The sequence below is a fragment of the Bubalus kerabau genome, chromosome 6 (assembly GCF_029407905.1).
Source record: "Bubalus kerabau isolate K-KA32 ecotype Philippines breed swamp buffalo chromosome 6, PCC_UOA_SB_1v2, whole genome shotgun sequence".
Classification (NCBI taxonomy): Eukaryota; Metazoa; Chordata; class Mammalia; order Artiodactyla; family Bovidae; genus Bubalus; species Bubalus kerabau.
In genome coordinates, this window is record NC_073629.1 from 23,609,818 (window position 1) to 24,045,337 (window position 435,520).

The following is a 435,520-nucleotide window of genomic DNA, read 5'->3' on the forward strand; positions in this document are numbered from 1 at the left end:
GAAAGTCTGTGTTATTAGGAACAGTAGAGCTATGAACTAAGTGTATTTACACTGAGCCGGGCACGACTGTCAGGGCTTCATCAGATTTACTCAGCACTCACTCCAACTCAAACACTACTTACTCTTACAGCACCACACAGGCACAGGAGGAAACAGAGACACAGGAAGGTTCCCAGCAGGGAGGTGAGCCCAGGAAGCCTGGCCCGGAGTCCACGTCTTTCCACTGTGCTCTGGTGACCTCCACACCAGGGTCCTGGTGAGACATTTCTTCTTCACCAGCCTCACAATTTCTTTCCTAGAATTTGTTACTATCATAAGGAGCGGTGTAAATAAAACTTAGTTTGTCCTTTCCCCAAAGCTCATCATTTCACGTTCTTAAATAGGAGGCTTTACCTCTTGTCTCTGTGTCCGTCATTTGTCATTGACGCCCTCATCGCTTCATTGAAAATGACTGTAGGAAAGTGACACAGACACACTTGTCAAGATTCCTCTCATGCCCTTGCTGTGCATGTATCCTGGTCTTGACTTCTTTCCTTATGCCAGGCCCCTCTTACTGAACACGCAAAAATGATTCCAATTGCCAGGCTGACTGTGGGTGCAAAGGACTCCTCACCCTCTGCCTGGGTTTTCACTGGGGCTGGTGATCTCCCCCACTTACCATCATCCTCATGTTGGTCACACATCTTATAGCACAGACTCAGGTTCCCCTGGACTCCTGGTCAACCTGTATCACCAAAGTTCACCAGCTCAAGTGGGGAGAGGGAGGAAAGGGCAGATTGTCTGATTTCATCAGAAACACCTTCAATCTTGCCACAGAGTCACATGGCTTTCTTGGACTCAGGAAGGAGAACCTGCACACTCAGAAAGCACAGCTTCCTTCTCACCAGGGAGTCTCTGTCTTGATGGCTTCACAGAAACCATGGTTTCAGTGAGAAGCACACTCATCCTTAAGCTCCTCTAAATCATATCCCCTCCTCCTTACAGGGTCTAACCACACGTTACCCCAGTGTAACTGGCACAGGGCTTTGCCAATGGAACCTCAGGGAACCTCGAACTGATGGAGTTCATTAGGCCCAGAGGTTTAGCCAAGAGGCATGCAGGATCCGATACAGAACAGAAAAGATTCCAGTCCACACAGCTTAGCTTGCTCCTGAGAGACACAGGCACTCCTGTGCCTGCACCAGGAATCACTGTCTGGGATTTTAACTCTCATCTCACCCTGCACATCACTGCAAACTTGGAAAAGGCCTCGCCTCCTTGTGCCTCAGTTTTCCCAGCCTCAGGAAACCGAAGGCAAAAGAGCCACTACCACCTTTCCCGGATTGTGGTCAGAATGGAACTCAAAATGACGAAGGGAAAAGGAGACCAGTCGTGGAGACTTACAGTGTCTTGGAGGGAAGACAGTGATCGTTCATTGCTTTGGTGATCATGGCCTCGAAGACTTACTGTATTTCTGTAGCTGGTTGGCCAGGGAGTAAGAAGTAGCTTGGGATATGAGGAATTTCTCTGTGAGGTCCCTGAAGTCCTGCTTGTACTTTGCCAGCTGCCACCTAAGCTCCTGGTTGATTTCTGTGAGGGTACGTTCTGCCCTCAGATCCGATAAAGTGGGAAGACATACTGCCATGGTGACATGTGGTAGAAGGGGTAGAAGCCAAGGGTGGGGAGGAGACACCCAATATATGGGGGATTAAAGACAAGCAAAATCACATAGGTTTAATCAGCACTGAAGGATGACAAAAACCGGAATTCTTGACTTACTGTTGGTAACTACTACAGGGTTTTCAACCACAAAAAGAAGTTGAAGATGCCAGAGCTCAGAGCCAAAGGTGCTGTGTGGGGCTCAGACTCAGACAGCAGTGAAGGAGGGGGACCCAGCGTGCTAGGTAACCGTCTGGAGTTGCCATAACAGAACTGGTAGGGGGAGGGGTTCGTGGAATCTTGGGGGCCCCTGCCTTCTAGGTGCCTAGGCCATGACCGTTTGTGAACATCACCCCTGATAGCACCCAAGCCCTCAGCAGCCACTCTGATGTTCACTACACATGTCTAGATACCACTGATCTATCTCCTTCCAAAAACTATCAAAGCTGAGCTCTCACTGTTCATTCTTCTGTGTATAAAAATATTCATGGGAGAGATACTTTGCCAGCACGTCTTAATTTCTGTCGGGCTGTCATAAAATCACCTCAGTTCAGTTCAGTTCGTTTCAGTCGCTCAGTCATGTGCGACTATTTGCAGCTCCATGGACTGCAGCACACCGGGCCTCCCTGTCCATCACCAACTCCTGGAGTTCACTCAAATTCACATCCATTGAGTCGGTGATGCCATTCACCATCTCATCCTCTGACGTCCCCTTCTCCTCCCACCTTTAATCTTTCCCAGCATCAGGGTCTTTTCCAATGAGTCAGTTCTTTGCATCAGGTGGCCAAAGTATTGGAGTTTCAGCCTCAGCATCAGTCCTCCCAATGAATATTCAGGATTGATTTCCTTTAGGATGGACTGGTTGGATCTCCTTGTAGTCCAGGCACTCTCTAGAGTCTTCTCCAACACCACAGTTCAAAAGTATTAATTCTTTGACACTCGCTTTCTTTATAGTCCAACTCTCACATGCATACATGACTACTGGAAAAACCATATCACTTCATCTTCTCTTTAAACAGATCTTAAGGCTTTTCACAAGTGAAGGACATCAAACTTGTAGACTGTCATGAACTTCTTCTGTGGGTCTTCTCCAGTTTAGTCTGTGTCCTAAAAACTGTAGGATAAAAATCAGAGTACAATATTAAGTGATTAAATAAGTTTTAAAATATTTTCTGTCCCATCTCAGTATTCTTTTGCTGCATCCTGTTGTTATGTCAATGTCTTCTCTTTACTGGGCAGCATGTTGGCTTCAGAATAAACTTAAATTCGACATTCCTACTTTCTAAATTCTTCCTCTGGGTCTGGGTTGTTCTATTTGATTTGTTTTTAAATGTTACTAAACACCACATTTCATACTTTCACTTATGTATTTCATTATAGCCTCACAAGAGCTCTTTCCAAGCTGTCAAAGTGACTAAGAGAGTTCATGTGTACATCCTTGAAAACATGGTGTGCTTGAGCTCAGTCACTTCATTCTTATCTGACTCTCTGCGATCCCAGGACTGTAGCCCATCAGGCTGCTCTGTCTATGGGGATTCTCCAGGCAAGAATACTGGAGTGGGTCACCATGCCCTCTTCCAGGGGATCGAACTTACATCTCCTGTGTCTCCTGCACTGCAGGCTGATTCTTTACCACTGAGCCACTGAGTACATGGGGTGCCTGTCTGCTTAGGAAAGATGTGACAGCCTTGTGCTCTTGTTCTGTGTCCATTCAGTTCACCCACATACTGAAAAGACCAGGCTTCCAGAGCAGTGTTCGTGGCACACAGTTTGATCCATCTCTTTGAGTTTTCCTCATGCCATTGACCTGTGGTTGTATTCCAAAAACAGAGCATGGTTAAGTTCAAGGTCATAGGTCAGGGATCATGATGATCCAAAGTGAACATAAGCATTGTGTTCAGTGACATAGAAGCTGAGTTTGAGGAAAGACAGATAGGCAGGCCCTCGGATAGTGATGGTCTGAAGCAACTCCTCCCTTCCTCAGCATCTCTCGCTGCCCGCGTCTTGTGAGTCTGAGACTTGGGGAACCCCTAGAGCATTCGTCTCTTCAGTTTAGCTGTTCTAACCTGGATGGAGGGTGAAATGGGTGTGACAACAGGCCGCTGAGCATTGTTCACGTTAAGGGAAAAGACACAAAACTGGAACAACTACTTCTGAAAGCTTGTCTTCCCCACATCCCCACACAGTCCTCCAACTACAATGCTTAATGATGGTGTGTGAAATTCAGCAAAGGCTCTAAGGAAATCTATTTTCCGGCGCTGTGGGGCCTGACATTCTGTGGAGGAAAGAAAAATGTGTTAAATTTCTTCATTTTTATTGTGATGAAACCAGAAAAGCTCACAAAATGTATCTGACTTGAGGTCAAACAGGGATGAATTTTGCCATGCTAACAGAAGTATATAACAGGTGTAGTTCATTGACTGATACCATGCCAGGCATTTCACACATATTATGATACTTTCTTTCATCATAACCATTCAAGGTGACATCATTGTATAAGAGGTACATAAAAAAATTTATTTGACCGAAGTTAAAATTAAAAAAAAAAAAAACACTATATCAAGGCAAGTAAGCTATTGCTTTGCATTTTGTAGGTAGGAGAAACCTATTGTTTTTATCCTGCCTTTGTCCCATTTCATACTCCTCTTTTTCTCTGTGACCTGACTTTATTCCTAGAGCCCTACCTTTTCTCAACTAAACCATTTCTGTGCACTGAGCAATAGCAGAAGTGATGGCTGGGCCCTTCTAAAGACTTCCTGAGTGCTTATGTGTTTCAGGACACCAGTCGCCATCTGGAGGCAAGAGCAGCCCGTCTGTTAGAATGCGTGCTGTGCTAAGTTGCTTCAGTCATGTCCCACTCTTTGTGATCCTATGGACTGTAGCCCTCCAGCCTCCTCTGTTCATGGAATTTCCCAGGCAAGAATACTGGAGTGGGTTGCCATTTCTTCCTCCAGGGAATCTTCCTGACCCAGGGATCAAAACTGTGTGCCTTGCGTGTCCTACATTAGCAGGCGGGTTCTTTACCACTAGCACCCCCTGAGAATACCATCTGTTAGAACGGGCAGCTGCTCGCCCAGCCCACTGAGGTTAGCAGGACGTCCCAGGACAGAAAGGATCACTTCCCTTCACCTCAAGGATCTTTTCTCTCAGTGACTGTGCTCTATTGGGCCGAACTCTCCTGAAACTGAATGCTCTGGCTAACTTTCTGGTTTCTTGTTAGGTGGCTTGAGTGTTTATAAAATTTTCTAACAAACATCTTCGCTGAAGTTTGCATTTATAGCAATACGATTTATTTTTTAGAAAGTGGCAGCTTGGAGAAGATTGGTCCCATCAATGAGCAAACAAGGGTGAATTTAGCTTTCACTCAAACCAGACTGAATTTAAAATTAGGGCTCTCACTTTCCTCAAGGTGGATATCAGGTGCCACAGGCATGTGTCCCCAAGGACTTGTGTCTCTGCTGTACACTGGACAAGAGTAAAATGGGGTCAGATGGGCCCAGTCCTTCAATGTAGAGTCTTCCAATAGTTCTCTGCTTTAGTCACAGGACTGGAAACACCCTTGTGCTTCTGCTCTGTCCTCCTTCTGTGTTTGGGGTAAAAGGTATGCAGCTCAGTTGTTCTGTCCCCAAGCCGATCACTGTAAGAATGACCTGGGAGAGTTAGTACCCAAACAAGGCACAGTCCTCACTGTAGCAACTGGGATTCAGCAAGTTGAGGTGGGACCTGGAATCTACTTGTTAAAGGTCCTAGGTGTGCACTTAGTCTTACCCACTGATTTCATTGACCTCCCTCATGATTCGAGGGATGATTATTTCATTTATGGTACTTCTAGTGTTCAAAATGGACTGGTGCCAAAAATATAACTCTCTGCTGCTTTGCAGATGAAGAAACTGAGGCACAGAGAGGGTCTCTAACAGGCCAAGACCCCCCTTGCTGTAAGGGCTGGAGACACACCCAGGTAGCGTCTCTTCTACTCCGAAACCCCATCCCACATTTTCCAGTTCATTCTTGTGCCAGATTCTTCCAAGTAGCTGTTTCCTTCACCTATAATGCATTTCTACCAAAAATTTCCCAAATGTAGTAATAATTTCTCACTTGATACTGTTTTTCACAACAGATATTTTGCAGAAAAGTCTATCATTACCCCGTGATGCATATTGGTGACTTTATTAAAAAACTGGATATGGTTACTTACTCACTCTCTCCTCTTTCATTCATCAATTTGTGTTCTGCTTACTTAAACCAGTATATTGTCTTAATCACTATGTTTTAACCTGACTTTTGAAATCTAGTAGAGTAAATCCTCCAACTTAATTCTCCTTCAGTATGTCTTGGCTAATTGAGATACTTTGATTTCCATTTACATGTTATAATTAGCCTGCAAAATATACCTCCCCCCAAATGCCAGGTGCAATACTATTGAGAATAACAAGGATTTGACATTCTAAAAATATTGTCTTCCAATCTATGAATATAACATATATTTCTATTTATTTAGGTCTTCTTTAATTCAGCAGTAGTTTTCAGGAGTCATCAGTCTGTATTCTTAAGCATTAAATGATCATGGATGTTTTTCTCTATTATGTTTTATTGAATTTCATTTCCTAATCCTGCTGGTATGGAGAAATGTGGTAGATTTTTATATGAATCCTCTTGACGGCACCATTTAAAACTATACAACTACATGCGTTCTGATAGATGTATACACTATGGAAACCACAGCTACCATCACGATGCAGGGTGTTTCCATCAGTCACAACTCTCCTTGTTCCCCTTTGCAGCTCATCACTCGTTCAACGCTTAGCCCCAAGCAGCCAGTTTAGATGAATTTGCCTTTTTAACAAATTTATAAAATGGAACAGTATACATGCTCTTCCTTGTCTGCACATTAAGCACTCAACACATAGTTAGGAGAGGATGTGTGTAAAGCCTCAAAATTGTAAATGCAGAAGAATATTATTATCATCTCTGCTTCAGAAATGAGTCCCATTATCCTGGCCCCTGATAAGAATGAAGCTCTCTAATGTTTCTCCAAACACCATTTATCCACCTTATTGCACCCTTACTTGGAGGACATCCACGTGTGGGCCCTTCCAAGTTTCAGGCTGGGGGTCTCGTGCAGAGCCTCAAGGTCCCATCGTCTTCCTCCTGGAATTGGTGCTCCCAGCAGTATAAACCTCATCCTGCTCCCAGCAGTATAAACCAACTGGATCCATCGTGTGGATCTCCTTGGCAGGTGCACAAGTTCACTGTGGATTAAGTTACTCTCCTGGTCCTTCCTGCTCAGCTCAGGTTGCTCCTTGAGAACTTAGATGATGCTGTGCATTCCTCAATTCCTGTTGTACTTTCCAAGCTCAGCTTGTCCTTGTCCTCACTTCCCTTGGCAAACAGCTCTTCGACCATTACCTTGCTTTTCTTTGGGTTTTCTCATCCTCCAAACCTGCTGATTTCCTTTCTTCCATCCCCTCTCTCCTTTCTGTGTTTCCAGTGTATGTGCCCAGTTGAGGCTCCTATGGGAGACACACAGAGATGGAACCAAGGTCCGGTCTTGGCTGCAGATCCCAGTGTACACTTAACATGCATCTCAGTCTCTCCTGCACTCAGGAAAAAGTCAGCAGGAAAGGAATTTGGAGAATTTGAATAACCTTATCTTACAGATGAGGAAACTGAGGCCCAGAGACATATGGAGATTTCACCTAAATTCCCACACCCTTATGCAGCAGAGCTGCTGCACAAACCTTGACTACAAGGGTTTGTATCCAAAAGCACCAGGAACCCAAGGCTAAATTTCAGGGGATATTTGATCAAACTTACTTATTTCCCTTCATAAAATAAAAATACCTGACGGACATTTCCCTCAAAATTTCATCTCTGTCAATAGTCCTTTATTTAGACTCAGCATTCCCTTCTCCAGGGTATCTTCCTGACCCAGGGACTGAACTCAGATCTCCTGCATTGCAAGTGGATTCTTTACCATCTGAGTCACCAGGGAAGCCCAATCTCTTTCTAATAGTCCTATATTTATACTCTGTTTTCCACCTTGGTGGACACAATGGGACCAAGAAATGTATGAATATTAAATACATCACAGTCTTTATTTAAAAATTAGATGTGATTATCTGTAAAACATCTGGCTCCTGTACTAGAGGCCATATTCCTGAGAGCCAGGCGCCCTCTGTGCCTTAGTCAACCCTCCTCCCCAGAGCCTCTTCAAAGCCTGCCACAGGGAACATTCAGTAAGTACTTGTCAAGCAGATCAATACTAGTCACCAGGAATCACTAGCTCTTACTGAGGTCTTCTATTCCCTACCCTATCTCCATCCATCCTACCCTGTGTCCATGTGAAAACCATGAAAGCACAGCCCTGGTGACAGAAGTCCAAGATGCACATTCCAACTCCACCAAAATACTAAGTCTGCTTTCCATGGTGATTTCATTGCCCTCTTTGGGCACATGGATCTCGTGTATAGTGGAGAAGAATGTAGCATGTGAAATAGAGAAATAGTACTAACCTTGGATGACTAACTGTGATATCAAACAGGAGACAGGCCCCAATCCCTGAGTGCCAGCTGCAGAGTATAGAAAATCTACACCAGAGACACTATGGGGCCTGTTATAAACGTGGGGATAAGACTCGAGAAACTGCATTTCAGACAAAAACTCCAGGGAGATTTTCATGAAGGAAAAAGTGCCAACATTAAACAAATGGCCTAGAATGAAGACCTTGAAAACCTAGCAGCAACAAGCATGACTCAGCTTAAGTAAAGCAAGTCCCTTGTCAAGGTGACTTCTCAAGGGGAAATGTCTCCTTTGCAGGATGGTGCCAACCCTGCCCAGCCCCACTCTCTTCCAGGACAGAACTGGGCAGCAGTGGCCAGTGGTACGTGATGAGACCTCAGGAAGTGAGCATAACTGGAGACCTATCCTCAGGCTCCTCCATGTGCCAGCTTCACTCCAAACCCACAGGTAAACACGAAGCTGAGTAGGTCAGCCTGTGAAATGAAGTCTCATTTAGGACCCACCTCTTTTCTACCAGGGCCTCCTCTTGCATTTCTCCTCTAGTCCCTGCTCACAGAGTGAGGTAAAGCAAAGGCCCCAGCAGTGCCAAGTCCTTCCAAGTGCACCCCTCGTCCTCCCCACCCTGGGCCTCGGGGCGGAGCAGGGCTGTGAGAGAGTCAGTGACTACCTCTGTGCTCTCACAGTCACATCCTTCTCAGTCCCTGCACCCTGGTCCCCTCGCAGCCCACTCCCAGACCCTTCCAGAATGCCAGGTGCCAACATTTGCAGAACATTCTTCCATCATCAAGAGTAATTACAGGAAGTGGGGTTGTTGCTACACAGATCCTCACCCTTTAAACATGCCCCGTGTACAAACCCAGTTCACACTCTTCTAACTCCTAGCTCCCTGGTCTCCACCTGGTGGAGAGGTGCAGCTACACAGGTGAATGCTGAGATGCAGCCCATTTCCAACAGCAGAGAAAAGGCTGTGTCCAGGCAAAATGAAGCATTTGATGGAGTTGGTCATCAGCACCCCACCCACTGCTCTTTCCTGAATCTTTTTTTCTTTTCTTAGGGGTGCTTTTTCCAACTCTCTAATCAGCTGTTGGATTCCTACTTCATTGCCATACAGACAAAGATAATGTCACACTAGAGATGTTTTTATGCAAACCCAGGGGCAGCTGTTTATGGAGTAGTAGGTAACTGTGACTGACACTGAATTGGCATTTCCAAATCAAGGTTAGTTAGGATGTTGGAGGAAGAAGAGCTAAGAAAAGGCATTTTAAGGTCTCTTTGCAAATAACAGGACATAGACTAGGCCAATCTCCTTTGGAAAAGCAAATTTACCTGGATTACCTGCTGGAAGGACTGGAGATGGCAAACATTCAAAACTTTAGCAACCAAAGGCAATGGCCTTGATGAGGCAAGGGATGGTTAGTTGAAACATTAAACAGCAGACATCAGTACAATCATTTTTGCTCCTCTCAAACAAAGACCACATCACAGATCTCTTTGGAAAAGTTGAGTGAGCTTTCTTCCTTCCATAATAAAAGTGATTTGAGGAAATTGTTGAGTACCAATCATGAACCACACAGGATGAGTTGACATGAGGTACTAACTTTTAAAAATTTATTTATTTCTTATTTTTGGCTGTACTGGATCTTCATTGCTGTGCAGGAACTTTCTCTAGTTGCAGCACGTGGAGGTTCCCCTCTAGTTACTGTGCGCAGGCTTCTCATTGTGGGGCCCTCTTTTGTTATGGAGACAGGATCCTAGAGCACAAGAGCTTCACTAGCTGTGGTGAATGCATGGGCTTTGTTGCCCTGCAGCATGTGGAATCTTCCTGCTCTGGGTATCAAACTCATGTCCCCTGCATTCGCAGGCATATTCTTAATCACTGAGTCACCAGGGAAGTCCATGAGATACCCACTTTTACTTTGGGCCTTCTCTCTAAGGGTGGAGGAACGGCAGTGTTCCTTGTTAAGCAATGTTCAGTGAACGGTCAGTGCAAGGAGAGGTGTTAAGATTAATTGAGCTCCTCCCTAGTACCCTCAAGTCAATTCAGGCAAAGGTCACACCTGTCTAGGGTCTAGACCGAGTTCCACAAGCTTCAGTTATTTTTCTAGACAATGGGGAACCCCTTACACCTACCAGTTGCCTAGGTCACTGTACATGTATTACAACTCCCTTACACAGACCCCTGTATGGGAGGAGGCCACTGGGGCTTGCTTAGCATCACCTGTCCTGTGTTTGAAGCCAGTATGCTCTTCAAGCAAGCTCACCTAAACTTCTGGATATCTGTGGGAGAGAGGATGGTGATAGGGATTTGGCTGGCCGAGCCCCACCCCCAATGTGGGCCCCACTAGTGACCAGGGTGCTCTATCCCCACCTCCTCCTGTCCTGTTAGGTGGCTGCAGGGGCTGACCTGCTAGAGGAGCATCTTGGTGAAATCTGGAACCTGCACCAGCGCCTGGAGGAGTCCATTTGCATTAACGACCGCCTGCGGGAGCAGCTGGAACACAGGCTCAGCTCCACTGAAGCAGTAGGAGAGGCCCAGAGCCTCCCATTTCTGGTATATTTAGGGAGAATCTGAAGGTTGTCCTTGGGAAGAACTTTGCAGATTTCAAAACACTGTGGTAGGCTTTCCGCTCCTGGCTTTTTACAGTCAGCAAGGCAGGGGGCAAGGACCATTCCCCTCCCTTTGTGACAGTATCTGAGCTCAGAGAGTAACTCCCCTCACTGCAGATCTACTCAGGTCTGGTCCCCAGAATCTTGACTTCTCATCCATCCTAAAGCTGCTCATTTGCTGCCTGCTGACTTCTGCGCCCTGGTCCTGTGATTGGCAAGTGGTGGAGCCAGGTCTGTAGGGCCACTCCCAGCCACTCACCGTGGTGGCCTTCCTGCCCGCACTCTCCCCCAGGTTGCTGACACTTCGGGGGGGGGGGGGGGGCTGGCCTTCCCCACACCCTTGTCTTACCCACACCACAGCACCAGCAGCTATTTCGGGACTAGAGCCTCCTGAACACCTCACCTAGGGCATGCGAAATGCACACAAAGAAGCCACACGGAGCAGATACAGGGCCCACAAGGCTCTACATTCAGGAGTTGAGCTCCTCATGGTCTTCTGCTGGATTGGACAAGATGTTTGGAGATACAGAATGAGCAGAGAGCCTCTGTTACTCAAATGTGTGACTTGCCTGCCTGCATTTCCCAGGACAGGCTCCACCTTTTACTTCTACAGTCCGGGCCTGGAGTCCACACCTCAGCTCTGCAATGAGAACCGAGTTCTTAGAGAAGAACACCAGAGGCTTCAGGCTCAGTTCAGTCACATTTCCAGGGGTGGGAGGGTACACCCAGGCCCCTTTCCTCCCTGACCATACCATTCACCAATTACAGAAGCAAAGAGAGAAGGTGGAGAGAACAGAGCTAATCAGACCCACCAACCCAAACTTCTATAGCTATTCTCGGTCTAGAAAACATCCTCTACTTCCTACGGAAGATCGTGTCTGTATGCACATGTTTCATACTAAGCACTTTTCCCCTAGGGAATGACAAAAGCCATCCTCTTGCTCTCAAGTGAACTGGAGAGTGAGCTGGCCCCTGAAGAGGGAGCCGTAGAGTCTGGCCACCTGGTGTGCAGTGGCTGTGAGCTGAGATCTGACCACAGGTGGTGTGGGAAGGTTTCACTCTAACCTGGTGGCACCCGCTGCTCCTCCAGACCTCAGCGCCTCCTTTCAGCTCATCCTCTTGACAGGCTCTCACCACGATCCTGGCTTCTGTCACCACTCAGCCCTCTCCAGCCTGTTAGCCACCAGCAGGGCCTGATAATGGACTCTTACTTCCATTGTGTTACTTTGGTCTCCAGGTGAAATCCCTAAGGGCCCTGCCATGCACTCCAGTCCTGTGACCCTTGCCTTCCAGGAGACATGCAAGAAGTGAAGCCACCAGAGGTCCTTAAAACAGCAGGAAGGATGGGCCTGTGCCCCTTCTTCACAGCTGCCTGTCTGCTGAGGAGGATCTGGGCCCTCCTCCACCCCTCCTGGAGGGTCTGGAAGGAGTCAGAGATGTGGCCTCATGGGCAGGGTGAAAGGCAGAGGGCCTTTCCTGCAGTTGAGGAATAACAAGGCAGAGTGCACACGGCTCAGCACTAAGGAAAACATGCCTAGTTCGTAGAGGACCTTGTGACACTGCTTCTGAACACGCTGGGGGCGTGGGAGCCAGCAACAGACATTTTTTGCCTCATCACCTGTCCTCAGAGGGTCAGCTCAGGGGAAACAGGACCTGCTTCCCCACAATGCAGCATGTGGTCCCCACATTGGCGCTCCTCGGCAGATCTGAAAGCATAGGACTGAGCAGCAGTACCCTGCAGGTCAGCGTGGGCATGGGGGGCCTGACTGCCTGACTTGGGGTCGGCACAGCTGGGTCACCATCAGGCTGGGCATCAGTCTACACTGTAGCACCTGAGTTCTTTGAATTCATGTGGTGGGAGTGGTGACTCCCAGATGTCATCTCATGTTTAGCCTAGACCTCCTGTTTCTATTGTTGTTCAGTCGCTCAGTCGTGTCCGACTCTTTGTGACCCCATGGACTGCAGCATGCCAGGCTTCCCTGTCCTTCGCCATCTCCTGGAGCTTGCTCAAACTCATGTCCATTGAGTTGGTGATGCTATCCAACCATTTCGTCCTCTGTTGTCCCCTTCTCCTATTTCTACTTCTATTAAGATCTCCAAAACGTGTACTGACATCACTCTTAAATACGCTTTCCTATTTGTTTGTCCTAACTTCACTTTGAGATTTGGGAACTACAAGCCGCAGCAAGCCTATTGAAAGTCTTGTGTAAAGCAAACCAGTGATCATTTAAAGTGATATGTAAGCAGCCCCCAGCTGTGTTAAAGCCTTGTGTCTTCACAGTGCTTTAGAAAGTGAGCATATGTGAACAAATGTAGGATATTTACTCATACACATTGCTCTAAGGGTATGTTGAAGACTAACATAACTGGTGGACAGGGTTGGCGAGAGGAAATGAAATAGTCTTTTTGATGGCCATTAAAGCAAAATATATATATAAAGAAATAAGTTTTTCTTCCCCTACTTCATTTCTAATTTCAGCATCAGTCCCAGGGCTGAGTGGGGAAGAATAGGGAAGACAAATTGTCACCAAGAGCTCACCTCACTAACACTTAAAGTCTAAGTTTAAAAGAATGATTTACTGTCTTGCCTTTTAATCTCCTATTTAAAAATATTAAAAAGTGGTTCTTAAATTTAGAGACTCTTAGAATGAGCTGTTGTGATTTAAAAAGCTACTTCCTGGCTTCCATTTCCCAGAGATTTAGTTGGTGTGGAGTCCTCGAGTCTGAATTTTTCACATAAGCACAACCATAAGTTTTTGATGTGGGTAAGCTGTAGATCACAGTTTAAGACCCATTGTTCTATAACACTGATTCAAACCTATATATATATATATATATATATATATATATATATATATATTCTCTTTTAATTAAAAATCTTTAATTAAAAAGTAGATTAGTTGAACCACAAATTAACATGAAGATCTTCAAACATTCCTTGGAAAATATCCTTAGTTACATTCTTTTGCCTTTGAGAATTAAAATCAAGCACTCATTCCACAATTATTTCCTAGTAACAGTTGAAAAATAAAACAAGCAACATCATGAACAAAAAGACTCACCACCACTACCACCAGTTACAAAAGGACCCTTCAAAAGACTCAGCCCTGAGGCAGAGAGACATGCCCCCTTTTTGACAGATGGAATGACCTCAACTTCTGCTTTTTACACTTGGCTAATTACATATTTTCCATCAGCACCTCTGGCTGTCACTATAGAGGAACTCACTGGCAGAATCAGCAGAATGGGTGAAAAGTGAGCCAAGCTATGAACTATTACTTTAAGATAAAGTAGTAAAATCTGAGTATCTTTTGCTGTGTGGTGATTCAAGCATCCCAGAAATTTTTCCTTCATCCCAGTGTTTCTGGGGCTTCTAGGAATTCATCATATAATCAGTAATTAATGGAGGACTCAAGTAATGCTTTTAAAAATCCTCATTTTGTAGACAAAGCTTTTACAAAAACAACAGCATATGAATCATGTAAATTTCAGACCTGGTCAGGATCAAATCACAAATTACTTTTGGGGAAAATTCCTGAAAGCTATTTTGTGTTTCACCCTTTGAAAGGTAGTTCTTCACCCTAATTAAAAAAAAAAAAGTTGCAAAAAAGTGTATCTTTAAGATGGAGTATTCTACAATATTTAACTTTTCATCAACTATATTATTTCCCTCTACATGTTAGAACCCATTCTAAAACAGATGAAATCCACCTGTGTCATCACCAATGTCTTCCAATTTGCTGTAAAAGAGAACCATGTTCGGTACAATGTGCAGGAAATAGGGTGAGAATCCCTGAGGGGAAAAAAATGGAAAGGAAAAAAGACACCTAATGAAATGCTTCAAACATGTACCAGTATTGCTTGACCTGTCAGCAGACAACCTGCAGATCCATACAGTTCATTATGTCCTCATCTTATAACTTCTTAAGTGAATGTAACAGACACATTGAATTGATGTTCTATGTCTGCTGTAATAAGTGACCATGAGTTTAGCCTCTTAAAAGAACACACTTTTATTATCTTAAAAGAACACACTTTTATTATCTCCAACTTTGTTGGAGGCCAACAAAGTTCTCATTAAACTAAAATCAAAATGTCGACAGGACTGCCTTACCTTCTGAAGGCTCTAAGGGATAATACGTTTCCTTGTCTAAAGTAGGAGGAGGGGAAAACAGAGGCAGAGTAAGGAGGATGACCAGAGGCTGAATGGCAAAGAAGGTTCTAGTCTCTGGTCCCAGAATGGCAGCTGCTCTCTCTTGAACTTCTTCTGACCTCATGGTGGACAGTTACACACGCCCACCCACCTCTTTCATCCTCCAACCCCCTTGATTCCCATAAGAGCAGCCTCTTATCACATCCCCCTCCGGGCCCCCTTACATGCTCTGATTCTAGGGGTTCTTTCTTTTTTGCCTAGGTCTCTCTAGAGCTATCCACAGATTCCTCACCAGCACCCAAACCCTGGTCTGTGGCTCTGGAGAGTCGACACCACAGAAATCTCCCAGGAGAAGAGGAAACGCAGGCCACATGGGCTCATGGGGTCACTCTGCAAAAATCTCAATCCGGCTGCTCAAGACAGGCCAGGTTGATATTTGGGAAGATGTAAAAACGGAGAAGGCAATGGCACCCCACTCCAGTACTCTTGCATGGAAAATCCCATGGACAGAGGAGCCTGGTAGGCTGCAGTCCATGGGGTCGCTAAGAGTCGGACACGACTGAGCGACTTCACTTTCACTTTTTACTTTCATGCATTGGAGAAGGAAATGGCAACCCACTCCAGTGTTCTTGCCTGGAGTATCCGAGGGACAGGGGAGCCTGGTGGGCTGCCGTCTATGGGGTCGCAGAGAGTCGGACACGACTGAAGTGACTTAGCGTAGCATAGCATAGCAAAAACTGTTTACAAAAAAAACCAAAAAAACAAAAAAACAAACCCAAAAACCCAACTCCTTTGTGCAGGTTATTGTTACATGGAATAACTTACAATATAAAATCCTAAACCAGGTAATCAATTCTCATTCCAAAGCAGACTGTGAGTACTAATTACAGGAAATGAACAAAACTGGGGCAGATTCCACAAAGGCCCAGGTAGGAGAAGATGCTTAGGCCAACGGCTAAGTAATCTCCTGGATTAGTCAGCTCAGGCAAGCCATACAAAATTACCATAGATCGGGTGGCTTACCCATCAGTCTGTTTCACACGTTCTGGAGGCTGGTTGTCCAAGATAAAGATTCTTGTCATGTTCATGTCATGTCATGTCAATTCAATTTATGATGTGAACACTCTTCCTGGCTTGCCAATGTTATAGAAGATTTCTCACTGGGTCCTCTCCAGCCTTCTTCTCTGTGGTTGAGCTGGGGTAAGGTAGGAGCCCAAGATCTCTGGTTTCTTTTCTCACAAGGACACTAATCCTATCAGGTCAGAACCCCAAGGCTATGGCCTCATTTAATCTTAATTACTTCCTTAAAGACAGAAGGCAGGAGGAGAAGGGGACAACAGAGGACAAGATGGTCGGTTGGCATCACCAACTCAATGGACATGAGTTTGAGCAATCTCCAGGAGATATGAAGGACAGGGAAGCATGGCATGCTGAAGACCACGGGGGGTCGCAAAGAGTTGGACGTGACTGAACAACATCTTCCTTAAAATGCTTTCTCCAAATACAGCCCCACAGGGATTAGGGTTCAACATATGAATTAGGTGGGGGTGGGGTGGTGGTGATATACATTCAGTTCCTAACACCCTCCCCAGCCTTCTCCTCCCATGAAGGCATTTGCAGCTCCCAGCTCTAGTCCCTAGGAACTTCCCAGGCACTGGCTACTCAGATTCCTCTCCCCATAGACTTTCTCCTTCTCTCTCTCTCTCTGACTCTAGTGCCTGAGCTCAGCGCACAGCTGTTGACTGGCTGACACTAAGAAGCAGTGGACTGACTTGCTTTCACCTGGATGACTTTCAGAGGGGAGCAGAAATGTGGTCACTGGGGAGGCTGGCTGTGGTGGCAGGCTAATGCTTCCCCAAAGATGTCACATCTGGGTCCCTGGAATCTGTGATTATGTTACTTGACATGGCAAAAGAGACTTTGCGGTGTGATTAAATTAAAGATCTTGAGATGGGCACCCCATGGAATCACTAAGGTCCCTATAGAGGGAAGAAAGAGAGTTGGTGTCAGAATAATGTGTTGTGAGAATAACTTGATCAGTTGTAACTAGCTTTGAAGATGAAAGTGGCCTATGAGAGTAGAATGTGGGCATCTTCTAGAGGCTGGACAAGGCAAACAGATTCTCCCCTAGGATCTCCAAGAAGAACCACAACCCAACTGTCACATTTATTGTAGCCCAGGGAGATGCATCTTGAACTTCTGATCTCCAGAATCATAAGATAAGAAATGTGTGTTGTTTTAAGCCACTAAATATGTAGCAACATGTAACAGTAGCAATAGGAAACTCCTACAGTGGACTTCGGTGAATAAAGAATATTTAAAACCAGTTATGGTGGGAATTTGTTACCATAGCTTTAGACCAATTACTCTATCCCCAGAAATGCAAACTTTCAAACTGTTTAATTCTCAGTGTAGAAAATGTAAATAATACTGGATGAGGTACCAACCATCCCCATATAAGAGGTTGAAACCTCGCTTTCTTGCACTCAGGGATAAATGTCGAGTATGCTCCAAGACAGGATTGTGCATCCCTGGTCTATTTGACACAGGGTTTCAGGGGCTGGGGCACTGAATTTATAATGTTCTTCACTGGGCTAGCTACAGGGCGGTCTTTTGTTATATACTGAGCAACTACTATCTGAACCCCCCTTTCCCTTGATGAGGAATTTTCCATATTCTGCAACTTCTGAGGATCACACACTTAGTTTTCCGACGGGCTAAGATGTGAATCTATTACCAGGAACTGGCCACTCCCTGTAAGTAACAACTACTCCAGCATTTAATAGGTGAGAGACACAAGGAGTAGGCCCTGGGAAAATTCTTTCTGGCAACGGCCACAGAAGAATCCCCCCACCACAAGATCTTCAGTTTAACAGCAGCCAGGTGCAGCGGAAGGCATGGACCTACAGGTGGTGTCTATGCCCAGGCCCAACAGGGTGAGTGCTGCAAAGCCATAGGGTTTGCCACTCGGCAGAAGGCACCTGTGTCCTTGCCATTTGGTTTGTGGGCTTGCTTTCATCAGCCTTTTTTATTCCTCCCAGTTTGTATAAATTCATTCTCCAGTTTTCTGGAGATTCTCTAAGGTATTACTAGCCCTGGATTAAAGTTTATGTCAGATGAAAAGAGCCAGAGTCTATTTCTGATGGGTGCAGAGAGACAAATGGGGGCTGGGGGGTGGGGGTGGGGAAGGGAGGAAGAAAGCAAGATTCTTCCTGGAAGCTAACTGCGTGCTGAGTTCCTTTGCTGTTCGCCCCAAGATTTTCCAGAAGTCACCTTCCCCCTTAAGCCAAAGGCACCTCAAGGATCAAATTACTCCATTTCCCCTTGCTCTCTGGGCGGAAAACACAAGTTGGCTGTCTTCTCCAGCCTCCCACTTCTCCGCCCTCAGGTCTAACCCAGTCTTATGCAGTAAGAAAAAACAAATAAACAAACCTCACTCTTCAAGCAAGCACGTCATCTTTCTTGCCCTTATTTTAGTCATCAGTTTCTATTTCAGAATCCTCATTTCTTGTATTCTGTATGGTAAGCAAAGGAAAGCATGGTCCTTGGGATATCGTGAGAATGAAACAGGAAGCATCTGCACAGAAAATAAGTCCACTGAGTAGCACTTTGAGATGTAACCCTAAATCCGTATGTTTATACACTTGAAATATACATATGCTTTTATTTTGTCTCTATACTATTTCTCGAAGAAGGCAATGGCACCCCACTCCAGTACTCTTGCCTGGAAAATCCCATGGACGGAGGAGCCTGTTAGGCTGCAATCCATGGGGTCGCTAAGAGTCGGACACGACTGAGTGACTTCACTTTCACTTTTCACTTTCATGCATTGGAGAAGGAAATGGCAACCCACTCCAGTGATCTTGCCTGGAGAATCCCAGGGACGGGCGAGCCTGGTGGGCTGCCGTCTATGGGGTCGCACAGAGTCGAACACGACTGAATTGACTTAGCATAGCATAGCATACTATTTCTATTCACTCTTTTACAACTTATTTATTCCTTAAGAACTTTTGCATCAGCGTAACACACGATCCCTAAATTTCTCTCCTCGGAGTGCAATCCAGCACGAAAAGTCAGACTCCAGGAGGCTGGCAAAATCCGTCTGTATGTCCATGTACATGTATGGCTGAGTCCCTGCGCTATTCACCTGAAACTATCACAACATTGTTAACTGGCTATACCCAAATAAAAAATAAAAATTTTAAAGTGAAAAGAAATAAAACCCGTCTGTGTCTCACTTAAAGGGTGAAAGTTATACCACTCAGTCGTGCCCGACTCTTTGCAACGCCATGGACTGTAGCCTACCAGGACCTTCCGTCTATAGGATTTTCCAAGCAAGCGTACTGGAGGGGGTTACTCTTTCCTTTTTCAGGGGATCCTCCCGACCCAGGAATCGAACTCGGGTTTCCCGTACTGTGGGCAGACGTTTTACAGTCTGAACCACCAAAGAAGTCCGAGGTCTCTTCTATCGTTGTAAGTAGGTCGATTGCTAAGGTTGATGAACTCATGACGCACTTCCTCGTCACAGGGGACTCGCCATTGGTCATCGCGACAGGGGTGAGGCGGGGCTTGGGTTGAAGGAGAGGCGCTGCCTTAGAGGTCCTGAATGGGGTTGGCTTATGTAAATTTTGCAGCGAAGTGGTACTGTTCCAGGCGACCCACTTCCCCGGTTACGGAAATTTTCCTGAGATTTTGTTGGATTTTTTTTAGAAGAGTTATTTGGAGGGCCTGAGAGGCGTGGAAAAGGAGAGGGTGTGGAGGATAGTGGAAGAGTTGCGGGGAAACGGCAAAGTCAGCGTGTGTGTACAGTGAACGTGTCTAAGGCTGTGCGGGGAGCAGTGGGACAATCAACTCATACTTACCTGGCAGAGGAGATACCATGATCAAGAAGGTGGTTCTCCCAGGGCGAGGCTCACCCATTGCACTTCGGGTGTGTTGACCTCTGCGATTTCCTCAAATGGGGGAAACTCGACTGCGTAATTTGTGGTAGTGGGGGACTGCGTGCGCGCTTTCCCCTGATAATTAAGTAAAAACTGCAGACTTAACGATTATTTCCTTGTTGGTGGTTTAGTTATTAAGTCATATCGGACTTTATTAGGCCCTTCTATTGACGAGGTTTTTCAAGGCAAGACTGTTGGAATAGGTTATTTTCTTTTTTGGGAGAATCTTCTTGACCCGGAAACCACACACTCTCCTCCGCATATGCTGAAGTTTTTTCTCAAGTGGTGGGTGGAGTTAGAGGAAACAATAGCACCTCACTCCAGTACTCTTGGAGAACCCCAGGGACGGGGGGAGCCTGTTGGGCTGACATCTATGGAGTCGCGCTGGTTAGATACAACTGAAGTGAGTTAGCAGCGGCAAAGTTGGAAAAGATGGTTGGAGTAAAATTAAATTCCAAGAATGTGTATTAAAAAAAAATAGGTTCTCTGTTGTAGTAGGTATGGGTTTGCAACTATTTTTCTCCCCATTTGCTTGGTGTCACAAGTTGGAAGTTATCTTTAAGAAATTGGATGAAGGGGTGTGATTACTTTTGAGACCCTCAGGCAAACCTTCTATTGAGATATTTGCAGTTGTTGTTCACTCATTCAATGATGTCTGATTGCTTTGCAAGATGTTTGCTAGTCGTGATACTTTGTGTGAAGTCTTTTGTTGTTTGACAAATGCAGACCTCAAAGGAGAAGGCAATGGCTCCCCATTCCAGTACTCTTGCCTGGAAAATCCCATGGACAGAAGAGCCTGGTAGGCTGCAGTCCATGGGGTCGCTAGGAGTCGGACAGGACTGAGCGACTTCACTTTCACTTTTCACTTCCATGTATTGGAGAAGGAAATGGCAACCCACTCCAGTGTTCTTGCCTGGAGAATCCCAGGGACGGGGGAGCCTGGTGGGCTGCCCTCTATGGGGTCGCGCAGAGTCGGACACGACTGAAGCGACTTAGCAGCAGCAGCCGCAGACCTCTAAAGATTTTAGTGGGAACCTGTGTTCTGTACCATGTATAACTCTTTTTAGAATCTTAATGGTTTTCTCACATCTTGAGTTCATAGGGTCCCCACACCCATATACAATTAATAGAAACTAAGTTTACTTAACTGCTGAAACAACAAAGTCAGACTGGGGACATTAAACAAAGATTTTCAGGAGACTTGGCATCAGGTGAAGGACAGGGAGTGATCCCTGAGAGATGGGAAACAATGGCTCCAACTTATTGCATGGAGAGTTCCCAAGCAAGGCACCAAGAGCAAACTGAAAATTAGCCCAGTGGACCTTGCTGAGCTGAGGACACAAGTTCCTGGATGCCAAAGGAGCTAGAGTCCATAGGACAAACTCCCAGGGAGGAGAGAGATGCTGAAGGTAATCAGGGGAGACCTGCAAAGGAGACTCTTCCCATGGGCAGCAAAGTACTGATCAGTGCAGCCCTGGGAGAAAACTCCCCAAAGTCAGGGGGAAATCTTTGATAGCGTCAGAGAAAACAGAGAGCCTGGCACTCACAGTCATGGTTGGCCTCACAGGTAGACTAGAAAATAATAATAATAACCCTGTAATTAAGGAAATCGTGGAGTGGAGTACTCAAGGAAGTCTTACCTCAGTAGCAGGAACTTGTTAGTCCTAGACTCAGTGTTCAGCTGCTCCAGACCATTTAGCAAATCATAAAAGCAAGACCTGAAACCATCAAACTGTTTGCAAAAAACTTAAGGGCAACCCTGAACAAGACTCAACATTTATAGGAACACAAAACTATCCAGCACCCAACAAGGTAACATTTACAATGTCTGACATTCCATCAGATTTTTAGATATCCAAAGAGGAAGGGAAATGACTCACGATGCAGGGACACATTGATCATTTATGAGTCAAGAGCTGACACAGATGTCAGAATAACCAGGGAAGGACATTTAAACTTTTATTCTGACCATATTCTAGTCAAAGTTATGTTTTTTCCTGTGCTGTACGCTTAGTTGTGTCCAACTCTACAGACCGCATGGACTGTGTGTAGTCCTCCAGGCTCTTCTGTCCGTGGGGATTCTCCAGGCAAGAAAACTGGAGTGGGTTACCATGCCCTCCTTCAGGGAATCTTCCCAACCTAGGGATCGAACCCATGTCTCCAACATTGCAGGTGGATTTTTTACCATCTGAGCCACCAGGGAAGCCTGTTTTTTCCAGTAGTCATATACAGATGTGAGGGTTGGACCATAAAGAAGATTGAGAGCTGAAGATGCTTTTGAACTGTAGTGCTGGAGAAGACTCTTGAGAATCCCTTGGACTGTAAGGAGATCAAACCAGTCAGTCCTAAAGGAAATCAACCCTGAACATTTATTGGAAGGACTGATGCTGAAGCTGAAGTTGCAATATTTTGGCCACCTGATGTGAAGAGCAGACTCATTAGAAAAGACCCTGATGCTGGGAAGGATTGAGGGCAGGAGGAGAAGGGGGCAACAGAGGATGAGATGGTATCACTGACTCAATGGACATGAGTTTGAGCAAACTCCAGGAGTTAATGAAGGGTACGGAAGCCTGATGAGCTGAAGCCTGTGGGGTCACCAAGAGTTGGCAATGCCTGAGGGACTGAACAACAACAACATTACGTAAGTTCAAACAGTTAAGTAGACACATGCAAACATAAACAAAGACCCAGTCTAACTTTAAGACATGAAATCGACAATGTCTGAAATGAATTGTATTGCAGGGGATTCACTTCAGTTCAGTCGCTCAGTCGTGTCCGCCTCTTTGTGATCCCATGAATTGCAGCATGCCAGGCCTCCCTGTCCATCACCAACTCCCAGAGTTCACTCAGACTCACATCCATCAAGTCGGTGATGCCATCCAGCCATCTCATCCTCTGTCGTCCCCTTCTCCTCCTGCCCCCAATCTCTCCCAACATCAGGGTCTTTTCCGATGAGTCAACTCTTCTCATGAGGTAGCCAAAGTATTGGAATTTCAGCTTTAGCATCATTCCTTCCAAAGAACTCCCAGGACTGATCTCCTTTAGGATGGACTGGTTGGACCTCCCTGCAGTCCAAGGGACTCTCAAGAGTCTTCTCCAACACCACAGTTCAAAAGCATCAATTCTTCGGCACTCAGCCTTCTTCACAGTCCAACTCTCACATCCATACATGACCACAGGAAAAACCATAGCCTTGACTAGACGGACCTTTGTTGACAAAGTAATGTCTCTGCTTTTGAATATGCTATCTAGATTGGTCATAACTTTCCTTCCAAGGAGTAAGCGTCTTTTAATTTCATGGCTGCAGTTACCATCTGCAGTGATTTTGGAGCCCTGAAAAATAAAGTCTGACACTGTTTCCACTGTTTCCCCATCTATTTCCCATGAAGTGATGGGACCAGATGCCATGATCTTTGTTTTCTGAATGTTGAGCTTTAAGCCAACTTTTTCACTCTCCTCTTTCACTTTCATCAAGAGGCTTTTTAGTTCCTCTTCACTTTCTGCCATAAGGGTGGAGTCATCTACATATCTGAGGTTATTGATATTTCTCCCGGCAATCTTGATTCCAGCTTGTACTTCTTCCAGTCCAGCGTTTCTCATGGTGCACTCTGCATAGAAGTTGAATAAGCAGGGTGACAATATACAGCCTTGACGTACTCCTTTTCCTATTTGGAACCAGTCTGTTGTTCCATGTCCAGTTCTAACTGTTGCCTCCTGACCTGCATACAGGTTTCTCAAGAGGCAGGTCAGGTGGTCTGGTATTCCCATTTCTTTCAGAATTTTCCACAGTTTCTTGTGATCCATACAGTCAAAGGCTTTGGCATAGTCAATAAAGCAGAAATAGATGTTTTTCTGGAACTCTCTTGCTTTTTCCATGATCCAGCAGATGTTGGCAATTTGATCTCTGGTTCCTCTGCCTTTTCTAATCCAGCTTCAACATCTGGAAGTTCATGGTTCACATATTGCTGAAGCCTGGCTTGGAGAATTTTGAGCATTACTTTACTAGCGTGTGAGATGAGTGCAATTGTGCGGTAGTTTGAGCATTCTTTGGCATTGCCTTTCTTTGGGATTGGAATGAAAACTGACCTTTTTCCAGTCCTGTGGCCACTGCTGAGTTTTCCAAATTTGCTGGCATATTGAGTGCAGCACTTTCACAGCATCAGCTTTCAGGATTTGAAATAGCTCCACTGGAATTCCATCACTTCTACTAGCTTTGTTCGTAGTGATGCTTTCTAAGGCCCACTTGACTTCACATTCCAGGATGTCTGGCTCTAGGTCAGTGATCACACCGTCGTGATTATCTTGGTCATGAAGCTCTTTTTTGTACAGTTCTTCTGTGTATTCTTGCCACCTCTTCTTAATATCTTCTGCTTCTGTTAGGTCCATACCATTTCTGTCCTTTATCGAGCCCATCAAGGACCATTTAGAAAATGCAGAGGATTATTTTTGATAGGAATTGCACTGACTCTGCAGATCACTTCGAGTAGTACTGGCATCTCAACTACACTGAATCTTCCAATCCATGGAGGCTGTCTTTCCATTTCCTTAGGGGTTCTTTAATTTCTTGCAGCTATGTTTCACAGTTTTCAGTGTTCAAGTCTTTCACCTTCCTTAATAAATAATTAAGTGATATTATAAGTGGAATTGTTTTCTTAATTTCCTTTCCAGATTGTTCACTCCTATTGCATAGAAACACAGCTGTTTTTTGCCTGTAATGTACCTATTATGCAGAATTCAGTTGTTGACTGTGGTAGTTTCCTTGTGTGCAGGGTTATTGGGGAATTTTATATGTACAGGAGCACCCATTTGCAAAGAGAAAGACAGACAGGAGGTTACCTGTTTTGGGTTACCAGTAACCCCTGAGTCTTGGACCAGTATGCACAGCCTAGGCCAGAGAAATGGAGATAGGCGGGGAGTCTCTCTCTTTGCAAGCAAATTCAATCGGCAGGATTAGGGCGACCCCTCCAGGACCCCTGAGGCCAGAAAAGGGCGGATTCCTATCAGCTCAGCCAAATGCCGCCGATTAGACAGCGGAGGTTATTTACGGTGTGGCAGGCGAAGGCAATGGCACCCCACTCCAGTTCTCTTGCCTGGAAAATCCCATGGGCGGAGGAGCCTGGTAGACTGCAGTCCATGGGGTCGCAAAGAGTCGGACACGACTGAGCGACTTCACTTTCACTTTTCACTCTCATGCATTGGAGAAGGAAATGGCAACCCACTCCAGTGTTCTTGCTTGGAGAATCCCAGGGACGGGGGAGCCTGATGGGCTGCCGTCTATGCGGTCGCACAGAGTCGGACACTAGTGAAGCGACTTAGCAGCAGCAGCAGCAGCAGCAGCAGCAGCAGCAGCAGGCATCCTCCTCCGGGGGGCACCTGCAGCCCTAGCGAGGCCGAAGCTGAAGGGGAAGCTGACTCCAGGCCTTGGGGCTTCGGGCGGGGTCTGGGCTGCTTCAGAGCTTGAGTTCTCTGGCGCGATGTCCGCCTTGCCATCCCACCCATCTGTTAGGTGGGCAGTAAGGGACAAGCCACCAAGTCCAAAAGGTGGAACCACACGATGTTGCTGGCGGTGATCGGGCAAGAGAAGCCCGTTCTTTGTTAGGATACGAATTCAGACCCAAGCAACTAGGTGCGGAACCGTCTTGGGTGGGGAGCTCAGAGCCGGTCCAGGTGGTGCCATCTTGGACTTTCTAGAACTTTTATCTGTTCCTAAAATCACGTGCTAGAAAAAACGTTTTGAAAACGACTGACCTGAAAAATCTAGGTTTCTCTAGGGCTGAAAACTTGCAGGAGTCATAAGAATTCTCGGTCTACCGACCACTCCCAGCCGCTGAGCGGAATGCATCCACCGCCCAGCATTTCTTGGGCGACTGCTGGGTGCCAGGCCCCGTTCCGGGCATGGTGAGCCAACTCCAGGTCGTGCCCCGTGGAGTTTATTCTCTGGAGGCGCCGAGAAGGGGCAGTGCAGTGGGGACACAGCCAGTTGCTGTTCTTGTCCCTTGCGACCTCCAGGGCCCCGGGGCAAGTGCCGTGAGTGCGACCGGTGAGGCCGATCACGAGTGGGAAGTGGAGGACTTGAGCCCGAGAGAAGCTCCAGTTGTCTCGGGTAGCGGGCTGCTTTGGAGGCGGCCAGGAGGAGGCGAGGACGGTTGTGGGCTCCGCGTTGTTTCGTCTGAGCCCCAGCTCACTCGGGTTCCGGGTCCGCCGCCTGGCGTGCTCGGCGCCCAGACTCAGTGTCTCTGGTGCCGGCGAGGTTGAGCCAAAATAGAGACGTTTGAATCTTTTTTTCGCGGCGGTTGGAAGGGACCGGGGAAATCCATTCTCATTGCAGGATGTTACAGGAGACGCTTGTAGCAGTTGGTCTCTGTGGCGCAATCGGTTAGCGCGTTCGGCTGTTAACCGAAAGGTTGGTGGTTCAAGCCCACCCAGGGACGAACTCGGCTTTGAATCTAGCGATGTCTCAGCCGTTAGTTTTATGCATCTGCCCTTTGACTTCGTCCCCAGCACCCGCAATCCCCAGCCTGTGGATTTCCTCTTGTGCTCCTTCCTCCTGGTTTTTACCTGGTGCCGTTGATTTCTCTGCACCACCCTGAGGCCTGCCCTCACTAAGCCATCTGCCTTGAACCTGCCAGGACAGTTGCCAGTGGATGAAGACACACGCACCAGGGGTTGGGGGGTGGGGGGAGGGGGAACACCTTACTCAAGCTATGACGTCGCAGATTAGGCCCTACGTCACCACCTGCAGGGGCACAGCAAAGCCAGGTCTCACGATGCCTCCACCCTTTCTTGTGGAACTATCATTTTCTTCCTTCCTTCTCTTTCTTTTCTTGCCCCGTCGCAGGTTCAATAATCCAGTTTCAGAACACTACTGTTATCTTCCATTCCCTCCAGCCCCGCTGCAGACAATTCCCGCTCTTTCCTCTAGCCCCAAGGAATGTATTTGTATGTATTGAATATATTTGTATGTATTTATGAATTCACAAAGATTCACAAACATCCAATTCCAATTCGGAACTACAGGGTTTTTATTGAATATCTATCTTTTAAGTGAATCTCTTTCTCTAACACCAAGCATTTTTGTTTTTAAGGGTACTACTGGGAGTAATAGCAATAGGATATTCCAGAAAGTCCTTCACTTTTTTTCACATTGCATAGACAAAACAGTACATAATAGCAAAAATACCGCTATCAACGGTATTCATTCGCTGAATACCGCTCAGTCCTGTCGGTCAGTCACTCAATCGTATCTGACTCTGCGACCCCATGGACTGCAGCACCCCAGGCTTCCCTGTCCATCACCAACTCCCGGAGCTTGCTCAAACTCATGTCCACCGAGTCGGTGATGCCATCCAACCATCTCATCCTCTGTCGTCCTCAACAACTATATTGGGGAAAGCAATTTTGGGGTTTGTTGTCCTGAGGTATACATAAATTGTTGCTTTAATTTTATAACTATAATTGGATGTAGCTTCCAACTTAAATCTAACTAAATAAGGTATATTCACTATAATCTAGCCTTGACTTTAAAGGCCAGGATGAAGTTGGATAAGGGACCCTTGGTCTCCAGAGACGCTGGATCCGCGGCCCTGGCTCTTCTTTCTGCCTGAACTTGGGAGGAAAGGACTAGATTTCCTGGAGTCAGTTCAAATCTTAGCCTGGCAGCGGCTTTTCGTGTCCAGCGGAGACTTAGAGGCGAGAAATTCTGAAAAAAAAAAAAAAATCGAATAAATCGAAGTAAATTGAAATCAGATCAGTCGCTCAGTCGTGTCCGACTCTTTGCGACCCCATGAATCGCAGCACGCCAGGCCTCCCTGTCCATCACCAACTCCCAGAGTTCACTGAGACTCACGTCCATCGAGTCAGTGATGCCATCCAGCCATCTCATCCTCTGTCGTCCCCTTCTCCTCTTGCCCTCAATCCCTCCCAGCATCAGGGTCTTATCGGATCAATTAAAACGCGAAATAGAATTGGGTACATGAATTAAAATACAGTTATTCTCACCGGAAAGCTGTCAACCTGGCTGATCAAAGACATAACAGCCCCCGCGACCATTTATTCACAGAGACAAGATGTGCGGTGAGAAGCCCCCTCAGTGGGCTCAGCTTCTGCCTTTCACCCCGGAGACCCAGGGTGACCCGATGGGGTGGAGGTGGCAATGGCTCGGTCGTTGCGCCCCTTGGCGGGGCCGGGCCTCCGATGGCCAGCGATGAGCAGAGTTTAGGTCCAGCGGGAACGCCCCGGGCTCGACCCCCACCTGCCCGCCACCTCTCCGTGAATCATGGACCTACACAGCTCGAATAATAGGTTTCCGGGACCTCGGCTGCTGAGGGGGAGGCTGCAGAGCATGGGGGACACGTGGCCTCTTTCGCGGGACTCAGAAGTTCTGGTCTCGAGAGCAGGAGGGAGGGGGATGCTTGGGCGGGAGAGTAGGTCCACTCGAGTTCGCTTTCACGAGGAGACTGAGTTCGGGCTAAGTGCGTAAAAGACACTTAGCTCAGCCTAAAGAGAAAGGTCCCACCGAGACTCGAACTCGGATCGCTGGATTCAGAGTCCAGAGTGCTCACCATTACACCATGGAACCGCCGGTGGCCTAATACTCCCGCCGCTGAGCCAGGCCTGGTGCAGCCGCGCCGGCCCAGGACCCGCCTCCCGCCCGGCGCTCTCATCATCCCGCCGGGAGCAGCTTCCTCCACAACGCCAGGGGGCGCCTGACTCGCCGGCCCGCAGCCGTCTCTTCAGGTTTTTGGACTTCGTGGAATGAGACAAACCTATTCGGGGGGAACAACAGGGAAGGGCTTTTGGGGCCTCCTCTGCCGGCATTTCTAGAGTTTTCTACCCAGAAGTAAAATTCTCGCCAGAAAAAAAGTTCCTTTTCTTTTTGCAGTTGTCTTCTTCCCTCTGCCCTGGGAGCGCTAAACATCGCCAGAAGAGCCCTTCGGACTTCGTGGGATGTCCCCTTCCTAGGACCCCAGGTCCAAGGGTAGTAGAATCGCGGGGCGCTGCCAGCTTCCTTGGGGGACAGAACGTCCTCTCTGTGTTGGAAACCCGATCGAAGCCAAAGCGAGAGCGGCCCCGCACGTCGCACAGCGAGCACCCACGCCGCTGACGCCCAGTGGGGTGTGGTCGGATGTGAGCAGCTGACAGTGTTTCTTCTGGGCTGTTTCCTTCCTAACCTTCCTTCTCCTCAGCTTTCAGGGTTCACCCCCTCCCCGCCCACCCGCGTCCCCAAGACGGCGGCACCCTCTCGGTTTTGAAAGGGGAGCTCGGCGCCCACGGGCTGCCCTCTAGACGTTTCCATTCTCCCGACGTTTATATGCTTCAGCGGCCAGTTTTGAAGTTTTGAACATCGGCCACGCTTAAAAGCCTTTCACACCCTCCCATTCTGCAGAGGGGGATGCACGAGTAAGAGGGGCACGTAGCTGACTCCAGCCGGAGAGGCTGTGCCGTCGCCTGTCACCTGGGCGGGGGCTCCCGAGATGGCGAGAAGCAGGCAGCCAGGGCCGTGCGCCCGGCTTTGGGGCGTCGAGGGCCGCTCGCTGGTGTCAGCGCCCAGACGTCCGCTTGTTCAAGACTCAGCGCTGTGTTGTTTGTGTTTTCAGCACAGGAGGGAGGGCTTGGGGAGCTCGTTCTCACCCCATGTTAACAGCATAAGATTTTATAATCCTGCTCTGTGAGTACCGTACACGAGCATGACTGTTAATTGGGAAACTGGTGGTTGAAGCCACCACGGAACGTTCTAGTCTTACTTCAACTTAATTTCCTGCTTCCAAGTCTCAAACTTGACCAAAGCCTCCCCTGCTGCCTGTATCCTCCAGGCAGCAACCTCAAGCGGTAGCTCTCAGTTCCCGTTCTCACTGTCCTTTGCTCTGTAGACACAGGCGGGCAGCTGCTTAAACTCAGTAGTTCCTGGATCTTCACTGTTTGGCCCCAGGATGGTTTCTCCCCGCCCTCATCAGGTGCAACTGGTCTCTGCACTATCTGCAGCCCTGCAACTACCCTGACCTGAATGATTCCACACCGATTCCAGGAGAACTACCAGGCTGCAGAGGCTGAAGGCACAGGCATGGGAGTCACCATGGTCAGTCTCCAGGCTGGTGCACATCAACAGCTAGTATTAAGTATGCCCTTACAGGATGCCACCAACACTTTGATTTGAGGTGTTGCATCCTTACATTTTAAAAAATTAATGACATTACTTTTTAGGACAGCTTTAGGTTTACAGGTAAATTGAGCACATAGTAGAGAGTTTTCACACATACTCTGTTGTTCCTAACCCAATTTCTTGCATTAGTGTCATGGGGGGGAATGGGAGGGGGGTGGTTGGGGGGGGGGGTCAAAGATCTCATGATCAGGAAAGTGGTTTTCCAAAAAGTGAAGTTTTATCTATTGCACTCCAGATGTGCCAAACGCTTTGATTTCCCCAAATTTGGGAAACTCCAACGCACAATTTGTGGTAATGGGGGACTGAGTTTGTACTCTCCCCTGACAGTTAATGGTTAATTGTGGTAGTTTAGTTTTGCTAAGTTGTGTCCGTCTCTTGCAGCCCCATGGACTATAGCCCATCAGCCTCCTCTGTCTGTGGGATTTCCCGGCCAAGAATACTGGAGTGCATTGCCTTTTCTTCCTCCAGGTGATTTTCTGGAACCAGGAATTGAACCTGGGTCTCCTGGATTGCAGGCAGATTCTTTATCGACTAAGCCACCTGGGAAGCCCTAATGGTTAATAACAGACCATTTAAATATATATTCAGTAGTCTGTGTGTACTTTTGGGGGCATTTCCTAGATTCATTTTCCTGGAAGACAAATGTTCCTGCTCCCCTTCTATGTTGCTTTGGGGAATAAAAATGCTGTATTCCTTTCCAGTGCCAGACTGTGAATTGATAGCCATCATAGTTCATGAGGATTAAGGCCCTAATCAGCCAACCAGAATACTTTATTTCAGAGCAGTTGCATTTCCCATTTTCCCCTGGAAAGGGAGTGGATCAGGTTATTCCTTTACTGCAGAAACACCAGAGATGTTGAACTCAGGGAGACCTGTGTGACCTGTGCCTCTTCCATCCTGGGGAGGACAGATATTTCTAACATCTCACCTGATTTTCCCTACTTTCTTTTCTCTCTATAACTGGCATGGCCATACTCCCAACCAACAAATGGTGGTATCTAGTGCTGTGTACCCTGCTTAGTAACTAAGGCACAGGATCATTTTAGACCACCAAGAGGAGGAATTTCTGGGATCCCTTTTGGAGCAACAGATGAGGTTCCTGAGAGAGGGTTTGGGAATCTCTATTCCTCCTTCAGAGCCTGGTTTGTAACCTAAGGATTTGAAATGTCTGGCTTCTCTCCCTGGCTCTCCAGGGAACATAAGTCAGCCTGGAGGCAGTGTTTCCTGAGAGACTCTCCACAAAACCTTCAAAGCTGGAACTTTCCATTGGGCTACTTTGTAGTCATGTTCACCCTTTCCTTTGAAGGACCTTTTGGAGATTAGAAATAATCAAGGGTGACATGCTTTTAAAGAGGCATGTCCTATATAACTACTACGTATAAAATAACTGATAATTAATGAGAATTCATAACTAATGATAACTAAGAGAACCTACTATGTAGCACAGAGAACTCTACTCAGTGCTCTATGGTGACCTAAATAGGAAGGAAATCCACGAAAGAGGAGATATATGTATATGTATAACTATTTGACTTTCCTATACAGCAGAAACCACATTAAAGCAACTATACACCAATAAAAATTAATTAAAAAAAATAAAGAGGCATGTTGACTCACAAAGGAATAGTTTTCACAACAAACCTCAGAGGAACATCCCCTCAGCCTTTGGGCAAGGGGCTGTGAGGACTGCATTCCCCAACATATAGTTAAGCAAACATTGTCCTTAGGACTGGTATGGTGCATTTAAAATAAAAGTATTTTTTTAAGTATAGTTGATGTAAATTATTATATAATTTACACATGTACGGAGAAGGCAATGGCACCCCACTCCAGTACTCTTGCCTGGAAAATCCCATGGACAGAGGAGCCTGGTAGGCTGCAGTCCATGGGGTCGCAAAGAGTTGGACACGACTGAGCGACTTCACTTTCACTTTTCACTTTCATGCATTGGAGAAGGAAATGGCAACCCACTCCAGTGTTCTTGCCTGGAGAATCCCAGGGACGGGGGAGCCTGGTGGGCTGCCGTCTATGGGGTCACACAGAGTCGGACACGACTGAAGTGACTTAGCATAGCATAGCATACACATGTACAATATAGTGTTCAGAATTTAAAGGGTATATTCCACTTATTATAAAATATTGAGTATAATTTCAGTGTTGTTTTATATATCCTCGTAGCTTATTTTATACATAGTAGTTTGCACCTCTTAATCTCTACCCCTATTTTGCCCTTCCCCCTTCCCTCTCCTCACTGGGAAGCACTAGTTTGTCCTCCATATCTGTGAGTCTGTTTCTTTTTAGTTTCATTCACTAGTTTGTTATATTTTTGTAGATTCCACATATAAGTGATGTCTGACTCACTTCACTTAGCATAATACTCTCCGAGTCCATCCATGTTGTTGGAAACATCAAAACTTCATTGTTTTTATGGCTGAGAACTATTCCATTTATTATATATACCTCATCTTCTTTATCCATTCTTCTGTTGATGGACATAGATTGCCTCCGTATCTTGACAGTTGTAAATAATGTTGCTATGAACATTGGGTTGCATGTATCTTTTAAAATTAGTGTTTCTGTTTGGTTTTTTCACTTTTTTTCCAAATACATACCCAGCAGTGGGATTGTTGGGTTATATGGTAGTTCCCCGGAGAAGGCAATGGCACCCCACTCAGTACTCTTGCCTGAAAAATCCCATGGACAGAGGAGCCATGGGGTCGCTAAGAGTCGGACACAACTGAGCAACTTCACTTTCACTTTTCACTTTCATGCATTGGAGAAGGAAATGGCAACCCACTCCAGTGTTCTTGCCTGAGAATCCCAGGGACGGGGGAGCCTGGTGGGCTGCTGTCTCTGGGGTCGCACAGAGTCGGACACGACTGAAGCAACTTAGCAGCAGCAGCAGCAGCAGCATGGTAGTTCCCACTAACAGTGACCATAGTTCCCTTTTCTCCACATCCTCACCAGCATTTGTAATTTGTGTTCTTTTTGATGATAACCATTCTGTAGCATGAGGTGATATCTCATTGTGGTTTTGATTAGCATTTCCCTGATGATAGATGATGTTGAGCTTCCTTTCCATTGGCCATCTGCATGTTTTCTTTGGGAAAATGTCTGTTCAGTTCTTTTGCCCATTTTTAAATTGGGTTGCTTGGGGGGTTTTGATGTTGAGTTGTATGAACTGCTTATATATTTGTATATTAACACCTTATTGGTCAAGTGTTAAGGGTTTTCCTTAGTTCACAGTTTCACCATGTTTGTGACTGTGTTCTTTATTTTGTAAAAGTATCTTTTCAGGATCTTGATATTTTCCAACTGATTTTATAAAAGGGATGCCACACAAACACAAACTAACAGAAACTGGATTTACTCTCCCACCTGAAACAGCAAAACAAAAAAACAACAACAAACTGAACAAAATAGATGAGACAAAGATTTTCAAGAGACTGGGCATCAGGCAGTAAAGGTCAGGGAGTGAGACCTGAGAAATGAAAAACAAGCAGATAAGCCCTGCAGTTGCTCCAGTTCACCACTTGGAGAGAGTTTCTAAGCATGGCTGGGGAGAGGCAACTGAAAAGAAGCCCAGTGGGCCTCGTTGAGTTGAGGACACTGAGCTGAGTTATTGTTCCCCATCCTCATCTTCCCTTTCAGCAGGTTGAACCTATTGGTGTCTGCTGTTGTTATTCTATCTACAGACAGATATCCAGGCTGAACTGGGAACAGTCCTCCTTGAACTGCCTTCAGTAAGGAATGTGTATCCTCATTCTGTATCCCCCCATGGAAACAGCACAATGCTTTACCCACAGGGTTCCGTAAATGCCTTCATGGAACTCAGCTAATTTAGGATTCATATTATCTAGATGAGCAGAGATATTATATTTTATAGAACATGATGGGATAGAGGAGGGAATCAAGGAGCATTAGGCTATTCTGTTTCTAACAACACTAAAGACGTATCAACCAAAGTGCCGGACCTCCATACATTCTTACTGAAAAACGTGAAGTTGCTTTACTCTCTTTTAACTTTACTTATTTGATCTAAAATTTAAGGATAAAATACCAAGTCCTAAAAAAAAAAAAACCAAGTCCTACAATTCTAGGACTATGACTGATATTTACATTGTCTTTGAAACAGGGTGAGAATTTTAAGTCCAAAAGGCCTTACCTTTTCAGAGAGAAGACAAATTGTTCCTGATTGTTATGACAATGATAAATCTATAAGACTTATTAAACTTGCCTCTTAATTTCTCTTGCTGACCAAGACACAGACAGTAGAGACAGATACCAGCATTTTCTCTGGAGACCTTGGCAAGACTGACTACTTTGAACCAACATGGAACCAACAACAGCCTAGTTATCCTGAGGCTGAAACCTGTGTGAGAACCAGGGTTGTTGAGCCACGGTAGGTCACCAGTTGTTGGAAAAGAAAGAAGGGTGAACTGGACAAACACTGACGTCATCCCTAGGCAGCCCTGACCACTTCCCCCAGTGAATCCACCACCATTACACTTCTCATGACTTCTTGGTTACTGGACTGAGAGCTCCAGCCAAGTTGAAGTACTATTATTAATCATCTTTGTATTCATGACTCCAGGTACTTAATCAAGTGCTGAGGGGGTCTCAGTGGTGGTTGTTCACTGACTGAATAAAAGTGGTTGTATTTCTATATATAGGTCTTTAGAATCTGTAGTAATTTCAGCTATATACTTATCCAAATATCCTATCAGAGATGCTCTGCTTTCTCCCAGGATGTAGCAAATTTTCTTCCTTAAAGAGGTGCCTACCCTACATCATCTGCTCCCTTTGACACTGAACTTTGATGACTCTGATAAAGACCCTGCTCTCCTCAGTGATTCCTCTCAGTGGTTCATTAGGAAGGTCGTAAGTAGGCCATTAGGAAGAGATGTCCTTAGCCTACCCTCCTACCCTGTGGGCTGCCTCAACACCGTAATTGAGAAGAGCCCCACATTATGTGGAAATGCTCCACTTGTATTCTTCTTCCCACTACTTTGATATCTTCAGATAAACCTTATTGATATCTGAACTCCAAGTTGTTAACAAAGCATAAGGAAAAGTAGGCTCTTACAAATATTTAAGAAATATTGTGTGTAAAACCTTTCAAAGTATGCATGCAGAATATTATTAGTATCTATGCTTCAGAGATAGAGAGGCAATGGCACCCCACTCCAGTACTCTTGCCTGGAAAATCCCATGGACGGAGGAGCCTGGTGGGCTACAGTCCAAGGGGTCTCGAAGAGTCGGACATGACTGAGCGACTTCACTTTCACTTTTTACTTTCATGCACTGGAGAAGGAAATGGCAACTCACTCCACTGTTCTTGCCTGGAGAATCCCAGGGACGGGGGAGCCTGGTGGGCTGCCGTCTATGGGGTTGCACAGAGTCGGACACGACTGAAGAGACTTAGCAGCAGCAGCAGCATGCTTCAGATGGAAGGGTCTCCTTATCCTGGCCCCTCCATACCTCAGGGAAGAACTGGTTAAGAAAAGAATGGGCATCTCCAGCCCTTTTCCAAATATTCTTTATCCCTTTAAGCTCACACTTACTTGGGCATCCAGTGTGGGGGCAGTTCCAGGTGTGAGCAGCAGGGTTCAGGACAGAGCCTCAAGGTCTATGCCTCCTTCCCTTGGAATCGGTGCTTCCTAGTAGTGTAAGTGAATCCTGATCCATCTGTGGATCTCCTCGCCAGGTGCACAAGTTCACTGTGGAGTAAGTTACTCTCCCCGTCCTCCCTGCTCAGCTCAGGCTTCTCCTTGAGGACTTGGATAATGCTGTGTACATTATTCACTTTCCCTTGATTTTTCTGAACGCAACTTGTACTTCTTTTCATCTCTCCTGGCATCCAATTGCTCCACCATTTCCATACCCTTCTTTGTGTTATTCTCATTCTTCCAGCCTGTTGCTTTCCTTTCTTCCATCTCCCCTCTCATTTATGTGTTTTCAGTGTTTGGGCTCAACTTAAGTTCCTACAGGAGACAGAGAAGATACAAGACCTGGTCTTGGCTGTAGTTCTCAGGTCATATTTAATACGCATCTCAGTCTCTCATGCATTCAGAGAAATCTCAACAGGAAGGGACTTTGGAGAATTTGAATAACAACAATTCCTTACTGATGAGGAAACTGATTCCCAAAGAGAATAGGAAATTTTTAAAAACTCAGGAGCCACTTACTAACTGTGGAGCTACCACACATGTTTTCGACATAAGCTGCTCTGTTCAAAGCATGAAACACACTGTCCAGCTGAGTTTCAACTACAGCTGAATTTCAGAGGACATTACATCCAACACCAGTATTTCTACTATTAAAACAAAAATATCTAGAAGACCTTTTCTGTGACAATTCTTTTATCAGAGTTCCAGAGTATGATTATTTATATACACTCAGTTTTCAATCCCTGCTGACAAAATGGGAGCAAGGAACATAGATGTATTAAATACATCACTGCTGCTGCTAAGTCGCTTCAGTCGTGTCCAACTCTGTGTGACTCCATAGACGGCAACCCAGCAGGCTCCCCTGTTCCTGGGATTCTCCAGGCAAGAACACTGGAGTGGGTTGCCATTTCCTTCTCCAAGGCATGAAAGTGAAAAGTGAAAGTGAAGTCGCTCCGTTGACTCTTCGCGACCCCATGGACTGCAGCCTACCAGGCTCCTCCGTCCATGGGATTTTCCAGGCAAGAGTACGGAGTGTGGTGCCATTGCCTTCTCCCAAATACATCACAGCCATCATTAAAAAATATATGTGATTCTCTGTAAGACATCTGGCTCTTGTGCTAGAGGTCATCTTCCTGAGAGCAGGGCCTCTGTGTGCCTCATTCACCCAGTGGTTCTTCAAGAGCCTGACAGATACAACATTCAGTAAATACTTGTCCAATAGATCAATACTAGTTACCAGGAATCACTAACTCTTGCCAATGTCCTCTACTCCCTACCTTGTTTCCATCAAATCCTACCTTAGGTCTGTGCTAACGCAATGAAAGCACAGCCCTAGGAACAGCCGTCAAAGATGCAAATACCTATTCCACTGTGTACCAAGTTTGCTTTACATGGTGATCTCATTACCTTCTTTGAGCATATGGATCTTATGTATAACAGAGAAGAATGTATCATGTAAAACAGATACGGCAGCATTAAACTTGGATGAGTAAGTGTGATAGATACTATGCAGCAGATAGGGTTCCATTTCCTGGGCACTAGCTGCACAGCTAAAGAATGCCTACATCACAGTCATCGTGCTGCTTATTAAAAACGTCTGGAGAGAAGGCCCAAGAAACTGCATTTCATAGAAAAATTCCAAGAAGATTCTCATGCAAGGAAAAAGCCCTACCTTTAAACAAACACCCTAGAATGGAGACCCCCAAAGCCTAGCAGCAACAAGAACAACTCAGTGGGATTAGATCAAGTTTGTTGTCCATGGTGCTGTGCCAGGGGAAATGCCTCTTTTCCAGAAGAGTACCCACCTGAGGTGGGACACAAAGAGGACCTTGCTTTACCAGTCTGGGCTTTTAGTGCCTCCATTGTCTTTTAAGTTTTCTCCTCTTCTCCAATCACTGGAGCATCTCAGCCCTTATGTGGGTCATATCTTTATGAAGACCTCTGCTATTTTATTCTCCTCTTGGAGAAAGATATGGCAGAGATAAGTTCAAGGGCTCCACAGTTCTAGACTTTATCCTAAGCTACTTTCTTTCAGGTGGGCTGAAAGAAATCAGGAGTTACAGAATTCAGGTCAATAAATATGATCCCAGAGGAGCATGAGACCATGAGGGCAGCACCTCATCAGAGATGGTCAGAACCACGACGTGGTTAATATCACCCTATTCAGGTGGGGAGGACATGCTGATCACTTTTGTGAGCAGAGAAGCCACATCTTTCCAAACTTCTGATCAGCAGAACTCTGATAATGAATATATTGGGCTTCACTGGTAGCTCAGATGGTAAGGGATCCATCTGCAATGCAGGAGACCAGGGTTTGATCCCTGGGTCGGGAAGTTCCCCAAGAGAAGGGAATCTCTATCCACTCCAGTATCCTTGCCTGGAGAATTTCATGGACAGAGGAGCCTGGTGGTTTAAAACTATTGTTTTTGTAACCTGTTAATAGGAAGTAATAGGGAACTAATTCAGATACTTATTTCTACTCACCTGATTTTCTGACTTTTCAGAAAAAAGATACACTAATGTTGTATGCAAAAAAATAAAATAAAAGAGTCACAGTAAAAATTTGGGGCTCACCTTCATGTTACTGTTTCTAAGCTCTTATAACATGAAGGACACTATGAAGAGCATTCTCGTGTGGAGGTATATCTCTGTTACCAAACAACCTCTAAAAGAATAAAGAGAGAACAATACTTAACTGCACATAATTTTATCCATGAATTTATCATATATCTGTTTCCTGTGGCAGATCTACTTTTAAATCCTTGTTCTCCTGGGCTCTCCAGACAAGGTTTATGCAAAGTACCAGTTGAGGACTTCCCTGGTAGCTTAGTCAGTAAAGAATCTGCCTGCAATGTGGGAGACCCAGGTTTGATTCCTGGATAAGGAAGATCCTCTGGAGAAGGGAATGGCAACCCACTCCAGTATTCTTGCCTGGAGGATCCCATGGACAGAGGAGCCTGGCAGGTTACAGTCCATGGAATTGCAAAGAGTCAGACATGACTGAGCCACCAATACACACAACATGAAGGACACTATGAAGGGCATTTCTGGTGTGGAGGAATGTGTCTTTAATACTACCAAACAACCTCTACCAGCATAGGTGAAGCAATCTGAGGAGACCAGTAGATCAGCTAGTGTTATTAAGTTCCTCAAACTAAGTCACTAAGTCCTTTGAATACAGCCTCTCCTTTTATTTTGACTACAAATGAAGAAAAAATCTAATATTTAAAGTCCTAAGAATACACAGAAGAACTATACAAAAAAAAGATCTTAATGACCTAGATAACCACGATAGTGTGATCACTCACCTAGAGCCAAACATCCTGGAGTGCAAAGTCAAGTGGGCCTTGAGAAGCATCATGAAAAACAAAGCTAGTGGAAGTGATGGAATTCCAGCTGAGCTATTTCAAATCTGAAAAGTTGATGCTGTGAAAGTGCTTCACTCAATATGCCAGCAAATTTGGAAAACTCAGCAGTGGCCACAGGACTGGAAAAGGTCAGTTTTCATTCCAATCCCAAAGAAAGGCAATGCCAAAGAATGCTCAAACTAGTGCACAATTGCACTCATCTCACATACTAGCAAAGTAATGCTCAAAATTCTTCCAGCTAGGCTTCAACAGTACGTGAACCAAGAACTTCCATTTGTTCAAGCTGGATTTAGAAAAGGCAGAGGAACCAGACATCAATTAGCCAACATCTGTTGGATCATAGAAAAAGCCAGAGATTCCAGAAAATTATCTACTTCTGCTTCATGGACTATGCTAAAGCCTTTGTGTGGATCACAACAAACTGTGGAAAATTCTGAAAGAGATGGGAATACCAGACCACCTGACCTGCCTCTTGAGAAATCTGTATGCAGGTCAAGAAGCAACAGTTAGAACTGGACATGGAACAAAGGACTGGTTCCAAATTGGGAAAGGAGTATGTCAAGGCTGTATATTGTCACCTTGCTTATTTAATTTACATGCAGAGTACATCATGCTAAATGATGGGCTGGATGAAGCACAAGCTGGAATCAAGATTGCTAGGAAAAATATTAATAACCTCAGATATGCAGATGACACCACGTGGCCTTATGGCAGAAAGTGAAGAGGAACTAAAACAACCTCTTGATGAAAGTGAAAGAGGAGAGTGAAAAAGCTGGCTTAAAACTCAACATTAAAAAAACAAAGATCATGGCATCCAGTCCCATCACTTGATGGCAAATAGATGGGGAAACAATGGAAACAGTGACAGACTTTATTTTCTTGGGCTCCAAAATCACTGCAGATGGTGACTGCAGCCATGAAATTAAAAGACACTTGCTCCTTGAAGAAAAGCTATGACAAACCCAGACAGCATATTAAAAAGCAGAGATATTACTTTGCCAACAAAGGTCTGTCTAGTCAAAGCTATGACTTTTCCAGTAGTCATGTATGGATGTGAGTGTTGGACCATAAAGAAAGCTGAGTGCCGAAGAATTGATGCTTTTGAACTGTGGTGTTAGGCAAGACTCTTGAGAGTCCTATGAACTGCAAGGAGATCAAACCAGTCAATCCTAAAGGAAATCAGTCCTGAATATTCATTGGAAGGACTGATGCTGAAGCTGAAGCTCCAATACTTTGGCCACCTTATGTGAAGAACTGACTCACAGGAAAAGACCCTGATGCTGGGAAAGATTGAAGGCAGGAGGAGAAGGGGATGACAGAGAATTAGATGGTTGGGTAGCATCACCAACTCAATGGACATGAGTTTGAGCAAACTCTGGGAGTTGTTGATGGACAGGGAAGAATGGCGTGCTGCACTCCATAGGGTTCCAAAGAGTCAGACATGACTGAGTGACTTAACTGAACTGAATGAACATTTAAACTTAAGTATCAGTTTTCGAATTTTTATTTTGTTCAAGCTCAATCATGGAGACTCAGTCTTCAGGATGAGTGAGTTCCCAGTTGGCAGCAGCCTGGCTGTCTTGCCAAGGGAAGTCAAATTAACCCAACATCAAATCTTTTCTGTGAATCAATCCCTCACTCTCAAAATCCTGAACAACATATGAACCCAGCAGGGAACAGCATCCATCAAGCAACTGTGATATGTTTGCACTACAAAACCCCAAACATCCTCTTCATAACAAAATGATGTTACTTCTTTAGTTCAATCATAGAGTTGCTGGAGCTAACAGTCCTCAATATGGAACACACCCTGCTTCCTCCCATCCTCCCCCTATCAACAAAGCCAAAGCCCAAATCTTATAATAGAGCCTTGTTACCACTGTCTTACTTAGACCATGAAGTGTGTTCTTCTGGCTTCAAGGAATTAAAAAAAAAACAAACAAACACCTAAGCTGTTTAATGAGAGATGTGTCCCTGGTATTTGGCTTCAGGGAATTGATGCCAGCTTTCCAGGAATGAGCAGCTGCAGAGACTCAGCCTCAAGCAGAAAGGTTATATTGTCAGTGAGCTTGGAACTCCAGAACTTATTTTCACCCTTCTAAAAAATAATTCTTTCCACCAAACCCTTTAGTAATTAATGTGAGCCTTTAGGAGTGTAAGCAAGATTTTTCCATATCTGATTGAAAGAGAGAGGTTGAGGATCAGAGAAGTAGTTAACAGAGACTGTGCATCACAAACATAACATGAAAATACCTGAGATCTGTCAAAAAAAAACAACAACCCAAAGGATAGTATCCTTTTTGGGCTCGGACCACCAACCACTCAAGTAACAGGTGAATGAGCTTATGGATTACTCTGGGAAAGAGAGTCTTCTTTTAACCTACATTCTACCCTATCAGTTTGTAAGTTCAAACCATAGGAAATTCCCCTGATATGTGTGCACTATAACTGCTGGGATTGGCTAGGCTGGTGGTTTCACAAGGTTGAAAATGGCCACAATGACCAAGTGCTGCACTAAGCATTCATGACTAAGTGAAGGAAGGAATGTGCAGGTTGCTTTTCAACACTGGGGCTCCACCTCCATCACAACCCCCCATACAAACTGAGGGATGACACTGCTATGTGAGGAAACTCGAGAGGACATCAGAAAAGCAACGGTCATCCAACTTCTTCCTGAACTTCGAAAATTGAAACCTAATAAAAGTTAGGTTTATGTGACTTAAAGTCACATTGCAATAATTTATCTGAAGTGCTGTGAAAAAGTAGCCTTAATCCCATATACCATACAGTAAGCAACTAAGCACCAAGCTTATTAAAAACTTCTGGAGTCCTAGGGAGAACTTGCTCTAGAAAACTAGAAAACTAGAAAAGCTAGTTTTCAGAGTGATGTTTTAGCTTCTAGTTTCTTGTATCATGGAAGCCATTCTCTTACTAGGACTCAAAGTAGTATACAGTCCCAGGTGGCACTGGTGGTAAAGAACCCACCTGCCAATGCAGGAGACATGGGTTCAATCCCTGGGTCAGGAAGATCCCCTGGAGAAGGATATGGCAACCCATTCCAGTATTCTTGACTGGGGAATCCTATGGACAGAGAAGCCTGGTGGGCTACAGTCCATAGCATCACAAAGAGTTGGACGTGACTGAAGCGACTTACCATGCACACAAAGTAGTATATAGTCTGTATAAAAATGTTACCACAATAGAATAATCAGCAATTCTTGAGGAAAAAAAATTTGATATGGCTTATTGGGAACATAGAGTGCTCTTCAGCTCCATTGGTTCACAGAGAAACAGGGTCTCTTCCTGCACTGAAACGAATTGGACATACATCTCTGCCTCTAAGATCATGTAATAATACAGAGACCTTCAATTTATAGGATAAAGTGATTGAAGGTGATGACAGTGACCACAGGTATCAGGGAAATATGGCTTTGGGCTTTTGGAGTTGATAATGATACCTGCAACAGTGACTTTGGAAGACACTTTAGCATATATGTGGTTATAAAGGCTATTGAATATTTAATCCATGTTCTGCCAACCAATTTGTACACTGATTAGCCTGGTTTGACTTTGACCAACAGTGACTTTTGAAAAAGTTAAAACTGATATTTAAAAAGGTCAGTGAATGGCATAAAAGCACATCCACTTGAAATGGAGATAAACATTTTTAAAAGTTAATCTTCCCCCTTACTCCACGCCATCTTCCTCCTCCCCTTCTTAATGATATTGGTATGTGAGATCCAACAAAGATATTTAAGAAATTTGATTTTTGGTGTCTGTGTGCCCTGACATTTTGTGGGGGAAAGAAATACATATCACATTCCTTCATTAAAAATGTCATAATAACAGTTACACTTCATTGACTGATACTGGGCCAGGAAATTCATGCAATATTATGATTAAGTGAACAATGCAAAGAAATAGAGGAAAACGATAGAATCAGAAAGACTAGAGATCTCTTCAAGAAAATTAGAGCTACCAAGAGAATATTTCATGCAAAGATGGGCACAATAAAGGACAGAGACAGCCTGAACCTAACAGAAGCAGAAGAGATTAAGAAAAGGTGGCAAGAATTCACAGAAGAACTATATGAAAAATGTCTTAATGACCCAGATAACCACAGTAGTGTGGTCACTCACCCACAGCCAGACATCCTGGAGTGTGAAGTCAAGTTGGCCTTAGGAAGTATTACTACAAACAAGCTTACTATAAACTCAGCAATTTCACTTCTCTAAATCTATTCAAGAGAAATGAAAAAAAAATGAAATAGGTGCAGATGAGATAATTCAAATATTTGTAGCAGCATTCATAATAGCAAAAAAAAAAAAAAAAAAAGTGGAAACAGCTCAAATGCCCATCAGCTGATACATGAAATGTGGTATATTTACACAATGAAATTCTCAGTAATAAGAAGCAAACTTAAGCCAGAGCCTGGATAAACCTCAAAAACATTGCACTAAGTGAAAGAAACCTGTCAGAAAGCACTATATATTGATTTATTCGATTTATCTTAAGTATCGAAAAGACATTCATGGAGGCTGAAGGCAGATTAACATTAATTGGGGCTAGAGGAAAGAAAAGGGATTATCTACAGCTGAACTGAAGGGAAATGAAGATGAAAGGAGTGCTCTGAAACTGGAGGATGGTACTTGTGGTAGGGAAGAAAAGAAAACAAAAAAGAAAGAGAAAAAAAAGAAAGTGACAGTCCCAAATGAAAAGGTGGAGGCGTCGGTAAGATCCCGTGCGGATCCAGTGGGGTGCCAGCCCAGGTGGTGACATAGAGCCTAATTTGCGATGTCCCATCTTAAGTAAGGATTCCCCCCAAGTCCCACCTGTGTGCCTGTGGCCTTCATCCTCTGGCAACTGCCCTGGAATGTACAAGGCAGATGACTTCGTTTGGGGAGGCGTCCAGAGAGACCAGGGGCACCAGATAAAAACCGGAAGGGAGGAAAGAACATGCTGAGGTGAAGTAGGTGGAGATTTCAGGCGCTGCAGATGCATAAAAACAATAGTTAAAACGTCACCAAAGTCCACGCCAATCCGTCCCTGGGTGGGCTCGAACCACCAACCTTTCGGTTAACAGCCGAACGCGCTAACCGATTGCGCCACAGAGACCAGCTGCTGCAAGGTTTTGTTGTAATGTCCTGGAATCCGAATGGATTTCCCCGTCCCTTCCAACTCCTGTGGAAAAGTGATTCAAATGTCTCTATCTTGGTCCAGCCTCGCCGGCACCAGAGACATTGAGTCTCGGTGTCGGGCAAGCCAGGCTGTGGACACCGAGCCCTAGTGAGCTGGGGGTCCGACGAAACAACGCGGAGCCCACGACCCTTCAAGCCTGCTCCTGACCTTCTACACAAGACAACTCCAGCTTCTCCTGGGCTCAAGTTCTCCACTTTCCACTCTCTTTGCGCTCCTATACATAGAAAAATTTCCAATAACTACCAGAGCCAACAACCGAACTCTGTATAATGGCAGTGTACAGTCAATTCGAGTCCAACTCTTTTCGACCCCATGGACTGTAGCATGCAAGGCTTCCCTGTCCATCACCAACTCCCGGAGATTGCACAAACTCAGATCCATAGAGTCTGTGATGCCATCCAGCCATCTCATCCTCTGTTGTCCCCTTCTCCCGCCTTCAATCTTTCCCAGCATCAGGTTCTTTTCAAATGAGTCAGTTCTTTGCATCAGGTGGCCACAGTAGTGGAGCATCAGCTTCAGCATCAGTCCTTCTGATGAATATTCAGGACTGATTTCCTTTAGGATTGACTGGTTTGATCTCTTCGCAGTCCAAGGGACTCTCAAGAGTCTTCTCCAACACCACATTTCAAAAGCATCAATTCTTTGGCACACAGAGTCGGACACGACTGAAGTGACTTAGCAGCAGCAGCTTTCTTTATGGGCACATCCATACATGACTACTGGAAAAGCCAACCTTTGACTAGACAGACCTTTGTTGGCAAAGTAATATCTCTGCTTTTTAATATGCTGTCTAGGTTGGTCTGTTGCACAATTGCGCTTATCTCACATGATAGCAAAGTAATGCTCAAAATTCTCCAAGCCAGGCTTCAGCAATACGTGAACCGTGAAATTCCAGATGTTCAAGCTGGATTTAGAAAAGTGGAAGATCAGATCAGATCAGATCAGTTGCTCAGTCGTGTCCGACTCTTTGCGACCCCATGAATCGCAGCACGCCAGGCCTCCCTGTCCATCACGAACTCCCGGAGTTCACTCAGACTCATGTCCATCGAGTCAGTGATGCCATCCAGCCATCTCATCCTCTGTCTTCCCCTTCTCCTCCTGCCCCCAATCCCTCCCAGCATCAGAGTCTTTTCCAATGAGTCAACTCTTCGCATGAGGTGGCCAAAGTACTGGAGTTTCAGCTTTAGCATCATTCCTTCCAAAGAAATCTCAGGGCTGATCTCCTTCAGAATGGACTGGTTGGATCTCCTTGCAGTCCAAGGGACTCTCAAGAGTCTTCTCCAACACCACAGTTCAAAAGCATCAATTCTTCGGCGCTCAGCCTTCTTCACAGTCCAACTCTCACATCCATACATGACCACAGGAAAACCATAGCCTTGACTAGACGAACCTTTGTTGGCAAAGTAATGTCTCTGCTTTTCAATATGCTATCTAGGTTGGTCATAACTTTCCTTCCAAGGAGTAAGCGTCTTTTAATTTCATGGCTGCAGTCACCATCTGTAGTGATTTTGGAGCCCAGAAAAATAGTCTGACACTGTTTCTACTGTTACCCCATCTATTTCCCATGAAGTGATGGGACCGGATGCCATGATCTTTGTTTTCTGAATGTTGAGCTTTAAGCCAACTTTTTCACTCTCCACTTTCACTTTCATCAAGAGGCTTTTTAGTTCCTCTTTACTTTCTGCCATAAGGGTGGTGTCATCTGCATATCTGAGGGTATTGATATTTCTCCCGGCAATCTTGATTCTACCTTGTGTTTCTTCCAGTCCAGCGTTTCTCATGATGTACTCTGCATAGAAGTTAAATAAACAGGGTGACAATATACAGCCTTGACGAACTCCTTTTCCTATTTGGAACCAGTCTGTTGTTCCATGTCCAGTTCTAACTGTTGCCTCCTGACCTGCATACAAATTTCTCAAGAGGCAGATCAGGTGGTCTGGTATTCCCATCTCTTGAAGAATTTTCCACAGTTTATTGTGATCCACACAGTCAAAGGCTTTGGCATAGTCAATAAAGCAGAAATAGATGTTTTTCTGGAACTCTCTTGCTTTTTCCATGATCCAGCAGATGTTGGCAATTTGATCTCTGGTTCCTCTGCCTTTTCTAAAACCAGCTTGAACACCAGGAAGTTCACGGTTCACATATTGCTGAAGCCTGGCTTAGAGAATTTTGAGCATTACTTTACTAGCGTGTGAGATGAGTGCAATTGTGCGGTAGTCTGAGCATTCTTTGGCATTGCCTTTCTTTGGGATTGGAATGAAAACTGACCTTTTCCAGTCCTGTGGCCACTGCTGAGTTTTCCAAATTTGCTGGCATATTGAGTGCAGCACTTTCACAGCATCATCTTTCAGGATTTGGAATAGCTCCACTAGAATTCCATCACCTCCACTTGCTTTGTTGGTAGTGATGCTTTCTAAGGCCCACTTGACTTCACATTCCAGGATGTCTGGCTCTAGGTCAGTGATCACACCATCGTGATTATCTGGGTTGTGAAGCTCTTTTTTGTACAGTTCTTCTGTGTATTCTTGCCACCTCTTCTTAATATCTTCTGCTTCTGTTAGGTCCATACCATTTCTGTCCTTTATCAAGCTCATCTTTGCATGAAATGTTCCTTTGGTATCTCTGATTTTCTTCAAGAGATCCCTAGTCTTTCCCATTTTGTTGTTTTCCTCTATTTCTTTGCATTGATTGCTGAAGAAGGCTTTCTTATCTCTTCTTGCTATTCTTTGGAACTCTACATTCAGATGTTTATATCTTTCCTTTTCTCCTTTGCTTTTCGCTTCTCTTCTTTTCACAGCTATTTGTAAGGCCTCCCCAGACAGCCATTTTGCTTTTTTGCATTTCTTTTCTATGGGGATGGTCTTTATCCCTGTCTCCTGTACAGTGTCACGAACCTCATTCCATAGTTCATCAGGCACTCTATCAGATCTAGGCCTTTAAATCTATTTCTCACTTCCACTGTATAATCATAAGGGATTTGATTTAGGTCATACCTGAATGGTCTAGTGGTTTTCCCTACTTTCTTCAATTTAAGTCTGAATTTGGCAATAAGGAGTTCATGGTCTGAGCCACAGTCAGCTCCTGGTCTTGCTTTTGCTGACTGTATAGAGCTTCTCCATCTTTGTCTGCAAAGAATATAATCAATCTGATTTTGGTGTTGACCATCTGGTGATGTCCATGTATAGAGTCTTCTCTTGTGTTGTTGGAAGAGGGTGTTTGTTATGACCAGTGCATTTTCTTGGCAAAACTCTGTTAGTCTTTGCCCTGCTTCATTCCGTATTCCAAGGCCAAATTTGCCTGTTACTCCAGGTGTTTCTTGACTTCCTACTTTTGCATTCCAGTCCCCTATAATGAAACCAGAGATCAAATTGCCAACATCCATTGGATCATCAAAAAAGCAAGAGAGTTCCAGAAAAACATCTACTTCTGCTTTATTGACTACAGCAAAGTCTTTGACTGTGTGGATCACAGCAAACTGTGGAAAATTCTTCAGGAGATGGGAATACCAGACAACCTGACTTCCCTCCTGAGAAATCTGTATGCAGGTCAGGAAGCAACAGTTAGAACTGTGCTTGAAACAACAGACTTGTTCCAAATTGTGAAAGGAGTACATCAAGGCTGACTGTCACCCTGCTTATTTAACTTATGCTAAATGACAGGCTGGATGAAGCACAAGCTGGAATCAAGATTGCTGGGAGAAATATCAATAACTTCAGATAGGCAGATGACATCACCCTTATGGCAGATAGCAAAGAGGAGCTAAAGAGCCTCTTGATGAAAGTAGAAAATTTAGCTTAAAACTCAACATTCAGAAAACTAAGCTCATGGCACTTGGTCCCATCACTTCATGGCAAATAGATGGGTAAACAGTGGAAACAGTGACAGACTTTATTTTTAGGTCTCCAAAATCACTTCAGATGGTGCCTGCAGCCATGAAATTCAAAGATGCATGCTCCTTGGAAGAAAAACTATAACAAATCTAGACAGCATATAAAAGGCAGAGACATTACTTTGCCAACAAAGGTCCGTCTAGTCAAAAGTGCCTCTATGGTTTTTCCAGTAGTCAGGTATGGATGTGACATTTGAACTATAAAGAGAGCTGAGCACCAAAGAATTGATGCTTTTGAACTCTGGTGTTGGAGAAGACTTTTGAGAGTCTCTTGGACTGTACAGGGGTATAGCTCAGTGGTAGAGCATTTGACTGCAGATCAAGAGGTCCCTGGTTCAAATCCAGATGCGCCCTCTAAGACCTAGATTTTGGATCTTCCCTGGTGGCTCAGATGGTAAAGTGTCTGCCTACAATGCCTACCATGTGGGAGAACTGAGCGACTTCAGTGCCTACCATGCGGGAGACCTGAGCAACTTCACTGAGACTGCAAGGAGATCAAACCAGTCCATTCTAAAGAAAATCATTCCTGAATATTCATTGGAAGGACCGATGTTGAAGCTGATGCTCCAATGCTTTGGCCACCTGATGCAAAGAACTGACTTAATGGAAAAGACCCTGACGCTGGGAAAGATTGAAGGCAGGAGGAGAAGGGGAGGACAGAGGATGAGATGGTTGGATGGCATCACCAACTTGATGAGCATGAGTTTGAGCAAGCTCCAGAAGTTGGTGATGGACAGGAAAGCCATCCTGTAGACGGTGCTGCAGTCCACCGGGTCCCAAAGATTCAGACACAACTGAGCGACTTAACTGAACTGATAGAAGGGTATGTAAAAGGATAAATTGAGCTGCTGCTGCTGCTGCTAAGTCGCTTCAGTCATGTCTGACTCTGTGCGACCCCACAGATGGCAGCCCATGAGGCTCCCCCGTCCCTGGGATTCTCCAGGCAAGAACACTGGAGTGGGTTGCCATTTCCTTCTCCAATGCATGAAAGTGAAAAGTGAAAGTGAAGTCACTCAGTCGTGTCCGACTCTTAGCGACCCCATGGACTACAGCCCAACAGGCCCTCCGTCCATGGGATTTTCCAGGCAAGAGTATTGGAGTGGGGTGCCATTGCCTTCTTCAAAGATTCAGCTGAGCGACTTAACTGAACTGATAGAAGGGTATGTAAAAGGATAAATTGGGCTGGGTAAGGCCTAATTCAGAGTCCGGTACAACTGAGCAACTGATCTGAACTGACAGAGGCCTGGCACTGTCAAAGAATGCCAAAAAAAAAAAAAAAAAAAAAAAGAACCAGTTAATAATTGGGAAGATAAAGAGGCCAAGTAAGTTTTTACTATCATGTCACAAACTGCATTTTTATCACTAGTTACGGTAGCAGAACACACATGCTGTCCCCCCATACCATAAGTTACTACAGTGTGGTTCCCCACATTTGAGAAAATCACAGAGGTCAACAATCCCAAAGTGTAAAGGACAAGCCTTGCTCTGGGAGACCCACTTTCAGGATTATGGTATCCCCTCTGCCAGATAAGTATGAGTTGATCTTTCGCCTCCCCGCCCCCGCCCGCGCCCGCGCCCCCGCCTTAGACACGTTCAACCCAGCCTTAGACACGTTCACTGTCTACACACCCTCATTTTGTCGTTTCCCCACATCCCTTCCGCTACCCTCCTCACACCCTCCTCACCCCCTCCTTTCCATGCCTCTGAGGCCCTCCAAACAACTCTTCTAAAAAATCCCAACAAAATCACAGAAAAACTTCCATAACTGGGAAGTGGCTCGAGGGGCACTGCACCACTTCGCTGCAAGATTTACATAAGCCAAACCCATTCACGACCTCTAAGGCCACTCCTCTTCTCCAACCCACGCCCGGCCCTCGTCTCCCCTCCCACCACTGCCAAGATGACCAATGGCCGGTCGGCTAATGAAGGGGAAGTGACGTCATGATTTCCGCGGCCTTGTGGACCCTACCAATCCCGTGCTAAGAAAAGAAACATCTTGTCACTTAGGTGAGATATGGCGAATTTTGCCAGTGTCTTCAGATTCTAACTTTTTGTCCTGGTTCACACGCGGAGAACAGGAATTCTGAGATTGTGTGTTATGGTGATGCAAAAAGACTTTAAGTAATAAAGAAGCTGTAAAACAGTGTATGCACGTATATATATATTTATACAAGTATTAAAAAAAAAAAACTTCCCTCGTACTCAGTCGGTAAAAAAATCTGCCTTCAATGCAGGAGACCTGGGTTCCATTCCTGGGTCAGGAAGATCCCCTGGAGAAGGAAATGGCAACCCACTCCAGTATTCTTGCCTGGAGAATTCCATTGTCAGAGGAGCCAAGCAGGCTACAGTCCATGGACTCGCAAGAGTCAAACACGACTTAGCGACCAAATCACCACCATGTATAAAATAAAAGCATATGTATGTGTCATGTGTATTTGTTGTTCAGTTGCTCAGTCGTGTCCGAGGCTTTGCGACCTCATGGACTGCAACAGGCCAGACTTCCCTGTCCTTCACTATCTCCCAGAGTTTTCTCAAACTCATGTCCATTGATGCCATCCAACCATGGCAACCTGTGCAGTCTCCTTCTCCTCCTGCCCCCAGTCTTTCCCAGCATGACGGCCTTTTCCAGTGAATCAGCTGTTCACATCAGGTGGCCAAAGTGTTGGAACTTCAGCTTCAGCATCAGTCCTTCCAATGAATATTCAGGGTTGATTTCCTTTAGGATTGACTGATTTGATCTTGCTGTCCAAGGGACTCTCAAGTATTCTCCAGCCAAATAGATTCTGAGTTACATCTCAAAGTGATACTCAGTGTGCGTATTTGCTGCGCATGTCCTTCCTACTTCATTCTCATGATATCCCAGGGACCAAGCTTTTCCTTCACTCACCATATAGAATACAAGAAATGAAGATTCTGAAAAAGAAGTTAATGACTAAAATAAGGGCTAGAAAGATGACATGTTTGCTTGAAGAGTATGGTTAACTTGTTGGTTGGTTTGTTTTCTCACTGGATATGATTCGGTTAGACTCCAGGGCCTGGAGATGGGAGGAGGGAGAAGACAGCCAACTTGTGGTTTCAGAATAGAGAGAAAGGAATGGAGTAACTTGATCCTTGAGGGTGACTTTGGCTTAAGGGTGAAGGTGATTAGCTTCGAGGAAGAGAATCCTGGAGTTAAACACAAAGAAACGCAGCACTTAGCTAACATCTAGAAAGAACCTTCCTTCCTCCCTTCCTTCCCCTTTTGCTTTATTTCCTCTGCAGCCATCAGAAATAGATTGTGGCTAATTTTATCTGAAATATATTTTATTCAAGAGCTACTGGGTTGGCCAAATGGTTCATTTGGTTTTTGCCATAAGGTGGCTCTAGTGGCGCTTAGTGTCTTTAACATCATTCAAAACTAGTTTGTTAGATTATTATGTGACAGCTGTCATATCAGCATGCAGTTAAAAATGCAATCAAAGTTGATAATTTTTGTGTAGCCATTTTAATATTGAAGATGGAAGGGAAAAAAGCCACATTTTCAGCATATTATGCTTTATTATGTTAAGTTGGTCAAAATGCAACTGAAACACACACACACACACAGATTTGTGCATTGTATGGAGAAGATGCTGTTCATAGAAAACATCCAAAGTGGTTTGCAAACTTTTGTGCCAGAGATTTCTCACTGGAGGATGCTCCCCAGTCAGATAGACCACTTAAAAGGAATGGAAAGTATTAGTCGCTCAGGTGTGTCTGACTCTTTGTGACCCCCCTGGACTGTAGCCCTACAGGCTACTCTGTCCATGGGATTTTCCAGGCAAGAATACTGGAGTGTGTTGCCATTTCCTTCTTCAGGGGATCTTTCTGACTCAGGGATCGAACCTGGGTCTCCTGCATTGTGGGCAGATTCTTTACTGTCTGAGCCACCAGGGAAGCCCCTCCACATAAGTGGAAAAATACTTTCCTGACCATATTTCTGCATGTGATTCTGTACTTAAATGTAACAGAAATTTTCTGTTTTTAAAACAAATGGTGATGGGCGATGAAAAGTGTATACTGGACAATAATGTGGAATCGAAGGGATGGTGGGGCAAGCAAAATGAACCACTACCAACCACACCAAGTTCAGTTCAGATCAGTTCAGTTGCTCAGTCGTGTCCGACTCTTTGCGACCCCATGAATCGCAGCACGCCAGGCCTCCCTGTCCATCACCAACTCCTGGAGTTCACTCAGACTCACGTCCATCAAGTCGGTGATGCCATCCAGCCATCTCATCCTCTATCTTCCCCTTCTCCTCCTGCCCCCAATCCCTTCCAGCATCAGAGTCTTTTCCAATGAGTCAACTCTTGGCATGAGGTGGCCCAAGTACTGGAGTTTCAGCTTTAGCATCATTCCTTCCAAAGAAATCCCAGGGCTGATCTCCTTCACAATGGACTGGTTGGATCTCCTTGCAGTCCAAGGGACTCTCAAGAGTCTTCTCCAACACCACAGTTCAGAAGCATCAATTCTTCCGCACTCAGCCTTCTTCACAGTCCAACTCTCACATCCATACATGACCACAGGAAAAACCATAGCCTTGACTAGACGGAACTTTGTTGGCAAAGTAATGTCTCTGCTTTTGAATATGCTATCTAGGTTGGTCATAACTTTCCTTCCAAGGAGTAAGCGTCTTTTAATTTCATGGCTGCAGTCACCAACTGCAGTGATTTAGTTTCTATTAATTGTATATGGGCGTGGGGACCCTATGAACTCAAGTTGTGAGAAAACCCTTTAGACTATAAAGAGTTATATGTGGTACAGAACACAGGTTCCCACTAATATCTTTTGAGGTCTGCATTTGTCAGGCAACAAGACTTTATACGAAGTATCACGACTAGCAAACATCTTGCAACGCAATCAGACATCACTGAATGAGTGAACAACACTACAAGTACCTGAATAGTTTTGCCTAAGGTGTCTCAAAAGTAATCACACCCCTTGATTCAATTTTTTAAAGATAACTTGCAACTTTTGGCACCCACTGAACGGGAAGAAAATAGTTGCAAACCCATACCTACTACAACAAAGAACCTAAAAAAAATTTAAAAAAGACATTCTTGGTTGCATATGTATGTCTGAGTTTTACTTTGCCCCCAGCCTATCTGTCTTTTCCAGCTCTATCACTTTGGAAAAACAAACTTGAGTTTTGGCATATACTGAGGAGACCCAAGCGTGATTTCTAGCTCAAAAAATTTTTTTAAGAAGGAAACCCAATATTTCTGCTTTGAAAGATTTCATAGACATACGAACCTACGAACAGACTGCTTCATGGAGTCTATAAATCGGATATCACTTAGTGACTAAGCCACCACTAAGAAACCAGAGTAGGTCTGCAGTTATTACTTAGTTATCAGGGGAAAGCGCGCACGCAGTCCCCTACTACCACAAATTACGCAGTCGAGTTTCCCCTATTTGACGAAATCGCAGAGGTCAACAAACCCGGGGTGCAATGGGTGAGTCTCGCTCTGGGAGAACCACCTTCTTGATCATGGTATCTCCTCTGCCAGGTAAGTATAAGATGACCTGCCCCCTGCCCCCCCGCACAGCTTTAGACAGGTTCACTGTACACAGACGCTGACTTTGCCGTTTCCCCGTGACTCTTCCACTATCCTCCACACCCTCTCCGTTTCCACGCCTCTCAGGCCCTCCAAATAACTCCTAAAAAAAATCCAACAAAATCTCAGGAAAATTTCCGTAACCGGGGAAGTGGCTCGCTGGGAACAGTACCACTTCGCTGCAAAATTTACATAAGCCAACCCCATTCAGGACCTCTAAGGCGGCGCCTCTCCTTCAACCCAAGCCCCGCCCCACCCCTGTCCACATGACCAATGGCCAGTCCCCTGTGACGAGGAAGTGACGTCATGATTTCATCAACCTTAGCAATCGACCTACTTATGATAGAAGAGACCTTGGACTTCCTTGGTGGCTCAGACGGTAAAGCTTCTGCCTACAATACGGGAAACCCGGCTTCAATTCCTAGGTCGGGAGGATCCCCTGAAGGAGGAATTGGTAACCCACTCCAGTACGCTTGCCTGGAAAATCCTATATACGGAGGATCCTGGTAGGCTACACTCCATGGGGTTGCAAAGAGTCGGGCACGACTGAGTGATGTAACCTTCACCCTTTAAGTGAGACATAGACGGGTTTTATTTCTTTTCACTTTAAAATTTTTATTTTTTATTTGGGTATAGCCAGTTAACAATGTTGTGGTAGTTTCAGGTGAATAGCGAAGGGACTCAGCCGTACATGTACATGGAGGTACAGACGGATTTTGCCAGCCTCCTGGAGTCTGACCTTTCGTGCTGGATTGCACGCCGAGGAGAGAAATTTAGGGATCGTGTGTTACGCTGATGCAAAAGTTTTTAAGGAATAAATAAGTTGTAAAACAGTGAATAGACATACTATAGAGACAAAATAAAAGCATGTGTATATTTCATGTGTATAAACATACGGATTTAGGGTTACCTCTCAAAGTGCTAGTCGGTGGACTTACTTTCTGTGCAGATGCTTCCTGTTTCATTCTCACGATATCCCAAGGACCATGCTTTTCCTTTGCTTACCATACAGAATACAAGAAATGAGGATTCTGAAATAGAAACTGATGACTAAAATAAGGGCAAGAAAGATGACGTGCTTGCTTGAAGAGTGAGGTTTGTTTATTTGTTTTCTCTTACTGCATAAGACTGGGTTAGACCTGAGGGTGGAGAAGTGGGAGGCTGGAGAAGACAGCCAACTGTGTTTTCCGCCCAGAGAGCAAGGGGAAATGGAGTAACTTGATCCTTGAGGTGCCTTTGGCTTAAGGGGGAAGGTGACTTCTGGAAAATCTTGGGGCGAACAGCAAAGGAACTCAGCACGCAGTTAGCTTCCAGGAAGAATCTTGCTTTCTTCCTCCCTTCCCCACCCCCACCCCCCAGCCCCCATTTGTCTCTCTGCAACCATCAGAAATAGACTCTGGCTCTTTTCATCTGACATAAACTTTAATCCAGGACTAGTAATGCCTTAGAGAATCTCCAGAAAACTGGAGAATGAATTTATACAAACTGGGAGGAATAAAAAAGGCTGATGAAAGCGAGCCCACAAACCAAATGGCAAGGACACAGGTGCCTTCTGCCGAGTGGCAAACCCTATGGCTTTGCAGCACTCACCCTGTTGGGCCTGGGCATAGACACCACCTGTAGGTCCATGCCTTCCGCTGCACCTGGCTGCTGTTAAACTGAAGATCTTGTGGTGGGGGGATTTTTCTGTTGCCGTGGCCAGAAAGAATTTTCCCAGGGCCTAGTCCTTGTGTCTCTCACCTATTAAATGCTGGAGTAGTTGTTACTTATAGGGAGTGGCCAGTTCCTGGTTATAGATCCACATCTTAGCCCCTCGGAAAACCAAGTAAGTGTGTGATCCTCAGAAGTTGCAGAATATGGAAAATTCCTTATCAAGGGAAAGGGGGGTTCAGATAGTAGTTGCTCAGTATATAACAAAAGACCGCCCTGTAGCTAGCCCAGTGAAGAACATTATAAATTCAGTGCCCCAGCCCCTGCAACCCTGTGTCAAATAGACCAGGGATGCACAATCCTGTCTTGGAGCATACTAGATGTGCAAGCGAGGTTTCAACCTCTTATATGGGGATGGTTGGTACCTCATCCAGTATTATTTACATTTTCTACACTGAGAATTAAACAGTTCGAAAGTTTGCATTTCTGGGGATAGAGTAATTGGTCTAAAGCTATGGTAACAAATTCCCACCATAACTGGTTTTAAATATTCTTTGTTCACCGAAGTCCACTGTAGGAGTTTCCTATTGCTACTGTTACTTGTTACTACATATTTAGTGGCTTAAAACAACACACATTTCTTATCTTATGATTCTGGAGATCAGAAGTTCAAGATGCATCTCCCTGGGCTACAATCAATGTGACAGTTGGGTTGTAGTGGTTTTTCTTGGAGATGCTAGGGGAGAATCTGTTTGCCTTGTCCAGCCTTTAGAAGATGCCCACATTCTACTCTCATAATCGGACACGACTGAGCGACTTCACTTTCACTTTTCACTTTCATGCGTTGGAGAAGGAAATGGCAACCCACTCCAGTGTTCTTGCCTGGAGAATCCCAGGGACGGGGGAGCCTGGTGGGCTGCCGTCTATGGGGTCGCACAGAGTCAGACACGACTGAAGTGACTTAGCATCAGCAGCAGGCCACTTTCATCTTCAAAGCTAGTTACAACTGATCAAGTTATTCTCACAACACATTATTCTGACACCAACTCTCTTTCCTCCCTCTATATGGACCTTTGTGGTTTCATGGGGTGCCGATCTCAAGATAATTTGTTGGTTGGTTTGTTTTCTCACTGAATATGATTCGGTTAGACTCCAGGACCTGGAGATGGGAGGAGGGAGAAGACAGCCAACTTGTGGTTTCAGAATAGAGAGAAAGGAATGGAGTAACTTGATCCTTGAGGGTGACTTTGGCTTAAGGGGGAAGGTGACTAGCTTGGAGGAAGAGAATCCTGGAGTTAAACACAAAGAAACTCAGCAGCTAGCTAACTTCTAGAAAGAACTTTCCTTCCTTCCTTCCTCCCTTCTTTCCCCTTTTGCTTTATTTCCTCTGCAGCCATCAGAAATAGATTGTGGCTAATTTTATCTGAAATATACTTTATTCAAGAGCTACTGGGTTGGCCAAATGGTTCATTTGGTTTTTGCCATAAGGTGGCTCTAATAGCGCTTAGTGTCTTTAACATCATTCAAAACTAGTTTGTTAGATTATTATGTGACAGCTGTCATATCAGCATGCAGTTAAAAATGCGATCAAAGTTGATAATTTTTGTGTAGCCATTTTAATATTGAGGATGGAAGGGAAAAAAGCCACATTTTCAGCATATTATGCTTTATTATGTTAAGTTGGTCAAAATGCAACTGAAACACACACACACACACACAGATTTGTGCATTGTATGGAGAAGGTGCTGTGACTCATAGAACACGTCCAAAGTGGTTTGCAAACTTTTGTGCCAGAGATTTCTCACTGGAGGATACTCCCCAGTCAGGTAGACCACTTAAAAGGAATGGAAAGTATTAGTCACTCAGGTGTGTCTGACTCTTTGTGACCCCCCTGGACTGTAGCCCTACAGGCTACTCTGTCCATGGGATTTTCCAGGCAAGAATACTGGAGTGTGTTGCCATTTCCTTCTTCAGGGGATCTTTCTGACTCAGGGATCGAACCTGGGTCTCCTGCATTGTGGGCAGATTCTTTACTCTCTGAGCCCTCCACATAAGCGGAAAAATACTTTCCTGACCATATTTCTGCATGTGATTCTGTACTTAAATGCAACAGAAATTTTCTGTTTTTAAAACAAATGGTGATGGGCGATGAAAAGTGTATACTGGACAATAATGTGGAATTGAAGGGATGGTGGGGCAAGCAAAATGAACCACTACCAACCACACCAAAGGCTGTCTTAATCCACAAAAGGTGCTGTTGTGTATATGGGGTGGGATTAGAATGGAGTCCACTATTATGAGCCCCTCTGAAAAATTGGGCTTCCCTTGTAACTCAGCTGGTAAACAATCCGCCTGCAATGTGGAAGACGTGGGTTCGATCTGTGGGTTGGGAAGATCCCCTGGAGAAGGGAAAGACATTACTGTGACCTAGAGAATTCCGTGGACTATAAAGTCCATGGGATCGCAAAGAGTTGGACACGACTGAGTGACTTTCACTTCACTTCACTGCTTCCAATTAGACCAGCTGAAAGTCAGGCTCAACAGAAAGTGTCCAGAATTAGTCAACAGAAAGTGCATACTGTTCCATCAGGATAACACAAGAGTACATGTTCTCTGATGACCAGGCAAAAACAGTTACAGCTTGGCTGGGAGTTCTGATTCATCTGCGTTATTCACCAGACTTTGGATTTTTATTTAATTTGGTCTTTACAAAATTCTCTTAGTGGAAAAAATGTCAATTTCTTGGGAGGCTATAAAAGGCATCTGAAACAGTTCTTTGCCAAAAAGATAAAAATATCTGGGGAAGATGGAATTGTGAGGTTGCCTGAAGAATGACAGAAGGTTGTGAAACGAAATGGTGAATATGTTGTTTAATAAAATTCTCCATGAAAACAAAAAATGTATCTTTTATTTTTTACTTAAAAAATTGAAGGAAATTTTAGGCCAACCCCAAACTAATAGCTCAGAGAATCTCCGGCAAACTGGAGAACCAGGCTTTACAAACTGGGAGGAATAAGAAAGGCCAATGGAAATGAGCACACAGGCCAAATGGGAAGGGCAGTGGTGCCCCTTGATGAGTGACAAACACTGTCGTTTTCCACGACAACACTACTGGCCCTGGACACTAGACACCACCCGTGGCTCCATGACTTCTGCTGCACCTGGTCTGTGTTAAACTAAGGATCTTGAGATGAGGGGATTCTTCCACTGCAGGGGACAAAAAGAAATTCCCTGGAGCCTAGTCCTTGTGTCTCCTGCATGTGTACTCAGTCACTCAGTTGAGGCCAACTCTTTTGCAACCCCATGGACTGTAGCCCATCAGGCTCCTCTGTCCATGGTTTTTCCAGGCAAGAGTAGGGAAATCCATGGAGTAGGTTGCCATTTCCTCCTCCAGGGGATCTTCCCAACCCAGAGGTTGAAACTGATTCTCTAGCTCCTGTCTCCTGCATTGCAGGCAGATTCTTTGTTACTGAGTCACCATGGAAGCATTCTTGTGTCTCTCAACTCCTGTGAAATTCTGGAGTAGTTGTTACTGATAAAAGATTGGACAGTTGTTGATAACAGACCCACAACTTAGCCCCTAGGGAAATTAAGAAAGCAAGTATGTGATCCTTAAAAGTTGCAAATGTGGGAAGTTTATCATTGAAGGGAAGGGCATTCAGATACCAGACTACCTGGATATGACAGAAGAATCCCCTGTGCCCAGCCCCCTGCAGCTAGCCCAGAGGAGAACATTATAAAAACAGTGCTCCAGTCCCTGCAACCCTATCTCAAATAGACCAGGCGTGCACAACCCTGTCTTGGAGCTTATTAGTTGTTTATCCCTGAGTGCAAGTGAGGGTTTCAACCTTTTATACCCTTTTATACGGGGATGGCTGGTACTTCATCCAGTATTATTTACATTATCTACACTGAAAACTGAACAGTTTGAAAGTTCGCATTTCTGGGGATAGAGTAATTGGTCTAAGGCCATGGTAACAAATTCCCACCAGAACTGGTTTTAAATATTCTTTATCCACCAATGTCCGCTATAGGAGTTTCCTATTGCTACTGTAACACATTACCACACACACTTAGTGACTTATCACATTTATTATTTTATGGTTCTGGAGATCAGAAGTCCAAGATGTATCTCCCTGGGCTAAAATCAATGTGACAATTGGGTTGAGTTTCTTCCTGGAAGCTCTGGGGGAGAATCTATTTCTTCGCTTTGTCCAGCGTCTAGAAGATGCCCACATTTCATTCGCATAGCTCCTTTCCATCTTCGAACCAGTCACAGCTGATCAAGTTATTCTCACAACACATTCTGATACCAACTCTCCTTCCTCCCTCTATATGGACCTTTGTGATTTCATGAGCCCCCCATCTCAAGGTCCTTAATTTAATCACACCAGCAAAGTTTCTTCTGCTATGTCAAGTAACATAATCACAAACTCCAGGGATCAGGATGTGAACATATTTGGGGAAGCATTATTCTGCCACCACAGCCAGTCTCCTCGGTGAACACATTTCTGCAGGCATAACAGTCAAGGGTGGCTGCTCTCTTCTGAACGTGGTCCAGGTGAAAGCAAGTCAGTCCACTGCTTCTGAGTGTCAGCCAGTCAACAGCTAGGCCCCGTGTTGAGGCATTGGAATCACAGAGAGGAGAGAAAGTCTGTGGGGAGAGGAATCTGAGGACCCAGTGCTTGGGCAGTTCCCAGGGACCAGAGCTGAGAGCTGCAAATGCCTTCATGCAGGGAGGAGGCTGGGGAGGGTGTTAGGAACTGAATGCATGTGCCCCCCCCCCCACACCTAATCCATATCTTGAACCCTAATCCCTGTGGGGCTGTATTCGGAGAAGGCATTTTAAGGAAGTAATTAAGATTAAATGAGACTATAGTCTTGGGGCCCTGATTTGATAGGATTAGTGTCCTTATGAGAAAAGATACCAGAGAGCTTAGGCTCCTGCCCTTGTTGTTGTTCAGTCACTCAGTCACGTCTAACTCCTTGCGACCCCATGGATTGCAGCAGTATGCCAGGCTTCTCTGTCCATCACCATCTCCCAGAGTTTACTCAAACTCATCTCCATAGAGTCGGTGATGCCATCCAACCATCTCATCCTCTCTTGTCCCCTTCTCCTCCCGCCTTCAATCTTTCCCAGCATCAGGGTCTTTTCCAATGAGTCCGCCCTTCACATCAGGTGGCCAAAGTATTGGAGCTTCAACTTCAGCATCAGTCCTTCCAATGAATATTCAGGACTGATTTCCTTTAGGATTAACTGGTTTGATCTCCTTGCAGTGCAAGAGACTCTCAAGAGTCTCTCCAGCACCACAGTTTGAAGGCATCAGTCCTTCGACACTCAGCCTTTTTTATTGTCCAGCTCTCATATCCATACATGACTACTTGAAAAACCATAGATTTGACTAGACAGACCTTCATCAGCAAAGTACTGTCTCTGCTTTTCAACACGCTGTCTAAGTTTGTCCATTGCTTTTCTTCCAAGGAGCAAGCATCTTCGAATTTCATGGCTGCAGTCACCATCTGTAGTGATTTTGGAGACCAAGAAAATAAAGTCTGTCACTGTTTCCATTGTTTCCCCATCTATTTACCATGAAGTGATGGGACCATGATCTTAGTTTTCTGAATGTTGAGTTTTAAGCCAGCTTTTACACTCTCCTCTTTCATCTTTATCAAAAGGTGCCCTACCCCAGATCAAGCAATAAGAAAAGGCCTAATGAGGACCCATCGAGGCATCTGCTATCTGCAAGCCAGGAAGAGTGCTTGCCCCAGAAACTGAATTGGCACAAACATCAATCTTGATTTCGACATCCAGCCTCCAGAATGTGTGAAAACAGGTTGATGGTTAAGCCAATCGACTGTAATTTTGTATGGCTGCCCAAGCTGCCTAATACAGGAGGTTACTTAGCCATTGGCCTAAGCATATTCTCCTACCTGGGCCTTGGTGGGATCTGTCCCAGTTTTGTTCCTGTACATAGTACTTACAGCCTGCTTTCTCTTGCTAAGGATGATCTGTGACCTTAGAATGATGTTTGATCACCTGGTTTAGGATTTCATAGTATAAGTTATTCCATGTAACAGTGACTTCCACCAAGGGTCTTAGAGTTTGCTTTCCTTTTTAAAAACAAGTTTGTGGGTGTGTGCTCTGTCGTGTCCAACTCTTTGCGACCCTTTGGACTGCAACTCGCCAGGCTCCTCTGTCCATGGGATTTTTCAGGCAAGAATACTGGAAAGAGTTGCCATTTCCTCCTCTAGGGGATCATCCTAACCCAGGGATTGACCAGAGTCTCCTGCATTGTTGTTGGATTCTTTACCTCTGAACCATCGAAGAAGCCAAGAAAAGTTTAGCATCTTCCCAAATATCAACCTAGCATGTCTTGGATGGCTGAATTGAGATTCTTCAGGGTAAACCCATGAGCCCATGTGACTTGCATTTCCTGGGAGATTTCTGTGGTTTGGACTCTCCAGAACCACAGACAAGGGTTTGTTTGCTGGTGAGGAGGAAACTGTGCTAGCTCTGGAGTGACCTAAGGGAAAAGGGGGAAAAAAATCCCCAGAATCAAGGCATGTAAGGAGGTTGGGGGTGGGGGCAATGGGAGTCTGCTCTTGTGGGACTAAAGGAAGTTGGTGGATGAGAGAGGAGGCTAGGGTGTGTGTCCAACATGAGGGAGGGAAGTTCAAGAGAAGGCAGCTGCCATTCTGGGACCAGAGACTAGGACCTTCCTGCCATTCAGGCTCTGGTCATCCTCCTCCTTATTCTTCCTCAGCTTCTGTCTCTGCTTCCTTCTCCTCCTGCCCTGTATCTCCCCAGGCTTTTTTCGTTCCCACTCCTCCTTGTCCCTGCTCCTCCTGCTCCCATCCTCCCGACCCCTCCCCCACACCACAAAGCAGGCCAGCATATGAAGGCGCTGCCCTAGTCTGAGAGTAAAATGAGGGAGTGTTTTCCACCAGCCTAAGAAGCATGACTACATTTGTCTCTGGTCAGAAACTGGTTTGGAGGAGACAGCACAAGATGGCTCAGCCTGAGGAGCTCCCCCTCCCCAGTCAACCGAGGACGCACGGGCCTTAGGCCCACCCCCCAGTTGCGTGACTAAAAGTCAGGAACCTCTCCACTGGGCCCCTGAACATGTTGTTCATAAAGTCCCAGACAGGTTAGCTTCTTGGTGCCCGCTTCTTCACGAGGCCAAATTCCAAGGGATGGTCCATGGCGCCCCCTCCTGGTGAAGGTGCACAAGGACCCCTGTGTTCATACAAGGGTAAGTCGGAGAAAATCGTCCCATCTGTTCCTTGGAGGCAGGGTTCTAGGTTCAGCGACTCCATCACCGCCTTCACTTTCTCCATCACAGGCTCTTAGGCTCAGATGAAATTTCTATCCTCAAACTCAATCTGGGAGGCGGGGTAATCAACATCTGAGAAAAGGAACCTAAACGGACTAGTCCTTGTGTAATATAACGGTCATCAGTGGAGCACTTCTAGGGTTCTGATTTGACTTTGTCTTGCTTTGCTGTTCTGCATTGCACCTTCATATACCGTCTTAATTTTACTAAACTTTGTTGAAAGTAAACAGTTTTTATTCTTGGTTTCAATATTAGTTAGCACCTTAGTTAACAGCATTGTCAGTGGCAGAATACTGCCCCTCTAGGTTGTCCCTGCTGTAGTTCTCAGAACCTGCGAATATATTAGAAAAAGAAACTTTGCAGTTGTGGTTAGGACACAGACTTTGAGACGAGGAGATGACCCTGGACTATTCAGATGGATACCCTGTAATTACACAGGGCCTTCAGGTCAGAACGATGCAAAGGGAGGACTCTACCTCACTTTGAGTTCCTAGTTTAGAAGATGGATGAAGAGGGCAGGAGCCAAGGAACGTGGAAGGGCTCTAAAATCTTTTAGACAAGGCAAGTTAACAGATTATCTCTTAGAGCCTCCAGAAGATAAGGCAGTCCTGTCAACATTTTGATTTTAGTCCAATGAGATCTTTGTTGGACCCTAACCTACAGAACGGTAAGATAATAAAAGTGTGTTCTTTTAAGATGCTGAACTCATGGTCACTTGTTACAACAGACATAGAACCCCAATTCGATGTGTCTAGCATATTCACTTCAGCAGTAATAAGATGGGGGATATAATGAACCCTGTATGAATCTTTAGGTTCTCTGTCTTAGGTTGAAGGTCAAGAGATATTGTTCCGTGTTTGAAGCATTACATTAGGTGTCTTTTTACTTTTCATTTTTTTTCCCCTCAAGGACTCTCACCCTATTTCCTATGCAGGTATACGCAGCAGGTTTCTCATTTGAATTACAGCAAACTGGAAGACAGTGGTGCTGACACAGACTGATCTCATTCGCCTTTAAGAATGGACTCCAACACGTGGAAGGAAAGAATGCACTTCATGAAAAGTGAAATACTGCAGAATCCTCCATTCCAAAGGTACTTTTTTTTTTGCATTTCTTACAGCGAAAAACTACTTTTCAAAGTGTGAAACACAAGAAAGGCTTTTAGGAACTTTCCCCAAAAGTAATTTGTGACTGGATTTTGACCAGTCTGAGCTTTACTTGATTCATATGTTGTTGTTTTCATAAATGTTATGTCCATCAAATGAAGTTCTTAAAAGCGTTGCTCGAGTTCGCCATTGATTACTGCTTATATTATCAATTCCTAGCAGCCATGGCAGCACAGGGATGAAGGAAGAATTGCTGCGATGCTTGAATCACCATGGGGATAGAGGTCCTCGAATTTTCCTACTTTGTCTTTAACTAATTACTTCATAGTTTAGCTGCCTTCTCACCCATTTTGCTGCTTCTGCCAATGAGTTCCTCAGTGGTGATGGCCAAAAGCACTTATGGAAAATACTTGAACAAGTGTAACAGAAGTTGATATCACTTCATCTAGTATAAAACTGGGGCATGGTCTACCTCATGCATGAGTCTTTTTAAAAAATATTTATTTATTTGGCTGTGCTGGGTCTTAGTTGTGACATGTGGGATCTAGTTTCCTGATCAGGGATCGAACCCAGGCCCCCTGCATTGGGAGTGCAGAGTCTGAGCCACTGGACCACCAGGGAAGTCTCAGGCATAAGTCTTTTGATGGAACTTTTTGTTATTGATGGTGGTGGTAGAATTTTTGTTTGTTGTTTGTTTTACTTTTTCAGCTGTTACTAGGAAGTAATTGTGGATTGAGTGCTTGATTTTAATTCCGGAAGGTGAGAGAATGTAACTAGGAACTTTTTCTAGGGAATTATTTAAGATCTTTATGTTAATTTGTGGTGTGACTTATCCACTTTTCAATTAAAGATTCTCAAAGGAAAACAAACTTATTTATAGGGTTGAACTAGTGTTAGAGAACAGTAGGTTTTATGCTGTGATATGCAGCTCACCTGCTTCAGAAACATATGGTTATGCTTGTGTGAAAAATTCAGACTCTAGGACTCCACACTAGCTAAATCTCTGGGAACTGAAACCCGGGAAGTAGCTTCTATCTCCACAGCTGATTCTAAGGCACTCTAAATTTAAGAACCACAGTTTTTAGCCACTGCACAGCAGGTAGCCAGACCTACCACTTCCTCTTCAAGGGTCAGTTCACTCTCCAATTCACTCGGGAGCAAACGGATGGCTTTTGTGATTTCTTAGGAAAAGAAGTGCTTAGTGTGAAACATGTGCATATAGACATGGTCTTCTGTAGGAAGGAGAGGATGTTTTCCAGACTGAGAATAGCTATAGAAGTTTGGGTCTGTGGGTCTGTATAGATCTGTTCTCTCTACTTCTCTCTTTGCCCTAAAATTGGAGATTGGTGTGGCTAGGGAGAAAAGGAGCCTGAGGGTGACCTATCACCCCTGGCAGCGAAGGCAATGGCACCCCACTCCAGTACTTTTGCCTAGAAAATCCCATGGATGGAGGAGCCTGGTAGGCTGCAGTCCATGGGGTCGTGAAGAATCGGACACGACTGAGCGACTTCACTTTCACTTTTCACTTTCATGCATTGGAGACGGAAATGGCAACCCACTCCAATGTTCTTGCCTGGAGAATCCCAGGGACGGGAAGCCTGGTGGGCTGCCGTCTATGGGGTCACACGGAGTCAGACACGACTGAAGTGACTTAGCAGCAGTAGCAGCAGCAGGGAGAAAAGGGGCCTGAGAGTGACCTATGACCCCTGGCAGCTTAACTGAGCTTAGCCTGAAGCCTCTGGTTTTCTTCCCTAAGGACTCTGTTCTCATTGCAGAGCTGAGGTGTGGACTCCAGGCCTGGACTATAGAAGTTCGAGGTGGAGCCTGTCCTGGGAAGTGCAAGCAGGTAAGTTACACCTTTGAGTAACAGAGGCTCTCTGTGTTACTCTTTCTCTGTCTCCAAAGACACTGTCCCAACCCAGCAGAAAACCCTGAGGACTCATGTCCTGGGCATAAGGCCTGGTGGGTAGAATGCCTGGCTTTCCTGTGGCTGCTCTGTGTGGGTTCTTTGTGTGCATTTCATATGCCCTGGGTGAGCTACTCAGGAGGCTCTTTCTCCTAAATAGCTGCTGCTACTGTGTGGGTAGGACAAGGACATGTGGAAGGGCCGGCTTCTCAGTGTCAGCAGCCTGGAGGAGAGTGTGGTAAGCCTTCGTGAGGGCTGGTGGAGGCCCTGCAGACCTGGCTCCACCACTTGCCAATCACAGGACCAGGGCACAGAAGTCAGCAGGCAGCAAATGAGCAGATTATGATGGATGAGAAATCAGGATTCTGGGGGATCAGACCTGGTTATATCTGCAGTGAGGAGAGTTACTCTCTGAGCTCAGATACAGCAACAAAGAGCAAGGAATGGGACTTGCCCACGCTCTCCCGTCACCCACCCCCCAACCACCACCCCCGCCACCCCTCCGGCAGCCTTGCTGACTGTAAGGAGCAAGTGGAGGAAAGCAGATTACAGTGCTTTGAAATCTGTGAAGCTCTTCTCAAGGGCAACCTTCAGATTCTCCCTAAATGGACCAGAAATAGGAGGCCCTGGGCCTCTCCTACTGCTTCCACGGGCAGTGGAGCTGAGCCTGTGTTCCAGATGCCCCCTGTAGGCGGTTGTTAATGCAGATTGACTCCTCTAGGCAATGGCGCAGGTTCTAGATTTCACCAAAATGCTCCTCTAGCAGGTCAGCCCCTGCAGCCACCAAGCAGGAGAGGAGGAGATGGAGATGGAACATCTTGGATACTAGTGGAGCCCACACGGGTTGGGGGTGTAGCTTGGCCAGCAAGATCCCTAAATATCACTGTCATCTCTCACATAGGCATCAGGAGTTTAGGTGAACTTGTTTAAAGAGTGAATTGGCTTCAAAAACAGGACAGGTGATGCTAAGCAAGCCCCAGTGTCCTCCTGCCATACTGGGGTGTGTGTAAGGGAGTTGTAAATATATATATATATATATATATATATAGTTGTAAATATATACATTTAGTTGTAAAAATATATATATATAGTTGCAAAATATATATATAGTTGTAAATACACACACACACACACACACACACAGAGTTACCATGGCAACTAGTAAGTGTAAAAGATTTTACATGGCTTAGAAAATAACTGAAGTCTGTGGTCTTTGGCTTAACACCTAGACAGGTGTGGCTATTTCCTACATTGAGTTTGAGGGTCACAGGGAAGATCTCACTCTAACCTAATACTTTTCCTCTTACTAAGGCTTGACTGAACTCCTTCCTCCACACTTGGTGTGAAGGCCTGAGATCAAAGTGCGTACATCAGGTCAGCTCATCCTAAGTGGTTAGTGACTGGTATTCAGTGCTTCCCTTAAATCACTTTTACTAGGAAAGGAAGAAAGCTCCCTGTTTTCAGAGGGATCTGGGATACAGTCTTCTTCCAGAGGAGAAGTGATGGTGTTACTGTCTGCTTGTTAAGGTTTCAACCACCCGTTCCATTGCCTCATAAGGGCCATAGCCTTTGGTTGCTAAAGTTTTGAATACTTGCCGGTTTTGACCCTTCAAGCTGGTAACTCAAGTGAACATCCCATCTCAGAGGGTGTCATGGGTGGTTCTGTTTCCTGCTAATTCGCGAGCAGCATTTACGCGTTTTCTCCAGGTCTTCTTCCTCCAGCATGGCAGCTAACCCTCATTTGGAAATGCCACTTAAATCTCAGCACTGTTATCTCCTACATGAATGGCTGCATCTGTGTTTGCATGTCTCCTGTATGACTTGATCCTTGTCAGTATGGCACTAAGGAGGGATCTGACAGCTGATTAGAGAGTTGGAAAAAACACCTCTAAGAAAAGAAAAAAGATGTACAAAAGAGCAGTGGGGGGTGCTGATGACCAACTCCATCAAAACCCTCATTTTGCCTTGAACGCAGCCTTTTTCTGAGAATCCCACTTCTCTTCTGTTGGATCTGGGCTGCATCCCAGCATTCACCTGTGTGGCTGCACCTCTCCACCAGGTGGAGACCAGGGAGCTAGGAGTCAGAGGAGAGTTTGAATGGGATTTGTACACAGGGTACGTTTATGCGGTGAGGATCTGTGTAGAAATAACCCCCCTTTCTGTAACAACTCTTGCTAATGGAAGATGTTCTGTGAATGTTGGCGCCAGGCATTCTGGAACAGTCTGAGAGTGGGCTGGGACGGGACCAGGGAGCAGGGACTGAGAAGGACACGAGTGTGAGAGCACAGAGGGCCCTGCTCTCTCACACCCCTGCTCCACCCTGAGGCCCAGGGAGGGGAGAATGAAGGATGTGCTTGGAAGGACTCAGCACTCCCAGGGCCATTTCCTTTATTCCCACTCTGTGAGCAGGCACTAGAGGAGATATGGAAAATGCTGCCCTGGTAGGAAAGGGGTGGATCCTAAATGAAACTTCATTTCACAGGCTGACCTACTTGGGTTTGTGTTTACCTGAGGGTTTGGGGTGAAGCTGGTACATGGAGGAGCCTGAGGATGGGTCCCCAGTTATGCTCCCTTCCTGAGGTCTCGTCAGGTACCACTGGCCACTGCTGCTCAGTTCTGTCCTGGAGGAGAGTGGGGCTGGGCAGGGTTATGCACCCATCCTGGACAGGGAGACATTTCCCCTGGAGAGTCCCTCTTGATAAGGGACTTGCTGTACTTAAGCCGAGTCTTTCTTGTTGCTGCTAGGTTTTGGGGGTGTCTCAATTCAAGGCCATTTGTTTAATGTTGGGGCTTTTTCCTTGCATGAGAATGTCCCTGGAGTTTTTGTCTGAAATGCAGTTTCTCAAGCCTCACCCCCAAGTTTATAACAGGCCCTGTAGTGTCTCTGGTGTAGATTTTCTATACTGTGCAGCCAGTGCCTGAGGATTAGGGCCTGCCTCCTGTATGATATCATAGTTAATCATCCAAGGTTAGTACCACTTTCTTTATTTTACACGATACACTTTTTTCTATCATATACGAGATCCATATGCTCAAAGAGGGTAATGAAATCACCATGTGAAGCAAAGTTGGTACATGATGGAATTGGTGTTTGCATCTTGGACTGCTGTTCCTAGCGCTGTACTTTCATTACTTCGGCACAGACCTAGGGTAGGATCTGATGGAAATAGGGTAGGGAAGAGAAGACATCAGTAAGAGTCAGTGATCCCTGATAATTTGTATTGATCTGCTTGACAAGTATTTGCTGACTCTTGTATCAGGCAGGCTCTTGAGGAGGCCCTGGGTGAACACGGTACACAGAGCACCTGCTCTCAGGAAGATGGCCTTGAGCACAGGAGTCGGTTGTTTCACAGTGAGTCACATATCTATTATTGTTATTAATTTTTTATTTTGGCTGTGCTGGGTCACTGCTGCTCTGTGGGCTTTTCTCTGGTTTGGAGGCCTGGGGCTACTCTCTAGTTGTGGTGCGGGGGCTTCTTGCTGCCGTGGCTTCCTTGCTGCAGGCCCCGGGCCCAGCACGTGTGCTCAGGAGTCGTGGCTCCCAGGCCCTAGAGCACAGGCTCGATAGTTGTGTCACACGGGCTTAGCTGCTCTGTGGCATGTGGGATCTTCCCGGATCAGGGGGGAACCCATGTCCCCTGCATTGGCAGGTGAATTCTTTACCACTCAGCCACCAGGGAATCTCCACATATGGATTTTCAATAATGACTGTGATGTATTTAATAATCATATATTATTAAATATATGATCCCAGCCCAGGGATCAAAACCAGGTCTCCCCCATGGCAGGCGGGTTCTTTACCATCTGAGTCACCAGGGAAGCCCATGAATACTGGAGTGGGTCGCCTATCCCTTCTCCAGGGGTGTGAGTCACCAGGGAAGCCCATGAATACTGGAGTGGGTAGTCTATCCCTTCTCCACGGGATCTTGCTGACCCAGGAATCGAACTGAGGTCTCCTGCATTGCAGGCAGGTTCTTTACCAGCTGAGCTCCCAGGGAAGCCCAAATGACAGTGATGTATTTAATAATCATATATTCCTTGGTCCTATTGTGTCAGCCAAGATGGAAAACAGTATAAATATAGGACTATTGAACAGAGATCAACATTTTTTTTTTGGGAAATATCCTTCAGCTATTTTTAAGAGTGGAAGTATGTATGCTTTATCTAATGCCCCCTGAAATTCAAGCTTGGATTCCTAGTGCTTTTGGACAGAAAAACTTGTGCCCAGGGTTTGCGTGGTGGCTCTTCAGTGGCAAGTGGTGGTGGAATTTAGGGGAAATCTCCATGTATCTCTGGGTCTCAGTTTCTTCATCCATAAGATGAGGTTATTCAAATTCTCCAAATTCCCTTCCTTCTGAGATTTTTTTCTGAGTACATGAGAGACTGAGATGCATGTTAAATGTGTGTTGGAACCTGCAGCCAAGACCTGACCTTGGTTCCTTCTCTGTGTGTCTCCTGCAGGAGCCTCAACTGAGCCCACACTCTGAAAACACAGAACTCAGGAGATGGAAGAAAGGAAATCAGCAGTCTTGGAGGATGAGAAACCCCAAAGAAAAGCAAGGTAATGGTCGAGGAGCTGTTTGCCAAGGGAGGTGAGGATAAGGACAAGTTGAGCTTTGAAAATTCAAGAGGAAGTGAGGAATGCACAGTATCATCCAAGTCCTCAAGGAGCAGGCTGAGCTGAGCAGGAAGGACCAGGAGAGTAACTTAGTCCAGTGTGAACTTGTGCACCTGCCGAGGGGATCCACATGCTGGGTCAGAGTTGGTTTATCCTGCTGGGAGCACCAGTTCCAGGAGGAGGACAATGGGACCTTGAGGCTCTGCCCTAGACCCCCAGCCTCAAACTTGGAAGTGGCCACACAGTGGATGTCCTCCAAGTAAGCGTGCAATAAGGTGGATAAATGATGTTTGGAGAAGAATTAGAGATATGTATTCATAGCAGGGGCCAGATTAATGGGACCCTGTTTCTGAAGCAAAAATGGTAATAATATTCTTCTGGATTTATAGTTTGGGGCTTTACACACAGCATCTGTTCACTATATGCTTAATGTTTAATTTGCCTTATGCTGTGTTAACAACTTGGAGTTCAGATATCAGTAATACATCCATGAAGAATTTAAACAGTGAGAGGACAAATACAAATGCATAGTGTCAACCAAATGTGGTGGTTCTCCTCAGGTGGGATATCGTGGCCACTAGAGGATGGGAGGATACGCTAAGGACATCTCTTCCTAATGACAGTGTGAACTGTTGAGAGGAATCCCCGAGGACAGTCGTGTTTTCATAGCCAGCTCAGATGAGTGTCCTAGGGCAAGGATAGTGTAGGCAGGCTTCTGTCTAAGGAAGGAGATTGCTACATCCTGGGAGAAAGCAGAGCATCCCTGACTGCACAGTTGTACAGGAGCATTACAGATGAGTAAAGACTTGTAACCATGTTTATCCAGTCAGTGAACAAATGTTTCCGAGAGCCTCGTCAGTGTTTGAATCAATGCCAGGAGTCATGCACACAGTGATGGATGAAATATCATCCCCAATTTCATGGAGCTCTCCATCTAATAACAACAAAACCATGAGAGGTGTAGTGGATGGTGGGTTCACTGGAAGAGATGGTCAGTGCTGGCTACCCTGACTTCATGGGTGGTCTGGTCCCCCTGCTCATTTTCCCAACAATTGTATGTCTCTCCTGGCCCCCAAATCCTGGTTCTCAGCCAGATTTGAGCCTTTCAGGATACAGCTAGCACCTGGGCTCCGTGTTGGCTCAAAGCAGTCAGCTCCGCCACAGTCTCTAGAGAAAACTCCTAGTATCAGTAGCTACTGATGATGTCTTGGCAGCTGGAGAGATAAGGAGGCAAGTTTCATTTGTCTTACAAGTTCATGCTTGTCATAATGACTCATGATTAACAGTTTCCTCTCTTATAAGCTACTTTCCAGACTTTCTCCATATCAAAAATAATTTATGTATCGATCTTATTTCCAGAATTATAGAACTTGGTGTTTTATTCCTAATTTTGGAGCAAGTAACTAAAGTAAAAAAGGGGGAAAGCAAATTCCTAGTTTACATTGAGACAATAGGATGCTCTTTTCATACTGTCAGTGGGGTTCTCCAGGCAAGAATACTGGAGCAGTTTGCCGATTCCTTCACAGTGGACTCTGGTGACTGTATCCGTGAAATTAAAAGACACTTGCTCCTTGGAAGAAAAGCTTTGACAAACCTTACAGTGTATTAAAAAGTGGAGACACCACTTTTCTGACAAAGGTCTGTATAGTCAAAGCTATGTTTTTTTCCAGCATTTATGTACGGATGTGAGAGTTGGTCCATAAAGAAGGTTGAGTGCCAAAGAATTGATGCTTTTGAATTGTGGTGCTGGAGAAGACTCCTGAGAGTCTCTTGGACTGCAAGGAGATCAAACCAGTCAATCCTAAAGGAAATCAACCTTGAATATTTATTGGAAGGACTGATGCAAAAGTTAAACTCCAATACTTTGCTGATACTGATTCGAAGAGCTGACTTGCTGGAAAAGATCCTGATTCTGGGAAAGACTGAGGGCAGGAGGAGAAGGGGGCAACAGAGGATGAGATGGTTGGATAGCATCACCAACTCAATGGACATGAGCAAACTCCAGAAGATAGTGAGGGACAGGGAAGCCTGGCACATTGTAGTACATGAGGTTGCAAAGAGTCTGACAACTTAGTGACTGAACAACAATTAAAACACTATAATGCTAGTGTAAATAAACACAAATATATGAATGTGAGAGTACAGAGTAAAAAGTTTACACATATCCAATTATTTGATTTTTTAAAATAAAGTCACCAATATGTGTAGTGGGATAATGAATTATTTTTCTGCAAAATATGATACAACAAATGACTATTCATTTATAAATAATTTAATATTAAAACCACTTCTCTCCATAAAGTTAATTAGAAACATTATTTTTAAATTACAGTGCTTTTAAAAGGATAATAGAAATGTTTTCTTGACTAAAGTGAAAGTGAAAGTTGCTCAGTCATGTCCAACTCTTTGTGACCCCATGGACTACACAGTCCATGGAATTCTCCAGGCCAGAATACTGGAATGGGTAGGCTTTCCCTTCTCCGGGGGATCTTCACAGATCAAACCCAGGTCTCCTGCATTGCAGGCAGATTCTTTACCAGCTGAGCCACAAGGGAAGCTCAAGAATACTGGAGTGGGTAGCCTGTCCCTTCTCCAGTAGATCTTCCTGACCTAGGGATTGAACCAGGGTCTCCTGATCTTCCTGACCCAGGGATTGAACCAGGGTCTCCCGCATTGCAGGCGGATTCTTTACCAGCTATCAGGGAAGCTATCAGGGAAGCCCTTTCTTGACTAAGGCAAAACCAAAAATTACTTATACTTAATGCCAAGGCACTTGCCATAGATTGAAAAAATTAAACTGAATTTCATGAAATATTAAATCTTTAAAGTTAACGTAATTTGCTATTTATATACACTACCATGTGTAAAATAGAGTCTAGTGGGAAGCTGCTGTCTAGCACAAGTGGCCCAGCTCTGTGCTCTGTGAGGACCTAGATGGGTAGGATGGGGGTGGGGGTTGAAGGGAAGTCCAAGAGGTAGAGGATGTATATATAAGCATTTAGCCAATTCCCTCCATTGTACAGCAGAATCTAATACAACATTGTATAACAATTATATTCCAAAAAAGTGAAAAGGCAAGTCATAGACCATATGTATTACTTGCAGTATGTATATCTGATAAGAGATTTCTCAAAATATATAAAGAAATTAAACAAATCACAAAGAAAATTACAAATAATATAGTTTATTAATGAGCTGAATATTTGAAGTGGCACTTTATAGTAGAAGATAATGAAATGACAAATCAACTTTTGGAAACCAAAATTAGAAACTGCTACAGACATCAGAATGGCTAAAATTTAAAGGATTGACAATACTAAGTTTGTGGGAATGTACAGAAACTGGATCAAGCTTATATTTGAGAGGAAATGTAAAATGACACAACTACTTTGCAAAGTCTGGGTCAGTTTCTACTCATTGATCAAGCAATTCTCAACTTAGGTATATGTACCCAAATGGATATCTAGACAAAATAACTTGTGTACAATTATTCATACTTACTTTGTGCCTAATAAACAAAAAGAGATCTGTTCATCATGAGAAAAATGGAAAATCCAGTTGTGCTATAACCATAAAACCGGGTATTTCTTAGCATAAAAATAAAGCCAAATTATTGACGTGACCAGTTAAGATTGAACCTCAAAACTGAATGAAAGAACAGAGAAAAAAGCCAACATACTGCATCATTCATTCATATGAAGTGCCAGAATCAGATCAGATCAGTCGCTCAGTCGTGTCTGACCCTTTGCAACCCCACGAATCCCAGCACGCCAGGCCTCCCTGTCCATCACCAACCCCTGGAGTTCACTCAGACTCATGTCCATCGAGTCAGTGATGCCATCCAGCCATCTCATCCTCTGTTGTCCCCTTCTCCTCCTGTCCCCAATCCCTCCCAGCATCAGAGTCTTTTCCAATGAGTCAACTCTTGGCATGAGGTGGCCAAAGTACTGGAGTTTCAGCTTTAGCATCATTCCTTCCAAAGAAATCCCAGGGCTGATCTCCTTCACAATGGACTGGTTGGATCTCCTTGCAGTCCAAGGGACTCTCAAGAGTCTTCTCCAACACCACAGTTCAAAAGCATCAATTCTTCGGCACTCAGCCTTCTTCACAGTCCAACTCTCACATCCATACATGACCACAGGAAAAACCATAGCCTTGACTAGACGGACCTTTGTTGGCAAAGTAATGTCTCTGCTTTTGAATATGCTATCTAGGTTGGTCATAACTTTCCTTCCAAGGAGTAAGCGTCTTTTAATTTCATGGCTGCAGTCACCATCTGCAGTGATTTTGGAGCCCCCAAAATAAAGTCTGACATGGTTTCCACTGTTTCCCCATCTATTTCCCATGAAGTGATGGGACCGGATGCCATGATCTTCATTTTCTGAATGTTGAGCTTTAAGCCAACTTTTTCACTCTCCACTTTCACTTTCGTCAAGAGGCTTTTGAGTTCCTCTTCACTTTCTGGCATAAGGGTGGTGTCATCTGCATATCTGAGGTTATTGATATTTCTCCCGGCAATCTTGATTCCAGCTTGTGTTTCTTCCAGTCCAGCATTTCTCATGATGTTGCTTCCTGACCTGCATACAAATTTTTCAAGAGGCAGATCAGGTGGTCTGGTATTCCCATCTCTTGAAGAATTTTCCACAGTTTATTGTGATGCACACAGTCAAAGGCTTTGGCATAGTCAATAAAGCAGAAATAGATGTTTTTCTGGAACTCTCTTGCTTTTTCCATGATCCAGCAGATGTTGGCAATTTGATCTCTGGTTCCTCTGCCTTTTCGAAAACCAGCTTGAACATCAGGAAGTTCATGGTTCACATATTGCTGAAGCCTGGCTTGGATAATTTTGAGCATTACTTTACTAGCGTGTGAGATGAGTGCAGTTGTGCGGTAGTTTGAGCATTCTTTGGCATTGCCTTTCTTTGGGATTGGAATGAAAACTGACCTTTTCCAGTCCTGTGGCCACTGCTGAGTTTTCCAAATTTGCTGGCATATTGAGTGCAGCACTTTCACAGCATCAGCTTTCAGGATTTGGAATAGCTCAACTGGAATTCTATCACCTCCACTAGCTTTGTTCATAGTGATGCTTTCTAAAGCCCACTTGACTTCACATTCCAGGATGTCTGGCTCTAGGTCAGTGATCACACCATCATGATTATCTGGGTCGTGAAGATCTTTTTTGTACAGTTCTTCTGTGTATTCTTGCCATCTCTTCTTAATATCTTCTGCTTCTGTTAGGTCCATACCATTTCTGGACTAGTCAATCTAATCACACTAGGACCACAGCCTTGTCTAACTCAATGGAACTAAGCCATGCCCGTGGGGCAACCCAAGATGGACGGGTCATGGTGGAGAGATCTGACAGAATGTGGTCCACTGGAGAAGGGAATGGCAAACCACTTCAGTATTCTTGCCTTGAGAACCCCATGAACAGTATGAAATGGCAAAATGATAGGATACTGAAAGAGAAACTCCCCAGGTCAGTAGGTGCCCAATATGCTACTGGAGATCAGTGGAGAAATAACTCCAGAAAGAATGAAGGGATGGAGCCAAAGCAAAAACAATACCCAGCTGTGGATGTGACTGGTGATAGAAGCAAGGTCCGATGCTCTAAAGAGCAATATTGCATAGGAACCTGGAATGTCAGGTCCATGAATCAAGGCAAATCGGAAGTGGTCAAACAAGAGATGGCAAGAGTGAATGTCGACATTCTAGGAATCAGCGAAGTGAAATGGACTGGAATGGGTGAATTTAACTCAGAGGACCACTATATGTATTACTGTGGGCAGGAATCCCTCAGAAGAAATGGAGTGGCCATCATGGTCAACAAAAGAGTCCGAAATGCAGTACTTGGATGCAATCTCAAAAACGACAGAATGATCTCTGTTCATTTCCAAGGCAAACCATTCAATATCACAGTAATCCAAGTCTATGCCCCAACCAGTAACGCTGAAGAAGCTGAAGTTGAATGGTTCTATGAAGACCTACAAGACCTTTTAGAACTAACACCCCAAAAAGATGTCCTTTTCATTATAGGGGACTGGAATGCAAAAGTAGGAAGTCAAGAAACACCTGGAGTAACAGGCAAATTTGGCCTTGGAATACGGAATGAAGCAGGGCAAAGACTAATAGAGTTTTGCCAAGAAAATGCACTGGTCATAACAAACACCCTCTTCCAACAACACAAGAGAAGACTCTACACATGGACATCACCAGATGGTCAACATCGAAATCAGATTGATTATATTCTTTGCAGACAAAGATGGAGAAGCTCTATACAGTCAGCAAAAACAAGACCAGGAGCTGACTGTGGCTCAGACCATGAACTCCTTATTGCCAAATTCAGACTTAAATTGAAGAAAGTAGGGAAAAACCACTAGACCATTCAGGTATGACCTAAATCAAATCCCTTATGATTATGCAGTGGAAGTGAGAAATAGATTTAAGGGCCTAGATCTGATAGATAGAGTGTCTGATGAGCTATGGAATGAGGTTCGTGACATTGTACAGGAGACAGGGATAAAGACCATCCCCATAGAAAAGAAATGCAAAAAAGCAAAATTGCTGTCTGGGGAGGCCTTACAAATAGCTGTGAAAAGAAGAGAAGCGAAAAGCAAAGGAGAAAAGGAAAGATAAACATCTGAATGCAGAGTTCCAAAGAATAGCATAAATAGATAAGAAAGCCTTCTTCAGCAATCAATGCAAAGAAATAGAGGAAAACAACAGAATGGGAATGACTAGGGATCTCTTCAAGAAAATCAGAGATACCAAAGGAACATTTCATGCAAAGACGGGCTGGATAAAAGACAGAAATGGTATGGACAGAACACACGTTCCCACTAAAATCTTTTGAGGTCTGCATTTGTCAGACAACAACAAAAGACTTCACACGAAGTATCATGACTAGCAAACATCTTGCAAAGCAATTGGACATCACTGAGGGAGTGAACAACAACTGCAAGTATCTCAATACAAGTTTTGCCTGAGGTGTCTCAAAAGTAATCACACCCTTTCTTTCAATTTCTTAAAGATAACTTTTAACTTTTGGCACCAAGCAAATGGGGAGAAAATAGTTGCAAACCCATACCTACTACAACAAAGAACCTAAAAAAAAAGAGACATTCTTGGTTGCATATGTATATCTGAGTTTTACTTTGCCCGCAGCTTATCTGTCTTTTCCAACTCTTCCACTTGGAAAAATAACCTGAGCTTGGGCATATACTGAGAAGACCGGAGTGTGATTTCTGGCTGAAGATTCCTTGGAGAAGAAACCCAGTATCCTTACCTTGAAAGATTTCATAGACATAGGAGCCTACTAACAGCCTACACTCCATGAGGCCAAAGAGTCCGATATGACTTAGTGACTAAACCACCACCAAGGAAACATAGATTAAGTCTGCAGTTATTACGTAGTTATGAGGGGAAAGCACGCACGCAGTCCCCCACTACCATAAGTTACACAGTCGAGTTTCCTCTATTTGGGGAAACCGCAGAGGTCAACACACCCGCAGTAGAACGGGTGAGTCTTGCTCTGGGAGAACCACCTTCTTGATCATGGTATCTCCTCTGCCAGGTAAGTATAAGGTGATCTCCCTGTTCCCCCAACAGCTTTAGACAGGTTCACTGTATAGACACGCTGACTTTGCCGTTTCCCCCCGACTCTTCCACTGTCCTCTGCACCCTCTCTTTTTCCACGCCTCTCAGGCCCTCCAAATAACTCTTCTAAAAAAAATCCAACAAAATCTCAGGAAAATTTCTGTAACGAGGGAAGTAGCTCGCCGGGAACAGTACCACTTCGCTGCAAAATTTACATAAGCCAACTCCATTCAAGACCTCTAAGGCGGCGCCTCTTTCAACCCAAGCCCCGCCTCACCCCTGGCCACATGACCAGTGGCCAGTCCCCTGTGACGAGGAAGTGACGTCATGATTTCATCAACCTTAGTAATCGACCTACATACAAGGATAGAAGAGACCTTGGACTTCCTTGGTGGCTCAGACGGTAAAGCGTCTGCCTACAATACAGGAAATCCGGATTCGATTCCTAGGTCCGGAGGATCCCCAGGAAGAGGACTTGGTAACCCACTCCACTTCAGTTCAGTCACTCAGTCGTGTCCGACTCTTTGCGACCGCATGAACTGCAGCACGATAGGGCTCCCTGTCCATCACCAACTCCCCGAGTTCACTCAGACTCACGCAGTTGCCTGGAAAATCCAATATAGGGAGGATCCTGGTAGGCTACAGTCCATGGGGTTGCAAAGAGTCGGGCACAACTGAGCGATATAACTTTCACCCTTTAAGTGAGACATAGACGGGTTTTATTTCTTTTCACTTTAAAATTTTTATTTCTCATTTGGGTATAGCCAGTTAACAATGTTGTGGTAGTTTCAGGTGAATAGTGAAGGGACTCAGCCATACATGTACATGGAGATACAGACAGATTTTGCCAGCCTCCTGGAGTCTGACCTTTCGTGCTGGATTGCACGCCGAGGAGAGAAATTTAGGGATCGTGTGTTACACTGATGCAAAAGTTTTTAAGGAATAAATAAGTTGTAAAACAGTGAATAGAAATAGTATAGAGACAAAATAAAATCATATGTATATTTCATGTGTATAAACATACGGATTTAGGGTTACATCTCAAAGTGCTTTGAGTGTGTGGATCACAATAAACTGTGGAAAATTCTGAAAGAGATGGGAATACCAGACCACCTGATCTGTCTCTTGAGAAATCTGTATGCAGATCAGGAAGCAACAGTTAGAACTGGACATGGAACAACAGACTGGTTCCAAATAGGAAAAGGAGTTCGTCAAGGCTGTATATTGTCACCCTGTTTATTTAACTTCTATGCAGAGTACATCATGAGAAACGCTGGACTGGAAGAAACACAAGCTGGAATCAAGATTGCTGGGAGAAATATCAATAACCTCAGATATGCAGATGACATGACCCCTATGGCAGAAAGTGAAGAGGAACTCAAAAGCCTCTTGATGAAAGTGAAAGTGGAGAGTGAAAAAGTTGGCTTAAAGCTCAACATTCAGAAAACGAAGATCATGGCATCCGGTCCCATCACTTCATGGGAAATAGATGGGGAAACAGTGGAAACAGTGTCAGACTTTATTTTTCTGGGCTCCAAAATCACTACAGATGGTAACTGCAGCCATGAAATTAAAAGACGCTTACTCCTTGGAAGGAAAGTTATGACCAACCTAGATAGCATATTCAAAAGCAGAGACATTACTTTGCCAACAAAGGTCCGTCTAGTCAAGGCTATGGTTTTTCCTGTGGTCATGTATGGATGTGAGAGTTGGACTGTGAAGAAGGCTGAGTGCTGAAGAATTGATGCTTTTGAACTGTGGTGTTGGAGAAGACTCTTGAGAGTCCCTTGGACTGCAAGGAGATCCAACCAGTCCATTGTGAAGGAGATCAGCCCTGGGATTTCTTTGGAAGGAATGATGCTAAAGCTGAAACTCCAGTACTTTGGCCACCTCATGCGAAGAGTTGACTCATTGGAAAAGACTCTGATGCTGGGAGGGATTGGGGGCAGGAGGAGAAGGGGACGACAGAGGATGAGATGGCTGGACGGCATCACTGACTCGATGGATGTGAGTCTGAGTGAACTCCAGGAGTTGGTGATGGACAGGGAGGCCTGACGTGCTGCAATTCATGGGGTCGCCAAGAGTCGGACACGACTGAGCGAATGAAATGAACTGAACTCAAAGTGCTACTCGGTGGACTTATTTTCTGTGCAGATTCTTCCTGTCTCATTCTCACGATATCCCAAGGACCATGATTTTCATTTGCTTACTATACAGAATACAAGAAATGAGGGTTCTGAAATAGAAACTGATGACTAAAATAAGGGCAAGAAAGATGACATGTTTGCTTGGAGAGTGAGGTTTGCTTATTTGTTTTCTCTTACTGCATAAGACTGGGTTAGACCTGAGGGTGGAGAAGTGGGAGGCTGGAGAAGACAGCCAACTTGTGTTTTTCGCCCAGAGAGCAAGAGGAAATGGAGTAACTTGATCCTTGAGGTGCCTTTGGCTTAAGGGGGAAGGTGACTTCTGGAAAATCTTGGGGCAAACAGCAAAGGAACTCAGCATGCAGTTAGCTTCCAGGAAGAATCTTGCTTTCTTCCTCCCTTCCCCACCCCCACCCCCCATCCCCCATTTCTCTCTCTGCACCCATCAGAAATAGACTCTGGCTCTTTTCATCTGACATAAACTTTAAGCCAGGGCTAGTAATACCTTAGAGAATCTCCAGAAAACTGGAGAATGAATTTATACAAACTGGGAGGAATAAAAAAGGCTGATGAAAGCAAGCCCACAAACCAAATGGAAAGGACACTGGTGCCTTCTGCCGAGTGGCAAACCCTATGGCTTTGCAGTGCTGTCCCTGTTGGTCCTGGGCATAGACACCACCCGTGGGTCCCTGCCTTCCGCTGCACCTGGTTGCTGATAAACTGAAGATCTTGTGGTGGGGGGATTCTTCTGTGGCCGTTGCCAGACAGAATTTTCCCAGGGCCTAGTCCTTGTGTCTCTCACCTGTTAAATGCTGGAGTAGTTGTTACTTATAGGGAGTGGCCAGTTCCTGGTAATAGATCCACATCTTAGCCCCTCAGAAAACTAAGTAAGTGTGTGATCCTCAAAAGTTGCAGAATATGGAAAATTTCTCATCAAGGAAAAAGGGGGGTTCAGATAGTAGTTGCTCAAGATATAACAAAGGACCGCCCTGTAGCTAGCCCAGTGAAGAACATTATAAATTCAGTGCTCCAGCCCCTGCAACCCTGTGTCAAATAGACCAGGGATGCACAATCCTGTCTTGGAGCATACTATACATTTATCCCTGAGTGCAAGTGAGGTTTCAACCTCTTATATGGGGATGGTTGGTACCTCATCCAGTATTATTTACATTTTCTACACTGAGAATTAAACAGTTTGAAAGTTTGCATTTCTGGGGATAGAGTAATTGGTCTAAAGCTATGGTAACAAATCCCATCATAACCAGTTTTAAATATTCTTTATTCACCGAAGTCCACTGTAGGAGTTTCCTATTGCTACTGTTGCATGTTCCTACATATTTAGTGGCTTAAAACAACACACATTTCTTATCTTATGATTCTGGAGATCAGAAGTTCAAGATGCATCTCCCTGGGCTACAATAAATGTGACAGTGGGTTGTGGTTCTTCTTGGAGATCCTAGGGGAGAATCTGTTTGCCTTGTCCAGCCTCTAGAAGATGCCCACATTCTACTCTCATAGGCCACTTTCATCTTCAAAGCTAGTTACAACTGATCAAGTTATTCTCACAACACATTCTGACACCAACTCTCTTTCTTCCCTCTATAGGGACCTTAGTGATTCCATGGGGTGCCCATCTCAAGATCTTTAATTTAATCACACCGCAAAGTCTCTTTTGCTATGTCAAGTAACATAATCACAGATTCCAGGGACCTAGATGTGACATCTTTGGGGAAGCATTAGCCTGCCACCACAGCCAGCCTCCTCAGTGACCACATTTCTGCTCCCCTCTGAAAGTCATCCAGGTGAAAGCAAGTCAGTCCACTCCCTCTTAGTGTCAGCCAGTCAACAGCTGTGCGCTGAGCTCAGGCACTAGAGCCAGAGAGAGAGAGAGAAGGAGAAAGTCAATGGGGAGAGGAATCTGAGTAGCCAGTGCCTGGGAAGTTCCTAGGGACTAGAGCTGGGAGCTGCAAATGCCTTCATGGGAGGAAAAGCCTGGGGAGGGTGTTGCTGCTGCTGCTGCTGCTGCTAAGTTGCTTCATTCGTGTCCAACTCTGTGCGACCCCATAGATGGCAGCCCACCAGGGTCCTCCTGTCCCTGGGATTCTCCAGGTAATAACACTGGAGTGGGTTGCCATTGCCTTCTCCGTCACCACAGGTAGTGAAGCTCATGTGTCTAGGGTCCTGGCTCCGTAACAAAAGAGGGCCCCACAATGAGAAGCCTGCGCACTGTAACTAGAGAGTAACCTCCACGTGCTGCAACTAGAGAAAGTTCCTGCACAGCAATGAAGACCCAGCACAGCCAAAAATAATAAATAAATAAAATTTTAAAAGTTAGTACCTCATGTCAACTGATCCTGTGTGGTTAATGATTGGTACTCAACAATTTCCTCAAATCACTTTTATTATAGAAGGAAGAAAGCTCACTCAACTTTTCCAAAGAGATCTGTGATGTGGTCTTTGAACCAAAATGAGGACCAAAAGAGGAGCAAAAATGATTGTACCTATGTCTGCTGTTTAATGTTTCAACTTACTATCCCTTGCCTCATCAAGGCCATTGCCTTTGGTTGCTAAAGTTTTGAATAGTTGCCATCTCCAGTCCTTCCAGCAGGTAATCCAGGTGAATTTGCTTTTCCAAAGGAGATTGGCCTATTCTATGTCCTGTTATTTGCAAACAGACCTTAAAATGCCTTTTCTTAGCTCTTCTTCCTCCAACATCCTAACTAACCCTGATTTGGAAATGCCAATTCAGTCTCAGGCACAATTATCTACTACTCCATAAATGGCTGCCCCTGGGTTTGCATAAAAACATCTCTAGTGTGACATTATCTTTGTCTGTATGGCACTGAAGTAGGAATCCGATGGCTGATTAGAGAGTTGGAAAAAGCACCCCAAAGAAAAGAAAAAATGATGCAGGAAAGAGCAGGTAGTGGGGTGCTGATGACCGACTCCGTCAAATGCCTCATTTTGCCTGGACACAGCCTTTTTCTGAGAATCCCAGTTCTCTCCTGTTGGAACTGGGCTGCATCCCAGGATTCAACTGTGTGGCTGCACCTCTCCACCAGGTGGAGACCAGGGAGCTAGGAGTCAGAAGAGTGTGAACTGGGTTTGTACACAGGGCACGTTTACAGGGTGAGGATCTGTGTAGCAACAACCCCACTTCCTGTAATTACTCTTGATGATGGAAGAATGTTCTGCAAATGTTGGCACCTGGCATTCTGGAAGGGTCTGGGAGTGGGCTGCGAGGGGACCAGGGTGCAGGGACTGAGAAGGATGTGACTGTGAGAGCACAGAGGTAGTCACTGACTCTCTCACAGCCCTGCTCCGCCCCGAGGCCCAGGGTGGGGAGGACGAGGGGTGCACTCGGAAGGACTTGGCACTGCTGGGGCCTTTGCTTTACCTCACTCTGTGAGCAGGGACTAGAGGAGAAATGCAAGAGGAGGCCCTGGTAGAAAAGAGGTGGGTCCTAAATGAGACTTCATTTCACAGGCTGACCTACTCAGCTTCGTGTTTACCTGTGGGTTTGGAGTGAAGCTGGCACATGGAGGAGCCTGAGGATAGGTCTCCAGTTATGCTCACTTCCTGAGGTCTCATCACATACCACTGGCCACTGCTGCCCAGTTCTGTCCTGGAAGAGGACTGGGCAGGGTTGGCACCATCCTGCAAAGGAGATATTTCCCCTTGAGAAGCCACCTTGACAAGGGACTTGCTTTACTTAAGCTGAGTCATGATTGTTGCTGCTAGGATTTCAAGGTCTTCATTCTAGGCCATTTGTTTAATGTTGGGGCTTTTTCCTTCATGAGAATCTCCCTGGAATTGTTGTCTGAAATGCAGTTTCTCGAGCCTTATCCCCATGTTTATAACAGGCCCTGTAGTGTCTCTGGTGTAGATTTTCTATATGTGCAGCCAGAACCCAGGGATTTGGGCCTGTCTCCTATTTGATATCACAGTCAATCATCCAAGGTTAGTACTGCTGCTGCTAAGTCGCTTCAGTCGTGTCTGACTCTGTGCGACCCCACAGACGGCGGCCCACCAGGCTCCCGCATCCCTGGGACTCTCCAGGCAAGAACACTGGAGTGGGTTGCCATTTCCTCCTCCAATGCATGAAAGTAAAAAGTGAAAGTGAAGTCACTCAGTCGTGTCCAACTCTTAGCGACCCCATCGACTGCAGCCCACCACGCTCCTCCCTCCATGGGATTTTCCAGGCAAGAGTACTGGAGTGGGGTGCCATTGCCTTCTCCTTTTTCTATTTCACATGCTACATTCTTCTCCACTATACACAAGATCCATGTGCTCAAAGAGGGCAATGAAATCACCATGGAAAGCAGACTTGGTATTTTGGTGGAGTTGGAATGTGCATCTTGGACTTCTGCCACCAGGGCTGTGCTTTCATGGTTTTCACATGGACACAGGGTAGGATCGATGGAGATAGGGTAGGGAGTAGAAGACCTCAGTAAGAGCTAGTGATTCCTGGTGACTAGTATTGATCTGCTTGACAAGTACTTACTGAATGTTCCCTGTGGCAGGCTTTGAAGAGGCTCTGGGGAGAAGGGTTGACTAAGGCACAGAGGGCACCTGGCTCTCAGGAATATGGCCTCTAGTACAGGAGCCAGATGTTTTACAGAGAACCACATCTAATTTTAAAGTAAAGACTGTGATGTATTTAATATTCATGCATTTCTTGGTCCCATTGTGTCCACCAAGGGGGAAAACAGAGTATAAATATAGGACTATAAGACTATAGGATTATTGGGCTTCCCTGGTGACTCAGATGGTAAAGAATCCACCTGCAATGCAGGAGACCTGAGTTCAGTCCCTGGGTCAGGAAGATACCCTGGAGAAGGGAATGCCGAGTCTACATATAGGACTATTGACAGAGATGAAATTTTGTGGGGGAGATGTCCGTCAGGTGTTTTTATTTTAGGAAGGGAAATAAGAAGTAAGTTTGATCAAATATCCCCTGAAATTTAGCCTTGGGTTCCTGGTGCTTTTGGATACAAACGCTTGTAGTCAAGGTTTGTGCAGCAGCTCAGCTGCATAAGGGCGTGGGAATTTAGGTGAAATCTCCATATGTCTCTGGGCCTCAGTTTCCTCATCTGTAAGATAAGGTTATTCAAATTCTCCAAATTCCTTTCCTGCTGACTTTTTCCTGAGTGCAGGAGAGACTGAGATGCATGTTAAGTGTGCACTGGGATCTGCAGCCAAGACCTGACCTTGGTTCCTTCTCTGCGTCTCTCCCATAGGAGCCTCAACTGGGCCCCCACACTGGAAACACAGAAAGGATAGAGGGGATGGAAGAAAGGAAATCAGCAGGTTCAGAGGATGAGAAAACCCAAAGAAAAGCGAGGTAATGGTCGAGGAGCTGTTTGCCAAGGGAGGTAAGGACAAGAACAAGTAACCTATGGGACACTGTAAGAGCTTGGAAAATACAATAGGAAGTGAGGAATGCACAGCATCATCTAAGTTCTCAAGGAGCAACCTGAGCTGAGCAGGAAGGACCAGGAGAGTAATTTAGTCCACAGTGAACTTGTGCACCTGCTGAGGAGATCCACACGATGGATCCAGTTGGTTTATACTGCTGGGAGCACCAGTTCCAGGAGGAAGATGATGGGACCTTGAGGCTCTGCATGAGACCCCAGCCTGAAACTTGGAGTGCCCACACGTGGATGTCCTCCAAGTAAGGGTGCAATAAGGTGGATAAATGGTGTTTGGAGAAACATTAGAGATCTTCATTCTTATCAGGGGCCAGGATAATGGGACTCATTTCTGAAGCAGAGATGGTAATAATATTCTGCTGCATTTACAGTTTTGAGGCTCTACACACATCCTCTCTTAACTATGTGTTGAGTGCTTAATGTGCAGACCAGGAAGAGCATGTATACTGTTCCATTTTATAAATTTGTTAAAAAGGCAAATTCATCTAAACTGGCTGCTTGGGGCTAAGCGCTGAGGGAGTGATGAGCTGCAAAGGGGAACAAGGAGAGTTGTGACTGATGGAAACACCCTGCATCGTGATGGTAGCTGTGGTTTCCATAGTGTATACATCTATCAGAACGCATGTAGTTGTATAGTTTTACATGATGCCATCAGGAGGAGTCATATAAAAATCTACCACATTTCTCCATACCAGCAGGATTAGGAAATGAAATTCAATAAAACATAATAGAGATAAACATCCATGATCATTTAATGCTTAAGAATACAGACTGATGACTCCTGAAAACTACTGCTGAGAGAATTAAAGACCTAAATAAATAGAAATATATGTTATATTCGTAGATTGGAAGACAATATTTTTAGAATGCCAAATCCTTTTTATTCTCAATAGTATTGCACCTGGCATTTGGGGGGAGGTATATTTTGCAGGCTAATTATAACATGTAAATGGAAATCAAAGTATCTCAATTAGCCAAAACACACTGAAGGAGAATTAAGTTGGAGGATTTACTCTACTAGATTTCAAAACTCAGGTTAAAACACAGTGATTAAGACAATATACTGGTTTAAGTAAGCAGAACACAGATTGATGAATGAAAGAGGAGAGACTGAGTAAGTGGCCATATCCAGTTTTTTAATAAAGTCACCAATATGCATCACGGGGTAATGATAGACTTTTCTGCAAAATATCTGTTGTGAAAAACAGTATCAAGTGAGAAATTATTACTACATTTGGGAAATTTTTGGTAGAAATGCAGTATAGGTGAAGGAAACAGCTACTTGGAAGAATCTGACACAAGAGTGAACTAGGAAATGTGGGATGGGGTTTCGCAGTAGAAGGGATGCTACCCAGGGGTGGCTCCAGCCCTTACAGCAAGGGGGTCTTGGCCTGTTAGAGACCCTCTCTGTGCCTCAGTTGCTTCATCTGCAAAGCAGCAGAGAGTTATGTTTTTGGCACCAGTCCATTTTGAACACTAGAAGTACCATAAATGAAATAATCATCCCCTCGAATTACGAGGGAGGTCAAAGAAATCAGTGGGTAAGACTAAGCGCACACCTGAGGACCTTTAACAAGTAGATTCCAGGTCCCACCTCAACTCGCTGAATCCCAGTTGCTACAGTGAGGACTGTGCCTTGTTTGGGTACTAACTCTCCCAGGTGATTCTTACAGTGATCGGCTTGGGGACAGAACAACTGAGCTGCATACCTTTTACCCCAAACACAGAAGGAGGACAGAGCAGAAGCACAAGGGTGTTCCCAGTCCCGTGACTAAAGCAGAGAACTATTGGAAGACTCTAGCATTGAAGGACTGGGCCCATCTGACCCCATTTTACTCTTGTCCAGTGTACAGCAGAGACACAAGTCCTTGAGGACACAGGCCTGTGGCACCTGATATCCACCTTGAGGAAAGTGAGAGCCCTAATTTTAAATTCAGTCTGGTTTGAGTGAAAGCTAAATTCACCCTTGTTTGCTCATTGATGGGACCAATCTTCTCCAAGCTGCCACTTTCTAAAAAATAAATCATATTGCTATAAATGCAAACTTCAGCAAAGATGTTTGCTAGAAAATTTTATAAACACTCAAGCCACCTAACAAGAAACCAGAAAGTTAGCCAGAGCATTCAGTTTCAGGAGAGTTCGGCCCAATAGAGCACAGTCACTGAGAGAAAAGATCCTTGAGGTGAAGGGAAGTGATCCTTTCTGTCCTGGGACGTCCTGCTAACCTCAGTGGGCTGGGCAAGCAGCTGCCCATTCTAACAGATGGTATTCTCAGGGGGCGCTAGTGGTAAAGAACCTGCCTGCTAATGTAGGACAAGCAAGGGACACGGTTTTGATCCCTGGGTCAGGAAGATTCCCTGGAGGAAGAAATGGCAACCCACTCCAGTATTCTTGCCTGGGAAATTCCATGAACAGAGGAGGCTGGAGGGCTACAGTCCATAGGATCACAAAGAGTGGGACACGACTGAAGCGACTTAGCACAGCACGCATTCTAACAGACGGGCTGCTCCTGCCTCCAGATGGCGACTGGTGTCCTGAAACACATAAGCACTCAGGAAGCCCTTAGAAGGGCCCAGCCATCACTTCTGCTATTTCTCAGTGCACAGAAATGGTTTAGCTGAGAAAAGGTAGGGCTCTAGGAATAAAGTCAGGTCACAGAGAAAAAGAGGAGTATGAAATGGGACAAAAGCAGGATAAAAACAATAGGTTTCTCCTACCTACAAAATGCAAAGCAATAGCTTACTTGCCTTGATAAAGTGGTTTGTTTTTTTTTAATTTTAACTTTGGTCAAATAAATTTTTTTATGTACCTCTTCTACAATGATGTTACCTTGAATGGTTATGATGAAAGAAAGTATCATAATATGTGTGAAATGCATGGCATGGTATCAGTCAATGAACTATACCTGTTATATACTTCTGTTAGCATGGCAAAATTCATTCCTGTTTGACCTCAAGCCAGATACCTCTTGTGAGGTTTTTTGGTTTCATCACATTAAGAATGAAGAAATTTGACACATTTTTCTTTCTCCCACAGAATATCAGGCCCCACAGCACCGGAAAATAGATTTCCTTAGAGCCTTTGCTGAATCTCACACACCAACTGTCATTAAGCATTGTAGTTGGAGGACTGTGTGGGGATGTGGGGAAGACAAGCTTTCAGAAGTAGTTGTTCCAGTTTTGTATCTTTTCCCTTAACGTGAACAAATGCTCAGTGGCCTGTTGTCACACCCATTTCACCCTCCATCCAGGTTAGACCAACAGCTAAACTGAAGAGACGAATGCTATAGGGGTTCCCCAAGTCTCAGACTCACAAGACGCGGGCAGGGAGAGATGCTGAGGAAGGGAGGAGTTGGTTTAGTTTATTCTGAAGCCAACATGCTGCCCAGTAAAGAGAAGACATTGACATAACAATGGGATGCAGCAAAAGAATACTGAGATGGGACAGAAAATATTTTTAAAACTTATTTAATCACTTACTATTGTACTCTGATTTTTATCCTACAGTTTTTAGGACACAGACTAAACTGGAGAAGACCCACAGAAGAAGTTCATGACAGTCTACAAGTTTGATGTCCTTCACTTGTGAAAAGCCTTAAGATCTGTTTAAAGAGAAGATGAGGTGATATGGTTTTCCCAGTAGTCACGTATGCATGTGAGAGTTGGACTATAAAGAAAGCGAGTGTCAAAGAATTAATACTTTTGAACTGTGGTGTTGGAGAAGACTCTTGAGAGTGCCCTGGACTATAAGGAGATCCAACCAGTCCATCCTAAAGGAAATCAATCCTGAATATTCATTGGGAGGACTGATGCTGAGGCTGAAACTCCAATACTTTGGCCACCTGATGCAATGAACTGACTCATTGGAAAAGACCCTGATGCTGGGAAAGATTGAAGGTGGGAGGAGAAGGGGACGTCAGAGGATGAGATGGTGAATGGCATCACCGACTCAATGGATGTGAATTTGAGTGAACTCCAGGAGTTGGTGATGGACAGGGAGGCCTGGTGTGCTGCAGTCCATGGAGCTGCAAATAGTCGCACATGACTGAGCGACTGAAACGAACTGAACTGAACTGAAGTGACTTTATGACAGCCTGACAGAAATTAAGATGTGCTGGCAAAGTATTTCTCCCATGAATATTTTTATACACAGAAGAATGAACAGTGAGAGCTCAGCTTTGATAGTGTTTGGAAGGAGATAGATCAGTGGTATCTAGACATGTGTAGTGAACATCAGAGTGGCTGCTGAGGGCTTGGGTGCTATCAGTGGTGATGTTCACAAACGGTCATGGCCTAGACACCTAGAAGGCAGGGGCCCCCAAGATTCCACCAACCACTCCCCCTACCAGTTCTGTTATGGCAACTCCAGACGGTTACCTAGCATGCTGGGTCCCCCTCCTTCACTGCTGTCTGAGTCTGAGCCCCACACAGCACCTTTGGCTCAGAGCTCTGGCATCTTGAATCTTCTTTTTGTGGTTGAGAACCCTCTAGTTGTTCCCAACAGTAAGTCAGGAATTCCGGTTTTTGTCATCCCTCAGTGCTGATTAAACCTATGTGATTTTGCTTGTCTTTAATCCCCCATATATTGGGTGTCTCCTCCCCACCCTTGGCTTCTACCCCTTCTACCACATGTCACCATGGCAGTATGTCTTCCCTCTTTATCGGATCTGAGGGCAGAACGTACCCTCACGGAAATCAACCAGGAGCTTCGGTTGCAGCTGGCAAAGTACAAGCAGGACTTCAGGGACCTCACAGAGAAATTCCTCATATCCCAAGCTACTTCTTACTCCCTGGCCAACCAGCTACAGAAATACAGTAAGTCTTCGAGGCCATGATCACCAAAGCAATGAACGATCACTGTCTTCCCTCTAAGACACTGTAAGTCTCCAGGACTGGTCTCCTTTTCCCTTTGCCATCTTGAGTTCCATTCTGAAAACAATCCGGGAAAGGTGGTAGTGGCTCTTTTGCCTTCGGTTTCCTGAGGCTGGGAAAACTGGGGCACAAGGAGGCGAGGCCTTTTCCAAGTTTGCAGTGATGTGTAGGGTGAGATGAGAGTTAAAATCCCAGACAGTGATTCCTGGTGCAGGCACAGGCATGCCTGTGTCTCTCAGGAGCAAGCTAAGCTGTGTGGACTGGAATCTTTTCTGTTCTGTATCGGATCCTGCATGCCTCTTGGCTAAACCTCTGGGCCTAATGAACTCCATCAGTTCGAGGTTCCCTGAGGTTCCATTGGCAAAGCCCTGTGCCAGTTACACTGGGGTAACGTGTGGTTAGACCCTGTAAGGAGGAGGGGATATGATTTAAAGGAGCTTAAGGATGAGTCTGCTTCTCATTGAAACCACGGTTTCTGTGAAGCCATCAAGACAGAGACTCCCTGGTGAGAAGGAAGCTGTGCTTTCTGAGTGTGCAGGTTCTCCTTCCTGAGTCCAAGAAAGCCATGTGACTCTGTGGCAAGATTGAAGGTGTTTCTGGTGAAATCAATCTGTACTTTCCCCCCTCTCCCCACTTGAGCTGGTGAAACTTTGGTGATACAGGTGGGCCAGGAGTCCAGGGGAACCTGAGTCTGTTCTATAAGATGTGTGACCAACATGAGGATGATGGTAAGTGGGGGAGATCACCAGCCCCAGTAAAAACCCAGGCAGAGGGTGAGGAGTCCTTTGCACCCACAGTCAGCCTGGCAATTGGAATCATTTTTGCGTGTTCAGTAAGAGGGGCCTGGCATAAGGAAAGAAGTCAAGACCAGGATACATGCACAGCAAGGGCATGAGAGGAATCTTGACAAGTGTGTCTGTGTCACTTTCCTACAGTCATTTTCAATGAAGCGATGAGGGCGTCAATGACAAATGACGGACACAGAGACAAGAGGTAAAGCCTCCTATTTAAGAACGTGAAATGATGAGCTTTGGGGAAAGGACAAACTAAGTTTTATTTACACCGCTCCTTATGATAGTAACAAATTCTAGGAAAGAAATTGTGAGGCTGGTGAAGAAGAAATGTCTCACCAGGACCCTGGTGTGGAGGTCACCAGAGCACAGTGGAAAGACGTGGACTCTGGGCCAGGCTTCCTGGGCTCACCTCCCTGCTGGGAACCTTCCTGTGTCTCTGTTTCCTCCTGTGCCTGTGTGGTGCTGTAAGAGTAAGTAGTGTTTGAGTTGGAGTGAGTGCTGAGTAAATCTGATGAAGCCCTGACAGTCGTGCCCGGCTCAGTGTAAATACACTTAGTTCATAGCTCTACTGTTCCTAATAACACAGACTTTCTCAGTGTTTGGCATATCTCTTTAGGTCCTTTGGGTTCATGTATTCTATTTCACACAAGTGTGTCCAGGCGAGCTTTATACCTTGAGACACTTGTTCGTTCCTGAAATCCCAGCATGAGGGAACCAGCGGTCCTGTAGTCCTAGGGGCCTTCCTGACCACACAGGAATCGCCACCCCAGGCCCTGCTTAGGGTCCCACCTAAGAGGCTGCAGGTCTTGGTTCAGTGGCCCAGGATTCAGGGTCTATCTCAGGAGATGTGAATTCTGACTTTGTCAAAAGGCAGTTCATCCTGTCTATTTACCTTCTGTGCCTAGGAGCTTCTCTTTCCTCACCTCTACAATGGTGAGTAACCTCGGTTCAGACGCTGAGGAATCAGATGTGGAAATCTCTCCATTGAGACTGGAGAAGGAGTTACATCCAGCACTGAGGTGGCCCGTCCTCCTCCCTTGAAGGCCGTGACCACAGCAGCAAGGCCAGCTTTCCCTGAGGCAGTGTCTCTCTTTCCTCAGAGTGTGAAGCGTGTAAGGACATCGTTGAATCCGTGCTGGGGGAGAAGCTGCTGTTTGAAGTGCAGAGGCCAGCAGAGAAGCTGGCAGAGAAGCCAACGCTTGATGAAAGGCTGAGGTAAGAAGGGCAGGGATGATCACGGTGAGCACAGGGCACAATATTATAAAATAGGTGGAGAACACCAGTTGGGGAATTATGGATTCCAGTTGTATTCAGGAAGTAATTTACTTTGGTTTAAATAAACTACTGACTTGAATCTCATCGTGAAATTCACTACATTCAAGTGAACCGCGGGCTCTTGGCTCATTCACAATGTTGTGCCATCAATACCTTATTTGCCTTTAAACCACACCCCCTCCTGACTGACCACATCCTGAAATCCTTTCTTGACCCTGTCGTTCTTACGTTCTTTCCAATTCACACCAGCTACACCTGCCCACACTCCATATCTGGCTGTGGGCCATTCACTGGACAGTACTTTGTGTTGCCACATGAAAAATACAGAAAACACTTTGTGTATTCTTAATGAAAATGGGCATGGCCGAGTGAGAAACCGAAGAGACATCTTCATGGTGCAGGTTTAGGAAGACATTGATGCATGCATGAGTGCTTAGTGGTGTCTGACTCTTTATGACCCCATGGACTTAGCCCACCAGGCTCCTCTGTCCATGAAGTTTCCAGGCAAGCATACTGGAATGGGTTTCCATTTCCTTCTCCAGGGAATGTTCCCAACTCAGGGATCAAAGCTGCCTCTCTTGTGTTTCCTGAATTGTCAGTCAGATTCTTTACCAGCTGAGCCACCAGGGAAGACATAAGGTTATCTTTACACAAGGACAAGATGAATGAAATGTCACGAAATCTTACAGGAGTACTTTCTGATACAGAGGAAACCTTTGTTTACCTTCTTTCTCTTTGACACAGGCCAGTCATCACATACGGAGTAGGAAATGGCAACACACTCCAGTATTCTTGCCAGGATAATCTGATGGGCAGAGGAGACTGGTGCACTATAGTCCATGGGGTCACAAGAGTCGGACACGACTGAGTGACTGAGCCAGTCATCAGATATGTGCCAGAATTCTCTTTCGAGGTCTCCTTGGGGATGCTCTCACAGAAATCCCTAACCGTCTTTCATCTAACTCTTTGCCTTTTACACTTGCATCTTCTGTTCCACCTAGGACGTGTGGCACACTAATTCGCAGTCAGGCAAGAGAGCTGACCCAGTTACGGCAGACACTGCGGGATGGGAAAGATGACTCTGTCCTGCTCAAGCAGCACCTCAAAGACCTCCTCACCCACAATGACCCGGATGGCCACCAGGGGCAGGGCTTCCGAGAGAGCCTGTCTGAGGGGTACCGACTGGCCAAGCGCCTTGCCTGCAAGCTCAGCCCAGGTGAGGGGGCCACAGACCCTGAGAGCACGGATCCTCTCCTAGGTCCCCAGTTGATAAGGTGAACACCTCTACTAGGAATGTTTATCAGCTTTCCTGTTTCATGTCCTATTTGGGGCTATGTAGGAGCAGGATTGTCTAAGAGGACAGAGGAGAAGTGCACAGGGTGGAGGTCATCGTATCCCAACGGTCTGCTTCCTTCCTGATGGACCATGGCCACTGGGGCAGGAGGAACATCCAGCCAGCATTAAGGCACAGAAAGGAGGAGGTGACAGGAGGCAGCTTGTTAGAGTCAATAGAGCCCTAGACAAAGCTTGAAGTTCCCAGGTTCCAGGCTGAGTGCTGTGTTCATAACTATGTGAGAATGATTGCTTTTCCTCATGTTAGTAACTGTTCTCATCTGTAAAATGGATGAAATAATCTGTTGATGGTAGCTGTAGTGATGAAATTTTGGAATATTTACAAATACACTGCAGAAAAAAGAAAGCCCTTCACTTTGTGGTGTTGGATAAGGTACTTGATAGAGTTGGACTTGGCATTGGGAAAATGGTTTAAACTGGAGCACTCACTTTCCATAGAGAGACTTTCCCAGATAACACGTAAAAGCCACCTTGAAGAGCCAGGATGTTCCCAGACGGAGGGATGTGGGACATGGTTGTTCTCCTTCAAGAAAGGAGGGCATCTTGTGAGACCTGAGAAGGTTTATAGAGGCTGTGTCTTTGGCAGAATTTGTGGCAGGATGGATAATACATTTGTAGAAGTGGAGATGGAAGGTGGACAATGTGAGGTGATATAAGGAAGAAAAGACAATTTAAATGTTTGCCCAATTTCAAGCAGAGGGTGTCCTGAGGATGATCTACCAGTTTAGAAACAGACTGCCTGCTGGATCAGAAATCCATGCTTGGGCAGTTGTTTAAAGACAATGCATTAAAACTTCCGTACAGTACTAACTCATACGTAGCTATTTATGACTCTGTGACCATATGAGTCCCTGTGTTTGCAGTGGGTGAAGTTATTAGAAGCTGACTGGACATTTCTGATTTTGTTTGCAGAAATGTATGAAGATGAAGACGATGAACAAGCACAAGAAAAACTAACCCCCAGGTAACAATTAACTATCAGTTCAGTTCAGTCACTCAGTCATGTCCGACTCTTTGTGACCCCATGGACTACAGCACACCAGGCCTCCCTGTCCATCATCAACTCCCGGAGTTTACTCAAACTCATGTCCATCGAGTCGGTGATGCCATCCAGCCATCTCATCCTCTGTCGTCTTTCTCCTCCCTCCTTCAGTCTTTTGTAGCGTCAGGGTCTTTTCAAACAAGTCAGCTCTTCGCATCAGGTGGCCAAAGTATTGGAGTTTCAGCTTCAACATCAGTCCTTCCAATGACTATTCAGGACTGATTTCCTTTGGGATGGATTGATAGGATCTCCTTGCAGACCAAGGGACTCTCAAGAGTCTTCTCCAACACCACAGTTCAAAAGCATCAATTCTTTGGTGCTCAGCTCTCTTTATCGTGCAACTCTCACATCCATACATGACTACTGGAAAAACCATAGTCTTGATTACATGGAACTTTGTTGGCAAAGCAATGTCTCCACTTCTCAATATGTTGTCTAGTTTGGTCGTAACTTTTCTTCCAAGGAGTAAGTGTCTGTTAATTTCATGGCTGCAGTCACCATCTGCAGTGATTTTGGAGCCCCCCAAAATAAGTCTGCCACTGGTTGCACTGTCTCCCGATCTATTTGCCATGAAGTGATGGGACCAGATGCCATGGTCTTAGTTTTCTGAATGTTGACCTTTGGCCAACTTTTTCACTCTCCTCTTTAACTTTCATCAAGAGGCACTTCAGTTCTTCTTCACTTTCTGCCATAGGGGTGGTGTCATCTTCATATATGAGGTTATTGATATTTCTCTCAGCAATCTTGATTCCAGCTTGTGCTTCAACCAGCCCAGCGTTTCTCATGATGTACTCTGCATGGAAGTTAAAGAAGCAGGGTGACAATATACAGCCTTGACCTACTCCGTTTCCCAATTGGAACTAGTCCGTTCCATGTCCAGTTTTCTAACTATTACTTCCTGACCTGCATACAGATTTTTCAAGAGGCAGGTCAGGTGGTCTGGTATTCCCATCTCTTTCAATATTTTCCAGATGATGCACACAGTCAAAGTCTTTGGCATAGTCAATAAAGCAGAAATAGATGTTTTTCTGGAACATTCTTCCTTTTTCCGTGATCCAGCAGATGTTGGCAATTTGATCTCTGGTTCCACTGCTTTTTCTAAATCCTTCTTGAACATCTGGAAGTTCACAGTTCATGTATAGTTTCAGCCTGGCTTGGAGAATTTTGAGCATTTCTTTACTAGCGTGTGAGATGAGTGCAATTGTGGAGCAGTTTGAGAATTCTTTGGCATTGCCTATCTTTGGGATTGGATTGAAAACTGACCTTTTCCAGTCCTGTGGCCACTGCTGAGTTTTCCAAAATGCTGGAATATTGAGTGCAGCACTTTCACAGCATTATCTTTAAGGATTTGAAATAGCTCACTTGGAATTCCATCACCTCCACCAGCTTTGTTTATAGTGATGCTTCCTAAAACCCACTTGACTTCACATTCCAGGATGTCTGGCTCTAGGTGAGTGATCACACCATCGTGGTTATCTGGATCGCAAAACTCTCTTTTGTATAGTTCTTCTGTGTATTCTTGCCACCTCTTCTTAATATCTTCTGCTCTGTGAGGTCCATACCATTTCTGTCCTTTATTGAGCCCATCTTTGCATGAAATATTCCCTTCGTATCTCTCATTTTCTTGAAGTCTTTCTTTCTAGTCTTTTCCATTCTATTGTTTTCCTTTATTTCTTTGCACTGATCACTGAGGAAGGCTTTCTTATCTCTCCTTGCTAGTCTTTGGAACTCTGCATTCAAATGGGAATATCTTTCCTTTTCTCCTTTGCTTTTCACTTCTCTTCTTTTCACAGTGATTTGTAATGCCTCCTCAGACAGCCATTTTGGTTTTTTGCATTTGTTTTGCTTGGGGATGGTCTTGATCCCTGTCTCCTGTACAATGTCACGAACCTCTGTCCATAGTTCATCAGGCACTCTATCAGATCTAGTCCCTTAAATCTATTTCTCACCTCCACTGTATAATCATAAGGGATTTGATTTAGGTCATACCTGAATGATCAAGTGGTTTTCCCTACTTTCTTCAATTTCGTCTGAATTTGGCAATAAGGAGTTCATGATCTGAGCCACAGTCAACTCCCGGTCTTCTTCTTGCTGACTGTATAGAACTTCTCCACCTTTGGCTGCAAAGAATATAATCAATTTGATTTTGAGGTTGACCATCTGGTGATGTCCATGTGTAGAGTCTTCTCTTGTGTTGTTGGAAGAGGGTGTTGCTATGACCAGTGTGTTCTTTTGGCAAAACTCTATTAGCTTTTGCCCTGCTTCATTCTGTACTCCAAGGCCAAATTTGCCTATTATGCCAGCTGTTTCTTGACTTCCTACTTTTGCATTCCAGTCCCCTATAATGAAAAGGACATCTTCTATGGGTGTTAGTTCTAGAAGTTCTTGTAGGTCTTCCTAGAATTCTTCAACTCAGCTTCTTCAGTATTACTGGCCGGGGCATAGACTTGAATTCCAGGATATTGAATGGTTTGCCTTGGAAACGAACAGAGATCATTCTGTCATTTCTGAGACTGTATCCAAGTACTGCATTTCAGACTCTTTTGTTAACTATTATGGCTACTCCGTTTCTTCTAAGGGATTCTTGCCCACAGTAGTAGATATAATAGTCATCTTGGGGCTGGTGCACTGGGACGACCCAGAGGGATGGTATGGGGAGGGAGGAGGGAGGAGGGTTCAGGATGGGGAACGCATGTATACCTGTGGTGGATTCATTTTGATATTTGGCAAAACTAATACAATTATGTAAAGTTTAAAAATAAAATAAAATAAAATAAAATAATAGTCATCTGAGTTAAATTCACCCATTGCAGTCCATTTTAGGTCGCTGATTCCTAAAATGTTGTTCACTCTTGCCACCTCCTGTTTGACCACTTCCAATTTGCCTTGAAACACGGACCTAACATTCCAGGTTCCTATGCAATATTGTTCTTTAGAGCATCAGACCTTGCTTCCCATCACCAGTCACATCCACAAGTGGGTGTTGTTTTTGCTTTGACTCCATCTCTTCACTCTTTCTGGAGTTATTCCTCCACTGATCTCTAGGAGCATATTGGGCACCTACCCACCTGGGGAGTTCATCTTTCAGTGTCCTATTTTTTTGCCTTTCACACTGTTCATGGGGTTCTCAAGGCAAGAATGCTGAAATGGTTTACCATTCCCTTCTGCAGTGGACCACATTTTTGTCAGAACTTCCACCATGACCCCACATGGCATAGCTCATAGTTTCATTGAGTTAGACAAGGCTGTGGACCATGTGATTAGATTGAGTAGTTTTCTGTGATTGTGCTTTTCAGTCTGTCTATCAGGAGCTGGTAATGTGTTGGGAAAATATGGACAGGGTCACAAAAGAACAATAAGTACCTCAAGAGAGTCACATGCCGGAAGTGCTTATGGTGTAATTGACTTCACTCAACCCACATGGAAATGTCCCTGTAACTTGGTTGTCTGCTGTCTCTGTGCTACTTTTATGTGTGACCCAAGGCGAATGCAGCACCCTTAGGATTTCATATACACACAGAGAACGTCTGTTCTCTTCTAAAGGAAGTCCAAGTGAGATAAATATTTGTGCACAGTTGTCTTAGATCCTTGGAAGGAAGGTAACTAGCAACGGAATTAGTAAAGAAGCAACTAGAAAAATTAAAACCAGGACAACTGTCCAAAAAAAAAAAAAAATTGGTAGTCTGTGACAATAGTAAGTGAAAGAGGCCTTGGAGGACTTTCAGTTCCTAAAGTGAAGGTAGAACATGTCAGAGAGTCTATAAGCTTTAAAATCTGCATTCACTTCACTGTGCATACTCAGTTGCTCAGTTGTTTCTGAATCTCTGTGACCCCCACAGACTGGGGCATGCCAGGCTCCTCTGTCCATTGCATTTTCCCATCGAGAATACTGGATGGAGACTGCCATTTCCTTCTCCAAGGGATCTTCCTGACCCAGGGCTCCATGCCACATCTCTGCATTGTCAGGCAGATTCTTTACCACTGAGCCACCGGGGAAGCCCTTATTCACTTGGCTACTTCATCTTAAATTCAACATGGCTTAGGACCCGGGGGAAGCACTTGGTGTGGAAGTTCATTTGTGCTTCCTGTTCCTGAAAGGACCATCCTGGGATGGTTGAGTCTCCTTCCTCATCAGAGGTTTGTGGCCGGTATCTAGGGTATCTGCTTGTCCCCATCTCCCATCCCCAGACAGACACACTCTGCTTCATATAAGAGAGGACAGTCCTTCTCTCTTTAAGGGGCCTGCTCTTTTCCTCTCTGTGACCACTCCCCATGCCTCCTGTCCAAACCAGCCAGAATGACTTGGGGTCAGATCTTCTTCATTTAATTTTCTGTCATTCCTTTCCCATCTAACACAGCATGGAGCTGCAGGAGGTTGAAAAGAGGGAAGTGCCTGAAGAATCCAAGGATGAATGTGGTTTGATGCCTTCAAGTCTCCAAGGAAGTTCTGACAGCCACCAGCCTTACAGTGATGACAAATTTAAATTTAATGAACTGGAAGTAGACCTTGGTCAGGATGGAGCCTGTGGTTGCTCTCACGCTAAAGAAGATGAAACTCCAACCAATATCTCAGGTAGCCCCCATATTATTTCTCCTCACAAGCTCTGTAGACCAAAGCAGGTCTTCTCTGAGGACAGGTTGCATAGACACATCTCAGTGGAAACTAGGAAAAAGGGTCTATTCTGGAACACAGACATCAGGTGGGTCAGGGAGCTTGCATTCTTCTGTTTGCTCCGGGCTGGTCTCTGTCATCCTGACCCCAGTGTCAGGCATTTGACCCAGATCACTTGTGACAGCTCTCAGCCACCTCAGCTGGAAATCCACAGGAGGGTCTGTCAGAACTCGTTTGGAGCCAGTGTGTTGTTCCCTGCAATGATCTAATTTTTGTAAATGTTCCTGGCCTCTCCAGAAATGATGACAGGCTTGCCTCTTTATAAGGAGAAGTGATTTCCAGGTTTTGTTTTACTGCTCTCAGCCCCAGTCTCCCTTTTCTCGATGTTGGCAGGTCTTAGCTAAGATGTTATCTGACACCAAGACAGAGACAACTGTACCACTGCCTTGCCTGGATGTTTCCATGAAGCAAGGCTGGGCTCTGGCAGTTCCTCCAGCTTCAAATGCCATGGTTTCTGTGTAGCACCAAAGATTCCTTTTGATTTAAGGGTTAATACAATTCACAGGGCTTCCCTGCTGGCTCAGATGGGAAAGAATCTGCCCGCAATGCAGGAGACCCAGGTTCAATCCCTGCATCACGAAGATCCTCTGGAGACGAGAATGGCACCCAATCTAGTATTCTTGTGTGGAGAATTCCATGGACAGAGGAGCCTGGTGGGCTGTAGTCCATGCGGTCACAAAGAGGTGGACACTACTGAGCGGCTAACGCTTTCACAATTCCCCCGTCACTCTAGTCTCAAGTATAAATTCCTCTAAACCATCAACAACCACATAATCTGATGGGACTAAGCAGTACTATAGAAATAATCTAGAAAATAACTCAGCTCATTTTCTAGCATCTCTGTGGAAAATACATTTTTAAGTGCTTATAACAGACTCAGAACAAAGGATGTTGGGAGAGATACCAGATCAAGCAGCAAATTTCCTCGATGGGTCTGGACGGTGTCCAGTCTAATTCTCATAAGACTTAAGTGTCCTAGAATATCTTTTCTGAAGAATTATGTTCTTACAATGAGATTATTAATGTTCTTGTTGTATATGTGTTTACTGAGTAGATATGTGTGAGGTCTGATTTGCTTATTATGACCTGCTGTCTCTGAATTTCCTACTAGACAATGAAAATGATCACAAGCAAGGGAGTGGACAAGAGCTCACATTTCCCAGGTAATTTGAAGATCTGTGGGCTGTGAATGTCAGTGGTGACAGCAGGAGACCTCAGATCAGAGAAAAATAGAAAGTACTCTGTGTAACTCTTTCATCTATTCATTCAACTGCAATTATCTCGTTCACAGGGTTGTCATTTATGTTTCTCAAGTTTGTGCATTTCAGTTTTTTAATCCTTCAAGTTTTGCAACGTGCAGGGAGCTGACCCAGGTGGAATAACTAAACCTGGGAGTCCCGTGCTCATGTGTTTTCTCCTGAGAGGTTAAAGGAGGGGGAGATCCTATGGGTCTTACACTGGTTTGGCATCAGCATGTTGGTAAATGCTGGATTTCAAGGGAAGAAAATAGAACGATATTCATATTACAACAAAATATTGAAAAAATAGTTCTTGAAGGCAGAATATCTAGTCTATAACTCCTTTTCCTCCAACTCTGAAAAACTGATTTTGAAGCTGTATTTGTGTAAATAAAAATTTTAATTGGATGGAATAGAGTCCAAACTCAAACAAATCTTTAACTTCTTAAAAGCTGTGTCCACTTGGACACAGGATATCCAGATCAACACAATGTGTGCAGAAAATTCTGAACCACTGTCCCGGTCCTCTGTGTGTGCTGGGGGTCAGGACGTCAGCGTGCAGGGGAAATTCCGTCTCCTCCTTCAACCGCTGGTTGTGAGCCCAGTGCCCAGAGAACCCGCTGCCTCTCTCCCACCCCATGGCAGCCACACTCCACATCAGGAGGAGTTACTTCCCTCCTTAAGGGGACTGCGCTTTTGCTTTCTGTGACCACTCCCAATGCCTGTCATCAAAACCAGCCAGATAGCCTGGGGTCGAATCCTCTCAACCTTCTGTCATCCCTTCTCCATCTGGCACAGCATGGATTTGCAGGATGATGAAGAGAAGGTGGTGTTCCAGCAATCCCAGGATGAGTGTGTTTCAGTACCTTCAACTCTGTGGGAAGGTTCTGCCTGCATCCAGCCTTCCAGTGATGGGGAATTTGCATTTGATGAAGAGAATGTGGCGTCTGCTGTGGATGGAGCCTGGGGCTGCTCTCACGCTGAAGAGGATGAAATTCCAACTGGTCTCCCAGGTAGTCTTCAGTGTATCTGCTAGTCTACTCTGGGAGAATTAATCCCCTTTGATAGACCCTGGGCTTACATACTGAAGCCTGATTTGAACCAGACTCTGTAACTGCATTTAAAATAAGACATTCTATGAACGAACGTTTCTCAGTTTCCTGTCATAGTGGTCGCTGTGGTAACCCATGCTACCCAAGGCGGTCCTGCCAGACGCACGTCTACCTCAGCAGTCGTGGCACAGGAAGTACCTCTCAGGCTTCCTAATTTTGAATGAACCTCTTATCTCACGTGAAATGCTTTAATTTTCATTTCTGGGTAATGTCCCTGAGTTCCTACACCTGTCCAAGGCTGTTGGCAGTCTTGTTGATACCTTTGGAGATGTCACTACTTTGGTTCACTTCTATCAACCCATAGTCTCTCTCTTTGCCTTTGACTTATCTTGTTCGAAGTCTTCTGAAACCAGAAGGCAAGCCACACTGTCTTCTTTTGGTATGTTTCTCTGAGGTAAGGCAGGGCTGGAACTTCCCAACCTGATGAATGGCCGCTGTTTGCAGCTTTGAGATTCATTTGACTTGATGGTGTGTGGATTCCACTCCCATTATATCTCAGTGTGTAATCACTTATCCCATTAATAAACAAAATTTCAGATGAAAAAGGCCTGAGTATTATAGCAGGCTGAGGATGTAGCTAAGTTGTTCCCCAGGAACTGTGGGGAAAAGGATGTATTTAGCTGTTTGCACAGACTCAGGACCAAGATACTCTGCCAATGACATATCATATCAAGGACATTCGTCCAATGGCTCAAGAAGGAAACCCAGTGCCTTCTTATGAGGCTCTTTCTAGGGCCTCCTGTATTATTTCTCTCTCAATAGCCTGTTACCACATTGTGAAGACAGGGACAGGATTGGGCGTGTTTGAAAGGCATTTGCCTGATATAACTCTTCTGTTAATTTATTTGCAGAAAAGCAGAAAGATCACGATGACCTGAAGGGCCCAGAGGTGGTTGCCCCGAGGTAAGTTTGCATATCTGTGGGCTCCTGTACAGTGAGGACACCTGCAGACCTCTGATCCAGGGCAAAACAGAAAGTGCTGAATATATTGCGTCGTCAGTTTTGCCCACCACTGTTATCCTATTTCATAATGTTCTCTGCTTTCACTGTGGTACTCTATTGTTTCCCATTTCTTATTTACTTGTCAAGTTTAAATCCCAAGTCCGTTGACCCAGGTGAACTAAGTCAGAGTGATGTTTTTGCACTCAATTTTTATATCAGGTGTGGTTTACAGAGTGAGATGCATATCTGCTTTCTGTTTGGTGTTAGCATGCTGGGATGCGTGTCATAGTGATGTCAACGCAATGTGAATGGAAGTGTGAGAGCCAGTGTTCTCTGTCCCTGTATGTGAGGCGTGACTGTAACATCAGAGGGAATTCAGTCCGTTCATCAGCCTGTTATTTGGCCAGAGCACTGAGCACCTACTTCTCTTTCTCTCTTCTGCCCTGTGAAACCTCGCTGTGTCTCATGCACAAATCAGAGTTTTCTCTCTCTAATGGTCAGACCCTTGACGTGCTTCACCACTCAAACATTCCATCGAAACCAGATAGGACTCTACAGTTTCTCCTCAGTCTTGGCTTAATCTTTTGCCCTCCCTCCCCCACCAGGTTCAGCAGACAGCTGCCACAGATGAGAGAGAATGGTGTCCCACGTGACTCTCTGGATGACTACTATCTGACCTACTCGGTTCTTCCTGACCTGTCAGACTCCTTCCGGCCCTATAGGAGCAACACCGTCTTCTCAGCTGAGGATGTGGATGTCTCTTATGCCCGGGATGTAACCAGTGAGTATTTTCTCGTGATAGACCTCCACCTGGATGCCCAGGTAGACTCTGTATTCTTCGTAACCTCGCCTCCGGGGTGCTGGGATTTGTCATCCCTGTTGGAAGCTCTGTAGACGGTGATTTGAATCAGACTCTGTGGTAGAGTTTTAAGTACAGACATCAGGTGGGTCTGGGAGCTGTGCTGTCTTCTTCATTCAGGTGAAGCCTATGCGTCAGGCCCCAAGTGAGACCATGGACCCACGGCTGGTGTGGCACACTGACTCACTTGTATGTGTGCAGGGCTCCGGAGATGAGTGTATTTTCCTGATTCCTGTGCAATCTCCACTTGCCCACAATGCTCCCATTTCCATACCCAAGGTGTCCCTAGTATTTCCGTGCCTTTCCAGAGGTGCTCACAGCCGTGATTATTTGTTGTCACTGCTGTCATCCCCAGGGTTTGTCTCCTCTAAATTGCTCGTCTTAGCAAGCCGATCATCTGGGCCCCAGGATGCAAGGAGCCCTCCCCTCACCTTGCTTGTATATTTCCATGAAGCAAGCCAAAGCCCTGGCGTTTTCCCACCCCATGAATGACTGAAGGTTCCATGTAACAACTAGGATTCATGTGATTGGAGGTTTTCTTCATTCCACTCATCATTCTGCTAAGGCATACAGCATATGATGAGAAAAGCCTGAGTATTACAGTATTCTGCTAGAATGCAGGTGGGCTATTCCCAAGACTCCGTGGGGAAGATGAATCTTTAAATTTTTACTCAGTCTTGGAAGAGAATACTGTGGTGAGGATATACCAGGGCAGGGAGATCTTGCCTGATGGGTCAGGAAAGCAAACCAAGGAGAGTCTGAGATCCAACTTGAGGCATCTGGAATATCCTTCTTAAATAGCCTGTCATCTCACTGCTGATATTGTTGTCCCCGTGGCAGTATTGGACACTGGACTATTAATTTACACAGTGAGATCTGCCAAGTGTTTCTCAACTTCTCTGAATTTATCCATAGAAAATCTCGCTGATCTTGAGGACGAGGAAGATCAAGACATCATCTCTTCTAGGTAACTATGGAGAAACACGGGTCTAACATCCGTGGTGACATGTGGTCATCTCACATGCAGGGGAATCAGAAAGTGCTGAACATGCCTATTTCTTCCATTCATACAACCACAAATTGTCCCTGTAACAAGGTTGTCTGTTTTCACCCTTTATGAATCCCTCTCAATTATAGTAACTCGCAGTCAGTTGAAGCAGGGCTACTGATCAGCCACAGGATTTCTTGTACTCCTCTGTTTTCTCCTTTTTATTAAAACCAGCATGCAATACTTAGCTGCCTCTGTCACTCTGGGTTATGACCTTGGCAGGCATTTCATGGCAAAGAACGTAACTAGAAAAAAAAGTCATGTCACATTGCATATTTGAAAAATTGGTCTTGCAAATGCAAGATTTCTAGGAGTCTATTATGCTGCCAGAGCTGGTATTCATTTGTATGCAGCATGTAAATTTCAATAAAACTTATGTTGTTTTTGAAGTCACTTTGATGATCTGAGGATATGTGTGACATGACTATGTGTCCTGGGGTGGCTCATCTCCTTCCTCCTGAACTCATTTCTTCTCTGTGCTCAGAGCATCTCATGCTCACTCTCCCTCACTCTCTCTCTTTCCCTTTGCAAGCGCCTTTAGGCCCCAGATGGGAGTTGTAGAGGGGGGATTGTTATACCTCCCTCTAAGAGGACTCCCCATTTGTGTTTTTCAACCTGTCCCTGAACCCTCCCATCAAAACCAGCTATGGCTCCAGGTTGACTAATCCCTCTTGTTTAACCATCTGCTCTGCCAACCCCACAACTCTCAGTGTGGAGCAGCTGGTGGTAGAAGAGAATGAAGTCCAACCAGACTCACTGGATGAATGTTATCTGGCTGCTTCTGTTGGCCATCATCTGGCAGGCTCCTGTCATCCTTATAGAAGTGCCTCCTTCCCAACAGAGAGAAGAGAAGTTTTCTTGGCTCTAGATGTAATCGGTGAGTACTCCCAGGCAGGTTCTTAGGCTCAGGTTGATTAGAACTATGTACTTAGTTTTAATTTTTAGAAGGCATCACGAGCCTTTGCCTTCTTCTTGCCCCAGACTGCCATCTGTCACCTGAACTCATCTCATCAGCACAGCCTTGTGGTATCAAATCACACCAGAGAGGGCAAGTGGAGGGATAAGGGCAGAATCTCAGCTACCACTGTCTCACCTGCAGGAATTTGTGTAACAGAGCTCTTTTTATCAAGATAAGAATCCTTATAGTCATGAAATTTTGTTGCTAATTTTATTTCTTGAATAGTTTCTGGCAAGCTCTCTGGCTTTGCATTTATGATTGCAGTCTGCTCCATATTTGTAATGCATGTTATACTGTCCCCAGCTCCCGATTCTTACCCCTGGGCTGCCTACCTCCCTCTGAAGCATTTAGATACTAGATCCTGAATATCAAATCTGCCTATGCCCTGTAATTTCCATGAAGCCAAATATCTGTCTCTGTTGTTCCATCCTCTAGAAACACCCATGTGTTTCATCCTTTGTGCAGCAAAAAGGAGTCTTCCATGTGTGGGTTATAGTTTCAATGTTTTACACAATCTCAGTGGTATAATCTCATGGAAACTATCCATAAGCTGTGTATATGATAGGGGTATTGACCTAATTTATGAGCCAGGTCTCCTTGGTAGCAGTTCATAGGGTGTGGAAATTAAAACCTAGTATGAAATCCTTTTGGGCTATTTTTCTTTTTACTTTTTCTTTAGGAGATGCATTTTTATTGTTAGGACTTTGAGTCATAAGATCATCTTGATAAATGAGGAGAAACTCCATTATGTATCAGACTGTATCTGACTTCTTTAAAAATGATATTGGGAATATAAATGCTGTCCATCAGTCAGTTGGTGCCTTTTCACATCGGAAGCAGTTTCTTTCTTATTTCCCATTCTTCCCTGAGCAGCAGAGAAGCAAAGGCTTTCTCAGGATCACAGTAGTTCACAAACCAGAAAGGGAACTCACAGTTATTGCTCACCTGTTGTCTGCCAGGCTCCTTACTAAGCGAGCTCCAAGTGCACTCTAACCCCTTCAGCCTCCCAGGCACCCTCTCAGGGAGCTGTGGTGTCTCATGGTGGAGTCGAGGGCACTGATGCTCAGCGAGGTCCCTTCACTTGCCCCGGATTCCTGGCCACTGGCAGGTGGGACACTAACCTCTCCTGGGCCTGACTCCCTGGCTCTGGCTGTGTCCTCTCCTCTCAGCAGTTCGACCATCATTGACTAAGAGAGGATGTTGCTCACCTTTTCCTCTTTGCCCTGAACCAAATCATTTGCAACTATCTTAATCTTCAACAGAAGTTGCCAGAGGGCTGCAGAGAACCCTGTGGTCCCTCACTCAGATCTGCCAGCTCCCAAACCCTCTGTGCACTCTGTCCCGGGACCAGAGCCAGTGGCTCCTGCAGCCCCTCCAGGTGGAGCCACAGCTCCACAGGGCTCTCTGGGGAATCAGCCAGGATGAGAGTCCACGCCTCTCCCCACCTCCTGCCCCCAGGTCACCTGCTGTCATGACGGGTCCAGGTAGACTTTGAATTTGGCTGTGCTGAAGCCATTAAAAAACTGTGGAGCTCTATCTCAGAAGCACTGACAGCTGGGTGTGGGTTCCTGTGAAGAGGATGAGTTAGGCTCAGCCATGTGTCTCAGATGTGTGTTTGTGATGTGTGTGATATGGCCCAGGCCTGGGAGTCCTTGTTCACAGTCGGCCAGGAAAGGCCACATCCCCACAGATGGATTGAGATGAGTGAATAGAATATCTAATCTATGCAGGGATCCATCCTGTGTCTTGATTCTCATGATAACCCGAGGACAGTGTGGATAGCTATTATGCAGCCATGTGGGTACAAGTCATTAGCTCTACCCCGTCCTCTCTGTACAAGGAGAAACCCTGCAGAAACAACACAGACACTTGATTCTTAAATTACAAGTTGATCTTCTATTGGAGGCTTTTCCCCACACTAACAATAATGGGCAGTATTGTTGATGTTTGATAAAATGTTTGGTTATTTTATATTCTGTCAATGCAGAGAATATTCAAAGCATAGCTTTAATAAAACCCATTCTCAAGAAAAGACAAATAAAATTAGATGATGAAATTACACAATGATAATTAAAAACAATCCTAGACATTGATTCAAAATAACATTGGGGAATAAGAGGATATGTAGTTTTGACAGTTCTTTCAACCACCAAACGTTGTACAAGGATTTGCCCTTCAGCCCAAATGAATTATCATAAAATCTGATTAAGTGTCCTAAAATATGATGATTAGTGATTAATGAACTTTGCCTAGTGGAAATACGAAGAGCACACTAGACTGAGAGAAGTGCTTCTGGAAAAATCCCTGGAAGCTCACAGAGGCTCCCGGTACAGGCCTGGGGTCAGAAAGGGGCCAGCCTGAGTCCTGGGAGGATTTGCAGTGGGAGTTGTGGGCAGTGATGTTGCAGAAGAGGGACTAGAAGACAGGAGCACTGGAAAGGCGGGTGAGGAGGTTAGATTTGTGTAGCAGGGAAGGGAGGATGAATTTCTGTAAACTGAGGAGCATATGATGAAACAGGATTGGGGGTGATAAGACAGGTGAGCTTTGAGAGTGTGGAGAGGACTGAATCAGAGAAAGCAGTTAGAAGGAGGTTGGATGAAACTTTGATGAGAGTCAGACACAGATGCTCTCTGGAAGACTAAGAGATAACAGGCACATGAGAGACAGTTACAGAAACAAACCTTGTGAGGGTGCGGATGCATAAGCAGGAGGTGAGAGGAGAGCCCCCTGCAGTGTAGAGCAGCCCTGGGGGCTGTGACCTCACATGAGCCTGACCTGGACCGGATGAGGGTACTTCATGTCTTTGGTTAGCCCACGTTCTGAGGATATGTGCTCATTTCACAGTAGAAATATAAGCAGATTTCATTAGCAGCACTGTCCAGGCACCAGTGGAGGGACGTGTATTGAAGGAGTGTACGTATATTATCTCTCTAAAGAGACACAAAGGTGTTCCCAACAGGGTCTCAGCCCTCTCCTCCACTAGTTCTAGTTGCTAATACCATCCATCCCCACTCTGCCCCATGTGGGAATAGAGTTTATTCTATATATACATGTACGGGTGAGTAGAAGGGTAGACAAAATTTAAGCAAGGAAGTTCAAAAGGGTCTGGAATGTACTGTATTTTCTCAGCTCAACTTCTAGCGGTACTTGAAGCCTTCAGGCCAGATGTCTCTCTCTGTTCTTTTATTCCTGTGGGGAGATATTAACCACTCTTTCTCCCTCATGCCTAGAGGCTTGTCTAGAACCTTCTCTCTAGGCTACAAGACTAAGGCTAATAACAGAATAAGAGGCCTGACCCCCTGTGTCACCCAAACCCTCTAGACTCAAGTGGGTGATTTCTCATTTCAAGAAACTGCAGCCTAGCCCCTGTCTTCTCAGCACCCCAGTCACAGCCGTAAATATGACATCTTCTTCACACTGATGTCTGCCTTTGCTGTCTGGGGTATTGGGTGGTTTCACTCATGGGCTAGGACAGCAGAAATGGGAGTCTGGGAGGGCTTAGCAAGAAAAACCTTCCATTGGTCCGACTGAATCCTCTTTTCCTTTCAGGCGACACCTGGGAGCACTGTCACCGGGGGCCTGTGAGTTTCCCAGGGTCAGAGGCGCCAACTGCACGGGCACGGCTTCAGGAAAGCACCGCGTGACTGACTGTCTGCAGCGGCAGCTGGACCCGCATCTCGACGGTGGTGACAGCACAGCCGTGCTCGGGCTCCTCCCACAGCTGGGGCTTTACCTCCAGCCCGATTCTGGAAACCGAGGACCGCCCTTTCTAGGTAAGAAAGAAACGGGGATTAGGAAGCTCTGGTGCATGTGCTGGTCATCACAAAGCTGTGGGTGAGGAGGCAGAGGGCCTCTCCCACGCCTGCTGTCGGCCCAGTTGAAACCTCTGACGCTCTAACAGAGTGAGGTGATCAAGAGCCTGGGACTTAGGACCAGCTCAGCCTCAGGCCCTGGTTCTGCAAATTCCTGCTTGTTTAACTGAGCCAAGTTATTTATCTTCCTAGGTATTTGCTCTGTCCCTCATCTGAACTCGTGAAAAATTCTATCTCCTTTGCATATTGTTGGGAATCTTAAACAATATAATGTCCAGGGCATCTGATTCGCTAATATTTGTTTGATAACCACTATGAATATATAATATCTAAGAACTGTGTCTTTCTGGTGCTTTAACACTTATAAAACGATTGCACAATTGTTGTTTCCTCTACGGTAGCATAAGCTTTATAGTCTCCACTTTCTCTAGACCCCATCTTCCCTTGCTTTCTGAGAAAGGTAGCTTGGCGAATATTTTCCTCTCCTTTCAACATCTATCATCAAGGCAATTTACTCCTGTTGGGTGCTCTCAGCAACAGTGCATTAGCAACATTCAACAGGGGTGTCAACACCGGCCCTCAACTCAGTCCCGTGTTTGCTTTTCATATCCAGTTTCTTTTCCTCATTTTCCCCTCATTTTAAAATAAAGGGCTACCCTCATTCTTGAAGTGCACCCATCAGTCTCTTTTATGACATCCTATTTAATTCATTCTCTCCACTCATCTCCATGTCTGTCTCCTAGTTTTCCTCTCCTCTGGGTCCACCTCTGTTCAAATTTCCTTAAAAGAGCTTCCAGACCCTCACATCCATTTCATCTGGGACGTATTCATCCTTACCCTGCATTGCTCTCCACATCCTCCACTGGAGCCTGGCGCTACCTGGCGCTCATCCCTCAGGCTGTGGCCTCATCTGAGGAATGAGGAGAGACCCACGTCCTCAGGTGGAGCTGAGATGAGAAGGAGCCCCCTTGTGGCAGCATGGAGAGTCTCAAGGAAAGTGCTCAGGGAGGGCAGGGATGCAGAGCGTGACAAGAGCCACTAGGTCTCGTGGTGTTTGTTGTCTTTTCTTCCCTCTCGTCTCTCCTCATGCTTGGCCTCCCACATTTCCAGCCAGGACTGAACCCCACTGGCTCAGTCACTGTTTCCTGCTCACCTTCCATGGAGACCTGAGCATGAATCCAGGCTTCACAGCAGATTTTGCAGCCAAGGGTAGTTTTAATGCCCTTTACTTTCACACCCCTTCACACTGTGACTCCCACCCGCCGCCCCCCCGCCCCATATCTCCTAGTTGCTGTCACCAAGCAGAGTTTCTTTCTCATTCTTCTTATTTTTCTATTTTCTTTTCCAAAGTCAACTCATCAGGAAGCCAATAGAATGATCCATTCAATAGCTCAAATCCTTCATTCATTTATTCCATCACAAACACACTCGCTTGTGAGGTTTCTTCCGTTTTTATAATATTGTCTATGCCTTATTTAAATTATGTATATCATATGTAGTGTGTTTATATGTATGAAGTGTATATTGATGCACATTTAAAAGTTTTACAATTTAGACTTCCCCACTTCTTTTCTCTCATGAGGTTTTCCTTCAGCTTTGACTTTGCCTCATCTCTTCCCTCCAACAGTACAAACTGAATCCTGTAGATGTTTCTTGCCTTTGTCTTTTCTACCTAGGAATTTTTTGTTGTCATCCATTTTATTTTTCTTGCTCATCTATGGCATTTGGAAACTTGTTTGCCCTGTGGCACACTTAACAATACTGGGTAGTATAAGGAAAGTCAGCAAAAAAGAAAATACAAAAATATCTCCATGTCTTCACCTACCCATGGGCTTTCAGATGGCCTTTCTTGTTCCTGGACACTTTCTGTCCCTGATGTCCTTCTTGGGTGGAGGAGTGAGTCTTTGTAAATCATGAATAACAATGGGTCCTGTTGGCTGTGGTTTTATCTTCAGAGCTGGGTGCTTCCATCAGCATGAAGAACCCTCCCAAGCTGCAAGGTGAGGGCTCCACAGCAAGCACACATGAGCATCCAGTCTGCAACAAGATTAAGGGCTTAAGTGTCCTGAAACAGAAGAGCATCAGAAGAAAACTGCTGTTTAGCAAGTGGAGACTAGCCTGCAGATTCCCTAGCCTTCAAGCGTAGGGTACAGAGGTAATCCCATGCACTTCTTCCTTATGCTCTTGATCCGCTATGGCTCAATCTCCCACTAATTTTTCTCTTCCTCATTTGTTCACTCAACAGCTGACACTACCTCTGTGTGGTCTTTCCTCTCTTTTCCATGGGGGCTGCCACCCTGCAGGGCCCTTCCATCTCAGTGTCCTGTTTCCACTCTGACCTCTACTGTTTCCCCACTGGTACCGTCCTCATATTCCCTCTGACCTTTCCTATTAGCCACAAGGAAGCCCAGATCCATGGTCCTCCTCATCAGAATAGCAGCATTTAAGCCTCTGAAAACACTGGCCTTAAATCACACACATTCTTGGTTTCTTCACCTTACTTTCCCCGCCCCTGCCTCCAAGTCCACTGCCTCTTTCTTCCAGGATCACATCATAAGGAATCACTCAGATGTGACTTGGCTTCTGGAGAAATGAACCTAGGACAGCCCTTAACCGTCAGCTTTTCCACCTGAATAAGAAACGCCAGAACTGAAGGGAAAAGCCTTGATGACTAAAATAAAAGAAGAACCTGGGTCATAGGTGGGAGTGCTGGATTGGCCCGAGTCATGATTCCCCTCAGCCTCTGATAGGCAGGACTTTGCTAATATGCAGGGGGCTTCCAGGAACTCACTGGAGCTGGCATTCAGTGGAGGGCAGTAAATGGCTCCCTAAAGGGACATCGGGGAAAAGGAGATATAGAAGCCAGGTTTTCAAAATACATAGAGCATGAGATGGACAGGCATTCAGACCTCTCCAGTTTTACTCACATTATTCCTTCTCCATATTAGTAAAAGCCCAGAAAAATGAACTGAGTTGAAATCTGAGGCCAGGGAATGTAGGACAGCATTATACTGAATTAACTTTGGGCCACATTTATGAAGACCCAGGGAGCTACACAAGAATACGAGATAATCATTGCTTCAGACAATCCAATTCAGAAGGCCAATTATTTATATGTGAGTAACAGAGAAAGATCAAAAAATCTTTAGGGCCAGTGGAGAGACGTCCATATTGGACTAGAAGGAGGAAATAAAAAGAATGGTGTGAAATAGTGTAGGTCTAGTGAGTAGTTCTAAATCATGCTATTGTAAAATGAAAACGGATTGAGTTTTGAGCTCATATGAATGCCTTAACCCAATCCATTGAAATTCTGATTTTAAAGTTCTGGGAATGAGGTTTGGATATCAGTATCTTTCAAAGCTCTGCTAATATGCATCAAGGATTAGAAGCACTGTGGGTCTGATAGGATATAAGTAACCAATATGGCAGTGGCCTATGAGTGGCTGCTTCCTAAAAAAGCTGAATATCAACAATTAAGGGAATTTGCATTCTTCTCTCAACAGAACTATTTGTACAGCCTGGAGAAGATAAAAGAGAAAAAAGGAGACGTAGATAGTCAAGTTAGATATATTCTCTCTCTGTTTGGATTAAAATTTCTCGCAATTTTTATAGTACAAGATACAAAAAAAAATATTACATAGAACACAAAGTATAAAATTGACCCTCAACTGCAATAAGAATAACATTTAGTATGTCCTTTTCTACTGTTAAAATGCAACTTGCAGTTAGCTATTCCCTAAACATGTTGCACAGACTACTAACTGGCTCAGAACAGCAGGTTCAACAAAAATTTTTTTCATTGAATATATTCTTTATGCAAAAACCCCATAATGAATATTAGGCCTTATCCTGCTATATTTATCCTTTTACATACCCTTCTATACGTTCAGTTAAATTGCTCAGTTGTGTCCAAAGCTTTGCAACCCCATGGACTGCAGCACGCCAGGCTTCTCTGTTCATCACCAACTCCTAGAGCTTGCTCACACTCATGTCCATTGAGTAGGTGATACCATCCAACCATCTCATCCTCTGTCGTCCCCTTCTCCTCCTGCCTTCAATCTTTCCCAGCATCAGGGTCTTTTCTAAGGAGTCAGTTCTTCACATCAGGTGGCCAAAGTATTGAAGTTTCAGCTTTAGCATCAGTCCTTCCAATGAATATTCAGGACTGATTTCCTTTAGGATGGACTGGTTGGATCTCCTTGCACCCCAAGGGACTCAAGAGTCTTCTCTAACACCACAGTCCAAAAGCACCAATTCTTTGACACTAAGCTTTCTTTATGGTCCAACTCTCACATCCATATATGACTACTGGAAAAACCATAACTTTGACTAGATGGACCTTTGTTGGCAAGTCATGTCTCTGCTTTTTAATATGCTGTCTCAGTTTATCATAACTTTTCTTCCAAGGAGTAAGTGTCTTTTAATTTCATGGCTGCAGTCACCATCTGCAGTGATTTTGGAGCCCAAGAGAATTAAATATCTCTCTGTTTCCATTGTTTCCCCATCTATTTGCCATGAAGTAATGGGACCGGATGCCATGATCTTCATTTTTTTGAATGCATAGTTTTAAGCCACCCTTTTTACTCTTCTCACACTTTCATCAAGAGGCTCTTTAGTTCCTCTTTGTTTTCTGCTATAAGAGTGGTGTCATCTGCATATCTCAGGTTATTGATATTTCCCCTGGCAATCTTGATTCCAACTGTGTTTCATCCAGCCCAGGACTTCGCATGATGTACTCTGGATAAAAGTTAAATAATCAAGGTGAAAATATAAAGCCTTGATATATTCCTTTCTCAATTTGGAACCCATCTGTGTTCCATGTCCAGTTCTAATGATGCTTCTTGACCTGCATACCGGTTTCTCAGGAGGCAGGTAAGGTGGTCTGGTATTCCCATCTCTTTAAGAATTTTCCATAGTTTGTTGTGATCCACACAGTCAAAGGCTTTGGCCTAGTCAAGAAAGCAGAAGTAGATGTTTTTCTATGTTTTTCTATACACTAGCATAAAATACTAGGAGAGACTCTTTCTTTGAGAAAAGTTTGAGAAAAAGGTGATGAAAATTTAGTATAACTAAACTGAATGTTCTTTCACTTCAGAGTTTTATTTGTGTAGATGTCAAGGATATTCCTAGAAATGCCTTAAGGTAGATCCAGCATGAAATGAAATCACCTTCATAGCATTTTGGTGTCCATGGGATGTGAATGGCTTGAGACACAGTTACACTCCCTGCTCTCTTTTTGCTAATTTTATTTTGAGTTTCCCCACTTTCCATTCATTCCTCAGTCTCCTTGGAGCATGATTTCCCTGGAAAGCCTCATTCCTGTCCAGGAGGATGACCAAACAGCCTCTATTAACTGTTGACTCCTCCAGATTGGAGCTTTCCTCTTCTCCTCTCCCTTCCTGCAAATGCATAGGAAGGGCCTGTGGCCTGGGTTGTCAGTAACAAGTCATGTGGTTTTAGATCCGTGAAAACATAGCTCCTCCTCTGTAAATTATGGAACTGGACTTGGATTCGTTCTGAGGTCCCTATTGGTTCTCACAATCCAGGACTCTCTGGTAGCCTGCTTCTCCTCCTCAGAAGGCAGGATGAAGAGGTAGAAGAGGGTGTCTTTCTCAGTTGAGGGTCCTCTGCTCCCATAGCAGTCTGTTTCTAATTGTGTATGAGGGATGCTCGGCACGTCCATCCCTGAACATGTGGGAAAGTGTACAGATGAAGGGGATTCAGGGGTGAAATGACTGTTGAGGATTGAGTGGTGGGGATCCATTTAAGGTTCAGAAGCAGCTTTGAGCTGAGATATCACCAAGCAAGGTGGGGTGAGGACTGGGGCCCTTAGATGCTGCACCACAGGCTGGATGAAAGTTTAGGGAGGTATTCCTTCTAAATCTTGGATCTCACTTTTCTCTCCAGCCAGCCTGTGGCTCTCCCTTCAGCTCGTCCTGTCAACAGGAGCTGTGTCTGCCCCTGGCCCCAGTCACCATGTGGCCATCCCTCCAGGCTCAGCAGGACCTAACAAACATTCATGTTTCTTCTCTCTCTCTCTGTCTTTCACAGATACCAATTATTTTAGGAACTAAGAAAAGATATTGTCAATTTGAGAAACCACACTATAAAATTACCTTTTCCATTTGATGAAAAACAAAATCTACAACAGCAACTCAATTTAAACCTCAGCAACACTGGAGGGATCCTTTCCTGAGAATGAACATCCCAACCAACAACCACTCTCCACACCCCAAGGGACAGAATTGATGGGAGTAATCCCAGTCATCAGCCTCGGAATGTAATCCTCAGGAAGGTGATCAGTGCTTTGATGGACGGTTTGGAAAGACCTTAACTCTTGCTCCTCTAAATATCCATCCTCCACACACCAGCATGGGAACAATTGCAAGAAGACAACATATCAACCTGGTCACTCTTTGCCAGCAGATGGACTGTGCTCAAAGCAGACAGCATTTACTATGCATTGTTCTCGCTGAAAGTGTTCATCCTGTGTTTAATGTTGAGGTAGATATCAGATAACTGCAGAATTTAGACCTTTGAACCAGACAACTGGCCTGTCTTTCTTCAAACCGTCGATGTTTGCATCAAAAAGACAACCAAAAGGGGAAGAGATGTTTTAGGTCCCAAAGGACTAAGAAGATTGTGTTACTTTATTTCTTTAGTCCTTCGGAACCTCAGACATCTCCTCCCCTTCTTGTAGTTGTCTTTGATGGTCGTGACATTGACTTCTTTGCAGAGGATAGGTCACTTGTCTACTCAAAGGTCTACATTTTGCGGTTGTCTGATCATTTCCTCATGATTAATCCGGGTGAACCCTTTCTGCCAAGAACACCATCTAGCGCCTGCTGGGCGCTTCCTAGTGCAGCCTGTTTGGAGGCCGAGCGTCCACTTCACTGTCACCACCAGTGTTATTCCAGCACTGAGCGCTGTCATGCAGAGGCTTGTGGGATCTGGTCACTGAAGACAGGTTCTTGTGTCTGTAATGAGTAATTTGACTAGTGGTATTTTGAGAGTGTATGAATATTGTGTTATATGATGCTCTTTCTGTAAAAACTTTACCATCCTTTATTGATCCCTGATGTGTGTCAATTATCATATCTGTGGTATTGCCAGCTTTGTGCTGTGGAAAAGACAGCATAGCCCTAACATATTATTAAACATAATACCCCTAACATATTATTAAAAATATTTTTGAGTTTCACTGTGGACTCATGCTTTTTTAAAATTCAGTGTTATAATCTATTATTTTCTTGCATTTATATTTATTTGGAGGCTAACTGCTTTACAATGTAGTGTTGGTTTCTGCCATATAGCAGTGGGAATCAAACATAAGAATAAATATGTCCCCTCCTTCTTGAACCTCTTTCCCACCCCTCCCCCATCCACAAACCATTATTAACATGATTGATTTTATTAATATCAACACTCTTGTTCTCATGTGCCGTGCTGTGCTTAGTTGCTCAGTTCTGTGCGACTCTGAACCCCATGGACTGTAGCCCTCCAGGCTCCTGTGTCCTGAGGGGATTCTCCAGGCAAGAATACTGGAGTGGGTTGCCATGGTCTACTTCAGGGGATCTTTCCAACCCAGGGATCGAACCCAGGTGTCCACCATTGCAGGCGGATTCCACCAGGGAAGCCCAAGAATACTGGAGTGAGTATCCTATCCCTTCTCCAGGGAATCCTACAAAACCAGGAATTGATTTGGGCTCTCCTGAATCGCAGGCACATTTTTTACCAGCTGAGCTACCAGGGAAGCCCCTTTGTTTCTCCTGTTCAGTTTTGTATCTTAAACTCCTCTCACATCTTTTCATCTGTGTTTACCATTTGTAGTAGAGTGTATCTTCTGTGTTTCTTTCTCTGTTATTTTATTTTCTTTGTGTATGCATATTTGTGAGTGTGTGTCTTTTGCTTGGTATTTTGGAAGGCCTGGATAGCTAGTTACTGCACTAAAATTTTTGACACATTAGTCCTTTAGTATTTCGTCACATTTCTAATAGTAGAAGTATATGTTTTAAATGTTATCTGTCAACTTCAACTTTTTACTACTGTGATGCTTGAGGACATTATTCTGCTTTTTCCTTCTGTCTTTACCTATCTTATAGTAGTATTACCTTATTGTATTATTTCAACCCAATCAAATGTATACCCTTTATATACTATATTTTTCCTACCTTTTTTTGTTAATGTGCTAACTGGTAGAGTAGAGGTAGGAGCTGGAGGAGGGGCTGACTGGGTCCTTTCAACCCCCTGGTGGCACAGGATGGCTGTCCCACTCTGGGAGTACCAGCAGCCTCCCTGTAGAAGTTTGAGGGTGTACCTAGGCTGCCCCCAGAGCAGGGCCCACGACACAGTGGCTTAAATCTACAATCACATATATACGTGATGACCAGATGTACGAAACTCATAGTTTCCAGTCAATTCTTGATGAGCAGAGTTCATCTTTAAAGATTTCTCATGATGGACTGAGGACGCATTAAGTTTGATATATTTAATACTTGTTTTCTGTTGCTTTGATATAGTACAGACACCTTGGCTAAATATAAAGAACTTGTCCACAATGAGTTTATTGATTTTTTAAAAAAAATTATATCTTACTTTGTATGTTCTGCTGAGATGTAGAATGTAAATTGATTTTTCTTCACTGAGGGTAAAGGGTGGGCTGGAGCTTCAGGACATTTTTTATTTTTCAAAAAAAGTTTTTCAGCTCTCCTAGGATAGGTCTTAGAACTGACCGTTCCAGGTCTATTTCCCCTAGGTCTCTATGACTTTCTCTCTGATCCTTTCTCACTACCTTTTGTTCATTTCTATTCTGTTTGATGCTTTCATTTGTAATGCAGTGTCCCTTATAAGTTGGGATAAATATGTTCTCTATGTACCTTGTCATTCAGCCTTCTTTTTTCAAAGAATTTTCTATACCTTCAATTTTTTAGAATCTCCGCCAGTTCCAATTTCTCATTTCTTCTTTCCTGTCTACTTCTATCTCGTGTTCCGTATTTCTTACGTAAAATATTGAGGTTTTTTCCATGTGCATGTATCTACAAATGCTTTGTTCAGAACAATTCAAAATATGGATGCCATGTTACATTTCCCAATGTTTTTTGATTAATTTTGAGGCAATCTTTTCATTTGCTGAAATTTTTGACTCTCATTTTACACTTTTTTCTTCTGTCACCTTGGAAGAAATGTCTGCTATATAGTTTTCATTTTCTCATGACTAGGTTTACCTGCATGAGAAACAGTTGTTCCAGGTCAGAAGGGATTAGTGCTTTGATGGGCCTAGTTGATTTCTTTGTTTTAGGTCTGTCTTGTGCAATTATTCTAGCAGAGCTAAGGCTTGGGGGAAAGTCTTGGTGTGTCTCTTGATTGGGGGATTCTATTCTTCCAGTAGGACCTTTAATTTCTGCCAGTTGCACCATTCTTTTTTCATCACCACAAGTGTCCAAAGGATGCGCCCTTCAGCTCGGTCTCACACCTGATCCCAGTAATTGTACCTCCTCAAGACTGTCGAACCCCTTCCTATCAATTCCCTAGTCACCAGAGCTAGAGCCAACCGTGTCTCAGACACCCTCTGAGTTTATCCACATGCTCTTTCTGTGAGTTATTTTACCTGAGTTCTGTCTGGAGTACTCCCTCCCTGCTGCACTCTCTTCTATATGCAGGGTCTTTGTTGATCCCTCTGCTGCTGTGTGGCTCCCAGACCTAGCTGAATACAAACCAAGTCACGCCCACAGTGTTCTCTGGTCCCTGGTTGTTTGGGGCAGGGTTTTGAATGGTGTCCTTGACTCTCTCTGTTAGTCCCTAGCCCTCAGAATTGTATGTTGAGAGATTCAGCTGCTATTATTCTAGGTGGACCTGTGTTCTCCTATCATTCTTTTTCAAATCCGAAATTTCGGTAGTACACAAAAGTAGACATAACAGAACGCTGCCATCTTTGTCAGGCATGGTCAACAATTACCAGCTTATGGTTGAACTTGTCTTACTATAAATCCATGCACTTACCTTTTCCTATTTTTTTAAAAGGAAATCTCAGACATCATGTTTCATCTATAATTATGTCAGCATGTTTCTCCTCAATGAGAACTCTTTTTAAAAGTATTATCATCACGGCATTATAATCATAAATTAATTCAAAATCTTTAATATCATAAAAGACTATTCAAAAATTCCATGTTTAAAAATGCAGCATTTTTTTCAGCTTATTTGATCACATAGGCTTTTTTTTTTCTTTTATAACTGAGATTTTATTGGTTGTTTTGAGGATCACTACACAGACATTTCCATTTGTACACAATTCTTCACATATGTACCAAAAATCTAAAATATCATGTAGTTATTATTCTTAACAGTTATTCCAGTGACTTTCCAGCTTAAAATTTGGAGCAAACTTTTCTTAACAGGATATCAAGTACCAATATCTTCAAATATTGATACGTTGTTACATCATAAGTCCCACTGATTCACAATTTAATATCATATACACTACAGTCCTACTACTTTGTAACTATTCAACAGCCATATGTCTAGTGGTCCCTACTTTGGACCTGTTGATACAGAGACTGATGAGATTCACACTTGCAATACTGCCAAGACTACTTCAGAAGTGGTGTGCGCTCTGATGAGGAGGCACATCAAGTCCTGTGTGTTTCTTCAAATAGTATTACCAGCCCTTTTAGTTCAAGACCTCTCAATCCATTTACTGATTCTGTGGCACTAAATGGTGATATCCCATCATCATGTAGTATTTAACTGGAATACTTGCATAAAAAGAAACCTCTCCTAAATACTAAATACTGTTTAGTTACTCAGTGGTACCCTCTGTAAAGAAAACTGCAGCTTAATGAGCAATACTCCAAGTATCCTCTGTGGTCACCAGTTCATTTATTTCCTTTTTACTCTGTGTGCTAATATGAATTCAAAATTTCAAACACAGTGAGGTATTTCAATTCATTGCAATATAGCTCTTATCAATACTCAAATTATCTCTCTTTTGACAGTGAAAGTGACTTTAAGCTGGCTCCTCAATTCTTTTGAAAAGTTTCTAATAGTATTTGAGACCTTTCTTGATAACACTATAAGGTGCTTCTCTTTGATCCTGAATATTTTCTGCCCCTGACCTGGACTCAGTCATTTGTCTAAGAATCTCTGGTTTCCTTTTGTGCAAAATGTTATTCCAAAATCAAATTATAACCTTAAGATGCTTACTGGATTTGGTTTGTTTCTAGGCATTTCCAGTGGACAGAGCTAAGAAATACATACTCATCTTTGTATGAAGGTATATATTCACATTCAGAATGTCAGGCTTTATTGAATGTTTATCTTTCATCTGCCTCTTTTCTGTATACCAGTATTTTTGTTTTTAAGGACACGGGGAGCAATAGAAATACAATATTTCATACAATCTCCTTTGCTTTTCCCCACATCATTTGGAATAAGAATAAATACCAACAATGCCAATAACAACACAATTAAGGAAAGCAGCTTTTTAAAAAATTTTGTCACTGTTCCAGGGTACATATAAATTATTCTCTCTTTTTTTAAAAAAATTATTCTCTTTTATAGTTCTCATCTATATGGTTGTTCACCAAAGTTACATCGTGTTTCCAATGTCTAGAAGTGACATTTAAAAAGTCAATTATATAATGATAAAAAAGTGAATGCTGTTTCCAACTCAAATCTAACTAGATAGAATATATTCACTATTCTGACTCCGACTATAAGATCTGCAAGTGTCTCAAAGGCATGGGTGGCCGACCCCTGATCTCAGACGCTGTAATACACCGCCCAGACTCCTCTTTCTGGCTGAGTTTGGGATGAAAGGACAAGATTTCCTGGAGTCAAGGTTCAAGTCTTAGCCTAACAGCGGTTTTTCGTGTCCAAAGGAGACTTAGGAGCGAGAAGTTCTGAAATAAACTGAAATAGGATCAATCAAAACTGCGAATAATAGCGCACCTGAATAAAATATAGTGCTTCCCATTCAGGTCTGGAACCCCGCTCGGAAAGCTGTCACCCTGCCTGGTCAATGACATCACAGCCCCCGGACCACTATTCACAGGGACAAGACGTGCGGTTCGAAGCCCCCTCGTGGGGCAGGACTCAGTGGGCGCAGCTTCTGCCTTTTACCTTGAGACCCAGGGTGACCCGACAGGGGGTGGCAGTGCTTCGGTCGCTGCGCCTTTTGGCGACGGGGCCGGGCTCCGACGACCATTGACCGGCAGAGCCGCAGGGTCCTGCGGAAACGCCACGGGCTCGTCCCGCACCTCCCCGTGGTCCACGGACCTGCGCTTCTCAAAGCAGGTCCTCGACTCCTCCTTCGGACGTCGACTGCTGAGGGGGAGGCGGCAGAGCACAGGGGCCCAGGGCCTCCTTCGCGGGACCCAGACGTTCTGGTCCCGAGAGCAAGACGAGTTGGGCGCTGGGGCGGGAGAGTAGGTCCACTCAGCGCGCACCTGAGGCGCAGTTCGCTTTCAGGAGACTGAGTTTCGGCTGCGCCAGTAGAAGACCCTGCGTGCAGCCTAAAGGGAAAGGTCCCACCGAGACTCTAACTCGGATCGCTGGATTCAGTCCAAAGTGCTGCCATCACACCGTGGAAACACGGCCGTCTCGCTCTCCACCAGCTGAGCCGTGTGGCTCGCAGCCTCGCGGTCCCAGGACTTCCCTCCCTCCCGGCGCGCTTGTCACCCCGGCGCGCTTGTTACCTCGGCGCGCTTGTCACTACGCCGCGCTTGTCACTCCGCCGCGAGCTGCTTCCTCCGCGACGCCAGCAGGCGCCTGACTCGCCGGCCGGCGGCCGTCTCTACAGCTTTGGGCGCAGTGCAATGAGAGGAAACCCATTGCGGGTGAGCGACGGGGAGGGGCTTTTAGGCCTCCCTCAAATGCTCCTGTTCTGCTGGTATTTCTAGAGTTTTCTGCCCTGAGGTGAAATTCCCGCCAGGAAAAAATTTAAAAAGTCCCTTCGCTCTTTGCAGTTGCCCTCTTCCCTGCTGCCCTGGGAACTCTGAACGTCCTCAGAAGAGCCCTTGGGACTTCTGGGCTGCCCCATGTCTGGTACCCCAGGTCCAAAGGTAGGATTGCGGGCCACCGCCGGCTTCGTGTGGCGCGGGAGGGGCGGGGGGGAGGTGGGGTGGGGACGACACGGCGTTTGCTCTGGTCGGAATTCGACCAGAAGCCAAAGATCCGCCTTCCCACCCGTTGCACCATGCCGGTGGAGGAACTGCGAGCCCAAATAAGTTTGGCACAAAGAACGGTTTACAGTAGTAACAGGACTGTTCAAATGTGCCAAATTCTGTAAGCGTTGAGCGGTGGAAAGTATGGGTTTGTTTTGTTGTTCAGCCGCTCTGTCTTGGCCGACTCTTTTCGACCCCATGGACTGCAGAACGCCAGGCTTCCCCGCCTTTCACCATCTCCGAGACCTTACTCAAACTTATGTCCACTGAATTGGTAATGCCATTCAACCATCTCCTCCTCTGTCGTCGTCTTCCCCTCTTGCCTTCAACTTTCCCAGCATCAGGGTCTTTTCTAGTGAGTTGGATCTTCGCATAATGTGGCCAAAGTACTGGAGATTCAGCTTCAGCGTCAGTCCTTCCAATGAATATTCAGGACTGATTCCCTTTAGGATTGACTGGTTTAATCTTGCAGCCTAAGAGTCTCTCAAGAGTCTTCTCCAACACTACAGTTCAAAAGCATCAAGTCTTTGGCTCTCAGCTTTCTTTGGGCTTCCCTTGTGGCTCAGAGGTTAAAGTGTCTGCCTGCAATGCAGGATACCTGGGTTTAATCCCCAACTCTGGAAGATCCTCTGGAGAAGAAAATAACAACCCACTCCAGTACTCTTGCTCAGAGGAACCTGGTAGGTCACAGTCCATGGGATCACAGAGTCGAATAGGACTGAGCAACTTTTCTTCTTCTTTATGATTCAACTCACATCCATACATGACCACGGAAAAACTATAGCTTTGACTAGACAGACGTTTGTTGGCAAATTAATGTCTCTGCTTTCTAATATGCTGTCTAGGTTTATAGTAGCTTTTCTTCCAAGGGGCAAGTGTCTTTTAATTTCATGGCTGCAGTCACCATCTGCAGTGACTTTGGCACCAAGTAAAGAAAGTCTGTCACTGTTTCCCTTGTTTCCTCCATCTATTTGTCATGAAGTGATGGGACCAGATACCATGATTTTTGTCTTTTGCATGTTGAGTTTTAAGCCAACTTCTTTCACTCTCGCTTTTTCTGGTGTCATCTGCATACCCAGTTTTGTACATGATGTACTCTGCATGTAAATAAGCAGGCTGACAAGATACAACCTTTGATGTACCCCCTAGACTCATCTGAAATGACCCTGATGCTGGGAAAGACTGAAGGTGGGAGGAGAAGGGGACGACAGAGGATGAGATGGCGGAACGTGAATGTGAAGTCCCTCAGTCGTGTCCAACTCTGCGACCCCGTGGACTGTAGCCTACCAGGCTTCTCCGTCCATGGGATTCTCCAGGCAAGAATACTGGAGTGGGTTACCATTTCCTTCTCCGAGATGGCTGGAAGGCATCACCAACTCAACAGACTTAAGTCTGAGTAAACGCCGGGAGTTGGCGATGTATAGAGAAGCCTGGAGTGCTGCATGCAGTCCATGGGGTCTACAGAGTCGACAAGACTGAACTGAAGTAGCTACTGTAGTATATATATATATATATATATATATATATATAGAACAATGCATAACCTCTATGTATAATACAAAACATAAAAAGTTAATAGCTTGAGGGAGCAGTGTATTCACTGCTGCTGCTGCAAAGTTGCTTCAGTCGTGTCCAAGTCTGCGACCCGAGACAGCAGCCCACCAGGTTCTGCCGTCCCTGGGATTCTCCAGGCAAGAACACTGGAGTGGGTTGTCATTTCCTTCTCCACTACTTCTTCCTGTATTCACTACTGAGCTGAACTTGTTTGACTAGTTGTGTTTACTTTTTGCGATCTCATGGACTGTTGCCTACCAAGTTTTTCCATCCATGGGGTTTCCCAAGCAAGACTACTGGAGTGGGTTGCTATATCCTTCTCTAGAAAATCTTTCCGAGGGCTTCCTGCATTGCAGGGAAATGTTTCAAATTGCCTGAGCCGCCAGAAAAATCCCACATTGGTAGAAAGTAGTTTTATCGTTGAAACTATAGTTACCAGGGGAAAGTGTGCACGCAGTCCCCCACTACCACAAATTATGCAGTCGAGTTTCCCGCATTTGGAGACATCGCAGAAGTCAACACACCCACAGTGCAATGGCTGAGCCTCGCTGTGGGAGAACCACCTTCGTGATCACAGTATCTCCCCTGTCAGGTAGTTCAGTTCTGTTCAGTCAGCTCAGTCGTGTTCGATTCTTTGCGACCCCAGGTAAGTATAAAGTAATTCTGCCCGCCGCCCGCACAGCCTTAGACACGTTCACTGTTCGCACAGGCTCACTTTGCTATTGCCACCATCTCTTCCACCACCGTCCGCACCGCATCGTTTCCCGCGCCTCTTAGGCACTCCTAACAACTCTTCTAATAAAATCCAAGAGTATCTGGGAAAAACTTCCACAACCGGCAAAGTGGCAGGCCCGGTACTGTACCACTTCCGCTGCAAAATTTACATAAGCCCAGCCCCATTCAGGACCTGTAAGGCGGTTCCTCTCCTCCAACCCACGCCCTGTCCCATCATCTCCCCTCCCACCCCAGCCGAGACGACCAATGGGCAGGCCGGATGCTGAAGGAGAAGCCATGTCATGATTCCCAACAGGTTAGGGGGCCCAGGAATCAGTGGAAGCAGACCCTTTATTCTTTACTTGAGATGTAGGGGACTTTAGCCAGCTTCCTTGCATTCTTAACCTTTGTTCTGGGTTACATGCTAAGAATAGTAATTATGTGGTCCTCTGTTGAGTTCAGTTCAGTCGCTCAGTCGTGTCCGACTCTTTGCGACCCCATGAATCACAGCACGCCCGGCCTCGCTATCCATCACTAACTCCCGGAGTTCACTCAAACTCACGTCCATCGAGTCAGTGATGCCATCCAGCCATCTCATCCTCTGTCGTCCCCTTCTCCTCCTGCCCCCAGTCCCTCCAGCATCAGAGTCTTTTCCAATGAGTCAACTCTTCGCATGAGGTGGCCAAAGTACTGGAGTTTCAGCTTTAGCGTCATTCCTTCCAAAGAACACCCAGGACTGATCTCCTTTAGAATGGACTGGTTGGATCTCCTTGCAGTCCAAGGGACTCTCAAGAGTCTTCTGCAACACCACAGTTCAAAAGCATCAGTTCTTCAGTGCTCAGCTTTCTTCACAGTCCAACTCTCACATCCGTACATGACTACTGGAAGAACCATAGCCTTGACTTGACGGACCTTTGTTGGCAAAGTAATGTCTCTGCGTTGCTGATCCAATTTTGTTTTAAGAAGTAATAAGTTGTAAAACAATGAATGTAAATATATATTTGTAGGAACAAAACAAACCATAAGTATGTGTTATATGTGTAGACTTATAGATTCAGGGTGCTAACTTAAAAAAATGCACAGCATCAGAGTTGTGAGTTCAAGGATTATTTGGGGCAAAATGAGGAGCTCAGGAGGCAGCATTTCAGTTAGCTCTGAGAACTTGCTCCACAAAGGTATGGGTGAAGGTCAGTGTATATGTAATCTTGGTGAAGGGAGAGTACATGCATTCCAGTGCAGATTCTTTGCAGGTTACTGCTAGTCGTGAGGATCACATGTCACCATGAAGGATTTTAGTGCTTTTCTAGGTACTAGGAGATATTCGGGTCATAAAATCAGCGCCTGAAAATACATCACTATCTGAAGACTTGTTGTGCCAGTTTTTCCCAGAGCACAGAGTGGGCTCATTTCTGCTCTCCACCCTGAACTCCTTTCAGGGGGTGTTGAAAATCAGCGGCTGCAGCATTTAATCCTTGTAAAGGTGGATGGCAAGTGCCAGTTTGTAGTTGACAAAAGTTATATCTCAAAGTTCTTTCTGCTGTATTTTCTGTGCACCTTCTGACTTCATCCTCATGGTCTCCCAGGTGCCATGTTTTTCCTTTTCTTACCATACAGAATACAAAAGTTGAAGATTCTGAAGAAGCTGATGACCAAAATAAGGGATAGAAAGATGATGTGTTTGCTTGAAGAATGAGGTTTGTATGTTTTCTCTTACTGGATAAGACTGGGTTAGACCTGAGGGCAGGGAGTGGGGAGGCTGGAGAAGCAACCAGCTTGCTTTTCAGACCAGAGACCAAGGAGTGGAGGAACTTGATTCTTGAAGTGCATTTGGCTTAAGAGGGAAGGTGACTAGCCTGGAGGGAGAATCTTGAACTCAGTACCCAGTTAACTTCCAGGAAAACCTGTCCTTTCTTGGAACAGCTGACACTACTCGTCCTGCACACTGACTTTAAATATTCTTTATCCACTGTTGTCCACTGTAGGAGTTTCCTATTGCTACTGTAACATGTTACTACACACTTAGTGGCTTAAAACAACAAACATTGATTATTTTATGACTCTGGAGATCAGAAGTCCAAGATGCAACTCCCTGGGCAAAAATCAAAGTGACAGTTGGGTTGTGGTGATTCTTCCTGGAGATACTAAGAGAGAATCTCTTTCATTGCCTTGTCCAGCCTCTAGAAGATGCCCACATTCTACTCTCATAGGCCCCTGTCATCTTCAAAGATAATTACAGCTGATCAAGTTATTCTCACAACACATTATTCTGACACCAATTCTCCTTCTGTCTGTATGAACCTTTGTGATTCCATGGGGGCCCCATCTCAGTTCAGTTTAGTCACTCAGTCCTGTCCGACTCTTTGTGACCCCATGAATGGCAGCCCGCCAGGCCTCCCTGTGCATCACCAACTCCCGGAGTCCACCCAAACTCATGTCAATTGTGTTGGTGATGCCATCCAGCCATCTCATCCTCTGCCGTCCCCTTCTCCTCTGGCCCTCAATCTTTCCCAGCATCAGAGTATTTTCAAATGAGTCAACTCTTCGCATGAGGTGGCCAAAGTACTGGAGTTTCAGCTTCAACATCAGTCCCTCCAGTGAACACCCAGGACTGATCTCCTTTAGGATGGACTGGTTGGATCTCCTTGCAGTCCAAGGGACTCTCAAGAGTCTTCTCCAACACCACAGTTCAAAAGCCATCAATTCTTCAGTGCTCAGCTTTCTTTATAGTCCAACTCTCACATCCATACATGACCACTGGAAAAATCATAGCCTTGACTAGACAGACCTTTGCTGACAAAGTAATGTCTCTGCTTTTTAATATGCTGTCTAGGTTGGTCATAACTTTCCTTCCAAGGACCAATTTCATGGCTGCAATCACCATCCGCAGTCATTTTGGAGCCCAGAAAAATAAAATCAGCCACTGTTTCCCCATCTGTTTGCCATGAAGTGATAGGACTGGATGCCATGATCTTAGTTTTCTGAATGTTGAGCTTTAAGCCAACTTTTTCACTCTCCTCTTTCACTTTCATCAAGAGGCTCTTTAGTTCTTCTTCACTTTCTGCCATAAGGGTGGTGTCATCTGCACATCTGAGGTTATTGATATTTCTCCCGGCAAGCTTGATTCCAGCTTCTGCTTCCTCCAGCCCATCGTTTCTCTGATGTATTCTGCATATAAGTTAAATATGCAGGATGACATTATACAGCCTTGACGTACTCCTTTTCCTATTTGGAACCAGTCTGTTGTTCCATGTCCAGTTCTAACTGTTGCTTCCTGACCTGCATACAGATTTCTCAAGAGGCAGATCAGGTGGTCTGGTATGCCCATCTCTTTCAGAATTTTCCACAGTTTATTGTGATCCACACAGTCAAAGGCTTTGGCATAGTCAATAAAGCAGAAATTTATGTTTTTCTGGAACTCTGTTGCTTTTTCGATGATCCACGGATGTTGGCAATTTAATCTCTGGTTCCCCTGCCTTTTCTAAAACCAGCTTGAACATCTGGAAGTTCATGCTTCACGTATTGCTGAAGCCTGGCTTGGAGAATTTTGAGTATTACTTTACTAGCATGTGAAACACAAGTTGGAATCAAGATTGCCGGGAGAAATGTCAATAACCTCAGATATGCAGATGACACCAACCTTATGGCAGAAAGTGAAGAGGAACTAAAAAGCCTCTTGATGAAAGTGAAAGTGGAGAGTTAAAAGTTGGCTTAAAGCTCAACATTCAGAAAACTAAGATCATGGCATCTGGTCCCATCACTTCATGGGAAATAGATGGGGAAACAATGGAAACAGTGTCAGACTTTATTTTTCTGGGCTCCAAAATCACTGCAGATGGTGACTGCAGCCATGAAATTAAAAGACGCTTACTCCTTGGAAGGAAAGTTATGACCGACCTAGATAGCATATTCAAAAGCAGAGACATTACTTTGCCAACAAAGGTCCGTCTAGTCAAGGCTATGGTTTTTCCTGTGGTCATGTATGGATGTGAGAGTTGGACTGTGAAGAAAGCTGAGCGCTGAAGAATTGATGCTTTTGAACTGTGGTGTTGGAGAAGACTCTTGAGAGTCCCTTGGACTGCAAGGAGATCCAACCAGTCCATCCTAAAGGAGACCAGTCCTGGGTGTTCATTGGGAGGACTGATGCTAAAGTTGAAACTCCAGTACTTTGGCCACCTCATGCGAAGAGTTGACTCATTGGAAAAGACTCTGATGCTGGGAGGGATTGAGGGTAGGAGGAGAAGGGGACAACAGAGGATGAGATGGCTGGATGGCATCACTGAGTTGATGGACGTGAGTCTGGGTGAACTCCAAGAGTTGGTGATAGACAGGGAGGCCTGGCGTGCTGCGATTCATGGGGTCGCAAAGAGTCAGACACGACTGAGCGACTGAACTGAACCGAACTGAACCGATGTGGTAGTTTGAGCATTCTTTGGCATTAACTTTCTTTGGGATTGGAATGAAAACCGACCTTTTCTAGTCCTGTGGCCACTGCTGAGTTTTCCAAATGTGCTGGCATATTGAGTGCAGCACTTTCACAGCATCATCTTTCAGGATTTGAAATAGCTCAACTGGAATTCCATCACCTCCACTAACTTTGTTCATGCTTCCTAAGGCCCACCTGACTTCTCCTTAATTTAATCACACCCACAAATTCTCTTTTTCCATGTCAAGTAACATAATCACGAATTCCAGGGACCCAGATGTGGGCATCTTTGGGGAAGCATTAGTCTACCTCCATAGCCAGTCTCCCCAGTGAACACATTTCTGCAAGCATATCAGTCAGTGGTGGCTGCTCCATTCTGAAAGCGATCCAGGTGAAAGCAAGTCAGTCCACTGCTTCTGAGGGTCAGTCAGTCAACAGCTGGGCCCTGTATTGAGGCATCTGAGTCAGAGAGAGAAAAGGAAAATGCCTGTGGGGAGACAAATCTGAGGACCCAGCCTGGGCAGTTCCCAGGGATCAGAGTTGAGAGCTGCAAATGCCTTCATGGGGGAAGGAGGCTGGGGAGGGTGTTAGAAGCTGAGTATATGTGTTTCCCTCCCCCCACCCCCCACAAATTCATATCTTGGACGCTAATCCCCAGTGAAGCTGTATTTGGGGAAGGAACTTTGAAGGATGTAATTAAATGAGATCATAGCCTTGGGGGCACTGACAGGATGTTTCAGTTTCAGTTTAGTCGCTCAGTCATGTCCGACTCTTTTCGACCCCATGGACTGCAGCATGCCAGGCCTCCCTGTCCATCACCAACTCCCGGAGTCTATCCAAACTGATGTCCGTTGAGTCAGTGATGCCATCCAACCATCTCATCCTCTGTCATCCCCTTCTACGCCTGCCCTCAGTCTTTCCCAGCATCCGGGTCTTTTCAAATGAGTCAGCTGTTTGCATCAGGTGGCCAAAGTATTGGAGTTTCAGCTTCAGCATCAGTCCTTCCAATGAACACCCAGGACTGATCTCTTTAGGATGGACTGGTTGGATCTCCTCGCAGTCCAAGGGACTCTCACGAGTCTTCAACACCACAGTTCAAAAGCCATCAATTCTTTGGCGCTCAGCTTTCTTTATCGTCCAACTCTCACATCCATACATGACCACTGGAAAAACCATAGCCTTGACTAGATGGACCTTTGTTGACAAAGTAATGTCTCTGCTTTTCAATATACTGTCTAGGTTGGTCATAATTTTCCTTCCAAGGAGTAAGTATCTTTTAATTTCATGGCTGCAGTCATGGTTTTAGAAAAGGCAGAGGAAACAGAGATCAAATTGCCAACATCCTCTGGATCATCAAAAAAGCAACAGAGTTCCAGGAAAACATCTATTTCTGCTTTATTGACTACGCCAAAGCCTTTGACTGTGTGGATTACAATAAACTGTGGAAAATTCTGAAAGAGATGGGAATACCAGACCACCTGACGTACCTCTTGAGAAATCTGTATGCAGGTCAGGAAGCCACAGTTAGAAATGGACATGGAACAACAGACTGATTCCAAGTAGGAAAAGGGGTACATGTCCTTAAATGAAGGGATACCAGAGAGCTTGGGCTCCTGCCCTATCCCAGCTTAAGTAACAAGAAAAGACCTTGTGAGGACCCAGCCAGGCAAGGACTATCTGCAAGCCAGGAAGAGAGCTTGCACCAGAAACTGAATTGCTGGGAAGTTCCAACCATGATCTAGGATGTCTCAAAACTGTGAGAAAACAGATTTCTGGTTAAGCCACCCAGTCCATAGCATTTTTTTTCTGGAAGCCCAAGCTGACTAATACAGGAGGTCACTTAGTCATTGACCTAAGCAGCTTCTCCTACTTGGCCCTTTTTGGGATCTGCCCCAGTCTTGCTGATCACCAGTAATTAGCACTGACCACCTGCTTTGCTTTTAAAGGCTTATCCAGGACTTTCGAATGAGGCGTCATCACCTGGTTTAAGATTTCGTAGCATAGTCGGACATGACTGAGCAACTAAGCACAGCACACAGCACAGCAGAATTTGCTACGTGCAGCAATGGCCTGCAACAAGGATCTCAGAGTTTCTTTTGAATGAGTTTGACGTCTTCAAAAATAACAACCCAGAATGGCCTGGGACAGCTGATCATTCTTCAGGGTGACCCAATACCCCGTGTGGCCTGCATTTCCTCTTCTACTGGATGATTTCTATGCTTTGGACTCTCCACAACTATAGACAAGGGTTTGGGTGCTGGTGAAGAATCTGTGCCTAATTCTGGGGAGGCTCAGAGAAAAAGGAAAGAACTAGCAGAATCTGGGCACGGGAGGGAGCGGGGGCTGAGAGGCTGCTCTTCTGTGAATAAAAGAGGTTGGAGGGTGTGAGAGGAGCTGGGGTGTTTGTGTGTGGATGCCCATTGTGTGTGTCCAGGATAAATTCAAGGGAAGTTCAAGAGAGGGCAGCTGCCATTCTGGGACCAGAGACTAGAGCACCTTGGCACTCAAGCTCTGCTCATCCTCCTCCTTCTTCTGCCTCTGTTTCCCTTTCTCCTCTCTGTCCTCACTAGCGTCTCACCAGTGTTTTATTTTTCCCACTCCTCCTCCCTCTCTTGGATCATTCCCATTACCATACCCACCTCCCAATACAAAGCAGGCCAGCAAAGAAGAGGGCTGAGCAATCTGGGAGGAAGATGAGGGAATATTTTCCACCAGCCTAAGAAGCACAGATACATTTCTTTCTGGTTAGATTCTTGTTTGGAGGGGACAGAGTAAGATGGCTCCACCTCCACAGTCAGCTAAAGCAGCACAGGCCTTAAGGCCAGCCCCGGGGATATGTGACCAAAAGTCAGGAACTCTGGACATGGATGGAGGACATCTGGTTCACAAGATCCCAGACAACTTAAAATCTTGGTGCCACCTTCTTTATAAGGCAAGTTCCAAGGGAAGGACCACATTGTACCCTCCTGGCTTTGTTCATGTAAGGGTGCATAGGTGTGTGTTCGTGTCTGACTCTTTTCAACCCCATGGACTGTACCCTGCCAGGCTCCTTTGTCCATGGGACTCTCCAGGCAAGAATATGGGATTGCTTTGCTATTTCTTCCTCCAGGGGATCTTCCCAACCCAGGTATTGCACCTGTGCCTCATACCCTGTATTGGCAGAAACCTGAGAAGGTGTGTAGGCCTCCTGTTCCTCCCTTTCCTGGATCTTTACTGCTGAGCCACCAGGGAAGCCCTGGTGGTTTAGTAATTCTGCCTTTTCCCTTTTCTTCGGGTTTTGTTATCTTCCCAATCAGTGACCTTTCCTCTCACATTTCTTGCTTGAGGAGGCTAATTTAGAAATATCTCTTTGATATTCCATTTTTTCCATAAGCATTCTTTCATTCTGGACTTAATCTTTTTGAACAATATTCTGAGCCTTTTTGATTATTCAGTAAATATTTGTAAATAAAATTGTTAATTTTGATATATTGACGCAACCAATCAACACTTAGGTTGGCTCCCCAACCCCATGCCATCCACACAGGAAATGAGGCCCAGCTGTGGATGCCCATTGAACAGTGTTGGGGAAACTCTGAAGGAAGTTTTGCTGGCACCTCCAGATGAAATTGTATGGTCAAGTCATTCAAAATGACTGTTCTCTTGCTATCTGTTCATTCTCCTTCACCAGCCACTCCTTCACCCACATGACTATCCAATCCCCTTAATTACCAGTTCAATCAGTTGCTCAGTTGTGTCTTGCGACCCCATGGACTGCAGCACTCGAGGCCTCCCTGTCCATTACCAACTCCCGGAGTTTACTCAAACTCATGTGCATCGAGTTAGTGATGCCATCCAACCATCTCATCCTCTGTCATCCCCTTCTACACCTGCCCTCAGTCTTTCCCAGCATCCGGGTCTTTTCAAATGAGTCAGCTGTTTGCATCAGGTGGCCAAAGTATTGGAGTTTCAGCTTCAGCATCAGTCCTTCCAATGAACACCCAGGACTGATCTTTTTAGGATGGACTGGTTGGATCTCCTTGCAGTCCAAGGGACACTCAAGAGTCTTCTCCAACACCACAGTTCACAAGCATCAATTCTTCAGTGCTCAGCTCTCTTTATAGTTCAACTCTCACATCCATACATGACTACTGGAAAAACCATAGCTTTGACTAGATGGATCTTTGTTGGCAAAGTAATGTCTATGCTTTTTAATATGCTGTCTAGGTTGGTCATGACTTTTCTTCCTAGGAGGAAGTGTCTTTGAATTTCATGGCTGCAGTCATCATCTGCAGTGATTTTGGAACCCAAAAAATAAAGTCTGTCACTGTTTCCATTGTTTCCCCATCTATTTGCCATGAAGTTATGGGACCAGATGCCATGATCTTAGTTTTCTGAATGTTGAGTTTTAAGCCAACTTTTCCACTTTCCTCTTTCACTTTCATCAAGAGGCTCTTTAGTTCTTCTTCACTTTCTGCCATAAGGGTGGTGTCATCTGCACATCTGAGGTTATTGATATTTCTCCTGGCAATCTTGATACCAGCTTGTGCTTCATCCAGCCCAGTGTTTCTCATGATATACACTGCATATAAGTTAAAGATGCAGGGTGACAATATACAGGCTTGAGGTACTCCTTTCCCAATTTGGAACGCTTTAATTATAGGGCTTAATCAATAACCAACTATGTGGTTGCCCTGACCCCAGCCTCTGGTTTCTCTGGTGACGGGTGAGCCAATCAGACATCAATGGTCCCTATAAGTTGTAGTCTCCCCTCAAGTCTGTCCCCTCCACCGCCCCCAGTAGTGAAGATCCTTGCCTTGTTGTTCCTGCCGTTTGCTGAACATTGTGGCGTGTCACTCCAGGACGCTTTGTTTAAGATTTGTAAGATTCTATATATATAAGCATCTGAATGGAGAGTTCCAAAGAATAGCAAGAAGAGATAAGAAAGCCTTCCTCAGCAATCAATGCAAAGAAATCGAGGAAAACAACAGAATGGGAAAGACAAGCAATCTCTTTAAGAAAATTAGAGATACCAAGGGAACATTTCACGCAAAGATGGGCTCGATAAAGCACAGAAAAGGTATGGACCTAACAGAAGCAGAAGATATTAAGAAGAGGTGGCAAGAATACAAGAAGAACTGTACAAAAAAGAGCTTCACAACCCAGATAATCACGATGGTGTGATCACTCACCTAGAGCCAGACATCCTGGAATGTGAAGTCAAGTGGGCCTTAGAAAGCATCACTACGAACAAAGCTCGTGGAGGTGATGGAATTCCAGTGGAGCTATTTCAAATCCTGAAAGATGATGCTGTGAAAATGCTGCACTCAATATGCCAGCAAATTTGGAAAACTCAGCAGTGGCCACAGGACTGGAAAAGGTCAGTTTGCATTCCAATCCCAAAGAAAGGCAATGCCAAAGAATGGTCAAACTACCACACAATTGCACTCATCTCACACGCTAGTAAACTTCCCTACCTCTTGTGCTCATGCTAGCGAACACAAGGGGTTAGAGTTGTAGCTTCTGGCGTGTCAGTCTTCATGTCACTGGTATTCCGCAGCCGACCGGGACCTCAGCCCATGTGTCCCCTCCAGTGCCTGCTCTTCTCAGTCACACATTTCCTGGCTGATCCTTGTGCTCTGCTACTGCTTCTCACTCATGTTTCCTTCTGCCCAGGTGTCACCAGTGTTCATCCTGCTTCCCCAGCCACACTGCCAACCAACCACACAGAAGCCAGATCTTCCCACTACCTCAACCCTTCCCAGCTCCTCTGTCTTCCAAGGGGCACCATGGACCTGGGCAGAATCCTGGAGCCTGGGTACCTGGGCAGCAGTGGCCAGTGGGACATGATGAGGCCTCAGAAAGGGAGTATATCCGAGGGAAATTAGTGGTTGTCTCCAATTGGCTTACTTTCTCACTAAGGCCAAAGGAGGTTCCACCTCTATCAGTAATAGTGATCAGTACAGAGCACATGCCCTAAACTATGCCAATGCCAGAAAGACACTTATGCAAGGAAATTTTAGCTCCATAGTGACCTCAGAATCTGCCATGCACCACTGTCCAGCTTGTTTCAAAGCAAAGGAGGAGTATTGATGAGTGATGGTTCCTTTGAGAGGATTGTCCTTCACCAGGTAAAAGAAGGGCTATAGCCTTCCTCACCAAGGCTGGGCCATCCATCCAAACTCTGGCTGATGGAACAGACTGGATGTGACTCCAGTTCAACCCACATCAGCAGACCCTTTCATGCACCATGCTCTCCTTCCTCCGTATTTCCCTGGGCAAAGACAATGTGACAGTGTGGAAAGATGAAGGAAACGGAGGCAAGGAAAAGAAGGGCAATCTAGTGAACAGTCTTGCCTTTTGGCATGGAACAGATATGTTATCCATCAATTGTTGGTTCCAGGTGTGCTATGGTAGCAAGTTCTAGGTCAGAGAGAATAGCACCTTCCTGTCATCTCAAAAGAGAGAAAAGATTGTTGCAAGGGGCCTGCAGCACTATTCAGCAGGTTACCATTCTAGATAGAGAAGGTATAATGGAAACATGGAATCAGTAGTCAAAGACCTGGGTCCAAGCCCATTTCACCCTCTTACTAGTGACCTTGAAAAAGTAACCTCACTTCCTGAGTTTTAGTTCTCTGCCCTGGTAAGACCATGTTCATGTTGGTAGATAAGCTTAGATCACTGTACCCATGTAGCACTGATAGCAGAAGGTAGCCTCTTAGACCTCACTGCCTGCTGGAAGGAAGATGTGCAGACTCACCTAAATAATAGACTCAGTCTAGCTGGTTCTGGAAACCACACTGGTGTCAGAGTAGACTGTGTAACCATTTTCAATACTAAAGTGGTCCAAATGATATTTGGGGCTCCAGGTCTACACATTCTCAGCTGTGGTCTTAGGTCACTGGACATCCTTTGTATGGTGTTCTTACCATCAATCTCTGGCTCACCTTAGATCAGTGCATGTTTGAAGGCATATCACAGTTTTGTAAACATTTTTGCCAACATGACAATAGTAGTGTGTATGTTCTGTCTTGGATATTATGAGATGTGTTGTTCAAGAATATGGAGTTACTTTCCTGGGTTGGGAAGATCCCCTGGAGAAGAGAATGGCAATCCACTCTAGTATTCTTGCCGGGAAAATCCCACGTACAGAGGAGCCTGGTGGGCTACCATCCATGGGGTCACAAGAGTCAGACATGACTTAGCAACTACACCACCACCACCAAGGTAAGAGTAGGGAAACTAGCTAGGGTCCTGCCAAATCAAGAGCCATTCTGAACTCTGATAGTATCCTAAATACTGGCTGACATTTCTTGAGCTCAACCCAGAGACCCTACACTTTCCAGATTTGTTGGATTTCCTGGGTGTAGTCACAGGTACTTTAGCAGACAAAAGTATTTGTGCTGACTACAGAACTAGACAAAGAAGCATCCTACAAGTATATACTACCTTCCTTATCACTTCTTACTGTAATGGTCTCCCTGAAAATGGGAAGGGGCAGGTGAAACACCTAGTATTCAAATCAGGTTATGAGACAAAATTGGCAGTGTCAGGTGAATTTAAATTATTGTGTCTTCATGGATTAAATATGCAGTGGTCTTTATCACCAAATATCTTACTAAAGTTTCTTCCAAGATAATATGTTCTTATGCATTTGCTCTGGAGAAGGAAATGACAACCCACTCCAGTATTCTTGCCTGGAGAACTCTGTGGACAGAGGAGCCTGGTGGGCTACAGTTCATAGGGTTGCAAAGAGCCGGAAATGACTGAAGTGACTGAGCACACAAGCTTGCATTGCTCATTTGCAACTCCAAAGGCCCAAAGCCATATTTCTCTGTTATTTGGTGGTCCTTGTCATCATCTTCAGTCAACAAATCATCATTCCAAACCAAATTCTAGAATCTGAGTCAAGAAATCATCATTCCTTCAATGATGATTTTTCTATTCATGGTAACATTTTTTTTCCTGGTAGCATTTTTAAAGAACACATACTATCTTAAGTCCTACTGAAAATGGTTCCCATTGTACAAGTAACCATAAAATAAATCATAACTCTTAACTAGCTTTTCCCTAGTGAGCAAGTACTGGCCAGGACTTCAGAGGTTTTTAATAACCTCATAATAATTGCTTAATATGTAGTACATAGTATTAGGATTATTTTTAATAGCACTTCAGATAAATCAGTGCAATGTGACTTTAGGCAAGTCACTTAATATTCTGTATATTTCAATCCTCATTTTAGAAAGAATTTGGATAACTATTATTTTCTGCCACAAATACACTTTTGAGCTTCCTAACCCAGCAATATCATTCCTTTGCTGGGAGAAATATTGATAACCTCAGATATGCAGATGATACCACCCTTATGGCAGAAAGTGAAGAAGAACTAAAGAGCCTCTTGATGAAAGTGAAAGAGGAGAGTGGAAAAGTTGGCTTAAAACTCAACATTCAGAAAACTAAGATCATGGCATCTGGTTCTATCGCTTCATGGAAAATAGACGGGGAAACAGTGGAAACAGTGACTTTACGTTTTTTGGGCTCCCAAATCGCTGCAGATGGCGACTGAAGCCATGAAATTAAAAGATGCTTACTCCTTGGAAGAAAGTTATGACCAACTTAGACAGTACTCTTGCCTGGAAAATCCCATGGATGGAGGAGCCTGGTGGGCCGCAGTCCATGGGGTCGCTAAGAGTTGGACATGACTGAGCGACTTCACTTTCACTTTTTACTTTCATGCATTGGAGAAGGACATGGCAACCCACTCCAGTGTTCTTGCCTGGAGAATCCCAGGGACGGGGCAGCCTCATGGGCTGCCATCTATGGGGTCACACAGAGTCGGACATGACTGAAGCGACTTAGTAGTAGTAGTAGTAGACAGTATATTAAAAAGTAGAGATAGTACTTGGCCAACAAAGGTCCGTCTAGTCAAGGCTATGGTTTTTCCAGTAGTCATGTGAAAGTTGGACCATAAAGAAAGCTGAGTGCTGAAGAATTGATACTTTTGAACTGTGGTGTTGGAGAAGACTCTTAAAAGTCCCTTGAACTGCAAGGAGATCCAATCAGTCCATCCTAAAGGAAATCAGTCCTGAATATTCATTGGAAGGACTGATGTTAAAGCTGAAACTCCAATACTTTGGCCACCCAAAGAGCTGACTCATTTGAAGATACTCTGATGCTGGGAAAGATTGATTGTGGGAGGAGAAGTGGACGACAGAGGATGAGATGGTTGGATGGCATCACCAACTCGATGGACTTGAGTTTGAGTAAACTCCAGGAGTTGGTGATAGACAGGGAGGCCTGGCGTGCTGCAGTCCATGGGGTCACAAAGAGTCAGACACGACTGAGCTACTGAACTGAACTGAATTGAACTGTAATGAGAGGTGGGGCCCCAGCATTGGGAAGCAATCTGCTCATTCCTTCCGTCACTTCACTAGTCATAAATATTTAGTGGAACACTTGGATATTGTGGCCATTGTCACCCTTGTGAACCCACCGGCCTAGCCAATCCCAGCAGAGTTATAGTGACACACATATATCAGGAGAACTTCCCATATTTTGGACTCACAAACCATGGGATAATGTAGGTTAGAAGATGACTCTGTTTTTTTTTTTTTTTTTTTTTGCCCACATCTCTCTTCCTGACTCAGGCTGCTGTGCCTCTAAACATTCTTGTGCTTGCATGGTATATATCCTTTTCACCTCTGATCCTGGCTTATATTTCCCCATGTACATCTGAGAAACACAGCCACAGGTTCCTGGTATGTGCCAACCCAGGTAGATTCAGCAACTGTTGCATAGAAACTGCCCTTGCATTCTCTCCATTGAATATACTGATTTTTCCAAGTTAGATAAAAGTAATGTCAGATTTACTACTTGTATTTAAGGAAATATATATGAAATATTAGTTGATTCCCTGGTGGCTCAGATGGTAAAGCATCTACCCACAATGTGGGAGACCCTGGTTTGATCCATGGGTCAGGAAGATCCCCTGGATAAGGAAATGGCAACCCACTCCAGTACTCTTGCCTAGAAAATTCCATGGATGGAGGAGCCTGGTTGGGCTACAGTCCATGGGATCACAAAGAGTCGAACACTCTGACAAGTAGGAAATAGATCCTGTGGAATTGTAATAAAATTCATTAATTACACATACAGAGTCTAATTCTCATAGAAACTTAAAAACTACAGCCAACAGGGGATGAAATAGGGAAATAGGCATGTCCAAACTGACTTCAGGTTACATAAAACCCAGTACGTTGCCATAGGGGGAATTTGAGTCAACATTATAATGGGATATAATAAAGTTGGGGAAAATATGCCTTTGCTAAATTGACTAGTCATAAGCTTAAGCTGAAGAAAAGTGAAAGTGTTAGTCACTCAGCCATATCCGACTCTTCGAGACCCCATGGACTGTAACCTGCCAGGCTCCTCTGTCCATGAAATTCTTCAGGCAAGAATACTGGAGTGGGTTGCCTTTCCCTTCTCCAGGGGATCTTCCCAACCCAGGGATCAAACCTGGGTGTCCTGCATTGCAGGCAGACTCTTTACCGTCTGAGCCACCAGGGAAGCGAGTTTAAGCTAAGTTAAGTATTATTGTCAAATTGTCTTCACACTTAAAAGGATGTGAAAGATTGGTAAAGTCTAAAAGAAGAATGTGTAACATTTTACATTTTTCTTTGAGGAAAAGCACCAAGGACAGTTCAAATAGAAACAGATTGAGGAATGACCTCAATAGAGTCCTGTATAAATGAAAGTTACTGGGAAATATTGCCGCCTTGATGTTTTTCCCTGTATACACAACACTGAACAAGGAGAAATTCTCAGATTTGAGAAACAGTGTTTGCAGGATCAGAGAAGGGAAGCCTGAAATTGCAAGGGGCTGTTGGGAAAGATGGTCTCCTTCAGAGATCTTCAGAGAGGAGCTAAATGGCCTTTACTCTGACTTATTGAGTCCTGTTCTCTGTGGCTAGCACTCTAATGTGATGTGGGTGTCTGATAAAGCTTCCTGGCTTACACGGTGTATCCAGGGACTGCATTTAAACCAGAAGATAAGAATCACAGCCTTCTTGTCTCCAGCATAATTCAAAGCACCTTTGTTTTCCTTAGAGTCATTCACTGTTGCTTGTTTCTCTTCTCACACACTTCCAGGTCCTTCATTTCCTCCTCATGGCTGTTATCTCTTCTTGTCCTCCCACCCACAGATGGTTCCAGGCCCAGATGACCAAGAAAGCAGTGATCTGAATCATTCCCTAGGGCTGACTCTTCCTTTAGGAGCTGCCTTTGTGCTGCCATGTTTGGATAGAACCTCTTTGACACCTGACCTCTTTATAGGTAAATGATAAATTTAATGATGATAAATTAAAAAAAAATTTATTTTTTAAATTTTAAGGTTTTTTTTAAACAATATTGTGTTTCAGGTATACATCAAATTTATTCAGTTATATATATATGCACATATAAATATACATATATATATTTCAGATTCTTTTCCATTATAGATTATCACAAAGTATTGAATATAGTTCCCTGTGCTATACAGTAAATCCTTGTTGTGTATCTATTTTATATATAGTAGTGTGTACCTGTTAATCCCAAGCTCCTAATTTATACCTCTCTCCTTATTTCTCCTTTGGTAACCATAAATTTGTTTCTATGGAAGTCTGTTTCTATTTTGTGAATAAATTCATTGTATTATTTTTTAGATTGCACATATAAATGATATCATAAAATTGTCTTTCTCTGCTTCATTCAGTATGATAATCTCTAGGTTCATCTGTGTTGCTGCAAATGGCAATATTTCATTCTTTTCACAGCCAACGAATATTCCATTGTATATGGACATAGTTCACATCTTCCTTATCCGTTCATCTGTCCATGGACACTTAGGTTGTTTTCATGTCTTGTCTATTGTAAATAGTGCTTCTATGAACATTCAGGTAAACATTGTGGTACAGCTATCTTTTTAAAATAGGGTTTTCATCATTTATTTTTTTAAATTTTATTTTAAAAATTTATTTTTAATTAGACAATAATTGCTTTAGAATGTTGTGTTAATTTCTGTCATACAGCAACGTGAAGCAGCTATAACTGTACACATATACTCTCCCTCTTGAACCCCCCTCCCACCCCACTCATCCTACCCATCTAGGTTGTCACAGATTACCAAGCTGGGCTCCCTGTGTTATATAGCAGCTTCCCACTAGCTGTTTTCCATATAGTAGTGTATATATGTCAATACTACTTTCTCATTTTGTCCCACCCTCTCCTTCTCCCACTGTGTCCACAAGTCCTTTCTTTACATCTGCATCTCTATTCCTGCCCTGAAAATAGGTTCATCAGTACCATTTTTCTAGATTCCATATATATGCATTAACAAGAACTGACCCTTGTTTTCAAGTATGTTGACTCATAATTTATATCTACTTGCTTTAAATTGGAAGTCATACTAGTGCAAACACTTTCTAAAAGATCTACATTTTTATAATCCCCTTCCCCACGTTTTGTGACTTCGTCCTGTTTTACATCTTCATGCTTATCTTCTTACTGCTATTTGTATTTACAATTGCTTTGACAATTTTTTTCATTGTTTTTTAAAATCTCTACTGGCTTATTTAAGTGATCTTCAGTCCTTTTATGTATACCTTTCCAACTGTGATGTTCCTTTTCTATAGATTCTTGTTTCTTTTCTCTTTAGAGAAGACCCTTTAATATTTCTTTTGGGGGTAGGTTTAATCTCGCTGAATGCTTTTAGTTTTTACTTGGCCAAGAAACTCTTTCTCTCTCATCTATACTAAATGATCATTTTGCTGGGTATAGGATCCATGGTTGAAGGTTTTTTCCCTTCATGGACTTCAAATATATTATGCCACTCCTTCTGGCCTGCAAAATTTCTTCAGAGAAATCAGCTGATAGCTTTATAGAAATTATATTTTAATTGATTCTTTGTTTTTCTCTTGCTGCATTTAGAATCCTCCTGTTACCTTTAATTTTTGCCATTTGAAGTATATGTCTTGGTATAAATCTCTTTGTGTTCATCTTGTTTGGGACCCTCAGTGCTTCCTGTATCTGGATTTCTATTTCCTTCTTAGATTTGAAAAGTTTTAAGCCATAATTTCTTCACATATATTTTCAATCCCCCTCTTTCTTTTCCTTCTGGACTCCCTATTACGTGAAGGCTGGCATGATTTCTGTTGTCTCATAAGTCTTGTAAGTTGTGCTTTTCTTTTTTTTAATTTGTCTTTCTATCTCCTCTTTGGATTTGATTCCCATTATGCTATCTTCAAGATCACTTATTCATTCTTCTGTGTCATTTAGTCTGCTAGTCATTGCTTCTAGATTATATTTCTGTCTTGGCAGTTGAATTATCTATTTTTTATTGGTTCATAGTTATGGTTTCTAGGTCCTTGTTACAGTGACCTACATTTCTGTTGATACTTTTTCTTAATTCAGTTAGCATTTTATTACCTCATCTTTTATTGAAGTATAGTTGATTTACAATGTTGTGTAAATTACTGCTGTATAACAAAGTCACTTAGTTATACATACATATATATATATTCTTTTTCCATTTTGGTTTATTATAGGATACTGAGTATAGTTCTCTGGACTATATAGTAGGACTTTGTTGTTTATCCATTCTGCATATAAAAGTTTACATCTCCTAACCCCAGCCTTCCATTCCATACCTCCCTCAGCCCTCTCCCCCTTGGCAACACTAGTCTGTTCTCTATGTCCGTGAATCTGTTCCATGGTTAGGTTCATTTGTGTTATATTTTAGATTCCACATATAAGTGAGATCATATGGTATTTGTCTTTCTCTTTCTGACTTACTCCACTTAGTATGATCATCTTTAGTCACATCCAAGTTGCTGCAAATGGCTTGATTTTGTTCTTTTTTTATGGTTGAGTAGTATTCCTGTGTGTGTGTGTGTGTGTGTGTGTGTGTGTATCATATCTTCTTTATCCATTCATCTGTCAATGGACATTTAGGTTCTTTCCATGTCTTGGCTATTGTGATTGTGCTGCTATGAACATAGGGGTACATTTATCTTTTTGAATTATAGTTTTGTCCAGATATATACCCAGGAGTGGATTGCTGGATCATATGGTAATTCTATTTTTAGTTTCTGAGGAACTTCCATGCTATTTTCCACAGTGGCTGCACCAACTTATATTTCTTCCAAGAGTGCAGAAGAGTTCCCTTTTCTCCACACCCTCTCCAACCTTTTTTACTGGTAGACATTTTAGTGATGGCCATTCTGAGTGGTGTGAGGTGGTACCTTATTTTAGTTTTGATTTGCATTTCTCTAATAATTAGCCATGTTGAGCGTTTTTTCATGTGCATATTGGCCATCTGTATTTCTTTGGAGAAATGTCTATTTAGGTTTTCTGCCCATTTTTGGGTTGGGTTGTTTTTGTTTCTTTCTTGTTGAGTTGTATGAGGTGTTTGTGTATTTTGAAAGTTAAGCCCTTACTGACTGCATTATTTGAAAATATTTTCTCCCATTCTAGAGGTTGTCTATATGGTTTACTTTGCTATGCAAAAGTCTGTAAGTTTGATTAGGTTCCATTTGTTGATTTTTGTTTTTATTTCTATTGGGAGACTGACCTAAGAAAATGTTGGCATGGTTATGTCAGAGAATGTTCTGCCTCTTCTAGTTTTATGGTGTCATGTCTTATGTTTAAGAAGTTAAGCCATTTTGAGTTTATTTTTGTGTAAGGTGAGAGGATGTGTTCTAACTTCATTGGTTTACATGCGGCTCTCCAACTTTCCCAACACCACTTGCTGAAGAGACTTTTCCCCGTTGTACGTATGTTCTTGCCTCCTTTGTCAAAGGTAAATTGACCATAGATGTGTGGGTTTATTTCTGGGCTCTCTATTTTGTTCCATTAATCCACATGTCCATTTTTGTCCTAATACCACATAATTTTGATTATTATCATTTTGTAGTATTGTCTGAAGTCTTGGAGGGTTATGTTTCCAGCTTTGTTATTTTTCCTCACGATTGCTTTTGCAATTCTAAATCTTTCATGGTTTCGTATGAATTTTAGGATTATTTGTTCTAGTTATGTGAAACATGTCATGGATGATTTTAAAAGGATTGCGTTAAATCCATAGATTGTTTTGAGTAGTATGGCCATTTATTCTTCCAATTCAGAGCTGGGATATCCTTCTATTTCTTTGAATCATCTTCAATGTCCTTTATTAATGTATAGTTCTCAGCATAGAAACCTTTGGCTTCCTTGGTGAGGTTTATTCCTAAGCAGCTTATTTTGGGGATTGCAATTTTTAAAGGTATAGTTTATTTACATTCCCTTTCTGATATTTCATTGTTGGAGTAAAGAAATGCAACTAATTTCTGTATGTTAACCTTGTATCCTGCTAACTTACTGAATTTGTGTATCAGTTCTAGTAGTTTTTGTGTGGAGTCCATAGGGTTTTCTATATACAGTATCATATCTGCATATAATGACAATGTTAAATCTTCCCCTTCATTTGAATACCTTTTATTTTTTTCATGTGTGATTGCTATGGCTAAGACTTCTAATACTATGTTGAATACAAGTGGTGAGAATGAGCATTCCTGTCTTGTTCCAGATTTTAGTGAGAAGGCTTTCAGTGTTTCACCATTGAGTTGTATATTGGCTGTGATTCTGTCATAAATAACTTTTATTATCTTGAGTTATTACCTCCTTTGTGCACTCCTGGTCTAGTAGACTGGTGAGATCTGTTTCATTATTTGTTCTTTCAGGGAATTTCTTTTGTTCTTCTAATTGGGAGTAGATCTTCCTTTTCATTTTACTTAACTTTGTATGATTTTAGGAGAAACAGTTATCTATTGTGGTCTTGAATGGCTGATTTTATGTGGGAGTGTCCCTGTGTAGCCTCCATGAGTCTCATATTTTTGGTGTGAGGGCTGGTTTCAGATGGATGCCAGTCAAGTCTTTCCTCAGTTTGTGCTGGTCATTATCCCCTTGATAATGGGGTGTGATTGGTGGTGTAGTATCGAAAGCCTATGCTAGATGTGAGGTGGGGCTTCCTCTCTGCTCTGTATCATGGCTGTCTCAGGGGCAGGGTGTGTTCCCCAGTTGTTGGAGTAGAAGCCTTGAGGGTTGGGTTTAATCAGGCTGTTGCCCTTGAGTGCATGCTCTGCCCCAAAGGAAGTGAGTGGTGAAGCAAGTGAGGGCCATGTATTCACAGAGGATATACATCTACAGCTGCACTCAGGGTCAGCCCAAGGTTATGTCCCTATTGTTTGTCTCAGATCTAGTATAAGGCTGTGGTGTGGAGTGGGCTGGGGCTGGATGTTGGGGGATTGTGGCTGCAAGGATTGAGGTGTCTGCACTGCTGCCTGAGATCTGGGTTGCCTCTGTGGCAGACCTCACCCAGGACCTGTCTGCCTAGATCTAGTACTAAACTGGAAAACAAACCACTACATACTCCTCAGCGTGGTGTATTCGTGATGGCCACCAAAGCCCTAGCTGGACCACACCCCAGGGCCTCTGGGTTGTCTCTGTCCTTTCTCAGGGCCTGTCTGCTCAAGATTCACCCCTTGGCCCTTGCACGCCCCTGTTGTGCCACCCTGTGCACACACTAACGTTTGCTGCATCTACACCTGTTGCTCTGAGCCCTCACTGACTATGGCCTCTGAGTCTATTCCGGGATTACACCCCAGCTGTCCTGGTCTGTCTCTGAAAAGCTAGATCAAGTATCTGCCAAGATCCTGTGCCAGACCATGGTATGGAGTGAGTGGGGCCAGGGCATTGGCCCCTTTGGATTGGGAAATACAGCAAGGAGGCTGCTCACAGTGCATGACTCTCCACCCTGATTGTCAGCAACCCAGCATGTGTTCCTGATGAGTCTAGACTTCTCCAAACCTTCTGTCTCAGATTTCCCAGGAGGCAAGGGGGCCGGGCCACTCCTTGCAGGACCCCAGGACTGGGATGCCCAAATTGTGACTTGACCTGCTAACTCCAGGGCTGGGGTCTACCCTTGTGGACCTTCTCTTTGCAGATCCCTCCCAGGGGCCCAGAGCCCGGACAGATACTTTTCTTTCCCATCCTACCGAGTTATGTGTAGATCCTTCTTGCAGCTTTGGTTTTCAGGAGTTATGCTAGTTTCCAGTTAGTTTCCATTAAGAAGTGTCCCACATGTGAATGTATTTTTGATGTGTTTGTGGGGGAGGGGATCTCCATACCAGCTACTACAGTATCTTGATTCTGCTTCAGATGCTGAGCTTTTTAGTGACAGTTTGTCTTTCCTATTCTTACACACTCACCCTGCAGGCTGGTATAGAAATTGGAAACTAAGCAGGCAAAGAAAACTATTTTTTTTTTATACATAGTTTGCTTTAATAGCCACCAAAAAGACTGTGTCATTTCCTCTCACTGACCCTGTCCACCAGTTATGTTAGCTTTCCACATATCACTATAGCAACATATATAAATATATATCATACATTTATACACACATACACACTTTCTAAAGCACTTTTGTGAAGACACAGACTAGGCTTCAGCACAAGCACAACTGGGGGCCTCTTGCATGTCACTTAAAAATGATCACTGCTTTGCTTTACACAAGACTTTCAGTGGGCTTGCTGTGGCCATTAGTCCCTCATTACCAGAGATAAGTTGGGATGACAAAAGGGGACAGTATATGTAAAGTCAGTACAGCTTTTGGAGATCACAATAGAATATAAGTAGGAAGTCTAGGCTAAGCATGAGATGGCATATGGGAGTCACCACTCCCACCACATGGATTCAAAGTACTCAGGTGCTGCAGTGTCAACTGATGCCCAGCCTGACAGTGACCCAGCTGCATGGGCCCTGGGTCAGGCAGTCAGGCCCCCCATGCCCACGCTGACCTGCAGGGCACCTCTGCTCAGTCCTGTGCTTTCAGATCTGCCGAGGAGCACCAGTGTGGGGACCACATGCTGCATTGTGGGGAAGCAGGTCCTGTTTCCCCTGAGCTGACCCTCTGAGGACAGGTGATGAGGCAAAAAATGTCTGTTGCTGGCTCCCACGCCCCCAGCGTGTTCAGAAGCAGTGTCACAAGGTCCTCTACGAACTAGGCATGTTTTCCTTAGTGCTGAGCCGTGTGCACTCTGCCTTGTTATTCCTCAACTGCAGGAAAGGCCCTCTGCCTTTCACCCTGCCCATGAGGCCACATCTCTGACTCCTTCCAGACCCTCCAGTAGGGGTGGAGGAGGGCCCAGATCCTCCTCAGCAGACAGGCAGCTGTGAAGAAGGGGCACAGGCCCATCCTTCCTGCTGTTTTAAGGACCTCTGGTGGCTTCGCTTCTTGCATGTCTCCTGGAAGGCAAGGGTCACAGGACTGGAGTGCATGGCAGGGCCCTTAGGGATTTCACCTGGAGACCAAAGTAACACAATGGAAGTAAGAGTCCATTATCAGGTCCTGCTGGTGGCTAACTGAGGCTGGAGAGGGCTGAGTGGTGACAGAAGCCAGGATCGTGGTGAGAGCCTGTCAAGAGGATGAGCTGAAAGGAGGCGCTGAGGTCTGGAGGAGCAGTGGGTGCCACCAGGTTAGAGTGAAACCTTCCCACACCACCTGTGGCCAGATCTCTGCTCACAGCCACTGCACACCAGGTGGCCAGACCCTACGGCTCCCTCTTCAGGGGCCAGCTCACTCTCCAGTTTGCTTGGGAGAACGAGGATGACTTTTGTCATTTCCCAGGAAAAGATATGCTTAGCATGAAACAGGCACATATAGAAGTGGCCTGTTGTAAGAAGGAGAGGGCATTTTGAGAGGCAGGCCCTTGTTAAGTTTATGTTCTGTTTACTTGATGAGGAGACGGGGGTGGGGGGTGGTGGGGGCAGGTCAGCAGGGCCCTCAGAAATCATCTAAATCTAGTGCCTCCTCTTCCAGATGAGGGTCAGTGGTCTCACAGAGACTGGGGCCAGCCAAAGCCACACAGCCAGTTAGTGACAAGCCTGGGATTAGAACTGGGGCCCTGGTCCATTTCCAGTGGCCTAGCAGAAGTGGGAAGGAGACTCCCAAGCCAGCGAGTATGAGAGGCTGTTGGGTTACCTTTGCTGGGACAGGAATAAGGCTTTACAGAAGCAGTCTTGTAAGAGGTCTTCTAAAAAGGCTCAGAAAAGAAAGGAATCAGAAGAAATTAGCAGGAAAAAAAATCAGGGTTAAATTATGGCCCAACCCATTTTTACACTGTGGGGTCAACATCTTTTTAGGTTACAATTTAGGAACATTCCTAGGAATGAGCTCAACTGATTATGGCAAAGCTTTAAAGTCCAAGGTAAAAGGCTTAGTTTTTTGACTCTGAAGCCATTTCTAACACCTCAAGTTTTTCTTCAAAGTGGCTGCTAGAGAATGCATTGGTATTTTCAATAAACATAGAGAATGCCTGCCTTATAAATAATCTTTCCCTTTAAGTTTCAGTTTTTCCTTATTACCAAGTTCTCTTTTAGATCAATAAGACCCAATGATTTTATGTTGTTTCCTAAAGAAAAACTTGTCAAAATCAAATTGCTGCTTTCAGCCCAATATTATGCAGTGAAATCAACTTGTTAGGTGGCATCTTTCCATCGGTTTTTCATATAGTGACATAGGAACCCTGGAACCCATGACTGGCCTCAGGATTCCTTTACTGGAAAGCTCATTCAGAGGCAGACCCCACATGTCCTCTGACCTTGAGAATCAACTGAACTGCATTTCTCCCCAGTCCTGACATGGCATAAAGGAGAGAGAATTGGGGTCAAGAGAGATGATGACAAAGTGAGAGTGAACTGAGAAGTCAGGGAAGGTTTCTGATTAGGGTGGGAGGACTGATGGGGATGGAATCTAGAGGGATGTTCATTGAGAACCTGTGCTCTCACAGGTGGACCAGAAATTTCCTCTTGGAAGGTCAGCACAGGTCAGGAGTCACCTGTGCATTCTGATACAGACGGTGATAGTTTGCTCTGATCAGTGCAGTGGTTTCCTTACCTCCAAATTAGTCCTTGCCTTCTTCAAAACATCGTGTGTCCTGGTCACTGAAACAAACAAACAAACAAACAAACAAAAAAACAGTTCCCAAAGGCAGAAATTACCAGCGGGGTCCATATCTGTCTTGGGTGTGTGTGTTCTAAAGCTTGTCTTTCTGGCCACCCCGCTTGGGGTCTCCTGCTCCCCTCCACCCTCACATCTCCTCCTCTGCCTCTATGATTACTGATGGCACAGGAGGTTCAGGGATATCACATCAGTCTCCCCCATCCCCTAGCCTCTATGGTCAATGTCCATTCACAGCCCAGGTGGGGAGCCTGGAAGGCCCCCCAGTTTCCTGTCCCATTCCCTGGCTCAGGGCACCCACACTGGCTGAAGATGAACTGCTCCATGCTCTCCTTCTGCTGGTTGGCGGTCTTCAGACGCTCAGATGTACTCTGAAGGAGACTTTCCTGTTTGGATAGTTTGGTTCTCAGTTCCAGAAGCTCCTTTTTCATAGACTCTCCCTGGGAAGAAAAATAGGTGCTCTGTCAGTGGTCAGAAGGCCTAAAGCACCCTGTGATTTGTGGCTCTTTACACCCCAAATAGGATTCTACAATCTTCTCAAGTATTTCTGGACCAGATTTCCCTCATGAAAACCTCTAAAACCCTCCAGCAGGTGATGGCTCAGGATGGGTCATGAGGTGGGAACACTGAGGACCTGGAAGCCCCTGTGCAAAGGAGCACAGGCCACACTCCAGCTGCCGCAGAGAACCTGAGTCCAGGCCACACTGAAACTCCCAGCTGTGAGTAAGAGCTCTGATTTAGTGCTGACATAGTTCTATCACTTGGGCATCAAAACTTGGTCATTAGGAATATATGCCTGGGGAGACAGGGCTGGCCTGATACAGTCTACAAGTCTATAAATACATCTGCCAACCTCAGGATGGCAAAATACTTCCTCCCTGCAATTAGCAAAGTTGGATCCCATAAAGTTATCACTGATACTAGTCTAGAATGAGAACCCTAGGAGGGATTTTGAAATCTACCTAATGCAAGATCATCAACCAGAGTGGCCTGAGATCTGAGAGCACCTGGGGGAGGCTGACTCTCACCAGGCTTGACCCAGAGACACAGGTTTAAGTGGAAATTTTTCTGGGATTTCAGTGGGTGGGTAAAAAGGGCTGGTCCACTCCTGGTGACATTCTGTGATCCTGTCTGCCTATGTGGACTTAGGGGTGAGTGGGAGTGGGCTTAGGATGGAAAAGGAGGTGTTGATGTTTTAAATGGCCCTGAACTTCAGCTCAGCTGAACTTCAGAAAGTTAAAGGGATGGAACAATTGTGGGTTATCAGGGCTCTCATGTCTCTGCCTCCTCTATGTTCTTTTCTTCTTCTGTTTGGCTCCTTATCCTGGGGGTCAGGCTGGGAGGAGAGGAATGTTTTCAGACCTGCACAGAGAGCGCTCACCATGGAGGAGAGGTCTCCCTCCAGGGACACACGCCTCATGTCACCTTTGTCCCAACTGCCCATTTGGCTCCTGATCTTCAGGCTCTGCAGGCCGAGGAGGTAGAAGGCTAGTTGGGGGGCAGAACCAGTAGAGGATGCTGGCTTCTTACCACTTTGTCCACAAGCACAGGGCTGGGGGAGCTTGGCAAGGCTGCTCGCCAGAACATGGTGAGGAGGGAGGCCGACTCCTCCAACCGGTGGTGCAGGGTGGTGGCGCTGCTCCTCAGCTCCTGGATGCCTTCACTGCCCATCACCTGGGAAAGGGGCAGTAGCCATGGGCATCCCTGTGGCTGAGAGAGCACAGGCCTCGGCTTCCTTTGTGAGCGAGGTACGGCCACAGGCTTGCTTGAACCTGTGAGACTTTTTTCTAACCTGGAAGCCAAGGTTCTCTGATCTCAGCAAGGATCTCCCACTTTGTAAGAATTCATTTGATTCCACACTTTTTAGCTTTTAGTCCTGCTTCGTGCTCTGGAGTCTAAGGTTCCTATTTTTGTACTGTACCCCCACCCCCACTGCCCTTCCCTAAATCAGGCCTTATGCTTCAAATGGGCTGCACCATTTGTAGCTCAAAGGACTGAGTGCTGCTCCCTTTACCTGGCATGTTCTCCTCCCCAGAGAACTGCACGGCCGCTAGTGGTGCCCTAACCCCCATGAGCCTGTCGCCTTCCTTTGGGGATAATCGCCACTTCTGGGTTCACTCCGTCAGCACTTCCAGCACTGTGCCTGGAGCCCCTTGTTGTATTTGTTGACTCAGGTGTGGGTCTCCCTCTCACGTGTGGGGGCTCCTGGAGCTAAGACAGCACAGTGGCTGGTACCTAGGTCTCTCCCTGGGGAAAGACTCTGAGAAGCCTTGTGGCCTGCTCTCCTCTCCTGCTCGGTTTGAGCAGAGAAATCCAAGCCTGCCACTCTCCTCACCCCTTCCACACATCTGGCCCATATGGATGAATATTCTCAATTCCCAGGCAACTGATGAAGTGATTTTATCCTGCCCACAAATGATCATATCCCAGTGTGACTTTAGCAGATAATAAAGAACCAAACAGCATTGCAAGTATGCTGATGCTTAACATGCTCTACTGATGAGGATGGCAATGCTGCGCATGCTTTTCTGTGGTTCTCAGGGGAAATAGAGAGTCAGCTACATCTGGAACAGAACAAAGGTGGTAGTGAAACTAGCTGGTGAAGACGGAAGGCCTAGCTGGATGTAAATGGAAGATACATCCTCAGCTGGTGAGAGATGTGGAGCAGGAAAAACGATAGTGGGAGAAGGAGTTAAAATCAAAAGAAGAAAGGGCTTATGGAAAAGGTGCACCTAAGAGCTAAAATGTGATTACCTCTATGCCTGGAGCTTCAAGACCAGAGAAGCTGCAGGTTGGTCTCAGCAGTGATGCTATCTTCTTGACCAGCAGTCTGCCCTCCCCAATCTGCTCTCTTAGGGCACTATAGTCATCAATGTGGCCAATGACGTGGCGGCCATGCTTACTGGCAAAGGAGCCATCAGTGGCGTCACCCTCCAGCTTGGGAGGGTTCTTCATTACTGGAGAAGCATCCAAACCCAGCTCTGAGGAATAAAACCACAACAACAAAGAACCCACTGTTATTCATAGTCATCCTCAGTTCAATCCAAAAGGGACATCAAATAGTAAAAGAGGCCAGAAACAAGATTGACAGTTTTGGAAAGCACACCTGTGAAGTCCATACATATTCTGGGTTCTGTATTATTATAGCCTTTCTCTCACCATCTCAGAATCATAAAATTGCCAGGAGGTAAATTTTATCCTTATTGACAAACATTCAGGAAAGACATTAATGTGTTTTTTTTTTTTTTTAATTTGGGGGTTGAGTAGACACAGACAAGGAAATTAAGCTGGATACAGAGAGCACTTTCAAGAAGGAAGAGGTTACAGTACAATGAAGCAATACCAGAGCAATAGGAAAACCATATGAGGAAGAGTAGTGACAAAAAAGGCAGCCACAGGAGGTGGAATGATAGGGCTAAAGGCCTTGGGACATGCAGAGAAAAATCTCTAAATTCAGATAATGTGTATACAGAGAACCAAAAGTTACTTGTATTAATAATTTTCCATCATTAGACCCTGAGTCCTGTGGTTGCCCTCTTTACCGTTCGTCCTACTGAAGGTTGTGGTCTCTGGGCCAGGAGCCGCAGAAGAAGAGCTGGGGAAGACCAGAACTGGAGAATTCATGCCCACATCCCGAACTGGAGGGGAGGCAACCGAATCTAGGGAGTAAAGACAGCCACAGCTTTAGGAACCCTGGAACACACCACTCCACTGGAGATCTAAGGCACCATGACTCTCCTCTCATACAGTCATCACCCATGTTCCACAATCAAAGCCAACAGCAAGCTAATCACTTATTTTGAAATAAGATGTGAAGGCTGTTCCATGAGAAAAAAGCTTGTAATTTGAAAAAATTATTAGGTGTATTTTTTTAATCCCAAATACAAATACAATATTGTATGCAGTATGTCTAATACAATGCTTTGTAACTAAATATAAATATGCATAAATATATGTGAAGAATTGATGCTTTTGAACTGTGGTGTTGGAGAAGACTCTTGAGAGTCCCTTGGACTGCAAAGAAATCCAAACAGTCCATTCTAAAGGAGATCAGTCCTGAGTGTTCTTTGGAAGGACTGATGCTAAAGCTGAAACTCCAATACTCTGGCCACCTTATGTGAAGAATTGACTCATTGGAAAAGACTCTAATGCTGGGAGGGATTGGGGGCAGGAGGAGAAGGGGATGACAGAGGATGAGATGGCTGGATGGCATCACTGACTCGATGGACATGAGTTTGGGTGAACTCCAGGAGCTGGTGATGGACAGAAAGGCCTGGCGTGCTGCGATTCATGGGGAAGCAAAGAGTCGGACACGACTGAGTGACTGAACTGAACTGATATGCAGTACATATGTTAAAATATTTGATCAAGAAGTGAATGGATTTATGGGGATTTAACTCTGCTCTCTAATCACTGTTCTGATGAGTCAGTACTGGAAAATATGTACTAGTATAAGAAGAATAGGAGACATAAGCCTTGGTGAGTTTGAGATGCCCTAGTGGAGACCAGACTGCAATCTGGAAAATATCACGAAGAGACTGATATGATCCTACTCAGGCAAATGTGGCTTAGAACCAGATTTCTAGCTCAGGCCTCTCTGCTATATGATGATGAGGAGGAGTGACTGAGCCAGCAGGGATGAGTCCTGGCTGGTGCTGTGGGGAGGCACTGAGAGGGCAAAGCCTGAGAGGGAAGAGAAGCAATACCAAGACAGAACATAATGAAGGAGAAGGAACACAGCAAATCAAAACTTCTGCTTTAAATCCTGGGTTGGCCCGTTAACTCCCGCAGACCTCAGCGTATCAGTTAATTGTCTCAGTGCCTATATTTTCTCATGTGAAATACAGAGATAGTAAATCCTGCACTAGCTCTGATGAAATTATTTGAAAAATTATTTGAAAACATGGTAAATTTTAAAACACTCAACAAACATAAGGAATAGGCATTAACATATACAGCTGTTAATTGTTTTGAGTACTTCTCATGGTATCAGGCACTTGTAAATTATTTCATTTAATGCTCCACATAATAGTTTATATTATTATTACCCTCATGTTAAAGATGAGGAAGCTAAGGCTTAAATACTTGAGGAGTTTTAGCACTTTTCCTAAGGCAAACAACATGTAAGTGGCAAACTCAGAATCTGGAGCCAGATCTGACCCCAAACTCCATGCCCTCAAGGTGCTGTACTGAAGCATCTTTGACTTCACCCTGACCCTAAGGAGTGTGGAAGAGGCAATATTGTCCCTTCCACCACACATATCCTGGGGACCTTCCCATTGGCTGAGGGCTTCATGATTCCCTTTTCCTTCCTACCTTGGAAGAACGGCTGCTTGTTTCCAGGGTCAGTGTTGGTGGGGAATTTCTGGTTAATGGAGGAGGAGCTGAGGCTGGCTTTGCTGGCACCACCATCCAACTGCTGTTCGAGCTGCAGTCGCAGACAGTTGTTCACCTGAATGCTCTGCTCCAGCTGCCCTCGCAAAGCTCGGATCTCTGCCACCAGGTGGCTCAAGTCACTGCTCAAAGGGACTTGGTGACAGGCCTCCCAGGTATAAGCTGAAAGGAGAGAGAGAGGTCTGGTGGCATTGAACCAAGTGTTTCCAAGCATCTGTCAGAACACTCTTCTGTGACGTTCCTTTTTGCCAAGGACCCCACTGTAATCTCAGAATCCCAGGACTAATGTGGCTTAGAATCTGCTTCGAACCATTACATCCCCTGCTGTGATAGGGATGTCACTTTTCCTGGGCGAGGACTGGCACATATTAAGATGGTACTCTCCAGCCTGGAGTTTCCTTGAGACTCAAATGACCCTTGTCCATTTAGAGGGCACATGATTGGCAGATGAAGTCAAACCTTATATTTCTCCTCCTTATTAACCTTAGTCCTTCAGGCTAGAGAGCAGGGTCTTTCAAGGCAGAAGATCAGTACTAAGCTGGAGAAGTACACAGACTGAGAAAGAAGATGTGATGACCTCCACATTCAGGAATCAAAGGGGACAGGAAGAAGAAGGCATCAGGCCTTTGGGCAGCACTTAAGAATGGGAGGGATAGGGCTTCCCTGGTGGCTCAGTGGTAAAGAATCTGCCTACTAACATAGAAGACGTGAGTTCAATCCCTGACCCAGGAAGATCCCACATGCCGTGAAGCAACTAAGCCCATAGGTCACAACTACTGAGCCTGTGCTCTGGAGTCTGGGAACTACAATTATGGGGCACATATGCCTAGAGCCTATGCTTTGCAGCAAGAGAAGCCACCACAATGAGAAGCCCATCCATCCCAACTAGAGAAAAGCCTGTGCAACAGTGAAGACCCAGTACAGTCAAAAATAAATGAATTTTTTAAATTTAAAAAAAAAGAATGAGAGGGATAGATGAGAGATCATAACTAATTGGACTTCTCAAGTTCTACTTGCCTTTTTACCTGCACTCACCACCCATAGCGTTTCTCTATGTACTGGGGAAGGAAGAAATCTAAGAAATGTTCTATAAGACTATAATTGCTCATCTAAAAACATTGAAGTCAAATGTGTTTAAAAAGATAGAATTTGTTTCAGTTTTTATCAAGGTAATAGGATAAATATACCATATGATACGTGCATCCAGTTGCATCAGAGCCACAGGCCTTAACCAAACACATTATTTCTGCAGTGAGCTATGTGAATATTCTCACAAAATGGAATAAATGAAGAGTGCAGGACAAGATGGCAGAGTAGAAGGATGAGCTCACCTCTTCTTGTGAAAACACTAAAATCACAACTAACTGCTAAACAACCATCAACAGAAAACGCTGGCACCTACCAAAACAGATATTCTGCATCCAAAGACAAAGAAGACACAGTGAGAGAGTAGGAGGGGTGCTTTCATGATATAATCAAATCCCATACCTGCTGGGTGGGCTACCCACAAACAGGAAAATATATTGCAGCAATTCTCCCACAGGAGAATTCTGAGTCCCACACCAGGCTTCCCAGCCTGGGGATCTGTAATAGGAAGGAGGAGCTACTGGAGCATTTGGCTCTGAAGGCCAGCAGGGTTTGAGTGTAGGAGTTCCACAGGGCTGGGAGAAACAGACTCCAGTTTTAGAGGGTGCACACAAAGTTTCATGAGCACTGGGACCTAGGCTAAAGCAATGACGCCATAGAAACCTGGGCCAGACCTACCTGCAGGTCTTGGAGGGTATCCTGGCTCTCGGTAGGGATATGGACACTGGTGGTAGAAGCTCCAGGGAATATTCAACAATGTAAGCTCCCACTCCAGTGTTCTTGCCTGGAGAATCCCAGGGATGGGGGATCCTGGTGGGCTGCCGTCTATGGGGTTGCACAGAGTTGGCCACGACTGAAGCGACTTCACAGCAGCAGCAGCAGGCTCTCCAGGAGGTTGCCACTTTGGCACCAAGACCTGGCCCCACCCAACAGCCTATAGGCTCCAGTGCTGGGATGCCTCAGGATAAACAACCAACAGGAGGATGGGAACACAACACTACTCATTAGCAGACAGGCTGAATAAAGTAATCTGGAGTCCACTGATGCCTCTAAACATACCCCTTGACCTAGCTCTGTCCACCAGAGGGGCAACATCCAGGTCCACCCACCACTAGGCAGGCACCAGTCTCTCCCACCAGGATGCCTGAACAATCTCCTGGACCAACCTCACCCACTAGGTGGCAGATATCAGAAGCAAAAATAACTATAATCCTGTTGCCTATGGAAAGGAGACCACAAACACGGAAACTTAGACAACATGAGACAGCAGGGAAATATGTTCCAAACAAAGGAACAAGATAAAACCCCAGGAGAACAACTAAGTGACGTGCAGGTAGGCAATCTACCAAAAAAAATTCAGAGTAATGTTGGGTAAAGATGATTCAAAATCTCAGAAAAGAATGGAGGCACAGATCAAGAAGATACAAGAAATGTTTAACAAAGAGCTAGAAGGTATAAAGAACAGAGTTTTATAATACAGTAACTAAAATGAAAAAGGCGCTAGAAGGAATCTACCAGAATAAATGAGGTAGAAGAACAGATAAGTGAGTTGGAAGACAGAATGGTAGAAATCACTGCCATGGAACAAAAGAATGAAAACAAAGTAAGGACAGTTTAAAACTAATGCTCTGCGGAGAGGATACTGGCCCTCCTACAACATTCCTTTCCAAGAAAAAGTCTACAACTGGAGTGACTATCCAATGCTGGTTAAGAAGCTGGGTTTGGACTATCTTACCATCTGGCTTCATGAACTAAAATCTTCTGGTGTGACCAAGGAAAAGTGACTGATATGGAATCTATGAAATATATCATGCAATACAATAGTATGTAGCACATTTCTCAAGAATCATTCTTCAAAAGTCCTTTTCTTCCCCATGGATAAAGAATCCACATTACAAGGAGGATCCTTACAGGAAGGGTGATCCCTGGAACACCATCTGGTGCTGTGAGGATATAAACTCATAGAGTCCAAATTCTGGAGGTGGCTATGACACAAGATGGCAGATGTCCACCTGGCTTCCAAGTACAAAGCCGAAGCCATTAGTGGGCCCACAGTACAAGGTGGTCTCCCTGTTTTTTTACTGCAGCCATTTCAACAAAACTCTCCATGAAAGCATGCCAGAGGCCTAAGACTGATTTTATTATCATGAAACCAAGTTTGTGACTTGACATAAAATGAAGGAGGGAGATGAGGGAATAGAATGGAATAGAAAGCTTCAAATAAGATGCCAAAGGCACTATTTTAGCTATGTTTTTCCATTCAGAATTAGTCTTAATAAAATACATTCAATTGAAAAAAGTAAATAAAAAAATTAGGACAGTTTTAAGAGACTTCTGGGACAACATTAAATGTACCAACATTTGTATTATAGGCGTTCCAGAAGGAGGAAAGAGAGAGAAAGAGCCTGAGATAATATTTGAAGAGATAATAGCTGAAAACACTCTTAACGTGTGATAGGAAACAGTTGCTCAAGTCAAGAAAGTGAAGACAGTCCCATACAGGATAAATCCAAGGAGGAACACTCTGAGACACATATTAGTCAAATTGGGAAAAATAAAAGACAAAGAGAAAAATAGCCAAGACATGGACGCAACCTAAATGTCCATTGACAAATGGATGATTAAAGATATGGTGCATGTATACAATGGGCTATTAGCCATAAAAAAGAATGAAATAATGCCATGTACAACAACATGGGTGGACCTAGAGATTATCATACTAAGTGAAGTCAATCAGACAGAAAAACACAAATATAATATCACTTATATATGGAATCTTAAAAAATGAACAAGTGCACTTATTTACAAAGCAGAAACTGACTCACAGCCTTAGAAAACAAACTGCTGGTCACCAAAAGGGAAAGGTGGGGGAGGGATAAATTAGGAGGTTGGTATTAACATAAACATCCTCTGTAATAACCTACATGGGAAAAGATTCTGAAAATGAATGGATATATGTCTATGTATAATTATATCACTTTTCTGTACACCTGAAACTAACACATTGTGTATGAAATGTACTCCAATATTTTTTTAATTTTAAAAGAGAAAAAAAAAAACAAAGTGTGAAGACTTACCCAAACAAATTCAGATTTGACTATAAAAACTCTAACAGCTTGTTATTGGTGGAAGAATGGACATATTTATTAATGGAACAGAGTGAAGAATTCAGAAATAGACTCACACATATATTGGCAAGTGATTTTTTTTTGCCTTGGCAGTTGTTTTTCAATGGAGATGCCAAGCAATTTGAGGATGGTTGTGGAGTTGAAAAATCAATTGTGTTTCTATATCCTAGCAAAAAAATTACTTGGCAGTTGAAATGAAAATGTTATCCCACACATAAGAAATATTTATGTAAAAATTAAAATATGAAAGATGAATATACAAAAAATTACAAAAATTACTAATAGAAGTTATGGTCAGTTGATTGTCAACAAAGCTGCCAAGGTAATTAAATGGGAAAAGGACATTCTTTGTAATAAATGGTGCTGGAAAAACTGGATATCAATATAGGGAAAAAAGAACTTTAACCTTTTTCTCACATCATATACAAAATTAATTCAAAATGAAACACAGCAAAACACAGTTTTGCTCTTAAACATAAGAGCAAAACCTATAAAACTTCAAGAAGAAAAATACAAGGAAATCTTTATGATCTTGAGATAGACAAAGCTTTCTTCGCTAGGACATAAAGAAAAGAATAAATAATTAAAAAAATTGATGTTCAATAAAATCTAAAAAGTGCTGTCTTTCAAAGACACTAAAAGGACTTAGAGAAATATCTGCAAATTATTTTTCTGACAAATTAATTATACCCAGAATAAAAATGTCTTTAAAGAAAACTTTTTTCTCACTTTGGGAAAGGTCAGTGCGGGAGCTGGTTGTCTGCAACAATTGCTGCGTGGGTGATCAGAATTCACAACATCTGAGACGTTTTCAAATGATGACACCACCAGCATGGTTCTTTGCATTTTTTAAAAATCACTGTATAATCTGGATTTTGATTAACTTGTCTCAGACCATCCAGGTAGGTGAAGTTTGACTCTTGTAGCCTATTTTTAAGGATCTGTAGGCTGAATCTTGCTCTTGTCACCAGCATCTGGGCTTTGTGTGTGAGCACTCCCCCCTTCTTATTGGGATCCTCAATGACTGAGGCTTTTTCTCAGATAGAACAAAGTAAGTTTCCAAGATCTCTGGAACTCCCAAGGTAAAGACTTCACCGGAAGCTTTAGCAAGAACAAGAAGCTCCCAGGGTGGGGAAGAAGGGAAAACATACCTTTCAGTGTCTTCTTGGAGTCACCATAAAGTGCCTCATAGATCTGTAGCTCTGACTGGAGGGACTGGAAGAGCTGCTGTTTCTCTTCGCACTGTTGCTGCAGGAAGGCCAGCTTACGTTGCAGTCTGGCAAGGGAGAAGCAAGGGTCCACTGAGCAGGTGGATTTCTATCAGGGCAAGAGGCTCTGAGCCAACTTTTACATCATAGAATTTTAGCCCTAGATGTCAACTGAGGTGTCATGAAGACCACTGCCTTTATTTTACAGGTGTGGCAAGAGAGGCTCAGAGGGTGAAGCGCCTTTGCTTAGAACTGTGCTGTTAGCTATCACACCTGGGACACACTACCTGGTGTTCCTACTGCCCCACCGTGTCTTGTCATGTTGTCCAGCAGTTACAGGGTTTATGCTGGGAAGCAGCACCAAGGCTGGTGCAGACCTCCTAGGTGATGATGGGACTAATATCCCAAAACTCACTAGAAGTATTTTCTCCAGAATCTGATATGCTAAAGCTTTACTTACATAAGAGAGTTTTACTCTCTCAACTTTGGAGTGAAAAAGTCATTCCTAGAGAAGTCCTTCCTTCTGTTCAAAGTTACCCATAAATCTGAAATAGCAGAGGGGATATCGAGGTTTCTGAAAAGGACCATTCACTGACTTGCCAATATCCCTTTTTCTAAATCTGAAAATGCGGCCATCTTCAATGGGCTCCCTCTAACCTGGAGTCTTTCTCCTGGAGAGACAGTCGTTCCTCCTGGAAATGCAAGATCTCCTGCTGCTTCTCCTTCAGGTCTTCCAGTAACTGCTGCCGGTCTACCTTTTGGTGCTCCAGCTCCATTTCCAGCTCTTGAAGCCGGGATCGAGAGGTCAGCAGAGCCTCCCTCAGGCATTCTGTTTCCTGGGAGTGCTCTGGTAAGCAGGACACAGGAGTGCGTAGATTGTAGGGTCAAAGGTCAGCAGGAAGATAAGCCCAAGCACATCCATCCCGACAAACAGAACTAAGGTGAAAGGAAGGCCAGCTTATGCTGCTAGGAAGGCAAAGCCAGTGTCTGCTGTTACATCCACACGCTCCAAGGAGTGGGGGCCTCTTTCTCTGCAGAAAGAGGTTGCTGCTGTGATTCAGTATGGCCCGCCTTGTTTTAGGGAACACACTCTGCTTCCTAACTCTATTTTCTAAGTACTCACATACGCTCTATGCAATAATCCACTCGTGAGTTTTGCCAAGGATCAAGAGGCTTATGTAGAAACCTCTCTTAATGTCTTTTTCCTTTCCTGAAAGCATTATTTCATTCTGGGCTTAATCCTCTTAGCCACTATTCTTTGTCTATTTGGCTATTCAATAAATATTTGTAAATAAAAATAATTTGTGATTGAAAATACATTGATTTCATTAATTCAATTAACACTAAGGTCACCGCCCACCCCCTCCCGCCCAGGCCCCAAAGGAAATGATGCCCACACATGGATTCCCACTCAGTAGTGTTGAGAAAGCTCTGCAAGATGTTTTTCTAGCACCTCCAGACACAGTCATGAGGACCAGGGACCAAAGAGGACCCTGAGTGTATAAGGAGGGAGATGGAGAGGAGACATGGGGATAGCACATCAGCACGAGAGGGACACAGAGAGCTTCAGCAAGGTCTTGGAAGAACCTGAGAGGGTGTTTAGGCCTCCTGCTCCTCCCTTTCCTGGGTCCAAACTAGCTGTGAGTTGTGGGGAGGTAGGACAGGCACTAACTGGTGTCCAGTTTGATAGCTAATGACTGAATTACTGCAAGTGGGTTGCACAGAAGTGGATTTCCTAAAGCTCCTCCTCCCTGGAGCCTAGGTGTCTGAAGGCCCATGGTTGGGCATTGTCAGGAAATAGCCCTTTCTAGCTATGGGAGTTTGATGTTGGTGGGTCTGAGTAGCTCTATTCTCTCCACCTTCTCTCTTTGCTTCTCCAATTGGTGATGGGTGTGGCCAGGGAAGAAAGGGATATAACAATGACCACAATTTGTGGCTTTTGGCACTCACCTCTGGAAACATGACTGAGCTGAGCCTGAAGCCTGTGGTTTTCTTCCCTAAGGACTCTGTTCTCATTGGAGAGCTGAGGTGTGGACTCCAGGCCCGGACTGTAGAAGTTAGAGGTTGAGCCTGTCCGGGGAAGTGCAAGCAGGTAAGTTACACATTTGTGTAACAGAGGATCTCTGTTTGCTCATTCTCTGTCTCCAAAGACACGGTCCCAACCCAGCAGAAAACCCCAAGGACTCGTATCCTGGTGGGACGAAGTCTGCTGGGCTGAATGCCTGGCTTTCCTGTGGCTCCTCTGCATGGGTTCTTTGCATGCATTTCATGTGCCCTGGGTGAGCTGTTCAGGAGGCTCTATTCCCTAAATAGCTGCTCCTGCTGCAGTGTGGACAGGTCAAGGGTGTTTGGAAAGGCTGGCCTCCCAGTTTCAGCAGCCTGGGGGAGAGTGTGGGCAGGAGGCCACCTTGGTGAGCGGCTGCGGGAGGCCTTGCAGACCTGGCTCCACCACATGCCAATCACAGAACCAGGGCACAGAAGTCAGCAGGCAGCAAATGAGCAGCTTTAGGGTGAACAAGAAGCCAGAGGATTCTGGGGACCAGATCTGGTTAGATCTGCAGTGAGGAGAGTTACTCTCTGAGCTCAGATACAGCAACAAAGGGAGGGGAATGGTCCTTGCTCCTGCCTTGCTGACTGTAAGGAGCAAGTGGAGGAAAGCAGACTACAGTGCTTTGAAATCTGTGACTCTTTTCTCTAGGGCAACCTTCAGAATCTCCCTAATTAGACTGGAAATAGGAGGCCCTGGGCCTCTCCTACCACTTTCTCGGGCAGTAGAACTGAGCCTGTTTTCCAGCTGCTCCCGCAGGCGGTCATTAATGCAGATGGACTCCTCCAGGCGCTGGCGTAGGTTCCGGATTTCACCAAGATGCTCCTCTAGCAGGTCAGCCCCTGCAGCCACCCAGGACAGGAAGAGGTAGAGATGGAGCATCCTGTCTATTAGTGGGGCCCACTAGGGGGGCTCTGCCAGTGGTCTCTCAGCAAGATCCCTAAACATCACTGTCCTCTCTCATGGGCATATGGGAGCTCAGGTGACTTTGTTTAAAGAGTAAATTGGCTTCACCAAGACGTATACACACAGACACACACACACACACAATGGAATATTACTCAGCCGTAAAAAATAACAAAATAATGCCATTGCAGCAACATGAATGGACTTAGAGATCGTCATACTGAGTGAAGTCAGAGAAGGAGAAATATTGTATGACATCCCTTATATGTGGATTCTAAAAAGAAATGATACAAATGAACTTACTTACAAAACAGAAAGAGACTCACAAACTTAGACAACAAACTTATGGTTGCCAGGGAGAAGGTTGGGGGAAAGAGATAGTTAGGGCATTTGGGATGAACATGCACACACTGCTACATTTTAAATGGATAACCAACAAGGACCTACTATATAGCACACAGAACTCTGTTCATGTTACGTGGCAGCCTGGATGGGAGGCGAGTATGTGGGAGAATGGGTACGTGTATATGTATCACTGAGTCCCTTTGTTGTTCACCTAAAACTATCACAACATTGTTAACTGGCTATACCTCAATACAAAAAAAAGGTTTAAAATTAAATAACCTATCACTTTTACCCTAAAAAAAGAGTAATTTGATTTCAAACACAGGACAGCTAGTGCTAAGCAAGCCCCATGGGCCTCCTCCCATATAGGGATGCATGTAAGGGAGTTATAAGTGTACATGTACAGGGTTTCATAGGGTTTAGAGAAACAATTGACCTGCTTGGCTTTGTATTTACCTGTGGGTTTGGAGTTAAGCTGGTACATGGAGGAGCCTGAGGATAGGTCCCCAGATATACTCCCTTTCTGAGGCCTCATCATGTCCCACTGGCCACTGCTGCCCAGGTACCCAGGCTCCAGGATTCTGCCCAGGTCCGTGGTGCCCCTTGGAGGACAGAGGGGCTGGGGAGGGTTGAGGTAGTGGGACGATCTGGCTTCTGTGTGGTTGGTTGGCAGTGTGGCTGGGGAAGCAGGATGAACACTGGTGACACCTGGGCAGAAGGAAACATGAGTGAGAAGCAGTAGCAGAGCACAAGGATCAGCCAGGAAATGTGTGACTGAGAAGAGCAGGCACTGGAGGGGGACACATGGGCTGAGGTCCCGGTCGGCTGCGGAATACCAGTGACATGAAGACTGATACCCCAGAAGCTACAACTCTAACCCCTTGTATTTGCTAGCATGAGCACAAGAGTTAGGGGGTGAATAAAGCATCATAAAGTCAGCCATGTGCACAAAAGGAAAGTCCTGTGGCCCTAATCCTGGCTCCTATGATAATGCCTCATGATAGAGTCCAGGGAAGTTCCTGGGCAGAACTCACTGGGAAAGTCAGGGGTTAAGAGTGTGATGGGCCGTAGCACTGAGCACACCTGTGAACAGGAATGTTTGTGTTCCTGTGAGTACTTGCTGTTCCAGAAGCTAAAGTGCCAGTTTTCCCAGTTTTCCTTTGGGGTTGTCAAAAGAGGAAGGGGGCATAAATCCAGCTAGAATGGTGGCCCCAGTCACTCCAGACTGAACTCTTTGCTGAGGTTGGGGGAGGTTCTGTATAAGGTAAGAGGTGATTTGAATCTTACTCAACATGATTCAAGGAACCGAAATGTCATCACTTGCATCTGAAGAGTCACGAACACTCTCCCATAGGGGAGGGAGGACCTTTCATTTCATAGGCTGATGCCTTCATAGATCCTGTGAAATCATGGGCCTTTCCATCATCTCCGCTTCTATTTAAAAATAATCCCAGCTGGGTGAGAGAGGGAAAGAAATGAACTGGCTATAGTTCAGGATATTCACATTCAGAAGACTGCTTTCTTCCAGGGATTATCGACATGAGCAGCAGAGTAAACAGGTAGCTCTGCCTAAGAAATAGGAGTGAGGAGTGAGGTCCTGGTTTCTTCCAACCAAGCCAACCCCCTTTGAGGAATTAATGTAGTTGGCAGTTGCCAGTTTTGATCCTTGTTTATAACTGTTCTCAAATATGGCTACATTCTGGAATTATCTAAGACAATGTAAAAACAAGTACCAGTGCCTGGTTCCCCAGAGATTTGACCTTAATTGGTATGTGGTACAACTTGGGTACTGAATGTTTTAAAATCATCCTAGCTGACTCTAATAAGCAGGAAAGTTTGAGAAGTACTGTCAAGTATCTCCCCTTCCCCAATTTGAAAAATACTAGATATTCATTGGGATCACTGGAAATTAAGGAGGAGGATAAAAATTGTAAGCATCCAAATTACAGTCCAGGATTTAAAAGAGAGGTGACTCCCTACCTTGTCCACACCTCTTTCAACCCAACGCCACACAAGGCAAAGGGGGAAATCAGTGGTTGCTGACACTCAGCTTACTTTCTCACCAAGGTCGTAGGAGGCTTCAAATCTTATCAGTAACAGGGATCAGTAGTCTCATGTTCCAGTCTCCCTGGCCACACAATACAGAGCACATGCCCTAAACCATGCAAAAACACCAGACAGACACTTGCACAAGAAGATTTTAGCTCCATAGAGACCTGAGAAGCTGCCATGCACCACTATCCACTCAGAAGCTTGCTTTAAAGCAAGGGAGGAGAGCTGATGAGCTCTTCGGAGAGGACTGTGCTTAACAAGGCAAAGAAAGGGCTACAGCCTTTCTCGCCAAGGCTGGACCATCCAAAATCTGGCCCATGGAACAGACTGGTTGTGACTCCAGTTCAACCCGCATCAGCGGACCATTTCATGCACAGTGCTCTTCTTCCTGTCTTTCCCTTTGGGCAAAGACAATGTGACAATGTGGAAAGATGAAGGAAAAGGAAATGAAGAAAAGAAAAGTAGTCTAGTGAACACTCTTGCCTTTCGGCATGGAACAGATTTGTTATCCATCAATTGTTGGTTCCAGATCTGCTATGGTAGCTTGGTAGCAAGTTCTAGTTCAGAGAGAATAGCACCTTTCTGTCATCTCTAAAGAGAGAAAAGACTTTTGCAAGGGGCCTCCAGATGGTTCAGCTGAGCTCAGCCTGTGCTCTCAGCAGGACTGTAACAAAACCATTCTAGATGGAGAAGGTATAATGGAAACATGGAACCAGGAGCAGCAGATCCAAATTCAAGCCCATTTCTCCCCCTTACTAGTGACCTTGATCAAGTAACCTCACTCTCTGAGTTTTAGTTCTCTGCCCTGGCTCTGTCACACAAGGCAAGACCATGTTCACGTTGGTAGGTACTTAGATTGCTATACCCGTGTAACACTGGTAGCAGAAGGTAGCCTCTTAGACGTCACTGCCTGCTGGAAGGAACATGTGCAGACTCTCCTTAAAAATAATCTCAGTCTCGCTGGAAATCAAACTAATGTTAGAGTAGACAGTGTATCCAATTTCAGGGATACTAATGTGGTCTAAATGGGGCTCAAGGTGTACACATTCTCAGCTGTGGTCTTAGGTCATTAGACACTCTCTGTATGGTGACCATCAATCTCTGGCCCATCCAAGCTCTTCTTTACAGGCACAGACCATGGTTACAAGGTAATTTCAAATTGCTTTCTAGTATTTTTTAAAGCACTACTAGAGGGAAAATTCATCATGTGAAGTTCTTTTCTTATTTCACATAGGAGGATAGTTAGTTGCCTACTAACTGATGAAACACACACATGAGAAAGATAACAGCAAATATATTTCCCAAAACGGCAAGCGCAGCTCTGCCTCAATCGTCCACTGATAGCATGTACCCCTGTGTTATTTTTAAAACTCTGCCATCCAGCCAAAGCCATGCAGAGACACACAGTGTGGGTCCACCATTCGCAAGCACACAAATGCAGCAGGAAGTGCTCACTTTCTCCTAACTGCTTCCGCAGCATCTGCAGCTCCTGCTGAGCCTCTGCCAAGGAGACCATGGGTGTCTCACAGCAGCCAGGGAGGGGAGGGCCAGCAGAGCTGAAAGGCAGGAAGCTGGGTGGAGCTGAGGGCAGTGGTGCCTGGGGAAGGCTAACCAGCGTGGGTATGGATTGGAAATGAAGGCCTAGAAACAGAAAGTTAGGGAGAAAGGACATAAGTCATTAGACCGAAAGGGAGAGAAAAGAATGGGTGAAAGATTGAGAAGGTAAAACTATTTCCTGACCGGGTGTCTCCTTGGGGAGTGTCTGTCATTCAACGTGGTGATGACTAAGATGGCCAAGGGGGAGCAGAGCTACCCAAGAGGCTGACTTTTCTCACCCCCTCCTTCTTCTCCCCTGCCAGGGCTATCCTGCATTCACATTCTATGCTCATCTTGAAAACAATTGGTTATAAAAGGCAAGGTAGCATTACCATAGCTCAGGCAGCCATGAGAGCCCCATCCTAGCCATCTGGGTGTGGCAGGCCAGGATGGCTCTGCCTGAATGCTCTCAGGAGCCCTGGGGTGCTGCCGCCAGCATGTGCCAGTCAAGACTCCCCTACACCTAGAACTCCTGAGAGCAACAGGACTCACCCTGAGGGGGACTGGAGTAGACTAGGAGAGTGGGGATGCTGGCATGACTAATGCATGAAATTCAAGGCTGATGGAAACAAACTTGAGAATCCCAAATCACTGTGCTCATTCACCAAAGTAAAAATAAAAGCCTTGGGAAATTGAGACACAGTGGCATGCAAATCTGTCTGGACATTCAAATAGTTTAAGAAAAATGCTTAACATTTGTGGATTCTTCTGTCCTTGATGCAAACCTACTGAATCATAAACTCTGGCAGAAAGTTTTTTAAAAGAAAAAACGTCACAGGTGATCATTATGCAGCCCATCTATAGACTTCAGGAAGCCTGGGAAGTTCTGATGGTTGAATCTCTCTCCTTTTCCTAAAAACAGTTGAAGGGCATGTAGCCCACGGAGGGAGCAGAAACCAAGACGTCTAGACTTGTGGAGACTGTTTCACACAGAAGACGGTGATCACATTCTGAAAAACATCCCTTATCCCAGGATGCTGACATAGTATCAGAGCAGTACAAGACCCCTGAATTACCAAGTGACACAGCCCAGGCCTCCTTCATTCTGATTCTAAAACCTTCGACCTTCTGCTCTTTTTAACCCCAAAGCATTCACAGAGATGTCTACAGTGCTTGACGAATGGTTTTTCCCCATGATTTCCTGGTTTAGCTGGAAATTTTGGCCCAGAAACTTTGAGCCCAAAAAGAGTTGGACACATTCTTTTCCTTAAGATTTGGTTGACTTGCTCTCAAGAGAGACAAGGATGGCAGAAGAAAAGTGTTGTTCTTCTGTAGGCATCTCTACTGAATGCAGCCTCACCACAACCACACTGAAGGCAGGCAGCCAGCCCGTCTTGTTGGGGGGCAGCAGCTGAGAATAAGGTTTGCCCGTTCTGTGCCATTGCTACTGTGGAGCTGTGATTGTATAATACACCCCCTGGTAACTAACCTGAGGCAGGTAAATGAAATATACAACTCTGTCAGTCCAAGATATACACCATGTATATATCAAGGACCACCGATTCATTCACAAAACCATGAAAGATAATGTAATGTGAACAGAATCCCTTTTAAGGATACTGAAGCATCCTCAGCTATGAAGGAAATAGCCCCACCAACTACAGAGGCTCCTCTGCAGATAAAATGGGGAAAACATACAAAGGGACAGCAGATGGAAATTTCTTTTTGCTCTCTGGCTACAATAATCCTGAGAGAAACATTTTGCCTCTTTGATTCCCAGGGTGAAATGAGAGAAAGAAATGAAGATGATTCTTTTAAAATGATTAGCCAACGACTGGTCAAAACTGGTATGCAGATCAAAGTCTGATGTGGATTATTTATTTTTCTACAGTAGTTAAAGACTAATCAGACCCTCTTAGTGAATCTGAATGGTCTCTTGATTTTTGTCTAGGATTCGATGTATCTAAGCTCCTAATGATGCTTTTCTTGTCTCTGAAGAAAAGTCAGAGCTGAGTGAGAGGAGATGAAGCCCCTGCCCCATTGGCTAGTGCATACCTGGATGGGCCTGGATGGCCTCCTTGGGGGGATTCTGGGGAGCTGGGAAGCTGACGGGGTTGCTGCTGGGTTCGGCCTTAACCCCCTGAGATGAACTGGTTGCTGATGGTTTGGAAGACAGTACAGCAGAATGACTCGAATGATGGATGGAATCTACAAAACCCATGAATGAAAGAACATGTTTGGTATTCTACAAAGAACCGGAATCTGATCTTACAATTTAACCAGGCCAGAGCCTTGTTTTCAGGGAGAGCACCAAGCACAAGCACTGTGAGCAGCTTTCATTCCTTACTTGCAGATTGCTCCTTCAGTGAGAAAAGCCACCTGAGAGGTAACAGTGGGGCTCAAAGCTGGGAACCAAGACAAAGGCACCTCCAAAAATACCAGGCAAGGGCAGCAGCATATGTGGACACCTAAGGAAACTCAGGGGTTCAGGAGCTGCAGCTGGCTGGAGGGATAAGACATCCCATCTTAAAGAAGGAGATCAATCAGACAGATTGTGTGCCCGTGAGGCAGTGGGGAAACAGAAGTCTCCATCCTCTTCTCACTCTTCCCACTGTGGTTTGCCTGGTTCAGCCTGACACATGCCAAGGTGTATCTATAAAGCCTGGATGTAGACGTCTCCTCTCAGCCTAGAAAAAGGTGGTTCCACTCAGAAAGTGGAGGCTACCTGAGTGACCAGGTGAAGCTTTCTTCTCTTCATAGTGTGTGTACTCGCTGGCGATGTCCATGTCAGAGCAGGCTTCCAGCTCGTCAGACAAGAAGGAGGAGCTGCTGGGAGAGCGCTGAGAGTCTGACAAGGCATGGCTGCTGCACGGTGTGAGGGAGCGGGCGTCCAGCTTGGCCTGCAGGACTTCAATCACTTTCTCCTTCTCCTGCAGCTCCCTGCTAAGCCTAGTGGAGTGAAGGAGGACAACAGGGGAAACCAGAATCACTGGATGAGCTAGTCCTTATAAGGAAAAGTCAAGGGGACCGTGCCTGCAAAGAATAAATGAAATTACCCATCTCTGGTTTAGGAGTGGAAAGTAGGCCGGGTGCAGAGGGAGGGGAAGCAAGAGGTGCCCAGTGCACTGGCCACATGATACACTGAGGACTCGCAGGGGCTTAGCCAGCCCTCTAAGGTACTGCTGCTCCAAGCGTGGTCCCCAGGACAGCTGGAGTCCGAGAACTGCTGGTTCCCGGTCTCCAACAACATAAGTACGGAAATGGACGGTGAGCCGCTGAGAAACACAGCAGTGTGGCATTCTCACAACATCCAAGAGTACGTAAGTAGAATCATCTGGCTGATTAAGGTTCAGACCATGTGTGTGTCTATGATAGATTAGAGATAAAAACAAAATCCTTTGTCCTTCACCGCAGATATTTTGAGGAGTACTGAGTGGTCTAAAGCATACTCATGACACAAAGGGATTTGATCTAGAAACTACAAAGAACTCTGAGCCTGAACTTTATTGTACATAATAATAAAATATGCAGTGACTCATTGAAAACTGATTTCCAAGGCACTGTAGCCTCCCAAGATCTGAAACATTGAGGAATTTTATTAGGAACTGTAATCCAATTCTTTTTTTCCCAAGGAAACTGTGTGGCCACTAAACTAGCTGCTAACTCAACTTGGGGGTAAGCCAACTTGGCAAAAAGCACACCGTGTATTTAAACACACAGAGTCAGGGAACAGAGGAGATCCTTGGGGTGCCAAGGACCCTTGAAATTTGGTAAGTTTACTTTTAGGTCAGACTGACTCCAGGTTACTAAGCCTGGAGAATCATTATACAAATAGAAATCAACAGAATTCTATCAAAAGGGTGTAAAGAATTAGGCTAAAAAGAACAGGAAGGTGTTTCATGAACAAATTAATTCATTACAATCAGTATTTTCCATACCCACCTCCCCACTTCTGACTTGTGAAGTTGCAGCCCTCCTTGATCCCTTAGGCCTTGTTCCCAATTACTTTACCAGATTCTATTTGAATTACCTCAGAGCCAGTGGCTCGAGTCCAGCTTGATCTTTCTCACTTTTATGATCCTCTGCAAACCAAATTCAGAAAGAAACAGTAAGAAATTAAACAGGTCTCACTTTACACATTACAAGTGCAAGAGCCTATTCGAGTGCAAAATAGTGACCATGCTATGTGTGGTCAGGACATGTGGAAGAATTAATCTGGGAGACCTCAGGCGGCATCTTTAGAGAACAAACCTGCAGGATCTCCAGCGCTCGCCAGGCAGAACTTCCCTGACCTGGTGATCACCATCATGACTGCCTCTGCCCCAAATCAATGCAAAAAAAAGTTTAAAAGGCACTTGGCCAGATTCCCTCCGTAACATACCAGGCTCCAAGCCTGCCACAGAACGACTCCCGGGTGAGAGCTCTGTGTCCCCTCGTAGCTTTCACGTAGAACCTGCTCTTGCTTTGAGGAAGTGACCAACAGCCCTGCCCCACCTCGGCACCACTGGGATGTGGGCTGGTTGGCCCCCAAAACTGATCCTGCTGTGCCCCCTCGGGTGCTCTCAGGAAATTCTAAGTAAAAGACTCTAACTGTGACCAATATTCCTGGCCTGTGTGCTGTGATGTTCAGTGCCCATGTTCAAGTGGGCATGGTGCTGTCCTTTATCTCTATTTGAATTATATTCATGTGTGATGCCAGGCAATAGGCGAAGAAACACGAGATGTCAAAAGGTAAGTCATTTGCCCACAGAGACTGAATGGTAGCATCAGGCTAGAGCTTGTGTCCTGCAGTTCTCGATTCAGAGCTCTTTTTATTGCTATGAAGTCCTCCCATCCCTCCTCCCTTTCTCCCCCAACACTGGATGAACTCAGCCTCCTTTCCCAAAGGGCACATTCCATAAATGATGACGTTTCTACAGTTGTAATCACGGCCTCTCTGACCCTGTGGTTCCTCCTCTGTGTGGCCTACCGGCCAGTCCTGATCCAATAACGGCCCCCAGGAATGAAGCAGAAGCAGGACTTGGGTTAACAGCTGTGGGAGGTGAGGTGGCCACCTGGGGCTAGGCTCTGGGAGTCACTGAGAGGGTCCCAAAGCCATGAGGCCAACTTACTGGTGCTGAGTTTGCTGGTGAGCCTTTCTGTCAGCTGGCTGCCCTGGGCGAGGTGCTCCCGGAAGCTCTGTCCCAGGTAGTAGTCAATGTCATTGCTCCTTAGGAGGTCCTCGAAAGACTTTACAGTGTCTTTCGAGTGCTGGGTGAGAAGATAACAGATACCTCTCCCTTCCCGTATTTTCTGACGTAGGTAGGATAGTTCTCGGGCCTGGTCCTGAATCAGGGAATCATATTTCCTAATGAATGAAAGAAGAGGAAAGAGTAAGAATGGAAAATTAAACTATGTGGGCTTCTGTAGAGATTTCTATAAGAGCATCTCTAAGAATTCCTCCGTTTATGCTGAATTCTGGCACCAAAACCAAAGGATGTGTTTAAGAGTAAATTCTGTTCTGACAAACTTGCATCAGACAACATGGTACACCACCATTCCTCCACTGTTTAATATACATTAGTCATGTGCCAAAAGTGAAAAATAAGTTCTGTGGGGGTAAATACCGTGCTGTATTTTACTTCCCTTACAGCACCAATATAGTGTAGACTTCTAGTTGATAATAAATGCTAAATATATTTATTGAGTAGGCACTCAATAAATACTAAAAATCCAAATAAGTCCTTTCATGTCCTCTACTTCAAAGACCATCTATATTACGGCAGACTGTATTTTGCAAAGATGGCCGTTACTCAAGCTCCCGTTCCACATGCTTGGCTACAATGTGGCTGTGCCCCTCTTTCATCATTAGGAAGAAGTCATTTTCTACCTCCTCAAATCCGTGTGGGCTCTGTGACACTGCGCCAAGTCCAGGAATCACTCTCAATTCACTGGGCAACTTTCACTTCCTGACTCTTGGAAGCCAGCTACCATGCTGAAGTGAGACAACCACTATGAGAGGCCCAGGCCAGGAGGAAAGGCCCCAGAAGACAGGAAGCCACGTGCAGAAAGAGAGAAGCCAGGGAGCACTGTGTCACCAGACACGTGGATGAAGAAGCCATGTCTAGCCAGACATCTCAGTGACTCCAGCCCCAGCCATCATCTGACGGCATGAGAGACCCCAAGTGAGAGCTACCTCTACTAAGCCCGGCCAATCCACATAAATTACTGTTTGAATCCCCTACTTTGGGGTGGTTTGTTACTCAGCATAGATAACCTGGATACAGAGATGGACATCTAGTCCAGTGTTTTTCAACACAAAGTATTAATAACAATAATAATTATGGCAAATAGGGTTGAGAGCTTTAATATGTGCTAGGCATTGTTATAAGCACTTGGATTAATTCATTTAAACCTAATAACCACCCTTTGAGATAGGTTTTCTTATTATCCTCATTTAATAGATAAAGAAACAGGCTCAGGAAGACTAAGGAGGCTTGCACAGCCTGTAAGTACTGGAGCTAGGATTCAAACCTAGGAAGTCTGCCTCCAGTTTTACTACTTGTATGTCTGGTCACTGTATGAAGGCATTCCTAAGAGGAAATCCCAGGGACCTGGTATCTCCCAGCAGGGGTCATGTGTCCTTTCTTAACACCCAGGGCTACCACTGAAATAGGTCCTCTCTGACTGCCCCAATGGGTTCTCTCTTCTACCTGCCTGGGCTTCCCCATTTCACACATAAACTTAGACATCTTCAATCAAGCAATGATCCACAGAGCACCCTCCTTACCCAGGCCACGAGGCAGATCTCAGCTCCTCGGCCAGCTTCCCTTCCGTTCCAGTTTTTGGCAGCTGGGCTTCTAGCTGGGACACCCTCTGGATCAGACTCTCCAGATCCTTTTTAGCCTGAAGCCCTGGAGGGTAGAAAGCCCCAGTGCCATCAGACAGCCACCCCTCGTCCTCATCAGTGACACTGCGCGGTGAGGATCCCTCTAGGGCACCAACGGCCTTCAGCTTTCGGGGTCTCTCCAGACTAGATGAATAATCGCTTGTAACTGAGAGGGACCGAACCCGGCTCTTCAGGTTCTGAATGACCTTGTTGGCGTTCTGCAGCTGGGCCTTCAGATCTTTGATGTCCTTACGTAGGACAGAGATGTCTTCTGACTTTCCGTATGCCCGGAGCTCCTCCTGCTTCCCTAGTTGGCTCTCTGGGGGCTTCTTCCCAGGGGGGCTGGTCATTGTGGAGTCCAGGTGTCCCTGCTCGGAGCACAGCCCCTCCATCAAGACTGTTTCCCTGAGGCTATCGTGCTCTTCACACTCTGAGAAAAGATAAGACATCCTCCTGAGTAAAGCTGGGCATGCTGCTGAGGCCATGCCCTTCAAGGTCTTGAGGACAATAATTACTAGAACAAAAGTTAAAGCAGTACTTTATTCAGCGCTGGCACTGTGCTAGCTTCCATATGCTGTATTTCTTGTCCTCCAAGAGCCCTGCAAGTCAGGTGTGGTCACCTTTTATTTTACTCAGGGTTTTTCTCCTCAATTTCAATTTGGTGGATGTCCCTATAGCTAAAGTACAGAAAAACACTTTTTTTAGATGTTCAGTCTGCATATCCCCCTGATAGTTCAGTTGGTATCTGCCTGCAATGCAGGAGACCCTGGTTTGATTCCTGGGTCAGGAAGATCCGCTGGAGAAGGGATAGGCTACTCAGTACTGTATTCTTGGGCTTTCCTAGTGGCTCAACTGGTAAAGAATCCACCTGCAACATGGGAGACCTGGGTTCTATCCCTGGGAAGGGAAGATCCCCTGAAAAAGGGAAAGGCTACCCATTCCAGTATTCTGGCCTACAGAATTCCACGGACTGTATTGTCCATGGGGTCCCAAAGAGTTGGACATGACTGAGCTTCTTTCACTGACTCACTCAAAGCTCATGTGATCCTCTCATTAATAAATAGACTTTAGTATTTTTTTTTTCTGGTGGTTCAGATAGTAAAGAATCTGCCTGCAATGCAGGAGACTGGGTTTGATCCCTGGGTTGGGAAGATCCTCTCGAGAAGGGAATGGCAACCCATTCCAGTACTCTTGCCTGGAGAATTCCATGGATAGAGGAGCCTGGTGGGCTGCAGTCCATGAGGTCACAGAGTCAGATACAGCTGAGTGACTAACACAGACACAGTATTTTTTCTGAAATAATCAGTTGGATGGAACCTCTTTTTTTAAAGTTCACGCTGAATTTTTTTTTTAAACAGGCAGCATGTTGAAAACTAATTGTAGAAATTCAAACTCACTCTCAGCTTCATTTTGGGCATGAGTTCTCCAAACTTTCTGTCCCCCTCTGTCCTGTGTCCCTTTCAGTCTACTGCACCCCTCAGCCCTGCTCCTCATCAGACGTGGGGTTGGCCAGCAGCACCCAAATGTGAAGGCTGCCCTTAGTGGGGGAGGGCGAGCCCCACACCCAAGCTCTCACCAGGGCTGGTGCTCTCCTCCCGCTCAGCCTCGTTCTCACTTCGGCCACAGGTCTCATAGCCCAGGTCCTGGAGGTCCACCTGCACCTGCTTGCTGTCCTGCTTCACTGACGATCCACCTGCTTGGGGACAGATGGGGGTGCTACAGAGGATCGAAATTTCCCACATACCCTCATCCTCAGCAGCATGCACCCTGGCCCTTGGGGAGGTCAGACCCCGAGTGGGATAGATGCTTCTCTGGACTGAGGTGGGAGAGGAAACACCTGTGCCAGGCAGCAGGACCTCCCCACTAGGTGAGCTTGTTCCCCATTGGTGAGCTTGCCTGCAGATAACCTGGGCTTCCCTGGGACCAGACATGTTTAAGTCACACACTGCATACTATCAGCTCTACAAGCCCCAGGGAAACTAGCAAATGCTTTGTTCATGGGGGCTCAGGGAATGTTTGGATGGAACAGAACTAACTCAGGTTCAAAGACACCAAGATCTGCACTGTTCTGTAAGTGTTATAAACGTGACTGTTTTATGTTAAACTGATAAAAATTAAATAAAACTTTAAATCCTCAAATTGAATTAGCTACATTTCATGTTCTCCATAACCACATGTGACGTAGATACAGAACATTTATGTCACTGCAGAAGTTCTACGAGAAAGCACCGATTCTAGACCAACAACATGGTACATTTTTGAAGAGTCTACTGTGGTGCAAAGAGGAGCAGAAGAGAAACAATCAACATATGTTGAGAGCGGTAAGGCAGTCTGTTGACTGTACCAGAAATCAGTGAAGCTGGATGTTAGCTCATTTCCTCCCTATGCTGTCACTGCAAACTTGCTTTATTCATTTATTTGTTTCTGCCATCTGCAAATTGAAGTTAAGTATCCACTTCCATGGGCTTCCCTGGTGGCTCAGTGAAGAATCCACCTGCCAAAGCAGGAGATGTGGATTCGAGCCCTGGGTCAGGGAGATCCCCTGGAGAAGGAAATGGCAATACACTCCAGTATTCTTGCCTGGAAAATCCCAAGGACAGAAAAGCCTGGCAGGCTACAATCCATGGGGTTGTAAAAGAGTTGGACATGATTTAGCGACTAAATAACAACAACAATCCACTTCCACAATGCTAAGGTCATAGTCAGGATTAAATTGGCCATGAGACTGGGAAAGAAGAGTGAAGTCTGCAAAGCATGAGCTTCTCAGGGAGAAGACAGGTGGTGGTGAACTTAAGACTTACTAAACATGACTCTGTATTTCTCCAGCTGGTTGGCCTGGGCAAAGACAGTGGCTTCTGATATCAGCAGCTTCTCCTGGAGATCCTGATAGCGTTGTTTGCATTGTGCCAACTGGGAGCGCAGGTGCTTCGTGGATCCCGAGAGGCTAAATTCTGACTGCGGCCCAGGGTCATGGGTCTGGGGCTGGTTATCCAGCTGTGAAAAGAGCCAGCACAGAGTCAGGGCCATCTGAGCTCCTCCCCAGGCAGTGGTGGCCACTTCGCCTTGCAAACCCTGTGTACTTCATCCATGTGTCTGTCGTAACACTCCTCATTCCACTTGGCAGCTACTTGCTTTCCAGACTGAGCACCTGGAGAGCTGGGGTGATGTTTTATTTATCTCTGTTGCTACAGCACACAGCACAGTGCCGCCTGAGTCTGTGAGGAACCCTCAGCAAATGTTTGTTCAGTGGTTGAAAAGAGAAGGGGTGGAAACCTCCACTCATCTCTCTCTGCATTCCTAGCCAGTTGTTCTCTCAGTCCTCTGCAATCCATTTTACTTAATCCTCAGCAGGCAATGGCACCCTACTCCAGTACTCTTGCCTGAAAATCCCATGGGCAGAGGAGCCTGGCGGGCTGCAGTCCATGGGATCACAAAGAGTCGGACACGACTGAGCGACTTCACTTTCACTTTTTACTTTCATGCATCGGAGAAGGAAATGGCAACCCACTCCAGTGTTCTTGCCTGGAGAATCCCAGGGACGGGGGAGCCTGGTGGGCTGCCGTCTATGGGGTCCCACCGAGTCGGACATGACTGAAGCAACTTAGCAGCAGCAGCAGCAGCAGCAGCTCAGCCCCCTCCCCTTAGAGAATCCTGACAGTTCCTCTGAGGCTCAGGAGCAGACCCCTGTGCTGAGCTGTGAAGTACACAACAGTGATAAGTAAGAGATGTCATTACACACCACTGACTGGCTGCCTTAAAGCCCCGTGTGGCTCTATATGGCATCCTATGGAAATGATCTGGTTTTGTGCCATCTTTCCCCACCATGTTGAATATCTGAAGGGCAGAGATGAAGTCTTATTGCCTGCTTCCAGTGCCTAGTGTCTTGCCTGGAAAATTAAGCACTCAAATATTTATGAAAGTTAACTACTCATGCAATATTCATGAGATAACATTATAAAAGAAGCCTTTCTAAAAGCTGGATGTTAGAGGAACGGTGTCACCACTACTTGTGGTGCAAAGCTGCCCTTCCCGTGGTGCCTCCTGACCCACGGGGCAGACCTGTTTAAGGTAAAAACGGACATTTCCAGCCTTTCTCCAAGGGCTTTTCATCTAACCCCATACTTACTTGGTGAGCATCCACTGTGAGGGCAGCCCCAAGGTCAAGGCTCCGGGGTCTGGGGCACGGCCTTGTGGTCACACCCTCCTCTTCTAGGCATTGGTGCTTTCCAGGAGAGTAAACCAGCTCTGTGTTCATTCTGTTGATCTCCTTGGCCAGGTGCACAAGGAGCTCAGGATTAAGCTTACTAGTCCCTTCCTTGCTGCTCAGCACCAGCTGTTCCTTGAGGAGGCTGATGATATTGCGGGCATTCTTCAGTTTTCCCTGGACCTTTCTGAATTCAGCCTGAAGGCTATTCTCATTCAGACCCCCTTTGGCAACCACAGTCTCCACCATCGCCTCGCCCTTCTCCTTGTCTTCCTCAATCTCCCATCCATCAGACATTGCTTCTCCCATCTGCTCTTTCAGCTGTGCATTCTCAAGGCAAAGGCTCAGCATGGTGTTCCTGCAAGAAACATACACAGTCAGGGGCCGGGTCTGTTCTTGGCCTCATTTCCTAAGAGCCTGGTTAACCCACAACTCAGTCCATCAGAGACTCAGAGACACCCCAGTACATGAAGTGACCTCAGAGACCTATTAAAACATCCCTTATTTTATATACAAAGAAATCAAGGCTCAGGAAGAGCAGGAGATTCCCCACACTCCCATAAATACTTGGCAGCATTATCACTAAAAATCTTGGACCCAAGACACACAGTCTACTTGTCTTTACCCGTGTTTGCAACCTCATGTTCTAATTTTCAGTGGCCTGTAGAATAAACAAGGATACTTAAACTGTTAATAAAAAATAAAAAAGGACATTGCCTGGGAGAAACTTATTATTATGTAGACTACAGTTCTATTAATTATCATCAGTCATTTTTAAACTACTGGATGAGAAACTGGGACCCAGGAACACAGAAGAAACAAACAACACTAACCAGAATCATAGTCAAATGTACTTATGCTAATTAGTTGCTTTCTATCTGGCTCCTGTGATAGGAGATCGTCTTCATGAGAGCAGGGATTCTGTCTGTCCTGTTCACCTAGTGTCCCCAGAGCCTCCACAGTGCCAGCTGCACATAGAATATTCATATTTGCTGAGAAGATATAATGGGCTAAACAACTAATTTTCACCAAGATATTCTGGTTGCAGCTTTTCCTCCCAGCAAATCCTTCACTAGGATTGGATGAAAGCAATAAAAAGTATGGCTTTAATAAGGCAATTTACTTAAAATGGCAATTCACTTCATTGACTTAGCGGAGCCACTGGATGCTTACACGAAATTCTTAAGTGCTATGGTTAGTTCAGTGTCTGCAACTGAGAAGTTATAGAATTCTGCTCTTGTCAGCTGCAGACCTGAGGAATACTAACAGCAGAATCCTAGGAGGTGCTTGCTTAAAAAGCTTTAGAGCTAAGGCCTAAGAATCCACATTTTATTTAAGTTCCACAGGTGATTCTTAAGCACGTTGAGAACTGCTGACCAGGAGAGAAAAAGGAAGTAGCTAATTCACAGCCTGAAGGACCAGCAGTTGGCTGTGCCTCTACATTGCGTTTCTCAGAATCCTAAAGTTTTGGAATACAGCAGAGCTTGTCTAGAGTGAATTAAGGATGAGCATGGTTTAGGACACAGGAATCAGAGAGACTGTGAGAGTTTCCTCAACGGAGAAAAGGGGAACAGGTATTTTGCTAAAACTGAGGTGTAACAGGGAAAGAAAGGGGCACATGTGTATAAAGAATATTTAATGTTATGTCATAACTTTGTATTTGGGGGAAAAACCCTGCTCTTTTCACAATACAAACTAAGAAAAGCAATGCTCAACAAAATCTTCCCAAAAGAGAATTGCATAGAATTACGAATTACATAGTCAATCTTCTACAGTAGCAATGGTGCTTCTATATTCAGCTGTGGGATTGAAAGAGATGTGCTGTTCTCGCCCATGATAGCACAACAAAGTTTACACACAATGAAGTTTAAATCGAACTTAAGCTTTAGCTTAAGTAGAATTTAGGATGAGAAATATCATGATGATTCAGAGTAGAAGAACCAGAACAAAGGATGATTGCAAGAGAATTTCAAAAAACGTTTGATAAAGTATATAGGAGAAAAGGCTTAGAATTTAATATTTGGGAGCCAGGGATCTTGCCATGGACTATTATGCAAACTTCAGCAAGTCTGCTAGAACTTTTTAGGCCTGAGGTTCCTTAACAGTAAAAAGGTACATTGTGCTAGATGTCTAAGTACTAATATTAATATTATTCTATGACTCAGGGACATTTAAGTGGCACACAATAGGCAGGGAAACCATAGGGTATGGATTAGAAGCGTTCATCTGCACAGCTGTGTTCTAAACAGCAGGCCATGAGGATTGTGACCCTCATGGACGAATGAGTGAGTAGATTATCCCTATGCTATCAGCATGTTTTCCAAGCTTCTTTGGGGGGCGAAGGGAAAGATTAAAGGCAGAGGCATTCTAGCCAATGAATAAGTTACTTCCCACTTTTGCAAAGTAAATAAAACAGAAGAGATTATTAAAATTGTTATTCCACAATTTAAGGATTTGTGCTGCTGAGAGAAAGATGAGTGGAGGCTCTGTGTAAACCCTCCTCCTCATGGATTGTTCTGGTTCTGCATACAGCAGTGAAGCATCTTGGGTAGCAGGAGATTCCTTACACATTCCAGTCAATTCAAAAGAGCAATACCTGTCATACAACTGGAAGATTTCCACTGTGACAGTCATATGTATAGCAGATAATGGGCATTTCTATATTGAATTAAGACCAGATTTATTTGAATAGGGCTTCCCTGGTGACTCAGAGGTTAAAGCGTCTGCCTACAATGTGGGAGACCCGAGTTCAATCCCTGGGTCGGGAATATCCCCTGGAGAAAGAAATGGCAACCTACTCCAGTACTCTTGCCTGGAAAATCCCATGGACTGATAAGCCTGGTAGGCTACAGTCCATGGGGTCACAAAGAGTCGGACACGACTGAGCGACCTCACTTACACCTAGTTCAAATGGTAATTATTGATAATCATCATTATTCAGGGCTTCCCAGGTGGCACAGTGGTAAAGAATCCACCTGCCAATGCAGGAGATGCAAGAGACATGGGTTTGATCCCTGGGTCGGGAGGATCCCCTGGAGGAGGAAATGGCCCTCACTCCAGTATTCTTGCCTGGGAAATCCCATGGACAGAGGAGCCTGGTGGGCTACAGTCCATAGCATCATAAAGAGTCAGACATGGAGCACATACACACACACACATGCATTATCTAGTATTATTAGCTTTTCTAAGAATCTGTAGAACCATGCATGCATGGAGCCTGGGATGTGGACCAAGAAGCCCCATGGTGGCACGAATTCCTTGGCTGCAGCAATGTGGTCCCTTGGCTACAGCAGCCTCTCAATCAGCAGGTTCCTCTTCTCTGGGGCACGTCCTACCTGATGTGGGCCACAGAGGAGAATCCTGCTTCCTCGATTTGAGCCTTTAGCTCCTTCAGTTCCCCCTCAGCTTTCCTCTTCTCCTCTAAGTGCTGGTGAATTTCAGCCCTCAGGTGGAGCATTTCCTCCTGAAGACCCCTGTTACTGTCCCCTCCTGTCAGGGAAGGAGGAGCAAGAGACACATTCTGGATCTCCACAGCTGCCCGGCTTTTCTCCAACGCCACCTTGATGAGCTGAAAGAAAACCATGGTTTAAAGAAGTTAGTTCACTAAGAGGATCTATGAGGAACATCAGAGCACAAAGGCAGCCTTTAAAGGGACCAAAAAAGGTAGACCTCTCTCCTAGGACTTTCCCAACCATAGGATCCCTGGAGACTGGGTTGGGTGAGAGGACGCACCACACAAGCAGGGAGAATTTTTGCCATGGGCAGCAGGAAGAAATTGCACAGGTGGGTGAGGAAAAACCACAAGCACACAACAAACTTAAAACAAATGCGAACAGATGAGGTTTAGAGAGGACTGGAGAGTGTGGATGCTCTTGATTCTTCTCTTTCTGGGGGGACAGAGTTCCTTGGGAGCCTTCTTACAAGACAAAAAGCTTCATCAGTTCCACAACACTCGAGCCCTTGATTGCAAATATCATGGCTAAGATACCAGAGCTCAAAGCCTGAGGCTGGGTCTGTAACTCAGACTCTGACAAGGATGATTATGAGGAAGGATCTGGGCACTCAGGAGTCATAACCAGAGAAATGGGGTATGGGTGGAGTTACAGGTAAGACAAAGGAACTAATTTCATTGGCAGCAGGAGAATCACAATCTATAGTTGGTGAGAAGTTAAAGTTGAGATCACCTAGATGGGATGGGATGGGATAGGAGGAGGGTTTGGGGGAGAATGGATACATGTACATGTACGGCTGAGTCCTTCCGCTGTCCACCTGTAACTATTACAACATTGTTAATTGGCTATACCCCAATATAAAACAGAAAGTTGAATAAAATATTTTAAAAATAAAATAAAATGAGGCCACCTGTCTAGCAACCACCTTCCCTGTTGGCTAACACTCTGTGGTGGTGCTGCCAGCCAAAGTGTCTCTACAGATCTAAGCAAGTGAGAAGAAAACAAGCAGAAACAATTTGGTTTTTGAAGATACTCTTGAAGTTACTCCTTAAGATTTTAACAAAAGCAGACTGTATGGTTTTTTCCTCAAATAACAATTTTTTAACTTTTAAACTTTTTTACTATTTGTCTTAGGGGCCTCTCCAGCTTTTTCATCATGCTCTTTAAAGAAACCAAAACCCAAGTATGATAATCTACTTAGTGTATGACCAATTATTTTAGTACATGAATTTCTTTCCTGTCAAATATTAATTTTATATCCCAATGTTATAATGGCTTCTTTTTCCTTTCAGCGGCAGCATTTTGGGGTTTTGCTTAACTTCAAGTTGATTTTGACCTCCCAATTTTCCACCTCTCCACACAGCTATTTCTGGGTCATGTTTTCTCTCTATAAATATACTGACTTGTACCTGTCACAAATTCATTCTGGCTACAAAGGACCACTTACAATCATCATCAAAATATTTATGTGCATCTCCATAAATCATGTCAGATCAGATCAGTCGCTCAGTCGTGTCCGACTCTTTGGCCACTTGATTAGGAATGACTTGTAGAATTAATTATATACTTGATTCCTTCAATTAGATCAGGAATATATTGAACAAAACAGGGCTCAGAGGAGCTTAAATGAATCAGTGATTAATAGATCTGCTTGGCTTGGCTCAAAGCCACTGACTGTTGCTTTGGACCTCGTAACAGCATGTTAAAATCTAGGCTTCAGGTGTGTGGTGGGGTTGATTCATGGTGTGTATGTGTAAAGCGTTTAGTAGCACAGCACTGGAGGTTGTGAAGAGATGTGCAAGTTCCGCCCTCTCAAGGAAGAAAGGAGAAGCTGCCCACGTGTGCTCATTTCCCAGCACCAATCCCACCTGCAGCTGTAAGCCTGAGATCTGGGAGGCTCCTGAGAATGTCTCTATGGCTCTGCTGCCAGGCTTAGACTGATGGCCATCCCTGCATGTGCCACGAAGCACTTGGGACAAAATGAAGGAGGAGGACTGGATAAAACCACTTTTGAAAGCTTATGACCTAACCTTTCATTTAAATTATGTGACATTATCTTTCTACATAAACTCTTTGCAACTAACTTACCTAAAATAAACACTGCCATCAGCCTTGCATATGGACACAGTTATTCTTTGCTGTTAATAAAGGGTGCTCAGTTGCTCAGTTGTGTTTGACTCTTTGGGGCCCCAAAGACAGGGGTCCTCTCTTGATGGAATTTTCCAAGCAAGAATACTGGAGCGGGTTGGCATTTCCTACTCCAGGGAAACCTTAAGGGTTCCTTCTGCTTAAAAATAATGTCTAATTTTAATGATGCCATCTATTTTTTAAGTGCCTTCTGGATGTATGTTATCTTTTATTGATTTAAATACACTGGCTTTCTTTATTTTATTTATTTATTTATTTATTTATTTATTTTTTAATTTTATTTTTAAACTTTACATAACTGTATTAGTTTTGCCAAATATCAAAATGAACCCACCACAGGTGTACATGAAGAGAAAATAAGACACATGGAATGTTAATACCAGAATGGACCATATGGTTTATCTGGTCTGATTTCTTACTTTTAAATGAGAAAACAGAGATCTGATTTGTTCCCAGGCTAATCTGACTTTTCATATTTCAATGTCCAAGGGAGTTTATTTTGGCTGCTTTGTCTTTAAATTTTAAATGTAAATGCATGAAAAGTGATTCTGGATCTAGCATTTTAATTATTTTTTCTTTATCATCTATGGGAAGCTAATATTTCTATTGTTTTTCCTCAAGCAAAACCCCAGGGTGTCAGTGTATGCAATAGTGGTATGAATCCTTTGGTTCTATTGTTAATTATATCGCATAAATTATTGTTGCTGTTGTTGTTTTTCTCATTTCCTAATTTTTCTGTTCTATTGCTTCCATTTTATAATTCAACTTTTTGGTGTGCTGGTTTTTCCATTTGCCCCACAGAAGTCAATGTGCAAACCTGATCTCTTATTTGAATAGAATGGCTTTGTTTTAGCCCTATTGCTCCATACCTCCCACAATGTATTCAGTTCTCAGACAGCATTAAGGTATTAAAAATGACCCTTTTTCAAGTTCATCACTGCCTTTCTCTCCTTTGCATTTGTGACTGTTGATTAGTTTTCTCTATTGCAAAAGTTCAAATGAAGAAAGACAATGATGATTAGTTTCTTTCACAGGATTTCCTAGGTATTATAGATTTTACATTTGATTGAGAATGGAATTGTGAGAGAGGTACCTGGGGGAAATTACCATTATGGCCAGACCTGAAACTTCCTGAGGAGGGTGAGTCCAAAAATAAAGATGGAGCAATATGCTTTGGCCAAGAGTTGGTTCTTGCCTTAAAAGGAACATAAAGTTGGATGGATATGTTTATAAGGGGACGTGTGTGTATGCCTGAGGCAGGAAGGGAGCTTGGTGTTGAGAATAAGGTCTACTCCCAAGGACATAACTAGGAGAAGCTCAGAGCACAACCTTAAGGGACCAGTTCCCTGGAAACAAGCAGATACATTTTTGAGAATCTGGACACAAGACAGTTATGACAAAACAAGCTTTATTGAATTGGTAGCAGAAGAACCATGCCCACAACCTTCAGAAAACTTGCTGTAAGTTTACAATGATTTCACATACCTCCTTCCCAGAACTGAAGATTGACTCTCAAGGAAAGGAGATGCAAAGAAAAACAGTGCTTACCCAAGATATTCTTTCATCCAACAGATAACTACTTGTCTAATTTATTAAGTATCTCCTATGCCAAGTGATTGCAGAAGGAAATGGCAACCCACTCCAGTATTCTTGCCTGGAGAATCCCATAGACAGAGGAACCTGGAAGGCTACAGTCCATGGGGTTGCAAAGAGTCGGACACGACTGAAGCAACTGAACACATGCCAAGGGATGGGGAAGACACTGCAAGGCAAGTACAAATGCCCCAGTGTAACAATTTATTCCAGGGTTGGACTGACCTCAAAATGTAGTCTGATCATTTCTCCACTCTCAGCTATAGGAAAAAGAAGGTTGAGGAAGAAGTGACTTTACAAACCAGTCTGCCTATAACTGAGAATCAGAGTAGAGAACTATCACGCATAGTTTGGACCACATCTGGCTCTTTCCATATCTCCGGCTCCTGCTCATATACTCTGAAGTTAATAACCATCAGTGTCAGCTTAACAGCTGACATCCCAGTCAAGCTCCGTGTGAGAGTGGATACTTTCACATCCTGCAGACCCTTCTCTCCCACCCAAGATCCTCAGTGCAATCAGGGAGTGAGAGGCGAGGCGAGGGATTGGCCCAGAGGGGCAACGGAGCACATAATTAAAGTTACAAGCATTGGTTAGGAGGACTCACAAGCTGTCCAAGCAAAAAGAGAAGTGGAGCTCATGCAGGAACTCAAGGGAGAAGTTAGGGCCAGGTGTGTTTAGAGCAACACAAAGAGGGTCTTGGTAGAAGGTAGAGAAACTGTGTTGAGAACGGGAGGTGTTTCAGACAACTGCTTATGTCCTCAAGAGTCAAAGACTGTGCCCAATCCTGTGAGGTTTGGGTCCTGCTCAAGTGGGTCTTTCTGTAGGATTATTATATGTGCCACGTCTTTTTCTTGTGCAGGAGATGAAGAGGCAGACTCATTTCCCCCCCAGTTTTCCAACTGCTCCAAGGAAGCTATCTCTGGAAACACCCAGCTGCTTCTGCAGAACGACAGATACCAATGATCCACTTGCTCCTGAAAAAATCTATACGCCCGGTCCCTTTAGGACATGGGATTGCCAAATGTCCCTGGGCAAGGTGAAGACACAGAGGCGTTCCAGTGGATGCTATGGGATCACTCTTGGTGACTGAAGTCCAGGACATTCTACCCATGAACTCGAGAAAATGCTGGTTACACTTTCACTGCTGGTCAATGAGAACAATGTTTCAGCCTTGGGTACCACGTTCTGAGGTCCGACCAGGGCTTGCTCTTGAAGTGTCATCTGCTGGTCACTGACTCATCACCACTTGAGCAGTCAGGTGCCCAACAAAGTTCTCTTTTATATAGTGAGACTTCCCCGAGAATGAGCCTGGTTTTGGAGGCATTCCAGTCCTCTGTAGTTCCTCAGAGAGGACTCTCCTGAAGCAGGGGCCAGGCCTGCCACCTCCCCAAGTGGCCCTTTGGTGACTGTCTTCTGGGATGTGTTTCGGTTACAAAAGCCCAAGATGGTAAGTGTCCATGGTTTTGTTGTGAGTAAAAATCCTTCTGAAGCTATAGCTATAGATGGTACATAGGGGCAAAGGAGGACAGGAAGGGGCAGGGAGCAGGAGCACGAGATACAAGGAGCAAAAAGGGTGGATTGGAAAGAAAAATGGAGTGAGAATGGGGGTTGGAAAGGTGGCTGGGAAACTTGGGGAGAGCAGGAAGAAGACAGGGAAGTGGTTTATGCACAAAGAGAGCTTCTCACGCCAGGCCCACGGTGGCTGCAGGAGACCACCAGTCCCTGAAGGGCTCTGAGCCCTCCACCCCGGGACCCCAGGACCTAGCTTGGACTTACTTGCTGGTGGCTGTTGTGTGCAGCCTCCTCCTCGATACTGTCGGTGAACTCCGTGCTCGCATCCTCCGTGTCGTCCCCTGCAGCTGTACCTAGGAGTGGGTCCAGAAGAGAAAGGTGACTCCCTTCGCAGGTGCCTTCCAGACAGCAGCTTAGATTACACTCATTTTGCCATCCACCTCTGATTTCTTCCTTTCCCTCCAGAGTGGTCCCCTTGCCAGAAGGGCGGACAGGGAAGGCAGCACCAACACTGTAGAAAAGTCATCACTGATACTTTGTTACTAACACTCCAGCTTAAACCTCAAAAGGTAAGCTGGCTTCAACTGCACAGCTGTTAGACTGCCGGACTAAGTGGTTACCCCTCTCACTTATTTCCAGAAACCCTGAATTATTTCCTTCCTGCCCCTATGTAATAATTTTCCCTATTGTGACATGGACCCAATGTGACAAATTTTTCCCATCACTGAGTGCGGAGAGGGTCCCCGATTTCCTTGGTATCGGGGCAGCCCTGCTCCTCCCACGTTTCCATTGTTGGGATCAGTCGTGCATGGGGTGATTACCTCGATGAGGAACCTTCCTGCAAGGGTCTTCTGTCCTACAGCAGCTGAGGTCTAGTCCAGCTCCAGGGCCGAGAATGGTTCAGCCGTTTCCTAACCCCCTCCTCTTACCTCCCCTCCTCCCATCGCCCTCAAACCCTTGTCCAATGCCAACATCCTGTGCCTGAAGGGTTTCTCGCACCATTTTGTCTAAAAGGAATTTAATCCATTCATTCACTCACCAAAAATGAACACAGTCACCCTGGTACACAAACATCTATGCCCCACACCAAGGGACAAGTAGCTGCAGTTCATGGTCTAGATATACGTCTAGGGCAGTGCTGACCGACAGAAGCTTTTGCAATTTTATGCCTCTGCTGTTCAGTTCAGTAGACACTAGTCACACGTGGCTACCGAGCCCGGGGAAATGATTTTTTTTCAAACGTCTAAAAGTAAAATATTCTTTTATAAAAATATTATCCTGTTATGTCTAATCTGTTTGAAGAAATTCTGGCTGGCACTGAGAGAATTAGTAGCAATACAAACACTATTCATAATTTTGTATCTGAAACTATGGATACTGCTTAAAAGAATTTTCATTAAGCTTTTTGCTTATAACAGTCCCAATGTTTGTCTGTCTATCTTTTTAAATGTAATTCAAATAGTCATACACTTGGCTGGTGGCTGCCATTTCAGACAGCACAAATATAGGGTGTTCCTTCTTCTCCACATCTGTAAAAATAAGACTGTTCATCAAATTTTAGATTAAGACCTATCACTCACATTACTGATTTCTTCTGAAAATGTAGGAATTTATAATGGTTAATTCATCTGGACACCAAAGAAAATGTATCGTTGATACTCCTTGGGTCTTACAGAACCTGCACAAGTTAGAGAACCCTGAGATCCAGTTCTGACCCTGGCCTCAGAAACCAACCTGTTACAACTCCTCTTCTGGCCACTGAGTAACCTGAGCCTCAGAGATTAGGTGGCTTGACCACAGTTACATAGCTATAGCTAGCCCTGTATAAGAGCTATGCCAAGATGGCAAGTCTCTGGACTTTCAGGCAGAGACCACTCACTGTTCCTTCTGGTGACAAATCAGATTTTTGTCTCCTCCTCCAAGAGCAGAGAACCTGCTCCTGAGCTCACACACCATGAATGAAAGGCTCTGCATAAATAATGAGCATTCACTACCCTCTACAGGTAAGATGAGCAGGCCAGCTCACACCTACACTCCATCTCTCGGCATCTGCAAGGTTATGCCAGGGTACTTGCAATGGCCCCAGCCAATCTCATGAAAAAGTACTAAAAGCATGTTGTCCTAACAGCTTAATTTTATGACTCATTTGCTGATCTTTACCGTGAATGTTGTGTTCACCTTGGACCAAGGCAGTACCCTATTCAGCAAAGCCCTGCTCACAAGGGGACACCTTTACCACTCAGCATCTTTAGAGCTCTGTGGCAGACTGCTGTACAACAGAGATTTCCAATACTTACTTTTTTAAACCAGCCCCAGAACCATCTCATTCAGGACACTGGTTTTCTAGAGGTGAATGAACACACTTCCTAAGCTGTGGCTGCTTTGGGAACTCATTGAACCCAGGGTGCTAATTCACTTGAGGACAACTGTGTTGTATTATGCTCACTTTGAACACTATTGTTCACTGTTCCTTGAACAATATAGAGATCAGAACCTTTTTTTCTTTTTCTACAAAGAAAATGAATTGTTCCACTCAGTGACAGACTTAAAAAACACACTTTTCATATTGTTTCCCTTCTGAGTGTTGAAAAGAATAATCCTGTGGTTGAAGAAAGTTCAGCTCTGTGAGGTCAGGATTCTCACCCCCACCATACCACACTGGGCTCACATCCTACGATGATTCCTGAACAGGATTCCAGAAGTAAGGTAAGTGAAGATTAGAAAGGGTGACTGTCACTGGCCTTGAAGGCTTCTGTCTAACCCTTTCTGCCCTCCACTTACCTTTGTCGACCTTTCTGATGCCACATCTGCCTTTCTAATAATGTTCTCTCTTTAATTCACTCTGGGGCAGGATACCATGATTTTGACTTCATCAAGAGTTAAACGGAGACAAAGCAAAAATGCCCATTTCATCCTGACACTCTACTGCATAGGGGTTTTGTTTTCCTTATTCATTTTCTCAGCAGCAGCAGTCTGCGGTACTTCCTTCAGGGCAGCTTGACAGGTACCTCAGCCTTTACTAATTTGAATGCAAAAGGATTTTTTGAATGTGTTTGTTTGAGGGATAAATTAAAAAAATATATATATATAAAATATTGAAATAATTTATCCCACACAAAGTCCTACCCATAAGTTTACAGTAGACAGCCTCTGCTGTTACCATTCCTGGTTTTTAAAATGACAGTAAGAACTTCCCTTTGGTGGAGAATACCCTTTTCTAAGCTTTTACAAAGCAACAAAACACTTCTCAGAACCATAAATTTCTAATTTAAAGGTGCTATACTTTATACTGATGAAGTTATTGCTAATGTTTGATAAATATGAAATAAAATGTTCTGCCATCTTTAGAACTATTGAAAGCTAAGAACCTGTTCATTCAAATTTAACTTGCCTCTCGATCTCCAGGGTAAGTTTTACATGTTAGACTGGAAATTTTATTAAAAACTTTTATTTGAGGCTTCAATAATAGTTCTCAAGTTGTGGTTCTCCCGAGTTTCAAGGCCCTGAATCACACAGAAGGAGGTGCTACCAAAACTTCCCTCTCTTGAAGCATTATTTTCTATCAACTATCTGACTCTATAAAGTACATAGAAATAAACTTCTAAAATACAATACTTTAAAATCTTTGGGCAAAATTTAAGTGGTATGAAAATATAAGGTCTTTTTTATCACAGAGGCAAAAAGTCATACTTTTGTGCTTTTTAAGTTGAGGATGGCATACTTATTGAGAACATGAACTCTAGAGCCAGTTTGTCTAGGTTAGATTTCTGCTTGCATCATTAGTTACGTGACTTTAGACAAATCCTTTTCATAACTTAGTTCCCTCACTTCTTAGGGTTAATAGTAATATCCACTCCATACACTTTTCAGCTATAAAGGGTTTGGTGCCTTTGAAGTGCTTGAAACAGTGCTTGGCATACACTCAGTATATTCCTTATTATTACTATTTTACAATATTATTGGCAAACTGGTTTATGTGCTAGAAAGTAGAGAGTTGAAAAAGGGCATAGAACCTAAATGTACTCAACAGAACACTCAGTGGTAAAGAATCCGCCTGCCAATGCAGGAGACACAGGTTTGATCCCTGGGTCGGGAAGATCTGGAGGAGGAAATGGCAACCCACTCCAGTATTCTTGCCTGGGAAATCCCATGGACTTCCAGAGGAGTCTGGTGGACTACAGTCCATGGGGGTCATAAGAGTCAGACAGAACTGAGTGACCAAACAACAACAGTGTTTTCAGGGGATGATCTTAAGTCTATTTGATCTTAAGTCTACCTCTTCACTGCTCACTATGGAGGTTTGAAGTAACACTCTTTTAAGTTCTTCCTACTTTGCAAGACAGTTGAAAAAAACACAGATCAGTAGATTAAGATGAACTCTTGAATAGGTCTTTTAACAAATAGGATTAATCATCATTAAATAATAACTCCTTAAAACTCCACCATGCACAAATAAGCCTTGAGGGAAAGTCATGAAGTGTTATTTTAATTCTTCAGTAATGAGCCCCAACTGGGCTGCAACAAGACCATTTTCTCCAAATTCTACTCTACGGTCATTCTTGTGTTCTTTTTAAGACATTTATATGCAACAAACAGAAAAGGAATAATATTTTCCCATAAAGTTACTCAGAACACAGGAGTCATAGCTGACTAATTTTGAAACGTGATTTAAAGAGCTAAACTTTATAGCATGAACAAGTTTGCAGTAACAAGTGCCTGGCTGTTTTTCCGTCAGTGCCAGGCTCTTTATGTCCTCCAGGCCCACCTCCCTCTCACTCTTAGGCACTGTACCATGAAATTATAAGAACTTTCACCTGTTCACCTCATGAACCAACTATTGATGACTTAAATATTATGATCCTACATGAGAGGATCAAAGAAAAAAGGTCTCCTATCAAACGGCAATTTTACCTGCATCCATTCCCTTCTAGAACCATAAGAAAACTAAGATTTCATAGAGTCTTCCATAAGCTTCTCCTGAGAAATAAAATTCTTTAACTAGACATTCTAATATTAGAACCAAAGTAGCTAGGGGAAAAAAAAAAACAACAAAACACGTGTCTGCAGTCAAGTTCCTTTATGGTGTATCTTTGTCTTTAAATCACAGTATCTCTTAGGTACCCTTCCAGCTTACAAGCTTATAATTCAGAAGGCAACTGTTTTCAGTGACTTAAAATTCTGTAATATCAAGGAATTCTTCCTTCTATGATCTCTTTGTTCCTCAAAGAACACAAGAAACAGACCTTTCCAGAACATACACAGGGACAGCACCACCCATCATAACAATTGTTCAGTTGCTCAGCTGTGTCTGACTCTTTGAGACCCCATGAGCTGTAGTATGCCAGGCTTCCCTGTCTTTCACTATCTCCCGGATAGCTCATAACAATAGGCTCCTCAAACTTTCATCCCACTTTCCACTACTCTCCTTCAGCAAGCAGAGCAGGAAGGGTTTTTTAAGGTAAAGTAATCCATTTCACATTTCTAGGGGAAGTTTAATGCCGTTTCTTTAGCTTCATTTCCTTGAGAGTAGAAAAATTCAGGTTTCTTCTGCTTCCTTCCTTTAGTTAAATAAATACAAAGGCATTCACTTATTTCAGAGCCTTATTTAACTTGGAGTTTTAGTACAATCATCAATAGACTGGTTCTCCTATAAGGGGAAAAAAAAGATAAAGAGCTTTCTCTACTTTTCTCATTAATCTTTTAAGAATGAAACCAAATAATTACTGTTTGGCCTTTGATACTTTTATTGGATAAGTAACAATTTTGTGTTTCAACTAAAATAGCTGAAATTCTAACACTTATATATAGAAAAGTACATGCTCCATGCTAGCACAAATGTTAACACAGTTTAACACAACACAGTGCCATGAAGAAATGAAAACTTACAGCTTGTTTTGGTGGGTAAATAGGCCTAAAAGGATCTAGTGCCCAGTTACTGGATGTAACATGTTACTTCCTTCTTCATCTAAATTGTTATGAATCACATTTTCCTCAACAGCCCTAAGATCAAAACTTTAAGTGGTAAAAAGTAAACCTGCTTTTATTATCAAATTGATCATACTTAGTGGAAACACACAAATTCATGGTTTATAAAACATACTTGTATATACACATGCCACTAAAGTTTACAGAGTGAGAGGGGTATTTCAAAGCAATTATTTTGAAATTGCAAAAGGAAGCACTGTCTATTCATGTTATACACTAAAAACAAATCTACATGCATTTGCTGGACAATCATGAGTTCTCAAAGGGAACAAGGAAGTCGGTTTGGTTCATGTACTTAACAACCATACTCTTCATTATTATTTTAGATCAAACATTTTCTGATGTTGCTGAACTTTTTATTTTGTCCTTCCAGCTTTAGCAAGAAGAAAACAGTATGATAAAGATTTTTATTTCTGGAATTTGACTTTAAATAACAAAAAGGGAAAGTAATGCAAAAAGAATTAGTATATCACTTTATAAGTTTAATTACTCTTATTTGAAATCTGATAAAATTAGTATTGTTAGCACTACAGTTTAATGTCTCTCTTCCGCTTCCCATCCTTTGTTGGAAGCAAATTGCAAACACTGATTTTTTATTTGGGAAATTTATCCTGGCTCAGTGATGATATGGGAAGAAGTTGAGGACTTACCTTCTGTCAATACTCACACTACTTACAATCTATATGATTGTCTTTTAATTGTAATAAAAATGACTTAAAGTTAATTGCTCCAAATGCCTAGTGACAAGGTGGCTTAAATCCATATTCTAAAATGCTTTAAGACAATAGAAACTATCACCCCAAAGAAATTATTCTGCCCTCCTGGCCTGTGGACTCATTCCTTGTTTTTCTTATTGGGTTGCCTAATATAAACTTCGTATCTCCAGCTATTTTTTCTGCAGTACAAATGATTCTGCAGTACCAAAGGTAGAAGAATAAAAGCTCTCTGAGCTTCACCTCAAAGAGAAATGAGAGAAAATTCTCTAAATGTTTGTGTCTCACAGGATATTAGTATCTGAAAACCAAAGCTAATTTCACTTATCACACCTCTAGTACCATTTCTACAAGGCAGGATGGAAAATGGACTTTAAAAGTGTGTGAGTCACTATATTCCTTCCCTACTCTCTACAAAGTTTGTCACATATCCCTGCACATTGGCTGCAAACCTGCAGAGTTACTAGTGAGACCCTAGTTGAAGAAGCAACTTAAGTTTTTCAGGGATGTGAAGATTCTGTGACTTCAAAAAAAAAAAAAGAAAGAAAGAAAGAAAATGACCAGTAAGTCAGAAAACAATAACTTGATCATATCAACAGGAACCAGAGTTTTCTAATACTAGCTCAAAGAAAGCAAAGGTATTAAACAACTGTTTCCTCTAGGGCTTACACTCCAAAGGGAAGTGATTTTAGGTAGGTCACTTATACCTCAATGACAGGAGCAATTTGGGGTGTAATCTGATCTGTTTCTCCTTGTCCTAATCAGAGGATTCTAGATTCAACTGAAGCAGAGAGAGGAAGAAGATGACTGAAGCAGAGAGAACTGAAATCAATTTTCTTGAACTGTTTTGAAGCTGTGAGCCAAACTTCTCAACCAGACACTGGATTAGAAGTGTAAGCAAGCATAACAGTGATAGGCCTTTTATAGAAATCTGCCACTGGGGTCATTTAGGTATAAATGGTGCAAGTAGAATAAACTAAAGAACCTCCTCAGGAAACTTACGGCTTGGATCTACTATCCTATTCAGGTCAAGATTTTCTTGCTCTTTCACAGATCTCTGACTGTACATAATGACAAAGACAAATCTTTTAAAAATACAAATGAGGAAGCAGAAGAAATGAAAATACTGCTGCTGTCCACAAATGAATGAAGAGAAGTGGGTGTGGGAGGGGGCGCGAGGGGGGTTAAGGATAAGAGTTAAAGGCTGACAATATTAAAACAGTCCCATCAGGCCTTTTCAAAAAAGTTACTGTAAGTTGACTAAATAGTTAAAAAGAGAACACCAGAAAATGCTGATTTATACTAGGTATTATCAATGATCAGACTTCAATGATACAGTTTAATCCTGTAATAGAAAAGAGTTTAAAGGAAATATCTATCAAAAGGACTTCCATTTCACTCATTATATAAATCTTCTTGGAGGTCCTTTTCAACTCTTTAGTTCCTAAAAACTATATAGACTTCAATTACCCTGACCTCTTACAACCATTACAACCAGAAAGGAAATATGTGAAAGACCAAATCTATCAATACTATCAAATCTACCAAATTCAGATTCTTCTGAATTTAAGTTCTGTTTCCAATTAAGCATAGTCTGAGTGAGAATTTAACTCCATTTTATTTCACCTTTTTCCCCCTTCAAACACAAGGTTCTATAAGCACACAAGGCTTTATCTAAAGTTACTGTAATATTGAAAAACTCCTGGCAAAGGTAGAACAATTCAGTAAAAGAAAAGGTCTGCGCTCCTAAGGAGGGAGTGGAATCTTATTATAGCATGCTAAATACGAGTACATGAATGAAGGGGCCAAAGCATCAACTACCTGCGGGATACAGAGCAAAATTCATTAGAACCATATTCTCTAATAAGATGCCAAAATATCACACAAAATTGTTAGACTGGCAAACTCTCTCCAGTTGGCACTGTTCACAAGCCTTATTCCAACTATATAGACCAGAAAGTCAGAACCAGCTTTTAGTCACATCTATGGTATTAAGATCAAACTTCTAATTTCTGTGCCACTAAATCCCTTAACTTTCTAAAATGTTTCCTAAGGACCAATATCAAAGGTAAGAAACTACAGAACAAGTTACTCCATCTTTTCAGGATCCAAATCAGGACTAGAGTTCATTTACTTTCTCCCCCAATCTATGTATTTTGTTAATTTTTTGGTAGGAAGTTGGGTTTCTCATTATTCATTCCACTACCTTAACATTTCTGACATTTAGCAACTGTTCAAGATAACAAGGGAAATGCCTACTCTTGTAGGATGACAGAAACGGAAGTAGTAGCTTACCTAAATTACTGTAATCTCTATGAGCCATTAGAAGCCAAATATCACCCATGGTTGAATCTTAACAGGAAACTTAGCACCACTGGTCTATTAGTAAAAATAAGAAAAGACATTTCCTAAATGCCTTGTAATCATATGACAGGCTAGTTGGTGGGTTGATGTTTCTACAGCTTGATTATCTGTTTCTTTACTTCTAGAATGTTACAAAAACCTTTGTGCAGGAACGGGTCACTAAAAATTGGAAGACTAAGAAAAAAATGGATGATTCGGCTTATACTTCCTATCTCCTTTATTAAATGATGCCTTTTCCCTTCGAAGCAAGCCCATTAAAACTGGAAAGCATTTCCATCTAAGAGGAAGCTTACGGCTAACAATCTTTTGCAAATTACTCAATCAGAGAATTCCAGGGTGTTTCTCCAGGAAAATATTTTCTTCCCTGTCCACGTTAGAGTGATGCTCTGTTACAGGTGTTGCTGAGGTTACAGAAACTTGGACAGAATTTAGAATGTAAACAAGCCATGTCAGCACATGAATGTGAAAGAAGTAAAATATCATGTAAAAAAATGGGAGGGAAAAAAGAAAAACCATTGTGCTTCACGTAGTTTAGAAAGGGTACTCAGTTCCATTTATGGTGCTAAAGAGCCCCAATCCCTAGTTCCAAATTCCATGTTTAAAATCTGAAACTTCAGCTTCTAAGCTAGGAAAATTATACCCAGCAGAAATAACAAATCTCAGGAGCTTGCAAACCTCCAAAGTAACCTTGGTTACTGTTATTTTTTATTGATATTTAAGATATCAATTACATTGATATTTAAGATACCAGAAGTATAATCTAAAGGGCCTCCTTTCTGACTGCCATCATGTTGCAATAACAAAACACTGAGACAATGACCAAAACCTAGAAAGATGTGTGACATTTCTTTCTAAACCATTCAAACACATCAAAGCCAGAAGCCTTAGTTGTTTTAATATGGAGAAATGCAAAAGCACTAAAAAGCCAAAAATATAGTACTCCAACTAGTGCCACTACCAATGAAAAAATTACAAGAAGTAGGCTATTCTGACCATAATGAGTTATTTGGTGAAATACTGAACTTGAAAGGGACATTACATTTGAAATTATCCTTTTATGTGGAGAATTCTGACCCTGAAAGACCTGGGAGCTTCCTTAAAGTTATGTTCTGACTAAATATTATATGCTTGATTTAAAGAAAAAAAAATTAATTTAACCTGCATCTAATCTCTTTTCACTGTCATTCAATAATCAACTCTGAAACAATATTAGAGGTAAAGGTTTACTATAAATGTTTTAACAGTCTTTGCCTCTGCTCTTTAACTTGGCCTTCCCAATACTTTCAGTCTACTACTGCAAGTCTTAGCTTTGATTACCTTCTAAGGATTATACCATTTCTGCAGAGTCATTCTTACGGACTCTCATTCTCTCTCTCTCTCTCATCTTGAACCTTTGATTAAAAAATTGCTCACTCAAAGAGCAGGAGTTGATCGAATGGCAAAAAAAATACACACACATGCATTTATGACATGATATGGAATATATGAAATGGATTGTGGAAGTGGGGGAGGAATAAACTTTATTGGCCCATAGAAGGGATAAGGGAAAAGAAGGAAGGGGGGGTGAGGAAACTAAAATGGAATGATTTAGAGTGTGCAAATATACCTTGTAAGCTCCACCATTCAACTTAGAGACAGTTACGCACAGTGAAATACAGGTAGACTAAAATGAGTTTCACCTCACAGGTGATGCCACTTGTGCCAGTTCTAGCATTAGTAAGTCACCGTTTAGTTCAGACAGGGCTCTCTGGTTAGTGCACACAAGGGTCTCCATCCCGGGCTGCAGTCTGACCCGCCAGTGCTCAGAAGCCATGCTCGTGATGAACTCGCACACTTTCCAGTTCCCCACCTCCAATGGCGGCCAGGGTCTCCAGCCTGCTTAAGCGCTCCAGGCTTCTTCCGAGAACTTCTTCTAGCCGATTGCGTATCACCTGGGCCCCTTCTAGTTCCACCTGCAGAGTTCGGTCTCTCTCAGAGCTGATTAAACATGCCACACATGGAAGGAAAATGAATTAGCCATCAATGTAATGAGTCCATTGTTGTTGTTTAGTTGCTAAGCCGTGTCTGACTCTTTTGCAACCGCACAGCTGTAGCCCCCCAGGCTCTTCTGTCCATGGGATTTTCCAGGCAAGAATACTGGAGTGGGTTGCCATTTCCTCCTCCAGGGGATCTTCTGGACCCAGGGATCGAACCTGTGTCCCCTGCATTGTAGGCAGATTCTTTGCCACTGAGCTACCAGGGAAGCCCATAATGAGTCCATAAATGCTTCCAAAGAGCCAACAGTGCCACTCTGAGCCATGAGACTCTAGGAGACACATTTTACTGTGTCTCTAGAATACAGGCAATGAATGTGGTCTTTGTTGTGGCACCTCTGTTCATTGCTGGTAGACTAGCAAGGTCTGCTTTCTGTAAAGTTTGTCCTTTTATCCGAGATTCTGGGCCAATCTGACATAAAATTATAGTTCCTAATATTTAGCTAACACCACTATAAGGTTACTAGGAGAAATTTCATTTTCTAACTGAATGCGTCGCTGCTGCTAAGTCGCTTCAGTCATGTCTGACTCTGTGCGACCCCATAGAGGGCAGCCCACCAGGCTCCCCCGTCCCTGGGATTCTCCAGGCAAGAACACTGGAGTGGGTTGCCATTGCCTTCTCCAATGCATGAAAGTGAAAAGTGAAAGTGAAGTCCCTCAGTCGTGTCCGACTCTTAGTGACCGCATGGACTACAGCCCACCAGGCCCTCCGTCCATGGGATTTTCCAGGCAAGAGTACTGGAGTGGGGTGCCATTGCCTTCTCTGAAAAACCAAAACCCAGGAAAAACTAACTGTAAACTGAATTCATGTTGAGCCAAGTAGGGTTGGTTGCTACTGAAGATGTATGTTTTGTCATTTGTTAACCAAACTTTACAGTTTGAGAAGGAATCCAGTTCACAAAGAGTCAGATTCTTTAACAAGTAACACAAGTGGTCCTATCATACCCTTCCTCTGCCTTCATTTTCTTGAAAGAGATAGAAAACAAATTTAACTCAGCAATACATTAGAGAAAGCTGAAGAGTGACAAAAATAAAAATTAGGAAACAAAGAAAGGGGCTAGGAGGGAAGGCAAAACAAGAAAAAAAATAAAGAGAACAGAAAATGTACCAGAAAGATAATAATATATATGACCAAAAATTAAGAGGTACAGGAAAACAGATTCATCATGATGGCTATTGGTAATCCTGCAGTAATAGTAGCCATAACAACAAATATATTTTCTTCACTGACATTCAGTGAATATCAGGGCCCTTAATAGTCTTACTCTTATTATTAGAATATAATGAAGCAGCCTTTAATAGGACAAGGAGCAGACAAATGAAAGAAATATACAAGTTCTTACTACATGCAAGGTACTAACTGAGACACCTGACATGTATTCTCATTTGATCTTTGCAATAACTACATGAAACAGGAAGTATTCCTGACTTAATTTAGACGCTGAGGCTCAGAGGAATCCATAAAATGAATGACAAACTGGACTCCAGTAATGGTCCACTTTCTTTTTCTTCCCACTTTGTAAGCTGTAGGCATCTTCACATAATGAGGAATAAAAGGAAAAAATGCAGTCACTCTCTCACCTCTCTGGATGGGCATGGAACTTCACCAGACTGCTATAGAGCTGTCTCTCTGCCTGTAAGGCCTCATTGAGCCGACTCCGCTCATCTACCAGTCCTTCGAGCATCAGCAGCAACTGAGGGGAAAAAGAAGTGAAGCAACACGCAAGCAGAAACATGAAGCCACAGTTAATTCTGAGAAAGAGATCAAAAGAAGGTATCAGCACAGACAATGACTCAAACAGCTCACTATGTCATTACTGACTTAACCTTTCTATATAGTACGCTACAGTTTTCAAGTCAATGTCATATTTGTCATAAAGTTTTTATCTTTTAAACTGTATAAGGCAGAATTCAACTATGGGAGGAAGAAGAAGAAAGAAGAAAACAAAGCCAGAAACACAGGAGACAGGCTAAGAGGGAGGAGTGGGTGACAAAGCCAGGACAGGGCAAGAGGGACACAGACAGCAGGACTCACAAGTGCTCTTCATCCACTGAGTAAACATTAACTGGGCCCCTTCTCTGTGCCAGGTTCTAAGGACAAACTTAATATCTAGTTGGGGAAAAGACATCCATCAGTCACAGACAGGTGTCACTGTGAGCTACAGTAAAGTGCTCGAAAGAAGACGACCTGTGATAATGCATGACCAGCAACCTGTTTAAGGGAACTGGTAGTGTTAAAGCCAGTTTGGAGTGAGATGAGTAGTTAGTGTCTAGAGACATGGTAACAGAGACACGGAGGAGTACAGGTAAACCAGTCTTTCGATTAATAACAAGATTGGCACTCAAGAAAGTTCAGATCTGGGGCAGCAGTTACAATGGAACCTCACGTGCTAGAAAGCAGCACCTGTGGCTGCTACTGGCCACGGAGGGGAACTTGGGAGCACAGATTCTCGATGAACTTCCAGCAACAGCCACCATCATAAGTAACTGACATCTTGTTCACTGCTTATTTTGCAGTAAAAATAAGGCCTGTACTCCAATAGCTTACTTGTTGTCTTCGGTTTCCAGACGTTTCCTGTCCTTGTGATTCTACTGAAGCCACTTTTTCCCGAAGAAGCAAGACTTCCTGGGTCAGGCGTTCCATAGCCGGGATGTCTTCAGGATCAACCAGCTGCATCTGCAGGTCCTAAAAGTAAAAAAACTAGTAATAAAGATAGTAATGAAAAAAAAAATGCTATTCAGCAGAAGAACAAATGCTCTTGAAATAATCTACTATGCATTAAGTGGGATATTAATAAGCTGTGATAGTAACAATAGCTTCTTCATGAAATCTGAGCCACTCTGATACCAGTCAGAGAGAATATGGTAACACCAAGAGGCTCAAATAAGCACTGCATCCAGAAGACAAGCAATGGCACCAGGACTCAATGAATCTAAGTGCTGTTTGAAGGTGAAGGTATTCTGAGCTGTAATCATTTCCAAGAGTCTTTCAAAAGCTTTGAATGACCTTTATGAGGTCTTCCTTAATCTGTATGGTCCTGGTCAGGGACTCCAGGTCAGCAGCCTGAACCTGCAGCTCTTGCTCCTGCACAGCCACCATGGACTGGAGTGCAGAGAGTTCCATCTGTGGAGAAAGAAATCCTGAAGTCAGTGGGCAGAGGAAACAGTGGGTGTCATGGTTACATTTTGACACTGAAGCAGATGCTTTTCCATATCATATTATTATCAACCAGTAGTGCAAATAAAAACTAGAACATGAATAGTGAGCTACTGGATCAGATCCATAAACCACACCGTGTGATATCAAAGCATGTTTCATAGGAAGTTGTAATGTGGTTTTAATGATGTCCTCTACTTTTTGTTAGCACTACAAAACATACCAAATTGGTTTGTTTTTTTTAATTTTTTTTTTTTTTTGGCTGTACTGCATGGCATGTGGGATCTCAGGGAAGTCCAGAAACATTAGTCTTAATTGAGTATATGTGATAGAAACAGGAACAACATAATGGCTAGGGTAGAACTGAAATTTTAGAAAAGGAGGGAAACTAGGGGATTTTTTTTTAAACTCGTATTTTTAAAATACCACACAATTTCACATCCTCAAAACTTGAGTCATATAACATGATTCTGTTTGTAAGGAGAGATGTGGTAATGAAAAGAAATACAATAAGATAATTTCATCACAAATATGAACACAGGTTTTATATTATAGATCTAACTATGGGAAAGAGGTGGAACAAAAACTGAGGAGCTATACAGACTGGCCAACTAAACTTAGTTTAGGGACCCATGACACTTGACATAAAGGTTTTTAGTTTTAGCCTGTAACCCTATACTGTGTCCCTAAAGCTTCCTCTCTCTTCGTCCAAGTTAGACAAACAATTAGTTGTATAGGGAGGAAGAAGGGGAAGGGATTCTGTAAGGCTGAGAGGCCTCTTCTAAGAAAATGATGAAAACTGTCGCTAGAAATAGAGCATATGGATGGGAAAAATTATCTGCTCCAGGAAAGGACTTCTGAGGAAGCATGCTGAGTCACAGAAGACCTGAGCTTAAATTGTAGCTTTAGTATTTTATAGCCACATAATGATTCCTCTCCTTCATCTTTTAAAACAGTGTTTCAGCTTCTTCTTCTGTAAAATACGGCCAACATTAACCTACTTTGCAGAGTTGTAAATATTAGTGCTAATTTAAATGCCCAGTGCAGTGCATAACATAAAGCGAGTTCTCAATAAACATTACGGATCTTTCTTGAATGTCTCTTGTTCTATGTTTCTAAAACTAATTTCATGGATCTGTCATAATTATAAGCAGCAATTATATAGCACTTCATTTTTTTCACAAGTCCTCTATAATTATTTTATTCCAGTTAGACGTGGGTAAAGAAAACTGTGTTCTTTCAGCACTTAAAAAGTTTTAATAATCCTCATTTATAAAAACAAGTGCATCTTGGTGCGATAATGTATATATAAAGCAATTTCTACTTTTCTCCAGAAAGAAAAAAGGCTCAACTTGCATTTGGACCCAGATATTATATTTGGAGAATTTTACTCTTTCCTTTTTAAAAAAGTTTTTTTTTTTAATTTATTTACCTTTAATTGGAGGATGATTGCTTTACAATGTTGTGTTGATTTCTATAATACATCAACATGAATCAGCCATAGGTACACATATGTTCTCTCCCTCTTGAATACTTAAAACTCTTTTGAAAAAAAAATAGGAACTTAGAAATTAGACTTAACTAGAAAACTCACCCGACTTTCTCTCTCTTTTTTAGCCATGAGCTCAAGTTCCTCTTTGGCATTACTCAGTTCTTTTTCCAGCCCCGCAACTGTATCCAAGTCCCCTAAAGATGAATACATAGTGCTGGTTACAATCAGTATCAACATAATACGATCTGTGCTGCCTTGTTTCTGAGGAATTTATTCTAAGATACAACTCAATAACAACAAGACATACATACACAGGATGTTCTATGCAGCATTATTTGTAATAACAAAACACTGCAATCCATCTATAAGCCTATAAAAAGAAGATTGAACACGTATAGTATATCCACACGATGAAGTTCTATATATAGCTGTAAAAAAGAATGAGGAATATCTTTATGAACTGATATGGAGTGATTTCTAAGATATTAAGTACAACAAGCTGTTTAGAAAAGAATACATCTACGGAGTATGTTTTATGTTAGGAAAAGGGGATGTATGCGTGTTACATATACATATAGGATTAATCTGCTTACTTCTGTAAAAAGAAACACAGGAAGGATACCTCAGAAATGAAACCAGTTGCCTTCAGAGGATGAGTGAAAACAGGAGAGAAAGGACAGAGAAGTAGATGGGGCTTCTGAGTACACTTTTCTCTATTTTTGAGCTTGGAACCATTTTAATGTTTTATTATCAATGGGTAAAGTTAGTTCAACAATAATGAGGAAGAAAAAGCCCAAACTGAATACTAACAAAAATGAATGCAACTAAACAGCAAATAGATAAGATAATCACCCAGAATACAACTTAAAAAATTAATCCAAATAATTTTTGAGCCCAATATTCAACTGTACATCCTCAGTTGGAAATATTCTGAGGATAATAAGAATTACAAAGAAATTTTAAACATTATTTAATAGATTTACTTTTGATAGTGGTATTCATATAGCCATTCTGAGACTATTTTTCTGTATTAGGCAAATATATAAATATAGTGATGTTACAGGTAACCAGGTTTCTCAATGTTGGGAGAAGGGAGATATAAATATAAAATAAGGGAGAGAAAGAACTTTTACTGTTAAACTGGAATTAGAGGAACCAGTATCAAAAGGTGATACACACACACATACACATCCTTAGCTCTTTTCACTTAAAAGGGCCTAGAAGCAAAGGACATACCTGAAGTTATGAACTTATCTTATGCCCAGATATTAGTATATAAATGCCATTACCCATTAAAAGGAACTAGAGAGCTCCTTGAAATAATGGATAATTTCAGGGCTGAGGCAGGCAAAGAAAAAGGTAATTACATAACATCTTCTTGTGCCAGAAAGTATGGAAGTAATCAAAAACTGATGAAGAATTATTGAAAGGACAGAGAAACAGTTTGAAGGGGCTCCAATTAGCCAAATCCCAAATGATTTGGTCATCACGTGGAAGAATGACAGAAACGGGTAATAAAATATTTTTTTTAAAAAAACAACCCATTACTTCATACTGATATAAACAAACAAAAGGAACAGAAAGGATAGGGAAAGGGCACCTCTTCTTTATACAAGAAGACACACTACTAAGAAAGAAGGAATTTTAGAAACAGAAAATCAGTCTTCTAAACTATCAAAGTAACAGTGGGTACAAGCAAGCTTGAAGGATGCTAAAGCCATTGGGTGAACGGCTGTGGGAAACAGAACCATCAACACCTTAAGGTATTTGAGCAGATCACTTATCACTTATTAATTACAAAGGCGAAAACGAACCTTTACAATGGAGACATCTGGTGGATACAACCTTAACCCAATGACTAAACATCACTGAGCAAAACACAAGGAGTAACATGTGCTCCTGAGGCGTTGCACCAAGAAAGATATCACCCAAGCAGCATTCTTGCCAAAGATGTTTAACTTGAATCTAACCATGAGGAGACAATCAGAGCCAAACTGAGGGCCATTAGCTGGCCCAGAGCTTTAAAAAATGTCAGTGTCAGGGAACAGACTTGTGGCTGCTGAGCAGGGATGGCGGAGGGCTGGATTGGGAACTGGGGGCTGGCAGATGCAAACTATTATATACAGAATGGATAAACAACAAGGTCTGACTGTACGGCAAAGGGAGCTATATTCAATAACCTGTAATAAACCATAATGCAAAAGAATCTGATAAAGATATATACAACAGAATCACTTTGCTGTACACTGGGAACAAACAACATTATAAATCAACTACACTTGAAATTGAAAAGACTCTAATGCCAAAAAAAGACAAAAAAGGCTAGAAAATGGTTCTAGATTAAAGGAGACTAAAGAACCATGACAGCAGGGGGGGGGGAAAGAAAACAACCAGCTATCAAGAGTATTACAAGGACAGCGGAAATCCTGAAAATAGACTGCACAGTAGATGCTAGAACTATGTTAAAGCTACATTGACTGAACATGGTAATTGTAGTTACCCGGGAGATTACTCTTGTTTAATAAAGTATTTAGGGGTGAAATGTCATGATCTCTATAATTTTTAAATGGTTCAGAAAAAACATTACATCTGTCTGTACACGCACATACATGCAAGAAATAATGCAAAAGTGGCAAAATGTTAACAGTTGGTGAATCTTAATAAAAATGTACATGGGTATTCACTGTACTATTTTTGCCACTTTTATATAGGTTTGAAATTTACAAAATAAATTGGGGAAAGATGCTTTTTTAAAAAGGCAAATAGGGAGTAAATTAAACAATCCAGCATCTTTACTCTTCGACTAGAATAAAGTTTCCCACTAAAAAATGATTACTTGCACAGCTTACCTATGAATTCCACAATGCCCTATACTATAAAACAGACAAAAAGTTTTTACATTCTGAAAATCATTTAAAAAACCATAAGTTAATTCTTGAAGTCCACAACACTTCTATCAGCACTATAATCACCAAGTCACTAATCATGGTGAGCCCCTGTTTCTGTAACACTTCTCCAGATTCTAATATTTTGGTCTCTGAGACTAATCTAAGGCATTCATTTTGAGTTTTGCTCACACCTCACATATAATTCAGTTACTTTTATGGAGTTCAATGCCTACAACCACCTCTTGGATGGGGCAGAACTTGGCAAATGACTCAATGTACACTGCCTACTCTTCCCAATACTGTAATGTAGCTTATGTCTAGATGTAGTAAGTAGCCTCAGCTTGCTTCACAGATACTCAGGAGAAGGTATCAGCCCCATGGTCCTGCCGTGCAGGTTTGAAAACACTGCCTCCTGCATTCTTGAGTCCCTGCAAAGCTATCTGAAGAGGAAAATTAGGATGCAGCTTCTTTGGGCTAAATTGTATAGCCAGAACAATAGCTTTAATTCAATGTAAGGTAAAGTCAGTTCTCCCAAGAATAGACATATCTTCAGTCTTTCAGTGGAATCCAAGCTTATTTTTTCCATTAAGGTAGGAAGAGAAAGAGTCTTGGCCAAATCTGTTAACAGAGTGTTACAAGAAGGAAAGACAGAGATTCCTTAATGAAATCAAATTTGATACTTACCTAACGAGGACCTGGGTACGCTAGCATCCCCTTTGGCAGTCAATGAAGTGCTATCATCTCTGGAGGGTATATGCACTGAACCCTAAAAATTGGAAGAGTCGGGGATTTAGGAAGATACAGGAATAATGATCACAATGACAGGACTTGGAACATCCTCACACAACTTGGAATTAAAATTATCATACTTATGCCTCAGATATAAAAAGAAAATGCAGCTGGCATAAACATCTATACAAGTCTATAGTTCTTACTTGATCAGTTTGCTCTCCGAGATGGGGGCTGATGGAGGTAACTTCAGCTGGTCGGTTAGAGAGGGGTGCTTGGGACATCATGAAATCTTTCCCTCCTAAATATTGGCGCAAGGCCTGTAATTCTGAATTTCTTTCCATTAGAGCTTGTACCATCTTTTCTGCAGCAGCCTAGTAAGGAAATCACAAGCAACATGAGACAGAGACTCTAATAAAACAAAATTTGTGTTCTGATGTCATTTGTTAAAAGCCAACCATTTAAAAAAAAGTTAGTGGGGCTCTAAGAAATAGTTTCCTTGCTTTCATTTTACAGGAAAAAACAGTCAAGGAGTGGAAAGAAAGTCTCTCATAGACAGAATACTGGAAAAACAGAACACAACATGTCTATCATAGATAAACTCATCTGAAATTGGTTCTGCTAGAAATGCCAGGCTAATAACATATTGAACTGGGTAACTGATGTCTTTCTTTACTTGGGGATACATGTGCCTTTGGCATGGATGGTCTTTGCTCAAACATTTGTCATTTGCATGGTTTGCTCCCTTAAAATGTCTAGGAAAGTGTCAGTCACTCAGTTGTGTCTGACTCTTTGTGACCCCATGAACTGTAGCCTGTCAAGCTCCTCTGTTCATGGAATTCTCCAGGAAAGAATACTGGAATGGGTTGCCATTTCCTTCTTCAAGGTCTTTGCCAAATTTCAACTTTTCAGATTGGCCTTTTCTGCATTTCCTATCTAAATGCAGCAAGTATCTAAATGCAGCAAGCTTATCTACTCCCAACTTCTGCTGACCTGCTACATTTTTTTTACATTGCACTTACCAGTAATCAATATATCTATTATTGTCTCTCTCTCCCCCAACACCTGCAACTGGATGAAAGTTTTCTAAGAGCAAGCACTGCGATGTTTTATTCAATGCTGAATCCCAAGCTCCCAGAACAGGGTCTGGCCCATAGAAGGCACTCAATACATAGGCACTCAAGACCTAGATATTGAATGAATCACACAGGAACATTTTTATCAGACCACATGACCAGGAGAATCTGGACCTCAAAATCACACCAGTTTATTTCATTTCAAATCCCATAGTTTACTAAGACACATGATGGCACAATAAGGAAAAAATTGATAAAGAACCTGCCCGCCAATGCAGGAGACATAAGAGACATGGGTTCGATCTCTGGGTTGGGAAGATGCCCTGGAGGAGGGCATGGCAACCCACTCCGGTGTTCCAGCCTGGAGAATCCATATGGACAGAGGAGCCTGGTGGGCTATAGTCAACAGGGTCACAAAGAGTCAGACACAACTGAAGCAACTTAGCATGCACACCACATAGAAAGTCTGCATTTAATCAGAAAATCCAGAAATAATAAACTAAGACTAAAATTACTAAGAATGTAAAATGATGGATATGTCAGATATAGCATCAACTATTTCTGGGGAGAACTACTACTGTTTTAAATAAGAAGCTGAGCCCTCGTCATAACTTCTAAGAGAAATGAAAGAATAACCTTCTAGTTTTAGCATGGAAAATTCAGACTCTTTAGGGATTTGGACATAACCATCTTAGATGTAACAGTACGTTATTAATTTGCCTTAATAAAAATCTGTTAGACTATGGGAAGAAACAGAGTAAATAATACACAAGATATCTTGTGCCATACATATGATCTAACTGGCTTGACTCTTTTTCTAGTAATGCTGCTTTTAGCACAACTCCCCCAAGTGTGGTTCGTGGACCAGCAGCATCAACATCATCTGGAAGCTTGTAAGAAATGCAGATTTTTGAGGCTATGTTTTTTAAAAGCTATTTGAGGGATTGTTCTGCATATAAAATTCAAGAAGCACATCTAGAAGAATACAATCACTACTCTTCCTTGAGCTGAAGATCTTTTGTAATTTCAGGCATCTCTTAGATTCCATTATTTTACTACCAACACATACACAACATATATGTGTATATTAAGTGTAATAAGACTAATTCTTTCACATGACAAAAGGGTGAAAAAGAAAACTCAAAGACTCATTAGTCTCCTGCTAAATTTTTAAATAATTTACAATGATTTTGTTAGGTCATTCTAAAAGCAGTTTCTGTAGCACAAAGCAGCATTTCTAACAAAATGTGTATTTACTTCAATGGGCCTAAGAACTGGATGAGTGGAATATAACCATCCCATACTAAAAGAAAGCATTAGAGACTATTACGGTCAAATAACATAGGCAATGATAAGAATCTATTTCCCTCTGAAAACTGACTAGGGGGAATTCTGACTGACTGGTCCCTGAAATGTAGCACAAGTCAACTATACCAGACTCTAGCCTTTAGGAGAAAGATATATGGAAATGAGGATAAATTAAGAATTTGCTTTTGAAATATTTGTGGTACATATACACAATGGAGTATTACTCAGCCATTAAAAATAATACATTTGAATCAGTTCTAATGAGGTGGATGAAACTGGAGCCTATTATACAGAGTGAAGTAAGCCAGAAAGAAAAACACCAATGCAGTATACTAACGCATATATATGGAATTTAGAAAGATAGTAACGATAACCCTGTATGCAAGACAGCAAAAGACACAGATGTATAGAACAGTCTTTTGGACACTGTGAGAGAGGGAGAGGGTGGGATGATTTGGGAGAATGGCATTGAAACATGTATAATATCATAGAAGAAACGAATCGCCAGTCCAGGTTCGATGCAGGATACAGGATGCTTGGGGCTGGTGCACTGGGATGACCCAGAGGGATGGTACGGGGAGGGAGGTGGGAGAAGGGTTCAGGATGGGGAACACGTGTATACCTGTGGCAGATTCATGTTGATGTATGGCAAAACCAATACAATATTGTAATTAGCCTCCAATTAAAATAAATAAATTTGTATTAAAAAAATATTTGTGCATTGTTATTTTGAAATTACTATATCCCATATTACTATGAGATTGTTTATTCTCATCATGGCTTTGAAAAAAATCTTTTCTTCCCTCTTAAGATAACTCAGATTTTACATGAATTAAGAGAAAATGTACAAAGAATAAGCTTCCCCATATCTTGGGTAGAAACAAAATATCACTCAAGTCTTAATAATTTAGAATCAAAATCAAAACACTCCAGAACCCCGTATTTCTTATGGTCAAAATGATCAGAACATTAAGTAAAGGAAAATGTTATCAATACATAATGAACTTAATGAGTGGGAATATGTATTATTTAGGCACCCTCCACAAGCAAAGTGTTCTAGAAATAGCTTATATGGGCGTCCCTGGTGGCTCGGCTGGTAAAAAATGCGCCTGCAATGCGGGAGACGTGGTTTTGATCCCTGAGTTGGGAAGATCCCCTGAAAAAGGGAATGGCTATCCAGTCCAGTATTCTGGCTGAAGAACTCCAAGGACTGTATGGCCATGGGTCACAGAGTTGGATACGACTGAGTGACTTTCACTTGATGATTCATGTAAAACTATAGTCTAGTCAATAGGCTGAAGGAAAAAAAGCTAATAGAATGGACTTAAGACAACATAAATTTTACAAGTTACAAGGGTCTGATGCTTTCTGTAGTGTGGACTATAAATGCACAGGGTGATGCTCTCCCAGCCTGTGCATTAGTTCTTACGTGGCTCTCCTGCTCTCTGGTGCTCATGGACTGAAGCAGACCCTGAATCTCCATTTCATATTCCACCGCTTGCTTGTTCCGATCACTCAGAAGGTCCTGCAGCATCCTTTCCTTCCGCTGTAGACGCTGGCACAGCTCCTCAGCTATCTCAGTCTGCCCTGGTCCAAGTTTGCAGAGCAATGTTGCGGTAAGATCCTAATACAGGAGAGAGAGTGTAAGTTCTGGAGGAAAGAATTCCCTCTAATACACATCAAAGGGCTTAAAAGAATCTTTCATAGAAGAGACAGCAAGTATGATGTTTTACTCATTTTTGTTGCCCCAGATCTAGCACAGGCCTTGCACATAAAAGACTGTCAATACACAGTGAATGAACACTAATAATACAGGAAAAAAAAAACTTAGAATGACAACTTACATGTTGTTTTCTAAAATAAGTCCTTTCCTTATATGCTCAGGGCACATAATATTGGGGATAAAAGGGCACTCAGTTCATTTATTTTCTCCCCAGTTTAACTTTATAGGGGAACACACAATGATAAACTGCAAAAAACAACAAGCGCTGTTTTTATAAGCACAGTGATGTAGCTCCTAGGTCTACACTAGGAGGTAATACATGGTGGTTAAAACTGCGGAGCCACACCATCTGAGTTGCACACTGGTTATACCACTTATTAGCTATGTCACTTTGGATAAGTTAATTCACCTCAGAAGTCTGTTCCCTTGACTGTAAAAGAGGAATAACAGTATGTACCTCATAGGTTTGCAAGGATTCAGTGAATTAGTATCCATCTTAAAACGGGGCTTCCCTGGTGGCTCAGTGGTAAAGAATCTGCCTGCAGTGCAGGAGATCAGGGTTTGATCCCTGGGTGGGAAAGATCCCCTGCAGGAGGGCATGGCAATCCACTCCAGTATTCTTGCCTGGAGAATCCCATGGACAGAGGAGCCTGGTGGACTACAGTCCATAGGGTTGCATAGTCAGACATGAGTGAAGCGACTAAGCAGTAGCAGTAAGCTCTTAAAACAGCGCCTGACACAGCATACGCACCATAACAAAGGTTAGTTACCATACTGTGGGTATATTTTTTAGATCTCATTCTCACATAACTTCTTTGAGAAAGATAATTGTCCCCTTGAGTTTATAGGCGTAGGGAAAAAATTCCTGTGAAAGCCAATGACCTGCCCAGGCACAGGATGGAATTAAACACTTGGGTCACCAGCCTCTCAGACCTCAAGAGTCCTAATCCAAGACTAAGATTATGTCATCACTAAACCGACTGCCCGTAAGTTAACTAAATCCTTGCCTCCACTTCTTTGTTCCTGTCATGCAGAGATGTCTGTAGCTGCTGAATGATGCTTTCTTGCTCCTTCTGCCAACGGCTAAATTTGGTTTCCATTTCTTCTTTCAGCCACTGGAGGTTCTGACAGGTGGCAGACAACTGTTCCACTTCCAGGCCTTTGGACCTCAGGAGACTCTCCATACTCTACAGTCACAGAGACAGCAGTTGCTAAGTCAAAGAGCCACCCCACACTCCTCAGCATGAACAGGAGACCTGACTCACCTTTACAGTATCTCCTCCATTATCGTATCTATTTATTTTGCAAAAGGAAAAACTGTGTATCTAATCTAACAATGCCATATTAGTCTATTTTTTGTTATTAGAAACTCTTATCTAGTTTGTAGAGAGGTAGATATAATGTATGTCCTAAATAAAGTATTTTGGAGGAAGTGAAGAACTTCTTTAAGAAGTTCCAGATGGTTAGATATTAAAGATCTAAAAGAAATACACAAAAACAGCCCAGAGTAAATATTAATAAGAGAAACAAGGACTCTTGACTGTGGTTATACACAGACATGTACATAATATTAATGAGAAAAATACAATATAATAGTGTATCTGAGCAATGGTTCTATAAAAGCATATAAACACTGACAAGGATTAGAAATAAATTAGAACTATGAATCCATATTCACTGCCCTGTCCTACAAAGCTCATACTAGAAGTGCTAAAACTTCTCACTCCAAAGTCTATGATAACAGAACTAATGACTGCTATTTTTGTTTGGTTTTGTATTTTTTAATATATAAAACACATATTCTGATTTTCAGCAAACGATGGAAGGGGTGACGCTTCAGGCTTGGAATCCAAGTGGGAGAGGGATGCCGAGTCATGACGGCGTTTGCTCTCACCTGCATGGTAGCTTCATTGGAGGAGAGGATACCGCGCAGCCTCTCTAAGTCGTGATCTCGCTCTCTCATGGCAAGGTGAAGCTGACGCAGTTCCTTTTCCTTTTCTTCTAGGCTGGAGAACTTTTCATCTATAGCCCGCTGCAAGCAAAGTAAGCATCCCAAAGCTCCGTAAGAGCCACTATTCTGATTACGCTTATTCAATAAGATTCCAAATATAAAAGAATAGAAAAACAACTCCAAAAAGCAGCAAATTCAGTTAACACACATTTCTATAGTCCCTCTGGGGACAGAATAACCCATAGCATCATGAGCAGAATTATGGTACATACCTCTAGGGCAACATCTCTATCTTGGATTCTTTGCCTAAGTTTCTCAAGCAACATTTCATTTGCTTCAAGGGTTTTGTCTGAGTTATTTCGGTACTGCAGGAGCTCCCGAAATTCCTATCAGGACCAAGAAATAATTTCCTTTATTCATTTTACTTAGTATTAACTGAATTCCTACACTGTGTCAAGCAATCTGTTAGTGTTTCAGAATAAAAAACACAATGTGATCACTCTCAAGGGGAACACAGTTTAGCAGAGATAACAGACATACAAAGTGCTAACAATTCTGCATCATATATATGTGAGTATACATAAACACATCTCCTGGGGGAACACAGGATGCATTGTCTAACTCTGCCTGAAGGTGTCACTAAAGTTCCCATGAAGGAGGTTACATTGCTCTTAAAGCAAGCACTAGGAGTTTCCCAAGAGGCTGTGTGGGGTATTTCTGTCAGAGAAAAAATATAGGTATAATATATGTATGCGTATTATGAAAAAAATCATATGGTCAGTGAAGTATAAGGTATTCAATGTGACTAAATCTTAGAGTAGGTGGTAGAACTGACCACTCTCTCCCTTAGTCTTCCATTTTTTCCCTATAACTTACATTTTATCACCTAAATAGCTGGATATATAGAGGTCTTCAGCGGGAGCAGAAGACATATCTTCTCTTCATCTTCCCCATTCCTGGCCTGGAATCTGACTCACAGAGATGCTTAATAACTACTGGCTAAATATTTACTGCTTAAGTCTTTCCGGTCTGTAGTTCTTATTTCCTACACTTGCTGGTTATCATCTTGGTTCACGGATTGTACTTTCTATTTCTTTTGAACCCTCCTGGTTCCCACATCTCAATGATCTACATGTAGGAGGTACTCAACACAAGTGGACAGATGATATGAACATAAATGCCCACGTCCTGTGAACCCAGTTTTAGCTGAATCATTCTGTGGACTCACCTGAAGCAGCTGCTCTTTGTGACTCAGACTGTGGTGGAGGTGCTGAATGTGCTGCTCTTGGGTGCGAATCTCATTATATTTTTCAGCCTCCAGGGTATGAAGCTGTTGGCTCTTACTCTGAAGTTCTCCTTGTAGCTGCTGTAGGGCTTTTCGCAATTCCTGAATTAAACAGATTCCCTTTTTCAAACAATCTAAAATTTTCATATGGTCATTAGATACGGAGGCCTTAAAACTTTCAAGGCATAGAGAACAAAAAAATAAAGTAGCAAAAAGTGCCATTCTTAAAATTACGAAAGAAATACTATAAGGGTCAAATAGGATGAGGGAAACTATGGGAACTGTGGATGGGAGTATTAATACTATGATTCAATACTTACTTTTTGGCTTAAAAGTGATATATCTATGTAAGCACTAAGTGGGATTTGGTTCCAGTGTAAACATGGATCCTTTATCAATAAGCTCAAGGATACACGATTACTACCCATGCTTTTAAATCTTAAAAAAGAACTGGGAGCATTTTTTCCAAGCTAACAAGAAACTATTTAAGAATTATGTGTTTTAATTTTTTAAAAAAGCACACACGGCTAACTATGCAGGCCATTCCTCTCACTTGGTTGGTCTTCCTGCTTTTCTGTCTCACTGACTTTTACCCACCCTTCAAGAATAATCTTAGACAATATGCTCCTTTGTGAAGCTTTCTCTGGCTCCCTCAGCTCTCCCTATATATTCCTATAGGATCCTTATGCCTCCTCTATAATATTTACCACACTGAAATACTGTTTACAAGACTGTCTCTCAAACTATATTACAAGTATCTTAGGAGGAAAGTGTCTGTGATAGTCACTCTTGTATTTCCACAACACAGCCCAATACCTGGCATACAGAAGAAGGGTTAGCAAATGTTGAACTGAATTACTAAGATTAAGTAAGTTCAACACAAGCTATCCCTATAAAAAGTTATTACCAGGGCAAAGTTCACCTTTACACACTGCCACACAACGATTAATGATTTACTTGGTTATGTTTCCAAGAAGCCTCTTTCTGCTGTTCTCTCTCCTGTGCTGCAGCCTCTACAAACCGCACACATCGTCTAGCATCAGCCAGCTGCCTTTCTTTTTGGCGTACTGCCCTCTGGAGCTTCTGTATTTCAAGCTGGCTGCAGAATAAAGCACTTTGAAGGTCAAGCAGAGCCACCTGTTGCTGAGCTGGGGAAGTACCCTCTGAGTTCTGAAAAGAGAGAGAAAAGCATCATCACAAGAAGGGCCGGCACTGAGCAGCCAAGAAGACCACCGAGACCAAGACCGTGGCTGAGAGTGGCACATCCTCAAGTGATGCCTCCTGCCCTGGGTGATCCTCACATACATGAAGCTGTTTAAGCTGACTCTGGTGCAGCATTTCTCGAAGCTTAGCCATTGTGTCGTTTTGACCTTCAATCACCTGGTACAACTCCTCAGTCTGCAAACGAGAGAGGGGGTACCAAACATGTTAGCAAACTAAGTATAAACTCCATTATCTTATTATCTCACTGATACAGATTTTAGTAGCAGGACTATTCCAAAATACCAATCTAGATGACACGACAATTTCTCTAAGATCTGTTAGGCTGAAAATATCCATTTCTACAAATTATAGGATACTTGTCTACTTTGATGGGAAAAACATTTCCTCATAGGTCCATGATTGCCAAACATTTTACCTCACTTTCCCTGCTTTTCAGAGTTTCCTTGAGGTTTTGAATTGTATCATCTTGCTTCTGAGATGACTCCTGAGCAGACTTCAGTTCATAGCTCATTTCATTCAGTTTTTCTTGAAGAATCTGAATTCAGTAAAGAAAAACAGTTTGGTAGGTCAATGATTTCTTTTACTCTCAAATGCAACCATGAAATCTGTCCTCAAATCTAGGTTTAAAGGATTTCTTTAGGGGATGTTACATTGCTATTTTCCCCCACACAGTGTAACCATTAAAGTCTTAAGTCAATCAGCAAGACAAAGTAGCAGGAGACATGAAATACTTCCTTCAATACTCAATTGCTTCAACTCTCATGAGCTGTGCTTTCTGTATGACAGCAGCCGTACTGGGGGTACTTGTCCACATGAGTCACTATGGAGCCTTTATACAAAGACCAAGGGGCTTTTGCTATCTACTACATGACAGGACACAAGGGTACAACAAGCAAGGAGCGCTGCGTCCCAAATTGTGGGAATTTTCTTCTAAGCAGATGTTAAAACCCATGGGCTGTATAAAGGTCAAACGTTAAATCAAAAGCATAAACGTCTTGTCTCAGTACCTTATACAGTTAAAAACCATATTCAAGTTTTAATTTCGGACCTAAAAGACAGCAGAAATTCTGATCTGTGCAGAACAGACTAAAACACTTGAGACCGGAAGGAAAGAGCTACACTTCTAAGGATATAAAGAAACCCTGTGATCCCCAAGGGCATGGTTTTGCTCATACCTTGTTGGTGGTCTCTGTTTGCTGGATTTTTTCCTGGAGTTCTGCCAGATGGGAATCAGATACAGACTGCTGAGTTGTACTGGTCTCATTTGAATTCAACTTCTGTTGTTTGAGTAAGTCTTCAGTCATGGGCTAGGAAGAAGCACAAGACAAGTTAAGCATACCCGACAATAAATTTTATCTTCAAATGTTTTCGGCCTCTTTTGCCAGAGGAAATTAGAAAATTACAGCTGCTGAATGGATCATCAGTATGAATTGATGAAGACAAGGAAAAGTTCTGTTCCTTATTATGACTTATCAAGTCACTTACTCCCAAGCTACCATTCCTACCTTTCTGTACGAACCTACACAAACACTACTCAAAGCAAGTAATTCAGAAATTAAAAAGGGAGGATTTTAAAAAACACTCATGATGACCAAATATTTGCTATATTCTATTTTCAATCAGGGAATTCAAAAGATCAAATTTCTACCATCCCTAGGGGAGAAAAAGTTATAGTTCAACTACCCTCCTTATAGTATGCGTATTTCACATTATAGAAAAATGAGTAGATTTCAAATATGAAGCATACATTAGATAATAGTATTTAATCAATACTAAATTTCCTAACTTTGGTAACTGAACTGTTGTTATGCTCTCTTTAGGAATTACATGCTTATTGAGCATAAAGATATATTATATCTGCAATTAATTCTCAAATAATTCAGAAATAAAAAATGTGTCTACAGATAGTTGGAGTGATAAAGCAATTGTAGCAACATATTAGCAACTGATAAATCTGAGTAAATATTAGCAACTGGTGAACTTGGAAGTTCTTTGTACTTCTCTTAAGACTTCTTTAAGTTTGAAATTATTTCAAAGTAAAAAATAAAAATTAGAACTTAAAATCCATAAGGTCTGGGAAGGAGGTAAGACTTAGGAGTAAAAAACATCTATTTATATTTGGGACAATCAATCAGACTAAGATAACTTATTGAACTTGACCTAATATTCATTATGAGCTGCTGCTACTGCTGCTAAGTTACTTCAGTCGTGTCCGACTCTGTGTGACCCAATGGACGGCAGCCCACCAGGCTCCCCCGTCCCTGGGATTCTCCAGGCAAGAACACTGGAGTGGGTTGCCATTTCCTTCTCCAATGCATGAAAGTGAAAAGTGAAAGTGAAGTCACTCAGTCATATCTGACTCTTCGCGACCCCATGGACGGCAGCCTACCAGGCTCCTCCATCCATGGGATTTTCCAGGCAAGAGTACTGGAGTGGGGTGATCCAAAATCACTTTTCCATTATGAGCTAAGATACAGAATTAAAACTTTAGGAATTCACTGTGGCATTAAATTCCACCTTTTCTCTCCCTGCTTCCTCCCCTCTTCTCTCCCACTCCCAATTAGGGAAAATACAAATCCATTAGGAAGAGAAAAAAGGCAACTGCTTTTCATTTTTTCTTTACCTCACATGTTCAAGTTCTGACTACCACCTTCCAGGCTGTGGGGTTACAGCTGACCTTCAACGACTTCCTCACAGCAATTGACTGGAAGTATGGGCCTCCCTCCTGGCTCAGATGGTAAAGAATCTGCCTGCAATGAGGGAGACCTGGGTTCAATCCCTGGGTTGGGAAGGGAACGGCTACCCACTCCAGTATTCTGGCCTGGAGAATTTCAAGGACAGAGGAGCCTGGCAGGCTACAGTCCATGGGGTCGCACAGTCAGACACAACTGAGTGCCTTTCAGTTTCTTTCTTAATAAAGATTTCAGAAGAAAAATCTTTTCTATTCTCCCAGCGCTGTTCATCATTTAAAAAAATATCTACGAAGTACCCTAATATGCAAAGCACTATGGGAGGGGGAGTGGGGAGCTACAGAATAAAAGACCAAGGAAATACACAAAATAAAAGATAGTGACAAGGAAACAGGTAAGCAGGACAAAGTCATTAAGTTACTCTAAATTGGCTGATCAGTGGGAGGTCTCTTTCAGACAGCATTTAAATGAAGATCTACCTGATAAGGAACCAGCAATGCAAAGATCTAGGCAGAGGAACAACTCGTGGAAAAGACCTAGGGTAGATACAACCCTGGGAAAGAAAAATGCCTTTGTGGATGGAGAAGTACTTTTCAACAGAAATATAATGTGAGCTACATGTGTAATTTAAAATTTTCTAGTTATCTTCATTGACTAAAGTAAAACATAAATAAACAATTTTAATAAAACACTTTGCCACTCAGTCGTGTCTGACTCTTCAGGCCAGAATACTGGAGTGGGTAGCCTCTCCCTTCTCCAGGGGATCTTCCCAACCCAGGGATCGAAATCCAGGTCTCCCGCATCACAAACGGATTCTTTACCAGCTGAGCCACAGTTCAGTGCAGTTCAGTCACTCAGTTGTGCCCAACTCTTTGTGACCCCATGGACTGCAGCATGCTAGGCCTCCCTGTCCATCACAAACTCCCAGAGTTTACTCAAACTCATGTCCATTGAGTCGGTGATGCCGTCCAACCATCTCATCCTCTGTCGTCCCCTTCTCCTCTTGCCTTCAATCTTTCGCAGCATCAGGATCTTTTCAAATGAGTCAGATCTTGATATCAGGTGGCCAAAGTATTGGAGTTTCAGCTTCAGCATCAGTCCTTCCAATGAATATTCAGGAGTGATTTCCTTTAGGATGGACTGGTTGGATCTTCTTGCAGTCCAAGGGACTCTCAAGAATCTTCTCCAACACCACAGTTCAAAAGCATCAATTCTTTGGCGCTCAGCTTTCTTTATAGTCCAACTCTCACATCCATACATGACTACTGGAAAAACCATAGCTTTGACTAGATGGACCTTTGGCTGGCAAGGTAATGTCTCTGCTTTTGAATATGCTGTCTAGGTTGGTCATAGCTTTTCTTCCAAGGAGCAAGCGTCTTTTAATTTCATGGCTGCAGTCGCCATCTGCAGTGATTTTGGAACTCAAAAAAATAAAGTCTGCCACTGTTTCCACTGTTTCCCCACCTATTTGCCATGAAGTGATGGGACCAGATGCCATGACCTTAGTTTTCTGAATGTTGAGTTTTAAGCCAACTTTTTCACTCTCCTCTTTTACTTTCATCAAGATGCTCTTTAGGTCTTGATGAGCCACAAGGGAAGCCCAAGAATACTGGAGTGAGCTATCTGGAGTATAACCTATCCCTTATCCAGGGGATCTTCCTGACCCAGGAATTGAACTGGGGTCTCCTGCATCGCAGGCGGATTCTTTACCAACTGAGTTATCAGGGAAACCCTTCAATGAAACATTTTGACCAAATATATTTAAAATATTGTCACAAGTATGCATGCAATATGAAAATTAACAAGATACTAATTCTTTACATTGTTCCTTTAAAATTAAAGGTATACTGTACACTCAAAGCATATCTCAATTTGGGCTAGCCACATTTCATGCGGTCAACAGCCACACAAGGCTAACGGTTGCCTTGCTGGAGCACACAGGGCCAGAGCACGATGGGCAAAGGGGGTGCTGACACATGATGAAGTGGGAAGGCAGGCAGGGGCCAGATCAGATGTAGCTTCTGTGCACCACAGGTCATGAAGCTGTATTTCATTCTCATTGACATGGGAATGGACTGCAGTGTTTTTAACAGAAAAGTAATCAATTATATTTAAATTTTTAAAAGATCACTCTAGTTGCTATGTGATAACTGAACTGTTGGAGAGCATCAGGAGAAATGAGAAGACCAGCTAGGAGGCTGCTGCATGGGAATGAAAACACTGCTTTGGATTATAGTGGTAATAAAGGAGGGAAAGAGAAATGGATAGATTCGGACATGTTTTGAAAGTAGAGGCAACAGGCCTGGATAGTGGGAGAGGGAGAAAGAGATAAGTAGCAAGGATAAGGACTCCTAGAAAAAATTGAGATATTTGTTGTTGTGGGTATAATGGGGAGCCTTGCCCTGAAGCAATGTGAATTATGTCACACCACGGGAGAGGCAACTCTTTTCATAGATATTTACAACAGTTCTACTGATAAATAACTTTATCACTTAACAGTAAAACCTTCTCTACAAAACTTGGCTTCTTACTTCCTCGGTGTAAAACAACTTTCCAACAACATCTATTTTAAAGTATTTTCCAAATTTAAACTGTAACAAGCAGAATTAAGTAAAATAGCTTCAAGTTTTAAATGCCAGGGAAGGTAGCCATATTTAGTCACTTCAAACCAAAGAATCTTAGACCAGTGAAGGACACTTTATAAACTAACCATCTGATCCACTCTCAACTCACATGTGAGAAAATGGAGACTTATAACAGGTAAATAATTTGTCCAAAGTTACACTGGAAATAGAATCCAATTAAGCTGAATGCACTTAAAGTGGTAACTTCTCTTTCATATTTATAAAATCGACTGCCTACTATAATGCCCGGAATATTAAGTAAGTAAGTGTTTTTCGCTCAGTCGTGCCCGACTCTTTGCAACCCCATGGACTGCAGCCCACCAGGCTCCTCTGTCCATGAGACTTTCCAGGCAAGGATACTGGAGTGGGTTGCCATTTCCTTCTCCAGGGGATCTTCCCAACCCAGGGATCGAACCCAGGTCTCCTGCATTGCAGGTGGATTCTTTACCAGCTGAGCCACAAGGGAAGCCACCTGGAATATTACTCGAACCAAAAATTTTTGCTTACAGTGAACAACAGAAACAAAAGCAAATAAGCAACAGGCCTGTCTTCTGATTTCCAGCCCAATGTTGTAATCCCTCAGTGGCTCTCTTAGAAAAAAGACTGGCTAGATAGAAAGGGAGATGTTTAATTTAAATATTTCAACATCAACTTTAAATCTGAAGAATGCCAGCAGAAAAGCACATAATGAGTCTGGACCTCATCTGAACCCATTTTGGCATGCGTATTCATAGGAAACCTCTTCTAGGAATGTAATGTATGGACCAAAAGGCTGGAAGATGCTTGTTTCTCCTTTATTCTTAGTACTTTATTACTTTAAATCTCAAGGAAAAACAAAAAAGTCCTTGCAGGTAAGTCTGCCAAAAGAGTGCTTAGCAAAGGCCCACTGAGTAAACAGCTGACAATTAATTCTTGTGAGTATCAAGTACATAAACCAATCACTCCTATGAAGATTTTATAGAGCATGACATCAGTAATACTTGATCTGGTTGAATGTGTGTTAATCTCCAGGGTATCAGTTACTAAAATCATGTTGTAACCATAATTTTAAGTTGCTTTTGACTCAGGACAAATCGGAGAAGGCGATGGCACCCCCCACTCCAGTACTCTTGCCTGGAAAGTCCCATGGACGGAGGAGCCTGGAAGGCTGCAGTCCATGGGATCGCTGAAGGTCAGACACGACTGAGCGACTTCACTTTCACTTTTCCCTTTCATGCATTGGAGAAGAAAATGGCAACCCACTCCAGTGTTCTTGCCTGGAGAATCCCAGGGACGGGGGAGCCTGGTGGGCTGCCATCTATGGGGTCACACAGAGTCGGACACGACTGAAGTGACTTAGCAGCAGCAGCAGCAGGACAAATGCTTTTCAGCAACAGAAACGAGAATTCCTTCCAAGTCTAATGGTGCATAATATAAGACCTTTAGGCTAAAAGGTGGTTATTTTGATCTGGATTAACATTTTTTTTGACACTTTCCTAGTCATAACAGCACGTCATAGAGCTCAAACTGCTATAATTTTCTATCCTAGTGTTAGTAATAGAAGATACAGCAGCATCTAATGCTTACATCTTGCAAAGGGCCTGATCTGGGTTATGTAGCTAAGCTATGAGAGGGATAAATTCATCACAATCATACAAGAGCAGGTTCTGGCATTGCAACGTTTGAAGCAAAGATCTCTCACTCTTTGAATTTAGATAGAAAAGGAATCTGCACATGAGCCAAAACTGAAATAATGTTCACTAAGGGACCACGGCCCTCCTATCATAGCTTTTCTAGTTCTGGGCCAGACCATAAAGAAGGAAATAACAAGATAGAAGAAGGCTTCAAAAAGAAAAACCTTGGGTCTTTAGACATAAATTCTGTAGGAGGCAATAAATCAGTTTGCACAATATGAGAAAATTAGTAAGCAGAACCACACTGTTGCTCGTTAGCTTTAAAATAAGAAAGAAAGAAGGAAAGAAAGAAAAAGGGGAAAGGCAACCAGGAGGAATTCTGATGGTGACATTTAACAGTAACCATATTAAACAAAGGAATCAAAACACCCTTACAGAACAATCTCCCTCTTTAGGAGAGAAGAGCTTTTCTTCATATTTGGAGTACAATTTAACTAAAGGAAAATAATTTGCACTTACTTCTATTCTATACACACTTGTTCAGAGAAAGACAAAAATCTGTCTGCCTTTGTCCCACTTAGCTCTGCTTTCGCCATAAAGCACACTAGGCCTTAAAACGCTTATAAAAGTCAACCCGACTTAGATAGTAGATCTGGAATCCAAAATACACATTTTATCTACAAACACTTTAAGTCTAATTAATCTATCTCCCTCCACATTCTTAATTATTAGAGAAAATAGCTTAGCAATCAAATGCCATAATTCTTCAAGCTGAATGTTTTCTCTCTCCTCTCCATGTTTTAATATTCAACAAACAAGACGGTAAAGCCTGGTGACAGCAGAAGTCTTATACTGCTGTATTAAAGGGCTATTTTTTTTTTTCTAATGTCTACATTTAGTGAAGTAAAGGGATTTGACCTAAAGGTACAATTACCATATTTTAACTGTGCTCATTAGGATGCCAAATTTCTTCACAGTATCTATCCCTAAAGAATCTGCCTGACATCCTCAGGTTACAGAACGAAAGCCCTGCACTTAAAATAAGTAGTTATTGAATTCAATGCCATCAGGCAGTGTGATTTAATACACAGAATAAAAAGGTCTTGGATGAGAATGGCCAGGAACCTTTGACTCCACCTGAGCTAAGTTATTTAACCATGAGCTTTCCATATCTCTAAACTGAGAGACTGCATGGGATGATCTTTAGAATCCTTCTCAATTCCAAAATTTGTTGAGCCTAGGCACCAACAGAGTATTTTAAATTTAATATAGAGGAAAAAAACTCTTGCTTTACTGCAGTTTTCTAAGTCTTCACCTTTCTTCAATATTGGCCATATTTGAAGGGGGCTATATTTCTACAATATTGGTCATATTTCCCATCCACTCTGTCCAACTACTTTTAGATCCTAATACGGAAACACTACGATGAATCTGTGACATCTATGTTGGCTCACAGAAATACTGTACTGGAAAGCTCAAATTTAGCTGCGAAACTCAATGAAAGAAAAGGAAGTAAAAGGAAAGTACACAAGTGTTGGGCATCCTAAACATTTTATATAAATGAAAACACAGTTTAAACTTTTGGATATTCATACTTTTCCCTAACAATGCTGTTTCTGACAAGTTAGTGCAAATTCAAAAATATTTCTCCCATATTCTTATTGTGATGCAAATTTTATACATAATAGAACTGTTTTTCAAAGCTATCAAGTGACAATCAACAATTTCATTTAGAAGCTCTAAGATTCTGGGATGATGTTGACTGGTTAGCAAGCTTTCCAAAAACACCTTCTAGATTGTCCACCTCTGTAAGGGTACCACTAAAGAATCTGTGTCAAGTAGAACATGCCAGATGTTTCACAACGTTAACTGAAACTAACGCTGCTGTATAAACAAGACAGCATCTGTCAGGTAGGTCCCTGTACACAACTGAATTTAAAAGGCTGGCATGAACAGCTCAGAGTAAGATCAACTGCCATCTTCCAGTCATTACAAAATTCATGAGTAAAACAGATAAAACTCTATCACCCAATAATGGATGAAGTCCTGCTCAACACCAAACATCTTCAAATAGAGCTCATTATACAAACTGGCTGTAAACACTTTTTGCCTTAACATTTTAAATTTTGAATTCCCAAGTCTCTTTTATGAAAAAGTCATCATTAGTCCTCAAATGACCTCTTAATTTATTATAAATGTTGTCCACATACTACGATATTTTGGTGGATTAATAGGTTCTCCCCAAGCCTTTACCCTATGCTCTAATCAGTTCAAGGCACAAGTGGGGATGAAAGGCTTAATGCTCTAGGAAGGACTAACTTGAGAACTAACTCCCTCAGAGGAGAAAATATTCATAAATCTAAAAGTGAGAACAAAACAAACAGACAAAAGTGGAGAGGCCGTAGGACAAGTGAGAGGAAAGAGTTCTAGTGCCAGAAAGAAGATTAAATTTTTTTAGGGTAAAAATGAATTATGAATCTTTGTCTTAAACATGTACAATTTTGATCATTAGTGGGAAAGCCAACAGATAATCTTATAAAGAGGGTATTGTGGAAAGTAAATTACTTGAGTGAATCACATTTATTAAAATGGACAGAAGCAAAAGGTAAAGCAAAAATGGGTTCAATGATTAATTTTCTCAAGTCTAGACTATTAACCTTCCCCTAGATAGAAATCATGTGAAGCCTGAAGCCAGCTAACTTTAATCAGAAAGGCACTATGCAGCCATTTTGTATACCTGGACCCGAAGTGGCAAATAATCTTCACAGAGATCATCCCACAGCTCCTGCAGGTCTGAAATCTCCAAGGGATAACTCACAGGTGTCTTGTAAAGGGGTTTCAAAGACCTGTTAAGGAAACCAGAACTAACTCCATCTGTCATGATATGGCCAGGCCTGGTTCCAGATGGATTGGATTTCACTGGAATAGGAAGCTTGCTCCCTCGGGGGCTCTGGATGGGCTTATAATCAAGACCTTTAATCATGCTAAGAGCTAGCTCCAGCTTATGGTTACACGTATGCTGGGGAGCCTGCTCATCTGAACAGCAGTCCCACTTTGCAAGTTCCTTTGCACTTCTCTCAGGTTCCTCATCCTTTGGTTGTGGAGGACTAGCCTGGATGCTTGCATCCAAAGATTCCACAGAGGATCCCGGGGTCCCTTCCTCCATGCTTTCTCCATCTGGCGGTACCTTCGCATTTGGTAAATCCGGTGGCCCAACCTCGGACAACGCCGGTTCTTCAGTGCAAATGCTGGTGGACCATCTGGTAGAGGGGCCACACGAGATACTTTTCGCCACCTTTCGAGGTACCTTACAAATGGCTTCATAGTCAGAATCAGCCACCCGCAAAGCTGCACAGCCTCGGCATCTCCTGGGTCGATTTCCGGGGCCTTCCGAAGCATGACAGCTGTGCTCCTGAATCTGATCCTCATTTTCTACCCAACACTCGAACCCTGAATAGGCAAAGTCTTCCTGGAGCAGGGCAGAGTATCTGACATCGGGTAAGCCGGAAATGTCAACCGTTCCATTCCCCGCCTTGGTCTCCGCGCCAGAGTCATCGTTATTCTTCCGATACATGCTAGCAATGCAGAACTTGAGGCGGTCCTTCTCCAGCAGCAGCTTCTGCAAGCGCTCAATAGAAAGGGCTTCGATCCGGGCAATGACGGTGTCGAATCTATAGATCCGATCGAGCATGAACGCGCACTTGCTGCAAGCAAACTCAGCTTTGCCATCGCGGGAGACATCCTTGCCCAGGACATGCGACAACAGAACCTGGAGGTTGAGCTTGGACGCCGTGTGGAAGATCCAGCGCCGCTGGTTTCCGCACAGCTCCCGGGCACAGATCCTACAAATCTCCTTCATCTTCCCTCCTGCGGTTGCCGAGCTTCCCTGAGGCGGCTGCTGCTCGGTGATCGCTCACTGGCTCTTGGTTGCGTTCCGTCTCCCGCCTCGGTGGCCTCCGGCTGGCATGGCACAGCTTGGTGGGGTGCCCACTCTGCAGGGGCGCTCCACTGACACCCGCGCGCGGGTTCTGGGTACCAGAGTGGTCAGCCCCGCCCCTCGGTGAGGCGGCGGGCGAGGAAATGCCTCAGGAGGATGCTGAGTGACAGCAGCGCAGGCCGCGCTCAGAACCTGCCATGTCTCCTCCAGCTGTCTCTCCCGCCAGCCGCTGTGTCCTCAATGTCCTCCCTTTTCAGCGGGATGAGTTCGCCGTCCTCCGGCGGCCGCCCGCGGCTGACGCAAAGACTCAGAGATTCAGGATCAGATTTCAAGATGGCGCCAGCGGCTCGCCGCCTGCGGCCGCCGGCAAACTGCTCTGGGAGCTGTAGTCCAGGAGGCCGGCTCCTCGCTCTGCGCATGCGGGGTGGCCAGCGCGTCCCCTCGCTCCCAAACAAGTCCGTGCTCCTCGCGGTACAGCGCAGACTCCACCTGCTGGGGTTACCCGGGTGGAAGAGCCGGACGGATGCCGACCGCTGCCAGGCCACTTTTATCTGCTAAAATTTCACTCCAAAAGCGCACCAGAACCCTTGCGGTTCCTCCCTCCCGCCCGGGAGGACTGTCCCGAGGCTCTGCTCGGGGAGGAGAAAGCCGAATCCCCTCCCCTTCTGTCCATGGGGACTGCCACGTACTCTGGTGGGAGCAGACTCGCAGCACCACTGGGTACCGCTGCGCGCTGCCTCGCTCCGGCCCCACCTCCTCTCCCTTCTCACTTCTGTTCCTAGATTAAAAGGCCCTGGGGCTTCACCCGCGCCCGGGGAGGCGGGAATTTTAGGAGGCTCAGTTCAACCTCACTCTCGACTGTTGGGAGCACTCAGAAAAGAGGACAAGAGTTTCTTCCCTCGCCATGCTGGGGCTGAGTTTGCCAGGATGATTTGCCTTTTTTTAAACAGCGTAAATTGAGAGGCGGCACAAAGTAGTCACCTGAGAAAGAGTCCAACAGAAACCACACGAATGCAGCTGGTTTAACCAAGATTTTGAAGATAATGGACAAAATGAGCTTTTTCAAGAATGTAGACACCTGAGAGGAGACTGCCGTCAGCAAGTCCTCTTTCAAGTTTCACGTGGATTGCAGGCCTTATTTTCTGGGTGGGAAGGGGAGGCAAACACTAGAACAAAAGACCTTGTTTATTTAAGCAAGAGTCCAAAGTATCAGGGAGTGCTGCTCTCTGCAGAAGTGGGGCTGGGAATTTAACTGACTTCAGTTAATATCCTGTCTTATTCAACATTATCCAGTAGTAAGTCACCCCACCCTTGGGTATAGAACTTGAATTGCACACAAAGATTGGAGGGAAGCTGGGGCTCTCTCTAGGTGGAATTAAGGTGTCATCCTTCATTTATAATTTTCTCCCTGGCAAACACTAAATAGGAGGAAAAACAGTCCCAGGCAATCATCTGGAGTTTTCCCAGAGCAGGACATTTCCCAGTTACAGTAATGCTAGATTTCACTAACTTGACCTTGTGAGATATGAAATTAATAAGGCCAACAACAGTCAAAAAGTATTTCTGAACCTCATCTCCAGGTCAGAGCCTATACTCCTAAACCTGGAGACATGCAGATGCCTTCAATGAAAACTCAATAAACCCCCAAAGTTCTTATGGAGGATTAAATCAGATGATTTGGGGTAAGTACTTGAACAGAATTTGGCTCATTAAACAAATGGGACTCTGCACACACAAGATTGTATCACTCTTTTATTTAATCATCAAAACAAAATCTTAGTAGCTCCATCATGAACAATAAGGACAGTCCTTAGAGCTTTGGCTTTAGTAGGCTACAGAACTTTGCATCTGTAATTTCACCTAAATATGCACATTCTGGCCCCCAAACCAAGAATGTAAAAGAGATTTCCAAGTAAAACTCACCATAGGTGCATTTTTGCCTGGAGAAGGCAATGGCACCCCACTCCGGTACTCTTGCCTGGAAAATCCCATGGACGGAGGAGCATGGTAGGCTGCAGTCCATGGGGTCGCTAAGAGTCGGACACGACTGAGCGACTTCCCTTTCACTTTTCACTCTCACGCATTGGAGAAGGAAATGGCAACCCACTCCAGTTGGTGGTGGGCTTCCCACCAGAGTCTGGTGGGCTTCCGTCTATGGGGTCGCACAGAGTCGGACATGACTGAAGTGACTTAGCAGTAGCAGTAGCTATATGAACTTCAGAGTCAGAAGAAATTAAGTAACAATCTTTGGAATCTATATAGGGGCAAGGAGTTTCTGGCCTGCCAGAACACTACCCTGCTATACCCTGTCTTAAGTATTGTCTTCAAGAAAAGCAAGGACTCAAAAGTCCAAAAAGTACAAACTAAGGTATTAATTAAGGCCTCATCTTTGGCTGTGGATGCAAGCCCCATTCTCTTACTAAAGAAAATGCAAAATGAAACAAAGTAATTAATGAAACAAAAGTGCTCTTTGGGAGCAAACTGTAAATAATACTTTGTATTATTGTGTATTCTTTAATAAGATTTTGCACCTGACCTGCAGTCTCTAAATTTTAATGACATCATACAGATAGTTGATATAGACATGCAAGTCAGTACAAACAGAGAAAAAGCAACTTAGCATTGAAGAATATGTTTGCTGTAACAAAGAGCAACATACTAGAAAAGAGAGCTATACATTTCTTGGCTTCCAACAAGATAAATAAAGCACTCAACTCTTTACTCCCGGAGGAAATACTTAAAGACCGTATCTCAAAATGGATAGTAAGCTAGAGTACTAGAACTTCTCCTAACATGATCATTTGATATTTTTCAGTTCAGTTCAGTTACTCAGTTGCGTCCAACTCTTTGCAACCCCATGAACCACAGCATGCCAGGCCTCCCTGTCCAACACCAACTCCTGGAGCCTGCCCAAACTCATGTCCATTGAGTCAGTGATGCCATCCAACCATCTCATCCTCTGTCGTGCCCTTCTCTTCCTGCCTTCAATCTTTCCCAGCATCAGGGTCTTTTCAAATGAGTCAGTTCTTCACATCAGGTGGCCAAAGTATTGGAGTTTCAGATTCAACATCAGACCTTCCAATGAACACCTAGGACTAATCTCCTTTAAGATGTACTGGTTGGATCTCCTTGCAGTCCAAGGGACTCTCAAGAGTCTTCTCAAACACCAGTTCTTCGGCACTCAGCTTTCTTTATAGTCCAACTCTCACATCCATACATGACCACTGGAAAAACCATAGCCTTGACTAGATGGACCTTTGTTGGCAAAGTAATGTCTCTGCTTTTTAATATACTGTCTAGGTTGGTTATAACTTTCCTTCCAAGGAGTAAGCGTCTTTTAATTTCATGGCTGCAGTCACCATCTACAGTGATTTTGGAGCCCAAACAAAGTCTGACACTGTTTCCATTGTTTCCCTGTCTATTTGCACCTGACTTGCAGTCTCTAAACTTTAATGACATCATACAGATAGCTGACATAGACATGCAAGTCAGTACAAACACAAAAAAAGCAACTTAGCATTGAAGAATATGTTTGCTATAACAAAGATCAACATACCAGATGCCATGATCTTAGTTTTCTGAATGTTGAGCTTTAAGCCAACTTTTTAACTCTCCTCTTTCACTTTCATCAACAGGCTCTTTAGTTCTTCACTTTCTGCCATAAGGGTGTTGTCATCTGCATATCTGAGGTTACTGATGTTTCTCCCAGCAATCTTGATTCCACCTTGTGCTTCATCCAGCCCAGTGTTTCTCATGATATACTCTGCATATAAGTTAAATAAGCAGGGTGACAATATACAGCCTTGACGTACTCCTTTTCCTATTTGGAACCAGTCTGTTGTTCCATGTCCAGTTCTAACTGTTGCTTCCTGACCTGCATACAGGTTTCTCAAGAGGCAGGTAAGGTGGTTTGGTATTCCCATCTCTTGAAGAATTTTCCACAGTTTACTGTGATCCACACAGTCCAAAGCTTTGGCATAGTCAATAAAGCAGAAATAGATGTTTTTCTGGAACACTCTTCCTTTTTCCATGATCCAGCAGATGTTGGCAATTCGATCTCTGGTTCCTCTGCCTTTTCTAAAACCAGCTTGAACATCAGGAAGTTCATGGTTCATATATTACTGAAGCCTAGCTTGGAGAATTTTGAGCATTACTTTACTAGCGTGTGAGATGAGTACAATTGTGCGATAGTTTGATCATTCTTTGGCATTGCCTTTCTTTGGGATTGGAATGAAAACTGACCTTTTCCAGTCCTGTGGCCACTGCTGAATTTTCCAAATTTGCTGGCATATTGAGTGCAGCACTTTCACAGCATCATCTTTTAGGATTTGAAATAGCTCCACTGGAATTCCATCACCTCCACTAGCTTAGTTTGTAGTGATGCTTCCTAAGGCCCACTTGACTTTGCATTCCAGGATGTCTGGCTCTAGGTGAGTAATCACACCATCGTAATTAACTGGGTCATGAAGATCTTTTTTGTACAGCTAAAAAGATCACTTTTGTATAGATCAACTGAAAATAAAAATTTTAAAGTCAAACTCGGGAGAAAAGTTATGTGGGACATCCCTGATGGTCCTGCCAATTCAGAGGACATGGGTTTGATCCCTAAGTCCAGGAAGATCTTCCATGCCTTGGAGCAACTAAGCCTATGAACCACAACTACCGGACCTGTACTCTAGAGCCCACGCTCCACAAGATAAAGCACCACAATGAGAAGCCGGCGCTCCACAAGAAAGAGTAGCCCCCACTAGAGAAATCAGAGAAAAGCCTGCCCACAGCAATGAAGATCCAGCCCAGCCATAAATAAATAAGTAAAATTTTTTTAAAAGAGAGAAGAAAAGAAACAAAAGTTATGGATAGTAAATTCAGCACTTCATGGTTCTTACCAATATCATCTTAGTCAAGATTTTTTGCATCTGAGTGTTGGAGAAGACTCTTGAGAGTCCCTTGGACTGCAAGGAGATCCAACCAGTCCATTCTGAAGGAGATCAGCCTTGGGTGTTCTTTGGAAGGAATGATGCTAAAGCTGAAACTCCAGTACTTTGGCCACCTCATGCGAAGAGTTGACTCATTGGAAAAGACTCTGATGCTGGGAGGGATTGTGGGCAGGAGGAGAAGGGGACAACAGAGGATGAGATGGCTGGATGGCATCACTGACTTGATGGACGTGAGTCTGAGTGAACTCCGGGAGTAAATGATGGACAGGGAGGCCTGGCAAGCTGCGATTCATGGGGTCGCAAAGAGTCGGACATGACTGAGTGACTGAACTGAACTGAACTGAATACTGTCTACCTCTGGGGAGGCAAGCAAAATGGGGAGCTGAACAGAACATTTACTTTTATTCTGTATACCATGGATGATTTGAATCTGAGGTGATAAGTATATATTCATATATTAGTTTTTAAAAGTTTTAAAATTTGGAAATATCCTATAGTTAAAACTAAGAGGAGTTCCCTGGCAGCCTACTGATTTCCACTGGCTTTTACTGCTGTGGCCTGGGTTCAATCTCTGGTCAGGGAACTGACATTCCCACAAGCCTCGAGGCAAAAACAAAAACAAAAACAAAAAACCCCACAACAAAACAACTAAGAATTGTGCCAATTTAAGAAAATCCCAGGGATGGAGGAGCCTGGTAGGCTGCAGTCCATGGGGTCGCGAAGAGTCGGACACGACTGAGCGACTTCACTTTCACTTTTCACTTTCATGCATTGGAGAAGGAAATGGCAACCCACTCCAGTGTTCTTGCCTGGAGAATCCCAGGGACGGGAAGCCTGGTGGGCTGCCGTCTATGGAGTCGCACAGAGTCGGACACGACTGAAGTGACTTAGCAGCAGCAGCAGCAGCAGCAAGACACATAGAGTCTAAGTGGTAAAACTTGAACCTACAATGAGAACTTTTATAATATATGTGAAAAATATCTGTGGACAGTTTATATAAACAAAAGTTCAAGGGGATATGCAAGGTATTATTTAGTGATTACATCTGGAGAGTATAATTATGGAGACTTCCTTTCTCCTTTCCTCATTTGTATTCTGTAATTTTGTGTAATAAGCATACATTGATTTTGTGATAAGGAAAAAAAAGTGTTACTAAGAGGTAGGATAAACACATTTTGATATGTTCATATAATGTAATATTAGAAGTGTGTGTGTGCTCAGTCATGTCCAACTCTTGGTGACACTATGGACTGTAGCCTGCCAGGCTTCTCTGTCCATGAAATTTTCCAGGCAAGAATACTGGAGTGGGTGGCCATTTCCTTCTCCAGGGAATTTTCCCAACCCAGGGATAGAACCCATGTATCCTGCATTTGCTGCATTGCCAGGCAGATTCTTTTCCACTGCTGCTGCTAAGTCGCTTCAGTCGTGTCCAACTCTGTGTGACCCCATAGACGGCAGCCCACCAGGCTCCCCTGTTCCTGGGATTCTCCAGGCAAGAACACTGGAGTGGGTTGCCATTTCCTTCTCCAATGCATGAAAGTGAAAAATGAAAGTGAAGTCGCTCAGTCCTATCCGACTCGCAGCGACCCCATGGACTGCAGCCCACCAGGCTTCTCCATCCATGGGATTTTCCAGGCAAGCGTACTGGAGTGGGGTGCCATTGCCTTCTCCGTCTAGTGAACCCAATATTAACCATCAATAAAAAAGAATGAAGTCTGATACCCACAACATGAATGAATCACAAAAGCATCTTAAGTGAAACAAGCATATCAATATACCCTGTGTGATTTCATTTAAGTCTAACAACTTAAAGTCTAACTGTTTATATAATAATAGAAATTCAGAAAGTGGTTATTGTGGGGGGGGGCGGAGATAGGGTAACAACTGATTGCAAGGGGGAACAACAGAATTTTCTGGAGTGATGAAAATGTTCTATATCTTGTTTTGGGTGATGGTTACATGGATGTGTACAATTTTGAAGCTCACAGAACTAAATGGTTTTATCCGTAGATTTTAAATATTATTAGTTCAATTTTTAAAAGATTAAAGGATTAAATAAATGTGTAAGTATCCATAAAATTTTAATCTGAGGGATTTCTTTGGTGAAAAGTAACTTCTACTTTGGGCTTCCCTGGTGGCTCAGTGGTAAAGAATCTGCCTGCCGAGCAAGAGACACAGGTCCCTGGGTTGGGAAGATCCCCTGGAGAAGGAAATGGCAACCCACTCCAGTATTCTTGCCTTGGAAATCTCATGGCCAGAGGAGCCTGATGGGCTAGAATCCACAGGGTCACAAAAGAGTCGGACATGACTTCGCAACTAAACAAACAACCTCTACTTTATCGTAAGAATAGCTTTGAAAACTGGGAAAATAAAATGTAGCCCAGAAGAAATTCTATAAAAGGCTCAGTTGAAACTTCATAGTTCCTAGCCATATGAGCTTTGGAAAATATTATTTTATATACACGTACACACCATAAAGATGGCACAGTGGTAGAAGAATCCGCCTGTCAATGCAGGAGATGCAAAAGACACAGATTCGACCCTGGGTCAGGAAGATCCCCTGGAGAAGGAAATGGCAACCCACTCCAGTATTCTTGCCTGGGAAATCTCATAGACAGAGGAGCATGGTAGGTTACACTCAATGGGGTCTCAAAGAGTTGGGAACAACCGAACAATTGAGCATGCGCACATGCACACACCATACATTTATAATTGAAGTGAAGCATTTGTTAAGGTAAGACCTAGCAATAACCTCAGATATGTAGATGACAACACCCTTATGGCAGAAAGTGAAGAAGAACTAAAGAGCCTCTTGATGAAAGTGAAAGAAGATTGTGAAAAAGTTGGCTTAAAGCTCAACATTCAGAAAACTAAGATCATGGCATCCAGTCCCATTACTTCATGGCAAATAGATGGGGGAAACAGTGGAAACAGTGGCTGACTTTATTTTTTGGGGCTCCAAAATCACTGCAGATGGTGATTGCAGCCATGAAATTAAAAGACACTTGCTCTTTGGAAGGAAAGTTATGACAACCTAGACAGTATAATAAAAAGCAGAGACATTACTTTGCCAACAAAGGTCCATCTAGTCAAGGCTATGGTTTTTCCAGTAGTCATGTATGGATGTGAGAGTTGGACTATAAAGAAAGCTGAGTGCTGAAGAATTGATGCTTTTGAACTGTGGTGTTGGAGAAGACTCTTGAGAGTCCCTTGGACTGCAAGGAGATCCAACCAGTCCATCCTAAAGGAGATTAGTCCTGGTGTTCATTGGAGGGACTGATGTTGAAGCTGAAACTCCAATTCTTTGGCCACATGATGTGAAGAGCTGACTCATCTGAAAAGATCCTGATGCTGGGAAAGATTGAGGGCAGGAGGAGAAGGGGACAAAAGAGGATGAGGTGGTTGGATAGCATCACTGACACAACGGACATGGGCTTGGGTGGACTCTGGGAGTTGGTGATGGACAGGGAGGCCTGGCTTGCTGTGGTTTATGGAGTGGCAGAGAGTCAGACATGACTGAGTGACTGAACTGAACTGATTACTTCTAAAACTTATCAAAAGTACATAATAAAGGAAAATTTTACTGAGAACAATTTTCATATTATGATAAGCTATTAATGAATGTAATGAATTAAGCAAATGATTAATTTTATATATCAGCAGTTTGCCCTTAAAATGAATCAACAAATGCATTCACAAGCACATATTTGCTGTCTGCTGCTGCTGCTACTGCTAAATCACTTCAGTTGTGTCCGACTCTGTGCAACACCATAGACGGTAGCCCACCAGGCTCCCCCATCCCTGGATTCTCCAGGCAAGAACACTGGAGTTGGTTGCCATTTCCTTCTCCAATGCATGAAAGTGAAAAGTGAAAGTGAAGTCACTCAGTCGTGTCTGACCCTCAGCAACCCCATGGACTGCAGCCTACCAGGCTCCTCCGCCCATGGGATTTTCCAGGCAAGAGTAGTAGAGTGGGGTGCCATTGCCTTCTCCTATTTGCTGTCTATCCTAAGTCAAATCACTTATACCTGGCCCTTAATATCCTAATCTACAAAATAAACATATTGAAATTAAACAGTGGTTTTTCCACCTTTGGCATGTATCAGAATCACTTGGAGGGCTTGTTAAAAGGTAGATTTAACACATGTCTAATTCATTTGGTCTGAGAAGGGGCCCAATAATGTGTATTCCCAACAGATTCTCAGATCATACAGATGCTGCTGAGAACCAAACAGAACTCTCTTAAAGTGTATTCCGACACATCTCAGCCAAAAGATCAGTTCTACAGATAAATGGGAAAACTCAGTAAGGAAGAACTACATACAAAATTGTTGAATTTAGAGAACTATATGTTCCTTTGGAACAAGATTCCTAAGTATTATTATGATCGGGATCTTTTGCACTATCTCTATTTTGATCTCCAAGTTTGGGGCCCTGGGAAGATGCTCTTAGAACCGTAGCTACTTTTGTACTCCCTCTGTTGTAGTGTTTCTAAGACCTCATTCTGGGCTGAGAGGGAGTTTCCAAGAGGTGGAAAATCCCTATGTCCCAAACCAGTTGTATTAGATTTCATCACCCTAGTTTATGACATTGAAAATAGCTGTCCTAATTACTAAAAACTATGCCCCCCTCCCCCCCAAAAAAGTCATTCTGGCAGAGAAACAAAAGCAGATGAGGAAATGTGAGAATATCAAAGTCAAGCCAGTTAGACTTTATGGTAGCATCACAAGCATGTGCATGATTTCCCTCTGCTGGTTAGAAATCCTGAAGAAGACAGAAGCAATCATACTTTGCATTAGTTAAACACACAGCATTTCAAAACAGTTGATTTAATACCAGGAGACTTCCAGTTCAACTACAAACTGTAGTAATATGGTTATCAGCAGAACTTATCTTAATATAGTAAACACTGCAGGCTTTCATGTTATTAAATATCCACAGCTGTTTAAATGAATTTCAAAATACTTGTTAATCAACTGATGAGCAAGAATTTATGCAAACTCAGTGTTTTTTTTTTCTCTCTGTCTTCAGGGAGTTTTCAGTTTAGTTGAAGGGGTGAGAATGTGCATGCTACAATTAGAATAACTGGGAAACTAAATGGTACTGACAACTTCAATGTAAGTGCAGAAAAAGCTGAGATAAGTGTGAGCTAATTCAGGTGAAGTGGACAAGAGTGGGACCTGAAATGGGTTTTAGAATGGAGGAAACAAAGGAAAGGAAAAAAAGAGAAAGAAAGCAAAAGTGAAAAAAAAAAAAACAAAAAAGAAGAAAGTAGCATCATGAAAAGTCTTGGGAGTTAGGTTAAATCTGGTGCTAGCCTGTCAGTAAAGAGGATTTTGTGGGACATCTGATCCTAATCCATGTATCTATATATATACTTAGTACCTCTCAAAAATTGCTCATTCAAAGAACATATATGAAGGGCCACCTGAAAACCAGACCCTATGCTATGGTGGGCCTTAACAACTATAATTTGGTTAATGTTTGAGAAAGGCAAAAGAATTTGGACTTGGTGTTATGAATTTGAGCAAAGAATGACATGATGAAAAGTTTATTTTAGGGAAATCAGATAACAGAATGGCTTGAAGTTTTAAGGACAGATTTTGGGATGGTTACAGGGAAGACTTGCTAAAAAAAACCATTGCCATGATTCATATGTGGGATAATGTGGTACAGTATAAAAACAGGAAAAAAAGTGGTAAATAAGAGTCATTTTGAAGGAGTGAACAGCAGGACTTGATGCAGAGAGGATGAAAGGTTAAAAATGGTGATAAGGGTTTTGGTCTAGAAGACTGGTAGAAAAATTGTCTAAACAGAAATGTGGGAGTTGAGGCCATATGCAAAAAGATTATACAAAGTTTTATTTGGGACATGCAGTGTTTAGGGACCGAGGGAAAAACTAAGTGGAAAAACTAAGCAGAGCTCTTCCACAATCAAAACACAGGTGAGGGAATCCCCTGGCAGTCCCGCGACTAAGATTCACCACTTTCACTACAGGGACCTGGGTTCAATCCCTGGTCAGGGAGCTAGGATTCCACAAGTTATGCGATACAGCCAAAAAACAAAAGCAAGCAAACAAAAAACAATTGACGACTTCCTGAATGGTCTGGTGATTCGGACTCTACTGGACTCTACTAGGAGGCCCGGGTTCTCCCTGGCCTGGGAACTAAGATCCCACATGCTACACAATTTTACCAAAAATAAACAAGAAACAAATAGATAAAGATGAAAACTGGAACCAAAGAAATAAAAATAAAACTTAGAAAAAAAAACACAGGTGAGAGGGGAATGGAGTTTCAAGAATGAGAGGGTTAGTTAACATTGTCACTATCTGGACAAACATCAGGAGGAATGAGGTCAAGCATAAACTATTATCCACAACAGCTTAGACTTGTAAACTAAAGAGGTGTCACCTTAACCTCTCAGAATCCTTCCCTATTAAGCCAAATGCTAAATTCTTTTTGATCCTGTTTCTGAGCATCTCTAGTGTGTTCAGAAATATTGTTTCACATCTTCCCTACACTGTCCTTTTCAGTTCAGTCGGTCAGTCGTGTCCAACTCTTTGCAACCCCATGAATCACAGCACGCCAGGCCTTCCTGTCCATCACCAACTCCCAGAGTTCACTCAAACTCACGTCCATCGAGTCGGTGATGCCATCCAGCCATCTCATCCTCTGTTGTCCCCTTCTCCTCCTGCCCCCAATCCCTCCCAGCATCAGAGTCTTTTCCAGTGAGTCAACTCTTCACATGAGGTGGCCAAAGTACTGGAGTTTCAGCTTCAGCATCAGTCCTGGGTGTTCTTTGGAAGGACAAAGAACACCCAGGACTGATCTCCTTTAGAATGGACTGGTTGGATCTCCTTTTGAACACCACAGTTCAAAAGCATCAATTCTTCGGTGCTCAGCTTTCTTCACAGTCCAACTCTCACATCCATACATGACCACTGGAAAAACCATAGCCTTGACTAGATGGACCTTTGTTGGCAAAGTAATGTCTCTGTTTTTGAATATGCTATCTAGGTTGGTCATAACTTTCCTTCCAAGGAGTAAGCGTCTTTTAATTTCATGGCTGCAATCACCATCTGCAGTGATTTTACACTGTCCTTTTAGGGTTCTTAAAACCTGAAAACTGAATCATGTTACACAGTCTTAGATGCTTAACTCTCTAATCATCCTGCATACTATTTCTAGAGCATTTATGGCAAAGATCCATAACTGTCCACAACCTATAGTACGTCCACTACCTACCTTTCCCTTCTCCAGGGATTGAACCAGGGTCTCCTGCACTGCAGGCAAATTCTTTACCAGCTGAGCTACCAGGGAAGCCCCACTACCTACAGCATCCAAAACCCTTAGCCTGGCATTTCAATATCTATACAAAAATATCCTAACCTATTTCCCTTTCAGCTCATCTCACATTTCTTCCCTGATCAAATGGTGACAAGGTAAATTTTTTAATATAGAGGTATTACCTGTATACCCCCACCCACCTCTTTCCTAAGTCTGATAATTAAAGCCCTTAGCGTTCCCTTGACTCGTTTTTTGCAGAGCAAAGAACAGAGGTGGACTAAAATCAAATGCATTTCCTGACTTGGATAAAATTTTAAACCCACTGAAAAGATTAAGCCAGGTGTCCCAGTGTGGAAGAGAAAAGAGAGAAATATCTTTGAGGTCAACAGAAGAGGAAAGGGTGAGTTTTCACCCAAATCAGGAAGAGAATGGGGTGGAGGTGGGAGGTCAAAGAGAAACAGGGACCCACCTCCATTATTAGTGTCCTGCAGAAGCAGCCGGGCCTGAGAGGAGAAGGCCTGGGTGACTTGGAGAGGATAAACTCTAGTCTAGGCTCCATCAAAGAGTCCACTTAGGATTGGTAGAACTGTGTGTGCTATGGCAGGGGTGCTTTATCGGTGGACCAATGATCAGAGTAGTCTCCTTGATGCTTTGACATCTGATAAAGCCTATGGTCCGTCACGTAACTGAGAGAGTGAGGAGGAGGAAGTACCAAACGAATGGAGTTTAATTTCCCACCAGCCTGACTAGGATAAGGACTCAGGGTAACACTAAATTGATTTAAGGAAAGTAATGTGGTATTTCCTACACAACTGAATTTGTAAATTCAGAGTCACACCCACTATGAACCTTTTGTAGGTGTTCAATGAGAGTGAGTCAGTCCTAGGCCACTTTCACCTGTCTTTTCATTCTCTTTCAATATCATCTCAGCCTTTTCCATTTTTGTATTAATAACTTCCAATTTATATTTTTGATACTGTGATGGTCTTCCCTGGTGGCTCAGATGGTAAAGAATCCGCCTGCAGTACAGGAGACCTGGGTTCAATCCCTGGGATCGTCCCTGGGTTGGGAAGATCCCCCTGGAAGAGGGCATGGTAACCCACTCCAGTATTCTTGCCTCAAGAATCCCCATGGACAGAGGAGCCTGGCAGGCTACAGTCCATGGGGTCTCAGAGAGTCAGATACGACTGAGTGACTAAGCACACACAGCCTTTTCCATCTTTGTATTAATAACTTCCAACTTATATTTATGATACTGCGATTAATAATAATATATATTTGATTTGTCCCTCTTTCTGGCACAGAATCCAAAATCTTTGGCATTTCCTAAAAGATGACAGTGATAAAGGTGTCTTTTATTATGTTAGTGAGGTGACTCAAAGCTCGGGGTAGTCACCAGAGGAACATAATTGTTATTGTTGTTCAGTCACTAAATCCCGTCCTACTCTTTGCAAGCCCGTGGACTATAGCATGCCAGACTTCCCTGTCCTTCATTATCTTCCCATTTGCTCAAACTCATGTCCATTGTGTCGGTGATGCCATTCAGCCATTTCACCCTCTGTGGTCCCCTTCTCCTTCTGCCCTCAATCTTTCCCAGCATCAGGGTCTTTTGCAATGAGTTGGTTCTTAGCATCTAGTGGCCAAAGTATTGGAGCTTCACTTTCAGCATCAGTCTTACCAATGAATATTCAGGGTTGATTTCCTTTAGGATTAACAGGTTTGATCTCCTTGCTGTCCAACATACTCTCAAGAATCTTCTCCAGCACCACAATTCAAAATCACCATTTTTCAGTGCTCAGTTTTCTTTATGGTCCAACTTTCACATCTGTATATGACTACTGAATAAACTGTAACTTTGACTATATGGACCTTTGTTGGCAGAGTGATGTCTCTGCTTTTTAATACACTGTCTAGGTTTGTCATTTTGGAGAAGGCAATGGCAACCCACTCCAGTACTCTTGCCTGGAAAATCCCATGGACGGAGGAGCCTGGTGGGCTACAGTCCATGGGGTCGTGAAAAGTCAGACACAACTGAGTGACTTCACTTTCACACATTGGAGAAGGAAATGGCAACCCACTGCAGTGTTCTTGCCTGGAGAATCCCATGGACGGAGAAGCCTGGTGGGCTGCAGTCCATGGGGTCGCACAGAGTCGGACACGACTGAAGTGACTTAGCAGCAGCAGCAGCAAAAGTTCTTTAGTTCCTCTTTACATTCTGCCGTTAGAGTGGTATCACCTACATATCTGAGGTTGTTGGTATTTCTCCTGACAATCTTCATTCCAGCTTGAGATTCATCCAACCTGGCATTTTGCATGGTGTACTCTGCATATAAGTTAAATAAGCAGGGTGACAATATACAGCCTTGACATATCCCTTTCTCAATTTTAACCAATCCAGTGTTCTATGTAAGGTTCTAACTGTTGCTTTTTGACCTGCATACAGGTTTCTCAGGAGACAGGTAAGGTGATCTGGTGGAATTTTCAGTCCTATCCCCAATCTCTGGGGAAGGGAAAAAGACCTGAAGGCTGTCAATCACCAATGGCCAATGACCCAATCAACCATGCTTTTGTAATGAAGCCTCCATAAAAACCTAAGAGGACCGGGTTCAGACAGCTTTTGGGTTGGTGAATGCCTGGAAATTCAGGGAGAGTACTGTGCTTGGTGAAGGAAGGCTTGGGAGCTCCACACCTCTTCTCATATACCTTGCCCAAAGCATCTCTCTCATCTTGCTGTTGTTGGGTTATATCCTTATACAATAAACCAGTGATCCAGTAAGTAAACTGTTTCTCTTACTTCTGTGAGCAGCTCTAGCAAATTAATCTAACCCAAGGAGGGGACTGTATCATGTAAACCTCTAATTTCTAGCAAGTTGGTCATACATGTAACAGTCTATACTTGTGACTGGTGTCTGAAGTCCAAGGAGGAGGCCGTTGAAACTTCTGATCTATTGCTGGCCAGAGGCACAGGTGATAAAGTGGGATTTGTAACCACTGTCTGAAGCCCCAGGGGTGGGAAGGAGAGGGATGGAGGGGTCACTGAGAGGGGTATGGAAGCAGTCCTTAGGGTGAGTCTGAATCCTTAACTGTGGGCTCTGATGCTGTCTCCAGGTAGATAGTATCAGAATTGAGTTGAATTCTTGGACACTCTGCTATGTCTAATAATGGCTCAGTGTTGTGTGGGAAGTGCTCCTGCTCTGAACACACACGTTGCAGTTGGTACTCAGAACCACTAAAAGAATATCTTTATCCCAGAATGCTCCTCTGAGTTCAACTCTCAAATGACCAATTACTATTTGTACCTGCAACTATATGTGTCAGAGACATCTCAAAATTATCCCAGGAAAGACGGAATTCTTTTTTGCCATCTTCCTTTACCTATAGTGCTTCCCCGTCTTTCCTCCTAATTATCTATTAAGGGTCATGGGAACTATGAATTGGGAGCTAAACCCCACCTGTTTTTGTAAATAAAGTTTTATTGGAACACTGCTATGCCAAGTCCTTCATGTATTGTGTATGGCTGGTCTTGTGCTACAATGGTAGAAATCTTACGGCCTGTAAAGTCTAAATTATTTCTATCTGGTCTTTGCCAGGAAGTTTGCCAATCCTTGCTCTTTTTTCTTTTCTCAATGTATCTATCACAGTTTGCAATTATTTGCTTGACGATGTCATTATTTCAATTCAGTTCAGTTCAGTCGCTCAGTCATGTCCGACTCTTTGCGACCCCATCGACCACAGCACACCAGGCCTCCCTGTCCATCACCAACTCCCAGAGTTCACTCAGACTCATGTCTATCAAGTCGGTGATGCCATCCAGCCATCTCATCCTCTGTCGTCCCCTTCTCCTTCCGCCCCCAATCCCTCCCAGCATCAGAGTCTTTTCCAGTGAGTCAACTCTTCACATGAGGTGGCCAAAGTATTGGAGTTTCAGCTTTAACATCATTCTTTCCAAAGAAATCCCAGGGCTGATCTCCTTTAGAATGGACTGGTTAGATCTTCTTGTAGTCCAAGGGACTCTCAAGAGTCTTCTCCAACACCACAGTTCAAAAGCATCAATTCTTCGGCGCTCAGCTTTCTTCTTGGTCCAACTCTCACATCCATACATGACCACTAGAAAAACCATAGCCTTGACTAAACAGACCTTTGTTGGCAAAGTAATGTCTCTGCTTTTCAATATGCTATCTAGGTTGGTCATAACTTTTCTTCCAAGGAGTAAGCATCTTTTAATTTCATGGCTGCAGTCACCATCTGCAGTGATTTTGGAACCCAAAAAGATAAAGTCTGACATGGCTTCCACTGTTTCCCCATCTATTTCCCATGAAGTGATGGGATCAGATGCCATGATCTTCATTCTCTGAATGTTGAGCTTTAAGCCAACTTTTTTACTCTCCTCTTTCACTTTCATCAAGAGGCTTTTGAGTTCCTCTTCACTTTCTGCCATAAGGGTGGTGTCATCTGCATATCTGAGGTTATTGATATTTCTCCCAGCAATCTTGATTCCAGCTTGTGCTTCATCCATCCCAGCGTTTCTCATGATGTACTCTGCATATAAGTTAAATAAGCAGGATGACAATATACAGCCTTGATGTACTCCTTTTCCTATTTGGAACCAGTCTGTTGTTCCATGTCCAGTTCTAACTGTTGCTTCCTGACCTGCATACAGGTTTATCAAGAGGCAGGTCAGGTGGTCTGGTATTCCCATCTCTTTCAGAATTGTCCACAGTTTATTGTGATCCACACAGTCAAAGGCTTTGGCATAGTCAATAAAGCAGAAATAGATGTTTTTCTGGAACTCTCTTGCTTTTTCGATGATCCAGCGGATGTTGGCAATTTGATCTCTGGTTCCCCTGCCTTTTCTAAAACCAGCTTGAACATCTGGAAGTTCACAGTTCACATATTGCTGGAGCCTGGCTTGGAGAATTTTGAGCATTACTTTACTAGCGTGTGAGATGAGTGCAACTGTGTGGTAGTTTGATCATTCTTTGGCATTGCCTTTCTTTGGGATGGTTATTATTTAGCTCCCTTATTAGAATATAAGATGTCATTATTTAGCTCCCTTATTAGAATATAAGCTCCCTGAGGGGAAGGACTCTACCAAGCTTATTCTTATAATTTCTCCAGCACTTAATCGTACCAGTTTCTGGCTATTGTAGGGACTCAATAAATAGTCACTGACTGGATTACATGAGTGAATGAATGAATGAATAAATGAATGAATCACTTGCGTGGATGCCAAGTCCCTTCAGTCATGTCTGACTCTCTGTGATCCCATGGACTGTAGCCCGCCAGGCTCCTCTGTTTATGGGATTCTCCAGGCAAGAATACTGGAGTGCATTGGGGTTGCCATTTCCTTCTCCAGGCAATCTTCCCCACCCAGGGATCAAACCTGTCTCTTATTTCTCCTGCATTGCTGGCTATTATATCTTAAAATTTTATTTCATTCTTTTGTTGCTGTTGTTCAGTCACTAAATTGTTTCTGATTCTTTGCAACCCCATCAACTGCTGCACGCCAGGCTGCTCTGTCCTCCACTATCTCCCAGAGATTGCTCAAATTCATGTCTATTGAGTCAGTGATGCCATTCAACCATCTCATCCTCTGCTGCCCCCATCTCCTCTGGCCTTCAATCTTCCCCATCATCAGGGTCTTTTCCAACGAGTTGGTGCTTCGCATCAGGTGGCCAAAGTATTGGAGCCTTCGTTCTTTTGCCTTAGCACAAATCTTTCATTCTTGGTTGCCCTCTAGCAGCCTCATATCTTAAGTAATAGAGTTCCATAATAGTTAGTCCTCTCACCTTCTTTCTCCTCTACTCATTCCTCCTTCCAGATTAATCTTTCTAAAACATCTCAATATATCATTTTCCTGCATAGTAACCTGGAGACCTAAGGACTTAACCCACAATTATAAACTTCTTGACCTGCCATCTAAGGTCCTTTGACTCCAGCATTATCCTATCTTTCCAGCCTAAACTCACTGTCTCCCTGCACATCCTCACTATTCCACCTACTGCTTCCTTACCCTGAGATTTCCTATGTCTCTCTTACCTACTTGTAACACTCTTTCCCACTGTTACCACCTCCACTTGTCAAAGCCCTATCCAGCCTCAAGTATTTCCTTTAAGCTGCCTTTCTTAATCCCCTCCTATCTCTCTCTTCTCTGAACTTCCAAAGCACTTTTTATACCCATAGTAATATGTGTGTCATTTTGCCTTCTCCCCTTAGGCAGGTAAGCTCCTTAAGAAGAGGAACCACACTTTACTCATCGTGTTATCTTCTGAGGTACTCCACTGGATGAATAAATACATTGATGTCTATTATTTTTTTAATCTCTTATTAAAATCCTGTTTATTTCTCACAGACCAGAATCTTCACTGCCCACCCGGCCCCTTTCTTTCATTTTTTTCCTTTCTCCTCTGCCTTGTATTTTGTTTCCATCAGAGATTTTCTTATCTTCCAATTAGATTGTAATCCCTAGAGGTCAGAGACTAACTTTACGTTTTTGTCTTCTCTTCCTTCACCTTACACTACCTTGTGCATTGTAAGTGCTCAGTAAATAAAGCTGCAAAGAAACCCCTCATTTTCCCACCTCCTCTCCTGCTCTAACAGAACTATGATTGCCTTGGGTGATAAAGCCTGTTTCTGAGACACATTACCGATGAAGGCTTGTCTGGAAGACACCAACATTGAATGACGATTTATAAATGAGTCTCTAGCTTCAATTTCATCAGCTTAAGAAGGGGATACTGAAAAACTGCTCTAAAAAAAAAAAAAAATCTCTTTACATGAAGTTGGCTGGAGCTGCCTGAGCTGCTAATCCCTGAAAGGTTTTCAGTCTCTGCCTTGAGCATTTAGAGTGCATTCTTGTCTTAACCTTCTACACCAGATGTCTCCATGGTAACACTGGAATGTTAGCTATTTTAGGAAATCTGCCTCACTGCATGCAGTGATATTTACATTAGGTTCCAAACAAGGCATAAATGTAATGGCTCGAGTGTCTGCTGCTTTGTGTGAGGAGGAAGGTCCTGATGGCTTAATGGATGACTCCCCTACGTCTGTTGTCCTGTGTCATTTTTTAGGCCAACCACAGTGTAATCATACATTAAAAATGGTGTTTATATAATACTGGTGGGGGGAAATGCAGAGGAGAAAAAAAGAAACAAAGCAAGAATTTCTCCAGATATTCCTTTGCAAGGATATTATCTCGCCTCCTGCCTTCATACCCTTCAGGTCTGGTTTCATTTTAAAAGTTCTTTTAAATAAAGCTTCTACCATTCCACAGAAAGGGGCTACCCTGATGGCTCAGCAGGTAAAGAATCCACCTGCAATGCAGGAGACATGGATTCAATGCTAGGTCATGGAAGATCCCCTGGAAGAGTAAATGGCAACCCATTCTAGTATCCTTGCCTGAAAAATCCCATGGACACAGGAGTCTGGCAGGCTATAGTCCAAAGGGTCACAAAGAGTCGGATGCGACTGAGCAGGCACATTGGATTCTGAAGAAGAGAATAATATCAATAACTAGAACAACTAACGGCTTTCGCCTGCAACTTTGTGGATACCTTCACTAAGGAAGAGAAAAACACTTTGTAAACTGCACTTTATTAGGTTTTCTGAGTCCCTAGTAAGAAAGATGTAGACCAGTTGCTGTAGCCTGACAGCTCCATCATGAAGCTCCTGAGCACCGTGGTCATAACATGTTGTTGATCTGAATGGACATGAAGCACTGAAAGCAAACGTGGAGTGTTGCCAATCCATGGCATGTCGAGGTTGTGGCATTGTTGTTGTTGTTGTTCTATGAAGTTAATTCTATAAAAGAAGTTCATAAGTATTCTCCAGGTACACTCCAGCTAAAATGGATGCTAATAAAGAATCCACCTACCAAACTGGAGACACGGGTTCAATCCCTGGGTTGGAAAGGAGAAGAAAATGGAGACCCACTCCAGTATTCTTGCCTGGAAAATCCCATGGACAGAGGAGCCTGGGGGGCTACAGTCGGTAGGGTTGCAAAGAGTTGGACACAACTTAGAGGCAATAATAACGCACAACGTTCTGGTGGAATAAAAAAGGCAAACAGCTAGAGGGATAGTAAAATATATTAAATCAAATAATTTTTATCAAAACTGTCTTTCTTATTTGAGGAAGACTCTGAAGTAAGCTTCAGAGATTTTTTTCTCTGAAGCTCAGAGATTATTTCTCAGTCCAGACTTTCGTACTGGGATTACATGAGAAGTATAATATTTATCTACGGGAGGAGGGGTAAGATGAGTGTCTTCCATTTGAACAACTCAAACCTAGAAGTGTATGAGTTGTGAGCTGTCTTTCTTCTGCGGGCTAGGTGTGGAGTTCCCAATTGGGAGGGGCTGGGAGGAGGTGGAGGAGAAGGCGATGGCACCCGACTCCAGTACTCTTGCCTGGAAACTCCCACGGATGGAGGAGCCTGGTGGGCTGCAGTCCATGGGGTTGCGAAGAGTCAGACATGACTGAGCGTCTTCACTTTCACTTTTCACTTTCCTGCATTGGAGAAGGAGATGGCAACCCACTCCAGTGTTCTTGCCTGGAGAATCCCAGGGATGGTGGAGCCTGGTGGGCTGCCATCTATGGGGTCGCACAGAGTCAGACACGACTGAAGCGACTTAGCAGCAACAGCAGCAGCAGCAGGGAGGAGGTGGAGGAAGTGAATCACTCCTCAGAACTCAAGCTCCTTCGTTCCCTAACATCTGTAAGGGGTTTGGGGGATGGCTTTGCTGGAGATGAAAAAATTCTTCAGTCTCTGTGGAGCAGGCCCAGAGCTTAGAAATTTAACTTGTGCCTTTCACATAGTGGAGGTGTGGCTCCTGTGGTGACAGGATACAGTTTGAGTATAATATAGTAGAACTAAGATGCTGTTATTGTTAGCAAACAAGGATAACACCTGCATCAAGGGCTTCAGTTCAGTTCAGTCGCTCAGTCATGTCTGACTGTTTGCAATCCCATGGACTGCAGCATGCCAGACCTCCCTGTCCATCACCAACTCCTGGAGTTTACCCAAACTCATGTCCATTGGGTCGGTGATGCCACCCAACCATCTCATCCTCTGTTGTCCCCTTCTCTTCCCGCCTTCGATCTTTCCAGCATCAGGGCTTGGGGTGTCACAGATAAAGAGTTGTCACACATCACTATATAGGCAAAATGCTCTATAACTGTTTTATAATATTCTTTACTTTTATCTAATTCACAGAACGGGCTAGGTTGAAGCAGTTAATAGCTGCACTGAACTATGATTTTCTATCCCAAGTGCATGCATGTCCAACTTTGTGTGACTCTATGGACTGTAGCCTGCCAGGTTCCTCTGTCCATGGAATTCTCTAGGCAAAAATACTGGAGTGGATTTCTGTTTCTTCCTCCAGGGAATCTTTCCAATCCAGGGACTGAACCAGCGTCTCTTTTGACTCCTGCCTTGGCAGGCAGATTCTTTACCACTGAGGCACCTGGGAGATGACATCAATGATCTGCTCAGTCAATCCTGCATCTAAACCACCACCAGGATTGTCTTTCTATAATGCCACTTCAAAGGCTTTTATTCCCTTTGCTTATTTTTTTTTTTTAATTTTTAGTTCTTCATTACCTAGAACAGCAGTCCCCAACTTTTCTGACACCTGGGCATAATTTCGTGGAAGACAATTTTTCCATGGACTAGGGGTGGGGGAATGGTTTCAGGATGATTCAAGCTCATTACATTTATTGCACACTTTATTTCTAATCTAATTCTGCTACTGATCTGGTAGGAGGTACCATTCTGCAGCCCAGAGATTGGGAACCCTGCGCCTAGAACATGAAGCTTGACATTTATGGGACTTTCCAGCTATATATTCCATCATTCTTCAACACTTATCATATATTTGGTAACACCTGCTGCTGCTGCTAAGTCGCTTCAGTCGTGTCCGACTCTGTGCGACCCCATAGACGGCAGCCCACCAGGCTCCCCCGTCCCTGGGATTCTCCAGGCAAGAACACTGGAGTGGGTTGCCATTTCCTTCTCCAATGCATGAAAGTGAAAAGTGAAAGTGAAGTCGCTCAGTCGTGCTGACTCTAGTGACCCCATGGACTGCAGCCTACCAGGCTCCTCCATCCCTGGGATTTTCCAGGCAAGAGTACTGGAGTGGGGTGCCATTGCCTTCTCCACCAATGACTCCCAATTCCTTGAGTGTGTTCCATACCATTGTACATATTGTTCCCATGCCTAGAATGCCCTTCTCTCACTGTCTGCCTAGGGACTCAGTCTTTAAGGCCCCAGGTCCAGGCTGACTTCCAAGTGAGACTTTCTCTGACTTCCAAAGATAGAGATAATCACTTTCCTCTCTGGGTCCTCTTAGCACTATGAGTATATTTCTTATATTTCTCTCCATTTGTTATGCTGCATTTTAATACTTTGTTTATATGCCAATCACTTATTGGATTTTAAACCCTTTGAAGGCCAGGACACCCAGACCAGTGGTTCTTATCAAGAAGCCATATCCTAGAATGCGTTGAAAATTTGTAGGGTATTTCTTATTTCAATGATGAGTGGGGCTAGGGGTACAACATAACTGGCAATAGGCAGGACAGCGCCTTGTCCCCAAATCTGAATGACTTTCAAATGTTCCACTGGGCACTAATGGAAATAATCAAATTGTTTATATAATCATCTGAATCTAGGACTTAGTTCTGTTGTATATAGGAACCCAACATTAATATACTCTGAATCTTCTATGAATTAAACTGATATGTAAATTAAAGGAGGATTATGTTAGTTCTTTATTGGAAATTTTACCAAGAGCTTTTCACCTTGACATTGCCACTTGCTGTTTTTGAATTGCCAATATAACATACCTGCCTTAGACTGTATTTGAAGCTGTGACTCCACATACAAGCATCTGCTTATTTCTTTATATCCTTTAATAGATCTGTGCCTTAAAATTTACATATTAATATGACCACTGGTTTATTATAAATTAATCTTTTTTTATGTTTCATGTAGTTCAGTATCTAATTTACTGGGTTGCTTTGAGACTTAAATTGAGTTAATATATGAGGTATTTAGAGTAGCACCTGGCACACAGAAAATGCTACCATATGTGCTGATGTTATTACTATAGAAAAGTTGTTGAATATTCACTGATAAATATTTTAAATTATTCTTGGAATAGGTATTAAGAAATCCTGTGACTACTTTTAGGTCTTAATATTATAATAATCTGAATCATTACAATATGACTACATGATCCCAAGATGTTATAGAAAGTGCTTCAATATTTTTGTGTGTGTCTAGGAGACTAAAATGAGATTATGATTCTCTTTGTGACCAATTTACCCTGAAGAATTTACACTCTGCTGTGGTCTTCCTGGGGAGCAATAACACAAACTGGTAACTTTGAGTTTGGTCTTTGTCTATGAACCAGTTTTTCTATGTGCAGGGGTAACAGGTCCAAAGGGATAACTGTGACCATTAATCTCACAAATATGCTATATTTAATAATTTTATCTTTGTCTTTTGTCAGACGAAGATAGGTACAATGTGAGTCAAGTCTGCAATATCTGACTCAATGACTACGTCTTTTTTAGCTGCTACTCATTTTAAGAATAGTCTTACTCTCTTCCAGGTTGTTGACATGCATAATGAGAACAGTAGCTACCATGTTTTGAGCACTGTGGCGTGCCGCAATTCATGGGGTCACAAAGAGTCGGACAGGACTGAGTGACTGAACTGAACTGAACTGAGGCACTATAAACATATTATTTCTAATCCTTACAAAGAGATGAACATTACAGAGAAGGAAACTGTACTTGGAAGGGCTATGTAACTTGTTCAAGGCCATTCATCTAAAAAGTGTTTATATTGGAATCAAATGCCAAAACCTGAGCTCATTCTTTCATACCACTCTGCTTCCCTAATTAAAACTCAAGAGACTTCATATTAGAATTGGTTCTTGAAGGACCAAGATTATTTCTCTAAAAAGGACTTGACTGTATCCTTTCATTATGACAATCTGAACCACTTGAGCATGACTAAATAGTCCCGAGCTAAATATAGTCCCAAATTTCAAATTTCTTTCTGTTTAGGCCATAGAATATAAGACAGAAACACTGTGACCAAAACATTGTTTTCTTTTGGAACCTGGACACACTGAGACAAGTTTCAGAGGATTATCTGAATGCTCACTATAAAGCTGACTCTCTGGCCAGTCTTCTTTGGGCTGTTTAGAGATGATGATTGGGCTTCCCAGGTGGTTCAGTGGTAAAGAACCTACCCGCCTGCCAATGCAGGAGACTCGGGTTCAACTTCTGGGTCGGGAAGATCCCTTGGAGAAGGAAATGATAATATAAAATAATTCTATGCATACTGAGCACACTTGGTGCCAGTTTATTTTTTCCTTCATAAGGCACAGACCCCAAGGGAGTAACTAGAAAGTGAACTATGGGAGGCTTTCTCTCCTCCACATTTGAGAGGACTTACTATCAGAGGCCCTCTGTGGCAGAGCTTTCCATCTTGGGTATTCTGGACAACACCTAAAAAAGTGGCCCACCCCTGTGCTGAGATGTCATGCTGTCAGGTCTCAGGTGGTGGGTGGGCCAGAAGGTAGACACAGGTAATCACCTCTAACCATGACCAGCCTCAGTCACTTACTTCAGAGTAACAGAGACCCTCAATCAACTCCTATGAAACTGAGCTTTCTATGCAAAAGGTTGGGAAACACTGATTGACAGAATTCACAGCACAATGTGATCAAGTGTACAAAATGTTGGGCAATAACAATAATAAACTTTTATAGGTCCCAGCAACATTAAAGAAGCATATCAAGTTAGTACAATTTATGTGACTTGATGTATTTCTTTTCTCTGCTCACCCAATGTTATTATCCTCTAGACACTGTACTTAACTTATTCTAAGCATTCCTTTAGGACAGATTGGTAAATAATTTAGTCTCTTTGAAATTATAAATTTTCTGTTCAAGTCTGTTGCATACTGAGTTTTTAAAAACTCATACCACATCAGTTTTTAAAAACTGATACCAACTCAATTCCCCTTATTAGCATTCAAATATTGAACTACATATACTCATTTCAGTGCTTATCAAAGACACTAATGAAAATAAATATGTGTACATAAATATATCACATCAATGTGTCTGTAAATATAAAACTAGAACAATGAGAGTGATTTTATTACAGAATTTACATGAGTATTTTTCTTTGAAAGTGCTTATCTTGGGGACTACACACTTTCCCCAGTGATGCTGAACTCAGAATGTCAAAATTATAAGGATCCTTTGGAGATTACTTGGGCTAATTTTTCCCATTTTACACATATGGAGGCTGAGAAGTGATGTATCCATAGAAGTGACTATGCATAGTTAATAAAGAAAGAATCAGGACAGAAATACAATTCTTCTAATTTCCAACCAAGTTATTTCAAATTTTAAAATGTTGTGGGATCTTCCATATATTTCAATATATATGCTGCAAAAAGCCTATGAACTTTAATTTTTACTCATATCTATCAAATTACATGTAGGCACATCATTTTCTGAGTTTGTTAACCAGAGCTTTCCAACCAAAATGGATTTAGAGTCCAAGGGGTTGATACTGCAGTCAAGATAGTGATTTCTTCTGCCCTCATTGTGGTCTAAACACCCAGGCTGGCCACTTTCAAGTGACAGGCTCCATCCATTTCTGCCGCCCCTTATAAATATTATCATTTGCTACTATTTAAAACTATAATTAATGAATAAATTTATTGCAGGGTCTCAAGTTTAAAAACTGTATTTCTTTTATACTGGTCATAGCTATTGAAAACATTTTTTTGCTTATTTGAATTTTCAGATTTTATTTTATGTAATTGCTATTTATGACTTGAGTAATAAAAAAGAACAGTTGATAACGAGAAAAATGAGAAAAAGTCACTTAAGCAACTTGATTATGTTGTAAATCATGTCATTTTCTATGTTTATTATTATTAGCTATTTTTTGTCATGATATGGGAAAGGTGGAAAACACTGCTTTATACTCATTGTTAGCCCTACTCTTTTTAACCTGATTCCAACCTTTGTATATGTGACCAATAAATTAAATTGCACATTTTGCTTCATCACTGATCTAAGCTTTGTAAGAATACCTAGTAATTATTTATGTTGCTTGAGCAGAAATGGATCCTAGGGTTCCTTCATAAAGTATATTTTTAGTAAATTAAAAGTTGAATGAAGAAGAGGAGCTCCTTCTGAGGTAACCTCCAAGAATCACCATACAGATTAATGCAATTACTTTCACAGCGGTGAGGGTTCTTTGCTCAATATTAAAACCACGCTGCATTCTCTATCGCTATACATCACTCAGCGTGGCAGGCAGAATCCTGAGACGGCCCCTGTGATCATCACCTCCTGGTATCCACACCTTTGTATAATCCCCACTCCTTGAATGTGGGGAGACCTGTAACTTGCTTCTAACCAACAGAAAATGGCAAAGGTGAGAGATATCGCTACATAGTTATGCAATATTATATGGCAAAAGTGAAGGGGTGTGGCAGATGTAATTAAGATCCCTACTCAGTTGACTTTAAGTTAACCAAAAGGGATAGTACAGTGATGGTTTGACTTAATCAGGTGAACCCCTTAAAAGAGTGTTGAGAAGTAAGAGACTGTCTCTCTCCACTGCTGCTGTGAAGAAGCTAGCTGCCATAACTTCTACAGTCGCACAGCAATATTCTTCCAACAACTTGAGGGAGCTTAGAAGTGGATCCTTCCCTAAGTGAGCCTCTGGCTGAGAAAGCAGCCCAGCTGACACCTTGATTTCAGACTTGTGAGACCCTGAGCAGAAAAGTCAGCTAAGTCATGCCTGGACTCTTGACCCACAGAAACTCTGGAGTAATAAATACATGTTGTTTTGAACCACTGAGTGCAGTAATTGCTTACACAGCAATAGAAGACTAACACATTTATATGTAAAGCTGGGCTCCTAAAAGCATGAAGCAAGTGCCTCAGGACGTACAGCCCAAACCTCACCTGCACTTCCATGTCAGCTGGCTCCTCCAACAGATGTAGCAGTTGTTGTTTCTCTTGAGACAGCTGTTCTACAAGTTTCTCCTGTGCAGCCAGGCTTTGACTCAGTTCTTCAATTTTTCTGAAGCAAAGGAAAAGTAAGAACAACAATTACGGTCATGATACATTACTAACTTTATTTTTCAGCCCACTCCAAAGATAGCATGGTCTGGTACAGTAAGTTTTTACCTTTTTAAATCATTGAACTCTTTGATACTTGTCTTCAGTAAGCCATGCATTCTCTGCCCCAGCCCCCCAACATATACATAAATGAGTTTTTTGCTTATATTGTCATAATGTAAGTAAGGTTCATAGACCTCCTGAAGCCAATCCATGGATCTATAGACCATAAGTATAAAACTCTCAGAAGTTGTGGGTCTTTTTATTTGTTATTATTGTTGCAGTTAAAAACCAATTATCAAGTAACCATTATGTATACAGGCTTTCCAGGTAGCATGGTGGTAAAGAATCCACCTGCCAATGCAGGAGACAAGAGATGTGGGTTCGATCCCTGGGTAAGGAAGATCCCCTGGAGGAGGGCATGGCAACCCACTCCAGTATTCTTGCCTAAAGAATCCCTGAAGAGGAGCCTGGTGTGCTACAGTCGATGGGGTCAAAAAAGAGTCAGACATGACTGGGCACACATATACACATTATGTATATAATTCAATGCATCCCCAATGTACTGGTGATATAAAGTTGGAAAACACACAATCTCTACAGAAAGTTAAACTTTTTTTGGTGTGTGTGCCAAGAGTCTTGAGAATAGGGAGTCACAGATATATCAACAGATAGACTACAATAAGTGCTACCCTACCAGAGTATGAACCAAATAGTACAGTGAGTATTGTCATGCAGCTACAGGCAGAAAGATAAAGAAGAAGTCATTCATTTGACCTGGAGGAGCCTGAGGAAAGCTCAGGAGAAGAGATTTTGAAGACTGGATTGTTTTATAGGCTCAGAGGAAGGAGTTTAAATAAAGGAATGAAGGCATGAAGATACAAAATATATGGGGAAGAGTTACTGGCAGGCGAAAGGCTGGTGGGAAGAGACAATGGCTAGAGAAGAGGCTGGAAATTCAGACCAGAATTCAGTTGTCAAAGACTGCATGCTGTGCTGATGTATATAAACCCAGGTTCAAATCAACAGTTTTGTGCAAGGCGTATCTTGCTGTTTCTCTGTGTGTAAGTCTGAGTACTAGAGATACCTGTCCTTGGAAAACATGCTGGTAATAGATGTAAAATTTCTGATTGTGATTATTATTCCTGTGTGTGTGGCTTCCCAGGTGGCTCAGTGGTAAAGAATCTGCCTGCCAATGCAGGACATGCAGGAGATGCAGGTGTGATCCCTGGGTCAGGAAGATCCCCTGGAAAAGGGAATGGCAACCCACTCCAGTATTCTTGCCTGGAGAATCCCATGGACAGAGGAGCCTGGTGGGCTACAGTCCCAGGGGTCACAACTGAGCACGCATGCAACACAGCATATGTTAAGACAGTGATAGCACCTTGGCAGGAAAATGATATGGCCAAAAGGTTACGGGCACCAGAAAGTCAAGTAGGAATCTCATAGACAAATTGATAAATTAATTTAAGGTATGAGCATCAGCTTAGACTTGGGGATGAGAAAGAACTTTTAAAACTTAAAAATGTATATGAATGCAAGTTGCAATGATAGTTATGATGATGAATGTGGACTTCATATTAACTTCCCCATGGTATCTGTGCTAGAACATCTCTACTTTTCTTAAGCCTCAGACCTCACTATTCCCTTTGACCCTCAGTCTCTACAGATGATCTACTTTCCTACTTTACAAAGCTATTCAAGGCCATCTGACATGAACTCCCTCAATTTGTTAGGTATGTCTGTCTTTTTTTTTTTTTTTTTTCTTTTGGTTTGACAAGTGTTCACTGGAATACAGAGATGAGACCGTCTCAGGTAATCTAGCAGAGAAGATCTGAAAGAAAATACGACAACGCGCAGAAGACTGTGCGCTAATGGCTGTGCCTACAAAACAAGGGCTTCCCAGGTGGTGCAGCGCTAAAGAATGCACTTGCCAATGCAGGGGGCACAGGAGATGCGGGTTTGACCCCTGGGTCAGGAAGATGCCCTGGAGTAGGAAATAACAACCCACTCCAGTGTTCTTTCCTGGAAAATTCCATGGACAGAGCAGCCTGGAGGGCTACTGTCTATGGGGTCACAAAGAGTAGGACATGACTTAGTGACTGAGCATGCACGCATACAAAACAAGAATATAAATACTTAATTCTGTCACAAAAGCCTTCACAGAAGTAAGCATTGATGCCTTCATGAGTTTTGAAGAATGAACAAAGAGGGGAAAACACAGATGTTTCCCCACAAAGGAAGAGCATGAACGAAATTCTGGGTACCTGACATAGCACTGTATGCTTCTGGAGGTGGTGTGCCTTCAGGGTCTGGATTCCAGCAAAGCCTGAAGCCACGTTACATGACTCTCTAAATGCCAATTTCTTCCTTTATAAAGTATAATAATCCCTATCTCATGGGATTGTTAACTTTATGAGAGAATTAAACTTTATGGGAGAATTAAACAAGAATATAAAGGACTCAGCTCATTTATACAGTAAGAGCCCAGCAAACCTTAGTCATCATTGCTAGTCTGGAATCAGTGAAATGTGAAGGAGTCATGGTAAGGGGATGAGTCTGGGGGAAATCAGGGGTCAGAACATAACAGGCTTTGATGGCCACACTAAGAACAGATCTTACTTCCTAAAGATGTTGAGAACTTTCCAAACGGCTCTGCAATAATATGATCAGATTTGTGTCTCAAAAAGATCACATTGGTCATTGGTCACTGTGTGTACACTGTGTTTTTCACCTATCCAGTTAAAAACCACTTACGGCTTTTTATGCCACCGTAGCATCACGCATTGAAGGGGCTAAATATTTGTCAATTTCATTTCAAACCTGCTCTGAATGGTTAGATTGGGATGAAACGGAGAAGGGCAGGACCAGAAGGGAACATTTAAGAAGTTGCTCCAATAACCAAGACACAGCCCTGCCCTCAACAATTGCCCACTTACATTTATGAGAAAATTAAAGTTCCTTTTAAATACAAAGTCAGCACAGTCAGATGCCCTTTTCCAAATACAGCTTACCTCTCACTGGTCTCTCTCTCTATAATTGGTCCTGTAGAACTAATTATATGTCCTGAAATATGCCTGTCCCTGTGTCTCCCCTCAATGGTGTTTCCTCCTGCACAGGACATTTCCCCTCCCTAACCACTTCCTACATTGTTTCTTTCAACTCCTATTCACTCTTCAAAATCCACCTCAGATTTCACCTCCTCCAGGAAACTTTTTCTTTCTTTTTTTTTTTTTAATGTATCCTGGAAATGTTCTAGGGTTCCATCTGTTTTATTATTTTTTTAATTTAACTTAATTTTATTTTTTAACTTTACAATATTGTATTGGTTTTGACATATATCAACATTAATCCGCCACAGGTATACACATGTTTCCCATCCTGAACCCTCCTCCCTCCTCCCTTCCCATACCATCCCTCTGGGTCATCCCAGTGCACCAGGCCCAAGCATCCAGTATCGTGCATCGAACCTGGACTGGTGACTCGTTTCATATATGATATTATACATGTTTCAATGCCGTTCTCCCAAATCATCCCACCCTCTCCCTCTCCCACAGAGTCCAAAAGACTGTTCTATACATCAGTGTCTCTTTTACTGTCTCGTATACAGGGTTATTGTTACCATCTTTCTAAATTCCATATATATGTGTTAGTATACTGTATTGGTGTTTTTCTTTCTGGCTTACTTCACTCTGTAAAATAGGCTCCAGTTTCATCCACCTCATTAGAACTGATTCAAATGCATTCTTTTTAATGGCTGAGTAATACTCCATTGTGTATATGTACCACAGCTTTCTTATCCATTCATCTGCTGAGGGACATCTAGGTTGCTTCCAGGTCCTGGCTATTATAAACAGTGCTGCAATGAACATTGGGGTACACGTGTCTCTTTCCCTTCTGGTTTCCTCAGTGTGTATGTCCAGCAGTAGGATTGCTGGGTCATAAGGCGGTTCTATTTCCAGTTTTTTAAGGAATCTCCACACTGTTCTCCATAGTGGCTGAACTAGTTTGCATTCCCACCAACAGTATAAGAGGGTTCCCTTTTCTCCACACCCTCTCCAGCATTTATTGCTTATAGACTTTTGGATCGCAGCCATTCTGACTGGTGTGAAGTGGTACCTCATAGTGGTTTTGATTTGCATTTCTCTGATAATGAGTGATGTTGAGCATCTTTTCATGTGTTTGTTAGCCATCTGTATGTCTTCTTTGGAGAAATGTCTATTTAGTTCCTTGGCCCATTTTTTGATTGGGTCATTTATTTTTCTGGAATTGAGCTGTAGGAGTTGCTTGTATTCCAGTGGCACCCTGCTCTTGAGTAGATGACAATCCTATACACCCCAGAGTATCCCATGTTACTCCTACCAGAGAACTTATTAATAATGTATAACATGTGTCTTGATGACGGGAAATGGGTCTTTCCTCTCTGTAACCTGAGTGCTTAGTCCTTTGTCTGGCATACAGCAGGTGCTCAATCCATGTGAATAAGTGATAATGTCTCTTGTTCACTATCATTTGACCATTGTTCTACTTACACCTACTTAAATCTCCTGATTGCCAGCAAGTCAGTTCTGTTAATGGATACCATTAAAGACTCAACCCTAAAAAGAGATTCTTTACTTAGGGGAGCCATAAAGTCTTGGAAATGGTGAAGGCCCACCGTAAGTCCTTAAAAGGCAACAGTGTAGCTGCCATATACTCTCACAGGCTTGAAAACAGGCAAAAGACAAGTAGCAAATACAGTACCAAAGGTACCTACTTGTCCCTCTGGGCCAGGGCTTCAGTGTACTGGTCAGATTTGACCCGGTCTCCTGGTACATCTTCCCTCTCCTTGGTGACTCCCTTCAGTTTCTCTGAGAGCTCCAGGTTACACTCTTTCTCTGCTTCCACCAGAGCCGCCATCCGTGCGGCTTCATTTTTTGCTAGCCTGGACTCCTGCAAGGAGGCACAAAAAAGAATGAAAACCAAGCAGCTGCAGAGCCCCCACCTAGGTTAGGAGCCCTGAAACACAGGGACACTTAAGGACCTTAGGAAGGAAAGTAGAGAGGGAAAAGGTGAAGCCCAGGAGGCAGAGCAGTCAGGAAAGAGGTAAAAGGGGACCCGTAGCTGGGGATACTCACCTCTTGCAGAAGCTGGATCTTATTCTCCAGGAGCTCGTAAACATGCTCCGTCTCCTGCTGTCTCTCCTCAAACTGGCGCCGGAGCTCAGCTTCATTATGGCTGTTGATATTCTCTGCATCAGCGCTAAAACCACAGAACATCAGCCAGTCACAGCCAGCTATATAACTTAGCAAGTGGACCCATTCAGGCTGTTTCAGTAATTCTGAATCACACTGGTGAGAAGAAATTATTTGTGGAACAGCAATTATTCGTGGAACTGCTCATTCCAACTTTTCAGATAATCTTTTAGGAACTCTAATTTGTATTGCTTGTCAATCAGAATATAATACTTGACACCCGAGAAGCTTCACTATTGCTACAGCTTTAAGAGGAAAAGCTTTCAGTTGAAAGGCAGGCAGTCCTCAAACGGCTTAGAACTCAGCATCCATGTTCACTGCCACCTGTCCCTGGACTCTTCCATTTGGACTGCTCTCCCAGAGTCCTTTGCTCATTCCTTGATTTCTCGCTATTTGAATTTAGAGTGTTCCTTCCATTTAGGTTGCTGGAACAGAATATCCATTTGGACAGCCATAGAAAGGCTCTTGTCCTTTCTAGCCAGTAACCTGTAGACTGTCCTGAGTCTGGGCTACCTACCCAGAGTTCTATCCAGTTTCCCCATGGTCCCATGCAGAAAGTGGACATTTAATCTATGGAAGATCAGGGTTCTGGGCCAGCTTTGCTTCTCTGATGTCCTGAGGAATGAATGTCCAGGCACTAGCACGAAGCGGGTAAGGTGTCACCAGCTTATTTATAGCTGACAACAGCTGCCCTTAGATGTCTGAGGATTAGTGAAGGCAGTATCAGGTGCTGAATGATCTTAATTCCGGTTTGATTTTATTCCTGTTTTAAGCCATTTGTTGAGAACCACTGACCATCTTCTTGTTTTCAGGGTAGAGAGAACAATACTGAACCTTCACAGGCTCATGATAAATCAAAGGTGCTCTGTCCAAGCCCAGGAGTATTTTAATATTAGGCCCAAGAGGTTGTGTCCATGGCAACTAAATGGAGCTTCCTTAAAGATTATAGAATTCCTTGGTCGAAGTGGACACTACTCAGGACTGTCCTGGAAACTATATTTATCTTGAGTTCATGTCATTGTACAGCCTTTTGGGAATAGAAGGGTCTTTGTTGTACAAGTGATACCAGTCAAGAGAATAACCTAAGACCCCCTCTAAACAGGCAGACCTCAGGAATAATCAACTTTTACTTTGACTCCATATTCCTTGATAAATGTAATAGACAACAGCAAAGTACAATATCGTAAGATTGAAGTTACACATTTTCTGAGTAACTCAGTTAGCCAGGAATGCCTGATTTAATAGGCTACAGCTGTTGTGAAGGCAGAAATGCCTTGAACTTGATGCCAGACGTTGTGGGTTCTGCCACTCATCTGCAAAGACTTTAACACTCTGTACCTTAGCTTTCTCATTTCTAAAAATAGGATAATGCCACCTAATAAAAGGCTGAAATGATAATTAAAAATACACTATACAAATCTCAAAATTTATAACTCAATTGGTATTTCACATTTTCCTAAAATCTATAAGCTCATTTAATGCTTTAGTAAGTAATTGAGTAATATCAGCATACTGTGTACAGCTGAGTTTGAGTATTCTAATATTAGTTTGAGTATTCTAATATTACTGGACTATTAATAAGTATCAAGAAATACTGTAGAGATAGAAGGAATGCCAGATCAGATTGAATATATACTGATTGTAGGACATAATCTGAAAATTATTTTTAGTAAAAATTTCAGTAACATTTGTCATTTAAAACTAAGGGGTTTTTAATTATAAAGGTAACCATGCTAATAATATTGGTATATAAAAATAATCAAGTCTTCTCCCTATCACAAATTCCAGTCTCACTCTCTTGATGAAAGCAATGTTAAAGTGTTTGGCATGTAACCCTGCAGTTTTTTCTATGCATACTCAACCAAGCACATGTACACACAGGTTGTTTGTCTTTAACCAAAGGGGCTTATATTCTAGTATCACTCAGCACTTCGCCCCTTACTTAGTGTATCAGGGACTTCCCACCAGGATAATAATATATAGACCCAATTCATTTTTGATGACTGTATAATATTCCATAGTATGTTTATATTGAAATGTTTTCAACCATTGTCCTATTGATGGATAGTTTTAATTTTTTTTGACATTACAAAAAAATGATGTGGTTAATATCCTTATATATTTATCCTTTTATGCTCATACTTTTATTTATAATGAATAGATTCCCTTTAGGAATTATTTGATCAAAGAAAGTATTAGTTTTTTACTTTCATAAGTAGTACTACATTCCAAAAATTTTACCACAATTTGCATTCTCCCCAGCAGTATATGAGAGTACCCATTTCCCCCGAATTCTGTGTCAACCCTGGATGCTCTTTGTAGATTATTGACTAGGAAGTTTATAGGCTTAGGTTTGATGACATTATAATCTACTTCAATGTCACTCAGACTTTCAGAGAGCCTGGAAAAGAAGGCCCCTTGTTTCAACTCCTGAATTGGATACAGCACTCAAATGCCAGAATTAAGGTTAAAGAATTTGGTTACAGCTAAATGAGCCAGACTCTGGAAAGAACCAAGAGTTCAACTAGTTCAAACGGCAACTCACCACGTTTTATCCAGATGCTGTCTCTTGTCCTGGAGTTCTCGTTTCAGGCTCTCTACTTCAACCTTCAACTCGATGTTCTGAAAAGCAAACAGGCATTAATTATCATTAACTGCCATAGACACCTGGTTAGACAGAGAAAGATGTATATTATATGATACCAATTATATGTGGAGAAGGAAATGGCAACCCACTCCAGTATTCTTTTCTGGAGAATCCCATGGACAAGAGCCTGGTGGGCTCCAGTCCATGGGGTTGCAAAGAGTCGGACACAACTTGAGCGACTAACATACACATATGTGGAATATAAAATATGACACAAATGAACTTATTTACAAAACAGAAACAGACTCACAGACATAGAAAACAAACTTATGATTACCAACGTGGAGGTGGGAAGTATGGGATTAGAAGTATGGGATTAACAAATACATACCACTATACACACACATATCTGAATCACTTTGCTATACATCTGAAACTAACACAATATTGTAAATAACTAAGTAATTTTTTTTTAATTTGCTATTATTACTTACAAAAACAATAGTTTTCCCTTCCTGACTGGGATAGCTGAAGTTCTCAGCCATAATCACATATTAAATTAATAATATGCCATACAAAGGAAAGAAAATAATGACACCAAAGGTGGAATATCCTGGGCACCTGCACACAAACAGATATTCAATCTAAACACTCTTCTGCTAAGTAAGTAGAAAAGAGGAATGAAAAGGAGGGTAAAAAAAAATAAATACAGTTACTTCTCTAGGTTTTATCATTTTATCTATCCAAGCAAACAGACAATAAAGTTTATGAGCCTCATACAGAACTGCTAAAACAGTCTCATCTTACAAGATTAGATCGTAAATCTTTAATTCTGGTGGATAATAATCAATTATTCTGGTGGATCAAGGTAATTTCACGGTAATTTTAAAATCTACCACATGGAAATGTAAGTACATTCCAATTTACAACATTAAATTTTAACCCTCTGTAACCATTCTCTTCAGAAAAATTCCTGCATAGTTAATCACATTTCTCCATTCTCCATTAGTAAATATTCAAATGTAAACTGTTAAATTCTGTATACAGCTGAAGAGAATCTGAATTTAACTGTATTTGCTTATCTTATCACCAAATTTTGTCAGCTCTTTGTCAAGATACCTATGCAAATGTATGTACTCAAGAAAGAGTGGCTGGGGAGGAGAGACTCTCTCTCTTTCTACATGTCCCCAGAAGAGTATGGGGCTTCCCTTGTGGTTCTGCTGGTAAAGAATCTGCCTATAATGCTGGAGACCGGGGTTCAACCCCTGGGTTGGAAAGATCCCCTGAGAAGGGAAAGGAAACCCATTCCGGTATTCTGGCCTGGAGAATTAGTATCTAGAACTAGAGTACTGGGCTAACAATGAGTTTACAGATTAACTGTATTTAGTTAGATTTTCTCTGTGTTGGTAGCTTGTTTCAGGAAACATCACTTGACTGGAATCTTAACACCAATCCATGTTAAATACAAAATTCTCCTGAACTGATTTCCATTCTTGGTGTTTACTACAAAGTTCAATATACAATTAGGTTAAAAAAAAAAAAAAAAAAAAGAGTAATCAATTATCTGACTCCTTTCCAAGAATTTTTTAAAAAAAGATTATCCTTTTATTTGACATACCATACCTTCCCCCCCTCCCCCGCCTTCCAGTTCTATTGAGATATATTTGACATACACCACTGTATAAGTTTAAAGGGTAGAGCATAATGACTTACATACATAATGAAATGAGCTTAGTAAACATTCATCCCATGAAAAGTGAAAAAGTGAAATGAAGTCGCTCAGTAGTGTCCAGCTCTTTGCGACCCCGTGGACTGTAGCCTACCAGGCTCCTCTGCCCATGGGATTCTCCAGGCAAGAATACTGGAGCAGGTTACCATTTCCTTCTCCAGGGGATCTTCCCGATCCAAGGATCGAACCCGGGTCTCCTGCACTGCAGGCAGATGCTTTAATCTCTGAGCCACCAGGGAAGCCCATATAGATATAAAATTAAAGAACAGAAATTTTTTTCCAAGTCTTCAATTTTAACTCTATAAATTGATCCACTGCTCATATAATCTACAATGTGGCTATTCCTTTTAAAAATGGAGGTTTAAAAAATTCTTCTCCAGTAGAAGCTGTGACACAGTGAATCTCTAAAAAACAAACAAACAAACAAACCACCTTTCTTAAAAATCAAGAGAAAATTTTTTGCCTGACCAGTTTAAAAAAAAAAAAATTTAATGCAAAATGTATCAATCCTTTCAGCATCAGAATAGATTCATTATTACCAACTATATTAATTAGATGGAGAAGGAAATGGCAACCCACTCCAGTATTCTTGCCTGGAGAATCCTGTGGACAGAGGAGCCTGGTGGGCTGCCGTCTACGGGGTGGCACAGAGTCGGACTCAACTGAAGCGACTTAGCATGTATGCATGCATTGGAGAAGGAAATGGCAACCCGCTCCAGTATTCTTGCCTGGAGAATCCCAAGGACAGAGGAGCCTGGTGGGCTGCCATTTATGGGGTTGCATAGAGTTGGACACTACTGAAGCGACTTAGCAGCAGTAGCAGCAGCATATTAATTAGCAATAGTTTTCACACTATGTTCCACAAATAAACAATATTCCACCTAAAACAACTAGAGAAAGAAGAACATACAAAATCAACGTTCAGAAAACTAAGATCTTGGTATCCAGATCTTGGTATCACTTCATGGCAAAAAGATGGGAAGACAATGGAAACAGTGGCAGACTTTATTTTCTCGGGCTCCAAAATCACTGCAGATGGTGACTGTAGTCATGAAATTAAAAGACGCTTACTGCTTGGAAGAAAAGCTATGACCAAGCTAGTGAAAAGTGAAAGTGAAAAGCACTCAGTCATGTCTGGCTCTTTGCGACCCCATGGAATTCTCCAGGCCAGAATACAGGAGTGGGGTAGCCTTTCCCTTCTCCAGGAATGACCAACCTAGACAGCATATTAAAAAGCAGAGACATTACTTTGCCAATAAAGGTCCGACTACTCAGAGCTATGGTTTTTCCAGTAGTCACATATGGATGGGAGAGCTGGACTATAAAGAAAACTGAGTGCCAAAGAAATGATGCTTTTGAACTCTGGTGTTGGAGAAGACTCTTGAGAGTCCCTTGGACAGCAAGGAGATCAAACCAGTCCATCCTAAAGGAAATCAGTCTTGAATATGCATTGGAAGGACTGATGCTGAAGCTGAAACTCCAATACTTTGGCTGACTCATTTGAAAAGACCCTGATGCTGGGAAAGAATGAAGGCAGGAGGAGAAGGGGACGACAGAGGATGAGATGGTTGGATGGCATCACTGACTCAATGGACTTGAGTTTGAATAAACTCTGGGAGTTGGTAATGGATAGGGAGGCTTGGCGTGGTGCAGTCCATGGAGTCACAGAGTCAGACACGGCTGAGCCACTGAACTGAACTGAAACAGACTCACAGATTCAGAAAACAAATTTTGGTTACCAAAGGGGAAAGATTGGGGGAGAGATAAATTAGAAGTTTGGGATTAACAGATACACACCACTATATACAAAATTAGATAATCAACAATGACCTACTGTATAGCACAGGGAACTCTACTCGACACTCTGTAGTAATCTATATAGGAAAACAATTTGTAAAAGGATATACATATATATGGAAAACTGAATCACTTTGCTATACACCTGAAAATAACACAACACTGTAAATCAACTATACTCCAACATAAAATAAAAATTTAAACATATCAAAAGAGAAATGGTTTTACCTGATTAGTACTTTAAAAAAGAGAACTTAAAAAATTTTTTATTTATTTATTTTTGGCTGTGCTCATTCTTCATTGCTGCAGGGGCTTTTCTCTAGTTGCAGAGAGCAGGGGCTGCTCTCTAGTTACAGTGTGCGGGCTTTTCCTTGCAGTGGCCTCTCGTTGTGGAGTCCTAGAAAATTTGGGCTTTAGCAGGGTCTCAATAGTTGAGGCTCCTTGGTTCTAGAGCACAGGCTCAGTAGCCATGGCATACAGGCTTAGTTGTTCCACAGCATGTGGGGTCTTCCCAGATCCAGGATTGAACCCATGTCTCCTGCATTGGCAGGCAGATTCTTTACCACTGAGCCACCAGGGAAGCCCTAAAAAAATGTACTTAATGTAACAATGTATTAATCATTTCATCATTAGATTAGAAGATTACCTGTTATGTTTTCTAAGTCAATAGTTTGCACACTGTCCCACCAATAGTCCACAAGACACTTTTAGGAGTGGGGGAGGGAGAAGTTTAAATTGAAAAAGTGTGGTCACAGCCTGAGAGTGTTAAAATAGTCTGCTTTGACTCTTGCAGGCCCCCCTCTCTTCCATTGTTAACAACACTCAGTGGGGAAACAGGTCATGTGGGGAACCATGAAGATGTGTAACATATATTTCTTATAGTTGGTATATGCTTGTAGTCTGGCTGAGAAAAGCAAAGTTCCAAGGTATGGATTCAAAATGCTAAAGGCGATGACTGATGAGGAAGTACAGGATATAGCCTAACCCAAAGAAGGTTTAACGTGTGGATAAAGAAAGTCACTGTAGATGAGTAAATATGGTATTAAGATACAAACTGCTATACAATCCATTCAGTAGGTCACTTATTTCAAGCACAAATATTTTACATAGCAACATTCTAGAATAACTGAAAAAATTTTATCCATGATTTAATAAACAAAATGTGGTATATCCATACAATGGAATGCTGTTTGGCCATAAAAAGGAATGATATATGCTACAATACGGCTGATCCTTGAATACATTATGCCAAACAAAAGCGGCCACAAAGCCACACATTGTATGATTCCATTTATATGAAATGTCCAGAGTAGACAAATCCAGAAAAATAAAGTCCATTGGTGACTGACTCAGGCTGGGGGAATTGGGGAGTGATGTTTAATGGGGAGGGGGTTTCCTTGTGGAGTGATAAAAATGTTCTAAAATTTACTGCCTTGATATTTGCACAACTCTGAATATTCTAGAAACACAGATGTATACATTAATTGTACACTTTAAATGAATGAATTGATTTGGTATGTGAATTTTATTTCAATTAAATTGCTATAAAATATTTTCAAAACCCCTAGGAAGTTACAGCGGTTATAATTAAATGGTAACAATGATTATATATTGTATATCATACATGCTCTTAGAACAGTCAGCACCTAAGGAACATCATTATTGTATCTGAACTAAAGAGCAAAACTATACCTTGCCTTCAAGCATTTCTAGTGGAGGTTAGCACTGGGTATTTCAAAATCTCTTTCCAATCCTGGCCCTCCTCTCCAGCCCCTACAGTTACCACCCTATGAGGTACCCCTTCCTTATCCCTGGGATCAGAATGAATAGTCTCAAAACTGATCTCCCCAACCTCAGTCTCTGTGTAACAGGAGGGAAAGGGACAGGGCACAACTTTTCACAGAATGACACAGCCCAAGGACACAACATAAATCACAAGAATCAAATGGGTTCAAGATGACAGACATGTCGACTTTAAGTAGACCTTGATCCTCAATTAGCAAGCTAAATGACACACCCAGAGGCACCATGACAGTCCCAAGGCACTGTCAAAAGACCAAGGAGTGGGCAGTGGCCCAATTCCTGGAAATTTCCACCCCTTCCCCAAAATAGTTGGAATAATCCTCCCACTCATTCAGTTCAGTTCAGTTCAGTTGCTCAGTCGTGTCTGACTCTTTGCTACCCCATGGACATCAGCACGCCAGGCTTCCCTGTCCATCACCAACTCCCAGAGCTTGCTCAAACTCATGTTCATTGAGTTGGTGATGCCATCCAACCATCTCACCCTTTGTCGTCCCCTTCTCCTGCCTTCAATCTTTCCCAGCATCAGGGTCTTTTCAAATGACTCAGTTCTTTGCCTCAAGTGGCCAAAGTATTGGTGTTTCAGCTTCAGCATCAGTCCTTCCAATGAATATTCAGGACTGATTTCCTTTAGGACTGACTGGCTGGATCACCTTGCATTCCAAGGGACTCTCAAGAGTCTTCTTCAACACCACAGTTCAAAAGCATCAATTCTTGGGTGCTCAGTTTTCTTTATGGTCCAACTCTCACATCCATACATGACTACTGGAAAAACCATAGCTTTGACTAGATGGACCTTTGGCTGGCAAGGTAATATCTCTGCTTTTTAATATGCAGTCTAGGTTGGTCATAGCTTTCTTCCAAGCAGCAAGCATCCTTTAATTTCATGGTTTCAGTCATCATCTGCAGTCATTTTGGAGCCCAAGAAAATAAAGTCTCTCACTGATTCCATTGTTTCCCCATCCATTTGCCATGAAGTGATGGGACTGGATGCCATGATCTTAGTTTTCTGAATGTTGAATTTTAAGCCAGTTTTTCCACTATCCTCTTTCACTTTCATCAAGAGGCCCTTTAGTGGCTCTTCACTTTCTGCCATAAGGGTAATGTCATCTGCGTATCTGAGGTTATTGATATTTCTCCCGGCAATCTTGATTCCAGCTTGTGCTTCATCCAGCTTGGCATTCTGCATGATGGTGGCTCAGACAGTAAAGCGTCTGTCTACAATGCAGGAGACCTGGATTCGATCCCTGGGTTGGGAAGGTCCCCTGGGGAAGGAAATGGCAATTCACTCCAGTACTATTGCCTGGAAAATCCCATGGACAGAGGAGCCTGGTAGGCTACAGTCCATGGGGTCGCAAAGAGTCGGACACGATTGAGCGGCTTCACTTCACTCACTCTGCGTAAAAGTTAAATAAGCAGGGTGACAATATACAGCCTTAATGCACTCTTTCCCCAATTTGGAACCAGGCTGTTGTTCCATGTCCAATTCTAACTGTTGCTTCCTGACCTGCATACAGATTTCTCAGAAGGCAGGTCAGGTGGTCTGGTATTCCCATCTCTTTCAGAATTTTCCACAGTTTGTTGTGATCCACACAGTCAAAGGCTTTGGCGCAATCAATAAAGCAGAAGTAGATGTTTTTCTGGAATTCTCTTGCTTTTTCTATGATCCAATGGATGTTAGCAATTTGATCTCTGGTTCCTCTGGCTTTTCTAAATCCAGCTTAAACATCTGGAAGTTCACAGTTCACATACAGTTGAAGCCTGGCTTGGAGAATTTTCAGCAGTACTTTACTAGCATGTGAGATGAGTGCAATTGTGGACATTCTTTGGTATTGCCCTTCTTTGGGATTGGAATGAAAACTGACATTTCCAGTCCTGTGGCCACTGTTGAGTTTTCCAAATTTGCTGGCATATTGAGTGCAGCACTTTCACAGCATCATCTTTTAGTATTTGAAATAGCTCAACTGGAATTCCATCACCTCCTCTAGCTTTGTTCGTAGTGATGCTTCCTAAGGCCTACTTGACTTTGCATTTCAGGATGTCCCACTCATTAGCATATGAAATTACCCAGCCTATAAAAACTAACCACGTCATATTTTGTAGCCACACTTGCCCTCTGCAATGGCCCACACTCTGTATGTGGAGTGTGCCTTTCTCTGAATCTGAATAAATCCACTTCTTACCTATACTTTGTCTCTCACTGAATTCTTTCTGTGATGAGACATCAAGAACCTGAGCTTCATTTCCATGCTAAGTCCTTTCACTCATGTCCGATTCTTGCAACCCCATGTACTGTAGCCCGCCAGGCTCCTCTGTCCATGGGATTCTCCAGGCATGACTACTGGAGTGGTTTTCCATGCCCTTCTCCAGGGGATCTTCCTGACTCAGGAATCGAACCTGCATCTCTTGTGTCTCGTGCTTTGGCAGGCAGGTTCTTTACCACTAGCGCCACCTGGGAGCTTCATTAGGTCCTGAGTTTTGGCTGGGTTTGAGTACCGGTCACGTAGGTTCAAGTCCGAATCTGAGGTAAATGATTTCATCTCCACCATTTAAATTTCCCTAAAGTACATCTCTAATTAGTTTACTGCCTTTACTCAGAAATCTTTTCAAGGTTTTTAATTGAATAGCAATTAAATTTTACACAACTCAGCTTGAGAATGGAATCTACTCAAAACTGGACCTCAACTTACCTATCCGGCTTTGTCTGCTATCACACTCCACTAGCCCAGCTGGTGTTCTCCCACACGTCCTATGCTTTCCAACTAACACGTCACTATTCTCCCTTCAGCTTCATCATTCAATGCCATGTCCCATGAGGCCTTACTTCACCTCCCCCTTAAAAATCATTTCTTTTGCCTCTAATTTTTCACAATTATCATTCTTTTTGTATTTCAATATTGACACACCATATAATGCTTTGTCTTTCTACCTGCCTTTTTATACTTCTGAATGACAGATTCCCTTGGGGTAGGGAAAAACGATGGTGTGGTGGAACCAGCCAGATGTGATGACAAGCATGTCATTTTAATGCCTTTCAGCTCTGTGACGCTGGAACATGGGTTTTAGGACAGCAGACCTCAGAAGGCAGAAATCCCTTTCTGACACTTACTAACTGGTGACCTTTTTTGTGAGTTACTTAACCTCTTAGAACCTAATTTCGTCATCAATAAAATGGGATTATAAACATTACCTTGAGGGGTCTAGTGAGGGGTAAATGAGATAACCCAAATACCCAGGACAGTGCCTGATTCAAACAGCTGGAGGCTGTGCCTAGGTGACGCCTTTGGTGCTTTGCAGCTGTGTGTGTAGTAAGTGCGCTGGATGAGTGAGCTAACCAGCCAACCATCCAACCAAGCCACAGGAACACATGCACACAGGCAGAAGGATGATAATATGTTTGTTGGAGAAAAAGGAGATTGGATAATGCTGTCTGAGTGTGCTGTGGTGTGCTCAGTTATGTCTGACTCTTCGCTACCCTCTGAACTGTAGCCCTCGGGGCTCCTTTGTCCTTGGGATTTTCCAGGCAAGAATACTGGATTGGGTTGCCATTTCTTCTTCCAGGGAATACTTTCAAAGCAGGGATCAAACCCATGTCTCCTGCATCTCCTGCACTGGCAGGTGAATTCTCTACTACTGAGCCACCAGGGAAGCATGTATCTCTTAGAGAATATTTACAGTTTAAAACAGAGAAGGACTTTGAAGGCTTCAAATAAACAGTGTTTTGTACACTTTTTTTTGTGTAAGTAAGTACACTTTTTATCTGAAGTCTTTAAAAGACCTCTGTTTTAAACTGTGAAGATTCCCTAAGAGGTATATTATTAACCCACTGAAGATAAAAGGTTGCTAAAACTGAGACATGAAATGGAAAAATAACTTGCCCCAGCTCAACTCAAGTCACTAGTGGAATTACCAAACACAACTTAGAATGCCAGCCTCCTCTTCTACCTTTCATCCTCTCCCATAAAAGGGAGAAGCATTCTAGTCCTGTGCCTAGTCTTCTCCAAGACTCAGAAGCTCTAATTAAGATTTCCAGACCTTAAAATGGGCAGTTTAGAGAGAAAGGTGAGCATGGACCAAAGATTAGATGGTATTAGAAAATGATCTTAAATTGGTCCAGCCACTATGGAGAACACTGTGGAGTTTCCTTTAAAAACGAAACACAGAGCTCTTGTGGGCTTCCCTAGTGGTTCAGTGGTAAAGAATCCTCCAGCCAATGTAGGAGACTTGAGTTTGATCCCTGGGTCAGGAAGATCCCCTGGAGAAGGAAATGGCAACCCACTCCAGTATTCTTGCCTGGAAAATCCCATGGACAGAGGGGCATCATAGGCTACAGTTCATGGGGTCGCAAAGAGTCAGGCACAACTTAGCGACTAAACAGCAATAACAAAAGAGCTGTTGCAGGGAAGAGCCAATTTTGATTCCATGTTGGATTTGTTTCTTTGACTTTAACCTTTGCTTGTCATTGCTTTTGTTATTATAACTGTACATAATTGCTCACCTCAGGGAACCCTGCCCCTCTGACTGACTGTTAAACTAGAGTGCCTTTGTTCAGCTCACAGGGAGATAATCTGACTCTGGTGGCTCCGAGGGTAAAGCGTCTGTCTGTAATATAGGAGACCCGGGTTCGATCCCTGGGTTGGGAAGATCCCCTGGAGAAGAAATGGCAGTCCACTCCAGTATTCTTGCCTGGAAAATCCCATGGACAGCGGAGCCTGGTAGGCTACTGTCCATGGGGTCGCAAAGAGTCAGACACGACTGAGTGACTTCACTTCACCTGTGAATAGGCTTCCCTGGTGGCTCAGATGGTAAAGAAGTTCAGAAGACCTGGGTTCAGTCTCTGGGTTGGAAAGATCCCCTAGAGAAGATAATGGCTACCCACTCCAGAATTCTTTGAACAGACTATTCCTTGGGGTTGCAGAGAGTCAAACAAGAGTACATAACTGGACAACTGACATTTTCACCTGTGAATGGTTGCAACAAAGAGATTAACATATTCCCACCATAAGGTTGGCCATTCTAGGAGAGGTTTTCAAGAAAACGGTCTTCTTACTTTACTTCCTCAACTCCTCTCCATCTCTGTTCTATGAAAGAACCTGGCATACAGACCCTGACAAGATGGCTATTTTGAGACATTAATTTGCCATCTTCTTGGTCACTCATATTCCTTGCCTCAACACCTTGTCTCTAATGGCCTGTCGTGTAGTGAGCAGACGTTCACTATAGCACTATTTACAGTAGCCAAGACATGGAAACAGCCTGAATGTCCACTGACAGAAGAATGGATAAAGAAGATGCAATACCTATACACAATGGACTATTACTCAGCCATTAAACAGAATGAAATAATGTCATTTACAGCAACAAGGATGGGCCTAGAGATTTTCATATTAAGCAAAGTTAAGTCAGACAAAGACAAATATCATACATTATCACTTATATGTGGAATCTAAAAAATGATAGACATGAACTTATTTACAAAACAGAAATAGACCCACAGACTTAAAAAACAAACTTATGATTACCAAAAGGGAAAGAAAGGTGGGGGCAGGGATAAATTAGGAGGTTGGGATTAACATTTCCACACTTCTATAAATAATAAACAAGCACCTACTGTATAGCACAGAGAACTCTACTCAACACTCTGTAATGACCTATATGGGAAAACAATCTGAAAAAGAACAGATATATGTATATGTATAACTAAATTTCTTTGCTGTATATGTGACACTAAAACAACATTGTAAATGAACTATACTCCAATGCAAAATTTAAAAATAAAGACAATTATTACATTAAAAAAAGAAATTATGTTATGGTTAAAAACAAAGCCCTTATTGGCTAGAAGTACATTCTGACGTCTTTCCAGATGCAGTTCTGTGATGTCTGACAGTTGCTGTGAGGAACCAAGAGGACAGAGTCAATAGGATGCTGGTAACTGTTGAAGTTGGTGACAGGTACATGGGTCCCCATACTCAGGATAGGTACATGGGAGCACTGTTCATTTTATCATTATCTGCTTTTGAAAACTTTCCCAATGAAAAATCAGAAAGGGTATTTTCATCATGAAAAGGTAGATGTCCATATTCTTTATTACTTTTACCTCTGGAATTCTCTAAATTATGGTCACAGATAGCAAAGAACACCTGGCTCCCTATACCTGTAGCAGCAGCTTTCAGCCACGGACTTACGTAAAACAGTGGTGCTGAGACTATTTCCCAATACTGAGGGATAAAGAAAGTACACCTGCCTCTTAAACCTGGGGGACTCAGAATACAACTTTGTCACGGGGAGAAAAGATCTGCAGAAATAAATGAGAAGCAAGGTTCTTCAGAGGAGAACCTGCAATTTCTTCAACTGGGCAGACCAAACTAATAAAAGCACAGTTCTCTCACTTGCCGCCTACCCTCTTTCCAGTCTCCTTCAATTCTCACCCTGCCTCACACTCTCTCCTTCTCTCTCCCCCTCCCCCCACTCACCTCACCCAGCTGGAACAAACCCTTCTGGTCTGACACAGTGATGTCATCGGTCATTACCCGGAGGCTATCTTTTCTGAAAACCAGAGTTCTGAGTGATAATAGTTTATGGCAAGAGTTTCCAAGAGTCTGCTGACCTTCGGTGGGGCCACCTTCTTCAACTCTAAAAAAAGGGCGTCTGCTGATTGAGGAATCAATCATACAAGTGCCCTCGGACACCACCAAGGCTTTGTCTGAGCTGCTCTTAGCCTGTGATGTCTTCTGTCTTCTTTCTAAAACTGTTCTTAATTACATGCATGCTTGTGCATGCGCAATTGCTCTGTTTAAACATCCCCACCCGACCCCTTCCAGGAAACTGCCCAATCCCCCAGTCAGAACTTAACAACTCATTTCTCTTCACTCTCACTGAACTTTATTTGTCACTAAAACAACTATAATTTTGTATCCATACCAAGACTCTTCTGAAAGTGCAAAGAGGTGCTGTCACAAATATACCAGGATAACCAGCAAAATGAGGACTGTTCTGAGTAAACCAGGACTCGGTCATCTGACACCTAACTCTAGCACAGCACTCACCTCACTCTGCTTTGATTAGGTATATAAAATGTCTGGCTCCCTGTCTAGATTTTAATATCTGGAGAAGGACTTTGCCCTCAGTGCATGCCAGCGTGCATGCTAAGTCACCTCAGTCGCGTCTGACTCTGTCCGGCCCCATGGACTGCAGCCTGCCAGGCTCCTCTATCCATGGGATTCTCTAGGCAAGAATACTGGAGGGTGTTCTTGGTTGCCCAGCCTTCCTCCAGGGAATCTTCCCAACCCAGAGCTCAAACCCACATTTCTTTTGTCTCCTGCATTGGCAGGTGGGTTCTTTACTACTAGTGCCACCTGGGAAGCCCTCAGTAGCTCTCAGTATATGTTTATGGAATAAACCCTTTATCATCTGTCTTAAATTGCTAACTTACATGTTCGTTACAGTGTTTATCCTCAGATTTGTGTGTGTGTGTGTGGAGTGTGTGTTGTGTGTATCAACTAATCTTCAAGCACTTTGGGGGAAGAGATTATGTCTTATCTTATATTTCATAGTTTGCTTAGTTAGGGGAAGAGCAAGAATTCAAAAAATGAAAAAGAAAGTTTGACAGCATACCAGTATACATTCATTGACAACATCAGCAAGTAAGCTATGTATCAGAGATTAACACTTGCAAGAAACAAAGTGCTTTTTGGTGTGCTAAGAAGTGAATTAGGGTCACTGAATGAAGGAAATGAGTATTACTTCAGTAGGAAACAAGCCAGGGAGAAGCAGGCCTTCCATAGAAGAGCCTTTATTTGGAACAAAAGTAAATATGGCCAGATCTTACTCTAAATCAATTCTGTAAACTATAGGAATTCCAAAAAAAAAAAAAAAAAAGGAATTAAAAAATTATAGTAGTTTAATAGGAGGAAGAGTCTCAAACTCTTGACAGCAGATCCTCTTATAATTTGATTATTAACCCAAATGGAAAAGTGACTCTGGTGGATGGGTTTTATTTTAAAATGATTTCTTCTCTTTTTAGAATGATATCCCTTCTAGGAAAAATGTGGTTCAGAAATATTTTTTGTTCCCAGTGTATTTCTTTTCCAGACTTCTCTGATACCCCTGGGGCAAAACATTAGCTCTATAACACAGGATGAAGTACTGAGTATTTTCATAAGGGGTTCTTCAATCTGTCTCCAACAAGGGACAAAGGGTTGGTCCCTACACAATCCCTAGAAACAACATTTTAGTAGCTTCCAAGTGAGTTGTTTTGTAGATGAGATTTCTTTTCACTCACCTAATTTTAAAACAAAAATAGAACCCTAGAAGGTCTAAATATTTGGCTCTTTCATTAACTGTGTGACCTTGGACTAGCCACCTCCAGAGCTTTATATTTTTATCCAATCAGTTAATTTGAATCAGAGCCTCTCCCTCTTGCCCATAAGAATTATAATACCACTTGCATTGCTCATCTTCTCTGTTGATGTGAGATGTTTAGCCGGAAGGTGTTCAAATGCAAATCATGGAAGTTCTCAGACCCTCAGATGGAGGAAAGACTTTATTCAGAGATGCAATTTCTGCCTTTGTACAGATTCCAGGTTCACTGCCATTCATGAGTGCAGTTAAGCCCCACATTAGACACGTCGGCCGTCCCAGCATACGACAAGAAGAGCTCACCGCCAGGGAAAAGACAGTAGGGTGCTGTGTCCCCAGCCTCAGTAATCAGAAGACTACAAGGCCAGGCGCTCTCCTGCCAGAGACTGCTTTAGTGTCCAGTCCCCCAAAGAAAGGGAAAAAAAACAAGTGGAAAGTTTCAATTTATACAATACAAAATACAAGGACCTACATCCAGATGGCAGAACTCTTTCAGGTCACTCTTTCAAGCCCAACCCACATCAGTCCATTGTAGAGGCCCGAAAACGATACCAATCCCTCCCCAGCCCAATTTACCTTGATGAGACAAACACAGACATCCACCTGTGAGTGAGCACTGAGGCTTACTTCTACGTGGCCAGGTTATTTGGACTCAGCCAGAGTGCACGTGTGTATACATGCGTGTGTGTGCATGTGTGCATACATGTGAGAAAGGGAGACAGAAAGGGTGCTGCCTGGACAGAGACAGGTAGCTAATTTGTGAGATGGTAACATTTGTTTATTCACTTTTTTTAAATCAAAAATTTATTGAGCATCTCCTTTGTATATGTAAGGCACTCTAATAAGTACTAAAAAGAGCAACGCAGACACAATCAGTCCTCAGGGAATTTACAGCCTATGGGGCAATCAAACAGACAATTATAGTAGACTGTGATAAACAAGAGACCCAGAATCAAATAGATGTATGGAAACACACACAGGTGGCAGATAAAAATAGTAGCAGACACATAAATCAATGCAAATGCATCCTATAACTCCTAGCTTCAGCCTCCAAAGAAATGTCCCTAGATTTAACTCAAGATGTGTCGTACCTTGAGCTGCCCTTCTCAGTCACCCAGTTCTAATCTTTTAGGGAGGAGGAATATAAACCCGAAACTACTGAGCTGCAGAGGGAAAATAAAGAATCCTATACTTAGTGCAGTGGTTTGGTGAAGAGTACAGACTTTCGAACTAAATCGGCCTGGGTTCAAATACTTACTCTGTCACATTGCACCAGGTTGAATTATACGAAAGTGCAGATAGTCAACCCTTTTTTTTTTTTCTATGGTTTCACATAGTTCCACAGAGTTCATCCTCTATATTCTAAGCAAATTATTTAACCTAAGCTGTAGTTTCTTCAGGTTCTTATAATCACCAACTTTCAGGGATACAGTGAAAATTAAATGAAAAGATGTAAATAAAAATACTTCATATAATAGGTGTTCAATAAATATTAGTTTCCCCAAAGGCAGTAAGATGTATGAATCATAAGGAGATTTCTGGTCAACCCTGAATTTAGAAACTCAAGAAAGAAAGATTAAAATTAGGTTAAATGATAAAATGATAGATTAAAATTTTGGATTTTGATGTGGGGGAGGTTGTGTGTTGGGAGAGGGGCAGGGGGCATATGAGAATTCTCTGCGCCTTCTGTTTAGTTTTGCTGTGAACCTAAAACTGCCCTAAAAAAAATAAAATTAATCTTAAAATATGGGGAAAGATATGAAGTGTCCTGGGCATGCTTTATTTAGACTCTGAGCTCAGAGGTCCCAATATACACACTGCCTTGGTGTTCACAATGATCTCCAACTTAAAACTCTTCTCAGTCCCTCTGTTAAAATCTTGGTCGAGTCCCAGAAGCCTCTGTTGATCTGGCCCAACTGAACTAGCAAGTGAGAAAACATCTATATAAATACCAGTGATCTCAGTGAGTCTCTCCCCGTCCCCAGCACATTCCTTAGCAGGTCGAACCTCTCCCTCTCAACCGGAGCCTTTCTGTTCACAAATAGGACTGGCTGGGCCTAATTTAGAAAAGTGCAGGCCTCTTATGAAAGTCAGGGGTGAGGCTGGAGCCCCTGCAATCCCAGGACACCTCGTGTGGAGACAGGAACCCGGCCCCACAGAAGGTGCTGAAAGGGGTGCTCAGAATGACTAGTTTCCATCAGCTGTTTAGAAACTGGAGTTCAGAGGAGCCATCTTGTGCTTTAATTTCCCTTTGGGCAGCAGGTATAGAAGTGGGATAAGTGGAAATTTACTTTGAAGTTATAAAGCATAAAAAATATATTAATTTTTCTGCAGATAAATTGGTGTATAAACTTAGGCCTCCTAAATATTTTAAAATTCTCTGTGGCACCTAACATGATCTGACATTTATCCCAAAATTCAGCTCTCAGTTCTAGATTGACACTTGCTTTGATCTACTTTCCAAAAAAATAATGCCACTCATTGGTGTTCTGCAAAATCCAGGACAGTTTTTCTTACACTGAAACTCACACTACAAAATGGGATCTAAGTTCTAACACTTGGCAGTCACTGCTCCCTTGGAAGCCTAGCTGTGTTCTGAAGTCCTAGTATCAGGCAACTCCTCCGAAGTTATATCTGTGCCTGAGACCAGAGAGAAATTTAGACTGAAGATGCTAAGCTGTGTCATCCATGATGGCAGTTACTGAACACTTCAGGTGTGCCTACTCTAAAATGAGATGTGCCATAAGGATTTCAAAGACTTAATACACACTGGATTGCAAAGACTAACTGCAACAAAAGAATACAGAATCTTAATAATTTTTAATGTTGATTTCATGTTGAAATGATATTTTGAATATGTTCTTAACATTAACTGACTTTTAATGTGGCCACTAGAAAATTTTAAATTACATCTGTGGCTTACATTAAATTTCTCTTGGACAGTGCAGCTCTATAAAATGTTAGGAAAAAAAGAGGCACTAGTTTTAAGTGCATTAAATGAGGACATGTCCTACTAGCATGGATGACCACAATTAATCCCATGGTCTAAGAGTACCTGTATGAATTTTTTGCGCTTATGGTATTCATCAATCAGGGCTTCCCAGGTGGCTCAGTGGTAAAGAATCCACCTGCCAATGCAGGAATTGTGGGTTCAGTCCCTGGGTCAGGAAGATCCCCTGAAGGATGAAATGGCAACCCACTTCAGTATTCTTGCCTGGAAAAATCCCATGGACAGAGGAGCTGGGCATGTTATGGTCTATGGGGTCACAAGAGAGTCAGACATGACTTTGTGACTAAACACCAACAACATGATATTCATCAATCAACAAAATACAGAAGTGACTCTAACTAATTATAAATGGACCAAAATTATTTAGAGGATGATAACAGGCACCACACTGAAGGACTGAGATCACAATACTACTCAAATTATGCTCAGACACTAAACTGCCAGTGTCGGGGGGCAGGGACTCCCTCTATCTTCTCACCACTTTTTCCCCATTACTAGCATGATGCCCACACACAGAAGTGCCCAAACGTGGAAGATAATTATATATCTATCAAATGAATGGGTATTGTTAAAAATAAAAACCTAACTCAGTCTTCAAACAATTCTCACTGTAAAGAATTTTCTCTGAACTGTTTCTTTTCTCCATTTGTTCACTTCCTACTTCTGCTAACCATTCTCCCGGAGAGACTTCTGAGTTCCAGGAAGAGTTGGAGATTCACCTGGAGTACTCCAAAGCCAGTCTGTGGGCTCTCTGGTGGAGGAGACAGCCAAGGATGGAAAGAAGGTCTCCTCTTTCACCTGTGCAGATGAGCCTTTTTGCAGCTTCCAGGGTGTTTGCAATCAATCAACACAAACTTTCTGAGTCTCGATTATGGGCTCAACAATGTTGAAGAGAATGTTGAAGGCAATAGAGTAAGTTGGAGATCAATCCAACCCATAAAGTGTTTATAATCTAGAAGGAGAGATAAAAAATGTACACACAGAAAGATAATTGCCAGCCAGGGGTTAAACACATGTGCCAAATTATGTATCTAAACTCCAATGTCTAAAAGAGTGCAAAGAGTAAAAGATGGTTTCAGGCAGTGGCGATGAGGAAAGGTCCACCTGGGGAAGTGGAATCTAAGTTGGACTCTGAAACCTGAGTAGGGTTTGAATAAGCAGAGAAAAAGGATACAGGTATTCCAGGTGTGAACAAGGATGTATCAGCAGGAATTGACACACGTGAGGGAGACTGAATCACTCTAGGAACGTGTCTTAAAATACCTAGTGAGAGAATAATGCTTGCTTCCTACTTCACTGAGAATATTGAAGTTACTAGAAGAAAACCCTTGACAGTCTCCTACCACCGTATCTATCCATCTACCAGCATCTGTTCTCACAGACTTTCTGCTTGTGGCCACAGGTCAGCTAGCCAAGCTCCTATCTAAAGCCAAACCTTCCACTTAAGCATTAGGTCCCATTCTCTCTACTTCTCAAAAACAATATCCAGAAAGTCTTGTCCATCAATATTTTACTCTGTATAGGAAAATTCTACTGGTATACAACATGCTATTATTATTCATCTATGTTTTAAAAAGTCTTCTATGGACTCTTCACCCTTGTCACTGTTCCATTTCTTTGCTCTCCTTTGCAACAAAACTTCAACACAATCAGTCGTACTCATCGACTCCAATTCCTCTCCTGCCATTTTTTTGTTAAACTGACTGCAGTCAGGCTTTTGCCTCCACCACTCTACGGAAACATTCATGTTGCAAAATCCAAAGGTCAATTCTTAGTCATCATGCACTTGAGCAATGAGCAGCATTTCAAAAGGTTGATCCCTCTCTCTTCCACTGTATATTCTCTTTACTTGTCTTCTGGGATCTACACTCTGTGGGTTTTCTTCCCACTTCACCAGTTACATATTCTCCATTTCCTTTGCTGATGCTTCCTCCTCTCCTCAAACTATCAACATAATCTGGGGCTTAGTCTTTGATCCTTTTAGCTTCTGCATTGGTAGATCTAACTCCCTTAGCAATCTGTACAGTGTTAAAAAGGAGTAAACTACTGACTCAAATAACATGGATGAACATCAGAATCATTATGCTCAGTGAAAGGAGCCCAACTCTAGACTCTATATGATTCTACTCGTACAAAATCCTAGAATAGAGAAAAACTAAGCTGTAGACAGAAAGCAGATCAATGGTTTTCAGCAGTCCAAGATGTAAAAGAACTGGCACCAGTGGGACACACGGCAACTTTAGAGGGGGATGGAGATGTTTCAGTTCTGGGGTAATTGTTACATGGGTGTATATATTTGTTAAAATTCAAACTGTACACTTTATTAACTTGATTTAAACAAAAAGATGAAAACAGAACTGATAAAGGAAATGGTCATGCAAATAGCCAAGTACAAAGGGTGAGTAAGGAGCTCAGCACCAGGACCACCAGTGAGGTGGAGGCACTGCCTCAGGTCAGCCTTAAGGGCTGTAAATGCTTCAACAGTAAAACACAGGCATAAATCTTCCTCCATTGCTCATTCTTGTGTTTATTGACTCCCCATCCCATCTCATATCTGTAAAACAAAGACACAAAAAGGTATGGGAGGATCATGTGGTGGACAGACTCTAACAGGGCTCCCCATGATCCCTGCCTTCATGTTCATGCTTTCGTGTAATCCCCACCCCCCGAAGTTTGGCAGGGTGTGTAACTTGCTTTCAACCAATAGCATAGGGCAAAGGTGACTGACTTCCCCTACAGCTTCTCCTTGCTGACTTGATAAAGTAAGCACACATGTGGGGAAAGTCCACATGGCAAGGAACAATACAAGGCTTCAAAGAACTGTGGGCAGCTCTAGCCAAGATCCAGCAAGAAGTCTGAGCCCTTAGTCCTACAAGGAAATAAATTCTGCCAACAACTCGAGTGAGCTCAGAGGCAGATTCTTCCCTAGTCAAGCCTCCAGATGAGAATTCAGACTGGCCAATTCTTTGATTGTAGCCTAGTGAAGCCCTAAGCAGGAAAGTTGGCTAAAGTGTGCGTGAGGACTTCCCTGGTGGTCCAGTGGCTAAGACTCCATGCTCCCAATGCAGGGACCCAAGTTCCATCCCTGGTCACGGAACAAGATCCTACATGCCGCTATAACTAAGACCCAGTGCAGCCAAATAAATATTAAAAAAAAAAAAAAAAAAAAAAAGCTGTGCCTGAACTACTGACTCATGTAAACTGTGAAATAATAAATATGCATATGTTTTAAAAATCACTTTCTAAATGTGGCCTCTCCTGACCACACTTTAATGCTGTAATCTGCCCTCTACTCTTATGCTTTTTAACCCCCGTATTCTACTTTTACCCCACCATGAGAACTTCTCACTTTCCAGCATTCTACATATGTTATTTAAGATTTATTATTTATTGTCTGTTTCCTCACAGTAGAATATAAATTCCATGAGGGCAGAAATGCTCATCTGTTTTGTTCATTTATATGTAAATATATACATATACATATATACATACAAACTGTATATATTAATATAAATATATTCCAATCACCTCCCATAGCACCTGGAACGTAGCAGGTATTCCTAAATAGTTTCAAATGAATGAGGACTAATGCTTCGATTTCAACTAGGACCAAGTATTTTTATTCTTGCAGAGACAGAGCATAGCTAATCACTGTCACATACCGACGCTTCTAAAATTTACTCTTAGGTGACCTCTGAGTCTGATCTTCTTCAAATTAAAAATCCCAATTCCACTGCCCTATTATCATAAGCCTAATTTTTTATTTTTTAAGTTTGACTATTCCCCAATTTCCTCTGAATTTCTGGAGGTCTATACCAGGCAGCTCAAGTCTGACAGGGCAGTGTACGGGGATAAGGACAGCCCAGTTTCTATTATGCTCCACATGGCAATTTGTACCTGTTTAATGAGTAAAACAAGGTCAATGCCACCTTTTAGGGCAGATACATCAATGAGACAATGCCACCACTTCCTGCCACAATCTCAGTGAAAAGCACCATGAAAATGGATAGCATTTCTCTAGAGATCTTTCTTTTCTCTTTAGTCAGACCTTAATACAATGTAGAGTTATTCACCAAAAAAAAAAAAAAATCATTTGCATTTGAATGAGTAACTAACTTTAGATTCTAAAGGATGTGCCAAGACCTTGCTTATTAACTGAATTTAGGCCATGCAGCTGCTAGGATATCAGGTATACTCCCCTGAGGTTATTAATGGCAAATTTGGTTCTGTGAAAATGGGACAAGACACTAACTTCATAGGGCTATTATGCAGTTGGGATTAAATATATGTAAAGTGCATAGCATAGTGGCTGATGCATAGTAAATACTAAATGGACTCCCTCCTCCATAGGGTTTAAAGCAAAGCATTTAGCATTTATTTTCTATGTGTATGCAGGTAGATGTAAGAGTTGGGTCCCTGGTTGAGAAGATCCCCTGGAGGAGAACACAGCAACCCACTCTAGTATTCTTGCCTGGAGAATCCCTATGGACAAACGAGCCTGGCAGGCTACAATCCATGAGGTCGCAAAGAGTCAGACATGACTGAGCAACTAAGCACAGCCTATCAAGACCCTCAGACACTGGTGACATACTTGGACACTTTGAAGAAGTAGGGAGAACAGGAGAGCAACAAGGGAAGGGAGAATTAGGAAGTGAGCCCTGAGTGTCAAAGGAAGGTAGAGAAAGCACGAGGTGGTGTTCTAACTGATCACCACCCTCCACCTGCCACAGTTCAGGCAAGCCCCCAAGTGACTCCTACAAACCAAGCTTTCCATAGCTTAAGGAACCTCTCTACTCTCACCCCCAGCTTTGGAGAATCTGACAGGGAACAGTACTACTATCCTGACTCCGAGTTCTCTGAGTCTTCAAATGGTTTGGCAGCAACCTGGGTTTCTCCATAATCTCATAGCTTGGAAGGGATGGGAGAAAAAAATAAGACTTCAATAGAGACTGCTCCCTGCCTCTAAGGGTTCTCCTCCTCCAAGCCCCAGAGGTCCAGCACCATTGTTTGAGTTCTGTGCCAGGAAGACTCTAGGATCCAGCTCTGGACTCTGCTGCTCCTGACTATAAAACAGAGTGATGGCAACACATCATGACATCAATTGAGTTGTGCTGGGTGGGAAGGACAAGGGTTATGTTTGTACGGAGCTTGACTAGAGAGAATCAGGATAGAGGAGTCTGATGGAGTATGTCTCAGAGTGGCACGTCACCTATGAGGCCTCAGGAAGAAGCTCTGAAATCTATCAAAGAAAAGTGACCCAGAAGGACTAGCCTACTTCAGGCATTCAGACAGTGCCCAGAACCTCTTTTGGCAGCTCCAGGTCATGGTGTTTATGCTCACAGCCTCGCTCCACCCACCCCAGGGCCTTAGAGGAGAGCTTCCTCCTCAAGCCTCCATCCATGTGGCTAAGGCTCTGTGTACAGAAAGAGGTAGAATCCTGCCCTGCATGCCAGTGGGGCCTTATGTGAGGGTGAAAGATGAACAGCTAGCGTGACAAGGCAGCCGGTGCCTTTCATTCACTCCCAACCTCTTGGAGCCAAGTTTCCAAATAACAGGGATGATAACTGCCCAGTGCAGCCCAAAGTCTTTTCTAAAGTTGCCTGGCAAAGAGCCAACTGACTATTACTTAGCTCTCTACAGAACAGCATGTACCAAGCCAGATTGCTGTCTTTCTGTGTGGGTGGATTAGCTGCTACCTAACATGATAGGGTAGGCCCCTTTCCAGTTTGCACCAGCCCCCTGCTCAGTACCTTCTCCATGGTCAACAGAGCCTCATTTCTCTAGGAGGCTGAATTTGCTTAGATGAGATGGCAGGGGCCAGAGGAGGAAGCATAACCCACTGCCTCCTGCCGTCAAAGTTCCCAATGGCTTTTGGAAACATATAATAATGAAATGCCTACAGAAGGGATATGTAGGCTGAATAACTAAATATTTTCTTTTGATAGCAGGCACAGGATACGGAATCAATTATCAGTGAAGAACTCTTGCTTCTGCTGTATATACTCTATTTTAGGCCAGTAATACAAAAGGAAAGAAAGTCTAAACTTCTGATAAGCATATAGATTCCTTGAGCTTTTGCTGAAGGCCATGCAAGTCACTGCAAGTGCCTGAACAGGAAGCAAGGCCTCGTGGATTCTAGGTTCAACCTGATGGTTAAGTTGCTGTGTGATCTTAGGCAAGTTACTTTACCATTCTGAGCCTCAGCCTCATTACATTTAAAATAAAAGATTTATTCATTTGGGAAAGCTGTTGTTGTTGTCCAGTTGCTAAGTCATGTCCAACTCTTTGCAACCCCATGACTAGAACATGCCCGGCTTCCCTGTCCTTTACTATCTCCTGGAGTTTGTTCAAACTCAAGTCCACTGAGTCAGAGATGCCATCCAACCATCTCATCCTGTGTCACCCCCTTCTCCTCCTGCCCTCAAAGTAAATACAGTATATAGGAACTCTATATTTTTGCAACTATTCTGTATGTCTAAAGTTATTTTAAAATAAAAAGCCTTCCTAAAATGTGAAGGGGGTTATCTCCAGGATCTTTTACAACTCTAAACTGTGATTCTATGTTCTTATTTATCTCCCTTCAAGTGAAAGTAATTTTCCAGCTTTCCAAATATATACCAAAGCAGAATTTTCAGATCCACTCACTACCACAGACAAGATGTTAAGTAACCCAAGCACAAACCTATTTTCTGCTTTTAACATATTCTATACACTGGGCAAAAACTGAATTCTCCAAAAGCATATTAAAAACATTCCATCCATATCCTCTTTGTCCTTGCAAACAAATTCATCCAGTTGGGAAAAGCTGTTTCTGGCAGTCCATGATTACTGAATCTCAATTTTTCCCTAGCAACTGGGCTAATTATAACTGCAGCTACCTGGTAACAGCGCTAGGTTTTCCTGACATTGGCTGGCAGTCTTAAAGCCATCTCAGTTCTGCTGGCACCTCACTTCCCGAGTCAGCATCAGGGGGACTGGGAGAAGGGAAGTGGCTATCTTAGCTAGAGCGAGAATATCCAAAGATTTGGCTGCTCAAAATTACAGAACTGCAGAGCTGGGAGAGACGTCAGTGTCAATCCCAGTCTGGCCCACACATTTTATACATTAAGAACCAGAGACCCAGAAAAAGCAACTTGTCAAAGCCAGAAACCTGGCTGTCTTCTTGGTTCCTTTCCCTCCACCCTCTTCCATTACCAAGTCCTACAGATATTTTACCTCCCAAACATTTCATAGACCAGCTCCCTCCCCTCCATTCCTACTGCCACGGCCTTCATCTAGGCCCACATTATCTCTTGGTTGGCCTCTCTGTTCTCCTGACTTCCTGCCTTATCATCCTTGAATCCATCTTCCTCTCCCACCAGAAGGATCTAGCATGTTTCCTGCTTAAGTATGGAGTCCTGCCCCAAGGCCACAGGTGCGAGGCCTTGTACCAAGGCCACAGAACCAGAGCCCAGAACCAAGGTCACCTCTGAAGCTGACTGAGCCCTCTGTAACTGTTGCCAAAAGCCCCGGTGATCAGCAGGCTTCCTGACTCCAAATTAGGCAAAAATGCCCACTCCAGTAGTCATCCAGTAGTGCCCTAACCAATCACCTAATGCCAACCTTCCGGCAGGAATTTTGTCCAGAGGCTACAAAACCTGCCTACTAACCTATGAAAAGCATCGACTTTCCCTGATCTGTCAGGAGGTTGGCCCGCTGTGATTGCAGTGCCCACATTATCTCTGCTCTTTGTTCTTAATAAACTCACTCCCTTCTGAACTGCTCTGTGTCTGGAAATTCTTTTCCAACCCACTTTTGGATTGTCTCAACATTAAGGCCCATAAATGACTTCCTACCTGCCCTCCGCAGGATGAAGTCTACAGTCTTTAAAGCAGCACAAAGGATTATGTTCATCATACCCTTCAGCCTCATTCTACATTGAGAACTCAAATTTAGCAACAAAAGACCACTTAGAATTCTCCATACACACACATACTATGTGGTTTCTTGTCTTTAAGCTTTTGCTTCTTTGCTTTTACCACCTCCTCTCTCCCACTGATTAACCAATGCTTACTCTCCTTTGAAGACAAAGCTCAGGGGTCCTCAATGAATCCTTTGTAGATTTTCCTTCAGTCTATTCTATTCAGCTGGGTTAGAGAGGCCTCATTTGAGTTCTTTATACTCATACTATCTCTATCACTGCCTCCTATCAGACTCTGTTATCACTTGTGTCTTATGCATGTTTGAAGCCCCAACTTCTAGCACAGTACTTGGAATATAGTAGGTGCCAAAATAATGTTTATTAATGCATGAATGGATGAATCCAAAGCTCCCCATTATCTGTCTCCTGCTTACCTTTCCAGTCTCATCTTACCACCACAAGCTCTATTCATATTGAAAGATCTGAAGTGTGCTAAGCATGCAATGCTTTTTCATGCTTCCAGAGTGTTAGTCGCTCAGTCATGTCTGACTCTTTGCAACTCTGCCAGGCTACAGCCCACCAGGCTCCCCTGAGTATGAGATTTTCCAGGCAAGAATACTGGAGTGGGTTGCCATTTCCTTCTCCAGGGGATCTTCCCAATCCAGGGATCAAACCCAGGTCCCCCAAATTGCAGGCAGACTCTTTACTATCTGAGCCACCAATCCCCTTTTTAAGCTTCTATGCCCTTGTAAATACTGTTTCTTCTGCATGAAATGCTTTATCCCATTCCTTGTTCTATTATTTCTTACGATTCAATGCAAACTTCACATGCTTGGCAAGGACTTTCTTGGAGAATTTAATTGTTATCTTTAGTATTATAGAACAATTGGTACATACCTCTCTGGTAGCCCTTATTATACCATTTTTATGTATTTATGGATAACTTTCTCCACCAGCACTTAGCACAGTAGCACTGGCATACAGTAGTCAGTAGATGTTTGAATTACTGAACAAATGTGTACAGACATGAGTAAATGAATGGCTAAGGTGATAATATAAACAAAGTAAACATTTGAGACGGGAATTTAAAATGCCTATTTTTTCAACTATATCATGCTGCTTTTATCAGTGTGTAAACATGAATACACATAGCTAAGAAGAAGTGGCTTCGTGATAAGATCATGTAGAAGTATAAATTATATAGACATAGCTAAGGAGCTAGTTGAGAGTGGTTTAAAATTAAATGAGGCTCCAGATTTAGTTTTAGATTTGTTTCCTAGTGATTGGAAGAATACGTCTTAAATATTCAAAGGAAAAAAATTTATCTTCCTAACAGGTAAGTATTATGACATCTAATTAAGAGCTCTTAAAAATGAGAAGAGTTGTGTTATGCAAAAACCGGGGGGAAAAGTTATTTTTGTTAGGGATTTCACAAAATTTTAAAGGGACTGTGACAGTTATGGGAGAGTTGCTTTTAAAAAATTTAGTGGAAAATATACTTAATATAAAACTTGCTATTTTAACCATTTTTAAGCATACAGTTCAGTGACATTAAATACATTAATACTGTATAACCAACCATCTCCAGAACTTTCCCCCTGGATTTATATCCATTAAACAATAAACCCCCAATTCCCTACCTCCCCACAGCCCCTGGCAACCACCATTCTCTGTCTCTATGAATCTGACTGCTCTGGGCCCTACACAAGGAAAATCATATATTTATCCTTTTGTGAGTAGTTCATTTTACTTGGTATAACATCCTTTAAGTTCATTCATGTGTCAGAGCTTCCTTCCTTGGCTAGGCAATATCCCATGCTATGTATACACCACATTTTGTTTATCCATTTATCTGTCAATGGATATTTAGGTTGCTTTTACCTTTTGGCTAATGTGAAAGGTGCTGCTATGAATGTGGATGTACAAAGATCTGTTCAAGTCCCTACGTTCACTTACTTTGGGTATATACCTAGAATTGGAATCGCTGCATCATATAATAATTCTATGTTCAATTTTTTGAAAAACTGTCACACTGTTTTCCACAGTAGTGACACCATTTTCCATTCCCAAGCAGCTATACACAGGGTTCCCACTTTCTCCACATCCTGACCAACACATGCTATTTTCAGTCTCTGTTTTGTTTTTACCCAAGACATTTTAATGGGGGTGAAGTTTAAAAATTTTTAACCAAAAATACAAATACTGGTTACAACTATTTAATGAATGAAGTCTCCCTACTTTCTTCCTACTTCTACTCCCCCAAAGAGGAAATCACAAGCAAGGCTTCAAGAACCTCAGAAAGCAGAGAGTGAGGCGTCAGCACACACAGACTGTGTTCATACCAGACTTCTACAGAAGTGTTTAAAAATAGTTTGGCCAAAGTAGCCCTTATTTCTCTCTCTTTATTCACCTTTCCCCCTTCCTTACTATACGTATTTCTTAAAGTTCACATAAGTAAAATACAGGGGGAGAAAACTTAGCAGCTGACTAAACAAGGTATCCAACTATAAAAAGAAGACCGAGTCAGCTCTGTTAAATATAAGAAAAGCACTCACTCGGCAACAGCAGCCGCAACAGTCACTTTAGACAGTAATCCGAGAAGGTATACACCCTCCAGGTATGCAGGGTAGCAATAATGCTTTACAGTGTTCGAACATCTAACACATTAAACAAGTCCACATATAGGGAGCAGGGCAGGACAGGAATTCATGCCTCCCTCTTAGGAAACAAGTTTCAATGAAGTTAAGAACCAGGCCAAGGAGATGTAGTGGGAGAAAGGTGGAGTCAGAATTCAAGTATTCTGAGTCTAAAACTTCTGTCCCTACATTTTTATATCCCTCAAAGATACTTGTCTTTCTGTAATCACCTTCCATTGGTTCAAGTCAAGGTTCCTAAATTATATGGCCTGATGGAGCTCCTTGGGACTTCACTGAACTTTTGGGGGCCTAGTCTGTACGTACACTATTACTCATCACATTTCCCAAAACCTAAAGACATCATGTTAGGACCAAAGAAAATTAGTCATTGAGCCAAAAAGAAATCCAATAAAGACAGTAAATCTTGAAATTCTCATATAAGGAAAAAAAGTATCACTATGTGGGCTGATTGACTGGAGACCAAACCAGTCAATCCTAAAGGAAATCAACCCTGAATATTCATTGGAAGGATTGTTGCTGAAGCTGAGGCTCCAATACTTTGGCCACCTGGTGCAAAGAGCCAACTCACTGGAAAAGACCCTGATGCTGGGAAAGATTGAGGGCAGGAGGAGAAGGGGACGACAGAGGATGACATGGTTGGATGCCATCACCGACTCAATGCACATGAGTTTGAGCAAACTTCGGGAGATGGGGAAGGACAGGGAAGTCTGGTGTATTGCAGTCCATGAGGTCACAAAGAGTCGGAAATGACTGAGGACTGAACAGTAACAACAAATGTGGGGTGATGGATGTGAACTAGATTTACTGTGGTGATCATCTCATGATCTATATGTGTGTGTGTATATATCTATATAGGATTGTTATGTTGTACACCTGAAACTAATGCAATGCTAATTATATCTCCATTAAAAAGAAACATAGGTCTTAAAAAATAAACTAAATAAGCTGAATTTAGAACCAGACCAAGCTCCAAAGATGATAAAAAAAATTTAATTATAACCAATCATAGTCATAATAATAGTTTCTGTGAAAGCAAAGGACTTTGTACTATGACTAAATAAAATGTTTTATTAAAAAACTTAACAAACTCAGCCTTTCTTGTTTACTGGGTTTTTTTTAAAGAAACATTCATATTTGAGGGTGCCAGTAACTTTGCTGCTACAAAGACACTTGGATTACATAGTGTTATTTATACTTGGGCAAACTAAAATGAAGAATTGAGACAAACGGTCCCGAGTCCACTACTGAGGATGAAGAAACTGATTCGGAATAAAAAATGGTCCAAATTGAACATGTTCAGTAATTGGACTGATGTGGATAATTTTGCCATCTCTCAGTTTGTCACGGCAGCAGCAAAAATTACGTGACGGCTTACTACCACATAATAGGGATTGTGCTGATTTCAACTAATAGGCTCATATGATCCTCCTTCAGACCCTGTAAGATAGAAAGTATTACAACACCCCCTTCAGCAAAGATAAATTCTAGTATTTATATAGCCAGTGGTAGAACCAAGGTTTCATCTCAAGTCTGTCTTGTTCCTGACTCTTAGCGACTGCACTCAGTGACGGCAGAAGAGCAGGGATGATAAAAATTTGGTAGGAAAGTAAAGTCAGTGGGCTGTTTTAAAAACCTGGCTGCAGAAATAAGCTATGTATAAACATCAAAGTATTCTCAGGAAAAATATCCAGTCTCAAAAGAAGAGAAACCACAGCTCAAAGAAGTCAGGCAGTTTAAAGCCCACAAAACAAGAGAACACAACTCTTTCAACTCCTATCCTAAAGGCCAAAACCACTTTAACTTCCAACATCAATTATGTCATATTCAACACAGACTCTATTTGGTCCAGGATGATAACATTCCATTTCTAAGCAACAGGATCTGACCTTGTCAGATTTTAAATTCCATTGTTAGAATGGAAACCTTAAGTCTTTTCAAAAATGACCTTGAATAATAATAAATTCAAACAAGCTTAACAAGTAAGTAGTCATCATGTGGCAAAACACAGTGGATGGAGGTTTTAGTGTGCTGTTTGGGGACTGGGTGTTTACCACACAGCAGTGGATTTCATAAATTCCAGGGTTGGGCATATTTCTAGTGGCGGCACACTTGGCTATCATGAGAAGATGCAGGATTAGATAATCAACAGCAACGAGGAAGTTCGCCAAGATGCCGCCCAGAAATTATTTACCAGAGCAGCTGCAGTTCAGAAATGCTAACAAGCCAGTCTCCCTGGGAGTGGGCCATGCTCAGCTGTAGACCACTTACAGTTCTCTGACTTGACTTTGCTTCAGAAGCAGGAGCTCTGTGTACTGCAATGATCTCTCCCTTCAGTGCTTTAGATATTGTCTACCCCACACTCTAAACCTACAATTAATATATGCTACCATGAGGGGGCAGTGGCATCTGATCATGTGGGTACATGCCCCAGTTGTTCTGTCCTGAGGGTACACAGCCTCGGCCTGTGTGTCTAGTCATTTACAAAAGTTGAAGCTTAAAGGTAGTTTAACTTAAACACTCAACAAACAGTAGCCAGTCTCACAGAACCAATTCTTATGTACAATTTAATACTATTTTATTTCTTAATTCTCTGAACAGCTTGAAAGAGAGAAACCCTTAACTCCTTTTACATTTACTTGCCTTGAAGTTGATACTTTCAGGTTTTTATATAACTAACTCTTACAACTTCTCTTAAAATTAAACAGCCTTGTAGCTTCCTTTACAATTAAGAATTGTGTATACCTACTTCAGTCTCTCCCTCAATTAGCTACATAAAGGAGGACTTGCTACTTGGAAAGAGAAAGACAGAACCCTCTCTCTAGTTCTTTTCTCCTCAAGTTTCTCATACTTCCGTTCCCTATAGTCGCCATGGTGAAATGCTTGCTTGTCTCTAAGACAGTATTTTTTACTCTTCAGTACAACTAACTCAAAAGTTTGCCATAGTAAACTATATGTAAAATGATAAAATAATTCCTATTCACAATAGAATTTTCTTACATGTTTCACAAATACTAGTTTTCTTTAAGTGAACCATGCATACGACACCCAAGTTAATGCAGACTAACTTAGTTGAGTATGATTTAATGCTTTTACTATATTCAAAGAAGAGTCCTTTCAACACTAAAGAAAAATCAAGCTAAGTTTAGCCACAGAACAGGGTTCTAAATTCTTATCTGAACTACCTGACTTACCATGTGACGCATCACATATCACTCTCCTTGTCTCTGCCAACATGGCTGCTAATTCATGGTCCTAACCTTGTGGGGTCACACAGGGACTAACACGGTTAAATGGGAGACATGTGCATGGGAATATCTGAGGGTGAGAGTAAAAGAACCAAACTGCTTCATTATTAAATATCATAGTAACTATTACTACTAGTAGGCATACAACTACTGCCCTCTCATATATGCATAATGCGAAAAAGTTCACAAAGTGCTTTGATATATCTTATTTAATCATTATGGTGGCTATTTATTCATACTCTCAACAGATAACCTTCAGTGCCTATGGTGCTGTGCATTACTCTTAATGCCAGTTTTGCAGGAACTGGAAGAGGCTCAGAAGGGCTAAGTAACTCACCCAGTTCTCTGGTTGTCCAGGGCTCCTGATTTCTGGTTTTCTAATCCTTTATCCTTCTGTCAAAGTGGAACTCCCCTGATTTCTATCAATCCCTCATCACTACAAAGTGTGATAAGCTAATTTCAACTATGATATTAATGATTGATAAAGGCTTTATGTGTTCTGCTTCCCAAATGAGGGCATGTTAACCTAAGCTGTTGGTGCGTCCCAAATAATCACAGCAAAATGGGATGAGTGATCTGAAAGGTGAAAGGAATAAAAGGTATGATGAGAAGTGAAAGGAGGGAGTACAGAATACTCAAGTAGGCAGTAGTTGTATGCCTACTAGTAGTAATAGTTATTCGGAGAAGGCAATGGCACCCCACTCCAGTACTCTTGCCTGGAAAATCCCATGGATGGAGGAGCCTGGAAGGCTGCAGTCCATGGGGTCGCTGAGGGTCGGACATGACTGAGCGACTTCACTTTTACTTTTCACTTTCATGCATTGGGGAAGGAAATGGCAACCCACTCCAGTGTTCTTGCCTGGAGAATCCCAGGGATGGGGGAGCCTGGTGGGCTGCCATCTATGGGGTCGCACAGAGTCGGACACGATTGAAGTGACTTAGCAGCAGTAGCAGTAATAGTTATTATGATATTTAAAAACGGAGCAGTTTGGTTCTTTTAATCTCACCCTCAGATATTCCTGTGCATGTGTTTCACATTTAACTGTGTTAGTCCCTTTGTGACCCCACAGGGTTTAAGATTCCCCAAACTATATGAGGCCAGCAGCTGCCTGATTACTCTGTTTTTATGACCAAAAAGAGATAGGGCCATTTTTACCACCTGAGTGGGACTCATGGCATTGTGTGTGTGCGTGCTAAGTTGCTTCAGTCGTGTCCAACTCTTTGCGACCCCATGGACTGTAGCCCCCCAGGCTCCTGTGTCCATGGGATTCCCCAGGCAAGAATACTGAAGTGGGTTGCCATGCCCTCTTCCAGGGGATCTTCCCCATCCAGGGATCAAACCCACGTCTCTTACATTTCCTTAACTGGCAGGCAGATTCTTTACCACTAGCACCACCTGAGAAACCTCATGGCAATACTGGAGTCTAACAAAAGGGTTGTCACCTCTGCATGTGACAATGTTCTCTTACCCCCAGACCATGCTCCCATGCAGCTTCTATAATCATTTTTTTTTTTTTTTTTTTGGTTGCACCACATGGTTTGTGGGATATTAGTTCCCCAACCAGGGATGGGAAGCACATCCCCTGCATTGGAAGCACAGAGTCCTAACCATTGGACTGCCTAACAAGTCACTATAATCTTAATCACACTTCTCCAGGAAAGCAATGGTGCCCTCTCACACGGACCCAAAGTTTCCCTGAAGACTGTCTCCTTAGCCACTGCAGAGCAGAGGGTGAGACTAAATGAGATGAAATGACTCAAGCAGTCACTTGATTCAAGCTAAAAAAATTCTAAGAAAGGATTTCTCTAAAAAAGGATTTTCTCTAAGAAAAATTATCTAAGAAATTGTCCCTTCCTTCTGCCTTGCTTTAGAGACAGTTAGTAGGAAAATTTTCCTTTCTCTGCACAGTGAGCAAATTTATTCACTATTCCTACTCCAAGGCAAACACTGCTATTCATGCTCCCCTTCTTCCTCTCTCTGTTACCAACCCTCACTTGGCAATATCCTTCTTGACTACCGGCAGTTCCACTGAGGCACACTCATGAAAGTGAAAGTCGCTTAGTTGTATCCGACTTTTTGCGACTATAGTCCATGGAATTCTCCAGGCCAGATTACTGGAGTGGGGTAGCCTTTCCCTTCTCCAGAGGATCTTCCCAACCCAGGTCTCCTGCACTGAGGGCAGATTCTTTACCAGCTGAGCCACCAGGGAAGCCCACCTCACAATATAGCCACATAAAAGATGAAAGATGAGTCTGATCAATTTCAGGAAAATTTAGGTTAAAACACAGCAATCCAGGAAAGACAGAAAATAGGGCTAAAAGCCTCAGATTTAGCTGCTCATAATAATTGAATTTACCAAAGAGTGGTTTGGGTCTCATAGATAACAGTTATTCCTCTGATCCAAAGAATTATCTAGCAGCCTGTAATGCATCCCAAGCTTCTTCTCAACAGGACAGGGCACACATAGATAATGATAATATTCATACAGTCTTCTGGCGTAAACAGCTGGAGATTCAGGATCTCTGATAAAGTCAGAGGCCATCAGCTCCAGGTCACTCAGGCCACTTCAGTTCCTGCTTGCCCAGACACTAAGGAAGCTAAGGAAACTAACATTGTGGTGAGGAAGCTTAATCCTTGTACACCATAGCCTAATGTCCTCTTACCAAGGTGCTGCCTCACCCTCAACTCAGCCAATCCCCCCAGTCTTCCTTCCCCACCCCACTCACCCATCAATTAAGATGGCCCTCCCTCTCACACCCCACCCAAGGCCAACAGGCTGTTCATTCCATCAATACCCTTTCTTCACTCTAAGGTGAACTATTCCGAAAGATGAAAATGCCTAACACTCTGTCCTAGAAATTCATCTGAATAATCATCTTCAAAAACAAATCATGGATTTCTCAAGGAAATGTCCTCTATCCCTGCCCTTTCCTCCATGGGATCATTTCCTGCCCCCATGTGCCAGACAGAGCTAGAAGCGTCCCTGCTCTAAGCAGAGCATGGGACTTAAAAACTACAGCTTCAGTCTCCTCCAGGGGTTGTTTAAAAATGCTGGTTTCTAAGTTTCCCCTCCCTTATTAAATCAGAATCCCTGGGGGTGAGTCAGGAATGTAGCTACACTTACAAAGCAGCTCCCAAGGTGATTGCTCTCCACAGTTCCACATCAGACTTTGGGAGCCTCTGATTTAATCCCACTCCCTATTTTTACAGAGTAGGAGCATAGGACATAAAAGAGGCGAAATGGGCTTATCCAAGGTCACCAGGCGTGAAGGTGACCACAACCGGCCTGGAACCGCCTCCCTCGCGAGTTCGCACAGCATGAGGAGGAACATAGGAACAACCCCCAGCATCTTGATGTGTCCACACTGGCCCGTCGCCGCCCCAGCAGAGTGGCAGCTCCCCCAGCACTCACCCGCTTGTAGATGTCCTCCCGGCTGGCCTCATACTTCTGCTGCATGCGCTCCTCCAGGAAGTAGATGCGCAGCTTGAGGCTGAAGTTCTCCTTCTTCAGGTCATTGAGGTGCTGGGACAGAGTGCGATATCCATTAGACATGGTGGGCAACCCATGGGGAGGAGCACGTGCCCGGTTGCCCCCCTCAGCCCAGGAACGTGGTGCAGCTGCACCGCGGCATGAAGCGAGCCGGCGGCCACACTGCGGGGCTACGGCGACATGGCCCTGGTGGCTGGCTGCCTCCCGCACTTGGGCCTGGGCTCGCTGCTCTGGGCCTGGGCTCGCTGCTCTGGGTGCTGGAGCGCGCCCGCTTTCCTTTTTTACCTCGGGAGATATTTGCGGAATCCCTGACAGAGGAACATGCTGCGTGAACTCAAACACAAGTGGTGTAACCTGACTCCTAGCTAGGACTCGGCTCTCACTCTTGCAGAGTCTCCCAGGCCCAACTGTAAGCAGTTAACAGTTTCTCCTAAAAGAGAGGGGGGCTGACCCCCCAGAAGCTCCCAGGAAATGGGGAAGGGGAGTAATTCAAGGTGATGGTGGGATTGCAAGTTTACAAAATGGCCCACAGAATGGTGACCATGTATGGAATAACCCCCGCTTCCTATCAGGTGCAAATCTTCAAGAAGGACTCATCAGAGGGGTTTCTAATTTCCTTTGATATCCAGAGGCTCACTTCTAATCAGATCCTTCCCAGGTTTTCTCCCTGGACCTTTCAAGCCTTGAGGCAGTTAGAGAAATGACCTTTCTTATCCTGCTCACCTCCCCCTACACCTTCGTGTGTGCATGTGTGTGTATGTGCCTATGCGTGCTCAGTCATGTCTGACTGTCTGCGACCCCATGGCTCCTCTGTCCATGGGATTTCCTAGGCAAGGATACTGGAATAGGTTGCTATTTCCTTCTCCAGGGATCAAACCTGTGTTTCCTGCACTGGCAGGCAGATTCTTTACCACTGAACTACCACTGGGAGGTCCACACACCTGAGCTACCTCCAAAGAAAGAGGCAATCTTCCAGTTCAGTGAAATCTTTGCACTCTCTACCAGCTACACCAGCTCAAAGAGGCAGGGTCAAAGGCTACTCCCTCTAAGGGATGAGGGAGAAAAAGAGGGTGGGAGGTGATAAAGGGAGGCGTCAGACTGGAGCCCAGAGATTTCACCCAGTCACTAGTTCTTAACTCCAGCACCTGCCAAGTGGAGCCAGGCACTCATCACCAGATCCTGCTCCTAAAGCAATTTAAGATCCTTGAATGACAGCTGCAACATTAGCAGGAAGTATTATTTATCCCACACCACACAGCACATTGCAGGTGACTGGGAGACAACTCCACAGCACAGATACCAAACGCAGGTTCTCGGTTGCAATAATACTAGCGTGAAAACAAAAAACAACTTAATATTAACATTCAAAGTAAAGAAAACAAAAAGTTTATACTTAATTCAAGTAGTCATTTCCTCTCCACGCTACCTGCTCTTCATTCATCTAATTCTTTATACATGATAATTCCAATCAACATCCCCTTTGTACACAGCAGGTGATACGTTGAGCAAGAGGGATACAAAGATGAAGACAGTCCCAACCTTCCAAGAGATAGGTGGCCATATAGATATAGATGCATATGTTTTGAGCTTCCCAGGTGGCATGAGTGATAAAGAATCCAACTGCCAATGCAGCAGATGTAAAAGACGTGGGTTAATCCCCTGGAAGATGGCATGGCAACCTACTCCCATATTCTTGCCTGGAGAATCCCATGGACAGAGGAGCCTGGGGTGCTACAGTTCATAGAGTTACAAAGAGTCTAACATGACTTAAGTGGCTTAGCATGCACATATGCATGTGTTTTACACTATGGCCTGTGTTATTTAAACTTTTTACACTTTATACTGAAATCCAGTACATGCACACACACACACACAACTGAAGTACAAATTCCCCAAAGTAATGTTAACCAGCACTTTGTGGGATGGATGCACTTTGATATTTTCTATTCCATTTCTCTTTTTGGGAGTGACCCACTGAATTGATTTCAGTTCAGTTCAGTTCAGTTGCTCAGTCATGTCCGACTCTGCGACCCCATGAATCACAGCACGCCAGGCCTCCCTGTCCATCACTAACTCCCAGAGTTCACTCAGACTCACGTCCATTGAGTCAGTGATGCCATCCAGCCATCTCATCCTCTGTCGTCCCCTTCTTCTCCTGCCCCCAATCCCTCCCAGCATCAGAGTCTTTTCCAATGAGTCAACTTTTTGCATGAGGTGGCCAAAGTACTGGAGTTTCAGCTTCAGCATCATTCCCTCCAAAGAAATCCCAGGGCTGATCTCCTTCACAATGGACTGGTTGGATCTCCTTGCAGTCCAAGGGACTCTCAAGAGTCTTCTCCAACACCACAGTTCAAAAGCATCAATTCTTCAGTGCTCAGCCTTCTTCACAGTCCAACTCTCACATCCATACATCACCACAGGAAAAACCATAGCTTTGACTAGACGGACCTTTGTTGGCAAAGTAATGTCTCTGCTTTTGAATATGCTATCTAGGTTGGTCATAACTTTCCTTCCAAGGAGTAAGCGTCTTTTAATTTCATGGCTGCAGTCACCATCTGCAGTGATTTTGGAGCCCAAAAAAAGAAAGTCTGACACTGTTTCCACTGTTTCCCCATCTATTTCCCATGAAGTGATGGGACCAGATGGCATGATCTTTTTTTCTGAATGTTGAGCTATAAGCCAACTTTTTCATTCTCCTCTTTCACTTTCATCAAGAGGCTTTTAAGTTTCTCTTCATTTTCTGCCGTAAGGGTGGTGTCATCTGCATATCTGAGGTTATTGATATTTCTCCTGGCAATCTTGATTCCAGCTTGTGTTTCTTCCAGTCCAGCATTTCTCATGATGTACTCTGCATGTAAGTTAAATAAGCAGGGTGACAATATACAGCCTTGACATACTCCTTTTCCTATTTGGAACCAGTCTGTTGTTCCATGTCCAGTTCTAACTGTTGCTTCCTGACCTGCATACAGATTTCTCAAGAGGCAGGTCAGGTGGAATTGATTTCAATATCTACTAATAAATTTTGTCCTGAAGCTTTGAAAAATACTGAATCTATGGGAACCCAGAAGAAAGAGTGATTCATTTTAATTGGGATGGTGAAAGAAAGCTTCCACTAGAAGTTGCATTTGCAATTTTCTTTGAAAGATAAAAAAAAGTTTGAGAAAATAAAGTGGACTCAGGAGGCACAATTAAAACTGAGCATTCTCTCAAATCCTGGAGGAGGAAATGGCAACCCACTCCAGTAATTCTTGCCTGGGAAATCCCATGGACAGAGGTGGCTGGCAGGCTGCAGTCCATGGGGCCACAGAGAGATAGACATGACTGAGCATTTTCTCTTGAACAGATTTGAATGATAAGCAGCAACACATTTCTTACCTAGAACACTGGTAACTTAAGACAATATAGTCTTTATTTTTTTTAAATGCACATTTAAAATGCATTTAGCTATTTCCATTAAATCGGTGCTTTTAGAATAAATGAATGTCATCTAGGCTTAGGTAGAGACAGTGAGGAAGAGGAAAGTCTAAAATTCAAAAAGATCCTTTTTCTGGTTCCAGCTCTGTTACTAAATAACTATATGACCTTGGGAGTACACTTCTCCAGAGGCCTAACTGATCTCCTTTATAAAATGAAGTAGTTGAAACCAGGTGATTTTTAAGGCCTTTTCCTGGTCTAAGCTTCTAGAGGAATAACCTAGTTATTATTACCTCCATTTTGAATGTGCATGCATGCTTAGTCGCTCAGTCATGTCTGACTCTTTGCGACCCCATGGACTGTAACTTGCCAGGCTCCTCTGTCCATGGGATTCTCCAGGCAAGAATACTGGAGTGGGTTGCCATTCCCTTCTTCAGAGGATCTCCCTGATCCAGGAATCGAACCCACATCTCCTGCATTGCAGGAGGATACTTTACTGCCTGAGCCATGAGGGAAGACCCCATTTTGCACAGGGGAACCAGATACCAGCTTCTAGATTAGTGTTTAATCATGCTTTTGATGTCTACTTGGATTCTTTCATCATGTAAGATAATTAAATAGAACCTTTATGGAAAGTAAAATTGAATATGAATACAGGTGTTCTTATCCAACCTAGGTATTTCTTTCTTCACATTAACCCTATTTCCTCTTGAACTCTGTGATCCCTTGTTCTTTTCCTATCCCTCTAGCCTCTTCTGTGTTGTTATTGTTTTTTAATTTCCTGGCTCTTTAATGCTACTGCTTAAATGACAAGTAGTCCTTAGCCTTCTGATTTTTTTCTTTCCATATTTTCTCCCTTAGAGATTTTGTCCACTTTTAGGGCTATCATTTTTGCCTCCCAAACAGTCCCCAAATCCCAAACCAAGCTGTCTCACCCAAGATCTAGCCCTATATAGGCAACCAACTCTTTGCTAGCTAGTTCAACTTGAATGTGCCATTCCTACAACATTTCCACAATAATCCACAAAAGCAAAAACTTTTGCAACAGTGATCTATCCTCTCTGACAGAATTCATCCAGCCATCTCTTCTTATCACAGCTAGAAAAACTCCATTATTTTGAAAACATTATTGTCAAAACTTAAGTCTTACTTAAAACCCCTTCCCAGGCATCTCGTCACTACTAGCATAAAAGAAAAACCATCACAGCCTCTCAAGACAGCTTGCCTCTCACTTAAGTCCTTTTTTCAAGTTCATATTTCACTCAAAGCCTTCCCTGCTAGCCAGACTGGAAAAATTTTCCTCTTGAGCACTTAAGGCAAATATTAACATTTGGCAATACCTCATGGTATTGCTTTTCTACTGTCCTGCAGGTTTATTTACACATTTTAGAGCTTTTAACTGTTCATGTGTCTAACTATTGAGTTAGCCAAAAAATTCATTCAGGATTTTTCATAACATCTTATAGAAAAACCCCAATGAACTTTTGACCAACCCAATAGTCTGTAAGCTGCCCAAGGGTCAATGACTGAAATATCTTTCTACGTTCTTTCAGCTCCCACAATTGCCAAGAAGACCTCTCCAGTTCATTCATCCCACTGTACAGAATACAATCGGCTCAATCAGACTAGAGTGTCTTGAGGGCTGGCAAGGCATACTTTGTGTCTTCATATTCTCATTGCAGAATATTTAGGAAGTACTCCCTAAATATTCGTTAAGTAGGGCTTCCCTGGTAGCTCAGTTGGTAAAGAATCCACCTGCAATGCAGGAGACCCTGGTTCAATTCCTGGGTCAGGAAGATCCACTGGAGAAGAGATAGGCTGCCCACTCCAGTATTCTTGGGCTTTCCTTGTGGCTCAGCTGGTAAAGAATCCGCCTGCAATGCTGGAGACCTAGGTTGAGAAGATCCCCTGGAGAAGGGAAGGCTACCCACTCCAGGATTCTGGCCTAGAGAATTCCATGGACTGTATAGTCCATGGGGTCACAGTGAATTGGACATGACTGAGCGAATTTCAATTCACTTCAATGAACAGATAAGTATTGTATATATATTTCTTTTTTGCTGATTTGATCTGTTTAATATGGGCTAGCTTGCTTATATTATTTTCATAGTTTTCCAATAATATAAAAAAGTTGGTTTTAATGGTTCCAAAGAAACTACATCTTCTAGAGTGATGACTAGAAAAGTGATGTTTTATTTACTTAAATTTCTAAGTTTATATGCCCATCTTGATCTTTCTCCTGAATTCCAATCTATATCTAACTTCCTAGTAGAAATCTCCAGTTGAATACAGATATCTCACACTCATGATATATAAAGCTGAATTCCTGATTTTTCCCAGCACATGTTTCTTCATCTTTGGATTGCATTTCAGTTTGTAATCACCAATATTTGGAGTTGTTTGGGCCCCAAACTTTGAATTATTCTTGACCCTTCTTTTTCACACACATCATCTCATCTGTCTATGCTGCTGCTGCTGCTAAGTCACTTCAGCCGTGTCCGACTCTGTGCGACCCCATAGATGGCAGCCCACCAGGCTCCCCCGTCCCTGGGATTCTCCAGGCAAGAACACTGGAGTGGGTTGCCATTTCCTTCTCCAATGTGTGAAAAGTGAAAAGTGAAAGTGAAGTCACTCCGTCGTGTCCGACTCTTAGCGACCCCATGGACTGCAGCCTACTAGGCTCCTCCATCCATGGGATTTTCCAGGCAAGAGTACTGGAGTGGGATGCCATTGCCTTCTCCATCATCTGTCTATAAATCTGCCTAATTCTACTTTCAATAGATACAGAGAATCTATCTACCACCACTGCAGCTGGTACCTTTGCCACTCTGGCCCAAGATACTGTGATCTTTCCCTTAAGCTAATTTTTTTAAAGTGCTTCTATTTATTTAATATTTATTTGGCTGCCTGGGTCTTAGTTGTGGCATGCAGAATCATTAATTGTGGCATGTGGTATCTAGTTTCCTGAACAGGGATTGAATGCAGGTCCCCTGCACTGGGAGCCCAGAGTCTTAGCCACTGGACACCAGGGAAGTCCCTCCCCTAAACTATTTGAATAGTCCTTTAACTGGTCTCCCTGTTCCCACCCTTGCTCCCCTAATAGCAGTGATACTTAGCAGAGCAGCCACAGTGAGCCTTTTAAGATATCAGATTACTCCTCTGCTGGAAACCACCAGTGGCTTCCTATCTAACTAAGGCTGAAAGGCTAAGTCTGTTCATTAGCCCATAAGGCTCAAGGCCCTAAGTAATATGGAGCCCCTCTCCTGCCCTCTCTTTTACTTTTTTTCCCTGCTACTCTCCCCCTGCATACCCTCCTCCAGCCACATGGTTTATCTGCTGTTTCTCAAAAATACCAAAATACCCCCTCCCTCTCAGGGCCTTTCAGCTAATTGATCCTTCTGAATGGCATGGTTTCTTTAGTTATCTGCATGATTCTCTTCCTCACTCTCTTCAAGTCTTGGATCAAATGTCACTTCCTCAATGAGGTGACCACCCTATTTAAAATTGTAGCTCACCCTATGCCTCACCCCAGCCCTCCATTATTTCCTTCACTGTTTCTTTAATCTCATAGCATTATCATCTTCTAACATATTCTATTTACTTATTTTCTTTCTTGTCTGTCTCTCCCACTAGCATGCAAACTCCATGAGAAAGCCAGGATTTGGGCCTGTTTTGTTCACTTCTATGTTGTCTGTATCCAGAATAGTGCCTGGCACATAGTAGGTGCTCAAAAATACTTGTTGAAAGAAGAATGGATGAATAACTAATGCTGACTTTGACCTCACTGGATTTAATCCTAATAGAATGTAACGTGTATACAAGATTCCACAGTTCTTGTAGGATGAAGAACATAGCTAAAGGTAATTTTATAAGTAAAATAAATTATTCTAACAGGCTAATTTTAATACATAAGACAGAATCTGAAGTGTGAACAAGTGTTCTGAAGAAATGGGGAATAATATTACATATGACAAATAACAATCAAAGGAGAGTACTGGAGTGGGGTGCCATTGCCTTCTCCGCAAAGGATAGTATAAACTATACAAATAGCAAAAACTACAGAAATTAGGAAAAAGAGGCTACCGGAGAAGGTTCCAGAGAGGAATGACATTTTAGCTCACCTTAAAGGATGAATCAAGTTTGTATAGACTAGAGGGAGAATACAAGGCAAGCTAGGTGGGTAGAACATAAGCAGTGGTGCAGATGACCAACTGGACTGAAACAAAGGGCACAGACCATCCTGTGTGGGGGACAGAGAAGATGGGAAGTAAAGAACCATTTCAGAAAGATATAGAAAGTCAGGATGAGGAGTCCAACTTTGTTCCTTTAGGCAGATCCTGGCTCTCAGTTCAGAGTAGGCAATGGCACCCCACTCCAGTACTCTTGCCTGGAAAATCCCATGGACGGAGGAGCATGGTAGGCTACAGTCCGTGGGGTTGCTAAGAGTCAGACACGACTGAGTGACTTCACTTTCACTTTTCACTTTCATGCACTGGAGAAGGAAATGGCAACCCACTCCAGTGTTCTTGCCTGGAGAATCCCAGGGACGGGGGAGCCTGGCGGGCTGCCGTCTATGGGGTCGCACAGAGTTGGGCACAACTGAAGCGACTTAGCAGCAGCAGTTTGAACAAAGGGTGAGGAGGGAGGCAGTTGCCAGAGGGCCGGGAACCTCTTACTAGGAAGATTGTTTATTTGCTTATTGTTTATGTTTTATTTTACTTGTTTGTGTTTTGTGGCTTTAACAAACAAAAAACACACCTGGGCTGCACACTAGACTTTCTCAATCAGGTCTCTCAGACCTTTGGATAAGCTTTGCACTGCTAAGGAAACAAGCACATGCAGGTTCTTGAACACGGGGCAGTGCCTCTGTCTTTGTTCTTCCTTTTGTACATAGTACATCAAAAATTTTTACTCTTATCTCAAAATATGTTTTCCAAACATTAATGGCTCTCCCCTGCTCTTTTCTTAATTTCTCCTTCCCACTGCTTCTTAATGTATTACACCAGACTGGAAATAAGACTTTACTAAGAACTCCGTCAATGCCAACAATAGTAGGAGATTACAACCCAGCTGTTGTATGTCATGCCCCATTAACATAACCAACTGTCAAGTCAGCCTTTAAAAAAAAAAACTCAGCCTCACATTTGCTTAATCATATTCAGACCCCCCAGACAGTTCTTATAATGGAAATGCTTGAAGACATATTAATGTCTTAGTAATCCTTCTAAAAAATATAGTTCCACTTCACTAAAAATGATTAATCATCTTAATTGGCAAATTCTTTTCAAATATAATAAAACTTCTGCAACTTAAACTCCACTAATTTGATACCTGTGATAATTCATATCTTTACATTTCATGAAAACAAAAAAATTCTTAAATAAGTTAATATGGTAAGCAGAGGAACAGGAGAATCATTTTTAAGTAACCCTTGATATTTTATCAATGCTGTCCACTTACAAACTGGTGATAAATGTTATCACTATTATATATATTTATCTAGGTGGGGTAACACAGAATTGTGGAAAAAGCAATGGCTTTAGAACCAAGGACATCTGGGTTCACATCTCAGTTCTGCAATTTTCTAATTGTGTGACTTCAAGAAAAATACTTAACAGTAATTAACTGTAGGAAAAAATTCAGGAGATGGGATCCACATAGGTTATTAAGAGCGTTGCAATTATATCTGTACCATATTAGCAAAAATAATATATGTTAAAATTTAGATATTGGATACATGGGCAAATGTTTTCTTGTTTTTTGCATGTTATATTGTTTTATTGTTCTATTGTATGTTCAAATGTTTTATTGTTCTTTATGAAAATTCATTATTTTAAAAAAAAAACTATTTTAGATGGAAAGAAACTAGGAATTGAAGGCAGCTTTCAATTAGATATAAGAATAAATTCTCTAGTGGAGTTGGATGTAATGAACTTATTGCCACCCTCCATCCATACATTCATACATCAAATATTTACTTAGCATAACATTATGAGAGATAGTAAATTTCCTGCCACAAAAAGGAATCAACTGAAACTTAAGAACCACTTGTTGGGGATATTGTTAAAATCTTCACACATTTAGTTCAATTCAATTCAGTCACTCAGTTGTGTCCGACTCTTTGCAACCCCATGGACTGCAGCACTCCAGGCCTCCCTGTCTATCATCTTCACACATTAGCTAGGAGTTAGTTCTGGAGAGCTTTTAAGGTCCTTAGCTATCCTGAGGGTCTAGTCTGAAACCTATTTTCTCATAGAAACAATATTATCAAAGGCAGCACCAATGAGAGAGCTGTCACTTTTTGAAGAATCTCAGAGCATCCTACCAGCTCTCTCATGGCAGAGCCCTAAAAGGCAGCAGGAGTCTAACTGTTCAGATTAAATGCTCTGGTTGCCTTGTGTGCAGGAAGAGAAAGAGGAGATTAGTGAGCCTAAAAGACATATTTCCAAGACAAAATCAGCAACAACGACTAGGACCTAAGGATGACCCTCAGTAGACTTTGCTAACTATCATATTTTCAAAACAGCCCTATGGGAAAGGCACACCAATGGCTGGAGAGTAATAGAACCCTACTTGTTTTGAACTGGAGGGTAGGGATAGCAGGGATGTGGCAGGGAGAAGGAGGATGGTTTGTATCACATATAAATATTTTATTTATAATACATCTGTGTGTCTGGGAGTCCCTATGCTTTTTGGATAAAATCTAAGTTGAAGAAATACAAAAGTTTAATTTTGGGCTGTTCTGAATGACTTTGACTTGTATTACAAAATTAAGTAGATATAATTATACTATCTTCACAACAATCACTTGTATGGGATTTGACAATATACAAAACACTTCCATTACATGTATTATTTCATTTACCTTCACCACAACACTGTGAAGTAAGTGGGTTATCTATTATATCCATTTTGCACTCTAGGAAAGTAAGCTTATCTAGAAAGTGGAAGAGCACAGACTGCAACTTCCAATAGGCTGATCCATATTTCATACTCAGGGTCTTCATCATGACACTAGAGACCCCTGTGACTCTAGGACTCCCCATGTGACTAATAAGGTCTGTCTACTTCTACACCAGGTCTTTTCATCTTTTCAAAATGTATCCTTCATTATAAAGAATATTCCTGTGACCCCAGAGGATCTGACTACCTGACCCTCTATGAAACATAGTTTTCTCCATTTTCAAGATGAATAAACCAAAGCTAGTCCTCAAAGGATTAAATATGGGGTAACTACATGACCCGGAGAAGGCAATGGCACCCCACTCCAGTACTCTTGCCTGGAAAATCCCATGGACGGAGGAGCCTGGTAGGCTGCGGTCCATGGGGTCGCTAAGAGTCAGACACAACTAAGCGACTTCACTTTCTCTTTTCACTTTCATGCATTGGAGAAGGAAATGGCAACCCGCTCCAGTGTTCTTGCCTGGAGAATCCCAGGGACGGGGGAGCCTGGTGGGCTGCTGTCTATGGGGTCGCACAGAGTCAGACACAACTGAAGCGACTTAGCAGCAGCAGCAGCAACTACATGACCGAGCAATTCCGCTTCTAGGTATACACCCAAGAGAAGTGACACATATGTCCATGTAAAATCTTGTATATGAATGTTCATAGAAGCATCATTCACAATAGTGAAAAAAAGCAGAAACATCCCAAATATACAAAAAGAGAAGACTCACTATACACAGTTTAGTATAGTCATATAATAGAACACTACTGACATGAGACTACAACATGAATGAACCTTGAAAACATTATTCTAATGTGAAATGAGCCAGGCACAGAGTCATATATTGTATGATTCTATTTATACAAAATTTTCAGACTAGACAAATACATAGAGAAATTAGATAAGTGGTTTCCAGGGCCTGGGGAAATAGAGAATAGGGCGTGACTAGTAATGGGTATGATGGTTTAGGGGGAGTGATGAAAACATCCTGGAACTAGATAGAGGGAACTGTTGCACAGCTCATTGAATACACAAAAGACATGGAACTGTACACTTTAAAAGGGTGAATCCTATGGTATGTAAATTATATTTCAATAAAGCTGTTATTTTAAAAAAGAAGAAGAAAAAACCCAAAGCTGGGAGAAATAACATGTACAGCCCTTTACCTTTACAAAGTATTCTTTTACAATAAAGATCCAATTCAAGTTCAATTCAAAGCAAATGATTTAGAACTGACCATTTCTAAATGTATATCAATCCTACTTAGATTATGGGGTCCTAACATAAAGACTAAATAAAGTATACTCTAAGTGGCCCTCACTATTAAATATTCATGGATTACTATGTTCTATCAAAAGTTAGAATTGCACTCATTTCACACACTAGCAAGGTTATGCTCAAATTCTCCAAGCAAGGCTTCAACAGAATGTGAACTGGGAACTTCCAGATGTTCAAGCTGGATTTAGAAAAGCCAGAGGAACCAGAGATTAAATTGTCAACATTCATTGGATCATAGAAAAGGCAAGAGAATTCCAGAAAAACATCTACTTCTGCTTCATTGACTATGCATGCCAAAGCCTTTGTGTGGATCACAATAAACTGTGGAAAATTCTGAAAGAGATGGGAATATCAGACCACCTTACCTGCCTCCTGAGAAATCTGTATGCAGGTCAAGAAGCAACAGTTAGAACTGGACATGGACCAACAGACTGGTTCCATATCAGGAAAGAAGTACGTCAAGGCTGTATATTGTCACTCTGCTTATTTAACTTATATGCAGAATACATTATGTGAAATGATGGGCTGGATGAAGCACAAACAGGAATCAAGACTTCCAGGAGAAATACCAGTAACCTCAGATATGCAGATGACACCACCCTTATGGCAGAAGACTAGGAGGAACTAAAGAGCCTCTTGATGAAAGTGAAAGAGGAGAGTGAAAAAGCTGCCTTAAAACTCAGCATTCAAAAAACTAAGATCATGGCATCCGGTCTCATCACTTCATGGCAAATAGATGAGGAAACAATGGAAACAGTGACAGACTTGGCCTCCAAAAGTCACTGTGGACAGTGACTGCAGCCATGAAATTAAAAGACACTTGCTCCTTGGAAGAAAAGCTACGATACACCTAGACAGGGTATTCAAAAGCAGTGTATTTTCTTGGGCTCCAAAATCACTGCCGATGGTGACTGCAGCCATGAAATTAAAAGATACCTGCTCCTTGGAAGAAAAGCTAGACAGCATATTAAAAAGCAGAGACATTACCTTGCCAACAAAGGTCTGTATAGTCAAGGCTATGTTTTTCCAGTGATCATGTATAGATGTGAGAGTGGGACCAAAAGAAGGCTGAGCACCAAAAAATTGATGTTTTTTGAACTGTGGTGTTAGAGAAGACTCTTGAGAGTCCCTTGGACTGCAAGGAGATCCAACCAGTCCATCCTAAAGGAAATCAGTCCTGAATATTCATTGGAAGGACTGATGCTGAAGTTGAAGCTCCAATACTTTGGCCATCTGATGCGAAGAGCTGACTCATTAGTAAAAACCCTGAGGCCTGGAAATATTGAAGGCAAGAGGAGAAGGGGACAACAGAGGATGGGATGGTTGGCTGCATCACCAACTCAACGGACTTGAGTTTGAGCAAGCTTCGGGAGATGGTAAAGGACAGGGAAGACTGGTGTGCTGCAGTCCATGGGGTCGCAAAGACTTGGACATGACTCAGTGACTGAACAACATCAACAATCAAAAATTAAAGTTTTGTTATATCCTTACATTAAAACAGAAAGAACACACAGTCCACTTTATATTTTGACACAGGAGAAACATACTCATTAGGCTGCTCTGAAGAATATGCATAACTTCTGCAGAACATTCTAATAAGGAAAATGTCAATCAAAGTTGATTAACTTGGTCTTTCACCTCCACACAAGGTTTCTGTCCAGTGTTCCATAAGTCAGCTGTTGATGCCTACCTCAGAAAGCAGACTGAGAACTCTACAAACATCTGGCTTTTTTTATTTTGGGTTGCAAAATAAATCGTTCTTTTGAAACTCTGTTTCTGATATTTCAACATAATCCCTGAAGTTCAGAGTTTTTTAAATGCCAAAATATTAACAATATCATTGTATTTTTTTTCCCCCTAAACCCAGAAGCATACAAATACCCATCCTCTACACAACCTTTTCTTGAAATAACTGGCCTGATGGCAGGACAGCTAACAACAGAGCTGTTACATCAGGTCGATAAATAAACCCTGTCTTAGGCAATGTCATTGTGTAGTTAGGACAGGGGTTCCAGTGAGGTCTCTGCTGTCTTCCCCCACCATGGATACACACCCATATCACCTCCAATCCTGGAATAACACAGTGTCGTCATCATCACATTACAGCACTATGAACTATATAAAAACAAAACAAAACAAATAACAACTTCCCTGGTCACCAGAAATAAACGGCCCAGCCAGAAATAGTGCTGTCAGAGACAGTTAAATGAGCTCCATGCCAAAACAACAGTTGTGCTGCTCTGATGCTGGGAGCTCCAAGAACTAGACTCCAAACTAGATCCTCCTGCAGTTTGGCCTGACCAACACCAGCGGGAATTACTTTTGCTTGTTTACAACTGGTTGGACCCAGAAAGATTATTTGCTGAGCTTTTCATATTCAGGTCAGGGGGAATGTGTAAATTTATAGCCCCATTTACTTTTCTAAATTTTCATTAATTCTTTCTCCATTCTTCCCTAGCAAAGAAGGTGATTTTAAACGCACAGTTAAGACTTTCTCTAGGCATAAGAATTGAGTTCAAAGTGATACCATGAACAACCACGGCTGTAACAATAAGGCTTTGACCGTGAGTTCAGAGTAAAGAGGGGGAGATAAAACCAACTTGAACCCCAGTCAACACTCTAGTGCTTCCGCTACGACAAAAAGCCTTCTGTTTCTGAACTTGCTCTCTGCTGCCTCCAGAACTTTTCATGGGTAGCAATGTAAGTCTGCAAAGTCATTCCTCTTCAATTTCCACTCAGCTTTGACTTCACTATCTCCAACTAGCCCCTAAGGACTTGATTTAGATATTACCTACTAAAGGAAGCCTGCGTGATGCTAAGTTGATTCAGTCATGTCCGACTCTGTGCGACCCCATGGACTATGGCCCGCCAGGTCCCTGTCCATGGAATTGTCCAGGCAAGGATACTGGAGTGGGTTGCCATGCTCTCCTCCAGGAGATCTTCCCGACCCAGGGTTTGAAACTGCGTCTCTTACGTCTCCTGCATTGGCAGGTGGGTTCTTTACCACTGGTGCCACCTGGAAAGCACTACTAAAGGAGGCCTGCATGCATGCATGTTCAATCACTTCAGTCATGCCCGACTCTTTGCCACCCTATAGACTGTAGCCTACCAGGCTCCTTTGTCCATGGGGATTCTCCAGGCAAGAATACTGGAGTAGTTGCCATGCCTTCCTCCAGGGGATCTTACTGATCCAGGGATTAAAACTGCATCTCCTGCTTTGAGGGTGGATTCTTTACCATCGAGCCACCAGGGAAGCCCAAAGAAAGCCTATCTGATCCTAAAGTCTGGGTAAGGGCCCCTCCTGAGTGTTTCCACAGCATTGTGATGATTAAATTTTGTTGTAATTGGCTAATCTGTAAGCTCTGTAAGAGCAGGAACCATGTCAGCATATCCATTACTGTATCTGCAGTGCTTAAGACACTATGCTGTATATAGTAAGCATTTTAGAAATATTTGTTGAATAATTAGACAAATAAAGTGAATGCACAAAATTTAGATAATACAAAAAGTACTAAAGAAGGCAAAAAGCATGTCTAATCCTCTCACTCAGACCTAATCACTTTAAATATTTTAGTATATGTCCTTCTGGACATTTCTATTTTTTTTCTCCCTCAAAAATGAGATCTTATAAATACTATGATATCACTTCTATGTGGAATCTAAAAAATACAACAGACTAGTAAATATAAAACAACACAAGGAGACTCACAGATATAGAGAACAAACTAGTAGTTATCAGTGGGGAGAGAAGGACAATATGGGGGTGAGGGAGTGAGAGATACAAACTGTTGGGTGCAAGATAGGCTCAAGGATGTATTGTACAAAATAGAGAAAATAGCCAATATTTTTATTAATGGGAATAATGGAAATTTAAGAATTGTATAAAAATGAAAAAAATTTAAATGAGATCTTATTTTATGTAATACTCAAATTGTTGTTGTTGTTTATTCTTAAATTTGTAATTGTTATTACAGACATCCTTCCAAGCCAGTATATTGCTCTACGATGCTCTGTTACATGCGTATGTGTGTGTTAGCATTAGTCGCTTAGTTGTGTCTGACTCTTTGTGACCCCACAGACTATGGACCCCACCAGGCTCCTCTGTCTATGGAATTCTCCAGACAAGAATACTGGAGTGGGTTCTCATTCCCTTCTCCAAGGGATCTTCCCAACTCAGGGATTGAACCCAGGTTTCCTGCAGTTTCCTTTACCATCTGAGCCACCAGGAAATTCTGTTCCCTTAGGTGTTATTTAAGTTAAATTTCGTGTAATTTAAATTTCTTATGTCCCTAATTAGAGTGTATACTCTCTGAGAATGGTAACTCATATACATGTCTGCATCATCTACAGCACTAAGAGTCATTCTTTTTATTTATAGTTCCTAAGAAAAAAATGATTCATTTGATGCCTGTTTTTGGCAATGTTGCTTAGGAATGAAAGTTGCCCAAGTTTTGTGGGATGACTGTGTGGAATCCCTCTGAAAAGTCATGTTTAACAAGAAGAAAAATATTCTGTGCTTATGACTGCCAAAACGTTAGGATTTACTCTCCTTCCCTTCTCATCTAATAACTTTGTGAAAGTCTCAAGACAGTAGTCAAATAAATACCAGTATGCCTGGGGCACTGTAGTTTGAGGAAGATAAATGCCATTTAAAAATTTAAACAAGAAAAAAAGAAAATGCACTTAACCAGTAGCATTCATTTTCCAAGGGTATAATTACAGAGAAACTCAAGAAGCACTTGAAATGGCTTGACCTAAAGGCAGAAGTGACACGACCCAGATTCACTTAAACTAGAACACGAAACCCAGGATGTGGTAACTCAGATCTCCATAAAGGTAGAAAAGTTCCTTTTAGGACTCATCCCCACCTTCACACCAGACTTCAAGACCCAAATGGAAAAATCTGCCAGGATGGGTGGGGCCTCAACAGGCTGACTCACTGTGGTTGGATTCAGACTGCCCGGAAAAGCTAGCTTCAGACTGTAATTAAGCAAACATTGCAGCTGGTCTAGCTGGCATTTTCATGCTAAAGACAACATTATTAGAGAATGTGTAAACAGGGGAGGGCAGTGGAGACCTCCTCTAGACCTTAAAACCACAGATATCCTCTACCTCCATGGCTTTTCTGTAGCATTTGACATTTAATTCTCTGCATAAAACCAAACTGCACACATTTCACTAATGTAACCTCTCCTTCTGAATAGTCCTTTCATTGCCCCAAGAACCTTGACTCTTGGCATTACCTTGGCTCTGCCACTTTATACCTATATAGCTTTCATGGAGTTCTTTGAGTCTTGGTCTCCTCATTCATATAATGAATGTACTATAATATCTATCTCATAAGTTAGGAAAAGGAACTGAAGAAGAGCTGAAATAAAACACGTTAAGTGTCTAAAAAGTGTCTTGTTATTGTTTAGTTGCTAAGTTGTGTCCGACTCTTTTGCCTATACCCTCCTCAGAATTAATTTATTACTCAGTGAATACTGAAGCGGAGGCCAGGGGAATACAAATACAATGTCAACACTTTTCAACAAGTTTAGCTTAGTTGATGAACATCTACTGAGCACTAACTGTGTACTCTGATTATGCTAAGTTCTAGAGACTATAAGAAGATGAACAAGAGGTTTCTCTGCCCTTGAACTGCCTAGAATCTAGGTATATACTTTGAGATTGGAGAATTAGGGTAGGCATCCTAAACACAAACAAAGAAAAAACAGGCCCTGAACTAAAACTTGAAGGATAAGCAGGCTTTAACCAGGTAAAGAATAGGAGAGAAAAGGTATTCTAGGCAGAGGAAATAGCTGGAACAAAGACTGGGAAGTATGAAACAGCTTTTAATTGCAAGCAGTTCAAAATTATGGAATAGAAAGCATATGATAGAGAAATCAGTCCTGGGTGTTCATTGGAAGGACTGATGTTGAAGCTGAAACTCCAATATTTTAGCCACCTGATGCAAAGAGCTGACTCTTTTGAAAAGACCCTGATGTTGGGAAAGATTGAAGGCAGGAGAAGGGGACAACAGAGGATGAGATGGTTGGATGCATCACCGACTCAATGGCCATGAGTTTGGGTAGACTCCAGGAGTTGGTGATGGACAGGGAGGCCTGGCGTGCTGTGGTTCATGGGGTTGCAAAGAGTTGGACATGACTGAGCGACTGAACTGAACTGAACTGATGGAGAATATTGGGAGATAAAATGGATTTACAATTTACCTGGGAAAGATGAAACTGCACTCTGTGCCCATCTAAATAGGAGGAGTTCATGACTCCAGTCCCATATGAGCCAGTACTTTCATTATCACCAACCAGAAAGTACTTACTGTTTTAGGTCACAACAAATGACAAGTATTCTCAGTGTATTATGAGACACTGGGTAAGTTCCTTTGTTACTTTGTGCCTTTATTTCCTCAGCTATAAACTGGGGTGATGATCATGCTTTCTTCAGAGGGTTGCCATGAGCATTAAATGAGATGATATTGTACATATTGATACTTAGAACCCTACTTGACACACAGGAAGTGATCAACACAGGTTAGCTAGTATTATCTATGTGCTGCTCCAGTCTCACTCATCCCAGAGATGCTGGGGATGGGCTGGGTGCTGTGATCAGTGAGAAAGCATACAGGAATGAATTTTTCTCAACACATGACTGTGGCCATTTGACTTATGACTATGTAAAATAACCCAATCCCCTGTCAGGATGTGGTATATAAACTCTATGATTCTGAAAGTCACAATTTCTATGTGTCCTGGGTACCTCAATTATTTTTTTTTTCATTTTAATTGGAGGCTAATTACTTTACAATATTGTGGTGGTTTTTGCCATACATTCACATGAATCAGACATGGGTGTACATGTGTTCCCCATCCTGAACCTCCCCCCCACCTCCCTCCCCATCCCATCACTCAGGGTCATCCTAGTGCACCAGCCCTGAGCACCCTGTCTCATGCATCAAACCTGGAGTGGTGATCTATTTCACATATGATAATATACATGTTTCAATGCTATTCTCTCAAATCATACCACCCTCGCCTTCTCCCACAAAGTCCAAAAGTCTGTTCTTTACATCTGTGTCTCTTTTGCTGTCTCGCATATAGGGTTATCATTACCATCTTTCTATATTCCATATATATGCATTAATATACTGTATTGGTATTTTTCTTTCTGACTTACTTTGCTCTATATAATAGGCTCCAGTTTCATCCACCTCATTAGAACTGATTCAAATGCATTCTTTTTAATAGCTGAGTAATATTCCATTGTGTATATGTACCACGGCTTTCTTATCCATTCATCTGCCAATGGACATCTAGGTTGCTTCCATGCCCTGGGTATTGTAAACAGTGCTACAATGAACACTGGGGTACATGTGCCTCTTTCAATTCTGGTTTCCTTGGTGTGTATGCCCAGCGGTGGGATTGCTGGCAGTTCTATTTCCAGTTTTTAAAGGAATCTCCACACTGTTCTCCATAGTGGCTGTACTAGTTTGCATTCCCACCAACAGTGTAAGAGGGTTCCTTTTTCTCTGCACCTTCTCCAACATTTATTGTTTATAGACTTTTTGATAGCAGCCATTTTGACTGGCCTGAGATGGTACCTCATTGTGGTTTTGATTTGCATTTCTCTGATCATGAGTGATGTTGAGCATCTTTTCATGTATTTGTTAGCCATCTGTATGTTGTCTTTGAAGAAATGTCTGTTTCGTTCTTTGGGCCATTTTTTGATTAGGTCGCTTATTTTTCTGAAATTAAGCTACAGGAGTTGCTTGTATATTTTTGAGATTAATTCTTTGTCAGTTGCTTTGTTTGCTATTATTTTCTCCCATTCAGAAGGCTGTCTTTTCACCTTGCTTATAGTTTCCTTTATTGTGCAAAAGCTTTTAAGTTTAATTAGGTCCCATTTGTTTATTTTTGCTTTTATTTCCATTACTCTGGGAGGTGGGTCATAGAGGATCCTGATATGATTTACATCAGAGAGTGTTTTGCCTATGTTTTCCTCTAGGAGTTTTACAGTTTCTGGTCTTACATTTAGATCTTTAATCCATTTTGAGTTTATTTTTGTGTACAATGTTAGAAAGTGTTCTAGTTTCATTCTTTTTCAAGTGATTGACTAGTTTTCCCAGCACCACTTGTTAAAGAGATTGTCTTTTCTCCATTGTATATTCTTGCCTCCTTTGTCAAAGATAAGGTGTCCATAGGTGCGTGGATTTATCTCTGGGCTTTCTATTTTGTTCCACTGATCTATGTTTCTGTCTTTGTGCCAGCACCACACTGTCTTGATGACTGTTGCTTTGTAGTAGAGCCTGAAGTCAGGCAGGTTGATTCCTCTAGTTCCATTCTTCTTTCTCAAGATTGCTTTGGCTATTTGTTTTTGTTTTTTTGTTTTTTTTTTGTATTTCCATACAAATTATGAAATTATTTGTTCTAGTCCTATGAAAAATACCGTTGGTAGCTTGATAGGGATTGCATTGAAGCTATAGATTGCTTTGGGTAGTATACTCATTTTCACTATATTGATTCTTCTGATCCATGAACATGGTATATTTCTCCATCTATTTGTGTCCTCTTTGATTTCTTTCATCAGTGTTTTATATTCCATATATAGATCTTTTGTTTCTTTAGGTAGATTTATTCCTAAGTATTTTATTCTTTTCATTGCAATGGTGAATGGAATTGTTTCCTTAATTTCTCTTTCTCTTCACTCATTGTTAGTGTATAGGAATGCAAGGGATTTCTGTGTGTTAATTTTATATCCTGCAACTTTACTATATTCACTGATTAGCTCTAGTAATTTTCTGGTGGAATCTTTAGGGTTTTCTATGTAGAGGATCATGTCATCTGCAAACAGTGAGAGTTTTACTTCTTTTCCAATCTGGATTGCTTTTATTTCTTTTTCTTCTCTGACTGCTGTGGCTAAAACTTCCAAAACTATGTTGAATAGTAGTGGTGAGAGTGGGCATCCTTGCTTTCTTCCTGACTTTAGGAGAAATGCTTTCAATTTTTCACCATTGAGGATAATGTTTGCTGTGGGTTTATCATATATGGTTTTTATTATGTTGAGGTATGTTCCTTCTATGCCTACTTTCTGGAGGGTTTTTATCATAAATGGATGTTCAATTTTTTCAAAGGCTTTCTCTGCATCTATTGAGATAATCATATGGTTTTTAATCTTTCAATTTGTTAATGTGGTGTGTCACATTGATTGATTTGTGAATATTGAAGAATCCTTGCATCCCTGGGATAAAGCCCACTTGGTCATGATGTATGATCTTTTTAATAGGTTGTTGGATTCTGTTTGCTAGGATTTTGTTAAGGATTTTTGCATCTTGTTCATCAGTGATATTGGCCTGTAGTTTTCTTTTTTGTGGCATCTTTGTCTGGTTTTGGTATTAGGGTGATGGTGGCCTCATAGAGTGAGTTTGGAAGTTTACCTTCCTCTGCAATTTTATGGAAGAGTTTGAGTAGGATAGGTGTTAGCTCTTCTCTAAATTTTTGGTAGAATTCTGCTGTGAAGCCATCTGGTCCTGGGCTTTTTGGGTCCCTCATTTAAAAACAGGGACAATGATGCTTGTTTCATGTAGGTGCTTAAAGACAAAATAAGGCAATTTATTTTGAGAGGCACTTAGCCCACTTCTCAAATCTACAGTTCTGGAAAGAACAGAAATCAGTCCATCAATGTATCCTCTGGCAATGGAGCAGAGAGGGGAGTGTCTTTACAACAAATCTGATGGGGACTTCCTGGTGGTCCAGTGTCTAAGACTCTGTCAGGGAATTAGATCCCTTGTGCTGCAACCAAGACCTGGCACAGCCAAAAAAATGAATAAATAAATATTTAAAAAATAATAAAAAAGTTGACAAGGTTTAAAATTAACTCACTCATTCAAAAAGTACAAATGAAGCATATATACTAAGCAAAACTCTTTTTACCATAGGAAACAACACCTGTTAATTTACACCTACTAAAGTAAAGTTGAATAGGCTTACCTGTGTCACTATTTCTGACCCCCTCGCCCTGCCCATCCTTCTCTACCCACTCATACTGTTGGTCGGGGACAGAGAATGCAAGAAAAGGGAAGAAACGGTATCTTGGAAGCTCTGTTCCCTTTGCCCCTTCTTCCTGCATCAACATACTGAAGAAAGATGCTGTCACTTCCACTCATTAACTGACCAATGATGTATTTTCCATAATGTACCAGTATTTACATTTTTAGTTTATTATTGCTTACTCTGGAATCAAAGACTCTTTCCCCCAGAATTTCCTACATCAACAATTATTTCAGAAGCCATCTTATTACTGATTAATTACTTTTTACTGATTAAGTACCTTTACTATTACTTCTTTCCTTGCTCTAAGTCTCCTTCTTTACCTCCCTTGACTAAGTCTGTTCAGGCTGCTTTAGGGAAATCCCACAGACTGGGCAGCTTGTAAACAACTGAAGTTTATTTCTCACAGTTCTGGAGCCTAGCTGTCTAAGATCATGGTTACAGCCTGGCCAGGGGAGGGTTCTCTTCTGAGTCACAGATGTCTCCTTGTATCCTCCATGGTGGAAGGGGCTAGGGATCTCTCTGGAGCATTTTTTTTTTTAAGTACAAAAAGTGAGATCTTTACTTACATGTTTTCTTCCGTTATGAATGTGGACAGCAGTGGCAGAGACTGTTTCTACAGAAATTGAAGATATTTTCATGATGCATTACTATTGTTGTAGATCTCAAAATGACATTTAATACCCATCATTACTTAAGTTTAATTATTAGGTACGCTGGTAGACATTGTTATTTAAAGATTAACAAAGAAGCACATATATTACTGTATCATACATTTGTACCTTTTATATTTCTGATAATTATAATTCAGTATAATTGGAGCCTCTTTTATAAGGACTAATCTCATCTATGAGTGCTCCCCCGTCAGGACTTAAGCACCTTCCAAAGGCCCCACCTCCCAGTGCCATCATCTCTAGGGGTCTGGATCTCAACATATGAATTTGAGGGAACACAAACATTCAGACCATAGCATCCATCTAGCCCAGTCTATTTATGAATCTACTTCTCTTCCTTTCACCCAAATTTCCCCTCCATCTGGAATATTATCATCTCCTTCTCTGATTGGTAAAAATCTAATTTGGATTTTAAGACCTTACTCAGTGTGCAGCCCCCAGGAGATGTGTCCTCTGACTGGCTGCCCTTCTCTGTCCTTTAATAAAATTAAACATTCTCTCTCAAGATCTCAGAGTACACTGTCCTTATCTTTATGATAAGGACACCTTGTATTATATTTAATGCAATGTCTGTACTTCCTAGTAGACTATAACTAAGGATATAAATGGCATTTTATTTACAGTGGTCAAGTGTTTGTTGCAGGATAACTGAAGTCAGGATGGTGTCATGGTCTGAATGCGCAAGCCCCCTCATTCATATGCTGAAATCCTACTCCTCATGGACGATAGTACTGTATTAGGAGATAGGCCTTTGGGATTAGTGTCTTATAAAAGAAACTTCAGAGAGATCTTTAACGCCTTCTGCCAGGTAAGAAAATAGTGAGAAGGCATCGGCTATGAACCAATAAAAGGGACCTCACCAGAAGGTAACCATGACAGTGAAAGTGTTAGTGGCTCAGTCGTGTCAGATTCTTTGCAACCTCATGGACTGTAGCCCACCAGACTCTTGTGTCCATGGAATTCCCCAGGCAAGAGTACTGGAGTGGGCTGCCATTCCCATCTCCAGGGGATCTTCCCAATCTGGGGATCAAACCTGAGTCTCCTGCATGGCAGGTGAATTCTTTATCATCTGAGCCACCATGCTGGTGCCCCATTCTTGGACTTCCAGCCTTCAAGACTGTGAGAAATAAAGTTTTGTTATTTGTAAGCTGCCCAGTCTCAGTTATAGCAGCCTGAGTGGACTAAGACAGATGGATTCCTGACTGCTCAGCCCAGGCCTGTATCCCCTGGATGTTTGCTTCATGCCCTGAAGGAGCCAACCCTTCTCTGGCACAAAACATTCAACATTAGTATTTCCCTTTCCCCTTTCCAAGTATAGCTCTCAACTTTTATCCCAAGGCTACTGAATGCATGATTTAAACGTTAGAGAAATACCATGTTATTTAGAGTTTTAGGGTAGAACACTGGAATGTGTCCCTCTCCCTCCTACACTTCTTTTCTAACTAATTTCTCCTCTAAATTTCAAATCCTTTCATGGAGATTCTTCATACAGCAGGTGCTATCATTCAAAGTCTACAGAATGGATGGATGGATGAATGGATGTAAGAATGAACAGACCTGTGAGCAGGACACAGCTTGGTTTACTGACAATGACCTTTCTGACAAGTATGTATGTTGTAGCCTTTCTGTTATTTACTTAGTGCTTGATACGTAGAGGACAGATATTTAAGATATATCTCTTACTGGCCTTTTCTCTTCATCTTTGCATCAAGTGCTCCAACACTTTGGCCACCTGATGTAAAGAGCTGACTTATTGGAAAAGACTCTAATGCTGGGAAAGACTGAATGCAAAAGGAGAAGAGGGCAGCAGAGCATGAGATGGCTAGATAGCATCACTGACTCAACGGACATGAATCTGAGCAAACTCCAAGAGATAGTGGAGGACAGAGGAGCCTGGCGATACAGTCCATGGGGTCACAAGGAGTCAGACATGACTTAGTGACTGAAAAACAACAACTGTATCCTAGCTTGACTTCTGTCAATGGTTCCCACCATTGAGCAGTAAAGACTAATCAGCGATATTAGACCTGAATGCTAAGAGAAAAAGACTTAGGACTCCACAGTTGAAAGTCAGCTGACCCCTGCTCATCAACCAGCTCAGCCTATTATTTTGTCCTCTCTCACAGCATCTGGCCATCCATCCTATCAGTGGAAGTGACATCCTTCATTTCTACAGGCCAAATCACCACTCAACCCCAAGGCACATGCAGGCAGACTGCCTTTCAGAGAGCACCCACACAGCTTTGAGAGGTGCTGCAGGTGGAGCTAGTGGTAAAGAACCCACCTGCCAATGCAGGAGACATAAGAGACGCTGGTTCGATCCCTGGGTCAGGAAGATCCCCTGGAGGAGGGCATGGCAACCCACTCCAGTATTCTTGCCTGGAGAATCCCTTGGACAGAGGAGCCTGGGGGCTATAGTCCATATGGCCGCAAAGAGTCAGACACGACTGAAGCAATTTAACATGCACAGAACACACGCACACAGCTCTGCTCACCCTTTCTGCACTGCAGCAGATGCAAAAGGCGAACAAAAAGGAAGGGGTTGGATGGTACCACCCCCACTCCCACCACCAGCACCACAGCTGTTCAGAGGTTTGGTCCTCAAAAGCCATTTAATATTCCTGCAAACTCTGTCTTTTTTTTGGAAAAAAAAAAACCCAAAAAACAAAAAACAGTAACCATGACAACGCTGAGCAAAAAGGAAAAGAAAAAAAACCAAGAGTAGGCTGTTTCAATTCTCAGGCACACATTATAAGGAACATATTCTTTATCCACAGGAATGTCTCGTATATTAGGTCCTAGTGAAACATTTCCATTTACACATTGAGAAAAGAGGGGGGTAAATTCATGTCAATACTGCTTTAGTAACCCTTTTTTGAAATGGAATGTTTATTATTTTATATCAAAAGCTATCCACTCAAGAATGAAAGAAACCCACATATCTTGGGGCAATTTTTACACAATATTCCTGTGCGTCCCAATTCCTGGGTAACCCCCAGGGGGCATCAGAGAGCTTTTTCCTTTTTTAGCTCACAGGGATGTGAGAAATCCTGGGTGCTCTTTCCAGGTCATACAAATTCCAGTGCTGTGCTCAGTCGCTAAGTCCTGTCCTACTCTTTTCAAACCTATGGACTGTAGCCCTCCAAGCTCCTCTGTCCATGGGATTCTCCAGACAAGAACACTGGAGTAGGTTGCCATTCCCTTCTCCAGGGGATTTTCCCAACCCAAGGATCCAACCTGCATCTTAGGTCCCTAGCGCTGGCAGGCAGGTTCTTTACCACTGAGCCACCTGCAAATTCCAATAGATAGGTTCTCTTGTGCAGACTTCCTTGGATCAAGCCAGGGCACAGGAAGCTGGCGGCGTGTGTTACATTGTCAGTAATTTTGTTTTTGGCCAAGCTTCCTTGGTGACTCAGATAGTAAAGAATCTGCCTGCAATGCAGGAGACCTGGTTTCGAACCCTAGGTCAGGAAGATCCCCTGGAGAAGGGAATGGCAACCCACTCCAGTATTCCTGCCTGGAGAATTCCATGGACAGAGGAGCCTGGTGGGCCTTAGTCCATGGGGTTGCAAAGAGTCAGAGATGACTGAGCAACTAACACAATACTAAGGATAACCCTATCAAGATGCAGAGCACTTCAAGGGTTAAATCAGGAGTTTCAAGCAACAATGCCAGATTCTTGTTGAGAAGCAAACAGCTGTGGTTGAGCCAACTCGTGGTGCAAACAGTATCCAGATACCCAGAGTGCTCCAAGCCAGCAGCAGAGAATGTAATGCTAACCAACTGACTAGATCTCTTGGGCTCAGTACAGCCAAGCTACAGATTCTCAGGGTGCCATTTAAACTCCCTAAATTTATCTGAGAAGTAATCCAGGGATAAAAATGATAAGACAGAATCAGTGGTACGGGTGATAGCTCATGAACCACAGTGCTCAGTACATAGTTAACAGTGCATAAGCTTATTGGGATAAATGCTCTTAAAAGAGACACCATTATGATAAGAATACTCATGCTGTCGTTGTTCAGTCACTAAGTCATGTTCAATTCTTTGCCAGCCCATGGACTGAAGCATTCTAGGATCCACTGTCCACTATCTCCTGGAATTTGCTCAAATTCCTGACCATTGAATTGGTGATGCTATTTAACCATCTCATCCTCTGCCCCCTTCTCTTTCTGCCTTCAATCCTTCTCAACATCAGGGTCTTTTCCAATGAGTCAGCCCTTCGAATCAGAAACCAAATTATTGGAGCTTTAGTTTCAGCATCAGTTCTTCCAATATTCAGGGTTGGTTTCCTTTAAGATTGGTTTTATATCCTTGCCATCCAAGGGACTCTCAAGAGTCTTCTCCAGCACCACAATTCAAATGCATCAATTCTTCAGGTCTCAGACTTCTTTATGTTCCAACATTCACATCCGTACATGACTACTGGAAAAACCATAGTTTTGGCTACACACACGTTTGTTGGCAAAGTGATGTCTCTGCTTTTTTAATATGCTGTCTAAGTTTGTCATAGATTTTCTTCCAAGGAGCAAACATCTTTGAATTTCATGGCTGCAGTCACCATCCACAGTGATTCTGGAGCCCAAGAAAATAAACTCTGTCACTGCTTCCACTTTTTCCTCATCTATCTGTTATGAAATGATGGGACCAGATGCCATGATCTTAGTTTTTTAAATGTTGAGCTTCAAGCCAGCTTTTTCAGTATCCTCTTTCACCCTCATCAATAGGCTCATTAGTTCCTCTTCACTTTCTGCCATTAAAATGGTATCATCTGCATATCTGAGGTTATTTATATTTCTCCCAGCAATCTTGATTCCAGCTTGTGATTCATCCAGCCCAGCATTTCTCATGATGTATGTACTCTGCATATAAATTGAAAAAGCAGAATGACAATATACAACATTGACATACTCCTTTCCCAATTTTGAACCAGTCCATGGTGAGTAAAGTGTTCTGGTATTCCCACTTCTTTAAGAACTTTCCACAGTTTAGTTGTGTTCAACACAAAAGTCAAAGTCTTTAGCATAGTCAACGAAGCAGAAGTAGATGTTTTTCTGGAATTCTGTTGCTTTCCCTATGATCCAAGGAATGTTGGCAATTTGATCTCTGGTTCCTCTGCCTTTTCAAAACCCAGCTTGTACATCTGGAAGTTCTTGGTTCACATACTGTTGAAGCCTAGCTTGAAGGACTTTGAGTATAACCTTGCTAGCATGTGAATTGGTGCAGTTGTATAGTAGTTTGAATAATCTTTGACATTGTCCTTCTTTGGGATTGGAAAGAAAACTGACCTTTTCCAGTCCTGTGGCCACTGCTGAGTTTTCCCAATTTGCTAACATAATTGGGTGCAGCACTTACACAGCATCAACTCTTAGGATTTTAAATAGCTCAGCTGGAATTCCGTCACCTCTACTAGCTTTGTTCACAGTAATGCTTCCTAAGGCCCACTTGACTTCACACTGAAGGATGTCCAGCTCTAGGTGAGTGATCACACCATCATGGTTATCCGAGTCATTAAGACCTTTCTGGTACAGTTCTTCTGTATATTCTTGCTACCTCTTCTTAATCTCTTCTGCTTCTGTTAGGTTCTTACTGTTTCTGTCCTTTACTATGCCCATCCTTGCATGAAATATTCCCTTGATATCTCCAGTTTTCTTGAAGAGATTTATAGTCTTTCCCACTCTATTGTTTTCCTCTATTTCTTTAATTGTTCATTTTAAAAGGCTTTTGTATCTCTCCTTGCTATTCTCTGGAACTGTGCATTCAGTTGGGTATATCTTTGCTTTTCTCCTTTGCCTTTTGCTTCTCTTCTTTCCCCAGCTATTTGTAAGGCCTCCTCAGACAACCACTTTGCCTTCTTACATTACTTTTTCTTTGAGATGGTTTTGATCCCTGCCTTCTATACAATGTCACAAACCTCCATCCATAGTTCTTTCAGCACTCTGCCAGATCTAATCCCTTAAATCTATTTGTTACCTCCACTGTATAATCATAAGGGATTTGATTTAGGTCATACCTTATGGCCTAGTGGTTTCCCTAGTTTCTTCAATTTAAGCCTGAATTTTGCAATAAGGAGCTCATGATCTGAGCCACAGTCATCTCCTAGTCTTGTTTTTGTTGACTGTTTAGAGCATCACCATCTTCAACTGCAAAGAACATAATCGATCTGATTTCAGTATTGACTATCTGGTGATGTCCATGTATACAGTTGTCCCTTTTGTTGTTGGAAGCGGGTATTTTCTATGACCAGTGTATTCTCTTGGCAAAACTCTTAGCCTTTGCCCTGCTTCATTTTGTACTCCAAGGCTAAACTTGCCAGTTACTCCAGGTGTCACTTGACGTCCTACTTTTGCATTCCAATCCCCTGTAATGAAAAGGACTTGGTTTTTTGTTGTTGTTGTTGTTGTTGTTGTTGTTTTTAGTGTTAGTTCCATAGGGTCTTGTTGGTCTTCATAGAACTGTTCGACTTTATCATTAGTGGATGGGACAGAGACTTGGATTACTGTGATCTTGAATGGTTTGCCTTAGAAACAAACCGAGATCATTCTGTCATTTTTGAGACTCCACCCCAAGTACTGCATTTCAGACTCCTTTGTTGATTATGAGGGCTATTCCATTTCTTCTAAGAGATTCTTGCCCACGGTAACAGATAAAATGGTCACCTGAATTAAATTCACCCATTCCCGTCCATTTTAGTTCACTGATTGCTAAGATGTCAATGTTCCCTCTTGCCATCCCGCTTAAACACATCCAGTTTACCTTGATTCATGGACCGAACATTCCAGGTTCCTATGTAATCCAGGTTCAGATGTTCTTTATAGCATCAGACTTTACTTTCACCACCAGACACATCCACAACTGGGCGTCTTTTCTGCTTTGGCCCAGCCACTTCCTTCTTTCTGGAGCGATTAGTAATTGCCCTCCACTCTTCCCCAGTAGTATATTGGACACTCTCTGATCTGGGGGACTCAACTTCCAGTATTATATCTTTCTGCCTTTTCATACTGTCTGTGGGGTTCTCCAAGCAAGAACAGCGGAGTGGCTTGCCATTCCCTCCTCCAGGGCATCAAATTTTGTCAGACTTCTTCGCTATGACCTTCTGTCTTAGGTGGCCCTGTATAGCACGGCTCATAGCGTCTTTGAGTTATGCAAGCCCTTTTGCCAATGACAAAGCTGTGATCCATGAAGAGGAAAGAATACTCATAATCCAAGCTAAACTTTTGGTCATATTATCATAAGACATCACTATCCCCATATGCCTTTCTAACTGGAATAATGATTCCTACCCATGTGACTTACCTTCTCAAAGTCTCGAAGAGCCTGGGTTTGCACCTGAAGAGGTCTTTCAAATGCTCTCAAGGAATGCCCCAAGGGGATCTTGTCACCACTTCTCCAGGTCTGTGACTGCACAGGAGGGCCTCGATCTTTGGTGTCACTAAGAAAAGCTGCCAGTGAAACAGAACAACAGAAAATTGTATCTAATAGTGGCATTATGATCATTCCAACCTTCACGTTCCAGCAGAATTTGGTTTCTGCAAAATATGAACCAATTCTAGGCCATACAGAAGCAGTTCACGTGAAGTAGCCTACAGTAGATCTTATTAACAGTGGTCCCGAGCGCAGCCCACTGGTTTATGTCCAGGCATCTTTATAAGGTGATGTTCCTGCTCCTGCCATCAGAAAGGGGAGTCTACTTCCCTAGCACACGAGTCTGGGTTGGCTGACTAACTTGCTTTGACCTAGAGATGGTGATGAAAATGCCACTTGGGGATGAATTCCACAGACTGGGCCTTGAGAGGCTTTGCATTTCTGTTCTTGCCTTCTTAGAACCCCACGACCACAATGCTGGGAAGAATCCCAGGTTACCTTCCTGGGGGATAAAGGCCAAGTCCCGGGGGAATGAAGATGCCAATCACCACTGCCAGGCACCTGAGAAAAGCTGTCTCAGATCTTCAGTCCCAGTCAAGCTGTGAGAGGATGGCAGCTGTTTGAGTAATTCAAGTGAGACCAACAGAAGAAATGCCCAGTTTCCCAACATCCAGGATTGTGAGAAATAATATATCATTGTTGTTTTAAGCCATGAGTGGGCAAACTTTTTCTTACAGGGCCAGATAGTAAATACTTCAGGCTCACAGGCATGATCTCTGTCACAACTACTCAACTCTGCCCTGGTTGCTCAAAGCAGATGCAGAGAATATGATAGAGAATGAGCATGACCGTGTTGTGATAAAACTTTATTTACAAATACCGGCAATTGGATCCATGGGTGGCAGTTTGCTGACCACTGTTTGAAGCCACTAAAAGAGTGGTGTGTCATATGAAACCAAACATAAATGAAATAGCTTTATTTGAAAAAAAAAATCAAGATACTAGCTAAGAAGTATCTCTACAAATCTCTTTACAGAGAATCTTTCAGGTTATAGTATAGGAATAATAACAAATGTAACAACCAACATTGTAACAAGTGTTACAAAATAGTTTCATATGAATTGTTTCATTTATAAATTACTGCTGAGAATTCCCTGGTGGTCGAGTGGTTAGGACTCTGCTTTCTCTGCAAGGGGCCCAGGTTTGATCCCTGGTCTGGGAACTAAGATCCCACACACCTCACAGCCAAAAATAAATAATAAATAAAAAGTTATTGCAACCAGTGAAACAGACTGAAATAGACTGATGTGATTATTACATCCATTTTACTAATAAGTAAATAAAGGTTCAGAAAATTTTCCCAATACGACTAAAAGGGCTTCCCAGGGTGGCACTAAGTGGTAAAGAACCTTCCTGCCAATGCAGGAGACATAAGACATGCAGGTTCGATCCCTGGGTAGGAAAGATCCCCTGGAGGAGGGCATGGCAACCCACTCCAGTATTCTTGGCTGGAGAATCCCATGGACATTGGACCCTGGCAGGCTACAGTCCATTGAGTTGCACAGAGTTGGACATGACAGAAGCAACTTAGCACTCAAGAATGCATGCACACTGCTAAAAAGAGGCAGAACCAATATCACATCCCTTCCGTTCAACCTTTCTAACAGCATGCTAACATCATGTTATTTTAGCAGCAAAGGGGACTGTAACAGGCCTGAAAGGGAAAAACAGGCAAAGGGACAGAGACACAATCTTTCCATTAACCAGTGTAAGCACTCCCCTGGGAGAAGTTCATGAAGGCTAAGCTGCTACCAACCCTATGCCTGCCTTGAAGAAGTAACACTGTGGAGAATAAGAAATCGGGGCTTCCTTCAAGCACAGTACACAGATGACCTCTGACTAAGGCAGGCTTGGGGCTGTAGACTCAGGTTGAAGACAGAAAAACACATCTTTTCTTGACTGACAGTAAGAAGCAGTGAGCCTTTATTGCTGAACTTATTTAATCAGAAAGAATGGCAAACATCACAACACACTGAGCTCTACAGAGACTGTCAGTGCGAGCGACAGTGAGATGGGCTCTGGGTGACTCCAGGCCCACTGAGAGAGAGTAAGCTACACACAGACACACGGCTCCATCTGAAGGGGCCAAGAGGCAATAATGCCACCATATGCTCTTTTCCTTTCCTTTCTTTTTTCCCCCTTTTCCTTTTCTCTTTCCTTCCTTCCTCCTTGTACATGCTTGTCTCTCTTGTTGACAATTAATGGACCATGTATGCATGGGCACCAAAAACAAAACAAAAAAACCAAGTAGGACTACATTAAACTAAAAGGCTTCTGTTCAGCAAAGGAAACCATCAATAGATATTTGGCAAAACTAATACAATTATGTAAAGTTTAAAAATAAAATAAAATTAACAACAAAAAAAAAAAAAGTAAAAAAAAAAGAAAGAAAAGGCAACCTCTGGGATGGGAGAGTACACGCTTCCCTCCCTTCTTCCCACTTTCTCTTTCTGCAAACTTGCTAGAAGAAATGCAAGAAAATGTCCCCAGATACTTCAATCAACTTCTCAGAATTTTTTTTTTTAATTTAAGAAAAGGGAATTCCCTGTTTTTAAAAAAGAAGTAAAAAGAATACAAAAAGTATTTTTTTAAAGGAAGATGACAATGAAGGGAAAGATGAAGAAGAAATAAAGATGATAAATAGGGTGGTTCCAGCGCAGTTTTATTTTCTGGTTTAGAAGTATTCAACTACTCATAACTACTCATTACATCACTGATTTTTTAAAAAATGAAATATAAGGCTATATGGTTTGGTTTTAAACTGGACACTGTACAGTATCTTTTCATTTCTGTAAAAATAATATATTATCAAGTGTGTCTTTAGGTGGCCCTGTTCTTAATGGTATCTTTCAATAGCCTATAACCTTGCCTGGTAGAGTAGCAGGGTTTAAACTAGCACAGAAATTTAAAGCAGGTTTTATTGGTACATAGCACAGATTAGTTACAGATAAGAGTTGGGTTTTTTCCCACCTTAAATCGTGTTTGATTCAGTTTGTACAAAGTAATTGTTGTAATGTTAATTGTCTATCACACTGATTGCAAATTAATAATAATAGTAATAATAATGATGGTGCACCTGTTTTGTTGAAAACTTGATATTTCTAAGTAAATCCAAATGTTTAATTAAAATAAATTAGAAAAAATTACTTCTTATACATTTACATGAAATTAAATAAGGTGATTAAATGAAAGAAAATTTGATAAAGCAGAGCAATGTATTACAGTTGACTCATAGAATATGATAGAAAGAGAAGAGACTTCAAAGACTAGATCTGGACACAACAAAAATGTTTTTTTAAAAAAAAAGACTGGATATGAATCCTGACCACCTGCTAATTATAGGAATTTAGGCAAATCTTTTAATTTTGCTGAGTGCCATTGCCTCTGTAAAAATAGGAATGTTTACCTCTTAGAACTTTCATATAGATTAAATGAAACAATAAAAGTAGTCAACTTGCTTATAATAGGCAATTTCTTCTTTACCCTTCCACTCTTGCCCTAGTCTTTCAATTTTTACCTCAAAACAGAGGATCTTCATGCTCAAAAGGAGTACGGTAGACCTTTAGAATTTATGGGTTTTACATACACAATTACAAATGCTAATTTTAAATGACTCCAAGTCCTTAACACATTCAAATTAAGAAGTTTTTTCTGCATTGTGCATATGAACCATCTGTGCTTCAAGGCTGATATGAAAAGGCAAATCACTTAGCAAAGTAGGTAAAACGCCAAGTGACTGAAAGTTTTTGTGTGAATAGCCCCCAAAAGAGAATTATTTTCACTTTGGTTTTGTAATTTAGGTAGACCTCTAGCTAATTTTAATGCAGGAATAATATATTATTATTACACATTAATAACAATATTTACAGGTGTTTATTGCTTGACAAGCTCTGTACTAAGAGCTTTTCTTTTTTTAATGTTTATTTATTTATTTGGCTGCAAGTCAGGTCTTAGTTCGAAGGCAATGGCACCCCACTCCAGTACTCTTGCCTGGAAAATCCCATGGACGGGGGAGCCTGGTGGGCTGCAGTCCATGGGGTCTCTGAGAGTCAGACACGACTGAGCGACTTCACTTTCACTTTTCACTTTCATGCATTGGAGAAGGAAATGGCAACCCACTCCAGTGTTCTTGCCTGGAGAATCCCAGGGACGGGGGAGCCTGGTGGGCTGCCGTCTATGGGGTCGCACAGAGTCGGACACGACTGAAGCGACTTAGCAGCAGCAGCAGCAGCAGCAGCAGCAGGTCTTAGTTGCGGCATGCAGATTCTTCTTTGTATCATCTGGGATCTTTCACCGTGGGGCACAGACTCGGACTCTCCTGGGCTTAGTTGCTCTGAGGCACATGGGATCTTAGTTCCCCAACCAGGGTCAAACCCACATCCCTTACATTGCAAAGAGGATTTAAAATAATTTTTTTTAATTTAAACTTTTTATTCTGTATTGGGGTATAGCCAATTAAGTGTTGTGATAGTTTAAGGTGAACAGCAAAAGGATTCAGCCATACATATACACGTATATCCATTCTCCCCCAAACTCCCTTCCAATCCAAGTTGCCACATAATATTGAGCAGAGTTCCCCATACTATACAGTAGGTCCTTGTTGGTTTTCCATTTTAAATACAGCAGTGTGCACCTGTCTATCCCAAATTCCCTAACTGTCCCTTCCTCCCATTCTTTCCCCTCCAGCAGCTGTAAGTTTCTTCTCTAAGTCTGTGAATCTTTCAGTTTTGAAAGTAAATGCATTTTCTTTTCAGATTCTGCATATAAGGGATGTCATACAATATTTTGCAGGGATGATTCTTAGCCATTGCACCACCAGAGAAGTCTTCAAAGAGCTTTTCTAATCTCACTTATGAGGTTGACACCATTATTATACCCATTTTAATGGTATATTCGAGATTTCATTCTAGTGGAAGAATCTATTTTAATCATTTTACAAGTGACTTTAACTTGCAATTACAGAATTGCTAACAGTATGAAGAGTTCAAAATATTTCAGTTATGAGTTCTGCACTGTGCTGCGAAGGTGGGGTATTATATACTACCGTGGTATGTGCAAATTTTGAAATTCAAAAAAAGTCTGAAGATATAGCCATGATGATGGGATCTAAAATTTAAGAGATTTATGATCAGCAGGAGACCAAGAGTACAGCAAAGAAAGATCCATGACCTCCTTACCTGCTGCATGACTTGTTCTGGGTACCATCTCCCCATCATCTTCTGCAAAATAATCTCTGTGAAGAGAAGTACATCATTCATTAATGAAGTAACATCCCACACAGTGTTCGATTCCTCGGTGTCAAGACATCTGTTTTTATTTATTTCTCCACAAGCAATCATTAAGCTGTTATAGTACTATGTATCAGGGTCAGGGTTAAGTGCTGGAGATACAAAGACATGCCCCACCCTACTGAGTATGTGCAGAGACAGCCACTGGATAAACAATTCCACAGGCACTGAATTACTATTGTGGCAAGTGCTCTGAAGGGATATGCAGAGTAACTTAACTACTAGAGAGATTCAGAGAAAAGAACATTTAAACTGAGATGAAGAGAATGTCAGCCAGATGAAAAATGGAAACAGAAGAGTATTCCATCATGAGGGAAAAGCAAGGACCCTGAGTCAGGGAGGAACTTGACCTGTTAGAGGAACAGAGAAAGCCAGGGCTGCAACCAGACCATGCAGGGCCTTGAGGGATGGTGTAAGCATGCGAGATTTATGTGCAGGGCAATGGAAAACCACTGAAGGAGTTTAAATGAGGAAATGAATGGTAATTGATCAGATTTAGACTTTAGATCATTCTGACTGCTGAGTGGCATTGTGTAGAAGGAACAAAAGCAGATGGAGAAAACAAGAAGCTGTGATAGTTTTAACTAAAGCAAAAGATGGTAGAAATGCAGAGAAGCAAAAAAATCGATATGCTTAGGAAGTAGAATTGATTCAGAAAACTTGAGAAACAAACAAAAGTCTACTAATGGAAATGTTAAAAACCCTACGATGCAGTAGCAAGATCTATATTTGTCCAGCACAGTAAAGACCACTATCCCTAGAAGAGAAGGAAAAAAAAAACCTCAAAATATATTCAACAAATGCTTGTCAAGCACTTACTATGATTTTAGGCACTGGTTTTAAGCTCTACGAATGTAGCAGTGAACAAAACAGACCAAAACACCTGCACTCATGGAACTTATATAAAAAAGGAAACAAAAAAGCAAAATGTATAGTAACAATTGGGGACAGGTACTATAAAAAACTGGGGACAGGTACTATAAAAAAGGTAGGGAGTAGAAGTAGGGAATGCTGGAGGGATGCGGAAGAGGAGGGGGTTGCAATTTTCAGTAGGCTAAGTGTCTCTGAGAAGCAATGATGTGGGTATTTGGGCAAAGAGTCTTCCAAGCAGAGAACATCAAGTGCAAAGGCTCTTCAGAGGAAGCATGACAGATCATTTCTGGAACAACAAGGAGGCTGGTGTGGCTGGGCTGAGCGAGTAGCAGGAGGTGAGGTCAGGGAAGTAATAGGAAGGCTGGGCAGGGGACAGATAATTATATAACACCCTTCTGGACCCTGAGAGGAATTCAGCCCCTGGAGTCTAGTGCATCAAAAAAAGAGATGAACTGAGTGATGGATGTTTTAAAAGGGCTGGCTACTGTTTTGACAACAGACTGGTTGGGAAAGGCAAGAAACAGAGAGGCAGTTGAAATAATCCTACAAAGAGATGCTTTCAACATTTTACCTTACTCCTTAAACCCTCGGGTACTCCCAGTTAGTTGTCCTAAAAATAATTCTATAGCTGGAGATTTAGAAAGCTTCTCTTTTTAAAAATCAGGAGACATTCACAGGGAGGTGGAAGAGAGCCTGTCATTTATTTAGAAACTGTTGGTGTTCTTCCTTCTCTGCCTCAGGGCTGGATCTTGGCATAAATCTCCACTTTGCTAAGTTCCAGATGGACATAAAAGTACCAGGCAGAGCACACCAGATTACACACACCACCTGGCAATTCTTTATTATTCAAAAGCAGGTCACCAGCTTGTGCTTCTTCCAGGCCCTCTGCCCCTTTCCCTTCTCCACTTCTCATTAAAAATTTTCCCTGAGAGTGAAAAATGAAAGAGATGAACTACTTGTGGTTTCCCTCTGTTGAGAAAAAGTAAGGGAAGGATTTTGAAACTATCAGCCAGAATAATGTCTTGAAAAATGTGTGGAGAAAAAAAATACTTAGTTGCTGCTACTCATGCATGAATGGATTTCTTTATGTTCAGCCCACAGACCTGGGTAACCACTTCTGCCATCAGGAGCAAGATCATTCCTCAGGCCAAATTCAGCCCATCCAACATGCTTCATTTGGTCAACACAAGGTTGACCCATTCCTAACGTCTCTTGCAAAACGAATGGGTCTGGCAATACTGGGCCTGCTTTCCCACATAGAGGGATAACCTGCCGCCTTTAAACAGAAGAGACATGTTCTCCGGTTTGCCACAGTCCCTGTCAATCCCTGTTCTTGTAATCCCAGCTCATGTGCTCTTTTATGATACTGGCCTGGCTCCTTATAGATCTCTGAGGCTGTCACCCTAGTATAGATCAAATGCAGACAAAAATTTCACTTCTGCTTTAAGACACTGTCTTGAGTTACCTGTGTAGCTTTTTGCTGTTGTCTTCCATCGCTAAGTTGTGTTGCAAAGAGTTGGGACATGACTTAACGACAGAACAACAACAAAAAGCTACTAAGGGGCTTACAGGTCACTTTTACCTCTGGGCTTCAGCTTCCTTAAATATTTGTAAAATAAATACATGAACTTCTAAGGTTCCTTCAGTAATTACACAATTCTATTCTAATAGACACTAGTAGCATTAAAACTCATTTTAATACTTTCTAAGGATGGGGAAACTTTCCAGACATGATCTCATTCAATTCTCCTTGCTCTGAAGATTCCACATTATAGATCAGGAGCAAGTGACAACAAGGTGATGCATATGGATGCCACAAGCTATTTCACTTTCTCCCCCATCCCACACTCACCCCTGAGCTGACTGCCTGTCTTATATGAAGCAATAACCAGAAGGGTAGAGAGGTCACTCTGGATGAGTACTGAGTTAATGGGCTTTCTGTAGCCTCTGGAGATTTTTTTTTTAAATCACTTCAACTCTATTAACAGCTCAAGTTCCCTCTCATTGCCACAGAGTGGGGCTCACTCAGCTGCTCCAAAAGCTTGGGAAGGAATTTGATGCTCCCCCAGAGAAGGGGCACATGGTTAAGAAACACAAGGTATGTGTCGAGGGGATTGCAATTTGTGAAAACAGCTGATAAACCAAAGTGCAAAGAGAAGTGGGGTATAGTAGAGACAAACTCCAAGCCAGGCCCTGCCACCCACCCACAAAGCAGTAACATATGTTGGTAAATCTTTCTCTATATTACTTAAGTCCAGAAAAAAATTGTATGCCCTTGTCCTAGTTTCTCACATTCAAGTACTTCTAGTTTCTTTTTTTTAAACATCAGTCCATGAATGACTCATGGTCAGCAAGCATGTATTTCATAAGGGCACATATAGCTCTCCTGCATAGATGTACATATATAATCTTTGTCCAAAGATATTTTTATCTTACATGTTACCTGCATGTTCTACCTTATATGCTTTTCATGTATAAATGAACCAAACTTTACCTCAGTGAGCCTTATCTTTTTGCCCACTACCTTGCCAATTTGTTAATCAGTGATACCAATTTCAGAAAACTAAGATCATGGCATCTGGTCCCATCACTTCATGGCAAATAGATGGGGAAACAGTGGAAACAGTGGCAGACTTTATTTTTTTGGCTCCAAAATCACTGCAGATGGTGACTGCAGCCATGAAATTAAAAGACACTTACTCCTTAGAAGGAAAGTTATGGCCAACCCAGACAGCATATTAAAAAGCAGAGACATTACTTTGCTAAAAAGGTCCATCTAGTCAAGGCTATGCTTTTTCCAGTAGTCATGTATGGATATGAAAGGATAGTATAGTATAGATGGACTATAAAGAAAGCTGAGTGCAGAAGAATTGATGCTTTCAAACTGTGGTGTTGGAGAAGACTCTTGAGAGTCCCTTGGACTGCAAGGAGATCCAACCAGTCCATCCTAAAGGAAATAAGTCCTGAATATTCATTGGAAGGACTGATGCTGAAGCTGAAACTCGAATACTTTGGCTACCTGATGCAAAGAGCTGACTCATTAGAAAAGACCCTGATGCTGGGAAAGATTGAAGACAGAAGGAGAAGGGGATGACAGAGGATGAGATGGTTGGATGGCATAACCTGCTCAATGGACATGAGTTTGGGTGAACTCTAAGAGTTGGTGATGGACAGGGAGGCCTGGCGTGCTGCGATTCATGGGGTTGCAAAGAGTCAGACATAACTGAGCAACTGAACTGAACTGAAATTGGTATTTCACTAAAATTTCACTAAAATCACACTTACTAATTTTTGCCAAGATACTATCCTGCTCAATATGAAGAACCAAACATTTTCCAAGTATAACCCACCTACCAGCTGCTCACTCACTTAATTTCTGCATGATGTATTATTCACATTTTCTTGACTTGCTGGTAAGTAGCTATGAAAATACTGGACTCAAGCAATACATCAACATTCAATATCCCACAGGAGCAGCCTTTCCTACAGTTTTCCAGAGTGATTAGGTTGAAGATGATCAGGACATAACTGGTCTACTCAGAGCCATCTACAACATTCTTTTTTTAAAAGATCTATTTATTTATTTGTTATTTTTTAAAAAGATTCATTTATTTTTAATAAATATTGCTTTACAATGTTGTGGAGGATAATTGCTTTACAATGTTGTATTGGTTTCTGCCATACATCAACATGAATCAGCCATAGGTATACACTTGTTCCCTCCCTCTTTTTTTATAATTAAATTATTTTTAATTGGAGGATAGTGGAAACAATGGCTGACTTTATTTTTGGGGGCTCCAAAATCACTCTAGATGGTGACTGCAGCCATGAAATTAAAAGATGCTCACTCCTTGGAAGGAAAGTTATGATCAACCTAGACAGCATATTAAAAAGCAGAGACATTACTTTGCCAACAAAGGTCCATCTAGTCAATGCTATGGTTTTTCCAGTAGTCATATGGATGTGAGAGTTGGACTCTAAAGAAAGCTGAGTGCCAAAGAATTGATGCTTTTGAACTATGGTGTTGGATAAGACTCTTGAGAGTCCCTTGGGCTGCAAGGAGATCCAACCAGTCCATCCTAAAGGAGATCAGTCCTAGGTGTTCATTGGAAGGACTGATGTTGAAGCTGAAACTCCAATACTTTGGCCACCTGATGCGAAGAACTGACTCATTTGAAAGGACCCTGATGCTGGGAAAGATTGAAGGCAGGAGGAGAAGGGGACAACAGAGGATGAGATGGTTGGACGGCATCACCCGCTTAATAGACATGAGTTTCGGTACACTCTGGGAGTTGGTGATGGACAGGGAGGCCTGTCGTACTGCGGTTCATGGGGTTGCAAGAGTCGGACATGACTGAGTGACTGAACTGAACTGAACTGAGTTGCTTTATGATATTGTGTTGGTTTCTGCCATATTTCAACATGAATCAGCCATAGGTGTACACATGTCCCCTCCCTCCTGAACCTCCTTCCCACCCTGTCCCACCCCTCTAGGTTGTCACAGACATCTGCTACATGCTGATACTCTGATGCTGTCAGACTGTGCTCTGGTGACTTCTTCCAGTAGTTTTCTAAGTGTGCTAGTCTCAATTATATCAGAAATATCCACAACACTCAATTTTGTGTTCCTTAAAAATGGTTATTCCAAGATGTGAGCCACTGGTCCACTAGTCTTGTCTCTTGTAACATTGTGGGGAGGGGTACAGACTTGGATTCTTCCTCAGCAAAGGGTAACACCATGGCAGAGTCTTCAGAGAAATATTCTCTATAAGGCAGCCACAGACTGTCCTTTGCAAATTGCATATATATTTGGTGTTAATGCCTTGTATTTTGGTCTGTTTAATTTATGGACTGAGGAAAGCAGTAAACTGTGTTAATGGACCATATTATTCACGAGCAATGGCAAGGTGGTAATCATATAACTTCACCATTAAAAGTAAGTTTCCAACAAGTCTTTGAACAGTGTGAAATATTAATATCCCAAACCAAAACCACCCCAACTATATCTGTTGTCTGTTGAGACCTCACTGCTTTCTTCTTCTATTAAGACAATTAACCTAGGGCTATTTCTTCACATGAAAAGTGAAAGTGTTAGTTGCTCTTTGTGACCCCATGGACTGTAGCCTGCCAGGCCCCTCTGTCTATGGAATTCTCTAGGCAAGAATACAGAAGTGGTTTGTCGTTTCATTCTCCAGGGGATCTTCCTGACCCAGGTATCGAACCAGGGTCTCCCACACTGCAGGCAGATTGTTTACCATCTGAGCCACCAGGATAGCCCATTTCTTCCCATAAGAGTGTCCAAACTGCCACAGAGGTGGTTATTTTTTCAGGCTTCTTCCCCAAGGCTATCACATACACTCAGCCACATGGTCTGGTCCCCTTACTTCGTCATGCATCCCCACCCTTCCTTAACATCTCTAAGCTGAGGGACAAAGACCTTCTCCCAGAGGCATTTCCTGTCTTTCAAACTTCTTATATGGCTTTCTTATCATAATGGAAAATTCAGGAGGAGGAAAAGGAATTAGCCATACCAGTATTTAGAGCAAAAAACTGGGCCTTGGTTGCTATTTTTAGAGTTTTTCATTCCTTTTCATAAACATTTACTGAGAAGTTACTTGTATAACAAGCACCAAAAATATCACGATGAAAATGAAATGCCCTGAAATCAAGGTGCTCAGAGCTGTCTACTAGGGGTGGCAGACAGGATTCAAAGAGATACTTATTACAACAATGAGATTTATAACAGAGATTTCAGAACATAAATGAGATAGTAATTAATTTTGTTCTGATGGGGAGAGGGGGTCTAGGAAATCTACAGAAAGCCGAGAAGACTGAATTTGGACCTTGAAGGATGGGTATGACTATGTAAGGAAACATGACAAAGACTGCAAGGTAGGAAACTGAAGAGAGTGTGCGGGGCTTTAATTCTGCTCCCCTCAACCTGAGTCAACATCAACTGCTCCTTAGGCCCCTTCCAAGTTCCTTTTAACTTTCCCCTCCTCAAGCCTTCCTCTCTCAAACTCTAACCTTCAGGAGGGAGTATTAGGGTTGTCTAAGGGAAAACTGTTTCATTTGTGCTCCCCTCCTCCAACACCACAGCTTCATCTAACTACTTAGACTCCCCAAAGATCATAAAAATAGGTCAGCAAGAAAGGACTAGGACTAACATTTACATTGTAGTCAAAATGCCTACAGTTACAGACTGTACAGACTACCAGAGAGTCTGGAAGAGTGAAGAGGCTGGAGGTTTAGGATGGTAGAAAATAGAGTGAATGTCTTCCTTTTTTTTTTTTCTTTACTATTTTTATCCTAGAATGTTAATTCTTCTTTAAAATATTAATAAACATATTCTGATTTATTTACACTGCTTTTCTACTAAGGCCCTTGATAAAAGATGAACTATGTAAGGAATTGGGCTCAGTGTGATCATCTCAAACAGTGGAGGGTATATCGTATGACAGGAAGACTGTGCAAGTTTGCTGTTTAAGCTCAGTTCAGTTGCTCAGTCGTGTCCGACTCTTTGCAACCCCGTGAACCGCAGCCCGCCAGGCCTCCCTGTCCATCACCAACTCCCAGAGCTCACTGTTTATTGGGGTCCAAACACATATCCTGTTCTAATTCCACATTTTTTAAAGTTCATCTGTCATGAACTTAGAGATTCTGATTCAAATAAATGTTTCTAATGTTTAAACGTCTCTTTTTCATATTTTAAACTTATATCCACATTCAACCCTTGCAGATACAAAATGTCCAGAAGGACAAGGAGAACTGTGGCTTGCTTTATTGGCATGTGGAATCTTAGTTCCCTGACCAGGGATCTCACCAGAGGCCCCTGCATTGCAGTGTGGAGTCTTAATCACTGGACAGCCAGGGAAGACCCTAGCCCTGAGGATTTTTAAACGGTAGGGCTTCACAAGTGGTGCCAACTTGGAAACAAAGACATCCATAGGTAATAGTCTCCAGACTGCCTGTGTGTAACTTTATAGTTCAACATGTTTTCTTACACTGGAATTTTCTTCAACACTAATCTGAATTAAATGATCATTATTTTTATTGTGAGCAACCACCACCACCCATCACCAATGAAGCCACCACCATTTATTGATTGACTGATTCTTTCCAGGAATTATCTCATTCAATTCTCCCATAATCCAGTAGGTCCTGTTACCCCTATTTTACAGGTAAGGAAACAAGAGGCCTGGAAGGATGATGTAATTTGCCCAAGATCATCCAGCTAGTTGATGGTAACAGTGAACTTGAAATCTATATCTGACTCCAACCTTCACATGTCCAATATATCCTGTTTCTACTCACACTTTTACCAGGAGTCTCCTTTGTACCTGCCCTGACTCCAGACAAATGACCCCTGAGACAGTGAGATGTGAGGAAGGGTGGGCAGTGCTGCTGTGGGAAGGAGAAGTGAGTTAGACTCAAATCCTGACACATATTTGTTTTTTGGGACACCAACTCATTCCCAATACGCACATGGTTCACAATGGAGTATTTGCATCCTGGTGTATCAGATGCCATGTGACAAGTGATTAAAATCCTAAAAAGGAAGTGGCAAGTATGACTTTTTACATAGGCTCTATCCTGAAAAGTGAGTCATCCACTATTTTATACTTCCCTATTTCTACCCACAGTCCTCCAAATGGTCATGACTCCCCTGAATCCTTTTCTGTGACAACAGTTGGCTTTGTCCCTAAAAGACAAAGGGAATAAACTGACAGGCAGAAGATGTGATGGAAACAGATACAATCGAAACTGGGAAGGCCATTAGGGAACAAGCCCTGAGATGTCTCAGATCTTTTTTCCTCTTGCCAAGAGAGACACTGGGTATATCTTCTCTGCCCCAAATATTGCCAATATCCCCTCTTTGGCATCAGAATTGCAAAAACACACATTCAAATGCAAATGGGGTAGCAGTCACAGATGCAGAGCACAGGAGCACTGTGTAATAAATACAGTGAGATTATCATTTTTTTCTCATCTCAAGGCCTATCATTATAACCTCGGCAAGCTAGAAAGCTTAATTGGCAAAGCCCCTCAGAACACAGAGAGCATCACTTGTGAATCTCCCTCTGCATGCTGACTAAGTGTGAGCTGACTTGGCATTGACACAGTAACATCCACTTTTCTCCAGTACAGGCTGCAATTACACCCTTCACTCAACAGAATCTATTCACTGAGAGTGGCTGTGGCCCAAGGGAACTCTGGGAGACAGTTTTCTGAAGTGCTAAGTCCTCAATCACTACCAGGAGCTACAAGCATCACTATGCACCAGCAACAACTTTGAGTATTATGAGCTATTTTGCTTCTGCACTGAATCTTTATTCTAAAAGGAACTTACATTTTTCATGCTGCTATTCCTCAAGGTTCAGAGAAACCTCTTAATACTGCGAAAAGGTATTAATAAAGGGTAGTTCAAATAATTATCTCACTTTGCCTTATGAAGTTATTAGACATACAGATGTCTAATAAATTTTCTTCCCTGAATCAGCCAAGACACTGATATCACTCTTTCAAAAGAGATGTGAAAATGATCTGTTCTGAGTTCAGCCATATTACTCAGGGATGGCATATGGTCTCTCTGCCCTCTTCTAAAACTTAGCTTGGCTTTTTATCCTTGGTCCTGGCAAAGCAGTTTTCATTAACAACCTCTATTCACAGGACACTGGGGAATGCGGAGGCTGAGGCCCTCACCAAACACCAAGTGATAGATTTTTTTTTTTCTGTTTTCACCTATCTTTTTATTCACATAGCCTTTTACCTTTTCCTTCCTTGATCATGTCTGTTTTTAGTGATTTTTAAAGAATTGGGTGTTCTTTCCAGAAATTTTGGAAAGGACAAAAATGCATAGGAAAAAATTTAAAAATGCTACCACTTAAAGGCAACATTGATAAAGATTTTTATGTATTTGTTTTTAGCTGTTCTTCAGTTTATATGCCTATGTGAATTTCACAAAATAGAAATAACACTGAACATGTAATTTTGCACCTTGATTTTACTTGTTTCATTAAGCTTCCCTGGTGGCTCAGATGATAAAGAATCTGCCTACAATGTGAGAGACCTGGGTCCAATCCTTGGGTTGGGAAGATCTCCTGGATCTGGAAATGGCTTCCCACTCCAGTATTCTTGCCTGGAGAATTCCCAAGACAGAGGAGCCTGGTGAGCTACAGTCCATGGGTAGCAAAGAGTCAGACACAACTGAGCGACGAACACACATTGAAATCAGAGGTTTTGAGGACTGCATTTTTAGGGGAAAAGGAAGCATCAGGGGAGGAGGCTGGTGAGAGGAGGAGAAGAATGTCACATTAACCTGCCCAAGATTAGAAAGAATGAATCTAGAGTCTTCCTTTTCAGTATGGCTTTCTAAAGTACTAAAACAAAGCTGACAGAATCCCAGAGGATAATAAAATTAACTGAGGTATGAGATTCTAAAGCAGTGCTGAGAATGATTCAAATGATTCAAATAGCTGACTCTGAAGTCTTGGCTCAGTAGGGAGATGAATGAAGAGCAGATGAAGAGCAGAAGGAACAAAGGACCTGGAGTAAGTGATAAGGTAAACTGAATATTCAGAAAGGATGAGGAGATGGAGGACTTGACCCTGTGGTCAGGGAATATACTTTCAGAGTTTAGGACCCTAAGGATAGAGAATTTGGAGTGAGGATGAGCTACAGTGTGTACTCATATGTGCTCATAGTGTCCTAAAGTGAATTAGAGTTAAGAAACTAGGAGATCAAGTTACAACAGTAATATATATGCATGCCTCGTGATCTGTCTAGAGTGCCAGCACCTTGAAGGCAGGGTTTTTATGTCATTCACTATCATGTATCCAGCATTTAAGAAGTCTAGATCATAACAGGAATCAGATGCACATATTTCTTAAACAATGAATAAATAGCATTTGAATGAATAATGGCATCCAGACTTGATAACCTGCTGTATTCATTCTGTATTAATGGTAAGTAGACACCTTGGAGAAGGAAATGGCAACCCACTCCAGTATTCTTGCCTGGAGAATCCCAGGGACGGGGGAGCCTGGTAGGCTGCCGTCTCCGGGGTCGCACAGAGTCGGACACAACTGAAGCGACTTAGCAGCAGCAGCAGACACCTACCAAAAAGATACTCACATGAGCCTTGCAGGGAATGTTCTCTAGAAAGTTCTTAACTGAGGATCTGCTATGTGTTAGAAGTATTGTAATATACTGAAGATTTAGAGACAAAAGACAGTCCTTTCTTCCAATAAACTCATAGAGTATGTAAACCAATTAGCCACATGCAATAATAAAGAAGGCATAGTCTCTGGCTACAGAGAACACCCAGAACTAGGTTCCAAAAATAATCCCCAAAGGAGGTAATGCTGAAGATAACCTCAAGGGATAAATAAAGATATCCTAGCAAAGGCAAGGCCAGGTTTGTGGGTGGGAACAACTGGTATATTAAGGCCCACTCATAATAATTTTAGCTCAGGATGAGTAGAGAGACACCAGCTCCCTAGGTCTGCTGGCAATGATGCTGCCCCAAGGCACCAATCATGTGGAAATCTATAAGTAACGCACAGAAGAACCTTTTCTAAAACTAACTCAGTTTCAAACTTTACATGTTGTCACTTGGTAGAATAAATGTAAATTTCTTCCTGCTATAAAAACTTATATTGACTTAGCTTTAAAGCAGTACATAAGAGGTATTAACAATAATCCCATAACCAAATACAGTATCTATTTTTTCTCTCCTTGCAACAGACATCCTAATAAGTATGCATAATTTTGATGTAATTTATACCCACTTTGACTTTATTATACTAAAATTTTGTTTGTTACCATTTCAGGAAACACTTCAAGATGGTAACAGAGATTAATAGTGACAGGGAAGCAGTTTACTCTAGAGGGGTACGCACTGCTCCTGATTCACCCGGGTTACCCTAGGGTATGCACTTCATGTGAGTGTTCCTCCACTTTCCCTTCTGAATTCAGAAACTCAGATGCTGCAAAAGATATTTAAACTGAATGAAATAATCTTCATGTTAATATGAGTTATATGACCTTAAACCCCAAGAAGTTTGCAATGTATTTCCAAGAACTAGAAGTGTCTGACATAGTCTAGTCTAATAACATTTGATTATTCTACTTCTAAGCATCTGTCATTCAAAAATAATCTGATGGAAGGAAATGCTTTAAGCACCCAGTTGTTTATCAAGTATTATTTATAATAGTTAAAAACTGGACATCTAAAGGACTCAGTATAGGGTAATGATTAAATAAAATATTATTAATATAATACAACATGACAGGCTAGTCCACATTATGAATAATAGTATTCCACATTATGAAATGGAAAATAAATATATTCTTGAATGAAGTGCTAGAGATTACTCAATTTAATTTTCTTTGTCAGTCAATGCATTCTCTATGTCAGCAGTTATTTCTTCTTTACATCCCTTCTACTTTGGCCAGGATAAATAAATACTCTTGGCCAGGAGCAGGTTACCTTTTCTCTAACTGACCCTAGAGAAGCAAAGGAAAAAAGAAGTTTTTGCAGAATAGAATAAGCAGAAAAGGACTAGAGATAATGACACAAATTAAGGGAAAATTTATTAGACACTATTAAATTGCTATGAAAATACAAGTTGTTCTTATTGTTAAAATAAATAGTCTGTGACTAGTAAAATGCCTCAGCCATGAGAAAAAAAGGAAAATTCAGATCATGCTTATATTGATTATCACAGAACTCAGGAGATGTCCTGAGACAGAAGAAAACAAGTGCTCAGTGCTTCTGAATGTTTTAAAATAGAATTGGATAGAGCTACCTTGGGTCACCATGACATCTCCTTTTATTCTGGACTTTCTTCTAACTTTAAACACCATTTGAATTTTTGCCAGAGACAACTTGTGGAATGTTCTGAGCCCAGTTTGGAATTTTATTTATAGAATAAAACTTCAATTTCACTGCCCATTTCAATAAGAGCAGGGTCCCAGTGTAACCACTGAATGGATGGATACTCCATACAGCCTTGGATGAACCACCCCTGAGCTGCCCAGAGTGGAGAGGGCACTGTGATGAGGGTCAGCCAACTTTTCCTTTCAGATACAGAAACAATCACTTCCCAGTTTTCTGATATATTTTTTTAAATTTCTTAATTTGGCCACGCCAGGTTTTAGTTGCAGCACCTTTGATCTTCATTGTGGCGTACAGGACTTTTAGTTGTAGCTCTTGAAAACTCAGCTGCAGCATGTGGGATCTAGTTCACCAACCAGGGACTGAACACAGGCCACCTGCACTGGGAGTGCAGAGCCTTAGCCACTGGATCATCAGGGAAGACCTTCTTCTGGTATTTTAAATCCAGCCTTAGCCTATAAGCTACAAGAAGAAGGAGGGAGTCTAATATGCGGGAAATAAGAAAGTGGGGATGAAAGCACTGATAAATTTCTCAAGCCCAAATCCAAATATGGTCTATTTAAAAGCAGATCAAAGTTGCAAAGGCAGAGATTTTCCTTCCCCAAATGCAGAAAATTAATTGCTAAGAAGTACAGTATGTTAATTAGGACCACTTCATTGGTCTAGAATCCATCAGGCAAACCGCTTCTACTGCTCTAAATGTTTGTGCGTGCGTACTCAGTCATTCAGTCGTGTCTGACTCTTTTCAACCCTAAGAACTGTCGCCCACCAGGCTCTTCTGTCCATGAGATTCTCCAGGGAAGAATACTGGAGTAGGTTGTCATTTCCTCCTCTAAGGGATCTTCCCAATACAGGGATCAAACCCTAACCCAGGGATCAAGCCCACATCTCCTGCTTGGCAGGAGGATTCTTTACTACATGAACCACCTAGGAAGCCTCTCTAAATGTTTAGCATTCACCTGTCTGGACTAGCAGGCTTCCCTGGTGGCTCAGCGGTTAAGAATCTGCCTGCCATACAGGTGGTGTGGGTTTGATCCCTGAGTTGGGAAGATCTCCTAAAAGAGGAAATGGCAACCCACTCTGGTATTCTTGCCTGATGGATTCTAGACCAATGAAGTGAGCAAAACTACCTTCATCATCACCTCCTCATCATCCCCATGAGTGTATGGCTCTGACAACCCTTTCCTGATTCATGGATATTAATTTGGTTAGGGACCAAACCAATTTTTTTTTGTTTTTGGCCACAGTCTGGGGGATCTTCCCTGACCAAGCAATCAAACCCACACCCCCTTAAGTGGAGACATGGAGTCTTATCCACTGCACCACCAGGGAAGACCCAAACCAGCGTTTTGTAAAGCCAGTGTATTCACTGGAAATTTGCTGTTTCAGAACCAAACATGCTCTCTCCCAATGATTTAACCAAAGAGTCTGGCAGCAGTCAGGCAACATTCCTGGGGGGAAAATTACTCCCACTGACTTGCACAGGGTAGATGACATACAGCTGGGAGTAGGGGATATTTAAGAACTCAAATACTCAGCACCCTGTTCTTTATGGGTAGACTGAGCAAGATAAAGAATATGGAGGCTTATGTGAAAAATCCCTCTGTGAGGGGAATTTCCAGAAATTTCAAGAATGAAATTTGGGAACAGAATCATAGTCTTAAACTTATACATAAGCTTAATCATAGTCATGGTAAGTAAGCAGCTTTAGAAGCAACTCAGAAACCAAGTCATCTACAAGACTCAATCAAATGAAGTAACTAAGAGAACAGACTTTGAAATTAGATAGTTCCAGGCTGATGGTGAACACTGAAATCAGATTGATTATATTCTTTGCAGCCAAAGATGGAGAAGTTCTATACAGTCAGCAAAAACAAGACCAGGAGCTGACTGTGGCTCATACCATGAACTCCTTATTGCCAAATTCAGACTGAAATTGAAGAAAGTAGGGAAAACCACTAGACCATTCAGGTATGACCTAAACCAAATCCCTTATGATTATACAATGGAAGTGAGAAATAGATTTAAGGGCCTGGATCTGATAGATAGAGTGCCTGATGAACTATGGAATGAGGTCCATGACATTGTACAGCAGACAGGGATCAAGACCATCCCCATGGAAAAGAAATGCAAAAAAGCCAAACGGCTGTCTGGGGAGGCCTTACAAATAGATGTGAAAAGAAGAGAAGTGAAAAGCAAAGGAGAAAAGGAAAGATAAAAGCATCTGAATGCAGAGTTCCAAAGAATAGCAAGAAGAGATAAGAAAGCCTTCAGCAATCAATGCAAAGAAATAGAGGAAAACAACAGAATGGGAAAGACTAGACATCTCTTCAAGAAAATTAGAGATACCAAGGGAATATTTCATGCAAAGATGGAGTCAATAAAGGACAGAAATGGTATGGACCTAACAGAAGCAGAAGATATTAAGAAGAGATGGCAAGAATACACAGAAGAACTGTACAAAAAAGATCTTCATGACGCAGATAATCACGATGGTGTGATCACTGACCTAGAGCCAGACATTCTGGAATGTGAAGTCAAGTGGGCCTTAGAAAGCATCACTATGAACAAAGCTAGTGGAGGTGATGGAATTCCAGTTGAGCTACTTCAAATCCTGAAAGATGATGCTGTGAAAGTGCTGCACTCAATATGCCAGCAAATTTGGAAAACTCAGCAGTGGCCACAGGACTAGAAAAGGTCAGTTTTCATTCCAATCCCAAAGAAAGGCAATGCCAAAGAATGGTCAAACTACTGCACAATTGCACTCATCTCACACGCTAGTAAAGTAATGCTCAAAATTCTCCAAGCCAGGCTTCAGCAATACGTGAACTGTGAACTTCCAGATGTTCAAGCTGGTCTTAGAAAAGGCAGAGGAACCAGAGATCAAATTGCCAACATCTGCTGGATCATGGAAAAAGCAAGAGAGTTCCAGAAAAACATCTATTTCTGCTTTATTGACTATGCCAAAGCCTTTGACTGTGTGGATCACAATAAACTGGAAAATTCTTCAAGAGATGGGAATACCAGACCACCTGACCTGCCTTTGAGAAACCTGTATGCAGGTCAGGAAGCAACAGTTAGAACTGGACATGGAACAACAGACAGGTTCCAAATAGGAAAAGAAGTATGTCGAGACTGTATATTGTCACCCTGCTTATTTAACTTATATGCAGAGTACATCATGAGAAATGCTGGACTGGAAGAAGCACAAGCTGGAATCAAGATTGCCGGGAGAAATATCAATAACCTCAGATATGCACCTGAGATGCATATATATATATATATATAACCTCAGATGACACCACCCTTATGGCAGAAAGTGAAGAGGAACTCAAAAGCCTCTTGATGAAAGTGAAAGTGGAGAGTGAAAAAGTTGGCTTAAAGCTCAACATTCAGAAAACAAAGACCATGGCATCCAGTCCCATCACTTCATGGGAAATAGATGGGGAAACAGTGGAAACAGTGTCAGACTTTATTTTTCTGGGCTCCAAAATCACTGCAGATGGTGACTGCAGCCATGAAATTAAAAGACGCTTACTCCTTGGAAGGAAAGTTATGACCAACCTAGAGAGCATATTCAAAAGCAGAGACGTTACTTTTCCAACAAAGGTCCGTCTAGTCAAGGCTATGGTTTTTCCAGTGGTCATGTATGGATGTGAGAGTTGGACTGTGAAGAAGGCTGAGCGCCGAAGAATGTATGCTTTTGAACTGTGGTGCTGGAGAAGACTCTTGAGAGTCCCTTGGACTGCAAGGAGATCCAACCAGTCCATTCTGAAGGAGATCAGCCCTGGGATTTCTTTGGAAGGAATGATGCTAAAGTGAAACTCCAGTACTTTGGCCACCTCATGCGAAGAGTTGACTCATTGGAAAAGACTCTGATGCTGGGAGGGATTGGGGGCAGGAGGAGAAGGGGACGACAGAGGATGAGACGGCTGGATGGCATCACTGACTCGATGGACATGAGTCTGGGTGAACTCCAGGAGTTGGTGATGGACAGGGAGGCCTGGTGTGCTGCAATTCATGGGGTCGCAAAGAGTCCGACACAACTGAGTGACTGAACTGAGGCTATATTTCTTCCTCAGCTGTGTGTGGCCAAGATTTTAATCTAAAGTTCAATTTTCTTGTCTTTAAAATGACTATATTAACATTTACTTAAGGGACTTCCCTGGTGGTCCAGTGGTTAAGAATCCACCTTCCAGTGCAGGGGATGCGGGTTCAGTCTCTGGGTGGGGAACTAAGATCCCACATGCCATGTGGCAACTAAGCCCACATGCTCTGGAGACCCCACACCACAACAAGAGAGCTGGCATGCCACAACAAAGACCCAGTGCAGCCTAAATTTTAAATAATAAATAAAAAATAACATTTACTTTAGACCTCACAGGGGTACAGGGATTAGGTGAAATAAAGTTCACAAAGGGATTAACACAAAAGCTAACAAATGCAAGCTTGATATAGATGGTAGCTTTATAGTTAATTTTTATTTTTTGAACCCCCCAAGTAGAACCCCTCAGGTAGTAAAGAATACACCTGCCAATACAGGAGACCCAGGTCCGATCCCTGGCTTGGGAAGATCCCCTGGAGGAGGAAATGGCAACCTACTCCAGTATTCTTGCCTGGAGAATCCCATGGACAGTGAAGCCTGGTGGGCTACAGTCCATGGGGGTCACAAGAGTCAGACAAGTCTTAGCAACGAAACTACCACCACCACCACCACCATCACTGCGCTCCAAGAGCAGCCAATGCGTATGTCTGCTTTAGCCTCTTCTAGAATTATAGACAACAAAGTCAAAACCTCAAAGGCAGAAACTGTCTTTCATCCATTTGTTTACTCTCAGCATTCAGCACAGTGTGCCTTGCCTGTATTGGCTCACATTTAAAATGTTTATGAACTGATCTTAGCTGCCAGTTAGGAAGTATCTGATACATCAGTTACGATATATGATTACAGGATTTTTCCATCTGTGACCCATTAGGTGGTGAAATAAACTGAGTCACACAAGCATTTTTTTTAAAGTAAAGGAATAGGTTGGGAAAGATCAGAGTACAGAACACATAGTAAGGATAAGGATTGTTACATGAAACATTTGATTCAGTTATATATTGTGTGTATTTGGTTGCAGAGTAAATACCTTTCTTATTGAGGGTAGAATTAGAAAAAAAGTGTGAACATAATGACTCTTCTACTTCACCAACGGTTGGTGTTTTCTCTTTCATTTCAGCCATTGTGATAGGCACCTAGTGGTATGACATTGTGGTTCCAATATGCATTTCTCTGATGACTAGTGGCGTGGAGCTCCTTTACACTGTATCTCATATCTTTGAATATCCTCTTTATAATCACTTTAGAAAATTGTTCAGAAGTATCTACAAAAGCTGAACATGCATTTCCTATTACCTAGCAATTCCATATATTTACTCAACAGAAATGTGTACTTATGTTCACCAAAAGACAGATACAGGAATCTTTGTAGGAACACTATATTCATAATAGCCCCAAATGCTCATTAATAACAGAATGGACAAATACATTTGATATATCAACACATAATAGAACCCTACATAGAAGCAAAAGTGAATGAACTACAACTACACACAATGCAGAAGAACTGTACAACATAAGATTGAGTCAAAGAAGCCAGATACAAAAGGGTACACAGTGGATAATTTCACTTACATGAAGTTCAAAAGCAGGCAAAACTTATCTATGGTGTTAAAAGTTAGGATAATGGTTATCCTGGGGGTCACAAGGGCTTCAGGGGTGCTGGTTATATTCCTTTTCTTGATCTTAGTGCTTGCTACATGGGTATACTCAGTTCATTAAATTGACTCCTAAAAATCATAAACATATGATTTGTGATTTTTCTGACATTTCTGAAGTTGTCTGAAATGGCTACATCGAAAAAGTTCAAAAAATTAATAAATAATACTTTTTTTTTTAAGTGAGAAAAATACTGATAGAGGCAAGAATCCCTGATACATTCACCCTCATTATCATCAAGTGGTCACCAAGTCTGTGCTTGAATAATTCCAGGGTTAGAAACCTATTTATGTCCAGGAAGGTCACTTGTTAGAAAACCTTTCCTTTGTACCAAGCTATAACTTGCATCCTCACAACTTGCTCCCATTGGTTGTTCTGTTCTAAGAGATTCTAAATCGGCCTAATCCCTCTACCACCAATTGCTCCTCAAATATTTTAAGGGAGCAATACAGCCTTTCCACCATCCTTCCACTGAAAAACAAAAATGAAGTCTTTGTCTCCAGACCTCATCTCTGATCCTTGAATGAACCCCATTTGAAAGTTGATTGAAAATTTTAAATATAGCCAGCAGCCCCGAAGCTCTCACCCCAAGTCTTTACTCCCCCAGACTAAAGAGCCCCAGGTCTTTGGTCACCCCTCAAGTGTGGTTCTCAGCCCCCTGAAGACTCCTGATTGCACTGCCGTTATCCAGTGATGCTCAAAATGGAACTCTGGCCTCTAGGAGAGGCCTGTGAAGAGCAGAAAAGAGAAAAAAGTAAATCTGGATAGTGTACTTCTCATCAACACACTCTCACCTTCAATGTGCCCTTTCTTCAAAGTTCACGTTATACAGTTCTCCCATGTTGAACAACCGGCTAAAATCTCCCAGGTCTATTTCACAAGTACTGTTAAAGCACCATATTTACCTTCTGTGTTAGTACAATTTGCCCTCTATTAGAACTCAATAACACACATCTGAGTTCCACTCCAATTCTCCAAAGCTAAATCTTGGAGATGACAACCTATCTGTTATGGAAACATCTCTGAATACAGCCTTTCCATCACTCTTCCCCTGAAAAACAAAAATGAACTCTTTGTCTCAAGAGTGAGCTGCATTTGAAAGTATATCGGCGGGAAGCAGTGGGGCATGGGGGAAACACAATTCCACAGTGTATCTCCAAATTCTGACCTAAAAGCAACTGTCACCCTGACCTCGACAAAGCCTAAGCAATAACCGGCACCCTGGTCTCCTTCTCTTTTCCTCCCACAGAGTCAGCTTCAACTGGAGACTCTGGAAATGAGCTCTGGTGTGAGACTAGTACAGGGTGAAGTTGAGAAGGAAAACGTGGCAGGCTGAGAAGCAATCTGATATTTTTCAAGGTATCTGAAATCAAAGGTATCTCTAAAGACAGACCTGAGGGAATTCCCTCTGATCTGTGGATCAATTAAAAGACAGAGAAACCCTTCCACAAAAACTTCCAGCAGCCTCACTGGTTATTTTTAACATTGAAACTAAGTGGAAGGGAGATTCCTTAAGCAGCGAGACACCAGAGAACAGATGGACAGATGTGCAGGAGACTAGAAGAAGTGGGCTGGCAATTAGGGAGGAGGAGGCGATGAAAAGAGAAGCTTTCAAAGGCCCCTAGTGGTGAGGGGCGACCTCTCCAAAAGGGTAATGGGGCCGGGGGCGGGGGGGGGGGGGGGGGGGGGGGCGGGGGGAGACACCAAAGCCAGAGAGCGGCGGGAAAGACGCAGCTCACCTACCGTGTCCACGCCTGCTCCATTTTCCAGGCGCTGTCCTTACTCGCGGGACGCTCCTCACCCGGGAGTGGAAGCAGCCTGGGAAAATGAGAAGCCTGGCCCTCGAATCTCCAGCGCAAAGAACCTTGTCTTCCCCAGCTCCCTCTTTCTGTGTCGGCGAAGAGAGAGCTCTGCTCCGTGCTTCTTCAGAAAACCCGATTTGACGTGGCCAAACCTCTAGCTAACCGTGCTAGGGCACAAGGGAGGGACTGTTCTCAGTAGGAAGCCGACAGGAGCCGAGTGGCGCCCAGCGCTGTTTGGGGAGCTGGGGCCAGGGGCAGCGCGGCGGTGCGCGCACACACTCCAGGCTGAGACACCACTGGCTGGCACGAGTTGCTCGGCACCAGCTGAGCTGTCAACCGCGAGGGGAGGCGGGGCTCCCCGCAGCCAGTGTGCTGGGGCCCAGTCGGCCCCAGGTTACACGCCGCTGCCTGAACACACCCTTCAGTCTTCCCTGCCTGGATGATGCTGGCAGAGGAGCAGAGGGCTTAGAGGACTCCGCACCAAGCCCTCTGTCCCTTCCCTGAACCACCGAGGGGCTCTGGAAAAACCAACCAACTGATGGGAAAATCTGGAGAGGAAGTCCTCTTGGGTGTCTGCATTACCCCACCCACAGGTAACCCCCCAGCCAGAGCTGGAGTCTAGGAACGTTTTAGGTGCAATCTGAAAGCAAATGCAGCCCTTACAGGGTTATAAGACATGATGCTATTTTCCCAGAGATTTCATATGTCAGTGTCACCATTAATGTGGGGACCAGGAACTTTACTCGGGAAAGGAGGCATTCTTACAAAACCTTACAGCCTCATTAGCTGCCTCCATCTCAGACATCTTGATATTATGCTATTGTATCTCCCTGGGTTTCAATTTCCCAAGCACAAAGGCTACTGGGCTTTGTTAGCTTCAAGAGGGCAGTGGGTCCCTGAACTTCCTGGAAAAGCTTCAAGACAGTGGCCGTTCATGCGTGCTTAGTCACTCAAACGTGTCTGACGTTTTGCGACCCCATGGACTGCAGCCTGCCGGGCTCCTCTGTCAATGGGATTCTCCAGGCAAGAATACTGGAGTGGGTTGCCATGCCCTCCTCCAGGGGATCTTCCCAACCCAGGGATCAAACCCAGGTATCCCGCATTGCAGATGGATTCCTTGCCGTCTGAGCCACCAGGGAAGCCCAAGACAGTGGCCATCAGAACCCAAACCTTCCCTCTAACTGTTCTAAAATCATAGAAAAAGGCTCTTTGGCGATCCCGATGCCTGAGACCCTGTATCATCTATTTAAGTAACAGAGTTTCGACATATCAGACATGCTATAATTAAAGTGCGTACAGCCCCGAAGCGTCTTTTTAGCTCTAAAATAAAACCTTTTTATTAAGTGACATAATCACTGTGATTAGCATTACCACTGACCTTTTTTTAATTTGCAGAAAGCTTTATAGTGCCCACATGTGGCAAGGTTGACTTAGTTATATTCATTTCACAGATGATAAATTTGAGACCAAAGAGGCTCAAGGTCTGGTAAGGCTCTGATACAGGCTGTCTTCTATATGGTGCGGCCCCTGAGACATGTCCGCTGAAGAAAAGACCAACAAACCTTCTCTAGAACAAATTAATCCTCTCAGGTATCCTAAGAGTTTAACTTAGGAAGCATGAGTATTGGTGAGACTGAGTGTTGGGGAGACTCTAGGGAGCCTGTGTTCTTGGGGCAAACCATCATTCCTCCTCGTCAGTTAATTCTCCTAATTATCAGTACAGACTAAGGGTTGGGAGGGCAGGGTAACATCTGAGATTTCAGAAGAAATATCTGAAAGACCTGCCCACCAACCTCAACATAGCTTGTACCTAAGACCATGCTGGGATTTCTTTGGAAGGAATGATGCTAAAGCTGAAACTCCAGCATTTTGGCCACCTCATGCGAAGAGTTGACTCACTGGAAAAGGCTCTGATGCTGGGAGGGATTGGGGGCAAGAGGAGAAGGGGAGGACAGAGGATGAGATGGCTGGATGGCATCACTGACTCGATGGACGTAAGTCTGGGTGAACTCCGGGAGTTGGTGATGGACAGGGAGGCCTGGTGTGCTACGATTCATGGGGTCGCAAAGAGTCAGACACGACTGAGTGACTGAACTGAACTGAAGACCATGCTGCTCCTGAGCTTAGAATGTTTCCAGGAAATGTTTTAAGGTCCAGTTTGACCTGATACAAGGCTCACCAGGTCACCTCTCTCAAAAAGAATCCCTTGCTGCTTCTAAAGGCAAAGAAGAAAAAAAGAAAAAAAGGTGGGCAGGGAGAGCTAGAGTTCCATCTTCCATACCAAAGTTGGTGCTTTATTTAGTTTTGTCTCAAACCAAATTATGGGCTACTGAGTTTGGAGAGGAACTGTGTCTACAGCCAGACATGTGCTATATTCAAAAATTATAGCATTAGCTAGATAAACTGTGGGTGTCACAGACGCAAGGCTAGAAAATATGCTCATTTTAAAATTTTTATTTTTTTAAATTTATTTATTTTTCATTAGAGGATGGGCTTCCCCAGAAGCTCAGGTGGTAAAGAATCTGCCTGCAATGGGGGAGACCTGGGTTCGGTCCCTGGGTTGGGAAGATCCTCTGGAGGAGGGTAATATTCTTGCCTGGAGAATCCCCATGGACAGAGGAGCCTGGCGGGTTACAGTCTATGGGGTCACAAAGAGTCGGACACAACTGAGTGACTAAACAATTGGAGGATAATTGCTTTACAATATTATGTTGATTTCTGCCATATGTCAACATGAATCAGTCATAGGTATATATGCTCATTTTTAAAATAACTTTTACAAAGGTCATAAAACATTCATTGTAAAAGAATTGAAAAATACAGAAAAGTATATAGAAATTAAATCATCTATCATACCAAGAGATAATCAATGTTAAAGTTTGTTTAACTTTTTTCCAATCTTTTAAAAATATGTCATCTAATGCAAATGTTGACTCTCTCCTACACTTACAAGAGTATATTGTTGAAAAAAGAAATTTTTTTAATTAAATTTACTGTTAAAAGAACTAACTTTTTATTTTATTTTTTCCTCTCACTTTATTTTTTTTATTTTAATTGAATGATAATTGCTTTACAATGTTGCATTGATTTCTGTCATACTACAACATGAATCAGCCATAAGTATTGTCTTAAGTTTTAAAAGAAAATATTCAACCATATATCCACTTCTCCAGCACAACTGTTTAAATTTCTCCATATTTCCTATAATTATTATCCATATACTCAATATTACATAACCATTTGTATAGTTACAATTATGTACAGCTTAGCTATATCCCCCCTTTTCTCATTTATTAGATATTTGTCCATATTGTTACAGAATATTCATATTTATTATTCTAATGATTATATATCAATATAACTATAGTTTACTTAATAATATTCTATTACTGCATAGTTATATTATTTCTAATATTAGACTCTTATTAACAATGCCTTAATGAACTTTCCTACTTCATTATTTTATTCTTTTGAATTATTTCCTTAGTATAACTTTTTAAGGTAACGAAATTGTATAGTAAAAGAACCTTCTAATTTTATCATATTGCACAGTTTAAAGAGCACTAAGATTTATCATTTTAATTTTTTCCTTATCCAATAGATAAGTAATAACTAGGGGCTTCCCTGATAGCTTGGTAAAGAATCCACCTGCATTGCAGGAGATCCTGGTTCAATTCCTGGGACTGGAAGATCTGCTAGAGAAGGGATAGGCTACCCACTCCAGTATTATTGGGCTTCCCTTGTGGCTCAGCTGGTAAAGAATCCACCTGCAATGCAGGAGACCTGTGTTCAATCCCTGGGTTGGGAAGATCCCCTGGAGAAGGGAAAGACTACCCACTCCAGTATTCTGGCCTGGAGAATTCCATGGACTGTATAGTCCATGGGGTCGCAAAGAGTTGGACTTGACAGAGCGACTTTCACTTTCAAGTAATAACTTAATAGTTATAAGACCTTTTAGATATCTATCTGTATTTATATAGTATATAACTAATATCATCTCATTTTATCTTATATTTCTTAGAATACTAGCAAGTTCCTATTTCATATGTTTACTTGCAAACCATTATCTGTAGTAGCTAGTCATGAAATCCTGCTGTGTTGATCACTGTATTAGTCATCTTTGTGCTGAAACAATGCTGCTTAACAAAGAGCTCCCAAATCTCAGCATTGTACAACAAACATCCAATTGCACTCAAGGATCTGTGGTTCAGGTATGGGTTGGTTGGGCATGGATTCAACTCTGCTCCATGTAGCTCTCATTCCAGGATGCCTACTGAAGAAGCAGTGGCTACCTGGGGAATATTCTTCTAATGGTAGCATACAGGAGTATTAAGAGAGTTGGCAGAGACTGTGATGTCTCTTAAAGTCTCTGCTCAGAACAAATACATTGTCCCTTCTGCCATATTTAATTCTCCAAGGTAAGTCACATGGCCAAGTCCAGAGTCATGATGCAGGAAATTGCACTCTGCCCACAGAGTACAGAAGGGGTGAGTATTCTGAAATAAGAATACAATCTACCAGTTACTGTCAATTTCCACTGTTGTACTGATCTTTGGAGAACAATGCTCATCAAGATGAAACTTTTATCAGCTGGGGTCTCTGAATGACTCTAATGTCCAGTGTTCCTGCTGGGCCAAAATGAACATGTGGAATGAGCAAGAGATACACTTTTGTTGTATTAAGTTACTGAGATTTTGAGATTGTTTTTTTAATCAATTATTTATTTATTTGGTTGCCCCAGGTCTTAGTTGCAGCATGTGGGCTCCCTAGTGCTGCATGGGCTTCAGCAGTTGCAGCATGGGCTTAGTTGCTCCCCAGGATGTGGAATTTTAGTTCCCTGACCAAGAATGGAACCTGCATCCCCTGTATTGCAAGGAAGATTCTTAATCACCAGATCTCTAAGGACATTCTAGGGGTTATTTATTACTACAGAATAACATGGCCTATCCTGACAGAGCTTTTTTTTAAGAATTTCATTTAATTTTTTAATTCATTATAAGATAGGCAGAAGACTATAGATTCCATGGATCATTATGGTAGAAAGTCACATATCTTCCTCCCTGCATATCTCTCTCATTTTTCTAGATTAGAACTCAATCTGGATAGATAATGTTGATAAATTAAACCAGTTATATTATTCTTTCCTGAGTACACTGCTTCTGAACTGGTCAACTGATGGTGCATCAGGAAATATTTGAATTGATGATAAGGGACAAAAAATAGGACAAAAAATAGACTGTAACCTACCAGGCTCCTCTGTCCATGGAATTTTCCAGGCAGGAATACTGGATTGGGTTGCCATTTCCTACTTCAGGGGATCTTCCAAACCCAGGGATCGAAACCAAGTCTCCTGTGGTTTCTGCACTGCAGGCGGATTCTTTACCCACTGAGCCTGTCTTCATCATCAGTTCCAAATACTCCAATGGTACGTTTACCTTCCATTTATTTAGTTTTTTAATTTCCTTTCCCTTCCTTCTCCCCACCTTGATGGATTGCTTCATGAACTATAAGGCAATAAAATAACCATGTCTAATATATTTTTTGCCATATTCTCTTCTAAAGGTATAATATGTACTGACTCCTTTCATCCTCACAATAATGTAATGAGGTAAGCTCTAGTTATTTGTTTTGTAAGTAATTAATGTAGGACACAGGGAGGTAAATATTGTCTCCGTATATAAAGCTAAGATTTGAAACCAGTTTAGCTCCAAAGCATCATGCTTAGCCACTCACCACGTATGCTGTTTCCCTAATTTTGACCCCTAACATTCACTGAGACTTAGATAGGAGGACGATACGTTTGCCACACCTGTCACTTCACTGACCACTGCAGTTGACTCAGCTGACGTAGTTAATGAATAGACGTGTCCTTTGTCCCTCACAGCTCCATGTCCACCTCTCTAACCTTGGGTTTAAAATGTCCAAAAGGGAAGGGATATATGTATGTATATGGCTGATTCATTTTGCTGTACAGTAGAAACTAATACATCTATAGTTATAAAGAAATTATGCTGCTGCTGCTAAGTTGCTTCAGTAGTGTCCGACTCTGTGTGACCCCATAGACAGCAGCCCACCAGGTTCCTCTGTCCACGGGATTCTCCAGGCAAGAATACTGGAGTGGGTTGCCATTTCCTTCTCCAATGCATGCATGCAGGCTAAGTCACTTCAGTCATGTCTGACTCTGTGTGACCCCCAAGGACAGCAGCCCACCAGCCTCCTCTGTCCATGGGATTCTCCAGGCAAGAATACTGGAGTGGGTTGCCATTTCCTTCTCCAAAGCAACTATACTCCAATAAAATTAATTAAAAAAAAAATGTCCTTCTCAGACAGCAATCATTCTGCAGGCAAGGATAGAGTGTCTGTAGCAACGACCACCACAAATTCTTTCCTTCTTCTTCCATTGAGAGATGGAATCTAATTCTTCTTGCCTTTTTTTTTAAATCTTAGATCTAACTGACTGTAGAATATAATATAAAAGATGTTCTAGGCCTTCTGGGGCTAATTCAAAAAAAGCCTTGTAGTTTCATACTAGACTCTTGAAGGCACTTACTTTTGAAGCCCTGAGCTGCCAGATAAGAAACTTCCATGCTAGAGAAACCATGTGGAGAAGGCCCAAGACTACGTGAAGAGACAGAGAGAGGGGCCTAGTTGAGCCCACCATCTAGAAGTTCCCATCAAGGTGTCTGGCATGTGAGCAAAGCAGTCTGGGACCGTCCAGATCAGTTCAGCCACCAGCTGGAATAATCAAGCAACTCCAGCTGTGGTTATACAGAATAGATTTACCCTGCTGAGTCATGCTAGAATTAACGGTCCCTAAAACCATGAGATGGGGCTTCCCTGGTGGCACTAGTGGTAAAGAACTCAACTGCCAGTGCAAGAGACATAGGAAAGAGGGTTCGATCCCTGGGTCAGGAAGATCCCCTGGAGTAGGAAAAGGCAACCCACTCCAATATTCTTGCCTGGAGAATCTCATGGACAGAGGAGCCTGGCGGGCTACAGTCCATAGAGTCACAGAGCTGGACATAATTGAAGCGACTCAACATGTACACACGCAAAACCCTGAGATATAATAAAGTGATTTTTGTCGAGCCATAGGTTTTGGAATAGTTTCCTAAGTAGCATTAGATAGTGGTACCATATTTGGTACCTTTAAGTGGGGTGTAGCTGTGCTGCTGCTGCTGCTAAGTCGCTTCAGTCGTGTCCAACTGTGTGCGACCCCATAGCTGGCAGCCCACCAAGCTCCTCTGTCCCTGGGATACTCCAGGCAAGAACACTGGAGTGGGTTGCCATTTCCTTCTCTGGGGCATAGCTGTAACAAAAACTTAAAACCAGTGGCAGTATCTTTGGGACTTGGATGCCACAGAAGCTGTAAAGACCTCTTAATGAAGCTGGAAGGACACTGAGGAGACTGCTGAAGAGTCTATGAAGGACAGTGAAGAAAATATTATTGGAGACTGAAAAAAAAAATAACCTATGTTATGTACTGGCAGAAATTTAGCAACACCATTACCCATGGGAATGTGGAAAACAGAAAATGTTACCTAATGAACGGGAAGATCTGGCAGAGAAAATTTTTAGGCAGAATTGAAAATATACTAACTGGTTGCTTTTAGTCACATATGATAATATATGAATATAAAAGATGGGCTAAAAAAAAAGAAGAACCATTCAGTTTTTAAGCAGAATTTAGAAGAAATATAGTCAGGGTTTGCTAGTCAAAAGTCAAACTGCTCTCATCTTCATTTTCCCCAGACAGCAAAAGCTTTCAAAATAGGAAGCAGTTTCAGGACAAAAGAAAAAACAAAAAATCAAATCCAGGATTTAAGTATTAGACACATGACATGGTTAAGACCTCAAGAAGATTTAAGATAGCGCCTCATACACCATTTCAGTCAAACAAAAAGACCTATATGAAGCTTAAGCATGTGTCTTTCCACTAGACAAAAGAGCTTCTAAAATGTTCAGGGCCCATTATCCTATAGGATAATTACCATTATCCTATATCATATTATCCTATAGTGATATTGCACAGGAGGCAGTGATCAGGACCATCTCCAAGAAAAAGAAATGCAAAAAGGCAAAACGATTGTCTGAGGAGGCCTTCCAAGTAGCCGAGAAAAGAAGAGAAGTGAAAGGCAAAGGAGGAAAGGAAAGATATACCCATCTGAATGCAGAGTTCCAAAGAGTAGCAAGGAGAGATAAGAAATCCTTTTTCAGTGATCCATGCAAAGAAATAGAGGAAAACAACAGAATGGGAAAGACTAGAGATCTCTTCAAGAAAATTAGAGATACCAAGGGAACATTTCATGCAAAGATGGGAACAATAAAGGACAGAAATGGTATGGAACTAACCATAGAAGCAGAAGATATTAAGAAGAGTGGCAAGAATACACAGAAGAATTATACAAAAAGATCTTGGTGACCAAGATAACCACCATGTTGTGATCACTCACCTAGAGCCAGACATCCTGGAATGTGAAGTCAAATGGGCCTTAGGAAGCATCACTGCAAACAAAGCTAGTGGAGGTGACGGGAATTCTAGTTGAGCTATTTCAAATCCTAAAAGATGATGCTTTAAAGTGCTACACTCAGTATGCCAGCAGATCTGGAAAACTCAGCAGTGGCCACAGGACTGGAAAAGGTCAGTTTCCATTCCAATCCCAAAGAAAGGCAAAGCCAAAGAATGTTCAAACTACTGCACAATTGCATTCATCTAACATGCTAGCAAAGTAATGCTCAGAATTCTCCAAGCAAGATTTCAAGAGTATGTGAACCGAGAACCTCCAGATGTTCAAGCTAGATTCAGAAAAGGCAGAGGAACCAGAGATCAAATTGCCAGCATCTGCTGGATCACAGAAAAAGCAAGAGAATTCCAGAAAAACATCTACTTCTGCTTTATTGACTATGCCAAAGCCTTTGACTGTGTGGATCACAACAAACTGTGGAAAATTCTTCAAGAGATAGAAATGCCAGACCACCTTACTTGCCTCCTGAGAAATTTGTATGCAGGTCAAAAAGCAACAGTTAGAACCAGACACGGAACAATGGACCATGTCCCAAATTGGGAAAGGAGTACGTCAAGACTGTATATTGTCACCCTGCTTATTTAACTTATATGCATCATGTGAAATGCCAGGCTGGATGAACCACAAGCTGGAATCAACATTGCTGGGAGAAATATCAATAATCTCAGATATGCAGATGACACCACCTTTATGGCAGAAAGTGAAAAGGAACTAAAGAGTCTCTTGATAAAAGTTAAAGAGGAGAGTGAAAAAGCTGGCTTAAAACTCAACATTCAAAAAATGAAGATCATGGCATCCAGTCCCATCACTTCATGGTAAATAGATGGGGAAATAATGAAAACAGTGAGAGACTTTATTTTCTTGGGCTCAAATCAAAATCACTCAAAATCACTGCAGATGGTGACTACAGCCATGAAATTAAAAGACGCTTGTTTCTTGGAAGAAAAGCTATGACAAACCTAGATAGCATATTAAAAAGTAGAGACATTACTTTGCCAACAAAGGTCTGTCTAGTCAAAGCTATGGTTTTTCCAGTAGTCATGTACGGATGTGAGAGTTGGACCATAAAGAAAGCTGAGTGCTGAAGAATTAATGCTTTTGAACTGTGGTGTTGGAGAGGATGCCTAAGAGTCCCTTGGACTGCAAGGAGATCATACCAGTCATCCTAAAGGAAATCATTCCTGAATATTCATTGCAAGGACTGATGCTGAAGCTGAAACTCCAATTCTTTAGCCATCTGACATGAAGAAGTGGCTCATTAGAAAAGACCGTGATGCTGAGAAAGATTGAAGGCAGGAGAAAGGGACAACAGAGAATGAGATGGTTGGATGGCATCACTGACTCAAAGGACATGAGTTTGAGCAAGCTCCGGGAGTTGGTGATGGACAGGGAAGCCTGGCAGGCTGCAGTCCATGTGGTCTCAAAGAGTCAGACCCGACTGAGCGACTGAACTGATACTGATACTGATCCTATAGCAGCCTCTCAGGCAGCCCAAGGAAGAGAAGACTGTTTCACAATAAAAAGCAGTGTGTCTCTTGTCTAGAAGAGTTAATTTTAAATTAGTACAAAAGATGACCTCAAAGTTTTTAAGCCAATTGTACCAGCATGTACTGAAAGGGATTAAGACAATACAGCAGGAAAAGATACCTCTGGACCTTCAACTGGCTGCTGAGAGGAAGCAGGCTAAGTTACTCAACTGCATAAAACGGGCCAGAGTGGACATCCTTGTCTTGTTCCTGATCTTAGAGGAAATGCTTTTAGCTTTTCACCACTGAGTATGATGTTAGCTCTAAGTTTGTCATACATGGCCTTTATCATGTTGAGGTATGTTCCCTGTAGGGAGAAGGAAATGGCAACCCACTCCAGTATTCTTGCCTGGAGAATCCTGTAGACAGAGGAGCGTGGAGGGCTGCTGTCCATAGGGTCGCACAGAGTTGGACACGACTGAAGTGACTTAGCATGCATGCATGCATTGGAGAAGGAAATGGCAACCCACTCCAGTATTCTTGCCTGGAGAATCCCAGTGACAGAGGAGCCTGGTGGGCTGCCATCTATGGGGTCGCACAGTCGACTGAAGCGACTTAGCAGCAGCAGCATCATGTTCCCTCTATGCTTACTTTCTGGAGCATTTTTATAAAAATGGGAAAAGAATTTGAAAATGATTAGATACAGGAATACATATAACTGAATCACTTTGTGGAACACCTAAAACTAATGCAACATTGTTAATCAACTGTACTCCAATACAAAATAAAAAGTTTTTTAAAAAATGAGAAAAAAAGTTACTCAACTGCAAAAAAAGGACTGTTTCTTATTAAAAAGGAAGAATGACTCAAAGAGCAGAATGAAGAGCCCAGAGGACACCAAGAAATCTTCAGATCAAGAGGAATCAGACTTCAAGGAGCTGTAACCCAGAAGTCTCTTCTTCACCTGAACTTGACTTAGATGGAGAGATTCTGGACTTCCGAATCAACACAGGAAAAGTTATGAAACTTGCAGGGACTTTGGGATGAAGTGAGCAATGCGTGTAGTAATGCTTATGGTCAAAAGGTGGAAGAATATGGTCAATTAAAGATGGTTGAAAATTCTTCACTAATTCCTTTGGGAGATTTGGGTTTAGTGACTTTCTTGACCCATAGAATGTGCTGTGAGGTCATAAATTCTGAGGTTGCATCAGCTTCTACCTGCGTGCTAAGTCGCTTCAGTCGTGTCCGACTCTTTTCGACCCTGTGGACCACTAGGTCCCTCGGTCCATGGGATTCTCCAGGCAAGAATACTGGAGTGGGTTGCCATTTCCTTCTGTAGGTGGTCTTCCCAACCCAGGGATCAAATCTTGCCCTCTTACATCTCCTGCATTGGCAGGTGGGTTCTTTACCACTAGCGCCACCTGGGAAGCCCTTGATATTCTGAGTTGCCATGAAAGAAGTGTGATTACTTTTCTGGAGAGACACTGAGGACAGGCCCTGAGACCCTTGTGAAATATTACCCAGCAGTCTGCATGCAGGCACTAGGTCTCATGTGGATTCTGTGCCAGATGTGAGTGTAGTTGCTTTGGGAACTCCAGAGCAGCCTTCAGCTTAATTCTACTGAGTGACCCAGTGAATATCACATGATGCAGACAAATCGCTCAGCTGAGACCTGTCCAAATTCCTGACCCACAAAATCACAAGATATAATAAAATAGTGTTGAGCCACTGTTTTGAAGTACATCATTATGAAGAAGTAGACAACTGGAAGAATGCCTTAAAATGTACACAATAATTCTGATACATTATCTCATTCATTCATTCAAAAATACTGAGGACTGTTACATGTCAGGCAAAATTATTATATTAATATATATTAGAGACAGAGCAGTTAAAAAAATAACCAGCAAAGACCCTGTTTCATGGAGTTTACAGTCTACTGCGATAGGCAGACAATAGACAAAGAAATAACCACAACATGCCAGATGGTGACAAGTGCAACGAAAAGAAACCAAGCAGCATTAACGTCCCAGGAAAGCAACCTTCTTTTATAAGTGAGGAAATGAAGCCTTAAAGAAACTTAATGATGGGCTAGTAAGAAAAGCAGGTTCCTAGGTATAATAAAACTGGAGCTTTATGTGGTGAAAACTGTCCAACAGAGTTCATAAATGCAAATCTGTTATCTGTATTATTAGTGCAACAGGGGAAACTAATTGGCAGAATTGAGACTTGGATGGATGTGCCTGCTTCCCCGAGCCATGCAAGTAACCTGGAGAGAAAAGGTTACGAGTACATGAATTGAAAGATCTGCCCTCCAGTAGCTGGAATTGGGCAGAGGCTGGAGGAGATGTGTGATCCAGGACCATACATAGGAAGCCAAGTGGCAGCTGTGCCTCAGGGCAACAGAGAGCAGAACCAGGAGCAGTTTAGGAGAGATTGGGAGATACCCCTTGAGATAAGTAGAAATATTTGTGATGGGGAAGGGGCTTTTAAAAAATATTTCATTTCCTAAATGAAAAAGTGGGAGATCAAAGGTAGCTAAGCTCATGACACCAAATAAATGTATTTGGTTAATAAAACTCAGGGACAATTTGGTTGCCTTAGTTCATGCAGTTCAACATTAGTTCAGTGCCTACAGGAGCATGTGCTAGGCTGTGTACTTCATGTTTAAAATCTAGTGTAGGACTACTGGGCATATTCCCAGAAAAAAAGACATGTGCATCCCAATGTTCATAGCAGCACTATTTACAATAGGTATGACATGGAAGCAACCTAAAAGTCCATCAGCAGATGAATGGATAAAGAAGACTGATACATCTATACAATGGAATATTACTCAACCATAAAAAAGAACAAACTGGGTCATTTGTAAAGATGTGGATGGACCTAAAGAGTGTCATAGTCATACAGAGTGAAGTAAGTCAGAAAGAGAAAAACAAATATCATATATTAATGCATATATGTGGAATTTAGAAAAATGGTATGTGTGCTCAGTCATGTCTGACTCTGCAACCTCATGAACTATAACCCACCAGGCTCCTCTGTCCATGGAATTTTCCAGGCAAGAATACTGGAGTGGGTTGCCATTTCTTACTCCAAGGGATCTTCCCAACCCAGGGATCGAACCCTGATCTCCTGCATTAGCACAGATTCTTTACCCACTGAGCCATTGGTATAGATGACCCTATTTGCAAAGCAAAAATATAGACACAGACATAGAGAACACATGTATGGATACCAAGGTGGGAAGTGGGGGGTGGTGGTGGGAGGAATTGGGAGACTAGGGTTGACACATGTACATTATTGATAATATGTATAAAATAGATAACTAATGCAAACATACTGTAAAGTACAGGGAACTCTACTTAATGCCCTGTGGTGACCTGAATGGGAAGGAAGCTTAAAAGGGGGGGACATACGTATACACACATAGCTGATTCACTTTGCTTTACAGTATAAACCAACACAACATTGTAAAGTAACTATAGTCCAATAAAAATTAATTTAAAAAATCTAGTGTGGAAAGTGAGGCAGGCATTCATCATATCACCATACAAATCAAATTGTGTAAGTGCTGTGATAAAGGTACAAAGAGGAACACAAATGAGTGACTGATTAATTCAATCTGATTAGAGAAAGTTTCATGAAAAAGGTAGTGCCTGAGTAGGGTCATGAAGGATGCTAGTAATAAAAATCTTTGTCATATATTAGGATTACAAAAGGCAGTACTTTTACTTAAAAAATCTAAAGTTTCACTGGTAGAAGGAGAAACGTCCCCAGTCTCCTCTGAATGACTGCCTAGTGAAAGTGAAAGTTGCTCAGTTGTGTCTGACTCTTTGCGACCCCATGGACTATACAGTCCATGGAATTCTCCAGGCCAGAATACTGGAGTGGGTAGCCTTTCCCTTCTCCAGGGGCTCTTCCCAACTCAGGGGTCGAACCCAGGTCTCCCACATTGCAGGCAGATTCTTTACCAGCTGAGCCATAAGGGAAGCCCAAGAATGACTGCCTAGGGTCCCACTCATTTGGAAGAGCTGCGCAGTGGTGCTGACATCACTGGCTAAGGCAGACTTGGGCTCTGATCAGCCCCATCGATTTCCAGCTTTGTGATGCTGACAAGTTACTTAAACTGTGTGCTTTGATTTCCTCATTTGTAGACTAAGGTTAATGATAATATGACTTACCTAGTAGGCTAATGGTGAGAACAAAATGAAATAACACATGAAAAGTGTATAATTCATTGTACAGCACATTTTAAGCATTCAATAAATCATAGCTATTCTTTTATTAATGTTTGTATACCGGGCAGGATTCCAACCCTGTATAGAAGTTGTGAATTTTAGTTTCAGTTCTTATTCCAAACTGGTATCTAGGGCTAGGCCAGTGATCCAGATTTTTCACTTCTCAGCTCTCTGATTCATCACATGAGACCAAGACACTGGCAAGGAAGTTGAAAGACCTGGTTCCCTCACTTCCTGGTTGGAGTTCTAGGGACAAAAGTGGTTATTTCCTCTGTCTTATGTTCCTCCCTTTATCTCAGACCTTCTTCCCTTGTCTTGAGGACTCCGTGTGTGTGTGTGTGTGTGTGTGTGTGTTTATTTACACTTCACAATTAGCCTCGGAGAAGGCAATGGCACCCCACTCCAGTACTCTTGCCTGGAAAATCCCATGGATGGAGGAGCCTGGTAGGCTGCAGTCCGTGGGGTCGCTGAGGGTCGGACACGACTGAGCAACTTCACTTTCACTTTTCACTTTCATGCATTGGAGAAGGAAATGGCAACCCACTCCAGTGTTCTTGCCTGGAGAATCCCAGGGACGGGGGAGCCTGGTGGGCTGCCGTCTATGGGGTCGCACAGAGTCGGACACGACTGAAGCGACTTAGCAGCAGCAGTTAGCCTTGTGTGTGTGTGTGTTTATTCACACTTCACTAGTTAGCCTTGTCTGTCAGCTGTAACAAAAACCTCAAGGAAAGAAAGTATGACCAAGCCTTCAGACAGCTGGTGGTAATTTAATTATACAATCCCCCTTATCCTTTCAACACCCACTATTTATGTGTACCCAATGTTGGAGGAGGGGGAATCATGCAAGAAATGTGGTACATAAATTTCTAGGAAAAAGGGGGTTGGAACACTGAAGAAAGACTTGTACGAATTAACTGGATACTTTGCTTTGCTTTGAATGTAGATATTGGGCCTTAAAAATGGAAGGGACTGATGTGAGAGTTAATAAATTTCTGGAACCAGAAACAATAGAGGAATAAATTAAACAAATAGTTTTCAAGGCATTCATGACAACTGCACCATCACTAAAACCTGATCATTTACCAGGATGGGACAAGGAGCTCCAGTCCAAGGCCAAGGAGCATGTATCAGGCAACCTAGGCTGCTTAAAAAATCCATGGAGGTTATAACTAAAGGCAGTGATGATTCTGGTTTAGAGCTCAGATTGGATTCTGAATTAGAAAGCATATTGCTAAGGACAAGGCAGCCAAACAGCTATGGTCCCTGTTCTTATTCCTCGTATCATGCCATCTACTAGCTTGTCCCCCAACTGACCAAGGTGGATTTCTCTGGCTTTAAAATTCTGGCAGACACTAACAATCCCATAACATATATAACAAACATATATGTTATGTTTCACACACACATATACACATATTTTCATATATGTGTATACATATTTATCTACAACATGAATCAGCTTTTAAAACTTTCTATTTTGAGAAAATTAAAAAAAATTTTAAACATATGGCATTTCAATCATGTCCAACTCTTTTCAACCCTATGGACTGTAACCTGCTCCTCATCCATGGGATTCTTCAGGCAAGAACACTGGAGTGGGTTGCCATGCCTCCTCCAGGGGATTTTGACAACAAAGGAATCAAACCCGTGTCTCCTGGGTCTCCCGGACTGCAGGTGGATTCTTTACCCACTGAGCCACTTGGAAAGCCTATGTTTCATGTTGGTACTACAGCTAAGTATTAGTGTTAGTAGCTCAGTCGTGTCCAACTCTTTGTGACCCCATGGACTATAGCCTGCCAGGCTCCTCTATCCATGGAATTCTCCAGGTAAGAATACTGGAGTGGGTAGCCATTCCCTTCTCCTGGGGACAAATTCTTTACCGTCTGAACCACCAAGAAAGCCCTGTTATGTTTCATATATATGCATATATACATTTTCATATATGTGTATAAACATTTATCTACAACAGTTTTTAAAACTTTCCATTTTGAGAAAATTTTTAAAAAATTTAAACATATGGCAAAGTTGCAAAAACAGTACAATGAAGTGATACAAATCCTTCACAGGATTCACCAATTGTTAACATTTTACCACATTTGTTTTTCTCTCTCTCCCCTGCAGCACAGTTACTGATGAGACATATGAAAGATGCAGACTCTTCACCCCTCATATTTCAGTGTGTATCTCTTATTGCTGCTGTTTAGTTGCTCAGTCCTGTTCCACCTCTGCAACCCCATGGACTGTAGCCCACCAGGCCCCTCTGTCCATGGGATTTCCCAGGCAAGAATACTGGAGTAGGTTGCCATTTCCATTTCCAGGGGATCTTCTTGACCCAGGCATTGAACCTGTGTCTCCTGCTTGGCAGGTGGATTCTTTTGCCACTGAGCCACCTGGGAAGTCATGTATATCCTGCTGCTGCTGCTGCTGCTAAGTCACTTCAGTCGTGTCCGACTCTGTGCGACCCCATAGACGGCAGCCCACCAGGCTCCCCCGTCCCTGGGATTCTCCAGGCAAGAGTACTGGAGTGGGACGCCGTTGCCTTCTCCGCATGTATATCCTAAGAATAACTAAACTTATTATCGCTGTTACTATGTAAAAGAATATTCCACCTCTCCCAGGTCAACTTTTGTCACCATTAAACAGAATCTGATTGACATATTTGCCTTGAGTTACTTAATTAAAATCAGGAGGTCTCCCTGATAGCTATTTGGTTCAAATTTGCACAACCAAGAGGACTCATCAAAACATCACTCCCAGGACAAAAGCGAAATATACAACAAAGACAAATTCCCTCTTCTACACTTAGAACTACGGAAGTCAATTTCTTGGCAATTTAGACCAGCTGTTTGTCCTCTCTTCCAGCTGGCAAGGGTTCAAAAATATTGAGATAAAGCCTCAGAAAGCCTCATACAATCAACAAAAAAATTTTAATGAGAAAAATCCCTCATTTGTGTATGCACTTTTGTTTTAATTTTCATCTTAGCATTTAAGAAGCCAGGATACTGAGCTGTGAAGTTCAACATCAAATATCTGGCAATCCTAGACATAAAATAAGCATACCTCCACAGTCCTTCATCCTTACAAAGTTCAAATAAGTAGAGTGGCTGTAAAAGTTAATCCCATTCTAGGAAATAAAAGCAAAACTAAACAAGTGGGACCCACTTAAACCCATAAGCTTTTGCACAGCAAAGGAAACAATAAAAATGAAAAGACAACCCACAGACTGGGAAAAAATATTTGCAAACGATGTGACCAACAAGGGATTAGTCTCCACAATTTTCAAACAGCTCTTGACACTTAACAGCATCAAAACAAACAACCGAATCAAAAAATGGGCAGAAGATCAAAATAGACATTGCTCCAAGGAAGACATACAGATGACCATTAGGCACATGAAAAGATGCTCAACACTACAAATTATTAGAGAAATGTAAATCAAAACTACAATGAGATATCACACCTGCCAAATGGCTATCATCCAAAAAATTCACAAATAATAAATGCTGGAGAGAGTGTGGAAAGAAGGGAACCCTCCTACACTGTTGGTGGGAATGTAAATTGGTATGGCCACTATGGAGAACAGTATGAAGGTTTCTTAAAAACTAAAAATAGAGCTACCATACAACCCTGCAATCCCATTCCTGGGCATATATCCAGAGAAAAGCATAATCTGAAAGGATCCATGTACCACAATGTTCATTGCAGCATTGTTTACAATAACCGAGAAGCAACCTAAATGTCCATTGACAGAGGAATGGATAAACCTAAATGTCCATTGACAGAGGAATGGATAAAGAAGATGTGGTACATACAGACAGTGGAATATTATTCAGTCCTTAGAAAGAATGAAATAAAACCACTTTCTGCAACACGGATGGACCTAGACAGTGTCATACTGAGTGAAGTATGTCAGAGAGAAGAAGAAATATCGTATGACATCCCTCATACATGGACTCTGAAAAGAAATTATACAAATGAACTTACTTACAAAACAAACAGATGCACAGACGTACAGAAGGAACTTATGGTTGGGGGTGTGAGGACTAGGGACAGAGACAGTTTGGGAGTTTGGAATGGACATGCACACACTGCTATATTGTAAATGGATGACCAACAAGGACCTACTGTACAGCACATGGAACTGTGCTTAATGCTATGTGGCAGCCTGGATGGGAGGGAGCTTGAGGGGGAGTGGATACATGTATATGTATAGCTGAGCCCCTTCGCTGTTCACCTGAAACTATCACAACATTGTTTGTTAAATGGCTGTACCCCAATACAAAAGTTTTTTAAAGTTAATTGCATTCTAGATCATATCAGTTTAGTAAAACAAGAAGCACACTCAATACTAACCACTATTATTCCTTTCAAAGAAATAAGAAAATAATCTTTAAATAACAAAAGTATTTCCCATTTTTTAGGCTAGGTCTGTGATATACCAATAGGTATAGAAATACTGTATGTTAGTCACTCAGTTGTGTCTGAGTCTTTGTGACCCCATGGACTGTAGCCCACTCCTGTCCATGGAATTCTCCAGGCAAGAATACTGGAGTAGGCAGCCATTCTTTTCACCAAAGGATCTCTCCAACCCAGGGATTGAACCTGGGTCTCCTACATTGCAGGCATATTCTTTACTATCTGAGCCACTAGGGAAGCAAAGATCACACCAAGTCCTTCTAGCCGGAAATGAACCAGTGACCTAAATTGCTAGCTGACTCTAAGTCAAAAGTTGTGATACAAAGAAAAGAATTATTGTGTTCTCTATTTGTTGGCTTCATTGTGTTCTCAAGACTTAGGGGAAGGGAGAAATCAAGGCCAGAAGGTCCTGGTGCTGATGGACTGATTAACTGGTTCAAGCTTTTGATTTAAAACTATGAAGGTGTTCAGGGCTGGACTTAAGGTGAGGGGAAGGGTACTCACCTGTGGTGCAAATTTTAAAAGATGTCCAGAGCTCAGCAATCAGGACAAATACAATATTTAAGGACAATATTTTAAAAAACCAAATTATCACAAAAAATCCATAATGAATAAGATGTCAAAATCTTAAATAAAGACAGGATCTACTCCCCCATTTGCATGATCCTGGGAGTGCTTCACTTGCTTCCCTGTGGTTCATCCCAGATGGTGTGACAAGAGGTAAACTTATACTCTCTAGTACTGTGTTCTGCTGACCCTGTTGGCAGTATCTCTTTGTGCATTAACGAACTGCCAGACATCGGGTGGGACCTCTAAGACACCACAGGGCAAAAGCGATTATATGAGCCAAGGCCAGCACTTGCAACCACCTTGCCAAATAATTTCAAGGCTCAGTGGAACGTTTCTGGGTTTTATAGGGTATCAGGGAAATGGCAGAACAGATGAGAAAGGGAGCTGTTGGAAGAGGGAAAAAAAAAGAACAGTTTACCTCATTAGTTGCTGCTAATTTGACCAGAATGGAATTTTCAAGAACCTATGCTTTTAGAAAACCTTGAGCACCAGGTCTCAGTTTGAGGTACCTGTCCACTCGACTCAGAAGCCAAACCTGCCTCACCTTCAGTCTTCCTGTCACATGAAGTGCTGTTGGCTCCGGAAATCAAAGTAGCCATGTGACATCCTCATAAAGGCTACAGTGAATTCCAGCTGCTTTAGGACACTTCATCAAACTCTGGAGGATAGTGAAGGACAGGGAAGACCGGCGTTCTGCAATCCATTCAATTACAAAGACTCGGACACAGCTTAGTGATTCAACAACACCTTTGGCAAGAGCTGCTCACCCATGAGTATCAGACCTGATGGAGCGACAGTGCAAAGCACCTACAGGTGCCCCCTGCTGGCAGAACCTATCTTACAGAATCAGCCTTACAATGTATTAATCCCTTGTGGGCCATTAGCTGGGACATAAAAGGTCCAGGTTTTCAGTCACCAACATTCCCCTATGTGTGATCTTACACCTGACCTGCTTCAAAATTTATGTTTCCTTCTAGGACTTCTGTCGGCACCAGGCATGTGCATGTCACAGCTTGCCTAGCTCTGAAACTTAGCCTGGAGAAGTGAACCATTTATCAGGTTCTTAACAGTCCCTTCACCTAGGGCCAGACTCTGTGTCTGGTTTTCTTTTAGGGAAGGCAGAGACAGAACCAGTCATTGCCAGCAATATCTTCCAGGGGTGCTGGGAGAGCTGACTGTGTGATCCAAGTCCGAGGTTTTTCTTGTTCTGAGGATACAGTCAAAAATCTTTAACATGACACACATAGCTTGGTATAGTCTTCAGCCTCAACTCTGGCTACACTTCTCCTTGACTTTTTTGTGCTTCATTTGTAACAGTCTCATTCCAGAAAGAAGGAATGGAAGGTATAAACCCTGTTGTTCCTCTAATTTCCAGAAGTTGAGGTAAGAGATGCAGACTGTGGTAGGCAATCTCCGAGAGGGCCTCCAATAATCCTTGGTAATCACACTCTTGGTATTATAAAGAGATTTCTTATAAATGTTTGGCTCACATTATTACCGAGGCTGAGAAATCCCAGTGTCTGTGTCTGGAAGCTGGAAACCCAAGAAATCTGATGGTGGTGTTCTAAGAGTTAGAGGGTCCACTGTGTGTAAGTCCCAGGCCTAGGGACTCTGCTCAGTAGTCAGGCAGAGAGAGAGAGAGAGAAAATTCTCCCTTCCTCCATCTTTTTGTTCTGTTTAGGTCCTCAGTGGATGGGATGCTACCCACCCACATTGTGGGGGAGGCAATCTGCTTTACTCAGTCTACTGATTTCAAATACCGATTATATCTAAAAACACCCTCACAGACTCACCCAGAAATAATGTTTAGCCCAACATCTGGGCACCCTGTGATCCAGTCAAGTTGACACATAAAATTAACCATCACAGATCCTAAGTTTTGGAGTGGTTGTCTATGCATCAATATGTAACTGATACACATAGTCCTGAACCTTCCCTCAATCCTAGGTCATGCTGCAGAGTTAGAGATCCAGCCCTTTCATTCACAAAGAAGCTATTATTCTTCTTACAGTAAGGAAGGACAAAGAATTCAGAGCCCTTATTTAAGGCTATACAACTGGAAAGGAGATTTATGGCGAAAATGAAGGAAATGATAAGGAGTTCTTTTGTAGGATCATACATTTTGTGTATTCTATAGAATACACTGTCTAAGCAGACTCTTTTCTTCTTTTAGAAAATATGTGATATTCATGACAACTCTTCTTATTGAGACAACAATAAATCTGTACATTTTATATTCAATACTTAGTTAGTGATTTCAAAGTCAAGATTTACACAGCAATGAGGCAAAAAGGTGTGGATTGGAATACTGTGGAGACTAAAAGGATGCCAAAATACGGCACTGCTTCTGTTTGTACACTGAGGTCACTTGTTCATGTTAGCATTTCTGTTATTGGCTCTACTTTCTCTGAGCAAATGTGGCATGATTGAATGTGGGTGTGCATGAGCACACACACAGTGGACAAAAGCCCCCCATTATGTGAACACATGTGCCCACTGCTCTGGGCAGTGAGCCCAGTTTGCTCTAAGTCTTTGTTATTTGCACAGTGTCCCAGATTCTCTTTTGAAATGTACAATTCACCCAATTTTATTAACCTGAATATGAAGCTATCTGATGCTTTTTGATAGAGTCTAGCTCATGTCTAGGTATAGCGTTTTGTTGTAAACAGGTCATTCGTTTCTCTGTGTTGACCTGCAGGCATTTTGCCATTTGAACTGAAAGCAAATCCTTGCAAGGTCAGATTTTAGTAATGCAGGTTATTATTTTAAAACAGATGACACTTCACACTTGTTATGCTAATTTGGAGATGGAACCATATTTGTCTAAGCTCTACCAAAGGCTTTCTGTTGCTTTTGTTTGCTTTGATCTTTTTTTTTTTAAGGAAAAGCAGATCAATGATCATTAAAAGGAAGGAGATTGTAAAGCATACAAGATGAACAAAAAAAATTTAACACCTGCCAATTGAGCACCGCCGCTACCATTTTATAACTGTGTGATCTTGTCAAAACATTTAACCTTTCTAAAGAACAGCAGGGATAATAATAACATCTTTCTCACAGAATTGTAGTAAGGATTAAATGAGATTATGATTATATGTTGCTTAAGATATGTATAATGCTGGTATGTAGCCAGTACTCAACAAATATTATTAATAACAAAATTACACATGTAGTAATGAAAACAATGATAATGCTGCTGCCATAGATGTCAGTGATCAAACATCTAAATCACAGAACGCTGTTTGGAACCCATTTGAGATCAAGTACAAACCCTATACTTATGAGGTTGCTCTGGCAAACAAGACTGAGAGAGCAAGTAACTAGAAGAGGTTGTAGTATCCTGAGGCAACCATTTCCCTGCCTGCTACACCCTTCCACCAAGAACTGGTTAACATATGCAACCTTCTGGGAAGGGATTTTTTAATATTATACAAGGTATTATTTTATTTGGCTCCAAAATCACTGCAGATGGTGACTGCAGCCATGAAATTAAAAGACGCTTACTCCTTGGAAGAAAAGCTATGACAAACCTAAACAACATATTGAAAAGCAGAGACATTACTTTGTTGACAAAGGTCTGTATAGTCAAAACTATGGTTTTCCCAGTAGTCATGTATGGATGTCAGAGTTGACTTGAAAGAAAGCTGAGCACCAAAGAATTGATGCTTTTCAACTGTGGTGTTGTAGAAGATGCTTGAGAGTCCCTTGGAATGCAAGGAGATCAAACCAGTCAATCCCAATGGAAATCAATCCTGAATATTTATGAAGCATCATGAACAACTGATGCTGAAGCTGAAGCTCCAATACTCTGGCCACCTGCTGCAAAGAGCTGACTCATTAGAAAAGACCCTGATGCTGGGAAAGATTGAAGACAGGAGGAGAAAAGGACAACAGAGGATGAGATAGTTGGATGGCATAACCAACTCAATGGACATGAGTTTGAGCAAGCTCCAGGAGATGGTGATGGACGGGGGAGCCTGGCTTGCTGCAGTCCATGGGGCTGCAAAGAGTCGGACACGACTGAGCAACTGAACAACAACAGTATCCTCAGTGGGCATGACCACCATCCTTTTGTACCCTCACCTAACCACCACCACCCTCATGCTGATGGGGGGTAAAACTTCAACTGAGGTTTAGCAAAAACCTCGACCAGAGGTTTCAAATACAGCTTAATACAGAGACTCCAATAAGGGGTTTTCCCTCCCCTCCTCTCAATTGTTTTCTGTGCTAGCTTTCTTCTCAGTGTCTGAAAAGTTTAGCAAGTTGTCTGCCAGCAGTCCCAGACCTACATTCTCCTTCAAGTTTCATCATGAGGAAGGCTGCCACTTTCAGGACACTCCGGAAGAACCCTGTCCGGATTAACTTGAGTCAATGCCCATCCCCAAACTAATTCCTGAGACTATGGAGAATAAATTACTCTTTTTTAAAAAGCTGACATTAAAAATTTTTTCTGTTTAAAGACTTAATTTTTAGAGCAACTTTAGATTTAAATTACTCTTTTTTGAAAGGCTTGTAATACCTCACTCCTAAACTTCATTCTTTTCATCCAGTATACCAACAAATCCTGTGGGCTCTACCTCCAAAACATATTCTGAATCTGTTCACTTCTTATCAGCTCCACTGCTGCTGCCGTGATTTAAATCACCATTTTCTTATATCTGTACCATTTACTAGAATAGTTTTCAGAGCTCCCTTCCTGCTTCTACTGTTAGAAGCACTCTTTCACTCCTAAAGTCTGTATTGCAATAGCAGAGTGATATTTTAAAACATTTTCCAGGTCATATAATGCTCCTGCTTCCTGGTTTCCCAATGTCCTTAGAATAGAATCAACTTCTTATTATGGCCTACAAGGTCTCATGTACCTAACCCAGCCCACTTCTTCTCCCTTATCTTCTTGCCATTCTCCTTTTTGTTTAACATGTTCCAGCTGCCCTGGTCTTCTTTGTGTTGCTCAAGCATAACAAGCTTATTTCTACCTTAGGAGTTTTACAATTACAGTTCTCCCATTGTCTGCCTCTTGGAGCTTCTCTGGTGGCTCAGTGGTAAAGATTCTGCCCGCCAAGTTCGATCCTTGAGTTAGAGAGATCCTCTAGGGAAGGAAATAGTGACTCCAGTGTTCTTGCCTGCAAAATCCCAGGGACAGAGGAGCCTGGTGGGTTACGGTCCAGGGATCACAAAGAGTTGGACAGGACTTAGCAACTAAACAACGACATCTGCCTCAGTTCCTTTCTAGCCAATGGCTTAATTTTATTTATCTTTTAAATCACTTTATTTGTATATTTATTTACTTGTTTACTGTCTATCTCCTCACCAGTCCTGATACAGCTTCATTAAACTTAAGCTTGTGAGGGTAGAGCCTTTATCAGATAATCTTATTCTTCATTCTACTCTAGCATCTAGAATTATGCCTGACATTGAATATATAATTTTTTAAAAGATGAATGAACTAAATTTGGCTAAATTCAGTTTCTAAAAAGACAATACTGAAAGGGGAGACCTAGAGAATCAACAGAACAGTTGAAACTAAAACAAACAAACAAACAAACAAAAAAACAAACAGGTTCAGAAGGGACAGAAGTAGGAGAAGCAGTAAGAACCCATTGGTCCCAACCATTTTTTTCACTCTTGCATTGCTCCATGAAGACACAATGTTAATGTAGAGAGTTAGGTTGCACTACTGTGGGTATCATTACCCTCATCTATCTAGAAGAGGGCAGAATGTTCCATCAAAACTTTAATAAAGCAATAGCAAAGAAGAGGTAATTCTCCAAAGGAAATGGAGGGTTACTGTCCAAATAAAGGAGGAGTGAATAAATGTCTCCCCACCAAAAAATAAAAAAGCCAAAAAAAAAAAAAAGAAAGAAAGAAAAAGAGAAACAAATGTCTGCAACAATCCTGGATGCGATATCTTGTCACCTAGGAGATATCAACTTTACTCTCATGTAAACTAATGTATGCTTAAGAAACGCAAACAGATTTTAATATTAACCTAAATCAGATAAAAGCAGAAAGATACATCTGTTTGAACATCTGTTCAAAATCATACAACACACTCAAAAGATATACTCTTAAATGTTTTCTCTCTTTTATGCTTCAGAAAAATTTAGTGGTCAGGAGACAGTTCTGTAAGGCATCTCCTTCTGGATGTCTCACATGAAAGCAACTCATTTCCCTGATATCTACTTTTCATATCATATTATCCCTCAGTACCTGACATTAGTAATCATTCCACAGTTGACCTAGAAATTTAAGAGTAATTCTTGTTTCCTTTCTCTTCATTTCCCATACTTCATTGATTAGCAAGTGCCATCAATCCTACCTCAGAAATTCTCAAATGTATCCCTTCTTCACTGTTCCTACTATCACTAAGTTTAGAGCTCATAACCTCAGACCCCAAACCAATCATTCATAAAGCTTCTTTTATCTGTTATCCCATCTTTTCAGCCAACCCATTTCACTCACCTCCCATACAGCTGTCACACTTACAGTTCTAAAACAAAGATCTACGTACATCAATGTCCTGCTTTAAAACATTCTATAGCTCCACACTGCTTAACAAAAACAAAAACCCAACCATCTTTTGTCTTGGTTGGAGTGACAGAACACAATTTATTTTTTATTTGCTTAATTCAGTGGTTCTCTAAACTTGCTGTACATGAGTGCTTTTGTACATGAGGTTAGGACCTCAGTCCGAAGGAGTCTGATTTAATTGGTCTAGAGTGGAGCCTGTACCTCAGTTTTTTTTAAACCTCCCTAGATAATTTCAATGTGTAGCCGGGGCTGAAAAATGCAATTTAAAAGATAACTAGGAAGACAATTTTACTTCCAAACAGCATGAAGTAACAGTGCACATATTTACTACCGCACAACTCTGATGGGAATAACTGAAAACCTGGACAAAATATATGAAAATAAGATTTTCAGACACTGGATATTAGGCAACACAGATAGTGATCCCAGAAAAGATAAACCAAAGAAGTGAAGCACACAATTGCCCTACTTTACTTCTTAGAGAAAGTTTATAGTTGGTAATGATAAGTGAGAGAATCAAGGCAGAGCCTAGTCATCTCCCTAAGTTGAAGTAAAACTAGGAATTTGGGAAGGCCAACACAGCAAATGTGGAATAGCCAAAATGGCCAAATGTGAAACAACCCAGATGTCAGCAAATCAATGGATAAACAGAATATGATACATGCATATAATGGTATATTATTCAGCCTTAAAAAAGAACAGAGTTCTGACACATGCTGCTACCACACAGATGAAGCTTGAAGACATTATGCTAATAATTTTCCTTAGAAGTTCATCAAACATTTAAGGAAGAAACAATGCCAATTCTACACAAACTCTCCCCCAAAAATTGAAGAAGAGGGACTACTTCCCAACTCATTTTATGAGGAAAAAATTATCCTTATACGAAATCCAGACAACGTGAAGAATACAAACCAACATCCCTCCTGAATATAGATGCAAAAATCCTTAACAAAATTTTAGCAGCTCTAATCCAACAATATAGAAAGGATAATATATCATGACTAAGTGGCATTTATTCCAGGATCTCAATGTTAATTTTAACATTCTTAAAAGAATCAATGTAATTTATCATATTAATCAAAAAGAAAAAAGAAAAATTACATAGCATCTCATTCAGATGTAAAATCAAACATCCATTCCTAGTGAAAACTCTCAGAAAATTATGAATGAAAGGGGACTTCCTCAATCTGATGAAAAGTGCCTATGAAAAACTTATAGGTGACATTATACTTAATGGTAAAAGAATGAATGCCTTCTTCTTAAGATCAGGAACAAGGCAAAGTATGTTTGCTTTTACTATTTCAGTTCAACTTGGTGCTAGAGGTGCTAGCTGGTGCAATAAGGCAAAATAAATAAAAATATAAAAGACATAGAGATTGGAAAGAAAGAAATAAAACTCTTTCTCTCCCTCCTTTCCTCTTCCTCTCTTTGTGTGGATGACATAATTCTTATGTATAAAATTCTACAGAAGCTACAAAAAAAAAATCTACTATAACTACACAATGAATTTAGCAAAGCTACAGGATTTAAGATCAGTATACAAAAATCAATATAGGGCTTCCCTGTTGGCTCAGTGGTAAGAGTCTGCCTCTGCCTGCCAATGCAGGAGACACGGGTTTGATCCCTAGTCCAGGAAGATTCCACGTGCCAGGGAGCAACTAAGCCCATGCGCCACAGCAATTGAGCCGGTGCTCTAGAGCTCAGGAGCTGCAATTACTGAGCCCAGGAGCTGCAACCACTGAGCCCACATGCCACAGCTACTGAAGCCCGAGAGCCCTAGAGCCTGTGCTCTGCAACGAGAGAAGCCAACTCAGTGAGAAGCCTCTGTACCGCAACTAGAGAGCAGCCACTGCTCCCACAACTAGAGAAAAAGCCCACACGGCAATGAAGACTCAGCACAGGCAAAAATGAATAAACAAATAAAATTACTAAAAATCAATATAAACTAGCAAAAACAATCATAAATTGAAATTTTAAAGACGTTATCATTTATAAAAGAATTACAAGTATGAAGAATTCAAGGATAAATGTCTCATAAGATGTGTAAATTCTATATATTAAAAACATAAAACATTGCTGAGAGAAATTAAAGAAGAACTTAATGAGGATTTCATAGCCTCACTAAGTATTCATCTTTTAGGCCATATAGTTCTTTACTGTTAGCACTGCTCTATGCAATGTAGGATGTTAACCAGTATTCCTGACTTCTATTTACTAAATGCCAGAATCACCTTTGCTGCAGTTAGGATAATCAAAAATGTGTCCAGATACTGTCAAATGTCCTTTATGAGGCATAACTGTCCTTGTTTGAGAAACACGGACCTAAATAAATGAAGAGATATACCATGTTATGGATCAGAAGACTCAATGTTGTTAAAAATATCAGTTCTCCCCAAATTAACATATAAACTTCAGTACAATCACATTCAAATTCCCAGCAGACTTTTTATCTGTACTGACAATTGGAATCAAAAATGTATATGGGAATGCAAAGAACCTAGAACAGCCGAACAATTTTGAATAAGAAGAATGAAATTGGAGAATTTATACTATGTTATTTCAAGACTTACAAAACTGTAGTAATCAAGATATTAATAGTAGAGTATTGGCCCAAAGATAGACAAAAAGATCAATGGAATAGACTAAACATCAGATATAGAGTCACATATACATGGAAAAAGTGGAAACAGTGACAGACTATTTTCTTGGGCTCCAAAATCTATGGCCATGAAATTAAAAGACACTTGCTTCTTGGAAGTAAAGCTATGACAAACCTAGACAGCATATTGAAAGGCAGAGACATCCCTTTGCCAACAAAGGTCCATCTAGTCAAAACTGTGTTTTTTCCAGTAGTCATGTACAGGTGTAAGAGTTGGACCATAAATAAGGTTGAGCACTGAAGAATTGATGTTTTGAACTGTGGTGCTGAAGAAGACTCTTGAGAGTCCCTTGAATAGCAAGGAGATCAAACCAGTCAATCCTAAGGGAAACCAAGCCTGAGTATTCACTGGAAGGACTGATGCTGAAGCTGAAGCTCCAATACTTTGGCCACCTGATGCAAAGAGCTGACTCACTGGAAAAGACCCTGATGCTGGGAAAGATTGAGGGCAGGAGGAGAAGGGGACAACAGAGGATGAGATGGTTGGATGCCATCACTGACTCAATGGACATGAATTTGAGCAAACTCCAGGAGATGGTGAAGGACAGGGAAGCCTGGTGTGCTACAGTTCATGGGGTCACAGAGTCGGACAGGACTTAATGACTGAACAACAAATACATGGTCAATTGATTTCAGTAAAAGTATCAAGGCAATTTCATGGAGAAAGGATAGATATCTTAACAAACAGTGCTGAAAGAACACTATATGCAAAAAATGAACCTTGATCAAAACCTTGTTCTATATACAAAAGTTAACTCAAAATGGATCATAGACCTAAATGTAAAACATAAAACTATGCAACTTCTAGAAGAAAACATAGGAGAATATTTTGTGACCTTGGGTTAAGTAATGGTTTCTTAGGTATATTAATAACATTAAAAGCAAAATCTTTAAAGAAAAATGTGACACTTTGGACTTACTTTAGCAAAATTTTTAAAACGTCTGGCCTTCAAAAGACACTGTTACTAAAATGAAAAAAACAAACTCTAGATGGGGAGAAAATATTCACAATGTACATATATAATAAAACTTGTATTTAGAATAGAAAACTCAAATTTTACAATAAAAAAGCAAACAACTCCATTAAAATGGGCAAAAAATTTCAACAAACACTTCATAAAAATATACAGATAAAAATAAAGCACATGAAAAGATGTTCAACATCGGTAGTCAATGGGAAATGCAGATCTAAGATACTATTTCACATTTACTAGAATGGCCACAATAAGTAAGACAGTAACAAATGTTGACAAGGATGTGGAGAAACAGGGACCTTCATACATCTCTACTGGGAATGTAAAAGGTAAAATACCTTTGACACAGAATTTTGCAATTTCTTAAAAAGTTAAACATCTATCTACCTATTGTTCTACTCCTAGAAATCCATCCAAGAGAAATGTAAGCATATGCACACACAAAGACTATCACTCAAATGTTCATAGCAGCTTCATTCATAATAGCCACATTACAGAAACAACCCAACAGTTAGTGAATCAATAAACTGTGGCATAGCCATACAATGGAATACTTCTCAGCAATGAAAGAAAATGAATAATACCTACAACAGCGTGGATAAATCTTCAAATAACTAAGTAATAAGTGTGTGAAAGAAGCCAGGAAAAAACAAAGAATACATACTGTATGATCCCACTTATATAAAATTATAGAAAATGCAAGCTATCATATAGTGACAAAAGGATCAGTGGTTCCCTGTGTGTTAGTGGGGCAGGAGGCAACGGAAGGTAGGGATTATGAGAGGGCAGAAGAAAACTTTAGGATGATGGACATGTAATGCTTTCACAAATATATAAATACATATATATTTCACAAATATATACCTGCATAAATATATATAAACTTTTCAAATTGTACATTTTAAATTTGCCTGGTTTATTCTATGTCAATTATATCTCAATAAAGCAGTAAAAAAAGTAACAAAAAGAGAGATGGCTAAAGAGACATAATGGCTGACATCTGATGTTAGAAATGCACTGATCCTTCTCTGACACCATCCCTCACCCCTAACTCTGACAGTTGTCTGCTGGTTCCAGGCTATCCACCTAGAATGTGCAATCTGCTAGGCTTCAAAAGTGCACATTATAGAATATTAAACATAGTTCCTTTGCTGTACAGCAGAAATTAACACAAGATTGTAAATCAACAGCACTTCAATAAAATTTTTTAAAAGGGGGCAAAAACAAGTGCACATTGAAGCGCATTACTATCAGCTGGCAACTCACTTAATTCTTTTTTAAATAGTTGTGCAATTGCATGAGGGTAACCTCTGAATTAAATCATCATAGAAAAGTTCTAGCACAGCATGGGTCTCACCTGAATAAGGCCTTTTTCCCAAGGCCATACATCCGCTTATATCTCTGCTAAAATTTACTTCCCACCCAAATCTGGCTTCCTTATCTTGCTAGGCTAGAAAAAGTTCATCTCCTCTGTGTGTGTGTGTGTGTGTGTGTGAAGCCTTCTCTAATTCTCTGCCTCTTAGCACTGTATCCAGTTGCCATTAACCACGTGGTTCATATTACCAGCTTATAGGGGCTTTAGCAACTTCTCCCAACCCCATTTCCCTTTCCCCATGATGATTTTTACCTAAGCAAAGTCACCTTGCCATTTGGAGTTTAAACTTGACAGTGAAGACAAACTGGTTCAGAGCAGAAATGTGCAGGCACTTGAAGCAGACATGCTGCTAAGTCGCTTCAGTCGTGTCCGACTCTGTGCGACCCCATAGACGGCAGCCCACCAGGCTCCCCCGTCCCTGGGATTCTCCAGGCAAGAACACTGGAGTGGGTTGCCATTTCCTTCTCCAATGCATGAAAGTGAAAAGTGAAAGTGAAGTCGCGCAGTCGTGTACGACTCTTCGCAACCCCATGGACTACAGCTACCAGGCTCCCTCATCCATGGGATTTTCCAGGCAAGAGTACTGGAGTGGGGTGCCATTGCCTTCTCTGAAACAGACATAAAGATTCCCAAATCAAACAAACTATTACCTGAAAATATTAGCATGTCAGATAAAAAAAGAAGGTCCACATAAGAAGAGAGGTTGATCCTTAATGACACCATCCAGGGAAGAAATAACCCGTTTGTATCCTCTGATACTCTGTTCGAAGCTATTTTCCCTTAATTTAGAATTTACTGATTAATTCTCCTGATTCTAAATTTGGGTTTCCCAGGTGGCTCAGTGGTAAAGAATCCACCTGCCAATGCAGAAGAAACAGGAGATGCAGGTTTGATTTCTGGGCCAGGAGGATAGCTTGGAGCAGGAAATGGCAACCCACTCCAGTATTCTTGCCTAAAAAGTCCCAGGGACAGAGGAGCCTGGAGGGCTATAGTCCATAGGGTTGCAAAGAGTTGGGCACGACTGAGCACACACACAAAACAGCAATTCTAAATCCAAGTTTCACAAACAACCTTTTAATTACAATTTGGCTTCCAAATGTGGCAAGTATGCCAAAAGAACTCACTGACATAAAAAAGAGGACCTAGTTCCCTAAGATGACTCCTCATTGTAAATTAGTAACTTGCCATCCTGGCTTTATATAGTAGCCATGTGAATTTAATAATCAGTCTGAGAAACAGACTCAACAACTAAAGCACAGTTTGCACAATAATACTACCTTGCATGATCTCTTGGGACAGAGTCAGCTTTCCTTGGAGAGATCTTTGCATTTATTTAGTTATTTTCCATAGTCCATCTTACTATTATAACACTTATTCCACACTGTAGTTACATAGGTAAGCAGAGTTTAGAATGATAGGTTCTCAACTACCTCAGGGTAGTTCACATCCAATTTTGTACTGACGTCTACCATCATTGCTTGATTTAAAAATACTGAAATAAAATGAGCTGCTTTCATATATACAATGGACTATTACTCAGCCATAAAAAGGAGTGCATTTGAGTTAGTTCTAATGAGGGGGCTGAACCTAGAGCCCATTATACAGTGTGAAGTAAGACAGAAAGAGAAAAACAAATATCGTATACTAATGCTTATATATGGAATCTAGAAAGATGCTACCGATGCACCTATTTGTAGGGCAGCAATGGAGACGCAGACATAGAGAACAGACTTGCAGTCATAGTGAGGGAAGGAGAGCGTGGGGTGAATTGAGACAGTAGCATTGAAACATATACATTCCCATTCTTAAAATTAGATAGCCAGTGGAAATTTGCTGTACGGCAGAGCTCAAATCACTGGCTCTGTGACAACGTAGAAGGGTGGAGTGGGGTGGGGGCTGGGGGGTGGGAGAGAGTTCCAGAGGGAGGGAACATACATATATCTATGGCTGATTCATGTTGATGTATGGCAAAAACCAACAAAATATTGTAAAGCAATTATCCTCCAATTAAAAATAAATTTAAATATTAAAAAAATGAGCTGCTTTCTTACATTTTTAGTTGATCAGGAGTTAGAAAACTGGATACCAAAGATACTTTCTCCTAAGTGCAAGCCTCTAATACTCATAAACTTCTAGTACTAGAGCTAAGATAGGTATGTTTTTAAAAGTATGTTGCACATTCCTGGAGACCTGATTTTTAAATGAGGTCACAGTAGCATCAACCTCAGTGAAGTTTCTGACTTCAGGGCATTCCTGAAATGTTTAAAAACATTTCAAGGTTCATCATCACATCAACTAAGATGAATGTAGAGATCTGTCAGATGAATAATTATTAAGGGAATAACAAAAGCATATCCATCTATTTTAACAATTAAGCCACAATTTAGAGAACCTAATTCTAACCCAACAAATTTTTTGTTATGAAAGACAGAAAAATCACATGTTTATGATAGAGTCATGACTCATTTAAAATTTTGCAATGACAATGCTTCTTTTGATGAAAAGTGTTCACCCTAGTATATATAAAATAGTAAAGAAGAATTTAAAATATTCAGAATGATTTTTTGTTTCAAGCTTTAAACAAATTTCCAAAGTATTGTTGAAAAATATTCAACACACCATTGATAGAACATGTTTAAAAAGTAATTATGTTTGGGCTAAAATTCCACTTTATAAAAAATCAAATAATGACTACTTCTTGCCTATATCCATCTTTCAAGGCAGTAATTTATCCTGGATTTCTTCATAATTGTGATTCCTTTAAGCACTGTTAACTGAGTAGCCTGACTCAGTTTTCCCAAATAAACAATGAACAGTGTGACGAATAAACACAATTAAGTGTCTGAATAAATTGTTTCCTCATTCACATAGTCTTGAACACAAAATACAGATCCTATTAATATGCAGATCTGTAATTAATACTCAAAAGACCCAAATTCTGATATTATGCATAGGAAACAGGCCTACAGAAATGAATTTTTTTCAGATCCCCGGTTAGTTAATGGCAGCCTCCATGCTAAAATCAATATTGCCCTGTAGTTTGATTTATGAGTACTAGCTTCGCATTAAAGGATAAGCTAAAGATGCTCCAACAGGGAGAGATTTATTTCAAGAAGTCAGCAGCACAGTCTGTCTCTTGTCCAAAAAAAAAAAAAAATTATATGGCAGATTTTCATCCTGCTGCTGCTAAGAAAATTTGGGCCTAATGGGTGGGTCTTCCAAGCCAGACCAGTGGAAGTGACTGGGTTTAGGTGGGGCTCGTCCTGCTAGGCATCATCCATCCAGCCAACAGGCAGGGCCCCAGCTCTTCAGGAAAAGAGAGCCTAGGAAGAAGGAACCATCACTACCCCACCCTGCTGCCTGTCTCTAAGATGGGGCGGGGAGGAGGAGGGGGCAGGAATAAGATAAGGCAGTGCTTTCAACTGTACCCCCACATGTATTTCCCAGTCCTTTATCTTCTTTTAGCATTCCTAGTGCTTTCAACCTGGCATGGCCTTCTGATTCCTGTGTTCATCTCTTGTTTGACTTGACCCAGCAGGCACGGCCTTCAATCTCATCTCTGCCAACAGAGCCCTTGACTACACGTTAAGCAAAGACCTTAGGGGTAGAGACTGAGTTTCCTACGCTTTAGTCCAGCGCCAATCCAGCGCCACACCTGTATTTCCAGGCAACTCCCTACTGTCTCTCCCCCTCCGCCCCCGCCACCAGCCCCATCATCCCCCAGTCCCCAGCCGTGCCCTTCAACCTTCTCCAAACTAATGTCACTCTGTCAACCCCTCCGAAGCGCCCGAGTCTCCAACCCTGATTCCCAGCCCCGAAGGCGGTTCCCCTAAACCAGTGCTTCGGGCGCCGCCACTCCCGGCGCAGTCTGCAGCCTCCGGGGCTCCCGCGGTGCTCTCACCTCATCCAGGGTGCGGCTGCCGCGGCTGCCTCTTCCTCCTCGGCCGCTGCTGCCCAGCTCCCGGCCGGCTCGGGATGCCGTCGTTCCCGGCCGGGAGACTGCCGCGAGGACGGCGGGATTCGCGCCGCGTCCCTGGACCAGTAGGGCGCGTGGTGCGCCCGGCGGACCGCGCGGCAGCAGCAGCCGCAGTCGCAGCGGCGGCGGCAGCAGGACCCGCTGTCAGTCCTCTTCATGAATTTTCCCGGCCCTAACCAGCCCAGTCCTAGTTACCGTCCCTGCTTGGTTTTCCTAAGGTCTTCCCGCACTGCCAGGACGCATCATCTCGGCGAGGATGCTATCCACTCCAGCTGCCCCCGGCGCGGTGCAAACCTGGGAAGACCAGGCCTCCTCCGCGCTGCCTCCGCCACCCGCTCCGCCCAGATTGCTTCGGTCCCTCTCCCACAAACACTCGCCGCTGCCTCTGCACCCTGTGTCATCTCCCCCTTCTCTCCCACCCACTACCTCAACCTGGAGAGCTTTTCATTTCCAGACCTCCTTTCTGTTTTCTTCCTATCTGCTCCATTGTCACTGTCCTCAATTTCCAACCTCAAAAAGTTTCTCCTTCTCTCACGCCTTCTCTCCATATTTTCCTGGGTTTTGTCCTCCACCCTCCAAATCCATCATCCTCTTATATTTTACATTATTCTCTCCTCAGAATCATTACTTCTCCAGGTCTGTTGTCTAGCCTTCTATCCCTCTTTTAAAATCTTCTTTCAATTTTCCCTTTAGTTATTATAAAAACCTTTCTCATAAACAACCTCAATTTTTCTTTCAATTGAGACTTTCTGATTGCTATTTTCCATGAAGAGCTCATAGTAAAATATATATAACTTGGTATATGGTATCAAATCAAAAGCGTGTTTTCACGGTTTAAAAAAAAGTTCGTTGATCAAATAAATCTTCCACTCAATGTTTGTTCAGAAAACCCGTTTTCTTATATTCCAGTGTTTTCTAAGAATGGAAACTGAGTCTCCAGCAAAGCAGAATGCTTCTACTGTACCATTCTATAACAGCAGTCTCAGCTTACTGGTTCCACTTAATGATTTTTGGACTTTACCATGGTGTGAACATGAGATGCGTTCAGTGGAAACCAGATCTAGAATTTTGAATTTTGATCTTTTCCTGGACTAGAGATATGGGGTAATACTCTCTGGTGATGCTTGGCTCCCAGTCAGGTACATTTATAACCACTCTGTACCCATACAACCATTCTGTTTTTCACTTTCAGTATAACAGCCAATAAATTATTACATGAGATATTCAACACTATTATAAAATAGGCTTTGTGTTAGATGATTTTGCCCAGCTGTAGGCTGATTAGGTGTTCTGAGCTTGTTTAAGGCAGTCTAGGCTAAGCTGTAATGTTTGGTCAGTTAGGTATACAAAATGCCTTTTGACAAGACATTTTTGCTTTATGATGGGTTTATAGGGAGGTAACCCCATGGCAATGACACCCTACTCCAGTACTCTTGCCTGGAAAATCCCATAGGCAGAGGAGTCTGGTAGGCTGCAGTCAATGAGTCACGAAGAGTCGGAGACGACTGAACGACTTCACTTTCACTTTTCACTTTCACGCATTGGAGAAGGAAATGGCAACCCACTCCAGTGTTCTTGCCTGGAGAATCCCAGGGACGGGGGAGCCTGGTGGGCTGCCGTCTATGGGGTCGCACAGAGTCGGACACGACTGAAGCTACTTAGCAGCAGCAGCAACCCCATTGTAGGGCTTCCTTGATGGCTCAGTGGTAAAGAATCCACCTGCCAATGCAGGGGATGTGGGTTCTATCCCTGAGTCGGGAAGATCCCCTGGAGAAGGAAATGGCAACACACTCCAGTATTCTTGCCTGGAGAATCCCATGAACACAGGAGCCTATCCGGCTACAGTCCATGGGGTCACAAAAGAATCAGACATAACTTAATGACTAAACAACAAGAAACAAAATCCCATTATAATTTGCAAGTCCTGAAAGGGACAAGGTTTATCTTTTAGTGGGTAGTATGGATCCCAAGGTTTGTAGGCAATAGTCATTATCATTAACTCAATAAGAATAAAGCTGAACACTTCTTAAGTCATTTTTTTCCTCCAAAACCTGCTGTTCATTCTTCTGTTTTATTAACTCCAACACTACCATCCACAAAGTTGTCTGAGCCCCCAAACTGGGTATCATCAGAGATGTATCTTCCTCATGCAACTCATCCAGTCTTTAATTCCACTTCTTTACTATTTGTTTAAGTGGTCTCTCCCATCATGATTCCAGCTGCTTCCAGGAAAATGACATTATCAGGTATCTCATCGTTCTTTCTTTCAAACCTAACTTAATCTGTATCTTTACATATCTTTATTTTCCCCCTAATCTATCTTACTGAAGCAATTTATGACTCTCATCTCTACTTTTTGTTCTTGTTTAGTTGCTTAGTCATGTGCAACTCCTTTCTGACTCTTTGGACTGGAGTCTGCCAGGCTCCTCTGTCCATGGAATTTCCCAGGCAAGAATACTGGAGTGGGTTGACATTTCCTTCTCCCAGGGGTCTTCTTGACCCAGGGATTGAACCTGTGATTCCTGCTTGGCAGGTGGATTCTTTACCACTGAGCCACCTTGGAAGACCCTCATTTCTACTAGAAAATTCTTAATTATCTTTTGTTGGCTTAATATTTTTTGGCCACCCTTTTTCTGTTAGCTCCATACTGAGCCTATAAACATGTTCATATTTCTTCATCCCTAAAATAGAGACTTCTTCCTCTAACCTCTATCATATCTCCCATTTCCCTTCCCCCTCTAACCACCACCATATCTCTCATTTCCCTTCATAACCAGTTTGCTTACATACACTGTATAAATTTGATGTCTATACCTCTTGACTTACATACATTGTTTACCACTTAATTCTCTGAAATCTGGCTTCTAATCCTATTAGGCTGAGCACCGAAGAATTGATGCCTTCAAACTGTGGTGCTGGAGAAGACTCTTGAGAGTCCCTTGGACAGCAAGGAGAACAAACCAGTCAATCCTAAAAGAAATCAACCCTGAATATTCACTGAAAGGACTGATGCTGAAGCTGAAGCTCCAATACTTTGGGCATCTGATGCAAAGAGCTGACTCTTTAGAAAAGACCCTGATGCTGGGAAAGATCAAAGGCAGGAGACAGGGATGACAGAGGATGAGGTGGTTGGATGGCATCACCAACTCAATGGACATGAGTTTGAGTGGACTCTGGGAGATGGTGAAGGACAGGGAAGCCTGGGGTGCTGCAGTCCATTGGGTTGCAAAGAGTCAGACACGACTGAGCAACTGAACAACAATACTATTATTTAGTAGGAGTTGCTTTCCTAGCAGACCCGGACTTTGGCTTTGTCCATAGACTAGAGGTAGATTTTATCTAATACACAAATTAAAAGGAATGGGGTTCCCAAATTTAAAATGTATATGCCATTTTCATTAGTTGAGGCAGATAAAAAGTTCAATGAAGTCACAGCAAACTCAAAAGCTAAGAAGTATTGAAACATCCAGTTTTAGCTAGGATGGAGGATCATGTATCAGAGTGACTTTTCCCACCTTGAGTGAGGGAGTAGGATACAATAGAATATATAAATACTTATAAATATGTATGTATTACATATATATATATATACATATACATACATATAAATATGTTGTTGTTCAGTCACCCAGTCGTATCCGACTCTTTGAGACCCTATGGACTGCAGCACGCCAGGACAGAAAGATATAAATATAGAAAAATACAGAAACAACTCTTGGAAGGAACTGATGAGTAACCTAAGCAGGCAGGATTCGAATCTATGATTCTTAAGGAGAGAGAAGCATATGAAATGAGCTCCATATTCATCCTGGGATTTCTTTCCAAATCAAGTGCTAGAGAATAATCAGGGTTTCCCAGGTGGCACTAGTGGTAAAGAACCCGCCTGCCAATGCAGGAAACATAAGAGACCCAGTTTTGATTCCTGGGTAGGAAAGATCCTCTGGAGGAGGTCATGACAACCCAGTCCAGTATTCTTCCCTGGAGAATCCCATGGACAGAGGAGCCTGGCGGGCTACAGTCATAAGGTCGCAAAGAGTTGGACACAACTGAAGCGACTTAGCATGCACATATGCCTACACCAATAAAAAATTTTTAAGAAAAGAATATTACTGTATATGTTGAGAAAATAAAGTATTGATTCAAAAGGAAAAACAAGCTTACTTCTTTTGTTAGATTTACCTACATAGTTCATTTATTTTGGTGCTGTTATAAGTGAAATTACATTCTTAATTTTATTTTGGAATTATTAATTTCCAGTGCAATTACAATTGATTTTGTACCCTACAATTCTGACAAATTCACTTATTAATTACAATTTTTTGTGTGCGCTCTTTAGAATTTTCTATGTACAAGATCAAGCCATCTGCAAACAGATTTAGAGTTACTTTTCCCTTTCAAATGTTGTTGGCTTTATTTCTTTTTCTTGTCTAATTGCCCCAGTAAGAACTTCAAATGTAATGTTGAGGGGAAGTAGGGAGAGTGGACATTTTTGTCTTGTTCCCAATTTTAGAGAAAAAGCTTTCAGTCTTTCACTTTTAAATATCATATTAGTTTTGGGATTTTTTATAAATGTCAATTAATCAGGTTGAGGAATACCTCTTCTAGTCCTAGTTTGTTGATTGTTTTTAAGATAAAAAAAGTGTTACATTTTCTCAAATGCTTTTTTTCATTTTTTTGAGATGAACACTTGAGTTTTGTCCATTATTCCACTAATAGGTACATTACATATATTGATTTTCATATGTTAAGCCAACCTTGTGTTCCCAGGATAAATCTCACATCATCATTATTGTATAATCCATTACTTGCTTCTGGGAAAAGTTCACTACTATTTTGCTACTTATCTTTATATAAGGTATATCGGTCTGTCATTTTCATTTTTTGTGAAGTCTTTGAGTAATAGTGGCCTCATAAAATAAGCTAGGACGCGTTCACACTCTCTCCTTTTTTTTTTTTTTTTTTTGGTGGGGGAAGAGTTTGCAAGGCATTAGCATTCTTTAAACAATTGCTAAAATTCACAAGTTAAGCCATCTGGACCATAATTCTTCCTTGTGGGAAGTTTTACTACTGCTGCTGCTGCTAAGTCGCTTCAGTTGTGTCTGACTCTGTGCGACCCCATAGACAGCAGCCCACCAGACCCCGCAGTCCCTGGGATTCTCCAGGCAAGAGTACTGGAGTGGGTTGCCATTGCCTTCTCCAACTATTACTACTACTACTCATTTAATTGCTTGTTATAGGTCTATTCAGGTTTTTTGTTTCTCTTTGAATCAGTTTAAGTAGCTTGTGTTTTTCTTGGAATGTGTCCTTTTCATCTAGTGTATCTAATTTGTTGGCATACAATTATACATAGCATTCCCTTATAATCCTTTTTATTTCCATGGGCAATACTAATATGCCCTCTTTCATTTGTAATTTGACCCATGTATTTTAATTTTTTTAAAGAAGGGAGGATAACAAAGACTAGTAATAACTGAAAGCTCCGACCCCTAAGGTTGTAAAGAAAATCACTCAGAAAGAAAGTTGTTTGCTCATTTCCGACACACAAGTATGGATGCTGCTGCTGCTAAGTCTCTTCAGTCGTGTCTGACTCTGTGCGACCCCATAGACAGCAGCCCACCAGGCTCCCCCGACCTTGGGATTCTCCAGGCAAGAACACTGAAGTGGGTTGCCATTTCCTTCTCCAATGCATGAAAGTGAAAAGTGAAAGTGAAGTCGCTCAGTCTTGTCCGACTCTTAGCAACCCCATGGACTGCAGCCTACCAGGCTCCTCTGTCCATGGGATTTGCCAGGCAAGAGTACTGGAGTGGGGTGCCATTGCCTTCTCCGCAAGTATGGATAGAAGAGAGTAAAGAAGCAGGAGGTGAAGAGGTATAAGAGGAGGAAGCCAAACAACACTGGGAACAAGAGCACAGCCTTGGGCCAGGGTCCTGGTTCCACCGCAGGGGACACACGTAACAGAATCTTTGAGCTCTTTACAGAACTAAAACCTCCAGCAAAAGGAAGAAGATGTTAGCATTCTTCATTCCAGAGAAGACCACGTGAGATCAGATTAAAAGAACCAGAGAAGCTCATCAAGAGACTACCAGGTCTAGACTCTGCTTATACACCCTGATCCTTAGCAGCATCCCTGCCCTTGAACCATTGCTATAAAACTGCACCAAATTCTCCCAAATGGGGAAACACAGTTTTTGAAGGATAAGCCCAAATTCTGTCTGTGAAATTCGATCCAGCACTGGTGCAAAGAGGCTAAGCTTTTGGCTTTGCCAATTGTGAATTACACTGTACGTGCTCATTCCAGTCTGCCTCTTTGCAAACACATGGACTGTACCCACCAAGCTCCTCTGTCTATGGAATTGTCCAGGCAGGAATACTGGAGTGGGTTGCCGTTTCCTACTCCAGGGGATCTTCCCAGCCCAGGGATGGAACCCATGTCTCTAGGGACTCCTGCATTGACAGTTGGATTCTTTACCACTGGTGCCATCTGGAAAGTCCTGGTATATTGTATACAACCGATGAAGAATTGTCTCAATCCATTAGTATGCCATTCATTCAGTCATCTATTCATCAAACATTAACTGAGCATTTGCTAGGTTCCTGGGGGAACAGGACACTAGACTCTGGGGGATAACAAATGACTACTTTTACTGCTCTGAAAGATTTTAGAGGCTATGAGGGTAAAAAAGAAATCTGTTAAAACTTTTAAGTTCAATAAAATATTTTAGATCCTATCAAAACTATTCCAATTATCCTCACAACCCCACTATCTCAAAATCCAAGGGATGGGCCTGGTGGTCTCTGCTTAGCTTTCCGAACAAAGCAGGGAAATTGGACAAAAATAATGAACGTTTCATGAGGTAGCGTCTAAAGGCAGGGAGCAGTTTTGCTTAGGCTGGATATTTGAAGCAGGGTATCTAAGGTGGTAATTATTTTAAATAGCGGCTTTCCCATTACTTACAGTGTGCACCTTGTTCATTTTTCCTCCTTCCTCACCCAAATCCTTACTTTCACTTTAATGTCTTGACTAACTGTGCGTGGACAACATAGGTAAAGACTGTGAACGAACTTAAGGGTGAACAAAATGAAAGTTCTGCTTTATTGGAGCTCACATTGTAGGACAGTTTAGTCAGTGAACTGATAATTCAAAATAACAACCAGCTCCGAGGGCATCAATACATTCGCAGCCTGATGGCCGCTTCCCAATCACTAAGGCAGCCAGAAGAAGCAGGCTCGAGGTGGGGCCGACGGGCGGGCGCCACGATGAAAGGCGGGGCTCGTTCTCGGAGTCCCTGGAGGTAACCAATGGCCACCTGGGAGACGGAGCTTTTGAAACCGACTGGCATGGAAACTGACCAATCAGAAGCTAACCTGGATAAACTGCCGAAGTGGTACCAGCAGAGTTTTGGCGCAGTTTGATAGGAGGTGCGGGTTGAAGAGCAATAGCTCAGATAAGCTGCTATTTGCTAATCTGTAAGAAAAGGTTTCGGTTTTTAAATAACTGGTTCAGCCTTACTACCACATATGCCTGATAGCAGCCCAGAAATAGTGCCTTTTTTTTTTTGTCTGCCAAGAGCATCACTTCCTCCTGAGGAAAAAAAAAAAAATTTTTTTTCATTTTTGGAATTATGTAATTCATACAGGAGCTGCTGTTTACTTACAGACAGTGTTTGGTCTGGGGGTTGATACGGGCCACAGGTTTCTGGGAATGTTATTCATCTTCATTACCTAGCTCAGTGTCTGGCATACAATTAGGCACTCAGGAATTGTTTAAAAATAAGTGGACACAAGCCTTGAACTGTTGCTTTCTTTGATCTCACGTGTAAAGTCTCTAACCTTCTGACTCTGCCTTAATGGAAAGTCCCATTCTGTTTTAGCAGCTTAATTTAGATAAGTGCTTTATTTCGTTTATTTGGATACGAAATGCTGTTAGTTCTGATATTCAAATTTCTGTTTACCTCCCCCCTACCCCCCAGTACAACCTTTACAAGTTCCAAGATTCTTGAATTTGACCCATTTCATAGTGTTGTCGGCCTTCCGGCGTAGATCAGTCAGTAAAGAGTGTGACTGCAATACAGGAGACCTGCATTCGATCCCTGGGTTGGGAAGATCCCCTGGAGAAGGAAATGGCAACCCACGCCGGTATTCTTGCCTGGAGAATCCCATGGACAGAGGAGCCTCGCAGGCTACAGTCTATAAAGTCGCAAGAGTCGAACACAACTGAGTAACTAAGCACACGCGAATAGTGTTGTCAGGTTTCAAGCAGACATCAAGCCTTGGGGAGAGGCTAGATCCAGGAACTAGAAAGAGGCTGGAATTCCTGCTCCAAATTTGTTTCTCTATGCATTCTTCTCTCTTTGCTTCTCTTATCAACATAGCCTTACCCTTAATTAAAATATTGGTATTATCAATTTCCCATTACTGGAATTGTCCCAGCAGAAGCTGAATGACAATGACCATTTGACACCATGGTAGAAGACACATCCTTGTTGAGTGGGAGGAAGGGAAGTTAGGTCAGGTTACATCTTTGAGCTATTTTAAATGTAAGATATTATGATTTTGTCAGCCTAGGCTCCCATCTACACAAGGATTGCCTTCCGTTTCACTTTCTCACTGTGTTAAATAGCACCATCAGTTTGTCTTGTCTATTGCCTGTCCATCTTTTGTGTGGAGTCAATCATTAGGTCTTCCTTCCAAAATCCTCTCAAGAAATAAGTTTTATCCTAGTAGCTGTAGAGTTGTAGAAAAGGTAACAAAACGTGAGCTCTTTAACCTACGGTTAAATATTACGATGGAATCGTATCAGGGTTAGGAGGGTAGGTTTTGGAGTTCAACAGCCCAAATCCTAGTCCCATTACTACTAGCTGTGTCACTGTGGAAAAATTACTCTCTGAAGTTTTTTCTTTAACTACAAAGTGGGGACCTACACTTTCTCACTATATAATCACAAATATCCTGAGAGGCAGATAATATTCTCATATTAGAGATGGGGGCACCAAAGAAAAAAGAATGGTAACACTTCTTCAGGTGGAGTTGTCTAGAGGTTTCTCCAATACTGAGTAAATGAAGAGTTACTGGAAGTTTTGCAAGACTGTCCTGCTACCTATAATGATAGATCACAGCTTTCGGCAGGGTGACTGATCTAGGTAATTTCTGAGATCCTGTAATATCACTTACTCACATATGCAATTAATATTTTTTACCAGAATCTGTTTAAGGACCTGGGCATACAGCATACACAAGCAAAAAAAAAAAAAAAACCCCATACAATACACACACACACACACACACACACACAAAGAACTCTGCCTAAAAATATAAAAATACAGAAAATAATTTGTACTGGATATACAATATATATAAAAACAAAAAAAATTATGAAAATATATCATCTGATTGTCAGTTTTTTCATATACCCTTCATCGAAGTACCCATTAACTCCTGCCCTCCTTCCCAGTCCTCTCCCCCAACTTAAAGTATCAGAAACTAGAAAAATCTATTTCGGTTTGTGTGCCACGCCCTCTCACGGGTCAAGGCTTATTCAAAGCTGGAAATCCAGAAAAGTGGCCGGGGCCTGGGGCGTTTCTGCGTGTAAGGAGAGATCACGGAACTAGTGTGCCTGTAGTTGTGGTTCCCGATGGGAAGCCAATTCTGGGGACCGGTAGTGGAGAGCTCTAGAGCTTGTTTCCGGCCACCTCAGCGGGAAGCGGAGACGCGAGCAGCTGTGTCTCCGGCAACTAAGGTAGAGGTTTAACTGTTGTCCCGGCGGAGCAAGTCAAGACACATCTACGGCTGTCTGGGCCAGTGTTGGGTCTCCGTAGCCTGTAAAGATGGTGTTGCTCACGATGATCGCCCGAGTGGCGGACGGGCTCCCGTTGGCCGCCTCTATGCAGGAGGACGAACAGGTGAGCTGCTAGATCCTCAGGACCCCAAGTTCCTGCCAGAGCGTTATACTGTCCGCCCCGGATTCCTTGTTAGGACGCGGGAGACCCCTGAGTCTTCCCAGGCATTTCTGAGTCCTCTGAAGCGCGTTTTCTCTTTTAACAGTGGAGAAAACTACCTGGAGAAAACTAACCTTTGCTGAAGGCGGGGGTAGATTTTTATGTTACCTATTTCGTATCAGATAAACATTCCGGAGAAGGGGTAGGTTTGGCTAATTGTGATCATCCAGTGTTCTGTAATTCTTTATGGACTCTGCTAAAATTAAGGGTTTCTAATTTTTTGCTGTTAATAAGCCTTACACGTCCTGGGGAAAATCAGCTCCTAGTTCTTTAACTGCTTTCTGTAGCACCTGATTCTTGACCTAGCTTGCTGACATCTATTGAAAGCAGATGAGGTAATATTGCCACATATATGCACCTGTTTGAAGTTCAGTACAGTACTTTCTTTCAAAGTTATGTCCAATTCCCACCTCCTTCAGTAAGCCTTACTAAATTCTTATTGTTGGAATTGTGACCCCTGTGTTATATTTCTATAATGCCTTGTACTTTTGCCTTTGTCTTTCAATAAATTAAATTTCCTAGTAGGCAGATGACAAATCTTGGTCATTTTTGTATTTCCCATAGTTTTTACAATAGCAGTTTTAGTATAATAGGTAGTCAAAAATATGTTGCATTGATTAAAACAAACAAACAAAAAGTCCCAGAAAAAAACCCTAGATAGCTTCACAGGAAAAGTCTTTGTGCCTTAAAATCACAAGGCAAATTTCTGGTGTGAGACCAGTTCCTGGAAATAAGGTTGGGGAATTCTGGAAGAAAGGAGGCTGAGAATGAAATTTATATAATTTATTTAAATTTGTTTAAAGTGATCAACTTTATTTTACTTTCTTATACAAGTAATTAAAAAAAAACTTTAAAGGCCTAAAAAAAGTTGAGTTCTAGAAAAAAATATTTTGCGCATTTTTTAACCTTTCATTCATATATTCATGAAAAAATCCAACTCTCATTAAGCACATCAGGTGTGCCAAGCATGGTGTTCATGCAGGGGCTTAGGGAACATAGTCCCTACTTTCATGGAGCTTACAGTTTAGTGGAGAAGCCAGATCACCAACAAATAACTGTAATGTAGATAATTGCTGTAGAGGAGAAAGAAGTTTCTGTGATTGAACATGAAAAAGGTATCTAAATTGATTTTTGGACATCAGGAAAGTCTTCCCAAAAGGAAAGACATCCAAGCCAATATTAGTGTCTCCTAATTGAGAAAGCTTCTGTTTGGTTATATGCCCTTTTAGGTTTGATTTGCAAATACATTTACTTTAACTTTTATGAGAACAATGATACAGATTGTGATGTTGTTGTGTTGCTTAGTAGGTTATGCTGAGTGAAATGTTTTCTATTCACTACACAAAAAAAAGTCTAAGCTAATATAAAATCTGAAAAATATAGCATGCCCTGAACTTTGAATTGTGAAGTATTTTTCTCTTCTCCAGCATTAAACATTTTCTTGGACTATGCAGAAGGAGTGAAATTATTAAAATGAATGCAGAACATGATTTGAAACAAAGGAGATGGTGTGAGGAAATGTTCCTTGAAGGATATGAAGTTTGACTAAGAAATAGTTTTTGCAAGGGAACAGAAATCTGGTCAGTTTTCCAACTATTGCTTTGAATTCCAGTGTGGGCAAAGAATATAAAGTAGATCTGAAGGTCTGAATATCAGTAGGCCCTTATTCTTTGCCTTGACACTTTATTGAAAAAATTAGTTGGTTATACTGTGTGTTTCTTAATTCCAAATTAGGTATCAGTCTACCAAGATGGGTTGCTTTAATTGAAAAGGAAAGATATTTTACACAAAAATATTTTTATGATTATAATTCTGTAGTGATTTCCTTTAGCAGTTTTGACTTTGAATGATAACGTCCTTTCTAAACTTTTAACATCTGCAAAAATATAAATCTTTGACTTATTTTTTACTATTAAAATAGAGCACCTTACATTTAGAGAGAGTGCCTATGCATGCATGCTAAGTAGCTTCAGTCATGTCCAACTCTTTGTGACCCTATGGACTGTAGCCCTCCACTCTCCTCTGTCCATGAGATTCTCTAGGCAAGAATACTGGAATGGATTGCTATGCCCTATTCCAGGGAAATCTTTTTGACCTAGGGATTGAACCTGTGTCTCTTGGGTCTCCTGCATTGGTGGGTGGGTTCCTTACCACTAACACCACCTGGGAAGCCCATAGAGTGCCTGCTATATACCAACCATTCCGCTAAGTCTGTTAAATGCATGATTTCATTTAGTCTTCATACCAGCTATTATTGTTGTTTCGTTGCTAAGTCGTGTCTGATTCTTTGTGACCCCATGGACTGTAGCCTGCCAGGTTCCTCTGTCCATGGGATTTCCCAAGCAAGAGTACTGCAGTGGATTACCATTTCCTTCTCCAGAGAGTCTTCCTGACCCAGGGATCGAATCCATGTCCCCTGCATTGACAGGCGGATTCTTTATTGCTGAGCCACCAGGGAAGCCCTTATATCAACTACTAGGATGGGTATTGTTATTATCTACATTTATAGATAAGGAAGCTCTGAGGCTAAGAGATGAAAAGTCTCTTTAAGTCACACAGCATAAGTAGTACAATGGAATTTTTCACCAGGATTCCTTCCTTCCCCTTCCCCTCCCTTCTTCCCTCCCTCCTTTTTTCCCCTTCCTTTCTTCCTTATTAACCTACAACCACTGTGTTAGTTCCAGGTGCATAACATAGTGGTTTGATACTTCTGTCATCAGGGTTTTTAACTTTGGCACTTTTGACATTTTGGAATGGATAATTGTTTGTTGTGGGAAAACTGTCCTGTGAGTTGTTGGATGTCTAGCCGTATCCTTGGCCTCTGCACCTTACATACCAATAGCACTACCACCACCCTCCCCCCAGTTTGACAACCAAAAATATTTCTGACATTGTTGCATGTCACCTTTGGGGAGGATAGGCAAAGTCACCCTTGGTTGAGAACCACTGTTTTGGTTTTTAAAAGAAATTTTTAATTGAGGTATAGTTGATTCACAGTGTAGAAGTTTCAGGTGTGAAGCATAGTGATTCACAGTTTTTAAAGGTTAGACTCCATTAGTAGTTATTATAAAATATTGGCTATATTCTCTGAGCTGTACAGTATACTCTTATAGCTGCTTATTTACTTTATACATAAGTAGTTTGTACCTCTTAATCCTCTACCCCTAGTGTGCCTTTCCTTCCTTCCCTCTACCCACTGGTAAACACTGGTTTGTTCCTTTTAATCCAAATCTGTCTGATTCTACACTGGACCCTTAGTACCTAACTGTTACACTTTACTGCTTTGTTCCAAGATATTTTAATAATGTATTTACTTCTTGGGAGTCTGGAAGTTACTTTTTAAGAAATGGATATCTTGATCAAATAGTTTTATAGTTAAGTATCTTAATTGTCCAGGCCAAATAAATATATTCTTTCAGTTATTTACATTGATAATAGATGCTATATTTTAGGTAGTTTCTCCATGCTAGTCCCTATACAAACTGTCTTGTTACTGTAGATGAACAGTTATTCAAGTAATACAATAGAGCGTGTTTTTTTTAAAGATAAGAGTACCTTATGCACTGTTTTCTCTATGCTTTAGCTAGAAATACAAGCCTAAGGTAGAGAGATGAACTTTTCCAAACTATACTGTCTAAGTGATACTCTATTTCTCCCTTTCTGATGCATTTCTCCTTTTCAGATGTTTGCAGTTTCTTTACCTTTCTGTTCTACCTCAAAATACACCCTGTTGTCTTCTCTCATTGTGTCCCAGCTCTGTGGACTTAAAGAAGGCGTAGAGGTAACTGAGTACAGAGCAGGGAACTCCAAGAAGCAGATGGTCTGTTGTATTGTTAAACTGCCACACTCCCCCAGTCATTGAGGGTTGATTAATCATCTTACTGTTATTGCTGTTAGAGAAAGATGGTTGGTTCTTGGTGCTGCTGGCCTTTGATCAGTAGAGCTTAACAGGGATTTAAAAATGATAAGGGCTTAGCTGAACATGATTGTAAAGCAAAAGATGGCATTTGATACAACTACAGCAGTCATTAAGTGAAAGGCACTCAGTTGTGTGTGACCGTTCGCGACCCCATGGTCTGTAGCCCATCAGCTTCTTCTGTCCATGGGATTCTCCAGGCAAGAATAGTTGGAATGGGTTACCATTACCTTCTTCAGGGGATCTTCCCGACCCAGGAATTGAACCTGGGTCTCTTGCATTGCAGGCAGATTCTTTACCATCTGAGCCATCAGGGAAGCCCACCAGCAGTCATAGGTAACAGCAATTAAACAGATTGTGGTTGTGTGGCAGTTTACTACCCTGTACCTCCTATATTTTATGTACAGAACCGCATCCTAAATATACTGATGATCTCAAGTTTCAGAATTTGTGAATACTTTCACATCCACTTTATTATTGGATTGCTAACAGCTGTCTTTCCTTTATACTGTGTACAAGTTTCATCAAGTCTGTTTTAGACAAAGTAGAAAACAGAATTAGGACATCTAATTAACTATTTTTAAATAGGCTGGCTGACTGTGGGCCCTTTGTGACTGTAATCTTAAAAGCAAACCAAGGGTTTATCTCTAAAGCCATGATTATGTTGTTATGTGAGATCTATCAATAGTTCAGAGCTGCCATGTAGTCTTGAGCATTTCCCATGAATTAGATTTAATATTAAATAGTTAGATATCACTTGGAACGTGGCTCGACCATCACAGAAGCAATTTTAATTGTAGAGGTTGTATAGCACGCATAGGAGTAGGAGCTTCAGGGGTAGACTGCCTGGGCACAAATCCTAGCCCCTCCCTTACTGGCCCCAAGTGCAGATAGGCAACAAGTAGACATTGATGAATGAATAATTTTCTCAATATAAAGTTAGTTTCTGACTGTTGTAGAAAATTCAGTAAATACAAAAGGACCAAGAAGTTAATGGTGATTTTTTTTTTTTAAACTAAAGTAGTGGTAAAATTAAGTAATCCCTACTTAAATCATACCCACTGGGTATCTAACCTTAATCTTTGTGTATGTGTTTAAAATTAAATAATGGGTAATAACTGTAAGACTGTTCCACCTAATTTTTTCACATAGTGTATAATGAATGTCTGCTCATATCATTAAATATTACACCTCATTTTGATGGTTCTATAGTGTTCCATTATATAAATATATACCATATGCTATGTCACCCATCCCCATCCTATTATTGAACATATGTTTTTTGTTTTTTATGTTTTTGTAGCTGTTTGCTTAACACGTATATGATGTTTATGTATACTTTCAGAGATGCAGAATTGTAAAATAAAACACTGTGCAAAAAAAAAAAACCGTGCAAAATTTTATAATTTCTAATGCATATTGTCAAAATGACTACCAGAAAGTTTGTGCCAGCATCGTGTTCACAGGATTGGTGATGCTAGCTGAACCCGCAGTGTAAAATGTTGGTTAGCGTGTCATAATTCCTGTGTAGCTATGTCCCCAGTACTGTACATTGGCATCATTGCTTTGTTCATTGTAAATTCCTGAAATCGTAGCATGCTTTTGGCCATAGTCTCTGTGTTTCTCTCAGATTGCAGTAATGTTTACGATGCCTCTTATAAATGTCAAAGGATTTGTACCAATCCTCATTTGACCAACAGTTTTTTGCCATTTTTTAAAAATTGAAGTGTAGTTTGTTTATAATATTATGTTAGTTTCACACTTAGAATATAATGCTTCATATCTTTATAGATTATACTTCATTTTAAGTTGCTATAAAGTACTGTTATTCCCTGTGCTGCACAATATGTCCATGTAGCTTATTTATTTTATACATAGTAGTTTGTACATCTTAATAGCCCCTACCCCTGTCTTGCCCGTCTTCCTTTCCCTCTCCCTAATGGTAGCCACTAGTTTGTTCTCTGTATCTGTGAGTCTGTTTCTGATTTGTTATATTCATTTTATTTTTTAGATTCTGCATATAAGGGATAACATACAGTATTTGTCTTTCTCTCTCTGACTTATTTCACTGAGCATAATACCGTCTCTGTCCATCCATGTTGTTACAAATGGTGGAATTTCATTTGCCATTTATTTATTTAACTATTTCCTTTAAAGGGCTCCCCTGCCTTTAGCTGTCAGAAAACTTACATTTAACTTTTATGGTTGTAGTTATTTTACTGATACTAATGTCTGAGTCCTGCCTCCAAAACACTGATTTAATTGGTTTTGGGGTGCAGATTGAGCAGGAATAGTGTTTTTTAAGATCCCCAGGTGATTCTAGCGTGAAGCCAAGGTTGAAAATCATTGATCTATGTTGATATTATTTCTTGGCACTTTATTTATTTATTTATTTTATTTCTTGGCACTTTAGTAGCCAAGGTTTGATCCCTGGGTCGGTAGGATCCCTTGGAGAAGGGCATGGCAACCCACTCCGGTATTTTGCCTAGAGAATCCCATGGACAGAGGAGCCTGGTGGGCTACAGTCCATGGGGTCACAAAGAGTTGGACACGACTGAGCAACTAACACATTTTTAGTAGCCTCTGCAACTTTATTTGCATCCCTCGTATCTATTATCTTCCTTGGTGGCTCAGAGGTTAAGCATCTGCCTCCAATGCGGGAGACCCGGGTTCGATCCCTGGGTCGGGAAAATCTCCTAGAGAAGGAAATGGCAACCCACTCCAGTATTCTTGCCTGGAGAATCCCTTGGACAGAGGAGTCTGGTAGGCTACAGTCCATTGGGTCACAAAGAGTCGGACACGACTGAGCGACTTCACTTTCTTTCTTTCTTTCTTTCTGGTGTCTGTTGTTGTGGGGTCAGATATCTTCGGAATGCCACATAACAACATTGCTTAAGCAAACAGATTGACTCTACCACTCAAATTTAGGAACATAAGATATTGGCATTAGTTCAAAGCATGTGATGGTATTCACTCTCCCTAACTGGCTGGCCAGTCGTGAGAAAAGCAATATATATGTTAGCATTACTGTTTAATACAATAATGTTACTATATATTATACTGTTAATTATTACAAAGTGTTATTAATATATAACAGTATATATGGTAATGTAGGAGTATTTCTCAAACAGCCTTACAATAAGTCATTGCCATAAAAACAGTGTTAAACTACAAATTGATACTTCTAATGGTCTCTGCCTGACTCCCCTGGTTCACCTCATACTTATTTACTTCCTTATTTATATTGAAATTTCCAGCTCACTATTTTTTATTTTATTTTGAGTTATGATTGACATATACCATTATATTAGTTTCAGATGTACAATATGATTCAGTATTTATAGACACTGTGAAGTCACCACAGTCAGCCTAGTTACCCTCCATCATGAAAAAATAGTTATGAAATGTTTATTCCTTTTTTTTCTTGTGATGCAGACATAAAAGTTTTACTCTCTTAGCAACTTTCAAATATATATTACAGTATTATTAACTACAGTCACCATGCTGAACACTGTATCCCCATGACCTGTTTTATAATTGGAAGTTTGTGCTTTTTGATTCCCTTTGCTCATTTGGCCTACTCCCCCACCCACCTCCCCTCTGGCAGTCACCAGTCAATTCTCTATCTGTGAGCTTGTTTTTTGAGTAAGATTCCACTCTTTTTTAATGGCTGAATACTATTCCGTTGTGTATATATACCGCATCTTTTTTATCCATTCATCTATTGAACACTTATAGGTTATTTTCATATTTTGGCTATTGTAAATAATGCTGCAGTGAGCATAGCTTAGGATGCATATATCTTTTTAATTTAGTGTTTAATTTTCTTTAGATAAATACCTAGAAGTTGAATTGCTGAATCATGCAATAGTTCTGTTTTTAATTTTTTTGAGGGAACCCCCCATATTTTTTCCATTTTGGCTGCACCAATTTGCATTCCTTCCAACATTGCACAAGGGTTCCCTTTTCTCCACACCCTCACCAATGCATGTTATATCTTGTCCTTTTGATAATAGTCATTTTAACAGGAGTGAGGTGATATCTCAGTGTGCATTTCTAGTTCACTATTTTAAATATAGCTTAAAATCCTATACTTGTACATTTGTTTATCTGCCAGTTGCATGATTTTATTTTTGCTTCCTTGTTTTTATTCTCAGTTCAGTGGATCGCTGTGATCCACTAAGTTTTACTTTGTACTTTCTCATAGTTAGGCCTTAGGTCCAATCCCTGGGAGAACCCGGTATACTTTTCTATTTAAACGTTTAGTTATCAAGTATCTACCAAGGAGAGACTGTGTTATATCTTTCAATTCAGAATAAATAATCTAAAATAAAATAATTCCTTCCCATCATATGGCAGAAGTTGTTTATTTCCCCCAGTATGTGGATGAATAAAGCATATTTGCTTCTCACTCTTCATGCACTTCTTTTCCATTTTTGTCTAATAGGTTATTGAGGTATGATTTTCTCCTTTTGAAATGACTCTGCTCTTTCCCCCAGTAGACTTTTTCCTCTCTTTAAAAAAAAAAAAAAAGTGGAATCATTTAGAAATTGTTTGGGAAAATATTGCCTGTAATTCTGTCATCCAAATGTTACTATTTTCAATTTTTTTATGAACATATCCCTTGCTATCCAGACGTTTGCATTCCAAACTTGGAAACCAAATAGATTTATTTAGTAAAGGATATTTTGACTTTCCAGTCTTCATCCTGACTCTTGCATGTTTTTCCTAGTTGCAGTTACAGTGTTCATAGGAATTTACAGTGATGGGTGCACACACGTAGTTTTGCTTATACATCAAATACTGTAACACTTTAAGGAAGATTTTGCATGATATTTCAGCATAAAAATGAGATTCATTCTGTCTGTCTTTCCCAGGACTTTCCTCTGAGTATAGAACATGTTGTGTGATTCTGTGGCAGTAACCAGCAAGTGAAGTGGGTTAGGAGGAGGGCACTGACCTCACAGTGGAAATGGATTCAGCAAGTACCTTAAATGCAGTTGAGGATTATATTTTTGCTTTTTAGAAAATAACTAATGTGACTTTGTTGAAAAACTCAGGGTTTGGGCTCCCTTTTTTCTCTAAAAGTAGGCCACTTTTATTTTGTTAAATCTTATTAACGTTATTAACCTATAAATGAAAGACCTTATTTACATAGTGTCCTCAAAACATGATACTTCTTACCAATTGCTACTGTTTTTTTGGTGGAACATTGTTAAATGAAGGTGTCTTCTTTCAGTCTGGCCGGGACCTTCAACAGTACCAGAGTCAGGCTAAGCAGCTCTTTCGAAAGTTGAATGAACAGTCCCCTACCAGATGCACCTTGGAAGCTGGTGCCATGACTTTTCAGTGAGTATAATCTTGATTTCTTTGTGATCATTTAAGTATGAAATACAGTAGTTACTTGTAATTACACCTGAGAAGAATGGTAACTTTTTTCAAATGTAAAGGTAACTTTGAAAATAGAGTCATTCTGTGGAGGCAACTTTCCTGGCTCTAATTTTGCAAAACTGAAATCTTGGTTTCTGTATTCAGTTTGTGTACAATAATTCACCCTGTTATGTTGTGTCCAGTAATGCTGTATGTATCATGCAGTAATAGATAACTTTTGCTTTGGGAGCTTCTTAGAGCCAGACACACATAGATTAGTACCCTTGCTTAAACATTTACTGACACTGTAACCTTGAGCAACCCACATATATTTTACTAGGCCTCAGTTACCTCTATAAAATAGGGAATCATAGTTTTGTTAGGTTTATGAGAAAATCCCTGTATATCACTTAACATTTTGTCTGGCACATAGAGAATAGTCAATAGGTATTATTTATTATTTAGAGAATAGAAAATTATAAAAGATAATTTAAGAGCATCTAATCAGTGGTTGGAGAAGGGCACGGCAACCCACTCCAATATGCTTGCCTGGGAAATCCCATGGACAGAGGGGCCTGGCAGGATACAGTCCATGGGGTCGCAAAGAGTCAGACATGACAGCATCTAAACAACAACAACAACAACAAATCAGTGGTTATAGACAATGCATACAGCTGAGAGAGGGATCAAAGGGATTTTATTGGGTCTCAAATTACCTACAAATAATTGGTATTAAGTGTTTAATTATATGTCAAGTTTGAAGGTGCTAAAACAGGCAGGATTAAAAAAGAAAAAAGAGGACAAGAAGATCAGAGGAAAATAAGAAAGGATAAGCTAAATGATCCTTAGTATGTTCGGAGCTCAGATACTGAGATAATATAGACCTGGGAAGAACCTATTGTGTTTAACTCAAACAACCAACCTTCTACTCATCAAGAATAAGCAAACAAGTATACAGAATCAAAACCAAAACAAGACTCTGGCCTATTGGTTAAGAAAATAGTGAACATTAGGTTTTGTAAGTTATTTCAACATAAAATAACGTTCAGTTCAGTTGCTCAGTCGTGTCTGACTCTTTGCAACCCCATGGACCACAGCACGCCAGGCCTCCCTGTCCATCACCAACTCCCAGAGTTTACCCAAACTTATGTCCATTGAGTCAGTGATGCCATCCAACCATCTCATCCTCTGTCGTCCCCTTCTCCTCCTGCCTTCAATATTTCCCAGCATCAAGGTCTTTTCAAATGAGTCAGCTCTTAGTATCAGGTGGCCAAAGTATTGGAGTTTCAGCTTCAACATCAGTCCTTCCAATGAACACCCAGGACTGATCTCCTTTAGGATGGACTGGATGGATCTCCTTGCAGTCCAAGAGACTCTTAAGAGTATTCTCCAACACCACAGTTCAAAAGCATTAATTCTTCGGCACTCAGCTTTCTTTATAGTCCATCTCTCACATCCATACATAACTACTGGAAAAACCATAGTCTTGACTAGATGGACCTTTGTTGGCAAAGTAATGTCTCTGCTTTTTAATATGATGTCTAGGTTGGTCATAACTTTCCTTTCACATTATTTCCTTTCTAAATAATGTTGCTGCTGCTGCTGCTGCTAAGTCGTTTCAGTCGTGTCCGACTCTGTGCAACCCCATAGACAGCAGCCCACCAGGCTCCCCTATCCTTGGGATTCTCCAGGCAAGAATATTGGAGTGGGTTGCCATTTCCTTCTCCAATGCATGAAAGTGAAAAGTGAAAGTGAAGTCGCTCAGTCGTGTCCAACTCTCAGCGACCCCATGGACTGCAGCCTACCAGGCTCCCTCGTCCATGGGATTTTCTAGGCAAGAGTACTGGAGTAGGGTGCCATTGCCTTCCCCATAAATAATGTTAGAGATGCTCAATTATAATATAGTATTTTTTATCTTTACTGTGGGTTAGGAACAGATGACTTAGGAAAGATCTCATGGAATTGAAAAGAGATTTTCTTCTGCCTCCTTCTTTATAATCTTATCTCTTCCCTTATTTGCATCTAAGAGCTGTTTGCTAAAGATGTATTCTTTGCCAGACTGTGTATTAAGTCTTGCCTTTAATGTTCTTAGCTTGTCCTCTTATTATAGCAGAGAGAGACACATACGCATACTGTACTATAATACCTAGGACAAGAAGTGCTATAGAGCAGAGAAAAGGAAGCAAGTTTTCAGGAAAGGGGACTCCATTCTGTGGAGTTCTGGGGTGCCTTAGAAGCCACATAGAAGGGAAAGGGATGGGGGATGTGTGTAATGCTTTGGACCCTTAAACTCCTACTTAAACTAAAAAACTTCTGACTTTATTTGCTATACGTATTGGTCTTCTGGATATAATTTTGGCTCAAATAAAGAGTGCTGTGGCTACAAACTCATTTGAAAACCACTGAGTAGCCAGCCTCTTTCCAAAAATATCTCAGACATGCAGTAATATAGCCTCCTCCAGACTTCAGGGATAATATGATGGACATGAGTTTGGGCAAGCTCCGGTGGTTGGTGATGCACAGGGGAGCCTGGCATGCTGCAGTCCATGGGGTTGCAAAGAGTCAGACATGGCTGAGCGACTGAACTGAACTGAAGGCTGCCAGGGAGCTCACTCTCACAAGAGGAGTCAGTTCTGTTATAGAATAATTTGCAATTAATAGAGTTCTTCTACCCTAGAAATTAGGACCTATTATTAGTCCTGAGATTGGTATTTTCTGTACCCAGTAATCATTGTGACATTAACTTCTAACTTTTTAGTGTTCACAAAAACTTCCAGTTCCACAATTCTTACAGATGGAAGAAGTTTAAATGTGTATCTATTATTACTTGTTTACTATACATGATCAAAGGGCAGATGGAGTCATACCCCTAAGTTTTCAAGAAAAAGTCTTAAGTATTAAGATATTTTAGTTGAAGAATTATGTGATGAATAAATATGTCTAAATACTCCTTTTGGAATATGCTTCTAATAATGGGAAGATGTTTGTTTTCTAATTCTAGTGATTTATGGTTTGTAATTGACTTTCTGATTTCATTAGCCTCAGAGGCCTTGGGCTTGAATATTTTCAAGTTTGTATAAGGAATGTCCTGGTGGTCCAGTGGTTAGGACTCTGCCCTTCCCCTGCCAAGGACCTGGGTTTCATCCCTAGTCGGGGAACTAAGATCCTGCAAGCCGGGTAGCATAACCAAAAACAAAGTTTGTATGGCACTGAGTCTGGTTCAGACTGTTGGGAGTATTATTAATCTACAACAATTTTTTATTGCTTTTTTCATTTTTGTCTCTTCAGTTACATTATTGAACAAGGAGTATGTTATTTGGTTCTGTGTGAAGCTGCCTTCCCTAAGAAGCTGGCTTTTGCCTACCTAGAAGATTTACACTCAGAATTTGATGAACAGCATGGGAAGAAGGTGCCAACTGTGTCTAGACCCTACTCCTTTATTGAGTTTGGTAAGTTTTTGTGCCTTACTTCTCTATCAGGGGAGTAGACAGTGTAGAGAAGCTAGTGATATAATTTGACTTTTTTTTTTTTAAAGCTTACCTAATGTTTTGGATTCTGCCTCCTCTCCTATTCCATGTCTTTTTTCCTTTTGAGTGAATGAGGCTTCCTTCTCATAAGTATTAATAATTTTCTCTGGCCTTTCGATATTTTCCCCATAGAGCTTATTGCCCTTTGCTCTTTTTTGTAATTTGTTTTGATTCTTCATTAAGGTAAAAAACTGCCTGAAGATCCAGATTGACATGTAATTGCTGAGTTCTTCTTTTTCCCAATTCAGTGTCTTCACCCCCACACACACATACGCTCACAGTGAGACCCATTTTATGGAGATCAAAATTTGGAAATCAGAAAGAGTGGTGTTTTGTTTCTTTTAATAGAACAAGATCCTCTAATTTAAGTACTAAAAGATACCTGGTATTGGGGCACAACAGTTCCTATAGGCAGAAGCATTGAGCATGGGTGTCCATATTTGTACAAGAATTATAGAAAGACTCATTGCTCAGAGCTGGTAAAATATAGGATGGCGACATATCAAAGGAAATGTCCTGTAAGTAGAAGAAAGGAGAACAAGTATGATTAGATTACATCATTGACATTTTTAGTTAAAAAAGAAACTGGTTTTGAATACTACCTCTGGATTTCTGAAGTGTTTCAAGTTTGCTAGATAAATGAGTCCTCTTGCTTTGTAGAAATAAAGAAAATGTATTATAGCAAAGCATTACAGTGTTTCAAAACTAAACTCTCCGAGTGCTAATTTTATCATGTCTGGTTTTGCAGTTTTTATTTTTGTAGGCAATAGGAGTTCAGCAAAACCAAGAAAAAAATAAGACTGCTGTACCAAAGTCACACAGGAAATAGTTGGTACCCTCAAATTAGTTTAAAAGATTGTACACAGAGATATGAAAGGGTTGTAGATGAACTGTAAGGTACAGTAACCTGAGACCAGTAGCATGGTAATTGTTATCAACCCTAATCTTGAATGGACAAGAGCAGTTTCTGGATCTGGGAAGGAGAAAATTTATAGAAAAGGGCAATTTCAAAGGAGCAGTAACTTGGTGGAGGAATACTACCAGCCCAAGATGACTTCTCAGGGAGGAGATAGAGGAATAAATCACTGTCACTGTCCACTCTCATTCCCTACTCTTGGGGTGTCCTCTTTGGCTGAACCTAATTGGAAGCTAGACAGCAAGAAACCCATTGATGTAATTCATTCAGGTTAGCTTCCCAAAGCAGAAGGCAGGGTGCAGAAGGGTGGGAGGAAGTTTAAAGGGGCAAATAAAGGGTAGCCAATACACTATCTTAGGATTTTAGCTAAAAGTTGAAAATATAATCTGTATTAATTATTCTTTTCATAGTTTTATGATATGCAGACATTGGCAAACATGATTGAGCGTGCAGTTTTGTAGTAATATTTTGGGAAGTTCCCTGTCACACTTGATACTCATTCAAGAGTCTGGTTAATCATGGACAGTTGCAAAACCAGGACTAAACTCAGAATATACTCGTACCTACTTCTTTGATGGACATGAAAGAAATTGTTAACAGTCACTTTTCTTCATCATTATAGATACCTACATTCAGAAAACCAAGAAGCTTTACATTGACAGTCGGGCTCGGAGAAACCTGGGCTCCATCAACACTGAACTGCAAGATGTGCAGAGAATCATGGTGGCGAATATTGAAGAAGTGTTACAGCGGGGAGAAGCGCTCTCAGGTATCTAAAAGCAGTACGAGTCTTATGAGCAAGTGGCTCTTATTCCACAGGCAAGGATAGCTTATTTGGGGTTACTGTTTATGCTGTCAGATTCTACCTAGTACTATTAAGAATTCATTTCTCCAAAATGGATTACATGACAAGCTTCCAATATGATATGTTTCTTCCTAGTGTGGTTAGTTTCTATTGAGTTGGAACAGTGTAAAGTCTCATTCCATGTAAGAAACAATTACTGTTTCCCAGGTATTTACCAAATTTGATTAGTATTTGTAGAAACACATAAGTTACGGAAAATGAAAAGAAGAATGAAAGGACATTGTCAGTGGTTTATGGCAATGGTTTCATAAGTGGCTGCTTCAGGAGACTTTACTGCTGCCAGATCAACTGTTATAAAATACCATTTCATCAAGGCGTTCCTCTGCAGAAAAACTTCTAAGACCTGTGACTACAAGATCTAGTCTAGTCTCAACTTACTTTTCATTCATCCAGTTACTATTAATTGAATACTCATAATGTGCAAGGCAGGCTTCCCCAGTGGCTCAGCATTAAAAAATGTGCCTGTGGTACAGAAGCCACAGGAGACACGGGTTCAGTCCCTGGGTCAGAAAGATCCCCTGGAGGAGGAAGTGGCAACCCACTCCAGTTTTCTTTCCTTGAGAATCCCATGGACAGAGGAGCCTGGTGGGCTACATTCCGTAGGGTCGCACAGAGTTGAACACAACTGAAGCCACTTAGCAGCCAATGTGCAAGGCACTGTATTCTCTATTGTGGAAGATAAGGAGATCGCAAAAGTGTTTCATTCTCCCTGGTTCACAAATATTCTGCCTCAGCCAGTTCAATGTCTTCATCATCCTGGACCTTCCTTAAACTCTAGATAAGAACTGCCTCTTCAAAGAAGCCTTCCCTGATCCTTACAGCCCCTGATGCATTAATCTCCTTACTCCTTCAAATTCTTAAACACTTACATATTTTACGTAATGTAAAAAAGCATGTAATGTTTTTTAGCACATGGGGTATGTATATGTGTGTGTACTAATTTACCTAAAATATATAACTAATGTTTAGATGTTACCTAAGTGTTTAATGTGAGCATATACGCTGTTTTATATCTATTTTATATACTTATTTTATTTCTTTCACAGTAATCATCACAGGTAGTTGCCTTAATGTATATTTTTAAAATTCAGGCTTGTTACATATTCATGATTAAATGCATGCATGTGAAATCACTTCAGTCATGTCCTACTCTTTGTGACCCCACAGACTGTAGCCCGCCAGGCTCCTCTGTCCTTGGGATTCTCCAGGCAAGAATGCTGGAGTGGGTTGCCATTCCCTTCTCCAGCCATTCCCTTCTCCAGAGAATAAATGGGTTTTCCTATATTATGAACTTCAGATTTTAACCTTCATGTTTATAGTCAGCAATTGTCCCAGTGTATAGCTTCATACTCTTTAAACATCAGTTTTTGGATAAGTGAGTCTATATAAATTTTCATCGTAGCAGACTCACAGGTTCTACTCAGGATGAAGTAAACCAGTATAGGAAACTTTTTTAAAACCAAAATTTATAAACTGTTCAATTAATCAAAAGTATATGGGATTTCCTTCTAGTGCTTTGCTAATTGCTATAGTGTTGATATGCTGATTAAAAATGAAGTACATTTTTACCCTTAAGAAACTCCATGTGATTGGGAAGATAAGGAACATTGTCACAGAGTAACAAACATCAATTGAACATTTACATTGTGCTAGGCAACATGGTAAGGGGACTTTACATATATTTTATTTATTCTTTAGAGTAATCCCATGTGAAGTGGGTGGTATCAAACCAGTTTTACAGATAAGGAAGCAAAGACTCAGAAAAGTAGCTTACTCAAAGCTAAAAAATAGCTTACGAAAAGTAGCTTACTAGCTTTTTATACTGCTAGTACTTGGCAGAATTTATTGGTCCATGGAGTCCTTGTTCATCTTCAGAGAATGATAGTTGTAAATCATTATGTAGATATCTACCGGCTGCCCAGGTGGCTCAGTGGTAAAGAATCTGCCTGCCCAGTGCAGGAGACGTGAGTTCATTCCCTGGGTTAGGAAGATCCGATGGAGGTGGAAATGGCAACCCACTCCAGTATTCTTGCCTGGGAAGTCCCATGGACAGGAGCCTGACAGGCTATAGTCCATGGGATCACAAAGAATGAGACACAACTGAGCGACTGAGCACATAGATATATAGACAATAAGAGCTAAAAGAATATAGAAGGAAATAGATAAGTGAACAGGAAAGATTTCTTGAATTTTGATAGATTAGGAAGGAGTGAAGAGTGATATTTTAAGAGGAAGAAAAAGCATATCTGAACAGGGCATAAATGAAGACAGTGGGAAGATTCAGTTCAGTTTAATTGCTCAGTCGTGTCCGACTCTTTGCAACCCCATGAATCGCAGCACGCCAGGCCTCCCTGTCCATCACCAACTCCCGGAGTTCACTAGACTTCTTCCTCTTTAGGCTTCTCCATAATAAGAATCTATCTTTTATACTTTTTTCTCTTTTTGTTTTAGAGCTAGTCAGCTTTGCATTTAAGTCCCAAGAATAGTTCCTATGTAAGATCAAATTGTGCCTTTTTTACTACCTAAATATACCTGTTTCTTTTAAGGCATAGGTTTTATTTTTTTATTCAGAGGTGTGTCACTCTACTGCAGTATAGATTGCACAGATACAGGGATCATGTACGTTTTGATCGTAACTGTATCTTCTAGCACTCCTCATGGTGCCCACAACATAAATATTTGCTAAATAAGACTTCTCCAAGCAATAGCTTTGTTTTTATGATACCATCTGTTTCCAATGTTCATATGTAAAGAAATTGTCATAACTATTTCTTACTTTATATGACCTAATATTTATTTCTCTTCCCAGTTTTTCTCAGCAGATTTAGATTCATTTAGCAGATACTTATTTATTGAGCGCTGACTATATGCCAAATCCCGTTCTAGACACTAGGAATATAGTAAGAAACACTGTAGTAGTTAAAAACCTCTGTCCAGTCTGTTAAACTGACCAGAAAGATTCCTTGCAGTATTGTCATGGCTATTTCTCATCCCTTAACTGTTTTTTTGCATGACAAGGTGCTTTTCTTACAGGACAAGTTACTAATTTCGAAATGGCTGACATGCCTGTGTTATTAAGTAATGCCACATTTCTCAATCAAAACCAGCCCCTATTAAGCAACTCCAAATAGTCCAAAAGCATTCTCCAAGGAAGACCAAATAGATTCAGATTGCAAAATAGTTTCTCAAAAATTTAAAGAAGTGAAAAGTTTGATTAGAATTTATGCCAAACTCAGAGTTTGTTTTTATTATTAAAAATATGCCATATATTTTAAACCAGGTTTAGCTTATGTGTATCTGGTTATTTCTCTAAGTGCTTAGTTAACAATTAAAAGAAGATAATGACATTACAAATGTTCGTATAGGAAAAAAAACTTTGCAGAAGATTCTAAAAAGCTTAATTTAGTAGATATTGGTGGTTTTCTAGCACCCGTGATTGTATTTTTGTTGTAATACAGCTTTCCTATGTCTGCTAAAATACAATTTCTGATAGTGTTATCTTCATAATAATAGTCTTTACCATGTGGAAAGTTTTAGAAATTTGGTAGTAGTCACTGTTGAGATACAGGTTAATACTCAGTGTCTGGTTCATTGAATCTTCTGGTTACCTGAATTTTTCATCTTACCTGGATTATCATTTGTCAAAATATGAGAGAATATGATTTAAACCATTAAGAGATTATGAAGATAGTTGCTATCAGCTAACATTTATCAAGTGTTTACCATCATGTAGGCATTGTGCTCACTTTACAGATATCCTATGGTATGGTTACTATTATTATATATTCCCTATTTTTATAGACAAAGAAGTTTGATCTTAGGCTGAGTTGCCCAGTATCATATGATTGGTACAGCTGAGATTTGAACTAGGGTCTGAGGCCAGACCCTGGACTCACTCTACAGCCTCAAGAATTTGAACATAAGTTTAACTGATTATTTGAAAATGCATTGTAGATTTTACAGTGCTTTGGGATCATGAGTTAATCAGTGTATACAACCTTACACTTAAAAAAAAAAAAAAGATAATTTAAACTTCATGATTTGAAGTAGTGCTACTCATTTGGGTTATTTTTGTTCTTAATACAGTTGATAAAATACTTTAAGGGACTAATTAATGTTATCCTTTTTTTCCCTTTTGACAGCATTGGATTCGAAGGCTAACAATTTGTCCAGTCTGTCCAAGAAATACCGCCAGGATGCGAAGTACTTGAACATGCGTTCCACTTACGCCAAACTTGCAGCAGTAGCTGTATTTTTCATCATGTTAATAGTGTATGTGCGCTTCTGGTGGCTGTGAAGTAGTGAATCCAGTCACTGGCAAGGGAGAACCTAGAACCCGGCAGGTGTATGTTTTCAGGAAGCTGAGTGCACAGACATGTGTATTAGAATCCAAGTGGAACTTCTGCCTCTAAAGACCTTGCAAGAAAAGACATGTCCTGAAAATGAAAGATTACACCTCATTTAGTGAAGCTTAGCCCTATGTAGAAAGTGTCTTTCCGGGGCAGAGGCTTTCTCTGGGTGCTAAGCCATATACATTAGGGAACAGTAGATTGTTTTATTTGTTTTTTTCCCCTCCCAGTGTTTTACATTTTTCAAACAGCACTGACTGGGGCATTCTCATTCTCTAATGGAGCCGTCAGTGAGATTTGGCTTAACCAACCTATGCTAGCAAGTCTGAAACCCTTCAGAGAAGGCAGCCCTTCAGGAAGTTTTTTGACTCTGTTTAATCAACATTCCTTTCGTTGGTGACATTTGTGATTTTCAGGAATCTGAATTGTTTGATGGCCTTTTAAACAAGACTCCAGTATGTGAAGGTTAATTGCTGTGCTGCAAAATACCCTGTCTATTGGCCCCTGTAGGAAGTTAACCTTGTTTTTCATTTATGATAATTTGCTTATTGCACAATTGCTTTAGGGTTAAATGAATTATATTAAGATGCCTTGAAATTATATTATAGCACTCCTTGATTAAGAAGCAAAAATGTTTTCTGTCATTTACTCTTAAAAGACTTAAAATTAGTTTGGGACATTCTTGATTTTATTTTTCTGCATCTGGTTTATATTAATATAAGAGTGAGTATAGCATCTAGCCAGAGGCCCCTGACTTAGTGGGAAGACAGGCCAGCTCATCACTACAGCTTTGTCCTCTTTCCTCACTTCTTCACTACGATTTTCCCCACTCTTCCTCCTGCCACAGCTTGCTAAGGTTTTTTAAATTGCTCTGAGCCCTATAGTTTCATCTCCCATAAGTATCCTCTCAGTATATTCTCAAATTTCAAAATGGAAGATAATCAGTTGCATAGTTAATTAAATTGAAAATTTTCAGAGCAACTGCTCAAACTACTAAACATATTTATCAAAGAAAATCTGAGAGCACCTCATATCTGCTTCAGTTATGTAATTCTCTAAGAATGTTCTAGAGATAGGCAACTCATTTACAGTAGATTCTGTTAACAAATAAAAGTACCTGAATTTTCCCTTTTTTGCTCAGGGATAATGAGAATTTCCTTTTACCTTCTGAGGTAGAATTTTTTAAATGGGGAGAATAGGCCTTTTAAATATTGTCACAAGAGTCTACAATATAACCTCTAATTCCTACACATACTGCAAATATTTCTTTAAATTGTACAGGAAAATGAACCAACTTCTTACTTCTTAAGATCTTTGGAAAGAACTTTAACCAGTAAGCAATTTTATAACTCAGGATCATCAAACCTACTGTTCTGATTCCTGATAGAGAAAAAAAAATTTTTTTTCTTTAAAACAAGGCAAGGAGAAATGCTTATTTTATTCCTGATAATTTATAGAACTAGAATAAAAATTTTTTCTTCCCACTTTGGACCTCTCTCTGCCAATTGGAGTTTTGTGCATGAAGTAAGAAGTTACTTTTTATAGAGAATAAGTGCTTGAAGTCCCTAAAAGTCTTGTCCCTAAGTAATTATGTTGGTAATAAAAGCCTTTGAAAGGCTGAAAACCTAAATAGTAGTACCATAGCATTTGGTACTTCTGTAGAAGTGGAGAGTGAGTGGCAGCTCGTTGTTGAGAGTTGCATGCTGCAACCAAGTGGTCAGCAATGAAATAAATACTTCTAGAATGTTCCCTTCAGTGTGAAGCTTTGTTATCTACTATAGTTAATTTACATGCACATATTCTTCTAGATACATTCCTACCTAAATTCAGAGGGTTAATTAAAAAATGAATGGGGTGGGGGATGAGAAAGAGATAAAGTAGTTTATGGTTATGATGGCAGAAAAGAGAGCAGGACTGTCATAATATGGCTCCTGCTTGTGTTCTTCATTGGAGGAAGTGCGAAGACCTAACTAGGTGGGATGAACCAGCAACCAGACAGACATCTAAAATAGAACGTGATAAATACTGCTCAGGGTTATCGAGGGCACATTAAGAAAGGACACCTAATTTACTGTGGCAAGGAGGATGGTAAGAGAAGCAGAGTGTGACTTCCCATACAGAGTCAGTGACTTGTGCAAAGTCATGAGTTAAAAGAATGAGATTTGGGGGGATCGTATTCCTTGGTTTGGGTTTCACTGGTGGCTCAGATGGTAAAGAATCTGCCTGCAGTGAGGGAGTTCGATTGTTGGGTCAGGAACATCCCCTGGAGAAGGGGATGTCAATTATGTCTGACTCTTTATGACCCATGGACTGTAGCCCATGAGGCTCCTCTGTCCATGGAATTCTCCAGCAAGAATACTGGAGTGGGTTGCCGGGCCCTTCTCAGGATCATCCAGACCCAGGGATTGAACCTGGGTCTCCCGCATTGCAGGAAGATTCTTTGCCATCTGAGCCACTAGGTAAGCCTGAATGGTGGTGGCCACACAATTAAGGCTTTTGGTTAGTGTATTTAGCAGAAGTGACTGAGCCGTACATGGTTGTCTTTTTAGCTCAGCAAAAAGGCAAAGACAGAGGTCGTACAGATGTTACTACTGTAATTGCACATTAACTAATTGAACCAAATAGCTTGTACTTTTAAAAAGTCCCCAAAGAAGAGTTTGTAGCATGTGTGACATAGTTTGAGGTAGAAGGAGCAAATTGAGTCCCACATCCTTTTAATCATTACAGGTAGGGTTGACCCAACAGTCAACTGTCTTGAGCAATTTAATCACTCTGTTCTAATAAAGTTTATTTCAAATGCTGTGATTGAATCCATGTTTTAGATTAGAAAAGTTGTTGGAAATTTGAGTTTCATATACTCATCAAAACTGGACTAATTCTTTTTTTCTTCCATAACCTTCATTAACTGAGCACATTATTAGGCATTTTACATGTATTACTACAGTCCCTTCATAACCATTTTCCCAGGTTGCCCTAGGTCACATAGCAAGTTGAAGTACCAGCTCTGATAGGCATCCAACCACTACATATACTGTTTATTCCTAACTTATGATGAAGACATGTTTGTTCTAAGCACTATCTCACTTTGTCCTGTCAGGTTATTTTTGTTTTTTAGAAAAGGTTTTTGTTTTGTATATATATACAATTTCATTTTATTATTTCTATCTCTTTTTCATTTCCTTATCTGTCATTTTTCCCTTTATTCCTTTTTAATAATTTTTACTCTTGGGTTCTTGTTGGCCTTTTCCCATTCTTGGTTTGTAACACTTTTTATTTGCTCCTTTTACATTTGATCTTAATGTTAACTCAGCATTTTTCTACATCTGATTCACTTAAGATTTAGCAAAATGATTTTTTAAAATCTCCCTCTTTTTTCTTATGTCCTTTTGCTCATTCTCTTCCCCCGCCGCCCTACATTTTCTATTCCTTTCCATTTTACTTCATTTCCCTAGATGCTGCTTTTACTTAGGAGTTACTGTTATGCTACAGCTTTACTTCTGTAAGTGAGAGCTTTAAAATTAACTGTTAGACTTACTCATTATTTTTATATCTTATATCTTAATTTATCTTACCTTCTGTTGATTTCATAACATACTGTGTTCTCTTATCAGTCAATGCAGATATGCCCCTGGTTTAAGGAATCCCTTTACACAGCATTACAAACACTGCAAGAATTCTTCAAGAACAAGCTCCTCTAATTTGTCTTCAGTATTTGGGGCTTCAGCTCTCACTTGTGTTACCGATGGCTCCAAATGTACCTGTCTGTGCTCACACTGAGATCTAGATCCAGTTATTTTGCTGCTTGTTGGATATCTGTGTTTCGAGTATTCCATAAAACTTCAGTGCACTTAAAACATCTTACTGCCTTCTAAGTTAAAACCTATCCTGTGCTTCCTAAGGCATTTCTAACTTTTAGACATCACCTGCCACTCCTTTACCTCAGCTACAAGTCAGGAATTGCATATGACTCCTCAGTTTTCTCCTACTACCTCTCAACTATTCAAACTTGGTTTTCTTAACCTCCAAAATAGGCATCATTTATCACTTCCTTTCTTTTCTGCCTAAGATTCAAGCTCTTGTTCAAGCTCTTTAAGTTGGTCTCCTGCAGCAGCCTCCTTACACATGTCCCTCTTTCATCCCAATATTACTAAGTTATTAATACCAAAGATGTTCATAAAGAGCCAATCATGCCCCATTTCCTATAGAATAAAAGATTGCATACCCCAGTCTGCCTTCCACAGTGTGACCTCATATCCTTTCAGACCCATCTGCCACTCCCCACCACCTCGTCTCATCCACACCTAATTCTCTAGCTTTCTTTAATCAGTCAAGTTACCCCTTTACCTTGGCTCATTGGTACCTTCTCTCCAGAACTTTTTGTGTGTGTACCTTATTCCTTTTCATTTCCAACCTACTAAAGTTCTGCTCATCTCAAAGACCCAGCTCTAACACCTCTTTTGTAAAGCCTAACATTCTCACATCCTCCTAACTACCAACCTGAGAGAAGTTGTGGTTTCAAACCTCCCATAGCAACATGCTTGTATTTCCAGCATAGAACCTACCAATTAAAAATAGCAGTTTGTGTGTGCTTGTCTCCTTGGCTGTATACCATGTGAGTCCTCTAAGGTGAAGACCGATTGATAGTCATGTCTTTGAATCCTTGGCACTCGGTATTGGAGGGACTCAGCAAATAATTGTAGAATGAGTGCCACTGAATTATGAAAAACTTAACGCACGTTTTCTAGAACTAGACTGTTCTTCAAGTCATGGCTATATACATAATTTTAATAGAAGGGGAAAACAACGGGTAAAATGGTATAGGCCTAATAAGGGGATCAGAAGGAAAGAGGCACATTAAAAAGTCAGAACAAAAGAGACCAACAGGAAGATAAGGAAGAAAGATAAGATAGCAAGTGAAATTGGTTCTTAAAGGCAGAAACAATTTAAAGATAAAAGAGTGAAGAGTAGGACGTGGAATCAAATTAGACTTGAAGTGAAGGCACAAAAGTCAGGGCAGACTTGGTCTGGAAATGTTTCCTGTTGACCTCAGAGCCTATGGTTGCTTTTATGTCTAATGGATAATATTAAATGAGCTTTTCATGTCACTTAAGTTCTTACCAATTTGTCATCAAAGTGACTCTAGTGATAATTACCTTGACCCAGATGCCATGTAAAGTAAGACCTTATTTACCATGCAAGAAATAAACTGGCTAAAGGGTTAGTTTTGCCCAACCGATAGTGGTTTGCACCCACCAGACTTCTCTCAGGGATTCCTGCACAAATCGTGTAGGTAGGCAATGAAGTTTGATCTACAGTCTAAGGTGGATCCGTGGTAAAGAATCCTCCTGCCATTGCAGGAGCCCCAGGAGATGCAGGTTCGATCCCTGGGTCAGGAAGATCCCCTGGAGGAAGAAATGACAACCTACTCCAGTATTCTTGCCTAGAGAATCCCATGAACGGAGGAGCCTGGTGGGCTACAGTCCGTGGGGTCCCAAAGAACGGGACATGACTGAGCAACTGAGAATGCATGCACACAGTCGGGCTATGCTGCAGTATTTAAGATGCATTTGCACAGTCCACTTCTCAGGCCGTGACTTGCTGTTTCCAGAAGAGGGCAGCAAAATTCCAATCTGAGGAGTCTTCACCACTTCCTCCAAGTAAAGCAGTATTTCCTTGAGAGGAAAACAACTGTACTGTAAAGAGAACAACAGCCCTTAAAAATGAATGATCTTTTAGGCGACAGATGAGGGAAATCCCGATACTATAAATGCCATAACAAGCAGTCACTCATTTCAAATAATATTTTCCTTCTCCGTAATCTCTGAAGAAAATAATTGGGGCTGTTTCTTTAATCTCATTTTAACAATTTGACCTGTGTAACCAGAACCCATCCCCTCATCCCCAGCCCATTTAACCCCAGATTTTCACATCTCACACTGCACTGGTTTTTAAATAAAAATAGTTTTAATAGAAAAGTAAGATGTTCAGGCCTGATTCTTTCAAGATGTCTGGCTAAGTCCAAAGAATGATTTCCGAAGGTGTCCAAATGTCTGTCATGGAGTTTGTCTGTGCCATTTGGAGCAAATGTTATCTGTATCATCTGTGTCTGATCTTTCTTATTTATTATTTCAGTTTGTTTTAAAATATCCTTGTGGTTTTAGACCTTCTAAGGACTCAGCAGCTAACGTTTAAACTGATCTTTTTTGTTGTTGTTTTTGAATTGTTCTTAATAGCGTATATGGTACTCTCATACTTGTTTCACGTGAGGTTGATAGCCATGGCCACCATTTTACAGATAAATTTTCTCATCTGTAAGCAGAATAGCTGCTCTTTGCTTAGAAAAGTGCAGGGAGGTGCCTCAGATGACAAGAGAGTCCCGAGGGGAGGGTATTTTCCCTTTCCTAATAAATGATAGAAGAGCTGATTCAGAATCTGATGCTTTTTTGATCTGCTCTACTACAATCAGATGGGGTAGAAAGACTTTCAGTTACAGCTTTTCATTTTCTTCTGCTTTTGTTGGTTCATTTCTGGCTCTGTACTTTTGAAAAAAAAGATCTGTTTCTCGCTCTACCCCCATTTTGCCACCTCCAAGTCAGAGTCTTCTTTCCATTCCAGCTAAACCTCTTGCTGTTCTTAAGATTGCATCACATTCTTGGCTTACTGTAGACCAACACCCCCACATTGGCACCAGGGAGTGTATGGGCCTTCTTTATTTGTTGAAAGTTCTTGTCTGGTGAGCACACAATATGTCACTCACTTCCTGACTTCCAGCCCTGGCTGAATTTGTCTCTTGGAAAAAAATATATACTTCTCAGACTTTTGTTTGTTTATAATTCCCTTTTACTTTGGCCATATTCTTGGAATGAGCAAGATTTGCCCAGGTGGAAGCCATGTTGAAGGCCTTTTGAAGTAGAGCATATGTGTGCCTCAGTGAATGAGCTACCTTGTTGTTTCTAATTCTTCACTTCACCCTCACTTTCAACCCAGTCTAATCAGCATTGGCTCCCACAGTGCTGAAGAGTTGAAAGGGCTTTCACTAAACACAGTAATCTCCCCCCATCCCTCAATGTTACCAAAACCAATGGATAAATCCGTCTCTTATCTTACTTGACTCTGCACAGCTTCTGATGCTATTGACCTCCTTGACAGACTCACCATCTTCCTTTGGTCTCCACACAGTTATTATTTTCCTGCTGTAATCGTGGCTCTTCAATATCCTTTGCAAGTTCCTCTTTCTCTAGTGTTAGTGTTCCTTAAGACCCATCCTATGTCAGCCTCTTTCCTTTACACTTTCTCTGAGAAGTCACATCCCCTTTCATGGCTTTTTTTGAGATTTCTATGCCAATGACTTCCAAATCTCTACTTCTCCTAACTCCAGACTCAACTGCCTTCTAGAATCTCTCCACCTGGAAATTCCTGAAACCATACTAGCACACTCCCTTCAAACTATTCCTCATCTAAATATGTGTCACAATATACACCCAGATGCTCTAGCCAGAAACCTAGGGTACATCCTTGATTACTCTTATGCTCACCCTCCACCTTCCATCAATAACCAAGTCCAGTAAAATCTAATCCTTTGGATTTACCCACTTACCTTAACCCCTATCTGGCCTAAGTGATCACCTCTGGGTTTCTGCAATTCTTTGCTAGTTTCTTGCCTCTAGTTTTTCTTCCCTTGGATCATTTTCTACCAATCACCAGAAAGTTTTTAATAAATGTAATTATGATAAATTCACCTCCTTTGTTTAAAATCATTTACTTGCTTCCCACTGTCCTTAGGCTAGAGCTCAAACTCCTTAGCGTGGCTTATAAGCTCTTCATGATCGGCAGCCTGCCTACCTGCCATCAGTCTGCTCCACTCCCACCGGATTCCAGTGTTTCAAATATGTACCCCTTCCTCTTGCTTCTTGACCTTCACAAATACTCTTTCCTTTGCCTGGAATGCTATATCAGAACCTCAAACATATACTACCCCCAAATTGTCATTTCTCTGATTCCTCAATCATAATTGAATTTGGACACTTAATTCTAAATTAACTCTTGAATTAAAACCCAAATTAATCTTATCCCAGCTAATGTATTTCTTATTTCTCTGAAAAATACTGTCCAAGGATATGTTCTAATGAAAAATGTATTTGAACTAACTAACTTAGATCAGGATTGACTTTTACCATAGCTGAATATAAACTGGAACATATTTTTTAAATTACTGGGATGTTTCCTTGATTATTATTCATCATGACATTCTGTCTTTGGAATTTTTTGTTCATTTCCAGTGGGCTTCTACTGCTCTCCTATCTTCCCTCTCAGCCCTTCCCCTCTGGTTACCCTACACTTGCCCCTCATTGGATCCAGTTTGCATGCAGTGGTAGCTGCTGTGGGGCTGCGGTTAAATAGAGCTGCTCAGACTTCAACAGGAAAGCACTGAATCGAAAGCAAGGGAGAGGAAGCACAAACCGATACCCACCACAAAGCTGCTGAGTGCCCAGCATGACCCAAGCCGCACCCTCTGATGAGGAGTCTTGTGGAGACAGTAAGAAGCCACAGAGTTTAATAAATCATCAGCACAGCCTGTTCTCCACTTCCCGTGATCCAGCCTTCCTGGGTTACATGAATGTCACCAAGTTCTGGCCTAGGAAAGTGGGTGATGGCTGAATAGCCACGAGAGAAGTAAGGGGTAGGGGAAAGCCCCTCAGATGAATGACTGTGGACCATTTATCTCAAACTGTCCATAGGGTCCAGCTCTGTAAACAGAAAGAGCCCTGGTATATGAGTGTTTCAAAGGAGCTGTCTACTTGAGTGATTCCCAGATGTAGGTTCCCATGTTCCCTGAAATATCTTTCCTACCTGCCTTAAAAGCTGCTTAAGTACTGGCCAGTACTATTTTATTTTATAGCTGAAGATAAGGCCCTTGTGAGATGCAATCAGAGAGCTTTAAATTCATGTCAAGGTATACATGACTATTTTCAGATTCTCTCCTGACTTCAATGGAGGGAGAAAGAGAAGGGAAGGAGGAGAGAGCATCACAGATGTATTCCCCCTACTTTATGAATTAGCCCATGCCTGCCCTGGTTATTTATGTTTGTTGCCTTTGTTATCAAAGGAGATGTTATGGAGAGGGAAATGGCAACCCACTCCAGTACTCTTACCTGGGAAATCCCATGGACAGAGGAGCCTGGCAGGCTACAGTCCATGGGGTCACAAAAGAGTCACATATGACTTAGTGACTATCCCACAACAGCAACCCTGTGGTAGCCAGCCTCCAGGGAGGCCCTCAGTGATCCTTGCCTCTGTTTATACCCCAGGTAGTCTCCCCACACCGAATCAGAGCTGAATTGTGTGGCCAGTTAATGAAGACAACTATATACAACTTCTGAGGATAGGTCGTTAAAAGTCACTGTGGCATTTGCCTTGTTCTCTGGGCTCACCTTTCTGGGGAAGTTAGCTGTCATGCCATGAGGACATTCAAGAAGCTCTGTCAAGAGGACCACTTGGGAGTAAGGGAGGCCTCCCACCAGCGACCAGCACCATGTGACTTGCTAGCCATGTGACTGGGCTACCTTTAATGTAATTCTCTATCCCCAATCAAGCTTTCAAATGATTGCAGTCAATATCTGAATAAAACTCATCAAAATAAAAATACAAACTCCTGAGCCCCCCAAAACCCTGGCTAAACCCACTGAAACTATAAGAAAATAAATGTCTATTGTTTTCTAAAAAAAGGAAACACTAATTCTTCAGCAGCCAGAATTCTAGGTAAGGAGATGAAAAGTGTGGAGAAACGTGTAGTAACTAGATCCAGATTTTAAACATTTGTGTGGTTGGGAACTACTTGAAATTGCAGAGTCTCACAGTGACTCAGTCCTTTTTACCTCAGAATCTGGGGAGGTGAGATGGGCCCTGCTTTTGCAGCTGGAGAGGCAGAGGACAGAAACCAGGGGTTGCCATCTTGGTCTGCAGGAAAAGCTGTTTTGCTTGGCTGGAAGTGGGCACTTGTGTCTTCACAGAGTGCCAGACTCACACTTCAGATAACAGAACAGGAAATACGGTTAGTGCAGCAGGGAGGGGAGAAAGAACTTACTGTGTACCCAAGACTATTAAGCTACCCAGGGGCCTCTCTGCATCACACTTTGCTGTCCCTTAAGCAGCAGGGACTGACTGTGGGGAGCTCTGGGAAGCAGGTGAAACGCGTCCTGGAGGTACACCTGTTTCTCTGGAAGCATTCTTACCCTTCTTGTCATGTTCAGCTTCTTCTCTTCCACCCAGAAAACCTTCCAAGATCTAGATCATCAGTGAAATTTCAATGGAGGAATATGGGCACCTTGATAGGAGGTGAGGGAAAGAATTCTGGAGTGGATGGACCATCTCTCTCAGAAGGCCAGAGCCACAAGTGGTAAAAATGTGACCTCTGTTTTAGTAACCCCAAAAGCAGTGAGTTGGAAGGGATCCTAATCAAAGGAAAAAGGGAACGGGGTTGTAGTCAGATGACTTTGTTTTGAAACTCTCCTCCCTCCTTCCTTCCTTTCCTCCCAGAAAGGAGGAGAGGGGAAGATAGCCATAGAATGGAATGCTTCTTGAAGCTCAGAGGAATGGGGCCAGCTTCCCAAGCCTGAGTGCCCTGCCCAGGGGCTGCCCACTTTTTTCAGCAATCAAGGACATTCTTCCTGCTAAACCCTCAAGTTGTGTTTAATAATTATCTGTGATCCAAGCTGCAGGGGCAGAGTGACTTTGCTCCCCTGGTGCCATCTTTCAGCTGGTGACCTGCCTTAATACATTCCATTCCTTAAGGAAATTCTAATATGACTACAAAGAAGGGGAGACAAGGAGTGTGAGCTAATTTCTGAAAAAAAAAAACAAAAAACTTACTTATGAAAAGAAGAGAGAGAGGTTAGTCAGAGGGCATGTGGAGTAAAGAATGGATTTCTTTTTTTTTTTAATGAAGAGAGGTTTAGGGATGTGCACAAAGAGTGTAGTGAGAGATCTTGAGCAAGTTACTTCATTCCTAAACATTGATTCTTTCATCTGGGGAACACAGGAGAAGTTTCTATGAAGATTACAATTAAAATCAGACCCACAGTAACAGCTTGTGCGCTGCAAAGCCCTTTTAAACATGTTAATTATTGTAACTCTCATCATCTAGTGACTATACAGATGAGTAAGCCCTGGTCACAGCTGTTTCGTCTCTGTCTCTTACCCTGTATGACAGAGCTGTGAGGAAGAGATGAGCTCTTGAGTAGGCTGGGCCAAGACACACAAGGAAGAGGCTAATTAATAGTGGTGTGATATGTTTCTCGTCATGCTTTGACCTTTGCTGGCGTCTTTAGAACCTTGGATGGTGTCTGTGTGTGTGCACGTGCATGTATGTGTCTTACACGATACTTTGTTCCCAAATACTACTAAATGTAGCCTATCCTTCACCTTTCACTGTATTCTTATTTTAATTAACATGTATTACTTTTAATTCTTATTTAAAAAACATATATTTTAGATCTCTCCAAAAGGCTCGAATTTAGAGAAAACATTTTTAGAAATGAAAACTACCCTTCTTGAAATGCAAGGGAATATACAAATAATATTTAGATATGAATTTTTGCTTAGACAAAGGAGCATTTTCCTAGAAGTTACCTGCTGTCAATCCACAGCTTTTGTAGGAAGGGTTAACCTCTTATCTTTTCTGGCTATTTGCAAGATTGCATTATAATTTTGCTTTGAAGCAAAATTGGCCACAGTAATCATGGGTCCTTTAGCAAACACTTCCCATCACTTCTACCCAGTATTATACACTCAGCGAAGCAGTCTTTATCCTCATCATCATTTGCTTTGCCCCTTTCTTTGAGCCATCTCACCCCCATTCCTACACAATTTGCAGTAAAACTATCCTGCGAATTCCACTCCCACATTTCCAACCCCCGCTTCCCATGGGGCTTCCTAACATTGAGGTGATTTATGCCTTCATTTCTTGGTGCACCTCTTTACCTATCCCTTATCATCCCTCCTCCACTCCTTAGCCCGTACTCCTCTTCCCCTGGCCCCTCTGCACCTCCAGCATTTATTACTACCAACCCCTCAGGCCAGTCCATAGCATGCTCCTTCATGCATTACACAAACAAATGTTTTGAGGGCACTGAACAGAACAACCTGGTGTCTATTTCCAATAACGAATAAAAATAGCTGTATTCAGATATAATTTATGTACTGTAAACTTCACATGTTTAGGGTGTACAGTTCAATGGTTTGGGCTTCCCTTGTGGCTCAGTGGTAAAGAATCTGCTTGCCAATGCAGGAGACACGTGTTCAATCCTTGGGTCGGGAAGATCCCCTGGAAAAGGAAATGGCAATCCACTCCAGTATCCTTGCCTGGGAAATCTCATGAACAGAGGAGCCTAGTGGGCTAAAGTCCATGGGGTCACAAGGAGTTGGACACGACATAGCACCTGAACAACAACAACAATTCAATGGCTTATAGTATGTATGTAGAGTTTTACATCTATTACCTTAATTAATTTTAGAACATTTTCATTATCCCCCAAAGAAATCTTATACCAGTTAATAGTCACTCAATATTTTCCCTCACCATTTCACCCTTTTGTGCCCCCTAATTCTAGGTAACCAATAATATACTCTTTCTTTTTATAGATCTGCCTCTTCTAAACATTTTACATAAATGAGATCCATACATTAGTGGTCTTTTGTGACTGGCTTCTTTTACCTACATGATGTTTTTCAGGTTCAACCATATTGTAGCACGTGGTATCTGTACTTCATTTCTTTTTATTGCCAAACAATGTTCCATTGTACCGAATATTTTCACTTATCCATTCATCTGTTGGTGGACATTTAGGTTGTTTTCCTTTGGAGGCTATTATATGAATAAAACTACTATGAACATTTATGTGCAAGTTTTTGTATGGACATAAGTAGTTTTTTTTTTTTTGGATAGATACCTTAAGGTAACTCTACTTTTAGCATTTAGAGGGACTGCCAAATTGTTTTCCAAAGTGGCTGCACCACACTTCTTATTTTCTCATAAGCAGTATATGAGGGTTCCAACTTCTTCATATCCTAACCAAAATTTGTTAACGTCTGCCTTGTTCATTAAATCTAGTCTAGTGAGTGAGAAGTGGTATCTCATTGTGATTTTCATTTTCATTTCCTGAATGACTTTTCATGTGCTTATTAGCTATTTGTATAAACATTTTCTTTGGAAAAATATCTATTGTAATTATTTTTAATTGGATTATTTGTCTTTTTATTATTGAATTGTAAGAGTTCTAGATACAAGTCCCTTATCCGATTTATGATTCACAAATATTTTCTACCATTCTATGGGTTGCCTTTTCACTTTCTTCATAGAGTCCTGTGAAACACAAAAGTTTTTAATTTTGATCAAGTTCAATTTATCAATCTCTTTTATCACTTGTGCTTTTGGTTTTGTCTCTAAGAACAACACCTAACTCAAGGTCACAAAGATTTTTTCCCATGTTTTCTTCTATAAGGTTAATAATTTTAGCACCTACATTTAAGCCTAAAGATCCCTTTTGAGTTAATTTTTATGTATGATATTTGATAGAGGTCCAAATGAATTCTTTTACATGTGGACATTCATTTGCCCCAGCACTATTTGTTGAAAACACTATTTGTTGAAAGGAATATTCTTTCCCTATTGTCCTGACTTTTTGTCAAAAATCAGTTGTATCACTTTATAGATTACTAATTCTGTTTCATTGACTTATATGTTGTTGTTGTTCAGTCACTCATTCATGTCTGATTCTTTGCAACCCCACGGACTGCAGCATGCCAGGCAACCATGTCCTTCACCATCTCCTGGAGCTTGATCAAACTCATGTCCATTGAGTTGGTGATGCCATCCAACCATCTTGTCCTCTGTCATCCCCTTCTCCTCCTGCCTCCTATCTTTCCCAGCATCAGGGTCTTTTCCAGTGAGTCAGCTCTTTGCAGCAGGTGGCAAAGTATTAGAGCTTGAGCTGCAGCATCAGTTCTTCCAGTGAATATTCAGGATTGATTTCCTCTAGGATTGACTGGTTTGATCTCCTTGCAGTCCAAGAGGCTCTCAAGAGTCTTCAACGCCAGTTTTAAAGCATCAATTCTTCATCACTCTGCCTTCTTTATGGTCCAACTCTCACATCCATACATGACTACTGGAAAAACCATAGCTTTGACTAGATGGACCTATGTCAGCAAAAGAATGTCTCTGCTTTTTAACACACTGTCTAGGTTGGTCATAGCTTTTCTTCCAAGGAACAAGCATCTTTTAATTTCATGGCTGCAGTCACCATCACAGTGATTTTGGAGCCGAAGAAAATATGTCTGTCCTTATTCTAGTACCACACGTTTTAAAAATGATTACAGGGTATCTTTTTGCAATTTATTTATTTATTTTTGTCTGTGTTGGATCTTTGTTGCTGTGCTCAGGCTTTCTCTAGTTGTGGTGAGTGGTGGGCTGCTCTTTGTTGTGGTGCATGGGCTTCTCATTGCAGTGGCTTCACTTGTTGCAGAGCACAGGTCCTCATGTGGGCTTTAATAGTTGCAGCACGTGAGCTCAGCAGTTATGGCGCATGGGCTTAGTTGCTCCATGGCTTGTAGGATCTTCCTGGACCAGGGATTGAACCTGGGTCCCCTGCATTGGCAGGTAGATTATCATCCACTTTGCTACTAGGGAAGTCCCACACCGTCTTGATTACTGTGGTTTTTCAGTAAGCTCTGAAATCAGGAACTGTGAATCTGCTAACTTTTGTTTTTCAAAATCATCTGGCTATTCTTTTGTTGATTCACTTTTTAATTTGTTTTTTAATTAGAGGATAATTACCTTGCAATGTGCTGGTTTCTGCCACACAACAATGCAAATGAGTCATAATTGTGTGTGTGTGTATACATATATACACACATATACAGATATCTATATATATCTGCCCTCCCTCCCTTTTGAGCCTCCCTCCCCCTGTCTCATTCATCCCACCCTTTCAGGTTGTCACAAGACGCCAGGTTAGGCTGTGTTATTTAGTAGTTTCCCACTAGTTATCTATTGTATGCACAATAGAGTATATATGTCAATGCTACTTTCTCAATTTGTCCTACCCTCTCCTTCCCCCGTTGTGTCCACACATTCTTTCTCTACATCTGTGTCTCCATTGTGTGTGTGCTCAGTTGCTCAGTTGTGTTGACTCTTTGCGACCCCATGGACTGTAGCCTGCCAGGCTCCTCTGTCCATGGAATTTTCCAGTCAAGAATATTGGAATGGGTTGCTGTTTCCTACTCCAGGGGATCTTTCCAACTCAGGGGTTGAACTGGTGTCTCTTGCTCCTCCTGCACTGGTAGGCAGATTCTTCACCACTGCACCATCTGGGGAGTCCATGTCTCCATTCTTTCCCTGCAAACAGGTTCATCAGTACCATTTTTCTAGATTCCATATATATGAGTTAATATATGATATTTGTTTTTCTCTTCCTGACTTCACTCTGTATAATAGGCTCTACATTCATCCACCTCTTTAGAATGACTCAGAATTCATTCCTTTTTATGGCTAATATTCCATTGTATATATGTATCACAACTTCTTTATCCTTTCATCTATTGATGGACATCTTGGTTTCTTCCATGTCCTGACCATTATAAATATTGCTTCAATAAACATTGGGATACATGTGTCTTTTTGAATTGTGGTTTTCTCAGGGTATATGCTCTGTAGTGGGATGCAGGGTCATATGGTAGTTTTATTCCTAGATTGTTAAGGAATCTCCATACTGTTCTCCATAATGGTTGTATCAGTTTACACTCCCACCAACTGTGCAAAAGAGTTCCCTTTTCTCCACATTGTCTCCAGCATTTATTGTTTGTAGTTTTTTTTTGGATGATCGCCATTCTGATTGGTGTGAGGTGATACCTCACTGTAGTTTTGATTTGCATTTCTCTAATAACAAGCGATATTGAGCATATTTTCATGTTTATTGGCCATCTGTATGTCTTCTTTGGAGAAATGTCTGTCTAGGTCTTCTGCCCATTTTTTATTGGGCTATTTGTTTTTCTGACATTGAGTTGTATGAGTTGCTTATATATTTTGAAGATTAATCATTTGTCAGTTGCTTCGTTTGCAATTATCTTTTCCCACTCTGAGGGTTGTCTTTTAATCTTGTTTATTGTTTCCTTGGTGAATTTTAGGATCAATTGAAATTGACAAACTGACCCTAAAATTTAGTCCCCATTTTTAATAAATTATTAAAACATTTTCTTACATATTTAAGATGAAATTGGATAAGAAGGACCAAGCAGGTTCACTTTGGAGTTGTGAAAAGCAGGGTGGTCCTTTGAAAGGGAGACCAAACTGATGGAGGAGGGGAATACTGGAGCCAAAAAGTTTGGTGAACTTCCCACCCTAGTGAGAGGAATGTTTGTTCAGAGGAGGCAGTTTGATCTAGCACCAGGGGACATTGTGAAAGATAATTGAAACTGTTAAGTCCATTGATCTCCCCAGAATAATAAAAGATCTCCAAGTAAGAAGTATTGTTAGTTTGTTGATTCTTACAGAAGAAGATTCTCATCAAACTAGGCGGAGCAGCTGGCCCTTTCTTAGAGATGTAAGACAAGAAAAAAAAAGAAGAAATTCCTCCCTGTCTTTTCTTACCTCTCTCTGTGGCCAGGCCTAACCTTTATCCATTATTGTTCCCCTTCCCCTTTATAACTTCCCTGAAAAGAGAGGGAGGGGAGGGAGAAAAAGAAGACAACCATACAGGGAGAGAGGGCTAGAGATGCTGGGGTAGGTGCGGAATCCTGGAGCACTGAAAATGAAAGACCTTTAAGGTACTGCTGGGCTTCCCCAGTCGCTCAGGTGGTAAAGAATCCACCCACAATGCAGGAGAGCTGGATTCAATCCCTGGGTCAGGAAGAGTCCCTGGAGAAGCGCATGGCTACCCACTAGAGTATTCTAGCCTGGAGAGTCCCATGAACAGAAGAGCCTGGTGGGCTACAGTCCATGGGGTCGCCAAGGGTCGGACAGGGCTGAGTGACTAACACAACAACAGCAAGGAGCTGCTAACAGAGCCCACTATGGAATGTGACAATATAGAACAAGAGCCGTGGGATGAGCATATTCTTTGACTCAGGAACCCAACTCCTGATAGCTTATCCTAAGGAAATAAAACATGAAAAAATTGGGAGTGGCAATGTTAATGAAGATGTTATTTATAATAGCACCAGCTGAGACAACCTAAATCTCTAAAATAATTGTTTTATGACACCATAGTATTGTAAAGATGGTAGATAATCATTCCAGCTCCGTGATCAAAATATCACCTGAAGGGCATCACATCCCACTGCATTCTCTACCACCCTGGGCTCAAGTCACATAATCTCTCACCTGAATTATTCCAGGGCCTCCCAACTCATTTTTATGCTTTTACCCCAACCCCTTGTGTACTCTTAACACAGTAGTCATCAGAACCCTTTAGAAAATTTAACATGACTATCCTCTATGCAGATCAGGAAGCAACAGTTAGAACTGGACATGGAACTATAGACTGGTTCCAAATAGGCAAAGGAGTACGTCAAGGCTGTATATTGTCACCCTGCTTATTTAACTTATATGCAGAGTACATCATGAGAAACGCTGGGCTGGAAGAAGCACAAGCTGGAATCAAGATGGCTGGGAGAAATATCAATAACCTCAGATATGCAGATGACACCACCCTTATGGCAGAAAGTGAAGAGGAAGTAAAAAGTCTCTTGATGAAAGTGAAAGAGGAGAGTGAAAAAGTTGGTTTAAAGCTCAACATTCAGAAAACTAAGATCATGGCATCTGGTCCCATCACTTCATGGAAAATAGATGGGGAAACAATGGAAACAGTGGCTGACTTTATTTTGGGGGGCTCCAAAATCACTGCAGATGGTGACTGCAGTCATGAAATTAAAAGACACTTACTCCTTGGAAGGAAAGTTATGACCAACATAGATAGCATATTCAAAAGCAGAGACATTACTTTGGCAACAAAGGTCCATCTAGTCAAGGCTATGGTTTTTCCTGTGGTCATGTATGGATGTGAGAGTTGGACTGTGAAGAAAGCTGAGCGCCGAAGAATTGATGCTTTTGAACTGTGGTGTTGGAGAAGACTCTTGAGAGTCCCTTGGACTGCAAGGAGGTCCAACCAGTCCATTCTAAAGGAGATCAGTCCTGGGTGTTCTTTGGAAGGACTGATGCTGAGGCTGAAACTCCAGTACTTTGGCCACCTCATGCAAAGAGTTGACTTATTGGAAAAGACCCTGATGCTGAGAGGGATTGGGAGCAGGAGGAGAAGGGGACGACAGAGGACGAGATGGCTGGATGGCATTATTGACTCAATAGACATGAGTTTGAGTAAACTCCAGGAGTTGGTGATGGACAGGGAGTCCTGGCGTGCTGCGATTCATGGGGTCTCAAAGAGTCGGACATGACTAAGTGACTGAACTGACTGACTGATCCTCTATGTAAAAGCTTTCACACCTCCCCCTCATGTATTATAAAGCTGAAGCCTTCTGCTGGTCCCAGACCCCGCCTCTGTGGCCCCCATTGTTCTCTGACTTCATCTGATACCACTTTTCTTCTTTCACACTCCACTCTGGCCATATAGACCTCCTTACTGCTTCCTGAACACACCAGCCCTTCTCCCACCTCTGTGACTTTGAAACCCCTCTTCCCTCTTCTCCCAGATATCCGTTTGGCTTGTTCCCTCACCACCTTCAGTTCTCTGCCCAAATGTTGCATATGAGACATTCTTTCCCTGAACCATCATATAGTTTGGAATTGACATGTACATACTGCCATATTTAAAATGGATAACCAACCAGGACCTGCTCTATAGCACAGGCAACACTGCTCAATGTTATGTGACAGCCTGGATGGGAGGGGAGTTTGGGGAAAAGTGGATATATGTATATGTATGGCTGAGTCCCTTAGCTGTCCACCTGAAATTGTCACAACATTGTTAATCAGCTATACGCCAATACAAAATAAAAAGTTAAAAAAATTAATAAAATAGGGGAAAAAAATTTTTAATTGCTTCCTGTCCCCACCCACCAGCTCCCAGTACTTCTCATTTCCCTTCCATGCTTTATTCATCTCCATTGTACTTATCACCTTATCTGATTTATTTCCTTGGGTTACTACCTGATTCTCCCCATAGGATCTGTGTACTATGGGAGCAGGGGTTTATGTATGTTGCTCACTATAGTCCTTGACTGCCTGGCATGGAGTGGCTGTTTAATAAATATTTACTGAATGAATGAATGCATCCATAAAAGTAGTAACTATGAAAACTAGGCTGTGATTTTGCAAGTGGGAAAATACAAAGATATAAACTGTGAGCTGCACAGTGTCTGTGGCAGTGTGGTACGGGAGGTGCCATCTGGGAGCTAGGGGATTGCAGAGACCTGGACTCAAATCCTGCCTCCACCACTTTCCAGCTATGTGACTTTGGGCAAGCAGGCCTAATCCCTTAGTTTCACACTCTGTGAAACAGGTATGATAATGACTCCCTGATGGCGATGTGAAAATTCAATGAGAAAATATAAGTGAACACACGGCACATAGTAGGGGCTCTATGAACCTTAAATGCCCATCTTCTCCTAAGGAAGGCTGAATATCCAGTGGAGAAGAACTGGGTGGAAGGATACAAAAGTAGAAATAGTTGGGTGTGTCAAATAGAGGGATTGAGAATATTTGATTTTATTAATTTGATATAATCAAGTCCTCCCTGTGCATGGGCATGTGAACAGGGGGGTAGACTGGGGGCAGTGGGGAGGTTCTCCCAGGTATCTCCTGGGTCTGGTTTTCACCTCTGACACGTACTAGATGTGTGACATTAAGTAAATCTAATCACTCTGGGCCTGTTTCCTTAACTATAAAATGAAAAGGTTGAATTGAGTAACTTTTAGTGCCATCAGTACTTACAATTTCATACTTTAAATAGGCAAGTCATTCCACCTGGCTTTGCCCCACTTCAGCCCAGCCTTACTCACATGTGATGGCCAGATGTTTCTAATCTTAGGCATAAAAGACTCTATTCTTTGGTTTTCAGAAGCCAAAAGAAACTGGAAAGTTTAGGAAAACTGCTAAGCAGATGAACTTTCCTTCTCTCTGGTTCTTAAACAGCCACATTCAGATTGTTCAAGCTTAGAAAATATGAAAAGCAAAGCAAAACAAATATTCACCTTTGGGTTTGAATCAACTATGTGAAGTTTGAAGCCATGAAGGAAAGTGTATGAATGTGGTTTTATTTTATTTTTTTAGCAGCAACCAAAAAGTAGATGTCAGCAGTTTTCAATTGTAACTATAACCTTGTACCCGCATGGCTGTGAGCCGGAGCCAGGAGAGAAAGGCTGGAAGAGAGTGACTGGAGCCTTCTCCTGCTTTGGAAAGCTTGCGGCTTTGTTTTCTTCGCATTGCTTCACCAAGGCGGAGGAGAGGAGGATGTTTGGGTTTGCAGGCCACCAGCGACTGTCAGCAAGTTTGCAGCCCTGGCTTCACTTCCCTGAGCTGGGGGTGGGGAGTTGGAGGGTGCAGGGAGGGTTAGAGGGGTGGGGGGTGAGGGTCAGCTGCCCTGGCCTCCCTCTAACAACAGAGCCACAGAGAATTCAAATACCCCACCAGTTGCAAGGCTCCGACTTTACTCAGCTGAAAACTGACGATCTCATCTGGGAAGGGTCAGTTAAAAAATGACAGAACTGCCCAAAGTAAACAGAGGGAACAACCACAACAGAAACTTTCTCTGCAATGTTTCCTTATAATTACCGGCCCGACCCACCAGAGCTCTGGCTAGAGTCCCCACCCACCCTCTCTGTTGCCCCCATAGCCTTGTTTGAGTAAGCCCTGGCTGACCCGGCCGCGCCTCCGGTCCTCAGGCCTCTCTCCAGAGCTCTCCGCAGAGAGCAAGGAGAGTTCAGTTTGCGGAGTGTTTTTCGACTGGAGTTTGGGGATCACTGAACAAGAACGCCCTGTAGAGCTTATTTATCAGAACCCCTAACCAATGAGAAAACTCGGCTTAAATGATGTGCCGGAAGGCAGAGAATAAACACGGGGGGTGGGGGTGGGAGTGGGGGCAGAACTGGTCTCTTCATTCCTGACCGAGGGCTCACTGCAGATTATCACCCACCGTTGCTGCAAAAGGCACTAAAATAGGGAAGTTAATTAAAGTTCTCTTTCTCCACTTTTTCTTTCTCACCGAATCCTACCTTGTTGACCTTCAGGGCTGTGCAGGAAAACATATTTTGAGTGTAGACTTGAGGACAAGAGTTAAACCTTACCCTATATGTATAATAGTACCTTGGGGGCACTTCAGAGTTCACAGTACCTACCCGCCCCTACAGGCTCAGGAATCCCATAAGCCTAGAACTCTGGCACTGCACGTTTTAGCTGTGTGAACTCGTATAAACAAATTATCTACTCTCTCCACAACTCAATTTCCACACCTGCCAAATGGGGACGATCGTAGCATCTACTTGGTAATATAGTCATGACAGGATGGTACATGTTATGTGCAATGAGAAAGCCAACAGATGGTAGAAATCGTTAATACCCTAAGGCATGTATTGTACCCTTTTCACACCTGAGGAAATTAAGGCTCAAAGAGGCTACAGGGC

General features: G+C 42.4%; 3 protein-coding genes, 3 long non-coding RNA genes and 9 other non-coding genes across 26 annotated transcripts; 7 read left to right on the forward strand and 8 right to left on the reverse strand.

Annotated features, from left to right (window-relative positions):
* The first annotated feature begins 19,771 nt into the window (after nt 1–19,771).
* On the forward strand, nt 19,772–19,935 carry LOC129656730 (U1 spliceosomal RNA). Its single transcript, XR_008716516.1, has one exon. It is a non-coding gene; the product is annotated as a U1 spliceosomal RNA (small nuclear RNA).
* Nucleotides 19,936–26,214: 6,279 nt separating this feature from the next.
* On the forward strand, nt 26,215–26,288 carry TRNAN-GUU (transfer RNA asparagine (anticodon GUU)). The gene has a single exon. It is a non-coding gene; the product is annotated as a tRNA-Asn (tRNA).
* A 2,075-nt stretch (nt 26,289–28,363) lies between these two features.
* On the reverse strand, nt 28,364–28,435 carry TRNAQ-CUG (transfer RNA glutamine (anticodon CUG)). The gene has a single exon. It is a non-coding gene; the product is annotated as a tRNA-Gln (tRNA).
* Nucleotides 28,436–44,094: 15,659 nt separating this feature from the next.
* On the reverse strand, nt 44,095–44,168 carry TRNAN-GUU (transfer RNA asparagine (anticodon GUU)). The gene has a single exon. It is a non-coding gene; the product is annotated as a tRNA-Asn (tRNA).
* A 4,255-nt stretch (nt 44,169–48,423) lies between these two features.
* Nucleotides 48,424–48,495, forward strand: TRNAC-GCA (transfer RNA cysteine (anticodon GCA)). Its single transcript has one exon. It is a non-coding gene; the product is annotated as a tRNA-Cys (tRNA).
* Nucleotides 48,496–49,511: 1,016 nt separating this feature from the next.
* On the reverse strand, nt 49,512–49,676 carry LOC129656736 (U1 spliceosomal RNA). The gene has a single exon (XR_008716521.1). It is a non-coding gene; the product is annotated as a U1 spliceosomal RNA (small nuclear RNA).
* A 305-nt stretch (nt 49,677–49,981) lies between these two features.
* Nucleotides 49,982–70,280, forward strand: LOC129656072 (uncharacterized). Of its 2 annotated transcripts, XR_008716170.1 has the most exons (6): nt 49,982–50,148; nt 54,730–54,812; nt 63,636–63,794; nt 65,583–65,653; nt 68,974–69,065; nt 70,175–70,280. It is a non-coding gene; the product is annotated as an uncharacterized LOC129656072 (long non-coding RNA). The 2 variants fall into 2 exon arrangements; XR_008716169.1 differs by lacking the exon at nt 68,974–69,065 and having other exon boundaries at nt 70,175–70,267.
* LOC129656731 (U1 spliceosomal RNA) lies at nt 53,514–53,677 on the reverse strand. The gene has a single exon (XR_008716517.1). It is a non-coding gene; the product is annotated as a U1 spliceosomal RNA (small nuclear RNA).
* Nucleotides 70,281–70,419: 139 nt separating the features above from the next.
* Nucleotides 70,420–89,552, forward strand: LOC129656073 (uncharacterized). Its single transcript, XR_008716171.1, has 3 exons — nt 70,420–70,590; nt 85,228–85,446; nt 89,010–89,552. It is a non-coding gene; the product is annotated as an uncharacterized LOC129656073 (long non-coding RNA).
* Nucleotides 77,749–77,912, reverse strand: LOC129656732 (U1 spliceosomal RNA). The gene has a single exon (XR_008716518.1). It is a non-coding gene; the product is annotated as a U1 spliceosomal RNA (small nuclear RNA).
* Nucleotides 89,553–90,139: 587 nt separating the features above from the next.
* LOC129656401 (putative neuroblastoma breakpoint family member 5) lies at nt 90,140–103,696 on the forward strand. The gene is made up of 7 exons (XM_055587084.1): nt 90,140–90,317; nt 92,269–92,383; nt 93,445–93,659; nt 94,709–94,760; nt 99,197–99,348; nt 102,712–102,763; nt 103,210–103,696. The coding sequence occupies exons 1-7, from the start codon at nt 90,140–90,142 to the stop codon at nt 103,694–103,696; spliced, it is 1,251 nt and encodes a 416-aa protein (XP_055443059.1).
* A 20,936-nt stretch (nt 103,697–124,632) lies between these two features.
* On the reverse strand, nt 124,633–124,796 carry LOC129656734 (U1 spliceosomal RNA). Its single transcript, XR_008716519.1, has one exon. It is a non-coding gene; the product is annotated as a U1 spliceosomal RNA (small nuclear RNA).
* A 21,843-nt stretch (nt 124,797–146,639) lies between these two features.
* PDE4DIP (phosphodiesterase 4D interacting protein) lies at nt 146,640–385,128 on the reverse strand. Of its 11 annotated transcripts, none has more exons than XM_055584577.1 (48): nt 384,881–385,128; nt 329,774–329,829; nt 324,468–324,613; nt 294,739–294,849; nt 260,785–260,861; nt 258,123–258,246; nt 257,762–257,937; nt 252,850–252,967; nt 215,927–216,058; nt 215,167–215,286; nt 214,833–214,925; nt 214,485–214,697; nt 213,471–213,629; nt 212,515–212,628; nt 212,186–212,323; nt 211,299–211,478; nt 209,998–210,192; nt 206,391–206,558; nt 206,140–206,221; nt 202,670–202,761; nt 200,926–201,042; nt 200,467–200,604; nt 199,500–199,612; nt 197,735–197,862; nt 187,088–187,176; nt 181,451–181,683; nt 178,038–178,473; nt 176,713–176,905; nt 175,488–175,604; nt 173,813–174,341; nt 172,155–172,390; nt 171,074–171,125; nt 169,769–169,992; nt 169,099–169,251; nt 166,963–167,148; nt 163,912–164,163; nt 162,915–163,046; nt 162,108–162,227; nt 160,815–161,004; nt 160,101–160,225; nt 154,658–154,897; nt 152,884–153,000; nt 152,096–152,322; nt 150,872–151,015; nt 149,643–149,781; nt 149,279–149,325; nt 148,364–148,415; nt 146,640–147,683 (listed from the first exon to the last, which is right to left on the reverse strand). In XM_055584577.1, the coding sequence occupies exons 1-48, from the start codon at nt 385,111–385,113 to the stop codon at nt 147,538–147,540; spliced, it is 7,602 nt and encodes a 2,533-aa protein (XP_055440552.1). In that variant the 5' UTR covers nt 385,114–385,128; the 3' UTR covers nt 146,640–147,537. The 11 variants fall into 11 exon arrangements, 10 of the variants coding, with proteins under 10 accessions (XP_055440552.1, XP_055440556.1, XP_055440558.1 ...); XM_055584581.1 differs by lacking the exon at nt 384,881–385,128 and adding an exon at nt 350,161–350,411 and having other exon boundaries at nt 175,488–175,607; XM_055584583.1 differs by lacking the exons at nt 324,468–324,613; nt 329,774–329,829; nt 384,881–385,128 and adding an exon at nt 295,758–295,910 and having other exon boundaries at nt 175,488–175,607.
* On the reverse strand, nt 279,819–294,730 carry LOC129654848 (uncharacterized). Its single transcript, XR_008715613.1, has 2 exons — nt 285,359–294,730; nt 279,819–280,077 (listed from the first exon to the last, which is right to left on the reverse strand). It is a non-coding gene; the product is annotated as an uncharacterized LOC129654848 (long non-coding RNA).
* A 9,436-nt stretch (nt 385,129–394,564) lies between the features above and the next one.
* Nucleotides 394,565–415,642, forward strand: SEC22B (SEC22 homolog B, vesicle trafficking protein). Its single transcript, XM_055584584.1, has 5 exons — nt 394,565–394,854; nt 404,106–404,215; nt 407,525–407,685; nt 409,302–409,448; nt 413,687–415,642. The coding sequence occupies exons 1-5, from the start codon at nt 394,780–394,782 to the stop codon at nt 413,839–413,841; spliced, it is 648 nt and encodes a 215-aa protein (XP_055440559.1). The 5' UTR covers nt 394,565–394,779; the 3' UTR covers nt 413,842–415,642.
* The last annotated feature ends 19,878 nt before the right edge of the window (nt 415,643–435,520 follow it).

Bases quoted from the DNA above. Each gene is read 5' to 3' on its own strand.
- PDE4DIP (XM_055584574.1), bottom strand. From the start codon at position 225,537: ATGAAGGAGATTTGTAGGATCTGTGCCCGGGAGCTGTGCGGAAACCAG. The intron at 214,698-214,832 runs GTATGTGAGGAT...CTCTCTTTTCAG, and splicing joins GTCAGCTTAAACAGCTTCAT to AACTCAGAGGGTACTTCCCC. The intron at 206,222-206,390 runs GTAAGAACTATA...TCCAATTTTTAG, and splicing joins TCGGAGAGCAAACTGATCAA to GGTTCAGTGCATATACCCTC.
- SEC22B (XM_055584584.1), top strand. From the start codon at position 394,780: ATGGTGTTGCTCACGATGATCGCCCGAGTGGCGGACGGGCTCCCGTTG. The intron at 404,216-407,524 runs GTGAGTATAATC...TTGTCTCTTCAG, and splicing joins GCTGGTGCCATGACTTTTCA to TTACATTATTGAACAAGGAG. The intron at 407,686-409,301 runs GTAAGTTTTTGT...TCATCATTATAG, and splicing joins CTACTCCTTTATTGAGTTTG to ATACCTACATTCAGAAAACC.
- LOC129656401 (XM_055587084.1), top strand. From the start codon at position 90,140: ATGGCAGTATGTCTTCCCTCTTTATCGGATCTGAGGGCAGAACGTACC. The intron at 90,318-92,268 runs GTAAGTCTTCGA...CTCTTTCCTCAG, and splicing joins CAACCAGCTACAGAAATACA to AGTGTGAAGCGTGTAAGGAC. The intron at 92,384-93,444 runs GTAAGAAGGGCA...TGTTCCACCTAG, and splicing joins ACGCTTGATGAAAGGCTGAG to GACGTGTGGCACACTAATTC.